The sequence below is a fragment of the Sciurus carolinensis genome, chromosome 4 (assembly GCF_902686445.1).
Source record: "Sciurus carolinensis chromosome 4, mSciCar1.2, whole genome shotgun sequence".
NCBI lineage: Eukaryota > Metazoa > Chordata > Mammalia > Rodentia > Sciuridae > Sciurus > Sciurus carolinensis.
In genome coordinates, this window is record NC_062216.1 from 10,515,385 (window position 1) to 11,092,100 (window position 576,716).

The 576,716-nt window shown below is 46.2% G+C and overlaps 9 protein-coding genes, 1 long non-coding RNA gene and 1 pseudogene across 21 annotated transcripts; 6 read left to right on the forward strand and 5 right to left on the reverse strand.

Annotated features, from left to right (window-relative positions):
* Positions 1–31,133: 31,133 nt before the first annotated feature.
* On the forward strand, positions 31,134–40,110 carry LOC124981954 (uncharacterized). 2 transcript variants are annotated; one of them, XR_007108142.1, is made up of 4 exons: positions 31,134–31,205; positions 34,056–34,217; positions 37,246–37,341; positions 39,196–40,110. It is a non-coding gene; the product is annotated as an uncharacterized LOC124981954 (long non-coding RNA). The 2 variants fall into 2 exon arrangements; XR_007108143.1 differs by lacking the exon at positions 39,196–40,110 and adding an exon at positions 37,423–37,459.
* A 9,147-nt stretch (positions 40,111–49,257) lies between these two features.
* On the reverse strand, positions 49,258–83,575 carry Scara3 (scavenger receptor class A member 3). Of its 2 annotated transcripts, XM_047549227.1 has the most exons (7): positions 83,296–83,575; positions 68,560–68,652; positions 66,423–66,521; positions 65,092–65,211; positions 62,508–62,606; positions 60,010–61,053; positions 49,258–50,999 (listed from the first exon to the last, which is right to left on the reverse strand). In XM_047549227.1, the coding sequence occupies exons 1-7, from the start codon at positions 83,300–83,302 to the stop codon at positions 50,548–50,550; spliced, it is 1,914 nt and encodes a 637-aa protein (XP_047405183.1). In that variant the 5' UTR covers positions 83,303–83,575; the 3' UTR covers positions 49,258–50,547. The 2 variants fall into 2 exon arrangements, with proteins under 2 accessions (XP_047405183.1, XP_047405184.1); XM_047549228.1 differs by lacking the exon at positions 68,560–68,652.
* Positions 83,576–93,260: 9,685 nt separating this feature from the next.
* Positions 93,261–107,215, forward strand: Clu (clusterin). 2 transcript variants are annotated; one of them, XM_047549984.1, is made up of 9 exons: positions 93,261–93,417; positions 96,732–96,862; positions 97,942–98,090; positions 100,502–100,672; positions 101,351–101,762; positions 102,731–102,838; positions 105,440–105,669; positions 106,555–106,727; positions 106,992–107,215. In XM_047549984.1, exons 2-9 carry the CDS (start codon positions 96,769–96,771, stop codon positions 106,999–107,001), a joined length of 1,347 nt encoding a protein of 448 aa, XP_047405940.1. In that variant the 5' UTR covers positions 93,261–93,417; positions 96,732–96,768; the 3' UTR covers positions 107,002–107,215. The 2 variants fall into 2 exon arrangements, with proteins under 2 accessions (XP_047405940.1, XP_047405941.1); XM_047549985.1 differs by lacking the exon at positions 106,992–107,215 and having other exon boundaries at positions 106,555–106,731.
* Positions 107,216–114,565: 7,350 nt separating this feature from the next.
* LOC124983878 (L-gulonolactone oxidase-like) lies at positions 114,566–137,185 on the reverse strand. Its single transcript, XM_047551526.1, is given in 13 exon segments — positions 114,566–115,244; positions 115,752–115,842; positions 117,515–117,582; positions 117,584–117,680; positions 117,822–117,971; positions 123,453–123,529; positions 124,286–124,393; positions 127,978–128,163; positions 130,725–130,815; positions 132,957–133,051; positions 134,475–134,600; positions 135,914–136,015; positions 136,933–137,185. Coding segments are annotated over 13 exon segments (1,323 nt in total). The 5' UTR covers positions 136,936–137,185; the 3' UTR covers positions 114,566–115,115.
* A 25,116-nt stretch (positions 137,186–162,301) lies between these two features.
* LOC124983089 (disintegrin and metalloproteinase domain-containing protein 2-like) lies at positions 162,302–230,239 on the reverse strand. Of its 2 annotated transcripts, XM_047549997.1 has the most exons (21): positions 230,013–230,239; positions 229,379–229,455; positions 224,643–224,698; positions 221,571–221,649; positions 217,654–217,730; positions 217,179–217,347; positions 212,311–212,364; positions 210,200–210,271; positions 209,601–209,767; positions 208,510–208,591; positions 206,798–206,934; positions 192,814–192,997; positions 191,594–191,692; positions 191,280–191,475; positions 182,209–182,314; positions 176,473–176,656; positions 168,442–168,519; positions 168,078–168,207; positions 164,241–164,403; positions 163,009–163,069; positions 162,302–162,578 (listed from the first exon to the last, which is right to left on the reverse strand). In XM_047549997.1, the coding sequence occupies exons 1-20, from the start codon at positions 230,104–230,106 to the stop codon at positions 163,036–163,038; spliced, it is 2,238 nt and encodes a 745-aa protein (XP_047405953.1). In that variant the 5' UTR covers positions 230,107–230,239; the 3' UTR covers positions 162,302–162,578; positions 163,009–163,035. The 2 variants fall into 2 exon arrangements, with proteins under 2 accessions (XP_047405953.1, XP_047405954.1); XM_047549998.1 differs by lacking the exons at positions 162,302–162,578; positions 163,009–163,069; positions 164,241–164,403 and having other exon boundaries at positions 168,123–168,207; positions 168,444–168,519.
* A 4,618-nt stretch (positions 230,240–234,857) lies between these two features.
* Ephx2 (epoxide hydrolase 2) lies at positions 234,858–289,528 on the reverse strand. Of its 2 annotated transcripts, XM_047549236.1 has the most exons (19): positions 289,322–289,528; positions 276,290–276,374; positions 272,975–273,134; positions 271,601–271,791; positions 270,165–270,287; positions 268,944–269,018; positions 265,909–266,004; positions 265,367–265,445; positions 263,884–263,918; positions 259,164–259,190; positions 256,948–257,033; positions 253,499–253,610; positions 242,952–243,023; positions 240,566–240,599; positions 238,794–238,896; positions 238,014–238,083; positions 235,881–235,961; positions 235,472–235,530; positions 234,858–235,299 (listed from the first exon to the last, which is right to left on the reverse strand). In XM_047549236.1, the coding sequence occupies exons 1-19, from the start codon at positions 289,420–289,422 to the stop codon at positions 235,221–235,223; spliced, it is 1,668 nt and encodes a 555-aa protein (XP_047405192.1). In that variant the 5' UTR covers positions 289,423–289,528; the 3' UTR covers positions 234,858–235,220. The 2 variants fall into 2 exon arrangements, with proteins under 2 accessions (XP_047405192.1, XP_047405193.1); XM_047549237.1 differs by lacking the exon at positions 276,290–276,374 and having other exon boundaries at positions 289,322–289,441.
* Positions 289,529–298,331: 8,803 nt separating this feature from the next.
* On the forward strand, positions 298,332–313,432 carry Chrna2 (cholinergic receptor nicotinic alpha 2 subunit). The gene is made up of 7 exons (XM_047547897.1): positions 298,332–298,652; positions 303,511–303,609; positions 304,623–304,774; positions 305,083–305,127; positions 307,372–307,481; positions 309,892–310,909; positions 312,022–313,432. The coding sequence occupies exons 2-7, from the start codon at positions 303,537–303,539 to the stop codon at positions 312,145–312,147; spliced, it is 1,524 nt and encodes a 507-aa protein (XP_047403853.1). The 5' UTR covers positions 298,332–298,652; positions 303,511–303,536; the 3' UTR covers positions 312,148–313,432.
* A 336-nt stretch (positions 313,433–313,768) lies between these two features.
* Positions 313,769–430,769, reverse strand: Ptk2b (protein tyrosine kinase 2 beta). 2 transcript variants are annotated; one of them, XM_047548881.1, is made up of 31 exons: positions 430,602–430,769; positions 369,473–369,713; positions 346,638–346,816; positions 346,071–346,158; positions 344,907–344,986; positions 340,828–340,890; positions 340,576–340,630; positions 340,026–340,166; positions 339,647–339,721; positions 339,026–339,127; positions 338,219–338,336; positions 337,631–337,670; positions 337,265–337,311; positions 336,407–336,457; positions 335,937–336,034; positions 335,080–335,164; positions 334,835–334,935; positions 334,471–334,586; positions 333,304–333,404; positions 333,050–333,139; positions 332,092–332,296; positions 329,292–329,400; positions 327,994–328,059; positions 326,288–326,413; positions 321,253–321,399; positions 321,100–321,135; positions 320,860–320,884; positions 319,559–319,605; positions 318,822–318,959; positions 318,539–318,619; positions 313,769–314,841 (listed from the first exon to the last, which is right to left on the reverse strand). In XM_047548881.1, exons 2-31 carry the CDS (start codon positions 369,674–369,676, stop codon positions 314,626–314,628), a joined length of 3,030 nt encoding a protein of 1,009 aa, XP_047404837.1. In that variant the 5' UTR covers positions 369,677–369,713; positions 430,602–430,769; the 3' UTR covers positions 313,769–314,625. The 2 variants fall into 2 exon arrangements, with proteins under 2 accessions (XP_047404837.1, XP_047404838.1); XM_047548882.1 differs by lacking the exon at positions 326,288–326,413.
* A 6,190-nt stretch (positions 430,770–436,959) lies between these two features.
* LOC124982277 (centromere protein N-like) lies at positions 436,960–438,727 on the forward strand (annotated as a pseudogene).
* A 9,891-nt stretch (positions 438,728–448,618) lies between these two features.
* On the forward strand, positions 448,619–463,990 carry Trim35 (tripartite motif containing 35). The gene is made up of 6 exons (XM_047551328.1): positions 448,619–449,104; positions 455,231–455,326; positions 457,878–458,108; positions 460,653–460,675; positions 461,463–461,581; positions 461,891–463,990. The coding sequence occupies exons 1-6, from the start codon at positions 448,670–448,672 to the stop codon at positions 462,466–462,468; spliced, it is 1,482 nt and encodes a 493-aa protein (XP_047407284.1). The 5' UTR covers positions 448,619–448,669; the 3' UTR covers positions 462,469–463,990.
* A 31,786-nt stretch (positions 463,991–495,776) lies between these two features.
* Positions 495,777–515,903, forward strand: Stmn4 (stathmin 4). 6 transcript variants are annotated; one of them, XM_047547996.1, is made up of 8 exons: positions 495,777–495,886; positions 507,144–507,233; positions 509,212–509,307; positions 509,874–509,954; positions 510,361–510,569; positions 511,374–511,565; positions 512,239–512,292; positions 514,331–515,903. In XM_047547996.1, exons 2-7 carry the CDS (start codon positions 507,221–507,223, stop codon positions 512,257–512,259), a joined length of 612 nt encoding a protein of 203 aa, XP_047403952.1. In that variant the 5' UTR covers positions 495,777–495,886; positions 507,144–507,220; the 3' UTR covers positions 512,260–512,292; positions 514,331–515,903. The 6 variants fall into 6 exon arrangements, with proteins under 6 accessions (XP_047403952.1, XP_047403950.1, XP_047403955.1 ...); XM_047547995.1 differs by lacking the exon at positions 512,239–512,292 and adding an exon at positions 507,837–508,033 and having other exon boundaries at positions 495,834–495,886; XM_047547994.1 differs by lacking the exon at positions 512,239–512,292.
* The last annotated feature ends 60,813 nt before the right edge of the window (positions 515,904–576,716 follow it).

Sequence of the window (576,716 nt, forward strand, 5' to 3'; positions counted from 1 at the left end):
GGAATTCACCTCAACCTTTGGAGAAACAAAAGCACACTTTTCAATCTCTAGTTTTGCTTTCCATGATTTCTGAAAGTACTTAAACAAGCACTTGAGAGATCTCAAGTTCACAAGTGTTCAGTGCCTGGAGTGTTCTCCACGTGGGTCAGCAAACTAGGACTCATCAAGGACAAGAGCCATTTTTAATGAGGAAGGGATTGGGACAAAGCTCTTAATGATTGGCTTCCAGAAAACCACAGATGAAGTCATTTGTAAGAAATCAGCAGTAAGAGTGCAATTAAGAATCCAAGGATGAAGGATAAGGGTTAAGATAGTTGTGGTCTGATCAAAAGAATGCTCCTAGGAGAAATGAATCAGACAATCACCAAAAGGAGGTGGGGGAGTTAGAATAATTTTGTATTTAGTCCATTTAGCAAGGAGTGATAACTTTCCCCACTTGAAACGGAAGACAATAAAGAAGATAGGACAGTCAGGGCTGCAGATGCACCAGCTGAGGGGGAAACCTCAATGAGCTTAGGCCATTGGTGAGGGCAGTGTCAAAGGGACTGAGGGGTTCCAGTCCCCACAGGAAGGAAATCAGATGTAAAAGGAAGGGGTGCAGACTGTGAAAAGTTGGACAGGTTATATGATTGAGGATCTGATGAAGGTGAGTGGGTTGTGGTAGGAAAGAGAACACCAGGTAGGAGGCTGAGCAAATGAACATGCAGAGTAGGGTGACCATGTGGTCTGGTGAAGTGACCTAGCCTGCCTGAGAGGGAGTACAGAGAGCAGGGGAGCGTGAGCAGACTCAGGTGAGGTATCCTCTGTAGGTGGGGCCACATGTCGCTGCTGCCCAGTGACAAGAGGTGAACGGGAAGACCTGCTGGAGAAAGTAAGAGAACCAGATGGCATGACCCTTGGCACAGTGGTCTGTGGCAGCAATAGGAAACAAGGCCCAGGACCCTGCAGAACGGAGGTGCTGTGTGGCCATTTAGTGTGAGGGCAGTGGGAGATGGCCAAGGGAAAGCCACTTTGGCTAAGGAGAGAAGGGATGAGGATGAATGGAAATTTTCAGGGAGAAATCTGAGGATGGTGGGCTTTGTGATGGCAGCTCTGGGAGTCCCACTCTTGAGAATGGAGCTGAGGCCACCTGGCCAGTGGGGTGAATAGTAGGGGTCCTGTGGGGGTTTCCAGAAGGAAGCTGACGGTGCTCTGGATGAAGGACAAAGGATTGGGAGGGCTATGTTGGCCAGGGGTCCTGCTGAAGGCTCAGGACCCCTCTGTGGGTTGAATAAGACCCCTTGCTAGATGCAGAAGCCCAGAGTAGCTATCTAGGAACATAAACCAGGGACTCTCTGCCTCTTTCTTGATCGTCATACTCAGGGGCCCTGGTTGTGGGTGTTCATTCCTGGGAGCTGATCCATTCTCTATGATGTGTGCCTTTTCAAGGGCTCAGAACAGATGTGTGAGGCCTTTGAAAGCAGGCCCTGGCTTCCAAATTAAAGTAGAAACCACAATCTAGTACATACTCAATAGCTATCTACAAATGGAATGCTAGCATGTTACCAGTAGGTTTAGATTTAACATTTGTAAACATTTTATTCCATTTTAAACCAAGGTAGCAGTGTACAGTGAGTACTTAGAAATCAGTCATCTATAAACCATTTGAGTTAGTTGAAGACAACATCGGAATTCCGGAGTCAGGGTGAGCCCCAGAGTCCTCAGTGTTGCTGGCAGGAACGTCAAACCCTATACATGGTATACTATGCCTTTTCCTATAAATGTATACCTATAGTGAAGTTTAATTTATAAATTAGGCACAGAAAAATATTAATATCAACAACTAAAAAAAAATAATCTCAACAATATACTGTGATAAAAGTTACTTAAAATTTCCGAATTGTTTATTTCTGGATTTTCCAATTAGTATTTTTGGACAGTGGTTGACTGAGTGTAATTGAAGCCAGGAAAAGCAAAATTGCGGACACAGGGTACTGCTGCTGTACCATCTAATGCTCCAAACATGATGAACCCCTCCCAGTTCCCTCCTGAGACTGCTCAGTATCCCTGAACTTATGTAGAAGGAGGGAAGAGCTTATCCTTCACTTTCAAAAGAAGCACAGAGGAATTATTTTCTGCATTTCCAAAATTAGTTATAAGAATACAGAGCTCTGGTCTCAGAAGGGGAGAGATGATAAAGCTTATACTTTTTGCTTTTCTGCAGTCATTGGGCTTTTGATTTTCTGATTCTGGAGAGGCAGACCATGCACCTGTCATGTCTTCATCAGGTGAAGCCACTTTTACACACCTGGAATTATCTCTTGTGTGGCCTGACTTGATTCCACTCAACTGCATACTTTTCCCAAGAAACACTTCCTTGTTCCCCAAGGGCAGAGGGCTGTGTCTGGGTGCAACTTGTTTTGAAAGCAATGGATCTGGGAGGGAGAGGTGTGCTCACGTTTCTGAGCTCTAGGGTGCTGCGAAGACTGTGTCCCAGGACTCTCAAATTTATTTGAAGTCCATCACTTGCAGGGCTTCCCTGGAGGTATAATGTTTTGGGGAGCATTTTTCTCAATCCACATGAATTAGGCAAACATTCCTGAGACACCTGCCTGTTGGGCCTGGCCTAAGCGACTGGTGAGGCAGAGAACTTTTCCTAAGACACTCCTGAGGCTGCTTCAGGCTGATGCATCACAGCTGCCCAGTGGCCAGATGACAAAGGGCCCTGAGAGCACAGAGGAGTGGCAGTTCCTGGGTCTGCGCCAGGGAGGTTTCCATGGAGAAGGCAGCATGTGATCTGGATCTTACAGGGCCGCTCAGAGCTTACCAGGCAGTGGAAGAGCTTTCTAAACAGGGTCTGGCAGAGAACTGAGGCCACAGGGAGGCAGGATATGAGATCAGATAATGCTGTGCATGTGGTGGGTGCTTAACACACCCTCGAGTGTATAGTCAGTGCTCCTGAGTGTTGGTAGAAGTGACAGCCCCTGAAGGTCTGGGACCTAGGTGCAAGGGGTTGTCAGCAGGGACCAGAACAGCAAGGAAGGTCTCAGACAGACAGGCAGGACTGAATACCACGAGGCAGAGGGACATGGTCAGAGATGTGTTTTACTTGTCACAGCTGGTTTCTTGAATAGTTAATACAATTATACAGTTCAAAATAATTAAGTTAAAAAGTGTACGTTGAGAAGTCTGGTTCCTAGTCCTGACTTCATCCCACATGTATCTGTTCTCTTAGGTTATTTTTGGGCTATCATTGTAAGAGAAAAGGTCTGATTCTGCTGCCATGTGGACCAGTGACTCAAGAGTCAGCAAAAGGAGAGGAAAGAGGTTTATTCAGTGGCCAAAGAATGGAAAAGCAAGAACTTTGCTTAAAACAGCTTCTCAACTCTAGGGAATTGAGGGGTTGCAGAAACAGAATAGGAATAATGGGGGAGAGGTATAGGCTAATAAAGGGGAGGAATATTCATGTTCTTTCTGGGAATGGTGGAGATCTTCCAGAAACTTGGTTACCACCTCTTTTCACTCCTTTTATGCTCTGGAATTTTCCATCCTGGCAGCTGGGTTAAGCCCCATGGTTAAGACTACGAAGGAGACAAACAAAACATGAAGGCAGGAGTTCCAAGCTTTTTCATCTTATTCTAGTCACCCATCAAACATTAGCAGGATCAAGTGGAGAGTTAGAATTTTCAGCAAAAGCAGGCTTCGTGTACCTGAAAGTAACCTAGCAATCATTATCATAACCTGCATAGCAGAGGTGTGATGAACAGACAAGCTAGTGGGGGACTAATACTGTAATGCCCAACTGTGAGACCTCCAAGATGAGTGATTTTGTAAGTCAGTTAATATCAAGTGAAGCTAGAGGACTCATTTAGGTCTTTCCTCTGAAGTCATTCTTGCATTTATTTATATCTTTATCCATATCTCCATCTAGACCTGCATCTATATTCATATCTCTGGCTATACAGTTTTGTTTTGGAGCAATTTCAACTATACAGAGAATTTCCCCAAAGATCCTATCTACATGTTACCAGTTGCCCCAATGAGAGTTCATCAAAGGACCCAATCCAGTCAAGGGTTTCATGTCAATGTCACATCCAGCTCTTACAATATGAAACAGGTCCTCAGCATTTCCTTGAATTTCAGGCCCTTGGTATTTTGTTGTTGTTAGGATTTATAGACCAGTCTCTATAAAAGGTCCTGTTCTCTTTCCTTGTTATTAGACCCCAATTATGCATTTCTGTGGCAGGGAGGTCACAGCAGCGATGATATGTTCTTCATATTACACCTGTGAGGATTCATATGATACGAATTTGTATCATTTCTGGTTGTGTTAGTTTTAATTACTTAGTTAAGATTGTGTCCACCAGTTTCTCCACTGTAAGTTTACTTGTGTCTTACTTTGTTTTGAAAATGTATTTGATGTGATGATACTTTGAAACTATGTAATAATTCTCTTTCTTATCTTACTTTCACCCACTAGTTTTAGCATCCATTCATTTTGTTTTGCCTGAATTAATTTTTACTATGATGGCTATAAATTGATGATTTTTCTAATTTTATCATTCCTTCCATGTTTATTAGTTGGGCATTTTCTTCAGATGTAGTTATTTATATGTTACTTTTTATCAGTGGGGGTTTCTTATTTTGATCAATGGATGAAAAGCTGCTAATATCCTTTTTTGATGTTCAAATTATTATGTATTTGACCAGTAGGAGTTCTTTCAAGCTAGCTTCTTTGTCCTTTTGACACATCCCCATTATTCTTTGAACATTTCTTTGCTTCCTGGTTTAAAAACAAAAAAAAAGTTTCAGTCTTGTCTTGTACATTCTCTGCTCCAGCTCTGGTATCAATTATTTCTCCATGGACTCTTGGTTTCTTTTAGTAGAGAGTGATATTTACCTACCATCATATCAGGGTCAGGTGTGCTAATTTCCACTGGAGCATTGCTGCCCTCAGGCCTTCTCAGTGGAGATATGTACCCATGTATTCCTTTTTCATCTCTGTTTATTCTTCTGTCTTCTGCTGTCTGTCTGTCTGCCTGTCTCTTAAATCCCAGTGTCTTACTATTACTTCTAATTCCAATCCATGCCCCAGGGTTCATTCTTGCTCTCTTTTCATGTTACATCTGTCTTCTCTGTCAGCAGGAAACCTGTTGCTGTTATCTTCAGTGTGTTTACTTACTCAATCCTAGGCATGTAGCCAGTCACTGGTATTTCCCTGACACGTACTCTGGTGCCATTTTTGTGTGGCTTACCATTACTGGCCATCTCTGGCCAGTGCCATTCAATCATTTCTATTTACATTCTGTTGACCAAAACTCAGCACAAGGGAGTTTTGAGAATTGTTACAAGGGAGACTGAGGATTGTTGCTTAGCTGTGCCCAGAAGAAAACAAGAAACATTGTGAAAAATAGCTAGCCAGGGTCGGCCACATTCATAGACACTGTTAAATGCTGCGATTACTCATTAATAGGAGTAATGTGCCCTGGAGATCTTTCTTATTAGTACATAAAGAGCTTCCTCATTCCTTAAAAAACAAAACAGAACATCTGCCAAGTATTGCATTTTCTAGTTGTGCCACAGTTTAATAGTTCCATCTAGATGGGTACTTGGATTGACCTCAATCTACTGGAACACTGAGATGAAGAACCCTGAATAGAGTCATTTTGCACATGTACAGATAAGTCAATAGGATAGGGATAAATCAGGACAGGGACGGGTTAAAGGGAGACGTTAACTGTAAATTTAATAAATTGCTCTCTTTTGAAAATCCATCTTTTAAAAAAATTTTTTAAAATATATTTTTAGTTGTTTTACTTATTTATGTGTGGTGCTGAGTATCGAACCCAGGGCCAGGCAAGTGCTGTACCGCTGAGCCACACAGCCCTGAAGACCCATCTTTATTAAGAGTTAAGTTGATCATTCCTTTATCAGTCATTTGTATTTCATTTTCTATCTCTTTGTTCATATCCTTTTCGATTTCTTGCTTTATAGGAACTCTGTGTGGGGAGGTCAGCTTCTCTGTGATTTAAGTTGCAAGTATTTCCCAGTTTGTTGTTTGCCTTTGAACTTTGCATGAAGTATATTTTCTGTGCAGGAAATTAAAATTTTTATATAGTTAAGTTTTCTTTCCTTTCATGGCTTCTAAGTTGTAATCGTTAGAAAGCTTCCCCACTGTGGAGAATGGACCAGAACTGGGCCAGACTGGAGGCAGGGAGACCAGGTAGGGTGTTGCTGGGAATGAAAAGAAGGATATAATTGTCACCTGCTTGGTGAGAAGTTGGCACAGGGATGAGGCAAGGGAGGAGATGAGAATAACTGAGACTTCTGGCCAGATGGTGTTGCTCAGCATGTACTAAGGTTCCCCATTGTTTCTTAAGGTTTGAGCTGAACTTGGTGGCAAGAGGGTGGAATAGAACCCTGGATGGAACTCTGGGGGAAACTGTCTTACTATTTACGTCACCGTGCCCGGCAACGATAAAACTTCTATACCATTAAATAAAAAGATGACCAACTTTGCTCGTGATAAAGGATATGTAAATTTAACCTTCACAGACATATCATTTGTCACCTATTGGACAGAGAAAAACTAGAAGTTGGGCCACATATTCTGATTTTGATAATTCTAGGAGGCAGTAAGGACATGGTAGAGTTTACAAAAGTCCACCTGGGTTAAATCTTTGGATCTCAGGTGACTTGGAACTAAGCATCTTAGGAAGATGGCCCATTGGGAAAGAAAGGCCTGATCTTTCTCTTTGTTCCCTTTCAGTGACATTAGGTTTCTGTTGTTGATGTTTAGTCTCTGTGTCTATCAGTGTCATCCTTTATTCCTCATCTAGTTAGTTTATTTATTTATGGATAAGCACTTATCAAGCACCTGCTTTGTGCAAGCTCCACTTTGTGTGTTGTGATACTTTAGTGACTAAAATGGACAAAGTCTCCTGCCTGGCCTCCTGTCTGGCCTCATGACTCCACTGGATTGTGTTGTTTCTCTTTCTCTCTCTCTCTCTCTCTCTCTCTCTCTCTCTCTCTCTCTCTCTCTCTCTCTCTGTGTATATTTTTCCGTAGTTTCTACTTCCTCAAGCTTTGGTTTATCCTGACCCCTTTGTCCTTTTAATTTTCTCTACATCGTGATACACTTGCATTCTCCCTAATCTTTTGCTATTACAGATAGCAATGAATTGATTCCTAGAAGTTGGCTTGCTGAGTCAAAGGGTAAGTTCATATGTGCACAGATAGATGGGGCCAAGTTCCTCTCTAAAGGAGCTCTGTGAGTTTTACAGTTTCAGTCCTCTTCTTCAATAGTCCTCTCCTAACTTCTTGGAACCCTCCTCTATCCTTCAGGAACTTTCATACCATGCCTGAACTAGCCTCCAGAATACTGTTTCCACTAAAATTAGTTGTACTGTATTATCTGCTCTTCCTTCTGTCAATCATCCCTAATATTCAAAATCAAAATGAAGCTAACAAACAAAATTACAATTTGAATTGGTGACTGTGATTAGTTTAAATGACCTAAAAATCAGTAATTTATATACCCCTAGTGGGTTATACTTTAAGGATAAAGAGAATTCAAAAAGATCTTGAACTGTTTTCATAAATGATATTGTCCATATTAGTATTCATGTTGCTTTTTGAAACTACTAACATTACTGTAAGATAAAGCAAATAAGTAATAATCTTCATGTTGTTAGCAGTCAAGATTTTTAGGTTAAAAGATAAAACACATAAAAGACATGAGGCCAGGTGCAGTGGCGCATGCCTGTAATCCTAGCAACTTGGAAGGCTAAGGCAGGAAGATCACAAATTCAAGACCAACCTCAGCAGTTTAGAGAGACCCTGTCTCAAAATAAAAAAATAAAAAGGGCTGGAAATGTACTTCAGTGGTGGAGAACCCCTGGGTTCAATTCCCAATAACTTTCTCCCATCCACTACAAAATGTGCAAAATCTTATACCCCGAACTTTGAATTAGATATATTTTATACACTCAAGAAGTATTTTCTCTTTGTTAGAAAGAAAATGTAGCTTTTCTTCTTCTTCTTCATCTTCTTTCCTTTCTTTTGAATGACTCAACCAGCGGTTGAAGTTGAGTAAGGTAGCTACCCATGCTGTGGGTGGGGGTCAGGAGGTTCTTGGATTTCTTGTCCCTGTGAGGGACAGGCTGCCCAATCCAAGACTCAGGGCCTGCATGGGCAGGAAGCAGCCTAACACTAGGTATGGGAGTGAGGGTGGGACAAGAAGGGTGTCCACAGGGAGTAGTAACAACCTAACGTGAGGTCAGAGCCCCAGTAGAGTTGACAATAAAACCCTCAAAGGACAGGAAGTGGCAGCTGCTTTGAGAGATTTAGGGAGGACTAGACAAATTAGCAAATATATTAAGGATAATTGGAGCCACATTTCTAACCACTGGAAAAGGACATTGTACATACAGCATGGCCCTTGTGGTGTTGACTGGAATTGACCTCATAGTTTCCCATGTACAGCTAAATAAACAGAAATAAATATAAAGATAGGTGTGTATCTCCCCTAGCTAAGTCCCCAGAAAGAGTGTGGGAACACAGAATCTTCATAACCAAAAACCCAGCCAGTATCCAGATCTTGATTCTTAAACACCATTCTGGACCAAAAGGAACCAGGGTTTGTTCTTTACAAACTGTCAGAGTCCAGACCCAGGACATGAAAAATATAAGATAATCCAAGATTAATTTTTTAAATCATTCTTAAAAGTAAGGGAAATGTTAAAAACAACTGAGCTTGGCTTAGGAGACTTCAGGAGCTAACTGAAGAAAGCTCAAGATGGAACTATTTGACATGAATAAGAATAACAAGTGCAACACGTTGAAATGCATCACAATTGTTAAAACCTAGGAGCTTATTTTTAAAACAAAGCAAATTAGCTCACAGATTATCTTTGGATGATATATTAGGGAACCAAAGTATTGTGAAAACTAAAAAAAAAGAAGAGAATCAATAATTCACTTTGCCTTTCCTATAGGAGCTGTACCTGAAGATAATAATTATCTGAACAAAGAAGCTTCTAGGGAGGGATTCCAACTGGTGAATGAAGACACAGCATTGTAGCTACCATTTCACAAAGGTCCTCTGAGCTGGTGGACCTCGACAGTGATGATCAATGTCCACTGACATCATGAGAAGAGAGATCCACAGACCTTATATACCTCCTGATGGCTCATACCTCAGGAAGTATTTTTGCTCAAAATCACATCATAACTCAGGCTGTAGGTCAATGGAGCTTGCCTAGCATGAGGAGGCCTTGGATTCAATCTGCGCACCTCAAGAAAAAAATCACTCTTTGTGTTAGACCTATAGCTCTATCAGTTTATAGGAAATGCCTGGGACAGTGGATCTGTTTTAAAAATACAATCAACAGGGCAGGGGAGATAGCTCAGCGGATAGAGTGCTTGCCTCACAAGCACAAGGCCCTGAGTTCAATCCCCAGTACTGCAAAAAAAAAAAAAAAAAATACAATCAACAAAACCCAGAAGGTGGAACACTGTAGGAAAAATGAAGCCAGATGCTGTGGTGTGCACCTGTCACCCCAGCTGCTGAGGGGGCTGAGGCAGGAGTACCGCCTGAGCCCAGGAGTTCCAGACCAGCCTGGGCAACATGGCAAGAGTGCTCAGGAAGAAAGAAAACAAAAGGAAAAGTGACCTGGTTTCTTCAACAAATAATGATTCCAAAGAAAAAGAGGGAGCAGCAAGCTCTATATTCAAAGAGACTTCAGCGATAACTCAGTGTGGTAAGTACATTTGGGAGATATTTGAGCACTGCCTGAATATTTGGTGTCATTGTGGATCTGCTTCAAGACTATCCATTTGTTCCGGTGGGAAAAGGAGGAGGCAACGATGTAACTGAAAGTAGTGTGGCCAGGGGCTGATGGTTTTCTTTTATCCAGGTGATCAGGACTGGCTGGCTCATTGCTCTTTACTTATGTTGTTTTTAAATGTCACTGAAACCACTGTGTCCTCTTGATTTCTGCCTCCTTGCTCCAGGCCTGGTGCCTCCCCTAGCCAGGTTCCCACCATCTCTGAGGAACTGAAGCTCCTCTTTGATATGTTAATAGTGTTTCCTATGCAGACAACCTTCATTATCCTCCACCAGTAAGGGAGAAGAAGCAAGAGAAGACCTGATGAAGCGGCTGTGCAGGGTCTTGGACTTAGAATCTGCAATAATAAACTTAAGGAGTGGTTGTGTGGGTCACATATGTGGGATAATGTATGTGGTAGAGTCTGTGTAGATACAAAATGATATGTAAATGAAAGGTGATATTGTTTTTATTTTCAATTCCTTCTCCTGAAGAGGATTTTTCTTGGCTCCAAGCTGTAAGAGTATAGGAAAAGGGAACATGGGGGATTTATTCAAGCATTAAAAAAAAGTCTCTCTTTGATTTTTTGTAACCAAATACCATCCAATCTGCTGACCTGGGACACCTGGTTCCTAAAGCAGAAGAGCCAGTCATCAGCCACCCGCAGGGAGGGCAATCTGGAGGGAGGGAAGGAACAAGGGAGAAAGTGTGGGACTTGGCCAAGTGATGGAGTGTATGAATCAGAATTGGCTGGAACCCAGCATGAGCTATGGGCTGGGCCGGGCACATGACACAGCTGGGTTTCCTGGCTCTAGCTCATGGCCAGCATCCCATGCTTTTAGTCACAGAAGAGCATCTTGGGAAGCCAAGCAGCTGACTACCTGGCAAGGGTGCACCACTGCCTCTATGGGTTTGGGGAAATTTGAGGGTGGGTAGTGAATCCAAACTGGCTTCCATGGGACTTGAGCTCTCCCATTGCCCCAGTGTTGACTCTCAGAGAAAAGTAGAGTGGTATGGAAGCCCAGGTGTGTGTATGGAGGCCACAACACTGGGCAGGAGGCAGGACCCTCATCCCAGTCTTCCTGGCCTTCTCATTACCCCTCCTCCTGGGGTACCATGTTATCCCAGGTCTTGTGTGTGGTCTACAGATCTTTTCTTATAAAAGACCCTCAGGTAATCCAGTGATTACACACTTCAGGAACTATGAACTCAACCTGAGGATCACGAAATTCCTTCCAAATTAGATTTTTGGAGCCCGTTGCTTTCTGGTCTGGTGTCTTTCTCTAAAGACAGGCTTCATTTAGTTAAGTAAGCAGATATGAGAAGTGCCAAGGGTAGCACAGACAAAATTTTGAGGATGTATTCTGTGTTGGGCATTTGCAACTTCATTTCTGTTCCCTACCCCGCAGACAGTAATAGACATAATTCTAGCAACTTGTCTCTCTTCCTTCTCCTGACTTTAAAACAAGGGGTTCCTCTGCTGAGGGCCTCCTCACTCTAAAATGGGAATGGAAACTTACATTTCTTTTCTGCTATTTTGTTTACATTTAAAAAAATGTATAAGAGAAACATTTATATGAAGTTTTTAAAGTCTAAAATGAAAGACAGTAATCATCTGTTTTCTCCCTGTGCTCCAAAATTTCCCCGTCCCCCACCGAGACAACCATGTTCACCTATTTCTTTTGGTAGTTCTCTCTATAATATAAAAACAAATGATTTTTCTGCTTTTTTCTTGATATATCAAGTTTTAGACATAGTTTTTCTGATATGATACATTAGCTTTCATATCACTTCCCGCACCTGTCATCTCTCCATCCTCTCCCCATAGTTGACTCACTATTTTTTGCTTTAAATTAGTAAAAGGTGCCATCACTAAGACTTTGTCGATATTGTTTGGGCAGGGTCAGGTAGTATGCGATGATTCCATTTCCTTCCCTGTGTAACCTTTTGCTTTTCCATGAGTTATTGGTTGTCCTTTTTTTTTTTTTTTTTTTGTAACCTGTGTAATTTTAACCCGTGTAATTTTCTCTACTTCATTTTAGAAGCTCTATCACATACTCTGTCATACCACTTATGTCATCAGTCTATGTTTTCTCTTTTTATCTGCCTTTCACAGCACTCCATTCTTCTCCTATCTGGACTGGTTACTCCCTAGGACCACTGTGGAGCATCCTCTGAGACTTCTCTTTACCATGCTTCTTCATTGCATCTCATTTCTGGGGACACATGACTTTTTCCACTTGGGTTTACTCCTCTGTTTTGTTGGCACCTATTCTCCTATAGTTTCCTAAAAGTGAAGATGGGAAGTACATTTTCTGAACCTTTGCTTGTCTCTCCTTCTCTCAGACTTGACTGGTGGATTAACTGGATACAGAAATGTAGTTGAAAAATAATTTTATCTCATAACCTTAAGATGCATTTTCTCTGGACATGGCCAATACCATTCTTCTTCCTTTGTGTTATGTGGTTTTTTTTCTTTGTTCTGTCTTTGGCAGCTGTTAAATTCTTGGTGTTTTGGAATTTCAAGATCAAACTCCCACATGTAAACCTTTAAAAATGTATCATGCCAGGATCTTGCCTGGTTCTTTTAGTCCAGGGACACATACTCTTGGGTTCTAGAAAAATTTTATCATATTATTTATTTGATAATTTCTTCTTTTCCACTTTCTCTCCTTTCTGGATTTTCTGCTAATAAATTATTGAATCTCTTGAATTGATCCTCTAACTTTCTTATCTTTTCTCTTTCATTTTTCATTTCTTCATTCTGTTTTCTGGAAGATGTTCTCAATATGACCTTCTAAGTTTTCTATTGAATATTTAATTTATCAATTTGTACGGATGCTTTCTTATTAAAAGATTGTTCCTTTCTCATAGAAGCTTGTTCTTATTTTATGGTCTCTTGTATTTCTCTGATCATATGAGATTCATTGTCTGTTTATATTTAAGAATAGGAAACTACAAAAGTTGGTTGGAAATTCTGTGTGGCTTATCACTTAGGGGTGACTGGAAGGAGACTTTGGCATTTCTTTGGAAGGTTTCCCCTCAAAAATAATAGTACAGTCATGTGCCTCATAATAATGTTTCAGTCAGCAATGGACCATACATACAATAGTGATCCCACAAGTTTACAATGAACTGAAAACTGTCCCTTGCCTAGTGACCCTGCAACTGTTTTGGCATCAAAGTGCAGTGTGTTACTACTCATGTGTTTGTGACAAATCAGGTGTAAACAAACCAATTGCACTGCCAGGTTTTAAAAAATACAGCACATACAATTATGTACACATAGTATTTGATAATAATAAATGACTGTGCTGCTAGTTCATGTATTTACAATACTTTTAACATTTTAGAGTATACTCCATGTAATTTTTTTTTAAGTTGACCATAATACAGTATGACATGTTACACCAGCAGTAGCCTCATACAGCTTGTGTATATCTTTAAAATTTTTTTTGTTCTGGAAATAGAACTCAGGGCCTCAAGCATGCTAAGAATGTGCTCTATCACTGAGTGGTAGCCCCAGCCCTTACTGCATCACCCAATGGCATCACTTTCTCCTGTGCTTGATTTAATCTTGTGTTGTTCTTTTCATCATGACCCTAGGAGCAATAGGCTGTAGCATAAACACACGCACAGCACAGCCCAGGTGCATCCTAGGATGTATCATCTAGGTTTGTGTAAGAATGCTCTGTGGTATTTCCATAATAATGAAATCATTTCTCTGATATTCTATAATGATGCATTTCTCAGGATGTATCCCCATCTTGAAGAAAAGCATGACTGTGTGTGGAGGTGTTATTACTTGGAGAGGTCAGTTTCGCTAAAGAATCCTGTTTTCCTACCTGGGGGAAAGTGGCCCTCAGGAGGTAGTGCAGGAGTGAGGGGTGGAAGCTGAGCAGCTCCTTGGCTAGACTCGCAGCGGATGCCTTCTTTCTAGCCCAGAAGCTCGCCCGTACTGTTTCTTGAAGCCCTGAGTCCATACCATAACCTCTTCTGTTCTTTTTCTGCCTCCTGCCTGAGGCACAGGCGCCTTGCTAGCACTTGCAGGTATTTAGGTTTCCATCCTGGTCCTCCATGTCTCCCCACACCTCCTCCCTGGTGCCCTCATTCTAAGCCTGTCAGAGCTCTGTGGGGCGGACTGGCTCCTTCCCCCAGGCATCACTCAACTCACACTCTCCTGCTCCGTCTCCAAGCCTCCTTTTCCTCCCCTTCAGCCATCCCCAAGTCACAGGCCATCCCACATCTCCTCTCGCATTTGTCCACTTGTTTCTTCTCTGCCCTCAGTCTCCCTCTGCACTCCCTCTCTGGCAGTCCCTTTCCTGGTCCGTTCACTTCAGCAACCTCCCTCCTGTGTGCTTCTCGACTGAACCAGGGTGCACCTGAGAGCCACACAGATCTCACCATCTCGTTCACCTGCAGGAAGCCTCCATGCAGGAGGAGACCCTCAGCCCCTGCCTGGCCACCAGGCCTCCAGGCTGAGGTCTCCACTTCCCCTCTCCTCCCACAGCACAAGGTCCGTCTCTAACCCAGCGAACTCCGAAGTTCCTCCCTGAGCCTTGCTCTCTCTGACCACCAGCTCTATGCCATATTGCCTTTCCTTTCCATCTCAGGAACTCCTGCCTACCCTCCATGTAGATGTCACTTCTGCAAAGGTTTTCGTGGCCCCAAGATTAGTTTGTGCTCCTATGCTGCCCCATGAGCACCCTAAGGCGACACTACTCATTCTCTTTTAGAATTGCCTTTCAGCTTGTCCTCACTAAGCTACAGGCTCTTGCACGGCAGGAACAATGGTTTGATTACTAGTGTGTCCCCAGTGCTCAGCACAGTGCCTGACAGGGTCGGCATTCCGTCAATATTTGTTAAGTAAATGAATATAAGAAGAGACGAATACACACCCATGTTCACATGCAAAAACTGAGATTTGAAGAGGCCAAACCAGTTATCCAGGGTCCCCCAGCCACCAAGTCGGGGAGTCTGTTTGGTGATGGGCACCTCATCTGTAGAGCTACACTTGCTCTCCTAGTCTCTGACCTCTGAGTCAGAGCTGTTGACCTTGGCCCCTGTGATAGTGGGGAGTAGCATTGATCTCCAGCTGGTCTCACCTGAGTCTGCCAAGGTCTTGCAGAGGACCACCCCCTCCCGACATCCCACGCCTGGCAGCCATATGCCCCGTAACAGAAGACACCAGCCCTGGAGGGAGCAGGTGGGGTCAGGCTGCTTAGACTGTCCCTTCCCCTCTCCTCCTCGCCCTCCTCAGAGCACTCATTTTCTCTGCCCCTAGCACCCAGATGGTGAGGAGTTTTATGGGGTGGAAAGTGTGAGGAAGGCCCTCACTAATTGCTACCCTCACTAGCTGCTCCCTTAATGAGCAGGGGTGTGAGTTCGGTTCTGACCAAATTCACAGGATGCTGCCCTCCAGGGAGAAGTTCGAGCTGAAAGTTTAGTTAATTTTGCAGCTTTGGAAGCAAACATCTCCTCAGAAACCATGATGTCACCAAGGATAGTTTGATGAGCCTGCGGGGTGCTGGCAGCACGGACCCCTTCTCATCCCAGTCTGCCTTCCCTCAGGAGAGGGACAAGAAGAGCATTCACTTCTGTCCCCGCTCCATGTTTATAATTGTACATAAAGGGTGGGATTCAGTTGTTACGTATTCGTTCATGCCCATAATATAACCGTATGATTTGGCCAGTACCTTGCCCAGTATTCCCCTTCCCTCCTAACCTCCCAGCCCTGGTTCCCTTTCTTCTACTCTACTGATCTCCTTTTCATGAGAACCACCCCATCTTTCTTTTCCTTTTTCCTCTCCACACATGACAGAAAAGGTAGGACTCTTGACCTGAGATTGGCTTATTTTGCTTAACGTAATGGTCTCAAGTTCCACCCGTTTTCCTGCAATCGACATAATTTCATTTTTCTTTATGGATGAATAAAATCTCATTGTGTGTAGACACTACATTTTCTGTATCCATTCATCCATGGATGGACACCAAGGCTGGTAGTTTGGCTGCTGTGAATTGAAGCATGCATCCTTCTGAACAGAGTTGCCCAGTGTCTTCTGGCTCTGTGTGTATGTGTGTGTGTGTGTGTGTGTGTGTGTGAGAGAGAGAGAGAGAGAGGAAGAAAGACAGATGAGAGAGTGACAGAGGGAGGGAGAGAGACCTAGACACCAGCGGAGGCTCTCTAAATGCTTTCATTATCTCCATAGCTGGAACCACAAGTGGTTCAGGAAGCTTCCTTCTAGTGCAGCCTAGCCCAAGTCTTTAGTGTTGACCCCAGGGTGAGAGACCGAGTGCTTACTAACAATTTTTTCTGTTTTTAAGAGATAGCAATGAGCCCCAGGATTCAGACTATTCTTGCTTCACATCCAAATATTCTTTCCCCCCTCTCCTTTCCCTCTTTCCTTCCTTTTCCTTTGATATTTTCCTTCATTTTGGATATTCCTCTTTTTCCTTTTCATTTCCTTCTGCTTCCTCTTCCCTCCTACTTCTCACCTTAAGCTAATAATGTCTAGCCTTTATTTGTCCAGTACTAAGGTCCAGCCCCTCACTCTGCTGAACACCTTAGTGTACCATTTCATCAAAATGCTTGTTTTCTTTTAGATTTATTTTTACATGTCATCCTTGCTCATTGTAAATAATAATAATAATAATAATAATAATAATAATAATAATAGAAATCACAGTTAAGCAAAAAACAAAACCCAAAATTTAGAAGATTTGAAGTTACTCATAATCACATGGTTGACATTTTGGTATATTCCTAGACAGATCTACTAGGGGCGTCTGTGGAAGTCAGGACTCCTGGGTTTGTAATTCACACTACACCTGGATTCAGCTGTGTGACCCTGAGTGACTCCTTCCCTTGAGTCCGTTTCCCAGGGCTGCAGGGCCTGCCTGTGCCACTCGGTGACCGTGCACATGTCAGTCTGAGGGACCAGAGTTTTCTCTCCAGGGTGCCCAGCCTGTTGCCTTTCGCCCCCATTTTGAGGATTAGCTCTGGATTCCGGGCCCACCCAGCCACCCGCTCCAGTCCTCGCGGGCCTCACCCTGGCTTCTCGGCTTTCACAGTTTCTGCCAAAGCCTCGGAAAATGCAAAGCTTGCTCTCCCTCCACCTGCACTAACAAACCCAAAGTGCTGCCCCCAGCATTTTCCCCACGTCCGCTTGTCCTCCGCCAGACACAGGTGCTGCGGGCGCCGGTCTGAAGAGTTCCAGGGCAGGGCTCTCTTCTCTCTCCCGGTGCCTGAAATGGGCGGAAATGGGAGGCTCCCCTCCCACGTGGCTCAGGGCTGTTTTTCCCTTGGAGCCTCAGGGTCAGGTTTCCGTGGCCCTGGGCTGAGGGACCCTGGGCCAGGCGGCGGGTGTGGGCAACCTTGAGGCTCTCGTTCTGGGCAGGCTCTCAGCAGGAAGGGCTTTCATACGGATGCCAGCTGGACTCCTGGGCCAGCTCCTGCCTGGCAGGGCCAGAGGAGGGAGAGCTGCAAGTGTGAAAAACACTCTGTCCGGGAGCCGGTTGGTGGGAAGGGGAGACGAGAGGGAGAGGGAAACAGGCGGTCACAGTGCTGTGCAGGCTGAGAGGAGGCCATCATGCCCCCGTGGAAATGAGACCAAGCAGCCTTTTCACCCAGGAGGAGGCGTTGGCAGAGACACAAGCGGGAAGAGCCAGCCGGGTGGGCAGGAGGAAGGACAGAGCTTCTCCAGCCCGCCTGGCTCCCGGCCCCCCTCACTGAGCCTAATCAGGTCAAGCACGCAGCTTTGCTGCCAGACACAGTGGCATTGTTTAAAGCCACCGCTTTCAACCGCCTGTCCCCTCTCCCCACTGAAAACTGAGTTCTGACAAAGGAGCCCCTGAGGGACGGGCCTGAGAGGACAAAGGCCCAAGGTCGGGAGAGGCGTGGGGAGGCAGGGTCACCCCTCTGTGCCTCTCTCCTCCCTCCCACGGGTTATTTTTCTACTGGGACCTGAGGAGGGAGAAAACAAGCTGGACCTGGCAACCTGAAGGCTGTTTTTGTTTACTTAAAAGCACTTTCCGAGCAAACTGCCCCTGAAAGGTCAGCGCTGATCCCAGGCGTTGCTGGCACTGGGCAGCAGCCTTGGGAGGTGTGGAGAGAAAGGAAGCTGTGGGCCACTTGGGTCCTATGACTTCACCAGAGCAGGAAGTGGCAGGCCAGGCAGTTGAGGGGGACCTTCTGGAGATGGGACTCTGGAAGACTGGCTACTCCATGAAACTTAAACAGGGCTTGACGTCAGCAGTTTATCTGCCTTCCAGAACACCAGTGGCATGGTGGGAGCCTGGAGTGTGAGCCCCAGGTCTGCTCAGCCACTGCCTCCTGTGGCTTCTCTCTTTAGCCTCAGTTTGCATGGGGCCCCAAAACAGAAGAAATGTGAGGTCGATTCCAGGCTTCCAGCAAACATTGACCGAGCACACACCACATGCCTGATAGTGCTAAGCCTGGGGTGAAGAGATAAGTAGCACAAGGTCCCAGGTAAGGTCACTGGTTGTCCCCGTTTGCCCAGGGCTCTCCCGGTTTTAGCACTGAACATCCCATGTGTCAGGAAGCCCTGAAAACCCCTCAGCCCTGGGCCAACTCAGACAGCTGATGGTCTCAGCCCCAGAACCAAGCAGCTTCTGATCTGGAAACCACAGATATATGATGCTGAAGCCAGAACTGGGGACAGGCAGTTAGTGCAGAAATAGAGGATCAGGTCAAATCGAGGAAATGGAGGCCATGAGAGCCATCTGCCTCTGGAAGTTGGAGACTGCCCCTGGGAGAATGGAATGTCAAGGATCTCTGGAGCCCATTGATCACCAAATTTACCTGCCTTTATCAAGGACTGCAGGCAAGGAACTGCTAATTAACGGTCCCTGGGCCCTTGCCTGGCTGAATCACTTTGGCCCTTCCCTTGCCCCATCCACTTCTCACTTTATGCATCTCACCTGCAAAACCAGGCCTAGTCACATAGGCAGGAAGGAAAGATGGGGGAGAGAACTGGAGAACAAAAGAGACCTTAACCTATAAAAGATGTACGGTGCGAGCTTACTTCTTGGGATTCTAGAACATCAGCCATGGCTCCCTTCTCCCTCCTGGGAGAAGTCGGTATTATTACTACTTTTAAATAAAACCTGCTTAATATGCTTGCCTTGGTGTGCTTCTCTAGTGTTCAAACTTCAACATTAGAGGAAGCAGAACTCGTCACCGGTAAACAGTGGTATCAATGCCATGCATCAGAGGGTGGACAGGCAAGGCCTAAGGAGAGATAAGAAGCAGGAGTGGAGCCTGGAAACATATCACCTTAGTGACAAACAGTTGACAATTGTTGGAGGACCTGCGGGATGGATTTTAAAAAGTCAGTTGTGTTAGTCAGTTTTTCATCACTGTGATCAGAATACCTGACAAGAACCACTTAGAGGAGGAAAAGTTGGCTCACAGTTTTAGAGGTTCAGTCCATGATAGGCCAACTCCACTGTTCTGGGGCCAAGATGAGGCAGAGCATCATGGTACAAGGGCATAGTGGTGGCCATGAAGTAGAAAGACAGAGGGAGGAGCCAGGAAGACAACATACAATCCCCAACGGCATGCATGCCCCTAGCCACCCACCTTCTCCAGCTGCACCCCACCCACACACAGTTACCACCCAGTACACTAGTTCTTTCAAATTCTATACCCATCAAATGGATTAATCCACTGATTAGTTTACAGCTCCTATAATCTAATCATGAACTTTGGGGACACTTCATGTACAAACCATAACAACTGTATTGAGGCATAATTTATATACAATGCAATGTACATCTTTCAATGTACAATTTGATAATGTGTATACCCACATTCAAAATATTTGCATCACCCCAGAAACTTCCCTAGTCCTTTTTTATAGTCTGTACCATCCTAACTATCCCACCCCAAGTAACCACTTATCTGGTTTCAAAACTATAGATTGATTTTACCTTTTTGAGAATCTCATCTTAATAGACTCAAACAGTTTGTACTCTTGAGTCTGACTTCCTTGACTGACACCTTTTTAAGGCTTGACTCATCCAAGGTGTATAAGTAATTTCTTCTTTTTAAGATTTTTTTTTAACTGGAAATATGAATTTTCCACAATTTGTTTATCCATTTATTTGTAAAGGACCATTAATTTTGCTTCCAGATTTTTGCTCTTATGAATAATACTGTTATGAATATTAAATGTAAATGTAGGTATGTTTTCATTTCTCTTAAGTGAACACCTAGAAGCAGATTTGCTGAATCAGAGGTTAAGAATATATTCAGATTTATAGGAAATTGTCTGAATTTTCCAAAGTGATCATACCATCTTACAATCTCACCCTCAATGTGTGAGAGTTCCAGTTTCTCCACATCCTCACTGACATTTGATACTGTCAGTTAAAAAAATTTTAGTAACTCTAATAATAGCTCATGGTAGTTTTATTTGCATTTCTTTGATGATTAAAGAAGTTGAACAATTTTTCATGTGTTTACATATCATTCATATACCTTCTGCTGCAAAATCTCTCTCCAAGTCTTTTACTGATTTCTAAATTGAACTGCATGTCTTTTTAAAATTAAGTTATAAGATTTCTTTATAGATCCTGAATGCAAGTCTTTTGTTATTTCCACAATCCCACAGTGCTGGGGAGAATGCAAGTCTTTTGTCTGATTTATGTATTGCAAATTTTTTCTCCCTGTCACCGCCCGCAGCAGCAATTGCACGGGTATTTATTGGAGGTGGACTGAAAATAAACTACTTTTCCTATATTCACTAATTTATAGAGGAAGAGAGACTTTGAGAGAAAGATAGGCTTTGCTTAGAGGAAGAGAAACTTTGCTTAGAGGAAGAGAAACTTTGCTTAGAGGAAGTTTTAGAGAAAGACAGGCTTGCTACGCTTATCAGAGATCTGTTTCTTCTTAGAGGTGCGTCCTGCATCCTGTGAACTAAAGGGTGCAACCTAGAGGTGTGTTCCCAGTTCTCTGCTCTATGATTTGCCTTCTGCCACTGCCTACTGCTTCTTACTGCTAGCTGCTTCTCTTCTCTGCTAGCTGCTGCCTTTCTCTGCTAGCTGCTGCTTCTCCTAGTTGTTTCTTCTTACTGCTGCTTCTGCTTAATGCTGCTTTTCTTTCTGCTAGCTGCTGCGGCTTACTGCTGCTAATTGCCTTCCACCTACTGCCCGCTTATATTCCCTCCAGGAGGCAGAGGGTGGGGCCACGCCAGTTGAGATCAGGCAAGGAGCCAGCTGCCCTATCACGGCAAAGGTCAAAATGAGCAGGCATGAGCAGGAGCACTCGGGAACACCTGTGCACACGTTATGTGCATGGACTTAATTGAATACGGCCAATGATAAATCACCTGGGTGTGCCGATGTGATCAAAACAACCTCCAGCTGGCTGCCAGGTGCCATCCCGGCGCAACCCACATGGCACAGCCCCCAACATCTCCCTATCTGTTATTTTAAAAAAATTTTCTTAAAGAGATGTTTTGAAGAAAAGAGGGTTTTAATTATAGTAAAGCACAATTTATTGAGATGTTTATTTTATGGTTTGTGACTTTCATAGAACAAGAAATATTTACCTACTATAAGACCATAAAAATGATTTTTTATGTTTCCTTTTAAACTTTTATAGATTTTTTAAATATTTATGTCTGTGACCCATATCAGATAAAATTTTACATATGGGATATATGTAAAGATTTATATGTAAAGGTTTTACATATGTCAAGGTTTATTTTTCCACATAGAAAAATAATCACTGGTTGAAAAATTTTTCTTTCCCTGTTGAAATTCTTGGTGCCTTGGAGGAAATCAACTGACAGTATATATAGATAGCTCAATTTCTGGATTCTCTGGTTCAGTTGATGTATTTCTGTCTTTATAACACAATTATCTTCAACTGAACTTTTCTTCAAAATTCTGTTGGTTTTCTGAGGTTCCTTGATTTTCAGAACCAGTTTGTCAATTTCTATGAAAAAAAATCCTGCTGGTATTTTAATTGTGAATATGTAGAACCTGTAGATGTATATTGGGAAAATGGACTTGTCAAAAATATTGAGTCTTCTTATGTACAAACATGCTATATACCTTCATTTATTAAGATTAAAACATTTCTCACAAGTGTTTTATGGTTTGTAACATAAAAATCATGCATATCCTTCATCAAATTAATTTCTGTAGGTTTTATGTTTTTATGTTATTGCTAGATGGTCACTTAAATTTGAATTTCCAATTTTTTTCCTCTTATTAAGTAGAAATGCAGGGGCTGGGGTTGTGACTCAGTGGTAGAGTGCTTGCCTAGCATGTGTGAGGCATTGGGTTTGATTCTCAGCACCATGTATAAATAAATAAAATAAAGGTCCATTGATAACTACAAAAATATTTTTTAAAAAAGTAGAAATGCAAAGGATTTTGTATATTATCCTATATTGTGATGTCAGTAAATTCACTTATTGATAATGATTTTCTGGGAGACTCCTTATGATTTTCTATATAAATATCCATGTTGTGGGTAAAGATAGCTTTACATCTTCTCCAACATTTATTTATTTATTTATCTTATTTCACTGGGGAGGACTTCCAGTAAAATATTGAATACAATGGTGAGAGATGACAGTCTTCCTTCATTTTTATATTTGGAGGAAAAACATTTAACCTTTCATCTTTGAATATGTGATTAGCTGTAGATTGTTTAACATTATATATTGTTACCCTTTGCTAAGTTCAAAAAGCCTCCTTCTGTTTATAATTTGTTGAGGGTTACTTTGTTTTTTGAGGGTTACTCTTTAAAGTCATGAAAGGCTATTGAATTTTGTCAAGTGATCTTCTATTGAAATGCTTATAGAAATTTCCTCCTTTGGCTGTTAGTGTGGTGAATTACATTGATTGGGTTTTGAATGTTAAACCTATATAACTTCCTTGACCCAGCTGTTGTGATAGTAGTATGATACCAAATTACCAGTATTTGGAGATTTTCTATATATATTATTTTATTGAATTGTAATCTAATTCCATTGTAATTACAGAACTTATAAGATTCTAAACTATTAACTTTAGAGACAATTTAATGAACCAAGATATGTTCTATCTTAATGAAGGTCAATAATTCCTTGCAACAAATATTTGTTATTCTGTTATTTGGTGTAGTGTTCTATGATTATAATTAACTATCATAATCAATTAATTAGTATATATTAGTTCAATATAATTATTGTATCAATAGTTCAAGTTGGTTCAGATCTTCTATGTACTTACTGGTTTCCTTCATCTATATGTTCCATCAACTCCTGAGAGAGAGGTGAAAATACCCAACTACAATTGTGGGATTGTCTGTTTCTTTCTGTGGTTTCATCATTTTTACTTCATGAATTATGAAGCTCTGTTACTAAGTTTATTCTTGGGTAACATTGTTCTGACTTTTGATGATTTGCCTTTTTTCATCATTCTGACACATCCCCCCTCATCTCTTTAAAGCTTCTTATCTTGAAATCTACTTTATCTGTTACTGATATAGTCTTGCCAGCTTTCTTAGGTATACTCTTTGTGTGGTATCTGTATTTGAAGTGCACCTACTGTACTTAGCATAGAGTTGGGCATTTAAAAAAAAATATATATATATATAGTTTGATAAACTCTGGATTTTAGAGTGTTTAGTCCTTCACCATTTAATGCAACTCTTGATAATAGTAGGGCTTAAGTCTACCATCTTGTATTTGTTTTCCATTGTTCCTTCTCTTTTCTATTTTCTTCTGTTGTTCCTTTTCTGCCTTTTCATGGATTAATTGTGTAGTTTTAAATATTTCCCTTCACTTTTTTTTTCTGTTGACTTCTTAGCTATATATCTTAGTATTATATTTTAGGGCTTGATTTAGGACTAATAATCTATATTTGTACCTTAAAAAAGTCTATTTAGAATCAGAATTGAACCCCTACTTCTCACTTTCTGCTTCCCACTTCACATATCCCACTTGATGGTGGAATAACTTTAGAACAGCATAATTTCACTTACAGACTTTGCCTTACACACTGTACTCTGGTTGTCATATTGTCTCTATACATTATATATCCCACCATACAATCTTACTATCTTGCCTTAAGTAGTTAGATGTCTTTTAAGAAAATACATTTTATTTATGAGGTTGAAACTAGAGCCTCATGTATGCACTCTATCTACCTCTTAGCTACATTCCCAGTCCTAAAATCTATGCATTTTAATATTTATTTATCACTTCTGCTGCTCTCCATTCCTGTAGATTCATGTTTCTGACATTTTCTGTGAACACGAAGAATAACCTTTACAATTGTTAGAGTGCAGAAGTGCTGGCTTGAAATTGTATGAGTTTTCATTTTCCTGGAAATTTCTTTGTTTTCCCCTCATTTTTGAGGGAGATTTTCACTGGATATAAAATTCTATGTTGACAGCATTTTTCTTGTAAAATTTCACACATCCCATTCCATTGTTTCTGGTCTCCATTGGTTTTGATGAAAGTCAGTGGTTTTTAATATCAATGTTCTTCTGTATGTGATGTGTCTTATTCTCTGGTTATTTAAAATATTTTCTCTTTTTCCCTAGTTTTGAGCAACTTAAGTAGTAAGTGCATAAGTATGATTTTTCTTTCTATTTATCTTCAAATTTTTTTTCTGAGTGTCCAACTTCATATATATTACAGCTTTCCCATATGTCTCTGAAATTCTGATAATTTTTATGCTCTATTTTTTCTTTTTATTCTTTGGTTTGGATAATTTCTATTAATTTGTTTTTAATCTTTGTGAATTTTTCTTTTTCCATTTCCTATGTGCTGTTAAATTCATCCAGCGAATACAGTGACTACCCAGTTATTATAAATTTGAGTTTTAGAATTCTTATAGAATCTTTATAATTTGTTTCTCTACTGAGATTTCATCAACATATTTTTCCTTTAGTTCTTTGAAAGTATTATCATAGTTTTAGTCTGCTAATATTTGGATCACATCTGGATTTGTTTCTATTGCTTTTTTTTTTTTTAACTTCTTGCAATAGGTCACATCTTTCTGATTTTTTTTTCATGTTTAGTAATTTTTGATTCTCTAATGGACATAACCAATAACACATTTTAGAAGCAATGGGATCTTTTATTTTTCCCTGAAGAATATTAATTTTTGTTCTAGGGTATTGTTCAATAACTAGCTGATCCCCTGGAATTTGTCTTGGCTTTATTTTATGCTATGAAAAATCTGTGAAGAGGTCGGAGAATTTTCCAAGCCCTCTAACTTCATGGCACTCAACCTCCAAACTTTAATTCTAACTCTTAGATTTTTTTTCAGGGCTCTGTTCTTGGTTTCCCTGATATCTCAGCATGATGCCTACAATGTTAACAAGGTGTTAATGATATTCTCTCCCTTCTGCTTGGTTTGGACTGCAAATATTCTCTGGACATCTTGATATATCCTGTTCATTTCTCAACCCCTTATCACCCTCTCTCTCTGTAGTCTTTCCAGGTGCACGTGCAGCTTGGCTCCTATCTGAGGCCTCATGGATGAACCAAACACAACTTCTGAGCCCCTACCCTATATATCTTTCTCTTCTCCAATGCCCTCCCCTTCAGATTTCAGTAACTTTAACTGCCCCACACTCCAAAATCTGACTCCTCAGCTAAAAACAAACAAACAGAAAACTGCTTTATTTTAGACTGGACTCTAACCTTCTACCCAACAATTACAGAATTGTTCCCAGGGTGGTTCTAAGGGTACACCTTATGAAAATTCTTTCTTTCAGGGACTTTAAACTTGCCCTGCCTGTTGACCACCATCTGAAAAGAGTTGGGTCATACATTTTGATCCGTTGTATGGTATCTTATGATAAGAAGACTGGGCTGGTCCTACTAAGGAGGCTGTTGAAGTGAGAGTCACCTATGGAATTTCAAGTAATGATTTTGGATTTCAAAATCACTCTAGTCTGTGTTATGTGGTAAAACATTGGGGAGACCATTTGATTTGGAAGAACTCATGCTACTCTGAGATGTGACTGGGTTTCCTTACTGGACTCTACTCCGTTATTTATCTTTACATTCTCCCCATTTTTCCTTTTCCCAGATACATTCCTACCTCTGGTAATTTGTCCTTCTAGAATCTGAGGTGACACACAGATGTGCTTAACACCTTCAGCTCAGGGTCACCTCTTAGCAGGCCATAAATGTCCACAAACCTCTCTCTATGGTGTACTCCTATTCATCCTCCACATCTTCTCTTATCCTGGATGGGACAAGTCCACAAATTGGGTGGTAAATAACCTGCACTTACCAAACTCTCATGGAAGTAAGCTTCTTGTCACTCAGAGTTCTGATTGCTTGCTGTGCCCATATACTCCCTTGCTTTCTACTTTGACCTCTCAGCTGTCCATTTCCTCAACTACCTACTCATTCCTCTCTTTTTCTGTACTTACTTTTCCTCTCTTTACTTTATTTCCCTTTTATAAAAAAATTCTTATTTCTTGGTGTTAGAATAGGTTGATAGACTCAGCAGAGGGATCAGGGGAGAGAGAATAGGGCTTGCTCCATTTTCAGTGACAGAAGATGACTCCACTTCAGTGATGCAAAACCCCATCCATAAACTGCCTCCTTCAGGGTCAGATGCTACCTTCTTCAAATGAAAACAAACAAACAAACAAAATATGGGTGTAACCAGCCAAAGGAACTTTCTAACTTTGAAACATATGCAGAGCACTGAGGCACTAATCCATAGCAGGAAACCATGATACCCACCCAAATAAATAATTCACAGAGAGGGAGTTTCCCAAGCCAGCCATAAAAATGAGAAACACAGAACACTCCCTTAGAACAGTTCACTCCATGTTCTCCATGGAGTGTACTGATACGGTTTGCATATGAAGTGTCCCCTAAAAGTTCCTTTATTGATGCAGATATGTTTGGAGGTAAAATGATTAGATTATAATAGCTGTAACCTAATCAGTCCATCCTGGGTTGAATGACTGGGTTGTAACTATAGACAGGTGGGGCAAGGCTAGAGGAGGTGGTTGCTGCAATGTGCCCTGGAAGGGTACCTCTTCCCTGTGCCCCCGGCTTCCTTGCTGTCATAAGCTGAGCATTTCCTCTGTCAGGCCCTTCTGCCATGATGGACCAGAGCAATGGACTCAGCTGCCTCTGTAGACTGAGCTCTCTGAAACCGCCAGCACCCAATACACTTTCCCTCCTCTGGGTTATTCTTGTAGGGTGTTTTGGTCACAGAAGAGCAAAGCTGTTGAGAACGTACTTTCTTCAGGTAGCTAGTCATCAGTGAACGTCTGAGCAGGGAAAGGACAGTGAAGGGTGGCTGACAACCACAGAAAGTCTTATTGGACAGGCAAGCACCTGGAGGATGGGGCCCTGGTACGTCAAAACCTCCCCCGGCCATAATTAATTACATACCCTTAAGAAAAAAGATTGTTTCAAGATTATGTCACACCCTACCAGGTGGCCTGGGCCCTCCCTTATCACCGAAACTATGCCACAAGGAGACTATGCCACATGGAGACTACCTCACCTACTTTCACTGGCATTTGCAGGAACACCTGTTGTGAGCTATCTATTTACGAAATTGCTGCACAGAGATGCATAGAAACACATCCATGTGACCCCAGATTCCCAGGTGGAGTTTCCTCAGTTTTTCTGGAAAGAAAGTTTTCAACCAAGAGATGGGGACAGTAGAAGCATAAACCACTCCCGGGACCAGGACATCCCAGAGCCTCACAAAAAGTTTGCTGAGGGCTATCCAAAGGGTAATGATCAGGTTAAGGGGGTATAAGAAATTGAAGCAAGAACAATGGGACCCAGAAGTTCTTTAAAACCCCTGACTTGGTAATGGCCCTTATCTTCCTCTCTGAGTGGACCCATTTTCTCCCTTGAGAGTGTCCCCTTTTCCCATCCCTCTGATTAAATTTTGCTATTCTTTTACTGAGTTTCATGTCTTGCCTGGAATCCTCTAAGCAAGAACACAAGTATCTGGCGCAGGGGGACTTCCACAGCTGCCTGGCTCAAGCTCCGCTCTGGGTCTCCTCTGCCACACTTCCATTGGATGAAATCAACTTTATGGTTTTTCTATCCATGTCTCTGAACTGAAATCTTTTTTTCCAGAAGAACCGATGAAATTCTACCTGGGTCACAGATGTGTTTCTATGCATCTCTGTGCAGCAAATTCGTGTATAGATAGCTCACAGCAGGTGTTCTTGCATGTGCCAGAGAGAGTATGTAGCCTAGTCCATGGAAGGAAGTTGGCAGAGTGAGGCTGGAGATTGCGCAGGCTTTGGGGGATAACACCGTTTGCTAAGCACCAACTCTGAGCAGGCCCTAGATTATACCCTTTACATACAAATCTCAGTTCATCCCTAGGAGGTAAGCATTCTTACATTCAACTTTCAGAAAGAGCACTAAAGCTCAATGAGGTGAAACACAAACTTGCCCAGAACCATGTTGCTGGTAACCAGTGGAGCAAAGATTCAAACGAATGTCTCTTTGCCCCTAATCTGGACTCTTTTCAGCAGGTAATCAAAGGGTATATAGTTCCCATACCCATGAAGTTAGAATCAAGGACAGAAGAAGCAAACTCATGGTCCAGCATGCCTTATTGGAACTGGGAGGATCTTAGGGGTCCTTTATTGTAGCTTCCTTCCTGAAACTTTAATGATCTGGGGGGATTTGTGATCAGACACAGGAGAATGATAAGGATGGGGAGATGTGGGAGGAGGGTCGGAGATTTAAGTAACTGGAAATACCAGAAAGGGAATCAGAGAACTCACAAGGTCCTGGGTCCAGTGGTCAGGGATTGAGGATGAGGTCAGAGAAAGAACAGAAACCTCTGGTGACAAAAGGGTCATTTGTGCTCTGTAATTTACAGGAATGCCCCAGGGGCAGGATTAGTGCAGCAGATAAGGGCCTTCCCAGAAGCAACTCACTTGCGGAGAGAGAAATGCAGTGAGAAAACCAGCCTCCCAGGTCTCAGCGGGGGTGCTGCCCACATGAGCCAGAACGGGCATGAAATAAGCGGCCAGGCTGGGAAGGTCAGCAGGCTGCGGCAGGGTACTGAAATGAAGCATGATGTCATGAAGTGAAAGAAGGGACGGAGGCAGAGAGTCTGGAGGGATGATCCGTAAACTCTCCCCCACCTGGATTAAATGCAAGTACTTCCTGTTTCGGAATGGCAGCCTGCCTTTCTGACCTTTTTTTTTCATTTAAAAATAAAAACCATTGCTTCACACATTGACATAATCCAAATGGGCAAAAGAATATACAGGGAAAAGTCATCCTTCCTCCTAGGTCTGCTCCCCTGGCCCCCTTGCCAGAGGCTACTGCTTCTGTTCCCAGGTTCCAAGGAGACTTCCACTGGGAGTCTCAGTATTTAAAAGCGTCTGTGTTTATATTTATATTTTCCACACAAATGATAGCCTACTGTAATATATATGTATATATATATATATATATATATATATATATATATGTATTATTTTTTATGGAAACAATCCTTACCAGTACAAAGAGAGCTGCCTTATTACTTTCTAACAACCACATAATTTTCCACTTTATAGGTGTATCATAATTTGGCTAGTTTCCTACCACTGAGCATTCAAGTTAATTTACAATCTTTTTCTATTATATACTATTGCGATAAACATCCTTGAACATACATTATTTCCTGTGTGTGTGAGAGAGAGACAGAAAGAGAATGAGAGAACTAGCATGGAGCTGCAGGGTTGAAGGCATTTTAAAATATGAAGAATGGTTCTCTCCCTTCTTTAATTGTTGTGGGCTCCTCTGTGTGGATAGGTAGAGATGGCCTGTGAACTTTCTGACTTGTGGGAGGAGACTATTTTCTGTTCATTTCAGCTCTTCCTACAATGCCATTAGATATAGTCTTTGTCCCAGATGGTCAAGCTTAGAAAGTTCTAGAAGGAACTGTAATTTGGATGAGTGTCTCAGATACTCTAGTGCTAGGAAAGTCAGTGTCTTGCTGGATAAAAGTACAGATATTTGGTTTCTAGAATTATGCTGCTCATGATAAATACCAAAGCCAGGTTTCTGGCCCAAATTGGCATTAGGCATGGGCCCAGGATCCTCTGCTGGGTCTGGCAGAGTTGAGAGAGTCACTCATGCCAGATTCCATCCCACCAGCTTCTGTGTGGCCCCTGAGATGACCAGACTAGCCACCTGCAGACACAGGACTCCCCAGATTCACTTGTGATTAGGTGTCTGCCATCCAAATACAACAGGATTTTTGTTTCCAAAGACAGGACCTTGGGAATCCTGTTTTCCCACCTGATCCCGTCTGTGGTGTGGGAAGATTATGAGGGATAAATGTACCACAGCTCAGGGCATCACATCAGCATTACACTGGGTCACTGGCTTCGCGTGGAAGGGTCACAGAATAATCAGGCTTTTGATCAGCAGCTCCTGTTTCACTTCCTTGTTCCTCAGGGGCTTCCACCCCCGGCCTGGCACAAAGCCTGGTTCCTCTTAGCATGCCAGGTTCTGAGGGAACTAGAGTGGTTCCCACTGTCCCCCACCAAGTCCACTCTGACCGGAACCAGAGTCTATCGACTCACAGACCACGGGGTGGCTCCATTTCCCTGGACACTTACAGAACTTATATCCAATCTCTTTTCCCAGGACACTTTTGGGCCCGTCTGGAGGAGCACCTTTAAGACTTCTGAGTTGTAGATTTCTGGTCATTTTTTTTTCCGATTATTTCCCGTGGAATCTCATCATCTAAGGAGGTAGCATGGGTCTGCTACAGAGAGACCCTTTAAACACAGAGGTCCTCACCCCTTCTTCAAAAAAAAAGGAAAAACCTGTGAAGTATATATTTGGAGAAATAAAAAAAAAATTCTACATTTAAAAAATAGTTATACACTGGGCACAGTGTCACATACCTGTATTCCCAGAGACTCAGGAGGCTGAGGCAGGAGGATCACAAGTTCAAAGCCAGCCTCGTCAACTTGGTGAGACTCTGTCTCAAAATTAAAAACAAAGGCTGGGGGTGTAGCTCAGTGGTAGAACACCCTTGGGTTCAACCCCCAGGACTACAAATAATAATAGTAATCATCATCATCATCAAGCAGCTACTACCTGTGTGACTTTCACCAGGTCAAGAAATAGAATATGGCAGCCCCCTAGCAGCCCTGGGCGGCCTACCTCATCTACATTATATGTCGAATTTACAGGTAAGGTCTCCCTTCCTAGGCTGATTTAAGTGTATCCTTACCTGAATTCCCCTGCAGCTGTCTCTACTGCATCTAACCATATAGATTCCTGTCTCCTCTCCAGGTCTCTGAGGTTCTGGAACTTTGTTCTCTCTGGACTGCTGGCCTCTCTCCCTACCACACAACTGAGTAAGGAAGAAGAGTTAACAACACACACACTCATGCACACACATGTGCAGGTGAGGGAGAGATGATTGTTTTTGAAAGCACTTTTGGGGTTGATACCAAGGAGTTTGGCTGTCTCTTCCCGTTATTTGTGTCCTTTCTTTCTTCACTTTCCCTCCTTCCTCAGCATGTCATCATGACCATCAGTCATGACAACAACACATTCCCTCCTGTGGATGAAGTAAGAATAGAGTACGAGCCCCACACAAGCTGCTGGTTACAGCTACAAAGACCCATTGTGAAATCCAGCTCTATCATTTTTAGTTAGAATACCTGAACCATAGGGGCCATTTAATGTGTATTTCTGAATAAATGAAAGCTTCTTGGACCGTGTATACTATCCTGCCCTATCCTCCTGGACCCTCGAGAAGCCTTCCAGATTCCTAGTTCTCCTGTGCTTCTCCTTGCTGTCTTAGGTGGGCATCCTCTGGCCCACTTGGCCTGTCTCGACGGGGTGTTCTGACAGCGCATTCTTTGCCTCCTGGGCTGCTGTCCCATTCAGGGTTCCGCCAGGAGCAGAAACCTTAATAGAAAGAAAATTTAATAGAAAGGATTGTTGGCAGGCACAAGGTTGTCCCAAGGAGAGAAGCAAACCTGATGTCATGGAGGTGGTAGCTGCACCTTGGGGCCACAGGAACTAGGCAAGAGACCCAGTGACTCAAACTCAGAAACTCGGAGGAGGGGTCGTGGAGCTGAAACTCAGATGCTGGAAGAGGAGGCTCAGCTGTTGCTGGAGTCTGATCTCAGAGAAGGGGCCATTCGGTACTGAGGTCTCCAACACGGGAGGGTGTGCAAGAAGGCAGAGGCCTTGCAGAGAGACTTTAGGTGGGATTCAGTTGCTACTATGGGAAGGGATCACTGCTGCCATTACACAGTGAGGGGAGGCTGGGATGCTCTCAGGAGCCCATGCCAGAGCAAGTGGATTGGAGGCCTTCTCCTCTGGGATTGCGGTCTCTTTCCCACAGGCAGAGCCTGGCGGGTGAGAGCAATGAGGCTGGGTGAGAGGAGAATCCCAGCCCTGCGTCAGAAAGCAGGCCCAGAGCAGAAGACAGAATATGAGGCTGAGAGACGGCGGCTTGATGGCTAGCCCAGATGTTCTGAAGGGTGGCCCTGGATGGGCTCCCCTGAGACCACCTGCCCAGGGCTATGTCCAGCTTGGACATGAGCTTGTTTCAGCTCAGGCAGGCTGAGCACTTCCTCCCTGTCTGAAAGGCAGAGATCACCGTAGGTAGCACAGTGCCGTCCTCAGGGGTCTTCAGCAGATTACTGGGCTGCCAGCAGTAAGCGTGAAATACTGGCCAACACAGCCTAACCAACCAACCCTGGGCTATTTATTTCTCCCCTCTTGGAGAAAGAGTGATCTGAGAAGTCCCCGGGAGGAGGGAGTGACTTTTGAGTAGTTCTGAAGAGAAGGAAGGAGACAGCTCATACAGATGAAGGCCGGGAAGACCGCGGGAGACTGTGAAATTCCCCGGGTGTTCCCTGAGATTGGAACCTGCCAGGCCTGCTTGAGGAAGATCAGGAAGGCGATGTTTCTGGGGGAGGGAGCGATACGCAGGAGAGCAGAGAGGTGGGGGAAGGAAGCTGGGTCCATGAGTCTCGTAAAACAGTTTGGGTTTTAGTCTAAAGTGTGAGGGAAACTGTCACAGAGCTTTTAACACAGAAAAGCAGTGATGTGATTTATGCTGCAAGCAAACAGAGAAAGGATTCTGGCTGCTGGATGGAGAACAGGAGCAGGAAGCAATGGAAAGGCCAGAGGGTGCCGGGAAGTATGCGCACTGGTGTCACTTGAATTAAATCTCTGCACAGCCCCTGGGGGGGGAGCCATTACCTCTCGTTACAGGGAGGAAAGCCAGACTCGGAGAGCTGTCCACGGGTCAGGCTGAGGTTCAAATCTAGACACCAAGGATGGAATGCCTTCTCTGCCCGCTCCAGCTCTGCCTTGCTCTGCTTCTAGGCTCCAGCAGGGAAGGGGGAGGAACTGTCCCCTGAGTTATGGTGGAGGTGGGTGGGCGAGAGAGGAGCCGGCTCATAGACTTGGAGGCCAAGTGGGCTCAGTTCCTGGGAGAGGCGAAGGTCAAGGGTCAAGTGTTTCTTCTCATATGTGGAAATTACAGAGAGAGAAAGGGATTTTTAAAAATGGGGTCTTATGAAAATAGAAGGGAGACTAACAAAATAGAACAAGGGAATGGACAGTGGGGTGGAGAGGAGGCTGGGGGAGTCCTGGGAAATGGAATCCAACAAATGCCATGTCCATGTGCAGATGGATGACCTCGGACACAGCTTCTATATACAGCTGTAATGCTCTAATTAAAATAATACCGGGCAGGAGGAGGGTTGGGTTGGGGAGGATGCAGCCGTGATGCGCTGGCACACGCGTGGCCCAGTGATTCCCACTGCTATGGTTAGTTATCAGGCGCCAATTTTTTTAAAAAAAGACAAATGGCAAAATAAAGGATGTTGACTGAATTAACACAACATTGTAGAAAACAAGAGATGGAAAGTAAAGCACGCCCCGCCAGCCCCTCTCTGCCTTCTACGACTCGCTTTTTGTCTTTAGAGAAGTGAATGGGCCTCCAGTTCAGCGCTGGATGCAATGGTGGCACCAGGCCCCTGTCGTCCCGTTCTGGATCCTGAGGAGGATGCGTCCTCAGCCTCCTTCCCTCCTTCCTGCTGACTCTCTCCACTGTCTCTGTCTCTTTCTCATTGCATCCTCATCGTCATGACCATCATCATCACCAGGGTTTCTCTCTCTCTCTCTCTCCCCCCTGCTTTGTCTTTCTCACTCTCTCTTTTTCGTTCTCTCCCTCTTCTCTCTCTTCTTCTGTCTTTTCTCCTGCCCTTACCTCTTCTTTCAAGCAAAGGTTGTTATGATTTGGATTTGAAAATGTCTCCAGAGAGCTGACGCATGGAGCAACGTAGCAGTGTCAGAGGTGAGAAGATGGGTTCTGAGAGCTGCGGCCTCATCGTGGCCTAGGCCCTTCGATGGATTAATGACTTGATGGATCACCAGGTGGTGACTATAGGTAGGTGGGGCGAGACTGGAGGGAGCATGTCACTTGGGGTGTGCTCTTAGGGACCATGTCTTGTCCCTGGCTGCTCTTTCTGTGCTTCTTGGCCACCACCAGCTGAGCAGCTTTCCTCCGTGTGCCTTCTACCATGATGTGCTGCTGTGGTTCAGGCCCAGAGCTATGGAGTCAGATACCTTGTACTGAGCCTCTGAACCCGTGAGCTCCGCATAGACTTTTCCTTCTCCAAGTTGTTGTTGTTGTTGTTGTTCTTCTTCTTCTTCTTCTTCTTTTTTTTAATTGAACACATAAAAGGAAGTATATTTTTAAAAAATTGGTCAGACTGTCCTGATATCATTTTAAAGGAATTTACAGGGCTTTTATAGATTATTCTTTTGGAATAATTCAGTTTATAGCAAATGCCTAAACTGGTTTCTTCATTGCACAGTATTTTCTTTTAACATGGGTGCTTTTAAAACAATTACATACAGATTTAAAAAAACCTTCATTTCTTTGCTTGATTAAAGCATTAATACTCTTAGACAACACAGATCTGAAATGGTGAAACCAGCCATTCCCCCTCCCACCTTACAGTAAATTAAATGGGCACAAAATCACAAACACATTTTACTACGTGTTTATTATTAATAAAAATCAGTTTCTTTTCTTCTTCTTCTTCTTCTTCTTCTTCTTCTTCTTCTTCTTCTTCTTCTTCTCTTCTCCTCCTCCTCCTCCTCCTCCGCCTTCTTCTTCTTCTTCTTCGTAAAGTTGCCCGAAATGCAAGGAATGTGCATAGGTTTACAACTTAATCATAATAGCATTGTATTCTTATTCCCCTGAGGGCACTGGTGAACAGGACGTACTGCTGTAGATTATAGATTGATTTGTCCAGCACAGACACACCGATGGCATAAACACTCACAATTGTCCACAAGACGCAACTTCAGATCTCTAAAAGGTTTACAGGGTGCTTCAAAGAGACAGTATCACATTATCCAAATGTTACATAAAGGACTTAAAAACCTTTAAAAATTTATGACTGTTTTGTAATCACTAGACTAATTATTTCAAATAAATAAAGGAAAGAAAGATATTCCAGCCCATAAAATCAGGCACCGAAGGTCCTGAGAACTATAGAGTTGGCTCCTTTGTCGTCTTTATCGCTGCTCCAACTACAGTCCAGGTTTAAATGAGGATGAACCTCTCCAGTGTCTAATACCTTACAGAGAACATGAGCTCACCACTTCAATCTCAAATTATGAGCGATGAAATTGATGAGACAATCAGACATCTGGAGGAAGTGTTGAGCATAACTGGGAGCCACCTCAAATATGGAAAACCTCTTTGTTATGGGCCTTGTGTCATGTCTGAATAGATAGGAGGAGAAAAACAATTACACACTAATTTAAAGAGATAGAATCTTTTAGTTCTCCTAAACTTTAATAAAAAGTGTCTTTAAATGTAGATATTATTCAATCCTTTGGAATGTTGTATTTTTGCAAATCATAGCTTTTTATTTCCAAGGCCCCTAAAAACTGCACAAAATAGATGCTGCCTTCTATAATCTATTTGAATCCTAATAAACAATGATTCTGTTACCTTGACTCTGGGTGTGACACTACATTCTAAGTTGTTCTTGCCAGATATTTTGGTCCCAGCAGTGAAAAGCTGCCTAACACAAGCGTCCTGTATTAACCAATACACGGGAGGATGGAGAAGGGAGGCTGGTGTGGAGGGGCGTGTGGCTGTGTGCAGACGAATGCTGTCACCAGGCTTGGTATCTTTGCTGTCTCATGGTGGTTTCTTGCTTGGGCAGTGTCTTCTCTCACAATTAGGCAAAAGACCACAAGAACTCCTGGCTTATAGCCTTCTGAAGTAGCAACTGGTTCAGAGGAAAAAGTGCATCTTTCCTAATATTTCCAGCAAGTCCAGGAGCTGATGTTCTTTGGCTCCTGGGTCTGACCCAGGCCGTGTGCCCATCCCTGCAGTCACTGGCCAGCTTGAGTCACTTGCCCACTTCTGGGGGGATGTGGGTGGTGAGGTCAGCCCTGTGGAACCACATGATGTGATTAAAGGTGTTTATCCAAAGGATAACATGATGTGATTAAAGGTGTTTATCCATAGGTTTCACCTGAAGGGGGAGTGGGTGCTTGGTAAACCAATCCCACAGCTGTCTGATAGGTGGCGTTTGAGCTATGTTGGCAGTAACAAAGAGAAAGGGAATTCTGGGAGGAAGAAGAGGGTCAGGCCCAAGCTGTGGGCCGGAGAGACTTGACCAGAAGCCTAGTCCTCCTAGGAGACCCCCTGATGGCAAACAAAGAAGCCTCACTCTTCCTCCTTCTTTTCAAAATAACCTTTACTGTTGTCATCACCATTATTTTTGTGTGTGTGTCTTTAGAGGTTTTCTTATGGAAGACTCCAAACATACCCAAAGATAAGTGGACGAGACAATGACTCTCCAGGCAGCCATCACCCAGTTTAGCAATTAGTAATATTCTGCCAATCTTATCTATCTTATCTTCCTCCACAGAGTATTTTAAAGCAAATCCAAAGTTCTTCCTGCTTCCCCCCCAATTCCTTTTATTTACTGAAGAAACTGAGTCATTCTAGATTCGCCAACATCTCAGTATCATGAAGATGTTTAACATAGTTCTCTCTTTGGATCTGTTACCTGCAAACTGGATGGGATGGTAGATTTAGATAGATCTAGACATTTTGGGTCAATTTTCTTTTCTTTCTTTTTTCTTTTCTGACAGGTCTTCCTCTCATGGGTCTATTTTCTCTTGGGTTCTCTTGGGAGGCACGCAGCGTCTGATACTCTTAAATGAACACTTTCAAACTTCACCTTTAGGAGAGAGGTTTGTTGTAGGCTTTGGGGGTAGATACTACATATTACATCTAAAAGTTCCCCTTTATTCTGGTTTGATAAAATGTTTTAAAAAACTGTGAATGGATGATTAATTTATTAAATTCGCTTTTTGCATCTATTTATCTATTTTCTGGTTTTTGGTAACTGAGTTCTTTTTTTTTTCCTTTCAATCCTCAGAGAATGAGTTGGGCGTGCTCCCTACTTCTTCTGTCCTCCTGAAGAGTTTCTGTTGGATCGGAGCGTGGCCTTTGAGTGTTTTGGTAGAACTTTCCTGTAAGTTCTTTCAGTGTGGGCCTGCTATTTTTCTTGGGGGAATATTTTAAACCACTGATTCAATTTCTTTCATGGTTTCAGACTCTTCAGGTTTTTTACTTCTTGAGTGAATTTGGTGAGTTATATTTTCCTATGAATTTGTTTGTTCCATCTAAGTTTTCAAAGTTATTGGCATCAAGTTTTCAAAATATTTCCTCTTTCTGTCACCTTTTCCATACTAACAGTCTCTGTTCAGGCTTCTTTTACTTTTCTTGATCAACACTGCCTAAGTTTTATCGTTTTCTCAGTCTTTCAAAAGAGCCAGCTTTTGACTTTGTGGATCCTTCTGTTCCAGACTTTCTCCTTCCCATTTTCTTAATCTCCACCCTCCGTTGGATCCTTCTTTCTATTTTCTTCCTGTGTGTTCTGTGTACTTAGCTGGACACATAGCTCATTAATTTTTGCCTTTGTCTTTGTCTAACATACAGATTTAATTTTCTCTCCAAGTCTCGCCTCCGCCACACTCCTAAACACCTGACATATAGTCTTTTCATTACAAAAGACTTAGAAGATATTTCCTATATTTAAAAAATCTATTATGATTTCTTTTGTTCTTCTAAAAATCTGTTATATTTCTTCTGTTATATTTCTTTTTTTGATTAGTGAGTTTGGGGAAGTGAATTTCTATTTTGATGACTTTTTAAAGAAATGAGTTTTAATTCACATCCAATGAAGTGCACAGACCATCGGGCTTTGGGGGTTCACCCAAGGCGTACACCGCGTGAATCAATCACACATCTGTCCACACAGAGGCACCTCCGGGCGACACAAGCTCCCGGGGTTTTCTCCACCAACCCTTGCTTTTCCCGCTCAGCACCAGGCCAGGACTCTTCTGATCTTAGCATCATAGTCTTGCCTTTTCTAAACTTCAGTATCAATGGAATCATATTACACGTATTCTTTTTTGTTTGGTTTCTTCTCTTCATTAGAGCTTTCTTAAACTTCCTCTTTTGCTTCTCTTTTGACTTTCTCCTCTCCCCTCTCCTTCCCGCTTCTGCCTCCTCTTTCTCTCTCTCAACGTTCTACTGCATGTAAGTAGCACAGTTTATTTACACATTTTCCTGTCCATGGATACACAGGCTGTTTCCAGGTTTTGGCAATTATGATTAAAGTTGCTGTGAATGTTTTATACAGGATTTTTTGTGTAATATGGTCTTATTTCTCTCAGGCAAGTATGTAGGAGTGGAAAAGTTGAGTCCTATGGTAGGTGTGTATTTGTCTTTATAAGAAACCAAGCAGTTTTCTAAAAAAGTGTTTCCAGTTTACCCTTGTACCAAGAAAATCCTTACTAACATTTAACATTTTAAGTCTTTCAGATTTTAATTATTCTAGTGAGTAAAATATGGTAACCTAGTTGTCTTTTTAAATTTTTTTAAATTTTGAGACAGGATTTCACTAAGTTGTTTAGGGTCTTTCTCAGTTGCTGAGGCTGACCTCAAACTTAGCCTCCCAAGTCACTGGAATTAGGGCATGTGCCACAGTGCTGGCTATCCTAGTTTTGTCTTTTAGGATTCAGCTTTATGATGTACAACACACACACTACAACATGCACATCTTTTAAGTGTATTATTTGGCGAGTCTTGACACATCAGGATAGAGAACACCTCGTGGTGCCCCTTTATGTCTCTCACACCCACTTCTACCCAGGTAACCACTGACCTTACTTCTACCCCTCTAGATTAGTACTGCCTGTTCTAGAACTTCACACAAGTGGAGGTACTCTTTCTCGTTTGACTTCTTTCAGTCAGCATTAATTTTTCCAAGTTCTTCAGTATTTTTGTGTGTTCAGCATTATTCATTTCTTTTCATCTTCAGGTGCTGTTCCATTGTGCGGCTGCATTGCTGCCTGTGTATCCACTCAGCCGATGGTGGACACGTGGTTTGTTTATAGTTGGGCTCTTGTGAATGATTCATCTATGATTATTTTCATACAAGTACTTTCTGCATATATGTTTTTATTTCTCTTGGATACATTCCTAGGAATGGAATGGCTGGACCACATGGGAGGTATATATTTAATTTTAAAGGAACTACCAAACTGCTTTCCAAAGTGGTTCTGTGATTTTCACAGCCCCACCAGCTGCGTGTGAGGGTTTCAGTTGCTCCATGAATCTTTGAAGCCAATAGTGATGGGAAGTCTTCTTAATTTTAACCATTCTACTACAGGTGTCGTGCTTTTAATTTGCATTTTTCTGATCACTAGTGATATGGGGCATCTTTTTACAGGCTAATACATTTTTTTGTGAAATATTTATTTAAGCTATTTAATCTATTTTTTTAGATGTAGATGGACACATTACCTTTATTTTATTCATTTATTTCTATGTGCTGCTGAGAATCAAACCCAGTGCCCCACACATACTAGGCAAGCTCTCTACCACTGAGCCTCATGTTTCACTTATTATTGTGAATTGTTTATTACTCAGTCATAAGAGATATTTATATATTTTATTTATAAATTATTTGTCAAAGATCATCTCCCAATGGGTAACATATCTTATCATTTACTTAAATAGATGTCTTAATGAGCAATTTAATTGACTAATTAATTAATTAACTTGAAGTTCTGGGGTTGGAACCCAGGGTTTTATACCAGCTAGGCAAGGGCTCTATCCTAAGCTAGACCACTAGCCCTAGAAGATTTTAATTTTGATGAAATCCAGTTAATCAGTTTTTTCTTTTATGGCTAATGCTTTTCTTGTTTGAGTTAAAAAAATCTTTGCCACCTCAAGGTCATGATATTTTATTATAGAAGCTTTCTAGTCTTGGCTTTTATATATAGGTCTTAATCCATCTCAAAAAATTTTTTGGATTGTATGAGATAGGGGTCAAGATATATTTTCTCATATATATATATATGTAATTATTTTATTTATATACATATATATGTATATGTAATTATTATGTATATGTAATTATTTTAGCCTGATATTTGAAGAATCTTTCTTTTCCCCATTAATTTCTTTTGGTGCCTTTTTATACATTCAGTTGACAATTGAATATTAAGTTCAGCTTAGATTCTATTCTGTTTTTTTTTTTTTTTTTTCTGTTCTGTTTTATTTGTCTATTAATCTCCCTTTATGCCAGTGCTATTACTGGAGTCCTAGTTCAGAGGCCTGACTCTGGGGATCCCAACAAATTAGGTCTAGCCACTCACCCCAAAATCCAAGTAATGTTGAAAGCAAGATAGGAACTTAATCAGTGTGGCCATACCAGGAAGACAGAGGAGACCAGCATTTCCAGCCCTGTCTTCAGGGGCCCTGATATGAGCTTCCAGATTATACAGATAAGGAAGACCAGAAATATGCATCGTCAAGCAGCCAGGGTTCAACTGTGGTTTGGTTGATCATTGTCTCTGAATAGGTCTAGTGGGGTCTTGTTGCTGTTGCCTGGGGGGTAGTTTTGACTCACCATGAGATGTTCATCTATCATGCCTGTGGTCATTGGAATCCAAGGTGACTCAGAGCAAAGCAGACAGATATAAAATTGAGGCAGACAGAGATACAAAGTTTTTTTATATTTGCAGGCCCAAGTGAAGAGTAACTATAGCAAAAGCAGCCTCTAAGTCCTGTTATAATACAAACTGTCTTGATTATAGTATCTTTATAGTTATCATTGAAATCAGGCAATATAAGTCCTCCAAATTAATTCCTTCTTCAAGGCATTTTATTTTTCTTTTTGCTATTCTGTGACCTTTGCACTGACATCAACTTCTTAATTTCTTTTAAAAAATGCCCTATAAATTTGGTTGGGATTTCATTGATAAATGTTTTAGTTAGGTTTTTAATCACTGTGAACAAAAGACCTAACAAGAACAATCTAGAGAGAAAAATGTTTATTTTGGCTCATGGTTTCAGAGGTCCAGTCCATAGTCAGCTGACTCCACAGCTCTGGGCCCAAGGTGAGGTAGAACATTATGGTGGGAGGCGTGGTGGAGGAAGGCAGCTCAGGACATGGCAATCAGGAAGAAGAGAGAGAGCTCTGCTTACCAGGAGCGAAACATAAACCTTAAAGTCATGTCCCAGTGACCCACTTCCTCTAGCCGCACCCTCCCTGCCTACAGTTACCACCCAGTTAATCCATATCTACTGATTAGGTGACAACTCTTAAAATTGAATCATTTCATCTCTAAACATTCTTGCATTGTCTCACACATGAGCTTTTGGGAGATACCTCACATCTAAACCATAACAATCAATTTGGGTGAAAACATTTATCTGTATAATATTGAGTCTTCCAGTTCATGAACATAGTCCTTCTCTATTCTGCTCTTTAAAAAATCTTCTTAGCTATGTTTATAATTTTAGAGGTATACATTTTACAAAAGTGTTTTTAAATTTATTCCCAAGTATTTTATCTTCTTTGGGGCTCTTGTAGATGACATTTCTTGAATTTTATTTCTTAATTTGTTATAGCTAGTGTATACAGATAAAATTGACTTTTATATATAGATCTTGTATCCTATGACCTTGACCAAAATTTATGCTGTAGTAAAAGTAGAAATGTTTTTGGAAATTCATTGGAAATGAATTGGAAAAGGCCACACTCTTGCATTGTTTCTAATTTTGGACATAAGGCATTTGGTCTTCCATCTTTAAGAACAGTAGTTCTCCTTTATTCATGTTTTTTTCTTGAGGTTTCCGTTATCCTCTGTCAGCTGAAGCTTGAAAATATTCAACAGAAAATACCAGAAATAAACAATTCACAAATTTTAGATTGCACACCATTCTGAGAAGTGTGATGAAATTTCATGCCATCATGCTGTGTCCTGCTGGGACGGGAATCGTCCTTTGGTCCAGTGTGTCCATGCTGCATATTCTACTCTCCCGTTAGTCATTTAGTACTGTCTCAGTTGTCACAGGAACCGTCATGGTGTTGCGGTGCTTGTGTTTAAGTAGTCCTTGTTCTAGTTAATAATGGTCCCGAAGCATGAGAGTAGTGATGCCAGCAATTTGGGTACACCAAAGAGAATCCCTAAAATGCTTTCATTAAGTGAGATGGTGAAAAAAGTAAAATTGTATGAAGAGATAGCTAAGTTCCAAGGAAGTATGAATGAATCTTCTTCTTCCCATTAAATTGTGAAAAAGGAAAAATGAATTCATGATAGTTTTGCTGTCACACCTCAAACTGTAAAAGTTATGACCACAATGTGTAAGTGTTTAGTTAAGATGCAAAAGCGTTAATTTTGTGTGTGTACAGATAGGAAAGAACATAGTATCTCCAGGGTTTGGCACGATCTGCTATTTTAGGCATCCTTGGGGGTCCCCCAAGGATAAGGAGGGATTACTGTATGACATCAGTTGGATGATTTTATTTTTAGTTTGAAGTTGCCTTTGATTCACAGTTTGCTGAGAGTTTTAATTACAAAATGTTGCTGAATCTGAATCACATTTTCTCTAACTATCAAGATGATAAACTGGGTTTTCTCCTTAATTGTATATATATGATTGATTTTTAAGATGGTCAACTAACTTGACATTCCTATGGTGAACCCCACTTAATCACAATGCCTTGCCTTCTTTATGTATGGCCAAATTTGATTTTCTATGTCTGCTAATTCAATCTGTTAAGAATCTTTGCTTTATATTTGTGAGAATTATTGATCTATGATTTTATCTGATTATATTTTCCTGTTTCTCTTTTGAAAGAGTTTGGATAAGATCAACATTATTTGTTCTTTGAATGTTTGAAATAAATTATTAATGAAACATTCTAGGCCTAGAGTTTTCTTTAGGGAAAAGTTTTAAACTATGAATTCAATTTTTAAAATATTCATAGGGCTATGGAGATTTCTGTCACTTATTGTATGAGTTTCTACAGGTTTTGTTTGTTGTGCATCTAGGCTGCTGCATTTGGTGACATAACACTATTCCCAATATTCTTTAATATCTTTTATTGTCTATAGGGTCCATAGCAATATCCTCTCTTTCATCGCTAATATTGTTTATTCTTCCACCCCCCCGCCCATCAGTTTAGCTAGGGTTTTATAATCTTTATTTGTTTTCTCAAAGATCTAACTGTTGGTCATGTTGCTTTTCCTGGGAATGGGTTTCACTTGCATATTTTGGGGAACTTTTTTCTCAATCCAAATGAATTAGGTAAACATTCCTGAGGCACCTTCAGGCCTGGCCCAAGTGACTGGTGAGGCCAGAACCTTTCCTGAGACACTCCTGAGGCTGTGCAGGCGGATACGTCACAGCTGCCCAGTGCCCAGGTGACAGAGGTCCCTGAGAGCTCAGAGGAGGGCCATCCCGGGTCTGCACCAGGGAGGTCTCCATGAAAGGCAGCATGTGATCTGGGTCTTGAAGGGGTCCTCAGAGCTTACCAGGTGACGGAGGAGCTTTCTGAACAGAGGACAAGTAGTGTCAGTACATGAAATTAGATAATATCATGTGCATGTCAAGTGCTTAGCACAGTCTTAAGCATAGAGTAAGGGCCCCCAGGTGTGGGTGGGTTTCCTTCCAAAGTGCCACACAGAAGTGCACCCTGTGCAAGAAGAAATAGAAACGTGTGTAAGAAAGAGAAATGAGGTATTGGGTCTGTCACATCCTTGCCCTACCCATAGAATCTAGGGGAAGTCTTTGTGGATTTTTGAGCTCATTCTCTGCATAACTTCTCCTGTCCTGTACCTTGTCCAGAACCCAATTCCAGGTGCCTTGGAACCCCCGATTTCTATTCTACACCCATGAGACCGCTGCTCCTTATATGGGTCCACCTCTCTGTGTGGCAGTTTGGAAAGCAGCTCTGGGCAGGAAGCTGAGGAGACTTTGGAGCTCCACTCTCCTGTGCCTGCTGCAGCACGTGGCAGCCAGGGGAAGCTCACTATTTGTGGATGAGAGAACAAATTCAGTAGGATCCTCACGCTGTCTATTAAGATGTTAAACACTTCTATGTCTAGAAGAAGGGAGTGGATGTCACCTGAAGGAAGCACCTGGCTTCCTTTGAGAAGGCTTCAGCTCTCCTGGTGAGGCACACTCCTGTCTCTTCTCCCACACTGCTCTGTCTCTTGGTGTTCGTCAACACTGACAGTTCTTTACTTGGGACCTTGTCACAACTTTGTCATCCACTTGCTCTGGGACCTTGGACAAGTCCTCTTTTGTGGATTTCAACTTTCTCAGGTACAAACACAGGACTCAATGACTTTCCAATCCCTCCATTTTGTAAAAGGTAGCTCAGTATATGCAACTTCCCTAAATTGTGGGTTCAAATCCACTTGACATCTGTGTGGCCTTGAGCAAATGACAGCCTTTCTGAGCCTTGGTTTTCTGACCTATAATGTGCAAGTGCACTTTGCTTGTGAAGATTAAAAGAGATAATACACGTAGATCAAAATCCAGTATGTCCCTTTCTTTGTCTCCTGTATCTGTGGTTCTCAAATTTATGGGGCATCTGAATTCCCTGGGGAACTTGCTTAAAGTGCACATTTCCCACCCCACCCCATCTCTGCCCTTCTGAATCAGTGGGTCCTGCTGGAGATGCACACTCTGTATCTTTACAGTCTCTTGGGTGGTCATACCCATCAAGTGGCCCCTTCTCCACCAGCTTTTGTACCCTGACCACACCAAGCACAGAACTTCACACTTGCAAGTGTTCAAAACACAACAAAAGGACTGGGCAGGAAAAGGCGACCTGGGTTTTTGTAGGTCGAGCACTATCTCCAGGAAAGTGCTCTAGCATGGTTAAAATGAGGCTTTCCGGAATGGCTGGCCTTTCCCAGCTCAGCCCAGCCCAGCCTTACTGGAAAGTTCAGTGTGGTCAGATCATGTTTTTCAGCTCCCTGTTCTCTCCTCCTATGACTCTATTTTGACAGGTGTATCCAAGGCTGGCACAGCAGAAGTTGCCAGCTCAGCCCTGGCCCTGGGGAGAGGAGCTGGAGGAAGGTCAGGAGGTTTGCCCAGCTCCATCCTGCACTGCAGGCAAGGAGGAATGGTGAGGTAGCTGGGGCGAAGTGAATGGGTGGGCCCAGGATTTTTAGAGGTGCCTGGAGGCCATAGTCCAGGCTTCCAGCTTCCAGGAAGCTCCTTGCTCTCCTGAGGAGGCTCAGGAGTGACTTCAAGGTTTTGCAAATCTGGTGGGGATTAAAACCACCCCAACGACAGAGTCTGTGCTTCTAATCCAGTGACTGAAATTCCACTAGCTGTCGCCTTTCAGTTTGGGTTCAGACTTTATTGCCTTGGCCCTGGCAAGTTCCAGGAAAGCAACCAAGCTGAGCAGGAGGAAGAATGCTCAGTTAAAAGTGTTAGAGTCACAGGACAGAGCGTGCAGCATGCTGGCCCAGTGGAGTCAAGACTGGCCCACTCTCTGTTCTCTGATGAAGAAACTAAATGTCTGAGAGGGCCAGTGCTGGGTCTGCAGTCCCACAAAGATGAAGGGCCCAGCAGGGCAGAAATAAGACCTCTCCTGCTTCCATGTCCACTGAGGGACCTCCATTATGGACCACTAATTCTCCACTGTGAGGCAGGTCAGATCCATCTCGAAAGATTTATGAACCTATTGATTCATGGAGTTTGCTTCAGGCTGAATGGTTCTGACTGCCCACGCCTTACGCCCCACGGTCAGCTCTATGGAGTTTCAGTGGCACCCATAAATGACCACACTACATGATGATCTGGGACAGAGGGAGGGCTGGGGCGGGTGGACACTTCCTGGGGAGGGTTCAGCAGGAGTCGTTGAATGGTTCTGACCCACCGGGAGGTGGCTGAGAACTGGAGTGGTGGAGGAGCCAGAGACACGAGAATCTGCAGAGCCCAGGAACCAGGAGCCTGTGCTCACGCCTTGGGTGTCAGGAGCACCTCGACCTTCCGAAGGCTTCGCCTTCTCACTTGAGCAAAGGTGTGAGGCCTGACTCACCAGGTCTCTCCTGGCTCTCACAGTACAGGGGTCATTTGGGAACGGGGGTGTACAGGGGCCCTCATCTGCAGAGGACAGTGGCAGTGCTCACTGCGATTCAAGAAGCTTCACAGTCACGGAATGAGTACCCTTGGGACAATGGCTGATGTTTATGGAGGGCCAACCATTTCCAGGTGCTATGGGTTGACTTCTGTCCTGAAAGATTCCTATGGTGAAGCCCTAACCCCCAGTTATCTGGGGATATGGTCTTTAGGAGTAAGTAATTAAGGTTAAGTGAAGTCATAATCTGATAGGAGGGTGGCCTTGTAAGAAGAAGAAGTTTGCCTGCTGCCATGTAAGGACACAGTGAGAAGGTGGCTATCTGCAAACCAGGAAGACCTGGCACCTTGGTTCTGAACATCCTGGCCTCTAGAACTGTAAGAAAATGAAGCTCTGTTGTTCAAGTCGTGCCATCTGTAGTGTTTTGTTAGGGCAGCCTGAGCAAACCAAGTCCCTCGGATCTCATGGGAAGAAACAAACATAAGTGGTTAAGTCACTTGCCCAAGGCTGCGTTTGAGCACAGATACATCGAAGGAGTCATTATCTCTGTGACTGTGGGAAGTCATGAATCTCTCCAAAACTCAGTTTCCTCATCTGCATAGTAGGGATAATCACAGCAGGTATATTATCAATCAGAGAAGACTGAATGAGTTACTGAAACGGGTTCTGCTGTGTTTTAGTGCCTCCACGGGACTTCTCTGTGACTGTTGACGTTGCCCTGTTTCTAAGGTGCCACATGATTTCCTTGCCGACTTGCCCACAGTCTCTCTTGCTATTGTGTCTCTCATTTTACCACCTGTGCTACTACCTCCTTCTTCCCCTTTGTGTCTTTAGCTCATAGCATCAGGGGCAACACTGGTCAGGGGCTAAAAATGGGACTTCCCCCTAGGAACTGGGAATCGGTAATTAAGGGCCAGGTCCACTGGTGGTGAATAGTGCCCTGTTCCATTGGGCCTTGTGCAAACAGAAGCTGCTGGGCACAAGAAAGGGACAGGTGCATGGAGATCAGTGGCTATGGACAGACAGATGAGAGACCAGCAAGTTGTCTGGGGTAAAGAGAACAGCATTCAATGCTTATGGCTTTCCTCCTGCTACCCATGGGCTCAGATGACTTCAGTTTCAGCAGCCTGGAGTTCACTTGCTGTGGTCACCCCAGGAATTCCTTCTTTACTTCCTCTATGAAGCTTGAGGGGCCCCCTGTGACTGCATGGGTGTGCTCAGTGTCTTCCTCTGACCTGTGTCCTTAGATCAAGCCACACAGCCAGGGACTAGTTTGTGGCAACTGTCCAGTCTCATGAGTTTTTCTTGTCTTTGCTCTTATGTTCTCAGATCTATTGTTCTGTAACTTGTGGTCTTGTGTCTCCTGATCCCAGACTTGGCCAGTGGATCTGACCCTAGATCTAGCTTGCGTGGGGAGTTTGACTCTAGGACTTTGGCTGGTCCTCACCCTGGAGTGTTTCCTGCTCCTCCTGGAAGAATTCTCCGTCTACCCGACAACCAGTAATTCGAGTTCCCTGGAGGTTTGCTTAGGGCTGTGAGCTGAATCCACAGGCACGTTCCGCTTGTTCTTGTGCCACCAGCTGGGTGTAACCTTCCTGCATCTCCCGGTCTCACCTGCCAGACTTGCCCCAGGAGTCCCTCCACCCAGCAGCCCTGGCCTGTTCTCCATCCTGCTCTAGGCAGAAAACTGAGTTCACTGTGTGCTCCTCTCCCCTAGGATGAGTGGGCTTCAGGCCTCACTCACCCCAGGACCCTCAAAGCACCTAGCTCAGTGCCCCACACATCTCAGGTGCTGGTGGGAGGGGCCTTCATGCTGCACAGATGGTGAGGGGGCAGGAGACCTCTGTATAGTGGCCCTATTCGGCCTCATCCCTGTTCTTCTGTACTTCTGTTACTTCCTCTGAAGCACCCCTCCCCCTCAAAAAAAGTGAACCAGTGCCCTGGGCTGGCACTAGGCCATGTTCTGCGAGTGAATGAGTGAGTGAGGTTACTATGCTTACAAGTCTTCCTGGAGCAGGCCTGGCTGACTTCCAGGGGCCTAGCTGACCTCTGTTCCTGCAGAACCTGTGGCCCGGGTCTCTTGGGACAGGTCTGGTCTAGTCTCTTCCTTCTTTTCTGTTCTCTCTCCTTTTGTCTTAGAGACAAGAGGGGCAAGGATGAGGTATCCCTCAGGTGTCCAGGACTGTTCAACTTTCCAATTTCATCTTAGCCAAAGAACAACAGGGTCATGCTGCAAGACTCACAGGGCTCACTGACCCCTGCTGTGACGGGCTGACAGATCTGACTCCATGAGAATGTTACAGGCCAGACTCTAAGGGAAATGACTAAACAGACTCCATTTTGCTCTGAGACTCCATGTTATGTAGGAGATAAGCTTCTCCCATGGGAACACCCCGTCTCTGTGCTCATCATCAGTTACTTAGCGTGACATGTTTAATAATATACAATGGCAACTCCTATGTAGTAACCAATGTACCATGTAAATGGTAATTGTGTGGATATTGACAACCATTCTTTAGTTTGTACCTAGGTAAGGGTCAGTTTGACCCACTTCCCCCTCTGTCGATGATCTCATGATGTTAGTTTGTAATTTTAAATCATAGCAACAGACACTTATGATTGATGTGATTTTTGGTATAAAAACCCCTACAACCCTGTGGTCGGGGCTGTTCTCCCAATAGCCATTTTTTGGGGCATTGTGTAAGACAGTCAGCTGGCCAGCTTAATAAAGACTCTCAAATTTGGACTTCTCAGTGGTGGTCGGTCTGTTCTTAATTTGCGCCTCATAACACTGCCTGGTTCCTGCCCTCTGGGGGTGGCGCTCCAAAAACCACTGGGAACTCCAAGCAAAGCTCAGCACTTCTAGAACAAGGGACCAGGGGTTTAGACCCAGGTTCCCAGTGGGACCCTTCAAAGATCAATATGAGGCAAAGCCCTGAAAGATCATGCCCCCAGGTTGGGCAGAAAGAACTAGAAGACAGCTCCCTTCTGGAAACAGCTCTTTAATGGGTCAGTAATATCATGTTGTGTGGTATTATCATACGTAGACAGGAGAATTACATGGCAGTGGTGGGGGGCCGGGGGTACAAACCAGTTGCACATCTGTATTAAAGGACGGTGTCATTAAGGCTTTGAACAGGAAGAGGGCAGATCTCTGAGGCGATGTTGGGGAGGAGACAGCTCCATGCCCCACCAGGGCTGTCGGAATCTGCTTGACATGACGTGGTGGGGGTGGGGGCCTTTACAGTGAGTTTGACCAACTGCCGGCATCCCCTTCTGCCAGTGTGTGCAGAAAGTTGATGGAGGACATGGGGCGATGTCAAAGGAGCCACCCGTAGATGTCCAGGCTCTTCCCACGCCCAGTCCACTCACTGCTTATTCAGAGAAGACTCGGCCTTCAGAGTCCCAGTGCCCAGCACTTCTAAGTCGATGCGCAGCTGGGGGCAGGAGGCAGCAGGAGGCGGGGGTGAGAGTCACACTGTTATCAGGTGGGCCCTCCTGCAGCCTGGTCCCTAGCCACCACAGTGTGGTGTGCTCTATAGGAACAGGGCACACCAGCCTTGCGGGGAGCAGGGGTGGCTTTGCCTGCCTCTGCCTTCCCTCTCTAGCTGAGGCCTGAGGCAAGACTGACATGGGAGTTTTCTAGACAATCCATCTTTTCAGGGGCACTGTGCGCAGGGACTGAAGATGCCAGCCTGGGCAGGGTCCCAGGGCCTGTGCAAGGTGAGACAGCATCCTGATGACTGTCCCTGTGACGATGGGGAGGGGCCTCCTATCGCCAAGCCCCGCGCCCCTGGAGTTTTAATTATAATGCCTCACAAAGCATTTCCTGGGTCTTTTCGACCAGGGGGAGCCCCAGGAAACTGGGTAGCGGGAATGTGAAGACACTGGAAAGACGGGAGCTGGTCACCATTCAGATGGATTCGGACCTTCTTCCTAAGTTAGCCACACTCCCTGGCAGGCTCAGTCACAGGAGAGGGGTTCTCTGCCCTGTCCTCCTGCCTAGCCAGGGAGACCCCGTCGGGCCCCTGGCCAGCAGGGAAATGTGTGTGTGTGTGTGTGTGTGTGTGTGTGTGTGTGTATGCGTGTGAGTGTGTGTTTGTATGTGCAGGGGCTGCTTCCCTATGGTAGAGTCACTTTGGGGAGCCCAAAACTGCAGCATCAGCTCTGGGGAACACCCCTACATCGGAATCAAAGGACCACAATCTTCTGTGGCTTTTGAGCTGCCCTGAGCTCTCTTCCCCTTCTGTGTGGTGATGTCTGAGCCACGGACCCTTCTCAGTAGCGGCTCTGACTTCCTGGTGGGCCGGGGGGCCCAGGTAGGCCAGGGGGACCCTGGATCCCTGGTTCACCCTTAGGCCCCATAGCTCCCCGCTGGCCTGGTGACCCTGTCTTCCCTGCAATTCCTGGTTTTCCCTGAGGCCCAGAAGGCCCTGGAGACCCCAGAGGCCCCTCTGGTCCTGGGGGTCCCACATCCCCTTTGGGGCCTGGCTGTCCCCTTGGCCCTCCATTGCCAAAGCTGCCCTTGGAGCCTTTGAGGCCAGGGAAGCCTCGTGGGCCCTCTGGCCCCCTTTCTCCAGCAGGTCCAGGCTCCCCAGGCTGCCCCTGAGGACCCTGGGGTCCTGGGGGGCCCAAGCTGCCAGGGTCTCCTTTCGGTCCTCTGCCACCAAGAGATCCTTTTGTGCCTGCATCTCCTTTGAGTCCTCTTGGTCCTGGAGGGCCGGGGACACCTAGGAAGGAAGAGAAGAGGGGACAAGTCAGTCATAAGGAGCTGTCTTCACAAAGCTTCCCACAAACAGGGCAGAGCACAGTGACAGAGAGGGTTGGAAGAAGCCCAGCCGGGCTGCCACCTCTGGCATTCAGGCCGATGTCTCCACTGTTGGCGGGTGCCGGTAACAGCCATGTCTGTGCACAACACGTGCCAGCGACCAGCACGGGGCCTGTGCTCTGATTTCCAGGCCCGCCTGCAGCTCCACACAGGCTCCCCACCTGGGGACCCTGAGAGCCAGATTGTGCTGGGTAAAGGCCAAGGTGATCTGGGATTGTCTGTCCAGCTCTGGAGGCTGGTCTGGCCTTCTACACCTCCTCGTGGTTTACACCTGATGTCCCTACCCCCTGACCCACCTCCATGACCTCTCAGGTAACTAGAAAAGGGCTGGAGTCTGGTCACATGGAGGAGAAGGCCAGGAGAGTAAGGCGCGAGGAGCGGAAGTGTCCCAGAGTGAGTGAGGACACAGAGTGACAGCCAAGAGGCTGTTCCTCCAGGAAGCCCGCCCTGAACCTCCAGCCTCTCCTCTGAGCTGTCGAGGCCACTGCTTTCTGGATCTTTCAGCTGACACACAGAAAGAAACCACAGTACAGTGAAAGCCAATGCCCGGGGCCCATCTGGTGGGCACTACTAGACTCTGGAGCCCCAGAAAGACAGTGAGGGAAGGCCAAGACCCATGCGCCTCCCTAGGCTCAGAGCCTGGTGTGCAGTCAAGAAGACTCGGTAATACGCCGGAGGAGGGCGGTGCACCAGGCAGCTGTGGACCCCTGCTAGAGGGCTGGCTCTGGGTTGGGACCTGGGGAGGAAGGACACATGGCTTCCTATGGAGCCACACCTAAGGTGCGTCCATGCCAGGGGTGAGAGGACCACATGCTCTCCCAGCTGAAGAGTTGACACCTCTCAGAGCTATTCCGCCCTAAGGACACAGCAGAAAGTGACTGTCACTCTGCCAGGCCTGTTAGAATGCCCCAGGAGCACAAAGAGAAACGTCTGACCTCATGAGGATGGCATCCACGGAGAGCAACAGCTTCGCCATCACTAGCCCAGGGCCCAGGGCAGATCTGGGTCTTTGGTGGTCTGTGCAGGGGTCAGGGGTAGGGTTGATGGGGGCTGTGAATTCTGAGGTTCCATGAGAACTCTGTTCCTGTATTAAATGCTTTGCAATGGAATCCTATAGTTTTTTTTAAAATTGGTTCTTTTTAGTTACACATGACAGTAGAATATATTTGGATCTATTTATGTTATCATGTAATATAAATCCTCCAACTAAATGGAATCTAGTCCAAATCTTTCATTTAACAGAGGAGTCAACCACAGTCCGGAGAGGTGAAGGGATATCCCCAAGGCCCCCTGAGGGGAAAGCAGAAGCCAGGTTGCGGAAGGGGTGCTGTGTGCTGGGAGCTGGGAACTCTCCGTGTTGCTAAAATCCAGTTCTGTGGCATCAGGGCCCCTTCTTCCTGGAGGATGTGGCCTGCAGCCTGCCGCCTCCACCTTCTGTGCTCCCGGCCTCTGCAGTGTCCTCTTCTGCATCCTCCTCAGAGTGTTTCTGTGTGGAACGGCACTGGTGAACACTGTCCCTATTATGACCTATAGTGGAAAGCAGAGCCCGGACAGAGCCAGCCCCCAGAGCCGATGCAGACCTTCCCATCTGTTCTCATCCCACCACGGGGATGTGGCCCTGCATGGCTGGCTCACGTGGCATGTCAGCAGCAGAGGCTTAGATTCAGTTGTTGGTTGGTTGGGGGGTGGGGGCAGCTGGCAGGAGATGGCACCCATCTCGATTTGGAGAGGACAGGAGGCAGGACCTGCCCTTTGGTGCCCAGCAAGCCCCTGGGCTTGACGCCCTTGAAGGGCTGCCTCCCTCATCTCATCAGGCCCTGCTGGCAACGGGCAAAGCCACGGCAGCTGTCTTCATCTTACCTCTCCTCCTGGCACCTGGACCAGTTAGAAAAGCAGAAAGCCATTCAGAGGAGAGAGGCCCATGAAGCTGTGTGGGTGGTTAGGCGACACTGGGCAAGTCCCTCCCCATTCCAAAACTCAGACTGCAATTGAGAATTGCACTTAATGCAGTCGAGACTCTCAGATGAGTTGCACTTAATACACACAATTAAGTTACACTTAATATAACGTAGCACAATTGTGTTGCACTTCATACAACTTCACACAATTGAGTCAATGCAACTGAGGGTCACTGAACAGTCTGCATGTGCCCCCTGGAGCTCTCTGTCCCCTCCCTCTACCCTTCCCTCTCTGTCTGGGCACTCTTCCCTGCCTCTGACCCTGCTCCTCCACAATGGCTCCTTTGGGTTTGTCCTCTGCCTACTCTGGGAACTGAGATTCCCCTAGGCCTGCCCCCAGCTCCGTGGTTCTCCACTCTCTCTGCCCTTGACCTCTGGGTGGGAGCGGCCACAGCCCCATCTCCAGCCTGAGCAGTCTCATCTTGACAAGGATGCCTTGCCCTTCCCCAGGACCAGCTGACATCCTCTCCTGTTCTCCCTGGGACCCATTCCTTCTGGTGCCACCATTTTTGGTAGGTGACCTCTCCTCTCTGGTCCAAGGGACATAGTGGCTTGGGCATGAGGGCTTTTAAAGGTCCCCATACCAGCAGCAGAGGAGCAAAGGCAGAGACACAAGCCCCCTCTCCCCAGGGCCAGCGCCTCTTTGGCTCCTCTTTCCAGGCAGTTCCATGCTATCTTTGGCTGAGGAACCAACTGCCCATGCACTCCCGCTGGACCTTTGGGCAGAAGTCTCGGGCGCAGTGCTCATTTTATTGCCCCAGGTTTGGATTGCCCAGCCACAGCTGCCCCCTCTGACCCCATTTCTGAGAACCCAGACTGAGGTGGGTCCCAGGCAGCAGGAGACCAAGTGGAGGGAGGTTGTCAGGGCTGGGCATCTGTGGGGGCTCCTGATGGGGGCCTGTGCTACAGACACGGGCAGGAAGGGTCCTGACAGTAGCTAACATTTGTCAACATCTGTCAACTCAGCCTGCTGTGTGGCTGGCGTCAGGTTGCTGTTGTCACTTTACGGGTGGTAAACCACTGTGCCCAGGTGGCAACCTGCCTGAGATCACCAACCAGTTGGTTGTGAAGCTAGGATGCCGCCCGGGCCTGAGAGGCTTTGAGGCCCAGGGTCCTCCCCACACCCTGCTGTCTCCCCCATGCCCCTCATCACTGTGGCAGTGACTCCCGTCTCCCAGGGCCAGGCCGACCGGTCTGGGAGCTTCCTGGAGGAGGGAGAGGGCTCCAGAGTCCCCCGGACCCCTGCTGCCCCTCTGGACAGCATGGGTATGAGAATTGTAAAGCGTGGGACCTGGTCTGTCTGGGGACAAAGCCAACGACCTGCAGTTATCACAGGGGGAAGGAAAGCTGGAGGCTGGCCAAGGCCCTCTCCAGGACAGGTGCCCCTGACCCAGCCAGTGATAAGAAACGGGGTGAGGTTGGGGTGGAGGGGAGGGTTAGTTGCTGCTCTTAGCAGAGGGGAGACTTTTCAGGCCGAGGAGGAAACTCCAGCAATGGTGGCTGAGGTGTGAGCTGGGAGAGGGGACCAGAGCACTCGAGTCCTGGGGAGACCCATAATCACTCAGGAAGCCACAGGCTGTAATTAGTCTGTCAGGCCCATTAGGGTCCAGCCACAAGTGACTGCATGTCTGAGATGAATAGGGTGGTCAGCTCTGTGGTCGGCACTCCATGTGGGAGGGGGACACAGGGGTAGCCAGAAGAATCCAGTTTCTCAAGATACGGACACTGCCCACCGTGGGTGGGGTGGGGCATGGGCAGCAGGAGCCCCAGTGCCTCTCACAGTCACGTACCAGGGTAGAAGGGACTAGAAAATGGGGGACGGCCCCAGTGGAAGTGCGCTGGCCTGGACATGGGGCCCAGGTGGGAGTGCCAGCTCTGGAGTTGGCATGTTGAGTGGCTGGGCTCCGGCTCCTGTTTCATGAGAATATTGGCCTGGGCACTTCCGGGGATTCTCTTTCCTGACTGTGGTCTCCCAGGGAGCTCTGAAGAACTGCTGAGGGACTTGGGCTCCGGCCCTGATGGACTAGTTTGTAGCAGACTAAACCTCCCATCAAGAGCAACCAGAACCGCAAGGTAAAAGCCGAAGCATCTTTCTGAGAGCCCTCGAGAGACACCAAAGGCCGAGATCCCAGCGGAAGGGCTCTCTGAAGCTACCTGGCATCTGTGGCTGCTTTCCTCCCAAGGCATTCTGTGGGCTAGTGACTAGTCTGGGCAGAGAGTCTGAGAAGCCCAACAAAAGGCTTCAGTCCTTAGGCTGAGGTGCTGAGAAGAGCTCTCGGTGGCTTCACAGGCTGGGGAGAGAGAAACTGGGTCCAGGGGTACCATCCTTTCTTCCTTGACCTCTGGCCATAGCTCCCTCCTTGAACGACAGAAAGATGGGACCACTTTGCCTTTCCTGTCTCAAATGCAAACCCTGGGCCCTTTGGGTATGGCAGTGGGGTGGAGGGGGAGCCTACAGGAAACGCTTGCCAATGTCACCCATCCGTGCTTTGCCCCCCACCCCCACCACTCTTGGCTTCCATTCCTTGTTCATATTTTCATTTATTTGTTCATCAAGCAAACATTGCTTGAGTACCTTTTGGAGGCCACACACTCAGCTGGGTATTTCTAAGTAGGACAAAGAGCCTGGGCCTTCAAGCACTTTTGCTTCATAACAATCCCCTACACTAGGACACCCTTTCAGAGTTACCAGTGATCCTTACAAACACCCCAGGGAGAACAGGCAGGGCAGGTATTGATATTCCTATCTGTGGTGGAAGAAAGGAAGTTGAAAGTAGCCACGTGCTCGGGTGGCTGAGTGGCTCGGTTAATGAGAGGTGATGGGTTTGTCTTCGATTCCCAAAGGATAGGCCTGGCAGAGACTCTGTCCAGCTCAGACCCAGACCCGACCCTGCAGAGTAGGAAGAGAGAAAAGCTCTAGAGAAGCGCGAACACCCTGGGAGCACCACAGGCGTTTTGGTGAGTCAGTGGAGGCCGGGGATTAAAGCTGGCACAGGCCTCAGAGATAAGTGGCCTTACCCCTTCATTTACAGGTGACAAAGAGCAGAGACCAGAGAGATGGGGTGATTCTGCCTAGAGACCCAGCGCAAATGAGAAGCCAGACTCCTCTCCGCACTGCCCTTGTCACCCGAGGCCACTGTCACCCTCTCCCTTGGTTCCAGTCAGCAGCTCAGCTCTGGTGGAGGGAGCCCAGAGGCTGCCTGTGGAGGAATGAATAAGTGACCAGGTCCCTGCAGGATGGGATGTGCATGATGTCCCCCCAATTTTTTTTTTTTTTTTAGACTTGGGAGATTTTACATGTGGTGACTTCAAGGACCAGGAGGTTTGTTGGCCAATGGACGCAATTTAAATAGTTGTTCAGAGCCTGAACCAAAGGTCACATGTGACTCAAACAGATGAGGCTGAGGCCCCCTGACGAGAACTCTGCCACAGTCAGCACAGAAGCAACTGTACGTCTGCGAGGCCGTTCTCCTGTCCATACCCTCGGTACTGTCTCCTCCTCCATTCTGCCCAGCACCCTGCACCTCAGCAGGGCCTGAGCAGAAATGTTTTGGGGTATGTGTAGCCTCAAGCTCTCCTCATCTGCTTTTCTGGGTGAGCAATGGATATGTGCATCTAAGAACTATAGTGCGGGGTCACGGTGACCTTGAGCTCATTCCTCAACCACCTCCTCCCTGCTGTCACCTACCTTCCTACGAAACAGAGACACCAACATCTACCTTTCTACTGCACAGTAATCCCCCTTTTCTGCAGAGGGCATGTTCTACAAGCCTGCCAGGGATGCCACCAAAACCTATATACACTGTGTTTCTTCCCATACAATTATGCCTATGGTGAAGTTCAGTTTATAAACCAGGCTCATGAAGACAGTAAAATAATAACTAATAAAATAGGACAACTATAACAAATATGCCAGGATAAAACATATCACTGTGGTTTCTCTCTCTCAAAATAAGAAATTTTCCTTTTTTGTTGTTGTTGCTACAATTGACGGTGAACAGCTGAAACCACAGTTGTGGGGGGCACTGTACCAGGGTCATTGTGAGGCTGACATGTAACAAAGTGTGTGGATGGGCTTTGTCATCCATAAGAACTATCGACCGGTGCCTTCACTGGAACATGGCTCCTTAGAGGTCACAGATACACATTTTAGGTGACGTACTGGATTAATGTTTCAGTTTCCATCAAAAGACTCAGTACCTGGCTTAGCTGCAAAACTAAAAAACAACAGTGAGTGAACAGGATCTCTCTATGTATACCTCATTCATCAAAACTAAAGAATAAATTAGTCCTAGTGGCAGTAGAAACGCTCAATGGTATGAAAGGATGTCAACACAGATTTGGAACTAAATGGTCAAAGAGAACCAGAGGATGAGAAAGGTTGGTGCTAAGCCTGAGTTTTGTGGAGAGAAGAGTTGTCTGGGATCCTGAGGTCCCCCACCTACCTCTTGGTGCTCTCTGGGTGATTGGGCCAAGACATACAGCTGTAGCTTCTGGAATCACCAGGTTACAGTGCCTACTTACCCTATTCTCTAGAACCAAGATCTGCTAAATTTTCTCACAGAGACAAACCCATTCTGGGGATGGATTCAAGGAGTCATTCAAATTCCTGGTGTAGGGGAATTCAGTTTAGAACTCTTTTCAATGTGAATCTAAGGGCAAGTCGCTGGTACAATTGCCTGGGAGAAGTCAATCCTTGTTAGAATTTGGTGGAAAGAGGACCAGAGTTGACTGAAGTAAGTACATGGGGCCATCTGTACTGGAAAGCATGTCTTGTTCCCCTGCTGGCTTTCAGAATGTGTGACTTTGGAGTGGAAGGTCACTCAAGGATCTGAGCAGCCTTGGATTTGAGTCCTGGGTCCACTCCTTGCCAGTTGGGACATCCAGGGAGTTAGAAAGAACTGTAACAGGTTGGTTGGTGAGTTGGACCTGTCTGAAGCATGGACCAAAAGGTGACCCCTAGTAAACGGGTTGCAAGTGCCAGACCTGCTCTGGATGCTGTGGAGGAAGGACGCAAAGGTTAGGAGACTGAGCTGCTGGAGTGGCTTTGTTATGGCTTACCCACACTGGGAGGGACTACTGGACCCTGGCTCTGAACCGATGAACCCAAAACATCACGGTGCCCCCTAGTCAGAGTAAGGGCTTGTGGAGGTTGGCTGGTCTTTCATCTAGATTGGTGGAATGAATGGGGGAGCTCCTGTTGGCTCACAGTGGGGTCAGTGGACCCTAAATCCACCCTGCGATTTCCCACCACATCCAGTTCCAGGATGTGTAGGTGGCATAGATACAAACAGAGCTGGCAGAACCCCCATGTTGGTTCCCTGCCCTGGGAGTGAGGGCTCTTATGGAGGGAAAAGCCAGGTGGAAGACTACAGCTGTCTCCACCAAGGAAAACAGTAAACCAAAAGCCATGCTGCCATGCTGGAGGCACTTCAGAGATCAATGCCACCAGGAAGGACCGAGGGTGAAGGGTGGTGATACCCACCGCCTTCCCGTACAACTCTTATTTCCCAGGGCAGAAGACAGCTGGATCTTGGAGAGCTACAGTGGGTTTTTATAGGCTTAACTGGTGGGGTCTTCAACTGCAGCTGTTGTTTCATTGATTTTATATCATAGTATTTAAATATTGTTAGCTTCACATCATAGTATTTGAGTTATGGGATGTAAAGAGAAAATTAAGAATCACTTGAGGACTTTCACTCTTCTGGGAAAGGGTTAGTGTGTTTGGGGTGGTACACAGGACAGTTGTATCATGGTACAGAGAAGACCTTGCTATTGTTTTTAATTGAAAATTAAGTGTGGTGGTCTCAGGAAATGTATATGGCTGCCAAATTGACAATCGATAAACTTTTTTTTGTGTGTGTGTGTGTGGGGATTGAACTCAGGGGCATTTAACCACTGACCTACATCCCTAGTCCTTTTTATTTTTTTTTTTTTATTTTGAGACAGGGTCTTGCTAAGTTGCCCAGGCTGGCCTTGAACTTGGAATCCTCCTGCCTCAGTCTCCTGAGGAGCTGGGATTACAGGCATGTGCCACCACATCCAGTTCAAGGAGTGGACTTGCCATGGTTAATTTTATGTACTGATCTAACTGAACTGTGGGAGGCCTAGATATTTGGTCAAACATCAGTTTGGGTGTTTCCATGTGGGTAATTTTGGATGAGACTGACATTTAAATTGGAAGACCAAGTGAGACAGATTGCTTTCCCTAACATGGGTGAGCCTCATACAAGCAGTTGAAGGCATGAGTAGAACAAAAAAATGACCCTCCCTTCAGTAAGAGAATTTTCTGCCTTATTGTCTCCCAACTGGAACATCAGCTCTGCGGATTTTGTACTTTCCAGCCTTCAAAATCACATTACCAATTGCTTATAAAAGCAATCTATCATACTTACATCCATATGCTATTGGTTCTGCTTCTCTGGAGAACTAAGAGAAACACAGAAGTGTATGGGGGTGTATAGGAGGAGAAGGGCACCTCAGAGTGCTGGGCTTCTGGGGGGCAGATAGCTGGATGGGCAGGTGAGGGTATTAATGAGAGGGTGGGAAAGGAAAAAGACAGGAGCAGAGAGTTTCTGAAAGCCGAGGCGCCTGTTTCTCTAATGGGACCAATTAAACAAATCCACATATAAAACCCAGGTTTAGGGCTGTGGTCGTGGCTCAGTGGCCGAGCACTAGCCTAGTATGTGTGAAGCACTGGGTTTGATTCTCAGCACCACATATAAATAAATGAGCAAAATAAAGGTCCACCAACATCTAGGAAAAAAAAAAAAAAAAAGCCAGGTTTATATGATAAGCAAAGTTAGAAGCCACCAAAGAGGTTTGTAAGAATATTTCTTAAACTGCCCGTTGCCTTCGACACGTGCTACAGGATAGTGCTCAGCCTAAAACCAGGTGCAAGATCAGAAAGGCCCTTGAGAGCCTGACAGCAGCCCGGCCTGACCCGCTTCTTACCTCGCAGGATGGTGACGTTGCGAAGCATTGCTCCATGCTGCGTGTCCACCGCCTTCATCTCCTCCACAATCATGGAGAGGTTGCGGACGTTGAAGTCCAGCCGGGCGCTGAGCAGGCCAAAGCGCTCCCGGAGCAGGTCCGTGGTGCCCAGCATGAGGGAGACCGACTTGTTCAGGTAGTAGAGCTCCTCGGCGTGGGTGTGGAAGCCCAGCGTGCAGGACAGCCGGACGTCGTCGAGGTACTTGAGCATGCTGTGCACGTGGCTGTCGGTGGCATTGATGTTGGTGAAGATGGTGCCGATTTCAATCTCGTGGGACGTCATGCGTCCCTCCAGTGACTCGAACCTCTCCACTGTGCGGTTCTGGGCGTAGCGGGTGTGGTACTGGAGGTCATGCATGTTCTCTTCATGGTCGTCCAGGAAGGATGAGATGTTGTCCAGCTGCAGCTGCAAGCCCATGACCTGCAGCACCAGGTCATGCATGCTCTCGGAATTCTGGCTGATGCGCTGCAAGGAGACCCCCAGGGTGGTCTGAATGTTCTTGACCGCTTCCCCGGTCTTGGCAGAGGTGGTGCGCAGGCCACCGAAGAGCCGGGTGTAGTTCTGCCAGTCAGTGACGATCTTCTGGAGGGTGAGGGTCTCCTCATCTGTCTTCCTCTGGATCCTGTGGATCCACTCGGCAGTCTGCCCCACAGTGAAGTTCATCTGGTGCACAGCAGCCTTGACGTCGTAGCACTCCTGGGTGAGGTCCTTCAGGGAGAGATCCAGGCCAGTGGTGGTGGCCTGCCAACCCCTCACCTGTGCCAGGAAGAGCCCCAGGGACTGGTTGACCTGGTGGACAGAGAAGGAGCAACCGCCCATCTCCTGAGAGATTTGATTGCTGGTGGTGGAGAGCAGTTCATGGGCCTGAGAGGTCTGATCCAGCTGGACTTCCTGGGCCAGAAGCATCTTCTGAAGCCCCTCCAGCTCTTCCTGAAGTTTCCTGATCTCTTGCCCCAGCTGCCCAGCCTCGTGGCAGAAAGAGCAGTTGTTCAAGGCTTTCGGGTCTTCAGGAGAAAGGGACAACATTTTGAGTTGCTGAAGAACTGGGGGACATGGTGCTTCTTTATTTTTATTTATTTATTTATTTTTGGTACCCAGGGGCACTCAAGCACTGAGCCACATCCCCAGCTCTTTTAAAAAATATATTTTATTTAGAGGGAGGGTTTCACTGAGTTGCTTAGGGCCTTGCTAAATTGCTGAGGCTGGCTTTGAACTTGAGATCCTGGGGCCTCAGCTTCCCAAACCGCTGGGATTATTGGCGTGCGCCACTGCGACGGGTTATAAGTGCTTCTTTAAACTAAACATTTCAGAGCATAATGAATTGGAAGGGGCTTCCTGACCCTGCTTCCTTTCCCAAGTCTTGCTATGGAATCCTTCTCAGAAAAGCCTTGTCATCTTTATTAATTTAATTTTTTTTTACCAAATGTCCTTGTCATCTGATCTGAAGAATTCAGGACATTTTCTCCACCCCGTCACTGCATTCTCAAGATCAGATCTCAGTACCTTCTCTGAGGTGGCCAAGAACCTCCTTTTGTACTTTATTTAAACATTTCTCCAAATATTTTTTGCCCGTTATTCGACCCTCTTACAGTATGCTTGTGGGAAGGTAGAGCAGGGATTTTCGCCTTGTGACTCACGAGGAACGGGGCACAGAAGTGTGGCTTGCCAGATAGCACTCAGCCACTCAGTGGCAGACCGGGACTTTCCATCTGCATCAGAGCTCGCCACTTTTACTTTTGTTTGTTTATTTTGGCAGTACTGGGGTTGAACCTGGGGTGATCAGCCACTGAGCTATACTCCCAGCCCTTTTGACTTTTTATTTTGAGACAGGGTCTTGCTAAGTTGCCGAGGCTAGCTTTGAACTTGTGATCCCCTTGCCTCAGCCTCTCAAGTCGCTGGGATTACGGGCATGCCCCACTGTGCCCGGCTGCATACCATCATGGCTCCTTTGGTCTCCTTCTCTTAGAATGTTCCGGCTAAAGCTGGGGATAAAGAGCATCGGGACTTGTGTACGGCTTAGGGCAGTGACGAGTAAGGGCTGACAGGTAGGGGGCTTTGAGAGGCCTTAAAAATCATTTCAGGGCACTGGGGATGTCTTTCAGTGGCGGAGCACTTGCCTGGTATACGTGAGACCCTGGGTTCAGTCCCCAGTAACACGCACACAAGATCATTGCCACGCGTGAGGATATTTTGGGAATGGACTATACTTGGCTTCCTTCTGTACTTAGACTCTGGCTAGATCTGCCCATACAGAACACCCCTCCTCAGTCCCAGGTGAAGCCAGGGAAGCAGCCTTCTTCAGGAGAGAGAAGCAGGGAGCCATGGCTGTCCAGGTCTTGCACCCAGAAGGCTGGCAACGCCTTCCCTGAACTAAGCCCAAGGCATGGGGGACCCTACCCCCCGACCCCCGTGAAGCCTGGTCCTACAGGATCAGCACAGCCGGGCACTAAATGCTCACCCAGTCCTTGGAGGTTTTCCTGCATTGACACAAGCTTCTTGTCATAAATGGACTGGACCAAAGAGATGTCTTCTGAGAGAGAATCCACTTTCCTAAAAACTACAGGGAAACAGGAGAAACGGGGCAGAGTCCTGGGTCAGTGAAAGTGTTCACTTGTTAAGGGGCGTTGTTATCAGCCCTCTGCAAGCAAAACCACCCCCTGCACCCAGGTGGGGCCCTTCTCCAAGGAGGCTTCCCAGTGGTAGTAAGGAAGGATGCTCCCAAAGGCTAAAGTTCGAAACACATTCCTTTACAAAAATAAATCATGCCCCACCCAGGTTTTAGAAATAGGACTTGACCATATGATAGAATAGGGAAATTTCAGGAAAAACAAAACAAAACAAAACCCTGTTCTTAATCCTGCCAGTTGGAAAGTGCTGCCAGCAATATCTTTGTGCATCTCTTCTAGTTGTGTTTACATCAACAGGCATTCTACATCTACGTAGATAAATACTTTATTTAGAAAACGAAAGCAAATTTGGGATGTTCTGAATATTCCGTCTGTTTTCTCTCACTTGCCCTTCCTGGCAACACGTCACGGGCGTTTTTCCCTCAAGGCTTAAGTCACTCCAGAACCATTCCTTCTAGTGTCTGCATGGTCCTCTATGGAAATGGAACAGCGATGACATAAATACCTCCTGTTGTTGGGTACGCTTCAGGTACCGCCTCTTCTGAGCTTATAAATAAAACTGGACATGTGAAAACGAATAAAGTTTGATCCTAGAAATAACCCTCATATGTGATGACCGTGTGCATATGATTTCTCTTAGAGTAAGGTGCTAGAAATAGAATCCCTGGGTTAAAGGACACCAACATTTTTAAGTCCGTGGTAGAAGGTGCCAAATCGCCCTCCAGAAAAACTTATACCATGTATACCCCCACAATCTGGAACCCTACGGAGGGCACCAAGTTGGGGGGGGGTCCCAGCAGCACTAGGACACCTGATGTTCTCTAACAGGGGCCTGGAGGGGCCTGGAAGCGAGGTGGGGGTGCAAGTTGGATTGGAGGTTGACAAGATGCTTCCCACAGATCTTCTGAAGGTCAAGTGTGGGGGAGTAGCATTAGCTCTGCCCTAAATGCCAGATGAAACAACTGCTAGACACAGTCGGTATGAACATTGGTGGGTGACTTTGGACAAGTCAGCTAACCTTTCCAGAGCTCAATTTAATCAGCTATAAAATAAAAATGTAAAGCTAGATGACTTCTAAGGCTCTCATCAGCTTTCAAAATTCTATGATTTCTAATTGTTATCTCTGGACTCAACATTGCATGTCTCAGAGACATCGACACATTCACTCAGTGACAGCAGCAGGTGAGAGCCTAGGAAAAATCATTCGCTGTTAGAGTATTTTTCAGTTTTCAGCAGTTATGATTCCATTTGAGCCTCCTCTCAATTAAGGACCCCTGTATAGCTGGAGGAAAGGTGGTACAGAGATTGAATGGCTTTGATTCCTATTCTGGTGCTTCATGAAGTCGCATTCCAAGCAGCAGGCAAGGGCTTGCTCCATGTAATTCATCACCCTCTTTGCACAATCCTCTTGTCATTTTTATATCAACTTATTCACTGTTTTCCTTACTGTTTGATCGTATTGTCTTCAAGTCAAGAATGTTGGTTACTGAATATTCCCAATCAGGAAGAGGACCTGGTGCCCCTCCCCGGGGGGCACTCTCAGGGTGGCACCTACAGGGAGGCCACCCTTGCTGCCTCCTTTGCCCCTTGCTCCTCCCAGCCTTGTCCCTGATGACTAGGAGGTTGAAACAAAACTCTTGGAGCCCGTTTTCTTCAAAGTCTGAAGTGACGAGTGGAATAGCATTGTAGTGAGACACCACCAAATTTCTTTTAATCGATTTACCTTCAACAGGGATGAACACCCAGAAGGCAGAAGTTACCTGAACCTGGCCACGCACTATCCCCTGGGTTAGCTTCCACCGTCATAGACCGGAATATCTATGGGAAGCACCATGCTTCAGATCCCTGGCCCCACCTGCAGGGCTCTGCTTAGTAGGTTCGTTGTAAGACCCAGGAATTTACTTATTAGTCAATGTTGACGGTGATCTCGATGCAGGAAGGCTGGCGCCCAAATTCCCTCTCAGAAACACTCATGTAGACCAGGGAAGGAACTTAAAAATCCCTGAAGCAGTGATCTCATCTCTGGGTGCACAACAGAGGTATCTGGAGAGCTGGAAGGTACTGGATTGGTTACATTTCCCAGGGTGGGGTCCAGGCACCAATAATTTTTAAAGCTCCCAGATCATTCTAACAAGGAGCTGATGTGGAGAACCACTGATCACATCTCACTCTCTCATTTACCATGGGGAAAGAAGGGTCCTGAGCAGAGGAGTGCCTTGCTCCGGGCCACACAGGTCAGAAATGAGGAGCTGGCCTTCCCAGGTGGATCAAACATTAAGATTTCCTAGTCAAAAATATGCCGATTCTGAGGCCTGGGCTACAGATGTTAGGGGCTGGTCTTTGCTGGGGAGATTCTGGTGCTGAACTCCTGCCCAGACATTCCCCTGCAGCCTGGGATGGAGGAACTGGACTCACCCAGAGAGGCCAACACAGCTACAGCCACCAGGAGCAGAGCCAGGAAGAGATACAGAATCCGCACTGACGTGTGTAAAGACAGGTTCTTCTGGCAGCGGCTGCAGCGGGGTCCCGGGCGACCTGTGGGGGACAGAAGGAGGGTAGTGGCTTAGGCCAGGGACTGGGGCTGGAGTGGAAGTGTCAGTTCCACATTCCTGCGCTGAGCTGTCTCATCGCTTGTCAAGCCAGGCCCACAAGGGGAGTCCCCACGCTCACTCTCCACCCGTTTTCCCATCTCTCTCTCTCGGTCCTAGAGCTTTCTGGAGTAGAGGAGACAGAGTCAGGGTCTTCAAAGAGCACCCTCCACCCCTGGCCGTGGTCGTTCTCTCTCTATGGTATTCATTCACCCTGGTGTGGGGAAACACCTCTACCCTCTCCAGTGGCCCTGGAGATGGTCCACAGCAGGGGCAGCCTTGTTGAACCCCTGGGTGACCCACGTGCTCCCTTTTGCCCTGGACCTTCTGGGTCTTAGCACCCAGACTCTCTTGGGGTGGGAACTCCTTGCAGAGACTGTCTACATCTTAAAACTCAAAGCCCCTCACCCTGGGAAACCCCTGAGTCCCTGGCAAACGAGAACATTGGTCACCAGTCCCCAAACTGGGCAGGTAACCAGTGGTCCCTCTGGAAACCAGACGCATGCTGACCATCTACCAGTTAGGCTGCTGGTGTGGATGGAGGAGGGAACCAGATACTCCTGGAAACTCTGGCAGGTGCCCAGTGCCCACCGGGAGGCAGAGATGGCCCCTACCGTGAGACTCCCAGGTGAATTCCACTTCATCTGCACAGGATGAGGACCAGAAATGACTAAAGTCCCGATGTCACCTGACTCTCACTCCAAACTACAACAAATCTGTACTTAGGAAACGTGGTCTGAGGCGTGGCTGGCTGATCACAGCACACAGCCAAGGTGGAGACCAAGAGCTCTAATCCACTCTGAAAGCCACCAAGGGCCCTACCCTAAACAGCAATGCAGGTGGTGTGGGAGACAATAAAGGGGACAATCAGGCGACAGCTGGAAGGCAGGCCGTGGGCACACAGTATCTGACCAGGGTGGAGGGTGAGGTCCCTGACAGGGCTCAGGAGCATAGGTGATAGACGGCATCGGGGTCGAATGCTGGCTTCCTCCGCGCTGCCCCGCCCAGGGCCACGCGGCTCCATCCTTCACTCTCCAGGAAGCAGGAAGGCATCAAGAACCCGGACTTTGAAGCCCTATAGTGAGATGGGGCAGCCTGGAGATGGGGCAGGGAGCTCTCAGCCCAGAGGGGAGATGGGGCAGCCCTCAGGGCTCTTACCCTCTTGGGTGCATGGGAAGGACGGCATGTCCTCGTCTTCACCGGCCAGTTCCTCTTCGGTAACACATAACGCATCCCCGTCACCACCAGCCGACCTCACTGCAGTGGAACCAGTGCCATCAGACCCAGGCTGTACCCTGGCCCACACCCGTCCCTCTCCAGCTGCCCATTCAGCACCAGTCCCTATAGTCCATGCCCACCGTACCCTGGAGTCCAAGCCAGCCCACTGAACTCCAGGTGGTGCCCAAGAAAAGGGGCACAGAGGTAAGACTTAGGAGGTGGGGGAGTCGTGTGTCCCACCCCTCTGGATGAGAAAAGACACTGGGGGCTGGATCAGCTCTGTGACTTATTCCATCTGCATCTTGCTCAGACCTCTGGGAGTGGAGCAGGAGGAAATAAGAGCTGGTTGACTGACATGGCTCAGTGTCCTCTCATGTCCTGACATGTGGTGAGGGAAACAGAATTCCTCTTCTCCAGGGACAAGGCCGAATCTGGAATCAGCAGCCTCTACCAAGTCGGCATTCAGCCCAGCCTGGGGATCCAAGGAGAGGAGGAAGCAGGAGGTGGGAGGATATAGGAGGGGGACCAACCCCTGCCTCACATGCCTCCCCCAGGACCACTGGGATGCCAAGGGATCCTGGGGAAGAAGAGCCCCTGTCTGGAGGCCAATTTGGTGCTTCTTCCTTGGGAGTGCTCGGTCCTTCCATAAGACCTAAACCATGTGTTCACTCATTCAGAAGGCTGTGCTTCTTTCCCAGACCCCTCGGGGCCCCTTAATAAGATCTGGCTTTTTATGAACAACAGGGAGGAAGATGCCTAAAATAAGGGGGAATGAGCCAAATCCCCAGGGGGTGTTGCAAAATGAGCATTGGCCTCCTGGAAGCTGACTGGGGATTTTGTTCTGGGAAGCAGGGAGGAAAGCTGGGTATGAAACCTAGATTGCTCTGGAAAATTCTAGAGAGGGCATTTAAAAACTGCCTCCAAATCCAGAGGCAATAAAAGATCTCGATGTATTTAATCACATGACAATAAAACAAAACCAGTTTTGCATGGCAAGCAAAAAAACAAAAACAAAACAGAAACAGAAATCAAACAGCATGAAGCAGAGTCAAAAGACAAGTTCCACACTGGGAGAAATGTTCACAACGTGTATACAGACAAAGAGCAGATGTGCCAAATATACAGAGTACTAAAGATTAAGGAAATAAAGGACCAAAAATCCTATAGAAAAATGGGCCAAAGATCTGCACATTTTATGAAAAATATATAAGATGATCCTTGAACAAACGAAAATATGTTCCACTTTACTAATAAGATAAATGTAATTTAGAACCACACTGTGATGAAATTTCTCACCCATGAGATTTGCAAAAATGCAGAGGCCTGACAATATGCTCTGCTGGCTGGGCGGTGGGAAGTTGGGGTGGGGACACAAATGGCCCATGCTTTATGGAGTGGATCTGACATGTGCATTTAGTCTTCCACGTGCATTTAGTCTTCAACTCAGCAGTCACACTTCCATGAATACATCCAGAATATACACCTCTGACATTGTGGAAATGCATGCGACAGTTATTCATTGCAAGGTTATTTATAATTCCAAACACAGGCGCTAACTGTATCCAAGCGTAGAAGGCTGGTTAAATACGCGGTGGTGTGTATTCACAAAAGGGAGCTGGCTCTATGCGGCTGTATAAACAAATAGGGAAATCGCTACTAATTGATATGGAATAATTTCCAGGAGGTAATAAGTGAAAAAAGGTAAGGTGTGAAGGAGCATATATAGCAACTTACCTTTTTATATGAAAGAAGAGAAATTTAGAAATCATACCTATGTCTGCTTTTCATTATAAAAAGAACACCAGGAGGGTTAACCAGAGTGCAATGAGGCTGTTTTCTGCTAGGGCTTGGGCAGAGGACACACAGGCAGAAGAACCACAGGAAGAAGTGACACCTCTCTGAGAATAACTTTTTATTTTCTGCTTTGGAAAACATGTTACTATTCAAGAAATTAAATTGATGAAATTTAATCGATAAAACTGAAAAACTGGAACTAAAGAGACTCGTTTTTTCGGGAGGACCAAGAAAGAAGAAAAGAACCAACATAGTAAGTTATGACACAGACCACGTGGCTCACCTTGGGGTGGGGTTGGTGTGAGTGGGAAAGTGCAAACGAACCTTGAACTTCTTAGGCATGTTTGCTTCTTGTTGTAGCATGGCTGGAGCCATCCTGAAATAATTTTAGATTAAAATGGGGTTGGGCGAATGAGTCGATGTGTTGGTGTAGCTTGGGCCCAGGGCTCTTGCTTGGGTAAAGGGACACTGGAATATGGAATGGGAGAGTCAAGAAAGAAACCCTCGAGAACGGACATCAACATGAACTTCAAATTTCTAAAATCTTCATAATTATGTGCTTGTGTGTATCTATATTTGTAGGTATGTGTATACGTACAACTTTGCCTGTGGAAAGGCCTCGGAAGTGGATGCCATAACAGCAATGGGCACCCTTTGAGAGCCAGGTCTTGATCTCTAGGACCACTTCCCACTAAAAAGAGCCAGGGCTCCTTGGAGAAATCTTGGCTGATTCCAGGGTTGGGGTGGGAGGAAGATGAACATGGACCATTTTGTTATTCTAAAAATTGTGTAAAAAATAAAAGGAAGGAAAGGAAAGGGAAAGGGAAGAGGAAAAGAAAGAAAAGATGAAATGTCACAAGAAACACAGAAATCAGCTTGAAGAAGTTCCCACTGGCTGAAACAGGGACAATTCAAGTACTAAAATAATTAGGTATAATGATAAGATTACATGTCATTAAAAAAGTAGGAATTCATGAATTCACAATGATAGATATATAAACAGAAAGGGAGAAGGAAAGCCTCCTTCTTATAGTGGCGCTGGAGTTGGGAAATCAGCATTTGCAATCATGGTAGAGACTGGATCAGGCAAGAATTATCAGTGGGTGGTGTCTTGAGGGACCAAGACACCAGCAAGGTATGCAAGGTCTTAAAGCATCTCCTTACTGGGGCCTTGTTCTTTGGAGGGAGGGGGAAACCCAGTACTTCAACACTGGAGAAATCAGGAAGCACCTTGACCAGGTGATCTAGAGTGACTTCACTGGAAGGGAGAGGTGGGCATTGTGAGAGGCATCCTCCATCACCTATGTATTTTACCCAATAAGAATGCATAAGGAAACAGGAGAAAAACACAAAATGAGGATCATCCTATTAAAAATAAAAGTCAGCTAGTCTAAACAATCAGTCATCAAAGACAATTAAAGGTGAAAGAGTCAGGACAGCAAACTGCAATACTTGGTCATATAACAGACTGGATCCTGGTTTGGAGGGCGAAGGACATCTATAGAGCATATCAGTCAACTGATCAAACTAGAATATGACCAGTAGCTCAGATGAAGTAAATTCATGAAATTCTTAACTTTTCTCTGATTATATTCCTATTCTTAGAGATAAGCAACCATGATATATGTAGGTTATGTTCAATTGCTTTAGAAAAAATGAAGTGTGTATATGTTGTGCATATATGTGGGTGTGTGAATAAGACTGCAATGTGTACCAGAGTGAAAAATCCTGATGCATAAAATGTTATGAACCCATGATCTTCTTAAGACAATTTCCTAAAAGTGAATATACTGGATTAGATCATAAGGACACATTCTGCTTCATTAACAAGTTATCATCAGAGTACACAAATTACATTTCTACCCACACTACATATGACTATATACAGATCTGCTAGACTATCCCAATGAATTTTATCATAAAAAGTATGAGTTTAATTCAAAGGATCTCCATATTTTATTTTATACACTTCAAAATTATTAGCGAAGGGCGGGGGTGTGTAGCTTAGTGGTAGAGTGTGTGCTTAGCACATGTGCAGCCCTGAGTTCAATCTCCAGTGTGCACGCACGCACACACACACACACACACACACACACACACACACAATTACCAGTGAGACTCTGGACTGCCTGGAGACTCTGGAGATGCCAGGTTTCCTGACAGGCTGTCTGGCAGATGGAAGTTTCCCCCTCGCCTCTTGCTCCACTCCTCCCTGTTTTTCAGAGCACAGACTAGCTGGGGTGAGTAAAAATCCTCACCAACAGGTATGGCCTGGCACTGATTAGTCAGCATGGGGTGTGATCACTCAGGAAGGACGGGGGCTGGTCCAGGGTGAGATGGTGTGGCACCCTGGGAGGAGCACCTTCCAGGGTCCAGGATGTACCATAACAGACTTCTGTCCAGCTGCCCAGGCTTTGTACCTCTCAAGGTCCCCTCTCCTCTCGTCCCCATCTTCTCATGCATCCAGGACTCTGCTCTCTCTGTCTTGATGTCCTCTCTCTGTTTATTTTACCATCTGTTTCAGCCTTAATTTAATTTTTTCCCTCTCTTTCTTCCTCCTGATCCTTGTAGTTCCATTCTATTTTCTTCCAAATTTAGCTAAACATTGCGTGTTTATTATTTTTCTAGTACCTAAATTTTATAGCCTGAGAATTATGTGTGGGTCAATAGTGCTAGAAGCAGAAGCTCCAATTTCTGCTTTTCTCCATTTTCATTTTTCAAATGGGATGAAGTTCTGGTTCTTGCCCCAAGGAAGATTTCGCAAGAACCCTATAAATGTTACAGTCTAAAGTATCACATTTATGGACAAAAAAAAATGGAGGTTCAAAGAAGTGAAGAAAGTTGCTCAACAGCATAGAATATAAGTGGCAAAGCCAAGACTTGAGTTCCGACATCTTCCCACCAAACTCCTCCCACCAAGGTAAGGCGCAAAGGCACTGCAAAGTGCTAAGAGGTCTAGCTTCTGCAAACGAGGTCAAAAGGAGGAGGGACAAGCACAGTACGGAGCATGCAGAGCCTCCAGGCCTCTGACAACAACCATTAATTGTCTTGAGTTGTGCCTTAAACCCCTTTAGAACCTGCAATCCCATTTCCCAAGTACTGCACCGTGACCACTGTGACCAGCCAGAAACTGAGATGCAGAGTCCCTAGGAAGACTTGCTGAGCAAAGGCAGCCCTGAACAGACTAGCAGGGAAGTTAAGAAACTTCAGTTCTGTAGCAAAGCCTTCCCTGAGCTGCCAGTCCAGTAAATCCTTGTTGCCCGTGCTTCCTCATGCTCCGAATTTTCCCTTAGGATGCAATCAAATGTGCCTGTCCTTATTCATCTGACGGCTCTCTCGCCCAGGACTTAAGTTCTTAGGGCAGGGATTGCATCCATCTTCTCCGCTTTATCCAGAGCCCCTGACACAGTCGCTGGCACACCAAAGGGCTCAATGAACACAGTTTTGAAAGAAGTGATGAATAATTTTGTATTGTGGTTTCTGCTAGTGGTTCTATGCTGCACCCTGACTCAAATGAGCATCACTCAGGAGAACAGGGTCAGGGGCCCATCCCCAGAGATTCTGATTGAATGGAGCTGGCAACCAGGGCTTGGGACTTGGGAAGTGCCCCCATTTCCACTGTCCCATCTGATCACTAACTCTGGAGAAAGATGGAATGAGATATTGGTCTCTCAACTTGACAGGTTGGGAAACTGAGCTGAGAGGGGAAGAGAGGTAGAGCTGGAGAGAGAGAGAGAGAAAGAGAGAGAGAGAGAGATCAGTCTTTACTGCCTGGCTCAAGTCACAGAGCAACTAGTGGCAAAACTTCCTGAATCCTGGCTTTCCTCTCCATGGAATTGGCCAGTGGCACAATGGCGTGCATGCGTGAGTCTGGGTGTGTAGGTGAGTGCTTTGCAGAGGGTGGTTGAGTGGGAGGAGGAAGGAGGGAAAGAAGAGTGATGGGTGGGGTGCCACCGATCTCATGGTCATCCTGCAAAATCAGCCTCACTACCCTGCTTTGCGGCTCCGGCTGTCATTCCATCATCAAGCTGCCAACAGTTTATAGGGACAGCTCCCTGGCTGGTCACAGGTTCTGATGTCTTTCCTACCCACCAGAGGGTTGGAATTCCCCAGTGCCTCCTGTGCTCCTCTGACCTGAACCCCACCCAGCTCACTGGGGCCTCTCGTCCCCCGGGGCTCTGCAGAGGCCCTGCCCAGGCCGCTCAGGGAGGGATTCCCGCCATTCTTGGGAGCAGCGATGACTTCGGCCCTGCTCCTCCTCCCCCCGCCCCTTGGTGGTGCTCCTGGGCCCTCCCTTGTGACTGGGCCTCCTCCCTGTTCTGGCTCCAAGGCCAATTCCGTCACTTTGCTGTTTACAGCCTCTGCCGGAATCTGGGATGACTTAAATCAAGCGAGGCGGACACCAGCCTTCAGCAAACACTCTTCCAGAGCACAGCTTTATCATGACCTTCTTCTTTCAGAGAGAGCCCCTCACACTGGCTGTCCCTAGCAAGTGGGAATCAATAACGGCCGCTTTCTGCTGTGGCGAGGAGGAGCCTATGGGACGGAAGTGACGGCTGCCAGCCCAGAGCTCACTAGAGCGGGGACGCACGAGCATTTGGCCATCTTCCCTGCGCTGACATCTAGCTCCATAACTCACAGCCCTCCTTGGTCCCTAAAGATGGCTTCTCTTCTTCCTAATCCCTGGATTTCCGTTCTCCAGAACTGAGCCCCAGGCATGAGGGACTCCTGAGACACCCACGTCTGGAACATGGCAGTAACTCTCCACTTTGGCCTCGTTCCCTCCAATGAGAATGTAATCCAAAGCATTCGTGAGACGGCCCCGGGCCCAGCCTTCACAAGCTCAGGCTCAAAAGTCACGTTAGACAGATTTTCTGCTCTGAGAACAGATGAACACACCAACGTGAAGGAGAAAAGCCTGGCAGAAGACAGAGGTGTGACGGATCAGGATGATTGATCAGCCAGGAAGCTGGACCCCTGCCTTGCACTGGGCCAAGCAGGGTGGACCTGGATGGGAGAAGGCCCTCCATTCCCCATACTCTTCCCCTGCTTCCTTCTGGGCCATCTGACTTAGTGTTGGGCACCAGCCTTCGGAAGTATCTTCAGACAGCAAGCCACAGGCAGGAGGGAGCTGACGTCACAGTCACTTCTGCTGTGTTACAAAGGCTCATGGCTAAGTGACCCGCCGGCCTGACAGTGGTTCCCAGATGTCCAGGATCTGGAGCAAGATCCAGACATACACAAAGTGTCTGCAGAGATGCACTGCCCTGCTCAGGAAGGTCACAGCTTGGACGAGACCTTTCTGTCCCAGTAACTTGTCCCCTCTTCACTTCAGGAAACCTCCCCTCTGCTCCTCTCAGCCTGGGGCTGATGCCATGGTGGGTGTTCAGGGCTTGCTGACCCTTTGAGGGCCTGTGTCCTGGGTTAATTGTCACCCACTGCTGCTTTAATCATGAGCTCATTTTTATTAAAATAAATGAAGATTAATGACTTCAAATATGGTTTACATCTGGCTTATTATTAGAGCGCTCTGTGGTTAGGGAGTGCTGGGGAGTGCTCCCGAGTTTGCAGAGGCTTAAGGCAGCAGAGATCAAATTAGCACACAGAGGCCTCAGGCTGGGGGGTGAGCAGGCACAGCAAGATGCAGGCCCTGCTGCCTCCCCTTCACAGTTGGGGGAGACGCTACTGTTCTCTTACAACTAGAAGGGCTCTCGGCTGTGTGGGGTGAGAGGGGTTATTTCCCCCACTGGTCCCAGCTAACTGCCTTAGAATATTGCCTGCATTTCCATGGCCCCCTGTGATAAGGCTGTGGTTCTCTTATGTGCCTCACAGAAACGTCCTTGAAATTTGAAACTAACTTCCAACATGCTAGAAGCTGAGGAGCACCTGGGTATACAGCCCACAGATTGCTGGGAATGTCAGGGAAATCATCTGTTAGAAGAGGCCTCAGGCGTCCAGAAATGGCCTCTGTTTCAGGCCCACGGTCTTTCTCTCTTCTTTTTCCCTCTTATTTTGCTGACTTCAGAATCAAGGACACGAGGGGGTGGGCGTAGGAGAAGACACTGGAGAAGACAAGCCATGTCTCAACGTGGGGGAGTCACCAGGGCTGCTCTGGGAATCATAAAGGAGCCAACACCTAAGGCTCTTTGACTCAGTAGCTGCCTCCCCTGCCCGAGGCCCCAAGGGACCCAAGCCGTGACAAAGGCAGGCCCCAGTCCTGTCATCGAGAAGCCAGCCCCATGGATTATCTAGGCACAGCCAGCCCAGTCTGCTCTCTATGTGGCCACGTGCCCAAATCACAGGCAGGGTGCTTTGGAAAAAAAACCAAACTGCCTTCGAAGGTCAGCGCTGCAAAGAGCAGACCCGAAGTAAGGGGTCACTGGAGCTCTGAAGGGGCCTCCGTCCCCGTCATCCATGGGCCACAATATCCAACCTGAACACTGGAAGGACTGCACGGAGAAGGAATGCCAACGTCTTTAAGCCTTTCCTCCCACGAGCCACGTGGAGGTTTGATGGGGGCTCCGGGGGCTGCTCTTGGGGTTGATCCTGGCTCCCTCACCCTCCGGGGTGGAGAGCAGCCCGACCTCTGACCGGCTGCGGGACTCCACGGTGCCCGCTCACGCCGGCCTTCTTCTTGGTCCCGCGACGGCATTCTTCCATCCAGCCAGCGAGGTGGGGCGGGGGTTCGAGGAAGAGAATCGAAGCCTTTCTTCCCGCACTTCAAGGGCCATATTTTGATGATTATCTTCAGCAGGGTTCAGAGTGGGTTTTCAAAACAGCCAATTGGGTCAGGAAAAGTAAAGATTGCAGCCTTCCCGAGGCCCATGCTGTGATTAGGGGCGCAGCACGTCTGTAGTTTAAGCTGAAGGCTGCAATCAAGGCGCGGGGCTGTCGCAGGAGGGCCCTCCGCCACCGCCCTCCCTCGGGTTTCCTTTGCGGTGCATCTGTATTCCCGTGGGAAGCTTCTGGCCCTCTGAGCTCCAGACAGGCTGGCCTTCCTCAGATCCTGCAGCTTGGCTCCCCCTCCTCGCTGTCTGCCATTTCCTTCCCCCAGCGGGCCTCTCTTTCGGTCCCCACCCTCAAGCTCCTTTGTTCCTTTGCTCCTTCCTACCCTGGGGCAGGTGGCTCCTCTGCCAGTCCCTGCCACGCTTCCTCTGCTGCTTGCACTGTGGCTTCTGTCATCACAGAGCTTGGGGGTAAGTCCCCCCTTTATGCGACACCCTCCTCATCCACGTTGACTGTCCTCTCTCTCCTGCCCTTGGTTTTCCTTACAGGGACGCCACAGGCAGTTTGGGTCACACAACTTTTCTTAGATGGAATTCATCTTCGCTGCAGGCATTTCACATCCTGGTCACGGTGACAACCCCAAATGCCCACCCATTCCTAAGTAATCCCTCAAGGGTGGCATTTCCTCTACTGGAGGAGAGAACTGGGCTTTTCACTCATTCAGGAGTCACTCCGTCACATCCACACTGGTCTCCTGGTTGGGGACAGCCCCTTTTCTACTCCCTGGAACCCACAAATTCAGCAGGATGGGAGGGTGGAAGTTCCCAGTTGGCCTGATCCCTTTCATCCCCTTAGGTCCTTCAAACCCCACATGCTGTTTTTCACCAGTCGAGGTCCATGCTGTGTGTCCCAAGGCACTCAGTGTCCCTTCTCTGAACTTCCTCTTCATTGGGTCTAAGGCAGTGGGAATACCCTCCACTTCCCAGGGCAGCTGTGAAAATTCAGTAAGATGATAAATGAAGCGTACCTGGCACACAGTGAATGCTCAGGAAGCTGAGGCAGGAGGATTACAAGTTCAAAGCCAGCCTCAGCAATTTAGAGAGGCCCCCAAGCAACTTAGTGAGACTCTGTCTCAAAAATAAGGGGGTGGGGCTGGGGATGTGGCTCAGTGGTTAAGCACCTGTGGGGTCAATTCCTCATACAAAAAAAAAAAAAAAAAAAGGATCATGTGGGGCTCTTATTAGGGCTGTTTTTCTAGCCTACCCCACTGAACTGTGGCTGTCATCTGCAGTTACATCCCAATCCCCATCACTCAGGACAAATTCCAACTTTGAAGAAATACATTTTTCAAAACGTCCTATGAAACAGTTATTCCAAAATATTCGTGATAAAGAGGTTCTTTGGTTAAGTAAATGCTGTGCACGGTATCACCATCAGAGTCACATTAGCATAGCAAACATTTTGAAAAGCACTGCCAAAAAAGAGCCTATTTAAATCTGTATTTGATTCCATGTTTCTCAGACTTATTTAACTATAGCACTTCCTGCCAATCTTAAAAAACATATATGTATGTGTGTGTGTTTTATATGTATATAATATTATATATGTGTATAATATACTATATATTTTATTATGTGTAACACACACACACACACACACACACACACACATACCTGTTAATTCTATGGGACTGTTATTCAGAGACACACCCCCTTTGGAGAACGCCGTTCTAGGAAATGACATCACTGGGCTGGATTATTTCTTCATCTGTTTCCTGCCGTCCCCTCGCTTGGAGGCAATGTTTCTGTGGAAACTCGAGCCTCCCTGACCTGGAGTCTCCACGCTGGCCGCAGCACCGCCTGCCCACAGCTCCGCCTGCCCCTTCTGGGCACAAGCTTACTGCCATTTCACCTGCGTGGTCTTGGCTCCTGTTCTGCACCCCTCAATTATTTTTTCTCATCTCTCCTGCTCTAAACCTTGACTCCCTTTCCTTCATGCATCACCCACCTTGAACCCCAAGAGCAGCCTTGCCACGGGGCCAGCATGGCCCTGGATCCTGCCGCTTGCTCCCAGTCAAGGCTCCAGTCAGTGCTCAGCCTACTTTCTCTGCACTGTGGCGGGTTTTCCCCACCCAGCCCAGTGGCAGCATGTCAGAGAGTGGCATGGACTTGGCTCCAACCAAGTCCTGCCATCGAGACCCTCACTTCCAGCTGCCCAGTTCCTCCTCCTCTCTATCCATGGTCACACTCCAAGGATGAGCTCACCTCCTTCTGTTCCAAAAAGATGAAGACCTTAGGTCCCAACTCCTTTACCTTCCACCAGCTCCCTCCAGAAGTCTCCACTCCCAGCAGAGGGAGGGGTGTGGAAAGAGGCCCTCTCAATATGGGTCTTGATAACTCAAATAGCTGCTTTCTGGCTCAGCAACCCTCTTCTAGGAACCTTTCTTAGGAGAATAATTGGTCAAGGAGGACAAGACAAGATGTGTGTGGAGAAGATCGCTACATGCTGTGATAAACCTCAGGGGATGTGAGTGGCCCGTGCCTCTCCCTGGCAGTGAGAGCTGTAGTGCAGAATGTTACACAACCATCCCAAAACAGCTCTACGTGTATTGCCTGGAAAAGACATCTACGTGCTTCTGTTGATATTTTGGTCCTGGGGAATTGAACCCAGGGGTGCTTTACCACTGAGCTATATCCCCGTCCTTTCTACTTTTTATTTTGAGACAGGCTCTCACTAAGTTGAGGAGGCTGGCTGTGAACTTGAGATCTTCCTGGCCTCAACCCCAGAGTTGCTGGAATTACAGGTGTGCACCACTGTGCCTAGCAGTTTACTGATTTTTTAAAAAGCATATTTTGGTAGTAGGAAAGGAACAGGGATTGGACATGCTAGGCTCTGCTACTAAGCTACACCTCTGGCCCTTTCTGTTTAAATTTTAGAGTTCATATGACAGAAGATGGATGGAGTCATCCTTCCTATGTGGGGTTGGGAGGGTGAAGTCCACTGTACGTGTCCACAAAGATTTCTGGAAGAGCGTTCATCCACATCTTGTCATTTATTATCTCTGAGGAGTGGGATTACATGTGGAGAGCTATATTTTTCCCTTTTCTGAAGTTTTTGAAACGAGTACCATACAGAGATGACATGGGGTCAGGAATGCAAAGGCCTCATGTTTTCTGTACCATTTCTGCCTTCCTGTGTCCCCACACAGAGGACCTCTTCTCCTCCCTCTTCCCCACGCCCCAGCTCTTTCCCCTTCTCTTCTGTCCCTCTGCTTTCAAAGGAGCGCTGACCATCCTCACCTTGAAAGTCCCTTTCTGCCTGGCTGCTTCTCATTCCACCTACTCCTCTTTTTTTCCTGAAACTTCTCAAACCTGAGGTCCCTTCTTGCTCCAGCCTTTGGCTCCCCTCCCCCTTGGCAGCTGTCCCTCTCCCAAGCAGCTACCCCTGGGGCTCACTCTGGTGGACCCTTTCCTCCCTCTGGAGTGTCCCCTCTCACTTTCCATTGCCGTCCTCGTCTCTGCCTGTGTCCCTGACCACTCCTCTTGGCCCTGCCATAGGCACATTTTCTTCCTCCCACTCTCAAAGTGCAGATTCCCCAGCATGGGCTACAGCCTTGAGAGGGTGTCTCCAGGGAGAAGTGGCAAACAGACCTTCTGACACACTCTTCAGGGCTCTCCACCCCGACAGGATGCGATCACAGGTCTTTCAGGTGGCACTCAAGGCCACTCTGACCTATGGCTCTCGGCCTCTCTTGGCAAACCCTCAATTCCAGGCTAATCTCTCTACTGGCCACCACTAAACACACCTCCCTGGGAACCTAATGTCCAACTCCGGCCAACACTACTTCCTGCCTCTCTTGCCTGACCTGGTCCAAGGCTGCCCCACCCTTGGGCTGAATGAGGCCTTTCAGAAGGGCTCACTTGCTCTCTGGGGACCCCTGTTGAATCCGGGGTCCATGTCGCTCCTTTGTTGCTTTGCACCACATATTTAGGTCTGCGTATTCAGGTCTGTTAGATGTGTGCGTCCTGTCCTGCCCCGCCGGCAGGAAGCACCCTTGCCTCCCTTCAGCTGGCAGGCCTCCTCCAAAACGCAAGTGCTTGATAGCTGGTGGCCGACTAAAAAGTGTGAGATGGCCTCTAGAGTAGCCAGGGGTCCAGCTGGGATTCGGGTGGGGGGTATCTCATCTGAGTGGTGAAGAAAGTGTCTGCAGGTCTCCAGAGGGAGAGGTGGAGGACGCCGCTGGAAACGTGGGTCAGGAGCTCAGAGAAGTACGGGTGGTACATCAGCCTATCCCCACGTGCTGGATGGATGAGACCGAGAGACTGTGGGGAAGGAGCTCAGCAAGAGCCCAGAGTCTGTCCAAAGCCAGGGACATCCAGAAGAGCAGCCAGGGAGCCAGGAAGAGAACCAGTGGCACCTCCTCGGGAACGCTCACACGACACCTACCACTAAAAGTCTTTTTTGAATGATTCGGGCGCAAATCTGAAGGGAAGGGCGTTAGTGAAACTAAGTGCCTTCAGAGAAAGGACGATGTCTGACCTCTGTACCTTTCGTGGCTGTTAGACACCTGCGGACATGCAGACCTGGGGCCCGGCAGTTGGTCTATAGCTGTCAAACAGAAGCCTGTATCTTTACGGAAACCTGTGTTAGGACCTGAGGACGCCCAGTATGGTTTCTGCTGCTGAGGACTTCAGCCCAGTGGGGGACTCACATGTCACACTGAGTAAATGTCACCTTTGCCCCCAATTGCTAGGGAAAAGGCAGAGATACCCCGCTGACGAAACTCACACTGACACTGCCCTGTGAGGTCACTCAGTGTCTTTGGATGAGGGGGACTAAGCCCCAAGAAGTCCAGGGACTTTGTTGCAGGGATAATGCTGGTCTGTAACAGGACTGGTCAGACTCAGGGCTTCAGCGCTCCCAACACACACACACACACACACACACACGCACACGCACACCCCACTGGGGTGCACATATGAGTGGCACCGGCTGTCATGCTGGCCTGGGTGCCAATTCTAACACCCAGAGCAGCTGCCTGTCCATGGAAACTGCCAAGCTGTCCACCAACGCCTATGGCAAATGCTTTTTCCTCTTTCACAAATTAGCTCTGGGATGTGAGTCTTCTGTTATTAAAGTCACCCAAATGAATGACAGGGTGACATTTTTTGCAGGGGAATGTTTGAGGGTTTGGAACAGATTTCTAATATCTGAACCTTAAGGACTCTAGGCCCACCTGAATCAGGTTGTTTGGCGGCTCTTTTCATCTTTGCGACATCAGTTCCTTGCCTTCTGACCCAGGTCCCTCCTGGTGCCCAGAGGTTCAGGGATGGAAGCCCAGCCTGCCTGCTTCCAAGTGGAGGTCATCTCCTCTGCCAAGCTGGGAGGCAGCCTTCTCCAGGCGGAGGGCTGCTGTTTGTACAGCCCCCCTTTCTCCCTTTTATGTGGTACCACCCGCTTTTGCTGGGAGGGCCTGTTTCTCTCAAGCTTGCAGCGCAGCGGGTGGCTCTGCCCTGTGCAAGGCAGGCAGCCGGCCGAACACACAGGTCTCACAGGCAAGGCTTCCCATCACCCTCCACTGAGTTGCTTCCAATTCCCCAAATGCTGCTGGGCCTCAGGGACCACCCAAGAGGAGAAAGGGGCCCAGAGGGGGAACTCGACAGGACTAGGACCACAGTCTGCGACCTGTTCTCCAACCAAACCTGACGGCTTCTTGGAGGTGTGGGAGGACAGGGTCTTGGTGGGTGTGAAACGGTCCCACAAGTGACTGTTAATGGTTCACCAAAGCAGTGGGAGCTCTGAGGTGGGCTTGTCACCAAGGGGTTGATGGCAGCTGGATGTCCCTTAGGGTTCTGTGTGAGAGGGACCAGGTGCCAGCTTACATGAAAAGACATGGCTGCCTGGGAGGCCTGGCTGGTTGGAGGAAACAGCCCGGCTGGCGGAGTGGGCCCTGGCACTCAGCCACTGGTGGGCCGTGCTGCTCCACAGGCGTGTTTCCTTGTTTAAGTACAGTCCCCACCACGCCCCTTTCCCCATGAAACACCACATCACCATGTTTGTTTTGAGCAAGGGACGGTGACCCTTTGCCAACAGATGTAACTGGCAGATTGGCGGGAGCTCTGAAGCAGCCGGTGGAGCCAGCCTCCCCTCAGGGAAAGGCTCTCTGGAAGGGGCCACCGCCCAGCTCTGAGGGGCACTTTCCTTTTTCCACTTGGGTGAGAAAAATCCTGGTTCTTCACACTCCACAGATCCCAAAGGCCAAATATTTGCCGTCTGCCCTGCTGTTTCCATCTCAGGTAGAGGTGGCGGCTTTCCTGGCTGTGAGGGAGGGAGGCTTGCTGGAAGCCAACCTTGCCTTCCCTGGCAGCAGTGCACCCGTGGGGCCCTGGGATGCAGCAGGAGATCATGGAGGATTTCCAAAGAGCTGTCTTAAAGGCCTTAGTGGCCAGGAGTTCCTTGGCCCCTAGGGAGGCTGCTGGTTCAGAGTAGGGGAAGGAGGCGAGAGGGCAGGGTTGGTGCTTCATTCTGGAAGTCACAGCCTCCCATCAGCTGAAAGGAGGCCTCAGGAATCTGGCGACACATGTCAGCAGCTCCCCCTCAGGCACCTCTTCCTAGATATTCACTCGCAAGGGCTCTTTCCACCTCCATTTTGTGGGCTTTCAGGGGCCTGTCTTTCCCATACTCTTATTTTCTCATACAGTGTTTGTCTGGAATGTTGGTGCAGCCAAAACCACTCTGCGCAGCATCTTACCATCCTCCAAGGTCCAGGGCAGCCTGTGGCCGATAGGAAGTGGTAAGATGTGGCTAAGAGCTTCCCAGAGTATTCTGGCCTGCTCCCTGGGGAAGGGAGAGCTCCAGAGATGTGGCAGCAAGGAGCAGGAGCTCAGTGGGTGAGGCTCCCTTCTGCTGCCAAAGGAGGACTCTGGGTTGATACCTTGCTTGGCTCATCTCAGACCATCCAAGACATGTGTGGCCATGAGGAAGCACAGGCAGAAGGTGCCAGAGGCCAGATGGAAGGGAGCAGCAGAGAGGCAGGGGTAGACTCAGGACTGGAAGCCAGGAGCCCTGGACTCTGGTCCCCTGACTAGCTGGCAGGTTTAGGCAAGTCTCTTCTCGACAGGACCAGTTACAGACTTTGGGGGGGGGTCCAGAGCAGAAGGAAAGTGAGAAGAGGTCGCTTGTTAGAAAATTATGATGAATTTCAAGACAAGGATGAGCAGAGCAACAAACTGATTGCACGGCCCTGTGGGACAACTGGAGTCGCACATTCATGAGCTGGCCTGCCTGTTCAGGCCTCAGTTTCCTCAACTCTGCGATGCAGAGGCTGCCTTCAGACAGAGCTTTTCCGGTGGAGCCCTTTCTTCAAATAAACTCCCAGACTCATGCATCAAAGAGACAAACAGCTGCTCTGTTTGTGGCAGACTTGAGAGGCCTGGACCCGCTCCACGCCTCCTTACCTTTCTCCACAACACCTGAAAGCACCGTTTAGAGCACAGCAAATGATTTCTGAGGCCCTTGAGTGTGAGATGGTGAGGTTCTCACTGCTAGGCACCTGAGCTTTGAAGGGCTCCTATCAGAGGACTATCAAACGGCTCTGGAGAGGGCACTAAACTCCTGCAAAGGTTCTTGTGTCCAAAGTCTGCTTCTTTCCTAGCCCTGAAATGAGCTTGAACATCAAGCATGCTCTTCCCGGGGGCCTCAGAAAGCTAGGCCCAACCACGGTCCTTCTTATTTCCAGCCCACAACTGGCTAAAGGACCACCTGAGGATGGCCCCTACCTGGACTCAGTTCTGGCCCATGGGACTTCCCAGGCTTCTTAGTACCAGGCCAGAGGGCAGGGCAGGCCAGGCAGGGTTGAAGGCTGGCAGGAATAGGGCCCAGCGGAGGGCTGCGACTCTTTGGGGGAAGGGGCTGAAGTTGGGGTGGGGCAGAAGGGTAGGTGGGGGCTGCAGGAGTCTCTGGGGCGGGTACCCAGGGTGGGGTCTGCATGCTGGAGCTTGGGCTGCTGACTGTGTTGACTGGCTACGGGGACGGGAAGCTTCTCTGGACTTTAAGTTTGTTTTTGAGGGGTAGGACAGGGTTCCGCAGGGGCGAGTGAGAGCCCTCTTAATCCCTTGCCCTTCACTTCGCGATTCGGTGTTGCCCCCACCCCGCAGCCCCCGCAATGCCTGTCGTGGGGTGATCGCAACGGCAGAAGACCCCTGCTCCCAACCCTGCCAGCCGGAAGGGCGCCCCGCGGGTCCGGGCCTGGGTCGGGCTGCGGTGGCCGGCGGCCGGCGGGGCTGCCGCTTACCTTTCATGGTCCCGTGTGCCCGGCCTCGGGCCCCGCTGCCGGCGCTGGCGCTGCGGCGGATGGACGGGAGGCGCCGGGTCCTCCCCAGGCAGCGCTCGCAGCCCTACGCGCCGCCCGCGGGAGTCATGCCGCGGCGTGCCGGCTGCGGAGGCGGCGGCCGAGGGGAGGGTCCCGCGGGGTCGCCGCCTGGGGACGCCCCGCCGGGCGCCGCGCGCCGCGCCCCGCCGCCGCGCTGCCCGCCGAGCCGGCGAGCTCTGCCGCGCCCCGCGCCCGCCGCCTCCTCCCGCGGCCCGCTCGCCTCGCTCCCCCGCCCTCCCGCTCGTCACTTCTTGGGCCCCGGCCCAGATCAACTTCCTTGGTATTTTCAAAACTGCCGCGGCCGGGCCTCTTTGTGCCGTCGCGGCTGCACGGGCGCACGGGGAGGGCGGTCTGTCGCGGTGCATTTCACGCCTCGGACCGCCTCGCGGCTGAAGCAGGGACCCCGATTTCACAGCCCCGCAGATTTTGCTTATCATCTATGAGGTCGAGGGACCGGGAGAAGGAAGCATTGCTGGGATCCAGCCTCGGCCCCCACTGTTCCGGCTTGCCCGACATTGTTCCCCTTTCTGGAGACGCTGAGTCCCCGTCAGATCGCCAGTGGAGGCCACCCTGGTTCTGCCACTGCAGACCTGAGTGACTTTGGACATCCACTTCTTCTCTAGGCCTCGATTTTCCTCCAGGTGCCCCCAAATTCTGGGACTTGGTTTCTGGAGGGGCCTCTGGTGTAAGCAATGACATTTGAGAGGTGACCTCACACAAGGAACTGTGACCTGGGTCATAAACACTCCTCTGTGTCATTTTTCATTCATTAAGCAAGCATTTATGGAGCACCTACCAGGTCCCGGGCTGTGCCCTAAGCTCTGGGGAGTGTGAGGGGACATGTCACACAAAGGTCAGTCAACAATTAGAAAAGCAACAATACAGAGGTGGGCTGAACATTATGACAGGAAAGTACAGGGACAAACGGGACCACAGAGTGGGCACAGCTCAGCCTGGTCTCTTGATTGCTACAGTCAGGCCCTGCCCAGCACTCCTGGGTCTCTGCACCAAAGGCATTTATGGCTGGAGTAAACTGCAGGAGAGAATTTTCTCCTTGAGCTGAGGAGAGCCATCTCCATTTACAAACTGCAACAGATCCAGAAAGGACATGCTCAGTTCTCTCTAACTGTTCCACCTTGCAGGGACCAGTTCACAGTGTGCAAAGAGCATCCTTTGCATATCAGCAGAACCTCACAGTGACCTCAAGAAACGGAGACCAGGGATCCAGCTGCCTATTTTACAGATGAGGAGATTAAGGTCAGAGAGGACATTGCCTGCCTGAGAATACTGAGGTACTCCTGGGACCTTGTATCAGAATTCCTAGTCCGTCATATGGGCCTGAGTCTCCTGGGAGTGTGGGATGAATCAAGGTCAGACTTTCATGTCAGTCAAAGGAAACTACTTTGGCTGATGCCCCAACATGAACTAGCTTAGTTCTCACAACAGCCTATGAGATAGGCACATCCTCTTTTTTTCTTTCTTTCTTTTTCATCTTTCACGGGAGGAAACGGCACAGAGGCTTTATCAAACACTGAGCATTCACTTGCTAGTAAGTGGAGATCTGGGAGTTTGAACCCAGGCAGGTTGAATCCAGCTCCTGTGGGACCACCATGATGCCTCTCAAAGGGTGCTCGAAAAATATCTGTGGACAGAAAGAACAAAATGTGACCCTTCATTTTACCCTCGATTCTGGTAGTTTGTGGGGAAAGGGGTTTCACCCTGGTGAGAAGGTGCCACTCACCTCCGCTCTCCAGGTCTTGAGGGTAGTTGTGTCCTGCGATATTGCCATGATATGACCATGCAGATGCACTGGCAAAGAAGTGAAGACAGCTGGTCTCTGCAGACGGGCCTGGGCTGAGCAGAGTGGGTTGGAGGCCTGAAAAAGTAGAGGTCGAACTCCAGCTTCAGAAGGACTCCAGAGAGAGGGGCCCAGCTTTGCAGTGTGACAGAAAAGAGCTAGTGAGGAGTTGGTAGAAGCAGGGGTCAAAGGACCCGAGTGGTAGAATAAGGAGTGTGATAGGAACAGGGCACGTCACAGAATGAGGAGGGAGGAGGTGGAATTTCCTGAAGGTTACACCAGCCTTTGGATGACCAAAGGACATTCAGGACATTTTATCAACAACTAGACAGGTGAACCTGGGTTCAGGTTCATCAAGATTGGGTGAAAATTTCCAAAGGGGTCCTCTGCTCTCTGGCCATTTCCTTTGACTTTCAACATCTGTCCCAGTAACAGCTTGCTAGAGGAAAAGAACCTATAGGATGTATATACAGTGGCTCCTCTCTGTCCTCAAGGGACATGGTCCAAGACCCCCCTGGATACCTGAACTGCAGATTGTACCAAACCTTGTGCACGCTGTTTTTTTTTTTTTCTATACATAAACACCTATTATAAAGTTTCATAAATAAATTAAGCAAATAGGATATTAACAAAAACAAATAATAAAACTACGACAATATATTATGTTAAAATTTATGAGACTCTGGTCTCTCAAAATGTCTTACTGTACCACCACTAGGTGGGAAGCAGACACAGCTTATATATACTGGACAAGGAGGGATTTGTGCTCCAGGAGGGACCAGCAGGATGCAGTGAGCTTTCATCGTGTTGCACAGAATGGCATGCCATTCAAAATGTGTAAATTATTCATTTTTAGAACTTTGCATTTAATATTCTCAGACCACAGTCAAATGTGGGTAAATGAAACCATAGAAGACAAAACCATGGATGAGCAGGGACTGTGTGTATGCATGTGAACATGTGTATGTGTGCATGTGTGTGTGCGTGCGCATACATGACTCTGCTCATAGATGTACATAGGCTTCTCTCTCTGTATCTGGGTCTAGAGTTATATGGAGAGATTACAGAGGGAACTATAGAGATAAAAATGTTAAGGAATAGACTCATGTAATCATGGGGACTAGAAAATACAAAATTTGCAAGGCAGTCTAGAGACCCAGAGAAGAATCCATGTTGCAGCTGGAGTCCAAAGGCCACATAGAGGTAGATTCCCTCTTCCTAAGGGGATTTCTGTCATTTTTTTTCTTAAGGCCTTCAGTCAATTGATAAAACCATCATTCATGGAAGTTACTTGGCTTCACTCAAAGTCTGTTGATTTAAGTGTTTTATCATCTAAAAAAGGTCTTCACAAAAACGTCTAAAACAGTGTCTGATAAATATCTGGGAACCTGGGCCTAGTCGAATTGACACATAAAATTAACCATCACAAATACCACTGGCAGTTCATCTTGAATCTCTTTCTTGGTTTATCCTATTCCAAACACTTCTGGTTTTCCTTCTGAAAACCAATTTTTTCTCCTTCCTTTTTTTTCTTCTCTATGTCTTTTGGCTCTGGACCAATCAGTACATCTATGGTTTTTACTTTATTTTAAACAATAATAAGTAAGTTGCATACCATATCACACTACAACAAAGCAGTATTTGTTTTAATATAAAAATAACAGTTTTCCTGGTTTGAGGTTGGAAGGGATGGCAGGCTGGGGAATGGTAGGGAATGTGGCAGGGGAAAGGCCTGCATTGGTATTTATTGTACTATTTATTTTAAAATTATATAAAATTCATTTACTCAACACCAAAAGCAGAAGACAGGAAATAATTAAAACCAGAGCTGAAATTAATGAAATTGAAACAAACAACAACAAAATTCAAAATAAACAAAAAGTTGACACTTAAAAAAAATAAATAAAATTGATAAAATTCATTTAAAAATAAAAATAGTTTAAATTACTCGCAGACCTATGCTATACTCCTAAACAGGGAAAGAAAATTAAAAAATGTGAGTTTCCCCAAAACCAATGTTAATTTAAAGTACAAGAATGACCAAAAAAATTGAAAAGGAAGAATGATGGTGATTATTCTTTCAATATTAACTGTTATTTTAAAGTTACATAATTAGACAACATATTACACATGAATAAAGAGGCAAATAAGAGGAATAGACTAGAAAATCCTGATAGAGATCCAAGTTTGAGAAATGTCACCTATGAGAAAATGGCATTTCCGCTTGGTGTGAACAGAGTGGTTTATTTGATGGTCATGCTGACATAACTGGCCAGACTTCTGGAAGAAAATGGTTGGTCACCACCTTGTCCCCCTCTTTCACATACACATTCACAAGCACACAAATTTCACTTTTTTTAAGTTGAAATTTTATAATATTATCTTTATTTCATGGTACTAACAAAATATTACAAGATTTATTGTAGATATGTGAATTTTTCACTAAAAATGCACAAAGAATAATAATTCAAATTACTAACAGCTCTGGATTTACACAAATTTCTAGGACTTAAAATGTTTCAAATCATATTATTGCAATTCATGAGCTCAAACACCCATACTAAAAATCGTAGCTAATATAGTAGTAGTCACTTCAAATAAAATGTGTAGTATGTGCTTACCAAAAACTGACAAATTTCACCTTTTAAAATGACAAATTTCATTTGATTAAATATCTAAATATAAGATTTAACACATCGGAAAGCTAGAAGAAAATTAGGAAAATAACTATCTTCTAGTCCGAAGAAGACATTAAATTTTTTTTTTTTTAAACCGGGCTTGAACCTAGGGGTGCTTTAACACTAAGCTACATCCCAGTCCTCTTTATTTTTTATTCTGAGGCAGGGTTTTGCTAAGTCGTTGAGGGTCTCACTTGGTTGCCCAGGCTGACCTTGAACTTGCGATCCTCCTGCCTCAGCCTCCCAAGTTGCTGAGATGACGGTACTGTGCCACTGCGCCTGACCAGAGCAATATGTTTTTAAGCAAGACACAGAAAGAAAAAGACACACAAATTTCACTTGCATGAAAATTTGAGAAGGCCTCCTTATGTGGGGAGCACATGAAGGGTTACTCTCTGTGTACTTACAGGGCTTTTATAAATCGGTGGGAAAAAGACAAACCCAGCCCACAATATGGAGAGGCAAGTCAGAGGGAAGGAAAGTAGTTGAAAACAGTAAGTGTTCAAGGAAATTAGGGTAGCAAAATATCATTGTTCACCCACTAGATTGCTGCAAATTCCAACGGACAACAGGCAAGCCTGAATATCATGTGGGAATGGGCATTCCCAGAGAGGCTGGAGGTCACGGCAACCTTTGGGGAAGGAGGACGGGAAGACACCTGAATCTCAGGAACAGTCACCTCTTTTATCCAGTGATCTCAATTTACCTTAAACAGAGCAATAAGGCACCACAAAGTGAGGACACATACAGACAGCCGCTTATCTCAGGATTGCTTAGAGAAACAGGAGGAAGACAGCTGAATAAAATACATTTAGCCTCGCCTTGGGATAGGACGCAGCTGTGAAGGCACGAGTAGGCCTTTCTGTGTACTGACTTGGGGGGATGTCTATAATACACAATTAAGTGGAAAAAAGTAAGTTGTAGAGTACGTGTGTCACATGACTTACTGTTTACTTTGAGAAGAGAATAAGGCAAAAATTCATTATTTATGGTTATATTTGTTCATAAACATACACATACACATCTTCTAAGTATGTGGACCCCCATTGATCTAGAAGCATAAGCTTTAGAAAGGAATTGAAAATGAGGCAGGTAAAGAAAAGATTGGTTACTCGCTACCTATTCACCTTTCTCCCTAAATCTTTGAGGAAACCCAGAGCCAGGGTGTCCGTGTCTTTGGGTGCTCCCAGCACCTCAGCCTGACCCAGAGGTCAACTTAAAACAATTTGAGAAGCACAGTATGTTACAGGGTAACATAAAAGTAAACGGAGAATACCATGGGAACCCAGGGAGCCAGTCAAATCACCCAGCCACCCAGAGTTGGCGTCTGGAAGCCACACAGGAGAGACAATGAATGACCAAATGAAGCGTCTTGCGGGTGGATGCATCCGGCAACCTCACTCCATGAGTGGTGGGATTTGCACAAGGACATACATTGGAAATGAAATATAATTTTGGTTTTTGAACGTTGGAAGGGCTGTCTTACAGAGGAGAGGATAACATAGATGCTGCCTTAGAAATAAGATAAAAGACGAAGAAGATATAAGGAGGCAGATTTCAGCTCAGGGCAGGCAAAACCTGCAAGGGTTCCTCTGAGCCTCCCTCCCCTGCTTCTGTAAAGTGGGACTAACAGGATGCGCCTGACAGTGACCCAGAGGGACAGTGAGGATCCGGTGGGAAAGCATGCACCCGCAGTGTGTAAACTTGAGAGTGGGGCTCCTGGACTTCAACTGCTTTTCTTGGAGAGTTTTAAAAACTCTGATGCTGCCCGCAGATGACTCAATCACAACCTCTGGAGGGGAGACTCAGGCACGGCCCAGGGGACTCCACAGTGCAGCTATTACATGGTTCCACAGAGAACTGCTCATCGGAAAGAATCATTAGTTGGATTCTAGGTGGTTGTGGAAAGAGTATGTTTGACTTGAAGTAAATCTGGGGCCATTTTTTTATAAAAGGCTCATTAACCTAACAGTTGGAGCTGAAGGTTGAAGTTGATTGACTTTCAAGTGAAATACAGATTATCTAACTAGAGTCTAATAGTGAAGCAGGAGTAATATTTGTCTATTTTTTTTAAGTTCTTTTTGTTGTAGATGGATGAAATACCTTAATTTATTTTATTTTTATGTGGTGCTGAGATTCAAACCCAGTGCCTCATACATGCTAGGTGAGTGACATTTGTTTATTTCTAAGTACATGAAGCACAACCAAGGATTGACCAACCTCAAACCTTTTCCTCAAAAGATCCAAGAAGGGGAGATGGAGATGATCAACTGATGAATTTTAGGGGGAGCTAGAGAAAGAACTCAGGATACCTCTGCATCAACTGTGGTCTGGTTTTACTGCATATGATTTTATTATCCATGATTTTATTGTGGGTCTGTAATTGACTAAATGTACCCATTAAATAATTACAGCTCAGAAAGTGATTTTTTTTTTTTTAACAATATTGGGAATTGAACTTAGGGCTTCTCACACTCAGCTACACCACCAGCCCTTTTTATTTTTTATGTTGAGATAGCATCTAGATAAATTCCCCAGGCTGGCCTCAAACTTGTGGTCTTCCTGCTTCAGCCTCCCAAATGGCTGGGACAGGTGTACACCACTGTGCCTGGCTTAGAAAGTGATCCTTTTTTTTTTTTTTTTTTTGGTGGTAGGGATCGAACCCATGGTTTTGTGCATGCGAGACAAGCACTCTACCAACTGAGCGACAACCCCAGCCCCAGAAAGTGATTCTGAATGCAGGTCATAGGACACTGCTCTTGTTCGCTTCTGGTTTGTTCTAGCTGTATCCATGGTGGCTGAGCTGCATGCTGGTGGTGCTGAGCTGGGTAACAGCTTGGATGTGGGGTGCACAACAAAGACACTGCACAGTAGATCAGGCCCAAAGGCATCTGGGCAGCCAGAGATGGTGGGCAAAGCTTTAAGAGATAAAGAGATAAAAGCTGGTCCCTACCATACCCCTTCCCATCACACCCCTCCCCATCAAACCTCTCCCCAAGGCCCAAACCCAGCTATATAAGTTCCTCAGGGGAGAGCAGCACATGGCCAGCAGCACCTGCCAAAACAGTGCATTCTACATGAATCAGCCAAGTGACTCAGCATCTAGATAAAAGCTTATTTGGAGTGTTTAGGGCAAGAGAAAGAGCGGCCCTTTTCTGCTCCATGCTCAGACCACCCATGGCATTGGTAGGCTCAGTGCTGGGCTCCCGGATTTCAAGAGAGGCAAGGTCCAGAAAGTCCGAGGGCTAAGGAAGAGTCTGAGGACAAGGTGAGGAGCTACCAGCCTGAGGTCACTGGGAGAAGCCGACTCATTGTCTTCAAACATCCGGCCACTGGGCGAGAGATGGGTTGAATTTTCCCAGTGAGGGTCCAGAGGACAGAGCTGGGCTCAGGATAGCCTTTACAAGGAGGAACCAGACTGGGCCTCAACAAAAGTTGTGCTAACCTATTAAAAGCTTTCCTAGAGAAATGGTTACACTGGAGGTAGTGAGCTCCCACTTATGAGTGGTATTCAAACAGAAGCAGGATGACCACCTGGTGGGGGTGTCGGGTAGGGAGTGGTGGGGTGGTGGGGGGATGGGGTCGTGGGGGTGCAGGGATGCAGTAGGTTACATATGTTAGGGCTGAGTCAGCTGGCTTCTGCAGTCTCCTTAGAATATTAAGAATCCGGTGATGATTATGGTGCCTTCAAAATTTGTACTTTTTTCTTAATGTTTAATCTCCCCAACTTTGTTTGTTTAGGAGCTAGAAGAACCAAGTAATCATTCCCAGGGGACCCAGTTATGGCTGTGAATCATGCTAACTTCTTCCAAATCCTTTCTTCCCCTCCTCCCTTTCTCTGCTTTAGCTGACTAAGGCAGATCTCCCTGCCTGACCTCCAGAGTCCAATTTTTAAAAATAAAACTATCACAGATCTATGCTTCCTGTACAGGATGCTGGGGAGACTATAGAACAGAAAAGTTATAAGGAGTGAGTGCAAAAACAGGTCTTGTGGTCCCAGGTACTGATATGCCAAAGAGGAGGCAGTGTCCACAGAAAATGGAGCTGTTGCTGATAATTCAACTTGTTTGTAAAGAGAACAGAGCCAAACCTCTTTTGGGGGGAATACTGCTCCAGTTCTTGCTGCCTTTTTTCCTTCTGGGTTGATCTTGCCCTTGGCATTGTATCAGGGTAGGCACAGGGAGGACTTAGGGAGGATACATTCTAGATTCCTTTGTGTCCAGATAGAAGAAACTGGGCCCAAGGGCAAGGTCAATGGGTCCCATTCACCCTGGAGGCGTAGCTGTGACTGGGTCAGACTTCATGCCCTCAGTCCCGGGTTTCCCTCTGGGGGAACAGGGAACAGCCTTAGGGCTGAGCCTCCACCGCATTTAGAGGAAACTCTGCCCCTGACCACACAGCTTTGGTTTAAGCCCTTTCCTTTCACTTGGTTGTCAGTCAGCCACCCCAAACCAGGCTGCCCATACATGCTCCATCCATCTCCCCATCAGCCTGAGAGCAATGCCAGTCCTTGCCCACTCTCCTCAAATTCCAATGTCTCAGAGTGGACAGCTCTGCTTCTTCCATAAGAAGTAGCAGCACCTTAGGGGTTTCCGACAGATTCCTCCCGGCAGGGGGCATGACCCGGGAGGTGCGGATGCCCGAGACAGGAGATGCACCCTCTCTCAGCAGAAGCCAGTTGAGGAAGACTGTGTGCATGGGTCCCAGTGCAAAACGAGCATGCCAGGCCCTTGTTCAAAGACCATGAGAATTTCAAGTCTGCAACGTAGAACTTTAAAACAATAGTGGGGCTGAACTTGTCCTGTGCCCACTGTCGAAGCCCACCCTGCTTGGCTGTATCCCAAGTGAAAGGCGGCAATAATAGCTTAAGCTCCAGGGGTCTTGGAGTCCAGAGAGGCGTTCTATCTCCTCCAATAGATGCTCTGCTCATCCTTAGACAGATTCGCTTCCTCCAGGCCCAGGGAGTCTGCTCAGGACCAGCGCTGAGTAAGACCGTTCAGGGCGTCCAGCGTACTTCAAACACTTCATGCCTTCTCTTCCCTGGCACAACGCCTCTCTCCATCTTACCCTCATTATTCCTGACACTTTCCTATTTAAATAGCACAGGAGAAGTGGAGCGTGCCTAATGTGAAAGATTAACATTCAATGGGGCCGGGGGACTGTGAGATTGTATTTTGGACAAAGGTACCGGACAGGATAGAGTGGACCCTTCTACCACTGTGGACTGGGGCACCGCTCAAGCTCTTCCCTACTGGGATGCGGTCCCAGCTCTGAGCCTCTCGGGAACCTGAGGCAAAGCGAGATCCAGGGTGTCCCCTAGAACCGGCGCGGCTATTCGCGGTGCTGATGCGCCCCCCGGTGCCCCCAGCCGAGTGCTGCACCGCCCCCCTCCCGGCTTCCAGAAAGCTCCCCGTGCATTCCATGGCATTCTTTGGGCGTGAGTCATGCAGGTTTGCAGCCAGCCCCAAAGGGGGTGTACGCGAGCCGAGCGCTATAAATACGGCGCCTCACGGTGCTCACCACCCGGCGTCGCCAGGAGGAGCGCACGGGAGCTGGCGCAGCTGACGGGTAAGCTGTCCCCATCTTTCCTACTCCTGCGCAGAACCACATCGGGCCGATAGGAGGGCGGGGGTAGCATTCAGGTGGAGAGAGATGACAACTCCCCAGCCCTGACCTTTAGACAGAGCTTCCTGGGGACCCCACCGGAGGTGGCCAGAGCCCAGCCGCCAGGCAGTTGAACCCGAGGCCGATTGCGGGGGCGGTGCACGGGCGAGACTCCAGAGTCCCCGTGCGCATTAGCTCCAGCCACCATTTTGGTAGTGGTAAATCGGTCATATATAAAATCCTCCTTTTGCAAAAAAGGGGAAACCGAGGCTCGGAGCCTGCCGCGCACTGGCGGAGGCACAGGGGCGTGGCGGCGCTGCCTGCGTGTGGGCGCTTCCCGCAGCGCAGGGAAGGTGCAGATCTCGGTTGCAGGCGTGAGTCATCTTGTTTTCTCCTGTTTTCTAGTTCTCCCGAGGGCGCTTTGTAAGTACGACGTTGTAGATATAAGTATATGCTGCTGTCACCTAAATCCTAATTTTTCTGTTTCCTAATGCACCCAAGGTGCATTAGAGGAAAGTCACAGAAGCTCCATCAAGCCTCAGACGCCCGATTCCACGGTTGATAGATGGTAATCTGAGGCCCTGGAGGCGTTGAGAAGGCTGTCTCTAGTGTTGAAGTGTCAGCATTGGGAGAACTGAAGCCTCCTGGCCCTCCAGAATTTCTGGCCCTAGTGGGGAAAAAAAAAAAAAAAAGTTGTGACTGCTGTTAATATTTATTTTAAGAAGGGAGAGATTAGGAATTTAAATACAGTAAATACAGTACTGTAAAAGGATGCTCAAGAGGGTGCAATCTAAATGCTCAACCTTGTAAGAATGGTCAAATAAACTCCTATGTTAGGAAACAGAATATTAGCCATAAAAGTGTGCCTTTAAAGAAGATTTGAAGACAGGGATGGCAAAGGATCTTATTGCATTAAAATGCAGAGAAAATGGAGAAGCCAGACATGGTGGTGCACCCCTGTAATCCCAGCAACTTCAGAGACTAAGGCAGGAGGATCCCCAGTTCAAAGCCAGCCTCAGCAATTTAGCCAGACTCTGTCTCAAGGGCTGGGGAAGTAGCTCAGTGGTTAGGCACCCCTGGTTTAATCCTTGGTACCAAAAACAAAAACAAAAACAAAACAAAACAAAAAATGGAGGAAAATATGGTAAGGGAAGAGGCTGTGGTGCAGTGCTGGGGAAGAGAAGTCCTTGGCTTCGGCATGACCCCATCCCTGGAGGGGATGAGAAGAGGAGAGCGTTGGTTTACAGGGAGGGCAGTTGGGCTTGGGCCCTCATTCTCGGGCTGTCCTTGACCAGCACTATCCAAGGGGAACTAGCTTTGGAGAAAAGAAGATTCTGACTTGAAATCAGCATTATCACAAGACCCTGGGAAAGTAACCTGACACTTCCCTAAGGCTAAACCAGAGTTGGGAGATCATAGGTGGCCTGCAGGCTTGCTTCCGTCCTCTGCCCCTCTCCAGAAATGCCACTTAGAGGTTTCTAATGCCCAGGATAGGCCCTCAGCCAGGTTTGAAAGCAGTCAGCATATACAATGACTGTGTCAGACCTTTGGGTTTATGGAAGCCTTTACATCAGTAAGTTCTGTGTCAGGTCCATTTTACAGGTAAAGAAATTGAGGCTCAGAGATTTAAGTGACTTGGTATCAAGGAAAGGATACCAGATGAATAGTTGGGATGACTGGGTTCTTATCCTGGGGTTGCCACCAGCTTGCTGTGGGCCCCAGGGAGCCCCACCTGTCTCGGGCCGGTGCCTGAAGGTGGAGGGGTTGGTTTGGAGAGTGACCCCATTCTTAGCTCTGAGCTGGAGGGCTCCTGGACTCAGACCGCATGCCAGCTGCTCATCTCCAGCCTCTCCATCCTGTTCTCTGCTTTGGTTGTCCCGTCTCCTCTTTCTTCAGGACCCATCACCCTGTCTGTTGGTGAGGACCTATTTCTGACCATTTTGGATAGATTTCCCAGCAGTTGTTGCTCTGGCCGGGGTGGGGGTGAGAGGGATAGCCTCCGGGATTGGGGTTTCTGGCTAGCCTTTTCTCTCTTGTGTGACAAAGGCTCTGTCCCTGCCGGAGGCGTTCTAGGCCTCAGTGAACATTGCCTATGAGACCAGATCCTTCCTGGTGGGCCTGAAGTCCTGCCAGCTCAGCCACCTACCCCAGGGCCGGGGAAGGCGCTGACCCGCGCTCACTCCCACACTGCTCCCTGCTCTGCGTCTAATGGCGTGAGGAGAGGCTTGCCTTATTAATGATCTACCCAGTGTCCAGATGGCCTGCTGGGCTGAGAGCAGGTTCTAGATGTGAACCATTGCAGGAAAGGGGGACCCACCTCCCGCTTCCTGTGGCATGGGAAATGGGTGAGCCCAGATAAGCTGTTCAGAGCAGAGGATGGAGGGCACGGGGGAGCTGTTTTATGCAACAACTTCAGCTGCTGGGAAAGGGACCATTGTGTAATACCCAGGTTGTGGCCCGCGTCCCCTGGCTCAGGGCAACCAGCCCAATGGTGGCAGGGGAGCCTTGGCAGGGCACACTGGTGCCAACTTGGAGGGAATGGGCCGGGTAAAAGGGACCTGGCAGAGCCAAGGAGCATGGCCTCCTGAAGGAACTTTCCTGGGGAACCTGCTCTTTGGGTTCATAGTTAACCCTTCACTTTGCCCTTCCCTGCCTTTGCCTTGCCCTCTCTACTCCCTTCTTTTCTCTGCTCTTCATTGATACCCCAGAGTCCACAGGCAGCCTGCCTGAAGTCTCACACTAAGGATGGCAAGTGGATTTAACTTCCTGTGCCAACCTAAGGGGATGGAGGCTCATGCCTCAGACTCTTGTAAAGCACCTTCAGGTGATGCCTGGGCTCTGAGGGGAACAGAGTGGTGATCAATTGGTAATGTCTGCTGTGATTAAGGAGGGGGAACAGGGAAGGGACAGATGAGTGATCCAAGGGACCTGTTTTCAGTCTTGGATACCTAGATGCCCTTTCTGGACAAGGAGACCAGATGTAGGAAGCCCATGTGCCTTGCTTAGGCAGCCGCAGCCCTTAGGGGGAGGAGGAGGTCTGGCCTGGACCCGGCCCCTCTGATTCCATGGGTCTCCATCCTCCGTGGATCCCCTGCCGTCGCTTTCTTTTGAAGTTGTCAGTGGCAGTTCTGTTCCTCAGGGGTACAACTGCAGTAATGCCAGCCGAGGGGAGAGCTGAGGGCCTATGTTCCTGGACGCTGGAGCAGGCAGTGAGCTGAGCAGGAAACCAACAGGCAGCCCAGATGTGCCCATGATGGTCTCCCCTTCTCTCCAAACAGAACGTGCTGTGATTCCAGAATCGGAGAAGGTGACGCCATGAAGACTCTGCTGCTGTGTGTGGGGCTGCTGCTGACCTGGGGCGACGGGCAGGTCCTGGGAGAACCGCTGGTCTCCAACCAGGAGCTGCAGGGCAAGTGAACTGGGCAGGAGACCCCTTGGGTGCAGCGCCGTGAGGCCCAGGGCAGGGCTGCCCCACAAGCTCACCCTCTCTGCGGCCCCGAGTGTGGAAGGCCGTTTCCCTCTTGTGACCGGTTCTGCACTTCTCTGCCCAAACCTCTCTGAGCCTGCGTGCCCTGCTCCCGTAGCTGAGGCACTGTGAGGTCGGTGTCTTCTGGACACTGGCCTGCATTTCCCACACCCTTGGCCTTTCATGTGGTTGTTCCCTTCCCTGTCCCCTCACCGGCTCCCATGGCTCTACTCAAAACTGTGCCTGGAACATCGGAGGCTTTGTGGACCTCCCCTTTGTGATGGGGCTCCTGCCTATGTGTCCTCACAGGTCCAAAAGAAACCAGGCTCCACCATCTCCGCTCACAGGGCAGGCAAGGGGCTGCTGTTCAGCCTGGGTGCTGAGCGCTTGGCCTTACAGGGCCCTCATTCTTGAGTCCCTTGGCCCCAAACCTCCCTGTCCCCATCTTTTCCCATCTTGTGGGCACGATCACACGCTGGGAGTAGTAGGTAAAGCACACGTGGCACAGGACAAGCACCAGGGGAGTGGCACTTCGGTGACCATGGTGTGTCTGTCCTTTGGTGCTGTCCCTTGGTTGCAGTCTCCCCAGTGACTGTGCCATTCATTCATTCACTTTTCTGTCCCCGTCACCTGCCACTCTGCATTGGAACAAAGAAGTGAAACTATTTGGTTAAACAGAATTCCAGAAAGATTTGTAACCAATAATGACATATTCTATTTCAAGGACCGTGGGCTCCCAGGGTGGTGGGCAGTGGGCAGGCCTGGTGCTGCCGCCCCTTCTCTGAGGTGTGCTTCTCCTCAGGTTTGCATCTCAGAGCAGTTGGGTGGCACCGCTCAGGAGCCCTGAGATGGCGCCTCTGTCCTGCCAGGCAGGGCCTGTGCTGCCTCCCCAGCGCGAGGACGGGCTCCCAGCCTTGACAGTCCCTGGGCTGGACAGGCTTCTCTGATCATCCTGTGCAGTTCTGGATGCTGGGATTGCCACCCCAACCTTCTCTCTTCCTGCCTCCTTCTGCCTCCTGTAGAAATGTCCACCCAGGGGAGTAAGTACATTAACAAGGAAATCCAGAACGCTGTCAAGGGGGTGAAAGAGATAAAGACTCTAATAGAAAAAACAAATGAGGAACGCAAGTCGCTGCTGGACACCTTAGAGGAGGCCAAGAAGAAGAAAGAGGTGAGCAGAACGGACACCTGGCGGGGAGGAGCGGGGCGCAGTGGGGTGCCTTGCTGGGTTGCTATGGTGACCCAGAGTCCTTCCAGGGCTGTGTCATCTGATGCTGGGACTGTAGTGAAGAAATGGGGAAAGTTTATTTGCTTTTGAAAGACTCAGGGGGTGAAATCTTGGATCTGGTTTTGTCCCACGCCTGGCTCAGGGCCTGATGCCCAGATTCATTTCAATAGATTTTTCTAAACCCGGACCATGTGCAGGCTCCAAGATAGACTCTGGGTTGGGGGCTGGGAGCAGGGAGTCACGGTTAACATCTGATTATATTTCCTCCTGCTCTTTTTTCTTTTTGTCCCACAATGACTGTATTCAGGATTATGAATTTTTTAAATAAAAATGCTTCCTATAATATTTAAAGCTTATAAATATCCCTTGTAATGATGTATTTGTCACCCCTTGGCACCTATGGTAAGTAGTTCCTCCTTATCCACAGAGGAGATATTCCAAGACCCCAGTGGATGTCTGAAACCAAGGACACCACCAAACCTATAGATACTGTTTTTTTCCTGTGCATATATACCTCTGATAAAGTTTAACTTATAAATTAGGTGCAGTAAGGGATTAACAACAACAATAACATGGAGCAATTATAACAGTATTCGGTAACCAAAGTATGAATGCACTCTCTCTCTCAAAATACCTTAATTCTTCATGGCACTTTCATAATGTTTTGGACTGTGGCTGACCTTGGATAGCTGAAACTGCTGATAAGTGGATGACTGTTCTATAACTTGTTTGACTTGTACTCTGCTTTTGAGCATCTGGATTGATTCTGACGCATGGGTATGTTAGAAATAATGAGGTGCTGCAAGAAATCAGAAGCATGGTGGGAAGTGGGTGGGCAAGGCAGACTTTGACTTCCGGCTACAGGAACCTGGCCAGCAAGCGCGCCTGCTTGTATCTGTAACCTACGGCAGCGCCGCCCCTCACTCAGATTGGAGGGGGTCCTGGGTTACCTTCTATGCGATTGGCTGATTTTAGAATTAGAGCAGGCAAAAGGGCAGAGCTACAATTGGATCCAATTAAGACTGAATACTAGATTCTGGAAATGGACCTCCAGACTATTTCTCATATCTGTAAAATACGGGCCATGATCTACACACTCACACACACACACACACATATATATATATAAATCCCTAAACTAATACTGTAACACATATCTTGGCATCAGGGTTTTTTCTTTATTTTGGAAATTCCTTGGGATACACTTTTATAAAATTACTGGGTGAAATGACAAGGGCACCTTAGTGGGTTTTGGGGCCTATGGGACTTCGGTTTTGATAGAGTGCTGATTCTTTTTGCCTGCCAGAAGCCATGAGTGGAATAGAAATCAGAGATTCAACGAGCCTCTGGCTGGCCTCGGAGGATGGCTTGTCAGCACCACAGTTGAGAATAGCAAGCGAAGTATAAGTTCCGAGTTATACCAGAGCTCCGAGTCTAGAGGTCAGCTGGGCTTCGAGGGTGAGAGGATGCCGAGAGTCAGGTGACTGGGACGGGCTGACAGATCTGACTCCATGAGAATGTTACAGGCCAGACTCTAAGGGAAATGACTAAACAGACTCCATTTTGCTCTGAGACTCCATGTTATGTAGGAAATAAGCTTCTCCCATGGGAACACCCCGCCTCTGTGCCCATCATCAGTTACTTAGTGTGACATGTTTAACAATACAGAATGACAATTCCTATATAAAGAAAAATTGCTCTCTTTTGATTCCTATTGCTCCTAAACAGTGTACCATGTGAACAGTGATTGTGTGGATGTTAGAAACCATTCTTTAGTTTGTACTTAGGAAAGGGTCGTTTTGACCCACTTCCCCCTCTGTCGATGATCTCATGATGTTAGTGTGTAATTTCAAATCATAGCAACAGACACTTATGATTGATGTGATTTTTGGTATAAGAACCCCTACAACCCTGATTTTGGGGTTGTTCTCCCAATAGCCATTGGCACCATGTGAGACAGTCAGTTGGCCGGTTTAATAAAGACTCTGGGGCTGCAATAAAAATAAATTAAAAAAAAAAAAAAGACTCTCGGGCTGGGGAGATAGCTCAGCTGGTAGAGTGCTTGCCTCACAAGCACAAGGCTCTGAGTTCAATCCCCAGAACTGAAAAAAAAAAAAAAAAAGACTCTCAAATTAGGACTTCTCAGTGGTGAGCGGTCTGTTCTTAAGTTGCGCCCCATAACAATTCCAGGTGGGCGAATGTGGGATCAGGGTTTGGTTCAGGGGAGAAGTGAGCACATCTGTGATCAGATCAGGGGCAGTCCTGCAGGTGGCCACGGCCAGGCACCCAGGGGCCATGCTGGGGAGGGTGAAGTGTGGCCCGTGAAGCAAACCTGGCCTCATGTCTCCCTGTAGGAGGCCCTGGATGAGACCAGGGAATCTGAAATGAAGCTGAAGGCGACGCCAGGAGTGTGCAACGAGACCATGATGGCGCTGTGGGAAGAGTGTAAGCCCTGCCTGAAGCAGACCTGCATGAAGTTCTACGCTCGCGTCTGCAGAAGTGGCTCGGGCCTGGTGGGCCGCCAGGTGAAAAGGGGGCACGCACGTGGTTTAGGCTCTGAGTGGGGAGTGAGGGGGACCCAGTGAAGTGCGATGCATTCCACATCCGGCGCTGTGGGTTGGGACCGGCAGGCTGCACGCCCCGCCCCGTGCTGTGATCGACTCATGGTGTCTGGCGGGAGTGTGGGCATGACAGTCACCACTAACGCGGGTCAGGTATCTGCCCTCCCTCAGAAGATCTTCATCCAGCAAGAATTAGCTGGATAACAAGGAACGGCGTCTGGGCATGGCAGAGCCCTGGGCCCACTCAGGCAGAGGAAATGAAAACTTCTTCAGCGCTTTAATATTGAATCCATGAGCCTTACCTCTGGGCCTCACTTGGTTGGGACTCATGTGAATGTTGTTGTTCCCTGAATGCTGACCAGCTTAGCAGGGGGGTCAGTGTCCTTAGTGGCCCCAAATGACAGGGGACCCATCAGAACTGGACCTCATCAACTCTAGGGGATTTGTGAATCTCATGGCCTGGTGGGGGTGGTGGGGTGGTGGGGACACTGGCCTGAGCGTCGGTACACCTGGGAGCTGCTGCAGCGGGTGGGGTCTTGGATCACCTGCCGTGTGCCTGTGCCGGGAGAGGCAGGGCGGCCTGTGGGCTCGGGGGGCTGCGGCCTGGCGAGCGCCTCCTCACTGAGTCTTCTGACCGCCCAGCTGGAGGAGTTCCTGAACCAGAGCTCGCCCTTCTACTTCTGGATGAACGGCGACCGCATCGACTCCCTCCTGGAGAGCGACCGGCAGCAGAACCACATCCTGGATGCCATGGAGGACAGCTTCACCCGGGCGTCGGGGATCATGGACGCCCTCTTCCAGGACAGTTTCTTCACCCACGAGCCCCAGGACACCCGCTACTTCTCGCCCTTTACCCTTCCCCACCGGAGGCCTCACTTCCTCTACCACAAGTCCCGCCTAGCCCGCAGCCTCTTGCCCCTCTCCCCCTACGGGCATCTGGGCTTCCAGGACATGTTCCAGCCCTTCTTCGAAATGATACGCCAGGCTCAGCAGGCCATGGATGTCCCGTTCCACGACCCAGGCTCCCAGTCCCCCGGCATGGACTTCATGAGAGGTCAGAAAGCTGTCTCTCTCCTCCAAGGGGGGATGGGAGCCCCTAGATGCTAAGAGCTGTGTGTGTCCATCTCCATGTTTCCCCCCAAGCCCGGGGGAGTGGCTTTCGGCCGTTGAAAGAGGAAGGGGAGAGTCAGAGGTAAAGGAATGCATTAGGCTTCAGGAGTGACAAAGTGGGTCCGCCCGTGTAGTTCTGTGATTTCCAGTCGACCTTGTCCCTCAGCTGCTGCTGCGTATGTCACTGCCTGCCCTTCCTACCAGATTGGAGCCTCTTTTGCTGGTGAACTTAGGGGGCTCTGTGTGGGGCCACACCTTCTGGGCAACGAACTACGTCACAGCCCACGTCGCACTTAAGGAAGGTGTTCCCGACTGTGACAGCCGGGCCTGGTTCAGCCCAGAGCATAGTTTTAGAGTGAAGTGTGGTGTGAGCCGGAGAGGCCAGTCCCTTCAGGAGCGGACTTCCTTCCCCGAGGCTTCGTTGGCCACGCGGCGTCCTATTCCATATGGTCGGGCCCTGGGATTTGGCTTGAAAAGCATTGGCAGCGCAGGAGGGCCTTGTACTAAGTGTCTCCCGCCGCTCCGTCAGGGCCGGAAGCGTGGTGTCAGGAGGCTCCGAGGAGGATGCACCCCTTCCTTCCAGAGCCTTGCCGACCAGCTGGCAGGAGAGAGGAGCCAGTGGGAGTGCAAAGCAAGTCGGGTCAGCCGACAGAGCGCGTAGGGCTGAGGGAGTGCGGGGGCCGGAGAGGCCTCCTCAGATGGAGATGGTGGGAGGGAGACGGTGCCTGGACAAGGCTCCCCAGGAGCCCCAAGCAGAGGCTGTGTGTGTAGGCAGACAACCAAGCTGCAACCTGCTCTGACCACAGGACCATGTCAGAGGGCCACGCAGTTTTGTCGATAGGCACTGAAAATTGTTGGGGCCTGCCCTGTATCGCTGAATGCCTCAGCCCTTCTTCCCTCATGTGTCTGCAGAAGGCGACGATGACCCGAAGGCTGTGTGCAAGGAGATCCGCCACAATTCCACGGGGTGCCTGAAGATGAAGGACCGGTGTGACAAGTGCCAGGAGATCTTGTCTGTGGGTGAGCCGTGGGTCCGACTGAAAGCTGTCCCTGTGATCGGCTGTGTCTTTGGGTCCCCGGGGCCTCACGGGGTGGCCTTTAATCAGATTGCAGCTTTGTGCCTCTGAGCTGTGGCCCAGGGCCAGTCCTCAGCCTGGAGCATGCTGGTGCCCTCGAAGGTCAAAGATTCAGGTCGTTCTTGAGGTCACTGAGACACACGTAAAGTGCCCCTCTCCAGGTGGGCCTGTGGGAAAGAGGCAGCCCCTGCTGGACCCCCTCCTCTGGTCTCCCAGCTCTTCTGCTGCAGGTGCCGACTGTGGCAGCCGTACTCATTTTCCACTGCACATGACGGAATTGTAGGCAGTGTGAGTTGTTTAACCAACGCTTCCCCGTGCCAGGTACTGTTCTGAACACTGTTTACCCGTGTCCTCAGAACAGCCTTATGAGTTGGGTACGGTTCTTGTCCCCACCCTGCAGAGGAGGACGCTCAGTCACAGGAAGGCTGAGTAACTTATCTAAGACTGTGAGACCCCTCCACAGGCAAGCTGGGGGTTGGGCTGTGTTCTTAATCGGCACCCTGGGTTTTCTCCCCAGGGGCCCTAGGGACCTCATGCACTTGGGTTACTGGTAGCGGCACTTTTTATTCCTTTTGGTCCATTGGTTCTCTAGGCAAAAGAAAAACTTCCCTTCCACTGTTTCTCTCCATTTTATCAGGGCTGGCTATTAATTAAATCCTTTGTACTTGGAGATAACAGCTATGAAAGCCCTTTCTTTTCATATGAAAGTAGTTTCTGGTATACAGTAGTCTCTGCTCAGAATGGGTTAACTTTCCCCTGGTAGGTAGCTTATCCTTCTGTGGCTTTGCTCTTATTACTTAATATGTTTGGGTTTGCCAGGCCTGGCCTTTAGAGTTTGGTTAAATATTCCTAACCTTGCTCCTGTGATTTTAGAAGCATAAAATAAAATAAAATAAAAAAATAAATAATAGTGCTTCAGGGACTGGAGTTCAAAGAAGTTGTAGATGAATTCATGACCAGGCTTAAGAATTTTTTCTGTAAAAATATCATAGAATAGCACAAATGACATGGCACCTCACTACAAGAAAGATGTCACCTTAGGGCCTTGACTCAGATGGGACCTCTTGCCCCTATCAACGGAGCTCAACGGTCCCCTTCTTTTTAACTTGGGGAAGACTGACTTCCTCTTATTTAAGGCACTTTGAACTCTCTAAGTGTGTACTGCCTGGGGACACCAGCCCAGGATTTCTCAGTTTCAGCCTGTTGACATTTGGCAACTGGCAACAAACAATGTCCAGCACACTTTAATCGTTCTTTGTCACGGAGGCTGTCCTGTGTGTTGCAGGGTGTTTAGCAACAGTCCTGCCTTCTGCCCGCTAGATGATGGTAGCAACCTCCTCTTGCCAGTTGTGATAACCAACGGCATCTTCAGAACTTGCCAAATGTCCCCTGGGACCTGCATCGTCCCCAGTCCCCTGAATTACTATTCCAGGCGAGTCTCGGCTCTGGAGAACTTTTCTAATTTTTAATTATTTCCTGGTAAGAGAGTGAAAGTTACTCGTCACACATTCCTTTTCACCTTCTTGACACTAATGTTATTTCTTGTCCCACCTCACATTTTTACTTTTTATTATCAATGATTGCAAGCCACCATCAGAAGCAGATAGAGATCTCCTTTCCCGTGATCTACTTGGGTTTGAGGTATCCTCTTCTGAATATTTTTGAAATAATTTAGGGGGAGAAAAACATTAGCTAAAAAAGATAGTGGGTAGTGTTTATCTTTTAAAGATCTGACAACTTGCAGTGACCCTTGACCGGAAGGAATGGATTCTGTCTTCCCTGTTCTCTTGAGCTTGGTGATCAGCCTTAGTGGGCAGGGGGACAGGCCAGGACTCCGAGCTACCAGCCTGCTCTGCTTTGTGGCCCAACGTCCTGGGGCAGCCCTCTGAGCTCTTGAGAACCAGAATTGCCAGCTCTGCAGAAATGCCCAAAGGCAAGCTTGGAGAATGTTCCAGAACCACAGACAGAGCCCAAGTATGAAGAGCTCAAGATGGAGAATTTAAAGACTTGGATTCAACTCTGGTTCTGCAGATTATTTCTTCCATGACTTTAAGCAATTTTCTTACTTCCGTGGGCCTCAATTTCATTATTGATAAAATAGGATCGTTAATACTTAAGTCAGATACATTGACTAGGAGAGAAAAGAGAACCTTCTGTGGTATCTGGTACATAGCAGGTGCCACACGAGTGAGTCAAGTCCACTCTCTTCCAAAATGACTCCTGCAAGGAGCTGGGTCTGATGACCCAGGGGAGCACTTGTGATCCATTTTCTCAAAGTGTGCTGGACACTGTTTGTTGCTGGTTGCCAAGGAGATCGGGGCCTGGTAGCGTCGCTAAGCACACTGCTTGGCCCAGCTGACATTTTTTCTGGAGCAAGGCTTTCTCCATGAAGGAGGCAGCATCTTGACTCCTGTTCTGGGCAGGATTGTCTTGTCGGGGTGGCGCTGCTCCGCACCGTCCTGCTGAGCTGGCTTCGGCTGGCACCTTTGTCCCTTCCTCACCTTCCTTTCCGTCTCTGCCTTGTGCTCTCTCCACCTCTGGGCAGACTGCTCCACCAACAGCCCGGCCCAGGCTCAGCTGCGCCAGGAGCTTAACGACTCCCTGCAGGTGGCCGAGAGCCTGACGCAGAGGTACGAGGAGCTGCTCCGTTCCTACCAGCGGAAGATGTCCAGCACCTCCACCCTGCTGGGGCAGCTCAACGCGCAGCTCGGCTGGCTGTCCCAGCTGGCCAACCTCACCCAGGGCCAAGACCAGTCCTATCTCCGGGTCTCCACCGTGAGTTGTGTCCTCGTCACATGCTGATGTGGGGGGCTCCAGACCTGGTCTGGAGGTGACGGGAGCCTCCCAGGGGCAAAATGGGACACAGATTTCCAGAGGGCACTTTGGCTTTGGATTGGGCACGTGTCACATAGCAGGAAACTGGTGTCTGTGCCGTGCTCCCTGAAGGCACAGCCAGGGAGGGCGACTGTCATGACCATTTCCCAGATGGGGAGACTGAGTGAGGTCCCAGAGCTAGCCCTAGACTCGAGGGCCGTGGGCGACGCCCTGAGGGCTGCAAAGGCTGACCTCTTTCTCCATCTCTCTCTCTTTCTCTCTTTTTTTAATACCTTTTAGTTGTCAATGGATCTTTTTATTTATTTATTTATATGCGGTGCCGAGGCTCGAACCCAGGGCCTCACACGTGCCAGGCAGGTACTCTAGCACTGAGCCACAACCCCAGCCCCGGACGCTTTCTCAAAGCTGCTTGGTGCCCTGTGCCTCAAGGCGTGGATCATGGTTGCTTATTGTCTTCTCCCAGTGACAACTTCTCTCTAATGTTCAAGACCCTGTTTTCTTTTTTTTCTCTGATTCTTTTTTTTTTTTTTTTTGACCACGGACTGACCAGCAGCTGCACTAAGAAAAGTGCTTAGAAAACACTTCTAATCTCCGGGGTGCCCATCGGGCTGGTCATTTGCAGATGGCCTTTGTCCTTTCAAATTCGTGTGTGAATCAGGGCATTTCTGCTCAGATGAGTGGCACAGATGTTTAGATGATTAACAAGCAACCTGCCAGCTGTTCAGGTGCTCTTGAAGGGGTAGGGGAGCTTCTGCATCACAGGCCTTATTACAAGATGTGGGCATTGTGGCTGTGACATGCTGCTCTTCTTTTTATCCTGTCTAGGTGACCTCCCACAGTTCCGACTCTGACTCCCCCTCCCGTGTCACTGAGGTGGTTGTGAAACTCTTCGACTCAGACCCCATCACTCTGGTAATCCCAGAGGACCCCAGGGACAACCCTAAGTTCATGGACACTGTGGCAGAGAAAGCCTTGCAGGAGTACCGCAGGAAGAACCGGTAGGCAGGCGGGCGGGCCTTTCCTGCAGCCCTGCAGGGCCCTGGAGATCCCTGGGGACTGAGATAAGGGCGGGGTATGAAGTCCGGGCAGAAAGCCTGTGTCTGTGGCCAGAGCCCAAGAACAAAGTCAGGAAACCACTGGGAATTTTATTTTTCCTTTGAGGAATGTTCTTCCTTAGCAGATAAGAATGTGGATGTTGGTGGCTGCTTCTTGGTAAAAATCCACCCCTTCCCACACTCTCTCTCTTTTTTTTTTTTTTTCAGAGAGGAATGAGTATGAGTGCTGCTTTTCCATAAACAGGGGCATCTGAGTGCAGCTCCCCTGAGACGAACCACAGCCCCCCAGAGAGCTCTGCATGTCTCTCCGTGACTAGGCCCCAATCCCGCCGGCCTCTCCTGGATTCCTCGCTCTAATACCTGTATTTGCTGCTTGTGGGAAGAGCTGCTTCCGCATGCAACTAATTCAATAAAGCTGCCTTGTGACTTAAGTGCCTGCCCCAAGTTCTTCTCCTCATGCTGTTTTCCTTTCCCCCACCCCGCACTCCTTCACTGTGGTATGGGGCCTCGGGGGTTGGGGGAGAAAGAAAAGAGAGAAGAAAGAGATAGGAACAATTTGTTGTAGCTGAGATGAACAAGGGATGATCACATGGTGGAGAATAAAGGGGACTGTATGGCGACACAGTGGAGCCAGTTCAAGATGTTCCTGCTTTTAGAAAAACAGGTATATTCCATCAGCCAACTAAAATAGATTCTATTGTTATAAAACTGTCAACGTATTCCACCTGGGTTCAGGGGGTGATCTCCAAAAGGAATACACCAAGAATCAGATCAGGCAAAGCGGGCAACAATAAGTCTTAGTGGGTATTTAATGCATGACTGATATTTTCCTTAAGAAAACAGTAGTCTGTAGAAGACCAAATGAGGCAATCTTCCTACTATTTTGTGACCTTGGAATCCTGTCGCTGTCCCTTTGTATAGTCTTCATCTCTTACTCTGGGCCACAGGCACTTCTCTGCTCACGTGTGGAAGACACATGCGCAGCTCAGTCTGAAATTTGGCTGAGCTGCAGTTCCTGATGTTGCCAAAAGGGGGCCCTAACTAACTAACGAAAATACAAACCTCAATGGAAAAGCATCAACTTCTGCATTCATTAATGTTCTCTAATTATAGACGTCTGTCAAATAGCTGCTCATGGAGAAAACCATCTGGCCGAATGCCAGGCTTGTGGCAAAGTCCACATGCACATTCATGGCTTAGAATATCCTTAGGACACTGTCTCTTCTCTCTTTAAGGTGTAAGTACCTTGGCCACATGGGCAACAAACTGTCTCTCAAACTTAGCTCAGGTCCCAGGTTAATACTTAGGATTATTCTCAAGGAAAATCAGAGGAAGATCGGTGCAATTCACTTAATGGTGTATGGTAATCAGGGTTATGAGGTCAGAGGGGATTTGCTTAGATGACCATAATTGTAAATTGTACAGTGCTAATGTCACAGAGCAAGTCTAAAAATTCCTTCATCTTTTCCATTGTTGGGTCGCTAGGACCCAACAGTTACTAGTCAGTGTTTGGGTTTTTCTTCATGCACTCTGCACTCTCATGCTGGAACCCTGAAAGGGAGACCCTGCAGCTGATTCAGCTTTCCTGGGACCCCTTCCCTCCGCTCTTTTCCCTTCACACAGTGGCCTGGGTTTAAGAATCCCTGGATGACCCTTTCTCCCTGACAAGTTCCAACCTGAGGCACAAGGAAGACTGAGGCAGAACATGAGGGTCACCAAGTCTTGGGGATAAGATGCAGCTGAATCTAGGGAGGGGGCTGTGGATAATGAGCCCTTGGGTTTTGGCTCAGGAACTCTTGTGGCAAAGTTGGAAAGGTGGCTTTGCTGCCTGCCTGGAACTGGGAACTGGGAACCACTTAATCTGCTGTTAGCCCGTGTTGATACTTAAAGCTCATCTGTCAGAAAGCTGTAATAAGATACAGTCTCCAGTGACTAGAGGGAGAAATGACACGGAACTGACCAACACACACCACTGGCCAACTGTGAACTGGCTGTCCAGAGTGCTCTGGCTCCTCGGTCCACTGCTGTGTGTAGTCCCATTAGGTTCCCGCAATTACCCTTGGGGAGGGTTATTTCCCCCACCTTACAAAGGAGTGACCCTCATCAGAGAAGTGTCCTGTGGCCAGGAAGGCCAGGACGTGAGAACACCCCAGCCACTTCCTCACAGCCCCCAGAACTGGTGAAGGGACCTCAGAGTTGCCCATCCCTCACTGTGAGGTAGTAGGGAGCCCTCGAGGGTGGGAGCCGGCCACTGGTCAGGTGTGCACAGTGCAGAGCTCTGGTGGGAGGGCTGGCGTCAGCAGAAGAGCCAGTATGACGCAGGACTTTTGCTTTGGAAGTGAGATGGACTCAAGCGAAGTGAGTGTTCTGGTAACTGGAATCACCAGGAAGTTGAAGGATGTGTGGGTGGTATCGTGGTATCCAGGGAGAAGCCTGGTTACCGGGGACAGGTTTTCACCTGGGTGCTTGCATGTGAGTTGACACTAGAGCAAACCGGTTCCAGGCTGCTATTCAGAATTAAGCATGGGGTTGAAACAAGAAGTAGACCTGCAGAGGCCCTTGCAAGTGATGCTGTAGAAATGACAGGGACCCTTTACTTGCAAACTTTTAGCTGGTAAGTGCCAGAGCTGGGACTGAACTCTGGTGTGATATGGAGGCCAAGGGGCCTCACTGCCCCAGGTAGTGGCCAGGGATTCCCACTCCAGTGTCCTGCCCAGACTAGCATTGCCAGGTGTATTCTAGCTATAACGCGGAGCCTGGCAAACATAGGAAAGGGCCCTGGAGACCATGCAGATAGGCTAGGCCTTCGGAACCTACGATCACTAATAATGAACTCTCAGAGGCCACTGTTCCCACACACCCATCTGGCAATCATGGATCCTAACCCTCGGTTACAGTCCTCCTGGATTATGACGTTGCTATGTCAGGTGGGCCACATCGCAGTTGTCCAGCGCCCCCGTCCCCTGTCCCTACTCTGAGGGCTCCCTCGCTGGTGTTCCAACAGTGGCCTCCAGTCAGGTCTGATTCACCTGGAGGCCTGGTGGGGCTCAGTCGGGAAAGGGCATGCGGGAGGAACAGCACCCTGAGCTGCCTGCTCTCCCTCGGCCACCATTGCCCAGGGGATCAAAGACCGTGACCTTGAACTGACACGGGACATTCTCCCACAACCTCATCTTGGCCTCCTGTGCATCTGGGTGCCCAATCCTGAACCCAGCCCTCAGGCACATCATGGGGACAGGGCACCCCATGCGCCCGAGGACATGTACACCTTCACCAATGGCTTCACGGGGGCCGAGCCACAGCCACGCACCCACACCAAAGCCAGGGCTCATCTTCAGATCTAACCCTGGGCCTCACCACCAGCTGCTTGCCATTGGGGACACAGGGAAGTGGCTCGTAAGCTGTGCCCGTGATCGTCTTGGGTGCCGCGCAGTCCCCCGCTGGCTGTGTCAGTGCATCCTGTGGGTGGAAATTGCTGCCGAAAATTCAAAACCGCCCCGAATTTAGGGGACTCTGCTTTGGAATTTTTTGGAAGTGCCTGGTCCTCTTTTGACCTCTGAAAGGCTCCAAGGGCAACACCAGGGTTGAAGCTGCAGGAGCGAGGCTCAGGGATTGACTGCAGGCCCCTGGAGTTCATGGTCCACCCGAGGGCCCTCTCGCCTCGGGGGTGAGGTTTCTCTTAGTGACTTTTCTGGTTTCTCCCTCCTGTTCTTGGGCTGGTGCCTGCCTGTGTTTTCTTTCTAGTAACTGGAGGCCTCAGGGTCAGACCTTCCTTACAGGTGGCTCTGGGACATCCCTTCTAAGTTCAAAGCCAAGGGTTGCTGAGAGGACGCTCCCTTCTCGGCAAGCCCCCAGGGCCGCCCTCCGGTTTCCCTCCTTCTCTGGGGCTTTCCTGGTGCTGGGACTGGCAGACGGAGCCGGTTCAGGTCAGAGGCTGGCAGTTGGATTTTCTCCTGGGCACAGACAACTGCCACAGGCAGAGCCTTGAATGGCTTCCAGGATCTGCCACGGAGTGACCAGAGAGGGGTTTCTTCCTGCTGCCGAGCCGTGCTCCCATCGATGGTGGGCTTCAGCAGACCACGCCTCACAGTTTACCTAGCTTGTGGATCCTCCAGCCCCTCCCATGCAGGTGGCCCATCCCTCCACCAATTTTGTGTTGCCCCTTCCCCAGAGACACTTGGCGAAGTGAGGGGGCATCTGTCCTGGGTCTTTAAATATCCATGTCTTGGCAGCCGGGGAGCCCTGCGGGGTGGGGGTCAGGCTGCTGCATTCCCTGGACCCCTCTCTTTCTCAGCTGGGAGAGTGCAGGGGGGAGGTGGCCTCCTGGAGAGGTGCGCACGGCAGGTCTCACTGTATTTTGCCTGGGGACCTCCCACCCCCATGCTTGTGCCCCCGAGTCCTGACGCTGCACCACAACTTTGCTTGGCGCTGGCCGGGGGGCACCGCTCCTCCTCCTTCCACTCTACTTCGCATTTTTGGAAGCTGCTGGCATTTCGGGCTTCTTGCGCTAGAAGTCCATCCAGTCTTGGAGCCCCGATTCCCAGCCTCAGCACCCAGGATGTCCCGCTTCCCGAGGTGAGGAGCGTGCTTGCCAGCAGGGGGCAGAGCTGCCACATAGCACCTCAGACTCAGCCACTTCTGGAGGGAGCCTGGCAAGGCAAGGGGGACCGGAGCCACCGGAGGAGGCAAGGAAACGGAGAAAAAGGGAATCCAGATGCATCAGCTGTGCCCTCCAGAGCCCGGCTAATGGGCTCGGCACACACCGCTCGACGCCAAAAGGACTCCGGAGGAGAATTTTCTGGAAAGATGGACTTCAGGCATCAAGAGATGGGGGTGGGGGTGGGATAAAATAAAATAAAATAAAAGACTGAATCATATTTATTGAAAGGCTGAATTGAAAAGGGCTTCCGGTTTTCCTGGTAACTGGAGTGTCTGTTTCCAGAACACTGAATTGTGTGAGATTTCACTGACTCTCAGGGTGTTAGCCTTTGAAGCCGTCGTGCTATCTATACTTCTCCACTGGGATAGGTGTGAGGGTCCAGAAGTTCACAGGGCAGGGTAGGGCATCCTTCCCTAGGCAGAAATGACATTTAAAGATTTGGAAAATAAAACATGACTTAGAATTTTAAAACACAGTAACATTATGGAATAGAATGTAAGATTCAGAGTTTAAAGATTAAAGTGTAGGTTAAACAGGACTGCGAAACTGAAAAGTCCGGAGACACTGTCTTTCCTAGCTTGCTGTGTGATGTCCGGCAAGTTTCTTTACCTCTCTGAACCTCAGTTTCCTCATCTGTAGAATGAGTGGGGGTGATTTGGACTTGACGATTTCCAGAGCAGTATTCGACTTGCTTTTCTTTTCATTTTATGAGCTTCATCAATCCATTTTTAAAATTATGGATCAGTTAGTGTTTTCCAGAAAAAAATAACCAGTGACTATATTTATGTCAAGAGATTCATTTCCAGGCATGGGCTCATGTTATTTCACAGGCCCCAAGTCTGCAGAGGAGCTCTGGAGGCTGGCATTTGTGCATAGTCTTGATGCCAAATTCCTTTTTCTCTCAAAAATCTCAATTTTTGTTTCAAAGGCCTTTCAACTGATTGTGTGAGGACCACCTGCAGCATCAAGGGTCAAGGTTTTAATTAAGGTCAACTGAGTCCAAAGATCAACCACAACTCCAAATACCTGTACAGCAACAGGTAACGAGTAGTTGGTTAAATAATTTGATACCGGAATCTAGTAAGACCATGCAGGAAAGTAATCACTTCACCCTGCCGCACGCGCTTCTGGGGAGGGCTGGCCTTTGTCAGGGGACGCCCTGAGTTGGGCTCAGAAGGGCCTCCTGCTTCGCTTTGTTAGGGTCCCCTTCCGACTAATCCCCGGAGAGTCAAAGTGAACACACAGTAATGCAAATCGCACAACGAGGTTTTATTAAAGCAAGCTCGAGCCTGGACCTCGACCAACTCCTCAGACCCATACAATGGCTGCAGGGGGGAAGCAGCCCCGAGTGGCGAGAAAGCGCTCTATTTAAGAGCTTTTTCAGCATTCATACACAAGGACCTGGACATTATTGGTTAAAATTCAGATAGCTAAATATTTGTCCTCCTTTGGTTTGGTCCCTCCACTTTATTTGAATCTTATTGGGTCCCCGCCAAAACTGAACGGTCCTGGAGGGAGCAGGGAGGAGGGAAGGAGTGAATTATGAGGGAGAGGGGTCAGGGCTAGGTCCCCTGTCCTTGATAGATGGGGTCTCCGGACAGCTGCACGTTCCTCAGATAGATATCTCTGAGCAGCCTTGATGAGCCTGGGGCCCAGCACATCCCGTGTGACCTGTACTGGCCGTCGAGGGCGCCGCTGTGGCTGCTGGATCCTCGGTGCTTGCACGCCCTCTTCCTGGGGGCCCAGTTCACGAAATAGCTTGTTTATACAAGAGGGCTGCACGGATGGCACCCCGTTCTCAACAGCTTACTGTTCTGCTGTCATCCTCTCGAGATTTTTGACGAGTTTTGAACCAGGAGCTCTGAGTCCTCATTGTGCCGTGAGCCCCGAAATCCCCCACTGGTTTTGCTGCAGAGACGGAGCTTGCTCCAGGCGGTAGACTGGGGTCCTGTGGCCGGGCCCTCTCCCAGGATCTGCAGCCCAGGAAGGCTCGCGGACCTGTCCCCTGACACAGCGTCGTGGTCCCCCTTCACTTTATTAACATCCTTGGCAGATCTCGTTCCCCGAACTCATATAGAAATCTCTTGGGGTAAAAAATACAGAATATAAAATCTACCATTTTAAGCGCTTTTTATAAAACCTTTCACGTGGGTCAGGCAGATGTCACCACCTTCCATCTCCAGACCGTTTACATCTTCCCAGACCACTCAGATTCTGTGCGCACTCGACCCCAGGTCCCCACTGTCCCCGCTCCGTGGTCCCCGGGAACCACCGTCCTCTTGAGTCCATGAACGTGCCTCGCCACCTTCATTTCATGGAACCAGGCCTCTGCCTTTCGTGACTGGCTTGTTCCACTTAGCACAATGCCCTGGGGGTTCATCCACGGCGTGGAAGGTACTGGACATCCCCTGGTCAGCACAGACCCCATTTTGCTTATCCGTTCACATATGGAGCCGCACTCGGGCTGCTGCCATGTCTTGGCTCCGGTGAACGTGGGTGCACACACATGCCTATAACACCCTGCGGTCACGTCCCCTGGGAACACGCCTCTTCCCCCGGCACCTGTGCTGTTCTACGTCCCACCAACCCAGCACGAGATCCCAAACTTCCCACGTTCTCGCCAACGTTTGCTATTTTCTAATCTTTAAAATTTTGTAGTTGTTGATAGGGACCCTCCTGGGGGTGAAGTGGCATCTCATCGTGGCTTATTTATGCTTCCCCAAGGACGTGATGCTAAGCATCATGTGCTTATTGGCCCTTTCTCTATCTTCTTTAGAGAAATGTCTAAGATTGAAGCCCTTTGCCTATTTGTTACTTTGCCTTTTTGTTGGCAAAGTAAAGGAGTTCTCTGAGTATCCTTGATATTAACCCCTGAAGATACATGATTAATATATGTTTCTGGAGGGTGGAAAGCTCCCTTAAGTTTCTTTTAATTGCCCCAAAGCACTTGGTGCATAGCAGACCTTCAAGGAATGCCAAGGAACATTCCATGAAGGCTGCAGAGCGTCGGGTAGAGCAAACCCTAACTAAAGGGAACATGAAGAACACGTCCCAGGCAGGCCAAGGGGAAGCCAGGAGGCTCCAAAGAGTGAACCAAGGGGGAAGAGGAGGGAACACACAGTGAAGCGATTGCTGGCTTTTATTGAGATGGGGAGGGTCCCACCAGGAGGGTCCCCCACTCCCAAACAGCCCAGGAAAGAGATGTGCTGCAGGTCAGACCAAGGCCGGCAGAGCCTTCTGGAAGGACCAGTTGTAGGCAATCACCTGAGCATTTGAGAGCCTTGTGTGTGAGAGAGAGCAGAGGGTCCCACCGCCTGTGCCCACGCACTTGCTAAGGGGCTGGAGGGGAACCCCAGCAGCTGCTGACCTGGGAGCTTCACTCCCACCTAGCTGGCGGGTAGACCTTGCCAGTGAGCGAATGTGACCTCCCGGGCGAGCATGCTATGTTGGGGTGCTGATTGCAGGTGCAGAAAGGGAGGCCTGTGGCAGAGAGGCAAACAGGGAACTGGGGGCCAGGACCCCTCCGACTGGGCTGTGAGGATAAGAAGAGGAGACTCCAGGAGCCGGCTCTGGCTCTGGGGTCTGGAGGGGAGGTCTGCCCCTCGTGCCAGGCGGACGCGGGGCCGCCCCCCTCATCAAGGTGGGCTGGGGTGGGCGTGGGGCTCGACGCTTCAGTAGAACACCTTCTCCAGGTACGAGTTCAGGAACATCCCAGTGGGGTCCAGCTTTTCCCGGATGGCACAGAACTTTGGAAAGGCAGGGTACATTTTCTCAAAGTCCTTCCTGGTGCAGTTGTGGGCCTGTGGAAGCAACCAGAAGCAGCAGGTCAGCCGGGCTGCAGAGAAGCCACCCCTGAGCACCAAGCCTGAGGGCAAGACAGCCCTCCCTCCAGACGCATGCGCAGGTGAACAACGTAGAGACCCAAACAGGAGGACGCAGAGCAGGAAGAGGCTAGCGTGCAGCCCTGGACTGCCATTCCCATGGCCAGGAGCAGCGTAGTGGAGGGCTGTGGTCGCAGCACGGCGGAGAGAGCTCCTTCCTGTCTGTTAAATGGGCTCACCGATGCCTGCCTTATCCTGCTTATAGGCTTCCTATGAGAATCAAATAAAGTGAAAGACCTGGCATTTCTCTGGAGACCCGAGGGCACGGCATCTGTAGGAACCAGAGTGCAGGGAGGGGAGCTGAGTGTGGGAGAAGGAGGATCAGCCCCAGCGTTTCTGGAGCTCAGGGGAAAGGGAGGGGAGGCGCCCTCTGGTGGAGGCCACGGCGCCCAGCTGCTGCCCTGCTGCCGGGCCCAGGGGTCCTACCTTGGCCCAGTGGGGTCTGCCCCCGAACTTCTTCATGATGGTCTCGTAGGCTACCCAGTAGTCCAGCCGCGGCACATCCTTGCCATAGGGCCTGGGGTGGGGGGTGACAGAAGGACGTGAACCCTGTCCCTGCCCTGCATCCCACCCAGTCATCAGGTACTTTCCCCGAGCCCTGCCCAGACTTAGCATGTGAGTGGGGATCAAGGCTGGCTCTGTCTGCAGGACATGGACAGCAGTTGTCCAGCAGCCTGAGGCCATCGCTTATCCCCAAAGAATTTTGAAGAGTGTGTGTCTCCTCCTCCTGTTTTATTTACTTGGTACCTGAAAGTCATCGTGCCTTTAAATAAAGTTGGTCATAGACCACATTTACTATGGTCCCAGAAGATGTGCAGATGGAAATTCCTGTCACCTAGTATCTTACGGTGCCTTTTCTGTTCAGATACTTTTAGATGCACAGATACCATTGTGTTACAATTGCTTCCTGTGGCCACATGCTGCACAGGTCAGTAGCCTGGAAGCAATAGGCTGAGCCTACAGGCCAGGGGAGCAGTAGGCGGTACCATGTAGGCATACCTAAGTGCACCCAGTGATGCTCATAATGACAAAAGTGCCCGCTGACACATTTCTTAGAACCTGTCCCCATTGTCGAATGACGCGTGACTGTGTGTGTGTCCCCATACACATGCACAGTGCTGTAGCTGTCTTTTTTGACAGAGCCTTGGAAGCTCAGGATAACCTGGTACAGGCCTGGAGAATATGGTCATATGACCTAACTGCCCAGTCAACTAGCCAAGTCAGACGACTGACTGATGGAAAACGTTTTTAAAGATTCAGATGAACACATTGAGATGCATTCCCACGTCGACCTCCTCACCGCTGAATTTGAATTCACAGGGAGGAAGAGGATGGAGAAATGGGGTACGGGGCTCACAGATGTTTCCCCTCTTCCATATAAGCAAGCCACTGTCCCTTCAATCAGTCTTCCAGAAACCCTCTGTCCTGCCTCTGTGGGACTCCCTCAGGGGCAGCACCCTCTTTAATCATCCCTTGGGCTCCCCAGTTTGGGTCTTATACACTGAAGAAAGACCCTCAGGGAGGCTGAGGGGGATTTGCTCTCATGCAAAGTCAGAGGGCTGTGATGAATGAAGGTGGAATAGGGAGGCAGACAATTTAGAACATATGAGCTTCAACTCCCCAGGGACAGGAGCCTCATCCTGGAGCCTGCTGCCTCTCTAAGAAGGGTAAAGATCCAGCAGGCACCAGCCTGTGCCTGGCAGAGCCTCAAGATGGGCAAATGGCACCAAGCATGATCCTCTCTCCCACGAAACTGAAACCCAGCCTCGGATTCTCTCTTAACCCAGCCTTCCAGGCTGTCCGGATCACTGACTCGAGTGGGCTCATGAGATGGGATATCAGTGTCATCCCATAAATACCTGCATCAGAGTTATCCCTAAATCATACTAATCCACAAGTAGTATGAATATTACATTAACATAGTATAAACCAGACACGATACGTCATCGGTGCCTGCAGAGAGAAAGTGTTGTAAGGAACTCAAAGGAGAGAGAGAGGGAGAGAGAGAGAGAGAGAGAGAGAGAGAGAGAGAGAGAGAGAGAGAGAGAGAGCATCTCCAGCTGTCAGAATAAGCAGAGTCCCCCTAGGGAAGGTGGCATCAGAGCCAGCACTGAAACATTGAGGAAGGAGACCTTCAAATCCAAGGGGACCACTTCCCACCCGCCCCAGCCTCTCAGTGAGCCCCTCACCTGTACATGATGATGTTCATGTAGCAGCTGTCCCTCTGGAAGCAGGGGCTCAGCAGAATGTCGTCCCCCCCGCGTGAAGCGCACCTCCACCGGGTAGTGGGCCACCACCTTGGGGTGGGCTTCCAGCATGGCCTTCAGCTCCAGGAGAGCCTCCTTGGTGTTCTCTCTGTATGCAGCCCAGGGGAAGAGAAGCCAGACCTCAGAGCAGGAGGGGGCGGCCAGCGACCTCCCTCCAGGCTCTGCATGGTAGTGACGGGGGCCCCGCTCTGGGGTGGCCCTGGGTGTGGCCTCCCTGGGAATGGCCTACCTGGGAATGGCCCAGTCCTGGACGTGCTGCTTGAAGCGGCACTCGTAGGTGAAGACCCTGTGGCTGAGGTTGCTGCTCTCCTTCTTGCGGGTGAACAGCAGCCAGAAGAAGAAGCGATTGATCCAGCCCACGAGGCAAGGCAGGAAGGTGCTGGAGGGGATGGGAGGGACGCATTGGGTCTGGTTGAGGGGGCATAATCATTGTAATCCTGGCATTTATTGTGTGCCAGCTGTGTGCAAGGTACTCACGCGACAGTCGGGGTGCCTTTGTTGCTGATTTACAGCTTGGAGGTCCCTCCCGCTGCATGGGGCTCTAAACCATTCTTCAAAGGCCACATGGCAGACAAGGAGAGGGGACTGTGACTTTATGAGGGAGGGCCTCGTCCCTGACCAGGTCCCATTTTCACTCTGGCCTTTCTGACTTTCCTTCTGGGCCAAACTCCTCAGTCACCTTGGACTGTAAGGAGCAAGCGGCCTGATGAATGAAGAACTTGAGACAAGAGTCAAAACTGTGTCCTTGGCAAGGAGAGCTTCCTTCCTCCCTCCCTCCCTCCTTCTCTTGCCCGCCCTCCCTTCCTTCCTTCCTTCCTTCCTTCCTTCCTTCCTTCCTTCCTTCCTTCCTTCCTTCCTTCCTTCCTTCTTTTGTTTTTGGTACCAGGGATTGAATCCAAACCCCAGCCCCTTTTTTATTGTGAGACGGGGTCTTGCTAAGTTGCTGAGGCTGGCATTCAACTTGTGATCCTCCTGCCTCAGCCTCCTGAGCAGCTGGGATTACAGGTGTGCCTCGTCATGCTTGGCTAAGAGGAGTTTTCTTATGGTGACCAGGAGCCATCTGACCTGAGGTGGTGGCCTGGCCAAGATCACCTGCTCTGGCTGCTGTGCCATCCTCTGATCCCTCGGGCTCTGTGGATGCCCCACCTTTGCCTCCATTCCCTTCTATAAAAACTGTCAGCCCTGGAAGACAGGGCCAAGGACATGGTCCCCTTGTCTTCCTGGACAACTATGGTGATGAAAGTCCCTTTCAAGCTTTCCACCAATGCCCTTTCTGTTTGGTTTCTGGGGCAGTGACGGGACCTGACTCGCTGGACCCCAGAGTCAGGCCTTGGCCTAGGACTCCAGTCACCACATTGTACCCTGAAATCCACGGTTCGCCCGTTCATGGCTATTGGGATTGTTTTCAGCCTCTTGCCACCTCACACCACACTGCAACCAAGGCCTTTGTCCCAAAGCCTCACCAGCTTTTCGGGGGCAAAGGGGAAGTGGGGTTTTAATTTTAGCAGGTCACTGCTGGACTCTAGTATTCACCCTCCGTCCACACCTTGAGAGGCCTGGATTGTTGTAAGGGTTAAGTGGCCAGTAGGGACCAGTGCCTGAATGGAGTCTCCTGTCCCAAGTCCTTGTCCCTGGAAATGGAGCTAGAGCTGCCCAGGTAATTACTAAGGGAGGGCTCTGTGCTTCCCAGGCCAGGAAGGAGCTGCCACCTGGCTGTCCATGCTAGGAAAACTCACTTGCCATATCATGCCTTCAAAATCTGTATCCACACACACACATGCAGGCTCATACGCACAAGTTCCTTTTTTTCTCTTTGTAAAAGGCTGCATGTTCACCATAGCTAGGCTGGAAAGCCAAGAACACAAAGGAAATTCCTCAGACTGGTGTAGCATGCTGCCCAGGACCCGTGCAGCTGTCCAGTGGTGGGGAGGGAGAGGAAGCTCTCTTGGTGGGCTGTGCCCAGCTAACATTTATGTTTGCCTTTGGTGGTGGGGTCTCCAGGACATGCATTCCAGCCTGGTCAGCCTGACACCCCGAGGTCCTGGCTCTCCTACAACGCCACGGGCACTCAGGGCTCAGGGCCTCGGGAAGGTGGGGACCCGTCCTGGGTGGTGAGCAGCTCCAGGTTGTGTCCTTGAAGCTGTGTAGTCTTGTATGTTCAGGGCTGTGAGCAGAGAGGCCAAGTCAACCTCAGAGGAAGAAGACCTCAGGTCTGCAACTGAGAGTTGGGGCAGGGGCTGCTAGAGGGGACACGTCCTGGCAGGGGACTCAGGGGCAAGGTCCAGAGGCTCTTAGTGGGAACAGCCAATGTTGGGCCCTGGGGTACCACCAACTATGACCCTATGGGCAAAGGCCAGCTCAGGGTCCCGCTGAGCTGAACTGGCTCTAATCACCTTCTGGAGTCATTAAAGTTTCACTGCAGTGGGTGCTGGTGGTACGAGGATGAAGAAGACCATATGGATGGCCATGAGAAGCTGGACAGAAGGACTGAGAACTCTCATGCAGTGGGCAACTTTGTTCACTAAAAAGGTGAGGAGCATGGAAGCAGGACTAACTCAGTGGAGGGCTTAGTGAAGGTGGAAGGTTTGAGCAGTGAGTGGAGAGGTAGCTGGGAGCTCACCACATGGACAAGAGAAAGACCGTGGAGGAAGAAGAAACCCATGGAGTCTCCTGTCCCAAGTCCTTGTCCCTGGAAATGGAACTAGAGCTGCCCAGGTAATTACTAAGGGAGGCACACACCTGTAATCCCAGTGGCTCTAGAGGCTGAGGCAGGAGGATTGTGAGTTCCAAGCCAGCCTCAGCAATTTAGTGAGGTGCTAAGTAACTCAGTGAGACCCTGTCTTGAAATAAAATACCTTTAAAAAAGACTGGGGATGTGACTCAGTGGTTAAGTGCCCCTTGTTCAATCTCTGGTAAAAAAAAAAAAAAAAAAAAAAAAAGGAAAAACTCCAGGAGCAAAGGCTGATTTCAACTCAAGGCAAGAGGGGAAAATGATGAAGGAGGTGGACTCAGGTCCATTCACAATTTCTGAATCAAAACTTACTACAAAGTTACTGGAGTTGAGACGGTGTTGCAGTGGGCTAAGGACAGACATATAGATCAAGGGAATAGAATTGAGAGTCTAGAAATACACCTTGGCATAGCTGGTCAATTGATTTTTGACAAAAGCACAAAGATAATTTGATGGGAAAAAGTTTTTTAACAAATGGTACTGGGACAACTGGATATCCACAAGCAAAAGAACAAAGTTGGATCCCTACCTCACACCGTACACAATGATCAGAGCAATGGAAGAACTGAAAGTGTAAACTATAAAACTCTTAGAATAAAATCTTCATTATCTTGGGTTAGGAGATTTTTTTTAGAGGCAATACACAAACAACAACAACAAAAGAATAAATTGGACTTCATCAAAATTAAAATTATTTGTGCTTCACAGAACACCATTCAAAAAGTAGAAAGACTAATCATAGAATGAGAGAAAATATATTGGCTGAGGGACTAGATCTAGAATATATTTTAAAAAACTCTTAAATGCATTAGTAACAAGTCAAATAATTCAAAATTTTAAATGGGCAAAAAAATCTGAATTAGACATTTCTCCAAATGTGATACACAAATGGCCAACAAGCACTCAAAAAGATGCTGAATATCATTATTATCAGAGAGATTATAAGGAAAACCACAATGAGTTACCACTCTGCCTGCATTCAATAGGATGACTTTGTTAGGATGGGGAGAAATTGGAACCTTCATAAACTGCTAATGAGCTTGTAACTTGGTACAGTTCCTTGGGAAAATTGACTGTTTCTCAATAAGCTAAGTATGGAATTACCATCTAATGCAGCATTTCCTCTCCTAGGCTTGTACCCAAAGAACTGAAAATGTGTCCACACACAAACTTATACATGAATGTTCCCAGCAGCATTATCCAGGGGTGTCCCAAAGTGGAAACAAGCCAAATGCCCATTCACTGAAGAATCAGTTAACCAGACGTGGTCTAGCCACACAATGGAATATTATTTGGCCATAAAAGGAATGAAGTAGAGACATACTACAACACAAAGGACCTTGGAAATAGAGCACAAAGTCAAAGAAACAGACCCAAAGGTTATGTGTCATCTAATTCTATTTACATGAAGTGTGCAGAATAGGCAGATTGATAGGGACAGCGAGCCGATGAGCGTTTTCCGGGGTTGGGTTTGGGATGAGGGGGAATGAGGAGTGGTAAAAACGTTCAGTTAGACTGGGGGCAAGGTTGCAGAGGCTGAATACACACAGGACTGCTAAATTGCCCTCTGAGAAGGCTGAACTGCATGGCTTGTGAATTTTAGTTTAAGGAGGCTCCCATTTGCCTTGAGGCAGGAGGCGATAGGATCCAGGTTGTCTTTTGGAATGACCATCCTGGCAGCTGGGTGGAGGGTGAGGGGTGAGGCGGAAGGCGGGGAAGGACCATCGTGGGGCTACGAGGACAGAGAGACGTGGATGCATTTGGGGCAGACCCAGCAGAGGGGCTAGGATGACCTGAGGGCCAGTGGATGACCACAGTGCTCGTCCTAGATGTGCTCACTCGGGTTCTGCAGGCCCCTGAGCAGTGTCCTCTGTAGTGGGGAGTTGGGGGGCAAGACCCTGAAGTAGGGTAAATGAGGGTAGCGCCACTCGGAGCGAAGGATAACAGCCAGCACTCGGCGCATCCTCTGTGGGCCCAGGGTTGCCTAAGAGTTTTACACAATCTCACTGCAACTCTGCTGTGGATACTATTACCACGTCTGCTTTACAGGTGAGAAGACTGAGGTCTGCCGAGGTGGAGCGACTTGCCCAGTCCTGCTAGGCAGTGCGGCAGGACTCTGAAGCCAGGAAGCTGGACTCTAGATTAAGGCTAATTCCCACTGTGTTTTCTCATGGCCAAACCCAGGGATTGAGTCTTATGCATCAGATGCCAGACATTTCACTGCAAAATGGCTTGTGCTCAGGCACCTGCCCACAGGGTGGGACCACCCCTGGGGAAAGCACAGAGGACTCCGGAAGCTGGAGACGAAACTCTTCAGTGGGCCAGGAAACAAGTGGGAATGGCCTCCAGGAGGGGGTGAGGTGTTGACGTCAGAGAAGGGACAAAATGAAATTCTCTATTTTCTTATCTCCTGTCACTGGAAATTTGACCCAGAATGAAGCATCTCCATGTGGTGCCCATTATGTGTCAATATTATGCCTCCTGCTCTCAGTCACATGCCATTAGGAGATAAATCTACAGTCCTGGCCCCACTGGAATACTCACCCTGTTAAAGTGACGGGCAGAGGGTCCGTCCCAGACAGATCCTGATTAAGGAGCCTGGATGATCCCCTCTATGCCTGGGTACGCCTGGGCATACCTGTTATTATTTGTTCTTCAGTCTAGACACTTCTAGTTCTTAAAACGCCACTTTTTTCATTTTTTTAAAATACACTTTGAATCCATCCATCATCCATCCATCCATCCATACATCCATCCATTCATCCATCCATACATCCATCCATTTCCTCTCTCTCCACAGCCACCACCTCGTCATAGGCATCGTTCACATGGGCTTGTAGTTCCTCTTCACATTCCCTCCTGCTCCTTGCCAGCCACACCCCCCAGCAGCTGAGTGGCTCATTTTAAATACTTCCTCCCTCAAACCCTTCTAATGACTTCCACTGGCCTTAAGATGAGTCCCGGGCTCCCCAGGTGATTCAAATGTGCATCCAGGGATGAAAACCACAGCCCAGACCCAGGAGACAGGCACAACTTGTGTGCTCTAAAGGCAGGGGTATTCTGCTTCTGATGAGCTACATCTTCGGCCATCTATGGCAGATGCAGAAAAAGGTACCTTTGCATTCCTACCTGGTCCAGAGCAGGAACTCCAGTAAATAGAACCCGATGGCGTAGTCCCAAAACCAGCTGGCTGCAGAAGAGGGGGGCTGGGAAGGAGAGCACGTCGGTCAGTCCAGCCCCAGGGCTGAGCTGCCTCCTGACTTACTCATCCCGATGGATGTGGCACTTAGGAGTGGCTTGTGTGGGGAGGCGGGAGGAAGGGGGAGGAGAAAGCCTTCCTTCCTGCAGACAGATCCAGATCTAACCTATTGCTTCATGCTTCTCTCTCCAAGTGTTTACCCATTTACTTTGCACGAGGCAAAGATGTGCATCTCTCCCTTCTCTGGAGAGCCCACAAGCCAGGGGCCCAGCAGTCACCCTTTATGAGCCTACGCTGCCCACAACAGGAGGGGCTGTGGCCCATCAACGTTCATCTGGGTGATGCCTTTGTTTTCTTCTGCTGAGAAGCGGCCGTTGACGAAGGATGTGGGAAAGTTAGATTAGCCGTCTCTTCCACTCTGCGGTTGGAGGTGGGGTGGTGGAGGGAAGAACGCATATATGAAAGGTCTCTGAGGTCCAGCCCAGCTGCCCAGGACTCTCGTCTGTCCTACCCTGTCCTCTGTTTCATCTCCCTACGTCTAGGCTGACCCTGAACACACCCAGTGGGTCCCCACTCTCAGACACCCTGGGTCCCCGCTGGTGCCTCTCTTCTTGCCTCCACCCTCTGCCTTTCTGCTCACTTCCTTAAATTCAGCCGTACCCCCAGTCCCCTCCACCAGGATGGCATCAAGCGTCGTCACTCTGGGGCTGGGTAGCACCCTCTCCACGATGCTGGGCGTGGCCGGGCAGGCCGCCACACTCACCTTGTTGGTGTGGTCCTGGTAGATGATGCTGACGTTCTCACTGTGCGGGAACCAGAGGAAGCGGAAGTACTCGGACTTCTTCAGATGGCTGTCCAGGTTGTCCAGGACCTGGAAGAGCAAGAGGAAAGGGAAGGGACTGTGCTGGTCACACAAGGTGGTAGGGAACACTGGAAAGCAGGGCTGAGGTGTGTTTCAGTCTCTCTCCTTCAAAAGGAAACACTTAAAATTGTCTGAACATGGCCAAATGGCACGGAATGACTCTTCAGATATGCTGGGTGTTACAATGGTCCACGTACAGGTTGACTTCCCTACGTAGCTTAGTGGACCCAAGTGTCTTCTTGTGAGTCCTACCTTGAACAATTACTCATTTGGGAAAGTTGTTACCTTTCACTCTGCTTCAAGGTCTTCATCTGTAAAATGGACTTAATAGCAGTACCCACACCAGGAGTGTCATGAAGATTAAGTGAGTTAATGGCCAGGAAGTGCTTAAGGTGGAACTGGGCCCATGTTAAGCATTAGATAGGCATAAACCAGTTTCTAGAACAGTCACTCTTATGTTGTCATTGTCATTATTGTCACCATCACTATCTCTTATACCCTTAATGAGTGAACAGGTGAGTCCTTCTCTGACACGGCTCATCACTGACATATTGAGAGAATTATCTCCCTGAAACTCATTAAGTAGATACAGTCAAGTTGTGATCAAAGTATAGATTTTGGGGCTGATCGCCAGTTGTGGAGTTGGGGAAGAGTTCTGGTCTTGGAACGAGTTCTGGATTCAAGTCCCAAATTCCAGCAGCAAATATCATGCCCTTTTCTTAGCTCTGGTTCCCAAGACAGGCCTGTCTAACTTCCCACCTGGATTCCATGATGCAAGGGCAACTTAGCACTAACCCAGGCACAGTACCCTCTGTGGTACTCACCTAGCCCTCAGGGTTGTTGACAGTGGAACCATATCAACTCTTCCATCAGGGCTCTCAAACTATCCCATCTGGAGAATGAGGATCCCTGGGATCATGGATTTCCTTGCTCTGACTTGGGTTTCCTGGGAGCATCATCAAAGGATTTTAGCCCCAGGGGAAATGCTGCATGGCTAGCTATTGGCAAGAAGGGTTCTAGAATGCTCTGTCCCTCAAATTTAGACTAATAATGCTCTAGGATTGGCTTTTGGGAACTAGTTACAGTGATTTCATGTGATCGAGGCTACCAAGAGTAGGAAATGCTGAGAATTTATTGTTAAGAAGCATAAGGACAGATCATTCTCAGCAGCATGGTCACACAACTGGACCAACATCTGACCTCACCCTACTGTCCTCCACCATGAAAGAGTTGATTTTGACTCTTTCAGGGCTTGAGAATGACCCTTCCTTTATTAGGGTTGCAATCAACATTCAACAATGTTACTGAGATGTCTTTAGGAGAATCAGTATGGGGGAGCACAGAACTGGATCAGAGGTGACCCCCGTCCAGCTGGGGTGGGAGGAGATGGAGAAGATCTTGGAAAAGGATGATCAATAGTCTTGATCAATTGAGTTACTTTGGATTGAGCACTTCCATGTACTTCATGGATGCTGGGGGAGCAAAGGATGCCTCAGAGGAGATCTCTGAGCTTCAGAACTGATCACCCAGCACCAAGAGGAAGGGGATAAACGTCCAGAGGAGGAGATAACACTTGTCAGTCAATCAGGTGTGACCAGGATACCCAGCCTGGAGAGTTCAGGATTGGCTCAGACCTGAGACTCTGAACACACCTGTCAGCAGGGTAGGTGGATTGGTATTTTATCCAAAGATGTCAGAGAGAGAAGGAGTTGGGGATTGTCTGTGAGGTGCAAAGGCAATGAGGATCTGTACAAGAACCCATTTAAACCTGACAAGAATCTCTGGAGGAGAGAAGCCACCAAGGACATTGACTGGTCGCCGAGTGGGTGGAGCAAAATCTTGCTCCCCACATCCTTGCAGGATGAACTGAATGAGTTCATGTCCTCCTTGGGGACAAGGCCCAAGCGCTTTCATCAGGCACTCCAGGAGGGACAATGCAGGACATGACCCTCTGTACCAGGGAACTTCGTTGGCTCATAGGATGTCTGACCAGAAAGACCTTGGAAACATCAATCCAACCTCACCTGTAAAACACTATGAAACTGAGGCCCCAGATATTTGAGGCACAGGATCAAGGTCACACAGAGAAGCAGCACAGTCAGACTTGGGGCCTGGCCTTCCCCCCAGAACCCCTTTTTTCCTGTGAGATCTTCCCCTGTGTAATTATGCGTGTGCACATGTGCAGCTCTCTGGCTTCTCTTTCAGCAGAGGAGATGGCAATTGTTATTTCTCATGTGTCATCACAGCCTTTTAACATCAAAGAAATCGGGAACTTAGAAACAATTTGAAACTTTGTTTCAAACTGGGAACTTGGAAACAGTGCTTAAAAGTCACTTTGAGTTTTCAAGAATGTCCTCAGTTACAAGTCTCCATGCTGAGGTGAACTGGAGGTTCCAAGGACAGAGCTGTCAGCTGACGTGTGTGCGGGTGCGAGAGTGTGCACACGTGTGTGCATGTGCACGTGTGTGCTTGTGTGCATGTTGGGGTGGGGAAGGCAGCCCAAGGTGAGGCTGTAATGGAACAGGGACTTGGCTGGAATCAATCGCAGCCCATCTCTGTAGAGCCAAAGGGGGAAGCAGAGAGGGTGGGCTGGGTGTTAGAGGACCCCCGTGCACTCAGCTCTGGTATCTGAAAAGGAACCTGGGGTCCAGATGCAGTCCTCTGGCAAAAAGAAGCAACCCCTTTATCTCTGGGTCAAAACAGTCAGCTTCAAAATGAGTAAATTCTAACCTAAGTCAGAGGCAGAAAACAGATTCAACCGCCAGGCAGGACGGAGCCCCTTTCTGACTGGGAGTGGTCAGTACCACCCGTCTCTTCCTCGCCCGTGATTTTCCTTCACCCACAACCTGCCTGCGCCCCGCTAAAGCCGTTCTCCTGGAGGTCAGCAGTGGCCTCCTGATGATCACTCAGATCTGGGCATTGATCCCCGAGCCCCGGAAGCACCGGCTGTGTGGCCCCTCTGACAGGGACGCCAGCACCTGTGGCCTCCGGAACTCCGCCCTCTCCTCCTTGTCCTCCTTCCTGTCTGAGGGCCCCTTGGTTTCCTTCACGATCCCTCTTCTCCCTCTCATCCCCTGATGGCTCCTGTACCCTGGACCCCTTCCCTTCTCACCCACAGCCACTCTCCTTGGGTCGTCCACACTCTCACGAGGAGACTCACGACCTCTGCTGTGAGCTGAATAGTGTTCCATCCCCAACCTGAATTCTTATGCTGAAGTCCTACCCTCCAGTTCCTCAGAACGGGACTGTACGTGGGGACAGGGCCTCTAAACAGACTATTGCGGGGGAGGTTCCATGATGGCGGAGACTCCAGTGTGCAGGGAATCCTGGGCATGTCCTCTCCTGGCTCTCCTCTGGCACTTGCCTCCTGTGGCAGACCCCCTTCTTGCCCACCTGTCTGTCCCCCTCAGCAGTTCCTCTAGGGTTCACTGCCATAGGGCTCAGGCTGTAGTCTCCCCAGGGCTAAGGAAAGGAGTGATCAGATCCCTTCTGATTCTTGGGGACTGTGGGGACTATCAGTGGGGTGTGGCCTACGTGTTGAAGTCCTCGACTTCTCTCCTGAGGCTGAGCAGTGGTGAGCAAGGGACCAGTACCTCCTTCAAGGTCGAGGGGAAGGACGTCTCCTGCAGGTGGAACTGGGGCACGCACTGCAGGGTGATGGTGAGGATGACGCCCAGGCAGCCCAGGTGCACCCGCGCGGCCTGGAACACCTCTGCATTGCTGGACTCGGAACATTCCAGAATCACCCCATCAGCTGTCATCAGAGTCAGTGCCACCACCTGGCAGTGGGAGAGGAGCCAACACTTCAGGACCTGCTTGGCCACTGCCCCCACTTTCCTGCTCGCCTCAGGAGGGAGGCTAGGTGTCACCCATTCCCAGAGGACCACGTGGCACTCCCCTGCCCCGTCTCCTGTCAAACCCAGGCCCTCTCAGTCTCAAAGCAGAAAGGGAGCAGGGAAGGCGGCTGCCTCTGGGTGGGCACCGGCCCTCAGCAGCCTCACCCAGTGTGTGCCGGGAAAGGCCGCCCCACACTCCATGGCCTCGCAGCCAGGAGGCAGGGAGCCTCCCCTGTGCAGAGGTGCGCTGCGGGTAGGCTGGGCTGCCGGAGCAGACAGTTCCTGGGGAGCGGCTTGGTTGTGGGTTGGATCTTGGATGTCCACCAAAGGCTCATGTGTTGAAGACACGGTGGCCAGGGCCGCAACGTCCAGAGGTGGGCTTGGGGGAAGGGACAGGATCAAGGAGGCTCTGATCTCATCCATGGATCCATCCATTTAATCCATTCAGTTTGATACCGAGTGCGCGACAGGGAGCGGGACCTAGCTAGAGGAAGTAGCCCAATGGGACCATGTCCCGAGGAGTTCATCTTGTCCCTGGCCCCTGCTTCTCTCTCTGCTCTCTAGCAGCCAGGAGGTGAGCAACTGTCCCCTGCCACACCCTTCTGCCATTATGTGTCTGCGATGGATCTGGCCCACCATGGACTGAATCCTCTGAAATCCAGATCAAAATAGATCTTTCCTGCTCTAAGTTGTTCTCGGCAGATATTTTGGTCACAATGTCAAAAAGCTGCCTAACACAGAAGGTAAAGTAAGGGCGGGGGTGCCTCTGGGTCAGGCCAGTTGCTGTCCCAACACAGCTGGGAGCAGGGTCCTACAGACTCAGTCTTCACTACTCCTGGTCGACATGTTGGCCATGCGGAGTCTTCCCCTGTCTTAGGGACCCCTTTTCCTGAGATCTACATCCTCCTGCTTGGCCACACCAACCAGAAACTTTGGGTTTCTGCTAGTGCTCGGAACTTTGGTTAGAAATGGGTGACGGCATCTCTGCCCTTGGCCCCACTTCCAGAGGGACCCTCTCTCACCTCTTCTCCTCACTCTGCTACCTGCTAATTTGGATGGAAATTGCTTCTGACATATACTTGGCGACGGGGTGGCTCAGAGCGAGAGAAAGATGCAGCCGAACTAATTCTGATTAACAGTGACCAAAGACCAGAGAGGAGAAGGTGGCAGAAATGGGGCACAGTGGCAGCTGTGGGCGTGAGGACATCATGATGAGTTTTACAGAAGCCAGGTTCTGCCTGAGATCCAGAGCAGCAGAGGAGGCCTGCCTGCGCAGCGCCCGGTTGGGGTCTGAACACCCGGAAGCGGGGGCACTGCTCACTGACCGACTGCCACGTTCTTTGACCTGTTTTCTTATCTGTGAAATGGGTGGAATAGCAACGACCATCTCAGAAAGCCAGGCGAGAATTCGATGAGAGAAAACGTCAATCCCGTGGCTACCTGCTTGGTGTAAAATGGACACTAACGGTGTCAGTCCCATCCCCTTGCTCCTTGCCAGGGGCCTGAGATGCCAAATCCATTAGCAAGCTCCTCCTCCTGGTTTCCAGATCTGGCTTCCAGGGCTTCCAAAGAGAATCTTCACATGCATTTGGATGTTTGGTCTCTCAGAATTGCTTTTGTTCTCTGCTGATGGTTTTGTAGAAAATGAGGTGACTGCTTGACATCAGCCCTGGACAATGGGCTAGGACGCCAGTCACGTGCGTGTGTGAGGGGGCAGTACCTATGCTGCCTTCAGCCCTGGATGCCACCGGGCTCTCTTGGGCAGTAAACCCAGCCTTGAGGAGGAAATGGCAGAGTCCAAGGAGGACGCCATGTGCCTGCAGGCGGGCCCCTCCTGAGGCAGTATTGAAAGCTCTGGAAGGTTGGCTCCTGACACAGGCATCCTCTGAGCTGCCATTTGGTGGCTGTCCATTTCATGTGTGCTACCTCATGGTCATTTCCCCAACACTATCTCTGAGAGTCGGATGCACTCTTCATTTTGGCTGACCGTTTTCACAGCGATGTCCAGAAAAGTTGAGCAATCTACCTACGGGCACTGGCCGGTGGGGGGTGGAGTGGGGCTGAGACTGCAGGTTTGAGTTCCAGCCCTGTCTCTTCCCCAAGCTGGACCCTCATGAAGTTCAAGAAATGTGTTTCAGTAAAGGCCAGACATCCCTGGCCCACCTGGGTGGGCTCTGCCACAGGTTCCCTGCGCTGTCCCGATCCCTGACCCCACCTGCTACACTGGAGTCCTATCCCTGACTGGGCTTCGGGCTTGGGGATGGGATGGCAGCCCTGCCCTGGCTTTCCCTTGCCACCTGGTGCCTACAAGGCTCTGGAGAGGAGCGAGCAGGGCCCCTCTTGACTGTTAGCAGCAGGCCTAGGGCCCCTTCAGTGTGGACGAAGTTTAGAGAAAGAAACTATGTCCCTGGAGGGCCCCTGTCAGGTCTCCATCAGAAGGGAGATGGGCTGGCTTCGAGGCGCACAGTGCAGTACCTGCTCTGCTGTGGCAGCTGTGGACCCACCTGAGTGGCCAGGATGCCATGCTTGATCCCCGTGTTGTGGGTTCCAGACCCAATGACGCCACCTGCTGTTACATCTGACACGGCTCCCAGGCTGCGCTCAGCAGGAGGGAACAAGAGGGACACCAGAGACCCGTTAGGCTTCTCAGGACAATAGGCCCCCGGCATGAGTAGAGACCCCATATCTACCCTGGAGTCTGGGCAGCATGGCTGACCCTTCTTCTCTCTGTGCCTCAGTTTCCTCATCTCAGTGGACTGTCGGAGGAGCCAGGGGGACATGGTGTGGTCTGAAGGGAGGCCAGTTGCCTGGGATCTGGGGTCTTTCCAGCCTATGAGGCCATGTTCCAACGTCCATCCGCATCTTTCCACTGACCAATGCCACAAGCTTTCACAGAGCCTCCTCTGTAGCCAGCCTGTGAAGTCCTCACAGAACTAGAGGTTCCAAGCACCCAACAGGCGTCCCAGAAGGGTTGGAGCCGGGAGCGTCCCTGAGCTCCGAGGGGGAGAGGATGAGGAGGCTGCCCCTCTCCTGCTGGGACACCTGGAGGGGCTCCTGGGGGGCCTCAGGATAGAGTTAGATCCTTCAGCCCGGGGCTCCAAGCCCCAGAATGGGAAGAGGAGCTCTGTGGGCCCAGGCAACAAATCCATAATGGGAGCAGCACCCTCAGGAGGCGTGTGCTGTGGGGGCGGGAGTTAGAAACTGCCCAGATCTCAGGGTCAAGGAGGAGGAGTGGAGCAGAAGTTTAAAAAACAAAGAAAACCTTACGTTCTGGGAAATTTCTGAGACATTCAGCACTAGCTTAAGGGAGAAGGAAACAAATATTCATATTCAGGGACAGCCATGCAGTGGGGCTACGCTGTGGTGATTCAACAACCCAGGTAGCCCAGGGTCCCACACACTGCTGGGTCTCACCAGCAGGAAATGGGAGGGTGGGCATTTGACCTGGTCTTGCCCCCGCTGCAAGAGAACCAAGGCCTACGTTTCCCATTTCAAGGCTGTTTGACAATGGCTGGAAACCTCCCTTCATCTCTTCCTGGGAGAGATGAGCCCTGGGGGCTGCCCTGGCAGAGCAGGAAGAGGTGAGAGAAACTTAAGCAACGTTTAGCCTTCACCTGCCCTCTGCTCACCGTCCCGGCTACCCCTGTCCACCATGGTTGGGTTAGTTGGTGATGTTGCTCCTTCTGAATATACCAAGGTGGGTAAATGGGGACCCACCGGAAGGCCAAGACTTTGGCCCCAGAGGGTGGGGATAACAGGGTTTGCTGTTTCCTGGACCTGGAATCCCTTCCTCCTTTCTTTTCCCTGATTAATGTCTAGTCGTCTTCAATCCCCGGCAGGCACCATTCTCCTCCTGCCAAGGCTGACCTCAGGATCACCTGGGGGCCTACACTACCCTGGCTGCTTGACCGACATTGAAGCTTCTGCCCTGCCCTGAACTGGCCAGTGTCTGCCCCTGTCTGCCCCTGGCTGGGGGTCATTATGGGTGGGGTCTGGGCTTTGCCTCTGCAGGGCCTGGACAAGGTCTGCACAGGCAGATGCTCCCTGACAGTTGGCACTGCTGTGACCTTACAGAGGCAGGAGCAGATGGTTTCCAGAGTGCAAAAGAGTTGCAATGCCCAGGCCCTGTGATAAGCCTGAGGCGCCAAGGCCAAGTTCAGACTTCTGTGGTGGAGTTTCAGCTGTAACAAGACTGTGGCACTGGCTTAGCAAACACCCACCTCCTGTTGCTAATGGTTGAAATGCACAGAGAGTTACTCCGTGGGCTGCATTTGACTTGCTTCAGTGGAAATCCCCTGGTTTGCACCCAAACCAGCACTGACACCACATTTGGGTGGGGGGACAATTGAGGCCATGGCCGGGCATGCCAGGAAGCTCCGTGACTTGGTCACCACGTTCCTCTGTTCCCTGAGTGCTTATTTTGCACATCCTTGTGTTTTGATCCCTAGAGTTGCTTGCTGAAAATTTTCAGAAACCCTTAATGCACGGCTGTGCCACTCCTGCTCTGGACTGTTATGTAATGTGCAGCTCAACTCAGGCATGCTTCTTTCTGTTCCCACAAAAGAGCCCCTGGACCCAGAGGGGATGAAGAGACAGACATCCTGAGGGGCAAGAATAGAGATCCAGAGAAGAGGAGCACCTGAGAAACACTCTTCCCGAATCCCCCAGATCCTTCCTCCAGTGCAGCGGGTGGTGGGCAGCCCTGGCCCACCTGGGAATGGGGTAGGGGCTCTTACTTGGACAGAGCCAGGCCATGCTTGTCCAGCTGGGGGTGCAGGTCTGTGAGGAGGATGCCAGCCTCCACGGTCACCTGCTTCTTCTCCTTGTCCACCTGCAAGAGGCCAGCAGAGCTGGGAGTCACTGGGCCCTCGCCCCTGCAGCCAGGTTTCTCGGGAATATGAGTGTCTGTCCCACTTGGTGATCAGCTCAAGCTAGCTCCTGCTGCAGGCAGCCTGAAGGGGCTTGGAGCCAAGGATGCTGGAGCTTGGGTGGAGGGGGAGGCACACCTGGGAGAGTTTTGCCCGGGCTCACACGGCAGAGCCAGGACTAGGATCCCGCCGCCGGTGCAGACTGGCACCATGGGACTTCTCTATGTTCCCGTGCGAAGTATCCAACTAAAGAGGGCCTGCTCCATAGGCTCTTGACTATCCCAAATGGAGTTCAAATTCTCCACTTGTTCTCACCCCAGGAAGACCCAGGCAAAGGCCGGGAACTGGAAGGGCAGAGAGGTAGCATCTGTGTGGTGCCCACCAAGCAGCAAGCATGCTGCCTGAGATCCCCACAGTGGCCCTGAGGGCTAGGGAGGAGCAGCCTCTGCATTTTACATCCGTGAGGCTGAGATTCGGGGACTTGAAGTCACTTGTCCAAGATCACACAAACATTGGTGGTGGAAATGAGATGGGAGTCCACATCTGTCAGACTCCAAAGCACGTGCTCATTCCATGGACCCAGAGCACAGAGCTCAGTGAAATCAATTGCTAGAGCTCGGTCCTTACTAATTAGCAATCACAGTTAATTACTGCCATGACTGATAGCTTGGCCCAGATGTTTTCTAAGAGGTAGAGACTGTCAGTCTGAGCAAACGAGAAAACAGTAAGAGAAACTCAGATCCTTCCTAGTGGACTTGGGAGGGGAGATTATTTGCCAAAAATTACAGGTTAGGGGCGCTGACCTTAGAAGGTGAGAAAAGGAGTTCTAACAAGGGACACACCTGTCCAGAACCCCGAGTTGCTGACAGGTATCAGGTGTAAGTTGGATTGCATGGAAATCATCCCAGCACAGAGCTAGTGTCTGTCTTGGGTCTGTGCCCAGCTTTGCTAATGTTTGGTTGTGTGACTCACTGTGAGTCACTGACCCTCTCTGATCTTCAATTTTTCTCCACTTCTAAAGCTAGGTACATGCACTTCAGGTCTCTCAGAATTTGTCATTGCAAGTCTGCCTTTTGGGAATCTGACTCCCTGCTCCAATTGTAACAAAGTGGAGGGGAGGATCTGGCAGGAGAGGGGAGCCCACATTTTCTCCAGGGCCATAGTGGTTGGGCCGACCTGACCTGAGGCCTCCTCAAATCCAGGGAGGGTTCAGGTGAGGAGTGTGCAAGGAGAGTCCAGGAATCGGGGTGTTACTCTGGGGCCTCAGGGGCAGTGAGGTGTTGAAAGCTGAGGGGAAAGGCTGAGGAGCATGCACCCTGGGGCCTGGGGTGAAGGTCAAGCCTGTCAAGCTTAGGGCCAGCAGAGGGTGAGCCCAGGGCTCCGTACCTGGAGGACCCGGTTCATCTTGCCCATGTGGATCATGAAGCCATCAGTGCAGGCAATGTCCGAGGGCGAGTGGCCACCACCCACCACCTTCACCTTCTTGTTCTGCTGCCTGGCCAGGGCCAGTACCTGCCGAGGCGATGCAAGAGTCAGAGGGGCAGCCAGAGAACCCGCAGGGCCCTGTCCTGGCCTGCAGGGGGCGCAGGTAACCTGGGAGATGCACCAGGCCTCAGGGACTCCACCAGCTCCAGACTGCTGTGCCAGGCAGGCACTCCAGAAAGAGAGCCGGGGGTGGCGGGGTGGGGGGTGGGGGGTGGTGGTGGGGCTGGGTGGACACCCAAGGGGCCCTCCCAACCTGCCGCTCTGGTTCCTTCTCTGCTGCAGGTTGAGGCACAGAGCCTCCCAAGGGCGCCCGGGGTCCTAAGGAGGATAAGACCCGAGCTCCTTAGCTTGACTACAGGGACCTTGGCCTCCATGCTTGGGATCAGGGCTCCTCGAGGACAGTCGCAGGGACTGCATTTGACTTGATGGTATCTAAAGATTGTCAAATGAATAAATAAATGGACGAATGATGTCACTTAAATGAATTTGTTCACTGTCTTCCCTGCTCTGACTGCCTCCTATCTGTGCCGCAAAACACCAGCCTTACGATTCACACCACAGGGTGTTCAAGGTCCCAGGAGGCCGGGAGACACGGGAGATGGGCAATGCTGTGCAGGCTGGTCTTGGCCAGCTCTCCCCCTCCCACCTGGTGCACAGCACCCGAAGGCCACAGTGCTCTGCAATAAAGACCTAGGTTTAACTGCATAATGCCATTTTCCTGCACTTCCTCTACCACTCAAGGGTCCGGCTACCCCCTCAGGGGAACTCGGCCTAGGACACCTCCTGCTGCTGGTGATTCACAGGGCCACAGGTCTGCGTAGGAACCACCTTTGTGTGTGCTACAGCACCCCCGGGCTCCCTCCCTCTCCCTCCAATGGAGTCTGTTGCTCCCCTGATCCGTTCAAAGCCACTCTCTGCCCTGCCAGCGTCCCTGCCCCACCTGCAGCCACCGCCCAGGACCCTCCCGATGCTCCTGCCTTTCCCACACTCAGCGCTCTTCCCTATGACCCACCGATTCTTCTCAGAAATTCACTGCAAGTGTGCGTGTGGATGTGACAGTGTGTGCATGAGTATCCGTACTCGTGTGTGTGTGTGCGCGCGTGTGTGTAAATCACAAGAGCCCTGAGCAGCGAGTGCAGCTGAGGTCCTTGGGACATGGCTCTGCAGGTTAGAGGTGGGCAGAGGAAGTTGCTGCAGGCTTCTAGGTTGGCCGGAGCAGGGGAGAGACGGGAACCAGCCAGCGGGTCTGGGCTGGGGCTGGGGTGGGATTTCAGCCCCACAAGTCCTGTTTCCTGCCTCGTCGTCATTGCCAGGGCAGCGGCTCAGGGGTGGATACTCACCTCTCTAACCTCTTCCACAGATGTGGGCTGGTAGTACATCTCTGGGCAACAGCCATAGGTCCTTGCCCAGTTTTGGAACTGGACCCCTTTATGCCCATGGACCTGTAGTGGGGGGGGGGGAAGTCAGGTCTCAGCAAGCGAGCAGGCTGTTGAAATTCCAGCCCTGTCGCGTCTCCCCGACTCCCACCTCTTCCTTGCAGAGAGGACGCTGAGCCACAGTGCTGGGCCCAGGCGCCTCTCGGCCCTAAACTGCTCTCAGATCAGGGCCACTGGGAAGATCAAACACGCACTGGAAACTCTAGAACTACATGCAGGGCCCCCTGTTATTGTCTCCTTGACCCCTTCTGATCAGCTGGGCAGACTGCAGGGGAAATTCTGCCCACTCTTAGGTCAAGGGGGCTAGACGAGTTCAAGGGCAGAGCCCGAAAAGGCAGGACTCAAGCCGGCCCTGCCCTGGGCACCTCTCTGAGGGCCCAGCAGCTGAGCAGGGCCCAGGGAGGGGGCTGCAGGAGCTGACCCAGGTGGCCCAAGGAGGACTGGCAACCGGCTCTCAGCTTTCCCACCGGGCTTCTGTAGCAGGGAAGGGGCATATCGGGGAGGCTCAACGGCAGGGTCTTGCTGGCCTCTCACCCACAGCGTCCTGGAGATAAGACTCCCCTTGGTTGGGCAGCACTGTGTTACAGGCCACCGTGCTGGGATCCTTACATCTTATTTAGATCCTACGTGAGTGACATGGACTAGGTGATCTTACTCCTGTTTTCAGCAGCCAAAATTGAGACCCCGGAGGTGAGGTGACCTCCCCAGCAACCTAATGAAGGCGCTGCGTCCAGCCCAGCCTTCCTCCCCTGCCCCTCTCCCTGCACCCCAGCCCCTCCCCAGAGCCTCGAGTCTGCTTCAGGAGGGTCCCCATGGCCTCTCCCAGCCTCAAATGCAGTCTGATTTTGTCCTCCCACACTCGGGTCATAGATCTAGCCTGGATGCAGCCCAGCTGGCTGAGTGTCCACACCACGGGCACCTACCATGGCTGCCGTGCTGTGGCCTCGGTTGTCTCTGACCTTCTTCAGGAACAAAGCCCTGGGCAGGAGGCGCAGTGGCCTTGGTGCTGGGGCAGCTCAGGCTGAGTCCCTCTTGCTGCGCACCAAGGGGCTTTGGGGAAGCAGGGAGAGTGTGGGGGCGGGCTCCACCCCCAGCGGGAGTAAGGTCACCAGTGCAAACAGCAGCTGGGCCCTGCCCCTCCCAGGAGCCCCTCGGGCAGGAAGGAGGAAAGGCAGGGTTTAGGCGCAGGCTGCTCTGCTCTGGGAGAAGGCTGAGCTCCGCCCCCGAAGGGCACCCCAGTCTGGACCCTGGGTTCCTGGGTTGGGGGTGTAGCTAAGTTGTAGAACACCTGCCTCGCTGCCCTGGGTTTGACCCAGAACTGAAACACAAACAAACAAACCCCAAACAAAAACTGGGTCCTTAACCCCACAGGTCAGGAAGGCTGTGAGGTGGGGGAATGGGGGCTCCGCGGTGCTGCCTCAGCGCCCTGTCATGAGGAGGCTCGTGTGACGCGGGCCGCGGTTGAGTTCATTCCTCAGGCCTGGGGGGTGAATCGGCCTGGTGGTCCACAGCTATCATGGAGACAGGACGCGATGCTGGGGCTCAGAGGCACACCTGAGACCCCAAGCCAGCATTTCCCCCGAGCTGTGGCTATGTGTGCACATGCGTGTGCAGAGGAAGCATGTGCCAACTGTGAGCTCCCACAAGCAACCTGCCGGTAGAGGTGTTGCTGATGAGCTTTCGGAGCAGTTTGGTCACAGAGAGGGGACAGGGGAGGAGCAGCCGAGCCGACTCTGGGGAAGAACCGGAGCCAAAATTCAAGTGTTTTGAAGACCAACCCCCAGGACCTCAGGATGGGACTGAATTGGACACGGCACCTTTAAAGAGGTGGTCAAGGTAGGAGAAGTTCATTAGGATGGACCCTCATCTGGTGGAACTGGCGTCCTCATAAGAAGAGATTGGGACACAGACACACCAAGGGACATGACTGGGGACACAGGAGGAAGGCTGCGCCTGAAGGCCCAGGAGAGAGGCCTCGGGAGGAGCCAGACCTGCCATGCCTGACCTCAGGCCTCCAGTCTCCAGGGCTGCGGAGACAGATGTGCGCGTTCAGGTCACCTGCTGTGCGGCGCTCTGCTCTGGCGGCCTAGCAGTTCCTTGTCGGGAGTCCAGGACTCCCCGCTCCTTTGCTGGAGGGGAGCGAGCCCCCAGAGGACACCAGACTCCCTGCTGGGAAAGGCAGGTCTTGGGGACAGGGAGGGGGGCTCTGGGGCTAAGGTTGGCCACTGTCCCTTCACCTCCACTGTCCCAAAGCCCTGGAAGGGGCCCAGAGGCCTGGACAGAGTCAGCATCGTGTACAGGGACAGAGAGGCTCCAGAGAGGAGGGGAGGGAGGTGCTGAGGGACGGCCTGTACCTCCCTCTCAAATCCTGTCCCCACAATTTCAGGCGATGTTGTCTTGCTTCCCACCCACAAATTTCCCCGTCACAGAACGTCTCCTTTTGGTGAATTCTGAGCTTCGGGAGCCTCGAGGCACGGGCCAGGCCTGGGAGGGTCCACAGCCTGGGCTGTAGGCAGACTCCGTCCTCCTCTGCTGAGCTTTCCCGGAGCCAACAGGCTATCTGACTGCTCCTGACCTTCCTAGAACGGAAGGCTCCGCCTCACCCGCGCCAGGCACATCAAGTCTATAAAATGCCTTTATTGGAAAACAGAAAAACCATGCGAGAAGAAATGAAAATCAGCAAAAACGGGGTGTACGAGTTCATTGGATCTGCGTCGTCGTCACCCACGTCTGGGGTCGAGGATTAGTTGTTTCTCCTGCTCTGAAGGACTCAGCTTGTTCGATAATGGCTGAGTCTTAATTCTTTCCAACTTTCATTGGCTGGGAAATTGACGCTGCCCTTTCATGGTGGCCGAAGAGCAGGTTTGAAAGACCTTTCCTCCCCGGACTTGTTAAGCAGCGGGACTGGCGCTCTGGCACACCATGTGTGTCCCGGAGCGTGACCCTTTCCTTTCGGGAACCATGTTCTTGCCGTGAACGTGTTGTAGGCTGTTTAACGACTTATCACCGGAGCTCTCCCTTCCTCGTCCCCCGACCCCGCAAGTCAGTTCGCCATCTTTAAAATACCACGACCGGCTTTAGGTCATTCAGCGTTCACGACAAGCAGGATGAGCCGCCCTATTGTTACCGTCTGGGGTGCTGGGTCCCTTGTCTCCACTCGGCAAAGAATTGAACAGGACACAGAGCTAGCAAGCCAGCAGCAGGTTGCTGGGCAAGCAGCAGACAGACTTCTCCGAAGCGAAGGGGCCCCGGAGCTGGGAATCCAGCGGGGGAGTTTTGGCCTGTCCCTTTTATGGTCCTTGGAATTTTCTCCTTCCCCTGTCTCCCCTCTGTCTACGTGCTCCTCGCTGTTCTTGATTGGTGTCCCTTGTGCCCACGCGTCTGTTTTAGATTTTCTATTGGACCCTTGCTTAGGAGCAGGGGTGTCCATCTGCTTGGACCCCCTCCTGTGTCCAGGAGCACTTTCGTCAGGCAGGAAGTTGACCTCACTGGAAGATCCTCTCCTGGTCCTTTGATCTGGCCCTGGCTCCACCTCCTCCCTTGCCATCTTGCCCCGGCTGACTGTGCCCTTCCATGTCTCCACTACCACGTCCCATGCCACCCAGAGTTGCCCCAGTCTAGGACAGTTGGTGGAGAAGACGAACAGACATCCAAGTCCCCCAAGTGTTCAAATTGTGGTGAAGGCCATTGCTTGACCTTCCTCAGAAGTTCTCTTGTTCAAGTTGCAAAATGAAGAAGCGTTTCTGCCTTTGACATGGTGACGCAAGCTCAGTCACAGTCTCCTCGGTGTGGACGTTCTGTCTTTCCACTTTGGCACTAACAAGGCGATGAGTTCCTTCAGAGCAGAAGTTAGGTCCTGACCTAGGAACTTTTATCAGGATATGAGCTTTTTTTTTTTTTTTTTAATTCCTTTTTTTTTTTTTATTGTAAACAAATGGGATACATGTTGTTTCTCTGTTTGTACATGGCGTAAAGGCATACCATTTGTGTAATCATAAATTTACATAGGGTAATGTTGTTTGATTCATTCTGTTATTTTTCCCTTCCCCCCACCCCTCCCACCTCTCTTTTCCCTCTATACAGTCCTTCCTTCCTCCATTCTTGCCCCCTCCCTAACCCTAACTCTAACCCTAACACTAACCCCTCCCACCCCCCATTATGTGTCATCATCCACTTATCAGTGATATCATTCGTCCTTTGGTAGGATATGAGTTTTTGATTAGAGGATGGGGGTATAACTGCGGGGGCTCTGAAGAAAATACACCAGCATATGGTGCCTCCTTGGGCCGAGACTTTGAATTGAAGGTTATTGGAAGGATCAGAAGACCGTCTCCAGCCCTCTTGTCTCCAGCCCTTTCTTCCCCCAAGTGAGTCACAGAAAACAGAATTCCTTTCCGCCAGCCAGTCAGAGAAGCTAGAACCCTCTTCATTTCTGAAGGGCTTCTGTGTCACTAAAACTTTGACTCAGTACATCTGTTACTCTTTTCTCTTCTTAACTTTTCCTACTGGGTTTTGTCCAATGCTTATGGTGGGCGAGAAAAATAATCATCAGCCTTGGTCCTGGGGTAGAGGCGCTGGACACAAGTTCCCAGAGAGGAGGACCCAAAGTCACGTCTTAGTCTGCTTTCTGTGGTGACGTATATCTGAGGAAATCGAGATTGTAAAGAGAAGGGGTTTATTTGGCTCATAGTTTTGGAGTTTCCGGTGCATGATCAATAGGTCGCATTGCTTTTGGGGCTGGGGTGAGGCAGCACATCACCGGGGAGCAGAACCAGTCACCTCAAGGCCAGGAAACCAAAGAGGAAGAGGAAGAGGAAGGGGCCGGGCTCCCACTGTCCCTTTGGAGTGCACACCTCCAATGACCAGAACACCTCCCACCGGCTCCACCGCTTGAAGTCCCCACCACCTCCCAACAGCGCTAATCCCTGAACCCTTAGTGCAGGGCCTTGGGGGACATTTAAGATACAACCACAGCACATGCCTACACAGCGGTCCAGTGGCTCGCGACCCTAGCCCTCGCGCACTCTGGGGTGACCTCCTTTGGTTCTGTTCCTCCCTCCCTCCAGAGCTCTGGATCTGTGCCCGGGAGCAGGGCCGCAAAGGGGCCATTTATCACGCGGCAGCACTGGCTCGGCCTTTGGAGATTTCTGATGAAACCCTGCGGCCCGTTAATCACGGCACCGCCCGTTGGTGAGATTCAATTACAAGGAGGATCAATGGCGGCCTCTGCGGAGAGATGGATGCAGGGAGGGGGCGGCTGAGTGCGGCGCGGGCCTAGTGATCGATGCAGCCCTGGCCAGCCTGCGCCACCCTCCGCCAGGATTCTTATTTATTGAGAGCCGTCCCCAGCAGAGCAGTTGCTGATCCTGAGCTGGGGGTGCGTTTCAGTGCTTGGAGGGACCTGCAGGGCACGGACAGGGCTTTGTCCTCTCAGGGCTCTGAGTACAGCAAGTGGAGGTCAAAAGAGCCGGGAGGAATCAAAGAGCACAGAGGTAAATAAACCTGTCCTCATCAAAGGGCCAGAGGGCCAGAGGTGAAGGCCAGAGGGAGGAGCAGGTAAGAGCGTTTGTTCTCTGGCTGTGCGCCCAGCTGAAGCCATCTGGCCCTAATTAACAGGAGGTTAGACGGCATTTTTAAGTCCCACAGACCAGTGACAAATGTCTTGTCTGCCCAGCTTGCCAGGGGCTCCTCCTCTCGTGCTTCTGAGACTGGAGTTAAAGAATGGACTTTAGATTCCCACACACGTGGTTTCAAGCCTCAGTACTGACACTGACTAGCTGGGATGCTGCTCCCTGAGAGCCTCAGTTTCCTCATCTGTGAAATGGGGGTCTTGTGATAATTTAGTGAGATAGTGTGTGTTTCTTAGTATGCCTGAGACATGCCAATCCATGGTGATTATCATCATCGTTATCATCTCAAATTGTACCAGGATGGTCTGTTTTTGGTCTGGTCCCCTCACCATCCTGAGACTTTCTCATGGACTCACACTGTACCTCATTCATATTTTTATTCTTACTGCCAAAGCAAGGCCAGAGTAGGTACCCAACAAAGGTGGACGGGAAGTGAAGAAAGGAGGAAGAAGGTTGTGCCTTCCGATCAGCCGCGTGGCCTGGGGCTCTTCTCTGCGCCCACTGAGGGCTCATATTCACTGGGCGAGCTTTCCCCCAGAGGCCGAGCAGCCCCTCCCCACAGATCCAAAGGAACACACCCGCTCGACCATCGCTCAAGAGCCAGCACCTGCGGCGGCAATCTGAAGACAGCTCTAGGTTCTAAATAAGCCGGAGGACATAGCCCTGGGTCCCCAGGACTGCTGGAGCTCTGTGCTCTCCAAGGTGCTCCTGACAAAGACCTCTGAGGGGCCGAGCCAGGGACGGGGTGAATGACTTGAAGGCCAGCTTGGAGCTAGGTACTGGCCTCTCTGACTAGCCACCTTTTCTCCTCCTTCCTTGAATCCCGGCCCTCTACCCTGGAGCCACGTCCCCAGCTCCTTTTTAAACCTTTTTTTATTTTGAGACAGGGCTCCCTACGTTGCCCAGGATGGCCCTGAACTTGGTCTTCCTACCTCCACCTCCCGAGTCACTGGGAATACAGGTGTGCACCCTCACACCCGGCTTGTCCCTTCTTCAAACCTGAAGTCACAGAAACTCACAGAAGAAACTTGTAGTTCTCATCTCCTTTGGTTTCAGTGGTTTCCAGACTAGGATCCCTAGCTTCACCCTTATTCCTGAGATATATTTCCAACCATCTGATAAACACATCCATGTAGTTCCTTGTCACAACCAGTGTGAGGATTAAAACTGACTTTAGAAACCAATAAGGGTAAATAAAATTTTTGATGAACTATGATTTTAAGGTCATACACTTCATTGTATTGGGTTGAATTAAATGTGCCTTCCCAAAAGATATGTCCGAGTCCTCAATAAGGTCTTTGCAGACATAATTAAGGATCTTGATATGAGATTGTTGTTGATTTAGGTTAGGGTGGACCCTAAACACAATGACTGATGTTCTTTCCCAAGAAAAGAGGAGATTTGGTCACATGAGGCAGACTCAGAACCTGGAGTTCATACCTGGGAATGTCCAGGATTGCTGGCTGGGTAGGGCATGGAACGCACACTCCCTCAGAGACCCCCATCCTGAGCCTCAAGGGACGTCCTCCTTTGTCTCCAGCCCAGCACAGCTGAACATTTGCCTTTCCAAGATGTCGCACAGGCCTGAGGCATTTAATTGCACGTGTTGTCTTTTGGTTAAGACAAGGGAGACAGCTACTGAAATCCAACTGCAGCTCCCACAAAGCAGAGGCTCTGTCGCCCACCCCGCCCCTTCACCTAGAATTCCTGGGGGAAGACGCAGGTTTTTCCTCTGCAATTCTGGAAGAGAGTTCTCTGAAATAGGCCAGAAGCCATAGCTGGGGCTGGTTGCTTCTGAGGTCAAAGATGCCTGTGGACAGAGGCATCTAAAATCTGGGTGAAAAACACCGAACTGTATCCTTGACTCTGTTTTTCTGATAAGAGAGAGTCGGAGAGTCAAGACTCCCAGACTTTCAGAGGGGCTCTGACAGGACCCAAGGCCCTCTGGCCCTACCTGCCACCTTCTGAGGGTGCTGGGTATTGCTCTCCCGGCAGAACTGAAGTGGGCAGGCCATCTAACCGGCAAAGGCTCTCAAGTTCAAGGTCAGGTGGATTGTAGATGGCCAGGCCAGACCTGAGACTGTCAGAGTCCAGACCCCACAGCTTTCACTGCGACACAACACTACCAATTTAAGAAAGGACAATAAAACGCCCAGGGTTCCTTCCACAAAGGTGCGAAGATCAAAATCATGATAGTTAAAGTCTAGTGAGGGAGGCAGCTTTCGTTTTTAAAAAGTGTTCTTCAGCTGTGAAACACAGCCAAGAAGGTTCTTCCACAGAAACTTGGCTGAGTAAATCGTGGTCCATCTCTATTATGAAAAATTGGGAAGCCATTAAAAAGAATAAGCCAAATCTATGTTTCCTGAGAGGAGGATTTTCCCAAGAGGTAGTCTGTGAAAAAGCAGCAGGATTTCACTTATATGAGAAATGTACACATACACATCCATGTGTGTATATATATATATAATTATATAAATATTATATACATATACACATACATATACACGTACACACACACACATGTTTAAAATCATATTTGAAAAAAAGGTCTGGAAAATACTCTCACCAAACTCTTAATGGTAACTATGAGGAGCTTCTAAAAGACAGAAGGGGGATTTAACTTTTTAATTCACAAGTCAGTTTTTTGTAAAGTAGCAATTTTCATTACTTTATAATGAAGAAAAAAAAAAAAAACACTTAAAAATAGAACTTGTGGCTGATCACCAACTGTCCCTGGAGAAGACGCTGTTCTGGAGGGGATATTGGGGGACTTCTCCCTTGACTGCTACCTATCGTTTCCTTTTTTCTCTTCATTCCTTAGTTTCATCGGGTTAAATCTTTACCCAAACGTGGACTTGCATGCCTGATATCTGCCTCTAGCCTGCTGAACGATTACTGAGCCCCAAAGAAATAAGAAATGCCTACATAACGTTCAGGAGAGTGAAGAGGAGCCAGAGTCGGGAGGCATTTGAGGGGGGTTCACAGGAGATAGTAGACGTGTCCTGGGTTAGGGGACCCAGGGGCTAAGCCAGGGGGTGAAGCATCTGAGAATTAACACAAGGAGCAGGTCCCGTGGAAGCCACCCAGTCAATTCTCCTTGCCTTTGCTACCAGAGCTGCCTCCTCCTCCCTTTCTAACTCTGCCAGTGAAAAACCTGTTTTTCCTTCTCCGAGAAAGGAAAAAACCGGCCCCTTTGAGTTTGCACCAGACTTGGCAAATTCCCTGGGTGAGATGGTGAACACATTGGCTAAGGGTTCAAAGAGATCCGTGACTGAACTGTAGCCTGGAGTTTCCCTCCACCTTGCTCTGTAGTGCTGAGCCAATACCAGCTTCAGCTGGCGGGGCGGGGTGCACTGCATGCAGAGGGAGCCTTCCTTTGGAGGATGAGTTAGGGAGAAGCAGGAGATACCCACAGACAACTCCTGTCCAGGGGGACCCGGCTGGGAGGAGGGAGGCAGAAAGGAGGGGCTCTCAGCATACGCACCCCTGAGTCAGAGCCGCTCTACATATTGCCAGTTTTACTTAGTGACCCCAAATTCAGCTTGGGACCGGAGCTATCTCCTATTTGAAAACTATCCAAGGAGACCAATCTTTTTGCAGATGAGGAAACGAAGGACCAGAGATAAGAAGTGAGCCAGACGTGGTGGCACTTGCTTATGTTGGGGAGGCTGAGGCAAGAGGATCACAAGTTCAAAGCTAGCCTGGGCAACTTAGTGAGACCATGTCCCCAAGTCAAATAAAACGGGCTGAGGGTGCGACTTGCCTGGCACGTGTGAGGTCCTGGGTTCAATCCCCTGTACTGCCCACCCCTACAAACATCAGCCACCTTGGCCACTGGGTCTTTCGGGAGAGGGTGCAGTCATACTGGCAGCACGTCCTGTAAGGAGCCCCTCAGCCCAGCTCTGTGCCCATCAGTCAGTCCCAGCTGCTGGGTGTATGCCAATCCAGTGTCTGGGTACCTTTCTGTGGCCAGATCACTAATTCAAATATCTAACATTTCCTTGTCAAGGGACTTTGTGCTTAGGAACAAAACTGTCCCCAAAACTCTTGCTGCAGATAAAACCCAGCTGCTACAGTAAGACAATAGGGGTACTGATTTTTCCACGAGGACTGTAATGACCTTTGAGACAGACACTTGGTCCTCACTAGGGCTGCAGTAAGCATCTCCCCCCAGGGACACTCTTTCAAGGGGACTTTGAGCTTATCCTGCTGTCACCCCTACAGTGCACAGAATAAAGTCCATGCTCCCTCACATCATGGCTTGGTGGGAGGCACGCCGGCTCTGGAGTCAGACAAGCCCAGGTCGATGCCCTGCCTCCATCATGTGCTCTGGTCTTGGTCACAGACCTCTTAGAGCCTGTTTGCTTTGTGGGAAGTCCTACAGAGTTGTTGGGAAGATGAGAATTAGTGGCAGAAAGCACCCCCGCCCCAAATAAAAAGTTGCAACCCGGGTGTTCCATCAGCGGATGGATGGCAAACGAAAATGTGGTCCACATGTACAATGGAGCATTGCTCAGTCGTCATGGTACATGGATGACCTTGAGGACATTCTGTAAAGTGAAAAAAGACAATACTATGTGATTCAATTTGTATGAAGTACCTAGAAGAGCCAGATTCATAAAGACGGAATGTGGACTGGCGGTTACAAAAAGCAGGGGCAGTAAGGACAGGAAGCCATTGTTCAGTGGGTGCTGTGTTTCAATTTGGGAAGATAAAAGCATTCGACGGCCAGGTAATGGTTGCACAGCAAGGCACTGGAGCTATGGAACTGCGCCCTTAAAGATGGTTAAGATGGCGCTATGGTTTGGATATGATTTGTCCCTCAAAGATGCATGTTCTCGAAGCTCCATCCCCAAGGCAGCGGTTTTGACGGGTCCTTTAAGAGGTGGGGCCTAGTAGGAAGTGATTGTGAAACCGCTGAGTTTGGGGCCCTTGTAAAACCCCCCGAGCAGCTTCCTCTTGCTGACAGTAAAGGCTGAGGCCCCCTCAACCAAGGCTGCCAAGGAGGCTGAAAATGGTGCCTGCCCGTCGCCCGGGCCAGCTGTCTGCATACGTCTCTTTCCTGCCTTTTGTTCAATGTGACACCTGCCTCTTCTCTTTTAAAAGCTTTCCTTGTCCTCAGAGCCTCGGAAGATGGAATTTTTGAAACCAAATTTTCTCACTTCCTTCAAAGCTGGTTTTGAAGAAAACCGTTTTCCCCACCAGTTTGACCAGTATCTGTGGGGCAGCCGGCCGTGCAGCTGGCCTCTGGCCTGCCTGCCGCCCGCCCTGTGAGGCCGCAGTGCTAGGTGCCTGTTTGCATTGACTGCCCTCGGGAGTGGGTCAGCACTGGCCTCCTGGATGGATCAGAGCCCATGAAGGCCGCTGGTTGTGGACAAGAGCCTGGCCCCTTCCCACCCTGTTGATAGGGGACAGACAGTGGTGGGAATATGAGCTTAAGGGAGTAATTCTATAAAATGGCCCACTGTGGTTCATTTTTAAAAGGCAATTTGCTTTCAGCCCTGCCTGGTTTAGTCAGCAGGATATGTTACATTCCTCAGCAAACTTCCTGCTATCTGTAGGAGAAAGGCAGGCCCCCAAATGCCAACATGAAGAACACGAGTTATCCCAAAAGGGGTTTTTAGTGACCCTTGCACAGACCAGATCCCAGAAGTCAGGGATATAAGAATAATTTCCCTGGTCATAAAATCTGGCAGTGGGGATTTGAAAGTCTCATGACATCCTGCTGTCAGTCAAAAGTTAAGAGGTGGTCCTGGGCAGAACTCTCCGAAAATGTCCCTGGGACCCCATTAAGACTGGAGGACAGGAGAGGCATATCATCCTTCTCTTCTGAGAAGACCCACCCTCTCCCTTGAGAGAGTTCCTTTCTCTTATCCTATCCCTTCTAACTCATGCCTGTTACTTTGAGCCACCTGTCTGGAATCTTTCTGGCCTGATTGCAAAAATCGGGGTTTGCGGGGGAGGTGGGAGTCTTCGTGCTGCCTCAGTTTCCCAGGAAGCCCCGGATCTGTAACACTGTGACACCTCCCTCTCTCTCTCTCTCTTCCCCATCCACCACGTCATGATGCAGCACACAAGAAGCCCTCACCAGGTGTGATGGCCTGACCTCGCCTCCCGAGGTGTGAGCTCCACAAACCTCTTACTGTTTTGAAGTATGCAGTTTCAGGAACATTTTACAAACTAAGACAGAAGGTAAATTTTATGTTATGTATATTTTAACATAATTTTAAACATTTATAAATAAGCTAACTAGTCTAATAAGATATTCTAAATGTGGTTTGATGAAAATTACATTCATAAAAACTTGAAAAGGAATATTAATTCTCCAAAGGTGGTTTGGGGACATTATGAAGCCCTGGGACACTTTTATGGGATCTATGACAAATAATGTTTACATTTATGTTTTCTACTCTCATGCTCTCCTACACGTGAGGTAGAGCTTTGCAGAGGCTGCCTAACACACAACAACTGCTAGCACAACAACTTGAATACAGAAGCAAGTTTCAGAATCCAGCATCTCCATTTTTAGGTAGATGTGAAAGGGGCTTGAAAAAGTAAAATAATGCCACTCTTCTAATTTTTTTTAATAGGAAAGCATATTTTAAAAAACAACAGTATGTTATTTATGTTAACATGGGTATGTTGTTTTTGTTTTTAAATGAATTGATAAATATATTTAAAAATTTCAGCTTCTAGTATGGTAAATATCTACAGACATAAAACATAATAACTAAGTGCTTTGAGGACCTCAGTAAATTTTAAGTGTCAAGGGTACCTGGGGCCACAAAGTTTGAGAATTGCTTCTGCAAAATAAGTTGTGGGAGCTGGGGAAATAGCTCAGTTGGTAGAGTGCTTGTCTTGCAAACACGAGGCCCTGGGTTCGATCCCCAGTACTGAAAAAAAAAAAAAAAAAAAAAAAAAGCTGTCAATGCCTTCAACTGCTCAGGCATAAATTTAAAGATACAAGAATTGGGAAAATCCGGGAGACTATTACACCTTCAAAGGAAACCCACAAAGCTCCAGTGGTAGAGGAAGAAGAAATCAAGATCTATGAACTGACTAATGAAGAGTTCAGAATAATCCTTTTAGAGAAGTTCCTGACATTATAAGAAAATATGTACAAAAATTTTAATAAAATTTGAAAGACAATCCATGAATGAAATAAGAGTTCTTCTGAAGAAATAGAAGAACAAACAAACAAACAAACAAAACAAAACAAAAACATAACCTGATAGAAAAATTCAGAAAACTTCAACAACATATTTGGTCAATAGAGGAAACAGTGAGATTGAAGACAGGACATAAGAGATTATCCAAACAGAGTAGCAAAAAGAAAAAAAAAAAGAATAAAGAAGGCCTACAGTAATTATGGGACACTATCAAGCAAACTACCTATGCACATTAGGAGTATCTGAAAGAGATGAGAGAGAAAGGTCTAGAAAACATGTTTAAGACAACAGTAGCTGGAAATTCCCCAAATCTAAGGAAACACTGGGGTCGGGGTCAGGAAACTCAGTGGTCTCCAAATCAAATTCAACCCCAAAGAGAAACTTCCAAGGCACATTATGATCAAATTACTAAAATAAAAGATAAAGATCACTATAAGCAGCAAGAGACAAGAAACCTCAAATTCAAAAAGTCTCAATATAACTCTCAGTAGATGTTTTAGTAGAACTACTTCAAGCAAGGAAGGAGTGGGATGATATATTCAAAGTGATGAAGGAAGAAACTACCCACTAAGGATACTGTTGATCCAGCAAAGCAATTAATCAAACATAGAATCCACTAACCATGCTTTGTAAAGTGCATTATATCTTCATTGTGAAGGGTAAATGACAAAACATTTAAAAGGAATAACTACGATACTTCTAAAGGATAAACAACAGAAATGTAAGTGCAACATCAAAAATTCAAATTGTGTATAGTAGGTGTGGGGTTAAAGTGTAGTGGATCTTTTGGTTACTTTTCTGGAGATTAAAGTTAAGTTGGTATCACCCTGAAAATTATCCATTTTTACTACAAGATGTTTTCTAGAAGACTCATGGTAATCATAAAGTGAAAACCTATAATAGGTCTACCAAAAGTAAAATAAAAGTCATCAAAGCATAATATTAGAGAAAACCACTTCATCACAAGGGCAAACAGCAATAGAGAAAGAAAGAAAAAAAAAAACACAACTGAAAAATAATTAAAACGAGGCAGTAGGAAGTTCTGATTTATCAATAGTCACCTTGAATGTAATGGATTATATTCTCAAATTAAAAGACACAGAATGGCTGAATGGATCAAGGGAAAAAAACCAAAAGACTGATAGAGAGCCTACAATAGACTTGCTTTACCTGTTAGGACACAAACACACACTGAAAGTGAAGGGATGGAGAAAGATATTCCACACAATTGGAAACCAAAAAGGTCAGGAGTAGCTATACTCACATTGGATAAAATAAACTACAGTAAAAAGCTGCAAAAAGATACAATGACATCTTCAGGACCCCAGCCTGATCTTGCCCCACCTTCAGGACTCTGGCATGACTGCACCCCACCCCGCTGCCCCGAGCACTGTGGCTCCCCATCTGCCAACATATTTGGAAGCCAGTGGAGTCATCTTGGATTATGCTGGAAGCAGAAGGCTCCATCTTTAGGTGGGGCAACTCCCATCTGAGACACCTGCTGGAGACTGGAAGCTCGTCTCTGTCAGGTACCTCTCATGCATCAGGCTACTGAAGACTGGGAGGTTTGAATAGTATAAGAATGTTAGAGTATAGATTTTTTTCTTCTTTTTAAATTGTAAGTTTTTATGTCTTTATTTTTCTTGCTCTCTTTTCCTTTTACCTGTTTCCTTGGAGTTTCTTTCTCCCTTTTCTCTTGCAAACAACCAACTTCATTTTATTCCGCTTTCACTCTTCCTATGATCTAGTACCTTTATATACTCTCTTCTTATCCCATTAATGGTTACATCCTACACCCCTCCCCATCCTCTTTGTCCACCATTAGAAATTGTAGACCTCATTGCAAATCTATTGGTTATACTGTAGATAATAATCGAATTTATCCTCTCTGTTTATCATGACAAAAGTGGCTATTTGGTTTAGGGCTGCATATTGTTTGGACTGGGTGTTGTTAATATAGATCTCCCCCTTAAAGGAGAAGTATTGGGAACCCGCAGGGTCACTCTAAGCCTATAGGGGGGAAACTGCAATACCTCAGATTTGCACTGCTAGCAGGGAAGATACAAGAACAACGTGAAAAAACAAGGGAACAAAGTGTTCTGAACAAACTAAGATTCTATATTTATAGACTCCAATGACAACATGGTAGAAGAAATGTCAGAAAAGGAGTTCAGAATGTACATAATTAAAATGATCCATGAAGCAAAGGATGAGATAAAAGAGCAAATGCAGGCAATGAATGATCACTCCAAAAAACAGTTAAAAAAGCAAATGCAGTAAGTAAAAGATCATTTCAATAAAGACATAGAGATTCTGAAAAAAACCCAAACAGAAATCCTTGAAATGAAGGCAACAATAAACCAAATTTAAAACTCAATAGAAAGCATCACCAACAGACTAGATCACTTGGAAGACAGAAACTCAGATAATGAAGACAAAATATTTAATCTTGAAAATAAAGTTGACCGAACTGAGAAGATGGTAAGAAATCATAAACAGAAACTCCAAGAACCATGGGATATCATGAAAAGACCAAACTTAAAAATTTTTGGAATTGAGGATGGCACAGAGATATAAACCAAAGGAATGAACAACCTATTCAATGAAATAATATAAGAAAATTTCCCAAACCTGAAGAATGAAATGGAAAATCAAATACAAGAGGTTTACAGAACACCAACTATACAAAATTACAACATATCCACACCAAGCCACATTATAATGAAAATGCCTAACATAAAAAATAAAGATAGAATTTTAAAGGTTGAGAGAGAAAAGCATCAGATTACGTATGGGGGAAAACAATATGGATATCAGCAGATTTCTCAACCCAGGCCCTAAAAGCTAGAAGGACCTGGAAAAACATATTTCAAGCTCTGAGAGAACATGGATGCCATCCAAGAATCTTATACCCAGCAAGACTTACCTTCAGATTTGATGATTGAATATAATCCTTCCTTGATAAACAAAAGTTAAAAGAATTTACAGATAGAAAGCCTGCACTATAGAACATTCTCAGCAAAATATTCCATGAGGAGGAAGTGAAAAACAACAATGTAAGTCAACAAAGGGAGGAACTACCCTAAAGAAAAAACCAATCAAAGGAGAAACTAAGTCAAGTTAAAAAACTAAAAATAAGCCAAAATGACCAGGAATACAAATCATATCTCAATAATAACCCTAAACTCAATAATCGAAAGACATAGACTGACAAATTGGACCCAACAACATGCTGCCTTCAAGAGACTCATCTCAAAGACATCCACAGACTAAAGGTAAAAAGATGGGAAAAAACACACCATGCACATGGACTCAGTAAAAAAGGAGGGGTTTCCATCCTTGTATCAGATAAAGTGGATTTCAACCCAAAGTTAATCAGGACATTTCACACTGCTTAAGGGAACCATAAATCAGCAACACATAATTATCGTAAATATTTATGCCCTAAACAATAGTGCATCCAAGTACATCAAACAACTTCTCAATTCCAGGGACCAAACAGACCACAACACAATAATACTGGGTAACTTTAACATACCACTGTCACCACTGGATAGATCTTCAAACAGAAACTGAACAAAGAAACCATACAACTCAATAACACAATCAATAACTTAGACTTAACAGATATATATAGAATATTCCATCCATCAAGGAGTGAATACACTTTCTTTTCAGCAGCACATGGATCCTTCTCTAAAATAGACCATACGTTATGCCACAAAACTACTCTTAGCAAATACAAAAAAAAAAAAAATAGAGATACTACCTTGTATTCTATCAGACTGTAATGGAATGAAATTAGAAATCAATGATAAAATAAAAAACAGAAACTACTCCAACACCTGGAGACTAAATAATATGCTATTGAATGATGCATGGATAACAGAAGACATCAGGGAAGAGATAAAAAAATTCTTAGAGGTAAATGAGAACAACAATACAACATCTCTGGGACACTATGAAAGTAGTACCAAGAGGAAAATTCATTGCATGGAACACATCCAATAAAAGAATAAAGTCAACAAATAAATGACCTAACATTACATCTCAAAGCCCTAAAAAAAGAACAGAACAACACCAAAAGTAGAAGACAGGAAATAATTAAATAATTAAAATCAGAGCTGAAATTAATAAAATTGAAACAAAAGAAAGAATTCAAAAAATTGACAAAACAAAAAGTTGGTCCTTTGAATAAGTAAACAAGATAGATAAACCTTTAGCTACACTAATGAAGAGAAGAGAGAAAACTCAAATTACTAAAATTCATGATGAAAAAGGAAATATTGTTACAGATTCCATTGAAATACATAACATCATTAGAAGCTATTTTGAAAATCTATACTCCAAAAAAATAGAAAATCTCAAAAGATATGGACAAATTTTTAGAGATATCTGATCCTTCCTAACTGAATCAGGAGGACATACACAATTTAAACAGATGAATTTCAAGCAGTGAAATAAATCATCAAAAAGTTACCAACCAAGAAAAGCCCAGGACCAGATGGATTCTAATGCATTTCTATTCATAAGTAATGAATCCTCTGAAAGAGAAATTAGGAAAACTACTCCATTCACAATAGCCTCAAAATAAAAATACATGGGAATCAATCTAACCAAAGAGTTGAAAGACCTCTACAGTGAAAACTACAGAACACTGAAGAAAGAGATTTAAAAAATCTTAGAAGATGGAAATATCTCCCATGTTCTTGGATAGGCAAAATTAATATTGTCAAAATGGCCATACTACCAAAAGTGCAGATTCAATGCAATTCCAATTAAAATCCCAATGACATTCCTCATAGAAAAAGAGAAAGCAATCTTGAAATGCATCTGGAAGAATAAGAGACCTCGAACAGCCAAAGTAAATCCTGAGCAGGAAGAGTGATGCAGGTGGTATCACAATACCAGACCTTCAACTATACTACAGAGCAATAGTAACAAAAACAACATGGTATTGGCACCAAAATAGACAGGTAGACCGATGGTACAGAATAGAAAACACAGAGAAAAACCTGCATAAGTACAGTTACCTCATACTAGACAAAGGTGCTAAAAACATACAATGGAGAAAAGCTAGCCTCTTCAACAAACGGTGCTGGGAAAACTGGAAATCCATGTGCAACGAAATGAAAATAAATCTCTATCTCTCACCCTGCACAAAACTCAACTCAAAATGAATCAAGGACCTAGGAATTAGACCTGAGACCCTACACCTAATAGAAGAAAAAGTAGGCCCAGATCTTTACCATTTTGACTTAGGACAAGATTTCCTTAACAAGACTCCCAGAGCACAAGAAATAAAAGCAGGAATCAATAAATGGAATGGATTCAAGCTAAAAAGATTTTTCCCTGCAAAGGAAACAATCAACAATGTGAAGAGAGAGCCTACAGAGTAGAGAAGATCTTTAACATACACACTTAAGATAGAGCACTAATCTCCAAAATTTATAAAGAACTTAGAAAACTTTACACCAAAAATACAAAGAACCCAATCAATAAACGGGTTAAGGAACTGGGCAGACACTTCACAGAAGAAGATATGTAGGTGATCAATAAATATATGAAAAAGTACTCATCATCTCTAGTAATTAGAGAAATGCAAATCAAAACTACCCTAAGATTTCATCTCACTCCAATTAGAATGACTATTGAGGAAGCATCAAGTACCATACTTACAGAGTGATCTCACGGCCCAGATTCTGACTCTAATTCTGTTACTGGTTGGTTGGGATTTTTGGGAAAATTATCTAGCCTTTCTTTGCCTCATTTTATTCATCTGTAGAACAATATATACCACGAACATTAGAATCAAAATGAAGTAGGTCCTGTCCTTAGAGGAAGATGCTGCAGACTGTTAGGCTATCTAGCAGACGTGTCTAATCTTTGTGTTTTATTTTTTCTTTTTACTGATCCTAGAGGTGCTCAATGACTGAACCATACACCCAATCCTTTTTAAAAACATTTAAAATTTTGAATCAGAGTCTCACTAAGTTGCTTATGGTCTCGCTAAGTTGTTGAGGCTGGCTTTGAGATTGTGATCCTCCTGCCTCAGTTTACCCAGTCACTGGGATTATAGGCATGTGCCACTGTGCCCAGCTCCCTGAGATGTTTAAGAGACTGCCAATTCAATAGACACATGTTAGTTCTGACTTGGTTTATTCCTTCTCACCATCTGCCATCAGTGTTGCATGTATTATGGCCCTCGTGTTTCCAACACCATTATCCCAACAAAAACTGAATGGGTGAACCAGTCTTCTGCCTTCAGTCTCTCATAGAAGTCATTTTAGGAGAGAATTAATGAGGTCTGACACTTTACAGAAGAAGACATACAGGCGATTAATAAATATATGAAAAAGTGTTCAACATCTCTAGTAATTAGAGAAGTACAAATTAAAACAACTCTAAGATTTCATCTTACTCCAATTAGGATGGCTATTATCAAGAATACAAACAATAATAGATATTGGCGTGGATGTGGGAAAAAAGGCACACTTTTACAATGCTGGTGGAGTTGCAAACTGGTGCAGCCACTCTGGAAAGCAGTGTGGAGAATCCTCAGAAAACTTGGAATGGACCCACCTTTTGACCCAGTTATCCCACTTCTCAGTTTATACCCAAAGGACTTAAAATCAGCACACTACAGTAAGGCAGCCACATGAATGTTTATAGCTACTCAATTCACAATAGCTAGATTGTGGAACCAACCTAGATGCACTTAAACAGATGAATGGATAAAGAAACTGTGGTATACATAATGGAATATTATTCAGTCATAAAGAGGAATAAAATTATGGCATTTGCATGTAAATGAATGGAGTGAGAGAATATCATGCTAAGTGAAATAATCCAATTCCCCAAAACCAAAGGCTGGATGTTTTCTCTGATAAGTGGATGATGATACATAATGGGGTGTGGGTGGGGGGGGGTAAGAAAAGAATGGAGGAACTTTGGATTGTGTAGAGGGAAATGGGGAGGAAGGTGGGGGAAGGAATGATAGTGGACTGAGACAGACATCATTACCCTATGTACATGTATGATTACATGAATGGTATGAATCTACATTATGCACAATCATAGAAATGAAAAATTGTACCCCATTTGTGTACAGTGAATAAAATGCAGTCTGTAAAAATAAATAAAAAATTAAAAAAATTAAAAAAGAAAAAACAGATACAATCAAAGGAATCATCAAGAGGATATAACTTTATAGAGATATATGCACCCAATATTGGAATACCTAGGTATTTAAAGCAAATGTTAACAGATCTAAAGGGATGATAGTAGGGAATTTCAAAGTCCTGATCTCAGCAACAGACAGGTAATCTCAATATAAAACCAGCAAAGATATAGTGGTATTAAAATGCATTCTAGACTAAATAGACCTGACATACATTTGCAACACATTCCAATGAATGAGTGCTACATGCACCTTCTTTTCAACTGCTCATGGAACATTATCTGGGATAGATCAGATGTGAGACCATAAAACAAATCTTAATACATTTAGAAAGACTGAAATCATACCTTTTTTGACCAAGTGGTATAAAAGAAGAAATTAACAAGAGGTGGAGAGTTTGGCAATTTTATGAAGACATGAAGGTTAAATGACATGCTCCTAAATAACCAATGAATCAATGAAGAAATTAAAAGGGAAATTAAAAAATTACTCAAGACAAATGAAAATGGAAACACATTATACCAAAGTCTATGTGACATATCTAAATCACAGCTGTACCAAGAGGGAAGTTCATAGAAATAAATACCTATATTGAAAAGAGAAGAAATATCTTAAATAAGTTAACACCACCACACCTGAAGGGAATAGAGTAACAAAGCTAACAACTCAAAATTAGTAAAGTAAGAAAGTAATAAAGTGTGGAAATAGAGAAAAAAATGATTCAAAAGAAAAATGAAAAAGAGAGTTGATTTTTTTTTGAAAAGATAAAATTCACCAATTTCTCCTAAGAAAGAAGACTCAAAAAAGGAGACATGACTACCAATACCACAGAAATATAAAGGATCATAAGAGACCATAATGAAGAATTATACACAAACTGGGTGACCTAGAAGAAATGAATAAATTCCTAGACACATGCAATGAACCAAGACTGCCTTGTAAAGAAATAGAAAATCTGAATAGGTCAATAACAAATGAAAACATTAAATCAGTAATAAAAAGTCCCCCACCAAATATTTGATGGCTTCACTGCTGAACTCTACCAAACATTTAAGGAATTGATACCAATTTTTCTCAATTTATTCCAGAAAATTAAACCCATCCTATGAGACTAACATTATCCTGCCATGAAAACCAGACAAAAGATGCAGGGGGTAGGGTGGGGAAGCTACATACCAAAATCCCTGATGAACACAAGTTTAAAAATCCTGAAAAATACTATCAAATCAAATTCAACAACATGTCAAAAAGACATCCACTCACCTGACCAATGTATACAAACAAATATGATGCATCACATTAACAGAATATAGGACAGAGACCTCATGATAATTTCTACAGAAGAAGAAAAAGCATTCCACAAAATTCAACATCCCTTCATGATAAAAACTCTCAACAAATTATGTATAGGAGGCATGTGCCTCCAAAGGCCATTTTTGATAAACCCATGGCTAACATCATGTGGAAAGGAGGATGTTGAAAGCTTTTCCCCTAAGACCTGGAACAAGACACAATGTTCACTCCCTTCTCTTCAACATAATACTGGTAAACTCTGTTTTATTGCACCTTGTTTTATTGCATGTCACAGATCGTACATCCTTTATAGATTAAGGGTTTGTGATATTCTTGCCTCAAACACCATTTTCTGAACAGCTGAGATGCTAATTAGTGTCTTTTAGCAATAGAATATTTTTATTTTTTGTTCTTTTTAAATATACATGACAGTAGAGTATATTTTGACATATTATACCTGCATGGTAGAATATTTCTAAATAAGGTATGCACATTGTTTTAGGCATCATGCTATTGCATCATAGTATGGTGCAAACCTCATTTTTATATTCACTAGGAAACCAAAAGACTCATGTGACTTGCTTTTTCATGATGTTCACTTTATTGCTATGGTCTGGAATCAAACCTGCAATTTTTTTTTGAAATGTGTTTGTTCTAGATGTCATAGCTAAAGAAATTAAGCCAGGCTGGGGATATAGCTCAGTTGGTAGAGTGCTTGCCTTGCAAGCACAAGGCCCTGGGTTCAATCCCCAGCACCACAAAAAAAAAAAAAAAAAAAAAAAAAAAAATTAAGCCAGAGGAAGAAATTTGATTTGGTAAGGAAGAATTTAAATAGTCCCTGTTTGAAGATGTCATGATATTACATATAGAAAATCCTAAAGACTTCATTGAAAAACTGGTAGATGTAATAAATTAAGCAAACAGCAGGATACAAAATTAATACATAAAAGTCTGTGTCATTTCTGTACACCAACCCTGAGATATCTGAAAAAGTAGTCAAGAAAACAATTCTGCTTACAGTAGAAACAAAAAAGAAATAAGTTTAATTTAGGAGGTGAAAGATCTGTACGCTGAGAATTGCAAAATGTTAATGAATAACTTGAAAAAGACATAAATAAATAAAAAATAATAATAAATAAAAAGCTAGCCCATGTTCATGGATTGGAAGAATAATATTGTTAAAAAATCCAAACTACCTGCAGCAATCTACAGATTCAGTGCAGTATCACATCAAAATGCCAAAATACATTCTTCACAGAAATAGAAAAATCCTAAAGTTTTCAAAACCCACAAAAACCTTGAATAGCAAAAGCAATTTTGAGTAAAAAGAACAAAGCTGAAGGCATTATATTACCTGATTTCAAAATATATTAAAAAGCTACAGCAACCAAACAGCATGATACTGGCATGATACATAAATCAATGGAACAGAAAAGAAATCTCAGAAATATATCTGCACATTTACAGTCACCTGATTTTCAACAAAGATGCCAAGAACTCAAAATGGAGAAAGGACCCACTCTTTGATAAAGGCTCATGGGAAAACTGGATATTAACATGCAGAAGCATGAATTAGACCCTTAGGTCCCACCATATGCTAAAATAAATTAAAAACAGATAAAAATTTAAATTTAAGACTTGAAACTTTGTAACTAATAGACGAAAACTCATGGGAAATGTCCCCATGACATTAATCTGGGTAAGGATATTTTGAGTAAGACCTCAAAAGCACAAGCAATGAAAGCAAAAATGGACAGATGGGGTTAGGTTAAACTAGAAAGCTTTGCACAGCAAAGGAAATGATCAAAAGAGTGAAGAATACTACTGAATGGGAGAGTATGTTTTAAAACTTTATATCTGGTAAGAGGCTAATATCCAAAATAATAAGAAATGCAATCAATTCAATAGCAAGGTAACAAATAACCCAAATTAAAAATATTCCAATTGCCTCAACAGACACTTTTCAAAGGAAGGAATACAAATGGCCAACAGGTACATAAAGAATGCTCAACATTAGCGGTCATCAGAGAAATGCAAATCCAAACCATAAATGTGATACCACCTCATTCCAATTAGAATGGCTATTATTGAAAAGTCAACAGATAAAAAACATTGATGAAGACGTTGAGAAAAAGGAACAATACACCGTTGTAGGAATGTAAGTCAGTATAACCATTATGGAATGCAGTATGGAGGCTCCTCAAAAATTAAATAATAGATCTTTCAATGATCCAGTAATCTCCCTACTAGGTATATATCCAAAGGAAATGAAATCAATGTGAAAGAGATACCTGCCAAGCCAAGATATGGAATCAACCTAAGTGTCCATCATGAACAAATGGATACAGAAAATGTGGTAATTGTGCACCGTGGAATACAAAGCAGTCTTAAAAAGAATGCATTCTACTGTCATGTACAACTAATTAGAACAAATAGAAAAAAATAAATAAAAAAAAGAATGCTTTCCTGTCATTTGGGACAGCATGGATGGAAATGGAGATCACTCTGTTCAGTGAAATAAGCCAGACATTCATGTTACAGATGACAGCTTCCTTCTGTTTAAAAGGTGTCTCGAGATATATTCTTTTGCAGAATTTTTGTACTGTATACAGTAAAGTTATCTTTCTGTATTTCCATAACCATATTTTACTCACAAGGATTTCCACAAAAACATGTAAAAATGTTAATATCAAGTGTTAAGGTTTAGAGAGAAGGCAGCTTAGGACCTGGCTTCCTTAACAAGAAGGCTAAAGCGCAAGAAGTAAAATTAAGAATCAATAAATGTGATAGATTCAAACTAAAAAGCTTCTTCTCAGCAAAGGTAACAATAACGTGAAGAGAGAGCCTGCAGAATGGGAGAAAATCTTTACCACACACACACACCTCAGATAGAGCATTAATCTTCAGAATATATAAAGAACTCAAAAAACTTAACACCAAAAGCCAAATAACCCAATCAATAAATGGGCTAAGGACCTGAACAGACACCACAGAGAATAAATACAATCAATCAACAAACATGAAAAACTGCTCAAAACTGCTCAACATCTCTTGAGCAGAGCTCTCTCTCTTCCTGGTTGCCATGTTCTGAGCTGCTTTCTTCCTCGACGCCCTTCTGCCATGACCGTCTGCCTCACCTCAGGCCCAGAGCAATAGACTTGGCCGAGTATGGACTGAACTTCTGAAGCCATGCACCCAAATTAACTTTTCCTTCTCTAACATTGTTCTTGTCAGGTCTTTTGGTCACAGTGGCTCAAAGCTGATGAAAACACCAAGTATCCTAACATGTTCACAATATTTGAGGGAAGACCACAATAAGTCAATATTAATCATGTTGAATGTTGAACATCTCATTAGATTAAGACATTTCAAAATCTATTCCAATTCTATCAGTGTTTTCTGTGTAGATGTTTGTAAATCAGAGAACTGTGTTGAGTTTAATCAGAGAGTGTGATCTGGACTTCAGACAGTTCATATAATCACACAGGATTTGTCCTTGTGTACCTGGCCTGGGTCAGCAGCCCCGTGTCCTTCAGGGTCACCTGCTGCAGCCTGTGGCAGGATTTCTTTCCTTTTCCAGGCCGAACAATCCTTACCCCATTTTGCCACCAGTGTTTGCTGACCTCGTGAAACACGTAGGACTGATGTTACGTCTTCTTCGGTATTTGCTAGATTTCATTGAGGAAGCTATCCAAGACCTGGAACTCTTTTTAAATAACATTTCTTTGAATTATGATTATGATTGCTTTTTAAAAACTGCAGTTCTACATAGATATTAAGTCAGAGATTAAGTTCTTCTTAGGTCAGTTTTCAGAAGTGTCTTTCTATGAAAGCATTTCTATTTCATCTAAAAATTTATCATTCTAATTTGTAGAGAATGCATGTGTCATTTCATTCCAGATACTGCTGTTAACTGCCTTCAACATTTTTTTCTACCTTGAACATATTCTAAGAGTTTTTTGAATTTGATTGTTTTTCCCACATAAATAATTTTGACCTTCTTTATTCTCAATATTGTATTTTTTTGCTAACTTTTTGTTTCTCTAGTATTTTCTACTTCCAATCACTTTTTAAAAATGTAATATGCTACTTTGAAATTTTCTGTTAACATTCTTCAATTGGCTTAGATTTCCTCTAAGCAAGGCCTCCACAGCAAACTTTTTCCTATAACATTTTTATAGAATACAGTTCAAAGTATGTTTAAAGTTACATTGAATGTTCTTCTTGATCTACAGATTATTTAGAAATGCATTGCTTATTTCAAATACTTGGAGATGATTGCATTTTATAATATATTTATCTTACATTTAGAGAACATAATCTGAAATATTTCAGTCCTGAGAAATTATGATTGTTTTATTTCCAAGCACACCAATAAATCATTCATATGTATATGGTGTGTATTTTGCAGTTGTTGCCAAGCACAGTCTTCTCTATATCAAGTAGACCATTTCTGTTTAATTATGTTTAAATCCCTTACTAAGTTGGATAATTTCTCTTATTCTTCTTCTTGTCCTGTCAATCCTTATTTCATACATGTTGAAGTTATATGAAAAGTTATGGAGTTTGGAAATGTAGTTCAGGCTGGAGTTAGGTCCTGGTCTCAATCCTGGCACTGCTTTAAACAAGTCATAAATTATCATCATTTGTATTATTACACCTTCCTCTCAGATTGACCTTTTGCATCATGATACATTCTTCTTTTATCACTGTGAATGTTTTTGGTGTTAAAGTCCATCAGCTTTCCTTTGTATAAAGTTCCTGTGGTATACACGTTTCCATCCTTTACTTTAAACCTATGAATGTACATGTATGTATATGTGTGTGTATATATACATATATGAAAATGTGTCCTTTGTAAGCAGTACAGAAATGAGAATTTTTTCCAAATCATAGGATCATTGTCTTTGTATTGGTTATAAATTGTCAGACTGTAACAACACACTCAGTGCGATTTATAATGCAGCAGTGGTCTTTAATCATGGCATCATATTTATTATATTATAATCTTCCCTATATTATGCCTTTTGATAATAGTAGTAGTGTGGGATAATTTAAAACTAGGAAAAATGTAATATAAAACTCATAATCATGCATTTCTTACAAATAAATTGTCTGTGGAATTATATATATTTATAGTCAATGTGAAATTATATATATATATACATTTATAGTCAATGGTCAGATGAAAATCATAATATGCAGGTTTGAGTTCTCTAAGAAATCAGGTGATGCCTCTTTTTTTCTTTTCCACGTTTTTTTTTTTTTTTTTTTTTTGTCCACTGAAGATAATTGCTCTGAAAGAATGAGGAAGGAAGGAAAAGTCACTTGTTTGACCAAGGAAATGAATGCTGTAGATGCAACTAAGAGCAGAGTACCCTTATTATGAAGTAGACTTTGAGCATATCCTTTAATCAACATTTTCAATCCACAAATGCTAAAGGAATAAACCTAATGAAAGAAAGTAATCAAAAATATAATTCTGCATGAAATTTTAAATGACAACCTGCAATGTCATTTATAACTTTATATCAATGATATGACTTAAAATATCAAAAATATTCTTCAGTTTAGTTATATATAGCTGTACAATTGCTATTTAATGTTTTTATTTTTTATGTTTATCTAATACATTTCCCTCCCTCCCCTTCCCTCCTCTCTCTCTCTCTCTCTCTCTCACTCTCTTCTCTTTCTCTCTCTCTCCCCCTTGAAATATTTGAAACTTACTGTGATATGGAATCCTCATTATTCACACTATTCTTTGGATTCTGTCTCGCTTTCAAGCTGCCTATGTATTTAAAAATGAAAAACATCACTTAAAATTTTATTTTCTTTTCTTCAAAACTCTGCCACTATTGAAACAGTTTTGAATTCCTACCTGCTGGCTGGGTTTCCAACTCTTTGCCCCCAAGGTATAAGAAAAGGATCAATGATACAAGGTTATTTGAAAATAAACTCAGATTGTTTTCATATTTATATTATTATTGGCTAAATATCAGTAAGTCTTATTTTTTTGCCATCCATTTTAGTCCCATTTACTTCTATCAAATTTACTAGCCTACATTTTCCTCAGTTATTTGACATTATTTTTTTCACAATAGTTACCTAAAGTAACTATTGTGGAAAAGAAAATAGTTACCCAAAGTAAAAAATAACTTTAATATATTTAGATATTAACTGAATTATAACTAGCTACATATTCTTTCTACACTTTCAACATATTTCCATGAAGTATATTCTATTTACCTTTTCACATTAATTTAAGTAGTTAATGAAATTCAATTCAAATAAAATTAACTCAATTCAACAATTCAAAGGCAGAAATTATTTTGTAGCAATATCCCAGAGGAAAAGTAAACCAACTTTAATATTTATTTTTATTCTTATAACATATTCTCAGTTTTTTTTTTGTTTGTTTAATGGAAAAGTATTTGTTCCTTTATTTTTTCTGTAGATTAGCCATGGCTATGATCTATATGTTTAGTCTTATTATCTTGTATTAAATTGTATTCTTTTCTACTTCTGATTACATCTCAGTTTATTTAATAAAGGCTAAAAAAATGCAAACAGGGCTAAGCTACCGTGCTGGTCTTCCTTGTTATCATTTATCAAAATAAAATAAAAAATTCTTTGAAATATATAAACACTAAAAAGTGTTACTGTTCAGTGCATATTTAATAATGAAGATCAAATGATAAAAGTAGGTAGATAAACTAGATATCATTTCCTTTTAATTTTTCCCCTAAAAAAATTCAAGCTTTTGTAAGATTAAAATTACTGAACTTTTAACAACTTTTTTGATTATTTATTATATTGGTCATGAATATTTTAAGTACTGTCTTTCCTTGTAAAGACAAGTTAAATCTTAAATAGCACTAATCACATCTACCATATACTATTAATAAGTTATTATGTCAATAAATCATATAAGTAATAGAGCAAATATGAAATCAACATACTCATCACTTGTATAATCTTCAGATTTCCATTTTTTTCTTTGGAAATGAACTTTTACCAGCATGGCAATCAGTACACAGAAAATAACGAAGAAAGGAATGAGTAAGAAAAATGGCCATCTTGAAGTTTTGGACTCGTAATAAGTACGCTCAATATAGCGCCTTTCTAGGAGAGAAAAACACAGTTAGAAGGCAATCACCAGAAATGTAGTAAAAGTATTTCTGTATTTTACTATGGATACTAGAATAAGAATCAAAACCATTTAATCATTATAATTTGCATTTTTTATATAAAGTAAGTAACCTGACAACATAAGTAGAAGCTCTTTTGATGCTCACATAATAGTCCTGTCCCTTGCTTTTTTACTGAGAACCTTCTATTCCTGGTAGTCTCTCACTGAAAAGAATTAAAGTGTGGACCCTATAAGAACTGAATATTTTTCTTAAGACTCTTACTTCTAACAAAAAATAAATACTTCACATATAACATTTGGATTAAAATGTCTTTTATTGCACTGATATGTATTTTCATGTCTTATATAGGAAATTCTCATTTATCTTAACTACAAAAAAATTCCCATGCCTCCTTCTAAAATCTAAAGTTTTAACTTCCACATTTAGATTAATGACTCATTTCATAGTGATTGATAAGTAGGTTGGAATTTTAGGTTGGTTTAGCAATATGTAAATATCCACTTGCTTCAGTGCAATGTTTTGAACTGACTTTCCTTCCCATTGACTTGTTCTTTTATTGAAAAATTGATTAGCTATGTTTTTATAGGCATCTTTCTGAACTTCCCAGTCCATTCTACTGATTTATTAGTGCATCTCTCCTTTATCAGTGACACACTATCTTGGTTAATATAATGATAAACTAAATTGTACCCTTCTCTACAAAAAAACAGTTCAATAAATTCAGTGCAAGACAAACAGACCAAGCTGTCCTTTTTCCTTGCGCTTGATCAGGGTTGTTCTACTCTTCCAGGCACTTTTGGGTGTTTTTGAGAATCAAACCGTTAATTTCTTAAAAACCGTATGCTATTATGATTGACATTTTAAAATCTATAGATTTGAATTACGGAGTTAAGTATGGAATATAATCAATCTATTTATAGACAATATAATACACATTTAGATGTATATTAAATTTGGTGAGAATTAGCTATTAGCAATAATAAAGCCTTTCAGTAGGTGACTGTAGCATATTTTCCATTTAATTGGATGTTTGTGGTCCTTCCTGCATTTTTGGTCCTTCCTTCCTTCCCTCCTTCCTTCATTCCTTCCTTCCTTCCTCCCTCCCTCCCTCCCTCCTTCCTTCCTTCCTTCCTTCCTTCCTTCCTTCCTTCCTTCCTTCCTTCCTTCCTTCCTTCCATTTTTGGTACTGGGTATTGAATCCAGGGGTGCTTAACCACTGAACCACATTCTCAGCTCTTTTCTTTATTTTTTTTATTTTGAGACAGTTTCTGGCTAAGTTGCTTAGGTCCTCGATAAGCTGTTGAGTCTGGCTTTGAACTTGCAATCCTTCTGCTTCAGTCTCTGGAGCTGCTGGGATTGGTTTGGTTTTCAGTGTACATTTTTTGTCAGGTTTATCTGTAATGTTTTACCTTGTGATAGTATTATAGATAGCATTGACTTTAAGTTGATTTTTATTCACTGTTACTTTAGGAATACAACTGATTTTTATATACTGATTGTTTCTGTTGTCTTTCAAAAGGTACTGATTGTCTTTAGAAGTGTTTTTGTTGGTTAGGATTCTCTATGTAATTAATCACATCCTCTACACGTAAATGCTATCTCATTTCATCTATTCTAATCTTTTTGTTGCTTTTTTCCTATAGGTTAGGATGTAGGGTAAAATATTGAACAAACATGGTAACAGTTGACTTTACTGCTTTGCTCCCAATTTTATGGGAAAATTACAAGATACATCAGCTGCAAGTGTATTTTTGTTCATGTTCTTTATCAGATTAAAGAGGTTGTCTTCTGTTAGCTTGCTCTTTTGGGGAGATACTTTTCTTTTTTGTGTGCTGGAGATAGTTACTTTGCTGTTTTTTAAAAGGTTCATGAATAAGTGTTTAATCTTGTCCATGATTTTTTTTTTGCATCAAACTAGACAATTGTATTTTTTTATTGTGTTGATATAGTGAAGTTCACTGACTGACTTTCAAATGATAATGTGAGTCATTCTCAGAGAACATTTAGAAGGCCTTTTGTTTAGGTGAGGGGGTTTGTACCAGACGTCAACATAAGTTTTTCTGAAGTTTTAACAGAGGATTATAGTCCAATGCTTGACATTTTTATCTGAGATAATTGTTTTTTTGTTTTGAGATAAAATTTTATTATGCAAAAATCTCTGATTTGGCATTTAACCATTTCTTGCTTTAAGAAGCTTTTTTTGGAAAACATCCAGAATGAAAATTAATTTTATTTGTAATCTTGTTCCCTAAAGAAGTCCTAGATTCTCAATATTCACCCTGCATTTTACTTCTTACCAACAGGAAGCCTGAATTCTATATTCTCTATCACCACAGGCAGCAATGATAACAAATAACTTATCACTTTATAACAAATGTTTCACTTCTCCCAACTTCTAACTAAGGTCATGTGCATTGGGATCTTGTTATGGAAATGCACTACACCAGTTATTAATTCTTTCTGCTAGATATTGTTGCATAAGAAACTACCTCAAAGCTTAGTTACTTATATCAGCCATTTAATTTTTTTTCACAATTTTGTTCTGAATTTAGAGGGTATTAGTTTAGGGGTTATATTTTTGGGTCTCAGTGTAGCTAATGTTCATACAGTGCAGATGATTTTCAAAAGAATAAGTGTTCCAAGAATGAGAGTTTCAAGAGTGAGTATTTGAAAATTCAGAAGCTGTAGGAAGACCATGGGAGACCCAGAATGTCTAAGACCATCCTGGCTTCTAGGAAAGTAATCTTCACTCCATATTGGATAAATGACTTGTATGCTCATAAGCAGAAGCAAGTAATTGCAACTACTTGTTACTAATATGGAAATAGCTTTATAATACACGTATTACAATGTTTCAAACTTATCAGTCTATTCCTACATGGGATGAATGTAGAAATGTTATCAACAACCTCTGACTCAAAATCAGGAAGAATAGGTTCTAATCATTTGCAGATTTAAGGTTTTATACAAAGGAAATCAAGCCTCCTGACCCTCGGTGCTATTGGATATGCTGGAAATTGCTGGCCTTCTCTAAAACCCATCCCTGTGGCGCGTCTGCTTTGATCAACACCGAAGAGGACTGCATTTCCCAAGCTCCCTGACCTGCTATCTTCTAGTTAGTTCTGTCCAGTGGGGGTCACTGGATAAGATCTAGAAGATCACAAGAGTCGGGCAGCTATGGTATTTCTCCTCCCTCCTCCCTGGCATTACCAGTAGTGGCTGTGCATTCTTTAACCCCTTGGGGTCCACACCTTCTCATCCAGCCCTGACTTATGTCACAGGGGTGCTAGAGCTTCATGGCTGGATCTGGTGATATCACTCCCATTTGCCGCCCTTCCTGCCCTAAGGAGTGGGTGTGGTTCTCTGGTGGTGTTGATACCTGGGTGGCTCCACCTCCTCTGGGCAGCTCTTCATCTTTACCATTGGGTTACCTTATGCCTCACATTAATGTTCCACCATTTGAAAAACCAAAGTGACTTCTCTGTCACCCTCAGAAGTAAAGCATAATAGACCTATGTGGTTTATCGTTTGATGTCCACTCGCAACCTAGATGTAAACTGGTGTTCCAAAGATTGTTCACTTTATTAAATTTAACAAATCAAAATGACCTTTTAATTACATTTCCCCTTTCTTATTAGTACTTACCAGTGGGGGCAGCAGGAGCTTCATTATTGCCACTGTCAATACTCCCACCCACTGAGGACTCCTCTCTTTCTTGACAATTAGGAGGTACATAATGGGTATTGCAGTGACAGTGCTTTTTGTTATTGCATACCTGAGGGGAGGAAAATATCACCTTATAAGAGAAGCAGCTAGACTTACATGTGTTCAAATGGGTTCAGAAAAGGTCAGCTCAGGCTGACCTCTGTGGCTTGTGGGTATCTGAGTGTGTGTGTGTGTGTGTGTGTGTGTGTGTGCGCGCGTGTGTGTGTGCGCGCGCGTATGAGCATTTACTTTCTTGGGATAGCCTAAATGATTTCTATTTTTACCTCATGGTATTGGTACTTACACCTTTATTGTTGCAAGTGTCTGGTTTGCAGTCATAGTTCAAGTATGTATCATCTACACATTCCTTAGACTGGCAAACCTAAAAAGGAAAGTCAAAATAAGTCATATGCTATCTGGATCTGCAGTTTGATTTAAAGCACTCCACTATACTGAAATAGAGTCTACAATGAAATATAACCCCATCCCAGTTTAAAAGACTATTATTAAAAAGGCAAGAAGATAACAAATAATGGCAAGGATGTGAAGGATGGGGAATTCATATACATTACTGGTGAGTGTAATTATGAAAAGCAGTACAAAGGAAGAAGAAAAAGGAGGAGGAGAAGATAAATAAATAAATAAATAATAAATAGATAAATAAATTAGAACTACTCTAATATCCAACAATTCCACTCCTGGGTATTTATCCAAAGGAAATGAAATCAATACACCGAAGAGACAGCTGTGCTTTCCTGCTTACTACAGCACTAATCATAACAGCCAAGAGAGAGAATCAACTTAAATGCCCATCAACAGATGAACAGATAAACAAAATGATTCAAACATGTGAGCACTATTCAGTCATAGAAGAATGAAACCAAAACCCTGTTTTGGTGAAAACAAGAAGGAACCTGGAGGAGATTAGGTTAAGTGAAGCAAGGCAGCTTCAGAAGGACACATACCACATGATCTCAATCACATGTGAATCTGAAAAGGTTAAATGAAAGTTAAGAACAGAACTGCAGGGCTGGCTGGGGGGGAAGGTGAGATGGAGCGAGACTGGTCAACAGGTACAATACAGTCAGAAAGGAGGAAAAAGTTCTGGCACTTGTTTCTAACTATCATTCATTATATATTTCAAATAGAAGAGGATTTTGAATGCTCTGATAAAAGTTTAATGTGATAAATATGCTAATTACTCTGACTCGATCATTACACAAGCATATGCATATTTCAAAAATTTACATTGTACCCATAAATAAGCATAATTATTATTTATCAATAAAATAAAATAATAAAAAAGAACTTTCCCAATACCAAGTCAGTTGGCAAACATTGGAAGTGGTAGAAGTTTTTATATGTCAGATTTAAAAAAAAAATTTACAAAGAACAAAAAGAAACAGAAAAAAACACAGTCCCTTTAATGTAAGAAAACAAACTCAGAAATTTAAAGTAAGTGCACTCAATGTGCTCGGGAACCTAAAAGGAAAATAAGAACAAAGAACTGAAGTAAATCAGGATAATGATATGGAAATGAGAATGCCAACAAAAAATAGAAATTAATAAAAGGGACTAAACAAATTTTGGTTATTAAATTGAATTAAATAATTCACTAGATGGCTTAAACAGCAACTTTGGGTAAACAGAAGAAAGAATCAATGAACTTGAAGGTAAGACATCTGAAGTCACCAAGTCTGAGGAACACAAAGAAACGCAAAAAAAACAAAGAAAGAAAACAATGTCTAAGGGACATACAAAGCATCACCAAACAGGTGCTTGAAGGATAAAGGAAAGGAAGGGGCAGAGACATTATCAAAGAAATAATGGCGGAGAACATCCCATGTTTGAAGGAGGACATGGATCCAGAAACCTAGAAGCTCAACACCAAATAGGATAAACATAAACTCACACTGAGGCATGCTACCCTCAACATGACAAAAGATGAAGATAACTGGAAAGCAGTGAGTGAAGAATGAATCATCATGTACAAGGAATCCTCAATAAAATGATCAGCATATTTCTCAGCAGACACATCTGAGTCCAGAAGAAAGAGAGAGAGAGAGAGAGAGAGAGAGGAGAGAGAGAGAGAGAGAGAGAGACAGAGAGACAGAGAGACAGAGAGAGAGAGAGAGGAGAGAGAGAGAGAGAGAGAGAGAGCGAGCTGTCAACTGAGGAATTCTATATTCATCAAAACTTTTTAAAATATGGGAGAAATTAAGATGTGGAGAAAATTCATTACCATGAGATCTGAACCTCAAGAATACTGAAGGGAGTACTTCAGAATGACTTATAAAAGAATGCTGGTCTTTAACCAAAAGTTGTATAATAATTTAGAGATCTCTAGTAAAGGTAAATAAAGTATAAAAACCAAGTATTACAGTAACAATTATTTGCAACTCCACTTTTTATTTTCTATGAGATATGAAAAACAAATGCATAAAAATAATTATAAGTCTAAGTTAATGGGCACACAATATAGAAGGATGCAATTTTTTGATATAAAAAAATGAACAGAGGACAAAAATACAAAGGAGCAGAGATTTCATATGTGATTGATATTACTGTGGTAGCCATTCAAAATAGAGGGTTGTAATTTGGGAGATATAATTTTACATCCTTTAAATCACAAAGAAAGTGTCTATAGAACTCATACCAAAGGAAATAAGAAGGAAATCAAATATCCTATTACAAAACATCAATTAACACAAAAGAAGGCAATACTAGAAGAAATGAGAGACAAAAAAAAAATGATAAAACAGAAAATAAAGTGGCAAAACAAGTTCTCCATCAGGGATTACATTAATGTTAATGGATTAAATTCCACAATCTAACGGCATGGATTGGCAGACTGCAGAAGTCACGGCCCCACGATGTGCTGTTTGCAAGAAACTAACTTGATACCCAAGGCATGAGCAGTTTTGAAAATGAAAAAGATATTCCATGAAAATAGTAACTGAAAGAGAATAGGCACGGGGAGAATAAGAGACAAAGTAGACCTTAAATCGAGCACTATTACAAGAGATAAGGAAGGATTATCTATGGATAAAGGTCAACTTACTGGCAAAACTTAAGGAACCAAGGAAGAAAATGTGGGGGTAAAAATGAAATGGAATGCTGTTTGTACCATCTGTCAAAATGCATAAATGCATTCTACTCTCACGTACAACAAATGAGAACAAATATAAAAAAAGTTTAAAAAAAAGGAATGAAACTCTGATACATGCTACAAACACAGGTGGACCTTGAAAGCGTTAGGCAAGTGAAAAAAGCCAGACGCAGGAAGGCAGACCCTGTATGGCTCTCCTCACAAAAGGGACCTAGAATATTTAGATTCAGAGTCAGAAAGTGTAATAGTGATGAGCAGAGTCTGTGAAGAGAGGTTATCAGGACTCATCATTGACTGAACAGATTGGGAGGATGAGAAATCCCTAGCAACGGAGAGGTGACAGATGTTCACCACCAATGTACCCACGTTCCTGAACCACAAATCCAAGCAGGACCACAGTGGCAAAGTTTATGCAATGCACATTTTACCACAAAAATAGTTTGCAGATCATGTTCAGTGCTTTATAGACGAAGATAAGAGGTAAAATCACAAAACTCATAGTATGAGAATAATACATATTATCACCCACATCAGCCAAGAATGTCTTTAAGTGTAATATATTCAGTTAATCATCCCAAGAAGAAAGGGCCTTCGGAACACATTGAGAGCTTTTCCATTACTGATAGGTCAGGAGGTAAAGCAGAGAATTTACAGAAAACATACAATGAAGGGATTAGCAGAATGGAGAGCCCAGAGATAAACCTAAGCACGCATGCTCAACTGAATTTGGACAAAGCCATAAAGAAGACACAATGAGGAAAGAACAGTGTCTTCGGTAAATGGTGCTAGGGAAAAAACATCCACATGCAAAAGAAGCACCATACACAAAAACGAGCTCAAGATGAACGAAAAACCTAAATGTGAGACCTGAAACTGTAAAACTCCCTGAAGAAGTAAGACTTCCTGGGTGTTGGCTCGGTCATGAGCTTTGAATATCACATCCAAAGTACAGCAGCAATAGCAAAGACAAACAAGTGACACGGAAGAGCTTCTGCAAAGCAGAGGACACAATGGACAAAGCGAAAAGGCAGCCTAGGGACTGAGAGCAAAGAATTTGCAAACCGTATATCTTATAAAAGGTTAATGTCCAAAATATGTAAGGAACTCATACAACTCAGTTGATTGAAATGGGCAGAGGACACAAATAGACATTTCACGAAGAAGACGTAAAAATGGCCAACAGGTATGTGTGGAAAGTTCTCGGCATCTCTATCATCAACCAGATGCAACACGAAGCCACAATGACACATCAGCTCACTAGTTAGGATGCTCATCAGAAGAAGACAAAAGAAATATGTTGGTAAGGATGAGAACAAAGGGGAAGCCTTATACCTTGTTGGTGGGAAGGTGAATTAATAACAATGGAAAACTGTATGGAGATCCTTCAAAACACCGAAAATAGAACTGCCACGTGAACCAGCAAACCCCCCCCCCTCCCCCCGCACAGCACATACCCACAGGAAAGGAGATCAGCACTCCTGTTCGTTGCTGCCTGAGTCACAACAGACAACACACAGAAGCAAACCGAGAGTCTATCAACAGATTCTAAATGTTATCAAATCATTTCTGTCTGGTTTGATTGGATTCATCTTGTGTTTTATTCATAGTTAACCCCTTTGATTTTTTTTTAAGTTTATTTAAGGTTGATAACACACAGCTTTGATAGGCATCATTTGATGTTTTCCCTTGGAAAACAAAATTATGGTATTTATCACCTTCTATCTATCTATCTACAAAATGGAATTATTATTCAGCCTTAAAAAAGAAATACATTGGTACGCGGACGAACTGGTAGGACATTGTGCTAAATGAAATAAGGAAGACACAAAGGACAATACTACAAGATGTCACTTATGTGTGGGATTAAATAAAATACATGGAAATGGATGGCAAGGTGGGGGCGAGGAGGAGGAAATGGGGAGAATGTGCAGTTATGTAGGATTTGTTTAGCACTCTAATGAACAGCACAAGGATTGTTGTTATGTCATGTCCTGAAAATTTACTAAAAGAGCAGACTTTAGGTGCTCTTACCACACACACACACACACACACGTACACACACATAACTGTTTATTTCTAGTAATCATTTCACTATGTACATGTATATCACCCGTCATGTTGCACAACTTAAATATAGGCGATAAAATTTTTAAATGAATGTTGGAAATAAAAATAAAGGGATTAACTGTGACTAAAACACAGGATGAATCAACCCAGATAGCAATTATTTCATAATATAGGAACTATATATAAAACTATTTCATAGTACTATGAAATAGTATCCATAATGATAAGAAATTTACTTTTCACAATAAGAAAATATTTTTACAAAACACATAAATGTCACAGAATACATTTTCAATTAAAAATATATTATTTGCAGACTAATAAATAATGGGACCTCCTCTGGGGACACAGTGGCAAATATCGTGTACACGTTTGACCCTTAATATTGATCCCAGCAACCTCGGCTTCGATTCTGTCGGCAGCGTGACCTACTGATTTGTGTGCCTCCTGGTGGCTCTGTTCTTTTGGTTGGGTGCACAGATGGTTCATGCTTTAAAAATCTGAAACCAGTTAGTTACTCTTTCCCATTCTTGATGGCAATTTTTAGAGGCAAATAAAAATCACTTGGCCCCCATTTGAAGATATTTTCATATTCTTAAGCTGCTAAATTTCTAGGTTGAGGGAGGAAAAAAAAAAAGCCCCAAGTGTCGAGGTGCTCTGAACTGTCATCGTTTCTGGGGTCGGGGGCAATGTCTTGCTCCTCATGGGTTCCCTGGGGGGACAGCCAGCCAGCGTGGGGCTCCAGATCGTGGGAAGGAAGGCAAGCCGGGGACCTTTCTAGCTTTCACCCTATTCCTCTGTGACTTCTTCGTTTGCTCCCTTCCATTCACGTGTGGACACTTCCCACCCTGGTCTGACTCAAAAAGCTTTTTTCTGTGAGAGCATTATAGGGAGACACAGCAGTTGGGGGTGTCCATGCGTGGGCTTTGATCTCAGTTCACAGTGTGTGTTCCCCCTTTCTTCTCTCCCCTCCTCCCTCCTCCCACTCTCCTTCCTCTATTCCACTGGTTGGTCTTTCACCCATCTATTTATTTTTGATCGATGCTTTCTGAATATTCATAAATGTTGTCTATTTACATATGTGCGTGTAGCATGATTTTCAAAAGTCGGTTCCACGTTGCCTCCCCTTTCTGGCCCTACCTCCTCCCTCTCTCTTCTCCAGAAGGAGAATCAACTCCTGTATCCTTGTGATATCTGGCCCTCCCTTTCTTCTTTCCCCTGTTTGGCTCCAGCTTTCCCATGTGAGAGAAAACATTTGACCCTTGATCCTTAGCAGGACGTTCTCCACTTGCATTCATTTATCATCAAATACCATGATTTTGTTCTTCATGGCATTGTAAACTCCATTGTGTTTATTCACCACAATTTCTTAATCCGCTCATCTATTGACGGGCAGCTCAGTTTGTTCCATAATTTGGCTGCTGTGAATTGTGATTCTATAATCAGTGAGGTGGCTGTGTTGCTATTGTATGTTGATTTTAGTTCTTTTGGAAGAATACCAAGGCGTGGGAGAGCTGGTTGGTATGGTGGTTCCCTTCCTAGTTTTTCTTCAAAATATTTTATTGGGTATCTGTGCTTAGTTCTGCAGATCAAACATTTTCATATCATGGTTTATGCTTATAACTTTGTTTTTGAAGTTTCAGATCCTTTAAATACACATCTCTTCAGATCCTTTGTTAGATTTCTTGTAGGAATAACCACAAAGGAAGTGGTAATGTTCATAATAATTTTTACACTTACTCACTAGTACCCAATATCTCTTACTGTTTCTTGGCAGACAAAAGGAGTTTAAAAGTTTCTCATGTATTCATTCTAATCCAAATGAACATTCACATATGAGCTATTACAAAAACAGTGACACTCTAATTTGCAGACTACATAAAAATTGTTAAAGTACTCAAGGTGTACTAGTTGACCATCATTCACGAATGGATAGGAAAGACGTGATATTTTTGCTCTCCTAACTCATGTAGTGTGTGTTAAGCTGTCTAGAAATAATGGAGCATTTACAACTAAAGATAGTCTTGGGTATTAATTTGATAAATATTTTTTCAAAGTAAATTCCATGAAGGCAAAGGTGCTACAAAGCCTTACAAATGATCTAGATTTTGTGTGAGCACCAGTGTTAACTTTGTTTTTCTTTTGTATGTTTTCTCCTTTCCAATTTTCTAAGCAAATATCAGTAAAGTTAGGTTGTGTTTGTATGGAATATATATTTCCTTAACTGCATGATGAAAAGACCTGTTTTAAATAAGTGTACATTCATAATGACAATTAAGATGTGAAAAAATTCTTAGACTTCACTTATACTTGGTGACAACCCAAACATGGAAGGTTGCTTTAAAGAAAAGTCCTTACTGTTTACTCACAAAAATATCTTTCAGCTCCTAAGTATATTTTGAATTTCTCTCTGTTGTTCAACAAGTGGTTTACTATATTCTGTTACTAACTGAACAGAGAGGCTTTATGATTTAAAGTTTGGAGATGATACTAATCTGAACTTGAACCTCCTTCTGTACCTATGTGTATGCATGGAAGTATTAAATATTTCACAAAATGGAAAAATCTTGGAAAACAAGAAATGTTGACACATAGCCCATATGTCTGATAATATTGAGTGATAAAATATCAAAAGCAGATGAACCAATGGAATGTTTTAGGAAAACACCAAGATATACCAGAGAAATAGTCTATATCTGTATGTATGTATGTAGAAAGAGTGAAAGGCTCGTGAGAACGGAAAGCATAATCATATTTCAGGTATGTGACTTGGATTGATGTTTGCTTTACTCTATGAATTGTTTCATCATCTCAATGGACATGTATTATTTTAACAACTATTTAAAATTCATGATATCACAAGATGATTTCTGAGATCAGAAGTGTTTTGTAACATGAGATGATTTAATGAAAAGCAGTGAATGAACAGTGTGATTCTTAATTCAGTGACTAGGCACCATCTCCATAGGAAAAGCACAAAATAGGTGGTGAAATATTTATAGAGATATCACCTATGCATGATGATAGATGGCAGCATTTTTTCTTATCTTCTAAATTTCTATTTTGACTGCACGCTTCAATTATGAGGAAAAATGCTAAATATCTATCATATAACATTAAAAAGGTCAGGAAGTTACTTAGGAAGAAAACAATACCTACCTTACTTGGAGCACAAACAGTTCCATCCTTTACCCACATCGCATTAGTATCTGAATGAGTCTGGGTGTATTCCAAAGAAACGCAGATGTGTCCACTTACGTTGGCATAAACAGTAATGGCTTCTTTCATTTGAAGTATATGGTCACCTTTATGTTGACATATTAATTTTCCACACTTCCGATCCCTAGAATTTATCCACAAATGAAAAACGTTAACTCTTACAGAGAAATATTTGAATATCATTTCCAAAGCAAATAGATTTAAATAATTCAAGATCTGCACAAGGATGCAGGCAATGATTAATTTTGAAACACCAAAAAATAAAACGCCAAAATCATGAGTTCATTTTAACAATATGGATAAGAAGCATTTGAAAAAACAAATCCACCAGGCAAAATAAAAGCTCTCAACAAACCAGGACTAGCAGGGAACTTCCTCAACCAGAGGAGGAATAAAGAGTATCTATAAAAGCTCTGTAGCCGACAATGAACTTAAGAATGAAAGGCTGGATATTTCCACATAAAATCAGAATGAGCAAGTATATCCTCTTTATCTACTTAAAAGTAAACATTTTAATGGAGATCTAGATAGCGCAATCAAGTCAGAAAGAAACTGACGGCATACCAATTGGAAAAGAATGTGTGATTAGAATTTGACTTGTAGATGATATGGTACCAGGCATAGATGCTAAGAAACACACACAGGAAAAAAAAGTTTGGGAAGATCACACAATGCCAAAGATCAAGATTAATATAAAGGAGCTAAAGGAAGTCTAACAGAGAAGGAGGAGAAGGGAAGAGAAGATGGACGAAGGGAGGGAAAAGGGGGATCTTGAACTGAATCAATTTCCATGCCTGATGAGTTCATTGGGATGAACCCAACTACTATGTATAATCGTAAAGCTCTAATAAAGAAAGATTAACATAAAGAGTCATTTGTTGGGCAAAGGAAATGAACAGGCACCTCACAGAAGAAGAAATACAAATGGTCAACAAATACATGAAAAAATGTTAAATATCTCTAGCAGTTAGAGAAATGCAAATCAAAACTACACTGAGACTCCATCTCACTCCAGTCAGAATGGCAATTATCAAGAATACAAGTAACAATAAATATTGGAAGGGATGTGTGGAAAAAGGTACACTCATACATTGCTGGTGGGATTGCAAATTGGTGCAACCACTCTGAAAAGCAGTATGGAGATTTGTCAAAAAACTAGCACTGGAACCACCATTTGACCCAGTTATCCCATTCCTTACATATACCTAAAGGACTGAAAATCAGCGTACTACAGCGACGCAGCCACATCAACGTTCATAGCAGCTCAATTCACAATAGCTAAACTATGGAACTGACCTTGATGCCCTTCAACAGATGAATGGATAAAGAAAATGTGGTACATATGCCCAGTGGAATATTAGTCAACCATAAAGAAGAATGAAACTATGGCATTTGCTTGTAAATGGATGGAACTGGACACTATCATGTACAACTACAAGAATGGAATCCCAAATGGAGCAAGTTATACTCCATGTATGTATAATCTGTCATCTACATCTAAAAGGAATAATAAAAAATTAAACAGTAATAAAAACCATCATTTGTTATTTTATTATGATTATTACAGACCAACAACAATGTGAAAATGAAATTTAGAAAACTACTGAGTTCACAATAGCCTCAAAAATACAGTATTTAGTCAAAGGAAGAGGTCCCTTGCATGCAGAATCTAGTAAACTAGCAGAAAAAAAATTAAAGACTAAAATAAATTAAGAGACATTCTAAATTTATTACTGGGAAAATTCAACAGTCCTAAAATGACAATTCATGAACCCTCCCTTACCCACTTACCACGAACACACGTAAAACAGATGAAATCTGAATAAAGGGTGTGAATTTGCCAATGCTCAATTTCCTGATTTTGCTATTGTACTACAGATTGTTATGTCACATCAGATGTTGCCAGGTGGAAACCAGTGGAAAGGTATAAGGAAGCCTCTCCATTACCTCTGCATTGATATCTGCAACTGTGAACCTACAATTACTTCAGAATAGAAAGGTGCAAAGTAAAGGGATAAAGTCCAAACCTATGAAATCAGCTTTATGAGGATCTGACACTTAGTTGTGTTGCAACAAAAAAAAAAAAAAAAAAAAAAACAGATTGATACAAAGAAGGAAGGAAGAGTATTATCAGTCCATTGTAGCTAGGGTCAAAAAGGGTCGTTTTCTTTTGTGAGGTGCATGGATAATATGTTGCATAATGGAATCTAGAAAATGTGGACATTTTGGATAGAAAGCTAGACTTTAAACAATTAAAAACAGGAAGAAAAAGCTCTCTTTAAACATATCAATTGAAGTTTTTTTCAACTGCCAAAAATTTGCCAAGCATGAATATAGCATCTGTTTCTCTTTTATTTTAAAATTGAATTTTTAAGGATTAAAGTCACATGAAGGAATTAAAATGTCTTTTGGTACAGTAGGGATATGTTTGTCTGTATAAATGCTATGTGTCACTTGTGGTGTTAAGTCCTAGAGATGGAATGTGAGTACCTGCTTGAGTACATGCTATACCATGTCATTTTTGCTTGGCCTGTGTATTCTGTTTGGCATCTTATAAGCCACCATGAGGCCACCGCTACTCAGAGGACACAACAAACCATCCTCTGGTGAGGGGGTCAGGGGAGATGTACCCTAACCCAGTGACATCCCAGGTTGTCTTCATGAACCACTAATCTGGGCTGGGGCAGTAGTTCAGTGGCAAAGCACTTGCCTAGGCCGTATGAGTCCCCAGGCTCAATCCCCAGGACTGAGAAAGTAAATAAATAGAAAAAGTAAACAAATAGATAAGATGACCTCCTAAGCAGCAACAGCTCAGCCATCCTGGATATCTCGGAGCAATTTGCTGTGGCCCGACCACTTTTGTCTTTGGCCCACAGAGGGAAGTGACAAGGATCAAAGCAGACCCTAGTATTCAGGCAAAGGCTGGATGTTATCAGCAGGGCCCATAAGAAAGTAGATAAAAGCTGCCCTGCACTTGGGGTGTCTGCAGGCTGAGCATAGGTAATCTCAGAGAACCCCAGTGTTAAGCAAAGTCACCCTGTGACCAGGAAAGATCAAGAAAAAGGCATGCATACTCCGCAAATCATGTCTGAACACACAGAAAATCTGCAAACAAGAGGCACATACTCATGGAATTACCTCCACTTCTTGGAAACACCCATTTTAGAGCAAAGATCCACTTCCTGACACTCTCCTATAGACCTCCTGACACAAGCACAAGCTGCCGGTGAGCCTGTAAAACGCTGAAGCTGAGAGGCTGGGCTTCCCGTCCTATGCATCCGTGCTCCTGCAGTGTGCAGTGTGCTCCTGGTGGTCTTTGGCTGGAAGGCATTGCCCTAAGGTGAAATTGTCTGAATCACACAGTATGTGCATGTTTACGCATGCTCACACACACACTCACACTGAGCACGAAAGGATTGCATGAGAGTTGAGCCTCAAGACAGGAACTGCATAACAAGATGTTTTGTAGATAAGACTTAAAAAAAATTCACGCAGGCACATTCAATTTCCTTATCTTCAATAATCAGAGGACGGAATTAGCAGGTGGGTCTACTATCAATTAGGATACTGGATTCGTATACACTACGAACTGCACAGAAGCTTCCCCCTAAACAGTAAAGCATGATCGAATGAAACATTGCCATTATGTATTATTCAATAGCATCCAATATAAAGAGAAAATTATTAGACATGAACTACATGAACTAAGGAAAATGAACTAAGCAAAAAGTAACATAGACAAGGGGCAAATAAACCATGAGATACCCAACAATGACATCACCCAGATACTGCAATTAGCAAAGAGGCATTTTAAAGGCAGCTAAGGTAAGACCAATTGTGCTACAAAGGAACTGCAGTTATAATAGCTAGAAGATGCCCTTTCATCAGAGTATGCTTTAGCAACCATCAAACCAATGTCAGGGTATCCTGGGCTTGAGCATATGAGAGAGCAGCTTCTAAATATACGAAGAAGCGTGCTATAGTTTTTGATTGAAATTAGAGTTATTAACGTAAGTTCAAGACTTAAAAACATTTAAATAAGTGGATAATGTGTATTTTCTAGCTCTGCCGACTGAGAGGGCTTAGAAGTAACATGAAGCAGAAGGTGTGAGCACACCTGGTTCCCAGGTGTTTATTTTCTGAGTATTGTCCTCTGTTAGAAGGAACCTGGGTTCCTTGGACAAGCTGCTGTGTGCAGAGCAGGGAGGAAGAGGAGCCCCCAGCATCTGTTCTTGCGTGAGCTAGAAAAATTGGAAAGTTCTGAAAGAATCATGTAAACTTTTGGTAGATACAGTGATCAACTGAAAGGGGTTCTCACGAGTCAAACTGAGATGATCGTTTGAGAAAATATCAAAATACTGATAGTAATGGTATTCCATTGAAAAAATGATAATTACTGACTCAGAGTACCTGGATAAGGAAATGCACAAATTTAAAAGTAGAGAAGTGGACTGCTTTTTCCTGCAGTACATTTGTAGCTATACAAAGCAAAATAAAAAATTGAGTTAAAAATTCATCAGTGAATTTTAAACAGGTGGATCAAAGTCTGAAGAGAAATAGAATATGCCCACTCCATTCAACTCCCCCTCAAATTACATTTTAAGAACAAAGGGAAAATTAGAACATTACAATTGGGAGACTTAAAAAAATAACTCTACCAAACCATTTAACCTGAAATTTCCAATATTGAAGGAAAACTGTATGTACTTGTAAAAAAAATTGCATTTGAGGGTACAACATTACTTTGGTTGTAAACAGATCAAAATGAAAACTTACGTACAATTTTGAAAAATATAAAACAAATTCAAAAAAATATAAAACAAATTCTAAAAAATAATTAGTGTTTTCTAAACACTAATTATTTAGTGTTTTAAACACTGTAGTATTTTAAAAAAGCAAACACCTAAGGAAAGGAAACAGAAGAAATGTTCCAGATTAAATAAGTGAAAGTACATTTGAATAGATGCAAATACCTGACCTTTGCATTTGTTCCTGAGCAAGGAAAAAGAGTGATATGGAAATTATTGAACAAAACTAATGAAATTTTAATATGACTCATGTTTTATAGCTACAATAGAATTTATTCGCAGGAAAGACAGGCTGATTGATTTATAGATCACAAAGCACAATCTCCAACTTCCACTCAAGTGATACAGAGAAATTATGAATAGAGGAGAGAAGAGTCATAAAAAGAAGAGATAAAACAATTCAGTAAAATGCTAACTCCTGGTAAGTCTCATCAAAGGAGATATGGGGGTCCTTTGTGCTGTTAGTGCCTGAGGTCACACAAATGGGTCAACAGTGAGGTGACAATTTAAAGTCAAGAAGTCTGGTGATAGAGCGTGTGTCTGTTCTTCAGCACTGTGCTTTCTAGATAGTAAAAAATTCACATATTTCCATTTCAACCCTAGCAGTATCATAATCCTTTGTAAAACTAAGGAGATGGCATGCAAAATAAAAAATAATTACTAATGGGCAATTAATGTGCCTTTTATGTAAACAAAACCCTATGTGTGAGAGAGAAAAGCTGCATATTTCTGCATCTATGACATTTATCGCTTCATGAAACATGGTCTTCATGGTTAGGTGATATATTGCTTATATAAAAACTTAATTGGTGACATTTTCAAATACAAGGCTATAGAGGTTCTCTGTTAGGTTTCTTATAAAGCGTACTTAGCTGCACATTCTTTGTATCCAGCATCAGTAATACCACAGTTCCCAGAAACGTCAGTCCTAGAGTTAAGTTCCTGAAAACACTCTTCAGAACCATACTCTGACCCTGAAAAAGAGTGAACTCATTCTAAGTATATTTTTAATTCTAATACTGTGTTAAAAGCTGAACTTGCTATATTACACAACGGATAATATAAACAAGGGATAGTTAGCAAGGAATATTTCAGGGACATTACAAAGTGACATCACATAATTAATTTTACAAGTAGCATACCATTCCTGAATGTATATGCACTTACACATTAATAGCAGATCTTCCAATACTTGAAGCAAAAATTGATAATTTGAAAAGAGACAAATCCACAATTATAACTGAAGTCTTCAACATTTCTCTTTTACTAATTTATAAAATAAAAAAATAAACCTTAACAAATTTTAACATACTGGAAGTATACGAATATTTTTCAGACCCTAGCACTTATACTCTTGCTTTCACAATAACAAGGCCATTTGGATTGTGAATTCTGCACTGAACCAAACAATGCTCTACCAACAGAGGCTGCCAGGTAAGGAGGGGATGGAGCTCAACAGAGAGACTCCCTAACAAGTTTGGCCAGTTTGGATCAGAGCCATGAACAAACAGAAATATATTTGTGTCAGATAAATTTCTTCATAGTTGGGAGATTATAAAATTGAAATCTGACAAAGATCTCCATTTCAAAAACCTCAGTAAGAAGAAAACTGGATATTTGTAAGACAGTTATTGCATTAATTGTTTCATGTAAACTGCTTCATATAAACTGCTTCCCAATGTCTTTCCACAATTTGTGTTTCACCAGGGTTCTAATTTTGTGTATTTTGTCAATTACTTGGATCCTTTATTGATACCTCTTTCTCTGTTCCATGTCCATCCCTTCCACTGTTATCCCTTTTTCTTTAATTTTATCTTCTGTATTCTTTACCTTTCCCAACATTTTTCTTTCTTGCTTGCTTTCTCTTTATTTTCATATTTTTAATCTTTCTTCTATTTCAATTTGGCATACTATAACTAATACTTAATCTCTTCATGTATTCTGTATTATTTCTAACCAATTCCCTTTTCTCTTTGGTTAATAGAGTCGTAGAGATTTTTGGTAATAACTCCTTTTGCATATGTTGAAATACAGTTTGTTTTTAAATTACCACTGTTACTGGAAGTTACTCTCTCTTTTCAAACTGCTAGTGGTGATTGAACTTAACTCTTGATTATGCTGATCAGATGTGTGGAAGCTAAGACACACAAAGGACTTCCACATTAAAGAGGAGAAATTCACCTCAACACATGCACAAATATAGAAAACGGGACAAGATGCCTTCAAAAGTTTATAACCCCACAGATAATGAAGTAGATGAAATCCCAAAGAATTCAAAAAGATTATTGCTGCAACGATCAATGAACTAAGAGAGAAAACACAGGATTTGAAGGATAATTTCAATAAAGAAATGTAGGTTCTGAAAACAAACAAACAGAAACTCAGTGTGAAAGACACAACAAATCAAATTAAAAATTCAGTTGAAAGTCTCACCAATAGGTTAGAACATATAGAAAACCAAATTTCAGGTCTTAAGCTCAAGGTATGTGAACTTTGACACTCAGTCAAAAACAAAGAGAAAAGAAAGAATGAAAGCATGATCAGAATATCCAAAAACTCTTGGACAACATTAAGAGACCAACATGAGAATTATTGGAATTGAGGCAGTAACTGAGATACAGGTAAAAATTTCAGTGAAATGATATAAAAATCTCCAAACCTTGGAAATGATATGGACATACACATATAGTATACATTTGGGCCTTCAAATAGAAAAGATCAAAAAAGAACCTCTCCTGACATTACAATTAAAGTGCCAAATATATAGAATAAGGATAGAATTTTAAAAGCCTCAAGAGAAAATGTCAGGTGACATTTAGAGGAAGGCAATCAGAAAGACATCTAATTTTTGCAACAAAAATCCTAAAATCCAGGAGGGCTTGGAATGATTTGTTTCAAGTCCTAAAGGAAAACAACTGTGAACCAACATTGCTATAACCTGCAAAGCTATCCTTCAGAAGCAAAGAACAAATAACATTTTTCCAAGACAAGCATAAACTAAAATAATTCAAGATTTACTAAACCAGCATTATAGGGAATACTTAAAAGAAATCCTCCACACAGAAGAAATTAAAAAGAAATTCCAGAGCTTGGAAAAGGATGAACATCTTTAGAAGACTAGTTAAGCAATGAGAATTAGGATGAAGTTACACATTAGAAATAAATAAAATAGGCAGGAAATAATAAACATATAATAAGACTGAATGTAAATGGTTTCAACTCTCTAACTAAAAGAGAGTTTAAACTAAACATAGACTGGCAGAGTGGATTTTTAAAAAGACCCAACTATATGTTGTCTGTAAGAGACTTACCTCTTAGCAAAGACATCCACAGGTTGAAAGTGAAAGTGGGAAAAATATTCCATGCAAATGGAGCTCAGAAGAAAGCAAGAGTAGCTAATCTTACATTCAACAAAGCAGACTCCAAGCCAAAATTAATTAGAAGAGACAAAGAAGATCACATCATATGGTAAAGGGAAAAATCCCACAAAAATATATAATTGTAAAAAAGATTTCTTCTCCAACATTGGTGCACCTGATTACATAAGACAAATGTTATTTGAAATAAAGGTTCTGCTAGACACCAGTACAATAGTAGCAGCTGACATCCTCTATCAACTATAAGTAGTCAACCAGATAGAAAATCAGAAAAGACATGTCAGACCTAAAATTTGTTATAAATGAAATAAGTATAGCAGACAGCTCTAGGCTATTTCACCCCACAATAGTTGAATTAATTTTTCTCAGTTGTTCATGGAATTTTATCCAAAAGAGAACACATTTTATGTCACAAACAAGTCTTAGTGAATACAAAAAAACATCAAAATAATTCCTTGCATCTTATCAGATGATAATGAAATTAGAAACAGCAAGAGAACATATTGAAGCTTCATAAACACATGAAGATTGAACAATATACTTTGAAATGATGAATGGATCATAGAAGAAATCTGGGAGAAATTTTAAAATTCCTAGAATCAAAGGAGAATAGAGATAGAGATTGTTATTGTCCCACAAAAGTTCATGTGTAAGATAATAAAAGAAAGTTTAAAGGTGAAATTATTGATTTATGAGAGTCTTAATCTAATCAGTACTTTAATCCACTTGAATGGATTAATTGGCTGGTGCCTTGAGGTAGGTAGGGTATGGTTGGAGGCAGGCCTTTTGGGTTTATATTTTGTTTCTGGTGAACTGAGCTTAGTTTTTTTCTCTACCTTGTCATGTTTTGGGCTCTCTTCCTCTGTCACACCCTTCTGCCATGATGTTCTGCCTCACCTTCGGCACAGAGAAATGGAGTTGGCCATCTGTGTGGAGACCTCGGAAACTGGGTGAGCTCTAAATAAACTTTCCCTTCTCTAAAATTGCTTGTCAGATAACAGTGATGAAAATGCTGATTAAAACAGGAAATAGAACATATCAGAATCTCTGCATCATTATGAAGAGGGTTCTAAGAGAAAATTTTGTAGTTATGAGTGCCTACATTTAAAAAAATCAGAAAGACCCCAAATAAACAACCTAAAGATGCATCTTAGAAAAACAAAAATAAACCAAAATGAGAACAAGGAAGGAAATAATTAAAATCAAAGCCGAAATTAACAAAATAGAGAATAAAAAACAATACAAAGGATCAATGTTACAAATGTAACAAAGTGTTGGTTCTTTGAAAAGATAAAAAATATTGGCAAACTGTTAACTAAGCTAACAAAAAAAAAGATGCAGAAAGATCATTAGGGATTATTTTGAAAACATGTTCCAATAAATTGGAAAATCTAGAAAAAATGAGCACATTTCTAGACACATAAGACATACAAAAATTGAACCAAGAGGATATAAAAAAAAATAAACAATGAGATTGAAGCAATAATACAGAGCCTTCCAACAAAGGAAAGACCAGGACCAGATGGATTCTCAACTGAATTAAACCAGACTTTTAAAGAAAAAGATTGATACCAATGATCCTCAGATTACTCCATGAACTATAAAGAGGTAGAACACTTCCAAATTCATTCTTCAATGTCAGTCTCACCTTGATACCAAAACCAGATAAGGATATGTCATGTAAAGAAAACTATGAACCAACATTGCTAATGAACATAGATGCAAAAATCCTTAATAATATATTAGCAATTTGTATTTAAAAAAAACCATGAAGAAGACCATACATCATGCTTAAGTTTGTTTCACTCCAGGGATGCAAGGATGATTCAATATACACAAGTCAATAAATGTAATTCAACACATAAATAAAGGACAAAAATCACAAGATCATCTCAATGAATCCAAAAAAAAAAAAAAAAAAGACTGACAAAATTCAGCATCCATTCATGGTAAAAACACTAAGGAAAGTAGGGATATTTATGACAAACCCAAAGCCAGCCTCCTAGCAAATGGTGGAAAACTGAGAGCATTTCCTTTGAAATCGGGAACAAGTCAAGATGTCTACTCTCACTACTCCTATTCAAAAGACTACTTGAAATTTTAGTTTGAGCAACTAGCCAAGAGAAGTGTTTAGATTTTTTTGCATTGCTGTGACCAGAATACCTTACAAGAGGGGCTGGGGAGATAGCTTAGTTGGTAGAGTGCTTGCCTTGTAAGCATAAGGCCCTGGGTTCAATCCCCAGCACCACAAAAAAAACAAAAACAAAAACAAAATACCTTACAAGAACAACTGAGGTGGAAAAGTTTATTTGGGGCTTATGGTTTCTGAGGTTTCAGCCCAACTCCATTACTCTGAGTCCAAGATGAGGCAGACAACATGGGGAAAAGGGCCCAGTGGAGGAAGCTGCTTAGTTCATGGCAGGTTCACAAAGGAGAGAGGGATGAAGAGATGGGGGCAGAGTGGGGCAGAGCCACAAGGAAGATGAGCCTTTCCAGGATACGGCTCCAGTGATCTACCTCCTCCAGTCATGCTCCACCTGCCTTCAGGTATCATCTAGTCCATTCAAACAGCTCTCATGATTCAACCATTTTCCCTCTGAATGGTCCTTCAGTAATGCAGGATATTTGGGAGGATACCTCCTATCAAAACAAGGGTGTAAAAGGGATACGAAGAGGAATTATCACTGATTACAGATGATCTAACCCTATCCATAAAATATACAAAAAGTTCTACTGGAAGAGAGTTATTAGAGCTGATAAAAAATACTCAGCAAAGTCACAGGCAACAAAGTCAACATACAAAAATTAATATCTTTTCTATACACAACAAATCCCTGAAAATGAAACCAGGAAAATAATTTCAAGCACAACAGTCTCAAAACACACACACTCATCTACCCCTCACTCCACAAAAACAATAAAAATAAATGTAGGAATAAATCTAATCAAGGAGGTTAAAGATCTCTACAATGAAAATTATAGAACATTGAAGAAGGAAATTGAAGAAGGTACTAGAAAGTAGAAAGATCTCACATGTTCTCGGATAGGTAGAATGAATATTGTTAAAATGATCCTATTACCAAAAGCGATTTGAAGATTTAATGTAATTCCCATCAAAACACCAATGAAATTCTTCACAGAACTAGAAAAACGTACCTAAAATTCAATAGAATAAGAGATCTGGAATAGTCAAAGTTATTCTGAGTGAAAAAAGAAATGCTGAAAGCCCCACAATACCCTAGTTTGAATTATACTATAGAGGTAATAATAACAAAAATTGCATGGTGCTGACATAAAGACAGATATGAAGACCAATGGAGTAGAAAAGAACAGAAGGCACAGAGTCACACCCACACAGGTACCTTGACAAGAGGCCCAAAAACATGTTGGAGAGAACACAGCCCTTTAAACAAATGGTGCTGGAAAAACTGGAGACCCACAAACAGAAGAATGAAAGCAGACCCCTATTTCTTACCCTGCACCAAAGTCAACTCCAAGTGGTTCGAAGGCCTAGGAACTCAGTCAGACACTTTGCCATTGCTAGAGGAAAACACAGGGCCAAAACTCCAATGTGGAGGCACAGGCAATGACTTCCTCAGTAGAGCTCTGAAAGTTCAGGAAGCAACACCGAGAATGAAATGCAATGGCATCAAATTAAAAAGCTCCTGCAAAGCAAAGGAAAGAAGAACATAAATAAAGGGAAAATAGAACAGGAGCAAGTGTTTGCCAACTCCAACAGGGAATTAATACCTGGAGTATGTAAAGAACTCCAAAAATGAACACCAAAAAGCAAATAACCCTATCAACAAATGGAAAAAACGAACTAAACAGTCATTTCTTAAAAAAAGAAAGGAAGGAAGAAATAAATAAATAAGAAATACACATTAAGAAATACAAATGGCCAACAAATATATGAAAAAAAAGTTCAACATCTCTAGCAACCAGGGAAACACAAATCAAAACCACATTCGGATTTCATTTCACTCCAGGTAGAACTACAAGCAGTAAGAAAACAAATAATGATAAATGCTGGCAAGGATGGTGGAGAAACGCTCAGACGTTATTGGTGGGACTGCGAATGAATGCAACCACTCTGGAAAGTAGTATGAAGATTCCTCAAAAGACAAGGAATAGATCTACCATATGACCCAGTTATCCTACTTCTTAGTATTTATCCAAAAAAACTTAGCTCAGCCTATTGTAGTGATACAGGAACATCAGGGTTATAGCAGTCTGATTCACAATAGCCAAGTTATGGAGCCAGTTCAGGTGCCTGTCAACAGATGAGTGAATAAAGAAAATGTGGTATTCATATGCAATGGAGTTTTACTCAGCTGTAAAGAAGAATGAAATGATGACATTTTCGGGTAAGTGGATGGAAATGGAGACTAGAAGGCTACATGAAATAAGCCAGGCTCAGAAAGCTAAGGGTCAAATGTTTCCTCTCATATGCAGAAGCGAGAGCAATGTCAGGGAAAAGAAGGGAGTGGGCAGATCACTTGTAAAGAGAGGGGAGATCAGTGGAGTAGAGGAAGTGGACGGAAGGGAGGGAGGAAGGGCAGGACGGGGAGGATCCCGGAACCAAGGCGACAAAATCATGCTATGCACACATATGAATACACCACCATGAAGTCCATCTTTATGCATAGCTATGAAACACCAGTTAAAAAAACAAATAGACACAAGGAAGACCAGTAGAGCCCAAGAAGGGAAATAGGGAGGGGAGTGGGTGATTAAAGAAGGGCTGGGGACTGAAATGGAACGAGTCATATTCCATGCATATGTGATTATTTCAAAATGACCCCCGCTACATACATAATATATAACTGCATATATATAACTATATATATTATAACTATATATATAATATACACTAATATATATATGTATATATATAATGCACTAATAAAGACATTTTAAAAAGAAAAAACAAAAACAAAAACAAATGAATGGCTTCCTAGCCCTTCTAAATAAAACAAAAGGTTTTAGAGAAAGACTAAAATTTTTGAGAGGCAAGATTTCTTTCCCTTTTAGCCTTTGTTCATCATCTTGAGACTGTAGGGGAATTTCAAATATCTTTGTAATGTTTTTGACCTGACTGACCAAGTTTCTGAGCATCTTTGGGGTTCCACAGATGCAGTATGGAAAGTGTGATGAATGGTCTTGAGAGCCCCCTGCAATTCCAAATGCTAAAACCCCTCTTTTATCTTTTTCTTTCCCCCCATTAGAGGAGCTTCTGCCTTAGTTTGGCCCAATCTTCAATTTCCAGAATCTTCGAATATTCCTAGGAATATAAATAGTTGGCTTTCATCACCTCTCATTTGTGAAGTTACTTTTTGATGGAAATCTGATCCGTGGGTTACTGTGGATTACATTGTATGCCAATACCTATCCATGCCAACACCCATTCATGCCAATACCAGTCAATGCCAACACCCATCCATGCCAACACCCATCCATGCAATGGCTCTTGCCTTTTCTGTCTAGGCATTTTTTAGTGGTTACCTCTCTCCTGACTTGCTACATCTTTTCCCTAAACTAATTCTTAGCACAAATTTTTTAAAATTAATGTCATGGTGAAATATTTAAAGGTAAATAAACTGCCTCAATATTTGTTTTTCTAATCTCTTCTGTTTCCCCTGCTCTGTTCTAGGCCTCTTTTGGGTTCACCAACTATTTTTGTTGTGTTTATTCTCTGGGGTTACACTAGGTTCACTTTTACACTTCTTAGTCTTCTTCTGGTAATCGTGATTGTGACATGGATATTTATTTATACCAATCTAACCCTACTCAATACTTTGGCCACTTATCATTTCTGTGCTAAAGCCATTGCACAGACAAGGGTCTGTTACCTTCTCTTCTGTTTTAATGATGTCTGTTTTGAAAAAATAGTCTTACTGAGATACTGCTATAGCTCTCTACAGTTAACAAATAGTTAATCATGATTTTCAATTCTTGGCAGACTATCATTTAATCTTCTGAAGACCTACTTTAAAAATTTCTCCCCACTTTGGCAGAAGTTTCTTACATGTGTATTTTATTTTTTAAAAATTCTCTTAGATGGTATTGCTATAGAATATACTTCTCATAGGTTTTCTTTCCGTGCTCTGTTATTCAATACATACCCAATTTGTTAATGAAAATTGTGTGATATTAGATAGGTTGCAACTAGTTCATTTAATTTTCATTCTTGTTTAATCTATTGAATTTTGATTATAAGTGAAGTTTAACATCTAATTCTTCTTTTTTTCTTTTTTCTTTCTTTCTTTCTTTCTTTTTTTTTTTTTTTTGGTTGAGGGTGATGCAGTGCTGGGACTTGATCCCAGGGTCACTTTACCATTGAGCTATATCCCCAGTTCTTTATTTTTAAAAATTTTGTGACAGAGTCTCTCTGATTTGCTGAGGATTTCCCTAAGTTGCTAAGGCTACCCTCCGCCTTGTGATCCTTCTGCCTCAGCAGTCTGAGTCACGGGGATTATAAATGTCAGTTACCACAGACAGCTACTTCATTTTTCAGTGTCGAGAAAAACACATATATGGAAAATAAAATTGTTATAAATACCTTCACCAAATACTTCTGCGCATTGTCGAGTCCCACTCACACATTGTCCCTGAATACAGATCCACTGATTTTCCCCACAGGGATGCCCATCTATGATATAGAAGTTTTCTTGACATTCTGAAGATGAGCCATTGCAGTATTCAACGAGGTCACATTCATTTGAGGAAGACCTGCAGACGTGTCCTTTTTTTGCAAACTGATGGGATGAAGGAAATTATATTGAGCAGAGCAGAATGTGGATATACAAGCATTGTACAGAACAGTGACTGTCATTGTCTAGGTCATGGAGAAGTATATTTTGAGAAACCTCTTACTTTACATTCGGTACAGCATGGTCCTGAGGCACACTGCGAACCCTCCGTGAACGCACATGTGCTATGGTCACAGCACACAGGTGTGTTTTGTGCACATTCCTGAAAGGTAGATCAAATGCTCTCAAGTAGCTTCCAATTTTTATTTATTGGATGGACATTTTAATAATAGATGCTTAGTTGATATCTATGTTGGCAAACAGAGAAAAAAATCCCCATCATCCCGATTCCCCCTACCGGGAGTGTCACCATCGCTTGCTCCTGAGTTTCATTTCTATTTTCCATCGCATTCATTTCACTTTGTCCCGGCTTTATCTCTACCCTTCCAACTTCCCTCTAACTCTGGCAGTTTTATCTAAGATCTGTGATTTGGAAAAAAAAGTAGCTTTGCTTATGTGTATTTCATGTCTTTTTGAACTTCACCCTTGACCTGGCCTCAAATATTCCAAAACCACAACCGTACATCTCATTATTCTATAGTGAAAATGTTACATCTATCTTCCTGAATGGTAGAGGATATGGAGTTAAAAAGAAATGCTAGGAAAGAATATACACAAGAGGACGAGAATGAATAGGGGGTCAACCCAGGTATGATTAACAGCCTTGAATGAGATGTCTGAGAGATTAGAATGGTGGTCGTCAGGGCTGCATGTGTGTGGGGTTGGGGGTGGAGAGGGTGGTGGTGGTCCCGGGGTACTTCATGGTAGTTATGCAGGAGATCTAATATACAACAGCCTGACTGTAGTTAACAATATTATATTGTATACTTGAAATCTGGTAAGAGGATAGAACCTAATTGTTCTCCTTAGAAGAGACAGAGAGAAAAATATTTGATATGTATTAACTATATTTCATATATGTTAATATGTTAATAACATGATTAATAATATAACTTGGTTGAGGTAAATAGTTCATAATGTACCCATATATCAAATCACCAGGTTGTCCACAATAAATATTGACAATTTCTTAGTTGTTAACTGTGCCTCAGTAAAGTTAGAATTTTAAAAGTTAGATGACTGTATGGATGATCTACACATCAATGGACTCATATATGAACATGTGGTTTCACTCATGAGCGTGTAGTCCCTATATTCTTTCTCAAAGGACTTGGTAGAAGCAGCGGGGTGGCCCATGGAGGGGAAAGACAGTACAGCACTATAAAGATCCGTTCACAGTTTCCGAGGTGCTTCTGATATGGCTTTCTCCACATTGGCACTGACCTGCTCATTTCCACAGTCGCAGGATTCTCCTTCCTCCACCTTCCCATTCCCGCACACTGCAGCCTGCTTGTAGGATGGCTCCAGGCGTGGCTGATTCTGAAGACACAGGGACTTCTGCTTTGAAAGAAAATGTGCGAAATCTTCCATACTGCAGTTACTGAAGGTCTTCACTCCACTGGAATGGCTAAAAACACACCGAACTTCAAATGTTTGTGTTAACAGTTTCTGCCGATGGCCTACCCTCAGCATAAAGGCACGTAACTGGCATTCCCCAACAGACCCGATGCTCAATGCTCTTGCTACCCAAAATGTGGCCTTTCTGTGCGTGGGAAGTCAATTGTGCAAGAAGTTAGATGAAATCTTCTAGTGGGAATAAGGGATCGACAAAGATGTATTGATTCTCCTATCACACTTATCTGTCACACTGCTCTCATTTTAGCTTCTACCTTACAAACTGCTCCATCTCCCTTGGCTTGTTCCTGTCCCTCTCGTGCCATGTAAGTGTTGAAATATTCCTTTACTTACCAAAGTAACAAGGAGGCTCCTTTCTTCATCTGTACTTAATTATCTGTCATTTTGTTCAGCTCCATAGCTTTGAATAAAACCTATATCTGACAGCTCAGATATTGTTCCTTTAACACAAACTTACCACCTGCATCTCAGAGGCCAATAACTGATTCTTTACTTGTTGTTTCTTCTTGAGTCTAACTCAGAGGCACCTTAAGTTTAAATGACTTGAACTCCAGATGTTTCTTGTTTAAAACCTGCCCCTCACAAAGGACAGTGTGGTGCTTCAGAATGTATAATCTATGCCCAATCCAACCACCTGGGTTAAAATTTTGGTTCTGCCACTTATAGGTTGTATGTCTTATAAAAGTTATTTAAATTTTATACATTTTTTTCAGCTTTCTCTTTGCAATATGGAGATAAAGATTCATTTATGTCATAAACTTGTGAGACTCCAACACATGTAAAGCACTAAAAGCATGTCTGCCCATCGGTTCCTCTTTTAATATTTCCAAACTCAACAAAGAAAAAAAATCCAACTGATTTGTTGACCAGGACAAAATCCTAGGGTCCTTTTATTTCTCACCAAACCCATGTCTGTCATGAAATATTGTCAAATCTATCTACTAACTATGTCCGGACTATGTTCTCCCTAACGCCACCTGTTCCTGGCCTTCACCATCTCCCATTAGAGGTTCATGTAGAGCCCCCGAACTGACCAAGCACTTCAGTCTTTGGGCTTTGTCTTTTTCAAACGACAATCAAGCATGCTCCCTAAAACACTGATAATGTCACATCCCTTCTCTGCTTAAACCCACCTCAATCATTCGGAGCACAAGCCACGTGACCTAGTCACCAGTGCCTTCTTTGAGGTCATCCTCCTAATCCACCTCATTTCTGCTCAGCTAAGTGGCTTCTTTGCTGTCTCCTCTGCCAAATATTTAAGATTTCTTCTGCCTTGGAAACTTTCTCAATATGTATGCGTGGTTCCTTCTCTTATTTATTTCAGATAGCTTTTCAAAATTTACACAGAGATATTTCTAAACACACAAAGTACCATTCCTTACTTTTTTCTCAAAATACTTATCAACAACTGCACTAATATTAATTTAATTATCTATTGATTGTCTTTGTAAAACGTTTTTTCAGCTTCAGGAGCAAAGGTATTCTAATTGTTTCAATTACTAGCACAGAGTAAAGCTCCATAATTATTTTTAAAAAATGAATGTATGCATGGTTGTAACTATCTGTTGTAATTAATAGATCCTGAGTAGTTTATGATTTTTTATTTTCTAAATATTAACACTGTTTAAAAAGATTATGATCAACAAGACTCCTGAAGCACAAGAAGTAAAATTTAAAAAAATCAATAAATGGGATGGTATCAAACTAAAAAGCTTCTTCACAACAAAGGAAACAATCAAGAGTGTGAAGAAAGAGCCTACAGAATGGGAGAAAAATCTTTGCCATCTGCACCTCAGATAAGGTCTTTGTCTCCAGGATATACAAACAACGCAAAAGGCCTAATCCCCGTAAAACTGAATAACCTAATCAGTTAATGGGTGAAGTAACTAAACAGAGACTTCTCAAGAGAAGAAATACAATTGGTCAGCAAATAAATGAAAAAAATTCAACATCACTAGCAATTAGAGAAATGCAAATTAAAACTACAATGAAATTTCATCTCACTCCAGATAGAATGGCAATTATCAAGAATATAAGTAATAAAAAATGTTGGCAAGGATGTGGGGGAGGGTACACCTATACATTGCAGGTAGGACCACAAATTGGTGTGACCTCTCCAGAAAGCTGTATGGAGATTACTCAAAAAACTAGGAATGAAACAGTGGTTGCCCGAGCTATCCCACCCCTCAGTTTATACCCAAAGGACTTAAAATCAGCATACTACAGTGAGACGGCCACATCAATGTTCATAGCAGCATGATTCACAAGAGCTAATCTATGGAACCAAACTAGGTGCCCTTTAACAGATGAATGGATAAAGAAAATGTGGTTTATATACACAGTGGAATATTACTCATCCATAATAAGGATGAAATTGTGACATTTGCTGGTAAATGGATGATGGATCTGGAGATTGTCATGTTAAGTGAAATAAGACAATCCCAGAAAACCAAAAGCCAAATGTTCTCTCTGATATGTGGATGCTAACACAGAACGAGGGGGAAGGAAGAATAGAGGTTCATTGGATTAGAGAAAGGGGAATGAAGGGAACGGCAGGGTTGGGAATAGAAAGTTAATGGAATGACTCTGACATAACTTTCCTATGTATACATACGAATACACCACAGTGAATCTCACCATCATGTATATCCACAAGACTGGGGTACTAATTAGAATGAGATATATTCCACACTTGCATAATTATATCAAAATGAACTCTTCTGTCATATATAAGTAAAAAGAACAAATGAAAAAATCTTTTAAAAGATTATGATCACAATGGTCTGTAATTTGATGGTGGATATGCCTAATATGAAGTTATTATGTTTTAAGACAATAAATTTGATGATCTCAAATCCTAGTCATTGGATTATTCTAAGAAAATATTAATCACATGGGGATCACTGACAAACTGGGAACTTTTGAACAAACCACCAGTGCTGGTATTTCATCATCATAATCATCATTATTGCTGTGGCTACCTCTAGGTATATCTAACCTATATTAACCACATTATAAATTTCCATCAATTCAAATGACTTCTATTTAAATATCAGAAGCCAAAAGGAGAAAAGCAATTGAACTCGAGATGATGTTACCCATGGGTGAACTTGAGTTCACTTTCTGATAGTGAACTTAACATGGATTAGAAAGTTGATAGTGAACTTAACATGGATTAGAAAGTTGATAGTGAACTTAACATGGATTAGAAAGTTGATAGTGAACTTAACATGGATTAGAAAGTAGAATATCTATCAATTATAACTATATCCAATTGGATAATTTATTTACAACTTAAATCATGAAGACTTTCTGGAATTCCCCATTTTCATTTCCCATTTTCCCTTGATAATAGAACTTCTGAGTTTTAGTTGAAGACATGATTTCCTTGAACACATCCTACTTATTTTAAAGGAAAAAGTGAAGATTATTAAAAATCCTTATGACAAATAAATAAATTTTGATGTAATGGACAAATATTAGGAAAATAAAAGTAGCCAGAATATAAATAGTCCTAGATCCTAAAAATTAATAAGTACTTTTTCCAAAATGAGAAATCCAAACCCAGATGACCTCAGCAGTGAGTTCTATCAAACTTAGAAATAAATAATACCAGTATTTTCAATTCTCTTTTGGAAAATTATATGATGTCATTATAACCCTGATAATGAAGCTGGACAAAGGGATTCCAAGAGAAGACACCCGAAGACCAAACTCTTTCCACCTAGCAATTTCTCCAGAGGGGAAATGAGGAAACACTGCATTTGGAAGGATCTTCAGCATGATAGGAATGATTCCTCAGATACCCCAACAAAATAACTTACTTTCAAAATTGAACAGAAGATACCTTGATGAGGGGGGTTTTCAAGATGGTGAAATAGAGGAGGTCACTTTCCTGGCTGCTCCATGGCATGAAACCAAGAAAGCAGACAGGTAGCTTCTCTGCAAGGAGGTGAAGAAAAAGAAAAAAGGAGGGATTACTGGAACTTAAAACTGGACATTCAAAGCAGATCAGGAGGTTGGATATAATAAAATAAGGAAGAAATTCCCAGTGGCATAGCTGCTGCCACATCTGGGCCAGAGGCACCAGTCAAAGGGGTGCCTCCATCAACAAAGTGGAGGGATGAGGGAATTAAGGGAACCACATTTTTAGGAGGCCTGAAGTGTGTCTGGGTATGGAGTATTTAGAGATCAAGGACATTGCCTGACAAACCTGAAAGGCACACTGTACAATATCCTCATGTAGGAAAGAAGCTGCCATCCTCTCTAGGAGGCATGTGGAAGACAAAGGAAAGAACCATTCTGTGGCTGAGGCACAGAGGCTGGCAGCTAAGGGAGCTGATTCCTGGCAAATCCAAGTTTGGTCCAAAATACAGGCCCAGTAAACACACACTTCATGACAGAGTGTGCCTGAATGATCAGGAGAAAAATCAAACATGGAGAGAAGTTTACACATGGGAAAACTGGTTGCAGAAACCCACTCTACTCCCCCTCTATTACTCCCCCTCCAATCCAGCTGCTTGCGGGAGAGATGCATATTTGGAAGGGTGGGGTCAAGAGAGATTATTTGGAGACTGAACTTGAGACCAGGAAATGTGAGGTCTGCAGATGATGCAGGGGACTAAGAATTGGCTCCCCTACCACAGGAGCAGAACTCAGGGGAGATCCCTGAGCTAAAGTCTTCCAGTGTGGACTAGAAAGTACTGGGTGCTGGAGTTGCTCTGATGTAAAAATCTGCAGACCAATTGACATTCGGTGAAGAGCTTGGAGACCACCTAAACCTAAACCCTGCTTCCAGGAATTCTGCCTATAGGATCACCTCTCTCACTCCAGCAATCTGGAGGGTGGAGCATCACACTCCAGATGACCCCATCTAAAACTGCTGAGAAGAGAAACTGAGACTCTTGAACTCCAAAAGAAAGAAATCTTTAACTTTTAATCTTTTCATCAAGATTTTTTTCTTTTTTCCTTTGTTTAAAAAAATTCTTTTCTCTATTTCTTGTGACCTTAACTGTACACAGACATTTATACATATTCAAATTTGTTTTTTCCCATTTCTAGCATTTTTGAAGTCAGTTACTTTCATGGATTAGTTTTTTGAGGACTAGTAGGTTTGATTAGTATATTTTAGTTTTGCTTTGTATTCCTTTATTTTTATATGTGAAGTGAAATTTTTTTTTGTCTTACCTATTTCCTCCAATGCTAGTTCTCTCTTTTCTTTCACTAATAGCCAATCTCTGTTGTTATTTCTTTCACTCTTCTTCTACTTTTTTTACTTCTATTTTTCCTCTCCTCCTCTCTCATCATCATCACATCCTATATCACTTCTGTTCTCTCCCTGTCCACCAGTTGAAATTGTAAAACCCCTTTTCAAACTTGCTGTTTATATTGTAGGCAATAAATGATCATATCATTTCTGTTTATTGTGATAATTAAGAATGTAGATGTCATAGTATGAAATATTTGGTTTAATCCTGTATATTGTTCACATTTGTTGTTGTTATTATGTTTCTCCTGAAACGGTGAGGTACTAGAAACTTTTAGGGACACTATAAGTCCACAGGGCAGAAATTCTACTGCCTCAGATCCATACTGTTAGATGGGTAGACCCATAAACAACATGAAAAGGCAAGGGAACAAATTTCCCCAAACAACCCAAAATACTCCAATAACAGAATCCATCAACACCACAGTGAAAGAAATGTCAGAGAAGGAGTTTAGAATGTGCATAGTTAAACTGATCTGTGAAGTAAAGGATGTTATAAGGAGAGAAAATACAGGAAGTAAAAGATCACTTTAATAAGGAGACAGAGATTCTGGAGGGAAAAAAGCAGAAATCCTTAAAATGAAGGTCCAATTAACCCAATTAAATATTAAATTAAAAGCATTGCCAACAGACTAGATCACTTGGAAGACAAAGTTGCAGGCAATGAAGACAAAATATATAATATTGAAAACAAAATTGTACATGGAGATGTTAAGAAACCATGAACAGAACTTGCAAGAAATATGGAATAACTTGAAAAGACCAAATTTAAATTTATTGGGATAGATGAAGGCTTGGAGATACAAGCCAAAATAATGCACAATCTTTTCAATGAGATAATATCAGAAAATTTCCCAAACCTACAAAATAAAATGGAAAATCAAATATACATAATTACAACAGATTCACACCAAGGCACATTATAATGAAAATGCCTAACATACAGAATAAGGATAGAATTTTAAAGGCTCCCAGAGAAAAATGACTGGTAACATTTAGAGCGAAACCAATCTGGATCTCAGCTGCTTTCTCAACCCACAACCTCAAAGCTAGGAGGGGTCTTGGAATAATACATAACAAACTTTGAAAGAAAAAGGATACCAGCCAAGAATACTATACCCAGCAAAATTAAGTTTCAGAACTGATGAAATAAAAAAACTTCTGTGATAAACAAAAGTTAAAAGAATTCACAACTAGAAAGCTCGCACAACAAAACATATTCAATAAGATATTTCAGAGATAAGAAGTGAAAAATAAAATTGAAAATCAGCAAAGGGAGGAATTGCACTAAAATAACCAGTCACTCAATGGAGAACATAATTCAAATTAAAAATCAGAAATAAATCAAAATGACAGGGAATAAAAATCATATCTTAATAATAACATTGAATGTAAATGACCTATGTCAAAAGACATAGACTGGCAGATTGGATTAAAACACAAGACCCAACAATATGCTGTCTCCAAGAGGCTCATCTCATGGACAAAGACATCCACAGACTGAATGTAAAAGGATGGGAAAACACATATCATTCACATGGATCTCATAAACAAGCAGGGATTCCTATCCTCAGATAAAGTGAACTTCAAGCCAAAGTTAACCAGAAGGGACGAAGAAAGACATTGCATACTGCTTGAGGAAGTTATACAATATGAAGATCTAACAATAGTAAATATTTATGCCCCAAATAATGGAGCAGCTATGTACATCAAACAAGCCTTCTCAATTTCAAGAAGTCAATAGGCCACAATATAGTAATAGTAGGTGATTTTAGCACACCTCTCTCACCACTGGATAGACCCTCTAAACAAAAACTAAATAAAGAAACTATAGAACTAAAAAAATAAATTAATAATTTAGAACTAACAGACATATATAGAATATTTCATCCATCAATGACTGAGTACACTTTCTTCTCAGCAGCACTTGGATCCTTCTCTAAAATAGACCATGAAGCAACTCAGCAAATACAAAAAAATAGAGCTAATATTTTGCATCCTATCAGATCACAATGGAATAAAATTAAAAATCAATGATAAAATAAAAAATAGAAGCTACTCTAACACCTGGAGACTAAATAATATGCTATTGAATGATGAATGAATAGCAGTAGAAATCAGGGAAAAATTTAAAAAATACTTAGAAGTAAATGAGAATAGTGACACAACATATCAAAATCTCTGGGATAGAATGAAGGCAGTGCTAAGAGGAAAGTTCATTGCATTGAGCTCATTTGTTAAAAGATTACAAAGTCAACAAATAAATAACCTAACATCACATCTCAAAGCCCTAGAAGAACAACAAAATCAACACCAAAAGCAGTAGAAGATAGGAAATAATTAAAATCAGAGCTGACAATCCCAAATAATCAAAGACCAAATGTTTTCTCTGATATGCAGATGCTAATTCACAATAAGTGTGTGGGGAGAAGAATAGAGGTACTTTGGATTAGACAGAGGGGAGTGAATGAAGGAGAGGGGGTAAGAGGGTAGGAATGATAGTGGAATGAATTAGATATTATTACCTTATGTGCATATATAATAACATGACCTGTGTAACTAACTCTACTTCATGTACAACCAGAAGAAAGTTATACTATATTTATGTTCGATGTGTCAAAATGCATTCTACTGTCATGTATAACTAATGAGAACAAGCTTAATTTAAAAAAAAATCAGAGCTGACATCAAAGAAATTGAAACAAAAGAAACCATGCAAAAAAAAATCAACAAAAAAAGTTGGTTCTTTGAAAAAATAACAATAAAATTGATAAACCCTTAGACTAACAAAGAGAAAGAAATAGAAAACTCAAATTACTAAAATTTGTGATGAAAATGGAAAAATCAAAATGGGCACAGACGATAATCAGATTTGAAAATTTGATAATCAATTTTGAAAATTTCTACACTAATAAAATAGAAAATCTTGAAGACATCAACAAGTTTCTAGACATATAGGACCTACCCAAATTTTATATAAAATTTGAACAGATCAATTTTAAGCAATGAAATCAGAGATGCCATCAAAAGTCTACCAAGAAAGAAAAGTCTAGGAAGAAGCAGATTCTCAGTTGAGTTCCACCGCATCTTCAAAGAAGAACTAACACCAATTCTTCTCAAATTATTCCATGAAATAGAAAAGGAGGACACCTTTTCAAACTCATTCTGTGAAGCTAGTATCACCCTGAAACCAAAACCAGACAAAAGCACATCAAGGAAAGAAAACTTCAGATGAATATCCCTGATGAACATGGTCGCAAAAATTCTTAATAAAATACTGACAAACCACACACAAAAACATATTAAAAAGACAGTGCCCCATAATCAAGTGGGGTTCAACCCAGGGATGCAAGTTTGGTTCAACATATGGAAATCAATAATTGCAATTCATCACATTAATAGACTTAAAGACTTGATTATCTCAAAAGATGCAGAAAAAGTGACACAATACAGCATTCATTCATGTTCAGAACACTAGAAAATGAGGGATAGTAAGAACATACCTCAACATTATAAAAGCTATATATGCTAAACCCAAGGTCAACATCATTCCAGATGGAGAAAAATTGAAAGCATTTCCTCTAAAGATTGGAACAAGACAGGGATGTCCTCTTTCACACTTCTATTCAACATGGTCCTGGAAATGCTAGCCAGAGCAATTAGACAAAAGAAAGAAATTAAAGGGATACAAATAGGAAAAGAAGAACTCAAACTATGCCTAATTTCTTCCATATTTAGAAGACCTAAAACAACTCTATAAGAAAACATCTTGAACCCATAACTGAATTCAGCAAAGTAGCAGGATATAAAATTAACACCCAAAATCAATTATAATCCTATATACCAGTGATGAGTCAACTGAAAGAGAAATGAGGAAAACTACCCCATTCACGACAGCCTCAAAGAAAATAAAATATTTGGGAATCAATCTAACAAAAGACATGAAAGACCGCTACAATGAAAATTACAGAACACTAAAGAAAGAAATTGAAGAAGACCTGAGTAGACGGAAAGATCTCCCATGTTCTTGGATAGGCAGAATTAATATTGTCAAAATGTCCATACTCCAAAAGCACTACATAGATTCAATACAATTCCTATTAAGTTTCCAATGATGCTCTTTATAGAAATAGAAAAAGCAGTCATGAAATTCATTTGGAAAAATAAGGGGCCCAGAATAGCCAAAGCTATCCTTAGCAAGAAAAGTGAAGCAGGAAGCATCATAATACCAGACCTTAATTATACTACAGAGCAATAGTAACAAAAATGGCATGGTATTAGCACCAAAATAGACATGAAGACACAGAGACAAACCCACATAAATACAGCTATCTCATACTAGACAAAGGCCCCATAAACATACATTGGAGAAAAGATAGCCTCTTCAACAAATGATGCTGGGAAAACTGAAAATCCATATGTAGTAAAATGAAATTAGACTCTGGTCTCTCACCCTGCACAAAACTCAACTCAAAGTGGATCAAGGACCTAGGTATTAGACCAGAGGCCCTGTACCACTAGAAAAAAAAGAAGGAGGTTCAAATCTCCATCATGTCAGCTTATGAACTGAATTCCTCAACAAGACTCCTAAAGTGCAAGAAGTAAAATCAAGAATCAATAAGTGGGATTGTATCAAACTAAAAAGTTTCTTCACAGCAAAGGAAACAATTAAGAACACGAAGAGAGAGCCTACAGAATGGAAGAAAATCTTTGCCACCTGCACTTCAGAGCATTAATCTCCAGGATATATAAAGAACTCCAAAAAATTAATACCAAATAACCAAATAGCACAATCAATAAATGGGCTAAGGAAGTAAACAGACACTCTCAAAAGAAAAAAATACAGTCAGTCAACAAATATATGAACAATGTTCAACATCACAAGCAATTAAAGAAATGCAAATTAAAACTACACTGAGATTCCATCTCACTCCAGCCAGAATGGCAATTATCAAGAATATAAGGGGCTGGGGAGATAGCTCAGTTGGTAGACTGCTTGCCTTGCAAGCCCAAGACACTGGGTTCAATCCCCAGCACCACAAAAAAAAAAAAAAAAAAAAAAAAAAAAAAAAAAGAATACAAGCAACAATAGGTGTTGGTGAGGATGTGGGGGAAAAGGCACACTCATACATTGCTGGTGGGACTGCAAATTGGTGCAACCACTCTGGAAGGCAGTATGGAGATTCCTCAGAAAACTGGGAATGGAACCACCATTTGACCCAGTTATTCCACTACTTGGCATATACCCAAAGGACTTAAAATCAGCATACTACAGCGACGCAGCCACATCAATGTTCATAGCAGCTCAATTCACAATAACTAAACTATGGAACTAGATGCCCTTCAGCAATGAATGGATAATGAAAATGTGGTATGTATTCCCAATGGAATATTAGCCAGTGATACAGAAGAATAAAATTATGGCATTTGAAGTGGATGGAACTGGAGGCTATCATGCTAAGTGAAATAAGCCAAACCCAAAAAACCAAAGGCTGAATGGTCTCTCTGGTATGTGGTTCCTGACTCACAATAGGCGGAGGGGGAAGGAGTGGAGGTTCACCAGATTGGACAGAGAGGAATGGGGGAAGGGAAGGAGGATGGGAATGGGAAAGACAGTAGAATGAATTGGACATGACTTTCCTCTGTTCATGTATGAATGAATACACAACCAGTGTAACTCCACATCACATACAACCACAAGAATGGGAAGTTATACTCCAAGTAAGCATGATGCCCAAATCCACTCTACTGTCATGTATAACTAAAAAGAACAACAACAAAAAGATAGCTTGACAACGTTCAGGATTGTGGAGGGTCCAAAGGGACACAAGCATTTAAGGGCTTCTAGCCCTTCCTGTCATTTCTTCACCATCATAACTATTCTGATCATTGCAACAGCATCACAAGCTAGGTATCACCATTGCCATTGCATGAAATGACAACTTGGTCAATGCAGATAAAAATGAGATGAGTACTCCTTGATACTATGAACACAAATGATATAAAATGTTGTCTGTCTGGATTAGCCAGGAAAAAAAATGTATCTGGGAGCTGATCTCAGGAAGAAGAAATAATGGAACAAAGATGAAGAAAGAGAGAAAGAGGAAAGGATGACATCAGGACGTGTCATGGAAGTGGCAGCAGAGGCAGCGTCCGGACTGAGAGAGTAGTCCCTGAGATTGCTAGGACGTCACTAAAGCCACTAGAGTTTGCCCCTGGTGAGGGAGCACGGGCCTTTCATGTTAGGATTTGTTTTATAGGTGGCCTGGGGTAGAAGCTGGTTGACCTTCATGGATGGAGAGTTGCTTCTCAGGTAAGTACTTGGGAATTGAAAACATCTGCCCAAAGTAGCTCCTTTATCTCCATAGGGGGTGTTGGTTCCAGGACCCCTGCCAGATACCCAAATCCTCAGATGCTCAAGGTCCTCACGGTGTGGCACTTTACAAATAACTTGTCACATCCTCCTGTGTTTTTTAATTCATCTCTCGATGACTTACAATATCTCAGACAACCTAAATGCTATGTAAATAGTTGTTACATTGTATTGTTTAGGGAATAGTGACAAGAAAAAAAGTCATCTGCACATGTTCATTACAGAGACATTTTTTTCAAACGTCTTTGATCCCTGGTTGGACATGAATGTGGGACTTGCTGGGGCAGAGGGCCAACTGGACTTCGTGCCCACTCTGAATAGGTTATGTGATTCTTTCCCCACTTCCTTCTTTCAAAATGCCCAGTTTTATAGTATGTAGATCTTTGACCAAACATCCAAGTCATTGGTCATGGCCCGAGAATCTCCACCAACCCCAGTCTCCATCACTTCTCTTCCACAAGGTGGAAAGTCAAATATATTGCTTGCAAATGTGCTCACTGGGCCCTTTACCATCTCCCTCTGTTGTTAGGTCAAACTGTAGTTGGACTATGATATGTAAGAATGGTTTTTAAAATTCTACAATGATATACTGAAAGAAGACAGAGGTGTTTCTCTCTTCATCAAACAGTTTTAGAGACACCCTATGAGACCATCCGTATAAAGTGATTAAAAAATATTGGTGCAATAGATGTGGGTGACATGGGGGCCAGGGGCCCTCATTCATGTTATTTCATTAATGTGTGTGTTATTTCTTTGGACCTTCTCTACCTTGCTTCCATGTCCACCAGGTGCCCTTGATCTTATAATTTTGTAGATCTTAGAATAGTGAAAATGCTTTAGTCACCTGTAAGGACCTAGTAGCCCACTAGGAGCTGTAACACAATTATAGGTCCAGAGACTCCAAGATACTTAACCTACGAGGAACAGCTTTAGTTCCATTGTTTTCTTTTCTTTCCCCCAGTACTGGGTATTGAACCCACTGAGCTACACCCCCAGCCCTTCCAATTTTTTTGAGCCAGAATCTCACTACATTGCACAGGCTGGCCTCAAGACCTGCGGTTCTCCTGCTTCATCCTCCCAAAGTAGCTGGAATTCAGGTGTGCACCACCATGCTGGGCTAGTTTTATTATATCTTAATGATGACGAGGACCAGCAATGTGGTGGTCCTGCACTCTAGCATCCCATGTTTATATCATCTCCTGCCCAAAATATCCTTGTTGCCATCAGATCATCTATTGATCTGGGTTCACAATCCGTAGTCGCTTATGGGGCAACAATTTTAATGCTGGTTCCCCTCCATTGGAGCCTGATTTAAGAGCTTCAGCACACACATCTTTTGGGCACAGCTGTGGATGCAGGAGTGGAGGTATGCAAGTGCAGGCGAGGAGGCTTGATTCTCTAAGACCTTTGAGAAGCGCAGATCAGCTCTAAGAACTGTTCATCCAGAAGACAAGAGGCTGACCCCAGTCTCCACGGGATACCTCCCTTTAATCCCCCAGTTCTTTGGTCCTACACTTCTATAAAAGTTCCTTATGAACTCTAAGAAGAATGATGATAAAAGCAAACAGATTCCATAGGTCTCGAAGCACCATGAGGTTCCTGCCAAAGGTCTTCTCTGTGACAAAGCTGAATGGCAGCATCTCTGAAGTCAGCAGAAGCTAAGACCTCCGGCCGAGCCAGAGCAGACAGATGAAGGTGCTGCCCGCATGGTCACACCAACAAAAACTTCCTGCAAACGTGCGATATCTTACAAAGCTATTGTAGGAAAGTCCCTATTGATTACTGATGACATCACACAGTGAGACACAAATAGATGACAACCTGAACAACTTTCTGAAAAGAATATGTGTGTGGACTCATGAAAGGAGCATCCTAACACTTTTATATGTAGTATCACCTAAGTTATAAAATCATGTAAGTAAGGAGTAATAAATGCAGAGTTCGTTCACATATGAGAAAGCACATGTGGCATTTGATTATAAAATATTGAAATAGATATGCAGCACAGGCTCTGGAATATGTATTTTGGTCTGTGGTCTTTGGTCACAACTAATATTCAATCATTAATATTTATTCTAACAGCTTAAATTACACACACCAAAATTATCTTAATATAATCTATATATATGAAGTTTAAAGTTTAAGTCTCTTACATTGCTTCTGGGTTCATTATGCAGATAGTTCCTGGGCAATGGCACTTGTCAACGTCATCGTAAGCTATCCCCATATTAAGGCTCAGTAATTGCGCCAAAATAATGGCAAGTGATTCCAGACCAATGGTTCTGGGGTGCTGAAAAAAATATCCCCACAAATTTACATGTACATATTGTGATAGGCATTTTATTTACTTGCTGAACAATGTAATTATTCAAAATAGACATATAATAAAAAAGGAGCAGAGGCATCTAATATTGTTACGGAAGTGCCATCGTTGTTGACCTAACTTTACACAACAGGTATTATCACAAATATTAGGAAAACATGAAAATCAATTCTGAAGTTGTACTAAAATGTAAATGAAAGACTCATTTGGTGACATCAGATCAAGGAAGTAAGTGACTCAATAACTTGTTAACTATATATAACAACAGTGTTGTACTCACACAAAAAATCTTTCAAGACACATAAGACATGTGTATGTCAAATTATGGACAGATTGTGCTTATTTATGATTTAATTCTTCAAGGTTGATATCTTGTGTGACTGTTCCACAGGTGTTTTTTAAACTATAAAATCACTTGTTGAAATAATTCATATTATGGTAATAATGACCAAAGTAAAAATGCTGTTTTTGGTTGTTTAAACTCTATTTTCAAAACTAAAATACCTTTATTGTTTCTCTTTCTATAAATAAAAGAAGCTTATTATAGCATATTTTAATACTATTAAAACATAAATTTTGAGGAAGATCCACAAGTCTTGGCATGCCTTCAATTACATCTACTTAACATTTTGATGAACATACTTCCAGATGGGTTTCTAGGCATACACATTTTGGTTTCTTCTTCTTGCTTCTGTAAATCAGCTTCCCATTATTTTCCACCCTGCTCTCTAACCCAAGAGGATGGAGCAAATGGATTACATCAGAGGGTCCTTTGTCCTCTGGTTTTAGCTCCATGCAGTCTAATGAGAAGGAGGGTTGAGGTAAGGGTGCTCAGTGGTTAGGAATCCCAGAACCTTGCACTGAAGGTCTGCTTTCCACATGACCCTGATCAAAAGACGCTGTCCTCCCCCTTCCAGCCTGGGTAACTCACTCATCACGAGGATAGAGGAACTGTGCAAGTTCCCACACCTTGCATATATATTGATAAATGCCCCATTTATCAAATGTCCACACTTGAATGTACCATTTGATTGGAGAGAGAGAGAGAGAGAGAAAGAAAGAGGAGGAAGAGAAGGAGGAGGAACAAGAAAAAGAAGAAATTAAAGAAGAGGAAGGAGAGAGAGAGAGATAGATTACTTAATCCATGGGGAAGAAAATGAAGGATTCTGCTGCATTTCAGGAGTTTAAATAGAACATATTAATACTGATTTAGTTATAAATGATCTTATTTTAAAGATATTGTAGGAAAGTCCATATTGATTACTGATGACATCATATAGTAACACTCAAATAGATTATGACCTGAACAACTTTCTAAAAAGAATATGTGTGTGGATTCATGAAAGGAGCATCCTAACACTTTTGTGTGTAGTAAGTTCCGAGAGGACTTCCTGTAATTTGAATATGTCTATCAGTGGTAGGGACAAAGATCACTAGATGGATGCAAGTTTCAATATACATAGAAATTACAGAGTGAGGGAATCTCTTCTCTACAGCCTTCTGCCTATGCATTTTAAACAAGCAAATCAAGCCATACCGTACCATGGCCACGCCACCTCCATAGTCCCTCTCACACATCTTCCCTTGAAAGGTGGCACCAACAAAATCTGTTGTTTCTCTGTAACTTAAAATTAAAAACTTAAATTTAAAATGAGATCATGATCCTACAGTTTCATAAAAGCAAGCAAAATTAATTCTTGATTTTCCTAAGACAAATTTTAGTTTTGCACATTGATACTAACTTCATAAATATTTACACTTAACACACTGTATCACAGCTTGGGATGTGACTCAAAGTTTCTGTGTCCTTTGAAAACAACAGACTTAGAAAACACGTACTAGAAAATGGGCTTTCATTTGACTTTCTCTGACATTTTTCGGGACCCGTTTTATGTAGTGTCTTTTTAGAAGGAAATTAATATGTGCCCCATAATAAATATGCTAAGAACAAATAAAATTCATTATGATGGGACAGTGAAGGCAAAACAGCTGGCCAATGGGCAGCCGGTCACCTCAGGGGTTAAAACCTCCTCATCAATCAACCACAGCTAGCCTGCCAGAGCCCTGGAACCAAAGATGAAAAATGCTAATATTTTAGAAATTGTGTATATAATTCCACTGTAGAGAGCATATATTCTGAAAAACAAAGAGCTTATCAAACAGGAGAGACTTACATACTAAAAGTTAATAGCACAACGTGGCTACTTTATACACATGTTATATTGGAATACAAAGTAGTATTTCCATTTCTTTGTTTTCTCCTTTAATTTAATCACAACAAAGTAAAGAAGGTTAAATTCTAATACTCATAGAATTCAGACATGTCTCTTAGGAGAGATATTATTAAAATATGGAGCATAGTCAGGGACATTTAATGAGGTGCACACTCTAAGAAGAACTTGTGTGGTCCAAGATCCAAGGGGTGACCTTTAACTACAAACCAGTTGGTAGAGTTAATGGATATCAACAATTCCATCATGGGTGTGGTGTAGGGAAAAATAACCTTCACATTACTCTATGACAGAAAAAATGAGACTTTCTTTTTTCCCTCGGAAGCCTGTCAATTGTCAGAAATTGGGTCAAACTAGTATGTTTCCTTTGTATAAGCTTTAGTAATTCCAAAATATGCTCACACAAGTAAAAATGCCACATCATGCGGACGTAAAACAAGATAAGATCTTTTCCAGCGTAGAAATCTGTGTAATAACTCATTAGCATCTCCAGCGGTTGACATTTTGTTTTCATCTACCCAAAGCTCCAATGAAGACAGAATTATTGTAAGGTTAAAGGAAGTGAAAATCTAAAACAGAACACATACAGAAAATGTATTCACATGGCATGGTCAAAATGGATTTTGTAATCTATCTATGAAAATGAACTTCCAACACATATTAAAAAACAGCTGAACTATATAGTTCTGGAATATACCTTTTAAAGTGTGTTAGTAGATAATAACTGCTACTAGTAATGATGCTTAGCATGAGTGTTTTATTTAGTTTAATCCTTAACCGTAACCTAATTAAGTGTATACAAGTATCATTATTCTCATTTTATAGGAACATAATTAAGTGTATAGAAGTATCATTATTCTCATTTTATAAGTGGGAAAACCAAAATTTAAAATGAAATGATTTTCTCTACCATCACACAACATGTATACTCATAAAAGAAGGTGTAGGAATTGTTTCAGTTAATAAACAAGGGCAAAAGTATTAGAAAAGCAAACACTTACAGCATTTGTCAATCCAATCAACTGAAAAATTTTTTGAGTAACAACAGTCGTATCAGAACCCATATGATCATACTGTAAAATAAAATTATCTTTTAGATCCACATGTACATTGCTAGACCTTTAAATACACATTAGTTTTTATTTAAAACATAAATTTTTATTTAAATTTTTTGTAGTGCTGGGGATTAAACCCAATGTCTTGTGCATGCTAGGCAAGTGCTGTGATAATTCTGTCATCAAATGAATGATAATAACTGCAGACCAAAAATGTTACCTATTATGCAAAGGTAAACATCTAAATCTGAAAGATTGTAGATTGGTTGTACCCATTTCAAAACCAAGCTTGCCTGAAATTTCATTAAAACAATTATAAAAATACAATAGATAAGACTCACAAGAGCAAAAATGTACAGAAAAGAAAAAAGATGAAAAGCAAAGACAAGATTTGAAGATTGACAAATGGATGAGTAGAAAATGATCACACACACATAAAAATGTGAACCATAAATCAGTAGAGCAATAGCATTCACTGAACCCCTAAAATGTACAGAGGGGCTATGCTGGTGTCTATGCAAGCAAGGGAGCTCAGCACTAAGAGCAGATGAATCGACCTAAATTTTGTGTAAGAAGTAGTTAAAGCTGGGGAAACTTCTAGAATGGGTATGTGAAAAACTCCCAAAAGGTTACGTATTGAATGATTTCATTCCTATCATCTTTTGGAAATAAAAAATACATAAATGTAGATTAGAGCCGTGGATTCCAGGGGACAGAGGAAGGTGAGTCAGGGAGAAATGGATGCGGCTATAAAAGAACACAGCAGATCCTGACTGTGATGGAATTATTTTGTATCTTTATTGGATCAATTACAATATCCTAACTGTAACATGCTGTAGTGTATATTGGTTAAAGGATGGACAGGACTTTTATGTAGTCTTCCAACTGCAGATGAATATATAATTATCTTCCCCAAACAGAATAACTGGGCAAAAAAATCAACACAGACATTAAGGATTCAAACAAAATTATAAATTAATAGGTATCTACAGAAATTTTCACTGTAAGACAGTACAATATACAAGAGCCTTTGGAACATAATCCAGAAATATAGCATATGGTAAACTCTTAGGATTTAATCCAATTAACACAATTTTTAAAAATACAAAGTATACTAATTAGAACAAAAAAAATTTAAAAAATTACAAAGTATGCTGTCTGAATAGAATAGGATGGAATTAAAAACAGAAGTAAAGAGAAACTTGGGAAGTTTGAAATATGCAAAACCAATTATAAGTAACCAATGACCAAAGAAGAAATCACAGGGGACTTAGAAAATACTTTATCATTGAAATAATATATCAAAATATATTATCAAAATAACAAAACTTGTGGTAATCAGCTAGAACAATGGTCAGATGGAAATTCATAGCAGGAAATAGCAACAAAGGCAGAGTCCAGAAATAAACATTCGTATTGAAGGCCAGTCAATTATTGACAAAGGCACACAGCATTTCCTTGGGGAAATTCCAAAATACGTTAAGATAAATTTATATTTTTTTAATGACAAAGTTGGGAACTCGCCCACAAAACAGAGAAAATAGATGGAAAAATAAGATAATGAAATTATTTCAGTATTCCCAAATTTCAAATCATTGTAATTCCATTTCATTGAGGAAATCCTACAAGAAATAAGTGTCAGGAAGGATAATACCATCTCCTATCCCCGATATAAACCATTGTTTTCTCACCTACCTTAAGATTTTATGGATGGGAAACTCTTATTTCCTCTTTCAGTAATATAGATAATGCCAAACATTACTTTCAAAGTTTTAAAAAGTGATAAAGTACATACAATAAGTTTCTATGATTCTAAATTTTTTAAATTACATAATGGTAAAATTTATTTTTATTTAAGTATTAATTTTAAAATTAAGATTGAACTTTTTCTAGAAATTTGACTCCCAATTTCCTACTGATATAAATAATTTAGAATTTGGGTAATGCAAAATTGTCACTAATTCTTCTCTGTCGTGAATTCATTTCAAATTATTTTTTATAACATTTCATTGCTAACATAAAGAGACATAAGTCAAATCAATCAAAAATATACTTACCAAATGTTTTTCAACTATAATATGCATTTCTAAATACTGAGAGATCTCTTGTGGCTGAAAAAAAATCCACAAACCTTCCATTAAAATTGAAGAATTACTTAAATATTTTCAGTATCTATCACTAATGAACTCAGTACTGAAAAATAGGATTTTATATATGAGAAACAGAACTGAATGACAAAACTAGATGTCACAGAATCCTTTTCATTTATTTCTGCTATCACTTCTCTGCACCTAATCAACTATTTAACAAGCTCAGAAATAACTTTTGTCTACCTTCCTTCCTTCATGTTCTTTTTGGTCCTACATGAAGTTCTATCAGCTTAATCATGCCATTATTGCATTACTCTGTGGTATGATTTTGCACTTGATCCTAAAAGAATAGTAAGAGATCCTTATATGGAGGGGTTTGCATTTCAACTAAAGGATACAATTAATCCTATATAAGCTGCCACAGAAAAAGATGAGAAACAGTCAAATCCTGGGTTTTCTCAAACTAGACCACAAATATCTCAAGATAAGTGTCTGGGGGTGGAATGCCAGACACTTAGATGAGCGTGGTTAAATTGGAGGTGTGCAGGGCGGGTGGGGGGTCGGTTTGGACAGTGGCTTGTCAATGTCAAACTCTGCTGAAAATAGAAATGAAGTAATCATTGTAATGATTATTAATAAAGTGTTGTCTTTTTTCATTCTAATTGTTACACAAATCGACCTGGAAGAAATGAGCTGGGGACACTGAAAGACAGGCTTTGCAAGCCTACTGACTCGACAGTGCAGTGAACTCACAATATTCTGTCACTACGATAACACCAACCAAAGACTTCAGACAAGTATCTAAATGCAGAGTAGAGGATCCAAACTCAGAAACTGAAGACATTTTTATTATGTTTATTTTACACTGGCATTTAATCCCTTGAACATTCAAGACAATCTGATTTTCGTTAAAATGTGTTCCTAAGCATATGAAGAGGAACATTGAAAAGGGAATAAATCCTGGGATTTGAGTTAGAGATCAGAAAAACAATGGTCATAGTAATTGAAATGAGGAAAAAGTTGAGAAAAGTCAGTAAGACAAATTGAACGCTTATTGATCACTCATTTTATCATTTAAAATTCTCTCTTCTGGTTTAATTCAAGGGTTTTGAATTTAAAAGGTGGGTAAGATTCTCTTGCAGTCCAATTTCCTATTGTTTCCATTCAATAGTAAGTACCAAAATGTTTCATGGCCTTAATGAGAAAGTTAAAATCTTTTGCTTGTAAGACTATCATTAAAGTCTCTAAACAAGAATATGCAACTGACTTTAAGCTGCTGGAACACTAGGTTAATGGACTAGGATTCAAAACTATGTATGCTTTCTAACCAACATCGAGTGTCAGCTGTCTCATGTCCCCAAAGTAATCCCCATTCATTTTCATCTCCAACACTGGAACTGCTACTTTCATAACTCAGTCATTAATTTATTGAAAAACAATCTCATTTGAAGAAAAATAACAAGTCCACTTCATCCAGTAGGCAGGTAATAATGATCATACAGAATGCCAGGAAAGGCGTGTGTTGGGCAGGTGGGCCGGCGTCAGACTTCCCAAGACCTCCCAATCCAGTGTTCGTAGGAAGAGGAAGTAGAAGAATTGGAGTCCTTGGGTGTGTGATGTGTCAGGATGAAGGTTGCCTAGAGAAGGGGATCCAGGCCAGCAGACCAGGGAGCATCCTGCTGGGCTGAGCCAGTTGCAAGGTGGATGGATTAAAGATTTAGACTCATATGGAGTCAAAGGTCATTGGTACAGCTATTCAGGGAGTAGGCAGGAACATGAAGGTGGTGGCTAGCTCACTAGACCATTGACAGATAGAGGGTACTAGTTAAAGGACTGATGGGAGATAACAGACTGAGGACATGAGACAGATGATAAATGACAGTAGATGGGTAATGTGTGTGGGGGCAAGTCTATGTATTTTTTTTTTTTTTACTTTGGGCTCCTATATGTCCAATATGAGATTGTTAAGTCAGGAGACAGTGGGAGTTTGACATCTGTAAGTCCCAGCCTGTAAAGCCATGGAAAAATGGGTAATAAACGGAACAAACTAAACCCTGAGATGAAACATGGAACTGTCAGTATTTAAAATGCGAATGTGTAAGGAAAACTCAGAAAAAGTAAGAGAGTGAGGAGCAGAAGAGTATCAGGACAGAGAGAAGAGGGAGGAAAACATTCTGGGGGGGTTTTATTCTATTTCACTCTTTAAAAATGTATCTGATATTTCAGATAGCTGATTCGGCAATGAATCACAGCTGATTATTTTTGGAGTAAATGTTCTCTACTGAATATCCGGAAAGAAGAAAGCTCCACTTTCTGTAATATGAGACTCACATGTGAAGGAAATGAGAATTGTAGGCACATAACTACTTTTTTGTTTATTTTTATTTTTAGTATGAAATAGTCATAATTATGTTCACAGAGTGAAAGAAAAGTAGAATAATAATTCAAAATGTTAGAAAGCATTAAGACCTTGATGAAATAAGGTTTCTAGTATTTTATTTACAATTTACATGGGTATAACTCAAAGTGAAAGAAACGAGATACTCATATTTAAGAACAAAAAATTTTAACCCTGGAACTAATAAGAGGAAAGAAAGAGACAAACTAAAATTAAATAGAACTATAGATGTTGAAATGAAAGGAGAATATTATGATTAAAATAGATAGTGAGCTTTTTAAAGAATATTTAATACCAATTGCTAATAAAGGCAATTGATACTTTACACAAAAATGTGTGTGTTCAATGCAATTAAACTTAAATATTTTATAGTTTGTCACTTGGCCTTTGTTTTTTAGTTCATATATTGCCATATAATCTACTTAAATTTAATTGTGAATAATCAAATTTATCAATCTTTGTATGTAGGACTTTTTGGATTCAGTCTTAGTTAAGATTATCCCCAAAGCCAGTATAGAATTCACCCTCACTGTTCTCTTGAATTTTCAAATTTTTAACATTTTACCTCTGTTCTAGTTAGAGTTTATCTTAGGTGAAATGCGAAGTACAGATGTGGTTTTATCTTGTAAGTTCTGTCTTCTCCGCAATAAAATGAGATTCCTTACTTACTGAGGCCAGGCTTCAACGTGTGCAGGCTGCCTTTGTGGAGGTGGGTTATCTGTTTCTTACACTTTGTGGCGTTTTCAGTCTAGTTTTCCTATCGTTTTGCATCTTCAAGCATTTCCACGGATATGCTTCCGTGCTCACTTTTCCAAGTGAACTTAATAATCGACTTGGTACACACTTCCTGGTAAAAGCTTCCTGGCACATTTAAGGTGTGGGGATTTCATCAAAATTTAATTTATATAAAATGAACAACTGTGACTTTACAAATGTAGCAGAAATAGTGTTTAAGTGACAATGACTTATGCTTCCCCCAAATGAAGGCAGCGCAAAACAGCCCAAGTGAATGAAGAGAACAAGAAGGGGGATTAACAATTTGGAACTTTGGTGGTAGTAGTGACAACAGTGGCGTCCTGCAAGCTGTATGGTCTGTGGGGAAAGAAAACATGTACTAATGATAGCATACAGTAGAGCTTTTAAAGTTTTAAAAAGTTCTGCCGTAACGAGCGACCACTGCACACACACTGGGGTGGAGATAATAAGAAAGAGGAGCTGGAGGCCTCGGATGTCCCTGCTGGGAATGTCAAAGGCGCAGTCACTTTGGGAAGTCATCAGGCAGTTGCTCAAAGTGCAGTGACAGTTAGCAGATGATCCCAAAGTTCAACTGCTAGTGCACACCTAGAGAGATAAAAGCACACATCCATGCAAACATTTCTATAGGAAAGCTCTGAGCAGCATTATTCATGCTACTTATTTAGTGGAAATAACCCAGTTGTTCATCAACTGATGAGGATAAATTGGGGAATGTTCATAAGAGTGGATATTATTCAACCAAAAACAAGAGTAGGGTTCCGACGAGCATGCAGCTTGGGTGAACATCAAGGGCATTGTGCGTGAGAGAAGGAGTCAAAAGACAATGTTTTCCATGATTCCATTTACATGAAATGTCCTGAATAAGCAAGTCTACATATGTAGTTTCCACAGGAGGGGAGGAAGGGATGTGGGTTTGTCTGCAGAGAAGGAACATGGGTCTTGTCTCAACTATTCAACTTTGAGAGCTGACACAGCAATATACATAAAAATTATACATACAATGGATGGGTTCCCGCAAACCGTCATTTACATTGACAGGCTGTGGGCCAGATTTGGCCTGAGGATGGGAGTTTGTCAACTCCCAAGCAGAGTGACCACTAACATCATTATACTGTACAATATGCTTTGTACTTATGATTACATAATACATCATACAAAATACACTGAACAATGTAGCAATTGGTACACACTTTAAAAACAACTAAAGACACTTAGATTCATAACAACAATGTAAAGGAAGAGGAAAGATAGAAGACAAAAAATGAAAAACTAGTAGATTTAATCCAAGGCATATATATTTGCAGTAAAAGCAAATGAAACAAATGATGTGTTTTAAAGAAAAATCTGATGTGATTTAAAAGTTTAAAACAACGATGGATTGTTTGGAAGAGTCATGCTTTAATTGAAATACCCTTAGCAAATCTGACCACAAAATACTGGAAATACTTAAATTTATAAATCAGAGATAATCACCGCTAATATTGCAGAAACTTAAAGAGCTGTCAGATAAGTTACAAAACTAGTTTTAAGGCTTATAAACTATGAAGTTCCTGATACATGAATGCATATGTGTGTCTGTGAGTGTGTGGGTGGTTGTACAAATGAAAAGTTTATCTGAAAACTAAAGTGTCTATATTGCTGTAGAGTAATAACCACACAGTCCACTCAATCGATCACCTACCTCTATGCTTTGTATTTTATAGGGCAGACTTCTTAATTCAATATCCTTTTCAGTATACACAGAAGACGTTGTATTCTTATATTTCACTTGATAAATTACATGTTCGAAACCAACCGAAGACTCCAGGGGTTCAATTCCATAACTAATATTTTGAAACTGCAATAAGCCCCTGTAAATTCCAAGAAAAGTGTATAAATAAAATATTGCACTTTGAAAAAGTTATTTAAGTGCCTTTAGTTCTTTTGGTGGCATGCATATTCTTATCATCCTTAGTGGGTAAAGTAGGAAGTTACTGAGTATCTGCAAACTTACTAAGATACCAAGAACAGTAATGTGATTGGTATTTGCCTAACTACATTTCATGGTCTCCAAATATAAGAATGATCTTAATTAATTATAAGGGTAGGAGTCATTGTGAAAAATAAATTTCAAGCAATGAGTCCATTTTGCAATCCATACAATTATATATTACAACCTGAGTCCGGTACATGCGCTAACGATCACCATAGAATTTGGATAACCTTCAATAAATCCTTGGTAGTAGCAGAAATTCTGAAAGATAAAATACATACAGCTCTATTAGAAGATAAAGTTTTTAGATATTGTGTGTGCATTGAATACTCAATATTTCCAAAAGGGATTTGTAGATGAACATATGACTCAATTTTCCAAACATTCCCCTACAGGTTCATAAAGAATAAGATCATTTTCATACTCTTTCATATGCTATGAACTAAATTCAAATTTTCTTGATCACTAGAACAAAGTGAAAATAATCAAAACCTCACTTTCCCCCTCCCCGCCCAAATTATTCTGGCTTAATTCTGCCCAGTAGAACAAAAAAAGTGAATCCAGAAAAGAAACTATTTTAACATAATTACTTTGAGTGCAATGGCAGAATAGCTCATAGAGATGTAACCCTCTCCCAGATAACAATTATAAATGCTGAAAAATATTTTTAAAAATTCAGCTATGAAGGCAGGTAGAAAAAGAGAGTGCAGTTGATACTAGAAAGAAGGCAACTGCCTTTGCTGAATTCTCATTTTGTGAATTTCCTCTAGAAAGCACTCCCCCAGGTAGAGAAGCATAAAGCCTGATACCCCAACAGTAAACCCAGACCTTCAGGCTCAGGCTGCACCCACAGTCTCAGGAGTGGGGACACTGAGGCACAACGTTCAGGAGAGGAGGAAGGAGGCCACAGCAAGACTCCCCACACAGTTACCTCAGGTGCCCCCCCGCACTTGACACCTGGACTGAGGATTTGGGAAGGGTGCTCCAATGAGTCCAGCAGAAGCCAAGGCCAGAAAAGCCGAAGAACAGACAAAACAGTCTGTCTGTCTGCAATCACAGGGAAATAATTTGGGATAGGGTTCCAGCCAGGATATTTGCCTACTAGAACAAAATTGAAAACCCTTTAGAGAAAAAGTCACAAGGGCTACCACGTGCCATTGAACATGGCCAGTATATGAATTTTTTTTTTTTTTCGGTGCTGTGGATCAAACTCAGGGACTTGTGCTTGCAACTCAAGCACTCTACTGACTGAGCTATCTCCCCAGCCCACAGTATATGATTTTTAAAAGTACTAGATATTTAGATAAAAGGGAAAATGTAGCACATAGTCAAGAGAAAAATCAGAAAGAGAGTTGACACTGAAGTAACCCAAGAATTGGAATTTATAAAAAATGACTTTAAAAAGGAGATCAAGAACATTAAAGAAAAATTGGACACAAAAGAGGGATCCATCAGGAAATTCAGAGACATATAGAGTCTAAAGATCCAACTCGAACAAAAACATAATTTAAATGAAATACACTGGACAGGCTTGGCTGTACTTTGGCAATGATAAAAGTATTAAAAAAATAATAAATTAGAACTCTAAAAATTGCCAAATCTCAAATCTGAAAGAAAGGTGAGAGAAAAGAAGCTTTAAGAATGCCCCAGAGGACATGGTTGCCAAGGAGGTGGCAGTGGGGGAAATGGTAGGTGGGAGGGACCAGAAAAGCCAGTGAGCTGGACTTGCCAGAAGGACCTGAAGGAGCAGACACAGACCTGTGAAGGCCAAGGTTGTCTATTCCAGAGGTAGAGGGTCAGGTCCCAGTTGCAGCAACCAGAGGCCGTCAGCAAAGGAAGAACCCGCAGACCCCCCTCCACAGTCTACAAAGAAGTCCAAAGAAGCCTTGGCCAAATCCTTCACTCTTGGGTCAAGTTAGCGTAAGGGAACTGACCTAACTCTTGCTGCAGGAAGGCTTGAACCAAAGACAAAGGCAGTGAACCGAGGAACTCCCTCCAGAAGCAAGGAGGAGGATGAAGAAAGAATATGGGAAGGGAGGATCAGGGTAGGTCGGACCACACTCCTTCAATAAGGGAGGTCTGGCTCTGTGAGGATGGAATAAAAAGCACACAGATCCCCAGATTTTTCCAGGTAGGAGAATCAGGTTATAAAAGAGTACCTCATTTCTTCCCAGATGCTCCAAGTTCATCCACAACAGAGCACAGACAAGTTCAAGCCTAAGGAAATATTTCAAAAATGTTGTGTGACAGCCCCCACCTGACTGTTGGTCTGTGAGAGACAGATGGGAAGGAAGCAGATGGCCGGGAGGAGGTCACTGACCTAAAGAACTGTCCCTTCAGGAAAGTCCAAGTTTGACCAGACAACAGAGCAACCGGCCAACAATTAGGAGAATTTAATATGCTAGTGTGCCATTCCACTTCATCCCACCTCGACAGTTGGTCCCTAAGCTGGAACCCCCTAAAATTACACAGCCAGCTTCTGAGCAGATAATCCAGCAAAAAACAATTACAGGCCCCAGGGGGTAGAGGCAGTGCTCTGAATGCCTACAATATATCATCTAAAATGTCCAATTTCCAGCAAAAAAAATTATAAGCTTTGCAAAGAAACCAGAAAGTATGACCTATAACTGAAAAAGAAAAAGGAAACTAATTTCAATAAAATCACCTGTTTTAAACCTAATTTATTGAATTTTACTCGCTTTTCCTTAGGCTAGAAATAGGCCTAGAGCAATGGCAAATTCATAATTTATCAGTACAACAACATAAATTCATTATATTTGAGACCAACACTCAACAACTTACCACATTTGGGTTATTATTAAGACATTCTTTGTTTAGTCTTTTTAACTGCAAGCTTATCTTTCCCCTAAGAAGTATGCAGCAGAAATAGATTTGGCAGAAAATATAAAATTCAAATGTGGGATATTGTGGCCCTGGGTTGCTTTTTGTCTGATGTTTTTTCTCTTACACACGCACACACACACACGCGTGCACACACACACACACACATTTGTGTGCATATATCAGTAAGTATTATTCCCTTATTCACATTGACTCACTTGTATTTGACTTCTTTGATGACAAATTTAAAAATGAAATTTAAAGCAAGGGCTAAGTCTATTATTTCTTCAGTTAAAACCTTAGCCTCTCTAAATGACGTATTTACCATATAGAAATTGGGAATGCTAATGGCAAACCATACAACAGTGATGACAGTCGGCAGGGCAGACCAAAAGCCACAAGAGAAAGGGCACTTCCGGCTCTTTTGGGCTCGGGTGACCCCAACAAGTTCTATCCATGTTTTTCAATTACTTTTGCCAAAAAATTATAGACATTGTTAAATGAAGCTCCAAGTGTTCCAAAGATATAAAAATTCTATCTATTTCCAAGTGTGCATGAAATTTTATATGTCCATCTGAAACAGAGAACTTGGTCATGCTGAGAATGACAAGTGACAACTCTTGACCCTGGCTGGGGTGGGCACCACGGAAGCTGAAGCTGACCACTTCTTTGGCTAAATCTGCAGTGCCTGCTGCCTGGTTTCTGTTCCTACACGTTGTGACCACTTCTGTAGGACCAACGGGGAGCAATACAGCTGCTTCTCCATTCTTCAGACTGCATCAAGTTCATTTTTCATTTTTACATGTTTACTTATTTCTTAGGTAAGTGGGTGGCCAAATCCCAACAGCTGGGATCTGGGCAGCTTCCCTGTCTTTGCTGCTGGTAACAAATACTTAGTCCCTGGACAAACTTCAGAGGACACTTTAGATTCTCTTTTTCTTCCAGAGTTAGCCTCCCTGATTCAAACCCTGGTCTTTCGTTCCAGGCATTTCACAATATATTCAACACCATTGCCACAGATACATGAGCACATCCATGTACTTCATCATGAAACAAATAGTTTAGAAACACACAATCATATTTGGCTTAGTAATTATCTGTTTAATAGGGCTGAGAACACACTGTCAAAATGAAATGATTAGGTTTGTATCAAAACAAGACATAACCTCAACCCTTTGTACTTTGGGAATATGTGAACCCTAAATAACATGATCAGAGAAACTCATATCACAAAGGTACAATAGATAATGAAAATCATACCTGAAAATCTTTATCAAGGGGCTTCATGATTCCTGCACCATCATAACCATAAACTTTAAAATTATGAGGTAAAAAAATTCTGCAAAAATAAAGATAAAAGAGTATTTAATGGAAATTTTGTTTCCTAAACTTTCATTTTTAAAGATACTTATTGAATTTATTATAGATGGGTAGGTTGGCAGAAAAAGATTTTTCAGTGTGCGGATCTTCTACCTCCTCATTAAATTTTCTCAAATAGCTAGAGCAAAAAGGATATACTTGGAGGCTTCCGATGACCTGATTTCAAAATATACTGCAAAGCTATAGTAATCAAAACAGAATGGTACTGGTGCAAAAACAGACATGAAGACCAGTGGAACAGAATAGATACAGATAAATAAATCCACTTATTTACAGTTAATTGATTTTTAGCAACATCAGCAAGAACACACATGTCACTACCAGTGTGACCAAACTCTCCGGTCTGGCGAGGGGCAAAGGGGGATTCGAAAATAAAGATTCACAGACACAGCTCTTGAAGATTAAGCTGGGATCAGGTAGAGCTCTGCTTTCTGATGGAGATGTAGATCTAGAGTTATGCCAACAATCTTTATTTATATATGTCTCATTATCAGGTTAAAGACTATGCAAGCATTATTCTTTATATTCAGGAAAGTAACAGAAACTAGGACATCTATGTAGCTTTTCCACAGTTGTGAAGTGCAACGTTAGGAGCTTTGTGAAGCCTCAAGAAAGTCCATTGTTAATAATTACTATAAGACAGGCAGGAACTGGAGAAGCAGAGCTGGTGAAACATTGTGGTTGTCTAGCAATAGATTCCCTTCCTTCCCAGGAGCTATGTGCCTGAGATCAAGGTCGGAGGTGATAGGACTCTTGCACACAGCCTCCTCATGCAGGGCATTGCCACAGCAGTTAAACATCCTGTGCTCTTACACAGAAACATTCCCAGGCACCCGGTATGCCACAGCCAAGAGGTCATCAGAGACCCCCAATCTCAGTCACTGCTGTCCCAGCCTCTGTCACCTCTCTCCGCACATACAACAGGGAGAAAACAGACTGTTCAACAAATCACGTTTGGAAAATAATGTCCATATGCAGAAGAATGGAGTTGGACCCTCAACTCACAACACATATGAAGATCCACTGGAAGTAGATTAAAGACTTCAATATAAGACCTGAAACTAGAAGCTTCTAGAAGAAAACATGGGAAATCTCCTTTACATTCCTCTGGGCAAAGCCTCTTTGGATATGAACAAAAAAGCATAAGCAACAAAAGTGAAAACAGACTAGTGGAACTGCACCAGGCTAGAAAGCTTCTGCGCAGCAAAACTGTCAGTCAACAAAGGGAGGAGACAAACTGCAGGATGGAAGACAGATATTTGCAAACCCTACAGCTGTTAAGGGTTTTAATATTTATTGTTGAAATTTTATAAAGAACAGCAAGGAAACAAATAATGCAATCTTAAAAATGGGAGAAGACGTGCATAAATATTTCTCAAAACAATACGTACAAATGGTCGACAAGTATTTAGGAAAATGCTCAATATCAGTGGCCATCAGAGAAATGCCAATTAAAACCACAAGGATGCATCACCTCACACCTATTAGAATGGCTATTATCAAGGAGAGGAGAGATGACAGATGTTGGTGAGAATGAGAAGGATAAAGAACCCTTGTACAGGCTGGTAGGGATGCAAATTAGGATCGTCTTTATGGAAAAGAGTACAGGGGTTCCTCAAAAATTAAGAATAGAACTATCATCTATTCTGGAAAGGCCACTTCTGGGTACACATCCTGTCCTCCCCGCTCTCCAGCACTGTACACTTGAGTCTCATCTGCTGCATGTCAAATGTAAAAACAGCCAAAGCTCTGCCTTGGACTTTGTTGATTTGGTCATTCACACCTAGAAGGTTTGATTTATAACATTCTACCTGATGTCACTTTATTGATATTTTTGCCATAATGCTTTGAAAATGTCTTTAACCAAGAGTTATTTGGCAGTTACTACTGAATTTACAAAGAGCTGGTGCTTCTTTGATTAAGCATTAAGTATTTGTAACTATATTCTAACTTTACTCATTGAAAAGGTGGCTGCTATTCAAAAGATCTTTTTTTTGTTGTTGTAAGTATGTGAGTGTTTTATTAAATGCCTTTTGATTGCTTGTGTGTAAGAGAAGACATAAATTATTTGCAAGTTGAATAATAAATGGTCATTTACATATTCATCAGACATCACCATTAATTGTATATTCTATACCTTTTTCCCAGTACAAAAAAGAAATCCGCAAAGACTGCATTTTAATTCAGATCTTACATTTCTAACCCATTATACTTTCCATATTTCTATCTCTAGGCTTGTTTGTAAGCCCATCACTGCTAGGGAGATACTGTCTGGGGTTTCTCTGTGCATTTATTGCAAAGATGCTCAGTTTTTTCCCTCAGGAAGAAATAATTTTGAGTCAGCTTTTCGTATCTTCCTTCAAACTAGTTCCATCCACTTCTTCCTTTCATCGTTTTTAGTCACTCGTTCTTATTGAAACAAGGACCATTTCAAATTTGATTTTTCTTTCTTGCTCCGCATTTTATGCTTCACTTTCCCCGAATTTATTAGCTGACACAGGATTGAGTTTGGCTAATTACAAGTGTAATCTAAGTGCTTAATACATTGTGATAGGGTACATACGTTAATTAAAAAAAAATTGTTGTAATTCACGACATTCAAGGATCTGCTCTGATCCTTTAACTATAAGTTGAATATAAGGGAACTTGAAAACAAACTGTATTTATGTTTTCAGGAAATTATCAAAATTCATTTTCCATGAAACCTCTTGGATAGCCAAAACTCAATCGGATGCTACTGGGAAGATCACTACTGTGGAAATGGGATTGGCACTATGGATTCTAATCTGGGTATTTGTTACAGAGACTTCAGGTGTTTAAAGAACAACATAAGAGAAAAAGGAACACTCAGTAACTAGTAACATTCTCAAATGCAAAATAATTGCATTCTGGATATTTATAAACAATAATTATAAATAGAGCAAAGACAGTCGCTACAACACCATCACCTACTTTTGCGTCAGGTTCATAGTGTATGTTTTCCCCTCAATTGTAATGTTGTAGGACACCTGGTAGGGAGAGGACATTGGAAAAGCAAAGAAAATGGTTAGAAAGGAAAACTAACATTTTTACCTTAATGACAATTACGTTCCAAAACATTAATGCAACAAAAAGAAAAATTTAGAATTCAGTTTGATGTTAAAATTTTGATTTGGTTAGTAGAATGTGATTGCTATAATTTCTTATTCATTAATTTTCAACTTATCCAATAACAGACTCTTAAGAAAATAACAGACTCATAAGAGTGGATTTAAAAAAATTTTTTTAGTTGTAGATGGACAGAATACCTTTATTTTATTTTTTATTTTTATGTGGTGCTTAGGATCAAACCCAGTGCCTCACACATGCTAGGTGAGCACTCTACCACTGAGCCACAACCCCAACCCTGAGAGTGGACTTTTTTAATCCTGTAATTGTGTTAGCTGAATATTGAGGCCACTGTAAAACTCTGTTTAAAATGGATAGACTATACCTAAATTATTTAAAAGAGCAAAGAATTAATGACACATAATTTATAATATTAATAGATTTTATAAAATTTGTTCATAGTTTGAATGCAAACTCAACCTATTTTTATTAATAAGAGGATTAAGAAATGGTATCCAATGAAGTGACAATTAATTCTCTATCAGTCACTTTGCAGAGACTTGACATCTTCATTATTGAATCATTCAATCCACAAGCATGTAATATATCTCCAGTTATTAAAGTCTTTATTTTCTCTCATATTATTTTATTGTCTTCAGTGGAGAGGTTTTGCTTATCCTTGTGAGATCTGCATTTAGATTTTTACATAGTATAGTTAAATCTTTTTAAGAATTATGTTTTTCATTTTTTGATTGCTGGAATAGAAATACTACTTGTTTCTGTATTTCAATTTCAATCATGTTTCCAAAAACTTTGCTAAGTCAGTGTATTATTTCCAATTGTCCTCTAAAAGATTTAGATTTTATTTTGTATACCACCATTTTGTCTGCAAATAATGATAGCATTATTTTCCCTCCAATTTTGCCTATTTATTTTTATTGTTTTCTTTCCTTATTGCAATGGTTAGTGCTTCCATGACAACGATAAATAGAATAAGTGATAGGGAGCCTTCCTTCTTGATCTCTGGAAGGAAGCTTCCAATGTTTCAACTTTAATTATCTTTTAAAGGACATTTAAACTTCTATATAAGCCACTGTTATTATTTTGATCATGTATATTAGGCATATAAAATTCAAGGAAAAGCATATAAAATACCATGTCACCAATGATAACATTGAAAACTGAAAAAATTGCAAGTATTCAAAAGTAATGGTAAGCCTACTCCTTAGGCTACATATTTTCCGTTTTACATCCCAGCTAACCAGCCTCCTGAATTTCATGTTTATTATTCTCACGCATATTTTCATATTTATGGATGTTTGTTTAAAAAAGTGGTTTTGCAAAAATTTTAACTTCACATGAATTTTATCCTACAAGTTACATATTTCATCTGCTGCATAAAACACTGCCTCAGACATAATAAGCACTGTAGCAAATATTGGCTTCCATCACCATCACCTTGGATACCTGTAGCTTTATCATTATTTCCTCTATGGCATAAAATTTCATTTTCTGAATAGACCATAGTTTATTCACCTATCTTCTTATTGGACATATAGTTCTATTTGTTTTACTGCAATATGTGTATAATTGTCAGATTTATGTTACTTATGAATGAACTTCTTTTGTTAAAAACAGAGTGTTTTTGCAATATCCCTCATAATCTAAAAAATAATCTTCAAAGTGGTTGTGCCAATTTACATATTTATAAGCAGAAAATGAGATTACCTTTTTATTTATATCTTCTAATCACATTTTGTTTTCTTAGATTTAATTTTCGCCAGTGATGGATGTAAAAAGAGTGTCCTACTCCATTTATTTTGCAATTCTTGGCAAATTTCTCCATTTGATTACACTTGATGTTTGTCACCCTGTTGAGCTTAACACTTTCTTGCCATTCATAACTGTATACGTGTTTCTGTTTTTCTTTTTTTTTTTCTTATCGATTTGTAAAAGTTCTTGATCTATTTTGGAAACTTGTATGTGCAGTATGTGAACTACAAAATATGAGTTTGGAATGTTTTTCACTTTGTTTATGGTTACTTTTGCTTATTTAAATCTAGGTATTCCTCAATCTTTTACTTAAGAATTTATGCTTTTTCTTCATTGTTCAATTCTTCTCTATTATAAGGTTCTAAAATGTATATCCTATAACTTCTTTCAAATTCTTAGTATTTTACTCTCATTTGTGCATTTGTGTTATCTGGAATCAACTTTGGTGTATGAGGTGGCACTACTATACAGTTCATCATTATTTTTATTTTGTATTGCTGATCAACTGCCCTCCATCATTTATTAAATTGGGCATGTTTTTTAATGTTTGGGTTTAAACAACTGAAATTTATTTTCTCCCAGTTGTAGAGGCTAGAAGTCTGAGATCAAAGCATTGAAAGGTGGTTTCCTTCTGAGGACCATGAGGGAAAGACCCATTCCAGGCCTCTGTGCTTGCTCTGAAGACGGCATCTTCTCCCTCTTCTCATAAGGGCACCAGTTATGTTAGATTAGGACCCACTTTAATGACCTCACTTAGTTTAATTACCTCTCTCTTCAAATAGGATTACAATATGAGGGACTGGGGGTTAGGTCTTCAACAAATCAATTTTTTACAGGGGTGGGGTCACGATTCAGCCCATGGCATACAGCGAACTATCCTAACAGAACAGGACTCATCCATGAATCTAGCTATGTCTTCAGCTATCATCTATCTAGAAAACTTAAGCCATAGCTGTTCCTGTTGCCCTTCATGAACTCAATGTATCTGGAAAAAAAAAAAACTGAACTAAAATTAAAAACCAATTTGCTCCACTTATCTGAAGTAATTGTTCCTTTTCTGGTAGGTGTTATGTACAGTATAAATGTGTGTACAGAATATGTGGCTGAGGGCCATTATGGAACAGCAGGGGAGGGCCTGTTGGGAGTCACTTGCTTTGCCTCAGTTCCTGTGCCATGGCAAGCCTCTGGTTACCCACCCAGGATTCCTGAGTTGTCAGTTGGTGTTTCTCGTAGGCGGTGCTCACTGTGGGTGCTCAGCGAGTGCTTTGCTGAGAAGAAAATCAGGTGTCATTGGACTCCAGAGTGAACGCTAAGGCAGGGCGTCTGGCCCTATCTGCCCCTACCTGCCCATGTCCACAGGCCAGCTAACTGTTAGTCATAACTAAGAACTTTGTTACTCTATAGATGCAGCAACTGGAGACCAGCATTTTGATTCCTTCTTTCTAAGGAAAACAGTACAACAGCCACTCTGGCTAAGAGAATTGGCTCTGCCTGACCTGTGTAGATATTCGGGATTCTTGCATTCATTTATTCCCACCTCTTCTACCCTGTTATATCCCATAACTTTTGGTGTTGGGATGGTTACTTCCTCACAGGGAGCCCCTTTTAGTGAAAATAGAAATTCTAAATTTGCTTGGGTCCATCTTAAGTGCAGGCAGAGACTTCCCCAGGCACCAAAGGAGGTTTTCCCAATACTGTACGAATCGACAGGCCTTTGAAAAGTTTACTTGAAAGGGTTTTGCTTTCCCATTGCCTGGTTGTGCATAATTATGTTGCCTCTTGAGTTTTTTAAAAAATTATTTTTAATTGATGAATAATAATTGTATCTATTTACGGGGTGTGATGTGATGTTTTGATCTATGTGTATTCAATCAAGCAAAGGAACACCAACTTAACATTTTTTGTGATAGTGACAGCCTTAAAAATTTATGCTTTTAGCAAATTGAATTTTTGAAGAGGAATATTTTTCTTCTACTTCACTTGTAATAAATCATCATCTTGCAACAATCTGGCAATGCCTCTTTAAAATATTTCCCTCTGAACAGATTCCTTGTTTATTTTCTAAAATAACTAACATGCCCACAATACTTCTGTATTAATATTCTCTCCTAAAATTCTATCAGAGCCTCACTACTTTACTTAAGTGATTTTAAAGTTTCATAAACAGATATGCATTCATTTAAAAATGAAAGTCACAAATTTAAATCTCTAGATCAAGGTGTCAAATGGAGACTTGCTAAGGAAACACTTAAATCACCAGAACATCCACTTCCTCACCAAAAGGAAAAGTGAGGTTTCACAAAACATATTTCACTTCTCCAGAAAAGATTCTAGGACTTATGAAAAAAAAAAAAAAAAAAGATAAGATAAGAAAAACAAGAATAATAATCCTGAGACAAATGAAAGCAGCTTTAAAAATGTTAACCATTAACATATGTGCAATCAAAAGGGGGAAAATCATTCATACATAGTATCATTGAATCAATTAATCATTATTCCCCATCCCCATTTTTTTTTCTCCACACATAGGCTGGTGGGTAGGTGAGGAGAGGCCAGAGGATCAGGTCAGCAAGTATTCAGAGACACCTAGGAGGAAACCAGATTTGGAAGGTGGGACTCCAGGCTTCGACAGCCCATATCACCACAACATTGTTTCTGGGAAACATTAATTTTGGCTCATTTTCAAAAAAGACTTTTCCACTCAAGAAAAATTGAGTATAAATATAAAATTCAGCAAGTGTGCTTGAATGAAAAATGGCAAATTAACATCTTGAGAACAACATCCTCCCATCATTTTAAAATTGTGAACAACGTTAGTGATGAATTACATGTGATTCAAATCCTCCGGTTTTGATTGACCGTATTTTCACTGGAACCGTAACTTGCACGTGCAGTCTTTCATAATCTGCAAGGTGCAAAATACTTTATTAGAGGAATGCCCAGCGCTGCAGGTTCCTTCATCCTGTCCCATCTAAATGCATAATCTGCGTTCCCTATGTCACCTCTCAGGTTTACCATCTTTCCCATATTTTTACTTCTTTCTAGAATTACAAGAGTTTTTAAAGACAGTTAGGTATATGGTTGTACGACTATTGCCCCGTGGGCAGGATCTGGTAATTCTGGGACAAAAGTCAAGCTCAATACCAATATAACTCGTATCCCTGGAGCCCATACATCGGGGAGTTCAGAAGTTGGGTCTCCACGGTCAGCAGCACTAGAGCGCAGCAGATCTGCAACTCCCACCTCCAGTCGTGCTGGAGAGGGCTGGAATCTCGGGTCTGGGCTGGGGTCCCTGCGGGCGTGGGAGAGCGCCCCGCTCGCCCAGTGTGCTTTGGGGTTGTGCGAGGCTGCGGTGCGCGGAGCGGGAGCTGGAAGGCGCTTTCCGCGCATGCAGAGTGCAACCTGGCCGGCGAGGCCAGAGGGGAGCGCGCGCGCCCGAAGGTCAGGAAAGGTGGTACTCACTGTGTTCCCTGTGGCCCTGGCTGTACCCGCTGAGCCCACCCAGCCCGCCGAGAAGAAGGAGGACGCGCAACATGGCTAGCGGTCCGGATCCCATCCCCAGTGTGGCGGTTGGCCCGCTACCAGGCAGTTGGGAGCGCGAGGTGACCCCTCCTGGCCTCGCACCGTGCGAGAGGACAGGGGACTGAGCCAGGTGCCCAGAGCCCGGCGGGAGCGCTGTTGAATCTGGGTGGCCTTGACCGGCAAGTCTCTCTCAAAAGAGGACCCACTGGATTTGACGCCTACTGGAAGCTAAGGGAAGAGGAAGAGGGAGAGGGAGGGAGAGGGAGGGAGAGGGAGGGGGAGACGGAGAGAGATCGCTTTCTTTTTCTTTCTCTCCTTCCTTCCTTCCTTCCTTCCTTCCTTCCTCCCTCCCTCCCTCCCTCCCTTCCTTCCTTCCTTCCTTCCTTCACTGGGGATTGAACACAAGGGTGCTTAACCGTGGAGTCACATCCCAGCCCTTTTTATGTTTTATTTTGAGACAGAGTCTCGCTAAATTGCTTAGGGCCTCGCTAAATTGCTGAGGCTGGTTTTGAGTTCAAGATCCTCAGGCCTCAGCCTCCTGAGCCGCTGGAATTATAGGCGTGCGCCATCGCATCAAGAGAGCAGCAGATTCACTTCTAAGGGACAGGGTGGATGAAACAGCTGAGAAGAAGATACATGTCTACTTCTTAAGTGAACTTTTAATTCTTAATAATAATATATTACATGTATATGTGCGGTTCAATCATACATGGACAGCTTGATAGATCCTTAAGTGAACGAATCCATGTAATTATACCTGGATCAAGATACAGACCACTAGAGTCCCCAATTACCGGCCCCCCCTGACAATCATTACTTCTAACAAATATTGTAGTTGCTCTTTATATTTGGATTTCTCTAACGTGAAGGTCATAAGGCCCATCCATAACAACATTTGTCTTTCCATTTTACTGTTGGTGAACATTTGGTTTGTTTATAGTTCCAACTATTAAAAACAATATTTGGCTACAAAAAGTCTTGCATATGCCTTTTATGGAATTTTCCTTGGGTATATTTCTAGAATGGATTACAGGGTATGTCTTGGTAGCTACTTCCAAAAAGTTCTCTAAGACTGGCACTCATTTATACTCCCTCCAGAGGTGTCTGAACATACCAGTTCCTCCATATCGATCCTACACTTTTTTTCTCCCCTTATTTCATGTATTTTTATTGACTTGTAGAGGGTCTGCATTTGGGATTTAATTTGCATTTTCTTGTGGTTAATAAACTTGAACACAATTTTATCTGTCAATGACAATTTATATAGCTGCTTTGGCAATTGCCTGCTTGAGACTTTGGTTCATTTTCTAATTGAGTTGCCTTATCTCTTTCTTTTCTTTTTCTTTTTCTTTTTTTTTTTTTGTATTGGGGATTTAACCTAGGGGCAATTTACCACTGAGCCACATCCCTAGCCTTTTTTATTTTTAATTTTGAGACAGGGTCTCACTAAATTACTTAGGGCTAAATTGCTGAGGCTGGCTTTGAACTCGCAGTCCTCCTGCCCCAGCCTCCCCAACCCCTGGGATTACAGGTGTGCACCACCATGCCTGGTGCCTTATCCCTTTCTTACTATATGTCAGTTTCTTTCATGGTTTTTAGTATTTATAAATGGAGCTATTAGGACCTGGAGTTTTCTTTGTGATAGGGCTTTTTACTTATGGATCTGATTTCTTTAAAATATTAAGATAACCTCTTTCCCCTTGTGTTTGAGAAAATTGTGTTTCTGAAGGAATGTGTACATTCTTCTGTCCTTTGCAAATGAATTGGTGAACGTTGTTCAAAATACTCTCCTCTCCTCTGCCATCCTTTGCAAACTGTGGCATGTGCAGCGATCTCCTCCTTTTCATTCTCAGTATTGATCATTGTGATTTTTTTAAAAAAATTGTGTAGTCGTCCTTGGAGCTTATTGTTTTTATTAACTTAAAATGCTCAAATTTGGCTGTCCTGATTTTGTTCTATTATATATTTGTTTTCTTTTTTGTTGATTTTTGTTCTCGTGTTCATTTCTTTCTGCTTCAGGTATACTTTTTCTGGTTTCTGGAAATGGAAGTTTATATAATTAATTTAAAACTTTTCTTTCTGACATGCATATTTAAAACTATAAATGTCCAGGTATTCACAGCTTTAATTTCACCAAGTTTTTATGTATTGAATTCTGTATATTTTATTTTGATATACGTTACCATCATGAGTTTGTCATACCCTAAGAATGATAGAAATAGCTTTTCCTCCCAGCTAATCTAAGAATCACTTTTTGAGGCTGTTTGCTTTGGAAACCTTGGATAGAGCTGTGAGTGATGGTGACTCTCCTAGGCGCAGCACCACAACCCCACTGGAACATGGGTGCAAAAAATACAGGGTCTGCGGCAGCTCTTTTTAGAAGCCTATTTCTTTCAGCAGAGGTGAGTACACTTGTTACTTATTCCTTTATAGCCATGACTTAAAAACTAACATCCTGTAATTAATTATGAACACACTCCAAGCAAGCATAAATAAAATGGGTTTGAAAAGCTTCCCTTCCTATCCTGGTGTTTTAGTCAGTTTTTTTGTTGCTGTGACTAAAAGACCTGACTAGAACAATTTTAGGGAGGACAAGTTTATTTGAGGGCTCTCGGTGTCAGAGGTCTTAGTCCACAGAAGGCCAGCTCCATTCCTCAGGGTTTGAGATGAGGCTGAACATCACTGTGTGGCAGAGGGAAGCAGCTCATACTGTGATCAGGAAGCAGAGAGACTCCACTCCCAGATACACAGGTATACCTAAAGCCACGCCCCAATTCCCACCTCCTCCACCCCACCCACCACTTCAGTTACCACTCAGTTAATTCCTATCAAGGGATAAAATCACTGATGGGTTTAAGACTCTTACAGCCCAATCATTTCTCCTCTGAACCTTCCTGCATTGTCTCATACATGAGTTTTTTGGGGATACCTCACATCCAAACCCTAATACCTGGTTAATCTCTTTTGCTGCTAAAACCATAGCAGTTGACATGTGGCCCAAATCTCCCCAGAGGAGACCTGGAGACACAGCTGTGGGTACTCTGGTATTTTCTCATACAACCTAGAGATCTTTTCCAGTCTAGCATCACAATGGACTTGCAATGTTGCACGACTGGCTTCATTTTTGTTGCAGTGTTATGGACTTGATTCATTCGACTCTTATTTGCCAGAACAGTAGAATTTCTGAGGTACTTGAGGTACTTTTGATAGTTTGTGGGGTTTAATGGACAGAATCACTGAAACTGAGCTTACAGGGAAAATAGATTTTACTGTTTGGCTTCTTCTTGGGAAGGGTGTTCTAAGATTCTTCTTCTTTCCCCCATTCTTTCTTAAAAATGAGCTTGGACAGATCCAATTAGCAAAACAATGTCATCTGGCTCAGATAGCCAGTTCCCCTGGGTCATATATTTGCTTTTCAAATGAGCCCTTTCATTCTGAGATGCAAAGGAATGGAGGTGGTAGTGGCAGTGGTGTGGCTGGATATTTAAAGCCCCCATGGGTCTTGCTCTTGGATAAACTGGAAATCTCACGCTAACCTTCCCCCCAGAACTCTGTATATTACCATATTTCCTACCAACAATTCCCTATGGCTTAGGTACTATCAATGTCCCCTTTTTGTAGGAGGAGGGAACTGGGGCACAGGACCCTTTTCTCATGGTATACAGCAGGTCAGATGCCTGACCCAGCTGGTTTAGCTTCATATTTAGGAAGCAGACTTTTGGTAGCACTTAGCAGAGCTCAAGTTCAGGCCCCGCCCCCAACTGCTGAGTGACCCTGAACAAGTTGTCTGCACCTGTCTCCCTCTCTGTTAAATGGGAAGGAGCCTCGAGAAGGGTCAGAGGTGATGTACTACGTAAGACCAGGCACACAGGGGTAATGAACGATGCTGCTCACGTTTCTGACTGCCCCCATTGCCTGGCCAACTTATGCTCATCATAATTTGGAACTTGCTTGGGGAAATCTCCTCCTCGGAGGGCTTTTCCTGCACAAAGTGCAGCGAGGAAGGTGTGCATATATCTGTGAACACTGGCTGGGCGAGGAAGGACCCAGGACCCAGACTGAAGCTTAGTGGAGGGGCTGCAGCTGGGAGACTCCAGGAAAGAATGCGCAACCAGAGTTGGAGGGTCAAGGAGAACCAGCGTGGTGTGTGCAGAATTCAAGGACAGAGATACAGAGGGCAGTTAGGATCAGAGAAAGGGGCCTGCAGGAGTGAGCAGGGGCCAGGCTTTATCCTGAAGGCAGCTGGGAGGATCCAACCTGCAGTGTTTAAGGAGGCTGTTGCAGGGCTTTGGTGTCAAAAAAAGGGGAAATGGACAGATGATTGCAGGAGACCAAACCAGGGTGACCTGGGGCCTAATGATGTGACAAGAGAAAGGAGAGGCTGGAGAGGAAGATAGCTACATCTGCACTGAGCCATGCAGTGGCAGCTAACCAAAGGGGTCTCTTTGCATTGAAAATGAAATCTAAAATTTGTTTCCTCAGTCTCACTAGCACATTTCAAGTGCTCAAGTTGTGCGTCGGTACCTGAGCAAACTCTTGCTATGGAAATGTTCAGCCAACTCTGGAAGGGCCCAGGGCTGCCTGGTGCCAGCTGCTGCAGATCACTGCATCCTTCCAGGAGGCTCCCCTGGATGGCACTGATCTGGGTCACGTGGCACCCTGGAGATCACAGCAAAGCCCAAGAGCAGAGGAAAAGATTCCCTTCGAATGCAACCATTTCTAACAATGAAGAAAGCAGCATCTTCCAACAGTGGCCTGCTCTCCCAAGAGCACAGACAGCAAGAGCAAAGTCATCGTGGCTTTATTGAGTAAAGGATCCCAATCTCTGCTGAAATGCTTCAAAATGAACGACAGATTTGGCTGCAAAACTATAAATTGTTCAAACTGAAATCATCACCTGGGTGCTGCATTTTGTACCTTCAGGGCACTAACCATCTTTGGAGATGGATGGAGGAGGCAACTGTACTCAGAGAATCAATTACGTGTTATTTTTCCTGGATTTAAAATTACAGCATATTTGATTAACTTCATGTAAAGATCACTTTGGGGCGAATTCCTTGGAACAAAGCCACTGGTCTTGATAGATGCATGTGAGGACAGGGTTTCCCTGCAGATGAAGGATGTAGTGCTGCTGGGTATGGCCACAGGTTAAATCTTCGAAACCACCGGTGGGTCCCTGACGTCAGTCTGCAGCCACTTAATGAGGATCTGGTTCAACTCAGTGGGCCTGGAGGAGAAGGCAATTCACACTCGGAACTCATTCTCCCCATGCCAAGGTGGAGCTGTGGGGGTGAACGCCAAGCTGGGCAGGGCAGGGCGGAATTAAATCCGAAAGCTTTTTGGGAAGTGAATGGAGAACCTTGCTTCCCTCTCCCTGCAGGGGCGCCTAGTCTCCTTACTTCTCCATCTGTGTCCAGTGCCCACAATCCTTAATGTGTCCTCGTTTCAGCTGGGGAATCTGAAAGAAAACCCATCTAGAAAGGTCAGCGGCAGTATGCAAATGGTGGGTGGAGCTTCAGGCTGCTGCAAAGAGCAGCGGAGGTCACCCGGGAGGAGGCGTCTTCCCCTCTTCTCCTTGTAGGCCATCCCTGCACCCCAAGAACCCTGCATTACCCAGGAAAGGACTGTGGAATGAACAAGAGCCCACATCAGTGAAGGGAAGGGAGTGCCAGTCAAGCGGGGATAGTGTTGTCAGCAGACCCCCATCAGGGCAGAGCTTCAGCTGACCCTCCTGCCTGTTGGGACAGGTGCGTCCTCTGCTACTCTCCCTCCAGGACACCTTGACCCCATGCAGGGCCATTCCCTCACCCATTCTTCCATGTGCTTGGTCATCTGAGGGGTTAGCACGACATCCTTCTCTGCTGTTACCATCAGGGCTGGGATCAGGATCTGGGAAGAGAATGGGCCATAGGAGCAACCAGCAGGCTGCCACTATGCCACCCCCCCATGCCAGGCAAGAAGCCATGCCATGCTCTTATGCCACGGTGCAGATCTCCACTCTGAGCCCCCCTGGGAAAGACCCTGGTCATGCCCCTGTGGGCCTGGCTTTGCTTCTGCCAAGCTCTGAAGGACAGGTCAGGTTATTCCTGGAGATCTTTAGGATGCTACATTTGGAATGTAGTGACCAACACGTGTATGGGTACATGCATGTGTCAGAACACGTGTGCTGGCCTGCTCTGTGACTGATATTTGTGGAACTAATTCGATGAGGGAAAGATGTCTTCGAATGAAGGTCAAGATTCATTTTTTCTGAATTAAATAAAAGCTTACAAAGGGCGGTCAGGATTCCAGAGTGCAGATGGGCCAGAGCAGTCGTCCATGACGCATCAAAGCAACAGAAATGACCTGACCTTGATCTGCTATGAGCAAAAGGCACAATGGGGCCCGGAAGCCTCCCTGTGCTGTGAACTGCCTACCACTCTCCTATGGCTGACAGCTGGGCGTGGCCGTGCTCTGTCCCGCCTACCATCCTCTCAGGCCTGCTTCTGGGCATCTCGTGCTCTGCCCCGCCTACCACCCTCCTACTTATGCAGCTGGGCGTGGCAGTGCTCTGTCCTGCCTACTACTCTCCCATGGCTGACATCTGGGCGTGGCCATGCTCTGCCCCGCCTACCATCCCTCTCAGGCCTGCAGCTGGGCGTGGCGTGCTCTGTCCTGCCTACCACTCTCCCAGGCCTGTGGCTGGGTGTGACCGTGCTGGGGATTTGCCATTTCTTCACCTACGCGCAATAATGTGCTCCTCACCTCACCCCTCCTCCATAATGGCCCAGGAACTAGGGGAAACTAAGACGTGATTAGTGGCTAGAACTAATGCCAAGTCACTGCTATAGGGTTCTGTAAACTCTAGAATGTTCCAAACCCAAATGTCAATTGTGGCAGAAGCAGAAGAGGCAGGAAAGGCGGGAGATTTCCATGGTGATCCTAGAGGAAGGGGGTTCCCAACCTTAGCACCGTCTGGGTTTTCTTTCCCAACACCTTTGTTATTATTTGGGTCCAGGCCAGCAGAGATCTTGCCCATCAGAGTGCACTTTGGTAATTTCCATCAGCTATCACAGTGATGATAAGGACAACGAACATGATGACTACTATGTGCCACGTATTGTTCTTAACATTTCGTGCACTAACCCATTTTGTCCTTGCACAACTCGGTGGGGGTGCTCTTTATTTTTGTCATTTCCTCATTGCAGAACAGGCAACAGAAGATCAGAGTGGTTAAGTGTCTTTCCCAACATTGCACAGGGATTAGACTTGGGCCGACTTACTCCTCAGCCTGCTTTTGGTCACTGTGCTATACGCTCAGCTGTCTCAGGACCTACTCCAGAGATTAGGACCTGCCCTACTGTATGGACTACAGTGTCCAGAAGGCCTGGCATGCTGCCTGGTGCACGGCAGGCACATTCACTCCATGGAGTGGGCCCCGGGCTCCAGAGGGAGCTGATGAAGGCCTGGTTCCCTGTGCCATCTTGCTGGGGAGGGTGCAGTTTCCCTCTGGATTTTAACATCTGGGATGGAAGCTCACTTCCTTTGCCCACCAGAGGCCTACGCAACAAATGAGGAAACTGAGACTCAGACAAAACCAAAGGGACACAAGAGGCCTATGCCCGTCTCTCTGAGGGGACCAAGCGCTACTCTGTGGTCGGGCTGCATGACCCATGCCACCCCTGGAATCACCTGGCCCACCTGCTACCCTGGGCCACCACCAGGAGACCTGGGCATCGTGGATGATGCTGGACAAAGGCTGCTGGTCCCCAGAGCCACCCTCCACCATGTGAGGGGCGCATCAGCAAGGGAGGACTCCCGAGTGAAGTTGTGTCCCAAGCCCAGAGGAACAGGAGCAAGTGCAGGTCTGTCCACCCCCTGGGCTCCCACCAGGTGGGGCCAACAGGAAGCCGAGAGCTCCGGGAAGGGCAGCAGGGGCGGGTGGGGGAGGACACTGCTCACCTTCCGTCCCAAGGCTCTGCAGCCCCACTGCCAGTTCCTTTCCATGTTTCGGTACCAGTTGAGGGGACCTCTGGGGAATGGACGGAGAGTCGCTCAGGTAAGCCGAGGGCCTGACCGCCATCCCCCTGACAGGAGCCCGCGCTGCACACAGCCAGCCATTCTGGGGAGAGCACAGCTCTGCAGGGCGAACCCCGCACTCACGCCTGGCGGGACACACTCACTGAGCTCTACTCAGCAAGGCCCAGTGTGTAACAGGGCCCCAGCTCAGGGGGCTTTGGGACCCATGGAAGCTGGTCCTGTGGGACTACCCTGGTTCTTGGAGGGGCGTGTTTGGGCTTGGGGAGGCTGCTGGGGACGAGACTTGGGTCAGCCCCTACCACCCAGAGGCCACTGGCCGGCTCCAGGAACCACTGAAAAGGGACAGTGGGAGGCTGGGGAAAGGTGCCAGGTGCCAGGATCCATTCGCTATTTCTCACTTTTACTGGTTGGCTGGTTGGTTTTTCTGGAGACAGAACCAGAGTTAACCCAGAGGAGTTATGCTGAAGAATATCTCAAACCCTCCGACCTGCTGGGGCCCCAGGCACAAGGAAAGAGCAGCTGGCCACCCGGAAAGAGGCTGAGCCATTCAGGTAGTGAGCCTGCTGACCCTGCAGCAATCAAGCAGAGACCGCAGAGAGGGCAGGCGTGCGGGCTGTGGGGGAGGGACACTGGGTCCCCACCTGAGAGCAGCCTCCCTCTCCACCCACCGCTCGCCTCGGGTTGGGGCCCTGTCCTCTTTACCTGAAGCCAGACTTCTTGAACTGCTGCACATAGAACTGAATTTCCTCCTCCGTGACCATCTTGCTGAGGCTGGGATCTTCAGGGGTGTTCACCAGGAGTCCTCCTGCAAGGAGCCCCCGTTCCCGTCCAGTCAGCAGGCCAGGCGTCTGAGTCTGCGGCTGGTGCTGGGGTTGGGCGCCTGGGCGCCCCTCACGTCCCATCAGAGAATCACATCCCCGCCCTCACTGCGCCCATGTCTCCTCCAGCTCCGAGCTTGTGATCTCACTGTCACTCTGGAGCCCGGCAGTGTCCCCCACACTGTCCTCAACGTCACCACCTGCCACCATTGCTCAGGGACAGACCACAGCATGACCCTGCTGCCGGCACGTGCCCTCAGCCCAGCTCCAGGGGGACGCTGTGTAGGCAGACACTGGCTGGTTCAGGTCCCCTCCCACTCGCCTCTGGACTGAACCTCGTTGGACCAGCTGGACTAACTGTCCCTTAGAGTCCTGGATCTCCACAGGTGATTACTCTGGTTTACCTCCAGGCCAGGAAGAACCCCGGCCAGGGGCTCGCGTGCTGCTATCTTCTGATCTCACAGACCCTCCTGTGCTTCTCAGCATGGAATCCCAACTGGTCTTCAAGGTGCACTTTGTCCTGGCAGTTCCCAGGTCCTAAGGGTGGCCCGTGGTGACAGCGGGCAGCCTGGGCACACTGCAGCCTGCCAGCAGTCCCCAGGATTATACACACGGGGGCCTGCGTGGGGCCAGTTCACCATTACCAGACTCACAAAGCCCCGAGGTACAGCAGCCAGTCACTCCAGAGCTGCACACTGTACGTGAAGGGTAAGTGGGTGGCTGGGGCCCCCTTGGCACACCCTGCCCGTTTCCTCTGTTGCTGCGGCTGGCCTCCCCGAGGGCAGCGGCTATGCCTGGGGTGCCTGCCCACTGTGGCAGCCAGCTGCTGCTCACCCGTGTGTGCACGGACCTTTGCGGAGTGAAGGAACAAGCAGACGAATGAGGGACTGCGTGAAGAACTCCAGGGATGGAGGCAGGAAGGGGGCTGCTCTTGGAGCACCTGGTGTCCAGGGTCCTAGGGGTGAACCCACTGGGCCCTCCTGGACATGCCAACCCTCTGAGACCCACCTTCTTCATTTGTAATATAGAGATCATCCGGGCACCGTCTGGACGTTATGGGGATGATAAGCACTCTATGGAAAGGTGACCGGGCCTTTCCTGAAGCACGCCGTAGGGGCTCAGACAAGTGGCAGTGACCTTCACTACTAATAAAACGTAAGTGGATAATGGCAAGGCACCGTGCGGGAACCGTGCTGGGTGTAGGGCGTGGGATAAGCTCCAATCTGAGCTCCACTTGATCCAACCCACCAGGGAGAACAAAGATGGCCTCGGGAGGGAGCAGGTGTAGCTAGAGCAAGGAGCCCGGGGAAGGACTGGCTGGTGATGACGGAGGGGCGGGGTCTAGTCCCATCCTGCCGCACGCATGCCAGGTGGCCCCACTGCCTGGGCTCAGGTCCTCAGTAGAGGGTGGACTGGCCCAGCCAAGCTCTAAAGGTCCTCTGAGCGCCAACTACTTAAGACCTTGGTCCACAGCTCCCTAGAGGCAAGGGGCTTGAGGCTGTGTGGCCAGGCCAGGGTCAGGGTCAGAGTGGACACCAAGTACCACCCTGCAGGGACATGAGCTGGGCAAGCCAGAGTTCAGGACTGGAAGGGAGGCTCGGGGCTTCTGCCACAGCCGGGTCCACTCGGCCCTCATCTCCTGGGCGGGACTCTTACCCATTTCACGAACCTTGTGCACAGCCAGAAAACCCTGCGGGAGGAGGAGTTGGAAAGCGTGCCATGAGCAGGTCGTCGGACGAGGCCCTGTTAAACAAAACTCCCACCAGCACCACCGCAGAGCCCCCGAGGAGTGGGCAACACGTCCCGAGGCCTCAGTGCGGGATGCACGGACACCACAGGCTGTGCATTTTCCTGCACATGCACACCCAAGGTAAAGCTGAATTCATTCAAGAGGCACAGTAAGAGATCAGCCACAGCAGGCTGATTATAACAATACGGCAATGAAAGCTACAGGATCTGGCCTCTCTCTTTCACTCCCAAAACACCTTATGAGAGACAGAGACGATGCACATCCCCGGGGGCAACGTGAGATTTCATTGCACTACTTAGAATAGGGCATAATTTTACACTGACAATTTATTTCTGGAATTTTCCATTTAATATTTTTGAACCACGAATGAACAAGAATAACTGAAACCACAGAAAATGAAATGGCAGATGGAAGGTCCACTCCATGACAAACATGCCAAGTCCCCAGGAGGGAGAGGACCTTTCCAGGACTTGGAACCAAGGCTGCTCACAGATCTTGGTAATGTCAACCACAGAGAGCAACGGATGAGACCTTAGGCCTACAGCAGGTAGGAAACTAAAAATGAGATGCCCCCGTCCCTCCCTAGTGAATTCGGTAAATCTGGAGTACTTGGTGTCCTGGATCTTCAGTTGAAGGATGAACTTGGAGGAGGGGGAGGGAGGGAAATCCTGGGGAATGATATTGGTCAGATTATACTGCTATATTGTGTGTAAGGATAAATGTGTAACAAATTCCACAATTATGAACAACTTTAATGTGCCAATAAAAATATGGGGGGATGGACTAGGAAAAAATCCACCCATCCTGACAGATTTCAAAGAAGTTTACTCACGTCAGCTTGGTACAAAGAGGAAACCAGAGCATTCCCCTAAAATTCATAGCTACAGGCTTGCCTGCACACCTACTGGCATTTGAATTTGCACTGTCAGCCTGGCCTGGAAACCCCAAGGTGTAAAGCAAGCTGGGCTGGTAATGCCACCAGGTGCTTGGCAGGAGAAATGCTAAACCACTCAAAAGGGTCATTTTCTCAGTTCCAACAGAAGGGACTGGTACAGATTGAGTGCCGCTAAAGATGACAAAACACACACACACACACACACACAAACACACGGCCCCATAGCAAGAGACAGCATGAAGCAGCAAATAGTAAGAAGACTCTCCCAAAACATCAGATGATAGGGTGAGAGAGAGAGAGAGAGAGAAGGTGAAAAATGAGGATGTTTTAAATCGTTAAAGACACCAAAGAAGGAGCTGGGTACAGTGGCATACGCCAGTAATCCCAGCCGCCTGGGAAATTGAGACAGGAGGATCCTAAATCAAAGCCAACCTCAGCAACTTAGGGAGGCCCTAAGCAAATTAGTGAGACCCGTCTCTAAATAAAATACAAAAAAGGGCAGGGGATGTGGCTCCGTGGATAGGCACCCAATCCCCCATATGAAAACCAAAACCAAAGCAAAACAAAATAAACAAACGGACAAAAACCACAAAGGAAGGAACTGAAAAATAAAAATAGAACAAAACTATAAAACTGAATGATTTGGAAAAGAAGCAAATACAACTTTCATAAATAAGAAAGCTATTCATTGAAATCAAAATTAAACTTCAAAGAAGGGTAAATGGTAGATTAGATACCATAATTAGATATCATGGTGTCTTAGACAATTCATTAATATACAGGAGTATACACAGCTGAGGCAGATTTCTCAAAAGCAAGAGCAGAAGAGAATTCTACATTTAGATAAACCATTCTTCAAGATCAAAAGCAGAAGTAAAGATTTTTCAGGCCCAAATAGTCAGAGTTTTCCACTAACAGACTTTTCTTGAGAGAACTACTAAAGGAGGCACTCCAAGAAAAAGGAACTTAACACAGTATGAAGGAGAGAGAAGCAAGAAGTGAGCAGTTCTACTGGAAACATGGGGAGGCCTAAGAGGCACTGCCTGTGCATACAGCCCTAGTGGGACCACCCCGGATCCTGGGCAGGAGCTGAGTGTTGTGGGGTGTTCCAGAAAGGTCTAGGGTCAGGGTTGGTTTTGGACTTGGCTAACTCAGTACCCATGTTAAAATGGTGATGGTGACAACGTGTGATTTCCAAACCATCGCTGTTGTCTCAGTGTTTGGTCGGGTGTGATTTTTCTCAATTAACAAGGGAACAGTGGAGTAGGACCCCAATCACCCTGACTGTGGAAGCCAAGACGACAGGGCCAGATGGCTGAGTCCCAGACCCTGCGGCTCCCAGGCAGCCCTTCTGCACAGCAGCCCCCTCCTGCCCCTCCCCCTCCCCAGCTGCTCACCTCATCACTGGCTCTGAAGAAGCTTTTGAAAGTCCGGCTCAGGTTTTGTTCCAGTTCAGCCTCAGCCACTCCCTACAAGGGCGGAGAAGGCAAAGTGAAGGACCCCCTGACATTCTGGAAACCGATCCTCTCCCCCATCTGATTGAAAGCAGGGAGCCCGACCTCCTCCGTCCCACACAGCTCCCCTGCCCCCCGTTTCATTAGAATGGACTTGAATACTCATTTTAAAACACACGGTAAAAAAAAATTGAAACAGAACAGGGTGCTCGCAGTGCCCCTCCCCGGTAGGTTCACGGATGCTGCTTCCTTTGAGTTCCCCCAAATTCCTGCTGTGAGAACGTGTTACTTGCAATGATCCCTCTAAAGGGACAGGAGTGGCTGGTGTAGCAGCGGGTGGTGGCTGAGGGGGTGGTGGACTCTGAGGAGACCAGGGCTGAAGGTCAAAAGCGATAAGCCCAAAGCTGTGCGCTCACCAGTCTCAGAATGGCTGCAGTAACTTCAGATCCAACTTCTCTGATTTGGACCTACGTTATTACAGACCAGAGACTGGCAATGGTCGTCTCCTTAAGAACAGAGCAGCAAAGCTCCATTGTTAAGAGCCGGATGCCTGTCCTTTGTGGTGACAAATTACCGGGTTCTTCTGCCCTGCGGGGGAGTTATTACACGTAATTGCTTATTACTCCCAGGTTCCAGCAGGCGCCAGCACTGTGGGCCCTGACTGCTTAACTGCAGGGAATGGCGGCCAGAGAGGGAGGGGAGGCCGTGGGGCTGTGTGTCTGCTCATTTTTCTTCCTTTTTCTTGTCCTCTTGAAATTCACATTCATAAGATGCTTATCTACTGCAAAAAAGATGCTGTGGTAAAGTAGGTGAGGAGTTGACTGTCACAAATATATTTAAATGTCAGGGACATTTTGACCAGTGTTGTGTGTAGAGTCCGTATTCATCAATTCGTCTATGGAATACTTATGGCTTCTATGATGTGCCAGTTTCTGCGGGGGATGTAGAGATGAGAACAAGCTCTATGGGCGTTTTGGGGACTGGCAGGTGGTGAAGTCACAGTTTATGTTGGTCGCCCCAGAGACAGCAGTTAGCTTTTAGTCTGGAGCCAGACCCTGGGAGACAGCAGGACTTGGGGGTGGGTTGAGAGGGAAGGGCCTTGCAACAAAGGGGACAAGGCTGCGGATGCTTTGAGACTCACTTAGCCTGGGATAAAGATGGAGAGGGAGTGTTCCTAAGGAAATACTCAGGGATCCTCAGTGTGGGCTTCAGGAAATCTGGAACCTCTTGAACTGCCTGCAGGATTTAGCATGCGTGAACATTTTTCTGGGGAAAGAGTCTCTGACTTGTCAAATCCTTAGTAATACAGCAAAGGCACAGAGCTGCTGGCCTGGGCAGCCTAGTGCGCTGGGCTGGTGCTGGGAGGAGTGTCCACTCACTGGGAGCCGGTGAGGAAGCAGACCCCAGCAGCCCTGCCGACTCTACCAAACAGGACTCTGCGTTTTACCACTGTCCCCTGGATGACCTGCACCCCGGGAGCCCCGAAGGACCTGCCCACAGCAGACATGGCTGGAGCGTTGTGGCCCGGTGTCGCTGATCCCGACTACAGTCCAAGGAACTGCACAGACTGCGCCCGCCCAGAAATAAAACCAACAGACACCTGGGACAGATCTGCAGGTAAGATCCTTCCCTGCGAGAGACACTGCATAAAATCAGAAGAGAAGACCACCCCACCAGACGCACAGACCCCACAGCGACCCCAGAGGCCAGAGAAGCACGCCTCCCAGGGCGGCTGCTTCCTCCTTCCTACCCGCCTGCCTTCCCAGCCACTGAGCCTGCTGTGGCCTTGCTTCGCAGTGGGAGTAAAACCATGAATGAGGAACAGCGTGGGTCCATGAAGAAGTCACAGATGGTGGGAAAAGTAGACGGTCGTGGCAGAATTCAGTGACTTTAAGAACGTAGAAACTAATAACGTCAATAATGATTATCATGTACTGATGTTCTTCCTGGGCGTCAGGCATGGTAGGAAACAAGCATGACCTCGTTACGTCTTACAAAACCCCCATCTTACAGGTGAGAAAATGGAGGCTCTTGGGAAGCAGCTTCCCAGCCAGTCAGTGTCAGTACTGGGGCTTGAAATCACATGTGCTGGAGCCTAAAGTCCATCCTTTAACTCTGGTCTCAGGAGCCAAAAGGAGGAGCCCCTGGCAAGTTGGGCAGAGGACATTTGTCACTGGTCTGTGGGACCAGCCTGACCTCCTGTTAATTAGGGCCAGATGGCTTCAGCTCTTACCTGCTCCTCCCTCTGGCCTTCACCTCTGGCCCTCTGGCCCTTTGATGAGGACAGGTTTATTTACCTCTGTGCTCTTTGATTCCTCCCGGCTCTTTTGACCTCCACTTGCTGTACTCAGAGCCCTGAGAGGACAAAGCCCTGTCCGTGCCCTGCAGGTCCCTCCAAGCACTGAAACGCACCCCCAGCTCAGGATCAGCAACTGCTCTGCTGGGGACGGCTCTCAATAAATAAGAATCATGGCGGAGGGTGGCGCAGGCTGGCCAGGGCTGCATCGATCACTAGGCCCGCGCCGCACTCAGTCGCCCCCTCCCTGCATCCATCTCTCCGCAGAGGCCGCCATTGATCCTCCTTGTAATTGAATCTCACCAACGGGCGGTGCCGTGATTAACGGGCCGCAGGGTTTCATCAGAAATCTCCAAAGGCTGAGCCAGTGCTGCCGCGTGATAAATGGCCCCTTTGCGGCCCTGCTCCCGGGCACAGATCCAGAGCTCTGGAGGGAGGGAGGAACAGAACCAAAGGAGGTCACCCCAGGGTGTGCGAGGGCTAGGGACTGCCGGTCACTGAGCTGTTTCACAGATGTGGCTTTCGGGTTCTTCTCTCTGGGGACGTATGTTCCGGCCCTACTCCACCCCAGGACCAGCCAGAGAGGCTGCCAAACGGATGAGTCCCTGCCCTCCAGGAGGCTCCAGGAGCGCACATGCACAGCTCTGCGGGATCAAGAGCACAGGAATCATCCGGTGGTGGTGGCAGAGGTGGGACTTCCTGGAGCAAGCAGTCTGCAGCCTGGGACAGGCTGCAAGGCCAGGGTGAGGGGAGCAGGCACGCTCGGGTGGAAGTCACGATGTGCGAAGCCAGGGAGGGGGCGAGCAGAGTGCCCACTGGAAGACACCCTGCAGTCCAGTTCAGCAGTGCAGGGCTGTGTGGCTCACTTGTGAGGGTCTGGGCTGAGCAGGAGACCCACAGTGCTGCTCTCAGTGAACCCCAGTCCAAGGTGGCACTGACACCCATACGTGTATCATCCGTGGTCCAGGAAAGGCGGCATTGTGGTGCGTGGGTTGACACGCTTACAGCTCACTTGGGACCCACTGCAGGACCTTTTGGCTTTCAGTGCCAAAATCCCAAAGCTCAGTTCTCCGTGAGTAGAGACACAAGGTCCCTGGTGACAGGCCAAGAGCTGTCTCCACCAACACAGATTTGTCCAGCTTCTCAGCCAGAAAAGCAAGGCTGCTCCCAGTGAGCATGCAGACCCCACTCCTCAGTTTCAGAGAAGCAGGAGAACCAGCACCTCGTGCGTGATCCCGCCATGCCTGTCCCCACCCTCCCCCCATCCCAAACACACCCACAGATGCGCCACCAACTGGAAAAGAATAGGCCCAGCTCAAGGCGTTTCAAGATGGCGGACTAGAGGGTGGCTACATTTCATGTTGCTCCAGGACTCAGGATTCAAAAGAGGAGATAGTGAGAGACTTGGGACCAAATCAAAGCCGCTGGGTGAGTCTCTCCCGTTGGGGAGGCGTCCTGGATGGGGCAGGAGCCCCGGAACGCAGGGAACGTAGTGAAGTAGAGTTGCTCGGCGAGACGACCCTCCCCCTGCTGGAGCAGTGAACTCGGACAACTGGGATCATCGTAGAGGAGGTGGCTCAGCACAGCGCTTGGACTCGGAGCAACCACTGGGGCTCCGGGCGGCTGCCTGAGGAGGAGCTGTGTGGCAAGCTGTTTGGACTCAGAGCAATCACTCCTGAACATCGGGGGGCTGCCCGGAGGAGGAGGAGGAGCGCGGCGGGTCACTTAGACTCGGGAGTGACTGCACCAGAGCTACAGGCGGTTGCCAGAGGAGGAGCTGCATGGCGAGCTGTTTGGACTCAGAGCGACCACTTCTGAACACCGGGGGGCTGCCCGTAGGAAGAGGAGGAGCGCAGCGGGTCGCTTGGACTAGGAGTGACTGCATCAGAACTCCAGGTGGCTGCTCAGAGGAAGAGGCGAGTGGTGAGTTGTTTGGACTCAAAGCAACTGCTCCTGAACACCCAGAGGGCTGCCCGGAGGAGGAGGAGGAACAGGGTGGGTCACGTGGACTTGGAGTGACTGCCCAGGGCTACGGGCAGTTGGTTGGGAGGAGGAGACGCAAAGTGAGTTGCTTGGACTCCTAGTGACTGCGTTGGAACACTGGGTGGCTGTCCGGAGGAAGAGGCGTGTGGCGGGTCGCTGGGACTCAGAGCGACTGTACGGGGTTCCAGGTGGCGGCTCAGAGGAGGGGTCACATAGCCAGGCGATTAGGTGCAGAGCAGGGTCCCAGGACCTAGGCGGCTTCTTGGTGGAAGAGCCGCACAGAGACATGCTTAGGGCAGAGTGAAGTTTCCAGGACTGCGGGCAGATTCTCTGAGGAGAGGCAGCCTAAGGAGACTCGTCTGCAAAGGGTGAGGCTCCCAGGCCCAGGAGGTACGTCCAGGCCCCTGGGAACGTTGCAGAGGAAGGCAGCCCAGCCCAGGTGGTAGTTGTAGATTGAGGGGAACCTCTAGGAGGGGAACTGACCAGCGAGACCTCCCCACTGGGTGAGTCTTCCCTGCCGGGTGAGGTTTTCCCACAAGGAAGATAAAACCAGAGACACATGCCCAAACAGGCCTTGCCTCAGCCCGCAGCCTAGTTCCCCTTTGGATGACCATTGGTCAACAAGTGGAGGCACCTTTGCCCACTAGCAGGGAATATATCCCACCTGAAGGTCACCACCCCTAGAGAGGCAGCTTCCTTGTGGAGCACTGCATTATCAACTTCCTCCAAGACTTCAGGCTACTGAAGGATAAGAGGGGATATACTAGCAATCTTCAGGGACATTATAAGTCAATAGAGGAAATCTGCAATATCTTAGCGGTCCACTGATACCTGAACAATATGAGAAAACAAGGGAAGAAAATGCCCCAAACAAATCTAGATGTTACATCAATAAAATCCAACGACAGCATGGCAGAAGAAATGACAGAAAGCGAGTTCAGAATGTACATAATTAAAATGATCAGGGAAGCAAACGATGAGATGAAAGAGCAAATGCAGGCATTGAATGATGAGATGAAAGAGCAAATGCAGGCATTGAATGATCACACCAATCGACAGTTAAAAGAGCAAATATGGGAAGCAAAAGACCATTTCAATAAAGAGTTAGAGATATTGAAAAAAAACCAAACAGAAATCCTTGAAATGAAGGAAACAATAAACCAAATTAAGAACTCCATAGAAAGCACAACCAATAGGATAGAACACCTGGAAGACAGAACTTCAGATATTGAAGACAAAATATTTAACCTTGAAAACAAAGTTGAACAAACAGAGAAGATGGTAAGAAATCATGAACAGAATCTCCAAGAACTATGGGATATCATGAAAAGGCCAATTTAAGAATTATTGGGATTGAGGAAGGCTTAGAGAAACAAACCAAAGGAATGAACAATCTATTCAATGAAATAATATCAGAAAATTTCCCAAATCTGAAGAATGAAATGGAAAATCAAGTTCAAGAAGCTTATAGGACTCCAAATACACAAAATTACAACAGACCACACCAAGGCACATCATAATGAAAATACCTAACATACAAAATAAAGACAGAATTTTAAAGGCTGTGAGAGAAAAGAAACAAATTACATTCAGGGGGAAACCAATACAGATATCAGCAGATTTTTCAATCCAGACCCTAAAAGCTAGAAGGGCCTGGAACAACATTTTTCAAGCCATGAAAGAAAATGGATGCCAACCAAGAATCTTATACCCAGCAAAACTTACCTTCAAATTTGATGATGAAATAAAATCATTCCATGATAAACAAAAGCTAAAAGAATTTACAAAAAGAAAGCCAGCATTACAGAACATTCTCAGCAAAATATTCCATGAGAAAGAGATAAAACACAAAGAAGCAAATCAGCAAAGGAAGGAATTATCCTAAAGGAACTGTCAAATAAAGGAGGAACCAACTCGTGTCAAAAAAAATAAATAAATAAAATAAATAAAATGAACCAAATGACTGGGAATACAAATCATATCTCAATAATAACCCTGAATGTTAATGGCCTGAATTCATCAATCAAAAGACATAGACTGGCAGATTGGATTAAAAGAAAGATCCAACAATATGTTGCCTGCAAGAGACTCATCTCATAGAAAGAGATACCCATAGACTAAAGGTGAAAGGATGGGGAAAAACATACCATGCACAGGGACTCAGCAAAAAAGCTGGGGTATCCATCCTCATTTCAGATAATGTGGACTTCAAACCAATGTTAGTCAGAAGGGATAAAGAAGGACATTTCATACTGCTTAAGGGAAGCATAAATCAGCAAGATATAACAATCATAAACATCTATGCCCCAAACAGTGGCTCATCCATGTATGTCAAACAAATCCTTCTCAATTTCAGAAACCAGATAGACCATAACACAATAATACTAGGTGATTTTAACACGCCTCTCTCACCACTGGACAGATCTTCCAAACAAAAATTGAACAAAGAAACCATAGATCTCAATAACACAATCAATAATTTAGACTTAACAGACATTTATAGAATATACCATCCAACCAAGAGCGAATACACTTTCTTCTCAGCAGCACATGGATCCTTCTCTAAAATAGACCATATATTATGCCACAAAGCTAATGTTAGCAAATACAAGAAGATAGAGACACTACCTTGTATTCTATCAGATCATAATGGATTGAAGTTAGAAATAAATGAAAGAGTAAAAAACAGAAACTACTCCAACACCTGGAGATTAAACAATATGCTACTATATGATGAATGGATAACAGAAGATATTAGGAAGGAAATTTAAAAATTCTTAGAGGTAAATGAGAACAAAGAAACATCATATCAAAATCTCTGGGACACTATGAAAGCAGTACTTAGAGGAAAATTTATTTCATGGAGCATATTTAATAAAAGAAGTAAAACTCAACAAATAAACGACCTAACACTACAGCTCAAAGTCCTAGAAAAAGAAGAACAGACCAACACCAAAAGTAGTAGAAGATAGGAAATAATTAAACTCAGAGCTGAAATCAACGAAATTGAAACAAAAGAAACAATACAAAAAATTGACAAAATAAATAGTTGGTTCTTCGAAAAAATAAATAAAATTGATAAACCTTTAGCCACACTAACAAAGAGAAGACGAGAGAAAACCCAAATCACTAAAATTCGGAATGAACAAGGAAATATCACAACAGACACGAGTGAAATACAAAACATAACTAGAAGTTATTTTGAAAATCTATACTCCAACAAAATAGAAAATTTCGAAGACATCAACAAGTTTCTAGAGACATATGAATTGCCTAAACTGAACGAGGAGGACATACACAATTTAAATAGACCAATTTCAAGTAATGAAATAGAAGAAGTCATCAAAAGCCTACCAACAAAGAAAAGTCCAGGACCAGACGGGTTCTCAGCTGAGTTCTACAAAACCTTTAAAGAAGAGCTCATTCCAATACTTCTCAAAGTATTCCATAAAATAGAAGAGGAGGGAACCCTCCCAAACTCATTCTATGAAGCCAATATTACCCTGATACCTAAACCAGACAGAGACACATTGAGGAAAGAAAATTTCAGACCAATATCCTTAATGAACATCGACACAAAAATTCTAAACAAAATTTTAGCAAATCGCATACAAAAACATATTAAAAAGATAGTGCACCATGATCAAGTGGGTTTCATCCCAGGGATGCAAGGTTGGTTCAACATCAGGAAATCAATAAATGTCATTCACCATATCAATAGACTTAAAGTCAAGAATCACATGATTATTTCAATAGATGCAGAAAAAGCATTTGATAAAATACAGCACCCCTTCATGCTCAAAACTCTAGAAAAAATAGGGATAGTGGGAACATTCCTTAACATTGTAAGGGCCATCTACGCTAAGCCCATGGCTAATATCATTCTAAATGGTGAAAAACTGAAAGCGTTCCCCCTAAAAACTGGAACAAGGCAGGGATGCCCTCTTTCACCACTTCTATTCAATATCGTCCTTGAAACTCTAGCCAGAGCAATTAGACAGACCAAAGAAATTAAAGGGATATGAATAGGAAAAGAAGAACTCAAACTATCCCTGTTTGCTGATGATATGATTATATACTTAGAGGAAACAGGAAATTGCACCAGAAAACTTTTAGAACTCATAAGTGAATTCAGTAAAGTAGCGGGATATAAGATCAATGCACATAAATCTAATGCATTTTTATGCATAAGTGATGAATCTTCAGAAAGAGAAATTAGGAAAACTACCCCATTCACAATAGCATCGAAAAAAATAAAATACTTGGGAATCAATCTCACAAAAGAGGTGAAAGACCTCTACAATGAGAACTACAGAACACTAAAGAAAGAAATTAAAGAAAACCTTAGAAGATGGAAAGATTCCCATGTTCTTGGATAGGCAGAATTAATATTGTCAAAATGGCCATAATACCAAAAGTGCTATACAGATTCAATGCAATTCCAATTAAAATCCCAATGATGTACCTTACAGAAATAGAGCAAGCAATCATGAAATTCATCTGGAAGAATAAAAAACCCAGAATAGCTAAAGCAATCCTTAGCAGAAAGAGTGAAGCGGTGGGTATCGCAATACCAGATCTTCAACTCTACTACAAAGAAATAGTAACAAAAATGGCATGGTATTGGTACCAAAATAGAAAGGTAAATCAATGGTACAGAATAGAGACACGGACACAAACCCAAATAAATACAATTTTCTTATACTAGACAAAGGGGCCAAAAATATGCAATGGAGAAAAGATAGCCTCTTCAACAAATGGTGCTGGGAGAATTGGAAATCCATATGCAACAGAATGAAACTAAACCCATATCTCTCACCATGCACGAAACTAAACTTAAAATGGATTAAGGACCTCGGAATCAGACCAAAGACCCTGCATCTTATAGAAGAAAAAGTAGGTCCAGATCTTCAACATGTCGGCTTAGGACCAGACTTCCTCAACAGGACTCCCATAGCACAAGAAAGAAAAGCAAGAATCAATAACTGGGATAGATTCAAACTAAAAAGCTTTCTCTCCGCAAAGGAAATTATCAGCAATGCGAAGAAAGAGCCTACAGAGTGGGAGAAAATCTTTGCCAATCATACTTCAGATAGAGCACTAATCTCCAGAATCTATAAAGAACTCAAAAAACTCTACACCAAGAATACAAATAACCCAATTGACAAATGGGCTAAGGAAATGAATAGACACTTCACAGAAGAAGATCTACAAGCAATCAACAAACATATGGAAAAATGTTCAACATCTCTAGTAATAAAAGAAATGCAAATCAAAACCACCCTAAGATTCTATCTCACCCCAATTAGAATGGTGATTATCAAGAATACAAGCAACAACAGGTATTGGCGAGGATGTGGGGAGAAAGGTACACTCATACATTGCTGCTGGGGTTGCAAATTAGTATAGCCACTCTGGAAAGGAGTGTGGGGATTCCTTAGAAAACTTGGAATGGAACCACCATTTGACCCAGTTATCCCACTCCTTGGCCTATACCCAAAGGACTTAAAATCAGCATACTACAGAGATACAGCCACATCAATGTTCATAGCTGCTCAATTCACAATAGCCAGATTGTGGAACCAACCTAGATGTCCTTCAATTAATGAATGGATAAAGAAACTGTGGTATATATATACAATGGAATATTACTCAGCCAAAAAGAATGATAAAATTATGGCATTTGCAGGCAAATGGACAAAATTGGAGAATATCATGCTAAGTGAGATAAGCCAATCTCAAAAAACCAAAGGATGAATGATATTGCTGATAAGTGGATGATGACACATAATGGGGTGTTGGAGGGGTTAGTGTTAAGGTTAGAGTTAGGGTTAGGGAGGGGGGCAAGAATGGAGGAAGGAAGGACTGTATGGAGGGAAAAGAGGGGTGGGAGGGGTGGGGGGGAAGGGAAAAAATAACAGAATGAATCAAACATTACCCTATGTAAATTTATGATTACACAAATGGTACGTCTTTACGCCATGTACAAACAGAGACACAACATGTATCCCATTTGTTTACAATAAAAAAAAGAAAGAAAAAAAAAAAGAATAGGCCCAGCTCTTCAGCCAGTTGCACCCAAACCCAGCTGTAAAATCACTTCTGGCTAATGCCACAGAAAATTAAAGGGGACAGAGATAAACCGAGAGAGAGAAGGAGGGATGACGGGAAGGAAGGACAGTAGTCACCTCCCGTGCCCCACCACACTTACTGGTTCCTGGAAGTAGAGTTGGTAATCAAAAACGGGGTTGGCTTTGATGCTCTCCATGGGGGACACCTTGGGATTTGCTGGTATGAAGGGAGTGTTCAAACTGGCCACGGCCCTGCAGGGATAAGAGGCAGCGAGTCGGAAGCCCGTCAGAGGAGGGTCTCTAAGAACCAGATGGCCCTGGCCTGTCAGCAGCTACATCTGCAGGTCTCACACCAGAGTGTGGTTCCTGTCCCAGTGGGTTTCCCCCACTCAACTGTAATATTTCCTCACCTACCTGCCAAGACAAACGCGGCCATACTATACACTCCGTATCAACATTGGTTAGATGATGTAGACTCTTGGATCTCTCCCTGGTTTTTATTTTGGGGGGTGGTGGCTGGGAATTGAACCCAGAAGTGCTCTACCCCTAAGCTACACCCCCAGTTTCTTTTATTTTTTACTTTGGGGCAGGGTCCCATTTTATTTTGAGACCGGCCTCCAACTTGTGATCCTCCTGCCTCAGCCTCCTGAGTGGCTAGGATTACAAGCACCTGACTGGATCTCTCATTTTAAAAATGTACTCACTATTCACTTTTTTCCCCTTCCTTCATCCACTCACTGTGTCTCCTCTGTGTAGAGTCTAATTCCATGTTATACACCAGGAATGAGAACACATAAAATACATCCTCTCTCCACAAAAGAGATTATAATAATTGAATAAGGAGAGAGAGACCAATGTACAGACGACTGCGTTATGAGGCAGGCTGTGATGTAGCCATAGAATCGTGGGAAATACCAGGAGTGTCCGAAGGAGAAAAAAGGTCTGAATTGGACATCACGGAGGGCCTCCGGAATAAGAGAGCACTTGAACTTGAGAGAGTTGGGGGAGAAAGTGCCCTCGGGGGACACCGGAGGAAGCAGGAGCAGGATCAGAAGTGGGGCGAAGCTTGCATTCGTACTGGGGGGAGCGAGAAGACTGGTCAGAAGACCGGTGTTTGGCGGGGAAATAAAAACAAAAAGCCAGGTCAGAGCCTGACAGGAAGTGTCCTAAATGTGGACTTGATGTTGTGGGAACCAAGGAGTCCCCGAGGGCTTCGGATCAGAGGGGAGAGTGGCTCCGTCGCAGGAGCGGAGACTGAACCAGCAGTGACGCAGCCAGAGTCCAGGGCACAGTCGGCCAGAGTGCTGCCTGGCCACCTCGCAGGGAGAGGAACGCGGAGGGGTGGGCTTGAGAGCCAGCCCAGAAGCAGAGTCGAAGGGCCAGTGAGTCAGGCTGGTCTGGAGAGGATTCCATAACCCGCCAGCTGGGGAAGCTTCTCCCCAGCAGAGAAGCGGAGGAGAGCACGTCAGGGGGAGACGGGGACTCGGAAGAAGCGGGTCAGTGGGCCAAGGGAATAAACAGGTGCCAAGTGGTTTGGGCCAGTGCTGGCCAATGTATATATAATTAAGCCACAAATGAAATTTAAAACTTACCCCTAGCCACCCTAAAATCAATAAAAAGAAACAACCAAGATTAAAATTTAGCATTTAACCAAAGACGTCTACACTATTAATAATTCAACATGTAATCAATCATCATTCATGAGCTTTTTCACACTTCTTTTTTTTCTTTATTTTTCTCATGAGGTCCTTGAAACCTGACTGTTTTCCATGTATAGTAAACTCAATTCGATTGGCCACATTTCAAGATCAACAGCCACATGACTGGTGGCTGCAATAGAGGATGGTGCAGATTATCTTCTAAAATAAATTATGTGGATGGCTACAGGCTTCTAATCTCACAGTAGCAAACCTACTTTAAGCATTTCTTAAGCCACAAGTTAAGAAATTTTAGTTTTTAATAAATATTCTGAGGGTAAGAGGATTTTCTTTTTAATCAACTTCACACATAGTTTATTCCCTGCATTAAAAAAATTGTTATCACAAAATGAGACGAAGGTACATAAGTGCTTTGGCCAATAGCAGAGTCCCAGGGAGCAGAGTCTGGAGGTGACTGGCAGAGAAAGGAAGGACGTCAAAGGGTCTTCTTGGACCCTGAATTAAATAAGCTAACAATTAAATGAGCAGTCCTGAATTAAATAAGCTCACAGCTTATCTCAGTAGAAAATCAAACAGGATGAAAAGAAATCCCCCACACAGTGGGCTATTTTTCCCATTTATTATCTGGTTAGGGACGTGCAGATCAATGTTGTCAACGATATTCTTAAAGGGGAGATCTGCCCCGGCCCAGAGGCTGTTCCCACCACAGACAGCCCTGGAAGAGGGCCTTGGCTTCCTCTGCCTCCCAGGACTGCTGTCCAGCTGCCCAAGGACAGCAGGCAGGGGAGAGACCGCTGCGGGGCCATGGGACACGCCAGCGACAGAAAGAATCAAGAGAAGAGGAAATGGAAACCAGGGGTGCCTGGATTTGATGTCATTTGTGCAAAATTTTTAATTCTCGCTGGAGAGATTAAGTTTAGTAAAACAACAAGGTGTGTGTGTGTGTGTGTGTGTGTGTGTGTGTGTGTTTAATCTCCTTCAAGGTAGAGATCATATTTCTTGTAGTTCCTTTTGTTCATCCCTGAAAGTATGCCCACAGTGCAACACTTTGGTTAACTTAAGAACCACCTCTCATTTTCATTGAGAGAGAGAGAGAGAGAGAGAGAGAGAGAGAGAGAGGTTAGAAAGATCCGCAGAACAGCAGCACAAAACTTTTTAGAATATTTTAGGAAATGCCTGATTCTTTTTAGTCCTGGACATAACGGCCATGTGAGCAGAGGCTGAGGCTGAGGGAAGTCCTCTGGCGGTTCTTTCTTAGAACCTTAGCTGTGTAGAAACGAACGGGATTCGCTGGGAGGTGCAGAGGGCTGCTGAGGACCGAGTTTATCTAACTCGCTAAGCGGGGTCAGGCAGGTTTTAGCTGCAGCTTGCCGGCCAAATGGGGTGCGGTCACAAAGCCAGCCGCTGTCTGGGTTCTTCTGGAAGCTCCCGCTGGAGCCTGGAGATGCCCCTCTCACCTGATGGTGATGGCCAGATGCCAAGCTAACAGCGTTCGCACAGCATTTGTGTCCAGGTAGTTCTTACTGCTGCCTTGTGGCTGGGGAAACGGGCCTGAGAGGTGACATGACTGTCACTACCACTTCAGGGCAGGATGGAAGGACAGGTTTTCTGAGCCACCCGGAGCAGAACCCTCTCCTGGAGCTGAGCTCTGTGGCACCTCCTGCTCACCTACTGCCTGCAAGGTCCGCCATGGATCTCCCACTAGCCGCTCGGGCCCTGGATCTTCTGTCCCCTGGCCAGGCACAGGCGCAGGTGCTGCTCCCCAGGAGGAGAGCTCCCTGGGAACATGTCGAGGGGCACTGAGGACCTGCTGGAGGGCTGTCATTTCCCACAGCACCTATTAGCGCTCCAGAAGTCTTCGGGGTGGGAGACTGAGGGAGCTCTCGTGGCGCTTGAGTCTAGTCTCTTCGAACGCTGGCTGTGCTGCTTACCTCACTCTGTCGGGGTAGAAGAGAGCCATGTTCCACACCAGCACGCCCGCCCAGTCGTGGCCGACGAACACTGCTTGCGGGATGCCCTAGCGGAAGAGAAAGGAGGGGCCCCATGTGGACGCGTTTCTGGAATGTGCTGCTGAGAGCCAAGGCCTCTCCCTGGCAAGCCCAGGCTCTCCACAGACCCGGCCAGAGCTTCTCCAGGACGTCCACCCTCCTCTGTCCTCATATGTCCCCAGCCCCCACACCCTCTCTCCAACAGGCCTTTGCAATTTTCTTAGAAGACCCAGGCCCCCGGGCCCAGTTCCTTCTCCTCCCCACCCTCTCTCAAATCCGGTGGGTTTCCCCTCCCTCCTCCTCTCAGGTGAAGTGCACCCTCCCTCCCCGTGTGCCACGTTCACATTCCATAGATTACAGTTCTACCCTGGCTCTTGGGCACGCTGTTCCTTCCAGTTCAAAAGCATCTTCGTCTCCCCCTTCCCTTCTGCTCTGCCAATGACAATGACAACAGCTCCCCTCTACTGAGCACCCACTGTGACAGGGACCGTGCTGGGTGTTTACCTCCCTTGGCTGCAACCCTTCTCCAATACCCATTTCACAAAGGGGAACCCAGGCTCCCACCCTCAAATAAAGCAGGCTCTCTCCTCTCCCCGTGCTGCTGCCCCGTCGGCCATCTCAGGGCCTTTCAGACCCTCCCCACCAGGGACCCCCTTGGTAGTTCCTCTGCTCCTTTGTATCACCAAACTTCCCGTGGTTTGCCCCAGAGGTCTCCCGCGGCACCGTCTAAGTCCCCGCAGCCCGGCTTCTTCCCTCTCATCCCCAAGTCCAATGCCACCTCCCACTAAAGGCCACTGCTCGCCAGCAATGCTCTGATGCTCTGTGGGCTTCCCCTTCCCAAGCTTCCAGGCCACGCCTTTCCCATGGTTCGGTGGCGCTGGGCTTTCCAGCCTCTCATGCCCCTGCCTCACTCTCTCCTCTGCCTCTCATGGGCAAGTATTTTGCAACTCAGCTGTCAGGACCCTCCTTCTGAATGGACACCGTCCACAGAGAATTCATCTGCTCCAACCCCCCAGCTATCATCCTGCAGGAGGCAGATGCCCACCTGGTTTGCAGCTGGCCCAGGCTCCCTGCTGCATGTCCTACCAAGGACCCAAAGATGGACACCTTTCTCCACTGACCTGCAACCACAAGCCCCTCTTCCACAGTCTGACATGTTCTCAGACTGTTGCAAGTTTTTTTTTCTTTTTTTTTTTTGCGGGGGCGGACAGGGATTGAACTCAGGGGCACTCGACCACTGAGCCACATCCCCAGCCCTATTTTGTATTTTAGAGACCGGGTCTCACTGAGTTGCTTACACCTTGCTGAGGCTAAGGCTGGCTTAGAACTCAAGATCCTCTGTCTCAGCCTCCTGAGCCACTGGGATTACAGGTGTGCACTACTGTGCCTGGCTCAGACTGCTGGAAGTTTCGTAGTGAGAAGTCACAGAAAGTGAGGTCTGAGCAGCCACACCAGGACATGCTCACTGAGAGGTCCCCGTCACACACAATTCCACCCTCAGGGCTCAGCTCCTCTCCTCCCATGTGTCCCTTGGATCTAGAAGTTGGTGGTCACAGTCTTCTCTCCACTCCCACATCTCATTAATAAGCCAAGTCCCTCTGCCTTGGGTTCTCTCTGCTCTGTCCCTCTGCTGTCACTGACCTGGCAGTTCACCCTGCAGGTTCTTTCTGCACCCCCGTCTAATCTGGGGAGGCAGAGGACATGACAGGGTGGAGTCTCGGGAACAGTGCGTGTTCATTTCCATTCACCATCACTGAGACTGACATTGCCAACGATGTCAAATGGAGGCGTTAGCTCTTAGATTTGTCAGAGTGATGTGATTTTAAAAAGCTGTGAAACATGAGCCTACAGGATATTTTCCAGTGCCTTCCGCTGATACCCAAGCTCTCTTCCCTGGCCAAGCCAGCAAAGGCATTCCTCTTACTTCCTGGAACATCAGAGAAGCATGCCTACTCCACCTGCCCTCCAAACACACCCTGTCAGTCTTTGTTACTGCCTCTTCTCCCCCAGCTGCCCAGCTGCCCAGCTGGACCCCTTCCCCTGCCCTGGCTATCTCTTCTCAATGGCGCCAACCGCTGACTTGGCAAAGGCCACCTTTCTGTAACTCCCCAGGCCCACACGGAGTTCTCCGAAAACATCAGCTTCACCCATTGACTTACCAGCTTATCCAGGAAGGTGACCATTTCCTAAGAAAGAAAACAGAAAGAAAATCAGAACTTGTATCCACCTACTCCAGCCTCTTCAAGATCCAAGTCACTGATGGCATGCCCACAAATTCCTATGTGGAAAGCCTAACCCAGTCAGACTGAAGACGGGGTCTTTAGGAATGAAGTCACTAGGGTGGGTACTGATCCAATACGACAGGTGTCTTCATAAGAAGAGATGAGGACACGGACACCCACAGAGGAAAGGCCAGGGAGAACACAGGGAGAAACCAAGGAGACACATATACCAGCCAAGGAGAGAGGACTCAGGAGAAACCAGCCTTGCTGACACTTTGATCGTGGGCTTCTAAGCTCCAGAACCATGAGAAAATAAATGTCTAGTTGGTGGTACTGTGTTATGGCAGCCCTGGTTGACTAAGACAGTCACTGAAGACTTTAGCTGAGGGTTTCCAGAAATCCCTAAGGTGCCCAGCAGCCCACATCACAGGTTCTCAATGAGGAACTAGCCTGCTGAGTGTCCCAATGTAAGGCAGAGTCCTCGTGACTCTCAGTCTTATAGGAGGCAGGGAGCAGAATTATGGTCCAGCTATAGTGAAAGGAGTTACCCGAGTCTCTATCAGCAGCAGAAGCAATTAGGACATTAGTAATTAGGGATGGGAGTCATATTTCATATAAACACGAGAGTCTCCCCTTCATATTCTCCTTCCAGGGACACCCATCCATGTTCCTGTCCAAAGCCATTCGCCTAGCCCTATGGTCTCCTTCAGAGCATCTCCCGACTTTCTCCTTTATTCTTTCGTCTTTGGGGTTCTCAAACTGGCTCTCACTTGCCCAAGCACATGATGCTGTCCGCCGGGCCCTCATCTCTGCGGCATCTTCTCCCTTTCAGCCGTGGGAGCAACTCAGAGCATGGGGTTTTGCTTCTCAGCGACTTTCAGTGGCTGCTTAGAGGTGAGGTAGCATCCAGGTTAATGATTCCAGGGCAGGTGGAATCTTTTCCTGGCCCTGTGGCGATCCAAAATTTCATTTCTAACAGCTTCATTCTCAGAGCTCACTGGAAGATCCCTGGTCCCAGGAAAAAGGATTTCCAGAAAGAAGGGCCTGGGTTGACAGACATTCTCCAGGGCTTGCCCACATAACCATTGATAAACTCGCCAAGGAAGCTCCACAGCCAGGGGAAAAAAGTGGAGTCAACCTGGTTGTGACATATCCCCTCGTTCTGCCTCCCTGGGGTCTCCATCCTGGAGGCGGGGAGGCTCCCAGACCTAGTGTGCAGAGCCGTGATTTGAACCTGGCTTCTGACTGTCTCACGGCGGTGTTGCACTGGGAACGTCCTACGCAAAAGTGCAGGGTAAGATGGCCCGCGTGCTATGGTGATGGCGGCTGAGGAGGCTACAAAAGGCGCAGAGCTTATCAGTCAGAATCCTGAGCTCAGGCACCAACTCCCGGGGGTAGAGAATTCTGGGCATAACAAGATGACCTCGATGTCACGCAAGTTTCACTGTGAACTTCAAGTCTGTCTGCTTTTCTGAAACTTTCTCACAAATAACCTTTTGATGACAAAAACTATATAATAAATGTGCTGAGCTCCATCAGAGCTGGCTACCCACCTGGCCCCAGCCTTTTCTCTCTGTGAGCATCTGTTTGTCTTTTCTTCATCCCCCATCAATTTTTCCCTGAATGAACAGCCACGGCTGAGAGATGAGAGGGCTACGCAACCTAGAACACGTAGCCACCAATAAAAGGCACCCAGGGCCTGCTGTGCTGCAGGGTCTGAGCACTGGGACACGGTGGCGGGCAGAACACACCCCTGACCTTGGGGGACCTTAATTTTAAAAGAGAGGTGAACAGTGGATGGAACATGCTAGGCTAGCCCCGTCCCTCCCCCCTACTACAGTGGTCCCTCTGCCCCTCTGCCCTCTTGAAGTCTCTGATGAAAACCCTGGTTCTCTCCCTGGAAATGCACATGGGCACCTGTGTCTCAAATTCTGCCAACACGCCCAGGAGTTCACGGCTCCTTAGGGTCCTGAACACCGCCAATGACACATCCCCACTTAACTGCACACGGTCATGTCTTTTCTTTTTTTCTTTCGCTGGGGATTGAACCCAGGCCTTGAGCTTGCGAGGCAAGCACTCTACCAACTGAGCTATCTCCCCAGCCCCAGTCATGTCTTTTCACTTCCCAGTTCACCACAGAGCTGGGCGAGGTCAGTGTGCCTCCCAGAGCCCACAGACGGAATCTTACCCACACCTGGCGGGGTCTCGGGAAAACACAGCTCAACCATTCAATGCACTGTACACCTGAGCACGTGACCTGCCATGGATAAGTGACTCACCCAAGGTCACACAAGTAAAACTGGGTACAGACAAGTCTGCATGATAAGAGCTTCAGAGATACTATTGCCCAGAATTCCCAGTTAGGAAATTAGGGCTACAGATGCACAGGGAATGGGCCTAGGGGTTCCACAAAGGTGTCCCTTATAAAGCCAGTGAGACCTCTGCACACCCCTTTTCACAAGTGCCAAGAGATGTCATACTCAGTATCCATCACTGGGTGAATGGATAGAGAATGCGGCACATACACAAAGAAATACTACCCAGCCGTAAGAAGGATGTCATCCTGCCATTTGTGGCAACACAGACAAGCCTGGAGAACATGACAATAAGTGAAATGAGCCGGACACAGAGACAAGTACCACACGTGGCACCTCATAAATCTGATCTCATGGAAGTACAAGGCGGAACAGTGGTTACCAGAGGCTGAGAAGGGTAGGGGTGGGGAGCAGGATCAGTCAAAGGACACACAGTTACAGGTAGATAGCAGGAACACATGCAATAGACCTACTGTACAGCAAGGTGACTATAATTAATGAAGTACTGTATTCTCAAGAAATGTACGGAGCAGACGATTTTTACTCTTTTTTTTTGGGGGGGGTATCAGGGATTGAACTCAACCACTGAGCCACATCCCCAGCTGTGTTTTGTATTTTATTTAGAGATAGGGTCTCACTGAGTTGCTTAGAACCTTGCTGTTGCTGAGACTGGCTTTGAACTCAGATCCTCCTGCCTCTGTCTCCCAGTCTGCTGGGATTATAGCCAGCACCACCGCAGAGCAGATGTTCTATGCTCTCCCCACGAAAATACTAAACCATATGAGCTGATGTTACTATGTTACATTCCAAAACCAGGCATAGTTCAAATCATCATGTTGCAAACATCATGGCAAAACACACCCTGCTACCAGTTAATTTAAATGTGAAGTTATCCTTAGCTTTAAAAAAAAAAAAATTGTGAAAGAATTATCATTCAGATTTAGGAAGTTGGGGGTTGAAAAAATGAATATTCAATATATCATGGGGGATAAAGTTGAAATAATGTTTTGCTGGGACTAGAGAGTGAGCAATATTATGAATTTATTCTATTTTCTGTAATCCTGTCTTTGAATTAATGTGAGTTATGTTTAATAAAATTTTGCACTAAAAATACTATAATAATTTTTAAAACATGACTTCATTGATATAATTCAGATACCATAAAATTTACCCTTTTGAAGTGTGCAGTTCAGTGGTTTTTACTGATTTACAGAGTTCTGGAACCATCACCACCATGCAGTTTCAGAAAATTTTCTTTGCCTCAAAAAGAAACTGTGTACTCCTTGGCGGTTACTTCTCCCTTTCCCTCCCTGTCTCTTGGCCACTAACCACTCAGGTAATTTCTGGGTCTATGGATTTGGCCTGTTCCAAATATGCCAATGGGATTATATGTAGCACGCGGTTCTTGTAACTGACTTCTGCTTAACACAATGCCTTCGAGGTTGGCGCATGTGGAAGCACGCACCACGACTTCAACACCTCTTCCTGTGAGGAATGTTCTAGCACATGGGTGGACCACATTTTGTGTATCCATTCACCAGCAGATAAACAGAGGGTGGTTTCTACTTTGTGGCTACCACAGATAGTGCATCTGGGGACACTGGTGTCTGGTGTTCTGTGGGCACAGGTGATCGTTTCTCTTGGGTAAATTCCCAATAGTTTAATGGTGATTAAAAGGTGGAGGAGGAGGACAGAGCATCTCTCTGAGGCTTGTATGTTTGGGGCCACAGGACTCCCTCGGGAGTGCAGTTCTCTGAAGCAACCCCATGTGCCCATCTCAAAATAGATGCTGACAGGTGTAATTGGGGGTCCAGGTGAGTGGACAGTGGTGGGACAGGAAGAGGGTCCCACACAGGGTCACTGGGGAGAGCCTGGCTTCAGGGGTGGCATGAGGAAGATCAGGAGCAGGACAGGGGAAGAGGCGGACCTGGGAGACTGGGGGAGAACAGGCTTGTCGGGAGACCGGGCTTTTCCCTGACTTGCTGCTGTGATACCAAAGCCCCCACGTGGGGCTGAGGGCCTGGCACGCAGGGAAAAGGTGAGCCTTTAAACTCTCAGGACGGGGAGGCGATACGAGGAGTACGGCAGGGCTACCTTACCTACCGCGCTCCACTGCCTTAACCTGCCTGGGACTCTGTTTCCTCTGGGAAACACACTCAGCACATGCTTCATGCATGTTGGTGATCACTTAGAAACGTGGCCCCAACTTGCAGGAAGGGTCCATACTCCAATGCTGTGCCATGCATTCTTAGGGTTTAAATGGACACCCGAGCCTCTGGCTTGTATCAACAAAGGCCTGGAATGGAGAAAATGTTTCAGATGTTATCAAAGATCCTTCTTACCTTACATAACACTTCCATGGAATATTCTTCTATTTCTGCAATTAAAAAAATAGAAAAATATATTTCTTTTACGTGATTCAAAATATAAGGATGAACTAAAAGGACCCCTTTGCAAATCCACCCCACCAACCCAAAGCTTCCTGTTTAGGTCTCCAGTCTTTGTGAGTGGTGTCTGTGTGTGCTGTGAGACGGGGCCCAGTTTTGATCTGTGCACGGTCCCCACTGCCACCTGCTGCGGGATCGTCCTTCCCCCTTGTCACTCCTGGCACCCTTGTCAAGTCGCTTGACAGTAAGTGGATGCGGCTGCCCCGCCCTCTGCTCTGTATGTCTGTTTGTAGGTTTGGGTTGAACTGTTTAATGACTATAGATTTGTGATATCGTGTGAAATCAGGAAGTGTGATTTCAAGGGCCTCCAGCTTTGTTCTTCAAGATTGATTCTGCTGTTTATGGACTTTGGTGGTTCCATATGAATTGCAGAATTGCTCTATTTCTGTAAAAAATACTACTGTAAGACTGGTTGGGCGTGATCATGGGGGCAAAGGGCAGCTCAGCTCACTCATCCCAGCCACCGCCATCATCGCTGACACCAGGAGGGACCAGGATTGCACCCAAGCCTGACCACTTCATGTCTCTGCCCCCGTGCCTGCGGCTCTTAAGAGTTCTGGGCTGAGGACCCCACTGAAACTGACAAAAACAAAGGACTCTAACCATTGGGAACATGCTCATAGCCCCACTCATGGGCTCCAGGGTTCCCAGGTCATCTACTGCCCTTCCTGATAGATTCCCACTGGGATCCACAGACACTGGGTTAAGAATCTGGCCTACAAATTACCGCCAGACCCAGTCGTTCTACATCTAGGTCTATCTCCCAAAGAATGAAAAGCAGGCACACAGATATTCATTGTTCGCCCACGTTCACGAGAGCACTGTGCGAGGTAGCCAGAAGGTGGAGGCAACCCAAGTAGGCTCGGGCTCGTGAATGGATCAGCAGAATGTGGTGTGCACGCAAGAGCTAGCGCTCAGCCTCAGGGAGCTGAGGGAGGTCTGCACCACACCCGGCCGCGGGCAGCCCTGGAGGACAGTACGCTAAGTGAAAAGAGGGCAAATACCGTCTGACTCCACGTGTGAGGACCTGGAGGAGTCGACCCGCGGGGGAAGCAGAGGGGCAGCCGCCAGGAGCTGGGGCGGGAGAGGTGACGCAGTGGCAGTGCAGCCTGCGTCCTACACCCTGATGACCAGCAGGAGGTTCCCAGGACACAGGCCTCAGGTCTCCTGGGTTCATTCAGTGTGGGGAGCAGGAACTTGTGAGGCCCGAGGGCACAGACGGAGGACACCATGGGGAAGGAGAGAGGGCCAGTCAGACCCCCGAGGATGGCCTACCCTAACCTGGGGAAGGGAAAGCCTGGGGCACTGGTGAGCTCAGACAGGTAGAAGCACAAACACACAGGACAGCTGCAGGACAGCTGCAGGACAGCCAACCCACCGGGAGGGGAGGACGAGTCCCCGTAGCCCTTCATGTCCAGAGCTAGAACCCGGTAACCAGCCTGGGCCACAGCAGGGATCTGGAAAACAAAGGATTGGGGCAGACTGTAACACAGCTCATGGGTCCTGGCCAAACCACATGGCTGCTTCCCTCTAGCCCCTGTTCCTAAAATGGGTGATTCCAAAGTGCCACATGGCACGACCTGGCCTCCTCACCATGGGGCTGAAGGAGCCCCCAGGCAGGGCCGCCATGAACAGGGGTGGGGTTGGTGACACATAGAGAGCCCCTATCTGGCAGAGCCCTCGCAGATGTCTACGTTCGCTACAGGGTTCCCAGCAAGCGTAAGGGTGTTGAGGAACCTGCCTTTCCCTAGCTGGTGTGGGTGCGGGGAGCCTGCCACAGCTGAGGTCTGGAGCCTTCCCCACCCAGGCCCTTTGGGAGATGATGCTCCACTTCCTCATCACATTCCAGGCTGGGACACCTCTCCCAGATGTCCCCTCCTCCTATCCTGTCCAGGGTGTCCCTTCCTTAGTGTCCCTTACCTGATACCTCCAAGAGAACCAGCTCTCAGGAAACCCATGGCAGAAGCACACGACAGGGCCAGAGCCCAGCTCCACAAAATGCAGACGAACCCCAGGCTGTAGGGAGAGAGGGGAGGGGACAGTGACCACAGTGTCAGGCCAGATGGAACTGGCACCCTTTCTGCAGTCCACCTGGTGCGGGCTGCTTCAGTGGATGGCTGGATCTCGCAGGCCCCACTTTCCCAGCTGAGGACCCCAGGGCTAGGTGACCATGGCTAGGAGAACGCTGGTCTAACCGCAATAAAACAGGAAAGGTGACGAGACGGGGACCAACCGAAGCAGAAGGACCTCCTCGCCTTCGCTGTGTGCCGTCAGGGTTTCTGGCACTGTCCTGATGAGCTTCCAGCACTTGAAACTCGGGGCTGATTTTGTGTAGAGCAAAGTGTTCATGGGAATGTGCTGAACACCATGGTCATTTTGTTAGGAGCTGTGCACTCCTTAAACGTGAGGGGTTTGGGGGTCTGCTACACTTGCATTACTTTCAGGGGGCTGGATAGGTGAGCACAGACCCCCGGGGCTCCCAGTGTCGGCATTCTCCCTTCCTCCTGGCACAAGATGGCATTTTCCAGGCATGCCCACCCCCACCTTACAGGTGACGTGGTCATGTGACTGAGTTCTGGCCAATGGAGTATGACCGGAAGACGCAATTCCACACCAGGGCCCATATAACCCTCCTATGCTTGGCCTGCCTTCCCTCTCCCTGTCTGCACCAGAATGGACTGCTGGTACAGTCCACCAGTCCTGAGGAAGGTGGAGGCACAGAGAGGAGGCACCTGGGTTCTTGGATGACTGCTGGAAAGAGCCCACACTCCTGTACTGCAGATAAGAAACACACCGGTGTGAAGCTGCTGAAACAGCAGTGTTGCTTGTTACAGCAGCTAGCCCATCCTATCACAAAGGGCTCTGAGCAAACGAACCAAAGTGATACATAATCCAGTGCCTGTTCTCCACCACACAAAGTGCATGTCTTCAACATTCTGATGGCAAGGCATGAGAGTAATGGAGTCACATCCCAGGGATTCACTGGGAACCATCCACTTAGTGGATTTCAGATGGCTCCAACCTGGTGTCCCACACTGCAAGTTTTATTTGCCATCCAAAATGAACTATCTTCCTCAAGAAAACATTAGGCATGCTTCTTGCAAACCCTTTCACAGACTACATTACATTTGTTGAATGTATTTTGTAGTCTTCCCTGTAGCATTTGGCAGAAGTTAACTTTAAATTCTCAACTCCTTATGTTGAAAATTGTTATAATATTTATGCTTAAAAAAAACTGCCTCTAATATGGATACCAACTATAAAGTTCTCTTGCCGCCTCACATTAAACTCAGCTGAGAAGCTCATAAATGCATGCACTTTCCTATCCTTTTTTTTGTGTTAAAAATGGCTGTAAAACCAGAACAAGAGAATTCTGGCTACCAACTCAGTTTAGGTGGCGTTAGGATTTGGTCTAGGTCAAGGCACCTGTGCCCTGATAGTCTAGCTCAGCTGGGACTCCCCAGAGGTTCTCTGTCCCAGCTCTTAGGGGTGGAGTGGGGCAAGATGGGTGGAAAAGCAGTTCTGGTCACAATCATCCAGGTCAAGTGAGGAACCTCTTAAAAGTGGCAAGCAGCAAGAGGAGTGCGAGACTGACCCTACCCAAGGAGGAGGGGACTACGGTTACATGTTGGACCCCAGTCCTGGGCAAGACGCTATTCCCTCCCATCACTGCTAGAGAATTGAGATCTGAAGGGACCTTCTAAAGCACACACGCCTTCAGGAGGACCCAGAGGTATAGGGGCGACTGCAGTGATGTGGACCAGTAGCTTAGAGCAAAAAAGAAAATTCCCTTCTTACAATCCAGATCCCTCTTCCTTGATGGTGACCTTCACGACACCTGCTGGCTACACTGCTGTCATTTAGGGTGGACTCTAGAGTTGTGGTCTCCACACACAGAGCCCACTCTGAGTGCATTTGGGCACAAATGTTGAGCAAGAACTTCATCCTGTGATGGAACTGCTGGGGCCGTGAACGTGCATTTCATTAGACTGTGACACCCCTGGGGTCACAGAAGACCCCCCACTCATCCCAGTATTTCTGTCTGCACCCAGCAAACAGCAAATGCTCAGTCCATATCTGTGGAGTTATCCTCCAGGTCAGCAAGTCTCCACATGGCCTCTGAGGACACCACAGCTCAGGCCAGCAGCTCTGTCGCTGGCCACCTCCTGATTATGGAGAATGCAGGCATCCAGTGCCGTGCCTGGTGATCTGGTGTGGTATTTCATCTGATCCTAAGCAGAAACCTACGGGAATAAGGCCATGATCCCTGAGGCCTGAGGTGAGCCACAGCTGGCCCATGGCTGTGCCCTTGGTGAATGGCAAAGGCAGGATTCAGCCTAGTCTGTCTGGCTCCAGAATATCCACCTGGCCTGACTCTGCTCTCAAGCTGACCCATGGCTGTAGGTCTCGTCCCATGCAATGCAGCCAAAGACACATGAAGAACAATCCCAAAAGTGAATCTGTGAGAACATTCTGAAGCTTCAGATCAACAGTTGGGGGAGGCCTGCGGGCAGGGCCACGCATGGGGCCCCTCTGCACGTGGTCTTGGCCTTGCCATGGCCCGATCACTGGGCACTATAGTGACCTCTCCCCTCTCCGCACCCTGGATGCGGGTTCCTTGCTCATCGCGGCACTTCTGTACCCTGCCTGGGCCTGACACAAAGGAAGTGCTGATAACTAGCTGTCCACTGAAAAGCATTCTGCCCAGGGCACAGGCCAAATGTGCACGGGCTTCCACACCCAGGCTGCCAAGGTCCATGGCCAGCATCCCTGGGGGTTTGGCCACAGCAGCCAAGCTGATTAGGCGTCCCTGTCTCCTATCAGCTTTTTGGGAATGAGACCTTGGGGAATCCTAGTTCCTCATAAACGGCGGATGTTCGACTACCCTTGATACTTCACAGGTGACTTGGCTGGCCGCTCGCCCAGGCCTGGTCAGAGAGTCCTGGCTGACTTACCTTTACTGTCACGTACCCATGGCTCACATCACTTGGGTTGCAGGGGATCGGCTGGGGGGCCACAGGGTGGAGCAGCTGAAAGTGGGACAGGAACAGTGAGGGACAAGCGTGAGCCTCCTTCCCCGAGGCCCTCTCGGGTGAGGCCCTAGGGGTCACCTCTACCTCCCCCTGTGTCCTGCTGGTGCCTGACTGCCAAGTCTCCCTCCCTTTTGGGCCTAGCTAGACTCCATTTCTCAAACAAAGTTTGTGCAAGGTGCTTTAAGGTTGCAAAGTTGTTATTGTACACTTAGGTTTATTAAAGATGGACAGTAAACTGTTTTCTATCTTTGGCTGAATTCTGTCCCTCCTCAAATTCATACGCTGAAGCCCTCCCCCCAGAGCCTCAGAATGTGACTGCATTTGAAATAGCGTCTTTAAGAAAGAAATTAAGGTAAAATGAGGTCATTAGGATGGGCCCTAATCCAATATGACCGATGTCCTTATAAAAAGAGGAGATTAGGACACAGACGTGTACAGAAGAAAACCTGTGCAGGAACAGAGAGAAGAGAGCCAGGCTCAAGCCAAGGAGAGCGGCCCCCACAGGGAACCAACCCGGCCAATACCGTGACCTTGGACTTCTAACGTCCAAGAGAAACAGACGAACTTCTAGGGATGAAGCCAGGGTCTGGGGGACTGTTGCAGCAGCCCTCACAGACTGACACCTCCTCGAGGAAACGGCTGTGAGGCCCTGACGTCCCCTGGCCTCCTCTGCCTCTTGCAGGTAGGAGCAGGGCCTGCCCTGCAAAGGCTGGGCCACGTCTGCCCCGTGGGGGCTCAGTGTGGTCAGGGATCTCCCGTGGACCCAGAAGAACAAAGGTGACTCAGGCCTGCGGTGCTGGCTGATTCCCAGACAGCCCGGGGACGTTAAGGCTGTGCCATCCTCCTACATGAGGGACAGATGTCACCTAGGAGCTTCCCTCTGACCGCCAAGAGCATGAGCCAGATGGAACTGGTTGGCTGCACCTGAGAGCCAGTGGCACGTCCAGCAGACCAGCAAGGTCAGGAGACTCCCCACGCCCTGTCTTGTCTGGGGCACTGAACCTGGCTCAAACACTGGCTCTTCACTGACCACAGAGAGGAGGAGGCGTTCCCCAGGGACACGTGGCTCCTGTACTGAGGGTAGCAGACGCCCCTGTGGAGGGGACAGGAGCAGGAAGCCTGGCTCCCTGACACACAAGTTACCTGCATCCCGGTTACTCTCTCCAGTTCTCTCAGGGCTGTGTTGGTGTCATGGACGAGGATGGTGACCATTCCCAAGTCACGGGCCGGCTTCAGATTACTCTCCATGTCATCCAGGCAAACCACCTGAACCCAAAACAGCATGCCGTCAACCCAAGAAAAAATCCTGCGGGAGGGACTCCACCGGAAAGCAAGCCACTAGCACACAGGCAGGGACTCCTTTATCACAGGACCGGGAGACCCCTCCCAGCGTGCCCACTGACTCCCGCGTTGCACAAGCACACACAGGAACACGCAGGTCAGAGAACTTGTTCCCTCATAATACCTGGGTGGGATCCAGTCAATTCTGAAGCTGAAAGAAGATTCGGGAGGCTATAAACGTGTCAAGAACACACTAAAACCCACCTGGGAAAATCGACAAGTCCTAACGGACATGATGTAGGTACAAAAGAACTCTAATGAGGGCGGACAGTAAAACAAGTTATAAACCTACCAGAGCAGAAGAGTTTGGTTCTAGAAAAGAAATAGAGATAGAAGTGTCTGTGAAATAGCAGAGAATCTAAGATAGAGACAAAAGCAAATGAGAATTTGATTTCTGATGAAGGAGTCATGTCCGCTCATGAGGAGGACCGAGGCAGGGCCTCGGTGACTGGGAGGTTAACCTGGAAGTGAATCCTCCCTTCACATCCTATCCAAGAATTAATTCTGAATGGGTCACAGATTTAAATTTTAACAGAAAAAAAAGGCTTTGGAAGTTGTAGGGGGGAAAGCGTGGGTGTGTTTGTTTCTGATCTTGGACCAGGACAGACAAGAGCGCTCGGCAGCTCCAAAGGTCATAAAGAGGAGGACATTCAGGGGCACATGTCCACTGGGGGTTGCTCCCTGCCAACTGCAGCTGTGGAAGAATGGTCCTGGGACTGAGCACTGCAAGGGTCCCCAGGGGTGGGGCCCAGGGTCTGTGGTGAGGTGGGATCAGCAAGAGAGGGTCTAAATTAAATTTTGGCAATCACCCCATGGAGGTGAGAGTAGGAAAACAGTGTTTTAGCACAGAAAATGTTGGAAGATAGTAGGAAAGACAGGTTCCAGGGCCCCGGGTGCCTGGAAAGAGACTGAGGCTGATAGGCCCTGTGGCCTTGGAAAGTCTCCCAGGGTCTCTGGTCTTCCCCAGTAAACTCGGGAAGCTGATCTAACAGCTTTAGGTGACACCTGCTTAGACTCAAGTCCTGTAATAGATAGAAAAAGGACCAGGTGCCCACCTCTGGCAGAACTTTCTAGATGAAGGACAGGTATAAGTCCTTTAGGAGAAGTCCTAGCCTGGGAGAAATAGACCTGGAATTGTCCTGCCAGGCCCTAAATGTGCCTGACCTGTACACTTCTCATTTCCCTCGGTTCGGTACCTCTGGCGCATGCTTTTTCCCTGGGAGGAAGTATCTGCATACCTCGCTGGGCTTGGCCTTCAGGGTGTCCAGTACAAACTTGTAGATCTGAGGCTCAGGCTTGACCATTCCAATCTGACACGACTCCAGCAGGAAGTCAAAGTGTGGGTTCAGCTCACACATGAGCTTGGCCAGGCTGTCCCTCGAGGGGCTGTCATCCAGCCAGTTGTTGGTGAGGATGCAGGTTGCAAGCCCTGAGCAGAGAGTTCCCCGTGAGCAGAGCGGCCACGGGAACCGAAGCTCGACAAGTGTGAGCTGCGCAGAGCCACGGGGCTGGGGGAGGTCCAGAGTCCCGTCCAGTCTCTGCTACTGCAGCGCTGCTTGACTGAAAACACCTGCCGAGGCGCTCGGAACGCCATTCCCACGCCAAACCAGAGAAGCAGACAGAGGTAGCATCGCCCCCTGGCTCTGTCCACCCAGCCGGCCAGGGTGAAAACCAGGAAATGCTGGAGAGAGGACACAGGTGAGGCCCTTTCCATGGACTGTGAGCCAGGAATTATAGACCTGGGATGGTGCTATGGTTTGAAAGTGCCCCCACAAAAAAGCTTGTGCTGGAAATTTAAACCCCAGTGCAAAAGTCTTGGGTGGAGGGTCTGACAAGCAGGGATCCCCCGGGGGGGCTGCCTCATGAATAGATGAGTGCCGATTATAAAATGACTTGAGGCTGCAAATTAGATGGGTTGGGTCTCTCCAGCCTGCATGCCCTCTTTTGCCCCTGCCTTCCACCATGGTATGATGTGGTATGAAAGCCCTAAAGTCCCTTGATCTTGGACTCCCAGCCTCCAGAACTGTAAGAAATAAACCTTTCTTCTTTATAAATTACCCATTTTCAAGGATTGTTACAGCAGCACAAGATGGACTGAGAGAGATCACAGCCACAATGCTTACGTCTCCTGGTAAAAGAGCGGGACAATTTCAAATATGCCCAGGAACAGGAGCCAAACATTGGCACTAATAAATACTGAAAGAGCGTGAACTTGTGTCTTAGATCATGTGACATAATCTAAACTTGGGTCACCTAGTGTGGCTACTCTGACCCCAAGAGGCTGAGAAAATCATGGTTGCTTAAAAGGCCTTGTTTTAAAATCTGGGACACAGGCTGGGTCATCTCTAGTACCACCAGAAAGAGAGAATTTGGCTCATAAGGCAGTCGCTGGTATAAACTGCTTTATTAGATGAAATTGTCACTTTTCTGGGTATTCTGAGTGTGGTTTATTGAAATTTGCTAACACTTGCAATGGGCCATGTTTTAAGAACCGTTTTCTGTCAAGGTCAGAAGATCTGTGATCTCAAAACACACTTGGTCATTCATGGACCTTACCTTGCCAAAGGTTCTGGTATGGTCAGGTCAGAGAATGGCTGGTGCAAGACCCTTACCCTTCTTTCTGAGATCCAGAGCTGCCTGAAGCATGGGGCGGTTGATGTTTCTTGCTGATATCGCCTTGCAAAAGATTTGGTTTATAGAAAAATTCTCGGGGAGGCAGATTCCAGAGGCTTCCGAGCGTTTCCTGTAGTTTTCATCCATGAGTGGCACCCACTGTAAAAGCAAATCCATGGGGACTGTCAGTGGACGCACCCACACACAAAAGCTGCACAGAATCTAATAAACATGAACGAGGCATCCCCGTGAGCAAGCAGTTCCACTCCTGGGAACACGCCCACCGGGAATGTCAACATATAGTCCCCAAGAGACATGGGCAAAAATGTCCTCGCCGTACTATTCCCAAGAGTCCCACACTGGAAACTACCCCAAAGCCCTCTGAGAGTGGAATGGATGTGGGGCACATTCACACGCCGCCAGCAGCATTATTTCTGGGAGCCCTGTCTCCTCTATTTGGGCTGCTGTAACAAAATAACAGAAGCTGAGTGGCTCGTAAACAACAAAAATTTGTTTCCCACCATCCTGAAGTTAGGGACGTCCGGGCTCAAGGTGCCAGCAGACGTGGCATCTGGTTAGGGCCTATCCACCGTTCCATAGGTGGCACCCTCACCTTCCTCTTGCAGGGAGGGGCTGGCCAGCCCTGGGGTCCCTTTTCTAACAGCGCTCCCACTCATGAGGGTTCTACGTCACGACCCGATCACTTCCTGAAGGCGTCACATCCTCAGGGTGTGGATGAGGATTTAACAAGTGAATGTTGGGGGTACAAGCATTCGGATGCTAGTGAGCCCCCACCTGGAAGTGGCATGATTGTCCACTGTTAGGGGCTGAATTTTGTCCCCTCAGAATTCCCATGTTGAAGTCCCAGCTCCTGCGCCTTGGGATATGACTGTATTTGGACACTGGATGTAAGGAGGTGACTCAGGTAACAGGGGCCATGTATGGAGGTCATGGGGTTGGGTTCTGGTCCTCATAAGAAGAGAGCATACGCAGACGCTGCTGTGGTTAGAACATAGGTAGAGTTCCTTGGTCCCGAGGGTGGTGCTATGGGGAAGTGGTGAAATCCTTAAGAGGGAGCCGGTGGGAGGTCCTTAGGTCACTAGGGGTGTGCCATTGTGTGACCCCAGTATCCCGACCTCTCTCTCCTGCTGCCTGGTTCGTAGTGTAAGTGGTTTGCTCACCAGGCACTCTCGCCATGATGGGCTGTCCTTGACAGGTTCCCAAAGCTATGGGTCCATCTGACCAGCCTGAAACCTCCAGAGCTGTGAGCTACCAAAACCTCTTCTCTTTGTAAGTCAAGTGCCTCAGGTATTTTCTAGAGTAATGTGAAGCTAACACGCGCAATCAAAACCACATAGGGACGCCAGGAGAAGGCAGCCATCAAAGATCCAGCTGCTCACATCCCAGGCTCCAACTCCCAGCCTCCAGAAATGGGAGGAATTTATGTTGTTCAGGCCACTCGGTCTGGTGTATTGTGTTCTGACAACTTGCTATGGACTACATGTTTGTGTCCCTCCAAAACTTCTTATGTCGCCACCAAAATCTCCAATGTGATGGTATTTGGGAAATAATTAGACACCAAAACTGCCTTGATATTTAATTTTCCAGCCTCCAGAACACACATATACATACATGTATGTGTAGATGTATACACACACACACACACAATTTTAGTACTGGGCATTGAACCCAGGGGCACTTTATCACCAAGCTACTTCCCCAGTCCTTTTTAATTTTTTATTTTGAGACAAGGTCTCACTAAGTTGTTGAGGCTGGCTTCCTCCTGCCTCAACCTCCTGAGTTGCTGGCATCAAGGTGTGCACCACTGTGCCCAGCTCTATGGTATGTCTGTTACAGCACCTGACACAGCCTTAGCAGACTAACATACTCACTAAAGCATGATTTGTGGTATATGCAGATTATCATAGCAACACTATTTGTAAGAGTCCCCAAATGAAAACTACCCAAATATCCACCAAGAGCAGAATGGGTAAAGAGATTGAGATATATTCACACAATGTAACATCCCACAGCAGGGAGAATAAAATGATCTAAAACTACATGCAGTGACATCTTGGAATCTCACATGTGCAGTGCTGAGCAAAAGATGCCAGTCACAGAGGAATTCCTCTGTTGGGGTTGCTGGGTGGGGTGCTGAGGTCGTGGGTAAATTCATCCAGCTGTCCTGGATTGCTTCTCTGTCTGCACAGGGTTCGTAAGTGAGAAGTCTCAAGATGGCATGCACTTCCAAGATCTGACTTTTGGACCTTAAGGACTCTTCATCATGGTATAATTTAGCTTTTCAGACTTCTTCCTGTAGCCAGGTGAGTTTCCTGGAAGCTACGTACTGACTAAGGGAAGTCATGAAAGGAGTTGGAACAGGATGTGGGGTTTACACAGCCGTTAACTAGAAATTCACTCTAAAAGCCCTGTGTTCTGGAAAATGCACGACCCTTTCTTCTTGCCCTACCTTCCATCAATAATACCGAAGTTTGTTTTAACCAGTTGCCACCACGTATGGATGAGTGTGTGTGTGTGTTTTAAGGTGACCACAGTACCCCCACATTAACACCACATTCATCTTCACAGAAAAGGCAGACTTTTGCTTTGTATCACGAGGGTTCCAAAGTCTCTGAGCGAGTGATGGGGGGCTGAGATTCATAGACATTATGCACAACACAGAATTTTTTAATGTGGGTGCTCATAAGCAGATTCTCAACAGCGTGTCTTCTTAGAGCAGTAATTGAGAATACACGTGGCCTTAGATCCTGATTACTTTGTTAAAAAAATAATTGAGGTTGTAGTAACAAGAGTTACTTGCTATGGGCCAGTTACTGTGGTAAGCATTTCCACGTTTCATGACAACCCGTGAAACCCATTTTGGCAAAACTGAGAGTTCAAGAGATCAAGTGACTTGTCATGGTCACACAATCTGTAGGGAAGTCCTATGATTCAAAGTCTGGTCTCTGACTCCAAAGTCCATCCATTAGATAGTTATTGAATAAACAGTCCCAGTGGCCCTGACCTAAAATAGTTACTCTGGCTGTAGAGTTCCCTGACATAGTTCTTCAGGGACTTAGGGATGTCCCTCTGATTGGTCCAAAGAGACTATAGACCTGAACGACTCTTCAACATCTCGAGACTATAGAGCTGAACGACTCTTCAACGTCTCCTGGCCCTCTGGTTGGTCTTGTGAGTGACAGGGCATTATGGTTCCCTATGAAGACGTGGTCCTTCCCTCAGGATTTGATGGCCAGCTCCAGGCAGAAGGAGACAGAGCGCACCTACCCAAGGGTCCTGTGGTGTTTCCTCACCTGGGAAAACGTGATCTGTCCTCTCATGAGGTGGGCAGTGGGGCCATCCTGGCCTTCCTTCAGGAAAGGTTCATTCAGGAAGCCTCTGGGAGACACAGAAACACCAAGGTCAGGAATGCTCTGCTGACCGCCTCGCAGTGCGTGGGAGACAGACAGGTTGATGTTCAGAGCTCTCAGCAATGGGAAGATCAGAGTTCAGTGGCCCTCTGTCCACACAGCACCATCCAATATAAACCAAATGGTAAACATGCTCAGAAGGGCAGCGGCTCGGGGGGAGCCCTGCCCAGAGACCTGAACTGGTGGTCTGTGGCTTTACCGTTTAAGGGAGAGAAACAGAACTGAACGGGGGTCATGACTGTCCTCAGCTCATTTGCCTAAGGAAGTATACCAAAGGACTAGTTCACATTCATTGAAAGGAATTAAATATTTCTCTGGTTTTGATTATGTACATATAGTTTCTATTTTTTCTTAATCTCATCATCTACATTTTAAAAAAATTTTTGGTGAGGGCTGAATTCTAACTCCCTAAATTCCCGTGTTGAAGTCCTAACCCTGGTGCCTCACAATGTGACTGGGTTTGGACACAGGATCTTTAAAAGAGGTCATTAGGGTGGGTCCTAATCCAGTACGAATGGGGGTCTTATAGGAAGAGGAAATTTGGACACAGATACACACAGAGGCAGACCATGTGGGGCCACAAGGAGACGATGACCATCCACAACCAAGGGGAGAGGCCTCAGAAGAAACACTGTGACCACGGGCTTCTCACCTCCAGAGTCGCTCTCTTGTTAAAATCAACCCATCTGTCTTGTTGGTTACCGCAGGCCTAATCAAGGAATATGCCTTGGCTCTCATCAGCTATTTAAGCCACAACTATTTACCAACCCAGAGTAAGAGAACAAAGATCTCAACCTGGGAGTTTCATTTCTGATAATAGCCAAATACCTTTCGACAGACTAACCCTCTTGCAAGTAACCATGATAAACTCTGGACAAACAATAAAAAGAAGTAGACCTACTTAACGCTGCTCAACTGTCCAGTATCAGCAATGGCTCTGCCACACCTTAGCCATCATTTTTAAAAAAGTTTTAAAAAGCCAGAATTACAGATTATCAAAATTCATGTTTTCAGAGTACAATTCAATGATTTTTAATAAATGTATGGACTTGTACAAACACCACCATATTCTTGTTCTACAACATTCCTCATGCTCTTCAGCAGCTGCCCTCCAAGTTTAAGAAACAATGCACAATTCAATTCAATGATCTATTATTGAGCACCTAAGGTATATAAGGCATTGTGCTAACTGCTAGGATATAAAAATGGAAAAATATGGCTGTCTGCTTGGGGTGCTCACAAGAGACAAGGAAGGTGACATGTAAAGATAGATTTTTCACATTAACTCAACACACCAGGGAGGCCAGACTTCTGTATATGGGGTTCCTTCATTTTTCAACAAAGGAGGCACCAAAATTAAAAGTAAACAATTTTTCTTCAACAATGACGTTGGAGCAACTGGATATCCATATGGAGGAAAACATCTAATTTCCTACCTGATACTATATAAACAAAAATTAATCTGAAATGGATCATAGACCTATATAGAAACAAACACAATGCAGTTTTAGAAGAAGGTAGGATATGGCTTTTAGGTAAGAAAAGATTCCTTAAAAGGACACAAGAAGTATTCATCATAATAGAAAAAAATTATAAATCAGATGTCATTAAAATGAAGGATTTCCATTCATCAACCACATCAAGAAAGTGAATGGGATGTTTGCAGCATGTGTACCTGACAAAGGACCAGGAATATGTAAAGAACTCCCAAACACCAAGGAGAGTAAGCCAACTCAGGGAGAAATGGCAAACTGTGATGGGCTGACAGATCTGGCACCATGAGAATGTTACAGGCCAGACTCTAAGGGAAATGACTAAACAGACTCCATTTTGCTCTGAGACTCCATGTTATGTAGAAACTTCTCCCGTGGGAATACCCCACCTCTGTGCCCATCATCAGTTACTTGGTGTGACGTGTTTAACAATATAAAATGACAATTCCTATGTAATGAAAAATTGCTCTCTTTGGATCTCTATTTCTTCTAACCAGTGTACCATGTAGCAGTAATTTTGTGGTTGTTAGTAACCATTCTTTAGTTTGTATCTAGGTAAGGGTCATTTTGACCCACTTCCCCCTCTGTCGATGATCTCATGATGTTAGTTTGTAATTTTGAATCATAGCAACAGACACTTATGATTAATGTAATTTTTGGTATAAGAACCCCTACAACCCCGTGGTCAGGGCTGTTCTCCCAAAATCCATTTTTTGGGGCATTGTGTGAGACAGTCAGCCGGCTGGCTTATTAAAGACTCTCAAATTTGGACTTCTCAGTGGTGATCGGTCTGTTCTTAAGTTGCGCCCCATAACATTTGGAGGCCCCAGCAAGATCCTTGCTGCCTGGTGGGCAACCACCGCTCACCACTGACCTGGGAACTCCTGCGGAGGGGAGAGGCCACAGCGTTGCTCCTAGGGGAAGTCCTCTGAGAGACGTTCCTCAGCCCCAGGCTGCATGGTCTGTGGAGCTCCACCCCAGGACTGAACTAAATTCTCTGAGAGAGTCACCTGTTTCTGCACCCCTGGGGGACCGGTAAGTCTGTTTCTGGGGGATCCGCATCTGGGGACTCTGAGGAAGGCTGGACGCAGCATTACTTCCCGAGCCCGCGACTGGCAAGACGTTGCCCAGGCCCTCAGGTCAGGAATCAGGAGTGGCCACTCGTCAGTGTCTTTGGTGTCTTGTCTGTTCTGTGTTTGTTTGTCCTTTTCTGTTTCTTTGTTGCCCTTAAGTGTAAGCCTGGGTCAGTCTCCCTCACATGAGTCATGTACTCCCCTCCAGTGCATGTTAACTAATTTCCGGGAATTCCAGAAGAGAGCCAGTGACTACGGAACCCGCTGTGATGTCTTTTCTCTCTCTAAATTCTGTGAGAGAGAATGACCAACGTTCGAGGTCAGATGGCCCCCTCAGGGGACCACTAAATTGTCTTTGGGCAGCCTGAACATCCTGATCTAATGTTTAATAGTCAAATTTGGGGAAAAAAATGGTTAAAAAGGTTTATAACAATGTTCACTAAGGCTCATATTAAAATATAAACTGCTGCCAATAGGAACTTCCAACTATTGGAGTTGGTCCATCAAAATGCCAGGCTAAAATTTTGACGGCTGCTATCCAGGAGACCAGGAAAACCGGTTTAGAACAAGACCCCAACCTGAGGGAGCTCTCCCAAGGAGACCAATGGAAGCAGCTCCCTTGCTGTCTCTTTGGGAAACTCCTTCAGGGAGGGATAGGGCATAACCTTTGTCTATATTCTCTTAATTCCTTTTCATCTCCGATGAGAGGGACCACATCAGGATGGACACCAAAAAGACTTTAAAATTCTATTTTCTTGAGTTCATAATTTTGATCTGGTGTGCGTAGGTTAATTTTTGATCAGACCTATTTTATCCAACTATAAAGTTTTCTTAATGCTCTATTTCATTCAGAGGCCAGTTTACATGGGTTAACTCTCAACCTAATGGGTTTTAAAAAATAAGCTATAAGGCCTTTGTCCATCTGCTTATTTTATGTATATGTACACTGGTGTATTGTCATGTCTACATATATTTGGTACCAAAATTAACATGTGAGCTCATAAGCTAAAATTTGACAAAAAAAAATGGATCCAAATGCTTTTGATTCACATGATTTAAAAGGTTTTTAAATTGGGTAAACAAAAGTATGACTTTCAAGTTACTAACACAGTTTTGTTTCTAGGTGGTCAAAAAATAATAAAATGTTAATTTTATAAAATGTCTAATATCCATTGTGTCTAGATTTTTCTTCAAAAGGGAAGAAATGACTGATATGGCCCAATACACATCTCTGATATCTTGCTTTTTAAAAAAATAACTAAATTAGATTTAACATATATAGGATTGATCATGGATGTGTTTGTTAGAGACATCTGATTGGTTTAGAGAGTTACAATACTATCTGTTAAATATAACATCAAGTACTCTTAACTCCCTAAATTCCACAGGGTAACATACTTAAAACATTTTTGGTGTTTTCATAAATTGGTAAATAAAAAGAGGGTTTAAAATTACTTTATGTTATCACTGAAACCATGGTTAGTAAAAGTCTCAACAGGTATTATTCTATATAAAGGGTCCAAAAGTTTCAACTATATTTAAATAGAGTTCTATAAGTGACAAAGTATTTCATCTGATTAAAATGGAGTAATTTATCTAAATTCAGAAATTTACAAGGGTTGTTTCAGAGTATAAAAAAAGGGACTCAACAGATTAAAAAAATTAAAAGGTTCTAGGTATAAAAATATATTTAGTAAAAAATGCTTCTAGATTAAAAATGTCTTTATGTGATAAAATAAAGCTGTAATACAGCTAAGTAAACAACAAGAGGGTCTAATTAAGAAGTTTAAAAAGGTGTAAATTAAAGATAAATTTTAAAAGGTTTACGTGTATATATAAGTAACACAACAGTTAAAACTATTCAAGATTTTTTCCTAGTCAAATATTAATGTACTAATATAAACCAAAGTTCAGTCTATATGCTAAAATGACCAATAATCCTTAAAACATTAATTTACTCTTAACATTGTGTCTGTTAAATTTTATTCTCTAGAGCAACTAGTCTTAAAAATTGGGGGTTTGTACAACTCTGGTTAGACAGCAACTGTTAGAGTATTGTACTACATTACAGAGTCTAAATTTTTTTAAAAAGCTAAACATGGTTAATATAAAAACATCAATGTAATTATGATTCTATTACTCTTATTTATATATTAAATGTGTTCATTTGTCCAGGTATACAAATCTTTAAAATGTTTAAAAGAACATTTTATCAAGCTGGTGTTCTCCAACCTAAAGTTGTAATGGTAATTTTAAACTTATCAGAATAAGAAATTTTATTGGGGATTTATTGATATCGCTTAGTGTTCAGTAACTGAACCTGAACCTTCTGCACTGGGATAAAAATGTAAATGTATTTCTAAAAGATAATGAGAGTCTGATATGTTTAAAGGTTAATATCATGAAACAGGAAAACATTTTGCCACTTTACTGCACAAAAGGAAAGTTAAAAGCTCTCTCAACTTTCATTCATGTTTTCGGTGTCATATCATATTGTGTTAACTAACATTCATATAGACTTAAAAAACAATATATGTAAACTTTATAAAATGATATTTAAAAAAGATAAATATCAGCTTCAGAACTAGACCGCTTTACCTAAGATTTATGAAGAGCCCTACCTTACCTCAGTTAAGGCTCTGCCTCCCACATTACTACATGTTACAGTGGCTCCAAAATAAGCCAGACTTCAGCTCACTTAAAGTTATATTCAAAAGATTGTTTTTTTGTTGTAAAATTACTATGATCTCAAAGAGGGGATATATTATATAGCTCAGCCAAAATTTAAGATAGCTATTACACAACTAAATATGTTTTTACTGTAGTTAATTCCATTTTGCATTTTCCTTGTAAACTCTGTGACTGTTGACTGATTAATGTTTTACAGAGGTACTGCTTAAGGAACAATCTGAATTAATTTGAGATAATAAGCCATCACCTATAGGACAGATAATATAAACCCCAATTTAATAAAAGTCAATAAATAACTATAAAGTCATAGACATTAAAGTTAAAGCCCAGTACTCTTACTGTATGACTGGTGAAACTGACTTGCTGGATGTTTAAGATCAAGACTTAAAGGTTGAGATTAAAATAAAGGGGTTAATATTTGGCTCTTGCCCTCAGAGTCAGCCTAAACCCAGGGAACAAGAGAACTTCTCTAAGGAGCTTTGCAACTCTGGGCCACATGACCTTCCAATCAGGGAGATTGATGAGACTACTAGAGGATAAAAAGTCAAAAGTGCACCTGCTACAGAGGAGGGTCCTTGGGAAAGGGAGACATCCCTGATGCTTCCAAAGGAAGCCACCTCATCAAGGAGACCCTACCTAATGAATGACACTAAAGGAGCTAAGAAGCTGCTTTCAAGTTCCCCATGAGTGACCCCTGTGGGAACTCAGCTGACTCTTAACAACAGATAGGAACAAGGTCAACTTGACCAGCTTGGTCTTAAACACCTAGCAAAACAGTTAAAACTAAAACACAGTTATTCCTGGACATTTTTAAAAACAAAACAATAGCTATTTTACTATAACTTAAGATGTACACTTGTGTTAGCCCCCAAAATAAGTAAAACTGGAGATAACAAAAAACGTTCTTAGACAAAAATGACTGATAACTATCAAGAGAAACTGCCAGAGTTATAAGTTTTTAGTCAGTTTAAGGCCCACAGTTCTCCCTTACCTCCAATACAGGTAGGCTTAATCAATGTTTGCTAGTATGATTCTCTAGCCCTAAGTAACAAAAATAAAGGGATCTTTACTAAACAAAGAGGTCATACCAAGAAAAAGATATTTTACAAAAATCAGATGACATTAGGTAACTTAACTAATGTTGTGTTTACATTCCTCATAACTCTGACAGATTTACAATTAAGGCCTATCCTCTCCAGTCTTATTAGACTTTTGTTAGGTCTTTTCATGTAAACAATGTCTCAGCTCTTCTACCTCCTGGTAAGAGATTATTAATTTCTATCTGCTTCATGATATTCATTGACATGTTCCAGATGCTATTTATTTTGTACTCATGGTTTTTTGTTTCTTTCATAGAATAAGACTTTTACCCCTAGAAAGATCCAATTTCTAAAAAGGAACTTTTTACTGCTTGCCCCACCCCACATTGCCCCCTCAGCTGGAAGCAGCAAGAGCGGTCATCACCTTTTTTCCTTACAACAGTAAAAAGTCCCTAAAATTAGAGGGGTAATAATAACAATTTTAAAAGACAGTCAATATAGATAGGTAAATTGGGTTAAATCACAAAAATAAGGGCCAGTTTGGGTCCAGAAATGACCTCTGAGAGATTAAAATGTTAATGCTTCCAGAGCCCTTCCTCCACCCTTTCCAAGAACCTGCTCCTGTTCTAACCTGTTGTTAAGTCTCTCCAACAGGTTCAACTTATGAGAGAACCAGCCCAAGAGACCACTGATTTCCAACACCCATTTCAGTCAGAAGACTACATCTACATCAAATGGTTCCAAAAAGGACTAACACCCAGCTGAAATGGAGGGGACCTTACTCACAACATGGACGAATCACATCTGAGTTAAGACAACAGAAAAATGGACAGTCCTCAGAGACCCCAACCACCATCTAAAGATAAGACTGAAAAAATGTTAATCATGTTTTGTCTCTTGCTTGGACTATGTCAGGAATAACTCCATGCTTGGCCCTTCAACTTTTTAAGATTACCAAATGGGATGAATTCTGTGTTACTGTTCACATCTTTCCTCAGGTGTATTATTATGATGGGGAGGGAAAAAGGGAATATACGGGACTCATGCATTGATTGAAACGAGTGGCCCCTATCTTAGTTCCCCTCCTAGTGGGAATAAACATAGCCAGCTCCTCATTACAGGAAACCAAAATTTTAAAACCTTAAGTAGACAAACAGATCTAAACTTAAGTGAATTAAAAAAAAACAAACAACAACAAAAAAAAACTCTGTAAACCACTTTAAAATTCCCTTGATTCACCTGCTGAGGTAATTTTACAAAGCAAAAGAGGGTTAAATTTGCTGTTTTTAAAAATAAGGAAAATTATACATAACCTTAGGGGAGAACTATTGTTTCTATACTAATCACTCAGTTGTCATTCATGATAGTTTATCTTTGATTTAAATAAGGCTCAAAAAAGTGAGGAAAACTAAAAACCTGAGGAAAATTGGTACCAAAATCTGTTCTCTTAGTCCCTCTGGTTAACTACTGTAATAACCGTGATGGCAGGACCTCTCATCCTAGTTATGTTGGGACTTTTAATCGGGCCATGCATGATAAACTGTTTAACTAAATATGTTAGAGATAAAATCCAATCTGTTAAACTAATGGTGTTGCACACTCACTACAATCACCTCTATATTAATGAATCAATGATTTGATTATGTACAAAAGACCAGTGGGGAATGTGATGGGCTGACAGATCTGGCTCCATGAGAATGTTACAGGCCAGACTCTAAGGGAAATGGCTAAACAGACTCCATTTTTCTCTGAGACTCCATGTTATGTAGGAAATAAGCTTCTCCCATGGGAACATCCCGCCTCTGTGCCCATCATCAGTTACTTGGTGTGACGTGTTTAACAATATAAAATGACAATTCCTATGTAATGAAAAATTCCTCTTTGGATCTCTGTTGCTCCTAACCAGTGTACCATGTAGCAGTAATTGTGTGGTTGTTAGTAACCATTCTTTAGTTTGTACCTAGGTGACCCACTCCCCGCTCCCCCCTCTGTCGATGATCTCATGATTTTAATGTGTAATTTTGAATCATAGCAACAGACACTTACGATTAATGTAATTTTTGATATAAGAACCCCTACAACACTATGGTTGGGACTGTTCTCCCAACAGCCATTTTTTGGGGTATTGTGTAAGAGAGTCAGCCAGCAAGACTCTCAAATTTGGACTTCTCAGTGGTGATCGATCTGTTCTTAAGTTGTGCCCCATAACAGATGAAGACTTCTAGGGGATCTGATACAGGATGCTGTAAGATGTAAGCTGACAATATGTTAATTATGATGCCCCTGAAAATCTTGAAAATACCTTAGTTACTCTTGGTGCCTTCAGCCTTAAAGGGGACAAGAGAGGTTAGATAAATCTAGCAATAATCAAACCGTATTGTCAGTTTTTAGGCAAGTAGTCCTTAAGCAATTTAAATACCTATGTGTATAGCTTAGCAGGAATCTGACCCAAAGTTTAAGGGGAAAAGGAGACAATATGAAAGCAGAGAGGCCGAACTTTTATCCTGTTAGTTACCCATTGGGCATCCGTAGGGCCAAGTGAAGAGTCAGTGCTTTGAGCAAAAGTGGCCTCTAAGTTCCTGTTACAAGATTGTACAATAGATAGATATCCTTCAAAGATTTTTAAAAACTTCCATAATACGAATCCAAGAAACATAAATCATCAGACTAAAAATATCTGAGAAAATCTTGGAGATGGGAAAATCTTGGAGGTAGATGGGAACAAGCCGATTTGAAAAAAAGAAAAAGGAGAGTCCCAACGTGGGACGATTTCCTTGTTGTTCTTCTCCACCAAATCCCAGAGGAAGCTCAGACTCAGAGTTGGCCAACACCACATGTAGGAAGTGGGCTGGGGGCTTTAGGGTAGAGCAAAGAGGGGCTCCGTTTGCCAAGGCCGAGGCAGCCTCTCCCTCCACCGCCTCATTTGTTTTCAACAAATATTTATTGAGCACCTTCTATGTGACAGGCACTGCTGTAGGCAGCACGTAATCACTCCCTCGTTTGGGATTCCTCTTAGCACAGGTGCCTCCGTCTTCAGTGTCCCTCTGAGTCCTTTTCATAAGAAGAATTTATTTACAAATTAGTTATGAAATCAAAACTCATTTTTCAAATTAAAAAAGGGAAGATGTTTCAGGAGCACATGAAAGGCAACTGAAAGTCTGGACACTGTCCTGCAGATCCTGGAGGTATTCGATAAATATTTAGGGAAACAGCACCCAAGATGCACCATAAGTCCTACTTGCCAAATGCGCTTTCGATTTTTGCATAACTGTATTAAGAGTGAGATCTCTTATCTCGCTCACTCAAAGAACATTTAATGAACTATTTAGTAGGAATTTTTAAAAGAAATTTGACAACTTAACCATCCCTACTTTTTTTAGTCTAGTGGTGCCCAGCAGACCCTCCACAATGATGCCATCTGAGCAGTTATTCAATTAAGCACAAACAGCTTCCTACGGCCTGGGTGTGGTGGCACATGCCTGCCATCCCAGTGACTTGGGAGGCTGAGGCAGGAGGATGGCAAGTTGGAGACCAGCCTGGGCAACTCAGCAAGACTCTGTCTCAAAATCAAAATAAAGGTCTGAGATATAGCTTAGTGGTTATGCCCTCTGCTACAGGGTTCAATCCCAGGACCACCACCACCACCACAAAACTGCCTACAGGCCATATGAATATTAGGAAACCACACTGGTCCCTTTACAACATGTCAGTCAGCTTTGGCTGTCAAGGAAAACATCATTTCCAGCACCTAACCCTGGAGGACACTGGTCCAGATGGCCACAAACAAGGGTGGAGCTTTGCTTCCTCCATGTGCTGCATGATGCTAGAGGACCCTGCTCCTAGGCATCCCACAACCTCTTACTTCTGGAGTTCATGGCAGCCTGGGACTGGGACCCTGTCTTCAGCAGCTACTCATGGGTGTCCAGGACCTTCATGGGCTCCTTACCTTGAGCCTCGGCACCAGGCTCACAGGCTCCCTCTTGTCACTGGGCCCTTCATCCTCCCTGCGCATGACCCCATGACTCCACAGACTCTTGTTCTCTCCAATTCCAATCTTACCCAGCTGTCCATCATTCCATACTGTTCCACCTCCCAGCTCCCAAACCTTCAGATGGTACTGTGAGCCTCAGCCTCTTGCCTTTTACCAATTTACCTGATGCAGTGCCCTGACAACTGTTTGCCATGAATTAGAGATCCAATTATTTTATTTCCTCTCCAGCCCATCTTGGAAACCCTCCAGGACTCCCCACCGGCCACTCAAGTAGCTGCACGGTGATGAGGGCCCCACCCCTTCCCCAGGCCCTCCTCTCCAGTAAGGCTGGAGCACAAAGTGTCCCCCGCAGATTCCAGGGCTTCCACCTCCTGCACTGGGCACCTGCTGTTCCCCTCATCTGGGAGGGCCTCCATCACATTCCCTGTCGACCTCCCGTCAATCTTCCTCCTGCACTGAAGCCTCTCCTGATTCCACTGATCGGACCTAATCCTTCCTGCTTCAAACCACTTAGAACTTTGTACCTCTTACGACACTGTTTCCTCTTGAACTCTGAGTAGTTGAGCACAGTCTGGGTTATCATGCCAGAGGGTAAGCCAGCTGAAAGTGTCTAGTGCAAGGTGGCCGCTTCGTGTTCACCTTCTGAATTAATACCTTCATGGTTGGTTCACAAATCTCATAGGCTAATAAGGTCAAGGTCATGCACTCTGACCTCCTGAGTTCAGCTAGTTTTGTTGTCACCTGTTCTATGGCAGCTGGGAACAATCCTTACCATGTTCACAAAGGGAGTGTATCAGCACAACACCAAAAAAAAAAAAACAGCGTATGTTAATTCATTGCTTTGCATATGCATGGATTTTTGTAATTAAATAAATGTATCAAGAATATAGCTGCCCATCAACTTTATAAGTCATCTAACCTAATTTCATAAAAATGTATAGGAGAAGGTATTGTCTTATTTTATCAGCCAGATGACTAAAATTATAATAGGTTGAACAGGCTACCCAAAAGGAAATGTCAAAATTGACATATAAACCTGGGTATGACTCCAGTGACCAGTGCTCTTCTAAATAGTCCCACCTGGACACCTATGTCTTCTATACTCAAAAGTTGTGTTCACTTACACATCACTGAGGTCACAAGCACAAGCAAACCTCACAGCTTGTTTGCTTTGTGTATTTTTAAAAAATCAAATGTATGTGTCAAAAAAAGTGAAATAAGGATTTCTCATTTGTTAGAAAGAACTTCTTAGAAATGAATTCATTATTCCTTCCTCAGTTTCTCCTTCCAGCAAATAATTTGCATTGGGCAAGCATGGCTCAGAGGTGGCTTTCCATTTTCAAATATGGTTCTCTGTCAGATCCTAATTCTTTCAAGTATGATTAGTCTGATGAGGACTTTGTAGCCAGCTTATTTTTGTTTTTCAGCTATTGACACTTATGCACCCTGATCTGTCCCAGAATGATGGCAACCAAGGGAAGTGCAAAGTCATAATGAACCAGAGGAAAGAATCCCAGATTGGAGCAGGGGGCAGAAAAATTGGCTCCAGTTCTGCCTATGATTAACCACTGTGCAATCTGAAGCAAATTAATCCCTTACTAAGCCTGTTTCCACATCTGTAAGTGGGGTTACTCTAGACTCTGGGCATCTTTTGGCCTGGCATGCTTGCAGATACTAGCCTTTTATGATTTATATAGTATAAAGGTTAAAGAGTCCTGTTGGCCTTATTAGCATAACAACTCTAGAATCCTTAGATGGGACAGAACTCCAGAATGCAAAGCTTCCACTCTTCTGCTCTGCTCCTTCCTCTGGTCAGTCATTTAGAATTTGCTGTTGTTTTTCTTCCTTAGTTCTTGCCTACCTACCTACCTATCTTTCTTTTTTAAAGTTTTTAAAAATAAATATGCTTCTCTCCAGTAGGAGTAACACATTTGTAAATTTAAGTGCTGGAAAATACAAAAATGTAAAAAAAAAAAAAAAAAAAAAAAAATCATTCATGATCCCACCCGGAGGTTAATAATGCCGGGGATATTTTGGTATATTTCTTCCAGACATTTTTCTACATGCAGCTTTTCCCCCACAATTGAAACCATGTTACATAAATAGTTTCACAATCTGGTGGGTTTGGATTTTCACATATTATAGCAAGACATTTTCTGCTGTCAGTGAAACTCAACCCGAGCATGGCATTCATTGGTGGATGCTTCCTGGTTTCCCAGTTCCCAGCGAGCAGGTCGTGGGTTATTTTGCCGTAGTTTGCTGTTAGAAGCACACTTGTCGCACACGCCTTAGGACAACTTTCTTCTCTCACGTTTTAAAGACCTTTCCAACATTAAGCCGGCAGCAGTTAGTTCAGTGAGTAATTCCTCTCCCTTTTGGAAGCTTTCAATATAAGGGGCAATTCTGGAGTCTTTGGCAAGGTTTAATTACTTAGGATTTAGAAAGACAAAGGATCCACTTTCACACCCTAGTATTTTAGAGCCAGGATATTATTTTAGCCTTTCGCTGGGTCCACGCCCTAAAGCAATCTGAAACCGAGGCTGCAAATCCAGAAAGGCACTCCTCGGCAGGGGGTCCTGCTCCCGCCTTATCGGCCAGGGGAGGGCAGCGGCGCAGGGTCCCCTTACCTGGGCAGCGCCAGGGCCTCCTCGGCGCGGCTGAGGGCGCCCGTGGCCGAGGGCAGAGCCAGCACTCCATCAAAGCCGAACACGACCGCACGCAACGCCATGGCGGCCTGGGCTGTAACCTCGCAGAGACAAAGCGCTAAGGCCTGGACACAGGACTGGGGTCACCCAACACCCGACCTCCCAGCTCCAGCCCAGCCTGGCCCGGGGTCCGGCCCCGCCCACGCCCCGCCTCTGCCCCGGCTCTGCCCCGCCTCTCCCCGGCCCGGGCCCGCCTTTGCCCCGCCCCTGTCCCGCCCCTGCCCGGTCATTCCCCGCCCACTCCCCGCCCTCCGCTCCGGCTCCGCCCAGGTCGCCTCTGGCCTGGGACTCGGCCGAAGAGCTATTCCAGGCCCTAGCAGCCTCTCTGGTTCTATCTCCGTCCCTTCCCAGAGCCGGGCCCTTGCCCTAAAATCTCGCCTCTGGAGATTCCGCCTAATGAAAGCTCTCCTCTTCTTCCCTCCTCATGTTGAAAGCGAACTTTCCAGACTTTCACCACTTTCAGGCAGTCCTTTGGGGAGACTCACCTGAGAAGGGGTTGGGGACATTGGGGGAGGGTACAGGCCCTTACGGGAGATTGACAGAGTGAGTGTGTGTGTGTGTGTGTGTGTGTGTGTGTGTGTACACGTGTCCAAACACTCTCACTTTCGATATTTGGATCCTGGTTGGTATATTCAGTAAATGCATGACTTTTACTGAAGTCTTTTCTTGATCTGGTATGTATGCTTCCAGATACCTCACTATCCTGACTACCTCTGGAGGCAAGCTCTTCTCATGTGTTTCTAGAATAAGATGTGTTGCTCCAGTCATGCCAACAGAGACTACTTCAACTCCAGTCTCTTGAGACTTAGAAGGCAAAAAATCGGCCTATTTCCCCTTTGCACATTCTGCTTGAAATAATGCTGCCTAAGAAATGGGCAAGGTTTGTTTTTAATCACTAATTTCCACACCGTCGGCTCATTTATGTTTCAAGAAACACTGAACCTTCATGGGTGGGGCATCTGCACTGGTGCAGGGGTTGTGGGAGCTCTCTTGTGAAATGCAGCTCTGCAGATTAAAACCAGGCTTGGTGTTCTTTCCTCACTTCCCAAGGCTGAGGACACAGAAGATGGAGACCTCACTTTCAAATGTGTCATCCAAATTAATCAAAGATACCTTCCACGAGAACCACCAGACTGTCAGAGGCCTTACTAAAATCAGGAGTTCTACAACAGTCTTGGGGTCTGGCAATCACCAATCAGATTAACAAAAGAAATGGGCTTACCTTTGGTTGGTTGGTCCTTAGCTGTGTGAATGCTTCCTTGTCCTGCTGCATAACCTCTTCTAGATTCCTTCCTGGGATACTTATTGGAGTTTTTCTGAGAGTCACATCTAAGAAGCAAAAAGTTATCAACAGTGTCAATTGTTGCAAGAAGAACTGAAAAAAAAAAAAAAAAAAAACTTTAATTTTGGACTTGGTGACACTGGGTGACCTATTTCAGAGCACTGTCAGAGGAGTTTTGGAGTTAAGAGGTGGATTAACCAGGGCTTGAAGACTGAAAGAGAGACAAAGAAGGGAATATAGTATTCTTTCAAGAAGCTGGTAATCTCAAAGGTCAATTTGAGTTTTCTAGAAAAAGAAAGCAAATTGCAGCCTGACCCATATAGTATACAACCTCTTGAATTCAAATCTCAAACTTAAGGCTTTCCTCTGGGCTCCAGATTTGCATATCCAACTTCATATTTCACACTTCTTGAATGTCTAGTAGCCACCTCCTGTGCACCACGACTACACAGAACTCTTGCCGCATTCCCTTCTCGCTCACCTGCTCCCCCAGGAAATCTCCCACCTTACTAAGCAGCACCCCGTTGACTCAATTTCTCTGTCCAAAGAACCTGGAATTCTTCCTGATCCCTTGCCCTCCACGGAGCCTTGGATTCAGTGGGGCAAAGGGAGTAGCTTCTAGTTCAAAGGTGTTTTCTTTCTTAAAGGTCCAGCTTGGAGCCAACTACTACATTTCTTTCAAAGACTTTGTGGTACTCCATACCATACTTAACTCTCTTCTTCTCTTTCTGTTTGAAATAGCTGCAGTAATTTCTCTTGCCTGTATTCTGATTTTAACTAGCAGAGTATTATTTGTGAATACCTGAATTTGTCTGTAAAAGTGGCAAAGTGAAGATGAAAAACACGTCTACAGAAGTGGACTTCATAAATCTCCCTTTTGAAAAGAAAAATAAGAAACTCTGTTTCAAATGAGGATCGTCTTTGGTTGAGAGAAAGCTGCAGGGCTATCACACGGACTTTCTGTTTATTCGGGGGCCGTTAACTAGCTGCTCTGGTCTGGAATGTTTTACAATGCCTTGTGAGTTGCAGGAATGAATTGCTTAGGCATAGTTTTAAGGTCTCCACTGAACTTCACCGTGCTCTGCCCTTTCTGGTGAGTCTCCTCCCAGTGTGTTCTGCTGCCCAAGATGCTGGAGATAAGGGCTCACTCAACCGGGTTATAGGAACTGCGTATCTTTTTGAAATGCAAATCCTAACTACCATGTCTGCTAATTGAATTTTATGAAATGTGTTTTAGGTGACAGCATGAAATCATAAAAATGGCTAGTCATGAACATTTATGAATGACACCTGGTGTCAATCATTAATTTTTCAGGAACTTACATGGAACTCACCAGTCTCCTTGAGCTCCCTAGGTTTTGTTGGGGATTTCCTACCACCCCTACCTCCTTCAAAGCCTTGGTTCCCCAGCCCTACTTTAAAGCTCTGTTTAACTCTTAAGGGTAGCAGGAGGAGTTTACACTGCTGCTTGCCCCTGCCCGCACACATCTGAATCAAGCTCAAATTCAAGTTGCCTCGCACAGTTTTCTAGCACTACCTTCCCCTGAAGTTTTGTCTTCCTTTAGTGCAATCAGTGAATTTCTTTAATTCATTCAACAAATATGTATAAGGCACCTGCTATGTGCCGTGAACTGTTCTAGGCACTTGGGATTCATCAGCAAGTGTAAGGCACAGAAATGGGGCCACCGAAGAGCTTTCATTTTAGGGGTATGATCTATTCAAATAGTGACAAGTTGCTTTAGGGGCAATGAGAGGAATGAGACTGGGGATATCTGTGGGGGCCACTTGTCATTTTTTTGTTTGTCTCTTTTTCCAGCTACCCAACATCCATAGCTTCCTCCTACTTCCTTCTACGTATAGAAAATTCTAGCCCGTAGTGAACATCCGTCATTGAGGGGTGCACAACACCCGTCAAAAAACTTCTTCTAACCCAAATATTTTGAGTTTGCCTCGAGCGCTGCATTTCCCGGGCTCCCTCCATGCTGGCCGCGTGGCATGGGTTCTGCCAGTTGGGTGCGCTAGCCTGGTGGGAAGGGGCAAGCCAAGGTGCAGCTGTGGGCCCTGGAACTAGTGCCCAGCTTTTCTAGGGAGGCTGAGATGGAACTTCAGTCTGGTCCCGAGTGGGCTTGGTGCCCAGTGGGTGGCACAGGGATGACTTTGTTGAAATGGCAAGATGGCAGGCTCTGATTTCGTTGTGTTGTTCTTGGTTCTAGAGTGTCACATCCTCCCTAAAGTTCTGTGAGTTATTGGTGTCCTTAATAATCCGTTCTGCTTATGTGACTAAAAGGAAGTTCTGTGCTGTAAAGAAAAACACCATAAGATGGACCCACCCTAGATTCAAACCCATGAATCGTGGCAGAAGAAAGAGCCCTCTGATGTTAGAATTCAAAAATGCCACCTGCCTGTTTCCCCAGCCTGCCTCAAATTCAGGTGCCCCAGGCCACATGTACCAGCCCAGACTTGATGCGGGCTTGTGAGTCCAGCAGGAGCTCCAGGGACTGCAGCCACTGGCAGGCACGGCAGCTGCAGCAGAGGCGTCTGCGGGGCCTGGTCCTGCGTTACGATTTTGGTGGTGGCCTTGCTCTTGTCTGTTTTCCAGTCTTGGTTCTCCGAGCTCCTGAGAGTCCTCGCTGATAGCCTGCCATCAGCCAGAGTAGGCACTTACGCTTCTCCCCAACTCCCAGATCCTTTCTACTGTGCTTTCTGGAACTCTCTGGAACCCCAGGCTCATCAACAGCAAAATCCACCGACTCCTCAACCTCACCTCTTCTCTTCCTCTCATTCTGCCTGGCCTCTGGCCCTCCCTGGTGTCATCTCAAGGGCTCTGCTGTTTTCTCCCCTCCTTCCCCATGCCACTGGGCGGGGGCTGTGCAGATGACCTCATTGCTGCTCCCACAGCCCCCTGAAGACCCACAACATCAGTGTCGCATCACCGGCTGTACCACTCCCAGCCCACCAGTTCTGCTTCTCCTCTCTCCTAACCTCCCAGAAGACTAGGTTCCTCTCTCTCCTCAAGTCTCCAATACTTTCTCCCCTTTCCTTATTCTGAACCAGTGTCTACTTCTCACAGTTTCATGGAGAAAATTGGAACATTCTGGAAACTTCCACCAACTCTCAGGGCCTCATTGACCCACCTACATGCACCTGTGCCTGTTTCCTTGTCACCTTTCCTCCTCCCACAATGACCAGCCACCTCTGACAGCTGCTTCTATCTAGGGACCTGTCTTCCTCCGAGGCATTAGATTTGGCACTCTCCGGCGCTGAGGATAGTTCCCCACCTCCCACCCCATCCTTTACCTCTGCTACAGGGTTATTTTATTTGCAAACCCAACAGTCTGCCAGGTGGAGGCTGTAACAGCCCCCCCAACCCACACCTGTGCCAGAAATTGCAAGAAAACTCTGTCTCATTCTCCTGCAATGTCCTTCTGATGCTCTTGACTAAGAAAGTTTAATTTTGAAGGAGAAATGCTTAAAGAAATACATTGAAGGTACACTTGGAGAGAAAGGGCAAAAAACTGACAACTGCCCAGACCGCTAAAAACCATGCTCTAATTTTGATCCTGTGATTTGCCCCATTATTGCTTAGGTTTAACTCTCAGCACTGGCTAGGGAGAAATGAGGCTCTAAGAACTGGTATTGACCATGATCAATGCCATGGAGCCTCCCTTGACAATGACAGCTGTTTGCTTCTCTGATTGATGAGCTTGTTTCCAACTTTCCAAAAATCCTGCAACAACTTGCCCTAAAGATCTACTGTGACCAGGCAGGTCACATTTCTTCATGTCCCAACCCACCACACCTCCCTGCCTCTTTCTCTGAACTACAGCCAGATCCCCATAGGTCTCAGCAGGCAGTGACCGGGGAAAACCTGGGAGGAGACATAGAACACACCCCAGTCTTCAAGACCTTCAAGTCTTTGCTCATGTAGTGTGGAGTCTGGGGAGGGTGTGTCCACGTGAATCCTGGAGGTACCAGACCAAGGACAGGAAGTCATAGTAGGGTTTGAGTGACTGATGGGGGTACGTTTTCTAGAGGTTTGGGATTAGTCCACAGCCTTGAACAGTGGGGGCGGTGCTCACCGTTCACTCAATTGGTAGTCCATGCCAAGCGAAGGCGCCGTACCAGAAATCAGTACAGTGCAGTGGAAGACTCGGAATGGGAACACTGGAATGGATTCTCTGCTGTACCACCTGCTTGCCTTGCTCCTAATGTGAAAGGACTCGTGAGATACTTCCTTCCCAAGATGTGCCTTGGCGAGGGAAGACCATCACCTTGATGGTGAGGACAGGAGAAGTGACCTGGAACTTGGTGGCAAGATTCCAGCTAAGGAAATATACTGGTTTGGATAAGTGTCCTCTAAATACCCATGCGTAAGACTTGGCCACCAGCCTGTGGTGCTTGGGAGGTGGGACCTAGTGGAAGGAGGTTAGATCATTGAGGGTACGCCCTTGAAAGGGATTTTGCAAGCCCAGTTCTCTGCTCTCTCTCTTCCCCAGGCTACCATGAGGTGAGCAGCTTCCTTTACCACATGCATCCACCATGTTGTGCCACCGCCTCACCTCGGGCCCCAGAGCAACTAAGCCAACTGGTCACAGACTGAAACCTCTGAAATGTGAGCCCAAACAAACCTTTCCTCCTATGAGCTGTTTTTTTTTTTCACAGTAACAGAAAGCCGACTCACACAGGAAACTTCCTGGTGCGTGGCCCATGGTCTTCATCCGTCTGCTGAAGGAAGGACTGTGAGGAAGCTCTGCAGATCCCCTGCTGCACAACACAGAAAATAAAACCAGTGCCACATTTGGGGGGAACACAGGGGGAACCACACTGAGGGCTACAGCAGTGGGGAGTGTTCATTTTGATTACCCCCAAACTCCGCCTAAGATGGGTGGTTGTGTGCAGTGTCAGTGGGTCACTGCAGATTTCACTAAGTGACTCCAACTATAGAGTCTGTTCCTGTTGTGGCCCCTACTGTGGCCATTGCCTGACGTCCATCTTCTGGGCAGCAGTCACAAATCCTGAACCCAGAGTTTCCAATTATTCACTGACTGGCAAGTTGATGATATTAATCCCTGGGATTTCATTAACCCTTGCTGGGATGGAAGGGGGTTGGCTTTTCTAGAATAGGTGCTTCTTCTGGAGAAGGGTGGGCAGGACACGCCAAAAGCCAGCTCTGGCCTAATGACCTATTGCTACACGAGGACTGTACATACCCAGAGTTTTTCCTTACTTGGTTCATTTATTTTACTTCCTGCCCACTCCGTTACTTTATAAGCAGCATGTCTTTGATGAACTTTGTAACTTATTCAATAGAAAACAGAATTTCAAGATTTTGTTGTGTTGGGACTACAGCAAGAACCGGCATCTGCAGAGAGGCTGGTCTTAGAACTGGACAGAGGAACTGGAGAGACCTTGGGCTGCGTCCTGTCGGGGTTTGGAGGAGCACTTATGTTGGAGCGATGTCCGTGCTCTGTGTTTTCTTAGATTCTGTCTTTATCTGCTCAGCGTCCACTTCCCACAGGGCTACACTAATGAACAAAGTTACATCTCTCCTGCAATCCCACTTTCAGGGGTTCAGCAACCAAGAGCCCCAAGAGAGACTCTCGGCCCTGCTTTTTCCTTTGTTCCTCCCGTCTCCTGGCTGACTCGGGGGCTTGTGGCCCTGAATGGTGTGCCTAGGGATCTGTGAGTAAAAACTCTTTCCTTGGTAGCAATGACTTCCATGTCCTCATGTCTCACATATTTCATTAAAAGAAATTCTCGGTACAACTTTTACAACAATTAGGTGTAAACATATTGTTTTTCAAAGTATGATTATGGAAGGCTGAGTGTGCAGCCAAAGCACTAGATTTGGGGGCTTCTCGGCATTAATGCTTTTAAAAGACATTTTGGGACTGTCCAACTCCCGCATGAAGATGACCCGGCATACCTTCCACCTAGAAGCCCCAGACCCCAGATTCTTGCTTCCCCAGCCTCCTCTGGGTCATGTGGTTAATCAGATGCGTCTGTCCTGACCTTTGCATAGGGAGCTAGTGACACGAGGAATCAGGAATTAATCAGAATTAATTGTGGCAGCATTGGCGGCAGCCGCAGGAACGGCCGGTTCCCGGGTTCAGCAGGGACGGCAGTCCCAGGGATGCTGCGCGGTTTTGTGTTCAGTTCTGTGGCAGCCGTGAGGCCGCCATGCTGGAGAGGGGCCTGCCCTGGGCTGCGGGTGGAGCCCATGCGTCCCTTGTTCTCACTTGCTCTGCAGAAAGTTCCTCTAGCTTCCCAAGAGCCGCTGTGAGCTTGCCACTGCCCTTTAACAAACTCATGTTCTGCTTAGCTTAATCGATAGAATTTAATTGCTTGCAACCAAGAATCCTGATTGATGCGATCTGTGATACTCTTCCCTCCCTTCTTCTTGTCTTCCCTCCCTCCTTCTGTTTTCCTTTCTCTAGAAAAAGAAGGAACACATCCAACTTCTTGTGTGTGTGTGTGTGTGTGTGTGTGTGTGTGTGTTTATGTGTGTGTGTAAATTTGGTGAAGTAGTAACAATTGTTAACTATGGATATTGAGACTACAAGTGTTTTATGATTATTCTGTATTTATGTCTTCTAATTTTCTCAAAGATGATACTATCAATCATATACAAAACAAAAGAACTGTACGTTCCCCTATGTGTGTATATGTATGGGCTGCGTTCAGTTCCACTGATGTAAGCACTTTACAGGGTTTATGCTAACTCAGAACAAGCCTATGAAGTAGCAACCATTGTCCCCATCCTCCTTTTACCTATAAGGACACCGAGGCACAGAAAACTTGGACCTGCCCAAGATCCCACAGTTATTTAGGGGCAGAACTAGAAGCCCAACCCCAGCCGTCCGCGCATGTGCAGGGCCTTTGCTTTTAACAAAGTCAGGACACTGAGATCCCAAGTAGCATGGGGAGCAGAACTCTGAGCTTTTAGAGCAGGAAATAAGCTTGTTTCAGTGCCACAAGGAGGGAATGGCCTGCCAGGAGGGAGAGGCCCAGCTACGAGAATGCCTGGGACTGCTTAATAAGAATTAAGGTCACAGGCACCAGGTGTGATACTAGACAAAGGAGGTCAGTTTATGGACTGAGGGACAACGACCTCACTTCTCTAGACAATAGAAGGCAGGTCACCTGTAGAGGGGCCGAGGTGGGGATAGGCAAACAGCCAGGCCAGGCCGCAGCATGAGAGTGCTGGTGGTCCCCAGGCCACTGGTTCTGGGGGAGGGGTCATCCAGAGCGGAGGGAAGTAGGCAAGTGCAGACTGGGTGGCTCGTGGCTCTGTTCTCGCTCCTATTTTACCAAACGCTCTAGTGCTGTGTGACAGACAGACCCAAGACCTGAGCAGACGCACCTGGAGTGAGCTCAGGAAGTGCAGGTGGTGGCCCTGGAGCAGAGGGTCCCTCAGAGGGAGGGAGACATCACAGACACAGCAGAGCTGCCTCTGCCCCCACTGGACACAGGCTGAACAGTCACAGGCTCCTCCTCCCCTCCAGAGAGGGTGTGAGTGCGTGTGTGTGTGTGTGTGTGTGTGTGTGTGTGTGTGTGTGTGAGAGAGAGAGAGAGAGAGAGAGAGGAGATGCGCAGGGAGGATTGCCACCCCGCCGGGTCCTCCTGGGTCGGGCTTGAGTTTCCCCTGCAGCGCCCGGGCTGGCCTCTCCACAGTTGCACCTGCACGAAGCTGTCTGACTCCCAGAGCCGGCATCCTAGGAAAACTGACCACTCTGCAGAAGTTTCCAGCCATCCCCAGTAGGCCAAGTGGATCCTCCCGGCAAGTGTCCCTCATTCCAACAGGATGTCTCCTAAACCCCCAGGCTTCCGCATCTGACCACAGAATGAAGTGACCAACTCCACTCTGCTTCTGCCGCTCTGTTCTGGGGGACTTTGTCGGCCACTCTGAATCTCCAAGCCAGGCTGGTTCCCTGCATCCCTCAAATGGCCTGTCTTCCTCTGTGACCACAGGTAAGCAGGGTTGCTGTGTTTGTGGGGAGACTGTGGTGTGGGTTCCCAGGAATGCTAGCAGGTTGTGGATATTTAGGAGGGGATCGTGTCAGAGAGACAGAAGTTGCCTGCTCCTGGGAAAATTTTTAGCCTCCTGGTTGTCCCTGTCGGGGGCTGTTCAAAACCTGTGTGAGCAATAAAGTCTCTGGGCTGCTGCGGATAATTGAGTTTCATGAGCACTGGTTTTATGGTACTGAATCTGCTTCTATGTCTTTATTTCTACCACTCACTCTTTTGCTCATTCATTTATTCATGCAATAAATATTCTATAAATCTTACGTGAAGATTAACAGCCACCAGTGGTATTTACTGAGTTGGGAGGCAGCAACTCCTTCATGCTGGGATAGCTGGAGGCTGGAGGTGGGGAGGATTCCTGCCTGGGAGGCTGGAAGCGCAGGTGACCTTTAAGAGTGTACCTGACCTTGAGAGGTTAGACTTCTGTGATGCAGAGCAGATCCAAAAGCTGGAAGTACTCTGTCTGTCCCTGAAGCACTCCGCTAGAAGGAGAAGCTGTATCACTGCCTCGGATCAAGGGCTCCTTCTGGGGTATGGTATTGCAGCAGTGGAAGAGCTGGGACTCCCTGCTTGCTGTGAGGGGTGGGGCTTCTGGACGGCAGAGAGAGGCTGGGGACCTGAGTGGACTTTCGGGAGAAGGGGTGCTTGTGAAAAGTGCAGACCACGGCCCAGTGGGTGAGAAGCTGAAAAGCAGCTGTAGTATGAAGACAGACAGGGAATGGGACTCAGGGCATGCTGGCTTCATGGAAGCAGGATCCAGGTGGGCGAGAGGCTGCCTGGAATGTAGGGTGTGAGGGAGAAGGGCGGACACTGGGAGCGCCAGCCCAATGGCCATGCTGGTGTCTGAGCACTCTGCCACGCCATCTTTTGTGCAAAGGCTTCTCTGTGCATCCCGTTTACCCAGACTTTACAAATAGGAATGTCACCCCTGCTGTCATCCCCTCCCCTAAAACCACCAGTCCAGCCATAAGGAGTGTCAGAGTCCAGAGCCTTTCTCTTTAAATACCTTTGTGGGAGTTGACGCTAATTACTGTCAATTACCTGGAACAATTTCTCCTTTGGTTTCTGGTGACAAATTAATGAAATTATCATAGTGGGCTAATTACAAAGGATGCAAATGTGAGGCATCTTGCAGGACCATATCCTCTGGAGTTGATGGCATCTCATTTGCACATTCTCCCAGAGAGTCTGAATCTCTCTTTGTCTCTAAATGATGCAGTTCCAGCATGCCTGGGTTCCCAATCTCATTAATAAGGGGGGGGGGGGAATCTTTTGTTTAATGTACTTAGTTAAAAGGTGAAACAGATTATAACCTTAGAATTTTCAGTCATGATACTGGTTGGAAGGAGGAGTAAGTGGTCTGCACATGGAGAACCCTGGATCCAGGCACACAGGATCTAGTACCTCGAACTCACAGAGCAGAAGGTGCCCCTTGCTACCTGCAGTTCACGGCCAGCTGGGGCCGGGCTTGGGGCTTGGGGAGAGACGAAGTGAGGAAGACCCAGTCTTCACCCTGAAGGAGCCAGCTCACAACAGGGAATTCTGCTCTTCCCAGAAGCCTCTGCAGACCGTTGCCTAGTTGTGGGGCCACACGAGAGGCCCCAATGCTAAGGTGATTCCAGGGGAACACAGCTGATTTTGATTTTCATTTACCACTTTACCCACTCAGCAGTTCAGTGACAGTTCAACATCCAGGCTGCTCTGCCGCCATGGCCCCCATCCATCTCCAGAACCTCATCATCTTCCCCAGCTGCTGCTCCGCAGGTTAAACACTAACTCCTCAGCCCTCCTCCGCCCAGCCCCAGGCGACCCCATTCTACTTCCTGTTTCTGTGCATTTGATTACTCCAGGTGCCTCATGTAAGTGGGATCATACTGTGCTTATCCTTTTGTGTCTGGCTTATATCATCCATGTTGTAGCATGTGCCAGAATTTTCCTTCCTAAAAGGCTAAGTGATATTCTGCTGTATGCACAACGCACGTTTTGTGTATCCATGCATCTTTGATGAGCTTGTGTTGCTTCCCCTTTCCCACAGTTGGCCTGGATAACTGCACTCTGTTCAGACTGAGTCCTCCTAATTTTGTGTGAACCCACGAGGTTGGGGAGGGCATATCCAAACATAGCAGATATTGCTACCTATAAAAAATGCACCATTGTGTTAAGTAATTGATGCAGCTTATAGTTGGGAATTTGGGAAATGTGGAAAAGTGTCAAATACAAGTAAAAATGACTTCTAATCCCTGAGGGATCAGGTGGTCTATATGTACATAGGAGAAAATGGTTACAAGAGAAAAGAGCGAGATGGTATTGAGAACTTTCCCTAGAAAAAGTTTAGCTGTGCTGTTTTCCTTGCTTGGAAGAAGCACCAGGGGACACGAGGGCCAGAGGCCCTGGACCAAGTCACTCTGCTCACCAGGCAGGTGGGCGCCACACAAACCTTGTGCAGCATTCAGGGCCGTTAGCTGACGTGTATATGAAGCTGCACTCCCATAGGAGCCCTGGCAGACAGGCTGCAGGTCCGGAGTGTGGACAGAGCGGCTCCTGAGTGGTGTGAGCATGTGGTTATTGTGGGAGGCAATTTCCCAGGGCCAGAACCCCTGTCCCTCCCACATGGGGACCCCTTCTGGGAGAGCTCTCCAGGGCAGCCACCTCTGGGAACCATTTGGGGGACAGGAAGGAAACGGTCACCTGTAAGAGAGATAGGATGATGCAGGAAAACCCAGGACAGCATTCAGGTGGTGTGGCGCCAGGTAAGGGCGGCTGGTGGTCAGGGGCAGCATTCTCTCAAGGGAACAGGGGTCAATCATAAATCTCAAGTTCCAGTGAGTCTTTGCATTGAAATCTCCTGGGAAAATTGATGTGGGAGGCCTTTTCCCCAAAACACGCCCTGGAAGAGCCTGTTGCAATAAATAAGTCCCAGAAATTCCAGGCAGCTGACGCTCACCTCAAGCCCTTCCCACACCCTCTCTTCCCCAGTCGGCACAATCTGTGGCTGTGTGTTGGCACGGAGCCCTGGGGCTTGGACAAGCACAGCAGCCGCATGCCCAGCCGGCCACTGCAGGGCTCTGGAGCTTCCAGGAGCACAAACCACCCCGCTTGTTCCCTGTCCCTGTCCTGGAGGTCGGCAGGGTGAGAGAAGGCAAGCCCTATCTCATGGATAAGCCAGAAGCCCAGCAGGGCCTAGTGACTCGGTCAGGACCCAAGACCACGTTTGCAACCTCCAGGCTGGTTCTCCTTTCCTGTCAAGAGGAAAGAAGGGCGCAGTGTGACAGGTCTGGGGAGAAGCAGAGGATCACGGGTGATGTCTGGACCCACTGCTGCCGTATTGGGGCGAGGAGGACTGAGAATGAGAAGGTGGCTTCATGACTCCATTAATGATCATTCTAGTTCCTCGGGTATGTGGTGGTTTACATTTTTAAAGCATTCTTTTATCCATGTTCTCTTTCAAAAATTTTTTTTTTTTTTTTTAGAAATTGTGGTTAAAATACACATAACATAAAATTGACCATTGGTGTCATTTAGCACATTCAAAACACTCTACACCCGTCACCACTACCTCATTCCAGAACATTCTCCTCATCCCCAAAGGAAGCCCTGCTCCCACAGCTGGTGCTGAAGGCCAGTGCTATGTCTCTGCACTAAATATGCAAAGTGCACCCAAACAGAAGGCGTCTTCTCTGCCAATAGAAATGGCTCTTTTTTTTTTTAAATGCTAATTTGGATGTGTCAACTTTTAAAGGTAATACTTAACATGTTACCTTAGAGACACGTTTTAAACCACACATGACATAAAATAGGACATGAACTTAAAATACTGCGTCCCCCAACTCTCACTGCCCTTACAAGTCCAGCAGCTCAGACATCCCTGGCGCTGTGCCCATTTCACCGCTAGAGCCTCTGGCTCCGGGTTCTGCGCCTACCGCCATCCGCACGGTCTGAGAGTCGGCTACTTCGTATCAATCCTGAAGGTGCTTATTTTTTAGTAACAGCATTTTCAAGCTGTACTCAACGTATCATAGAATCATCCTTTAGAAACGCAGCGACTGGTCAATTTTAGTATCTTCCCCGAACTGTACAACTGTCCCCGCTGTGTATTTCCAGGGCTTTCTCGTTGCCCCAGAAGGAAACCCAGCGATGACTAAGCAACTCCTGTACAGCCTCCGTTCCAGATCCACTCCCTGTAGTCTTTAGTCTCCAGGGAGTTTCCCACCCTGGACTTCCCACACTGATGGCCTCATTCGTGGGGGGCTCCTGTGGCTGGCCCCTCTGAGTCTGTGCTGTTCCCAGGCTTCTTCCACGACACAGTGCCAGCTCCTCATTCCTCTCTGGCTGAATCGCAGTCCGCTGCATGGGTACCACGCTTTTTCATCTGTTCATAAGCTGGTGGACATTTGGGCCACTTGCACCGTTTGGTTACTGTGACTAGTACCTGTCGTCTTCTGTTGGCCGCCCTTGGCTGTGGGATTATCCCCATTTTATAGACCAGGCACTGAGGCCAGAGTGGTGCTGCCCCCTGGTGGGTCAGCCTTGTCTGAGGGAGAGCCGCTGGCTGACGCTGGGAAGAGGAAGACACTGATTCCTCAGTCAAGCAGGGGATAGTCCAGGAGCCCTGTGCTCCTGGCAGGCCTTCCACCCCCTCCTGGGAGCGTCACGAAGGCATGGGTTAGGGCCCCTCCCTGGCTTAGGACACGTGTGGCAGAAGGAGCCTGGCAGAATCCAGTGGCCCCCCGCCACGCCAGCCCGGTGACACCCTGCCAGGTCAGACCCACGGCAAACCTGGACCTGCTCTCCTTCTGATGTGCAGGGGAAGCCAGACCCTCCTCTGAAACCATGGGCCCCTCCCGTCCTGCACCGCCGTCCTGGAGGAAGCTTGGCCTCTGGTGGCCCCTCCTGCTCCCGGCAGGTGAGTGGCTGCCTTACCCTTCGCACCTGTGTGCTCGCATGCGGGTGGGGGATCTCTTGCAGGTGGACTCATTTCAGTCCTCAAGGCTGCAAGGATGTTAGAGGTCAGGAGCTGGTGCCTGGTTCCACAGGGAGAAGGCAGAGGGGCTGTCATGGTATTAACAGCTGTGTCACCTTGAATGTCCCCAGCTTCCATGTTGCTCATCTGCCAAACACGAGTAGCGCTGTGGACCTCCCAGAGCTATTGTGGGGACGGAAGGAAAACCTGCACCTAGCACCTGGGCCACGACGGCCACTCAGGACACGCGTGGTGGCCATTGTCCTCGCGGGCTTTCTGTCCCCGATGGTGCTGCTGCATTCTGGATCTGGAGCAGTAGTTCTCCATTTGCTCAGGCCGCAGACACTCGAGTGCCGAAGCTGTTTGCAGAGTAGTGACAACCAGCAGAAAGATCCGGAGTGCTTTGCCCAGCAGGGAGAAGCGGCAAGCGCCGGTGGTTTAGGAACGACTCAGGGAGGTGTCCTCAGTGGCAGAGGGCCCTGGCTGGCACCGGTGATTCCTCTGACCAGTGGGTGGGGATGAACGCTGCGCACCACCAGGCTCGCTGTCATGGGGGGACCCTCCCTGCAGCTCACGCCTCACGGACCAGGGGTCTGCCCCATATCCCCGGCCCTCAGGGCTCCTGGGATGGGGGCTGGGTCTCCCCTCTCGGTCTGTCTCCCCACTCTCCCCGGCTGCAGCGCCTGTCCCCTGGCTTTCTTATCTAATACCAGAAAGGTACTGACGTCCAGTACTGACGAGGGTGAGACCTGATTTCACCACGTCCTGGTGCTGTGCAAAGCTCTGGTGGACACTGTCACCGCGAGTCCCCTGCAGGCTGTGGGGTGGGATCTGGAGTCACATCCCTCCTGACCGATGAGCAAGCTGGCGCTCAGCGAGGCCGGCGGCCTCTGCTGGGTGGGAAGCCGCGTGCCCGCTGCCTCCTGGAGCCCCTCCTCTTCTGTCCCTCCCCGCAGTGCTGGCGCAGCCTGGCTCCCGCACCCAGGCCGAGGACCGCCTCTTCAAACACCTCTTCGGGGGCTATAACCGCTGGGCGCGGCCGGTGCCCAACACCTCGGACGTGGTGATCGTGCGCTTCGGACTGTCCATCGCCCAGCTCATCGACGTGGTGGGCCTGTCCCTCCCGCCCCGGGCTCTTCCTCAGGGTCCCCCTCCAGCCCAGCCCCCAGCCACCTCCATTCCTGCTGAGCTGTCGCAGCCCCCCCCAGCCCGGGGCCCCCTTCCAGGGCACCATGGGGCAGCAGTGCTGGGTTTTCTTTGGTGACCCTGAAGAATCCGAGTGCCCATGGCGTGCTGGGAGGGACGGCTGGGCTTGGGTGTCACGCAGAGGTTCTTCCTGGGAGTGGGGGTCCCCGCAGCCCCTCTTGCTCGCCCTGTCCCTGGACTCTGCTGCCCTCACTCTCTCTTACTGGCCAGGATGAGAAGAACCAGATGATGACCACCAACGTCTGGCTGAGGCAGGTGAGGGGCTCTCCCTGACGCCGCCCCTTTCCCTGGCGAGGGGTCCTGCAGTAGCAAGCCGCTGAATTCACGGCGGGGAATCTTGCTACTTGGGTTGTCTGCAAGCCATCTGCTTGCAAGTGGCCTCTCCAGAGGGTTGTGCTCACGTGGCCAGGCTCTGAGTCCCCTGTCACCTGTGAGAGAGCCAGCGATGCCTTTCTTGTAAGGGACGTTTCATAGTCCTTGCTGATTGAGGACAGTCCACACTGCCACCAAAACCCCATGGAGGTCTCCTTCTGCCCATGAGAAATGAGAAGCAGGGTGCAGCTGGACCTGTAAAGGGGCGCCCAGGTGTGCCCAACTCCGAGCCCCAGAGAACAACCTGTGTCCATGTCCGTGCTGCCTGACAAACAGCCCCAGAGCTCAAGTCATGAAAGGTCATCCTATTCATAGTTTCACGGCCAGGAGTTTGAGTGATTTCCTCTGCTTTGCATGGTCACTACTTGGTAGCATCTGGCTGGTGGCTGTCCTGTTCTGGAGGATCGAAGACAGCTTTGCTCACACAGCAGGGGTGTTTGGAAGGTTCTGGAAGGCTCTGGAAGGTTCTGAAAGGCTGGACCTGACTGGGCTCTTCGCCTTGTCCAGGACCTCTCAGGGTCTTTCCCTGCAGTGTCTCCAACAGGGGAGTCAGATTTCCACCTGTGGCTCAGGGCTCCAGAACGAGAGTCCCCAGAGACAAAAGTGGAGGCTACTGGTCTCTTGTGGCCTGACTGGGCTCAACGTCCATCTCGCCATATGCTATAGGCTAGGGCAGTACAGGAGTCCAGCTAGATTCAGGGAGGGACAGCGATCCCCTCCCTCAGTGGAAGGAGGACCAAACAGCACGTGGCCCTCTTTGATGGGCGGCTCCTAGGGGCAGACTTGGGGACACAGGTCTCATTACCTTACCCCTCCTGTTCTGTCCTGCCTCTCTGAAGACCCCGATGTGGAGGTGGTAGAGAGTGTGAGAAAGAGGAGCTGGCGCCCTGCCCACCACGCCCACTCCCCACCAGCACCCGGCTGTTGCTGTTGCAGAGGTTCACATGCAGAGAGACACCACCAGAATGTTGACTGGCCTCTCTGTCTGAGTCCTTTGAAGAGGGGCCTGGCTCTCACCCTTTCTGAAAGTGCTGTCCCTCCAGGGCCCCTGATAGTGGTGGGCTGTGATGTGTCAGCTACTCAGTTTTAAATTAGATGCTTGGCCCAGGGGCTCTGAGCAGGTCCCTTCTGAGGCTGTTCTCCCAGACCTGTTGGAGGGTCAGGAGGCTCATCTTCACAGATGTGCCAGCTGGGGACCAGAGCAAGGAAGGTACTGTGTGTGTGGCCTGGGCAGGCCTAGAACCTAGGTCACCACAGTTGTCCTCAGGGTCTGGTCACCTGGACCAGGGGCTGGGTGGGAGGCGAGTAAATAGCACGGCGGTGGGAGCTGGCCGTCAATCCATCGCCACCTCTGACTAGCCTGTGATGCTGGGCAAGCTGCATAGCTTCTCCGAGCCTCACTTTCCTCATCTGTAAAATGAATGTGATTCAATCTCCTACTACATGCCTGAGGGCATTAATATGCCCCAACTTGACATGGGTACCCCAAAATGATGGTTGAACCTGAAAACGTGACAGATGGAAGAGAGAGAGAATGAGAATCTGATTTGGGGGGAGAAACACAGATTGGCTTGGATGTGATTTGTGGGAAGCAAGAGTGAGGCCAGAGCGTGTCCTGCTTCCTCCTGGCCCCTGGGCAGGGAGGTCTCTGGAGCCTGGTTTGAGGGTCACAGATAGCTCCCTGCCTCCACTGTAAGTCTCTGGCATGAGGCTTTTCACCCCTGTGATCCTCAGCGTCCTCATCTGTTCAACGGGGAGTCACTTCCCTGGCCGGCCGTCCCTGCAGGCTCTTCCTAGATGGGGAGTCTAAACGCCCTTGTAAACCGTGATGCGCTGAAACGTGACTTCAGCACAGATGCCTGCGACGGCGCACTGGAGTGGTCAGCTGGGCGGCAGGCTGGGGACCAGAGGACTTGCTGCCTGCCTGGGATTTGGTCACTAAGGTTGGGGCAAAGCGAGGAGGGTGTTTATCTGGGAGAGTTTGCCTGGTTCCCTGGTCAGAGCCCTTTCCTGGCGTCATGGCCCCTCTGTTCTGAGGGGCTCTGGGGGCTCCTGGATCCCACAGAGCAGCCTTGGTTGCCGGAGGCCCCTCCCTGGCACTGCAGCGAGGTGGCCTCCCCTGCACAGGAGTGGAGCGACTACAAACTGCGCTGGAACCCAGCTGATTTTGGCAACGTCACCTCCCTCCGGGTCCCTTCAGAGATGATCTGGATCCCTGACATTGTCCTCTACAACAAGTAGGAAGCCATGGGGGTCCTGGGTAGACCCCCGGAGGGGCGGCAAGGGGACCTGGCGGGCTGCGTCGCTTCCCTCTCAGTGCTTAGCAGAGAACCCCCATCTCTGTGTGCTTTAATCCTTTCGTTCTGCTCTCTCCCTCTTATGCACCAACATTTACTGAGCGCTGAATGTATACTCATTTCCAGCACCGTGCTAGTGGGACAAAAATTTGCCTATTCTGAGTATTTGAAAAATGTGGTTCAGGCTCTCTAGCAATGCCTTAAGAGTTGAAATTTTGAAGGATGGCAATATCGTCGACCAGGTAAGGAGCATCCTACGGTAGCACCTTTGAAGAACAAACTCACTGGGTATGTTTTTTTCTTTAATACTGTTATTTTATACTTGCCTTGGATTCAAGACCAAAAAGGATCAATTTCACCATAACGACGAGAAGCTGGAGGGCAGGGGAAGTCTTCAGAGAGTCCCAGTGGGCAAAAATCAATTAATTAAGACACTTTTTGATAGAAGAAATAGAAATCTAGACTTTGATTTCGTTTGTTTGGCATCAGGTAATTCTTCATTGAGAGGTCACGAAGTTAAAGTCCAGAAGATGGTGTTACGATGGTCTAAAAATGCTTTCTAAAGCAGGGCTCTAAGGAGCACTGCGGCTTCTGTGAGATGGGAATACCTATGGCCACGTTTTGGGTCACATTGTATGTCTGTCACCCCCCACCCCAGGGCCTTTGGAAGCCACCAGAGCCCAATAGCACTTTAAATGCTGTTGGAAGTCCTGCAGCGGGACGCTCAGCTTCCCCGGCACTTCCTGATCCATGGGACCCTACTTTAAAAATGCTGTTTTTTTGAACAATGAAACAGAGGGGGAGGGTCCGTTTCTGGATTCTGTCTCCAGGCAGGTCAGTGGGGAGCAACGACAGGGCCTTACACCGTCCAGTTCCGGGCAGGCCCAGCGCCCTCTCACCTAAGCCGCCTTGGTAAACAAACAACTTACCACCAGGTGGCCTGCCGGTCTGACACCACAGGTGCCAGGGGTTTGCTGCCTCATGCCCCCACCTCATTACTCTGCCCGGGAGCTGGCACCCAGGCCCTTCCAGTTTCTGCTTCCTATACGTCTGGCCGAGATATGAGCAAAGTCCTAGGGTCAGATATAACTTTAAGTTTTAGGACTGTCAATAAAGCCTTGGCCACTACGGCTTGATTATCACAAGAAACTCTTCTGATAAGACAAAAGTCCAGTCCAAACTTCTGAGGACGCTTACGGAAGTGTTGGCTCCACCCAGTTCATAGGCCGCCAATCAACAGACTTGTTCCTTCCCCGAGATGGGTGTGTGTTGCCATCTAGTGGTAACTACGTGAAATGACCAAACAGCTTTTATTTTATTTTATTTTTTAACTTTTCACCTAATGTATTTGTTAGTCTCTTTCAAAAGTCCCTGTTTCCAGCCAGCCTATCTCTCTACCCTGGAACTATTCCATGGGAAACTCCCTTATATTCTGATTCCCTGGACTTTAGACCTGACCATGGGAAGGGAAGGGGAAGTTGAACCCACTGCACCAGTGCCCAGGGGAACCCAGGGACTCAGGATTCCAAGAAGGCCTGCCTGACTGGTCACCATTGTTCCAGTGTCCACAGGTGGCCCCAGGGAGCACTGTGAAGCTTGCCCCTGGTCCCAGCTGTGTCCTGTCGCTGCAGGACTCTCTGCTGTGGGGCTTCCCTCCTTCTCTTGGCCAAGTCCTCCCAGAGGACTCCAACCAGCCTCCTGTTGGTGCCGAGCTGCCTCCTTTATCTTGAGGTCGTGAGCCTGTCTCATTCCCTGTGGCTCACCCAGGGCAGGGATCCTAGCTCACTTTCCTGGGGTGGGGTCCTAGTGGATGAGTTAGATGCATGGACTCTGGGAAGTTTCCTCAGTAGCAAAAATCTTAGGTCTCTTTTGAGCAAAGAACAAAAGAACCTGGTGGAAAAGTCATGATTTTCCTCCTGAGAGGCTGCTTGCTCACGTCTGCTGGGGAGGGAAAGTACACTCCCAAATCTCCACCCTAAAATATTAAATGAATAAAAACAAGCAATCGAACTACATACATCCCATGATCTCAAATGTGCAATACCATTAGAATCACGGTCTCCACGACAGTAGAATAGACCTGAGACCGTTTAACATCAAAATGTTAATAGTGGGTATTTTAAAAATTCTTGGGACTTTCCAGTGTTCTTCACGACTCCAACTTTTGCAATTAAAATAATGATAGATGAAAAGAAAACTCAGGCACGTCTGTCTCCTGGGGAGATTTCGGACCCTCGCAAAACACAAGCCGCTTGGCCAGCGGAGAGCTGCCTGCGTGGGGGTTGCTCTCTGCCGCAGTCTGGTGGGGGCGGGTGGGTGTGCGGAGCCCGCAGCTCTCTCCTCTCCGCAGTGCAGATGGGGAGTTCGCGGTGACCCACATGACCAAGGCCCACCTCTTCTCCACGGGCACCGTGCACTGGGTGCCGCCCGCCATCTACAAGAGCTCCTGCAGCATCGACGTCACCTTCTTCCCCTTCGACCAGCAAAACTGCAAGATGAAGTTTGGCTCCTGGACCTACGACAAGGCCAAGATCGACCTGGAGCAGATGGAGCAGACGGTGGACCTGCAGGACTACTGGGAGAGCGGCGAGTGGGCCATCATCAACGCCACGGGCACCTACAACAGCAAGAAGTATGACTGCTGCGCCGAGATCTACCCCGACGTCACCTACGCCTTCGTCATCCGCCGGCTGCCGCTCTTCTACACCATCAACCTCATCATCCCCTGCCTGCTCCTCTCCTGCCTCACCGTGCTGGTCTTCTACCTGCCCTCCGACTGCGGCGAGAAGATCACGCTCTGCATCTCCGTGCTGCTCTCGCTGACCGTCTTCCTGCTGCTCATCACCGAGATCATCCCGTCCACCTCGCTGGTCATCCCGCTCATCGGCGAGTACCTGCTCTTCACCATGATCTTCGTCACGCTCTCCATCGTCGTCACCGTCTTCGTGCTCAACGTGCACCACCGCTCGCCCCGCACCCACAGCATGCCCCGCTGGGTGCGGGCGGCCCTGCTGGGCCGTGTGCCCCGGTGGCTGCTGATGAGCCGCCCTCTGCCACCCTTGGAGCCCCACGAGTCCCCAGGCCTGAAGCTCAGCCCGTCTTGTCACTGGCTGGAGACCAGTGTGGATGCAGAGGAGAGAGAGGAGGCCGAGGAGGAGGAGGAAGACAGATGGGTGTGTGCAGGCCGCCCAGCCCCCTCCATGGGTGTCCTCTGTGGCCGTGGACATCTGTACCCAGGGACCCCAGGGCCCAGGGCAGAGCCTTCCTCTGGGGAGCGTGAGATCTTGCTGTCGCCTCGCATGCAGAAGGCCCTGGAAGGTGTGCACTATATCGCTGACCACCTGCGGTCGGAGGATGCTGACTCTTCGGTGCGTTGGGCCCGGTTGAGGGGCTCCCCTGGGCGACTCTACCAGCTTAGCTGGGAACCATCCCACCTTGAGGTGTTAGCTGAACCAACCTGGTCCCCTCCTTGAGGGCTGGTCTTCCTCAGGCATGGCCCCAAAGAGTCTGGAATCAGTTGTGAGAGAGAACATCCAGCTGGCAGTTGTTGGGACACTTGTTGGCAGGAGGTCAAGAATGCCTTGCCAGGGCAAGGGACATAGCTCAGTTGGTAGAGTGCTTGCCTTGCAAGCACAAGGCCCTGGGTTCAATCCCCAGCACCGAAAAAAAAAAAAAAAATCCCTGCCCAGGCTCACTGGGAGACTCTGCCGTGCCACGCTCATGCCACCACCTTCAGGAGCTGGCAGGGGTTTGGGATGGATGGGGGCATCAGGAGAGCCCCGGAGAGCTGGCCCCTGCAGCTGTGGCCTTCTTCTTTTGTGCTGGGTGGTCTCCTCCTTGCTCATGGGGCCTTTTGTGAAGTTCACGATTTCCCCGGGAACCCTGTGGACTCTTGGTTGGACCAGGCTGGGCCCATCCACAGCCCCTGCCTTACCCAGCGCTCAGCATTAGAATTCTCTTATCAACCTGGAGAAGGATGAAAGACTGGAGAGGATTGCTGGGTGGCTTTGTTGAGTGGATAAGAAAATTAATCATTAATGTGGGAGCTGCTAGGCATCCAGATCCCTGGCCTGGGCTGTGAGTCCAAGCTCCACAAAGCCACCCACCCCCCAGCCTGCCCCGAGTCACACCTACCCCACCTACTACCTTCTCTGCATTGAAATCACTGCAGCCCCTGGGAGGCTCCATCTCCTTAGATGGTTCCAGCACCTCTCTGTGTCCCTCTAGTCTCTTTACCAGAACCTGTGAGCCCTTGCAGTGTGGAGGGTGAGATGGGAAGGACTCAGGGAGGATGGTGTGGGACTTGGGTCAGCCCTGCTTCTCCTCCTGCCCATCTCTGCACCTGTGCTGAAATGGTTTCCCCCCAGGGTCTCAGGCAGCGGTTGCTGCAGCCCTATGGTCATCCCAGTGGAGCCCGAGCATGGGAGGAGCTCTTCCTGAGGCCTGGCCTCTGTCACTGTGAGTCCATTTCTCCCTCCAGGTGAAAGAAGACTGGAAGTGTGTCGCCATGGTCATCGACAGGATCTTCCTCTGGCTATTTATCATCGTCTGCTTCCTGGGAACCCTGGGGCTCTTTCTTCCTCCATTCCTGGCTGGAATGATCTGATGTCATGTCCCTTGTGTTGGCTCCAAGGCAGCCCTGCCAGCCACCTATGACCGCCTTTAACTGCAGCTGCCTCCGAAGTGCCCTTGGGGGCCAGCGCCATCTGCCTGTAGGCCTCTGTGGAGGGAGCACCGGTGACGAAGGTCTTCCTGGGACACTTCATTCGGACGCTACTGAACCTGGTGCTGGGAATCTGCTAGAGGAGCTAGAAAAGATGGAGGACTTTGCCCTGCAGAAGGGTCACGCAGGGGGACGCAGGGGTGGGACTAGGACAAAGAGAAACAATATGGCCTTGAAGGAGGGGCACGTGGGGACCTTTACAGAAGGAGAGGGGAGCAGGCCCGGTGAGGGACGATGCCAGGGGGCGGGGCCTTCCCATCTACCCGGAAGCACCTTCAGCACCCCCAGGGCTTCCCCCAGGCAGCAGGCCTCCCTCTTCCTTGCAAAGCGGCAGTCAGAACTCAGGGCTGCTGCTGTGGGGCGCCGCGTGCCCATGAATGTGCAGGGGACAAACCGGAAAGGCTCCCGGGTCGTCTTCTTCCACAGCACCCTGCTCCCTGCTGGGTCTGCAGTCTGCACACCTCACCCGGAAGTCATCTCTGCTTCCAGCTCCTTCAGTTCTGAGCTCACGGCCGGGGCCTTGCCTTTTATTTTTCTCTCCTCCCCTGGACCTAACCCAGGGTGAGGGGAGTCAGCACTCATTTGTTCTGAGGGGAAAAACTGAACCTTGTTTTGGGCTCCACAGCTGCTGGGTGATGCCAATGTCCTGGGGGTGTCCCTCCAGCCTGCCCTTCCTGTACTTCCCGGAGCCCCACCCTGTCTGACCTGCTCTGGACCATTACGTGCCGCTTGTGGAACAGGGAGCCCAGTGGGTGGAGCTGCTCCTGAGCTCTGTCCAGTCCCTGAGGGCAGGACCTCAGCAGCCATCAGAGGTGTACAGCAAGCCATCCAGTGTGGAGACCCCAGGCAGGAAGCAGAGTAGGGCGGACTTCTGCTTCCCCCTCCATCTCGAGTCCTCTCCTTCTGAACCTCCCTCCTCCCGGCACATCAGGAAGAATCCTACCTGTGACCCTGGCCCAGGCCCTGCTCCCCAGTTCTCTCCTGAGACCCCCACTCCGTGGCCCCTCTGGCCTCACTCCTTCCTGCTCTTGTGAATGTAGCCCCTGCCCCGCTCTCCCTCCCTGTCTCTCCGTCTAGTGCAGGCTCCTGAGGTGACCTCCTGGGATCTACAGGGATGTTCCTTGTGTTATTCTTGTCTCCTGTCCATCTCGCATGTGAGTAAAGTGGTTAGACGAAGCCAAGTCATCTGCTCCTTCAACTGTGTGGGGGTCTGGGTACAGTTGGAAGAGGATGCCACGTGAATGGAACTGCCCGGGGTCCCTTCTGGAAAGTGGCCCTTGAGTCAAATGCCCTGCAGTCCACTTGGGGGCAGAAGGACTGGGGCATACTGGCCCTACTGCCAGGTATCACCAGGCACTTTCCTTGGCCGAGGCCCAGAGTCCGGCAGCCCTTGATCTGCACCCAGCAAAGACCATCCATCTCTTCCAGGGCTGTGGTTAGTGGCCAGCCTTCTCCTCCCAAAAAGGGCGGATCAAACGAACACCACCATCAAACAGACCACAAAGCAAATGGTACGAGTTTAATTCAACCACGAATCCGATAGAAAGAAGGTAAAAGAAGGCTCAACACAAACACTTGAGAAAGGAAGGGCTCAGATGAGAAAAGGGGGGGAGGAGAGGAGGAGTAAGAAAAAGGCGGGGAAAGCAAAGGAAGAAAGAGAGGAGGCTGCCGGGGAGAGAGCAGATTGCGGTCCAAGTCCAGTCCTGGCCTCCGTCTCTCTGCCCCTTCCCCTGATACTTGGCATGATGACAACACAGTGTCCCGTGCCAGAATTCCCCATCAGTTTGTTCCTGGACGATGTCCCAGATCCCCCATTAGGAGGGAACCCAGCTGTCAGTCCAGATCAAACTCACATTAAATAAATTCAAATATACACTGTACAAGAAAGCCAGGCCACCCCTCATCTTACAAGCCTCCCGACCCCCCAAAATAAGGCCCTTCCCTGGCCCCTCTGTGCATCAGGGGATCCCCGAGGGCTGAAGAGGAAGGAGAAGAAATAGCTTGGCTCCCATATGGGCCTGCCATGTCCATGCATAAAGCCATGTCGGCTGCTAGGGACACCACTGTGACCCTGTGAGGCTCCAGCACCCAGGCTGGGTGGGAGGGAGTGGCTGACGGCAACAGTGCCCCCTCTGAACCATGCGCGTCACCCGCCCCTGCGACCATACCCAGAGTCCCCTCCATTCAGCTGCAGCCTAGCAGCACAGTCTGGGGTGGGTGGGGAGGGGGTCGTGCAAAGTGGTGAGGGAGAACCCCCCACCCCCGGGCCTTCCCTGAGAAGACCAGGTGACCAAAGGCAAGGCAGGGGAGGTGCGCGACAGGTGGGGGTGGAAGACGCGGGCGGGTGGCCCCCGCCGTCAGTCACTCTGCGGGCGGGTGGGCCAGGTTGGCCAGGACCTTGGCCTGGTCCACAGCGTCCAGCAGGTTCTTGGCGTCCACGGCCAGGGTGTGGGAGGCCGTGAGCATCTGCCGCTTGCACTCCTCGCTCAGGGAGGTTACGGCGTTCTGCTGCGCCAGCCGCATCTTGTTGATGAGGTCTGCCAGGTCCTTGTTGAGCAGCTTCTGGGTCCCCTCAATCTGTAGGAAGAGCACACGGAGAGGCGGGGCCCTCGGCTGCGGGGAAGGGTGTTGGCTGAGGTCGACAGAGCCCCTGGGGACCAGGGGGTCCAGGCCTGGCTGAATCCAGCCCTCCGACAGGTTGAGGCCGGCCACCCAGCCCCAGCCAGTCATGTGCCCACCTGACCTGCCCCACCCAGAGGCCCTCCGGTCACAGCAATGTCTTCACACCATCGGTGTTCAAGTGAACGGTCAGGGCCCAAGAGCAGGGACCTGTTGTCTAACCAAGTGTCAAACCAAGAGGTCTGGGACTTTCTTCTTTTTAAACCAGCACAGGCCCAGAGCCCAGCACACTGAGCGCACGGCACACAGGAGATGTTTGCAGAGCGAGCCAGTGAGTACGTGGTCATCCCTGGGCGAGCAGCTGTCACCTCAGACCTGCACTCTCATCAGGAAATTTGCCCAGGAGGCTGGCCAGGTCCCTGGTGGCCATCTTAGCCCTCTGGTGGTACCTGCCCAGCTGGGACCCTCTGTGGGCTATTGCTGCCACCCAGAGGGAGGCTGAGGAACATCCCAAATGCTCCCGCCCTGTCCTGTCTTGAGCAGCAGATGGTGGGGAGGTGGCGCCACGTGACCCGTGACCTGCAGCTGACCGACTGACTGGAGGGAGGCAGGGATCACAGGGCTCCCTGGGAGGTCCACCTTTGGTTTCCAGACAGACAACTGACAAATGTCCAGTGGTCCTGGATCAGCTTCCCTACGGCTGCAGTAACAAATCACCACAGACCTAGCAGCTTAGAAAAGCACAGGCTGCATGGCTAATATCATTCTAAATGGTGAAAAACTGAAAGCATTCCCCCTAAAAACTGGAACAAGGCAGGGATGCCCCCTTTCACCACTTCTATTCAATATCATCCTTGAAACTCTAGCCAGAGCAATTAGACAGACCAAAGAAATTAAAGGGATACGAATAGGAAAAGAAGAACTCAAACTATCCCTATTTGCTGATGACATGATTATATACTTAGAGAAACCAGGAAATTCCACCAGAAAACTTTTAGAACTCATAAGTGAATTTAGTAAAGTAGCAGGATATAAGATCAATGCACATAAATCTAACACATTTTTATACATCAACGATGAATCTTCAGAAAGAGAAATTAGGAAAACTACCCCATTCACAATAGCATTGAAAAAAATAAAATACTTGGGAATCAATCTCACAAAAGAGGTGAAAGACCTCTACAATGAGAACTACAGAACACTAAAGAAAGAAATTAAAGAAAACCTTAGAAGATGGAAAGATTCCCATGTTCTTGGATAGGCAGAATTAATATTGTCAAAATGGCCATACTACCAAAAGTGCTATAGAGATTCAATGCAATTCCAATTAAAATCCCAATGATGTACCTTACAGAAATAGAGCAAGCAATCATGAAATTCATCTGGAAGAATAAGAAATCCAGAATAGCTAAAGCAATCCTTCTCAGGAAAAATGAAGCAGGGGGTATCACAATACTAGAACTTCAACTATACTACAAAGCAATAGTAACAAAAACAGCATGGTATTGGTACCAAAATAGGTAGATCAATGGTACAGAATAGAGGACACGGACACAAACCCAAATAAATACAATTTTCTCATACTAGACAAAGGGGCAAAAAATATGCAATGGAGAAAAGATAGCCTCTTCAACAAATGGTGCTGGGAAAATTGGAAATCCATATCCAACAGAATGAAACTAAACCCATATCTCTCACCATGCATGAAACTAAACTCAAAATGGATTAAGGACCTCGGAATCAGACCAGAGACCCTGCATCTTATAGAAGAAAAAGTAGGTCCAGATCTTCAACATGTCAGCTTAGGACCAGACTTCCTCAACAGGACTCCCATAGCACAAGAAAGAAAAGCAAGAATCAATAACTGGGATAGATTCAAACTAAAAAGCTTTCTCTCAGCAAAGGAAACTATCAGCAATGCAAAGAAAGAGCCTACAGAGTGGGAGAAAATCTTTGCCAATCATACTTCAGATAGAGCACTAATCTCCAGAATCTATAAAGAACTCAAAAACTCAACACCAAGAATACAAATAACCCAATCGACAAATGGGCTAAGGAAATGAATAGACATTTCACAGAAGAAGATCTACAAGCAATCAACAAACATATGAAAAAATGTTCAACATCTCTAGTAATAAGAGAAATGCAAATCAAAACCACCCTAAGATTCAATCTCACCCCAATTAGAATGGCGATTATCAAGAATACAAGCAAGAATAGGTGTTGGCAAGGATGTGGGAAAAAAGGTACACTCATACATTGCTGGTGGGGCTGCAAATTAGTACAGCCACTCTGGAAAGCAGTGTGGAGATTCCTTAGAAAACCTGGAATGGAACCACCCTTTGACCCAGCTATCCCACTCCTTGGCCTATACCCAAAGGACTTAAAATCAGCATACTACAGAGATACAGCCACATCAATGTTCATAGCTGCTCAATTCACAATAGCTAGATTGTGGAACCAACCTAGATGCCCTTCAATTGATGAATGGATAAAGAAAGTGTGGTGTATATATATACAATGGAATATTACTTAGCCATAAGGAATGATAAAATTATGGCATTTGCAGGCAAATGGATGAAATTGGAGAATATCATGCTAAGTGAGATAAGCCAATCTCAAAAAACCAAAAGACGAATGATATCGCTGATAAGTGGATGATGACACATAATGGGGGGTGGGAGGGGTTAGTTTTAGGGTTAGAGTGAGGGTTAGGGAGCGGGGCAAGAATGGAGGAAGGAAGGACTGTATAGAGGGAAAAGAAGGGTGGGAGTGGTGGGGGGGAAGGGAAAAAATAACAGAATGAATCAAACAACATTACCCTATGTAAATTTATGATTACACAAATGGTATGCCTTTACTCCAGGTACAAACAGAGAAACAACATGTATCCCATTTGTTTACAATAAAAAAAAAAAAAAAGAAAAACACAGGCTGGGTCTCCGATGGTTCTGTGGGTCAGAAGCCAAGGTGTCAGCCGGAGCTGGTGGGTGTCCCCTGCCTTCCCTGGGGCTCAGGCTGCACCCTGCAGAAGTACAGCACTCTGACTCGACTTCCGTCAGCACAGCCCTTCTCTGCCCCTGCCCCTCTGCTGCCCTTTAATGAGGACGCAAGCCCACCTGGATGATCCACATAGTCTCCGTATCTCAAGCTTCTTACACTGATCACGTCCGCAAGCCCCCTTTAGCCCTGAAAGGTAACTCGTCCACAGGTCCCAGGGATTAGGACGTGGGCATCTTTGGAGGCCATTACTGTGCCTGCCAAGGACCATGTCAGCAGGCACCCAGTGGGTTCAGTGATGGCTCAGGATCTCAGTGACATGTTCACGTGACCTTAGTCCAGAGGGTGCGTGGATAAAGGATAACGGGTGGGAGGGGAGGAAGGCGTGTCCTCTTGCACATCCACAGTGAGAATTCACAGCGTCATGAGACTGGATAGGAAATTCACCCCAGCAGCTGACCAGGTCCCTGGGGGCCTCTTGGCCCTCTGGTGGTGGCTGCTCAGACGTGCTGTGCAGCCTCCTGCTGGGGACTCAGTGGCAGAAATGAGGCTGCCCATGTGACCCTGGTGGCCTCTGCCGGAAAATACAACTAGGGACAGGCGGAGGCACAGGGGAGAAGTGACAGACTCACGCCCTCTAGGAGGAGACACTTACCTCTGTCCTCGAAGACGATGGCAAGGAGGGCAAGAGGTCATCCACACTCCCAATGAGCTTCCTCAGGGTCAGCCCCACGTTCTGAGGAGAGGAAGGGCAGGGCAGCCTTACTGCTGGCTTTTCTCTTTTCCAGAAAGCCGTGTTTGCTCTGGCGAGAGTGCTTCTGGGGTGGTGCTCGCCCTGCGAGTTCCGGGCGCTAACGTCCCTTTCACCAGGTGGGGACACCGCCCGCCTCCAGGGGTGCACAGCCCCACCGCCCGAGGCCCCCGTGCCCGGCTCTCACCTTCACCACCACCACGTAGCGCTCAGGGGGCAGTTGGCCGAGCTCATTCTTGAGATCCAGCACCGCCCGCACCAGCTCCATGACGTTGAGGTACACCAGGTCGTCGGTCCGGTCCAGGTTGGCCGTGGGCTGGATGGACTAAGGGAAAGAAGCGGACGGGCAGGGGGCTTGGGGACCCGGGAAGACCTTGCCGTCGCTGCTGTTCTTTCACGGGTAGGCCTCCCCGCCACCGGCCCACCAGGAAAGGCCTCTTTTGAGGAGTGATAGTGACCTGTCCTGGGGCGTGTCCCTCCCTCCTGCTTCCAGGGCAGTGGCTCTCCATCAGGGAGCCTGACACGTGCTGGCGGCCTCACACCAGACCAACGGGACCTGGCCTTGGGGTCCGGGTCGTTCCGTGCTCCTCAGGTGATTCTCATGGGCAGCTAACAGCGAGAACCACGGTTCTAGAGCAAAGAATACCTGTGGCCACCCCGGCTACCGCAAGGACAGGGGTGTGCTGGAAGCTTGAAGGGAGGCCCGAGAGAGAGGGGCCACTCCCCGTCCCCAGGGCTGCACCGATGAGCTTTCCTCCGGGCCAGGCAGTGGAGACGGGAGGCCGCCTCTTCCCCTGCTTTCGCGGGAAGTAGCTGTGGAGCCCTGGGCCAGGCACTTGTCTTTAAGGCTTTCTAAGTCCACGGCCTTCGGTCCTGGGAACCCACCTCCAGTTCATTTCCAGCTGTGGTGGAGCCAACACATACCTGGGCACCGAGTCGCGGTGGCTTCTGTGGGGGCCCGGTGAACTCGGCTGCAACGGGAAGGACAGTGAGCGGGTGGGTGGGCGGGGGTCTCAGCAGCTGGCCTTTTCCTTCATACACGCTTATGATCAAGCAAAGCCCTCTCCTCCACTACCAGGAGACTCTGGGGACATTAGGCCCCAATTCCAGGAAGATGGCAGGGAAAGGGCATCCTGGCCTCCATGATTTTCCCGTGGTGCATTGTACAGAAAGAAAAAGAATCAAAGTCACAGCAGAGATGGAGCGACCGCATGGCAATTCCAGCTCTGGTGTGCTTCCTCCTTGATGGACACAGGGACAGCGACACTCTGGCCTTGGCCAGCCATGAACAAGAAGCCTGACTCTCTGCAGGCAGCGGGGGCCTGTGAAGCCCCACCTGGTGGAGCAGCAGCTCCTGGGGTGGAGCCGAGAGGATGCGCTCGGGATTTGCCTGGAGCATGTGGGGCTCGGGGAAATGAAATCGTAGCACAGCCGAGCTACGCACTCCCACTGTGATAGACAAACACACACTCGGACCCTGCGGGGGCGGCTGGAAGAGTGAGCACGGGATGCAGGTCATGCCACCGCCACCAAGGAGCTCCGCCACCAGGGGAGCTCATTTATACTCCCTGGGAGAAGAGGGGTAGCTCTGAAGTCACCTGGGAAACAGAATGTCTAGGCTCAAACCCGAGACATGCTAATGAGCAGCTGGGTGACACGGGACAAGTTGTCAACAACCCGTGCCTCAGTCCATCCTGTGTAAAATGGAGATACACTGCCTGTCTCCGAGTTGCTTCAACAGGAAATGGGTTAATGCTTGAGACTTGGGCTCTGCCCGGCTTGTGTTAAGCTCCGTGTCCCCTGTCCTTGTTCCTGTCATTATCACCAGCTCCTCCCCTCCCTTGCCTGCCTTCAGCAGAGGCTTCTGGAAAGCTCTCATGGGCTGGTCTCATCCTGCGGGCTTGGAGAAGACGTAAGAAGGGGGCGGCAGGTGGAGCTACTTGAGTGTCCTCCACCAGGGTGGGGAGTAGAAAGGAGAGAATTGCCCACTCCGCCAACCAAATGCAGGCAGGAGATGGATGGAGAAGAGGACCGAGGAGGTGGACAGGGCAGGGAGCAGCTCTCCACTCTGAGCCAACCATCTTCGCATGTGCCATATTAAAACAAGGCAGATGGCTCTTAAAATTTCAGGCACACTCTGCTGCTCTCTGCCCAGGCAGTGAACAAGGAAGGGGTACCACAGAGACCCAGGTGGGGGCTCCTCCAAGGAAGGGCAGAACACTCACTGTAGCCGGCCTCCTTCTCTGGGGTCTGCAAGGAAGAAAGGGAAGAGAACTGTCACTCTTACAGCTCTGGGGTCCACCCCTCCCTTGTCCCCACCTCACCCCGCTCCACAGTGTGATTAGAGACTATGACCATTGGGTGGGAGGGTCCCAAGATGCGCAGTAGCAAGGAGAGACAGGCAGGCCAGGGGCTGGGGATTCCTGAGGGGCTTGGCTCTAAGAAGTCCTCTCCAGGTGACTTACCAATGGGGACTTATCATTCATGTAAACCATGGGGTCCTGCAGAGGAGACCAAAGGAAGCAACTTAGGGTTCTGGAACGGAAGGCCCCAGAATGCACAGCATGCCTTTCCAGTGGAGTGCAGGGAAACCCCTCCCCGGCTCTGCACTGGCTCACCAAGGACTTCTCCTCCTGCCTCAGCCACTGGGAATCTTCCAGCATCTGCTTCTGCTGCTTGTCCAGGATCTGCCGCATCTTGATCTTCTCAGCCTCCCACAGCTGCTGGGCCTCTTCTCTGCTGCTGGGTCTGATGAAGTCCTCCTCCTGGGAGGACAGCAGAGAGAAAGGAGAGATGCAATGAGCCCCATCCCCCAGGGTCGGAGGATGGATGGTCCCCAGAAGACCCTCAGGGGAGCGGCAAGCCTTGGCCTCGACAGCCACTTTTCCCTGGTAAGTTTGTTCTTGGCTCTGCGGCCGTGTATGCAGACAGTTATTATCAGGGGTGGGCCTCACACACAGCCTGGGTTGCAGCAGGACAGCAAACCCCAGCACACACTGCTCAACACGCACCGTATTCAAACTGCGACACGAACCGTCAGTGACGTTTTATCTTCAAGTGACGGCCCCAAATCGTATTTTCTCAGTTGGCATTTGTGATGTTGCTGTCATTTAATAGATTTAAAAATGCAAAGCCAGCCCTCTGAAAACCCATGGTGGCAGTTCCGCAAGTTTCCAGGGGCAGAGGTGCAGCCTCTAGCTCCTTGGCGCGCAGTTCCACCTGACCGCCTGCCGTGGCTGAGCCGAGCCAGGTGCAACGGCTGCACCTGTCGACAGTACCTTTCTCTTAAAGCCTGGACTTTGTTAAGGTAGCAGCCGGGGTTGCTTAACCAAAGCTGGGGGGCAGGAGCTAAGAGGAAAGATGAAGAGTGAATTTAAAGAAGCAAAGCTCTGCAGATCTCGAGCAGGTGCTTCCTCTCCCCAGCTTTATTACTCTAACCTGTTTTCACTCACCTGTGGGGCGGAGCCCGTAGTCTGAGCTGCTGAATGGAAGGCGCTGGTGCTTTCCTGGTTCCCCCATTCTTTCTAGGGTTCATTTGTACATTGATCTGCTTAGTCCCTCCGACTATTCTGCTTTTTCCCTGCTGTACAGTGATCCCCTTGGCCTCCGGGACTGAGGGAGGACGAGTGCTCCGGGCATCCTCCTGATCACACAGCGCCCCAGGGCCTTTGCCAGTGACAGGATCCTGCTCTGACACGGACGCCCGCAGGCACCTCAGTTCCTGCCACCGTTTGAACATGGCCCCATAGTTCATGTGATGGATGATTAATCCCCTGTGCAACAGCGTTGGGAGGTGGGACTCTTTTAGGCCACTAGGCCACAAGGGCTCTGCCCTCATGAGGGGTTAGTGCCACTAACACAGGAACAGGTCAGTTATCACGGGAGGGGGTTCCTGATAAAATCACGAGTTAGGCCCCCTGCCCTCACTTTCCCACACTCCCTGTCACTGGGATGATGCCTCCGCCAAGCTATGACACAGCAAGAAGGCACTCACCAGATGTGACCTTTGATGTTGGACCTCCCAGCCTCCAGAACTGGAAGAAATCAGTTTCTGTTCATTATAAATCACTGCCTCAAGTATCCCCTAATAGCAGCACAAAATGGACTAAAACAGTTCCTTTCCTTTGAAGTGGCCAGCAAATGTGCAATTCACATAAAGAAAATTCTAGAAAAACCCTATCTACTTTTAGAATTCTATAATTCCTGCCAAGCTTCTCAAAAGAGTTTCCCCACTACACCCTAAAAAACAACTTGAACATTACAGTTCAGTCTAATAACAGTTGTATTGGGATCGTTTACCTGAAGTTCATTTGGCTGCAGTTACTAACTTTGATTTCTAACAATACTTTTCCCCACAAGTTAGGTTTTTCGCTGAAATAGTCCTTGTTCAATTACAACGAAGCAGACATGGAACTGGTTGCTGGTCAAGAGTGATTTTAAAACATAAAATGTTCCTTTCCTCATGGGGCTGAGTAAACAATAGTTAGGCTCAGGTTTGGGGGCCAGAGAGTCCTTTATTTCAAGGAAATCTCCTGGCCTCCATCACTAGGTAGCTGTGGTCCCTCCCTGCTGTGCCAAATATGTCTCCAATCATTGCCCAGGGTCCCCTCAGAAGCAAGGCACCTCAGGGGAGAATCACTGAGCTAGATCGTCTTAAAAGAAAACAAATTTCAGAACATAAGGTATTTTATAATTCTGGGATTGTTGTATGATTTATTTCACAGACACACACAGAGTGCTACAGTTTGGATGTGGTTTGACAACCGCCCTGCTGAGGATCACATGCTGGATGGAGGCTGGGTTCCACGTGGCAGTATTGAGGTGCTGGAACCCCCAAAAGAAGTAGGGCCAGGTGGGAGGTAACTGGTCCACAGGGGTGTCCCTCTCATGAATGGTTTAAGGCTATCTCATGGGAGTGGGCCAGGTGTGGCAGGAGTCCATTAATTCTGAGGGGATTGCTATGAAAAATGTGTTCCTCCTTGGGATCTTGTTTTCTGTATTGCCATGTGATATCGCCTTCCTGTAGGTGCTCCCACCATAACACCATCTACCACACTGTGATGTAGCCAGAAGGCCTTCACCAGAGCAGATGTCAGTGCCTTACTCTTGGACCTCTGAAACTATGAGCTAAACAAACCTCTCTTCTCCATAAAGTACCCAGCCTCAGGCATTTTGTAATAGCAACACAAAATGGAATAAGACACTGATGCTCCCAAATGAGCAAAGCAAATTTTAAGGCTATAAATATCCTTTATTAAGTGTCAGTCCTGCAAACACAATGGTATGGCTGCCCCAGGCTATTGACAAATGGAGACAAACAGGAACTAAGTGCCTGAGGTCCTAAGTACAGAGATAGGAATTCCTAGGTGTAAGGAAAAAATGCACAGACTGAGCAAGATTCAATGCAAAAAGGATTAGTTGCTCAAGCCCAGAAAATACTGTATAGTTTTAGAAATGCCACCATTTTCATGCTTTGTATGTCCCAGACCTAATCTTACCAAATATTTTAACAAATGCATGTTAGAAGACTTATTCTGTTGTCTTTTAATTTCATAGTAAGACCAAAGGAAAAAAGGAGAACTTTTACAACATTGAATTTCTAGGTTGGTTTTGCTGAAATGTGCTCCAGGCATTCTTCCCAGCTCACGGACACTTAACACTCCCTTTGTCTTGTAAAGCCATGTTCATGAGCTGTGACACCTGTCATTGGGATCCAGCCCCTCCTGCTAGCCTCCACCACTCAAACAGCTCCCCCACTTGCCCCTGCCGTGTCCATCCCTACATTCCAGCTTCTTCCAGTCCAGATTTTCTCCATCCTTCAAGGTCCAGCTGACAACTAGCAGCTGGCAGGAGCCACTCTCCTCTCTGAACACCTACTTTGTGGTCCCCACGACTTCCTGGCTCCTGTTACCTGTCAGCCCGCACTCGACCTGCTCCTTCTGACAGTAAGCTCCTTGAAAGCAAAACCACGTGTTCCTCCTTCAGCACCCCGGACAGAGCTCGGAAGCCTCCAGGCACAGTATGGTCTGTTGTTAGCACTGACTCCTGAGGACTCAGGGGAGGAGATTGCTGCCATCTTGACTCTGTAGCATCCCACAGACTCCCAGATGAGCCAGGCTATGGGCCAGTCAGGAGGAAAACTGTCCCCATCTCTGAGTGTTCCTTAAATGTTTCCAAATGCCTTGCAGGGGGCCTATTGCACCTTGTCAGCCTTCCAACCAGGGAAGAATTTGCTCAATGTTTCTGATCTATATTTTTAGTGTTTTTTTGCTTGATTAAAGAAATCTCATTATGTTCTTCCAGGCAGATTTTTCTTCTTGGCAATTACTTCTAAACCTCTGACACAAAAGGTCTTTTTTCCTGCTGCACAGTCTGTCTTTATGGAACAGAACAAAGTCCTTGCAGTGCAGCAAGGCTTAGACAAAGGCCACGCAGCCCCTCAAGTGTACAAAATAGCTTCTTTCTAAAAGCACAGTTTTTAAAGTAAAGCTCCCTAAAACTTAATTAATTATGGATAAAGAGTCAAGGGCAGGAGGGTAGAGAAACCGCACACTGCCTAAATTATAGTACATGCTTAGAACCATAGCTTTATTATTGTTAAGCATGTGAAAAGACAAATTGTTTAAATTAATGTAAGAGAGAAAAACGAGGTAGGTTGGGGAAAATTTATTTCACAGCAGATCTTGCTGCCTGGAATTTGAAGCTATCAGGGGCATTCAAATTTGTACTAAATAAAGAATAACAGTATAGACGTATAGTAACATGCTTGCCAAAAATTTCCAAACCTATTATGATAAAAACAGATTCCCCTACCCCCAAATTTTTAGAGACATAGATCCTGAGCCTGAAATATCAGACATGTACACGGACTAGAGCTAAAATAATGAGTTGAGCCTGTAACTCAGTTTAGCAAAATATACCAAGATTTCATGACAACAAATGGCAAGAGGTCATTGCATTAAAGGAGATGATTGGTGGCAAGCAGGCATCTGCTTTCAAGCAAAGCTGGTTTTGCCACATAAGACCTGATGGTCATCAGATATTCCATGAAGCACTGAGGGTCTCAGTCTCTGATGGCAAAGAGATCACTGGGGAGGTGGCTTAGCCCCCTCTCCAGCAGTTCATGAGCCAGTAGCCACAATACCCCTTAAGCTCCTCCCCATCCAGCAACACCCTGTACAAAAGCAGCAGCAGGAGAAGCGGCCACCAGGAGGCCTTTCTTTCCTTTGACCGAGGAGAGATTTAGCAATCAGGCAGGAAGGCAGAGTGGGGCAGAACCTCCAGGATCTTTTATTCTCCAGCACCACTAGGCCTGGCTGCACTCCACCCACCAGCCTCCACACTTCTGTGGGACACCCTGCCCCTGGGGTTCAGGAAAGCAAGAGACTTTTACATCTTGTGCCATAGCACCAGTATGGAGGGGCAGTTCCAGGTCCAGCTAGTGTCCCCAGGAGCAGAGCCTGACTTCATCCTAGACGCTGATGTATTTGCAAAGAGAAGAGAGGCATAGAACCCCTTGATGACTTGACAGGCACACAGAAGCATGGAGGGCACCCTCTGAGGCTGAGGATGTGGGTTCTTAGTGTCCCAGGCCACCTCCCTCCAGCAGCCTCCTCAGTCCAGGCTAGGACCCAGCATGCAGAGCCCTCTTACCCGCATGCTGTGGCGCTTGAAGACATTGTGCCGGTGGAGAGGTGGGGTGTGCAGCGAGTTAACAGGAGATGGATACTCCATAGGGCTGGTGAGCGTAGGGGAGCTGGCACACAGACCCTCAGGGACCTATTCAGGAGAAGCAAAGAAGCACAAGGCACACGACAAGACAAGGGGGTGGACAATCAGCTGCTACAAACAGGAGCACAAAGAAGTGATGCAGGAGCACCATGGGGGACACAGACTTGCTCTCCCAGAGTTGACAAAGAATGTGCTGTGGCATTTCCTTGTCCCTGTTGGAGACACATGGCAGAGCATCATGGCCTCTCATTTGCCTAACACTGCCCCAGTGGTGTTCTGCACACACAGGGTCCACCCAGGTTGCTATTGAGATCACACTCCTCCCTTGGGAGCCTTTCAAAACCGTAATGTTTCATAGTCATATTACAAATTGACAGATATGATTAACCCACCGATAAGTAAATGCATACACAGTCGCCCTTCCATATTCAAGGAGGATTCATTCCAGAACCCTTGTAGATACCCCAAGTCTGCAGATGCTCAAGTTCCTTAAATGGTACAGTATTTGCATGTAACCTACATACGTCTTCCAGTACACTTTAAATCATCTCTAGATTGCTTATGCTACCTAATGCAATGTAAACAATATACAAATAGCTGGTATACTGTAATTTTAAGGAACTGGCAAGGAAAAGAGTCTGTACATATTCAAGATAGACAAGATTTTTTTCTTTGTTAATATTTTTGATTTCTGGTTGGTTGAATCCACAGATGCAGGACCCATGAATATGGAATGCCAACCGTGTGTGTGTGTGTGTGTGTGTGTGCTATTATAATTGCATATAGTTACATATATAATTTAAATACCATCTCTATTTTAAATATGTTTAGTTTTTATGGACATTGCTTCCTTCTGAATCAAAGCATTTTATTTATACATAAAGGATTTATCTGTCGGTTCTTGGTCAGGGGCATTTCCTTGAGAAAAACTATATGACCCTGGGGCACAGCCCCTTTGTAAGGAGCATCAGTAAACTGACATTGTCACTGTTGGTTGAGATACTCCAGTTCTGAAGAGCAACTCTGATGGGGAGATGAAAGAAAAGGACAGAGAGGAGGCTGGGCCCCCTCCTACCCAGTCACAAGAGAGGGACTCAGGACAGGGGTGTTCTGAGTCAGGGACCTACAGCCTTGGTGAGATCCATGGCCAGTGGTGATGGAGGAGGAGAAGGCTCAGATGGAACCCTGCTCTGTTCACTGGCCATCCAGTTCCTGACCAGGACCTCTGCAGGGAAACACTTCACTCTCTGGGGACATCCTCCATGCCCAGTTTGCTGGGATTCCTTCTCCGAGGCTCTGCTCAGGGCAGGAGACCAGGGAGGCCTTAGACATGGGAGGGAGCTACGAGTAGGTACAGGAAGCAGCAGACACTGCGGACAGACAGACTAGGCTGCAGGCAGGTCTTCTTAGCTGAGAACAGTCTGGCAGGACTAAATTGCTATTCTTTTGATGTGAGTTCAAATTCACATCAAAGGAGAACCAAACAAAGAAACAAAGAAGAGTCAACCCAGCTTTCTTCACTGCCTGCAGAGGGCTACTGCTCCTTAATGGCACAGGAATGGAAGTTCAAGAAGCACCTTGGCAAGCGAGGCGCCTGACCATTCCCAGCCCCCCGGGTACACATTTACCTGGAACTGTAGCTTGGGAGCCAGCAGGTTGGTTTGTGGAGGGGGTCTATACTTGGGCCGGCTGGGCTGGAAAGAGGATAGAGTAGTGTCAATCGCTGTCTCTCCCCTCACTGAACTTGACCCACTGAGGGGAGCATCAGGTGAATGTAGCTCAGGCTTATTCACAATGAAGAAGCAATAGTGGACAAGGTTATCATTAAAATCATTTTGCATCCACTTGCTGAGCACCAACTAGATGCTGAGAGATGGGAAGGTACAGGGCCTCTGTCACCTGGGGCTATGGCTAATTGGAGGGGTTAATGATCTCTACATGTGCAGCTTCCCTCTATGTGGAAGCACCTAACAAACCAGTCATTGGCAGCCTCATTTAGGGGGTGGTCACTGAGGGCTCAGGAACTCACGGAAACTTCATGAGATAAATGTTGTGCTGGGCCCGAGGGAAAGGGCGGCACATGCCTGGCAGGAGGAACAATAAGATAAGGCCTTGGACCAGTTCATGCATTATTGTGGACTGAGTGCTTCATATGTTTATATGTTCATATGTTGAGGTCCTGCCCCTCAGTGTGATGGTATTAGGAGGTAAAGCCTTTGGGAGGTGATTAGGGTTCAGTGAGTTCATAAGGATGGGGCCCCATAAATGGATTTGTGCCCTTATACAAAGAGGATGAGAGATCAAAGGTCTCTCTCTCTCTCTCTCCACCAGGTGAGGACACAGAAGAAGGTGGCTGCCTGCAAGCCAGGAATGGGTCCTCAGCAGATACCAAAGTTGCTGAGGCCGGTCTTGGACTTCCAGCCCCCAGAACGGTGAGAGATAAGTGTCTGCGGTTTAGGCCACTCATTCTGTGGGATTTTTGTTTGGCAGCTCTAGTTGACAAACGCAGGCAAGGTCTTGGTATCCGCCCCCAAATAGTGGAGCAGTGGGGCTCTGGCTCCTGAGCCCAAGGCTGCCATGGAGAGCGTGGAAACAGAGAAGGGACCTTGGGGGCCCAGGATGGGCTCTCCAGCCATGCATCCTCAGGGAGAGTTAACCTAGCCCTAGAAAGCTCGCAGAAGAAAAGTGTCCAGCTTCCCAAGGGGAACTTCTGAGAGATGATTCTAGACCCAACTTCTCCACAAGGTATCTGTTGTCTCAGATTACATCTGCCAGGGCCCAGATATGTCATGGGGTGATAGACAGCTGAGTTACAGAACTTGGAGAGGATTGTAGGAAAGCATCCTGCTTACACAGAGCAGGCAGGGGTCACATAGGACCTGGCTGTCATGACTCATGGAACTAACAAGAGCAGGGGCCGGCGTACCTTGGGTGGTGGTTCCTGGAAGGCAGTGGGCTCCAATATTTTGGGCGGACGGTAGCGAGCATTCCTTTCTTGCTCTATGGCAATGTCCTTCTCCATCTGATAAATGTCACTGCCAAGGCACCAGGTCCGACAGGGTGAGAAACAGGGTCAAAGTGAGATACTCCCTGTGATTCCTCTCTGTACTATACTGAAACCAGGAGAGGCCTGGATGAGGGCCTTGGATCCCATTTTCATTTCCATTTCCCCTGAAGAGTGGCTGGGAAGACCCCTCTGAGGCAGCCTGGCTTATGGGTCCTGAGGGCACCCTGAGGTTGGGAGGATCACAGGGATGGGTCCAAGGTGGGAAGAGGTCCTTGGAGAGCCAGACTCAGCCCAACCAGGGTGGCAGAAGCCTGCGGCAGCCCCACCCCCTCACATGGTTTGCCCTCCAGCACCTGCTCTTGGTGCCAGTCCCCTGTTTGGATTTCCAATGTCCCAGCCAACTCCGGGATGTAGGCCTAGGTGTGACTTCTTATAAACAATCCACCATCTGGTCTCCGGTGTGGGTGAACGGGCTGCAGATTCACCCCTGGGTTGGCTGTTCTGGCGCCCCTCACTTTTCCACCCTAATTCAGTGCTTCCCAACCTGGGAATCACAGACCCCAGAGGCCTCTGGCATCACCGCAGGGGCTCCATGAATCCACATGCTCAAATGAGTACCGAGTGTTGGGTACTTCTGAATCGGCTTGGTACTGTGTTTTTAAAGACAATGTATTTTGTCAGTCAAAGGATTCTAAATTATGATTACGTGGAAGAAGTCTCCAAATATGATGTTTAAAACAGCCCTTCCTACCCCTACAAGATTGGGAAACACTGATCAAAACCTTTCTTTACCCTAAAGAAGGGACTGTGACCTGCGGGAGGCAGCCGGGGTCCTCTGGGTCTTTGAGTGTCCTTCCTGTTGCGTCGCAGAAGCCTGCTACTGACCCCATCATGGCTGGGAGCTGGCCTGGTGCCTCTGAAGGGGACACCCTCATCTCACGCGTCCCATCACACTCTCTGTGGTTCTCAAGGCCTCAGGATGGATCAAGACCACACGGTCCCTACCTAGAACTTTTGCTCTCAACATACAGCTTTCAATACGTTTCTCCTGGAACTCCCTGGCTTCTCCAATCTCCCTTTTAAGGGACAAATGCAGCTGAATTATCCAGGAGAGCCCATGAAGGAAGGAAATAACTCCCATTTTTGAGACAGGGTCTTGCTCTGTTGCTTACAGCCTCACTAAGTTGCTGAGGCTGGCCTCGAACCTGCAATCCTCCTGCCTCAGTGTCCTGAGTCACTGGGGCTATAGGCATGCACCACCACACCCAGCCAGGGAGGCCTTTTAAGCTGGAGGTTTTGCAGACTATGTTGGGGACCCTGCCCCACAACAAAGGCAGGGTCATCCCTGCTGCCTGCTGCCTGGACATTCTCAGCATCCCTCTTGGTGGCCCTCCAGTCAGGCAGTTTCCAGGGGTAATTTTTCTTGTCCTCACTAAAATTTGCTAACATGTTTACTATAGTGTTAAAGGTTAATTCAACAGGAGATCCCCTAAAACAGAGGTCAGCAAACCATGGTCAAAGGCCAAATGTGGTCTCCCACTTATTTTTCTATGACTTCAAATTTAGAATAGTTATCACATGTTTAATGATTGAAAAAAAAAGAAAAAGATATTTTATGACACATGAAAATCGTGATAAATTCAGATTTTAGTATCCACAGATGAAGTCTTATTGATCACGGCCACCCCCATTCATTTACTACCGTCTGTGGGTGTTTAAGCTGCTAAGGCAGAGATGAGCAGATTCGACTTACACAGACTGCAAAACCCCAAATATTTACTATCTGGTCCTTTACAGAAAAGGTTTGCAGACTTCCTTGCTAAAGTATGCTGGGAGAGGGAGACCACCTTGGGAGCACCAATGGCAGGCATGCCACCAAGCAAACTAGGGACTCCTGGACTTCTGAAATGGACACCCCTCACCTGTGACCTTCCAGTACCAGGGGAACAGTGTCTTGGCACTGGGAAGGATAAGGCCTCAGGCCTTTAGCCCCAGTCAGACGAGACAGGTGTTTTCCAGCCAAACTCTGCAGAGCCTGGGCCTTTGGGTCAGTCTTTTTTTTTTTTTTTGGTACCAGGGATTGAACCCAGGGTGCCTAACCACTGAGCCACATCCCCAGTCATTTTGATATTTTATTAAGAGATAGGGCCTCGCCAAGTGGCTGCAGCTGGCTTTGAACTGGCGATCCTCCTGCCTCAGCCTCCCAAGCTGCTGGGATCATAGGTGTGCACCATGGTGCCCAGTTGGGCCAGTCTTTTGATTCCAACAGAGAAAATACCTTCTGAGCACAGCACGAGCAAGGCGCAGGGCTGGGGTGGAGATGTCCTAGAGAGCGAGGCTCCCCCAGGCTCACCTGTCTCTGAGCTTGTGTCTGACAGCCAGCCTGTCACTTCCAGCCCCTGACAGAGCCGCCTCTGTATGGAGTGCCTGATGTTCATCATGCCTCTCTGGAAGGACCAGTTCACTCTCTGTGGACACGTGGCTCAGCGATGATCGGAAGGGAGGTCTGGGTACATGTCAGGGCCCTCCTGTCACTGCCTTGGCCAAGTGGCTGACTTCGAACCTGAACTCTTCCATTCAGCAGATGGGAACCGGGACACGTGCTGCGTAGCCCCTGAGCGCACTGACTTAGCCGTGAACCTCTCGGTGCCACCGGGCAGCCTCTGGCCTCTGGGCCACCCAGCCACCCTCTGCCCGCGTCTTCCCAGCCTGTGCTCACCTGAGGCTGCACACCAGCTCCGTGAAGCGGGGCCGGTCACTGGGGTCGTAGTCCCAGCAGCGGGTCATGAGGGTGTAAAGGACAGGTGGACAGAGGTCAGGCTTGGGCAGCCGATCCCCTTTCTCCAGCACCCCGATGACATCCTTGTTTTCCAGCCAGAAGAAAGGCTGCTTCCCGAAGCTCAGGATCTCCCACATGCACACGGCTGAGGGCGGAGGCGGAAGGTCAGGCACCGTGGTGGGAGTGGCCACTGGCCCTTGGTCCCAGCAGGGAGGGCCTTTGTTATCTTGCAACTCCCGCTGCTGCTGCTGGGGTCCTGCCCACCATGGGGGTACGCCAAGGGACCAACGACCTACATCTGTAGCACATGAACAGGGACTCCCCTCCCTTCACTCCCTCAACATAGAGCTGTTTGGAGTCTACAGGATCAGGAGGTGTCTCACGTTGGAGCCACCAGGACCTTCTCGTGGGAAGGTTAGAAGCTTAGTGGTAATTCCAGCACCAACCCTTGCTGCCTGTATGATCATGGGCAAGCCCCTTACTTGTCTGAGCCTCAGTTTCCTAAGCTGGAAAATGGGGGTAACAATGAGGATGTTTATGGTCAGCTGTAGGAGAACTGACGGGTAATCTGCAGGGCTGTGTTTGTTGACACCCAGCTGGGTGCTCTTCCCTCCCTGCTTCTCCTTAGATAAAATACAGGGTGCCCCCACTTCAGCATGGTTGGTGGAGCACATGCTTCCCATAGAGACTTTTCCAGGAGGATGAACCCAAATTTTCCAGGGCAGTCCTTGGCTCAGGTCACCCCTGACTCTACCACCAACCTCCCCACCTCTGGGACCTCTCAGTGGCCACAGTGAAGCAGGACCTGAGCAGAACCCTGCTCCCTGCACCCTCCTCTTCGCCCACCGCAGAGGGCGAGTCTGAGCCCCTCTCCACACCCTCCTCAGTTGCCTCATACCAAACATCCAGACGTCGCTGGCCGTTGTGAAGCGGCGGAAGTTAATGGACTCGGGGGACATCCATTTGATGGGGAGACGGGTCACAGAGGCTTGGGGTGCGCAAAGAGGTTTCCAGGAGTTATTCAGGGAAAAAAGATCCAGAATCACCCAGAAAAACAGCCTACTCTCCAGAGGCCTGCTCCCAGGCTGCTGGGTGGTAGGCTCCTTCTGGGATTTTGGTTTCAGGGATAAGCCGTGGCCAGAAGTTCCTCACCTTTGTAATACTCCTCATCCTCGATGTACCGGGAAAGGCCAAAGTCCCCCAGCTTCACACACTCAGGGGAGGCCACCAGGATGTTCCGGACAGCGATGTCCCTGGATGTGAAGGATGTGAAGACCAGGGTGAGGCACTGCCTAGGACCCTGGGGCAGGTGAGAGAGCTCAAGGGAGGGTCCCGCAGGGGGACACAGGAAGAGGTTGCACCCCGGCAGCTTCCTGCAGAGCTGAGCACCAGCCCCCTGGAGGGGCCACTGTGCAGACAGTCCCCTGTGCTGGCAAGCTCCCAACCCAAGCCAGTGGGCCTGTTGGTTCTCCCTGGGGGCTCTGCTCCCAAACGTTTGCTTCCATTCCTGAAGAGATGACTTGAGAGCATGCAGCCTTAAGTTCACAGAGGGGACTAACACACCACCCCACCACCTCAGCCTACACCACTGACAGGGGGCACCTGACCCTTGAGCTAGGATACAAGCTTCACAAGGACAGGGATTGTCTGCTTTGGTCACAACTTTGTCCCAGAGCCTAGGACAGGGCCTGGCACCCAGTAGGCACTCCATAATACTCGTCGAATGAATGGATACTTCCTACGTGGTTTTGCATAGAATCAGGCACGAGGCCACACAGGCCATGGCAGTGGTGGGTAAGTGCCCCGGTCATCTCCCCAGGGCTCATGTTTCCTTGGCAGAGTCTCCTTTCCGGGATTGGGAGCAAGGCCAGGTGGGGAAGGGACCAGCTCCATGGCCACAGGGGAGACTGGACTGGTGGCCCAGGGGCACTGTGCGTTAGGCCTGGACACCAGCACCTTCCAGGACCTCCTTCCTGGACCACCTGCTACCACGTGGGCGGCCTGGAGGAGTCCAGCTCTGAGGAGGTAGGAAGCGGTTTCCTGGCACGGGCAGGGGAGGTGCGGAAGGTGCCAGGCTACCGTCAGACACTGAGCTTTGGAGTTGCTTTGGAGCTACTCTAGGCGACAGTCCTAAGAGGCCCATGCAACTTTTTCAGCTTTTCAGCAAGAACTTTGTAGAAGTGCTTGAGTGCTCTAGGTTGCTGGGCGCAGGCGCAGGCTGGGACTCAGCTCCACCCTGCGTGACCCTGGCCCTGCTCATCCCGGCCTCCTCTGGGATCAAGGAAAGGGCTTGGCTTCCCTGCGGCCCCAGGCACCTACCTGTGCACACAGCTGATGCTCTCCAGGTAGGCCATGGCTTTGCATATCTGTAGAGCATACAGGACGAGGGTGGGCACCTTCAGGGAGTTCTTATTTCGCTCCAGGTAGTGGCCCAGCTGTGGGAAGGGGAGGTGCCATCAGGACCCAGCATGGAGCCAGGGGGCTGGGCTGCTGGCCGCCACGGACCCATCCCTTCCTCTGGGGGGCAAACCCCAAGTTGGCAAGCTGTCCAGCAATTTCCTGTACCAACAGGGCCTCTACTGCTGAGTACGGAAGGCAGATGCTGGGAGAAGTGCCCCTTGCTCTAAATGTCCCTTGGTGCCTCAGCTGTCCTCGGGGTGCCTGGCTGCCTCCTCCAGCTCACCTCCCCATAGGGGTACAGTTCCATGATGATCCAGGTGGGCTCCTCTTCGATGATGCCAATCAGCTTCACGATGTGCGGGTGATCGAGATTCTTCATGATCACTGAGGGGGAAGCGGGAGGGCGGGACAGCTCAAAGGTCACAGAGCAGACCGCAGTCTGCAGGCTCGGCTGGGCAGAGGGCCAGGAGACCCCTCCGTCTCCCCTCCTCGCGGGGCTGGGGAGTCGGTGCCGCCGGGCTCACCCACCTGCCTCACTCATGAACTTCTCCTTGTTGTCCAGAGTGCAGTCCTGCTTGCAGGTCTTGACGGCCACGTTGATTTTCTCCCCTTTCTGCAACAAGAGTGTTCAGGGAACCCTGGTCCAGCCTCATGCTCAGAGGAATCTCGCCTCCCCCTCAGCATGGCCTTGCCACAGACGTGCCGCTGCCGAGCGGAGAGAGGCGACCTGGCCTCTGCAGGACACCCTCCCAGGCCTTTCCTCTCCTCCTCTCCCCTCTGCTTTTCCTTTCCTCTTCTTTCCCTTTCTTCTCCATCCGGCTATGTCAGAACCGGAACGGGGATTGGAGATCAATACCTCAAACTCAGGTGTCCAGATGCTGAGATGGAGGGGGACTTGTGATCTGCCCAAGGCCAGCAGGTGACCCCCAGGCCTCCACCAGGTGCGGGCCTGGCCTTGTTCTCTCTCTACTGCTGGCTTTAAGTTGTGCTGCCCTTTCCTCCTGCTCTGCCCGTCCCCGGGCTTGCTGAAGCATGACAGCAAAGGTGCCGTCTCCTGCCTAGCCGTGCCCCGAGACCAACTCCGCTTGGCGGGGTCCACTCTCCCGCCCCTCAGAACTGCATTTCATCCCCCTCCGTGTATTCTCCCACCAAGTCCTCGGTGACCCTTCTCCCGGCCTGCCTCCATTTCAATCTCCCAGTGCTTTCTGTCCTTCTTGGGAATGACTATCCTTCCCATCACTCCCTGCGCATTTCATAAACACTTCCAAGCCATGTGGATAATGATCCTCCACGTCACGGCTTCCACCTCCAACTGGCTCAGATTTGAGCGCCTGCCTCACCCCCAGACAGGGGGACAAGAAGGTCGGGACGAGTCTGGGACTCACGTGATTTGTGTAGACCCCTTCATAGACCTCCCCAAAGAAGCCTTCTCCCAGAATACGGTTGAGAACCACATCCTCGCGGGCCACACCATACTGTAGAGCTGCAAAGACGGAGAACAGAGCTCCTGGGCACAGAGACTAGGCATCCCCTGGTGCCCCAGAACCCCCAGAACACCTCAGCCAGAATGCACAGGCTAGGCTGGGAAAGGGGATCTAGAACATTCCACTGCCTCAGACCCATGGAGGAGCCATCACCATGTTCCCTGGGTCCCTGGTCCATGTTCTTAGAACCCCCACATCCCCACAGACACACAAAAGCATGTGCTTAATCAGCGGAGGAACTCAGCTTTCAAACCACAGGAGCCCCGGGTCTGCTGCACTCTAGGGGCAGGATGAAGGAAGGGCGGAGTACACCCTCACCATGTCGCTTCCCAGGGTCCTGACGGGTCATCTTGGCAGGGTCAAGGACCTACCTCCTGGCCTTCTCAGGGTCTCATCGGGAATCTCTGCATAGATGTCTGACTCTGGAATGACAAGAAGATGCCCCGTGCGTGGGTGAGAAGCCTCATCAGGCAAGGACGAAAACCAGGGTGTGGCTCCTACTTGGAGACCAGTGCAGCCAAAGAGGTCGGGGTGCTGGCGGGCAAGCTAGGCGGGTCCTGGGCTCCTGTCCCAGGCTTCAGGGCAGCCACTGAGCCTAGGGTGCCTCAGCTCCAGTCTCTGTTTTGTTATCAAGGACAAGACTGTCTCCTTTCAAACACACCTGTTTCCCATTTAACACCATTACGAACTGGATGCTTGGGTCTCTCCAAAATTCGTATGTTGAAGCCCTAACTCACAATATGATGCCTTTAGGATGTGAGACCTTGGGGGGTGACTGGGGTTACATGATGTCAAGGGGTGCAGCCCCCATTACAGGATTAGTGTCCTTATAAGAGGAAGAATAGCCACCAGAGCTCCTTCTCTCTCCAGTACGTGAGCACACAGTGATAAGGCAGCCATCTGGCAAAGACCAGCCCACACCAGACACAGAATCTGCTGGCTCCCTGCTCCTGGGCTTGCCGGCCTCGGGAACCGTGAGAAATCATTCTGTCTGTAAGTCAGAGTCTGTGGTAGTTGGTTTGGGGCCACCTCTCGCTAGGACAAACTCGACGCGAATAGTGAGCTCCATATACGCTCACTATTACAATTGGTGATATTTCAAAGCCAGCGCTGAGAAGTGACAGGGAAGGTTGCTTTCTGTAGCTTGGAGGGAACTGCCAGGAGGGCGGGCAGAGGGAGCAAGCGGGAGGGAGACGGGCGCAGGCTGCGGGCAGGGTGGGCAGGCTTACCTATGCTGCAGCTTTCTGAGAGGTGGGACCGCCTCGCCTCCAGGTTCCTGGGGAGGTGAGAGGGCAGGAGGCACATGAGCACAGAGCGGGGCAAAGCTCCTGCAGGCAGCCCTGGTCCACCCTCACCGACCACCCCATCTGCAGGAGCAGCCCACCTGCCGCCACAAGCTGGGGCCTGGCCCAGCCGGGGGCGGAGACAGCAGCGCCCTCCTAGGATGTCACCAGGGGGCAGCAGGGAGGGACACATGCTGTGTGAAAGGCCAGGGTTCTAACGTTCTCTCAGAAATTAGGGGGTGGGGCACGCTGCCTGGTCCTCCTCGGGCACCCACAGCGAGCTCAGGGCCTCCCAGCTCCCCTGGTACTCACAGCATGGGGATCTGGGGCAGGCTGTTCCGCTTCTCACCATCTGGAGAGAGAGGAGGGGAGGGGAGATTGGAGCCAGGGACACAGAGTCCTGGATGGACAGAGGGCCTGTCACTGCTGCTACAAGAATCCTGCCCACCTTCCGTCCCCTCTCAGCTCCAGGGTGGAGGCTCTGTAGGCCTTGGGCCAGATTCAGAATCCACCTTGTAGACTTCCTCCTGCCAGAATCCCATGATGCATCTCGGACCTGACTTGCTGACCCTGACCCCAGAGGAAGATCCAGCCATGTCCTAACACTGGCTCTGATCTTTCTGGGACTACAAATGTGGGTCCTGCAGAAGTCAGCCTCTATGGAGCTCTGACCAGCAGCACCAGGGGTGGCTGGCCGGGCCAGGGCCGGTAGCTGGCAACCCAGGATGGCCCCACAGGAAGCACTGGCCGGGCTGCCTGAGCACCTCCCCACGCTCCTCAAGAACGCGTCACTCACGGGTCAGTGGCTCAATTCCCCCATGCCTCCACCTTGCCCTGCGGGTGTGGCTCAGCTGCGTGGTCACCCACTGTTGGGTGGCTTTGCCTTTCTAGGAAACCTACCTTTCTTGGGATGGATGATCAGAGAGCCTTTATGTTCCCCCTGAAGCCGGCAGTAACCATCTATGAGGTCAGCCATGTTCTCAGCCTCTGCCAGGGAGGAGGTTTTGATGGACAAGGACTGCAGAGAAAAAGCCAGGCAAAAGTGAGACCTCCAACCGTGGCTAGACTGTACCCTCTAGGCTGGAGAGGCCGCGGGACTCCTGCCCAAGCCCCTGCTGGATTCTACCCATGCTTCCTCTGGGCTCTGTCGGCCTTCCCTGCTGCCACCAGAGGGCATGCTTGCGCTCCCTCCCATTGACCACCTGGAGTTCCAGGAAGGCCAGTTCCTGGGCCTTCGAACTGTGGTCTGAATAGACAGCCCAGTGACTTGCACCTTGTAGGTGCTCACCACGTAAAGCAGAAATAGAGAAATGGGAGGCGAAGTGGAGCAGGGACAGACTGGGGAGAGTAGAGACAAATGCTCTACAGTTCGAGTGAGGTCTCTGATTCTTCCACCATGAAATCCCCCTGTCTCTTGGATCTTGACTTGTAAGTCACTTTTCACTTGGTGAATATTAGACCTTTGGTTTGTACTCTTCCAGTCACCTTGACCAGCCCCCTAATTTTCCCCACTTCTTTCCTGACATTAAAATAAAAATACCAATCATTATCCCAGCACCTTGTTTGGGCAGGGGTGCGGTTTCCTTAACAAGATTCCCAAAGTCACAGAAGCCCTGGCTTCCTGCTGACCACGGCCAGGCTGGCCTGAGCTCGTCCTAACCTGCAGGGATACCGCTGCAGAGCTTCCAGGTGCCGAGGGGTGCTCACCTGGGGAGCGCCTTCGATGCCCAGCTGCAGGACCGCCTGGCCCTCCTCCAGCGGGAGGCACCTGATGGACTTGATCTGCTTGAACTCAGCCAGGCAGGTGGGCTACGGAAAGAAGGGGGTCCTTAAGACCATCCCACTGCTGTGATCAGGCCACATAGATGGGTCAGAATAGGGGGTGGTGAGGAGCGACTGGGACTCTGGCAGATGAAGGGAGTACATCTGGGAGGATCATCTAGTCCAAGTCCCTCACTTTTCAGAAGAGAAGACGGGGTGTGGAGAAAGGCGGGACTTGCCCAAGGTCATGTGTCAAGTTGCTGGTAGAGTCAGAACTGGGTCCAGGTCTCTGGATTCCAGGGTGGTCACTGTCTCATTCTGTCGTTTAAGAGCTACCCTTCTCTGTGGCCAGGAGAATGCCAAGAGCATCCTTCTCTCTCCCTCTGCGCCTACGTCTACCATCTTCCCCATGCTGCTATCTCAAAACACTCCACAGAACGCACGCCAAGGGCGCGGCTCCCGCTCTCAGCAATGGGGGATGGAGACCTGATTGGGCTGACAGTAGGAGTGAGAAGTTGGAAGACCTCGAGCCAGGGGTGGGTGGGGCCTGCCCGCAGCGCTCTGTACCTTTGCATCTTGACTTGTCAGCTGGCGGATGCCTTTAGGGCCGATGACCAGGTCCACGGTAATGTTCCACCCTTGCTGGAATAAAAGGAGAGAGGGGACTGTCACCTCTGTCCTGCCACCCCGTGTGTTGACATTCCAAGAGAAGCTCACAAAGCTAGACAGGGACCACCGTCTCTCCACCCCACCATACCGATCACCCCTCTGGACACTGCCCAACTGCCCCCCTCCCAGGGTTGGGGGACAACATTCCGTTCCCTCCTGCAGCACATGGATTAACATGAGTTCCACCACCGGTAGGTCAGCAAGGCCCTGCTGCCTGAGTACTATCCCTGTCCCCCCAGGTCTAGAATTCAGAGAGAATTAGGAGGGTGGTCATTACAACAAGTTCACAGCGATAGGTCTCCTGGTCGATGTTGGCGAAGCCCGCGAGGGTGTTGAAGAACTTCATGACACACTCCTCCTCCCGGAGAGAGGCGTACTGCTGGAAGGTCTGCTGGATCATCTTCCGGAACTGCTTGGGCTGCGGAGAGGTCAGGCGGTGCTGAGCCAGGCCCTCCTTCCACTAGGTCTCCTGAGTGGATGCCCGCACTGGAAGATGCCCCTAGAGTCCCCGCCATGGGGGCAGCACTGACGTGTTCCCAAAACACGCTCGGTGGTCTTGGGGGAGGACCACCTAACCTGGGCAGAGGCAGGAAAGTCGGCATCCCAATGCTCGGGCTGCCCCTGGGACGGGGGAGCCAGGCACAGCCCATCCCGATTCCCAGCCACAGGTGTGGCCCACGGGGTGCGTTTGTCCGTCCTACGCCCTGGCTCAAGGCAGCACGGATGCCCCAGCTTCTTTGAGGATCCCTGGTGCCATCTCTGTAGTTCTGGCCCAGGGGACCTGCACAAGAAGGGCCTTTGGGCCCCTAGCCCTTTGATTTTCTCACCTTTAAATTCTCCTGCATCTGCTTTGGGAAAAACAGGTCGAGTCCCACTTCCTTTCTGAAAACAGGGAAAGAGAAGCAGCATTCGACTCTCCTTCCCTCCAGCCCAGCACTCACGGCCAGTCGGGAGGAGGTACCGGGGCTTGGGACCAGGAGACAGGCCCTGCCCTACTCGCTGTGGTTGGGGGTGAGTAGGGAAAGAAGGGCGCAGGAGGAAAGGAAGGGAGAGCGTCGGGAGGCGGTCCCAGCACTTACTCCAGGAGCTCGAAGTTGGACTTTTTGTCAAGTGCGTTGTGGGGCATATCCTTGAAGAACCGCCTGGAGAGAAAGGAGTCACGGGGAGGAGTCGATGGTGGAGAAGGAGCCGTCGGAGCAGGGCACGCAGTGCCCACGTGCAGGCCTAGAAGCCCTTCCCCTGCCAGATGTGGGAATCACGGGGAGGAAGGTGGGAGCGTGGTGAAACTGGACCTTTAGAAAACAGCGAGGACAAGGAAACCCCACAGACTGTATTCCCAGAAAAGGCACCGGCCTCATGTCAGGGAGAGCCAGCTCTTAGGCCACATGGCGCTTAGGCTGAGGAAGAAGATGGCAGCTCTATCCAGTATCCAAGAACAACCAAGCCCAGGAGGCCAAGCCTCGGGCCGTCAGCCTAGAGACGCCACTTGCACCTTCAGGTCCTGGTTTCCTGTGCGATTTCTTTTTGCCTGTTGGCTGTCTGTGAAATATGTGCCTACGTTTGTGTGTTCCCCTAAATAATTATTAAATGTACATATAAAAGTTTTTGAATTTACAGAAGAAAATAAAAATGATCCATAATCCCACCAACAGAGGTGACATCTATTACTAAATGACACATATTCTTCAAGTTCCATTCTCCTAAAAGCATATGCACTGATGAAGACTTCTATGTACGGTCAGATGCCACATAATGACCTTTTGGTCAACAATGGGCAACATGGTGGTCTCGTAAGATTATATCACTTAAAGTCACAGGTGAGTTAGTTTGTGTAAATGCGCTCTACTGTGTCCATGTGACAATGAGATCACGTAATGACACATTTCTCAGTACATATCTCCATTATTAACTGATGCAAGACTGAAGTATTTATTGGTAGCAATGGTGGTTTAAGCTGGCACCATAGCCAATGTCCCTGCATGTGCCAGCTTTCCTTCCCTGTCAGGATCACTGTGTCTAGTCATTTCACTGACTATTGTAGTTATTGTCCTACTTTTGATCTTACATTAAAGTAACTTACGCCTCTGATCCCAGCAACTTGGGAGACTGAGACAGGAGGATCTCAAGTGAGAGGCCAGCCTCAGTAACACCGCAAGATCCAAAATAAAAAATAAAAAGGGCTTAGGATGGAGCTCAGTGGTAAAGCACCCCTAGGTTAAATCCCCAGTAAAAAAAGAAAAAAAAAATAACTCAGTAATCCTTTAACCCAGATGTCCTATAGATGTCTGGAAACAGTTTTATGCTACTAAAACTATAAACAGAGAGAAGCAAGTAACTTATGACCCCAAAGCAATGAGCTCAGACAATTTACTGTATTTAGAAAATAGGAAGGTCGGATCCTCACCTCAAACTAATTATCTAGAATATTTATTTCCAATGAATTAAAGGATAAATATAAACAATAAAACCATTTTAAAGTAGAAAGAGAATCTAGGAAAATATTTCCAAATCACAGGGTCAAGAACATCTGAAGCATGAAATTATAGAAGAAATCCCCAGTAAGAGCATAAAATATGAACTATTATGTCCTGAACAATTTTTAATCAGTGTCTTTGGAATAGATTGTCAAGCCACGTAAGCAGCTATCACTCAACAAATAGTGGTCTTGATTTTAGAAAAACAAGTATACTTGGAAATATTGAAATGGAGCTACCCAGTCAATGGAGATCACTGAATTCCAGGCACAGTAAGATGGGAGGTCTTTCTACCTAGAGTCTAACTGAGTCTGTTTAAGTGCCACAGGGGGACAGATCATTTGGTTCCTCAAACTTATTTCTAGCACAGAGGCCATGAGCGTCACACTTTCATTTATAGCAGGATATTTAGATTAAATAATATATTCAGCATTTGTAAAGCACCTCCAATAAATCAATAAAACATCAGTTAGGTTTCATTCCAACTCTATGATGTTCGGCAAAAGGCAAAACCATGGTGACGATGTGGAGCCCAGTAGTTGCTGGGGTTCGTGGGAGGGAGGGATGGAGAGGTGGAAGGTGGCACTTTGGGCGGTGAAATGACTGTATGATATTATCGTGGTGGACGCAAGCATTTGTCTAGACCCACAGAGGGTGCAACCCCGCGGGTGAACCTCCATGTGAGCCGTGGCGCTTGGGTGATGACGGTGCCGCCACCAGAGCAACCGCTCGGCACCCGCAGAGCGCTGGTGATGGAGGGCTGTGCATGGGGCAGAAGGCACTTGAGAACTCTATGCCATTTGCTCAGGTCTGCTGCAAATCTAAAACTTTTCTGAGCAACAAGTCTCTAAAGAACAATAAAATAAGGGTAAGGAGAAAATATGAGCTAAGTAAATGCATAGTTTTAGAACACTTTAGTCCTGGTCATGGTTGTAAGTACTTGAAGTACAGTAACTCAGACTTCTAACAACCCTATGAAGTTGTTACCATCATTCCCATTTTACAGATGAAGGAACTGAGGCACAGGGAGATGAAGTGACTTGCCTAGAATAACACAGTAAATGCAAGCCCCAGGATGCACCCCCAAGGAGCCCAATTTCAGACCTGGGCGCTACGTCATTATGCCCAATTCTCCTGGGTAGGATCTGAGTCCACCAAGGATTCATGTCACTAACCTCACGTCTCCTGCACGTACCATGCTTCTTTTTTAAACTGAGAAAGAATGCATTACTCTTTTCCTGGTGATGTCGTTGTCTATAGGAAAGGTATATAATCCATGATGCTAACAGGACAAGGGACTATTACCCATAATTCTCAAGCAAGAGTCACAGCCCTGCAAGGGTCTCAGCCCTGCAAGGGTCTACCTGTGATCTGATTTTCAGAACCATATCTGACTCTCTTAGTGAAAAACAGTCAAAACTTGACTCTAAAATAGTCCAACTTCATTCTACCCTTGTCCTTTAAAAATGATCAGGTGTGAAAATGTATCAGGTTTACAAAGTAGGCGTTTCCCACACCCTTTCCCCATCAGCACCCCCGCTGACCTCAGTGGTCACCGGTAAGAATAGGAACCTCTATCTGATGCTCCTGAGACTCAGGACACATGGGCCAGCACGCCCTTTTCAGGAAACAAACGTGGGCTGGGAGCAGCTCCGAGCTGATCGAGAGCAGCATCACTGCACTGCACATTCCCGACCGGACCCTTGGAGAGTCGCACGGCCCCGGCACTGCAGCCCCCACCAGCAACAGCTCAGGGACGACTGGAGGGTATAAGAACGTGAAGCGGAATGCAAACGGGTCCTCTGGGTGCTGCTGTTTCACCCAGTGATGACTGACATGATTTACTAGACTCTCCAAGTGATACCACAGCCCTAAGTGTGAGGTCCACAAGCAACTGTCTAATTTCAGAGGGGAAGACTAGAGGATGGGATGTGGGTTACAGGGCTGCAGTGGCCCTGGAAGGCACACGGTGTCTGGCGTCCTCATGATGTCATTAGACTGCCATTCTCATGGCCTCTTACATGTCAGCCCTCTGTGCCCTTCAAGTTCACCCTACCCCCATTCTTGGGTATAGGCTTTTCCTCCTCTGAGCCCTGGGCTTAGAAGCAACACCTACTGAGTGTCATTATCTGCCAATCAAGAGGTTTTTCTTCCCCCAGGAGCAGTTCAAATCCCCTCTTCCTGTTGCCTGCAGGCAAGGTTAATGGCTTCTACTTGGAAGACGGGCCCATGTTCGTTCTTCCTTGTATTATGATTAATTGTGTACACATCTGTCACCTCCCAAACGCTGTGAGTTTGAGGACATTGCTGAATGCTGTGCTAATTCCACACAGAGAGCTGGGGACCCCTACATTCCAACAGCCCTAGGACCCAGCCTGGTGCTCCAAAGCATTTGTATGAACACTTGAATGGCAGTAGAAGCAAGGAACAGAGGGAGAAACAGGCAGCCCAGAGGCAAGGGCAGGGCAGGGGGTGGGGACTGAGCAGAGGGAGCTGGTCCTTCTCTCCCATTTATTCCAAGGACAAGATGGCGAGCACCTTAGAGCCCCACTCTGTTGGCTTCCCCTCCTCTCCTTCCCAGCTGTCACATGCCCTCTCCTGCTTCCACCTGAGACACATGGAAGTCCTGGCCAGCCTCAGTCACAGCATGGTGCTCTCCCAGGAGAGAACTTGAGGCCACTTACCTGAGCTCCAGACAGCCCAGCTGCAGGGCCATGCCCTCGCTGACCTTGCTGGCATAGCGCTGCATGTAGTCATTCCGGAGCTGACGAGAGAAAGATCACGGGTCAGACTCACACCCTCATCCCTTCCCTGAGCAGAGGCTCCAGGAGGTGACACACTCCTGCCCCCCGAGCTGTCTCATGATCACCCAATCACAGACAAGCATCAAGCAGGGATGGGGAGCAGGATGGGAGCTCCCTCTGTCCCCCGGATCCCCGGCCAGTGGAGCCCCTTCACAGGCTGAAGCTGTGGGTTTATGGGAAGCTTTCATACACATTCTCTCTGTGTTCCAGATTTCTCTCCCCACCCCCATTTTGGAGAGAAAAAAACCCAAGATTTGGAGAGAAGTCAGTAATTTTTCCAAAGCTCTGTTGAGAAGTAGGAATAGATGCCATCTATGGTCCAAGAAACATCTGGATTAGTGTTTAGGAAACCAGAGGGGAGATACAGGAAGAAGCAGAGACCACATGGAAAATAGTGGCAGTAGCTCACTCTGCCTTGTGCTTCTTCTGCCCAGGTGCTGGGTACTCATTTAATGCCATGGCAATTCAAAGATGCTTGGCATTTATTCAAGAGAGCCAGTTATCACATCTTTAGAAGTTTTGTGAGCTGGTGGATATCACATTGGTAGCTTGAATCAGGCTTTGGTGGGAGCATTTACACCATGGGAATTGGCAGGCACTACAAATCATGGGTCTCTTCCCAGCACACTGCCAATGATGTCATTTGATCCTCACAATAACCCAACAGAGTAGGTATTATTATTCTCTTCATTTTATAGAAGAGGAAACTGCTTCATGCAGGTAAATGAAGTCCCTGAGAATACAGGTTACTAAATGGCAGAGCTGGCTAAAAATCAGGTGTGAAAGACCACAGAGCTTGTATGTTAACCTGCTCTTCCTGCTTCATTAGCCCAGTCTCTTGGGAAGCCATGGAAGTCCTAGAAGAGCTGGGAGCTTATGGAACAGCTTAGTCTGCTCCAAGGTTGGATCAGCAGACAATGGTCCGAGTAGTGGCTTCTTGGGTGGGGCCCTCCAAAACCTGGACTTTGTCTTTCCATTTCCCTAGGAGAGGATGGATAATACTTGGCACTTAGGGTGCAATGGGACTTTGGGAGAACTTTTTACCTGTTGATAAAAATAAAGCAGTGTGGTCCTGTCTTCTTTCAGGCTCTCCATGAAGTCTTCTGGCAAGTAGCGGATTTGAAGGTCATACCTGTGACAGGAGGGTCAGACTTTGGGTGATACAGGGAAGCTCAAATCTCAAGGAGGAAGTGGGCCCCCCAATGGCTGAAGGAACTCCACTCCTTAGCATGCAAGTGCCGCCCATGAGGCTTCTGGACACCTCTCCAAGACAAGCTTCTTCTTTTTCTCCTCTGAGGTCAGGTTGAAGACCATGAAAGAGAGGTGGCCAGTAGGCAGTGGTCAGAGCTAGCTGTGATTCACCCTTATGGCAACGGTTGTCCTCAGGTTCACAGACCAGCCCTTGGCCTGGGCTCTCCATCCTCCCTTCCCTCTGCTCCCCTTCAGCACAGCACTACAGTATCCCATCTGGGGACATTTCTGGATTTCTGCCCTGGGATACAGATTTACTGTGAGTGCATGTTAGGCCTTGAAAGTGCATGCACTAGACATTGTAGGAGGTCTAAGTCTAGGATGCCACTTGGATTTTGCCTCCTCACCCCTCATTCCTACCTCCACTCGGCCTCCACGTGTAGACATTCATATTTGTCCTGCACCTCACCCACCGTCATCTGGGGGTGCAGCCAGTGGATCTCATCTGACTTCATGTGCTTCAGCCTCAGTCCATAGCACTCAGCCAACTGGATGTTGGGCCCAATCCGCCCACTCAGCAGGATGGAGGTGATGATCTCCTACAGAGGAGAGAGGGGCACAACTCAGAGGTGAGATTTTCTAGGGTGAGATTCTGTCTGAAGGATCTGTTTCAGATTCCCTAGCACTTAGTGCAAGATGTGGTACACAGGGAGCTCTGTGTGACGAATGAACACTTTGGCCAAATGAGACAGAGACAGAGGAACTGAGGAGAGAGCAGAGGTGAGGAGAAATGCAGAGACAGACAGCACAGGTGCTGTGCCGCTGCACTGCATTCCAGTTGAACCAATTATGACTCACTGAGTAGTAAAAAGCACCTTCTTAATGGTTCCCAAGTTCACCAGCCTTACTGAGTACTGGACCAGGCACACATGATTGGCACACATGATTTCACTGAATCTGCACAACATTGGGAAGCAGGCAGGTGTCACTGTCCTCACGTGACGATGAGGAAACTGATGTAGGTCACTCAAGCCATGGTATTAGGCTGGGATTTGAACCTGACCTCTTGGACTCAAGTTTCCACTAGCTGAGCTGATTCATTGGGATGGTGGGGTGGGCAAGACAGAAGGACAAGACTCACATCAAGGGAGCACGCGGCACAGTCCCCACACAAGAAGGATGGTCACAGGAAATGGAGATATGACAAAAAAGGTGGCCCCTTGTTTGTGCTTTCTTGTCACTCAGAGGTTAAGCGGGCCACTTGCCCACAGCCCGATGCCATAGCTTTCTGGCCAGTGCCAGAGCTGGATTGACAGGAGGGCCACTTGGGCAGCTACCTGGATATGAACCACCAAGGCCTTGCCTGGTTCTGACATCACTTTGGCACCATCTTAACTCGAGTTTCTCAAGTGGATCCACATGTAATGGGTGATTGGAGCCCACTCCTGACAACAGAGAGGTCCCCTGGATGCACATTTAGAAGCCCACAGGGCACTGACCTGTCCTGCTGGATGGCTTGGCAGTGTGAGAGACTGAATGATGGATGCAGAGGCAGTTGCTGTTCTGACCAGGAAGAGCAGAGGCACTATATTATTTAGATTTCATGTTTTTTATTTTTTGGTTGCTTTTTAACATGCCTCCTAAGAAGTTCTCTAAATGAAATGCAATTAATCTCTTAATTGGAACAAAAAGAAGGAGATATGCCATTTTTTTTTCTCAGAAGAAAGTGTTTCTTCTTATCTCCATTAGGAAAATGTCAAATAATATTGAAATAAACAGGTCTGAAGGGATGCCCAGTTGTTCCTCTGCCCAAGCACCCTTGTGTCTGGGTCCAGCTACTTCCTACAAAATCTTGATGCTAGAAGACCCTCCACCTAAAAAATCCCTTTCCTGCTAGGAAAAAAAAATTGCCCAGCAGAGAATTTGACTACTGCTCTGTGAGACAGATAGGGAAACTGAGGCAGTGCATGCACATGTTAGCAGTGGTCACAAATCAGGATGGGAATCAGCTGAGGCTCGGGAAGAGGGCTGGGACCTAGGGTACCCGCAGGGAGGGGGATGTGGGATGAGGATGAGGTCAAGGTTCTAAGTAGGCAGTTTCACCCCCCTCCACCCACTTCCGCCACTTCTCTGTCCATGGTCCTCCTGATATGTCACCCAGAACCCCTCTTTCCCTCCTGAGGCCCAGCTGGACTCCCCACTGCTGGGGTTTAAACCGACAGCCTTCCCTCTTCCCAGTTAAAACTGAGGAGGCCAATGTCGAATTTCCTCCAGGGTTGGGCCCCCTGTGCTGTTTATTATTGAAAATCTCTAACACACGTAAGTCAACAGAGGAGCATAATAGCTCCCCTCTCACACACAGCCCAGCCTCTGTAACGCCCGGCATCCTGCCCCTCCCGCTTCACCTCTGCCTCCTCCTACTCTCCAACCATGACTCAACTACTAATTCATTTGGTGGGTCTTCTTTTAAGGTAAAATTTATGTACATTATAATGCACAAATTTTAACTGTATGATTTTGACACATGAATGCACCTGTGAAACCCACACACCAATTAAAGAAAGGTAGTTTTCCAGATCCCTGGAAAGTTCCCTCCTATCCCTCCTCAGTCATCTCCCGTGACCCACCCCGACCCCTCCCGCCCAGGAACCACCCCTCCCCAGAACCTCTCATACGTGGGATCATTTCTGGGGGCCGTGATTTTGTGTCTGTTTTTTTTCACAGAGGAGAATACCTGAAATCTGCCCACCTTGTTGTATGTGTAATTTGCTTCCTTTTATTCATGGGTGATCTTCTGCTTTATAAACAAAATAATATGTTTATTCAACCCCTTACTCCTAGAAACAGGGGCTTTTTCTTATTTTGACCACTGGGAATTAAATTCCTTTGAAAACTAATTTACAAGCATTTTTGTGCATATATGCTGTTGTTTCCTTTGAATAGTTGCTGAGGAGTAGAATTACTGGGTCGATGTTCGTTTGACCTTAAGAGAAACTGCCACGCTTGATCCACTTCTGTATTTCCCTTGTGACACGAAGCTTCTGTTACCCAGCACCTTCTCCAACATTCAGTGCTGTCAGTCTTTTTAATATGCATCATCTCAGCAGGGAAACCGAGGCACAGCATGATCAGTGTGGGAATCAGCTGAGGTCTGGGATAGAAATATCTCACGTGCTTTAATCCACGTCCCCCAAGGACTAATGACACTGCTCACATTTTCATGTGTGTCTGGGCCATTCACACACCTTCTTCTGTGAAGTGTTTATTCAAGTCTTTTGCCCCTTTTTCTATGCTGTGTTTTTGTGATTGACTTTTTAGGAGATCTTTATACATTTTAGGTAAAAGTACTATGTATGATCTGTTCTACTCATATTTTCTCCTGCTCTGTAGTATGTTTATTTTTCATTTCCATATTAGTGTCTCAATAATCTATAACTTATCAAAAAATTCTTTTATGGCCAGTGCTTTCTGCATCCTAAGAAATCTTTGCCTGCCTCCAGGTCATGAAGATATTCTGTGTCTTCCTTTTTAAGATTCATAGTTTTAACTTTAAAGTCTATGATGCATTTCAAATTAATGTTTCTGTATGTTGTGAGGCAGGGATAAAACTCACAGTTTTCACAGTTGTTCAGTGTTAGTTGTTGACTTTTCTTTCCAAAATGAATGGTTTTTCTGTCTTTGTAAAAGATCAATTGGATTTCTAAGTTTACGTCTATTTCTGAATTCTCACTCCTTTCTATTGATCTTTCATCACACAATGCGGAATACCATATTGTCCTCGTTACTGTAGCTTTAGGGATCTTGATGTCCAATGGGATAAATCTTCTATTTCCCCCCAAGATTATTGAGCTTTTTAGATCTTCACATGTCCATATTGATTTTAGAAAGAGCTTTTCCCCTTCTTTTCCAAAACTTTGCAGCATTATAATTTGGACTGTGTTAAATCTATAGTTTAATGGTGGGGGGTGTTCGGGATTTGACCTCTTATTAACATTGCATCTTCCAATTCTGAACATGGCATATCTCAGTTTATTTAGATCTTTAGTTTCTCTAAGTAATTCTTTATAGTTTCTAGTATATAGGTTTTAGTCCTAAGTGGTTGGTGTATTTTGATGCTTTTCTAAATTAGGATTTTTTAAGTTGGTTATTTGTCTTGCTCACCCTTCTCTGATCCCTTCTGGCTGGTCTACCGGCCCCAGGTTCTAACCTCTTACACCTCAGGTTAGCAAGGCTGCAGCTTTCTGCCTCTGCCCCTCCCAGACTGGATAGTGCCCTCAGAAGAAAGCAAAGCACTCACAAATCTCATTTGTCACAGTCTGTCTCCCAAGAGCAGATGTCCCTCTTAGTCTCTGCTTACTGTAGGCACTCTCCAATCTTTAGGGATTTATTTAAATTTTTGTCCAGATTTTATCATTGTTATCTGCAGGAAGATTAGTCCAACCAAGCTATTCCACTGGTTTTGGAAACCTCTGTGCTATGTCTTGAACAAATCTGTGTCCTCTGAGATTGGAAGAGGCCTGGGGAGCTGAGAGCTCTTTTCAAGTGGCTACCAGTCAGACAGCAGGACAGCAACTGTCAGTAATGCAAGCGCCGTGCCACTCTGGCAGGGCCAGCCACCCACCAGTACTGAGCTAGACGTCCTCGGGCATCCATGCTCTCTGGGTTCCGTTTTTGTTTGTTTGTTTTTGTTTTTTCATCTACAGCATGGGCAAAATCACAGTATTATTGAGAATGGTTTTGTGAGAATTAAATTAGAACTCTTTAGACTCTCACTTGACTCAAGGTAAATACTAAAAACAGAAAAACAAACAAATGAAACATTATTTTAACACAACAAACTTGTGTAAATTCTGGTGTTTCATACACTAGGTTAGGAAAACAAAAATTTGGCCTTCTGTTCTTCTACCCTTTTTCTTTTCTTTCTCCTTCCCTAGGAGGCAGTGGCATGGCCCAGGGTCAAAGTGGTGAGCTGAGGAGGAGGAGCAGGGCCCAGGGCAGGGCCGGCTAGTGACGAGGAGTCTGGCTGCACACAGGGGACTGAGCAAAGAAGAAAGATACTGAGGATGATGGGAAAATCTATGGCTGGAAAGAGTATGCAGACTGTGGAGAGGGGAAGCCCAGGGAGGACCCGGAATAAGGAACTGGAATTGGAAACATTGTTGTGACCCACAGTTTAAGAAAAGGAGAAAGAATGGGACTGAGCTATGTTTACTGGAAGGGCTTAGGGGCAAGGACATCCCATGGTGATTTGTAAACCAACCACCAAATCTTAGTTTCCAGATAAATACCCTTCTTTCTTGAAAGGATCCAAGGCTCCTTGGAGAAATGAGTGATTCCAGGGCTGGGGCAAAAGAAAAGAAAAAAGTACGAGATGAGTCTGAAACATCATTTTGTGCCAGGAAAAGAGAAAATGTTTAGAGGATGTTGGGGATATGTCACAGTGAGACAGAAGGAGCTTGAAAGGGACCCTCAATGGCCAAATCTGGGACAACCTAAGTATTAACATATAAGGATAGAAATTAACTCCCATTGAAGATATAGACTCTGAAAAGATAAATAAGTGGGGGAGAAGGGAATGCTTTTCCTTTCAGTAGAATGTCAACTAGTAAGTGTAAAGGAAAGGATGGAAATAGAAATCGCCATTCGGCAACAAACTCAGCGTTGGCTAATGAGTGCAGGATTCGTCAATGGATGGCGAGGCTGGAGAGTGGAGATGTGATGGTGAGCAGGGACTGACAGGGCTTTGCTCCTCAGACTCTGACCAAAACCCAGCTGACACCAATAGCTCACTTCTCAAGGTTAACCACACCCAGGGTTGGGACAGGGAGCCATAGCACGCTTCCTGACTTGATGCACCAAGGAAAGCAGAGCATCATTTCTGAGACCTTCCTGCCAAGAGTTCATGGCCCAAGCCTAGGACTCAGGGTGGGGGAATCTCCTCAGAGTCCCTGGGGAACGAATGGGAGAAAACTGAAGAAATATGACGACTGAATGCAATGTATGCTCCTGGATTGAGGGAAACAGACATGGTTGGGTCAGCTGGATGGAATCTGTGGGTGGCACAGTGGCATCAGGGATATGGGCTGTATGAAGGTGTCAGGGGTGAGGGTTGCATGGTGGTATCAGAATAATGCTGACTTCCCAATTTACATGGCTGTAGTGGAACTTGGCAGGAGAGTGCTCTTGTTTGGGGAAAATAAACACTGGAGCATTCTGGTAATGGGGCAACATGAGTACAACTTGCCCTCAAATAGTTTTTAAAAAATAATGAAGGGCATGCTTGTATGTGTTTAAGAAGAGAAAGAGTTAGCAAACAAGACAAATGATGATGTTGAACAACTGTGGAACCTGGGTGAAGCTGACATGGATTCTTTGTAATGCTTTTTTTTCAACTTTTTGTTAAGTTGGAAATAATTCCAAAATGAAAAGAAAGAAAAGACTCCTATAGGGAGATTCCCAGCCATATGAGAAAAAAGACACCATATCAAGGGTATGGATAAGACTTGTGTCAGGCCAGACCGAGCCTTGCCGCCTTCCACGAGGTATCAGAGGGGCTGAATGGAGTCCAGCTCTCTGTTTCATGATTGGTGAAACTCTCTAGGGCCTGCCCTGGGCAAGAAATTTCCAGGTGTCTTTCTTGGAAGCCAGAGATTCTATTGGAAAGATGGTGGAGTAGTGTTAACTCTAGGTCCTAGGAGTGTAATTCATGACTCTTTGCTTAACAGATGCAAATCTATCTTCCTAAGAGAAGATAGATTTCAGCCTCAGGAAAGGAAGAACTTGGGAGTTCTCTAAGCTGAAACACACTCTCTAGGAGCCTGCCCGGTGCTGGGCAGATTCCTACCAGGGGCACTACCAACATCACCACTGCTCATTACTGAGGTTGTATGGTAAAGAATGTGGCTATTCTCTGTCCTTGGTTTTGGGGAAGAAGCCTCTAGACCTTTGGAATTCCCAAGTTAAAGGACTGCCTCTGAAATTTAGAGTGGGTACCTGGACCACACTTGAATCTATGCTAATGAACTAACACCAGGAGGGACCCTAGATGGTTTTAGGATGGGTTCTGGCCAATCATGTTTCACGCTTTCAGGTTGGAAAGACCAACCCTGTGATTGGAGGGTTGGAGCTTCGAGCCACATGACAGCCTGACCTTGAAGGAGAGGAGGAAGCTGGAGATTAAGTTCAATGCGGTCAATGATTCCATCAACCAATCAGTCATGCCTCCATAATAAACCCTAAGAAAACTCTGGACACTGATGCTCAGGTGAGCTTCCTGGTTGGTGATGCATCCTAAGGACATGGAAACTTCATATTTGGGATCCTCGTGGACTTTGTGTTATGTATTTCTTCATTTGATTTCTTCCTTCTTCATTTGAGCCCTCAGCTGTGGAGGAGCTTATATTTTGTAGGTGGGAGGAAGAAAGTAGCTGAATTTCCGTGCCCCCCCGGGGAGGAGTCAGAGAAGGGTAGGCTTGGGGGCTTGGAGTCACCTTCCCTGTGTTGGCTTCGGTAGTGGTCCTGCCTCTCTGTTCCTCGTTGCTGCTCCTCTGGTACCCGCACAGTTTCTCAAATGGCAGGGGCAGCAGCATGGGGGCTCCACCCAACTGCCCATCAGTTGTCACTAATGAGTTAATATTTCTTTCTCTATTAATAAATCACTCCTTAAGAGTGACAGTACAAGATGCTTACCTACTCACTCAAGTGCCAGATGGAACATGATTTTTTGAAAACAGACTTAGTTTTCTCAGTTGCTCTTTGGATAAGCCTGGGATTCTTTTTCTGCAGGAAGGCCTTGTCCGCCCCGAGTGAGGCTTCCAGGCACTCCCGCTGCCCGTGGCGCGCAGCCTGGATGTGAGAAGCCTTCTGGTGCTTTCTTGCAAACGTTGGCATTTCCTGGGCTTCTCTTTCTGCTTGGCTAATGATGATTTATTTGCTTTATCAAGTAGTGAGAAGACCTCCCCCCAGTGCCTTTGCCTCTCTCCCCGTTCTCTGACTTTTCTTCTTGTAGGTCAGAAACAAAGAAAGAATGTGACTGGAAGGCTTGTCCCCATGCACAGGAAAATTTACAGTCACGCACTACATATGTTTCAGTTCCACAATGGATCACATAGGATTCTACTATCTAGTGACGTCAGATGTGTGTTTGTGTAAGAGTGCAGTGTTCACATGAGGATGAAATTGCCCCGAGATGTGTTTCTCCTATGATCGAGTGACACTTGACTATGCTTCCAAAGGGAACGTTCATCCAAGCATTTAACCTCTCAATTCGTTTTCCCATCTTGGACTATACTGATCACACTGTGGAACTTCCCTGGTGATCTCTGTGGTCTATTTTCTCAGGCTTATCTGTTTTTAATCAATACCCAATCTTTATATTTTTGAGTTTATTAAACATGATGGATGTTAGTGACTGGATTCTTCAAAACCAAGGTGATAACTGAGGTCCCCACTGTCCTCCATTGGGCTTACCCTTTTGCAAAGAGTGGTCCTTGCCTAAGGTCACATTCCTGATGGGTGATGGCTTATATCCAGTAACCATCAATAGAAGGTAACCAAGGCCTGTCCTTTCATCCCAGTTGGGACGATTCCACTGAGGTGCCCCAGCTCCAGAGCGCCATGAGGAATGGGCTGTGTCACTGCCTAGCTTCTCCCTCTGCCAGGTCCTGTACCCCCACTTCCAGGCACACCTTGTGAGAGTCCTTGTCCTCACATTTTCGTCCAATCCTACGCCAGGTCTGCCTCCCAGGAGCCCCAGGGAGACCCTGGCCTGCAGACCACCTGCTGGGCTTGATTCAGGTCACCCTCCTTACCCATTGATCTACAAAGACCAAACACTGCTCTTTTTAAAGGTGACAGAATTCAATTTTTAATGAATAAGATACACTTAATCCTTGGTTCAAAAGAGTCTTGCTTCAACTTTGTTTAAAAAGGCGTCACTCTGAGATTACAAATTTAAAGCAAGTGACTGGAGTTGAAAATTCCCTTTGATTCTTTGTTTTCTATATGATAACAGGATAAGACCCAAACGCTTTCTTTAGCATAAGGATTAAAAGGCCCTTTGGAATTTCCCTCCATGTGTTCTTCCCAGCTCTGTCTCCCCTTCTTGACCCACAAAGTGCCTAGCCCTCAACACAGCATCCCTGCTCCCCCCACCCCCATGCATTTCTCTGTGCCCAACCACATCTCCTTCTTGCCTGGAGGACCCCAGCTCCCTCGCTCTCCCAACCTCTCCTCCTGGTGAGCTTCCTGTCATCCCAGGTGTCCCTTAAGGCCCAGTCCACACTCTGAGGCCTCTGGGAATCCCTTCCTGACTGCCCTTGACAGATTTATCATTTCCTCTGCAAGATTCCAAAGGACTTTCCATACACGTCCAACAAAATATCGCTATGATTTGAGTTTTGTCCCCACAAAAAGACATGCTAGAGTCCAAAACTCCAGTTCTTAGAATGTGACCTCCTTTGGGAACAGGATCTTTGCAGACTAATCAAGCTCAAATGAGGACTTTGTGATGGGCTCTAATCCCATATGATTGATATCCTTAGAAAGGAGGACATTTGGAAACCCAGAGAGACACACTCAGGGGAGAGCCATGTGAAGATGCAGGATTTGAGTGACAAATCTGCAAACCAAGGAACACCAAAGACTGTTGAGAGGCAAGGGAGGATTCCCCTAAGTTCTCGACGGAGTACAGCCCCGCTGAGGTCTTCTTCTTGACTTTCCCACCTCCAGAGCTGTGAGAAGATGCACTCCCATTGTTCTAAACCACCCTATGTGTGAGACTTTCTTCTAGCAACCCTGGGCAACCAACGAAGACACGTTTTCAATATGAAATAAAACAACAGTCCATGTCTGATGTACGATTAGACAGACATCAACAGTCGCTTTAGTTCTAATTATAAGTGGTTATGAGGATGCTAAGACATTTTGTTACCGGTCTTAGCAGTGATCTTCCAGTGATACCTCTCCCAGAAATGACAATAAGGATTTAAGTGTATTTCCAATTATTTTTAGATGTCAGACTAATATTTTCTGGAGTGTGACACTGTATTGAGATTGGTTGGCCCTATGTGGGTCACAGATAAGGAACTTAGCGCAATAACTGGCACGCAGTAGGTGCTTAGTAAATGATAGCTGTTATCATGATAATAGGCAAGAGAAGGGATAAACCTGGCCCAAAGTTCAAGTCAACCTGAAGAGCTGGACTGATTAGCTCAAGAAGTCTGTTTCTGAGACCTGGGGATGGAGCCAGCACTGGAGTCAAGTGTCCCTGGGCCGGAATCTCCCCGACTCCGCCTGACTGAGTGGGAGCTGGTGCCCAGGCAGAAACTGGCTAAGTAGGGGTCCAGGGAAGCAGCTGGAGCTGTGGCCACAGTCGCTCCACCCTGCTGAGCTCCCAGGACGGGGTGCGGCGTTGAAGAAAGCGCTCTTTAGAAAAGGACCTGAGGCCATTGGTGAGCTGAAGCCAGTACCAGCAGAGGCGGGTGAAGGGTGGGAAATGATAAATGAGCCTGTGGGGTGATCAGGCTGTGGTTGCAGATGCGGCCATGCTAGCTGGTCAGAAAAACAATGCCCAAAACCCCAACTTCCCTCTGCTCGGAGGGAGCGAGAGCCATGAAGGGGTTTAAACCCAGGCACCCCACTCACCCCAGCTGCGCCTTCCCTTTTCCCTTCTGTTTGCAGAGACCAGAAGTAGCCTCGAGAAAGCTGGTGAAGAGGTAGCAAGAGGCTTCTCTGTGGTCGACTTGACAGTGCATGAGACGTGTCCCCCCAAAAAATGCTCTGTTAAAGATAAATGTGTTCTATCAAATATTCAGACTTACTAATAAACCACAGGGTTGGGCTTTTGATGCAAAGCTGAGCTTTGGCGGAATGACGAATAATAAAGATTAGGGAGGAAAGTATCAGGTGGATTTCATGCATTTCTTCAAAAAATTCTCCCTATTAAAATCTTTTAAAATAATGACTTTCTAATGTACTGTGAGGCCAACATGCAGCAAGTGCCTTGGCAGGAGGGGTGGGTGATGCAGGTTGCTTCAGGGTCCAGGAAAAGCAGGTTATTGCTCACGTGCGGTGACGGGTCCAGGGCACCCATTTCACTATAGTGCTTTACGGGTGGCATCAATGAGTCTCAACGGGCACCATTGACATTTGAGGCAAGAAGATTCTTTGTCATGTGGTACCATTCTATATCCATAGCTACAGGCCACTGAATGACATGCCCCAATTGTGGTGACGGTGACGACAATGTGGACTTGTGGCTATTCTCTGTGGACTTTATAACCAGAACCCATCTGTCCATCCATCAAATAAGGACTCATTAATTAATTCAGCAAATAGGGGACATGAAAGAAGTAAGAGGGAGGAAACAGGGACCTAGGCTTTTTTGGAGAAGAGCCTTCCAGGCAAAGGGTCCCGACAGCATGGAGGCCCCTGGGTGCAGCACATGAGGCTCCAGAGTGCTTGGTGTCTTTAGAAGGAGCATGAGGGGCTGGAGTGGAGACAGCATGGAAGAACTGATGGGGAGGAAGGTCATGGGGCTCAACCAGCCATCGGCAAAAGTTTTCTGTAAAGGGCCAGGTATAAAATGTCTTAGGCTTTGTGGACCCTAGGGTATCTGTTGCAAATACTCGCCTCTGTTACTGTAGCTCAAAAGCAGCCATAGATAATACGTGAGGTGGCTGTGTTCCAATAAAACTTTATTTACAAAAATGAGAGTGACGAGCCATATTTGGCCTGCAGGACACTGTTTCCTCACCCCCGTTGTAAACCAAGGTGAGATTTGGATTTTATTTTGAGTAGACAGGGAGCCTCTGGAGAGTTTAAAGAAGAGCAATGATACGATCTAAGCTATGCCTTAAACAAGTCCTTCTAACTGACCTACGTTTTAAAAATTCACTATGGCTGCTCTCTATAGGGTGGAGCAGTGGGGATAAGAACAAAGCAGTTAGCAGGCAAATGTGTTATTCCAGGCAAGAGACACTGATGACCAAAGAGGCAATGGAGTCGTGGGAGGGAATCAGAATCTAGGTGTTAGTGACGGTAGAGCTGACAGGACTTCCCAATGGACTGAACGGAGTCTGAGAGAGTGAAAGAAGTCATGGCCAACTCTAAGACCTGAGACATGATTGACCAAAAGGGTGGAGCTGCAGTCAGTGGAAAGACTGGAAGAGAAGACAGGTGGTGATGTTGATTCTGCACGTGTGAGTAGACATCCAGTGGAGATGGCGAGCTGGCACGCGGGGAAGAGAATGGGAGTCACGGGAGACTGGAGTCAGGAATGAGCATGGCGCCACTCAAGTTAGAATCATAGGCAGGGGACTGAAGAGTGACAAGGCACCAGCCTAGGGTGTCACATGCCTGACAACATCACAGGAAGCCTCACATCAGAGCACGCAGCCTGCAGGTGCCCCACAGCTGAGAATCCTGGGAAGGGGAAAGGAGTGGTAGGCTTGTGTCAGCCAACCTCAATGGTCAGTTGTGCGACAGGATGGCGTACGCAGGTGTGTAAAGTGCTCACACTTAGCTCGGTACATCTGTACGTCCTGGTCTGTGCTTGCCTATGTACAGAAACCAGTGACAAACACTGTGATCCTGAGAGACAGCTAGGGAGTTGAAGAATGGGGGACCCCAAAAGATATGCCTATGTCCTAACCCCGAGAACCCCAAGGTGACTCATTTGGAAAAGGGGTCTATATAGATGTAACCGAGTTAAGAATCTCAAGATGAGGTCATTCTGAACTATCCGTGTGTCTCCTAACCCCAGTGACAACTGTTCTTATAAAAGACACACAGGGAGAAGAGAGGGCCATGTGAAGTCGGGGCAGAGACTGGAGCACTGCTGTCACAAGCCAAGGAATACCTGGAGCCATCAGAAGCTGGAAGAGGCAGGGGAGGATCCATGCTAGAGCCCTCAGAGAGACCGAGGCCCCGCTGACACTTTGATGTGGGACTTCTGGCCTCCAGAACTGCAAAGGAACCATTCCTGTGTTTTTAAAGCACCAGGTTTGTAGTAATTTGTTATGGTTGCGATAGTAAACTGATTAAAAGGCCATCTGAGTTCCATGTCCTCAACACACATAAGGGATATTTTTTAAAATGTGAAGAATAAAATAATAAAAGTTAGCATAACTTATCACTCTGAAAGCATTCAGCTTGAGGTGATAAAAGCCTCTAACAAGGACATTTAGCAATGCAACCACCAGATTAAAAATAGAAGCAAAAGCATAGACACCTGACTGCTAATTTGTCGATGTCATGAATCTAAGCATTCAGATAAACAGAGAGGCCCAGAACTCTGCATGTTCCTGTGCTTGCCTCGCTAGGTGTCTGTGTGGGTGGGTGGCCAGGAGCACTCACAGGAAATGTGGAGGGGTGCAGACAGGAGGAGGTTCTCGTGAGTGTGCCTCTTTATATTATCCTGAGTGTCAGTGTGGTACTGGTTTGTGGCTTCCTGGCTGAGCCCTTTCCTCTCCTGTTCCAGTCACGTTCTCATGCATGGGGGCCTGGACTTGTGCCATCTATTCTCATTAGGGTACGCTTTCTTTTAGAAGTGATAACTGCCAGGCCAGGTAGCCCTCCCCTCCTTTCCTCTTGTACCCCAACCTTGAGGCCTTGCCCTAGCTGCATCTGAAGGAGGGCAACAGGGATGCTCTGGGAACCAAGAACTTGGGCCAATGGTCTGCAGGCCAGACTGCCCCTCTGAACACCGGGAACTGCTGCTGGTCCTGGGGCTGCTAAAACAGCTTGCCACAGGCAGGGCGGCCTATGCAACACTTAACTTCTTATAGTTCTGGAGGCTGGGAAGTCCAAGATCAAGGTGCCGGTTTCTGGTGAGGGTCTACTTCCTGGCTCACAGACAGCTGCCTTCTTGCTGAGTTCCCACGTGACTAAGAGAGAGTGTGCGCTCGCCTCTCTTCTGCTTATAAGGGCACTAATCCTGTAATGGGGGCCCCACCCTAATGGTCTTATGTAAATCTAATTACCTCCTGTCTTAGTCTGTTCCTGCTGCTATAACAAAATACCTGAAGATGGATAATTATAAGCAACAGAGATATATTACTCACAAACCCAGAGGCTGGGAAGTCTAAGATTAAGGTTCCAGCAGATTCAGTGCCTAGTAAGTGTTCCAAGATGGTGCCTTCTTATTGCATCCTCATGTGGCAGAGGAGAAGGGACAGGGGTGCTTCCTGCATCCTCTTTTTAAGGGCACTAACCTCATTCATGAAGCCCCACCTTCCAATTCTGTCATATTCAGTATTAGGTCCAACATAGTCTTTTGGACAAAGTGCCTCCCAAATGTGTGAAGGCCACCTCCAAATGCCAACACACCAGGGGCCAGGACTTTACCATATGAACTGGGGGAACACAAACATTCAGTCCACAGCACACTGCCATGTTAGGTGACAGGTCAAGCTTGAAGTTAAGTGGGATGAGTATCTCATGGTGTCAGGGAAATAGAGGGCACATGTGGGAAATGGACTCTGCCCTCCTCCTGTGCCAGGTAAGTCACACACGGGGATCACTCCTGCAAACCGGAGACCCCACTGTGGGTGGGAGAGATGCACCTGGACGGAGTGGGAAGGGCACAGAATGGCTTTAGTTCCTGTCCTTCCTGGGGATGCAAAGGTGAATTCCCAGTGCAGTTCTGTTCAGGAGAAAACAAAGATGGATCTCAAGGGTGGCTTTTCAGCATGGTGGAGGCTGGTTGAGGGAGAGGGTGAGGAGTGGGGGTCCTGCCAGCAACTCTGAACCCACCACACCAGAGACGAATGCCCACTTTTTGCTTACTGCCCTCCTGAGGGGGAAACAGATGGTCTGATGAGAGGGAAGCACACACGCAGAAAGTGGGTCTGCAGATGACAACCAGGGGAGAAGACCCCACGAACAGGCCAGTCAGTGTGCCAGGCAGGGTGAGGACCGAGCATGGCACTTAGAAGCAGGTGACCAAACCATTTAATCTCCGATTCATAGTACTTTGGGGACTGGCAGGGGCACTCCGGATGGTTATCCCTGGACATTATGTGTAAGCTGGGACTGAGACGAACCAGGACATATGGTCACCCGACCCAAAAAAGAGTGAGAGGAAAAGGAGAGGAAGAAGGGGGGGGCGGGCGGAGAGAGAGAGCGAGCAATCATGAAGGAGACGCCCTGTGTGGGCACAACGTATGGTGACGCTCTGCCAGTCGTTTTCAGAATGTCATTTTAGCCCCTTCCCCAGACAAGCAAATTAGCACGTTTGAGGAAAATAGAATGCTATAAGCCTCTGCTTGCTACAGAGATTCAAAGCTCCCGAACAAACACAGTTGCCTATGAATATCCAACCAAAGGGAAATGGAAAATCAAGAAGAGCAAAGGGTGTTTTTCTTTTTTTTTTTTTTTTGCGGTGCTGGGGATTGAACCCAGGGCCTTATGCTTACAAGGCAAGCACTCTACCAACTGAGCTATCTCCCCAGCCCAGGCTGTTTTTCATTTGGCACATTGCTGAGTCTCTCCAGCAGCTTCCTGATTCCTGAGGGGTCCGAGGCACCAGGGCCGGGGAGAACTTCCATGGCTTTTAACGGAGCAGGCACCGTGAGGCTATCACACATGCACAGAAGTGAGTTGGGAGTGAACATCACTCTGTGAAGTCAGCGAGCACACACCGAGTAACCACGTTTTGGAGCCGTGCTACAGCAGGGCCTGTGCCAGGGCGAGTCTCCATTGCTTGCATTTTATCAGATGCAGCTAAGTGGGGGCTGTCAGAATTTCAGGCGTGTTCTCATGGAAGGACATGTGCTTGGCAGGTCTGAAAGCGCTGGCAGCATTTTGAGTACTAGGAGGATGGTGAAAGAAGAAGGGAGCTGGAAGCAGAAAAATTGGTTGGAGTCAAAGCCAAGGTAGGGAAGGATGGCTGTCAGGAAGCAGAGGGAGGGAGGCGCTGCTCCAGGAGAATCTCAGTCGAGGATGCCAGGCCTGGTTCCCCACTGGACCTTTCCTGACAGCTCTAGTCAGCTCTGAGTAGCAAAGCTAGTCCTCCATGTGTGGACCCAACCCTTCCGGTTATTTCTTCTCCTCAGCCCTGTTTCTTCTGGTCAGTGCTTTTGCCTCAGTTGGTAAAGGTTCATGCATCGATAGGAGTCAATTTCAGTCTCACCCTTGGCCAGGAAACCCTGTGAAAGCAGGGGTGTGCCTGTGTTTTGGGGTGTTCTGCTGCCCCAGGCCATAGCCAGCATGGTATCAGGCAGGGAAGACCCAACCCTATTCGAGGAATGGAAGACAGAATTATTCAAGACTCTTTCCTCAGTGACCTCATCCACAGCCATGGTTTCAACCGCCATCTAGAGGCTGACCACACTCAACCGTCAGTGCCCACACTGGTTCTCTCCTCCAGAATATGCACCCAAGAGTTACTCAGCATTTCCATGTGAAAATGTTAAAGCATCTCAGTTGCACAGAAAGATCTGAAACTGAACTGGTGGTCACGTCGCTCCCCGCCCATTTCTCCTCCAGTGTCCTTCATCTTAGGGAATGGGCCTGTCCACCTGAACCAGGCTGCCATTCTTCACACCTCCATGGTCCTCACTCCTGTATCCCCCATCCATCACCAAAGTCTGTTGCTTCCATATCCTACATTCTCTGGATTACAATTGCTTCTTTTCATGGACCAAATTGGTTAAGAGTGCAGGCTCTAGAGGTGGGTTGCCTGGATATAAAAACAAATTCCACCACTATTAGCAAATTTTTAACTTCTCTGCACTTAATTTCCTTATATATAAAGTAGAGAATAATATGTACTTTATAGGGTCCATCTCAGAAGTCAATAAGATAGTGTATATTAGGTGCTTTCAAAAGTGCCAGCTGCCATCACCACCTCCACCAATAAACACCACTGCTGCTGTTATCACTGCCATCATCACCACCACCATTAACATCATCATCACCATCATCACCACCAACATGATCATCACCATCATTACCACCACCACCACCAACATCATCATCACCATCATCACCACCAACATGATCATCACCATCATCACCACCACCACCAACATCATCATCATCATCACCACCAACATCATCATCACCATCATCACCACCACCACCACCACCACCATCATCACCATCATCACCACCACCATCATCGTCATCACCATCATCACCACCACCACCATCATCATCACCATCATCACCACCACCACCATCATCATCACCATCATCACCACCACCACCAACATCATCATCATCACCATCACCACCAACATCATCACCATCATCACCACCACCACCAACATCATCATCACCATCATCACCACCACCACCAACATCATCATCACCATCATCACCACCACCACCACCACCACCACCATCATCATCAACATCACCATCATCACCACCACCACCAACATCATCATCATCACCATCATCACCACCACCACCAACATCATCATCACCATCATCACCACCAACATGATCATCACCATCACCACCACCACCACCAACATCATCAACATCACCATCATCACCACCAACATCATCATCATCACCATCATCACCACCACCACCAACATCATCATCATCACCATCACCACCAACATCATCATCAACATCACCATCATCACCACCAACATCATCATCACCATCATCACCACCACCACCATCATCATCACCATCATCACCACCACCACCATCATCATCACCATCATCACCACCACCACCAACATCATCATCAACATCACCATCATCACCACCAACATCATCATCATCACCATCATCGCCACCACCACCAACATCATCATCATCACCATCACCACCAACATCATCATCACCATCATCACCACCACCACCAACATCATCATCACCATCATCACCACCACCACCAACATCATCATCATCACCATCACCACCAACATCATCACCATCATCACCACCACCACCAACATCATCATCACCATCATCACCACCACCACCAACATCATCATCACCATCATCACCACCATCACCACCACCACCACCATCATCATCAACATCACCATCATCACCACCAACATCATCATCATCACCATCATCACCAACATCATCATCATCACCATCATCACCACCACCACCAACATCATCATCACCATCATCACCACCAACATGATCATCACCATCACCACCACCACCACCAACATCATCAACATCACCATCATCACCACCAACATCATCATCATCACCATCATCACCACCACCACCAACATCATCATCATCACCATCACCACCAACATCATCATCACCATCATCACCACCACCACCAACATCATCATCATCATCACCATCACCACCAACATCATCATCACCATCATCACCACCACCACCAACATCATCATCATCACCATCACCACCAACATCATCATCACCATCATCACCACCACCACCAACATCATCATCACCATCATCACCACCAACATCATCATCACCATCATCACCACCACCATCATCGTCATCACCATCATCACCACCACCACCATCATCATCACCATCATCATCACCACCACCATCATCATCACCATCATCACCACCACCACCAACATCATCATCATCACCATCACCACCAACATCATCACCATCATCACCACCACCACCAACATCATCATCACCATCATCACCACCACCACCAACATCATCATCACCATCATCACCACCATCACCACCACCACCACCATCATCATCAACATCACCATCATCACCACCACCACCAACATCATCATCACCATCATCACCACCATCACCACCACCACCACCATCATCATCAACATCACCATCATCACCACCAACATCATCATCATCACCATCATCACCAACATCATCATCATCACCATCATCACCACCACCACCAACATCATCATCACCATCATCACCACCAACATGATCATCACCATCACCACCACCACCACCAACATCATCAACATCACCATCATCACCACCAACATCATCATCATCACCATCATCACCACCACCACCAACATCATCATCATCACCATCACCACCAACATCATCATCACCATCATCACCACCACCACCAACATCATCATCATCACCATCACCACCAACATCATCATCACCATCATCACCACCACCACCAACATCATCATCACCATCATCACCACCAACATCATCATCACCATCACCACCACCACCACCAACATCATCATCACCATCATCACCACCAACATCATCATCACCATCATCACCACCACCATCATCACCATCATCACCACCACCACCAACATCATCATCACCATCATCACCACCACCACCATCATCACCACCACCAACAATATCATCATCATCACCATCATCACTACCATCGTCACCACCGTCACCAACATCATCATCACCACCATCACTACCAGCATCACCACCATCACCCTCACTGTGGCTACGATCCTAATTTATTATCTCTAACCTTGAGCAGTATCCACCTAAAATCACCCCACATCCATTCTTGCCTTCCTCCAATCTATTTTCCACTATGTAAACCTAAATGATTTTTAAAAATCACAATCTCACATCACTCGAATGTTTAAATTATATCAACATCTTCTGACAGCGATGAAGTAAAGGTCAAATTATTAACATGTCTTGAATAGCCAGTCTTAAGGATCTCTCAGCCTCCAATCTGCCAGGTTCTTTCCCACCTTAGGACTGCCACACGTGATACTGCCTCTGCCGGTAACTTTGTTCCTCTTGCCTTCTCCTCTTTCCTTCACTTCAAGGTCAAAACTCTAAAATGCTCACTATTCTCACTGTCCCCAATCTCCCATCCATTGCACAATGGTTCCTGTTCCCATCTCTCCACTGAAACTGCCCAGCAAAGAGTCACCCATGGCACCTGAAAGCAATGACCTTATTTCTGCCCTCACCTGACTTGACCTCTCTGAGCATCTGACACTGATAAACACTCTTTCTTAAAGCCCCTCTGCCTTTGGCTCCCCTGACTATTCTCTTGGTTCTCTTCATCTTTCCCTGACTCTTCTTTTCCTTCATTTGCTTCTCTTCCTTCATCAGCCCTCTGGAAATTGATTTCCCTGGGTGTCCTTACTGGAACTCTTGCTCTTGCTCTACTCATTCTCCATGAATGACCCTGCCCTCTTGCCTGGAATCCATCACACGATGATACCCAAATCCTTATCTCTAAATCCTTTCTCCCTCCTGAGCTCTGCGCCCACATCTCTCCATGGAGGTGCTTCCAAAACACTTCAAACACACCACATGTGGAGCTGAAATCTCAACGCCCTTCCTTTCTCTGCTCCTATCTCAATGAATGGTGTTCAGCTGCCCAGGCAAGAGCTTGAGTCATCCTTGTCTCCTTCCTTTCTTTCCCACCCTACATCTAGTTAATCATCCAATTCTGTTGCCTCTGCCTCCTTAGATGCACACAGACTTATCTGTTGACTTATCTGTTCCCAGTGACGCTCCCTTGGTTCAGGTCCTCATCATTGCCTCCCCACATGACAGCCACCATTTCCTAACCCACTTCCCATTCACAAGCTTCTTTCTCTAATCCTTTGTGCTCTGCTGCCAGGGTTTAAGGAGGAAAGTTCCCTAAATGATTTTCCAGAGGACTAGCCATCCAACTTTTGAAAGAGTGTTTCTTTAGGTCAATAAGAAACAGCTAGGTAAGAAAACATCACCGCGATGCCCCTGTCTTAGAGCCTTAACGGGCATGAGTTTATGAAAGGTTCTGAGAAAGCTTGCTATAAAAGAGTCTGTTCAGAATTGTTGAGCCAAGCATCTCCTAAGCTTCCTTGAACATAAGACCCTTTCTCCAGGGTAGACTCATTAACATCTTTCAGAACACCATGTGCTATTTTAAAACACTAATGTGATTGTCTTACTTCTCAGTTTGAAAATAAGAAAGATATAGCTGGGGAGATAGCTCAGCTGGTAGAGTGCTTGCCTCGCAAGCACAAGGCCCTGAGTTCGATTCCCAGTACCACAAAAAAAAAAAAAAAAAAAAGATAAATACCCAAAGAAGACAACTTAAACTTTACTCTCTGGGCTATTAGTTACCCTTGGAGATTTCTAAGCAGGGTAATCACCTAATACTCATGCAACCAATATTTCCAATTATTTGAGACCCTGCTATGTGCTAGGTACTCCTCAGGTACCATCTCCAATCCTACGACAGTGCTGCAGGTAGAAGTGCAGATAGATTAAGCATTTAGACCCAAGCCCACATACCACCAAGGGTGGAGTGACACATGGTTGGAAGTCCAGGTAGCTTTATGGCCATAGTTGTTTGTAATAAGCAGTGACATTAGAAGGTGACCTTTAGCCTGCAGGAGACGCTGGAATCAGGAAAAATCAGAATGCTTGGATGCAAACTCCTAGAAAGCCATTCCTTCCTTCTGTTGTTGTTGCTGTTCCCTCTCCTCTGTCCCCACAGCCCTCAAGATGATGCCCTTAGAACTGGTAGCCATTCTTAAGTTTGGGCCTCCCTGCGCTTTCTGTAAGCCTACTGTTCTTCCTCCCCTTAGACACCCACCAGGCCATCATACAACTCTAAGAAGATCTCTCTCCCACTTCCTAAAAACTGTGTGCTGCTCCTTAGTGCCTGCCCAACTCCAAATTTCTCAGCCTAAGTTCTAGACCTCCATTATCTGCCCTCAACTTTCCATCTTGGTCTTGACTTGAAATACTTTCCTAAATAAATCCCATGCTCCCCTCAAGCCAGACTACCCCCATTCAGCAGCCTCCCAGCCTCTGCCCTGCTGCTCCCTCCTCACCCCAGTGTTTCTGCTTTAAATCCCATCTACCTTTCAGGGCCCTTCTCACTGGTACCATAATAAAACCTGTCCCAATCTGAACCAACCAGATCTTCTGTTCTTCTCAGCATGAAAGGTCAAAGAGTTGCCCCTCAAACTTGGAGACTAGGTGAACTTCTGAAAATTAAGCTCACAGTGGATGGCATCAGCTATCTACAAAAATGATACACCCAAAGGAAGACTCCAGAAGCAGACAGTTAAGAAGATATGAAAGCATCCTTCTGGAAGAAGGCAGCCAGGGCTTACTTTCAGGCACATTTATGCTCCCATATCAGAAAGCATAAGACAAGTAATCAAGGCCCTAATCAAATCAGTTACAGGAAACAGAAGGAGTCAACTGAGCCAGAATTGACAGCGGTAACTGGCCAAGACAGTGAGCTAATCAATTACCCTCTGCTCTGGTGTGTGGAGGCACGGTGCGTGCCATAACAGATGGCTGGCGGGATGGCGACATGGCCAAGCTGCCACAGCACCAAGCAGAGGAGCCATTCACGGAGTTGAGAGGCACCGGCTTTTAGGACACAGGAAGGGTTGCAATACCAGGAAGAAGGACTCATCCAGCTGCCTCAGAGCTGGGTGCTGTTCCTGAGTTCCCTGCTTCCTGTGCAAATCACAAATCCTCCCAGCAGCCTTCTGAGAACCAATTTCACTTTCCCTTCCATCATCAAGAAGGAATGTTCTGGGCAGAGGAAAATGCGTCCTCACTGAACCCATCTCACAGAGCCACCGGAGGACTTAATGAGATCATGAGTGTAGGAAGATAGACCCAGTTGCTCCCATGTAGCCAATGTTCAATACATATAGGTGATTTTATCAGCCAGTATACTGGAACTCTGCTTTTGATGACAAGTTCATATAGATTTATTTAAGTCAAACTGACTTCCTGGTGTCTAGACGCCTTGATGAAGCTGGGTACCTGGATCTGTTAACAGATTTCAGGACCCCAGGTGGGAATGAGCCCATTGAGGTGTTGCCTCTGGAAGAAGGGTCTAGAAACGCCCATCCAGCCCAGGGCATCTCTAGCTCAGTATCATCCTCTATACGCCCCACCAGCTGTCCTCTAAATGTCCAGCAGACATCTTACAGCATCTTTTTCAAAAATGTAATCACTTGCATATGCCTTTTATTCCATTCCATTGGAGAGTATTTGAGGGGACTTTTAAGTCCTCTGCCAAGCCTCAAATGTCATAAATACTTAATGAGTTGAAATGAATTGAATAAAGACCAAACAAACAATCCAGTGTCCAAACCAAGGCTGTAACATCTGTCTCCTGGGTTCCTAGGGAAGTGGAGAGTGCACTCCTGGAGAAGGGTTTGGCCATGCCAGCTGAGAACACCTCTCCTGATACCAACTCCCCTCTGCCAGGGGCAGGACAGGAGAGCCCGCTGGGCCGAAGGAGGGCTGCTCAGCTGTCCACAAAGTAGAGGGAGAAGAGACAAGCAGAGGGCAGAGGCCTCCACACATACCTGGATCTCCGTCTGTACTGTGCATTTGACCAGTTTGAAGTTCTTCCCAGGGTTGAAGCTGTTGCTGTAGAAGCAGACCTTGAGGATGCGCACGTCTTCCTTCTCCACGTCTACCGGTACCACCACCATGGGCTCTGGAGGGCCCTCAGGCCGACGTAATGTGCCCACCTTTACTCGGCTCAGGGGCTCGGACACCCCGGACATCCTCTTGGACAGCAGCTAGGACCAGCACATCTCAGTCCTGTGGAGACAACAGAGGGACAGTCCTGAAATGAGTACCTACAGGACCTCACGTCTTAGCCCCAGGGAGCAACCACCAAGCAAGTGACACATTCTCCTTTTCCTGAAAACTCCCCTAAAGGCACCCAGAGCTCTGGACTGGGGAGGCTGCAGCAGGGGGAGGAAGGTTGCATAAACAACCAGAGATAAAATCCAGACTTGGAACTGCCAGCCACACCAGCCCTCTCTTCTGGAAGCCCCCCGTCTCCCATCTCTCCCCCACACTGGCTCCTAGGCAAGGGGCCCACACTTAGCGAATGCAGCTGTGAGAGGAGGCGGCCACAGCATGGTTCCAAGGCACAGTGGAGCAGAAAAAGAAGAAGTGGGACAGGAGAAAATAGCAGGGAAGAAACAGGGACAAGGGGGAGAATTGGAGGATGGGCAGCTCCAAGGGAACTGGAACAGAGAAGGACGAAAGAGGGGCTAGATGGTGGACCTTGCTGTTGACGGACAGCCTGCCTGTCCACCGCCTCAGCTGCCAGTCAGAGCTTTCACGGTAGGAGACCTGGATCCCAAAGGGACTATCAAATAGAGCATCCCTCAGCACATGAATCATATTATCGGCAAATAGAGACACTCAGTTCTTTTTTCCTATTCGTATACCTTTAATATCTTTAGTCTGCCTAATTGCTCTGGTTAGAGTTTCAAGGATGATGTTGAATAGAAGTGGTGAAAGAGGGCATCCCTGTCTTGTTCCAGTTTTTAGAGGGAATGCTTTCAGTTTTTCTCCATTAAGAATGATATTGGCCATGGCCTTAGCATAGATGGCCTTTACAAGGTTAAGGAATGTTCCTAGTATCCCTATTTTTTCTAGTATTTTGAGCATGAAGGGGTGTTGTATTTTATCAAATGCTTTCTCTGCATCTATTGAAATGATCATATGATTCTTAACTTTAAGTCTATTGATGTGATTAATTATATTTATTGATTTTTGGATGTTGAACCAACCTTGCATCCCTGGGATGAACCCCATTTGATCATGGTGCACTATCTTTTTAATATGTTTTTGTATGCAAACATATTGCCAGAATTTTGTTAAGAATTTTTGCATGTATGTTCATCAGGGGTCTTGGTCTAAAGTTTTCTTTCCTTGATGAGTCTTTGTCTGGTTTTGGTATCAGAGTGACGCTAGTTTCAAAAATGAGTTTGGAAGGGTTCCCTCATTTTCTACTTCATGGAATACTTTGAGGAATATTGGTATTAGTTCTTCTTTGAAGGTCTTGTAGAACTCGGTTGAGAATCCATCTGGTCCTGGGCTTTTCTTGGTTGGTAGGTTTTTGATGGTCTCTTCTATTTCATTACTTAAAATTGATCTGTTTAAATTGTGTATGTCCTCCTGATTCAGTTTGGAAGGATCATATATCTCTAGAAATTTGTCGATGTCTTTGAGATTCTCTATTTTGTTGGAGTTTAGATTTTCAAAATAGTTTCTAATCAAGTTTTGTATTTCAACAGTGTCTGTCGTGATATTCCTTTTGCATCATGAATTTTAGTAATTTGAATTTTCTCTCTTCTCTTTGTTAGTGTGGCTAAGGGTTTATCAATTTTGTTTATTTTTTAAAAGAACCAACTTTTTGTTTTGTCAATTGTTTCTTTTGTTTCATTGATATCAGCTCTGATTTTAATTATTTTCTGTCTTCTACTACTTTTGGTGTTGATCTGTTCTTCTTTTTCTAGGGTTTTGCGATGCAATGTTAGGTCATTTATTGTTGACTTTTTATTCTTTTATAAAATTCTACCAGAAAACTTCTAGAACTAATAAATGAATTCAGCAAAGTAGCAGGATATAAAATCAACATTCATAAATCTAATGCATTTCTATTCATAAGTGATGAATCCTCTGAAAGAGAAATTAGGAAAACTACCCCATTCACAATTGCCTCAAAAAAATAAAATAAAATACTTGGCAATCAATCTAACAAAAGAGATGAAAGAACTCTACAATGAAAACTACAGAACACTAAAGAAATAAATTAAAGAAAACCTTAGAATATTTCCCATGTTCTTGGATAGGCAGAATTAATTGTCAAATGGCCATACTACCAAAAGCACTATACAGATTCAATGCAATTCCAATTAAAATCTCAATGATGTACCTCACAGAAATAGAGAAAACAACCATGAACTTCATTTGGAAAAATAAGAGACCCAGAAGAGCCAAGTAATCCTTAGCAGGAAGAGTGAAGCAGGAGGTATCAAAATACCAGACCTTAAATTATACTACAGAGCAATAGGAACAAAAACAGCATGGCATTGGCACCAAAATATACTGGTAGACCAATGGTACAGAATAGAAGACACAGAGGTAAACCCACATAAATACAGTTATCTCATACCAAAGGTGCCAAACACAAACAATGGAGAAAAGATAGCCTCTTCAACAAATGGTGCTAGCAAAACTGGAAATCCATATGCAGCTAAATGAAATTAAACCCCTATCTCTCACCCTGAACAAAATCAACTCAAAATGGATCAAGGACCAAGGAATTAGAGAAGAGACCCTGCACCAAATAGAAGAAGACAAAGTAGACCCAAATCTCGTCATATTGGCTTAGGACCAGACTTCCTTAACAAGACTCCTAAAGTGCAAGAAATAAAAATAAGAATCAATAAATGGGATGGATTCAAACTAAAAAGCTTTTTATCAGCCAAGGAAATAGTCAATAATGTGAAGAGAGACCTACAGAGTGGGAGAAAATGTTTACCACACGCACTTCAGATAAAGCACCAATCTCCAGAATTTATAAGGAACTCAAAAAACTTACCTCCAAAAATACAAATAACCAATCACTAAATGGGCTAAGAAACTGAGCAGACACTTCACAGAAGAAGATACACAATCGATCAACAAATATATGAAAAATGTTCAACGTCTCTAGTATTAGAGAAATGGAGGTGAAAACTACCCTAAGATTTCATCTCATTGTACTGTCAACACAGACGCAGCAGCTTCAGGAGGCTGAAAGGAAACAGTACAAGCAAGCATACCGTGGGGTCAGGTCAGAAAAAAGTGGCATTACTGTGGTTATTTTTCCATTTCAGCTTTAAAGAAAGCTTTAAAGAACACTAAATCTGGGTCCTGTCTGCAGAGCTGCCACCCAGGCCTGCACGCTGGTGTGTTTTAAATTTCCAGGAGTTTCCTAACATTTACCTGGGGTTAGCTCAGTTCTCATCCTGAAACCTACTCTTACAGAAAAAAGATCTCAAAAGATACTAAGATTTGGGCGGGAGGGAATTCCTGGACTGAAGATGGATAGAAAATGATGGAGTTGTCCATATTAAAATACAAATGTGGAGTCAAACGTTTAAAAAGTAGAATCACAGCATATCTTTTTTTTTTTTTTTTAATTTGGTCATATCTTGCTGGGCGCTAGTGGAAAAAAAAGATTGAGACAGCAGCTTTGAGGAGCCATTTGTGTTTTTAAAAAAATGAATGTGTACTAGGAAGGTGGGAAAGAGATATTGAATGAACGGGGGGAAGAGCAGGGCATGTCCCTCAGCTGAAGGGCAGATGGACAAGGGGACACACAGCTCAGAGCTCGCGGGACGGCGGTATATGCACGTACATCTTCATACACCTATCTCTACACCCGTCTACCCCGCCATCCTGGGAGCGTCCACTGCATCTCCCCACACATCACTGAACAGGCCTGGTGCTAATGCTCTGCCGTGCAGTGTGGAGGTATCTCAGGTCCCCTTGACCTGCGACAGGGACGCTAGGGAGGCCGTTTGAGAGGGAAGCTCAGGAAATACCACGCAGAGAGTGAGAAATGTGTGACCAGGAAGGTACAATAGCCACAAAAGAGCTGTCCAGAGAGGGGTCACTTGAACAACCCGCTTTAATTCTGCTGGGAATCTGGAAGCCTGGTGGAACACATCCCTCCCAGACAGTGAGAGATCTGGGACATTCACACTCTCCTTCCTACAGCCATTGTCCCCAGCATTCCCAGCCAGTGCTTCACAAGAGAGAACTGAGAAATTTCTTAGGCACAAAGATGCAGAGCTGGCAGCTTGGCGTCGAGGGAGACAGGGAGGCCCGAGGGAAATGCTGCTGGAGGATGTGAAGGCGAGAGAGGGTCCTTGTCCCTGAAGAGCATGTGCTCTAAATGGGGATGAGAACAGGTCACTATGTACAACTAGTAAGCACTGCACACACGGCTGGCCCCAGCTTCAGGATCTGTGTGTCTATTGGGCCCATGGCCCTGGGCGTCTCTGAGTTAATCTTCATGAGGAAGATTTGTGAGACAGGTGTCTGGAGGAGGAATGGGTTGAATGTGTGTGTTCCTTTCCATTCATGGGCTGAAATCCTAATGCCCAGGGCGATGGTTTGAGGAGATGGGAACTCTGGGAGTTGATTACGTCATGAGGGTGGACCTTATGGATGGGATTACTGAGTGTCCTTTCACAAGGGACCCAAGAGAACTCTGTCGCCCCCTTTCTGCCACATGTATCAGCAATGTGCAACCAGGAAGAGGGCCCCCATCAGAACATGAGCGTGCCCACGCCTAATCTTGGACTTCCAGCCTCCAGTACTGTGGGAAATAAATGTTTGCTATTCTAAGTCAGTCAGTCTATGGTACTTTGTACAGTGGCCCAAACCAACTGAGACAGAAATCCTAGGGCCATAACAATGGAAGCCAAGAGCCTGCCTTCCCATGGCCACTGGGAAACCCAGGCTCCGGTAATGCTGCAATGTCCTGCTGGTGGGAACATGGACTCAGAGCTGGAAAGAAGGGCACTGTACTCATATCTGCAGCTCATACCACATGGCTCCTGGACCTCCACAGGAGCTCCACAGAAGGGGATGGGTGTGTCTGCAGCTCTGGGAGCCCCAAGGGGTCCAGCCAGTATCTGCACCCACAGGGTGATGGCTCCTGTGAGCACACCTGAGACACCCCAGTGACTTCCTAAAATATCCTGGTATTTCTCTGATAAGTGGATGCTGATCCATAATGGGGGGTAGGGAAGAATGAAGGAATTTTGGAGTGGGCAGAGGGGACTGAGGAGTGGGGAGGGGTGTGGGTGGAAAGGCGGGTGCAATGAGTTGGACATTATTACCCTGCATACATGTATGACCACACTACCCGTGTGACTCTGCACCAAGTACAGCCAGAGGAATGAGAAGTCGTGCCCCATTTGGGAACGATGTGTCAAAATGCATTCTACTGTCACGTATAACTAATTAGTACAAATTTTAAAAGTTTTTTAAAAAAAGAATGAGAGAGAGAATATATAGAAATAAAATGTCAGTAGAACTGGAGAGATCTCACTGGCAGGGCCTGGGGAAACTCCATCTTCAATATTATACGTATCTGCTGGCGGGTGGAATGTGGAAGCAGAGGTGGTATGGGACAGTTAGAAGTCCATACCTAGGACAGGGCCAGAGCATAGCCTGAGGGGACAGGATTAGATCTGCAGGTGCTTCTGTGCCTGAGCTGCTACAGCCAATGGTACAAAGACAGGTAGTGCTTTTGAACTCAAGAGAAAACAGGATGAAAAGGACACAAGAATGTGGAGCCCCAGGAACTCTCCTTTACTGCTGGTGGGAATGAGAATGGAGCCACCATTTTGGAAGACAGCGTGCAGTTTCATGCAAGACGGGCATGCTCTTGCAATACAATCTAGCAGTCGCAATCACTTGGTATTTACCCAAAGGGATGGAAAACGTATGTCCATACAAAAACCTACACATGGATGATTGTAACAGCATTATTCATAACTGCCAAAATGTGGAAGAAAGCAAGATGCCCTTCAGTAGGTGAATGAAGAAACAAACTGTGGTATATCCAAGCCATTTGAAATATAAACACTAAAAAACAAGGAGTTATTAAGTCACAAAATACATGGAAGAAATGTAAATATATATATATTTTTTCCATTTAGAATTTTTTTAATTTAAATTTTTATTTTTACAGACTGCATTTTGATTGTACACAAATGGGTTACAACTTTTTATTTCTATGGTTGTACACTGTGTAGATTCATACCATTCGTGTAATCATACATGTACATAGGGTAATACTGTCTGCCACAGTCTACTATTTTTCCTTCCCCCACCCCTCCTGCCCCATTTTCCTCTACACCATCCAACGTTCCTTCATTCTTCTCTCTGCCACCCACCTGCCTCGTTATGTATCGTCATCGACTTAACAGAGAAAACATTTGACCTTCGGTTTTTTGGGATTGGCCTATTTCACTTAGCATGATATTCTCCAACTCCATCCATTTACCTGCAAATGCCATAATTTTATTCTTCTTTATGGCTGAGTAATATTCCATCGTGTATATATGCCACAGTTTCTTTATCCATTCATCAATTGAAGGGCATCTAGTTGGTTCCACAATCTAGCTATTGTCAACTGAGCAGCTATGAACATTGATGTGGCTGCGTCACTGTAGCATGCTGATTTTAAGTCCTTTGGTTACAAACCAAGGAGTGGGATAGCTAGGTCAAAATGTGGGTCCACTCCAAGTTTTTTGAGGAATCTCCATACTGCTTTCCCAGAGTGACTGCACCAATTTGCAACTCCAGGAGCGATGTATGAGTGTACCTTTTTCCCCACATCCATGCCAACACCTATTATTGCTAGTGTTCTTGATAATAGTCATTCTGATTGGAGTGAGATGAAATCTTAGAGTGGTTTTAATTTGCATCTCTATAAATATATATATTTTAAGTAAAAGAAGTCAATCTGAAAAAGCTACAAACTATAATTCCAACTGTATGACATCACAGAAAAAGTAAGAGTGGTTGCCAGGGTTGGGGGAAGGGAGGGGTGAATTGGTGGAGAATGGAGAATTTTGGCACCGTGGTATTGTAACGGTGGATGCAGGTATTTATGCTTCTGTCCAAACACACAGGAGATACAGCATCAGGAGCGAGCCCTGGGGTAAACGATGCACTCTGCTTCTTCAAGGATGCCCCGAACTCCCACCAGTAGATACAGACCTGTAGTGAACTCCCCAGACTCTCTGAAGCAGAGTTCTTGAAAGGAGTCACACAAGGAAGATCTCGGCCACCTGTCCGGGGGTCTCGGAGAACTCGCCCTTCCACCCTTGCAGTCTTCCCAGGCTCACTCTGCCTGTGTCTGGGTCCCACCCCACTTTCCGACCAGCTCTAAGATCTGACGCAAGCAGCTTAACCTCTCCCAGCCTTATTTTCCCCATCTATCAAATGGAGACAAAGCTACCTGCCCTTATGGAAAGGTTGTGACAACAAAGTGGAAAACATAAATTGAAGTTCATTAAAAGTAATAAAGCAGCATCCAAAGGAAAGTCTCTCTCACCACAGTTATTACTTGCCTATTTTTCCAAAATCTTGCATGTATTCCTGTTATGGTTTGGATGTGAGCTGTCTGTCAAAAGCTCACCTGTGAGACAACGCAAGAAGGTTCAGAGGATAGATAATTGGGTTATGAGAACCTTAACCCAATCAGTGAATTAATCCCCTGAGAGGGATTCACCAAGAGGTAACTGAGAGTGGGTGGGGCGAGGCTGGAGGAGGTGGGCATTGGGGACGTGCCCTTGGGGTATGTATTCTGTATCTGGTGAGTGGAGTCTCTCTCTGCTTTCAGATCATCGTGTGAGCTGCTTCCCTCCACCACAGTCTCCTGCCATCTTGTTCTGCCTCATCTCGAGCCCCAAAGAATGGAGCTGGCTGTTTATGGGCTCTGACCTCTGACACCATGAGCCCCCAAATGAACTTTCCCTCCTCTCCAATTGTTCTGGTAGGCCTTTCAGTGGCGACAGTGAAAAAGCTGACTGAAACAATTCCCATAGTTTGTTCCTCTTGCCCATAGCTCTCTAGGGGGGAAAAGTTCTGATTTTCAGCATTTGCCAATTTCCAGGGTGTAAACATTCCCCACTGGCCAATTTCAAGCTTCTAACCAATGTCACTGGATGCTGAGTTAGGAAGAGGTGAGCACAATCCTCTAGGAGGCTCCAGCTCCTCTTCCTGATGAGAGAAATTTCCTGTTCCTTCAGATTTTGCCTGATTATTTGAATTCCTCATCAATAGCCTCTTTCTGGTTTTCTGTAACTACAGTCCTCCGCCCCTTTCTCCAGACCTCCTTCCTGGCTCTGCCAGCCCTGGCTCCTGCTCCTGTCTGTGTCCTGGCCTGCCCCAGGTCCACTGAGTGGTGTCAGAGGTGCCTATATGCTGGGCATTAGCACAAAACCCTGGCCCTGAGTCACGCCAGGCTCCAGCCTGCCTCTCAGCCCCCAGGTCTGCCAAAGTCACAGTCAAAGAATAACAAACACAAGGAAATGGGCCCAAATTAAAACAGGAAAGGTTTTGATTGGCTGTAAGCACTTCTTGGCCTTAACCTGCCAAGGGTACTCAGGGAGGCTGTTCAATCTCTGAGTCCTGAGAAGCTTCAGGAAGAAAATAAAGTATGTTCTTCCTGCATGGCAAAACATTTACCTGCCTGAAGGAGGGGCGGCCAAAGCAGGATTTGCGTCCCTTTGAGATGTTCCAGGTTGTCATGGTACCTAGCGTCCTTGGCCTAGGGAAGATGTTAGGGTGACAGGGGTAAACGTCACAGAAAAAGAGAATTCTTGCCCTTGAAGACTTTGTAGAGTAAAATTACATCTCATTGAACATTTATTGTGTGCCAAGGAGTTTACCTAAATAATCTCCGATTTTCCAGAAAAATCCTGCAGGTAGGTAATATTCCTGTCATGCCTAAGAAACAGACCTAGAGTCTTGTCCAGATCGCCCAGGTGGTAAGTGGCAGACTTTGGGCCGCCATGCTGCCTGACTCCAAAGTCCACGGTGAGTAACGTCCCAGCAGTGTAGCATGGAGGCCGCGAGGAACAGGTTTTGAGTCCAGGTCCGAATGAGTCAGCTGCGTGAGCCTTCTGCCCGACGTCAAACCTCCTTTCTCACTAATGCTAATTACAAATGCAGGCAGCTGGTGCCACGTCCTGCTACCACAGTTACGGGTTAGTGTCATGGCTCTGCTGCTAACTGGCTTTGATGCCTGGAGACGGAAGTTTCCCCAACAGTGGCTGGTAGGTTGTTGGTGGGCTTGATGTTTCCATGTGCCCATGGCAAAATGGGAAAAATAAGGATGCTACAGAAACTCCATCACAAAGCTCAACTTGAAAGACGGTCTCATTCTAACATCACGCTGTCCACCTTTTCCTGGATCTATGGTGCTCATTCATTGATGGAAGGGTAATAACAGTTTTGGGCAATTTGGGCTGGACGTGTCTGCCACTTATCAGCTGAGGATCTGGACAAGTGACCCCTCGGCCTCAGTTTCCTTTCTTTGGGCATAAGGCTGAATTCTTCAGAATTTTCTGTTAAGTCCGTGGCTCATGCCTTTTTAAAATGTTTACAAATTGACAGAAGAAAGAACTGGATTCCTACTGCCGAGACCCTTTCTTAGAAGAACAACTGGCCTTGTCAGGAAGGGACCAGGCGGTCACGGCAGCCTCTTCTGCCTCCAGAGCTCGAGGGCTGCCTTTACCCCGAGACCAGCCTCCCTCCATCTACCTGCCACCTCGGAATGTCACCCCTCCATCCTGTTCTGCTCACACGCGGGACACTCCTCAGGCCTGAGAACCCAGAAGCAAGTTCCATGGAAGGAAGCACACAGGAGACAGTCAGAGCAGCAGCCCTTGGGTCCAGCAGAAGCCAGAGTGTCACGAGAGGCAGGCTTGATTTCCACTCCGTCTGAGTCACTTCCCTTGCCATTTCCACATCAACGCGGTGGGGACACAGCCTTTCCTATTGCAGAGGCCTCCTGGGCACAGCCTCGTAACTACTTGTGAGTGGCCTTGCAGCGTCAGGGAGCCGTTCCTGTGTTTCTGGGCCAGGTTGGGGCCTGCTGGCTCCAGGCAGCGCCCCTCCCTGCCCGAGCCCTCTCAGCCTGCAGTGCCCGCAGGGTGGCGTTCTGCTGCCCAGCCTTGGAAGCAGAATGGGGTTCATCCCTCCCCTCCTCTCCAAGCAGCCCTCCCCATTACCTGGTGAAGGAAGGAGCCAGAAAGCTTGTGACTACTGCCAGCTGTAACTCAGGATGATTCTAAAAGCATTTGTTGAGACTCTGCCACGTTTTCAGCTTCCCCCCCAGGGGCCCATTACCCAGCAGGAGTATAGTTCTGTGGCCGGCACCTGCCCACCAGGAGCAGCAGACTCAGGGCTGGCTCTCAGGAGGGCGGGAGGGAGCCATGAGAAATTACCCTCTTCTTCCTTGTTAAGGGGATCTCTGCTTCCCTCACTGGTTCAAGGTCTTTGATCCCCTCAGAGGCCCAAATTCAACTTTCCTCCTGTTCTAGACCCTTCAAAACAAAAATCACAATCCCCTTGTTCCTTATCTGGCAGTTCACGGATGGCTTTTGGCCAGCCTGCTTTTCTCCTTCCTTCCTTCCCAAATTCCTTCTCCCCTTCTCCTGTTCTCTCTCCTCCCTTCTCACACGGTCTCTCCCTATCCACCTTTCTGTCTCAGGAGTCATGCCAGAGCTTAGAAATATGAGGATAAGCAGAAGAGGGAAGAGGGTCTCTGTCTAACAGACGGACCCCTCTCACTCAGAAGAGAGGGGAAAATGACACACGCACACACCAGCCACAGTATCACATGACGTGAGAGGACCACAGGACAGGGCTCACTACCAGGTTTGGGACCTCAGGAAAACATAAGCCAACAAGATGAGGAAACTGAATGACCCCATGTCAGGCTGGGAAAGAGAGTAGGTGAGCGGTCACTGGGAAATGAGGCTAGAACTTGGCAACATGTTAAGAAGTTTGGGCCTCATTTGGCAGAAAAGCAGATATTCATTTAAAAATGTAAAATCTGGCAACAGATGAAGCACCAGCGAGAGGTAGGAGACGGGAGAAGCCATGAGGTTAAAGGTGGTGCAGGTTAGCCACTGGTGGCCCAGGGAAGGGAGGCCTTCATCTATAGCACGTGCCAATTTCTCTGGTGTAAATTTCTCTGGCTAATTTCGAGCTACCGGCATAATCTCACTGAAAGCAGAATTGGGAAGAATTGGGTACCGTCAGCTCATGAGGGGTGGTTAGAGCCCACCACCACCAGGACAGAGAGAGAACCCAGGGAAGAAGGGCAGACTTCAGGGTCACTGGCCTCCAGCCAGCCTCTGACCCTTGATGTCCCTCTGGTCCTCTAGTGGTGGTGTCACCAGCACTGCAAGACAGTGAAGAATAAGAGACATGGAAGCTCCTCCTCTTAAGAGGTGCCCCTTCCTCCAAGGAGCTTGCTACTCTCCAATCTCCTAAAAGTTGTGATTTTCAAAGCCATGCTCTTTATCATCCCTAACCCCAAACTCAACTCCCCACTTTGAATCATGCTTTCAGTTTTTGCCTCCAAACCCAGAAAAATCTCATTTCCCTCTCCAAGTGGGATTCAGAGTTGGTTGATGGGCAGGAAAATCTGGTGCTGTGATGAATCAATGCTTCGGCTGGGTCTCTGAGTTCTTCCCCATGTGCTTGAGAAGTTAAGGAGAAGGCCAGGTGACAAGCAGGAGAATCCATACCTGGTCGGATGGTTTCTTCCCAAGACTGATCGATGTCCATGTTAGCCTGGAGGACCAGCTGTTGTTCTAAATGTCCCTTGTCTACACCTTTTAACTTGATATTAAAGAGTTTGTGGTTATCAAATAAGAAGCAGCAAGATGAGGACAGGAGTGGAAGAGATTATGACTTACGCCATGAATCAAAAAGGATTCCTGACGTCTCCACAAGCTGCCAGGACATTCCCAATTTAACGAAATGCATTAGGAGATGGAATAAATGTGGCCTTTTTGCAGACAAACAGCAATGAAAAGTTCTCCCTGGTTTCTAATGAGGAAGATGTGGCTTAAGCAGCCCATGAATTAATAAACAGGTTAAAGCTAACTGTAAACTCACTGTCAGTCACTGGGATGTGGCTGCCCAAAACAGAAACGTTAATGCAGTGTTGGGGTTTCTAGAAACCCCCTCAAAGAAGAATAGTAATTCCCCAGGGCTTTGCACACTTGGCCACAGCTCAGCACTGCCCACTAAGGACCCTGAAGCTTAGGAATCTGTGTTCTGGTGTGTAAATTGGATCCTGGGCACCTGGGGAGCCTGGCAGAGGATGCAGACCCCTGAGACCAAAGGGAGAAGTGAGTCTGGGGAAGGCAGGATGGATCGCTGATTTCAAATGGCTGCAGGACTGCCATGTACAAAAAGGTGAATCTGATTTCGTCATCCAGGTCAAGGTTTAAAAGAAAATGCAACAGACAGAGGAAAGGAGGGAGGAGGATCTTTATATTTGTACACCGTTACCACTCAGTATCTGCAGAGAATTGATCCCAGGACCCCTGCAGATGTCAAAAGCTAAGGATGCTCTGGTCCCTTATGTAAAATGGCACAGTACTAGCATCTCTGGATTACTTATACCTAATGTAAATGCTATGTCAATAGCATTTTGACGAATTATGACAAGGGAAGAATACTCTGTACATGTTCGGTAAAGGTGAAGGTTTATTTTTTTTTTCCAAATATTTTCAGTCCTCTGTTGGTGGGACCCATGGATGCAGAACCCTTAGACATGGAAGGCCAACTGAATGACATTTCCCATAATGTGTTTGTACCCTTGCTAATTTGCTGGCATCTCCCAAGGCAAATGTCCCTCCCAGTCTGAGGATGAGGAAAAGTGACCAGACCAGGCCAGCCAACCTAGGGCCTTCTTAAGTGGCAGAGCCTGGACCAGAACTCAGATTCCCCATCTTACTTACTTCCATCTGCCTCTGGGTCAAAGAAGAGCTCAGAGGAACCTATTTTCCAGAATTCTGATTGAACCCAAACTGCTCACTATAAGCTCATCAGCCTCTAGCCAGGTTACCCTAGAAGAAATGTGGGCTTTCAACACTACCAATAGGTGTGACAGGGGCCTGGGGCTGTGGCTTAGTGGTACAGCACTTGCCTTGCACGTGTGAGGTACTGAGTTCGATCTTCAGTACCACATAAAAATAAATAAATAAGTAAAGATATCATAAAAAAATAAAAATAAAAAATATAGGTGTGACGATGTCGGATGCACAGAACTTTATTAAGGCATCTCACAGGATGCATCTAATAAACAACCAAAAACCACTGGTGGTTAAAAGAAGACTCAAGTACTTTTTTTTTTTAAACTCAGAAGCTCAAACACAGGTCTGACAGCACAGATGTCGTCCTCCTCGTCCATTACCACCGGGGAAGCCACACAGACATCCCTTGAGCAAGCATCTCCGCCCGCCAGCCTCCAATCTGCCAGGCTTTGCAAACGCAGTGTACACCAAAAACCTGCTTCATGTAAACGAACACCAAGAACAGCCAACCTGACAATTCCCCCATCTGTACACCGCAGCCATCGGCCTGCATTTGAGCAAAAGTTGGATAAACACCAAGTTAGATGCCCTGTCAAGCAAGCAGGACACCACCTGGGGGTGAAAGTCTTGGGGAAAATGAAAAATAGATGGAAAAACCCTCCGTGACTAAAACTGCAAATGAAGAAAACACTTTAAGGAACCACTAGAAGCTCATCAAACAAGCCAAGAGACCTAAAGACAAGTAATATTTAAAAATCTTATATTTATGGCTTGTGGTGAAACTGGTACAGTTGCCAATGAACTCAGCACTGGCTTCCTGAAGAACAGCTGAGATAAGTATAAAATAACTTACGTGTTGACCTGATCTTCCACCCCGGGGAAAACACCCCTCAGGGTGCATGAAGATGTTCACATCTGTACCACTGATCACAGTGAAATAGGGAGAATCCAAACAAAAGGCTCAGGGAAATTCTCAGGGGGAAAAGCTAAGCAATATCGATAATGGTAAACTATGACGAGCACATGGGGAATAGTCGTATATGAAAAGATTTATATAAAAATGTAAAGTGACAGAGAATGGAATTTACATACTTATTATAACTACATAAAACACATCTATATTTAAAATTACATGCAATTAAGAGATCTTAAGTTCTCTTACTGTGATACTGGTTAAGTATATTTAAAAATATGTACAGTCTGTCCCCAAGGATAAAGCTGGCCCCCTTTCCTGTGCATCTGCCGCTAGAGCCTTTACTTGTGGTCTGATTTCCTGTGCTCTCCATGCAACCCAGGGTGGCCACAGAGCTAGACTAGAGAGCAATATAGCACATACAGTTGAAATGTCTGGATCCTATCAAAAAAATTAGGCTTGGGGGTAAACAGTACAGAGCGACATCTCAGTGAAATCTGATAAGAGAGACTGAGACACAGGAGCAATCCTTGACTCGCATAGTCCTTCAGGAGCCCAGAGTGCCTTGCAAGACCTGGAGGTTCTTTGCTACACTGTGACCCTAGGTCCCTCTCCAGCCCTCATACCCTAGCACCCACCTGTGCCCTTCTTTCACCCCTCCATGCTGACAAAGGGTTTATTTCTGAGAAATAACACAGAGCGCTTCCTTCACCCTGGGCTGGTCTAGCACTTCACTGCACCATGAGTCCATTCTTCCTAATAACAGCCCAGAAGGTGGGTCCTGTTATCCCCCGTCTCATTCACGGGGCAGCTGAGGCTGAGCAGGTAACTCCCAAGGCCATACAGCAGGTAGAGAGCAGAAAGGTGACTCCAGCAGAGTCAGACAGGTGGATGAAGAGCCTGGCAGTAACCAGAGCCCAGGCCTGTCCACCACGGAGGCCTCTCCCACAGCACGTCCAGAGAAATGCCCTCCGGGGCTCTGGATTCTAATGGGGAGGAAAGTTCCCGTGGAAACTTTGGAAGTTATTTTGAAGTTAGAAACATAACTTCCAAGAGCACTCGGATTCCTCCCCATCCACATGCAGCGTACGCCCTGGGGGAGGGAGGCACAAGTCTCCCAGGCCCGAGAGCCATGCTGGAGCTCAGGCCTGTGCGGGTGGGGCCCAGCACCTCTATTTGTGATTTTTTTTTTCTTTTTTTTTTCTATTTGTGATTTAAAAGTTTTTTAAAAATTTTTTTGGCAGTCTCGGTTTGTTGCCCAGGATGACCTGAAACTCCCATGTTCAAGCAATCCTTCCTGCCTCTCACCTGGTAGGTTATCGCCATGTGCTGTGAAGCTTGGCTTTGATTTTTAATAGTTTTTAATTAAATATTTTAAACTTTTTGTGATAGTAGGGATTGAAACCAAGGGTGCTCCACCACCAGCCCTCTTTTTTTTTGCAGTGCTGGGGATTGAACCCAGAGCCTTGTGCTTACAAAGCAAAGCACTCTACCAACTGAGCTATCTCCCCAGCCCTCACCAGCCCTTTTTATTTTATACTTTGAGACAGGGTCTCACTCAGTTGCCAAGGCTGGCCTTGAACTTGCAATGTTCCTACCTCTGTCCCCCAAGTAGCACCACCATGTCCAGTTTTTTTTTTTTTTTTAATTTTAAATTGAAATTGTATGTATAATGTGATACCTGGGTATACATGCACATAGTGAACTGATAATTGCGATAAAGATCGTTAACACATTCATCTCTCCGTAAGTTACTCTGTGTGTGTGTGTGTGTGTGTGTGTATGTGTGTGTAGTGAGAACATGTCAGGTCCACTCTCAGCAAATAGCCAGTACATAACACAGTATGATGATTCGCTGTACATTGACCTCTAGGACTTAGTTATTCTACATCACAGAACCTCTGTCTTCTTCAGAGGGTGATCCTAACACCTGTCCAGTGAGAGAGGAGCTGCTGGCCTGGTCCTTGCCTCACTGGTGAGAACTGAGTTTGAGAGATGAAGCGGTGCAGTCTCTCAGTTGGAACGGGGGTCCCCAGTTCCCTGGTGGCAGACTTTCCACTCCCAGGGTGGTGTCCAACCAAAGCTGGGTGTTGCGAGAGAGCTTCGTGGGCTACGATTTGTCAGTGCCTGTGTGTCTCTGAGCCTCTTATTTCAGAGTACAGTGGCGTTTCTATTTTAGTGTCTTCTGGTTACCCAAGCCCTTTATTGGGAAATGGGCAGAAAGAGGAAAAAAAAAAAAAAAAAAAAAACCACTGGGTTTCAATTGTGTGAACTGTGAAGCTCAGAAAATTTGGGGGAACTTTGGTCTTCTAAAACTCCAACCGTGAAAGTTCAAAGCAGAGAGTCTGGGTACAGAGCCTAGAAACCCCCCAGCACCAAGCTCTTCTCCAGCAACTTCCCCACCACCGCTCAAACTACAGCAGGAATTTTCTTTCCTGATTAGAAAATGAAATAAAAGACAAAGGGAAAACCCAGAGGACAACCTCCTGTACACGGGCAGCAGAAAGACGACGCTGGCTCTCAAAGAGCAGTGGAAGAGAGTGATCACAGGGACCCGGAGCCGGGCATAAAAACTCAGAGCCGGGGAGAGGGCTGGGCAGGGAAGAACTGACCCTCAGAGTCGCCTGTGGACCACAGTGTGAGTAGCAAGACTGAGGAGCGGAGTGTGTGGACAGATGGCTCAGCGCTCACAACAACAACAACAACAACAAAATAGAAGCAGCACCGTGTTTTTGCCATAGTGCCATCTCACCTGGATAGAGAGCCTCATTCATAATTAAGTCATTAATAAGCAGACGGTTCAATTAAAGTAAGTCATAGTCAATTAAAGGGATATGCACACTCCGAATGTTACGTGCATAGTCACTGTACAAACGTCCTCCACAGTGTTGTGGTTTAAATATGAAGTGTCCCCTAAAGACTTGTGAGTTGAGGGCTTGGACCCCAGAGCAGTAATGTTCAGAGGGGGGATTTTTTTCTTTTTTTTGGGAAGTGACGGCACATGCGGGCTCTGATCTCATCAGTGGATTAACTCATTGATAGCTGAATGGATGCTGGGAGGTGGTGGAGGCCGTGGGAAGCAGGATCTGGTGGAGGGAGTGGGTCCTGGGGCCTTGTCCTTGGGGACTGTATCTTGTCCCTGGCCCTTACCCTTTCTCTTCTATCTCTTGTCTGCTTCCCGGCTGCTGTGCGCTGAGTAGCCTTCCACCATGATGTTCTAGCTCCCCTCGGGCCCAAAGCAATGGAGCCAGCAACCGCAGACCGAAACTCCTGAAACTGTGAGTCGAAATAAATCCTTCTTCCTTTAAGTTGTTTTCCTCAGGTTCTTGTCACAGCAACAAAAAGCCGACAACACACATAGATACAACGGAGTTGTGTACTGAGAGGAAATAGAGAAATTAAAACAGGGGTAGTGGAGAGAAAAATCAAGTTTTCCCTTTCAACACTGGCTTGGTTTCAATGATGAAGAGCACTTCACCTATCTCTTTAGAGACATCTGACCCACGTCTGAAAATAATGAGGGTCCTAGGCCCTACGCCCAGCCCCCAAGCTCTTGCAGGCTGGGGACAGAGTAGTCAGAATCCTGGGTTTTATCTGTCAAAGTCATGAATCCAGCTCCCCCCACATCGGATGTAGGTTTGGTGTAACGGTCCCCAGCCTTTCTTCCTACAGCTCTCTTTCATTGAGGTTTCTGAAGAACACAGGAAGTTAGAAAAAAAAAAAAAAACCAAAAAACAGCAACCCACTTCACAGCTCACCACAGTCTCAAGGCCAGAGAGAGAGAACAGAGCACAGAGGCTCAGGGGACAGCATGTGGGTTGCCTGCTAAGACAGACAAGGTGGGCGGAGCAAGCAGAGGAAAGTGGGGGGTGGGAGAGGGAAGGTCTACATCCAGGTGCTCAGGAGCCCCCAAAGAGAATATGTTCTATTTCTGCTGACTGAGAATTTTCTGGTGCACACACACACACACACACACACACACACACATGCACACAGTGTCATGAAAGTGATAAGAGTTTACATTCTTTGGAATCACATCCAACTGACATGCCAGAAAGACACTCAGATAACGTGGGCAAGACATCACATTTGTATATCTGTCTGGAACTCAGTTTTTCTCATCTCAAAATCGAGGGGATTAGGCAAGAGAAAGAAGATTTGAGGGAGTTGTTAGGAAAGAAAAGATACAAGATACTGGGATATAGATCAGGGGGAAAATAACTAAGGCCTCCTCTCCTTAGAGTGGGGACGAGAGCTTCAAGAGGTTCCAGATCACTCATTTTACTTCCTTAGTTCACAGATGAGACTGAAGCTGAGACCCTAAGTGACTTCCAAAGGCACAAAGCTGAGCACTGTGGGAACAGAGTAGGGGCCTCCTGCCACCATAGGATGAAAGACCTCCGAGCCTGTCAGGAGGCCCACCTGGGACCAGGTGAGCCCTCAGGGGCTGCCTGTACAGATGACCCCAGGTACAGTGTTAAACAGAAGAGGGCTGATTTCCAGAAGTTTCTCCACCACCATTCAACATCTCTCTGATCTTTACTCTGCCTGGCCCTCCATGGACTGCCCTCTTGGGCAAGGCTTCTTCCAGCCTGAGCCAATGTGCTCACCTGCCTAGGAACTGAGTCTTCGTCAAAATGGTGCCTCAGTACAAAAGCTCTCTCTCACACAGGGGCATGTGACAGCTTCCCAAGCACCAGTCTTTTCCTCCCTCCTCTTTCTGGAGATGATGTTGGCCCCTTTAAAAGGAGGAGACACTGCCTCAGAAAGGGCTAAGACCTATGCCCACCTGGGACCAGAAACTGAGCTAGAAGAGGCCTCCCAGGCTCTGCTAAGGGAGGGACTCCAGATGAGGAGCATCCCAGCATTCTGGGCACGAATAAACGCATCTGTCCTGGCCCAGTCAGATCATCTGGGACAAATCCTGTTACCTCCCTGAATCTCTGTGCTTGTCCACTGAGGTTCGGCGTGGGAGGCCGTCTGCCTAGAACTGTTGTGAAGGTTATAAATGCCTCGGCACACGAGGCGCTTGTTTGTGAACCACAAATCTCCCATCAGATACTGGTCCTGATGACAGAGCCTCCAACTTCCTCGGGTTCCTTCAAGCATCTGCGTACATGTTTGGTCGCAGGGATCCATCTTGTTGAAAAGAGTCCGCCGTCCCACCGCTGGACCACCCTCAGTACCAGCCGGTCTTTGTACAATGTGTGCAGGCGACTTTCCACAGCTCCCAGCGCAGGTGTCGGCTCTGCCTCTGCAGGGCCCGCTGGGAGCCTCGGCCTCTCGCCCTGGCTTTGCCCGGCCAGTCTCCGGCTCTAAACACAAAACTATAGAAAACACGAGGGCCTGGGGTTCACGGGTCTTTCTGTAGCAGGACCATCTGCTGTTTATACACATTTCAGTCCCAGCCTCAGCCTCCTGTAGGGATCAGTTTGGATGGGATCTGCCGACACCAATGATGGCGGCTAGAAGCTTGGGAAGGTCACTCCTAGGAGGGACAAGGAGGATGGCCGTGCCTGGTGGCCCTGCCGACATTTGCCCAGCTTGAGCCAGTCCTGTAGATCCCTCCTCTCTTGGTCTAGGTCTTGGGGGTCTTAGGATTTTGGAGCTCAATGAACCTTGAAGGTCACATGCCCTGTGCCTTCTCCATGGCCGTGCAGCCCACAGGTGTGGCTCCTGTCTGATGCTCAGTCCACGCTGAACTCTGGTCCCGGCTCATCCTCCAGCTGAGGTGGCAACCACGATCCATTCATCCCCACGGCACCAGCTGAGCAGACCAACCTCCCACTCCTCTGTTCTATTCTCGGCTGTCAACGTGGCCATCATCTGTCAAGTGTCTACACCTGGCGGTGTGCCAGGTGAGGAAGGAGGATCCAGAACACAGGCTGCCCTGCTCACCGCCACGGCCCATGGCCCTTCTGGGGAAAAACAGGTCATATGGGCAAATCCTGGGCCAGAGGTGAGTGAGAACGGTGCCTATCTTACGTGCAGTGGGCGTCCCAGTCCATTGCTAGGGGAGGGAGGGGCCGCTGCAGGGCAGAGGAAAAGGCAGAGTCCCAGGGGCGGGAGGCCTGGTTTCTGTTTCTCAGCCCAGCGGGGCCTAGCAGCTTGTGACCGTCCAGCCCTCTTCTGTCTGTGGTCGAGTGGTAAGAAGTTACCCACATGGACCTGCCCAGACCACAGGAGAACATGGGAAGGGGTCTCAGAGATCGTCTGGCCTGGTGGTTTCTAGAACTCAGATGCTTCTTAGAGAAAATCATTAGAAACTCATCGCTACCCTAGACCTACAGGTCAGAATGGATGGGTGGTTTCATGTCCGCAGAAGCAGTTGGATCAGGGCACAGATCCAGGGCGACAGGATCAAGGTCTCATCCCAGGCTGCATCAGGGCTCTAAGACCTTGGGTCCTAAGAATTTCCTGTGTGTCCAGGCCAGGCTTGGAGTTGGGACAGCCTCACTAGTCTGGCAGGGTCTGCCCTACTGCCCTATTGCCCCATCTTCCTACCGCCCAGGAAACCGCCGTGCCGCTGACAGGAGGCATTTCTGAGCCCCTGTATCCCAGCGTCCATGTACTCCCACCTCTGAGGACCCCATGCCTCCCTCCAGCCCCTTGCAACCTCCTGGATGGTGGGAAAGCCTTCAGCTCCGGGCTCTTTAATTAACCAAGAGACTTGGAACAGAGTGGTTCAAGTCTCTGGGCCCAGGTCTCTCCTGTTGGAAGAGGAAGTAAGGCTGGACTCTCAGGTCATTTCTGGCTCACTGTACAGCATCTGAGAGCTGGAAGGAAACACAGACATCACCTAGTCCAGCATTTCCGACCTGTGACACCTGGAGAGTTGATCTCCTCAGCCCTCAGACCACACGGGAAGGGCATTATAACAACAGCGATTCTCGTTTCAGTGTTGGTGCTTTGACCCCGGGGCCTTGCTGATCTTGGTGGGAATGCCCCCCTGGAGTTAACCAAATCCTGAGGCCATATTCCCAACTACCTGTCAGACTATAAGTCACTACCACCTCCCCTAAGCACCCCAGCTAGGTACCAGACGACCGGGGACAACTCCTGTTCCTGCTGAAATCATCCACTCCAGCCAATCCTAAATCTACTCTCCTTGCTGCACCTGTTCCTTCCCAGGGAAACCACAAAGCTCCTTCAGCCTCCTGACCCGCCAATGTCCCTGCAGGGCCTGCTGTGGCTCCTATTGCTACTCCTGCCCTCCATGACAGCTGCTTCTGCACATGGGTGTCTTGCAGCACTTGATTAAAACGAACCCTAGAAACTCTGGGCTTATGTGCAGTCTGGTTTGGGGTTCCAGATACCTTCCAGTTTTCCTCTTGTGTGCTATGCAACATTTGTGGAGGTTATACACACACGAAAAGGGTTTGGAATCCCTGGCCAAGCAGCCTGCAGGCTAACCATGAAGCCCTCTCTGCCACCCCTGCTGCCCTTCAGACTGGGGCCAGCCTTTCCACCTCCCGGACCCTCTCCAGCCCCTTTACAGCGTGACATCCCTTCAGTTCTTTAAAGGCTGCAGCCCTGAGCTCCCTGGAGGCTTTTCCTCTCCCATGTCACCCTCCCTGTTCCCTCAGGGGCTCAGAAGTTCGCTATTCTGTAGCTCTAGAAGATTCCATCCGAAGGCCCATCTCTCCTGCTTCTGGTCTGAAGGGGGACAAAAGGCACCGTACCCGAGAAGACACCCATTTATCGAGCAGTCTTTGTGTGTCAGGCATGGCACTGAGCAATGCCCCTGTGATCTCTTGTGTAGTCCCCAGAACAGCAGAGCTCGCAAGCCTTCTCAGGACAGGGCTGCGACAGTCCTTCCCAGGCTGTATGCTCCCTCCTGGGCCAGAAGGTGGTGCAGAAAAGGTGCTCAGAAAAGAGATGCATTGAGTTGAATAATGAGCTGTTCTTTAAAACCGATCCTGTTACGATCCCGTATTACAGACGGAGAAGCGGACTCAGAGAGACTAGATAACCAGCATAAGGTCCCAGGTCACAGGGCTCAGAAATGGTGCAACCAAGACTTGTTCCCAAGTTTACAAGAATTCAGAACCCACATTCCTTATTCTTTTTTTTTAATTGGTTCTTTTTAGTTATACATGACAGTAGAGTCCATTTTGATAAAATTATGTAAGTATGGAATAGATCTTATTCTAATTGGACTCTAGTCTCATGGATATACACAATAGTGAGGTCACTGTGGTGTACTCAGATATGTACATAGGAAAGTTACGTCAGATTCATTCCACTGTCTTTCCTTTTCCTATCCCCTCCACCCTCCCTTCCCTTCATTCCCCTATGTCTAATCTACTGAAGTTCTATTCTCCTCCCCACTTATTATAGATTAGCTTCCACATATCAGAGAAAAATCCAACCTTTGGTTTTTGGGGATTGACTTATTTCACTTAGCATGATAGTCTCCAGATTCATCCAGTAAATGTCATAAGTCATTCTTCTTTATGACTGAGTAATACTCCACTACGTATATGTACCACATTTTCTTTATCCATTCATCTGCTGAAGGGCACCTAGATTGACTCCATAGCTTAGCTATTGTGAATTGTGCTCCTGTAAACATTGAGCTGGCTGTGTCACTGTAGTATGCTGACTTTAAACCTTTTGGACATATGCCAAGGAGTGGGATAACTAGTTCTTTTTATTTGTTTGTTCTATTTAGTTGTACATGACAGCAGACTGCATTTTGATTCATTGTGCACAAATGGAGTACAACTTTTCCTTTCTCTGATTGTACGTGATATGGAATCACACCATTCATGTAATCATACATGTACTTAGGGTGATAATGTTTGTCTCATTCCACCATCTTTTCTTCCCCAGTCCCCTCCCCTCCACTCATTTCCCTCTACACAATTCAACATTCCTCCATTCTTCCCTTAGCCCCCAACACCCACCCCATTATGTTCACTATCCACTTATCAGAGAAACCATTTGGCCTTTGGTTTTGGGAACTGGCTTATCTCACTTAGCATTTTCTCCAACTCTACCCATTTACCTGCAAATGCCATAATTTTATTATTATTTATGGCTAAGTAATATTCCATGTGTATATATGCCACAGTTTCTTTATCCATTCATCTATTGAAGGGCATCTGGATTGGTTACACAATCTAGCAACTGTGAATTGAGCTGCTATAGACAGTGTTGTGGCTGTGTCACTGTAGTATACTGATTTTAAGCCTTTGGGTATAGGCCAAGGGGTGGAATAGCTGGCTCAAATGGTGGGTCCATTCCAAGTTTTCTGAGGAATCTTCATACTGCTTTCCAGTAAAGCAAAACTCACATTTTATTTTTAAAATATTTTTAAAATAATAATAAAATAATAATAAATATTTTTAAAATTTGTTCAAATTAGTTATACCTGACAATAGAATGAATGCATTTATGCATTTTGACAAATCATACATAAATGGAGAATAACTTCTCATTTTTCTGATTGTACATGTTGTAGGGTCACATCGGTCATGCAGTCATATATGTACATGAGGTAATAATGTCTGTTTCACTCTACTGTCCTTCCTACCTCAAGCCCCCTCCCCTCCCTTCACTCCCCTCGACCTAATCTGAAGTAACTTTATTCTTCCCTAGCACCCCACTCCTCCTTATTGTGAATCAGAAGCTGCATATCAGAGAAAACATTTGGCTTTTGGTTTTGGAGGATATGCTTATTTTGCTTAGCATGATATTCTCCAACTCCATCCATTTACCAGCAAATGCCACAATTTCATTCTTTATGGCTGAGTAACATTCTGTTATGTGTATGTACCACAATATCTTTATCCATTCATCTGTTGAAGGACACCTAAGTTGGTTCCGTAGTTTGGCTACTGTGAATTGAGCTGCTATAAACATTGATGTGGCTGCGTCACTGTAGTGTGCTGATTTTAAGTCCTTTGGGTGTAAACGTGGAATGGAACCACCATTTGACCCAGTTATCCCATTCCTTGGTTTATACCCAAAGGATACAAAGTCAGCATACTACGGAACCCACACTCTTGACTCCCAGTGTGCCTACAAGAGTCAGTCTGGTTTCCATGGGTGACCTTGACATTCCACCTATGACTCTTAGCCAGCGGACATGCCAGGAGTGTGGTTCCTCTGCAGCTCAGGAAGCCGTGGGCCTCCTCTAGCCTGGCAGCTCTGGACTGAGCTCTCCACTGAGGTTTCTGAAGACGCGTTTGGGCGTCTAACCAAGTTTTCATCTTTAAAAATAAGAAAAACCAAGAGCAGAAACCCACGGCAGGAGTCCGGAGTCGCCCTTGGTTCTCAGAGCGGCATTGGTGGCAGCGTCATCGGGCCACCTGGTGCCCAGGCTGAGAAGGGCGACCACAGAGCAAGGAGGCTGACCTCACTGGGGAGGAAGAAGCATCTGAGGCCACCTGTCCAACCTCCCCGACCTCCACCTCCTGTCATTCTTGTTGCTCGTAAGCCCCCTGTGGGCAGAGCCACGGGGCAGGGTAGTAGAGAAGGGACAGGGAGTGATGGAGCTGGGCACATCACCAGAGGAAGGACACAGCAGCACCGGGCAGGACCCCGGACCACCGCCAAGGTGAGAAGCTCAGGGGGTCCCCACACACTCTGACCCAGCTGCTATAGATGGTGCAAGATGACAAATGACTTGACCCCTGGTGCGGTCACACGCAGGTCTGTTCCTTTACTTGTTCATGACCAGAACCTCTCACCCCAGATTTGGGAAAGCACCCCTGATTGCCCTGGGCTTTCCTGGGAGCCCTTTCAGCCCCTAAATACCCGGGCAAGGCAAACCGGCTTCGTTGGAGACAAGCAAAAGTCTGGTTTGTCTCTCTGTCCCTTGCAGCTTCAGGTCCCTTTTTGAGAACTTCAACAGAACGCAGCCGTGCTGATAAAGACAGGGTGAGGCCCCCCCCGAGAGCCTGCGTGGTCAGGTGTCATAGCCCTGAGGACAGGAGCACAGCCCGTCCCGGGAAGGACCTCAGTTGCCTCATCGCAGCAGGAAGAGGCTGGATCGACTTTGACAGTCGTCCGTTACAGTCCTTAGTACAAGTCGAGCATCCCGGTCTGAAAATCCAAGATCTGAAGTACTCTACCCTCCAAACCTCCTGAGGACTGACCAACACCACGAGTGGGAAATTCCACGCCCGATCCCACGTGAGGCGTCACAGTTAAAACGCAGATGCACCCGGATACGTGTGTGTCCATGGAACAGAAATAAATTCACCTGTGGACTTGGGGCCCCTCCTCAAGATCTCTCATTATTTATATGCAAACGTTCCAAGACCCGAAACACTTCTGGTACCCAGGCATTTCGGATAAGAGATGCTCAACCTGCATATGAATTCCTGTGTCACTTGGCATGAAGTCTCTGCAGGTGGGAACGCCTGCAGCCTCTGAGTCCAGGGCGGGGCCTGGCCATCGCAGGGTCCGCTACTGTGAAGGGCCCCCGAGATCATACGATGGCAGAAGAAGAGCTAGAGGGCAGGGGGTGTGGAGGAGGGGGTACTCGGGCAAGGCCTCTAAGAAGAGAGACGTGGAGTCTGGAAAGCATCGGGAGGAGATGAGATTCCTTTCTTCTTTTATCCCCATATCACAGCTCTGTTTATTCTGAGCAGCAACCAGCTGCGGCTCCAAAATAGATATGCCGAGAAACGCCTCTAATGATAGAGAGCGCTTCTGGAGGAACCAAGCTCCGAACAGCCCTTCCCAGGGCCTGGAGCCCAGCAGGCCGGGAGAAGGGAGAGGCTCCTAAGAGCTGTCTGCTCCGCTGCCCGGCCCCACCTTTCCAGACCAAGACAGTCAAGGTTCATCCTTCCAGAGCTCCAGGGAGCAAAGCCTGGCCTTACAGTCACTGCCAGGCCCCAGGGAGCCTGGCCAGCTTGTCCCTCACAGGGATGCCTTGGCCATGTGGGACCTGTGATGTCCCCACAGACCTCAATCTCCTTTCCAAGAGACTTCTGAGAGCAGCAGAGAAGACGGCTTGTGGAGCGTGTGGGTCAGTAGTTCATGTGTGTTGCATGCGCAATGCTCAGTTCGACAGGCCAGGCTTCTTCCAGAGCATTACAGAGAAGCCAAGGCCTGCACTGGGGGAGACTGAACTCCAGCTACAGAGGAGCAGCTGGGGACCTCCAGCCAAGGGCAGGGAGAGGGAGTCAGGATGGACAGTCACTAAGAGGACCTCGGTTAAGCAGCAATGGTAGCAGGCCGAGGACGAGGTCTGGTCCAGAGGAGGACTCGAGGGGTCTGACTAGGTTGGGTCAAGAAGGGCGTCCTGGTCAGTGGAAGGGAAGCAGAGAGAGCAGTGTGTGTGGGGACATAGCTCTGCCCCTCCCTCACCCCCCCGAGCATCAGCTGCCGTGCGCTTACCCTGCAGCAGAAGGGAAGGATGGCGCGAGGCTAGTGGCAGCTGGGGACAGGGCAGCGTAGGCCTGGGCCTCCCGAAAAGCTGATCCCGCACCCAGAGCAGGCCCAGCTGGCCTGGTCCACAGCACTCTGTCCTGTAGGGGCTGCTTTGTTCCCGCTCTGGAGGAGGAATCAGGGACCCAACAGGAGCATCCCCGGCAATGCCTTCGGCACCTGCAGGGGGCGACTTAGGGTGACTAGAGGGAGAGAGTGTCTTCTTGGGGGCCCACGGCCTGGCTCCCTGCTGAAAGGGGTACTTGCTGGCTGGACCCGGCTGGGAAGGCCCAGACTCTGACGCACCTAGGCTGTTCTGTCCCTTGTCATTCCCAGGAGGTCAACAGGGTCCAGGAGCTGTCCTGACATAGCACCTGGACTTGTCCTTAATGGTCTGGGAAACCTGGCCCTCTAGCTGCCTCCCTAAGTCCATTAAAGATTCTCTCAGGCTGGGGCTGGGCAACTCCCAAAGCCAGAAAGCCACTTGGCTCCGGCTCATGGAACAGACGACCACTGACATTATTTCTAAATGACTCCGTTCATGTCAGTTTGTATACCTTTGTGTGTGTGTGTGTGTGTATGTGGCCATGAAATTATTAATTGGTGAAAGACAACATTTAAAATACATCATACTGTCTGCTGCCCTATTTTGGCATTTCTTTTTCTTCTTTTATAACCCAGAGAGCCTCTAAAAATGGAAGCAGTCCAGACCTTTCTAGAACTTTCTGTTCTCAGCACTGTCTACCTCCTCACATTGAGCCTGCAAATGCCAGGGAAGCAGAGGATGGCCTCCCTCCCCTCCTGTTCTCTCCTCTCTGTTCTGCTTCTTAGGCTGCCTGGCTGCTTCCCTTGGTACCTCGCCCGCCCCGTCCCCGTCCATCAGTGCCTGCTCCTGTCACACACAAACACAAACACCCCACGACATACTTGAGCAGCAGCCTCAGGGCCGGTGCCCTCCCAGCCTCTCTTCTCAGAAGTTTCACACGAGACTTCCTGCTCTCTCAGGGGACCCGGGCTCAGTCACAGGAAATGTGCCTGTTGCAAAGACTGACCTGCCCAGGGGCCCTGCTCAGGAGATACCCGCCTGGGAATGGGAAGTTAGCTAGTGGGAACCACTCAGTGGACCAGCAGCCAAGGCCATGCCCAGTTGCCTGCTCGGATCCCCGTCTCCGAACCTACAGGCTTGGGGGCAGACCAGGATCTGGCTGGTGAAAGGCTTCCTGGGTTTGATTGGGTGAAGGCCAGCCGACTGCCACAGGAACCACCAGCACCCAAATCTGGAAGCTGGATGTTGCGGGGACACTGTGCTGTTCACACAGGAGACAAACTAGGTTAGCATCAAAGGAAGTGGAGAAGCTGTCCGCAGCCCTGCCCCCAGGAGGAGCCGGCCAGCCCAGCCCAGGGATAAAGAGGTGGAGGCGGGAGGGGAGGGGTGCTGAGCAGGCTGGGGCCGGGGAAGCTGAACTAACTCTGAGGTCGGGCAAGGGATGGAATCACTGCAAGCTCTGTGTCACTCCAAGACCAGAGAGCTATGAGTCACCTCTTGGGTTTTCAGACTTCCTGCCAATCACAGGAAGTAGAGTATCAGGTGGGTTATGTCCTATTTGACACAGAAAAGTAGAGAATCAGACAGGTCATGTCCTATTTGACAAAGAAGCTCAATTGGACCACGGCATATGTAGCAAAGGAAAGAAGACACAGAAAGGCAAGCCAGCCAGGGCTGACTGCCAGGTTCCAACATCTCAGTGTCAATGGAAATGCAGAGGGACAAGGCGTGATGGCCAGCGGCGTGGCACACACCTGTAATCCCAGTGATTGGGAGGCTGAGGCAGGAGGATTTCAAGTTTGAGGCCAGCCTCAACTACTTAGCAAGGTCCTAAGCAACTTAGTGAAACCCTGTTTCAAAATAAAAAACACAAAGGACTGGGGATGTGGCTCAGTGGTTAAGTACCCCTGGGTTCAATCGAAAGAAAGGAAAGAAAGAAAGAAAGAAAGAAAGAAAGGAAGGAAGGAAGGAAGGAAGGAAGGAAGGAAGGAAGGAAGGAAGGAATGAATGATGGAAGGAATGATGGAAGGAATGATGTATGTGTCCTTGGTCATTGATGTCCTTCCTCAGGACTGCAAGCATCAAGTCCCTCATCATCTTACCCTGTATTCAAATCCTGAGGTTCAGTTTGGAGGCAGGAAGGCGGATTACCAACAACTACCCCCGTGATCCCCAGCATCAGGGTCATCTCAAGCCTTCCTAGTTTTAGGCTGTGTGCCTTTTGCCTCTAGGAGGAGAGACAGGCTACTGATAATAATAATCTTAAGATAATAAAAATGTATTGTACAGGTTTAATGTGCCAGTCACAAATATTAACACAGTTAATTAGCAATGCAAAGAGATAGGTAGTATTATTTTCCAGCCGTGTTGCATATGGGAAAACTGAGGCCTAGACAGATTAAAGGAATTCACTCAACATCACAGAGCTATGAAATGGCAGATCTGGCTCTTCTGTCCTTAACCAGCATGCAGCACCTCTGAAGGAGGCATATGGGATGTCCTTGTACCATGGAGGAAAGCAAGTAGGGCTTGGGCAAGTCCCTGTTCTTGCTAAATTGTTTCTTCTGCAACAACAACTCCCAAAAAGCTGCCAAGGTTGAGCTATGGGTTATGGTCTCCTGCCTCCTTCTACCTTCCCTCAGCTGGCCTGGGGCTGAACTGCAGAGACTGTCATGGCAATCAAGTCAACAGACATCCCTGGGTTCCCACTCAGCAGGCAGACAAGAAAGGATACAAAGGCCAGGACAGAATGATCCAGAAACTTACACTGGGCTGGGGAGAACTTTCCACCAGACAATGCTGCCCAGCAGTGTGGTAAGTACAAGAGAGGTGCAGAGTACTCCGGGGGCAGCGCAGGTGACAGCTGTCAACCTTACCTCCTGGAGTCGGGCAGTCCCCAGCCCAGCCTTCCAGGTGGACGGGCTTGCAAAGAAGAGGAGCGGGGTGGCAAAGCTGTCAGCAGAACTCGGAAGTAATGGGGACAAAGTGGCAGGAAACGCTGGGGCTCGCTAAGGATTTCATCAAAAGTGCCAGGGTTTATAAAGGTGACGGCCACTCTACCCACAGCGAGGCCTGGAAGAGACTTGCAGGAAAAGACCCTCAGGGTAGCCAGCTTGGTGGTCCGGCATTGATTTTAGCAAGAATAGAGAGTCTCACCAAGAAAGGGGGCAACACTGAAGAGAAAGAAGGGACGGGTGAAGGGAGATTCCCGAGGTGGAATCCCCAGGAATCCGTGGCCCACCGGAGAAGGAAGAAGCGTCAGCCAATGAGAGGGACCAAGGTTGGGCCATTCATCAAGTCAGGTGAGAAGCTGGTCTGGAAAGTTCTGTCTGGGGCTGGGGCCATCCATGAAAGGGTAGAGAATGTGGGGAAGTCAATAGCCAAGAATTCACGGAAAAATTCTGTTTGGTCCCTCTAGCACTGGATGCAGCATCGTGCGCCCCTTGCCCCACATCTTTGCCTGCCCAAGGCTCCTTTCTGCAAGTCCACCTAACTGTGCCACCTCCGCCCTGAAGCTTTGCTTCACACCCACGGTAGGATGAGGTCTTGCGCTCTTTACGGTACGTCTTGCAAATATGTTCACTCCGGGGCCACAGGCTTCTCATAAGCTGGAAGAGTGTGGGACACACTTCCAAGTCGTATTTGGCATAGGACCTGGAGCGTCCAGAGGAGGCTGACATTCACTGGGGAGTGTGGACCTCAGTGGCCCTCGCCTGGGACCCTGCGATGTGCTCTGCAGGTGCATGGGCCCCTCCTCGGACGCCCATGGGATGCATCTTCCAGCTCCCGTGACGGCCGGCAGCACAGACGCAGCATCCTGGGGGCAGGCCTCGCCTCCACTACTGACCAGCCACGTCACGAGCTCATTGCCAACTATTCTGGGCCCAGGCTTCTTCCCTGTACCGTGGAAATAATAATGCAGCCGTTGCAGAGTTGTGAGGACATACGTGGGCTGTCCAGAGAGTACCAGGCTCCAGGACTCTTGGGGGCTGGCGGGCACTCCGCTGACCTTGCTCTGCGTGCGTGCAGGAGCATGTTGGGAGCAGGCGACCACTAGGCTGTCTAATCTTAGCCCTGCAGTGGCCTGGCCATTTCCTCACTTCCTCCCCGGCAGCATAAGGGAGCGTAATCGTGACCCACAGGACTGGGGTGTGAAAGGACCAGTAAGAATCCACATACGCATGTCCCAGACGCCAGGGGACCGCACCAGCTCAGCACAGGGCAGACGTTTCTGGGGCTTCAGCCAAGAGTCATCGCACAGCATACCCCAGATGCAGGCCTGGGTGACACCTTGGGCCTCTGCCTCACTCAGAGCAGGACGTCTGTGATGGGAAAGGCAGGGGTTGGCCCAGAAGTTCTGCGGAGTTGAAAGAAGGGCCAGCCCAGATCCCAATCAGAGTCACAGAGGCCCTGAGTGGAGAGAGCTGTCTGAGGTCACCCTGGCCACACTTGAGCCCAGCACAGACAGGCATCCCTCTCTGCCAACTTCTGCTTGAATTCTCTCAGTGAGAAAGGGGACGCACTCCCTCAAGGTTTCTGCAGCCCATTCCACGGTTCCAGGACCTAATGTCCAGGAAGCCTTCCTTAGGAGACCCAACACACTCTAACTTCCGGTCTGTCTGTGGCCGGCCACCTAAGCTATTAGAAAACAGCTCATCTGCTTTTCCAGTTTTTTCTTTCTAAACTGCCTCAAATCCTTCAAACGATTCTCAAAAGACAACCTCTTCAGGTCCTTCACCTTCATGGACACTGCCCCAAAGCCTTTCCAGCAGGTTCAAGAGGATCCCTCAGAACTGGGCCCAAGACCACAGAAGGGCCACTGCCTGGCAGAGTGGGCTGGCCCTGGTCCTATCCCCACCTGACTCAGGGCCTTCAGCCAGCAACATGCACGGAGCCTCTCCCACATTCCACTGTGAGCAGGCAGGAGTTGATGCTACTCCAGGGGAATGCAAGAATCCCAGGTCACTCTGACCATGTGGGCATCTCAGGTATCCTTTGTCACCAAGAGTTGGGACCACGCTCCTGATCCACGACACTGCAGAACTTACTGAACCTCACTACCAAGGCCTCGTGTGAGAACGGCTCTGCCCGCACTCTGACACTCACTCAATCTGCTAAGTCCCTTTGAGAGATGGCCTGTAGTGGACTTGGAGGGCTGGGTCCCCTCGTCCTTCGGTGGGGCAGACTGCGGCAAAGGGCTTTGGGCAAGGGCAAAGTGTCACAGGGAAGCATTGGAGGGGGACGAGACCGTGCTGGGAATGGGTGGGGTGGGGTCTTGGTTTGCCAAAGGCCCCAAGGCGTCAAGGAAGGAGGGGACAGGTGCAGAGGACAGGACGAACAGGCTGACAGGTCCCCAGGAGGACGGACCATGCAGCGCTGCTCAGTCAGGCCAGGGGAGTAGTGGCAATGGTGGACACTGCCATCTGTCTGTGTCTCTCCAGCATAAGGAAATGACACATACCTGCCATGCTTTAGGGCGCTGTCCATGAATCAGACCCCGGAAGTGGAGTGGGGGAGGCTTGGCTCAGGGAGGGCAGGAGAGGGGAGGGGAGAGAGGGAATGCAGGAGGCTCAGGATCCTGGCCTGGCCCGAGGCTCTGACTTCGACCCAGAGCCCTGCCTCCAGGGTGGCAAACTGGGTCAGCCAAATTATCAGAGACTCAGGGCCAGACCTGGATTAGGACAGGCTGCTGGGGATTGGTCGGCGATTTGTATGCATAAGAAGAAGTCCCCAGTGAGGCGCAGGCTGCCCCTCCCGTCACCAGAGCTGGCCAGGCGCTAAGCCATGAACACACTCCGCATGGGCCTTCGGAACACGCGGATGGCATTTTCCTGACACAATGGGGAGGGTGAGGCAGCAGGGCTGCCAGGCCCCAGCCCAGTCCATCCAGGTACAGAGGCCCAGGGAGGAGGCCTCGCTGGGAGCCCTGGAAATGCAGGGTGCTGAGATAGAGGGTCCGCCCAGCCACAGTTCAGCCTCCCATTTTTACAGAGAAGGTGGATGCCCATGAGCCCCCACCATGGCCCCACCCCAGTAGAGGGTCAGCTCTGCCTCTCCCGGGCCAGCGCTCTCTTGCCTCTAAAAAATCACCCCCCCACCTGCCCTTTCCTTTGTCACCTCCCTGACAATTGTGAGACCAACAAGTTGGATTTGGAGAATAATTAAGGCTCCTTCTTCCTGCTGTCACCTGGAAGAAGAAATCCCCAACTCTAGACCAGAGGGCAAGAGACATATCTGAAGCCCCCGCCCCACCCGGTTGGTCAAGATACAGCAGGTGCAACGGCCGCAGGGTTTCACATCCTCCTGTGTCCTAACCCAGCGTGTGCCATGTGGCATGGCTTCACGGCGATCCCCTGGGCATGGGGAAGGCCCGCCCCCTCGTGCCCTGCCCCTCACCCTGGCTTCCTTCTATCTGATGGGGAGCAAGTTAGCTCCCAGGTAAAGGTGGGAGGGCTGGAGGAGGAAGGGCCCTGGGACGCTCCCTCCCTGTACTCCTTCGCTGTCCTGGCCTCGTGACCTCTCCTGACTCTCTCCTGACTCTGGCCAGGCCCGGCCTCCCCGAGAGCATGTAGTGTCTTGGAAACATTTCCAGAGTGCAGACTCGTATTTATTTAGGCTCTTCGAGTGAATTCTGTGTGCCCCTCCGGATGAGAGGTTCCGGGAGGGCCGGGAAGACTCGGTCTCTCGCCTCATCACCACAGCCCTAGGACACAGTTCCCTCAGTGACGTTTGCTGCCTGAATCAATGAAAGTGGACCTCCACCGGTGGCATGTGGGCATGTGTGGGCTACAGTGACTGACAGATGGACCTAAGGCAGACTGGACCCAGCCCCTCGAGGTGCATGGACACTAGGAAAAAACATAGCATAAAGGTCTCAGTCACAACCAAGTCGCACAGAGGAAGCCTCCAGGTATAGGAAGGGCACTCAAATTCAGAGCAGAGGGCGATACTCGAGGGTACAGAGGATCATACCCAGGACCTGGCACTGGGGACTCACCTTCATGCCGAGTGGTGACATCAGACTCCAGATCCTTGTGAGGCAGGGACAGAACACAGAACAAACAGCTGTCCTAACTCAAAGAAGGGCTCTAGACACACTGATTGCCAGTTCCCCACATGTGAGGAAGCCTGACCTCTGGCCAGGACCCAGGTGCAGAGAGGGAAATGGGGGGGGTGTGCTATGAAAAATGGTGGACTGAGACAGACATCATCACCCTGTGCACATGTATGATTGCACGAACGGTGTGACTCTACATGGTGCACAACCATAGAAACGAACTGATGTGCCCCATTTGTGTACAATGAATCAAAAGGCAGTCTGAGAATGATTCAAACACCATTACCCTATGTAAATGTATGATTACACAAATGGTGTGCTGTTACTCCATGCACAGAAACAACATGTATCCCATTTGTATACAATAAAAATAAATTAAATTTTTAAAAAATGCAGTCTGTAAAAGTTTTTAAAAATTTTAAAAAAAGAGAGAGAAAGAAAAAACTAAGGACCAAAGCCTGTGCTCTTATACTTAGGTGCAACAGGAATTCCGACCCAAGTAATTAAAATAGAAAAAAAATCCAGAAATGGTGACAAATGACTCAGGCAGAGGAACAAGCACCACTCTGCAGGACATTTCCACAGTCAAAAGTACACAAAAAGCTCACTCCCCTCCCTGCTTACAAGTGCCATCCACACGCAACGTGAGCCAACCCTGAGGAAGGGGCAGGAGACACAGCCCCAGCAGAAGATCAAGAACTGGAGTGAATTCGGCATTCAGAGGGCTTGGCGTGCAGCTCAGTGGCGGGCGCTTGCTAGGTCGGGGAGAGAGAGTGTTGAAGAGAAGGCCACACTCAAATGCTAGTTGACAGGAGCGTAGAAGATGGGGCAGAAAGGCTGGAGTCAGGCGTCACCCCGCCATTCCATTTCCAGGAGGAGAACGCAACAAAATTATAAAACCACCAAGACAAAAGAACCAATAAGAGAAGGAAATAATCACACAATCAATCCCATAAAAGCAGGAGCCTGCGAAAGGCAAGTACAAAACACAGCTATTCGAAAATGTGAAATAATACAGTAGGAATGTACTGAATATATGAGAAGTTGTCTTGGTCTGTTTTTCGTTGCTATAACAGAACACCTGAGACTGAGAAATTTATAAAGAACAGAGACTTGTTCTCTCAGTTCTGGAGGCTGGGAAGTCCAAAGTCAAGGTCCCACATCTCCTGTGGGAGAAGGCAGAGGGCAAGCTGCACAGGAGAGGTTCCTCAAAGCCTCTTTTGAAAAGGCCTCAACCAGGAAGTAGCCCTAAGAACCCAGTTGCCTCTTAAAGGTTCCATCTCTTAATACTGCCACACTGGTGACACCTGCAGTATGGAGGAGACACATTCAAACATATCAGGATTTTAAAAACAAACAGATAAAGCTTAAATTTCCCATTAAAACACAAAGATCTTTGGATTTAGTTTTTATAAAATCCAGATTGATTTTGAATTAAATTAAATCTGAATTTTACATGAACTAAAGCTAAAATCTTAAGACAAAATAGCTGAAATAAAGAGGTAGAAAAACATAAACCAATTACTAAATAAAAGGAAGTTGACATATGAAGTAACCATTGAGCATGGTGATGAGAAATTAAGATTGTTAAAAGGAAAAATTCATTAAGAAGTTACAATCATAAAATTATATGCACCAAACACAGAGAATTAAAAATATAAAGCAAAGGTCAACAGAAAGACAAAAAGAATTGCTCCTTTTCTCCTTCACAACTTCATGTGGCCTGAGCGGTACGGAACTGGGCAGTGTTCAAGTCAGCCAAACTTTCCATCCTGAGCTATGTCCTTAGCCCTGTGTGACTCTGCTGGAATGCAGACACAATTCTGGGTACTCCATACAGGAGTGGAGCCCAGAGAGGACAGGCAAATTTGTCAAAAACACACAACAGCTGCTATTTAAGACAAGGTGCTAAGTACTAGGTGCAGCACCTCGTGTGACCACACAGGAATCCAAGGAGGTTGGCTTAGTCACTCCAATTGCTATGAGTAACCCCAAAGAAACTAAGCTCCAAAGATGTTAAGAAACTTTCCAGAGGTCACACGAGAGGTGAGCCAGGAAGTCTGAATCCAGACCATCTGATGTAATCTCCATGAGACCAGCTGCCATTTTTACCTGGCCTTCTCGTACAGCATGCGAAGCCATGCCTGGCACAGAGGAGCCTTTGACAAATACCTGAGGAAGCGAGGGATTCAGACACCGCTCCATGCCTGCACCTTCCATTCTGCCAGAGCACCTATCGGCCAGCTCACTTGTCTTGGCTATGGGTTCCCTTACCCAAAAAAGGCGTCTCCCCTCCAGCTGGACTGCTGGCCACATCCCCTCCCTCATCCAGAGATGGCCAAGGGAGAAGAAAGCTCAGCTCACCACACGTGATGCAGCATCAACGGCGTCTCATGAACACAGCCAGCTTTCGGCTGGTGGTTGGGGAACAGTGCCCGGATGCCGGTGAGGGAGAAGGCAGGCACGAGGGTGGCCCAAAGCACGGAGGATCTGGGAGGAAATGAGCCTTCTGTTCCCCTCTGTGACCGGTTGCTAGCTTCACCTCCCTCCCCACCTGCCACGGGCAGACATCGGAAGTGATGGGTGGGAGATGAGGAACACACCACCTCAGATGGCCTTGGAACTATTGGGTGGTGAGAAGTCTAGGGGCAGAGGTGTCAGGATTTTCAGTCTGTAGCTATTTCTTTCTACTTTTCATTTTGAAATAATTATAGACTCACAGGAAGTTGCACAAATAGCACACAGAGTCCTATGTACTCATAATCCATCTTCCCCTAACAGTGACATCTTGTACTATAACATCAAAACCAGGAAATGAATATGGGCATAGCGCTCTGACCAGACCACAGACCTTATTCCATTTTCACTACTTTTTACATGGATTCATTTGTGAGCATGTATCTGTGTGCATGTGCATGTAGTTCTATGCAATTTCATCTCACAAGCATACTCATGTAACTACCAACTCAGTCAAGATCCAGAACTGCTCCATCATTATGAAAGGACCCACTTGTAGTCACATTTGTCCTTCATCTCTGCAATTATCATGTGTTCTCTGTCTCTACAGTATCATCCTTTTAAGAATGCTAGTAAATGGAATCATACAGTATATAACCTTTCCAGATTGATTTTTATCCATGCCACATAATGCCCTTGAGATTCATCTAGGTGGTTGTGTGCTTCTGTGGTTGGATCTTTTTTTATTGCAGAGTAGTATTTCACTGAATGGATATACCAGTCACCCACTGAAGGACATGTGAATTGCTTCCACATTTAAAAATTTGCTATGATTGTAGTTCTTCAACAAGAACATCATCCTTTCTGAGAAGTTGTAATGATAATAACCATTTCCATGGTCAGACTCATGCAGCTCCCCATAATCCCATATATGTCCTTTACTCTTACCCCCAACCCTGGCCCAGTACCCAGCATGGTCATCGTGAAACTGATAGATTAATAGCAAAGTTGTCATCATAGTCATTTTCTAACATAGGCCACCCCTCCCCCCTGTGATCATGACACACTGTTGGAGACAACTTTATCAGTGGGTGGTGGTCACGAGTGGGTCACGTCCTATAACTTGCACCTTGCTATAACTTCAATAGAGATAAGAACAACCACAGGATCCTCAGGTGACTCCAGAGTTTTGCTATTAGAAGTGATAATATAATGAATCTCTTACTATACAAGGAGAATTACTGAGTCAAAAGTCATAAACGCTTTCATATGTCTTGATCCACAATGACAAGTTGCTTTCCAGAAGGGCAGGTGAATTAGTTTCCTACAGTTGGTGTAGCAAATTAACCACAGATTTGGTGACTTCAAAACCACAAATTTCTCTTACAGTTCTTGAGGTCAGAGATCCTAAAAGTAAGGTCAGCAGGGTCGTATTCCTACTGGAGGACTTAAGGGACAGGTCAAGGGAGTTTCAATTTCAGACATAAACTACAAAAACCATCCTTGAGAATCAGGAGTGAGTCTGTGGGAATTCACTGACATTGACGCTGGGTTCAGTCCAGCAAAGGTGGAAAAACGAGCAAACTTGTGAACTGGTCTGTGACATCCTATAAACAGGCCAACATGAGCAGAAGGCGAGCTCGGTCACCTCTTTCCGAGGGTCGCTGGTATCAAACATGCAGCAATAGGTCGGACAGCACAGCAGCACAGAACCGATTCATCGGTGGCCACTGCACCACCTGGTTACCCCATCTCCCTGCAAAGTCTTACTCCACCCTCAGCAATAACACCACGTGGCCACTTTCCAAGCACTCTCGATGTCACCATTAGTCTCCATTTCCCAAGTTTGACAGTCCTCCCAACAGTCGCACATACCTGCGATCTATGGAGATCATTATCTGCTACGCAGCCCATCAAAGCTTGCAAATTTATTGCAGGTACCTCAGTTGCTTCCCTCGCCTGCCACGCCTCCTCCCCCTGCGTCAGAGAATTTCGCTCACTCTCTTGGTGGGAACTATGCCTCTTCCTGACTCACCTCTGGTGAAGGCTGTCCATCATAAAGGACCATCTCTTCTACCTCCTCCTTCTGGTCTGGACATAGGATGGGACAACTAATTGAACTAAAGCAGAGTACCTCTCCCTCCTGGCCATGGGGATCGCTCCCAAAATGGACATAACCATCTTAGCCAGACCCACCGGCGTTCTTCTCTGGCACTTTTTAAGTGTTGACTTCAGGAAAGACATGTCTCAGTGAGAGATGGGTGACGCTTGGACACTGTTAGCAGCCATGTTCCTCGCACATGGCAGATGCTGTTCTGAAAGAATAAAGTCAGTGCACAGCAAGAGCCGGAGGAATGAGAGGCAGAGGGACAGACTCAGAGGCGTTTGACCAGGTCTAAGTCCCAGGCTCCAGTCCTCTTTGGGTTCAGCTCCTTCTGGAACTTCACTTAATTTGCATAAACAAGCCAGCAAATCCCCCGGCCCGTTGGGGTTTCTGACATCTGCAACCAAGAGTGGTGTGACAGTCAACAGGCAGTCAAGCCTTTCTGCTCTTGCTTCCTCTTCCAGAGCAGGCCCTTTATTGCTGACGCTGACTCTCCCCTGCTCTTCAATGCCATGCACATCCAGGTCTAAGGGCTGAGCAGGTTTACTGAGCTGGCTCCCCAGGCTTTGCCCCTTCCAGCAGCTGAGCAGTGGGAAATCTCGCCTCTGAAGCAGAATCCCCTTAGAACAGCTCCACCATGACGGCGCCTCACGTGGTCTGGGTCTGCCATGATCAGTGGATAGAGGGATGTGTCCTGGTGATGGAACCATGGGTGTGTGTGTACGAGAGAACACACACGGGTACGCAGACGCACAGGTCAACAGGTGAGGTACAGTTGGGCCATGCTGGGCCCTGTCTATCCCACAGGAAAGGAGAGGGAGAGAAACGTACAGCAGATGCCGGGCAGTGGGCACAGTGTTTAGGATGTCCTGGCAAGCAGTAGCACTTTCCCGGACAGGGCATGCCAGCCCCCAAGCTGAGGCAATGCTTGGGCTGCCAGGGTGGCCCCGGCTGTCCTACCACCCTTGTCTTGGGTATCTGACAACACTAACAGTCCCACCATTGCTCTGCCCAGGGAAAATCTGTATTACAGACTTTCTGGGTTTCTCTCAGTGGGTGCTAAATAAATATTTGTGGAATATGTTTGGATTTATTTAGGAAAAAAATGTTTATTTTGCTAAGTAAATAGTTTTGAAATTAAGTCCTCTTTAACCCAGGCAGGCAGTCTTGTGAACGTGCCACTCTCTAATTCTGTGTCCTTGAGGTGACTATGGTCTCAGCCAGCTTAGGGGAAGGAGACCCTCCCTCTACTTACTATGCCTTGCTTTCTATTGTTCTTGTTGTAGAAAATGTTACTGTCCTTGTTCTAGAAATAATTCCCTTGAGTGTAGAAAACACCCAAATAAACAAAAGCTCCTACCTGGCCGATTCTTGGGGCGAAGGCAGGTTCACAAGTGTGAACTGGCCCAGGTGACCCCTCCTGCCCCCCCATCCGAAAACATGAAGTGCATCAGGCTCTTGCTCCAACAGGTACTTAGAACAGGACAGACAGCTGGGCGGCTTGTCCCGGCTTTGACCCGTACTTGGCCCTGTGCATCATGCATACACAAGACACCAGGAATCCTGTGCATGAGTAGGTGGGTGGAAAACAGCCTTTTGGCAGCTCACCAAGATCCGTGTCTAATGGGGCTGGGGAGCCTTGCTAAAGGCGAGCCGTGCTCCAATGGCAGAGGAAGCTCCGTCAGAGGGGAGAAGGGAGGCAGCCCCGCCAGCGGGCCCTGAGTCACCCAGTCCGGCCCCACAGAGCCGCTGCTGTCAGCTCCCAGCCCTGAGGAAGTGGGGCCCGCAGAGCAGACTGAGTCATATTTATTGAAGAGACCCTGGGAACAAAAGCTGTAGAAGGAGCCTGTGCGGGGGACGGCGTTCACACTGCTGCCACCGCCCCATTAGCACTGTTCCCTGCCTGGAGCGGCTGGGCTACGTGGGATGTGGCTGACGACAACCAAACACCAGTTCCACCTTCACATGGCCCCTCGCAGGTGGCATTAACCCCCTAGGACCCGGTGTGCTTCGAGATGGGCTTACTACTGACGTCTCGCGTCTAACATCCCCCCTAGAACAAGTCTATGTTTTATTCAAAAGATGATGCTCCTGAAATTATCCTGGAAGTTGTGAAGTGTTGATTATTTAAAGTTTTAAATGGCAAAGAGTCGCTGGCAGCATGATTACGCTGCTATCGTAAAAGATCTTTTTCCAGACTCAGTTCTGTGCTCAGATGGAATCCCGCTGGGACGAGGAGAGGGATGGAAGGTGACGAATTTGGGGTCCAGACAAAGTACTGCCTCTGCACTGTCACTTGGCTGTGGTCTCACATTTGTATTTTTATTTGAAAAGGAAAAGAAACACTTCCACAATCCCAAATTAATCCTCACAGAGGTCTCAGGGGCTATTTCCTCACCTGCACATAAAAGGATTGGTGGGTGATTGCCAAGGTCTCTTCTAGCTTAACTTTCCTTGGTTTTATGTCTTATTTTTCTGTCAAGGCAGAATATAGATCAAATCCGTCTCCCCACGGTTGCACACCAAGAACCTATATCTTTTTTTTTTGTACCAGGGATTGAATCCAGGACTGCTTAACCATCAAACCACACCTGTACCCCTATTTTAAATGTTATATTCGCCATGTACAGACAGAGAAACAACATGTATCCCATTTGTTTACAATAAAAAAGAAAAAAAAAATGTTATATTTGGAGACAGGATCTCATTGAGTTACTTGGGTCTCCCTAAGTTGCTGAGACTGGCTTTGAACTTCGATCCTCCTGCCTCAGGCTCTGAAGCCGCTGGGATTACAAGCACACATTGCCACACCAGGCAGTACCTATATCTTTTAAAAGCTGACTTTAAGATGGTTCACAGCTGACCCCAGCATTACACCCACCTCCAACTGTACATGAAGCAGGAGTTCCTGGCTTTATAACAGGAGGCTCTGTGCATCTCCCCTGCCCCTGAAGTCATGGGTTAGAGGATAGGTTGTAGCCAAGTCCCTGACTGAAGCTGTACCCCTCTTCCCAAGGGCTTCGAAATAGATCTTTCAGCAAAACCAGAGCCTTGAGAGCATCTTACCTGTTAGGATTCTCTGCACAGGAAAACTGTACCCAAGTCCCAGGAAGAGAAAGTTCAATGTCTCTGGGATGTTTGTTCATCCTTGGCCAGATTCCTAAACTTCAAAATTCAGCAACATCCAAATTCTATTTATTTCTTATACCTTCATTTGACTTCATATGAATCGCTTACTTTAATACCTCTGGCTCCAAGTAATGGTCATTTGCGAATTCAGCTTTTGTTCGGGTCACTACTGAGCTCTTAACTCCCATGGAAGTATCCATGCCTTAAACTCCAAACACTTGGCTATCATGCCTGGGGCATGTTCAGACTCCTTTGTTTCTCTTATGGCAAGGACAAAACCATACACATCCCTAAGCCAGAATGAAGAAGAAGCCTCTAGCAAGTGTCTGGACTGAGGTTTTGACTAGATGATTGATAACCCCAGGGACCCCAGGGAACAAGAGGGGAAGTTGCTGCAATCTATTTTGACAGCTGCAAGACAAATACTGCCTGTTAGAAGGGATCAAGTTTACAAATTGAGGCCTGGGAGGGCCAGTGTCTGTCATCTTGCAGTTTGCAAAAAGTTTAGATACATTTAAAGGGACTTTAGGCATTTTGGAATCTTTCTGTTATACAGGTCCAAAAATAGGATCAGATTTGTCCAAGAAAATTCTTCTAAAAATTGTAAAACATCTAGAAACATGTAGAGGACACTGGTGCATGTCACCTCCTTTGAGCCTCGTAATCACTCGGAGCATTTAATCGGGGGCTCATAGCCCCACTCCACAGGCCCATGATAGGAACCTCCGGGGTGTTGAGCATGGGGACCAAGATCAGAGGCAGAGCCAGAGCTAAGCATTGTGGTCACAGCACTGAACTTGCTCCTGAGCCTCCAACCAGAAACCTGGCCTTAGCTTGAGGGAGGGCAGTCATGAAGGGAAGCACAGGTAGGTAGAGATGGAAGGAGGGGAAGGGAACATTCTAGAAGTTTGCCAACTGAACAAGAAATCACCAACTGTTTGCCACGTATTTTGCAGGGTTCATTCTATTACTTCATCTAATAGTTATCATAGCCCTGTGAGGAAAATATTTTAATTCCCTTGAAATATTAAGACTTAGGGTAAGGAAACACGGCCTAAGTTACATAGTCAAGGGTGTGGGGGAAGACGGGGGTTTGGAACACACATCTTCAGACTCAGACTCTCTGGTCTTCTCTATTGTTCCATACAATGGACACCCAGGAATCCCCAGCGAAGTCTCCAGTTTTAATCACGATACCAACAGAGAACAGAAGGTGGGGGGCTTCACTTTGTATGGTGTCTGGCCCAAAGGTTGGGGGCTGAGATGCACATGAATTGAGGGAAAAGGAGAGGGCAGGACATGCCTGATCCAGGATGTTGGTGCTGTCCAGCACCACAGAGAAGCATCCAAAAGGCAGATGCTGGGCCCTGGGAGAGCAAGAGAGTCACCAGCCAGGGGCCAGGGCCGTGCCAGAGCACAGAAGGACCAGCTCCAAGTGGAAGAGACACTGGGGAACGAGGTGGTGGGGGGCGGAGGGACAAAGGCTTGGTGCAGGGCAGGGCTGCGTGGGAGCAGAGGATTCTGCAAGCTGCCCTGCCCGCATCACAAGCATCCTGAGAACAAGTGCAAGCAGAGAGATCCGGCCCTTCAAGAACCACCTACCCAGCCGCCCCCTCAAAGATATTACCCAATGCCAAGTAAAAGCCAAACAGCAAACAATTCGGGCCCCCGGATGATGAGCACTATCTCTGGAGCATAATGCTGGCCACCTCTGACAGTTACCTTCCTCTAGCTGCAGAGAGAAACCAGGGAACTGTTTGTATTGTCTGCGGTGCTCCAAGTACAATGCTGGGAGGTGTGATCACACTTCCTTTACTGGTTGCTAAGCATATTGTTACTAGGCAACAGGACCGAGATGATGCACAAGGCTGAAGTTCTAGGAGGTGTGCACGTCGGAGTGTGCGTGCTGGGGAAGGGCTGGGAAGTGGAGTGGTAAGAAGAGCGGGCAGGCTTTAGCACTCTGCGTACACGTATGATTACATGACCGGGTGATCCCACAACACGTACAGCCAGAAGAATGAGAAGGCACACTCCATTTATGCACGGTGTGTCAAAATGCATTCTACTGTCATGTGTAATTAATTCGAACAAATTTAAAAAATTTTTAAATTAAAAAAAAAAGATTTATACTTTGAAAAAACTAAAAAGAAATGTAGGCTCTGTTGATTTTGCTTTTACTGAGGGGTCTTAGCAAGTGCTGTTTAGGAGTGTCCTGTCTTGCAGAGGGAACATGGTAGAGATCACAGGACTTCTGAATGATCAGGGTCAAATGAAGAACCATCTGAGTATTCGCAGCTTAGCAGAAAGGCCAGATTCGGCTTAAGACTGTTCCCCAAGAGCACTATCTTTCAACAGGTAAGTTTCAGGAATCAGGTTTCCCTGGTTTTCAACTTCTGGGATCTTTCGATTTTTTTTTTATGCGCTATTCAGTTCTCATTTTATCTAGATCATTTTATCTCAATTGGAAAGAAAAGCATCTTTAGTTTGTGAAGCTTCACACCCTTGCGATGATGTGATGCTCTAGAAGTAAGCAGAATGGGCCACATCAGGAGAAATGGTCTCTCCATCTCTCCGGGCATCTGATGCTCAGCATCAGAGACGACCGGAAGAGCGTCCCTGCAAGAGAAGCGGGGAGCAGAGACAAAAGCATGGAGACGAAAATATAGGGTGCGCTCTGAAAAGATGAGGTCAGGTCAGCATAACTAGATGAGAGGCAGCAGAATGCGCTGGGCTGAATTATGACCCACAAAATTCATATGTTCAAGCCCCAGTACCTCAGCATGTGATGCGGGTGGAGATGGGCCTTTACAGAGGTGACTGGGATAAGATGAGTTCATATGGGTGGTCCTTTCTCCAATCAGACTGGTGTCTTTATAAGAAGAGGACATTAGGACACAGCCACACACACAGAGGGAGACCATGGAAAGATCCAAGGAGAAGACAACCATCTGCAAGACAAGAAGAGCGGCCTTCTAAGGAAGCAGACCTGCTGACGACTTGACCTTGAATTTCCAACCTCCAGGACTGGGAGAAAATAAAGATCTGCTGTTAAAGCCATCGGTCTGGCGTTTTGTTTTGGCAGCCCAAGTTGACTCACACCGGAATGAGGAGGAGCGAGGCTGGTAGAAGGGGCCAGAGGCGAATTGCAGAGGAGCCGTGGGGTCGTAAAAGTCAGGCTGAGGAATTCAAACACGAAGGGATTTGTAGATGCATTTCACTTACTAAACTTAATTAGAAAAAAAAAAGTATTGCAAAACACAAAGTTCACTTAGAGAGGGGAAGATAGGAGCCCGCAATGGCAGGAGGCTGCAAACCACCAGCCGAGAAGTTCTGCTTTCTGTGGTGGCATGTCTACTGCTGGCCATGACTTTTCAAGATGGTAACAAAATCACTTGTCCAGAACTGGAGGGCCACAGAGGCAGGGCATGTGGACCACCACCTGAAGCAAGGAAATGGGAGCGACTTTCTATGTCAAGCCCAGATCAGAGAACAAGTGGGTGGTCGGGTCCCCTATCTTTGAGGGCTGTCCTAAGGAACAGCCACTGTCCTGGGCTGTTGCCCAGCTCAGTTCTAGAACCAGAGCATGTGAGATTTCAGCTAGGTGAGAGGAACAACCTTGTAGCAGTAGGAAGCATCCAACGATGGAATGCAAGGTTGGGACAAAACCTTCTAACGGGTGCTGGAGGAAAATAAATCCTCTCCCTGAGGAGGAGTTCACACTAGCTGACTTTGAGCAGTGAACTTGGGTTTGTTGGGGGCATTTCCAGTCCTTCATGATGCTCCCTTTCTCTGGAATGAGGGGAGACTCTATGTTACTTTCTCCTAGGGCAGCATGGAGCAGAAAACAAAGAATTCTAGGAGAATAAACCCAAGAACCCCCAAAGCCTCGTGGGCTCTTTCCCATCTGCAAATGGAACACAGGAGCCACAGTGGAGAAGTACCTCCAACACCCACCAAGGTCCCGAGCGCCTGGACGTGTAGCTGGATCAGGTCCTGCACACCTTCGTTACAGGCTGAGTAGAGTTTTAAAAGAAACCTGGAGAACTGACTAACTGCCAAATACTGCCCAGGTCACTAGACAGGGCCCACTCACAGGCAGAAGGAGGAGGGTGCCCGCTATGGCCCATGAAAAGTCAGTGTGGCCACTAAATCTGAGCTGGGCAAGAGCAGGGCCAGGCAGCCTAACAGAGGTGGCATGGCAGAAAGCTGGGCAGGACTTCAAGGAGTGAAAATGAAGAAAGAGGAAGCAAGAGGAGATAAGGAAGACTTGGGTGGAAGAGGTAGCTCTTCCGGCTGAGGAATGAGAGGTGAAAACCTTCCGGGGACCAGGGGCTCTTGCCAGGCTCAGTCACTTTGTAACCAGTGGCGTGCACATCTCCTGCTTCCTGGAGCTCCTGGTCACGGCCCATGGCCCACGGCCCTCGGCCCTCACTGCGGCCCTGGGTTCTGGGCAGCTGTTGCGTCTACAGTTCCTTCTTACGTGTTTCCTTGACTCGCCTCCCATGAATGTGTCAGGCCCGTCGTGGGTTTCATTGTTGTCCAGGCCTGAACTCACCTGCAGGTAATAGGATGGGTTTGCCTCTCATCCATCTCCTCACAACCAGAAAGCCAGTGCTGCAGTTCTTTACCGATAAGTTACCCAGTCCCACGAAAACACTATGACCATGAGCATTTGGCAGATAGGAAGGTTGAACTGAGAGGGGTTGAGAAGTGCTTAGGGTCACATGGTTGGGAAGCAGAGGGTCCACGCCTTGAGCTTGAGTCCTTGTCCCAGCCCTATGACCTGCCTCACTGATGGACTGGAGAGTTGCTTAAATGCAAACCAATGTCCCCTCACCCCAAACTGGGAGACTCATTGATCTATATTTTAAAAAGCAAAAATATCAGCTCCAACTTTGTGCTGGGGCAGGGAGGCCTGGGGGAACATAGCAGAGAGGGCACACAAATAATCGAGGGGACATGCATCCCAATTTCCTGAAAAGTCAAAGACAGGATCAGGAACCAAGACTCAGAGCCCTTTCTCCAATCCAAGGGCATTTTCCTTTAGACACCTACTCCGAGGAATTTCTTTTTTTTAAAGCAAAAGACCAGAATCCCGGGGATAATGGTAATGGCTAATGAATTAGGTTCAAGTTGAAGAGCAGTTTCCAAGAGCACCTCTGCGGAGAAGCTGAACTGAAACCAACTCAAGGACATCGTGGGAATTGAGTTCTCTCCAAGGCAACGCTGTCATTTTGTTAGACTGGTGTCCCAGAGCTGCATGGGAACCTTTCAGGCTTCTGGGACTCATGTGGGGTACACAGGTCAGGCGATACCATGATCCGGGGGGCGCACGGTGACTTTGTTTGAGAGGAATGAAGGAAAAGACCTGAAGTAGAGTTGGTGCCGAGGAACGGTGTTCAGAAATCATGTGAGTGTCGAGGGATGCAGGGGAAGGCTTGGCTATGTTGCTGGAGAGATCCGGAGGGAAAAGGTCTGGGATAAGTACAGGAACGAGGGTGGGGGGAGTCAAAAATTAGAAAAAGAAGGATCAATCACAAGATGAAATTCCTGAGACTGGTTGGATGCCAAAGACAGCACAGTTTCTTGCCTGAGCAAAACATTCCTAATACAGCTCTGGGGGTGGCTGTTCCCTGAGTAAGGAGGTTAGTAATTGCATGATTTTCAGGGCTGAGGAGCCCCCTACCCCTGGCTCTGTGCCACATCAGCTCGTGGTTGGTTCTGCAATGGCCTCCCCTTCCCCGTGGCCGCCAAGGCCTCCGTAAGTACCTCTCCAGAAGGCGGCCAGCAAGGGCAGGTGCAAACAGGTTTGGGTTTGCTTTCACCCATCTCTGTGGTTCAGCAGACCCTCGTGGAACCCAGTCTCCACTACGACCCACTGAGGGGCACAGGCCCCTGGACTCTGTCCTCAGGATTCCTCCTCTAACTGGGAAAGTCAATATATAACAAAGGGCACAGTAAGGCAGAAGGAAAGTCCCAACGGAGCAGGGAGAGGCCTGTGGAGACGCTCGGCGGGAAGAGAGGAGCCCATTCAGGGGGACGGCAGGGATGCAGGAGCGGTGTCCCGACTGAGACTGCACCGTGGACAAAGGCAATCCAGGGAAGCCAACCTGGTGGCCAGGGCACCGTGGGCAGACAGATGGCAGAGCCCATGGAAACGTGGTAATTGTTTCAGCATCAGAACCATTTTTGGAGCTCTAGGAGCAAAGCTGAGTAAAACCCAAACAGGGGGACATGGCTGAGTGGGTCCTACTGCAGGCATGTGCAGGAACAGGCCAAGAGCGCGGCGAGGGGCCTAAATGTGCACCCCCAGGAACGGAAGTGGAAAGGCACTTGAGGTGCTGTCCTGCGGGGCCTGTATCAGGTGGTTTTCAAAGTGTAATGCCCAGGCCACCTGCCGCGCCGTCAGGAGTGAGATTCTCAGGCCCAGCCTGACGTGCTCTCAGGAGCCCTGGAGCTGGAGTTGTGGATTTGGGTTTGAAAGCTCCTCCAGGTGATTCTGATACCTTGAAAAAGCATGACCCCCAGGCTACGCTGGAGGATCTGTGGCACCCCGTGGTCAGTAAAGCGGCCATTGCTGCCACCTGCTCCCTCTCAGGACATTCTCCCCCTGAATGGCCCATCCCAGGACCAAGGACTCCTCGGGGTCCACATCTCCCTCAGCAGCTTGTCTTAATCTGAATCCCTCTGATGCCCTTTGGTCCCACAGAGACCAGACTAGAGACCATCTCCAGACTGTACTTTTCCTCAGGTGTTTTCCCTAACACCTCCCCAGATCTGAACAAATGTGTGAGCTGCGAATCGTTACATTTACTGGATTAGGATCAGGAGGCAAAGGGGACAAAACAAGGTCCCTGCCTTCCCACCGCTCCATTTAGCAGGCGTGTACTTGTGAAAAATAATTTTATCTCAAGAAAATAAGTGCCAGGCACAACTGGATGCAGCAGCCAAGTGCTCCGGGAGGGGTGTGGGGGTGGGGGTGGGGGGGCGGAATGCAAGCTTCTGTCCTTGCCCAAGCCCTCGGCCTCCCCCAGAGCCGTGTCCTGGACATCCTCTTTGCTTTGGCATTCCTGTGCGATTGGCTGTTCCAACTCTTGGGCAAAAATGCGTGCCTGGCCGCCCCCTTGCTTTCCAGGTCGGTGTCCTCTCTGTGGGTTCCCCTCCTGTGGAGAAGCACATCTCACCTCCTGCCTCCCGCGGAGCCACGTTGGTTCTTGCCCACCTGGCCACGCCCACTGTTCTCCTCTCCCCACCCCCACTGCAAACACAAGTCAGGGAAGAAAGCAGCCTCTCTGGCAGCATGCAGCAGGCACTGTGGACCTGACTACGCCCTGCAGGGCTTGCATCTCCATGGCTTGCACTGGCCTGGCCTGCCTGCTGCCCTTGGCCACACCCAGAATGCCTGCTTGCAGATCTCCCACCCAGAGCTCCTCTGCTGGGCACAAGAGCTCTTCTGGCCTGGGGCCAGAGTCCTCCTCTCCAAAACAAAACGCTGGCTCTCTCCTCTGCCTGAAAACTCCTATAGCTACACATCCGGTTTCTATACACCCCATAGCTCCCTGATGCTTGAGAATAATGTCCAAGGGCAAGCTACCATGATGGAAGGCCTGTCTGCATCCCGCCAGTACTATTCCCACTAGGATCCTGCAGGAGCAGGCCACCTGAGCTGTCCGCAGCTTCCCCAGTCGGCCTGCGGGCTTTCATTCTAGAAAGCTCCGCATCACCTTCTTCTGCCTGGTTCACTTCTATCTGTTCTTCACAACCTTTCCCAGCACCACCTCGTTTGTGGTGCCTTTGAGCCTTGCCTTGGAGACGCTGGCAGCTCTGGCGTTGTGGCTCCGTGGCATCTGCAGCCCTCTCCGGCAGCACAGTCATGTGACTGCACGCATGGCTCTTTCATCTTGAGGGTAGTGTCCTGCTCCCCTCCGCCACCCCTGTGCTTAGCTTAGCTCCTGACCCAGAGTAAATACAGTCGCCCTCAGTATCCACAGGACACTGGTTCCAAGACCCCACTGCAGATAACAACCCCACAGATGCACAAGTCCCTTGCCTTACAGAAAATGGCGCAGTCCTTCCATATTTGCATACCTACACACATCCTCCTGTACATTTACATCATCTGCATATTACTTATAATACCTAATAACAATGTCTGTGCTATGCAAATAGTCGTTACACTGCATTGTTAAAAGAGTAACAATAAGGAAACCAAGACTGCACACCTTCTGTTTGGATGTGACCATCGTAGGGCCGGTTACATCCACCGTTGGATGAACTGGCAGATGCGGAACCCACAAAAACGGCTGACTGGAACGTGGCGGTCTTCAGACTCACTGCTTCAAAGCTACCAACTCCACACTCTTGATAAAGGAAGCATGACTTTGAGAGAAAATAAGGACTTCTTCCTTGCAGATGTTCAAAACCAAGGGAAACATTCACCTAGAGGACAGGCAGACACTCCTGACACAGTATGGAAGGAAGGACTAGCTGTCACTGCCCCTGGAGCACACTGAGTTTGGTCTAGAAAAGGACTCAAGTTCTACGGAAAAGATCTGGATGCTCATCTGATCCAGGCAGCTCTGAAGCCCTAGTTCCAAATCCCTGCACCACCACTGGAACAGGAAGGCGTCTCTGCACACTCTGCATACTGCTCTGCACAGTTGCTCCCCCACTGCACTCCCTGCACGCCCTCCAGAGCAACTCACAGGAATCTGCCCATCAAGCTGCTGCTGTGAAGTTTCTCCAAAGAGCAATACTCTCGGCCCTTCTTGCCTCTCAGGGTCTGAGCCCTTAAAAATCATCCCTCAAGTGTGGGCCCATGTCTGTCACTTCTTCATGTCTGGCCACAGGTTCCTTTCTTATCTTCTTGCCTGATATTCTTCCTCTTTCCCTTGCTCACTCTCACCCCAGACACTAAGTTCCCTTTGCTAGCTCGCATATGTTTCCTTGGGGGAGGACCAAAGGGGAAGAACAGAGAGGGGAATCTCTGTCCATGGAAGCTGGTGGTGAATCATGGTGAGTATAGTCACTGAGGTGACCAGACTGTCCCACACGGAGGCGGGAGAAGGAAAAAGGACTGGAAAAAAAAGCAGGAACTCAGAAGTCCTCACACTGATGGGAAGGGTGTGGTAGACCTGAACGAGGCAAAACCCAACGTCCTTGAGTTGAATCACATACTAATGGTCCTCTCCAGCGACAGAGAATCTGGAGTCACATCACTTGATCAACAAGTTTTGACCACATCCAGAAACTGGGAAGCCTCAGGTTCCCCCACTTTAAAGGAATATGGTCAAGACATATGAGAGAACAGAAAATGCAGTATCTTACTTCTAACCTGCAACCACAAACCTGTTTTTAAGATTTTTATATACAGTTCTAAGAAATGTATGTTAAAGACTAATGCCAGTTTTCTAAGGGGGAATTAGAAAATCTTGAGTAACGAGAGAAAGACTGGTGTGGCTGTTCAGTCATTCATTGGTCTGCTTGTCCATTCATCCACCCATCCATCCACCCATTCTTCCATCCAACCATCCATTGTTTGTAAATATCACAAATGGTAAAATAAGGTAAGCTCTCTCCTTTCCTGATTATCTGTCAGAAAAGAGTAATTCTACAGTGATATCATTACTGATCTTTCCATACGGGTTGCTTTCTCAATTGCCTTATTTTAAACAAAAATAGACTAGGGAAAATATTAGCCTGAAACCACTTTAGTAGTTTTGCTAGTTTGGGGTGCTTACAATCGTCATTTGATAGAATGATTTTTCTTGTTTTAAACAGGCAGGGTACTATGATATTGATTCAGTAACTTTTATCAAAACCAGTGCTAAATGTTGTAAACAAACCTTTAGAAGGGCACTTTTTTTAAAGCAATGAATTAAGTGGTTATATGGTTGACATCAAAAATAAATAACTTCTTTTGCAGGGGCACTGGGGATAAAAGTAAAAACTTTCTAAAGAATTTTAATAGACATTTCTCCAAAGAAGTCAGGTAAGTGTCAAACAAGTACATGAAAAGAGCCCAATATCCTTAGTGATCAGGAAACACAAGTGAAAACCATAATAGGATATCACTTCTTCCCCAGTAAGATGACTAAAGTCAAAATCACAGACAAAAAAAGCATCAGCAGGAATGTAGAGAAATTGGATGCACGATGCACTGCTGTTGGAGATAGCTGATAACGAAAATGTTGTGGAGAGCAGTTAGGTAATTATTCTGCACGTGAAACAGAGTTACTACGTGACCCTTGCACATGAATGTTCACAGAGATATTATTTATAATGGTTAAAAAGAGGAAAGCACACAAAGGTTCATCAACAAATAAAAAGGTAAATAAAATGTGGCATATCCATACAATGGAATATTATTCATCAACAAAAGAGTGAGGTGCTGATAGACATTACACGCTACGTAAAAGAAATCATTCACAAAGTCCTTTACATGGAATGACCATAAAAGGTATATCTATAAAAATAGAAAGGAGATTAATGTTGCCAGCAACTGGAGAGACTAACTGCTAATGGGACAGTTTCTTTTAGGAGTGATGAAACATTTTGTAATTAGTAATGGTGATGGTTGCATTTTACATCTGAAAACCCAATGTATTGTGCATTTTTAAAGGGTGAATTTTATGGAATGTGGATTATTTTTCAAAAAGGCTGTTTTTAAAAAATAAACACCTTCTGGATTAATAAGGAACAGCCAGTTCTCCCTAGACCATGGCGATGAAGGTATGTGCAGAACCGAGAGCTGATGTAGGAGGGTCCTGGCGATGAGATGGACGCTGGCATCAGACAGGAAAACTGCTCAAATCCATTGTATCAGGGAGCACTGGGGAACGCAGTATTTTTAAGATAATGTACTTTTTTTTTATAGTATGTGATTTAAAATGTCTATCACTAAAAGAATATGTGAAATATTATCCTAAAAGGTTTACATATTCAAATCAGTGTTTTTCTTGTTTTAAGAGCCCTCCTTATTGGGAGAACACTCAGGTACATGCTGCATACACTGAAGGACGCCTGTGTGTCCAGCACCTGGCTGATGCTGGGCTGCAATGGTGACTCTCAGAACAGCGTGGTTCTGTTCTCCACTGGGCTTCCAGCCTGGAATTACAGAGGAGCCCAAGTGTATGGCCATGCGTATGAAGGGTCTGTGATGCTGATGACATCTTGTAAGGGCCCTTTTTCATCTCTGGGGGTCACAGGCTCCTCAGAGAGTCAGATGAAAGCTGTGAACTTTCTTCCAGCAGATATACACTTGCTCAGAAGTAACAAATATGCATCTTTCAAAGGGTTCATGGATACAGTCTCCCAACAGTATGTACGAACCCCCAACATGTGTACAACCCCAATAAAGCATACAATCTCCAACAATGCCTACAGCACCCCAAACATTACATACAATCTTCAACAATGTATACAAGCCCACTTCAACAAGGTATAGTCTCCCCATAATTAATGCCACCCCTCATAGAGGGACAACCTTATAGAGGATCCCAGGGGCCACTACGGAGTGGAGTTGGGGGCCTGGAAGGCATCTCTTCTCCCCGCTTAAACTCTGGATGGTCTAGTCTAACTTGGTTTACATACTAGGCTTCCCCCTACCATCCACTTTGAAGAAAGCTCTCGTCTTGTTAAAAAGCCCCCAACCCCTTTATCATGTGCACAAATGAGCCTAAGGCTCACTCAGGCTTTCTCAGGTGACCCAACCAGGAGCTTGTGGTCGGCTGGTGAGGAAGCATCCACTTACCCAGGGATCCCTGTACCAAGTCCTCAGGAGTTTTGGGTGTGAACACAGGTGGGGGTTGAGTGTTCAGCACATGGGTGTAGGAGAGTCAGGTAAAGAAGGAGGGAGAGGGCCCAGAGGCCACGCTGGAGACAATGGAGGCCTCCTCTGCAGATAAGGGAGTTAATGTACATTAAGTGTTTTCACCTCTTGGGAATGGAGGAGTCCAAGGTTCAGAGTCCAGTGACCCTGGCAAGTGATATGTCTGTGCACACTGCTAGGTCAAAGTCCAGGTCACAAAAAACCTTGTTTCCCTCCTTGTAAGTCTCCCTGCTGATTTCCCAGTGCAATTTCACCCTCAGCTGGGGTGAAATTTCACTTTCCCCCACTCTCTTCCTCTCTCCTGTCATTCACCAGGGCCCAGAAGGGCTCAAAGCTGGAGGACAAGAGGGAAGAGAGAGCAGGATCCCACAGATGGGAAGACTCGGGGGCAGATCCATGACTCCTCTCTGGGTTACAGGAAGTCTCCACCTTCGGGAGGGGTTAGGAGGGCATCCTGGCCCTGGGGCGAGAACTCAAGAGGCTTGGGATTTGGTCCTCGCTGTGTGGGTGTTGCAACTGGCTGTTGTGACGCTGGAAGCAGGGAATGAGGAGGAGCCTGTGAGTGTCTGTGCAGGTGAGCCAGGCAAGCGTTGCAACGAGGGCGGGGTCACACCTCCCTGACCCGGGGAAATGGAATCTCCTAGCCTGAGAACTTGAGGACAATAGGAAGGAGAACAAAATACAAAGTGTTTCCCTACCCTGGGGAGTTCAGCATCAGGCTGGGTTTATACACGTGGAGGGTTCAGAGGACGCAAAGAAGACTGGAGGCTGCAGTGGGAACTTGGGTTTTGAATGGGTGGGCCTGCAACTGAGTCCTGAAGGACTAGTATGTGGGGACGGGGGCAGGTAGGCGGGGCTGGTGTCCCAGCAGGACACGGGACTCAGCAGAGGTTTGAGGGGCACCTGTGAGCACAGTAGGCTGGCTGGGGTGAAGGGCTTCATTTGGAAAGCATGGGGACGGGACGTTGGGTTAGAAAGGGATATTAAGGTCAGCATAGATTTAAGGGAGTCTGGATTGGACAAGCGGCACTGGGGAACTTTCGAGGGATGGGAAGAGAAGCCCTTAAGAACTATTTAGTAACATGAGGTAATAAGGCCTGGGCTTGAGTAGGGAAGGAAGGAATGAGAGGCATGAAGGAAGAATCTGTGGGATTTAGTGATGGGCAAGATATGAGCAGAGAAAAGCGAAGGCAGAGAGGTAGGGGAGAGACAGCCATGGTTTCCAACCTGAGCCTGTGGGGGAATAACCACTGCAGAGAGAGGGAAATTCCAGGAAGATGAGTCTGATCTCCAAGCGGCAGTATTTAAGATGAGCTCTCAAGAGAGGCCGTGGAGGGCCCGGGGAGGTGGATCTGGGAGTCAACAGCACCCGGCGCCTCAAAGGCAAGCCCACAGGAAGGGAGAGTGTGACTGGGGAACGCGGAGGAGAGAGCTCAGGAGGACTGGAAGATAACCGTAAACCCACGCCACTGATGTTTCCACAGGCCTAGAGTTTTCTAATTCATCAGAGAACCTACTCCAGCTCTGAGAAAGTAGAAGCTTCCAGGTGATGCACAGACACCATCCAGCCCCCACGATCGACCGACCAGAGCCACACGATGTGTTCAGACTCTGGGTTGTTACAGCCCAGCCATTACAAAGTCTCTTAGCGGCAAGCGCAAGCTCTCGGCTCTCCGGTCCACTTTATGCTGCGCCCTGCGTGGGACAGTGGCCCCTCCACCCAAGTCCCGTCGCCAGCAGCTCTCCATCATTCCGATAAAGTCCCACAGCCTTCCACACTCTTCCGCCTCCAGGTCCAGGCTTCCTCACTTCCACCCTTACTTTCTGTTGCCGTTTGCCACCTGGGCTCCACCCCATATGAGTCACTCAGACCAGCCTTTCCGCCTCTCTGCTTTTATTTACACTCTTCTTTGACCACTTCACCCTCCCAAGTTCCCACAGCCGAATCCTACCTGTTCTTTCAGAGCTTTTCCAAATACCATCCCCTCCATGAAGCTCTGTCACGTTTCTTAACCAGAAAGAGTCTCCCTGTCCTCAAATCTCATAGCCTCTTTAAGAGTACTGTAAGTGCCTATTTTTGCCAGCTATTCCCCTTCATGTGTCACCTCCCCTGCCCGGCTGTAAACCCTCCAGGACAGACAGACTCCTTCAAATTTGGATGAAAAGATGGAACCCTGAGAGTGCAGGGGAGACACACTCAGCCAAGGCCTGAAGGGAGTTTGCAGGAGGAAAAGAAGGTTCAGGCAGTTCCACAGCCTGGCAAACCTCAGTCAGGACTCAGGCCCACACATCATTCTGTCCCCAAACTCTTCTACTTCCCCGGAACAACTCCCATGATGTGTTTTGGAGCATCATCACACAAGAAGTGTATTTCTCTCAAGGACCCCACAAGAGAGGTGGGACAAAGTCTTCATTTTCAAACACGTAAGGGAGGCTTAGAAGAGTAGAGAGGTCACACAGCTAGCAGGCAGAAGAATCCAGCACCCCGGCTGTGGGGTGGGACCCTCCTCTGCTTCCCAGGGTAGCCCCTCCTGGGCTGTAGCTGTGGCTGCATGGAACCTGGGGCTCAGGAATGGGGCTAGTGGTGAGTCCCTTACAAAGGCCTCAACTGACAGCTCTGTCCATCAGTGCCAACCGCCTGTGCCACAGCAAGGGAACGGACTGGATGCTGTTGAGAGTGTCTGCAGGTGCTGCAGAATCAGCTCTCTTGGAACCTGTAAGGAGCAGGCACTTGGGGTGGAGGGTGGTGAGGCCCAATGGAAAGATTCTAGAGCAACATGCTCCTGCAGAACAAAGAGAAGCTAGGGGTGCCTGAGGAAGTGGTCAGGAGAACAAAGCACACTAACTTAGAAACCAGGACAAGCCGTGCTGCTACCTCCAGGGGCCAGGACTGCAGCCTGGATCTTTCCCACACAGCTGGGACCGGAACCCCTGATCAAAATCCAAATTGAGGGTGAAATTCCCAGAGGGGCTGAAAGGAACCTCCTGAACTCTGGGGCACCAGAGGGGCTGCCCTGGCTTGGGGAAGTCTCAGAGAGTCAGGTGGAAGAGCTTCCACAGAGAAAGAGCACGGAAATGGGGGCTCCCAGCATGGGTGGAGAAACTGACCCACTGTGGAGGGAGACCAGCCCATGAGCTGGAATAAAGCCTATCCCAAGGGCTGGACCCTGGACCAGACGGATTCCTTTGAGCTACCATCTTTAGTGAGTGACTTTTTGCCAAATTCTGGGGGTGGGGGTTCACAGCATCAAAGGGAAGAGACAACTGGAGAGGGGGAAAATGTTAGTGACTGTAGCCACGATGTAAAGGGAAGCCCTTCTCCTTCCAAGGGCATTGGTGGCTGTGGATCTTGGTTCTAATCCCATTGACTGGCTGTCTTCTGAGAGCCACAGCATGGGGAAAAGGGAAGAGCTGGACAAGACCCGAAACCTAGAGCAGTGCCCAGCCCTGCAGCCCCCTGGAGAGTCTCTCAAAAATACAACCGTGCAGTTTTCTTAATCTGCCCGTTGCATCTAGGTAGAAAGTGCATCAGAATATGCAGCCTGCAGTCTGCGCTCTTAATCAAACTGTCATCGTGAGTAATAATTATACCTTGGGAAACAGCAGAGTGACTCAAAAAGCTGTCCCCTCCCCCACCCCACCCCCTCACACAGCTCAGAGCTTTGCACGCAGTATGAAGAGGCCCAGAAAGGACAGGCACCATTTTCTCCTGCCTGTCAGCTCTCTGAATACTGTCAGTGATCATTCGGGCTCCAGGTCCTGAGGGGCATCACTGGGCAGTGTCTTTGCTGGCTAAAGAGTTAACGAGGCCCGGCTATTCCCAAGGTGCAGTGGACTAGAGGGGGTGGGCAGAAGTACACACTCTCGAATGCCTGATGCGTGCCTGTGAGGTAGCACCCAGGGGAAGCTTTTGCCTCTGAGAAGGTGGCCCATATCCTTTAAAAAGAAAAAAAAAAAAGCTCTGATACAAAACAGAATAGCTAACACTACTGAGTGCCCACTGCGTGCCTGTTGTTGGACAGAATGCTTTAGATGCAGCTGAGGTTATTAACTTGTGAATACAGCCCTCTGGACGTTAAAATGTTGAAATAAATAGAGTGTACTCATTGGTATATGTCACAGCCCTCTGAAGGTCTGCCTCTTCCACTCCCAAAGTCCCCCTGATCTGGTATTATTGGGGTGATCCTGAAACAGTGGGCACTGTCCCATTCTGCTTAGGGTGATGGTAGTGTCGTGTGTTTGGTCTGTGCCCCAGTGTATACTACTTCACCCTGCCCCCTTGCCAAAGCCCCATTACCATCCCATCATACAGATGAGGACACTTACAGCTAAACGACCTGCCTGAGGTCATATAGAGAGTCCTGGGGAACCCAGGTGTGCTGATTCCTAGCCTGGGCTATGGACCACTGGCCTGCTTGGGAGGGAAGCACGTGTGAGGGTCGTGGAGACTGCCCCTGCTCTTGCTCCTGTGCCCTGCATCTGGCCTAAACTCTACAAGAAACGGTCACAAAGCCAAACTGCTTCATACCCTTAGACAACTGCCTTCTGCTCCTGTGTCTGCTCTCATCACCTCTGTGTGACCACCCTGGAGCCCAATCATTTGGGAGGCCTGGCCCACATGTGGAGAACTAGGATCTCAGAGACCCCCCACATGGGTCCACTGGGGGACTGCTGTGTCCCCTTCCCTAGCCTTGTCAGCAGCTTTACTTGTCCTAGCAGTATTTAGGCACATGGAAGTACATCATCACCAGGCAGAGCTAAGTGCCAGAGATGTAGATTTTCCCAGGGTCTCTGAACCATGGGACAGAGACATAAGCTGAAGGGGAAGGGTTGGGCTGACACAGGCAGAAGTCTCTGCCAGGAGAGTCGCACCCAAGAGCATATTCCCCAAGGACCTCTGGGGTGGAGAGATCCTAAGTCCAGGATGAGGCAGGCCAGTCCTGAGTAGAGGAGGAACAGTACCTTTGGAAGTCCTGTGTGATAGGGCTCCCCACGCTCACCACATGCCTAATGCCACGTCCCTTGAAAACTTGCAAGGGTTCTATGGCCACATTCAATGAGTGCTAGCGGAAAACCAGTGACACATATTTTCTTCGGCAGCACTTATGCATTGACCATGCAAGGATGAGTGACACCTTATTTGAATGTTTCCCAGTGGAGCATCTCTAACTGTCTCATGGCATAGAGTCTCTCTGAACACTGCCTGGCAAAGCTGCCCGAAAGGACTAGGGACAAACATACTTATTGCTAGGCAAGGGGATGGAGAGATCTGCCCCTGGAAAGAGGGAACCTTTATAATCTAGTTGTTCCCACGAGGTAAACACACTTTCCATTTCCTCCTTCTCTTAACAAACTCTTAAGTCCCTCCAGGTTCCCTTTCGCAGGCCCCTAATTTGTCCTCACAAATGATCTTATTAAAGTCAAAACATGGTTCACAAGGCACCCTTCCTGTGTCCATCCCGGAGTTCCACTATTCAAATGCGGAGCTCATTATAAAACTATGAATGACGAAAGCCTAATTGCATGGAGCGCTTTTCAGCATCAGGCATTGTTTGGTGTCTGATGTGGATTCTCCTTTAATTCATTCACAGTTCCCTTCAGCTAACTGGGCTCTGAGCCATTCCCACTTGGCCTACCTGCCACCCTCCAAGGACAAGGCTGGGTATCTCACTTCTTGAAACAAGCCACAGAGATGGGTACGGTAGCCCTGAGAAAATAACACCAGTTCTCTCCCTGCCCCGGGACTACTCACGGATCAGGAACAAACCCCACCACATATTCCCCTGAGACCTCTCAGCGCTGCATAGATGGCAATGGAAATAAATGAGCTCCGAGCACTTTGTGGATGCTGTTTTTGTCAGCCTCTGTGAATGTGTTATAAAAATGAATATGCACCAATTTTTCCATAGTGCTCATGGGCAATTTACATATTTTATCACGGATCCTCCCCACAAACAGTGCCTGAGGCCCAGAGAAGTTAACTGGTTTACGTGAATTTGAATCCAGGCCTAGTGGGCTCTGAAGCCCAATTTCTTTCTAAGGTACTCTCCTCCTCCAGCTCTGTAGGTAAATGAGCTGACCAAGGAATTGATCTTCCTCATCATCATCACCATCTTCATCATCATCCTAAGTCACTGAGTGATGGAACTCCCAAATGCAATCCAGGAGGATAGGTTACAAGATAAGCATGTCCCAAACCGTCTCAGGGCGGCCAGGCAATCCCCAGCTCTGACCTCCCCAAAGAGGACCAACTTAGAATAGGGTTGCCGGATTGATACAGGACATCCAGTTGAATTTGAATGTCAAATAACAGTGAATAATGCCTGGGTATAAGTATGTCCCAAATATTGAATGGGCATACTTATACTGAAAACAAATACTCAAATATGCTTATTTGAAATTAAATTCTGAGTGTCCCATGCTTTTATTTGCTAAATCTGGCACCTCCATCCCAGAGTTGAAGGCATGCTGGGAAGTCTCATGCTGGGCTCCAGGTCCCAAGCTTTGCTCCAACAAGAGTTGCCATGGCAGCCTGAGCATGCCTTCAGAGGCTCTGAGGAGCTGTCTCAATTTACCTCTCAGCTTCCCCTGCCCCCCTGTGTGCTCTAGGCCCTCACTAACCAAGCTACTTTCAGTTCCCCCATTGTCAAGCTGCTTCTAGCCTCCTGCTGCTTTTAGCCTCTGGTATGTGCACTTCCCTGCCTGTGTGCAGTCTTCTTCCCCCTCTTCCTCTTTCCTGGCTAATTCCTACAGTTCCTTCAGGCCTGGCTTAGAGCCACTTCTGCCAGGAACACTTTCTGGCCATCCCTGACTGCCTCTGCTTCCCCACTCAAGCACTGGATTGATTGCACCCTGGCCCTTCCCATGGCATCCCCTGCTCTCCCCCATTCTGTCCTGGCAAGCAGGGGACATGTCAGACTCACCTTGTCTTCCTGCACCTAGCACCAGCACCTGGTTGCAGGTGGGAAGCCAGTAAGAGAATGAATGAATGACGTAGACTGTCCTGCCAAAGTTGGTCTTCTGCATGTGACTACTTCCTTTCTTCCTTCTGGCATGAGTCACTTTTTCATTGCTACATCCTGCTCTCCCCTGTCTCTCACCCCCGCAGGTGCTTAGGTCAGCAACAGTCCTTCAGGTGAGCAGAGAACAGCTAGGACATGCAGAAAACTCCTGGCACCCCTTACCCTATCCATGCCATGGGCCTTGCCTCATTAGGCCAGGTTAGTTGCAGGTCTACTTAAACCTCTTCTGCCTCTGGTTTCCAAGTCCTGCTGGCTAATGCCACTCTTAGGTCCAAACTTGGTTCCTTAAATGATCTCTTGCCCCATGGGAGTGGGGGACATTCTGGTGTCATATGGTCCAGGGTTAGGGCAGGTGGCAGGGTTTGGTGGGCTTCAGAACATCACCCATATGCTCCATATTCACCCACCCAAAGCTTTGCCCACGCACAGCCTGACAGCAGGAGCAAGCCGCCCAGAACTTAACCCTTGAGGGGTATTCAGAAGACAGCTTTAGAAAGAACCTGTGAGGCGGTAACTTTTATCCGCACAACAAGCACACACACCAGTTAGGCTCCAGTCCCCCTTGAAGTGCCCAGCCTGCCACCAGTCAGAGCTCTGGATTCAGAAAATTGGGAGGGGGAAAGAAATACCTGGGGGAGTGGAGAGGGATGGGGTGGGGTGAAGAATGTGACCCCCAGGGGCTGCCGGAGGCCGGGAAGGGAGCAGGGCGGGGCAAGGGCAGAGGTCTGCACAGGAGCTTCAGTTGGAGTCGGAGCCCATGGGCTCGCGGCTCTCTCCTCTGACCTTTAGAGGCGCAGGCTTTCTGTGCCTTCCTGCCGGTGGCCCCAGCCTCCCCTGTCTGCCTGTGGCAAGAGCATAAAAAGGGTAACACCTTTCAGACTCAAATAACTCCAAAAATAGAGCCTCTGTCCCCAGGCGAAGGCCAGAGAGCTCCGGGCGTGCACGCACCGCGACTCCCACTTTCTAGGTCAGTCGCGCGTCTTCCGGGAACCCCTAGTTCCTGGTACCAGGTACCCCCATGCGGGAACTGTCGCCCTCTCTCGCCCCTTCCACCTAGTTAAGCCTCCGAGTCTTGACCGGGCGCTGAGCCGCGAATCGCGGGAGTAAGCTTACCGAGAGCGAGGCGCGGACTCCGGCGACCGCTTCTCGGGCGTGGCCAGGTGAGTCTGGGGCTGCGCAGGTTCAGGTGAGTCGGGGGCTGCGGCAGGTAGAGCGCGCGGCGGAGGCTGTGGCTGAGTAAGAGGCTGACAGGTTGGTGTGTTCCCCCTCCGCCTCCTAGTCGTTAACCACACCCCTGCTGCTCTCCTCCCCACTTCCTTAAAGGGTGGGGTGTGCAGTCTGTGTGCCTGCTCCAGCCTCTTACCATAAACTCTGAAATAGACGCTGCCGCCAATTCCCAGAACGGCCGGGCTGACCTGGGGCGATCTCTGCCGACCCCCTACCCAAATGGGATCCTTAGGTGTTATGTGCCCCTTGTGGGTGGTTGACCCCCCAGTTTCTACCGCCTCTCCCTGCTCCTTCCACTCCTCCAGTGGCCTTTTGGAGGTCCCACTTCTTTGGTTGGTTTCCAAGTGGAAGAGTGTTATCTGTCATGCTCTCAGCACCTGTGTCCCAGTCTCTCTGTATCCTGACTAGGCTCAGCCCCCTTGCAGGAATGACATCAGGTGAATACCACCAGGGGCACTGGCAAAACTGGTTCAGTTCCTACCTGCTAAGGACCAAGTGTATGAGCAGAGACTAGCAGGCTCAGAGGCTAGCATAAGAAGCAGAGAAGCCAGACAGCTTTCTCCTGGGGTCCTTCTGCATGTCAGCACAGTGGGATTCAAGGCAGGGACTCAAGGCAATTTGCAACACTTCTTCCCTACCTCTGAAAAGACCCCAGACTTTCTCCAGAGTGGGAGGAGGTGAACCAGATTCTGCAGAAGGTCAAATGCTGGCATGTACTCAGTATCACCCACATCCTCAGAGTTCTTCTGTAGAGTCCCTTCCCCATGACTCCTAGAGTTGTGTCATGCTGTCCAGTCACCTGTAACAGCCAGGCATAAGTGGCTACTTCAGTGACATTTTCTCCCTGAACTAGGTAGATCAGTCATCCCAGGAGAGCAAAAAGAAAGCTGGCTTTCGGTGAACATGTCTTGGATGTGACCACTGTGCTAAGGAAGCATTCAATCCACGTGATTGCCTTGAATTCTTCCCATTTTCTGAGAAGAAAATGCAGACTTGATCATTAACAAAACCAGAAAGTCAACACTTTTCAAAGCATATTAGTGAACCACCAGTAGTTTTTTCTTGGATGCTACTCTGCACTGACTGGATACCGGGAGCTGAAGCTGGGTGCCTGCACAATGTGCCCCGTGGTGGCACTCACGACCCATCTGATGCAGCTGCTGGATCCCCTCCTGGGTCATTCTGCCTACAGATTTGTCACATTCCATACAATCGCTTGCAGTCTCAGAGATAATGCTATGGCTGCTAGAGGTCAGAAGCTGGGCAGATTGGCGACTTTGACTAGGACTTGGAGAGACAAGGCAAGTGGATGGGGTAAACTGAAGTTAGCAAGGAAGGGGTGGTAACTGGTGGCATGGTAAGGAAACTCCAGAGGGCATCAGGAGGTGGATGGCCCTCCCATCCCAGCATATGAGGATGAGGGATGAAGGTCGGTGGTGAGAAGGTTAGATCCCTCAGTGAGCCTCTGAGAGTCTGCACCAGGGTGAATGGTGCGGTGGGACCAAGACCAAGGCCAATCTGACCACTTTCCGAAGAGGTGCATTTGTGTGTGCTGCCCCTACATGGCCACGTGGGTTAACTACAACTTCATCTCTATTGGACCTATACAGGGAGTTTTCTGGTTGCTTTCAGAGGTTTTTGAATTCTTCAGTACTTTTTTGCGGCTCCAAATGGAGCTCCAAGAAGCAAGGAAGTATAGGTTTTTTAAATGCAGAGACCCTGAGAAACTTCCAAGATGGCCCATTCTGCCTTCAAGGTCTCCTTAGGTTCTGTCCAGTGTAGTCACATTTCCATCTGTCCTTTAAACAACCTGTCAGGAACCCTGTGATTCTACAACAGGTCTCTAAAACACACTGCCATGGCTCCTTGTAAGTGTGATAATGCCCCATGCCAATGGAGAGGCAATGTGTCTCCTTCTAGCCACTCTGCTGTCATCGTGGGAGCCCCTGGTGGGAAGAGGAGGAGGATGCCTGCATCACTAGGAGAAAGCGTCAGGAATAAGGGTCCCAAGCAAACGTTCCCTAGCTTCTTGGCCTTTCCGTTTAGATGTTCCTCCCTCGCATGAGGCCCAGGTTTACAACCTGCATCAGACACTCACCGACAGCTTCCCTTCCAGTCCTATCCTCCAGTGTCTCCCAAGCACTGTTACAATCTGTGACTCTCTCCGGATCCCAAAGCCATGTCATCTGCACATCCTGGGAATACTTCCAAGCATCTCTCTCATCCATCTTTTTTTCCTACTTCCATCATCCCCACCCTGGCTCAGGTCCTCTTTGCTATCTGGACTTCTATGAAAGGGCTCTCCCAACCTGCTCCAACCCCTGACCCAGGAGTCATTGAGACCCAAGTAGCCTACACAGGTGACAAACTTTGGGAATGGCATTGGAAACCACAGGAATGGATAAGATTGTTGAGGGCAAGAGTAAGAGGGAGCAGAGAGCTTGACTGAAGTCAGGCAAAAGAGGCAAAAGTCATCTGGGCGGGCTGATGAGAAACTGGAAGAGAGGACATGCAGTAGCACATGTTGGCAACTCCTGTGAAAAGCCTGGCTGTCGAGGGCGGGGGGTGGGGGGAAGGTTTGAAAAGGACCACTTTGACTGGTTTAAGATGACAGCCAGTGGAACAGGTATCATGCAAAGAGAAGGACCCAGTCAAGAGGGAAGAGGCTGCAACTAGGGTGATTGAACCCATCTCTCTGAGCGTGTGCAGTGTCCCCGTCTGCAGCCTCACTTTCCTGTCAGTACCCACTGTCAATAAAAGGGCGAGTACAGTACAGTAGATACTTTGAGAGATCAACTCTGTCTTTAATAGCTTTTCCTAGAGTGCGTTGTTATAATCATCCTATTCTATTATCAGTTATTGTTAATTCCTCCCCTAACTAATGAGTATATTAAAGTTTCTCATGTGTCATACATGTATGTACAGGTAGAAAGTTTATGTAAGGTTCGGCACTATTTGTGCTTTCAGGCATCCACCGGGGATCTTGGAACATACCCCCCTTGGATAAGGGGGTCTGCTGTATTTATTACTTTAGAAGATGAGAAGAATAGTATTATCTGCTCTACCGTTATGGTTTGGATATGAAGTGTCCCCCAAAGGCTCCTGTGTTGAAGGCTTGGTCCCTGACACACAATATTCAGGGGTGGAATTGGGGGAAGTGAAGGGTTCTGATCTCATCAGTGGATTAATCCATTAAGGGATTCCCAGCTGAAGGGACTGCTGGGAGGTGGTGGAAACTGCACGAAGTGGAACTCAAATGGAGGCTGTGGGTCCTCAGAGGAGACCCCCCCTTTTCTCTCTGTCTGCTTCCCCGCTGCCATGAGGTGAGCAGCTTTCCTCCACCAGGCCCTTCTGCCATGATGTTCTGCCTCGCTTCAGGTCCAGAGCAATAGAGCCAGCTGACCATGGACTGAAGCCTCTGAAACCATGAGCCAAAATAGTCTTTCCTCCTTTACATTGTTTTTCCTAGGCATTCTATCATGGCGATGAGAAGCTTACTAATACATCTATCTATTTCACAGGTGTTGTAAAACAAATTAAGTGATAAACTGTGAAAATGCTATAAAATGCTATAGTTATTATTTTTAGAAATGATAGGAATTAAACAGTGGGAGAGATTATACACATACCTGAATACAGATGAAATTTACCAAGTGTTCGCTATGTGCCAAGAACCTTCATATGTCCTCTGTTGACCTCTACAACCATCACTGAGGCAGATGGAATTATTCCGGCAGTGTTTTGCAGAAAGGAAAAGGAGGCTTGGAGAAGGGGAATGTGTCCACGGCCACCGAGGTAGGAAAGAGCAGAGCTGGATCTAGAATCATCATTGGTGGGGCTGTTACTATGTAACTGGAGCCTCTCCAGGGTGGTTGAGAAAATTTAATTTACATAATGTAAATTTACTATTAGAATAGATCTTATTCTAAAAGGAAAGTATGGTTATAAGTGTTCTGAACAAAAATGCACAAAGCAAATATTCATGGGCACAACGGCGGCCTTTGTTCTAGCTACACATTAAGGCAGAACCTCAATGTCCTCATCTACTAAAATGGGAATCACCTCTGTGGGTTGTTAAAAGGACTAGAAGAGATGCGTGTACATTTGCTTGCTCATACTATAACTCAGAGATGACAGTCCGTGGAGAGTATGGCCTGTTGTCAAAATGGGTTCCTGAAAACAAAACAATATTATTTTAAAATATTTTACCTCCCTAACTTCAAAAAAAAAGGTGGAGAGGGGAGATTAAACAAAACAGTAAAGTTGAAAATGATTGAGGGGAACGTGGGGCTAACTGCACTGATCTTTTCCAAATATTGAATGTACTTAAAAGTGTTCATAATGAAAAAGTTAAAATAAATGAACAAAACAAAAATCTTCCCACAGAGCAATGAAGGGGAGGGGGGCGCCTTGTGAATGTAATCTAAAATGAAGTTCCTTGGGAAAAATAAAAATGTATTTAAGCTGCTGAGCAGCTGATCTGGGCCCCCAAGAGGGAGAGCGATATAGGAAAGGCAAAAGTGCTTTTTATTTCTCCATTAAACAACAGGCAGAGTAGGCTCAGTGCCAAGAGGTCAAGTGCTTCCCACAGTGATGGGTAGCACCTCCAGGTCTGTGGATCCCCAGTGGCCACAGGACCTTAACTGCAGGGGAGAGGCACCTGCCCTGCTGTCTTGCCTGTTCTGGGTCAGCTCTATGACTTTCGTGGCTTTGGTCTTGTTGACTTATCCCACCTGTGGGTGGGCTCACCTGGTCCTCCAAACCCTAGGGGTAAGCTGTGAAGCAACTGTGGGACTATAGGAACCTTGTTTTGCCCTGTTGCCTCTGACAGTTCTAGCACTCTTCACTGTCTAGTCTCAGCCCACTGTGCTGAAAGCAGCAACTAAGAAGCAGAGGAGGACTGCTACAGGCAGATGAACTGTTGGTAGCAAGAACCTCAAGGAAGGAAGGAAAAACAAAGATTGCCGAGCCAATGCAAGAGCCCCCAAAACACACGCACCTGTAGCCATTTTACAAGGCAATGGTAAACAACAACCTTACACAGTCCATTAACCCCTCAGGGAGTTACTTTACCATCCAGCACAGGATGGTCATTATAGTCTATTTTGTTAAATCACAAAGAATGCTCACATTCTGCAACCTCTACTTAACAGGAAAAAAAGCACACAATATGTTTCTGAAGTTTTTCTATTCTGAACAGTTGCAATAATTTAATTGAGTGCTTACAGATAAATTTCAGGAGCATGGAAAATCAGCTTTGATTTTGTTTTGTTCAGTTGTCAATGTGCCTGCCTGTTCCAGAGTGTTCTACCACTCCAGCTCCTTCATAATGGATTGCAGCAGAGTGTAACCACCACTGAGGATGATCTAAACAAGGGGCAGAAAGCACAAATGCCTACAGAGGGCAGGCAGGGAAGGTGAGGGGAAGCTGGCCAGGTAGGGGCTACAGCAAACTGGAGAACAAATGTCCTCCTACACGGAGCAGCTGCTGTGCAGCTCAAAATCTACTGCCATGCAGGAAAGTCAGCTTGATGTAGCCAGATTTTCTTCTTCTTTTTTAATAAAAGCAAAAGTGGACAATGAACTATCTGAAAAGGAAATTATAAAAACAATTCCATTTAAAATAGCATCAAAAAGAACAAAAACTTAAAAATAGACTTAACCAAGAAGTGAAAGACTTGTCTTCTTAATATAATAACATACTGCTAAAAGAAATTCTAGAAAAATGGAACGACATCCTGTGTCTGTGGGCTGGAAGCTTAATAGTGTTAAGAGGTCAACATTGCCCACAGCAATTAACAGACTGAATGCAGGACCTATCAAAATCTCAGTGGCATTTTGTGTGAAGATTGAGAAATTCATCCTAAAATTTATATGGAATATCAAGGGACCCCAAAGAGGTGAAGCAATCTTTAAAAAATGAACACTGTTGGAGCCCTCACACTTCCAGATTTCAAAACTTACCAAAAAGCTACAGTGATCAAAACTACATACTCCTGGCATAAAGTCAGATATGGAAACCAATGGCATAGAATAAGGATCCCAGAAACAAACACTTATATATGTGGCCATGTGATTCTCAACTAAGGTGCTAAGACCACACAATGGGGAAAGGAAGATCTCTCTGACAATGTGGATACTAACCCACGACAAGGGTGGCTAGGGAGGAGAATAGGAGTTCATTGGATTAGACAGAGGGAAGTGAATGGAAGGGATGGGGGATGGAAACAGGAAAGACAGTAGAATGGATCAGACGTACGTCCCTATGGTCATACATGAACACAGGACGAGTGTGACTGCACATCATGTGAACCACAAGAATGGGCTACTAATTAGAACGTTACACTCCTTGTATATTTAATATGTCAAAATACACTCTACTCTCATGTATATCTAACAAGAATAAAAAAAAAACTGGAAAGCTACTTGTAAAGGAATTAATTTGTATATTTTACTTATTCCATACACAAAATACAACTCAAAATGGATCAAATCCTAAACCTAAGATGTCAAACTATGACAATCTTAGAAGAAGATATAGGGGGAAAACTTCATGACAATGGATTTGGCAATGATTTCTTAGATATGACATTCAAAAACACAGGCAAGAAAAGTAAAAAAGATAAGTCAGAGTACATCAAACTTAAAAATGTCTGTGCATCAAAGGACACAATTATCAAAGTAAAAAGACAACCAATGGAATGGGAGAAAATATTTGATATGGGGTTAATATGGGGTCATATATCTGATATGGGGTTAATATCTAGAATACATAAAGAATTCTTAAAACAATGACAACAGCAGACTTCTGTTGTGACCCTCACAGTTCCCCACACCCCAGAGCCTGCAGGCAGCAGGAACTGCCATTGGTGGCTTTGAAGGCACCTAGGTGGGTGCCAGCACTGCTGCTGAGGGTGCTGCTGGAGACGGTCATGCCAAAGAGATGGAAGAGACTTGCCGAGTTTATCAGGAGGACCATCTTGAAAATCCCCATGTATGAAATGATGACAATCTTAAAAGCCTGGGATTTTTTTTTTTTAAATCTGAAAACCAACTGCAGAGCATAAACTTCCAACAGGGGAAGGAATGTCTAGTTCAGGACTTGGTTCTGCTGTGTGAGAAGTGTTCATGCCTCAACGACACAGCCCTTGGAGACATCATTTATATTCAAGTTCACCAGCACCAAAAAGTTTGGGATGTTTTTCATATGAGTAAAGAACAAGATGAAGACGTTGACCTTTTTGATTCAAACGTTCCTTTAAGAAAATTCTTCAGAGTGCATTTTAAATAAAATGTGACAGTCAGCTTCAGAGATGCTGAGGCAAATGCAGTCTGGATCCAAATTGCCTGTGGAACGCAGTGTACAAGCTGAAGTAATACCAACCTGCATATGTGCTGCCACTTCACTACCACTGCCACCACGTCACCTCCTCCCCACCGAAGAGCATTAGGTCCCTCCTGGGTCAGGCACTGAGAGCTGCTGGCAAACACCATCAGACTGAGGGTGGACCTGAGAAGCCGACACCTGGACTCTCTTAAGGCTACTGTTTTTAAACAGTATAATCAGACCTTTGAAAATCACAATTCTACATCACCTCTACAGGAGAGATGCCTGGGACTAGATTAATGTGGATTTGAGGATCTTTCATGAAAACACAGTAGAAAAAAGAGAGAGTCCAAAGAGTAACTCGAGAAACTTTTGGAGGTTATCCTCAACCACAACTAGAATTTGCACAATATAAGCTTGAAATGAAGTTCAAAGTGACTTAAATGGGGGCATCTTGGCTGAGAGGAAAGAACCCCTCCAGTGCCTTCTTCTGGAAGCATTGAAATCCTTGGCACCGGCCAGTATTGCAGATGCGCCACTTTCTCTACTGCTCACCTGCATACCCAACAAGGGAATGAATTATTTTAAAATCAGAGACAAAAAAGATGTATATGGTTTCGTGGCTCCTTGGCAATGGTGCACATGCATTCCAGTTAATGGCTACCTGGACAGCTTCTGGCTGTAAGCTTGTACTTAAGGTATTGATTCTTGGTATTGAAAATGTAAGTGTTCGTATAATTGTTGGGACTGATTCGTTCCTCCTTGTGCCCCCTCTCCCATTTTTCCTGCTCAATGCAGCAGTTGTGGGCATTTGAGAGGTGACAGGAAGTGTCAGGGCTCTGGACTGACCTTGAGTACAGAATGCTCTGAAGCCAAGCATATGGCACTGTGGTTGATCCTGTTGGTATCACAGCCAGTGCCCTTTTTCCCACTCCTACCTCTACTCGATTCCAGCGAGGTCTAGTGCCAATTGTTGGTTTCTAGGAATTTTCTGCCAAGCTTTGATCACTTGAAAGGAACACCAAGGAACTATATCCAACTCAAAACTTCAAGGAGAATCATAAATTTGGTCCATTCAGAGAGTAGAGTTGGGTCCATTAAGTTGTTACTGAAGGAAGATACATATCCAGTGACTCACTATATAAAATAATTGTTTCACTGTAAATATGATACTTTTCATAGTGTATTTTATCAAAGGTGTAACATCCAAACTAACCATTATAATACTGATTTGTGAATAAAGATACTGAAAATCTAGTAAAAAAAAAAAAACCCTCAACAACCAAAAAAATCAAATAATCCAATTAAAAAAGGGCAATGACTTGAATCTAAATCTAAATATGATATCTAAATTGCCAAGAAGCATATAAAAAGATGTTCAGAATCACTAATCACTAGGGAGAAGCAACTCAAAACCACAATGAACTATCACTTCATACTCAGTAAAAGATGGCTACCATGGGAAAAAAACTGCAGAGTAATATATGTTGGCAAGGATGTGAAGCAATTGGAATGAAAAATAAGGCAGTCACTATGGAAAACAGGATGGTGGTTACTCAAAAAAGTAAAAATAGAATTACTGTATGATCCAGTAATTCCACTTCTAGGCATATACCCAAAAGAATTGAAACCAGGGTCCTGAAGAGACGTCTGTACACCCATACACACAGCAGCATTAATCACGATAGCTGAAAGGGGGAAGCAACCCAAGTGTCCATCAACAGACGGGTGATAAACTAAATGTGGAAGTCTCACTTCCATACTTCATAGTACAGAATATTCTTCAGTCCAAGCTCAAACAACAGGGCTACAGTATGCATGAACTTTGAGGACATTATGCTAAGTGAAATTAACCAGCCACAAAGAGACAAATAACAAGATTCCACTTATGTGAGTTACAGTAGTCAAATTCTTAGAACTAAGAAGTAGAATGGTGGTTTCCGGGTGCTGTGAGGAAGGGAAATTGGGGAGTTGGTTAATGAGTACAGATGAAAAGTTTTGCAAGGTGAAAAACTCTGGAGACCAATTGCATAGAATGAGAAAATAAAGCCCCCAAACCATATACTTAAAAATACTCAAGATGATAAATGTTATGCTATGTATTTTATCTCAATGAAAAATTTAGGGGCTGGGCTTGTGACCCAGTGGTAGAGCGTTTGCCTAGCATGTGTGAGGCACTGGGTTTGGTTCTCAGCACCTCGTAAAAATGAATAAATAAAATAAAGGTATTGTGTCCATATACAACTAAAAGAGATTAAAAAAATTAATAATGAAAAAAATAGCAAAGGTAGAAGTATAAATTTTTATGTGAAATTTCCCAATTTGTAAATATTGGCAATTGTCCCGAACCTGTAGTTGCCTGCTGTTTTAGTCAGCCTTTTCATCACTGTGACTAAAAGACCCTACATGAACAACTTAAAGGAGGAAGTTTATTTTAGCTCAGGGTTTCAGAGGTTTAGTCAATGCTCAGCTGACTCCACTGCTCTGAACCCAAAGTGAGGTAGACAGAATATTAAGGCAGACGGGCATGGCAGAGGGAAGAAGCTTAGGGCATGACATGACATCCAGGAAGCAGACAGCTCTGCTCACCAGAGACAAAATAGAAACCCTAAAGGCATATACTCAGTGACCTACTTTCTCCAGTCACACCCTGCCTGCCTACAGTTACCACCTAGTTAATCCATGTTATGAAGTAATATACTGATTAGATTATACCTTTCATAATCTAATCATCTCACCTCTGAAAATTCTTACATTGTCTCTCACATGAACTTTTGGGGGACACCTTGTATTGAAATGTAACATTATGCACCCAGCCACCTGAAACTCATGCCCATCTCAAATGCAAAACAAATTTAGACCATTTCCAAGAGTCCCTATAATCTTAATAGTTCCAGTAATACCCCAAAGTCCAAGTCCAAAATCTCATCTGAGACTCAAGGCAAACTTAGGGATGTTTTTCCCTACAAAGATAAAAAGCAAATTACATATATCCAATATAGTGGTACAGAGAAAACATTTCTGTTTTAGTCTGCCTTTTTGCTTCTGTGACTTGAAGACCCAACAAGAACAACTTTAGAGAAGGAAAAGTTACTTGGGGGCTCACAGTTTGGATAATAGACAGCCAGCTCCGTTCCTCAGGGCTCTAGGTGAGGCAGAACATCATGGTGGAAGAGTATCAGAGGTAAAAGTAAGCTCATGGCCCACAAGTGACGGAGGCAGGAGACAGGAAGCAAACCTTGGATCAGCAAGCTTTCCTGTATTCTGCAGCGAGTTCCATCGATCAGGCACAGGAGGGCCCATTTTCTGGGTATGGAGCTGACCCCCAGCTTACAGAAGGAGTCGGTTTTTATAATTTCATTGGAGACTGCAGACATGCAGTTTTGACAGTCAGGGGCTAGTTGTACAGGTCAAAACTTTGACTTAGGAAGGTAGTTGTAAGGAAGGTAGTTGTAAAAAGGTTGAAACTCATTATTATCTGGGTAGATAGGAGTCCAGATGCTGAGGGAAAAGTACTCAAATTTTGCCCATTGTTTTACTTTCTCTGGGATAAATTATCTCCCAGAGTTTCAATATCTGCTGTGCCTCCATTTAGGACTAATTTGATGGGGGAAGGTCAAAGTTCAGGGCCCAGCATTCAGTATTTGCCTCCTGCCTTCAAGATGAATTGGAGCTGGGAAGGGGTAAATGTTCGCTTTTGGTGGAGATGCTGGGAATGAACCTGCGAAGGGCTGAAAAGTCTGTTTATCCCCTCAGGGCTCATTGTTGGTGGGAAAGGGTGCACTGGGAGAGGTTTACTGTTTGACCAATTTCCTCTCCTTCCTCTCCAGCCACACTGTCCCTCCATTTTTCTTGGGGAGCTGTCTTGTAGGAATATTATTTTCCATTACCCTTCAGTAAGCAGGTCACATAATAATCAGAAAGGAGAGAGAGAGAGAGAGAGAGAGAGAGAGAGAGAGAGAGAGAGAGAGAGTCAGTCCACACACCAGATACAAAATATATACCCCAAAGGCACACCCCCCTTCCTGCCTTCAGTTACCCTCAGTTAATTCCATTAGGCATTAATTCACTGATTGGGTTAAGCTTCCCATAACCCAATCATTTCTCCTCTGAACTTTCTTGCATTGTCTTACATGAGCTTTTGGGGGTCATCTCACATCCAAACCATAGTAATCTCCATTCCACAAGGGAGAAATAGAGGCACAGAAGGAAGGGATGGGATTGAAGTAAGACCACAATCTGAACAGAGTTGAACAAACAAATCCTATAGCTCCATGTCCAGCATCTGGAGACATGGTATCTAAATGTTCTCTCTGAAGGGTTTAGGTAGCTTCACCTATGGCCTTGCTGTTGGTAGCCCACAGGGCCTTTCTTTTGCTTGCTTCCTGCAGCTTTCCTCAGCACATGTCCTGTTACTGGCGTCTCTTAATCCTGAGGGTCTCCACTGCAGCTTTGGCTTCCTTCTCATATCTTTATGCATTACCCCCTCAGGGGCAGCCCCCAGGGACTCTGACCCTGCTACACTTTGCCTGGCCTCCCAGCCTTCCTTTGAAATTCCAGTGGATGCCCCTGAACTCCAGCATCCTGCATTCCTTCAGAACCAGTTTCACATGGATGATGCTAAGGTCTGCCATCATCTCAAGCAGTAGCCAAGCCTCTTTGGACCATGGCTACAGCATCCTCTTAGTGCCTTGGTGACTGAACATGGTGAAAAAAATTTCCTAGGCCCCCTGTGCAAGGAGGGAACCCCATGGCCTCTTGTCAAAGGAATTTTTACTTTTATACTCTTGAGCCTGATATGGCTGTGGTCTTTTCAATTCCTGAGATGTCTCCAAGCCACCTTTCCTATTGTTTCTGGATAAAGTACTTAGCATATCTTTAGTGGTTGTTCTCTAACAACCACACCTTCCTTAGCCCCAGTTTTACTCACACTTTTCAGGCCAAACTGCAAGCTTTTCAAATCTTTCTGCTTCTGATTATCATAGTAAACTTGGCTAAAAGCCACCAGCAATGTTCATGCCACTGCCTGAAGGCTGTACTGCCTCTGTATTTCCTCTGCCAGATTAATTAGTCCATCACTTTTAAATTCAGCTTTACACAGTCTCAGGACATGGGCAAAATGTAGACAAATTCTTTGCCAGAATGCAACATGAATGATTTCCAGTCCAACTCCAAGAGTTCTCCTCCTCTGAAACATCATGAATCCAGTCCATATAGTCTTATCAGCATTCTAACTTCCTACCAGAATTGCCTACAACATTCCAAAGCATTTCTAGCCTGCATCTCAAAACTTCAACTTCCCCACCTGCAAACCAGTTCCAAAGGCTTCTGAAACACATGGTCAGGTCAGGTACAACAATGACCCCACTTCTTGGTACCAATTTGTTTTAGTTAGCTTTTCATCATTGTGACCAAAAGACCTGACAAGAATGTAGAGAAGGAAATGTATTTTGGCTCATGGTTTCAGAGGTTCAGTTCATGGTCAGCTGAATCCATAGCTTTGGGCCCAACATGAGGCAGAATATCATGATGGAAGAAAGCAGCTGAGGTCATGATAACTAGGAAGCAGAGAGTACTCCACTTACCAAGGATAAAATAAAAACCCCAAAGGCATGCCCCCAGTGACCTACCTCTTCGAGTCACACCCTACAGTTAGCATTCATTTAATCCATATCAGTGGATTAATCTACTGGTTAGGTTATACTTCTCAAATTCTTGCATTGTCTCTCACGTGAGTTTTTGGGGGGAACACCTCATAATTAAACCCTAACACCTGCATAAAAGTGATTTTACCCTCTTTTATAGTAAGTAAATAGACCTCAGTGACCACCCCTTTACCATGTTGTCACCATAGAGGCTTTCAAAGAGGTCTATCCAGAGGCAGAGACCCCTATTACAACCTTCTAGGTTCTTGACACATCACAGAAAAGAATTTAAGGGCACATCAGGTTTTAGTAAAGATGAAGAGCTTTATTAGGAAGTGAAAGGTGAAGACACACATTCTTAGAGCAGAGCACGGGTCAGCTCAAGAGCAAGAAATGCTTTTGGGATCCCAGGCTCTTCTTTTATAGGAAACCTTGTAGGGGTAGGCATGGAAAGGTATGTGGGAGTGACTTCCATTTGGAGAATTCAGTACTTTGATCATGGATGGCAAGATGTTCATGGTAGTCTTGTCTTCTTCCAGGATTTTCAAGCTGATATTGTCTCTTATTTAGATAACATTTGGAATGTGCCTATGTTGCAAGTTTCTTAAAATAGATCCCCCTTTGCTTTATCTAATCTGAAAATATATTGTGTAGGCTAACAGTGCACTTAAGCTTTAATCAAAATGAGGCAGTTTTCACAGAATTTACACAAACTCTAAGATTTGTAGATTTCTTAAATTTTTTTTCTGGAGGAAAAAAACAGGTTTGGGAAGTAAGTCTGACCACAGAGCTTTTAGATATACAATTACAGTTTTTTTCCTTCTCTTTTATCTCTTTTCTGCCTATCTTTAGTCTGTCTCTCCTGTTGCAGTGTGAGTTGGGTCAGTCCTGACAGCTTCAAAGTGATCATACTGGCTCATTCCCCTTGCCAGCGATGAATTTAGAGGCAGGCATGTGACCCAGTTCTGGACAATAAGGTGTGAGAGGAAGTCTTCTGGATGGTTTTAGGAAAGGTTACTTAGCTCTAGAAATGAGACATAACCGGGAAGAAAATAGGCCTATTCCATTTCTTGACATTGGTTCACATCAGAAGAAGATGCCTGGAGCTGCTGCTATCATTTTCCAATCTGAAAAGCCATAAGCAGACTAGAAAGATGAGAAGAATCCAGGCCACTGATATAACCCACCCTGGGGCCTTTTTGCCTCCAGATTTCCTGTTATGTGAGATAATCCAACCCTGTATTATTTAAATTGTTTCATGTTGCATTCTATAAAGGTGTAGCTTAAAAGATGATAAATGATCAAGAAATGAAAAACATATGGATCAAATAAAAGGTATCTGCAGTCATATTTGACCATGAGGCAGGCAGTTTACTACCCTGGATATTTCCCTTATCACTCACATTAAGCACTGCTTCTTATGGAAGGTCTCCCTGCATTTATTCAGACCAACTAGGAGCCCCACATCTTCCATGTTTCCACGGTTTAATCCTTAAAGAAGGTCTAAGGTCCAAGATTTAGTCCTCAGAGAATATCTAAGGTCCAGGGTCCAAGTCATTACTGTTGTTCCCCAAGTATCAGACTACAGTGATGTCATCGAGGCTTCCTTGAGAACAGATGAACAACCCACTAGGTCGCAGCTCTGGCTGGCTGTCTCTGACAGTGTCATTGCCAGTCCTGCCACTACTTTCCCTGTTCAGCATCTGTACAGTTTTTGATCTGAAAGCTGCTGGGTCCTATTGATACACATGGCCATGTCAGCTTTCTTTTGATTAGCATTAGCATGGTGTATCTTTTTCTACCCTTGTACTTTTATTTGTATGCTTATGTGTAGGTATGTAGTGGGCTCCTTGCAGGCAGCATATAGTTAGGGCTTGCTTTTTTATGTAATCAATCTCTCCCTGTTATTTGCAGCAGCCACTTTCTGGTTCACTGCTTTAAAAAGAAAGGCAGAAAGGAGGACAATCCTCTCTGCGAAGGTTTGAATGTGTCCTCCAAAATTTCCTGTTGGAAACTTAATCCCTAAATTCATATGCTAATGTTATTTGAGAAGGTGCCTTTGGGAGCTAATTCAGATTAGATGAGGATTTTATAAGATGATGAAGAGACCCCAGCTGGCACATTTGCTCTGTCTGGCCATGTGATGCCCTCTGCCATGTTGTTTTTTTTTGAGACAAAATCTCACTAAACTGCTTAGGGCCTCACTGAGTTGCTGAGGCTGGCTTTGAACCTGTAATCCTCCTGCCTCAGCCTCCCAAGTTGCTGGGACTACAGGTATGCAAGCCCCTCCTACCTCTGCCATGTTAAAATGCAGTAAGAGGCCCCTTGCCAGGCTACCACCATGCTTCCAGAACTTGGACTTCTCAGCCCTGAGAACTATGAGCTAAAGAACCTCTATACTTTATAAATTTCCCAGTCTGTGGTACTCAGTTACCGCAACAGAAAACATTAGTCTCTCTTCTCTCTAAACCCTAATAACACTTTTAAAAATTATTGTTCCCTACATAGATTTACAAGATAATGGCAAGGAGTTTAGAAATAGGGCAGTACCTGGCTTGAAACATGTGGTAGGGGAAGTCAGAGAAATGAGAACTTTATAGATTACTGCAATAGTTTAGTTACTATACAGAGGACCAGAAATTTAATAAGTAACTCTGAATAAAGTTTTTCTACTGAAAGGAAAGTTGGTGACAGACTGTTATCATCACCAAAATTTCTTTTCCCTGATCTCTAAATAAATCTTTTTCACTCCCTCCTAAAATTATGTAAAGAATCAGACAGTTTCAGTGTCAGATCTGGTGCAAACTTGGAGCAATTAATGCTATCTTTCCTTTCACAGTTAAGGAAATCAGAAAAGTAAAATATATGCCCCAGGTCATGCCCCTCCCTGGCTAGTGCTAGAGTTTGGAATATAACCCTTTCCTTCCCTATTTCCAAAAAGACTACTGAACCTCATTGAGCTAATGTTAACTTCTGATTGTAATTAAAAAGATCATGTTAATTTCTACTCTACATCTTCATTTTGACTTGTGGTCCCACTCAGAATCTGAGAAAAACCACAACAAAATAAAGAAAATCATATAAGAACAGAATGAAACCCAATGATAGCAATATAGATCACTTCACAGAACAAGTGGGACACCTGGTAAGAGGTGAATGTAATGCATGTAATGAATATCAATGAATGTAAATGAGTTTTCCAGGAGGTAAATGGAGTGCAGGATTGTCAGCTCCATCTTGTGGTTTTCTTTAGATACTGCTTCTAAGATTCATTTATGAACCCACTAACCATCACAGGACACCTGACAACTTGAGTGTGAAGATCTAGAACAATGACTCTCAAACTTTAGTGTGCCTGCGAATCACATGATGATTACATGAAAATGCAGATTCCTGAGCATCTCCCCCAAGACAGGTAAGAGGATGAAATGGGGTCCGGGAATTTATAAAGCTCTCCAGATGAATATGATCACATATAGGAAATACTGACAGCAATAAGAATGAGTGATGCTAATTCCCTGTGAGGAACGGGCTATTCTGAAGAAAAGTTTGGAAGAAAACTATCTTGAGATTTTACCCTGCTTGCAAGTTAAGAAGTTAGCCCGCTAGTTTCATGAATACTGGTAGGAGACATGAGTCCCCTGGGTCAGAGAAAAAGGACAATCCTTAACAGCAGTGGAGTAGCCAGCATTATCACTGGGTCAATTTCCTGAGCCTCGATTCCCACAAGTCTTTGTGATGAGGGAAGGAAAGTTGCACTATAGAAGAGAAACTCCCACATTTAGGAAACTGGAATCTTTTATAATGGGGACTAGTTCTGGCAGAACTTTGGAAGGGAAATTATTTCTGCCTTTCAAAGCTGTTCACCACGGAAACAGCCTTGAAAAATTCAGACAGAGCCTCTGAACAGGAATACGCAAGAGTCGCTTCTCTGCAGAAGCCAGGAACAGAAGCGCCGCAGGTGCGAGTATCCGCCAAGGCAGGCTGCAAAATAACCACAGCCGCGCAGGGACGGGCAGCTGGAGGGACTCCGCCTGGTCTGGGCCCCTGGCTAACGTGGAAGAAGTGCCTCACGCCTTGCTCTACCGAGACCTGCTGGTGTCGTGGGACCTGCCAGGCGTCGTGGGACCTGCCTGGTGTCGTGGTACCTGCCAGGCGTTGTGGGACCTGCCAGGCGTTGTGAGACCTGCCAGGCGTCGTGGGACCTGCCAGGTGTCGTGGTACCTGCCAGGCGTTGTGGTACCTGCCAGGCGTCGTGGGACCTGACTGGTGTCGTGAGACCCGCCAGGCGCCGTGGGCCCTGCCAGGTGTCGTGGGCACGCTCCACGCTTATTTGCTTTGCCTTCAGCCTCGCACCTCACCGGGCCCAGGTAAGTGGTGGTCATTTTACTCACGAGCAAACAGGTCCTGAGCCACTAAGGCTTAGTCAACCACGGACAAGCACCGGGCCTTCTCGGCGCGCTTCCCACTACCGCTGTCCTCGCGGGTTTCCCCAGCCCAGCCCAGACGACGGACGCGAGGGACCTGCCCTCGCGAAGGAAGGCACTGCCGCTCTCAGCGGCGAGCCCGCCAAAGCTGCCGAGGGCCCAGCCACGACTTCTGAGCCAAGTCGGGATTCCCACCTCGGGGCCCGAGGTTTCCGGGACCCTGGCTAAGTAGGGGGCGCCTAGACTTCGTTTCCCACTACGAGACGGACGTAGAGGTCCAGGGATACCGGAGTCGCACACGCCGCTGACGGACGCGCCCAGCAGAGGGCGGCGACCGCTAGCTCCGCAGCCCGCCCCGCTCTTCCCGCCTTCTCAGGCAAACAGGAAGTGGGGCGGGGCCAGCCGAGCACGCCGCTCACGATTGGCCAGCGCCGCTGCCGCTCACCGCCGCGAGGGGAAGGGGCTGGGCACCGCCTACCGCCCGGACTCGGCGGCTGGCCGGGTGGGAGGGGCGCCAGCGAAAGTTGCCGGCGCCCGAGCCGCCGCTCCTGTGCCATGGAGCCCGGCCCCGCCGCGCCCGCCGGGCCTTCCCGCTCCTTCAAGGAGGAGCTGCTCTGCGCCGTCTGCTACGACCCCTTCCGCGATGCGGTGACGCTGCACTGTGGCCACAACTTCTGCCGCGGGTGCGTGAGCCGCTGCTGGGAAGTGCAGGTGGCGCCCACCTGCCCGGTGTGCAAGGACCGGGCGTCGCCCGCCGACCTGCGCACCAACCATACCCTCAACAACCTGGTGGAGAAGCTACTGCGCGAGGAGGCCGAGGGCGCGCGCTGGACGGGCCCCCGCTCCCCGCGCCTCTGCCGCTCGCACCGCGGCCAGTTGAGTCTCTTCTGCCTCGAGGACAAGGAGCTGCTGTGCTGCTCGTGCCAGGCCGACCCCCGGCACCGGGGACACCGCGTGCAGCCCGTGAAGGACACTGCCCAGGACTTTCGGGTAAGAGTGGCGGTGAGCACCCAGCGGCCGAGAGAGCACGTGGTGGCCAGGGCTGGACAGCACCCCCGCGCCCGGGCTCCGCCCTCCAGCCCGCCGCGCTGCGCGTGCCCAGCCCGAGACTTCCTGGGGACCCCGACCTCGAACTTGGTTCTCTGCTGGGTCTGCCTTCTGCAAGGCCGGCCCAGAAGGGAGGAGAGTGCAAACAGGAAGTGAGAGAGGGGTCGCGACTTTCTCGAGACAGCCCGCCCGTTCTGAGCGGCCGGGCCAGCACCCTTGGTGCCAGTGGCGCCTGGGTGGGTGACGCCCACGAACCTCAGTTTGGAAGTCGGGGAGGAGCCCGGGCATGTGGAGCCTTCAGATTTCCGCAGCTCAGTCACGGTCCTCGGCCGATCCCGTGGTTGGTGTAGCTGCGGGGAGAGGCCTTTTGCCCAGGCCCCCTGGTTCATTCCCGATCATTCTGTTAGCATCTTAAGGCGTAGAGTTCCATTGGCCATGAACCAGGGAGCAACCTACAGGGTAAAACTAATGTGAAGAAGTCCTTGTTTTGGAAAGGAAAAAGTGACTAGGAATTATGGGTGAACGTGGCTCAGAGCTTTTCAGAAATGTTTGACCTTAGGCCTTAGAAAGAAACACGTTTGTTTCTCGGCACACGTGTGGTGAAGGAATGAATCACACCTGCATCACCCATTTGTATATATCAATAGTAAAAAAATAAAAGTAAAGTTCTGGAAATGTCCATTATACTCTGGCAGAAGCTATGCAATGTGTAACACTAAATTTGGGGCTGGGGATCTGGCTCAGTGGTAGAGTTCTTTCCTGGCATGTGTGGGGCCCTGGGTCCCATCCCTAACACCCAAAAAAGAAGCAGTAAGTTCCTTTTATCAACTGCTAATGCGTGTAACAGACCAACAGTTTGAAGAACACTAGTTAGCTGGCAGGAATCTGAGTGTATCCAAAAAGAGGTACTCCACACCCCCTCTCCTTTTTTTTTTGCAGTGCCTTTATTAAGAAATATCTTAAATTCATTATAGTTCCATACACATTTTGACGTAGTCAAATAAATGAGAACATAGGGTTGCCATCAGTATCCATGTTTGATTGAGTAACCCTGTGACTCCTGTGCACTTCCTTTGGCAGAAGTGCCAGATCCTGATTTGGGACAGCTGAAGAAAGTGCTGGACTTCCTGGGGACTGCCTGTGGGGAGTGGGGTCATGAGTCAAGGTGTGACTAATTTGAATGGAACTGGCAGAGGTGCAGATCAGGAGAAGGGCAGGAGTCAAGACTGAAAATACTCAGACCCTCCCCAGGTTGGAGCCAAGCCAAGATTCAAGAACAGTGAGCCTGGGGCCAGGAAGCATGAGGTTCAGGGATAGCTTTCTTAGTCCCAGCAGAGCTGCAGGAGGTGAGATAGACAATTCCCACCCTCAGGGAGCTTCCAGGAGAGACCTGAGGAATGTGGAGGTATTAACTAGGGGAAGGAGTGAGGGAGGATATGTAGACAGTAGTGTATGGAAGGGTTTGGAAGTGGGGAAACCTGACTTTCCAGGCACCAAGGGAATTTCATAGTGGTTAGGATGGGGATGGGGATGCTGATGGAGCTGGAGGCTCCTGGTGGTGTCAGGTTAGTGGGCCCTCCAGGTGATGTCTGAGAGGCAGGGAGTGGTCTCGGCCAGTTGAGCTGAGGAGTCTGCAAGCTGAGTATTGCTGCCTGGTGCAAGGTGTGGCTTGTTCATCACCAGACAGACCTGAGCTGAGGGCCGGTGTGCCACAACCTGTTCTGGGTGCCTAGGTCCCCGAGACGGCCCCTTACCTCCTGAAGTTCACATTTGAGAGAGGGAAGTCAGGAGTTAGTAGACAAGATGTGGTTCTGCATGGTTGGATGTTGGGGGAGCAGCATGGTGATCCACTACCGGGTGAAAAGGGGCTAGGTCAGAAGCTCTGCTGACTGTGGGGAACCCTGTGGGATTCTCAGAGGGGCGTTTGTGTTGAAATAATGGGTTTTAGAAAAAAGATCACTTTTACCACCATCTAAGGATTCAGCAAAACTAATAATCATGTGGGCAGACACTTCTTAAGTACTTACTATGTGTTAGATGCTCTTAAGTATGTGCATGCTAACAAATTTAATGCTCACAAAAATTCAACAAGGCTGCGTGTATTAGTTTTCTATTATTGCCACAAAAAACTGGCACAGACAATGGTTTAAAACATCACAAGTTTATTATAGTTCTGGAGATCAGAAGGTCCAAATTCAGGGTGTCCACAGGGCTGCATTCCTTTTGAAGGCTTCCTGTCTTCTCCCTCTTTAAGGAGCATAACTCTGACTCCTGCTTCAGTTATCACATTGTCTTCCTTGTTTAACTACCTCCTCTCTTGAGGTCCCTGTGATTACCTATGCAGATGATCCAGGGGAATCTCCCCATATCAAGATCCTTAGTTCAGTCTTCTGCAGAATCCCTTTTGCCATAACATTCACAGTTCTAGTGGTAAGAACATTGATTTTGCAGAGGTGGGGGGATTTCAGATGCTGTATGTATGCAGGTGGTGTTATCCCCGTTTAACAGTATAAAGACACAGTCTCAGGTTAAGTAGCATCCGGAGTCACAGAGTTAGTAGCTAGACTTCCCCTGGGGCCTTGTTTAGTCCTGCTCTGGCTTTCAGAGAAGATTCTCTCAGCCCTGCTGGTGCTATGATCCCAGAGCTGCGTGGGTAGCCAACTGTGTATGGATAAGTAGGCATCCAGGTGGCTGTTGATCACTGTCAGTGTGCAGACAGCAGGTGGTAGGTTGAGCAGCTGGTATGTGCTGGGCATGGTGTGTCCAGCAGAATACAGACCAGTTCTAGACCCCGCCTGGGTGAAGTTGACAGGCACAGTTGAATGCTCACACTAATAACTGAACCGTGAAGGATGAGACGCTATGAGAGGAAGGCCTACTCTTATCTGTTGAGGCATGGGAAAGAGTCTCTGTGGAACTGATTTCCCCAGACCTGAAGACCCGGAGGAATGAGGGAAGGCCAGTAGCAGTAGTGGGGACACAGGATGGGGCAGGCAGTGACTGAAGGACATTCTACATGAGGAAAGAAGATGTCTGGGACAGATCCCACAGGGCATCGAAGGGCATGTTAAGGAGCTTGGTTTGTGACCTGAGCACAGTGGGTATGACCAGGACTTAGGAGATTTGGGAACGTAACAGTAATGTTTAAACCAGCACTCTAGAAAGAACACAAGTGCTTGGAAGACCTTCGGAAGTGCTGGCATGCGGTGTTTCTCAAACTTGAAGAACATGCCTGTTCTTCCTAAAGGAAAAAGTGTTCAACAGTATGGCTTAAATATGCTTTCACTTATGTACACACAAACACAAAACATATGAATTGCTCTTGCCTATAGCACAGATACACAGTAAAACCAAAGGGAGTTGCCAGATTAAATCCAAGCTAAATTAAAATCAATACAATTCCAGTTAAAATATTAATTGCAAGGTTTTGTTTTGCTGAAACTAATTCTCTGCTTTTGGCAGAGATCCTTTTGATTGGTTCTCTTTACTCTGTTCCAAGTGCTGACTTGATTCAGGAGTCAAAGCTTCCCTGTTTAAAGAGCTCAGAAACTCAGGTGAGGCATGTGGCTGGCCAGCCTGCAGTGCCCACGCACCCTCTGCCTGCTAAGTGTATTGCTCTTCCCTTGTTAGGCCAAGATCATGACGCTCATACAGACTAGTGTCTGGTAATCATTAACACGTTTACACATGCTGGTGCTGACCTTGTGGGAACCAAGACCATGTGTCACACTGTTTATGAGGTGACTCAGGATGGGCTTATCTTACAGTTTTTTTTAGTTCATCATTCAGTGAAAACACTAAATCAGAATACTCCTAGACTACTTGCAAATCCCCAAAATACCCAGACATGGACTCCCAGGGAACTGTGGAGACAGTTACATTTAGTGATGAGAAAATGGAAACTTGGAAAAATTCAGCCACTTCTTGCAGCTTTAGGGAGTTAAAGTGGTAGAATTCTCTGATCAGAGCTCAGGTTTCCTGTGTTTGCTACCGACCCACTCTAAACCCTCTCTGGGGCCGAGATCTTTGAAGTGCTTTGTCCGGACCCCTTTCTTATACATGCTTTAGTACTTCAATGCTGCCATTTCCTGACTCATTGGTCCCCTGCCAGGGCTACCTTCTCAGAATCAGCTTGGCCAAGTGTCAGTAGAGGGTATTCCAGTTACTCGTAGCCACATTCAGAGGTCTCCCCCACCATGGTTTGTATGTGGTTTGTCCTCCCCAGAAATTCAGGCTGAAGTTTGATATTCTTTGCAAGGTATTAGGAGGTGGAAACTTAATGTGACTGGTGCTTGGAGGTGGAGCCTTTGAGTAGGATTCGATAGGGTCCTCTGGTGGAGCCCCCATCATCCTGGTGGCTTTATGAGAGGGAGAGAAACAGAATTCACACACACTCCCTGTTTCCTACTGCATGATGCCCTTAGCTACGCTGGAACTCAGCTAGCCTGGAAGGCCATCACCAGACATGGCCTTAAACCTCAACCCAGAACTCTGAGCCAGAATCATTCCATTTCCTAATAGTTACCCAGTCTATGCTGTTGTATTATTACCAACAGAAAATGGACCAAGGTATTCCCCTTCTAGTTCTTTCCACCCTTTCCTAACTACTCACCTGCTTCCTGGGTCTTCAGCTTTCAGGTCAGGCCTGACAGACCCCTAGTTAGGGCAGAAGATGTTCATTGCCTCCTTGTCAAGGCCTGTGTCCCTGGGAGGCAGGGAGGGAGTCTCAGATCGCCCACTGTGGCTCCTGAGGGAAGAGGTCCCAGCAGTAGGCACCCTGGTAAACAACTGTTGTGTGATGAGTCTGCACATGGAGGGGAAAGAAAGATCTGGAAAACAAATTGGAGTTGGAGAAGGATGAGCTCTTGATGGGGTTGTCTTAGCATTTATGCTATACGTTTAAGAAGCCCAGAACATCGGGCGGGGGAATTAAATTTCCTAGCTCACATGGCCCTGTGGTACCAGGAGCCAGCCCTTGAAGCGCAGTGGTGCCTGCCCGCAACTCAGCACTTGACACATGCTGATCTGTCAAGTCCTGAAGCGATCCATTGAGCTCCTTAGTGCCGTCCCTCCTATCCAGTGAGGAAACTGGGGTGTTAGGTGATCAGCACTGTTCCTGGCACACGCAGGTGCATAGTAAATGGTGAGGGTGATTATCAGTGCTATTATTAGAACCGTTTTTATATTTGTTAGAATTATTATTAGGATGAATCTAATACTAATAATACTGGATTATTATTTTTATCTTTAGAATTTTTGTTATTTTTCCAAAAGAAAAAACATGAAAAGCTTTCTCACAGTGTAGAGAGAAAAGGGTAAAGATGGAGAGAAAATGATCGACCTCCCTCACAAAAGGTGGGAATCCGACCTGAAACCCACGGTGCTCTTCAGGGAGTCCAGAAAGGTCAGAGGCAACAATTAAAATTTAAAAAAACAAAAACTGTTGAGCAGACAAATATTTGAGTTTGACAATGCAAGTGTGTCCCATGACCCAAGCACTATGAGACTGTCAGGAGAAGGCGGGGGTCGGCAGGGCCGTGTTTAGATAATGCCTCGTGGGAAGTAACTTCACCGAGTGGGAGATGAGCAGATCTGTCCCCGTTGTCAGACCCCCCGTGTTGGTGACCACAGACCAGTACAGTCTGGAAAATTTCCCAGGGAGCCTGTGACCCCTCCCTCTGTCTTATCCCCACAGCGCAGGAACTCAGAGCTCAGCCCAGACTAGGCCCTTCTGTGCAGCCCCATGTTCATGTTGTCCCCATGTCCCCAGCTTGAGGGACAACAGGTCCCTCTACCTTCTCCGCCCTGTTCCCTTGCCTGTACTGGGTATAGGACAAGGGAGCTGGGCTAGAGGACATCTGAGGGCCCTTAGCATTGTAAGTGAACGATTTAAGTTCGGGACTGTACTTACATTCAGCTGTGCCCCAGGGCGTGGCGTGGACCAGGGTCAGTACTCGCAGTTGTCATGCTCCCATGAGAGTGGAATTCCAGTTGTAAATGTGTTTGTCCTCCCTGTCTGGCCTCCAGTCCTAACCTGCCTCCTTGCCTCCTCCTCATTCCCCACATCAGGCCAAGTGTAGAAACATGGAGCACACACTGCGGGAGAAAGCCAAGGCTTTCTGGGCCATGCGACGCTCCTACGAGGCCATCGCCAAGCACAACCAGGTGAGTGCCTGGTGAGTGGGGCAGTCATGGAGGAGCCAGGGACAGTTGCCCGGCTTTGCTGATGTCACCCAGGGGTAACCCTGGACTCGGAGTGGACCTTCCTTTGCCAGCGATGGTCTCACACAGCCTTGCTCTCAACTGCTGGCTGGGGTTTGTCTCTGAGGACCTGGCATGGCACGCCAGCAGCTACAGGAGTGGCCCAAAAAGCCACCTGTGCCTCTGTGCTGTGATCTATGAATGACTTCAGCGTGTGCGCACTCTGCCATTCACTCCCGTGCACTGGGCTCCCGTGGGTCCTCGTTTCCCTTCAGTGCCTGTGTCCACTCCACCAACAGCCCTGTCCCTGTCTCCAGACCACACCGTGCCCGTTAGACTCTCCACCTGCGTTGCCGCACCTCCTTCCTGTTTTGGGTTGCTTTCCACTGTCTGTGTACTCCAGGGTCTTTGGGAAAACGCCTCGCTGTGCCATTCCTCTGCTTAAAGCTGCCCGGTGGAGTTCTGCTGCCCCAGCCTGCATCCAGACCCCTTCCCCGGCCTCTGCGGCTGTCAGCTGCCCCCGCCTGCCCCTTGACTTCATCCCTGCTCTTTGGCTTGGCACTCTGTGCTTCTGCCACTGCAGACTTCTCTCAGTGCCTTCAATGAGCTAAAGCTGTTCCCCAGCCTTGTGTTCAGCATCTTTGTCGTTTAAGTTCCAGCTTTCATGCCCCTTGGGAGCTTTCCCTGCTTCTACCCAGAATCGCCCTCCCCTTTTACTCAGCGTCAGGTCTCCCTCATTTATTTTCTCCGAGATACTTCATTACCCTTTGTCTCCTCCTATCAAAATGTAAGGAAAGTGAGCACTTTCCCAGTGTCTTTAAGTTCTGGGCACCTGGAGGTGACCAGTAATGAGCTATGGCTGGTCCCATGGCCAGACAGGAGGCTTTCCTGAGCCCAGTCCTTGTCCTTGGCCACACAGCACTGTGGGGCACTTCAGGGCAGTGCCCAGCAGCCCGAACCAAGTGTATCCCAGCTGTGGCTGGGATGAGTCCAGCTGAGGGGTAATTACTAGAAGCAGTCATCTCAGAAGGTGACAGGCCAGAACGAGGATCAAAAAAACAGTCAGAAGGCAGCCTGCCCCAAGCTGGAGGAGCAGAGCAGGAGGAAGGGCTGCGAAGTACAGAGGGAGGGCAGTAAGCTCTCAGCTGACCTGTCAAAGCCAAGCCTGGTTCTCCAGTGAGATCCTCAGCCCCCACCAACATCACACCCTCACCCATAGAAAGAAATTCCTCTTCCCATGATTTTTGTGGAACATGGAGATAAGGTAATGCAACTGGGTGCCCACAGAGAGAGGCCGTTCAACATTTCTGACATTTTGGAGACCAGGAAGCTGCGTTGAGAGTGTCCGCTTTCAGTGCACTATGTCAGAGCCATAAGCACATGCGAGATTCCAGCCCGTAGAGGGGTTGCAGCCTACCACTGCTGGAGGACACCGTGTGTGGTGTTCTGGTCCCCCTCATGGCCTCAGTGGGCTTCATTTCTGCCCTGTAACTGATGTCCTCCTGTGGCCAAAGCTGTTTGGCTGGCTTCGCGTGTGCGGGACTGGACTGGGGGTGCATCCATCTCTCCATCCTGAGCAGCAGAGAACTCGGAGGCTTCTTTCCGAGGCCAGGTGTTAAGGTGGTCAGGTTGAGGCCTTCAGAGTTCCAGCTGGATGGTTGCTTTTCCCATTAAATTCCAGAATCCAAGTTGATGAGGGGATGTTCCTCCTGACTTTTATCCCTTGACTGTGAGGCTGTTCCTGCCAGTGTGACGGTGGCTGGAGTTGCCTCAGCTCTAGCTGAGTTTTCCCTCTGCTCCAGCCTTTCTTGTCCTGTGTGATAAGAACCAGTAGAGATTGTGCGCTCTCTACACAGTCCCTTCTGGTTTGCATTTGATTATTGCTGTTTGCCCGTCCTTTTGCAGTATCGTTTTCTTCTATGAATGCCAATTCATATCCTTGTTTTGTTCTTGTAATATTTGTCTTTTCTCCCACTGGATTTTTAAGAGTGCTTTGTACATTAAGAATAACACGAGTTTGTTGAACGTATTGCAAACATTTTTCCTAGTTTGTCATTTCTTTTTCAATGAATTATTTTCACTCTTTGGGGAGTCATTTGGAATTGTATGTATGTATTTAACCTTGCTTATAGTCTTGCCGTATAAAGCTTATTTTCATATATATTTATCTCATTCTTTGAGCCTTTTTTGTTTCATATTATGCTAAGCAATGTCTTATTCTCAGGCGGGAAATGTTTCTGTACTTCTCCTCCGAGTATTTGTATAGTTTTGGTCCTCGTTTCCTTAATATTTTTTGTGGTTATGATTTGGAGTGTGCACATTATTAAAGATCAAGTATTCAAGTAAGTATTTCCTACTGTATGAGTAGAACCCTAGAGATGAAGTATCGATGCAGGATGTGACTAGTCTAGGGTTCTACATAGGATTCTGTGTGGAAGTCTGAAGGTCACTAGCTCGGGGACAGCTGAGGCTCCCCAGGTCTGATTCCCTGACTCCCTCCTGCTCTCTGCTGCAGGTGGAGGCTGCCTGGCTGGAAGGCCGCATCCGGCAGGAGTTCGACAGGCTCCGAGAGTTCCTGAGGGTGGAGGAGCAGGCGGTTCTGGACGCCGTGGCCCAGGAGACCAGGCAGAAGCAGCTTCTGGCCGATGAGAAGATGAAGCAGCTCACAGAAGAGACTGAGGTGCTGGCCCACGAGATCGAGCGGCTGCAGATGGAACTGAAGGAAGACGACATCTCTTTTCTTATGGTAAGGGGCTTGGTTGGCATCAGGATTCAGAGACGGAGCCAAGTATTCAGGGACCAGCTGGGGCCATGGTCAGCGGGCTATTGGTCCTGAGGAACTGGCATCTTTGTGCTGTTTGTCAGAGGCCAGGAAGACTGATAGGGGCCGGGACTGAGCCTCTTCTCTGCTTCCCCTTCCTTCCCTTTCTCACACTCTCACTTCCTGTTTTCTTGTCATCTTTTGTTTTGTCTCTCTCTACCCCTTAGGTAAACAGAGTCTTTCAAAATTACTCAGTTTTTTAAAATTTAAATATGTCTTGTTATTCTCTCTTGATTCCATTCTCTGGTTTTTAAAAAAAGTGGCATTGAGTTCATTTTTTCTCACTTTTATTGATTTCATCATTGGGCCCCACAGAGAAGTTTCTGTAACGTGAAGGCTGGTTTGTAAATTAGGATGACAAGGTATCTTCTTTTCCATGGACAGCTCCCTCTTCTGGAAAGGGGAGTGTTTGCCAGGTAGGGTGGGAAAGAATGGGGTTGTCTCTGTGTTCCAGCAACGTGTCCCATCCTGGCTAGGACCTTTGTGGGCTGACCACCCCATGTCGAGCCTTGAACCATGACATATCCTGTTCCAGAGTGCCCTGGTCACAGAATTGCTCAGATGGGTTTAAATGCTTCCTTCCTTGACAGTTCTGCTAAGGAAATAGTGTCATCCTGCCCAGTACCCAATGATTTTGGTTCATGATTCTTTTTTCTTTTTTAAATAACAGCTTTATCGAGATATAATTTACGTACTGTACCATAATTCACGCATTTTTTTTGTTGTTGTTTAGTTTTTAAAAGATGGGGTCTCACTCTCTTGCTCAGAGTGGGCTCAGGTGACCTTCCTGCCTCCCAAGTAGTTAGGACTACAGCTGCACAACACCACACCCAGCTTGTCACTTATTTAAAACATAAAGTTCAATGATTTTCAACACTGTACAGTTGTGGAACCATCATGACAGTCTGTATTTCAGACCATTTCATCAGTCCAGAAAGAAGCCCCTTCAGCTGTCACTCCCCAGTCCCTCCTGCCCCCAGTGCCTGTCAACCACCAATCTGTCTCTCTACCTAATTTGCCTATTCTACACACTTCACATAAGTGGGAGTCATATAATATGTACCTTTGTAAGTGGCGTCTTTCACCCAGCATGTTTTGGAACTTCATCTGTGTCGTAGTATCTACCAGTTCTTTCCTTGTTATGGTTGAATAATATTCCATTGTATGTTATGTTTTATCCATTCATCAATTTGTGATCATTTGTGTTTCTATTTTTTGACTCTTATTGGTAATATGGCTATAAACATTCATATACCAAGGTTTTGTTCCATTTTGTTCTTGGGTAGAATCCAGGGTGCCTTAACCACTGAAACCACTGAGCTCCATCTCCAGTGCTGCTGCTGCTTTTTTTTTTTTTTCTTTTTAAATCTCGAGACAGGGTCTGGCTGACTTGCTTGAGGTCTAAGTTACTGAGGCTGGTCTTGAACTTGTGATCCTCCTGGCTCAGCCTCTTAAGTCACTGGGATTACAGGCATGCACCACCACACCCAGTTCATGAATTGGTTATGTGTGGACATGTTTTCATTTCTCTTGGATATTGCTGACTCATTTGGTAACTCTAACCCTTTGAAGAGCTGCCAGACTCTCTTGCAAAGCAAGTGTACTGTTTTATATTCCCATCAGCAGTGAATAAGGATTCTAATTTCTCCACACCCTAGCCCATGCTTGCTTTTTTTTTAGTAGCCATCCTGTTGAGTATGAAGTAGTATCTCATGAATTTTATTTGCATTTCCTGATGGCTTATGATACTCAGCATCTTTTCATGTGCTCATTGGCCAATATTAGATCTTCCTTGGAGAAGTGTCAATTCGAATTCTTTGTGCATTTTTTTTACTTGGGTTGTCTTTTTTGTTCAGTTGTAAGAATTCTTTATATGTTCCAGGTACAAGTCCTTTCTCAGTTTGAGCTCTATATTTAGGCCTTTGATTTATTTTGAGTCTTTTTTTTATAAGGCATAAAGTTAGGGTCCAGCTTTATTCTTTGACACATCAGTGTATACTTTTACCAGCACCATTTGTTGGAAAGACTGTTCCCCTAGTTAACGATTTTGTTCCCTTCACAGATAGTTGACTGATGGTGAATATGAGGGTTTACTTCTGGACTTTCTGTTCTGCTCCATTGATCTCCATGTCTGCCCACATAATAGTCTGCTCTGTCTTGACTACTATTGCTCTATAATAAGCTGTGAAATTGCGGGGTGTGAGTCTTCTAACTTTACTCTTCTTTTTCAAGGCTATTTTGACTCTTTGGGGTTCCTTGAATTTCCATATGAAATTTAGAATAAGTTTTTCAGTTTCTACAAAGAAAGCACCTGGGATTTTAAAAGGGATTCTACTGAATCTCTAGATCAGCTTGGGGAGAACTGATATCTTAACAACGTAAGTCTGCTGATCCATGAACATGGGATACATGGCTCCTCTTGAGGTCAGAAGCTTACCATGCTTTCTCTGTATCTGTCTTTTCTTTCAGAAACACAAGAGCCGAAAGCGCCGGTAAGTTGCCAAATCTGGTGTAGGGGAGGGGAAGAGCAGGCAGAAAAACCAAGGGTGCAAAATCCAGTGACTCCAGGGCCAGGCAGGTAATGCAGCCAGCTGGGTGGAATCCAGAGGGTGTGGTGGGGATGCCAGATGGGAGAGCTTTCTCTCAAGGCTCTCCGATTCTGGTTGGCATGGCGGGTCACTCACCACTGTGAGGGGAGGGAGAGCACCATGCATCTGGCTCATGCTTCTGAGGGGCCGTCTAACATTTAGGCATCTTTCTTGGCCAGCCTCCTCCCTCTGGAGCTTCAGGACACACAGATGTGCTTGATGGCTTTTGGGTTCTCTGGGATGAATAAGAAAGAGCTATGTCCCGTCCAGCGGTCCAAAGATAAAAGAGGGCTGTGGGAAGTAGTGCATTCCCTGTCACTAGAGGCGCTTGAGCACAGGGCCGTGACCTCTTGGTGTTGTTGGGCTCGAGCACTATTAGGGTCCCTTCCAACTCAGTCATCCCACAGGCAGATGTGTCAGTGTGATCTCTGTCCACAAGGACGGCAGCGTGTTGGAGAACCTCCTATTTCTATCTCCCAGCTGGGGCGGGATGAGCCCTCCTACTGAATCCTGAAGGGTGTGGCGGCCCAGTCGGTTCCTGGACCGATCCAGGTTTGTCTCGGGGAAGGCGGCCAGGAAACTTAGGCCTGAGGCAAGGGAGCAAGGCCTGTCACCCATTTCCGTTTTACCCAGATCAGCCCAGGGTGCCTGGCCCCAACCCCACCCACCATGCCCGGTCCTCCTTCCACAGGCTCTTCTGCACCGTGGAGCCGGAGCCCATCCAGCCTGGCTTGCTCATCGACCCCTGCAGGTACCTGGACTCCTTGCAGTACCGCGTCTGGAAGAAGATGATCGGTTCCATCAAATCTGGTGAGGGGCGCAGGGAGGTGTTTTGGGCACAGAGAAGGGTTAAAGGCCCACGCTGCCCAGTTCGACTTCACCTTAACTATATTTGTAGTAACCCCATTCCCAAGTAAGTCACATTCTGAGCTACTGGGTGAGGGCTGGGATTTCCACATACTTTTTGGTGGGATGCATGCATTTGAACCCATGATCCCCATCAGCCCAGGGCAGCTAGAACTGAGGTGGTTTGGTTTGGGCCCCTGGCACCCCACCTGGTGTGGCAGGTGGGAGAGTATCAGGTTTGCTAACTGTCCCCCTTCTGCCCTCCGCCCTCAGTGCCCTTCAGCTTCGATCCCAACACCGCAGCCGGCTGGCTCTCAGTGTCTGATGACCTCACCAGCGTCACCAACCACGGCTACCGCGTGCAGGTGGAGAACCCGGAGCGCTTCTCCTCAGCCCCCTGCCTGCTGGGCTCCCGCATCTTCTCGCAGGGCTCCCATGCTTGGGAGGTGGCCCTGGGTGGGCTACAGAGCTGGCGGGTGGGCGTGGTGCGGGTGCAGCCAGACGCAGGTGCGGAAGGCCACTCGCACAGCTGCTACCATGACACGCGCTCGGGCTTCTGGTACGTGTGCCGCACGCAGGGCGTGGAGGGGGACCACTGTGTGACCTCGGACCCGGCCACCTCACCCCTGGTCCTGGCCATCCCACGCCGCCTGCGTGTGGAGCTGGAGTGCGAAGAGGGCGAGCTGTCCTTCTATGACGCGGAACGCAACTGCCACCTGTACACCTTCCACGCGCGCTTCGGGGAGGTGCGGCCCTACTTTTACCTAGGGGGTGCGCGGGGTGATGGGCCCCCTGAGCCCTTGTGCATCTGCCCCTTGCGTGTCACTATTAAGGAAGAGCTGGACAGCTGAACCGGCCCCGGGCCTGCTTTATTCCTGCCTCTTCTGAAGCCCACTCGGCCTGGGCACCTCTGCCTGCTGCCTTGGTGCCAGCATCCTCTGCCATTCTCTCTTGCCTTTTTCTGTGACTCTAGGCCCCACACCTCTTCATGTTTGGTTCCTTCTCTGCCCAGATAAAAGCCATCCAGGGCTCCAGGCTCAACCCAGGGTTTGGTACCTTCAGAGTGTGGGTTTTTTGAGTCCTCATTTGAAGATTTCTGGAGAAGATGTTTACTTCTAGAACATGCCTGTTTTAAAATGTAGGTTTTAATTCTTTTCCAGGTATGGTTAAACCAACTAATCAAGAGATGACTGCTATTGGAAAGAGTATGTCACTCATTTTCCAAGAGAAAGGGGCATGCCATGCCACATGAGCCACACAGGAAAGCACCAGGGTCAGCCAGGGCACCAAGGGAAAGAGGGGAAGGTGCTGGCAGAGCCTCTGTTGTGGCTTTCCTGGGCAGGAGTGGTTGGGGCAGCATAGACAGGCTGGACAGGTGGAGGATTCGCCGGTCTTGTGTGACTGCAGCGGGCGCTGGTGTGGGGACTGCCCCTAGTGTTCTGACACTTGCCCTAGAGCGATCAGGACGAGAGACGGCCTGGCCTGAGAGCCTGATCCAGAGGTGGCGAGGTTGCGTAGGTCCAGGTTGGCTGGTGTCCCAGGACAGGCAGACTCCAGGCCCATTGTTGGGGTGGGATTGGCCAGCCGGGGGCTGCAGTCACTCCAGTGCCAGCAAGTCCCCATGTGCTAGAATCTCAGGAACTCAGCAAATAAGCAAGCAGCACAGGGCTCAGCTTAGCTATCACTCTATAGTACTATTTTAAAACTTGCACAGATCTTCCTGGGGGTCCTGTAGGGTGGGAGGCAAAGCTGCTCATCCCCTTTGATAACTCCAGTTTACCTGGTTATACATTAATAGCCGATTTCCTCTGAACCAAGAGTTCCAGAGCACTTAAGAACAAACTTAAAAATCATAGCGTCAACCTGTCCCTCGCTGGGCCTCAGTTTCCTCATCTGTAAACAAGACAGTAGGACTAGAAGGCTGTCCTTCCATCATTACTGTGGAGTAAGTTCCTCTGGTGAAGTTGTGAGAAGGGCAGGAAAGAGGTGCCCTTCCAGTTAAGAAGAAAGGACGGGTGTGTCTGAGGGAGGCCGGTGGTGAGAAGGGGAGGCAGTGACCCTGCCTCGTGCCACTTGTCACTGACCTCAGCTGGCTTGCTCCCTGTGGGGCTTCCTCCTTATTTCTCCCTCTGCTGTATACCTCCACCTTTTCCTCCTCACGCCTGGAAGTGGTTTCTCATTGCCAGCTCACTGTGTCCCAGGAACTGGCAACATGGAAGGAAATACTGTCCTGTGGGTGCAGTGTTACAATTAGGGGCACGTTTCAGCCTGCTGCCTGTGTCCCCCCTCACAAAACCTGATGTTCTAAACAGTGGTTAGGAGTCCTGGTTATAATGTGTTGTGCACATTAGTTATAAAACCAGTGGGGTGGGACCAGGTGCGACATCCCACTGTGGGGCCAGGTTGGCAGTGGGGGGACATTGGCAAATGAGCTCACTTGTGTCTGATTCTCAGACCCCCAAAAAGCTCTTGGCACTTTGGGATCCAAGCAGGTGTGAGTGTATGCTCTGTGCTGTGGGTTTAGCCATCAGATACAGATTCTGTATGATAAACCTGACTTGAAATGATTGTTGGTTATAATAAACGTTTAAAACTTTTTATTTTCACCTTAGATGCCACATGTTTGGTTTGGTTTGGTTTGGTTTTAATGTAGGATAATTTGGATAGCCTAGGCCTCCTTTTCAAGAAAATAAAAGTGACTTTTTCTTTTGACATTATTTCTTTCAGTGTTCTTGTAAGCCAAAGTTTTCCCACATTGTAGTATGTTTTCTTACTGTAATATTACACTGTATAAAATGATATACTGCGTTTTATTATTTGCCAGTGGATGGGCATTTGGCCTGCTTCCACCCTTTGGCAGTTTTGAATAGTGCTGCTGTGAACATCTGTGTACAGTTTTTGTCTGTCTTTCTCTTTGGTATCTACCTGGGAGTAGGTTGCCAGGTCCTATGGTAACTCTTCTTAGCCTCTTGAGGAACCGCCAGGCTGTTTTCCAACACAGCTGTGCCCCTTTAATTCCCACCAGCAGTGTGTGCAGATTCTGGCCGCAGCACATCCTCGCCAGCACTGGTCTGTCCTCTGACTTGGCTGTCCTGGTGAGGGCTTTGCCTTGCATTTTCCTGAGGGCTGATGATACTGACCACCTTCTCATGTGCTCATTGGCCACTTGTGTACCTGCTTAGGAGAGCTGTGTTCAGAGCCTGTCCGCACTTTGAGTTGTGTTGTCTTCATTCTCGAGTTGTCAGAGTTCTTTATATATTCCAGAGACAAGTCCCTTTGTTGGATATATAACTTATAAAACTTTCCTCTCATTCGAGGTTTGACCATTCACTTTCTTGGTGACATCATTTGAAACTCCACAAATTTTTTAATTTGGATGGTAGCCAGTCTTTTTTTTTTTTTTTTCTGTTGCTTACAGATCCGAGGAATCCTCCTTTTGATGCTGCCCAAAGCCCATGTGGCCTCAGTTCTGGGTGTGGTCAGGAGTAAGGTGTCTGTCCTGTGGGCAGGGAGCCCCGTCCAAGGGCCTTCCTTGAATACTCTCCTGCCTGGGTCTCACTCGTCTCTCTTGTGCTCCCTCCTCCCTGCATCAGGCTGCAGGCAGCCACCCGCTGTAACACCACCTGTCTCCAGTCTCTCCTTTTGAATCCATGTCTGTGCTGCCACCAGACACACCATCCTTTAGTCTCCCCATGACCACCCACAGTGGCCCTCTAGCTCCTTACCTGCCCGTGTGAATTTCTGCAGTGCAGCTCTTGGCGCTCGCTCTTGCTGGGCTCTGCTCTACTGGGTTTCCTGCAGACACACCACGCTGCCATTACCATCAGACGCGCTGCCTGGTACTCCCAGGGCTGTTTTTATCACAGTGAATCAGACTGTCTGGTTGTTTGCTCCACCACCTATGTGCTGGTGCCTCGGGGCACACTCCTCACCTCCCTAAGCTCGTCTCCTCATCCGGGGATCTTCCCTGACCCCTCATTGTACGATGCCCTTTAGGTGGGAGCCTGGGGAACAGACTTGTGAGTGCCAAGAGAAATAGCAGGAGTGTCCCTGGGTCCTTGGAACTTGCACGTAGGCACCACTGATCGCTTGGTCATAACTCAGTATGCGACAGCCATTTTCTTCCTTCCTTTTTGCTTCTGGAGTATTAAGTTTTAGCAGAATGGGATTGTCATTGGTTAAATATCATTGGTGACCCCCATGGTTAGTAATGGTGCAGGGCAGGAGTGCTCCCAACACCCTAGAGGGACATTAACGGAACTCTTCCCAGTAGGCTTCTGCCCCTTTTCCCCCATTGTCTACAGATTCTGCCCAGGGTTCCTGGGGCTGCCATTGCGTGTTGCCCCTCCTGCTGGAAAGGCACTTGGCTGTCTTCTCTGCTTGATTGCAGGGACCATATCATGATCACCTTTACTGTCCTAGATCCAGGGATGCCCTAGGCCACAGAGGGGGATTCTGTGTGGATGCTGTCATGTGCTACAAAGGAGAGCTGAGTGTGGCGGGTCAAAAATACAAAGTGGGGGCAAGATAATAATGGGGCTGGGAAATTCTGATTAGCATCTTTCTGTGCCTTCTCTGTGTTCAGATATGTATTGTGTCTCAGTGGCCTACAGTGCCATTGCAGTAGCAGGCCACGTAGGTTTGCAGGCTCAGAGCAGGGGGCAGTACCACACAGCCCAGGTGTGCAGTGGGCTCTGCCATCGAGGTTTTCCAGTGCACTTTGCAGAACATGTCCCCGTCACTTATCAACGCGTTTGGAGGTATGACCTGCAGGTTGGGCAAGCTGTCCTCAACTGCTCCACAAAACAACTGACAGCATTTGGTAAGGTGCAGGGGTCAGGATCCTGGACCCAGCCTCCAACCCCAGCTTGGAGAAGCTACCCGAGGCTTTTGGACATCTGCTTCTGCAAGCAGAAAGGACACGGGCAACAGTAGCTGCCTCAGGCTGCTGGGATCCAGTGAGGCAGATTTCGGTAAAAATGCCAAGTATTCCACCCTAAACCTAGTATAGGCTTATTACTGACAGATAATTTTTCAGCAAACGGGATATTCTGCATGTTGAAGTTACGATTCGCAATCACAGCAAATCCCAAAGAAAGTGAGAAACCAAGAAGTGGAAGTTATGTTGAGAGCTCTCACTTTCCTTCAGATTTCTGATGAAAGTGTGTATATAAAACTTAACATTTGTTCAAAAGTTTCAGTAATGCGGAAAAGTGGTTGTAGTAACCAAGAAAAATAGATTTTCAGAGTTAAACATACAGACCTGGAATAATGCACTTACATAAAAAGACAAGCAGTAGCTTGCCTTTAATGTGTGTGTGTGTGTGTGTGTATGTTTGATAATCTGTTTATGTGGCTATAAACCTAAAGGTACAAAATGTACTAGAACAATCTCACTCCTCTTCACACTCAGCTCTTTGTAGGCTGTCCCTCTTATCAGTGTTTTTTATCTTTACAGAGATTTTGTGTGTGGCACATAGCCTACACATATATTCTGCTCCTCCCTGCCCAGCACACTAATCTAAATGCAGACTGTCCCATTCTGTATCTGTAAGCCACCCAGCCAAGAGGAGAAAACTCCAAGGATGTTATTAAAATAGTTTTTCTTTCTCAAGGAGGAGGTTTGTCTGGGATGTTTTCCACACACTCAGTTCAATTGGTAGATTTTATTTTAGGTGTTTGTTTAAATATTGCCTTATAGGGGTTTAAAACAAAGAGGAAAAAAGCTAAATGGAAACCTTAAATGTAAGAACTCCACATAGATTTAAAAATCTCAGTCCTCCCAAAGGTGTCCATTGGCTAAGAGGGTTGATATGGGATTGGACACACAGGGTTCAATCTGGCAACCACTGTGAACTTGGGAAGCCACAACCCCTCTGTACCTTGGTTTCATCATGTGGAAAAGAGCTGAGTTCCTGCCTCTTGGGTGGTTATAGGCTTTAAGGAAGCCAAGGGTGTAAAACGGTCGGGCACATGCTAGCAGCTGAGTTCACTGTTGTTACACCTGGCCCTGCCGCTTATATAGTTGTGAAGCTTTGGTAGAGCATCAAATTTCTGTAAATGGCAGTTTGGACCACTAGCGTGTTTTTCCCAGGCCAACTTATGTCATTAGCAAGAACCTGTGTGTCCTACAGAAGAGACTGCCAATTCAGAATACAGCTGCCTACCAGTCTTCAAGAATCTGGCTTCGCCTCATGTTTTGAGCCTGGAGAAAAAAGGAAGACTCAAAAGTCATAATGTTTTAGGTGTAGCAGAAGATTCTAGAGAGGAGCAGATCCTTAAAAATTGTAAAATTAGTCATCAGATCATGCACAATAAAATTGTGTTGTCATGTTCCAGAATGGCTCATGTAGCTATATGCATGAGATTAAAGATGATGTCAAATACTGACTCACACCCTGGTGAAGGTGATCTTGATGATGGTGATTTGGATTTGTACAAAGACGATTGTTAGTGACAGGAGAAGCTGGGCTTGTAATATCTCCCTTCAAGATTTCAAAAAGAAAATTTCTTGCCCTGACCTGCCCCACCTGCTCCTTCCAACCATAACAGGAGGACGAGAAGACACGTCAGTAAGGACTGGATCTGATGGCAAGGGAGGCTTTTCTGCTCTGGGGTGTTTTTTCTCCTTGTTTGTGGGTATCACTCGGGTGGGTTTCCTCTGCCACCAGAGCAGGCTGAGGGAGATGGGAGATTTGGTTTCTATGGATACTGGCTGGGATTTGCATAATGTAGTTGAGAACAGACAGTCTGGGAACACGAGACCAGGAAGGAACTTAGAGGCACATGGAGATGGAGGGCCAGGGTAGCCAGGCTCCATTTCAGCCCTCTTCTAGTGACAGGACTTATCCCCCCCTGCTCCCTGGACAGCAGCAGCTGCATGGAGCCCTGAAGAAGGAGGGGTGCGTGTGGACAGCACCCCCCACAGGGCATGGCATATACTTGGGGCTCAACCAGTACAGGGCTCTTTTGCCTCCTCCCCTGAACTCCGCTATTTGCCAAGGCAGCCCCTCCATAACTACCTTCTGTGGGTCCCTCCAGTTTACTCACCGTGCATTCCAAGTATGTTCTATTTTAATCCTCACTCCCAGCCAACCACCCTGTGAGAGAGGTGCAGGAAGCTCATCAAAGCCACATGAGTAGTCAGTCAGAGAGCCAGACCTCAAATCCGTCTCCTGGAGTTAATATCCCCAGATCCCAGAGTAAACGTGGCATAACTGGGGCAGTTCCGTTGACGAGGGTCTGACCCACAGTAGGGAGTGTGGGATAAAGAGGAGAGCGGGCCAGTGGAAATACTGGAGGAGGGTGGGATTGCCCGGCAGTGTCACCGACAGCGCACCGGATGAAGGCTGGAAGTCGTGGCTGCCAGGCTTCTGGCATGGACTAGAGAACCAGTGAGTTTGGTGTTGTGTTTGTGGGACTTTCAGGTGGAAGCATAGAGAGGGCCATTGGTCACAAGAGCACTGTAGCTCAGGGTCTGGAAGTGGGAGAACCGGTCAGGAGTCATTGGCACATGGTCTTGAGGCGCTGAGTCTGAGCTCTCAAATGGAAAGTGTAAATGAAAGGAGAGGGAGAGAGTCCTGAGGAGCAATGGCCCTTTAAGAAGTGGGCCTAGAGTTTGGTTAGAGAAATGAATTGAGGACAGAACTGGAACCCAAGGAAGGTGGTCTGACAAGGGAAACAACGGCAATGACCAAAACCATGCTGAAGGTAGAGGAGCGAGCTTCCCGAGAGCCGGGTGGAACTCCACTCGAAGGCAGTGTGCCTGGCGGGTAGCCCTGGTGCAGCTTCTCCCAGTACCAGTGAAGACAGAAAGCGGAAAACCCCTACCCCCTACCAAGAGGGGCAGATGTCCAACCTATTGGCAGAAATTGCGAGGAAGCCCCTTAACTATAAAGCCAGGGAAGCTGTTTTTAGCACCAGCCTAGGAACACAGAGAGCCATGTCTGTATCCTGAGGATCCGGTGCTACGGAGGTTCTGACACTGGACTTTTGGGTTCCAGCAAGGTGGTGGATTTTGTGCTGCAGAGTTATGTTCATAGGTTACTATTTGGAGTCTTCCCTTTGTGTCTCTAAAGACCTGATCTCAGCAGCGGGAATTAGCAGGAAACTCACTCCAGGGCTTCATGGACATCAGCACCAGGTGACAGGGAAACAGGAGATGAATGTTTGTTGAATGAATGCATAAACAAATGAAGCAACCCCCGGGGAGAAAGCGAATTTGGGAAACAAAAATTTAGATTGTGGGAGCCAGTCATTCTCACCCGGAAGTGATCTCCCTGTGCTTGAGGTTAGGGTCACGACCTCATTTTAATTGGGGGAAGTTTCCTTACATGTCCTCACTACTGATCCCATGCTTTTTTTTTAAATCATTTTTCACTTTATCTGATACATAAAAGTTGCACATATTTCTGGGGTGTGATGTTTCAATACATGTATACATTGTGTTGTGTTCAAACCAGGGTAAGCATCTCAAATATCATTTCTTTGTGGGAAAAACATTCAAACTCCTCTTTTCTGACTTTTCGAAATGTACAGTATACATCATTGTTATCTATGTCCACCCTACTGTGCATAGCACAGCAGAATTTCTTGCTCCTGTCTAACTGACTTAGACCCCTTGGCCAACCTGTCCCCCTCCCTGCCCCGACTCTCCCTGGCCTCTGTAACCGCTTTTCTCACCCTCTATGAGATCAACATTTTTCTGATTGCTTTTCGAACTGCTCAGGAATACTGTTTTCTTCTGTTTGTCTTGTGGTACCCATTCAGTTACTGCAAGCCCAAGAAAACAGTGGTCAGAGGGGAGGGGGAACCGATGACCACATCTTGCATCCGGGGAGGTATGATTCCTACAAAACAGTGGGGCAAGACAGGAAGAACACTTGCCAGTGTGCATGCAGGGCTGCAGCTTATAGCTCGCTATTTTTGTTTTACTTTTATCAGTCTGCTTGTTCACAGCTGGAGGAGAGCTGGAGACACAGAAGATCCCACCTCCAGCCAGATCACCCTACTTTGAAACTGAGCAGAGCTGGGAGAGTACTGGGGATCCCACCTGTCCTCCGTCATAGGCTTGTCCTCATCTGGTGAATCCTGTGTGGAGCCAAGGGACCTCCTTAGATCTCACCTCCTGTGAGGATGTGTTGCCGCCTGCAGCAACGAGACCGCGGGAATCGGAGGCGGACTGGGAATGACCAACTGCTTTATTTTACTTTTTGGGGATACTTCCTTGCTTGCTTCTCTTTGCAGGTCTTGCGGGCTAAAGTGCCTGTCGGGCATCGGCGTCCCCAGGAGCCCAGCGTTTTCTGCGTCTACCGACGCCTCACGCAAGAGGTTTCTCTGGCCGGAGCGCCCTGCTCCCAGGGCAGCCCCACGGCGCGGGGCGGGGAAGGGCCAGCGGCTGGAAAGTCCCCGCTGCGCCGCCTCCCGCGCGAGGTTGCTGGGGCTGCGGCGCAAGCGCAGCCGGGCGTGAAGGGCGGGGGAGGAGGCATCGCGCGCCAACAGGTGGGCGCGGCCTCCTCCGCAAACCTGCAAGGGTGTCTCTACAAGGATGAGTCTAGTGTTTGAAATCAACACGGGAGCATGACAGGGACCACAGAACAAAGGGGAGGGATTGTTTGGAGGACTCAGTGGGAGAACACAGCGGTCCCGTTTGTCTTCGGGCTCTGTGCTGCAAGCCCCTCGTGCTGCCTGAAACCCTGGCTAGTACCAAGCCCTGATGACACTTTTCCCCACACGTGCACACCCATGATAAAATCTGATGTATAAATTAGGCAACATGTTAGTTGACTTTTTGCCACTGTGACCAAAATAGCTGGCACAAACACCTCATAGGAGGGACGTTTGTTTGAGCTCATGGTCTCAGAAGTCTGTCAAGTTGGTTGGCTCCACTGCTTTGGGTCTAAGGTGAGGCAGAACATCATGGTGGAACAGTTGGCAGAGGGAACAGTCACGGCAACTGGGAAGCAGAGAGAGGAAAAGAAGGGGACAGGGAAGAGATACAGTCCCCAAGGGCATACATTCAGGGACCCCTCCACTTAGGCCCCGCCTCCTACAGCTCTCAATAATGTCTTCAAATATCAATCCACTGATGAGGTCAGAGTGCTTGTGATCCAATCGCTTCTCCAAAGCCCCGCCTCTGAACATTGCTGTCTTAGAGACCAAACCTTCAACATAGGAGCCTTTGGAGAATATTTGAGACCCAGACCATACCAGGCAAGTAAGAAATTGGTAGCAAAAACAAATTAAATGGTACAACTATAACAATACATTGTGATGAAAGTCACATGAATGTGAACTTTTCCCATAATATCTTGTACTGTGCCTCCCCTTCTTGCCCATGGCTGACTACAGGTTACTGAACCCACATCTGAAAAGACTTTTAGGTTCCCTGCAGCACCCAGAGACTGACATCCTCAATAAGATGTCATCTCCATTTTAAACTGGGGCAGAGGGAGCAAGAGGAAAGCAGCCTGAATGAAAAGGGAGCCAATGGGGTCAAAGAGACCATAGGGCAATGAAAAGGAACTGGGTCCCCGAAAGCCACAGGAGGGACCAGCAAAGGACTGTAACAAGCCAGAAACTTGGACAGAAACGTGGAAGACAAATTCAGCAGCATTGCCAGAGGTTGGGAGAGGGAGGTTTTCTTTTCTTTTTAAGAAAGAAAAAAGAAGGCAGAAAATAAAAATCAATTTCAAAAAATTACAGGAAGAAATTAGAACAGTGTGAAACTAAAATAAAGGGTACAATTAGAGACTGAACATGTTTATCACACTAGCAAATTCATGGGACACACTCTGAATTACAGGATACAAAGTGAATTCTGCTAACATCCGGGATGATGGAACAAAAGAACATGACAAAAATTTAGTTATTTGCAAAAGAATAAAAATGAGTTTGGTTTACCAAAAGATAAATAATGGAGAAAGAGGCATAGAATCTGGAGCAAAGATTGTGAATCACCCGGAATTATATACCTAGACAAGTTGTGTGAAGATAAAAGATTTCAAAAATGTGTGTGTTCAGAAAATAAACCATCAATGATTTGTACTGGGAATAAGTTAACTAAATATGTATTAATGTCAAAAATTACTCTTGGAAGAAATGATATATACTGTTAAATATAATTTAGTAACAATGATCTGGTTACATATCTTCAGGTCATATTAACCAGACCCTGAAAATTTAGAGGCAAGAAAATTAGAGTTTCTAAAATACTTCACACAGAGGGAAAGGGGTGAAAAGAACCAGAATTTCTAAAAAATATTTTGTTTTATTTTGCACTATGATACTGAAACAAGTATTCATTGAAAATTTATTTTAAGGGAATACTAAAACATCAAGAGACTTAAAATAGGCCAGTTAACTTCCAAAACGTGAAAAAATACAAAAAAAAAAAAGTTCATGCATCCAGAATGATGTCAAGTAAATAGATCCACAAAATAAAAGCATCACTACTATGCCAACAAATATACATTTTTAAAAGTTCTTATTTAAAACTAAGACTCTCAGATTAGATTTTAAAAACAAACTATAATCAACTGCTTACAAAAAATACCGCAAACTAAATGACCAAGTGAACCACAGTAGCAAGAAATCTGGTTCTGACCAATACAGATCCAAACGGAAAGAAAACAAGATTGACAATAACTTCAGATAAGAATTCAAAGTGGGATATAAAGGGATTTTCTTTTTACTAAAAAGAAAAAAAAAGACAATATATAAGGCACATTGTCACATAAACACTGCAAATTTGCTGGTATAATATTTGCCTAGAAACTCAAGTGAGCCAACTGAAAACATACTAGAACTACTAAATGACTGGTAAAGTGAAGTCTAAATTATGCTCTTTTATAAACTAATATTTTTTTCTGAGTCCAATTTTTTATTTGTCTCGTCTAACATTTGAAAAACCAATGACATAGTTGGTGGAGAGTCTCCACTATAGTCCTTTATAAAATTTACTTGCAATTTCTTAAGAACATTTAGAAATTTCACAAAGTTCTTAACACCAGCAAGAGTGAAACTTTAGTGATTAACTGTCTTATGAAAGTGTTTCCCATCACTAAAATTTGCTGAAGTCATTTTCAGGACCTTCAATGACTTAAATGTCCTCAAGGACATTTGTCACTATTGCAGTTTTTCTCAACTTTTCAACACTTTTCCTATCAGCAGTACCCAATTAGAAAATAACAGCAATCAAATTTCACTCACAATTGCAGTTACTCTGCAACACTACTTTAAATAAAATTTTAAGACAGAACTACAAAATTTTACTGAAATTTTTTAAAAAATTAATTAGAATAAGCTCAGAGAAATGAGTTAGCGCTTTTTTTTTTATCATTGTGACAAAATATGTGAATCAAACAACTTTAAGAGGAGAATGTTTATGATGGCTCCCAGTTTCAGAGGTTTCAGTCCCTGTTCACTTAGCCCTGTTGCCTCTGGGCCAGTGGTGAAGCAGCTTACCATAGCTTGCTCACCTCTTGGCAGCCAAGAAGGCAAGGAGAGAGCCTAAGAAGGGTGGGGTCTCATTATCCTCCTCTAGGACACGCCCCCAATGACTTCACTTCCTCCAAATAGGCCCCACCTCCAGAGGCTCTACCACCTCCCAACAGCCGCACAGACTGGTGACCAGGCCTTTAGCATATGGGGGACATTTAAGATCCAAACCCGAACAAGGCATAACTCTACCTATAATTTTGTTTTTAAAATTAGGTTAAGTGATTTTAATTTAGTTTGGAGTAATAAGAAAAGAAAGTTAACCAAACTATTTTGGGGAAAACGACAATTTCACTAAACTTGTATTTTAAGAAAATAATTCCTATACTGGCACAACAAAATATGTACAAAAGATCCTCCCTTATTCATGACAGACTTAAAAGAGGAGTTGAAAACAACCTAAATATCCACCAGCAGGGGAAGAGTTCGGAGAATTATTTCGTATGATGGAATACTATGCAGCCACCTTAAGAAAACAAGACATGAGGAAATGTTTACTCCATGAAAGCCAAACATCTGGAGTCAGTGCAATCCCAACTTTGTAAATCCACTGTATTTTTGAAGGGAGCAGCCAATACTGTTAACCAAGGAGGTTTGGGGACGGCTTGTTTTATTTCTCCTCCTTTCCTCCACTACCCTTCTTCCTTTGTCTTGTAAACCGAAGAGGCGTGACACAGACAGCCAGGAAAAGGTAACTCGAAAGCCTGAGTCAGAGTGGCAACGAAACGCCTTTTGGTCCCCTGCCACAGGATTTTGTGTTGACAACTGTGAGGCCAGGAGGGGAAACCTGGACACAAAAGCGCGGAGGACGGAACCACTGGGCTGCGTCCAACAGAGGCGGCGGAGCACCAGGCCACACAAGAGGGCAGTGTCCTTCTCTGATTAGGAACCAGGACGCAGGTCCCCCGCTGAGAAACAGCAGCAGCGGTGGCCTGGAAGCAACTGGTGGTGAAGATGCAACCGAGAGGCTGGGAGAGGACGCGGGGCCAGCGGGGAGCCCGGCGGGCGCCGTGCGCACGACACACACGCCCGCCGAGCAGGTGCCAGGGAGCGGACGCGGGAGGACCGCTCACGGCCGCCGCGTCCGGGGCGGGAAGTCCGCCTGCGGAGTCGGCCAGACCCCTCCGCAAGGCATCCGGGACTTCCGACGCAGGAACGCCACCATTGGCTGCTGCCACTGGCATGATGTCACCATCAGCCAATCTAAAGTCAGTGCTCCTCCCAGGCCGACGAGGTGCCTAGGAGTTAATTAACTCTTCGCAGGTCGTGGGGGCGGTGAGCCGACGCCCCGCCCTCTTGACGTCTCTGTCCTGATAGAGCAGGGAGGAGGGAGAGTTGGAAGAGTAAATAAGACCAAATGTGCCAAGATTGTGTGTCCAGGCGTGGACATGGAGACACAGGCTCACATTAGTGTGTAAATGTAATGGATTTAGAAATACGGATAACGGATGACCCAGAATTCCACTATATAGGGTAGTATTTTTAAACATTTGTTGCAGTTTCTTCCTATATTTTTAAACTCAAAAGTGTGAGATTTTTATACAGATTAGCTCACATTTTATTTCTGTAGCCGCCTTTATTCACTCACGGTTTGAATTTCCCTTTGGCATTTAATAGTCTTCAAATGGAGCTGGCCTGGTGGCTCTTGCCTGTCATCCAGCGGCGGGGGAGGCTGAGGCAGGAGGATTGCAAGTTCAAAGGCATCCTTGGCAATTAAGGGAGACGCTGTCTCAAAAATAAAAAATAAAAAAAATAGGAAGGGCTGGGGATGTAAGTGGTAGGTCACCCCTGGCTTCAACTCACGGTAGCAGAGAGATTGAGTGTCTGCGAATTTTCAACTAAATGGACGGTTAATAAGTGCACCATTTTCCAGCACGTAAATACATGTCATCGATTTTACTGGCAAGGACTTGGACTGGGCATGCCATAATTTTTTTTTTCTTTAATGCCCAGGGTACTATTATGAACAAAGCTGTCATGAACACAATTGTATACACATCGTATTGTGGGGATTCCTTTCCAATCAATTCTTCAGGGAAACTCCTGTGTTGAAGATGAAAATACATGTCTCCAGGGGCTGGGATGCTTAACTAGTATGAGTAAAGCCCTGGGTTAGATCCCAAGCACTGCAAACAAAACAAACAAACAAACCCAAACACTGTCAGGTTGCCCTTCAGAAATGTGGTAGACGGTCCAGGAGAACATTCAGTTCTTCATACCCAGAAGAACGTCTGTATTTTCCATCTCTGATGATCTAGGACTAGATGACAGTCATGAATCTATTTTGTTTTCATTTCCTTCCTTCATGACCAGGGTTTCCATTATGTTTTCATGTATGCAATGGCCTCTTGCATTTCTTTCGGAGTTATCTGTGTTCACACTTCACCCATTTTTAAAAAATCAGGGCAATTATCTTTTTCTAATCCTTTCCTAAGACCTCTTACTCTCTTGACTCTCTTCTTGACTAGTACCTAGTGCAGGGACCGCTTTCTTCTATGCGGCCTCCTGACCTCAGGCTTTTGTTCCAGTGTTCCCTTTCTTTTGCTCCTGTTTCCTCTTTGCTGTGACATGGTTTATGTAGCATGTTCCTGGGTCATGTAGAGAACCAGACCCCTCACTGCTGCTGATTCTTTGATCACTTTTAAAACATTCTGCATAATTACTAGTCAATCCAATTCAATTAGTCACTTGGTTATTAAAATGTTTAATTTTAATTATTTTCAGTTAAAGTAATTAAAGTTTTAATTAAAAGTTTATTTAAAAATTTCTTCATTAAAATTTTTAAAAATTAGTAATATTCACTTGGGTACAAATGCAAAATTCAAAAGGAGGATACCAAAAAATATTTCTCTCCTCTGTCTCCAACCACCTATTTCCTCTTCCCATAAGCAACCCCCAGTGCTGGTTTATTGTGGATCTTTCCAGAAATATCCTAAAAATGAGCACATTTGTTTTTTTTTAATCCACAAAATAATCACAGATTTAAATAGTTTCACCTTGCTTTTTAAAAACATGATACATATTGAAGATGTATCATGTAGATGTACATGTAGAGTTACTTTATTCTTTTGAAGAGCTGTGTGATGTCTCTTTATATGGAACTTATTACTTGGTCACTTCATTTTTTAAAGGAAATTAGGATTACTTCTAATGTTTACTACTAAAAATAATGCTATAATAACTAAAATTACATGTATCAATCAAATATATGAGTTGTTTCTTTTTATTAAGCAAGTTTAGCCTATTTGTAAGAAATAGCATGACAGATAAGCTTGGTGACTTAATTTCGCATCAACTTTGTATTATGAGTTCTGTTTTTATTACTTCTAAATTTCTTAGATTTTATCATGTGTCTATTTGTTTTGTTCCTGAGCATGTACTTGTCTCTTCTGAGGATTTGGAAGGTTTTACTTTTTAAAAATTTTGTTCTAATTATACATGACAGTAGAATGCACTTTTATATATCATATATAGATGGAGTAGAATTTCTCATTCTTCCGGTTGCACATGAGAATCTCACTGGTCATATAGTTATTTATGTACATAGGGTAATAATGTCCGATTCATTCTACTATTCTTCCTACCCCCACAGCTCCTGTCCTTCTTTCACTTCCCTCTACCTAATCTAAAGTAACTCTATTCTTCCCTAGCCTCCCCGCTTATTATGAATTAGCATCCACATATCAGAGAAAACATTTGGCCTTTGGTTTTTGAGGATTGGCTTATTTCACTTAGCATGATATTCTCCAACTGCATCTATTTACCAGCAAATGCCATAATTTCATTCTTCTTTAAGGCTAAGTAAAATTCCACTATACATATGTGTGTGTATGTGTGTGTGTGTGTGTGTGTGTATATATATATATATAGAGAGAGAGATAATATATATGTACCACAATTTTTTATCTGTTCATCTGTTGAAGGGTACCTAGGTTGGTTCCATAGTTTAGCTATTGTGAATTGAGCTGCTATAAACATTGATGTGGTTACATCACTGTAATAGGCTTATTTTAAATCCTTTGAGTATAAACAGAGGAGTGGGATAGCTGGATCAAATGGTGGATTCAAACTAAAAAGCTTCTCAACAAAGGAAGCAATCAATAATGTGAAGAGAGAACCTACAGAATGGGAGAAAATTTTTACCGCATGCACCTCAGATACAGCATTAATCTCCAGGACATTTAAAGAACTCAAAAACTTAACACGAGAAAAACAAATAACCCAATCAATAAATGGGCTAAGGACCTGAGCAGACACTTCACAGAATAAGAAATATAATCGATCAACAAATATATGAAAAAATGTTAAACATAACTAGCAATTAGAGAAATGCATATCAAAACTACTCTAAGATTTCATCTCATTCCAGTCAGAATGGCAATCATCAAGAACACAAGCAACAATAGGTGTTGGCATGGATGTGGGGGAAAGGGCTCACTCCTACACTGCTGGTGGGAATGCAAATTGGTTCGACCATTATGGAAAGCAGTATGGAGATTCCTCAGGTTTTACTTTTTGATCTAGTGGTTATCTTTAGTTAACTTCAGTCAAACAATTTTTTTGGTGTTGAAGTCAAAGAGTACCACCTATAATGTAAGAGTACCACCTATAATGCTATTTGTAATTGTTGATGCTTTGTTTGTGGTTTTGAATATAATCAATTTTCAAAAAGTGTCCTAGACTCCAGGGAGTGGTTTTTCAAGTTTTTTGGGGGGAAAGGGAGTTAATAAATTTTTTGATACCTTTGAAGGCAGGGATCCAATTCCCCTCGTAAGTGTGGGCCAAATTCTAATGGAATTGGAAACCCTCTTTACAGTACCACAGTGTCCACCTTGGCTGGTCCCCCCTCTTGGGTCCCTTGTTCTACCACATCTAGGGAACATTCTTAAGACCAGACCCCCTGTCCAGCAAGGCCTTCTCTAGCACTGACCTGGGTCTGGACTGAACCTCAGGAGGCACCCAGAGCCAGAGCCACCCAGCTACGTTATTCTAAGGTTACTGACCTCAGGAACTGTGTGAGGTACCAAATGTTTGCCATTTTAGGTTTGGGGCGTTATTTCCATAATGACATATGACTCTACACCCTCTCTAGGTTTACACTTGAGTTCTGTTTTGTCTGACCTAATATGGCTACTCTTGTTTGATTTTTGTGTTCATTTGTCTACAATAGATGGGTCTATTATTTAAATTTTAACTTCCTGTGTCATTAAAAAAAAAAAAAAGATGCGCCTGTCGTCAAAAGGAGAGAGAAGACTTTTCAGATTTTATTTTCAATAGAAAAGTGAATTGCTAAACTGAATAAAGAAGATCTGCCCTCACCAATGTGTGTCAAAGGGCCCAGACTGAAGGAAAAGGTAGAGGCAGTCTAAATCCCTCTAAATTTTTGAATGGGAATCTGTCTTGTCCTGTCCATTGGAGCTCCTGCTGCTCAGCCCAGGACTTTCACCAATGACTCTCCTGGTTCTGAGGCCTTTGGACTCAGACTGAATTACAGATCTAACTTTCCCTGACCCTTTGTTTGCAGACTGCAGGTCATGGAACTTCTTGGCCCCTATAGCCTTGTGATCCAAATCTGATAATAAATATCCTCATATTTATCCATGTCTTCATATGTATCTGTGACTGTATTTATATTTGCGTGAGTAGCTGTATCCTTAACAATATCCATATCCACATATGTATCCTGTTGGTTCTGCTTCTAGGCCACACAGACAGGCCCCTGACTCACAGCGGGTCTGTCGGTGTGGCAGGAGTTGGGGGGGGGCAAGAAGAGTGGTGCCACTGAGGGTCTCGGGGCCGTGCTGAGAGATTTGCACTTTTTCCTTAGGTGCTAAGATGTCATGGAATATTTCTGAGGAGGGTCAAGGTGTGACCAGGAACAGATTCCCTTTTTCTGCTCGCCTGGCTCCCAGCCCAGTGAGGTCATTCTTTGTATGAGGACAGGCTGTGATAATCACCTGACTTCGGCAGCCCTGATGCTCATTACCTAGAGACCGGTAGCTGCCTTCGGTCCCTGGAGGACGTGTCCAGTAGCGTCCCTTGGAGTCTGAGAGCATTGTTAGAGTCCTTAGAGGCTCAGCCAGCCAGGGTGATGTCATGCCCAATGTGCCCTGCATCCTCCTGCCCCAGGGACAGCACGCCCTGTGCCTGTCCCTGGCGAACTCTCTCTAGGCAGAGAGGGCATGCCCACAGGCTGGGGAAGGCCGGGCTTAGGTCCATTCCACTTTCCGACCAGCTCTGGTCAGAAGTGGTGAGGTATCACTACGGTATCAGGTCCTTCTGGTCCAAGAGGATGAACTGGGCCCAGTTTTCTCTACAAAGACACCATAAAAATGATAGGTAATAAATTCACACACACACGCATACAATACAGTTGGCCTTTTGTGTCTGTGGATTCTGCATCCCTGGATTTAACCAACTATGAATCAAAAATATTTGAATAAGAAATTCTAGAAAGTTCCAAAAAACAAAGCTTACATTTTCCATGAGCTGAATACTACAATGAATCCATACAAATGAAATGGTATATAGGCATGGATTAGATATTATACATAATCTAAAAATGATATAAAGTATATGGAAAGATGGGCATAGGTTATAGTGAATTATACATCATCTTATGAAAGGAACTTGAGCATTATGGATTTTGGTATCTGCGGGAGTCCTGGAACGAATCCCCTATGGATGCTGAGGGATGGCTATAAATAGTGCCATTATGGGGAAGATGTTGGACAATCTCTTTTCCTAATTCTGGTGTACTCTGAAGTCAGTTTTCACATTACATCCCAGAAGCAGAGGACTCTGGATGGGTCCTGCTCCCTTTGGACCCACCCTCCACACTCTTCCTTGTACCCTCCCTCAGAGTCTTTGAAGGTGAACCTTAAACTACACTGGATTGGGAACAAGAGCTCATTTGGGGAGTAGTTGTACGAAATTTGAAACCCATCACCCTGAAGTAGTAAGTTCGCTTCTGTTGCCTTGGAAAGCATTCTTGCTCTGCCTCTGTCCTCTAGAATTCTCATCTTCTTTGTTTCCCTCTTATTGGGATGTTTCCTACATGCTGGGCTCAGCGTCTGCTGGGTTGATTCCCAATGGCTGCCCTTGGGTCTCTACTGTTGCACCAGAGCCCAAGGAGAGAAGGGTCAGTGGTGGGCACCCTCTTCCTTCTGCTTTCTGCTTCCAGAGCTGCTTGAGAGCTGCTGGGATAGCCCTGAAAAGAGGCCTTAGAGATGACCCCGCCCAATCCCCTCACACTGCACATTCTCCATTCCAGAGAGCACCGAGGACACACCGCATATTAAGTTCTATAACTATATTCTTTTTCAAAAATTTTATTCTTCTTAGCTATACATGATAGCAGAATGTATTTTGACATATTTTACATGCATAGAGTATAACTTCTCATTCTTGTGGATATACATGATGGGGAGTTACACTGGTTTTGTATTCATACATGAATAAAGGAAAGTTATGTCCAGTTCATTCTGTCTTTCCTATTCCCATCCCCTCTCCCTTCCCTTCATTCCCCTTTGTCTAATACAATGAATTTGTCTTCTTCCCTCCTCCCCTTATTGTGTGTTAGCATCTGCATATCAGAGAGAACATTTGGCCTTTGGTTTTGGGGGATTGGCTTATTTCACTTAGCATGATAGTCTCCAGTTCCATCCATTTACCAGCAAATGCCATAATTTCATTCTTCTTTGACTGAGTAACATTCCATTGCGTACATATACCATATTTTCTTTCTTTCTTTCTTTCTTTCTTTCTTTCTTTCTTTCTTTCTTTCTTTCTTTCTTTCAGTGCTGGGGATCGAACCCAGGGCCTTGTGCTTACAAGGCAAGCATTCTACCAACTGAGCTATCTCCCCAGCCCCCCACATTTTCTTTATTCATTTATCTGTTGAAGACCACCTAGGTTAGTTCCATAGCTTAACGATTGTGAATTGGGCTACTGTAAACAATTATATTGCTGCATCACTGTAATATGCTGATTTTAAGTTCTTTGGGTATAAACTGAGGAGTGGGAGAGCTGGGTCAAATGGTGGTTCCATTCCAAGTTTCCTGAGGAATCTCCATCCTGCTTTCTAGAGTGGTTGCACCAGTTTGCAACTCCACCAGCAATGTATGAATGTACTTCCCCCCACATCCTTGCCAACATTTTTTGTTACTTGTATTCTTGATAATTGCCATTCTGACTAAAGTAAGATGAAATCTCAGTGTAGATTTAATTTGCATTTCTCTAATTGCTAGTGGTGTTGAACATTTTTTCATGTATTTGGTGACTGACTGTATTTCTTGTTCTGTGAAGTGTCTGTTCAGTTCCTTTGCCCATTTATTGATTGGGTTATCTGGGTTTTTTTTTTTTTCGATGTTAAGTTTTTTAAGTTCTTTATATATACTGGAGATTAATGTTCTATCTGAGGTGCAGGTGGCAAGGATTTTCTCCCATTTTGTAGGCTCTCTCTTCACGTTGATCGTTTCCTTTGCTGTAAAGAAGCTATTTAGTTTGACACCATGCTATTTATTGATTCTTGATTTTACTTCTTGTGCTTTAGGAGTCTTGTTGAAGAATTTGGTTCCTAACCTGACATAATGGAGAGTTGGGCCTTCTTTTTCTTCTAGTAGGCACAGAGTCTCTGATCTAATGCCTAGGTCCTTGATCCACTTTGAGTTGAGTTTTGTGCAGGGTGAGAGGTAGGAGTTTAATTTCATTTTGCTACATATGGATTTCCAGTTTTCTCAGCACCATGTTTTGAAGAGGCTATTCTTCCATGTATGTTTATGGCACCTTTGTCCAGTATTCATACCACCAGTTATAGGTGAGAGTTCTGCTTCCTCAAATGTTGAAGTTTGAACACTAGAGATGTGCCAAGGCAAACATATAGAGCAGATTTTATTTAAAAAGTTGTAACACAGACTTCTCCCAGGAGGGAGAAGGGGGCCATGGCTGGTATTCTGGCATCCCAAGAAGTGACAGTGGTCTGCCCCTTTCATACATTTTAGACTTTGTTCTGCCCTCTTCCCCCTTATCTCTTTCCTTCCTGCATAGGTAACTAGGCCCAGGAGATGCAGGTGGGATGGCCAAAAGGTGAGAAGCAGATGGGCAGCGGGAAAGGCCAGATAGAGTGATCCAGGCAGGAAGCAGGCCAGGGGGCTTTAATTAGCAACTCCCTGTCTGCAACCTTTTGGGAGGGATGATATAGGCAGGTAATCTTGGTGATCCAAGGGCTCTGGAGACATTGACATTCCAGTCTCCCAGGGGTGGTCTCCAACTTTCAGGACTCAAATCGACCTCCATTTTCTCGATTTGACCTGATTACCTGTCTACACTGCCTCTCTTTAGTTTTTGCTTCAGTATGAGATCACTGTATTTATGCGGGTTTGTCTTTGTATCTTCTACTGTAACTGTACTCTTGAGATCAGGTCGGGGTGTCCATGGCCAGTTTACTCCCTGATTTTTTTTTTTTTTTTCATGCTGTCCTTAATTCCACTTTTTGAGCCTTTACCAAACACTGAGATTCATGCTGAGGAGGATATCAGGTTACAAAGCCATGGTCCTTGTCATACTCTACTGAGAGAGACAGATAAATAAAATACATGGTGAAAGTGTAATGTCAACATTATGTTTGTGCCCTGAGAGGGAGAGTGGATGCTGTAAGGAGAAGGGAAGGAAGAGCAGAAGAGAAGGAGAAGGCGGTACATATGTCCTGTCTGGGTTAGACACTCCTTGAAGGCTGTCACTCAACCACAGAGTTTCTGTTCATAATATCAATCTACATAGAATGAGTCCCCTGTCTTCCTCTGCCACAAAGCAGTGTGACCTTGGCCAAGCTGGTTAATGTCCCTGAGACTCAGTTTCCTCATCTGTAAGATGGTAATAGTCATTCCCAATAGGTTGGTTTAATAATTAAATATGGTGATCTATGCCAAGAACTTAGCAGAGCACCTGGTTTGTGTAGGAGTCAGTATGTCCAAACTCTTTGCGGGATCATTTCAGGCTGAGATTCTAATAAAATAAGACCAACCACTTTCCTATTTTAAAGTGAGGCATGGAACCCTGCAGCGTAGTGTGGAGGGGGGCGCTGATGACCTCTCTCCTTCAACCTTTAACGAATTGAGATATCAAAGGGGGGAGCTGGGATCAGAGGGAGGGTTTCTTGAAGGAGCCTTGATGGTGCTGTGGATTCCATGTTCCCTCCCAAGCCCCCCAACCCCAACTTCTTCCCACCTGAGCGTGAACAGTCATGGGGAATGAGGACGTCTTTCTCTCTAGCCCCATGACTAATGAACTACCTGCCACACCTACTGCATGACTTCTGGGGCTGGGAGGTTACAGTGGACTTGTGACTAATGCTTGAGGAATCACTCTGGGAGAGCTGGCAGTGCCCTTGCCGGAGTCTAGGCAAGCCACCACACAAAGGACAGACAGCCTGGGTCGCACCTGCAGCTCCCTTAGAACCACGTGTCTGCTAGGATCCTCCAGGAATCAGAAGTGGCCTGTGAGTCAGGACGCCTGAGCTGCCTGGGGAGGAGAGGGACCTCAACACAAAGAACCTGGGGTGTACCCCTCATGCACAGGGGCTGCTAGAGAACCTGGTGATCAGCTAGAGGAGGTGTGCCCATCCCCTCTGATTTAGATATTTTTATTTTTTTTGTCACTGTGACCAAAACACTTGGCAAGAACAATATAGAGGAGAAGTTTACTGGGGATCAAGGTTTCAGAAGCTCAGTTCATGGTCAGCTGACTCCATAGCTCTGGGACCAAAGGGGGGCAGAACATCATGGCCAAAGGATGTTGTGCAGGGAGGCATCTGGGGGGCAGGAGGAGAGAGAGGGGGTGGGAATCTGCTCTCCAGAGACAAACTATAAACCCGAAGGCATGCCCTCATGGACCTACGTCCCCTAGTCACACCGCCCTGCCTGCAGTTGCCACCCAGTTAACCCTATCAGGGATCCATGCCCTGATTAGGTCCAGGCTCCCCTAACCTGATAATTTCACCTCTGGACTTTCTTGCATTGTCTCACACGCGAGGCTTTTGGGGGATACCTCACATCTTAACCATAACACCCTCCTCCACCCAGCAAGGGAACTGCGAGGGAGAAAGATCAGGAAAGAGGGGGACTCTTTGCTCCAAGAAAAATAGTCAGCTTTAGACACCTGCAAGGCTCAGAGAGTGATGAAGAGTGACACATTCATCCCCATGAGGGCATCCTCAGATGACCAACACTTTCCTCCTCGCCCCCTGCACCCCGCATCCTGGTACAGAGGGTAGGAGCAGTAGAGGACAGAGAGGGATGTGTCCCCAACCCCAAATGCTCCCGGGCCAGAGTGGGTGGGAGTGGTAACTTCAATCACAGCTGCAAACCCGGCTGCATGTGCAGGTCATTGAGGCCCAGTTCTGGTGTTCTGTAACTTGAGCATGACCCCCAGGGACAAAGGCAATCCCACCACCACTGTCTGCCCGGTTGACCTCTAGGCTGGGCCCAGGCTGGTATCTGGGCCTGAATGGCCTCCTTTCCCTCCCACTGAGAAAGACCCTGCGCCCTTGTCTACCTGTAGACCTTGTCCTCATGCTCTGCTTTGGAGAGTCTTTCATGTCAGTATTTTGCTTTATTGGGGTACAATTGGCAAATAAAATCATATAATTTGAAGCGTAAGATGTTATGAATTGCTATCCCTGTACATTGCGAATGAGTTCCAAAATCATCAATTAGCATGTCCATCACCTGCCATTGTCACCACCCCCTCACACATGCCCCAGGGAGAACACTTAACATCTACTCTCTCGTGTTAGTGTTTCAAATATTAACTGTCATCCCCGTGCTGCTCTCCAGACCCTCAGAGCTCATTCATCTTATAACCGACCAAACCGCCCACCCCCCCTGCAGCCCCAGGCCACCATGTGGAGACTCTTGTGCCCCTGGCTCTGCTGTTGTCCTTGATGGGCAGGGAGAGACACAGCTCCTTCAGTCCAGGATGATGGTGCCCGCAATGCTTCGGGCTGGGGGCAACGTTCTTTTGTTCATCATAGATCGAGATCTAAATACAGATACAGACTCCGCACAACTGAACAGTGCTCTTGTTTCCAAATCAGTTTTGTTGAGATATATTCCACCACCACCAGCAACAAAAATACTCATTTGAAGTTTGCAGAGTTTTGACAAACACATAAACCCGTGTAGTCACTACCACAGTCAGCTTGTGGCCTATTTCCATGATCCCCCACATCCCCTCCTGTCCCACCCTCACCAGAGCTGAGCCCCGACTTAGCCCCAGGCAGCCTCTGATGGCCTTTCCACCACTTCCGATGGGATTTCTTGCTCCCAGAGCCTCACAGAAGTGGATCATGCATGAGAATTCCATGTTAATCAAGAACAATCTGTCTAAATAAGAAAACACTGATATTTTTCTGGAAAATCAGTATACAATGTGAGATTTTTTTCCTTCTAATGAACAATCTGATAACCAAGCACGGCATGAAGCACAACCTCTTCGACCATATTCCAGTGACCTCCAAATCCACCAACCGCCTCCCTTGTCACGCCTCCTTTAATTTACCTGTTTCTATTTTTCCTCTAATGTCCTACTTCTTTGGCTGGAATACAAGAATGCCACTGGTGTTCTGCTTATGGTCATTTCTAATTTCTTTGGATTTTTGATTATAAATTGCTTTTTCATGGGCTAATCTATTTTCAAGATTACTATGCTTAAATTCATCTGTCATTGACCTAAACTTGTTTGGCATCCACTGAACAAGAAAGGGTCAGATTCTAAACTACACGGGAAGGTGAATGAAAGTCACAGTGGCTTTTTGTTAATTCTGTGTGTGTGTGGGGGGGGGCTCGTATATGTCTTTTTCTAGCTTGCCCTTATTTGAAGCCTGCTTTCATGATCTTCCAAATCTCTGCGGTCCTCAACCCTTTATACGGGAGGATTCCAGGTCGGCCCTTCCCTCACTGTCCTCTGCACTTCTGAGCAGGGCAGGAAGGGACTGCGTCAGTATAACACCAGTGCTGATTCCGGCACCTTGCACACAGAGAAACGTGCAACAGACAAAAGTGACTGGCTGCAGGCCTGGGGATATAGCTTAGCTGGTGGAGTGCTTGCCTTGCAAGCAAAAGGCCCTGGGTTCAATCCCCAGCATGGGAAGAAGTGACTGACTGGGGAGGTGGTCACTTCACTTCCCAGTGCTGCAGTCACTATGGGCTGTTCGCTCCACCTTCCTTGGAGTGGTCAACCCCTGGAAACTGGGGAGAGGCAACTCTAGAGCTAGAGATCCGGCTGTGGGTACTGCAAACGTTCTTTCCATGCCCAGTTTTCCCAGTCCAACCTAATTCCATTAGGTTGTGCCTAATTCCATTAGTGTTCTGCCATTGGCAATGAGCTTTTGGTCAAAGACATTTGGGTGATGTGCACAATATTCCTGTCTTGTGGTGGTTGCTAATTCTGATACAGCCCGCACACTGCCTTCTACTACCCACCTGGCCTCACCCAGAGCCGGACTCCCATTCCATGTGGATTTGCATTCTGATACCAAGCTGATGGCCCACATCCCAGGCTCTGCACACACATCTGTCCTGAGCTGAGCCAGAGAGATTCTCTTGCTTGGACATTTTGGAGTTGGGATGGAGAGAGGGCTGGTCTGTCTTTCCATCAACCTAGGAAACACAGGACAGTCGGTGCTGGGGAGCCCAGAGTCTGTCGTGGAGATGGGAAGAAAAAATAGCCCTTTACATAGATGACGCAGAGACACAGAATGGAGGGGTGGAGGGGGAACCAGCAAGAAGGGGAGAGGGAGAGAGACAGAGAGAGACATCGAGCCTTCCAGGTTCTGTTAGCTTTCGGTTCCTGGTTCCAACCCAGCTGTCCTTTGTGTGTTGGTTTCTGTGTGATATTCCTTTAAACTTGAATAAATTTTCTGCTTTTGCTATGGTAATTTGGAGTAGTTTCCTGTTAATTTATAGCCAAATGAACTCTGATAAGCAACAAGGAAATGAAGTTGCACATAACCATTTAGCCGACCCATTTCACGAGTGGAGACACTAGGATTCCATGATGCTGGGTCAGGAAGCTGGCAGCCAGTGACCTGCAGACTGAAGCCCCTGGTAGAATGAGTGTCGGATGGGTTTTGGAGAATTTTTCTAAGGAGACTGCGGCATTAGGGGCTTGGAAGGTCAGGTTGAAGGATGTCAGGTTGTATTTAAGACCCCCTAGGGCTTCAGCAAGGTGCCGGGGGAGGTGTCAAGTCTGAGGCTGTCTGCTGCAAGGGATATCGACAATCAGGTCAGTTACGCAACCCTGCTCCTTAAGGCCTCTCTGCTCATAGTATAGGATCGGAGACCACAGAGAGTCCATCCTAGAAGGTAATCACAGGACCGACTGAGCTGCAGCTGTTACACTCTGCAGCAACCTACATCCAGAACTAAATTTGGCACACCAATTATGAAACAGGGAGGTTCTGTCAATTGGAACAAGGACACCCAGGAAGGGCTGGGGGAACTGGGGAATCCGGATCCTTCCAATGTGCTTCCAAGTCCTTCTGTGGTGCCCTCTTGCTGGACCAGGGTGGGATGCCTCCTGCCACGAACCGCTCTTTGGTACTCAGTTTGGGAAGTTCCATGGAGCCAACCAGACGGAGGCAGAATTTCTTTGCTGCTGTCCTCCACACCCGGAGGCAGAACTCATTATGCAGAGAACATGGGCCCAGCCTTCAGGCTTCCTTCTAAGAAACTGAAGCCCACAGGCACAGCCCGGCTCTGGCTGTTCTGCTTAGCATGCTGTCTAGAGATGGCTTTGAGCAAATGCAGACTCCCTAAATTAAATCAGTGGGCTGCCAGTTAAGGGTTTACAGGATTTGTGCTGCCAAGAAAACCGTAGCTGGAGAACAGGGTCGTTAGATGGACACGACTACACTGCCAGGTGTCTCAGGCCTTCAGGAGAACCACAGGCCCAAGCCTGGAGGCTGCCACCTCTCCCGGAAGGCTTCAGGCAACCACAGCCAATCCCTCCCCAAAGTCGCTCCAGGGTGGCCATGGAGGATCCCGGGAAAGGGCAATAGCCTTGTGTACAGAACCTGGAGGGCCACTGCTACTAGCCAAGGGACCCACGCCGGGTGCCAGCAGGGCTCACCACGCAGATGGCCTCGAGCTTTGTCAGGTGTCCTGCCACAGCTAATTTTCACCTTAAGCTGGTGACCAATGCATGACTGATGGTCTGGAGTTGCCGCCTTTGTTTTTCAGAGGGAAGTTTTCTGGCCCTGTCCAGCCGTTCTCCAGGGCTCCCACCAGGCGGGACCTAGAGGGCGGATTGTTACAGTTACCTCTACGGACTGGGTGAGCTTGAGACTATCCTGAAGGAGAAAGCGGCCGTGCCTGGGCTCAGAGCCTCCTCCGAGTGCAGCGGGAGCAGGCGAAGGAGCACATGGGGTCCCCTGACCATGGACCACGGCCTGGAGGCCTGACCCAGGCAGGGCTGGCTGATTTTGTTTTCTGGGAAATTTGAATTGAATCTAAGAGAAGCAAATGGACTTCTCTGTGTGGCCTGACCCCAAAGATCCCAGTGTCTCTAGCTAGCAGTGCTAGCCATGTGCACAAGCAGCAGAGAAGGTGGTCTGCAGAGAAGAAACAAGCCCCTCTGCCAGGCGGGCCGGGTGGGTGGGGGGCCAGGGAGAACGAGAACTGCTTCGTGATGGCTTTCCTGACTCATGTCTGCGGTGCAACCCACTTTGGCTTCCATGAAATAGTCTCGACTCCTTTTTTTTTTTTTCTTTTCTTTCTTAGTAACTGTTTATATTGAAATAATTATAGATTCAGAAGGACTTGCAAAGATAGCACAGAGAGGCCCCACGTTCCTACCTTCAGTTTCCCCAGGGTTACAATTTATATAACTAGGGCTCCATATCAAACCCAGGAGCCCACCCTGGTGGAGTGCGTGCTGGCCATCCCACCACCTGTGCAGCTTTGTGTACCCACTGCCACTGCTACAGTGCGAATCTGCTCCGCCCCAGCAGGATCGCTTTTTCTGCTACCCCGTTAGTACCCCCACCCCCACACCATTCCAAAGCCCTGGTAACTACCAAACTGTTTCCCACCTCTGTCATCCGGTCTTTCTGTGACTGTTCTATCTGGAATCATAGGGCTTGTAAGCTTTTGAGACTGGCCGTCCTCTCCCCACCCAGCCCAATTCCCTATAGATCCATTCAAGTTCGTGCATCAACGATCTGTTCCTTTTTATTGTCCGATAGGAAGTGACCATGGTGTGGCTATTCCCGTTTGTGTATTCATTCACCTTTCGAGGGACATCTTGATTATTTCCAGTTTGGGGTCATTATGAATAAAACTGCTATAACATTTGTACACAGATTTTTGTGTGAATATGAGTTTTCATTTCATTTCCCTGGGAATAACGCTGAGGGGGGCAACTGTCTGGTCCTCTGGTGCTGTAGTTTGGATCTGGCATGCCTCCAGAGCCTCCTGTGTTGAAGGCTGGGTCCCCAGCTGGTGGCACTATTGGGAGGTAGTAGAGACTTTAGGAGGTGGGGCCTAATTGGAAGAGGCAGGTCACTGGGAGCATGCCCTTGAAGGGTATATTTTTGTCCCTGGACCTTACCTCCTGGCCCCAGTCTGTCTGCTTCCCAGCTGCTGCCATGAGGTAAGCAGCTCTGCTCCACCCTGGCCTTGTGCCACGCTGTCCCTCCTCACCACAGGCCCAGAAACAACGGGGCAGCCACGTGGATGGAACCCTCTGAAACCGTGAGCCAAAGCAAATCTTTTATTCTTTTAAGTTTATCTCAGGCATTTTGTCATAGCAATGAAAAGCTGACAAACACATCTGGTAAGTGTGTGTTAAGTCCTTTAAAAAACTGCCAAACTATTTTCTGGAGTACTATTTCACATTCCCATCAGCAATGTCTGACTGGTCCAGTTCTTCTACACACTCACTAGCATTTGGTATTGCAACAACTTTTTATTTTAGCTGTTTGAATAAGTGTGTCGTGATAGCTCGTAGAGACTTACAGTTAGTTGTATTTCTCTTGTGGCTAGTATTGTTAATACCTTCTCACGTGTATATTTGCTGTCTGTGTATTCTCATTAATGAAATGCCTCTTCATGTCTGCTGTCCATTTTCTAATAGTATTGTGAATTTCCAAATATTTTACTGCTAAATTTTCATAAAAACCTTTTTTAAAAATACAAGTTTGAAATGGGCTTCTGCTCCTTGCACAGCTAAGACTTATGGGTAGCCTGTGTTGCATTTAAAGACAGTCACAATAACGGCTGACATTTATTGAGCCTGTAGTGGTGCCAGGCCCTGTTCTCTAAGTGATATCCAGGTCTTAGCTTACTTGATAAATGTTTTGTTTTTCTAAACAGAGATTTTGTTATAAACATTAACTGCCATTACAATTTAGTTTACAAATCTAATTGTTGGCACAAACAGCTTGGGCAATACAACACTGCTTAAACTTGAATTGGCTGAGTTTATTTGTGTCTCCATTTCTTGAAAGAAACTGTAAGGCACTGGTGCCACAGGGGCTCAGGAGTCAGTGAAATAAGCATTCACATTTTAAAAAGTGACATCGTGCATACATGTTTTCATTAGTATTGGGTAAATCCTGACAATATTCAGTTAAACAAATTCTATACAAGTCCCCCAAACCTTAGCCTCCTCCTAAAGTTAAGGCAGAAAAGAAACATGCATTTATGTCACACAGATTTTACAAATTGCATTGGTGCAAGTGACAGGGACACTAGTGTTGATGAGATAGTCTGGGTTCTGATGTGAGGCAAAGACCCCGTTTTCTGAGGGTTGGAAAGAGGTCAGAGGCTCCATGAAAGTCCCCAGGGGGACCTCCCAGTTGGTCTTCAGGAGAACTACCTTGGTCACAAGCAGGGGTCCCTTTGGGGACTGGGGCGCTCCTTGTGCCCCAGTGGCTGCAAGTGTGTGATTACTGGGTGAGTCAGGTCACCCAGCAGCAGCTGTCCTTGGATTCTCTGTTAGAGAGAAATGACTCGGGCGCCCACGGCGCAGCTGGTGGTGTGTGGCCATGCAGGGTCTCAGCGTTGTCGCCACAGTGCAACCTGAGCTGTGAGGAGCAGTGAGTATGCGGCAGAGGCCGTGGTGCCACTCTGCGGTTGTGGGCCCCAGGCCCCCGACTGAGGTCCAGCGGCTGCGAAGGAACCGGTCACCAGCCACCCGCCCCACCAAAACTGACTCAGCAGGTGCAGGGACCGTCCGGCCCATCTTCTTCAGCCAGGCTCCTGGGAGCTTGGAGCTCTGAGGTGCCACGGCACGGTCCCCACCCGGCCTCCTCCTCCATCTCCTCCCTGGGCACAGTCCCATCCTTCCCAGCTTCCTGGTTTGATCTTGCTGATTTCTTCAGTGGCTTTGGTCTCTCCTCACCCTTTGTTCTTTAAACTTGATGCTTGTCACGTTTCCTGCACTAACTGTGCTTCTTTCCTGTTTCATCACTACTGTGGGCGGCTTTGCCTCCCCCAGGAAGCCCCGGGACTCTCCCACCGGGAAGACTTCCGGCCAGCGGCTCTGCACAGCTCCCTCACTCCCCCTTTCCAATACGATTTCCCTACTCTCCGCCCTAACGTTCAGATTTAGGCCTGAGCACTTCACAGGTGAGGTTGTTTGCAGAGTGTCTATTTGTTATAGATGGGGTAGGTACTCCCCTTACAGACTGTGTGTGTGTGTGTGTGTGTGTGTGTGTGTGTGTTGCCCACCACAACCTAGCACTCACACAGTAGCCAGATAGTTCTAGAAATGGAGCAGCCTCCACATTTGTTATAGATGGGGTAGGTACTCCCTTTATAGACTCTGTGTGTGTGTGTGTTGCCCACCACAACCTAGCACTCACACAGTAGTCAGATAGTTCTAGAAATGGAGCAGCCTCCACATTTGTTATAGATGGGGTAGGTACTCCCTTTACAGACTCTGTGTGTGTGTGTGTGTGTGTGTGTGTGTGTGTGTGTTGCCCACCACAACCTAGCACTCACACAGTAGTCAGATAGTTCTAGAAATGGAGCAGCCTCCACATTTGTTATAGATGGGGTAGGTACTCCCTTTACAGACTCTGTGTGTGTGTGTGTGTGTGTGTGTGTGTGTGTTGCCCACCACAACCTAGCACTCACACAGTAGTCAGATAGTTCTAGAAATGGAGCAGCCTCCACATTTGTTATAGATGGGGTAGGTACTCCCCTTACAGACTCTGTGTGTGTGTGTGTGTGTGTGTGTGTGTGTGTGTGTTGCCCACCACAACCTAGCACTCACACAGTAGTCAGATAGTTCTAGAAATGGAGCAGCCTCCACATTTGTTATAGATGGGGTAGGTACTCCCTTTACAGACTCTGTGTGTGTGTGTGTGTGTGTGTGTGTGTTGCCCACCACAACCCAGCACTCACACAGTAGCCAGATAGTTCTAGAAATGGAGCAGCCTCCACATTTCCCCCTTGCCCCTTGGTCTCTGCTCTCAGGTAGTGGTGTCCTGCTTCCCTTCATCCCCACTGTCCCTTTCCCACCCTCCTTCACAGTCAGGATGGGGACTCCAGCCCGTGCTTCCCTCCCTGAGCAGAGGAGGATCTCTTATTGGCTGCCATCACCATGGCAACCCACTGGCTCCGCTCCCCTCCCCGTTTCCAGAGCCAGCAGATCTGTGGAGTTGCAGACTCCTCGGGGCTGGGAGGGAAGACAGGCTGGGGAAGGAGAGAGGGCTCCCTTGACAGCCAGGGCAGCCATACATTTGTGGTTTGCTTGGATTCCAAATTCCAGCCTGGCATGCAGTACGACAGCCTCTATTGTCTCCATATGCTGAAGAAAATACTTCTGCTGTCCTTTGGAGCTTCCAATCCCTCCGAAATGGGCCAGCTTGGGCCTGAGGGTCCTGGGTGGTGGCCTGTGACATGCATGGAGAGTGTGTTGTTCAGACACTCACTGAATGTGGAGCAGAATGATGTCTCTCCTGCTGTCCTTGCAGCATGGTGGGGGGAGTGTAGGAGAGGACAGCTGGATGCACGGTGAACCTCAAAGTCAGGCAGGGCCTTTGGTTGTTCTGGCACCCCCAGGATGACTCCTGATGAGGAGTGGGCTTGAGAGACTGTGCCCATGTGGGCCCCCTGCAGAAGCACACAGGGCACAGGTCCCCACTGTGGGAAGCAGGCCAGGGTCACTGCAGAGCAAACACTCCACATGACCTCTACGTGCACCAGTCCATTTCCAGACCCTCAGTAATGCTGTTGTAGTTAGAAAAATAATGTCAAAGCATGGGCTGCGTTCAAGGTGACTTTTAATGATTCCATGTGTTCTCGGTCGCCAGAGCTGTGGTGGTAGAGGATGAGGAAGATGACGTTGAGGGATGTTGGGGTGAGGTGATGTCATTCTGAAACCCGCTGCCACATGGATGAACCTCAAAGACATCAAGCCATATTCCGGAATCTGACCCAAAAGGACGAATACTCCATGATTCCACTTGTATGATATACCTAGAATAAGCAAATTTATAGAGTTAGAAAGTAGATTAGAGGTTAGGAGAAAGGGGCGGTGTTTAACAGCTACAGATGCTTGCTGGGGAGATGATCAACTTTGGGAGATGGTTGGTGAGGGTCACACAAAACTGATTGTATACAGTGCCACCGAATGGCATGCTTGACCATGGTTAATGGGATGTGGCTCAGGGGTGCACGGCTTGCCTCGCATGTGCAAGGCCCTGGGTTTGATGCCCCACATTGGAAAAGGGGTAAAACGTACATCATGCATGTTGTGCTGCAATTAAAAAGGAGTCCCTCCCTAGCAAACTGAGTGAGAAGGCTGGGCGGTAGACAGCCAGGATGGCGCACACATCCAGGGGCCCCCAGGTGTCCTGCTCCTCAGGCACCTCACCCCCCATGCCTGGATGTGTCCTCTCCTGCTCACAGGCTGAAGGTGAGCAGCTGAGGAAGGCTGCATCAGGGACTGTCCTGGTTCCTCGAGGGCACAGAAGGCACTATAGATGGCCCACCACCTCTCCCTCAAGATCCCATCATGTTTAAGAACCTCTAGGGTAAAGATGAGTCTGGGTTCCTACCTGCGGCTCTGGTAAGCCCAGGCTGGCCAAGTGGGCTGTGAAGACCTGCAAGTGCTGGGCAAATGCCACAAGAGAGATGTGGCTGACACTCGCTGAGGGCAGCCAGGGGGACGCCCTGCTCTCCTGAGACCCCTGCTTGGAGCCCTTGCCAGCTCCAGGGCCTGGGCTTCCAGCCCCTCCCCACCTGGTGACTCACCGTCCTAACCCACCAGCCTTCTGACAGAGCTGGAAACACACATCAAGCCCTCTGGGAAGCTATTTTTGGGGTTCATCTGTTCTATCTTCTTGATTCCATGTTCTCTCACCCCCAGATTTGAAGGAGCTAAAGATTCTCGGACTCATTCATCGTTCCCCCAGCACGCAAGCTGTGCCGTCACCCCCACCTCCCGTACCACTCCCTCGTTCCCTGCTCGCCACCCTCACTCTCTGCCTGCCCAGCTCCACAGGCCGTGGGGAAAGCAGGCTCTTTGTCTGACATCATCTTCCACTCCCCGGCCTGCTAAGAGTTACTCGCTCAGGCAATCCCCGCTCCACCAGAGGAGACTGTCCAATTGCCAAGCAACCTACTGCGGGCCAATCAGAGAGCTCAGAGATGATGTCATGGCGAGAGCTGAGCAGTGGTGCTGATGTTGAGAGAAGCCCAGGGTACCACTAATTGAGGGAGTGAGAAGAGAGCAGCTCGCTTGCTTCGAACTGGACTGCAGGTAAGTAGAAATGAGATGCAAAGGGTCGCAGGCTTTTCAAACAAAAGGAAGCAAAACAGCAGCTACGGAGGGGACAGGCACAGGGGCTGGAGGCTTTGTGCTGTCTTTGGTTTCACTCAGTCAATTAAACTTTGTCCACCCTTGGGGGAAACAGGGCGAGGCAGAAAGGATGGTGCTGGGTCGAGGGGCCAGGGTGGGCTCCAGGCATCGCTTTTGTTCCAGAGCTCAGGAGAGAGGGAGCGTCGGAGGGAGGTCCGTGGCGAGTTATTTTTGCAGAATTTTTTTTTTTTTTTTTTTTGCTGGAACCTGGCTTCCCCGAGAACTGGTTCTAACCTAAAGACCCCTTTCAAGCTGGAAGCTGCCCTGTGTTTGGTATTTCAGCTTTTCTCGTCTTTCTTTCTCGTTTTTGTCACCCATGTCTTCCTCCTCTTCCGTCTCTCTACCACCTTACTTTTCCTCTTGGTCCTAAGGATGCAATGAGATCATCACCTCCGCCTCGCCCCGCCCCACCCTGAGGTCAACCTGATCCCACCTGGCGGGGCCAGCTGGCTCCAAGGCTGAGGCTGCAGGAGCACAGAGCTGCCACGCCCTGGTCCTTGAAGGGGCTGAGGACACCCCCTCCTCGCTCAGCCCCCCACCCTCGCCAGGAGTTTAGGCATTTCCCTTTCCTCATGCCGGGACCAGGACCCGGAGCTTTGATGTCCAGTGGCCAGCTCTGTCCCCACGTGGTGGTGCTGTCTTTGTTTTATTTCTCCCAGGAAGATGCGATCAGGTGTGGAGGAGCTTCATTGTCCTGAGCCTGGGCAGGTCTCCAGGGTGTCTTAGGGGGTAGGTCAGACATGTTCGGGTGTCCTGGTCTGCACACCCCAGGCAGGGATACCCCTGTGTCCCAGGACCAAGAGGACACTAAGGGGGGATGCTGGAAGTGACCTGCCGGAGTCCCGAGGGGTGGGTGGGAAGGCCGGGAGGCCATGTGGGGGAATCTGTCTCCATGGAGGCTGAGGCCCCCTCTAGGGGGAGGAGAGCTCTCCCACAGGCGGGTGCCGGGGAATGAGATCATACATCAGCTGTGGAAATAGTCATAGTGCTGGAGTGGAGGGAGGGCAGGGGGCAGCTCTGATCTGCAGCTCCACAGAAGTGAACCAGGGCCTCCCAGAGCCGGTCCTCTCCTCTAGCTCACCCAGGCCCCTACCTTGCTCTTAGGAACAGTGCTTCCAGCCCTCTCTGAGGCTGCTCCGCTCCTGCCAGCTGGTCCCAGACCTCTTGTTATCCCAGCTCCGCCCAGCCACACCTGCAGCTTTGGAGTGAGCAAGGATCTTTAACTGTTTCCTGGTGGGAAGTGAGTTCCCCGTCACTGAAGGCATTCAAGCAGAAATGGGACCACCCAGCAGAGAGGCATTAGAAGAGACTTCTCTGATCGCATTGGAGATTGGTTTAGATTACTATTCTTCACTGCAGACTAAGACCCATTTAGTTGATTGTGAAATAAATTTTGTGGATTAGAATCAGTATTTCTTTTAATAATACGAGATGAAGTAGATTAAAAAAATTAGAACACAGCCAATATAATGGGTAAATTATGTTTTCTGTACCTTTTTATTTAGTAATGTATTCTCAGTTTGTGTGTACTTGTGTGTACATGTGTATGTGTCCATCTAAGGACATACAACATATTACACCATGACACATAACATATTTCTTATACATTGAGAAAAACTGGGCTCTTTGACCTCTTATCATGTCTTCTAATCCTAAGGCTGTGAGCCTTTGGAAAACTCTGTATCAGCTGTGAACTTTTTCTTTTGAATTCTTAATTTTTAATTGTGGTAGGCTATAGATAACAAAATTTACCCTCTTAATTATTTTTAGGTGTATGGTTAGTGATGTTAAGATGCAGCACTGGGTATCCTGTAATCTTTTCTCATCTGGCAAAACTGAAACACAGTGCCCGTTAAACTCTGAGCCCCTCCCCACCCCCAGCCCCAGGCCCGCAGTCTACCTTCTGCCTCTGAGTTTGCCTGCTTCCTCCTATCAGCGTCTGTCCTTTTGTGACTGGGTTTCACTCTGCACAGGGTCCTCCTGGCTCGTCCATTTTGAACACTATATGTCCTCATTGGTAGATGTGAAAGAAGTGCCTGAAAGTTCCAGTTAATTCCAAGTGTTGTTTTAAATGGGAGGCTCTTCCTTTAGTGAGATTCTGTGTTCTGAAGGTGTGGTCTAGCCTGATCTCTCCAGAGTTGAGGGTGTAACAGACATACAGCAGTCACCCCTTATCCATGGTTTTGTCTTCCTCTGTTTCAGTGACCTGTAGGCAACTAAGTCTGAAAATATTAAGTGGAAAATTCCAGAAATAAGCCATTTGAAAGTTTTAAATAACTTTTATTGGTATATTAGTGTAATTATTCTATTTTATTACTAGATATTGCTGTTAATCTCTTGCCGTGCCTTATTTATAAAGTAAGCTTTATCATAGGTTTGTATGTAGAGGAGAAAACAGTATATCCTGGATTTCAGGCACCTGCAGGACATCTTGCTATTTCCAGAAGTAAGCAGGGACTCCAGGTTACACTGTAGGTGGAGGGGTAGGGAGGTTCCTCGAACTTCGGCTTGGCTGAGTGGTTCATATCTAGATTCCATCTTGGCTCCATGAAGGGAATCTGAGGGCCAGGTGAGACTGGCTGCCTTCCCTCCTTTGACCAGGCCATTTAAACCACGCACCCTCTCTAGGAGGGAAGAGGGCTGACCGACGGTACTTAAAATGGAGCAACACAGATTGACAAACGGAGATCCAATAAGAGAGTTGAACAGGAAAGAAGGACACAGGGCAAACAAAACAAGGCAGGTGAGGAGAGGAGGGGTCAGAGTCTACTTTCCACCGACCATGTAAGAAGAACAGGGATGTTCAGATCTTGATTTTACATACAGGATATTTAGTTGTCAAGATCAAAACCAAAGAAAAGCTTAATTTTTCCAGAACACTCAAGATCCTGCCTTCCATGTCCCTTTTAACCCTTTTATATTATTTCCTGTTTACCTGAGGACTTTCATTTGGAGACAGGATTCCCAGAGAGCTTGAAGTCATGAGTGGAAAGAAATGATTTTTTTTTTTTTTTCTGGAAGAGGCATAGAAATTTGGGTGGAATTATGTGACATGAAAAATGAAATTTTTATCATGCTTGTTAGAGGACCACACTCTTTATGAGCTTGAGAAATGAACATGCATCCTGCATCACTGCGTTTGTTTATTAAATTAGCATGTGCTATACTTAGAAACGTAAGTGTGGGAAAGGTTGCTTTTTCTGTTTTAGTTCAGGAATGAGCAAGGACCCCCCCACCATCACAAAAATCACCCTTGCCATTTTTCATTTCTAGTCCCCATAGGAAGGCAGGCGATACAGATAGGTTGGCCCCCACACATATTCCACTCCCACCCTGCCGCTACTCACATGCACATACGGGTCTTTCTCTCCCACCAAACCGCAAAGCTATTGCTCTTTTCCATCAGAGCTGTGTTCCTCCGCCCCTTTCGGGTCCTGCTGTCCGAGATGAGAGGCAGAACAGGACAGAGCGAAAGGGGCGGGAGCCTGGGGTGGCTGGCCTGATTTATGACCGGGTACAGGCAAATCTAGAGTTCACAGAACACGCTGGAGAACGTGGATCTGGAGGAAGGAGGAGGGTGCTGGGAGTCAGTGGGTCCCTTGAGGGGTCTGCGCCCGGACATTCAGACTAGAAAGGGAGCAAAGATCCAAGTGCGTATGAGAGAACAAGCGAACAGACAGCGTCCCAAGCCAGCCGCTCCTGCACATGCACGAGCTGACCGCTGACCCGGGTCAGGGTGTCTGCACGCACCTTCACCAACTCAGACACAGACGCTCCCAAGAAGCAGACCATGGGTCCTTTCTGGAGAAAATTACTCCAAGAAGTACTGTAGATCGTCAAAAAATCATCGCATTAAAAAACTTGAATACAAAAAGGACAAGTAATGGTCACGAACAATAGAGTTTAGAGTTGTCTAATTATAGTCAGCATATTTACAAAGCCAATTGCAAATGTCACACATCTTGAAGCTAGGAATATGTTGAGGTCATCATGTAGTTTTACTACTTTGCATAGTGTATACAGTAGGTTTTCAACAAAATTATTGAATGAATAACATAAAAAAAAAAAAGAAATCAGTCATGATAATCCAAAACTGAAAAATCTAGATCATTCTGACAAAACCAGGTTTGTAGAGAGAGGAAGTAAAATTTTGTTAAATGCCTTATCTCACACAAAGAAAATCAGTTGATACCATTTTATACTTAACGCAGTGAATATTATTGTAAATGATGTCCATTTAAAGTTAAAATAATATGTAAAAATAATCATTGGAGAAGAATGAAAGAACAACAAAATAAGAACGATATTGCAAAAGATAAGGGACTTATTTCAGTGTAGTTAATTGGGGCTGGAAGTAGGACTCTGCTCCTTGGAAACCTCAGACAAGGCCCTAGACTTCTTAGAACCTCTGTCTCCTCATCTGAGAAGAGGTGGGAAATAAAAAATACTAGAGAGCCCCATGACTTCTTCCATCTGTGGGACTGCAGAATGAACAAAGAACTTGACCCTCTGGAGATATCTACAAGTTCAATTGGTTGTTCTCTCTGGATGTGAAAATGATTGAATTACACTTGATAGGTCAGGTGTAGGCTTTCAAATGGAGACTTTCTGAGGCCATATCTGACCCAAAGGAGAGCTTAAAGATAAGAATTTTAAGCATGAGGTCACTCAGGATAGGAAGGAAGTTTGGGGATAGGTAACTTCACCCATGTGCTGTGGGCAACTGCCCTTGCTTACCTGTAGGGACAGTATTGGGTATGAGGGCCTGGCATGGAAATTTGTCAGAAACAGCACGAACTTCAATGTAAAAAGACTCTGGTTCAAATTATGTCTATTCCTTTCTCCTTGTACCACTTTGGGGAAATCAAATTACTTATCTAAATTGATCATCTGGAAAATGGGTATACTCATATCCATTTCGTAGGCTTCAGGGAGAACGAATGGTAGAATGCATACACATTGATTACAATAATGTAAACATGACAGACAGGAAAAAAGAAGGAAATGCTGATAACATAGACTCATGAGGACAAATATTTTTTCTCTTCTCCGTCACAGATTTTTCTGACATACAATGCTAATATGTTTGCAATTGAAGCATGATATGTAAGGTGATCATATACATATATGCACTGGGAAGTTCCTGGTACACCGTGGTGCACTGTAAAATATCCATGTGGCTGGCAGGAGTGAAATTACAGAGCTTGCTTCAGTTGCTGGCGCCTGAGAGTGCTCTTAACTCTGGGACTTGACCCAGTGCCTGACTCACATACCCAGCCCTGCACCTGCTCTGAAAAGAAATTCCCACCCTGAACTTGACTTCTATCATGCTGAATCTTCTCTTTATATTGAATGAGAGATAAAAATAGCCCAGGAAGTCCCATCACTGTGGATTCTTTGGGGCTGTCTAATGACTCGCCTCTCAGCATAGCCATTAGAACCTTGAGGGCTTCCTCAGACCCAGGCCAACAGAGTTCTGCGGCTGCCAGCAGGTCATTCCTAGAAGTATGATTAAGCTGCATCCTGAAGCTCTTGACCATCCACTGTCTCCTCCTCTTGAAACCCTGAAAAGCAAACCTAAAGGGTGCTTGGAATCTACCAGTCCCCAAAGCCAGTGAGTCACACACTGGTCTGTCTGCCAGCCCCCTCTATGTCTTACTCGTCCCTAATTGGTCTTTGCTCCAATTCCCCACCTTATTCCTTGAATACAGGGCCCATAGTATTGCAGGGGGCCCTGCCAAAGGCCTGCAGAGCATCTGCGGAACTCCCTAAGGCCCATGTCTCTGGATTCCCCTCCTGGGGTTATTCTAGGACTTAACAGAGGACTTGGCATGGAGTTCAATATTTAATAAAGAGTGTGGAAAGACTGCAAACCACATTCATGAAAAAGTAATTTAACTCCTTTTGATTTTAAACTCAAATAAGACACATGCTGTCAATCAGAGTCCCTGGTCAGCATGGAAGAAGCAAGGTCACAGTTCTGAGACGACATGATTCCAGTCCAGTGTGAAGACGTGTGATGCTGAGGTCACTTACACAGCTAATACCAAGTGAATATAGAACTTGGCCTGGACCCCTAAGAGGCTGGTCAGTGCACAGCCCAAAGGAGCCCTTCCCGCTCTGCCTGTGGCTGGAGGACCTGGCTCAGCCTCTGCTGTTCCCCCACCCGTGAAGCTGCCATACCCATTCTGGGCCAGAGTTCCTATATTTGGCCTCCAGAATCCTTGCCAAGGAGAGCTCTATTCAAACCACTTGGACATGCATTAGTGGCTTATCCCTCAAAAGGAGTCCGCGTGGGCCTGGATGCATCCCGAGAGCGCTATCTGGGCATTTCTCAGAGTGACAGGTGGGCGGTCAGAGCCCTGGGGAGGCCTGGAGCTCGCAGGGAACGCCACGTGGTGTCCAGCGCCCAGTGCTGTCCTCTGTCGGCTCCCGTTACCAAGTGCGGTCCTGCTCACATGTCCGCGTGGCACCCGCTCCGCACGCCCACCTGCTGAGCCCGCTGTGGGCTGCTCCTCTCGTCCAGCTGGTGTGGGGAGAAGGGGCCGTGTGAAGGAGGCCGGCGCCAGCGCTGGAGTCCAGGTGCTCGGGCTCCAAGCTGCTCTGCCAGCAGCGTGCTGTGTGAGCTCAGGATCGCCGTCCCCACGCAAGTCACCGGCGTTTCGGATGGGGCATGTTTTGTGTGGCATGGTTGTGTGCGGTGCAGGGCACCTAGCCTTCCTGGGCCCCTCAGGTCCCATCTCATGCTCATCAGAGGTGTGTCCATTCCCAGGACTGAGGCAGCTCCTCATGGAGAGTCCTCTGGTTCTGTGATCACCTTCTGTCCTCCATCTCCTCGCCTCGGACATTCTGGTGTTCTAGGAAATGGGGGTACTGATATTTTCACTTTAGGCATCTCCTCCTCCCCAACATCCCGCCACGAGATCCCTCTCGGCAACATCTTCCCTGGCTCCATCTTCCCTATCAGCTACACCCTCCCCATTCAGAACGTGCTCCTTCCGTGCTGATGCCTCAGGCTGACTGCTTGGTGGATGATCACTCACCAGTTATTTACCAATGAAGCTAATGGTTCATTCCACCCATAAAACATGCTCACTTGCTTTTCCTTGCACAGGTGCTTAGTTAGATGCTGGTGCTGGGGAAGGGTGTGGATGGGTCTGTAGGTGGGAGAACCCAGCTGGGTGGGACACAAACCTCAGCCAGGCGCGTCCTGGCCCTGCCTGGACATGCTGCCAGCCTTCCCCTCCTAATCGCCCCAAGCTGACACTTCTGATGAATCTCTTTGTGCCAGTACTCGAACCCCCAGACAGAAGCAGGCTTCCTGATAAAATACACACAGACTCAAATCCCAACTCTTCCTCTGACTGTGGGATTTGGTATAATCTACCTAACTGTACCGAGCTGCGATTTCCTCATTATCAAAGAATAAACTGAGCTATGTCTTTGCTTTTCCTGGTACAAAGTAGATGCTGAAGAAGTGGGAGCTATTGTGATTGCTGTCCCCATCAGCATCTCCGCTGCCGTCTCCTCTCATTCAGAGGATGCCACGGCTTTCTCATGGAATAAGAGGTCCTTCGCTGGTGTGGAGGGGTCTGTGGTTTTCCTGTCCCATTCTGGAGTTCAGTCCCAATGTACCCGGCAAGCAACCCAGTGGGCCCCTCTGTTCTGAGCAAACCCATTCCACACTCGGCATGCGGCCAGGATGCCAAGCCATGGCACCACCTAGGCAGGCAGGAGCTAAATGGCATGATAGTCCCTCATCACCCCGGGTAAGGCCGCACCGGCATCTGTAGCAGCTGACCCAGAGTCCTGTCTCCACCTGCTGTGCTGACCCATCCCCAGCAGCACAGGGGCATGGCAGGCCGGGGCCCTGCCTCTTGACCCATTAGCCTGTGTCCATTCGAAGTGCTTGGGCACGTGGGCTGTGTTCTGTGGTGGCATGACCTGACGTGACTACCTAACAGCCTGTGGGAGATGATCCAGAGTCACCCCAGCAGGCTGGGTGCCGGGAGGCTGGCCCCACTGAACCACAGGCTAGCGAGATGCCCCCAGGCTCCGCTCCTGCGGGTGGGTGCTCCTCCGCAGCGCTGTGCCCTCCAGAAGTCTTGCCCAGCCTCTGCCCCCACATCCTCTGTCCCCTCAGAGCATCCCCGGGCAGTATAGCTTTGGAATCTTGATTGTAATGGAAATGGTATAAGCGTTGGCTTGAGGATTTGGGGCTCCTTGTACCCTGAGGTACATGTACGAAGATTCTCTTGAGGAACAAAGAAGATCAGGTACAAATGCTGGAAGAATCATGACTTTGGTCCCTGGTTTTGTCACTTCCTAGGGATGCTGTTTCCTAGTGCTGCGGCAGCACCTTACCACACAACAAAACAGTGGCGAGGAGTCCAAACTCAAGGAGCCAGCAGGCCGTGCTTGCTCCAGGCTTCTAGGCAGGCTGGGTCCCTGCCTCTTCCAGCTCTTGGTCATCCTGGGCCGTCCTTAGCTTGGGGCTTCCTCTCTCTAATCTCTGCCTCCATCTTTGCACGGCTTCTGTGTGTCACTCATAAGGACTTGGTATTGAATTGAAAACCCACTTGGGTTATCAGAGATGATCTCATTTTGGGATCTTTAATGACATCTGAAGAAATCCTTTTTCCAAGTGAGCCCACATTCACCAGTCATCGACATTAGGATGGGGATGTATCTTACTCAGCTCACGATATGAATGGCCTTGGAAATGTCACTTGACCTCTCTGACCCTCAATTTCTTCATTTAGAAAATGGAGGTAGCTTTCCTACTTCACAAAGCAATTATGAAAATCAAAGTGAAAGAGTGTGCACATAGCAAATGTCCTATAAGTACCACCTCTAGCATGTAGGCCCTGACCCTGTGGTGCTGAGAGGTCTCCCTCACCATTTCCTTGACCATGCTGCCCACCTGTTACATCTCCTTTTCCCTCCCTGGGCTTCCTTCTCTGTCTCCCCAACACTTTCCATGTTCCCCAAACTCCTCGCACAGTATCTTCCACATAGAATGTGCTTCAATACCTAGTTTCAAATTAAATCATACCCCTAGGCCAGATGGGCTTTCCCTGAGTCCTCAGGATCATGGAGGAACCAGTAGAGAGAATATAGTTCCTTCACTGGCCACTAGGGGAGAACTTACGAGTCAGAAGAGCTGGATGCTCTGCCGCCTCAGAGCTGTGTGACTTTAGTTTAGCATCTTAACTGTTCTGAGCCTCAGGTTCCTCATCTGAAAATGAAGCTGAGGACGTCTGCTTGTCAGCCTAGCTCAGGCTCATGAGCAGAGCAGCTGGGATGAGGGGGTGACAGTGCTCCCTGAGCAGAGTCTCGTCCTCATTCCAGCTCAGGCCAAGGGCCAGGTCCTTGGGCTCCAAGTGCCGGCCTGCTCCATTCCCCTCTTTCTCAGGTGTGCTTCTCTGCCTCCTCTTCCACTTCTAATTCATCACCCAGGCTGAAGTCTGAGGCCACTACCTCTCCTGGCAAGGGCTTCCTCCCTCAGCCGGTCGCCTTCAGACAGCCCGGCCCTGCACAGTGGAGACTGTGCAGGATGCAGTCTCATGACCGGGACTTCACATCCAGGCACCGGGCCTGCCTCCCCGCTCAGGCTCCACTGGTACCGTCAGGACCAGCCTGATACTAAGAAAGAAGGCCCATTGTGCTGCTGCGGGAGGGGCTGGCAGGGGCTTCCGGTCCCAGCACAGTGAGGAGAGGAGACGGGACAGAGCCCTGCAGGGGCAGCGAGGTCGAGGTCAGGTCTGCCCCCGCTCTGGTCACACAGACCCTTTGACTCCCATTTTCCTCACCTGCACAAGGAAATGACAGTCCCTGCAGGGGTGTGGGAAGGACACACATTTGTGAAGCACTTCCTGTGTGCTGGATGCTGGGCATAGGCTTTTCCCATTGAATTTGTACAACTCTGTGCAGAATGAAGATGAGAAAAGCAAGGTTCAGACATGTGACATGACTAGTGACAGTGAAGAGGTGTCGCTGCAGTCGACTCTTCACGGGTCTAGCTCTTCGCCCAGAGCTGGCCCACTACGCCCCCAAGCTCCCACCAGCACGGATCCCGGCCCCTCTTGGGAAAGCACCCTGGCTCTTGGAGGAAAGGGGCTCCGGTTTGGCCTCAGAGTTCCTTTGCCACGTGAGGATGTGGGCAGGGAGACTGCTGGCTCGTGCCACCTTCTGCTGGCAGAGTGACCAGTCAAGGCGGTCAGAGATGGAGCGGTCCCGATGACAAGCGCTCAGCTCAGCCCACCGATCCGCTGTCTCCAGCAGAGCCCCATCACCTCCCACTCTCCAGACGGGCCAGGTCTGCACCCTCGCTGCTCCTCCCACCTCCTTTCCTGTCGCCTCCTCTCTTCTCACCTTCTGCTCCAGCACAGCCAGCTTGGGGGAGATCTGTGGACCCTGAGCTCCTTCACCCTGACCCTGGCCTGAGCGGTTCGCTGGCAGAGTGCCCTCTCTGGCTGATTCTGACCTGTCCTTGGGGCTCAGCCCAGGACCCCTTCCTGGCTCCCTTGGCCTCAGGCTGAGTAGGGAGCCCCATCTCTGAGCTCCCACAAAGCCCCCACATCAACCAGTTGTGATGACATCGTCTTAATGTTCGTCTCTTCTGGTGATCCAGGCACACTTACCATGGGGTCAGGGAGAGCCTGGGCTAGTGGTTCTTGGAGAGGGTGGGAAGCAAGAGGCCATCTTGAAGAGGTTTTAACATCTTCTGTCCAACTCCCTCTCACCCCATGTCGGCCTGGCTGGAAAGAGGTCAGGTGTGTAGACAGCAAGTTATTTTTCAAATACCTCTAGGTGATTCCTAGTGAGGACTTGCCTCTCACCTGCATCCTTGCCTCAGGCAAGCCCTGGGCTGCCCAGGGAGACAGATGAACACCCTTTGTTCATAGGGTTTTGGGAAACTCAAGTTTGCACTCAGGCCTTGAGACACAAAAGCCAACAGGGACATTCACATTACGGCCTGAACTTGACTGGGGTGAGGAGGAAGAGGGTGGATGTTTGGGGACATGAGAGCTGGCGGAAAGAGGGTCTGGGGGTGAGAGCAAGAACAGTACCCCTGAGGTTCCTCTGCAGTTGTATAGAGACCCTCCTTAGGCGGATAATCTGTCAGTGGTAAGACATTTCTTTTTTTTTTTTTCAGAGTGTGACAGCATCCTAAGCTGGTGAGAGACACCTTCTGTGACTTTCAGTTGGATCAGCCACCAGATCCCAGCAATCATGACCCTTGCAGGTAGGTCCCCACACAGCAATGAAGCACGGGCTCTTCTTCTGCACATAAGACACAGAGACATGTCTACTTGCAGGGCCAAGTAGAATCTGACCCCACAGTTAAGGCGGAAAAGGAGACAGACATAATATGAAAACGGACATTCTGTTTCAGTCACCTATCAGACCAAGTGAAGAGTTGGTGTTTTCAGCAAAAAGTGGCCTTCAAGTTTGTGAAAAGTAATGCAGGCAAATACCATTATCTAAACTCACATGTCAGAGAACCCACAACGAACTAATAATGTATCACCCAGCTATGTCACTTCCCGAATTAGTGATTGTGTGTGTGTGTGTGTGTGTGTGTGTGTGTGTGTGTTATTGAAGATTGGACCCAAGGTGCTGTGCATCTGAGCTACATATCCAGCCGCTTTTGAATATTCTATTTGGAGACAAGGTCTCACAGAATTTGCCAAGGCTGGCCTTGAACTTGTGATTTTCTGGCCTCAGCCTCTGAAATTGCTGGGATTACCCATGTGCGCCACTACCCCAGGCCCCGAAGGAGTGACTTTGAAGTTGAATAAAGATAAGTGCAGTTAGAGAGTTACCCCCTTCCCGGTTTTCCCCCCAGAAACAATTTCTTCTTGTGCAAGCATCCTGCTTCTGTGCCGTGGTCGGGTCTGACGACAGGTCTGGGAAGAGACAGCAGGATGCCTGCCCGAGGCGGAAGGGCTGGCTCCTCCCAGGAGCTTCTTTCCTTGTCCCACCATGGTGACTCCTGATCGTCTCAGACCCTGGGTGGTGGGTGAGATCACAACTTTTGCTCATGTGGGTATTTTTTCTTTTAAAGTTTTTTTTTTTTTTTAATGCCCATGTGGTATATCTGCAGTTACTTAGGTTTTCAGTTGTAACAGGAAACCAGGGAAGAACACTTGGCTCTGTGCTGGGTGCAGGCTGGTGCTGAGAATGCTGGGCACAGAAGCAGATTCATTAGCTCCAGGGAAGTGGGGAGAATCAGGCAGGAGTCACCAGCGTGGCCAGGGCAGCTCTGAGCTGTGACTCTAAACACGGGTGTCGCTCTCGCCAGCAAGAACGACCCGGAGACGTGATGGGTGGCAAGCTTCTTTATTAACAGCTGATTCTTCTTTTTATTTCCTCCCCTTTTGGGAAGTTATTGTCACTTATATAGGTTATATCAACTAATTAGAATATTCATGATATGTGGGGAGAAGATAGACGTATATGGGTATAACTTGAAGCACCTAAGAATCACGCAAGAATCATGCAGAGGCCCTGACCAATTACTGAGACTTCCTCAAGGTGAAGTTAGTTGTATACGTGCAGAATAGCAGTTTTTCAACCTCACTGGCAGCTTGCCAGGCGCCATCTTGGCCAGGCTCCACCTAGGGCCAGGGGTCCGGCCGAAACCCCGACACACGGGGGGACTTGGTCGTGGTGGAGACACGCGTCTGCCTCGTGGCCACCAGCCACGCTGGCTGTGGCCACTGTTCTGGGAAGGTCAGGAAAAGCAGCCTGACTTAGCACCCAGAGAAAGTCTGGAGCAGAGGGACAGTGAGGACCTCCCCTCCTGTCTCCTTCTCCACCCTTTGGGTGGCACTACCCAGTGCTTCTGGTAGAATGGAGCATGGATTTCCTACATCCAGTGCCAAAGGACTGGACTATCCAGGGATGGGTGTGGGGAGGGAGAGCCCAGTCCAGGAGCCAGTTTGGGGGCTGGCGGTGGTGCTTGGGGGTCTATACCTGAGGGTGCCTGGCATTTGGTGCTAGGAGGGGAGAAATACTGGAGGACAGGTAGGGCCTCTGGGTGCTCTGGAAGGGGACAGATGAGGGGCTGAATCATATGCAAGAATTTGAAAGAGATGGCTCTGGACCCGGGAGGCACGGGTGCAGGTGGTCTGGGTGCTGAAAACCAGGCTAACCCATGTGTACATGGGTTTCTGAGGCCAGCCAGGGTCCCCAGCTTCACCTGCCTGATGTTTCTACAGCCTACAAGGAGAAGATGAAGGAGCTCCCCCTGGTGTCCCTGTTCTGCTCCTGCTTCCTGGCTGACCCCTTGAATAAGTCATCTTACAAATATGAAGGTCAGTGAGGACTCAGTTGGGAAAGAAAGGAGCAGAGGCTCCCTGCTGTGTCCTGTGTTTGTGGGTGCAGTCCCCGGCCCCCATTTCAGGAAAGTCACCGTGCCACGACACGTTTTCCTCCTCAGAGCCCAGGGTCTGAGCTGCAGGGTGCAGCCTGGGCCACTAGACAGCAGCTGGGGTCTGCATCAGGCCTCGATAGAGCACCCACGCTGAGCACCGCCTTTGTTCAAAGGGGAACCAGGCAGAGATTCTGCTGTCTGGAACAAACCAGAAAGGAAGAGGGGAGATGGGGTGGTTGAGAGGTCTCCTAGCGCAGGCGGAGATGCTCTGGGAGAGTCCAGGCAGGACGAGGGCTTCCTGCCGGGGCTGTGATGGCCATGCTGCATGGGGCCAGTGTCAGAAATGTTCCAAGACGCTGGCAGGGAGCACCAGAGGTCCAGGTTCCCATGTGGGGTGTTGGGGGACAGGTCACCTCCTGATTTCCTGGTTGAGAGGAAGGGATGGGGTTGGCCTGGCAGTAGGAGAGCGGCGAGTGTGGATGACCTGAGATTGTCTTTTCTGTTTAGGCTGGTGTGGGAGACAGTGTAGGAGGAAAGGTCAAAGCCAGCGGAAAGACAGTGCTGACTGGAGAGAAAGAAGAGAACAGGGTAGGAGGAGTCAGGGGAGAGGCCCGCAGGCCGAGCGGTCAGCTGGGCAGCGGGACAAGGAGGGGCCTGGGTGGGCAGTGGGTAGAGTGCACCACTGTCACCAGCAGGGACAACTGGCGCAAGAGCTTGAACCTCAGAGGAGGCTGGTGGTAGAGGCAGCTGCTGTTGCTGCAGCTGGTATAGACGCCCCATTCCCAGAGGCCCTACTCCAGGAGCCTGGGGCCTCACTGTGGCCGCAGACCTTCAGCTCTCCGCCCTCTGCCCTTAGGTAGCAGTCCTTAGGACGGGGCCAGACCCCTGGTCACTGGTTTTCCATGGGGACCTCGGCTCTCCCGGTTCATGTGCATGCTTTAGGGGGCCCAGCTGGTGGTCAGCAGGTAAGCAGCCCTCACTCTGCATCCTGCAGCAGACACAGTGGACCTGAACTGGTGCGTCATTTCTGACATGGAAGTCATTGAACTGAACAAATGCACCTCAGGCCAGTCCTTTGAAGTCATCCTGAAGCCACCCTCCTTTGATGGGGTGCCCGAGTTCAATGCCTCCCTTCCCCGGCGGAGAGACCCATCACTAGAAGAGATCCAGAAGAAGCTAGAAGCAGCGGAGGAACGAAGGAAGGTAAGTACGCCCCTTTCTTTCTTTGCTCCATCTTAGCGTGGGCAGGAGGGAGCAGGAGAAGACAGGTGGTGGCCCTGGGTTGGGGTAAGGTCATCATCAACCTACAGATATCTAGACAGTTCCTCCGTGGGCAGAGCAGAGGATATTCTCCACTGTGGGAGCTTACAGCTTGGTTAGGAGGACAAGACACTGTGCCAATTATCTACCAGAGGTGGCCTTATATGAGTGACAACAGTAACCAGTGAAAAATGCTAAGGGTCTCAGGAAAGGGTCTCGTCACTAGGATGGAGGGGCCAAGGCTGTGGCATGGTACGTCTCCTCAGTAGGTCTTCTGGGTTCCCTGTTGATTCTTGTGGCTCAACTCTGATGCCATCTTGGTATAAGCTCTTCTTCATTCTTCAGCAGAAAACAATCCTCTCCTCCTTTGAGTTCCTATGGCACTTCCTCTCTACTTTTGAAGGTTCTTCTCAGTCTTTGTTTTGGTTGTTTATGTATTTCTTATCTTTCCCAGTTTGATAGACTAGTACCTGGCAGTTAGATAAGATCATGTCATGTTTGTGAATTCATATGATGACAACGATGGTCTGAGGGTATTTAGAACAAAGCTGAAAACCACCAAGGGCTGTGGGAAGCTCTGTGGGTGGTGGTGGGGTGCCAGAAGGTCCCTGCTTCCTGCTCACAGAGGGGGAAACAGGCTCAGGAGGCAGGCATGTGCTCTGGGTGTGAAACTCTTAATCCAAGGTGGAAAAATGTACCAACCAGGCTCACCCTGAAGGGCCTTTCTCTCCCTTTGTGTTTTCTCAGTACCAGGAAGCGGAGCTCCTGAAACACCTAGCAGAGAAACGAGAGCATGAGCGAGAGGTGATCCAAAAAGCCATTGAGGAAAACAACAACTTCATCAAGATGGCTAAGGAAAAACTGGCCCAGAAGATGGAATCCAATAAGGAGAACCGGGAGGCTCACCTTGCCGCCATGTTGGAACGGCTGCAAGAGAAGGTAAGTCATCCTGGATTCCACAGGAGGCTCCTAGGGTGCTCCGTCTTCCTTCCATGGCAAGTGTATTTGGACCTACATATCACTTCAGGAGGAAGCAGCCTCAGCAGGAATGGAAATAGTTCTTTTAGGCAGGATCCTTAGAGATTGCCAATGGAATGCTTTGGAAAATTATAGGCAAGAAACGCAAACCAAGTTCTGGGTTTCCTCGGGGGATTTTCTGCATAGTTACACAACTGAAAATTCTCTTTGTCTTAGGGAGCATCCCTTCCTTTCTGGAGATAGTTTATTTAAGGCAAGGGAGTAGGGATAAACACGTGGCTATACATTCCTGGCTTCATCCTTGAATGAACTGATTTAATGAAAGATGCTGACTCTAAGTCCAAGGCAGGATAAGCTGAGTTGCCCATTGAGCAGGAAACATGATTCTCTCCAGACCTTTCAATATGGACGAAGCGAGTCTCAGGTCCTTTCCACTAGGGTGCTATTTGTCAATAAACCAAATGGTGTCACCTGAATATGAGAAATGTGAGAGACTGGGGTTGGTCCCCCGTGTCGGCAGAATAACAGCCCGTGCTGCGCTGGAGAACATGCTGGCCTCATTTCCTGAGTCTCAAGGCCGCCCCAGTTTCTCCTGCAGCTCCTGGGAAGCTCCAGCTCTGTGTTTTATTTCCAGGAGCCGCCTGCTGCGCGGTGACTCCCGGGACCCGATCGGTGGCCTCGTCCCATGGTGAGCAGCGTGGTCCCCACTCCTTCCCGCCCATCCACCTAGAATCTGTACTAGAAAGATCTGGTTTCTTCTCCAGGGATCTGAATGTCGTGCAGGCCCTGGCTCTGGTCAGCACGTGATGCTCTCCTGTGAGGGGCAGCAAGTCCTCCGCCAAGTACCCCATGGGCGGGAAGCAATCTGGGTCTGATTTCAGGCTTCCCCAATAAATAAGGGATGACTCGAGGCAAACTCTTGAAGGAAAAAAACAATTGTGGTTGGAATAGGACCAGGCATGGGCTCACTCACAGGCCAAGTCCAAGACAAATAATGGAGGCAGGCTGGTGATAGAGCATTTGAAAGACTATTTGCAAAACTCTTCTGTTTCATTATACTATTGTCCTCGTGAGCCCATGATGGTAAGCAGAATGGGCATTATCCTTAATGCAGATGAGCAAATCAAGTAAGAGAGTCAAATGACCTGCCCTGGGTGACACAGCTAACACGTAGTAGAGCTAGAACTAGAAGCCAGTGCTTCAGCTCCTGGTCCAGGTAGCTCTTTACTTGCCTGTGTTAGGGAGAACAGTCATCTCAATAGGCTTTCTTCACTAAAGGGGTTTTCAGAGGCCAAGAAAAGGGAGGCCAGAAACCCAGGGCCTCTGAGCTCACCTGAGAAGCAAATGGAAAGGTTTGAAATGGGGAACATTAGCTTCGGAGATGAAGTAGACCTCGGGCAGCAAGGTGCCAGAGCAGACGCTTGAGAGGGCATCTTTCTCTGGGACCTGGATCCCACTCACCTTTATCCACTGGAGGAGGAAGGAGGCAGGGTGGGAACTAGGTATGTGGTTTCACGCACCAGCCCAGGGGCAATTCAGCAACACCTTCTGGGACTGTCTTTGTTTGGGTCACCCACCATCTACACCGAAATCATTTGGTGCAAAGTTTAAAAGTACAGATACTTGGACCCTGCCCCAGACCTATTACCCTGACTTTATAGGGTTGGTCCCTGGGGACCACAGAGGCTCCGAGGTGATGCTGACACACAGTGGAGTTTGAGAACCACTGTTTGAGGTACACCACTCTCTGCCTCCAACCCATAGAAAATTCTAGGGCCTCTCTAGGGACAGAGTTGTAGATTGAGGTACATCTTGGGAGCCCAGGCTGCCTCAGTGGGTCTACTGCGACCAGCTCAGTTCTGTCTTTTGAATGTGGTAATGCCAGGGACCGGTAGGGAGGTCATTTACTGAGCAAATGCAAGGTGCCTCAGTAGGAACGGGGACACACAACAAGAAGACACAGGACCCAGAGGTTTGCACAGTGAGCAGCTGCCTGAGGCAGGCAGGATGCAGCACTGCCCCGCCCTGATCAGAGCGCCTTGACCACCAGGAGGAGTCAGCGGGGCCCACGCAGCTGGTGGGCCTCAGAGGGCAGGGCCTGCCTTTCGGCTGGATTACAAAAGAAGGTTCTCTTACAGAGGTGTAAGAAATCCGGGTGTGAGTCAGAGAAACAAGTACCTTATTTGTTTACAATTAAAAAAATAAATTAATTAAAAAAAAAAAAAAAGGAAAGCCGGGTGTGGGGAGCAGGGAGGGGTAAGGCAATGAGCACTAAGGACCTGGACGAGACATTAAAGCCCTTGGGGCAACTCGGAGTTGTAGGTGGGGCTTGTGGAGTTGTAGGCGGGGTTTGCAGAATTGTGGGTGGGGCTTGCGGAGTTGTAGGCGGGGCTTGTGGAGTTGTAGGCGGGGCTTGCGGTGGGGCGGCTCTCCTCCGGCACAAGCTACCCCCAGCAGCTCCCTACAGTAAGCCAAGTCAAGCCGTCAGTCCAAAAAGCACAGTAGCCGAGGAGGGGGAAAGAGGCTGGGCGCCCTGGGGAGGCTGGGACTCACCCGTCCGTGGGCTCACTCACCTGCCGCCTTCCGCCCCTCTCAGGACGCCTTCGCCGACCCTGCTCCGCTGTTCCTGAAGTGGTGCTCCTGTGCTTCCCTTCTCTCGCCCCTCTGCCCCCGTTTAGGCCGGGGCATCACGTGTGACCTGCCCTTGTCCCTCCCTTTCTTCCCAGGACAAGCACGCGGAGGAGGTGCGGAAAAACAAGGAGCTGAAGGAAGAGGCCTCCAGGTAAAGCCCAGAGGCCAAAGAAGTTTCCAGGACAGCCGGACAGCTCCGCAGCTCTGCGGTTCCAGCAGCCTCGCCCGCCGGCTGCTCTCCCAGCTCTGGGGTTTGGGGGGAGGGGGGTGGCCCAGGGGCGTTTCCTCTGCTTTTGGTGTTTGTACATGTAAAGAATTGACCAGTGAAGCCATCCTATTTGTTTCTGGGGAGCAATGATGGGGTGGGAGAGGGGAGAGAAGGAGAGAGTTTGGGAAAGGAGAAGAATTCACGGACACTGCAACGCTACCCACCAGACTTGAGCCGACCAAGGCCTCCGATTTTCGCAGCCCTGTCTGGACGAGCAGCCTCCCGGCAGCGTGTTGAGGGAAGATGAGAACCCGGGGCAGTGGAAGTTCAGGGTGAAGGGCAGAGTCCTGGGGGGCAGTGGCTGCAGGGCCCACAGGATAAGAAGCCCAGCCAGAGGGGTGCAAGGCAGAAATGTCGCTTCTGCCTAGCAGCAGGAGGAACGAGGTGTGCGTGTGTGTGTTAACCATCATCTTTTGATCATCATGACCAATGAAACATTTACTCCAAGTCTCCAGTTCTTTATTTCCTGAATTTGTCCTTTGGGTGACTGGTAGAATGTTCTAGAAATTTAGCCGCCTCCCCCATTCGATAGCATGTGTCTTTTAATTTTGCCATCCCAGTGTCTGAGGTGCTGGGAGAAGTGGGTTAAATTACCCTGACATTTGGCATGATTGAAAGGTCTGCTTTCCCCCCTCTTCTTTCAAACCCCTCCTGTGGGTTGCTCCTTACTGAACTGAGTGCAATGGATTGATAAGGAAAGAAATCCAATCTTCTTTGCTAGGAACTAACATTCTAATATGGTCCCCAGGATTCACTGTAAGAAAGAAGTTGCCTTAGTCTGTTAGGCTGCTATAACAAAATACCTTTGTCTGGGTAATTTATAAAAGAAAGAAATTTATGACTCACAGTTTTGGAGTCTGGGAGGTCCAAGATCAAGGAGCCAACAGATCTGGTCTCTGGTAAAAGCTGCTCTCTGCTCAGTCCCCACATGGCAAAAGGGCAAAGGGCTCCCTCAGGCCTCTTTTGTAAGGGCATTAGCCCACTCCTGAGGGTGAAGACCTCACGACCTCATCCCCTCCTGGAGTTCCTACCTCTTAATACTATTGCGCGGGGGTGAGGTTTCCACACAGGAATTTGGGGGGAACATCAACAGCCAGAACCTGGCAGAGACCCTCCTCACCCTGGGTGCTTTGGGCTTCCCAGTGAATCACAAGATGTGAGCAAGAAAATCAAATGTTTGCTAGCGGAAGGCAGAAGGAGCCGTCAGAACCAGCAGCTCTGTCCTCCAGGACACCGCGCCATGCCGGAAACAGCCCTCTCCCGCGCCTCTGCCGCCAACCCGAGAAGGAGGGCAGTCTGCCTGACCCGGGCCCAGGGCGTCTCCACACCTGCCCTGCACGCTGTGTAGTTTTGTACGGCTTTGCAAATAAACTCTTTGATATTGCCTTTTGTTTTTTCCACCAGTGGTACTGCAATTTTAAAATGTTTTAGGTTAGGATAACTGGAGGGATCCGCCATGATGGTGATGAAGAGGAAGAAGAGGCAGCAGCTAGTGCTTAGGCAGCTCTTATTAGATGCCTGGAAATTTTCTGGATTATATATATATATATATATATATATATAATCTCACTTAATTCTCACACCAACTGGAGGAGAAACTTACTTTTATTATCCTATTGTGTAGGAAAAGAAATTGAGGTATAGAAAGCCTAACTCTTGCCCAAATTCACAAAGATTGTACGTGGAGAACAGAGACTTGAATTTGGCGGCTAGCTCCCAGAGTCTGTATTTTAAGCCACTGTACTATGCTGCTTCTTTAAAAAAAAAAAAACAAAAAAACAAAAAAAAACTTCTATTTTGCCAGGGTACCAGATTGATCTCAGGGGCACTCAGCCACTGAGCCACATCCCCAGCCCTATTTTGTATTTTACTTAGAGAAAGGGTCTCACCAAGTTGTTTAGCACCTCACCGTTGCTGGGGCTGACTTTGAACTCACAATCCTCCTGCCTCAGCCTTTGGGATTATAGGCGTGCACCACCGCAACCGGCTCCAAAAACCTTTTGATTGGTTCATTATAATAATGCGTAACATTGGATTTCATTGCTATATATTCATACACGCACACACTATAACACAACAATTTGGCCAGCATCATTCTCCAGTACCTCCCTTTTCCCTCTGTCTCCCTCCCCTGGATTCCTTCCTCTACTCTGCTGGCCTCCTTCTATTTTCTGTGCTGCTTCTTGACACTTCCAAACTAGGTTGTGAGTCCTAGATCAGTGTTTCTGAAACTGTGAGTTGTGACTCACTGGATTGTGAGCTCAGCTTTATTGGCCCCACCCAATCTTCCTTCCTTCTGTCCTTCTTTCCTTTGAAATAGAGAAGAAAACAAAACATTTAAAATGCATTCCAGGTAATAACAGAGGTACCTTTTTCCACAGAAATTGGTGTTTCAATTTTAGATTTTGTGTCTGTATTTCTAGGATACTGCATAAACTGTGTGTGTGTGTGTGTGTGTGTGTGTGTGTGTGTGTGAATGAGCATGGAGGCCAACCCAGGATGTCCACTAAGTCCCAGCACCTGATCCTGAAAACTCAAATTATGTGCTTAGCATGGGGCAGCTTTGAAGCATTAGGAAAAAAAAAAATTTCCCTTGAAAAGATTTCAAAACAGGGCAGGAAGCTAAGTGGTAAGGACATGGTTTTTAAATTTTCAATTCACATCCAAATCTCTCTGAGAGCTTGATAAAGTGTAGATTTCTTTGCCCTGGGTGTTTGTAAATGAAAATAATTGACTAGGCTTATTGAACAGGTCTCTTGAGGGTGTTGCCCTGGAACCTACAATTTAACAATCAATTTCTGGTTTCTTTTAAAAACATGATTGAGTATGATTGAATCTTATTTTCAATTATTTTTGGTTATTGGCAGGATTTATATGAAGTTGGTGTATGTCAAAATAGGCAAACTAGTGGTTGACAGCTATTGTCTGTCCTGATCTGCCAGTGTCCCTCTGTTTGGTGAGGTACCTGGCCATTATGCAGCCCCTTCCCTGGGGTTCTCCCCAGTTCAGGAGCTCAAGGGTTTTGGCACCCCAGGGGGTCTCCGACCACTGTCATTTATGCCTGACAGCTGCCATCTATTCTGATTGATTGCTGAATACAGTATTTATTTATTTTAAATTGATAGATAAAATTATATGATGTATCATGAACAATGTGATGTTTCGAAGTTTATGTTACATATATGGGGCATGACTAAACCTAAACCCAGGTTTTGGGGGGCCAATCATGGCCACAGTTTGAGCCATTCTGGACAACACAGAACTAAGCCACAAGGGCATCCAAGGGCAAGAGGAGGGACAGGTCTCTGTCAGCTGGAGCTGTGGGAAGCCTTCCTGAAGAAGATGGAACCTTGGAGGACAAGGATACTCCCAACAGATGGAGAGGAAGAGGTGGGCTGGGGTGCCGCGGAGGCCAGGCCGGGCGCTGGAGCAGGAGCCGCAGCCGTCGAAGGGAGTGCTGTCAGTCAGGAAGAGCTGTGAAGGAAAGGCCCCTGGGGTCCCCGTCATGATGCAGCAGGAGGAGGACTTGGGGCGAGGACGGGTGGACTAGAGCGGAGCTAAATTTTAAATCCCGATTTCCTAAACCAGTGACTTTCGGTGGAGCTCTAGCCCCCTGACAGGGGGCACTTTGGAAATGTGGCAGCAGTTTTGGTTAAGACAAGGGAGTTCACAGAGTTTCAGGGTCTCCTGTCTCCCTTGACTTCCAAATGTCATTGAAAGACCTGTTCAGGATTATCCAAGCCCAGGACCTACAGGACCTAGCTCAGTTCTGCACATGAACAGTTTCCCCTGACTTAAACCTACCCTGGGCTTTCCAGGGTTGCAGCTCTTAGCTCTGCTTGTCCTGGGTCTTTCCCCTGACAGGGCCATGACTCAGTGCCTTCTCCTCTCTCTTCTCTCTCCCTCATTGGCTTTAACTCTTCCACTCAGTGCCTCACTCCAGGCAAAGGGCTACTTTGGAGCCACCCTAACAAAGCTTAAAAGCAAACCTTGAAAGAACCAAACTGCCTTTAGGGACATTAATGTAATACCAGTCTGTGGTGGTTGATTTGGGGCTTTGCTGGGTGGAGGGATGTTTGGGTAGCTGGCAAAGCACTCCTTATTCTCAGGGCTTCAAGTGGCCTTCAGCCCATCCCTTTCTGCTCAAAGGGAAACCTGGGCAGTGTTGCTTTTGATTGATGTGAGTGGGCTGCCCTCTGTATTTCCAGAGGAGCCTGGTGTGCGAGTCAGTGGACTTAATGTGCCCTTAATGTGACCAGCAGCACCATCATCCCGCCCTCCACCCCCAGAGCCAGAAAGTCCTCCTTCCTGTGGGTGTCAGGATTCCACGTTCTCTGGTCTTTGGACTCTGGAACTCACCCTGAAGTTTCCCCGGGTTCTTGGGCCTCAGGCTGAGAGTTGTACTACTGGCTCCTCAGTTTTGAGGTCTGTGTATACTAAATTATGCTAATGGGATCAGTGGGCCTCCACTCACTCCAGAAGTTCTGCAGAAAGCCGGAAGTGGGATTTCTCACGGCTCAGACTCAAGTGAGTCAACTCGTCAAATAAACGCCTTCTCATATACTTCTTTCTACTTATCTCCTGTGAGTTGTCTCTCTGAAGAACCAGAACTAAACAAAATCTAAATCAATTTAAAAGGATCCAACAGCCAGGTGCAGCAGCACACACCTGTAACTCCAGCAACTCTGGAGGCTGAGGCAGCAGGATTGCAAGTTCAAGACCAGCCTGGACAATTTAGTGAGACCCTGACTCAAAATACAACATAAAAAGGGCCGGGGATGGAGCTCAGTGGTAAAACACCCCAGGGTTTAATACCTAGTACTGTCTTGAGCAGGCACATTGGTGGCTTCCACAGTGTCAGAATTTACTGAATAACAATAAATTCACAGGCAACACCACTTCCAGTGGTGGCAGCTCACTAAATACTCACGGATCACCCAATAGCCACAAGCCAGGCAAACACACAAGTTCTTTTATTCCAATCTGTTACCCGCGACCTACGTGGGGAGGAAATAAGTAACCCTCAGAGGTGCAGGTTGGCTGGAAATAAAAAGTCTGAAAAGGTAATATCAAAAAGTAAAGCAAAAGATGCAGGAAGACACTTGAAGCGGGGGCTTGAGCGGTGGAAGAGGCAGGATGGGTCTGATCCTAACGAAGGGAAAATCCCGGAAATGCTTTATTTATAGTGAAACACATCAAAGGGATTCAGTGAGGAGCTTCTTCAGGGAAACAGGATGAAAATGGGGAAAACAAGTTATCTGGGGCTTGGCAGGTTGCCCCGATCTCTGGGCAGCTGCGTTTGAACCCAAGGCTGTGAGCTAAGGCAGGGCGCCAGCCTGATCTGGGCTTTCTTGAATAGGGGAATTTTACCCAGGAGATCCCAGAAAAGCAGCCTCCCTGCCTTATGATGGCTCAAACAAGCCCATAATTCATACACAGCTTCCAACAGGAACCTTAATTTTTAATATTGTAAGTACTATATATATATGTATATACACACACACACACATATATATATACACGTCACATATATGACATATATATCTATATGTCACAGAAAGACTAAGAAAGGGTTAAGACAGCTGCAGGGTCACAGGTTGCTGTGCCAGGAGCACAGTGGAGAGAGAGGGATGCGGAGGGAAGAGGCACTGAAGGTGGTCAGAGAAGGATTTAATGAGCTAGTTCCACAGAGTTGTCACAGCAGAGGGGCCAGAAGGGTGGCAGTTTCAGCTTCAGAGTGCCATCCTGGAGGGGGCCATGCAAGGGCGTCATGGGCAGAGGTCCTGCTCTGCTGAAGACTGATGGAAACAGGAAATTGGAGGTTCGTTGCTGTGGTGAATTTCCTGGGAAGAGCTCGTGGTGACATGAGCTGATGGGGTCAGGGTGCTGCGTCCAGTCTCGGGGGCTCCTTCTTTCCTGGGTCTCAGGTGAAGGGGTTGTGTCAGGTAAAGGAGACTGGCAAGCTCCTGTCTGGCATTCCTGATACAATTTGGGATATCCACGAGTCCAGGTACTCCTTGATTTAGTTTGATAAGCTGGCATCTATAAGTTGTTTATTGATTGGTGACTCATGGTGGTGCCGGGCAGATGGTGGTTGTTTACTTGTACAAACAAGGTGTGGAGTAGTTCTACCTTGGCACCTGTATGCAAAGTGGAGTAACCTACGGCAAAGTGCGGATAAAATGGGGTAACTCAGGGTTGGACTCAGCCTGGAAACTACTGTTGTGTACATCAGAGTCACTCAGTGGGTCACAGCCTCCTCCTCACCAGTACAAAACAAAACAAGAGAAAACAAAGCACGACAGCAAAACCCAGGCCTCATGGATATGAAATTTAAAATATATGACATCCAATAAAAATCTCTCGGACTTACAAAGAGGCAGAACAGTATTACATACACTTCTTAGGATAAAAAAATCCGTAGAAGCAAACATAGAAACAACCAAATGGAGTTAGCAGACGCACATTTTTAAATAGTCACTAGAAATATGCTTACTGTGTTGAAGAAAGTAGAGGAGATGGTAATGGAAGGAGACAGCAAAATATTTGAAGAAGTAAGGACTTTTCTATTTACAATTTCCTAGAGTACAAAAGTATCAGATTTAAAACTTCAACAAGCTCTAAGAAGAATAAATATAGAAAAAAAAATACCGAGAGGAACATCTTGAGCAAATTCTTGAAAAACAGTGGCAAACAAAATATTAAAAGAAGCTATGGTGGGGATGTAGCTTGGTAGCTCGGTGGTAGAGCACTTGCCTGGCATGCACAAAACCCTGGGTTCAATTCCCAGTATGGAAAAAAAAAAAAAATCAGCTACGGTGGGGGTGGGGCGAAGCATTACACACATAGGCACAAAGCTAAGAATGATAGCACATTTCTTGTTGCAAAGCAATTGTCATGTTTGAATATACACCTTCCCAATTCATGTGTTGAAGTTCTAAATCCCAGTACCTCAGTACCTTTAGAGGTAATTAAGTTAAAATGAAGCCGTTGGAGTGGATCCTAGTCCGTATGGTTGGTGTCCTCATAGGAAGAGAATGGAATCTGGGAACACAGAGGGAAGACCATATGAAGACAGGGAGAAGATGGCCTTTCGCAAGCCAAGGAGAGGCCTCAGAAGAAACCCAACCCAGGGACACCTTGAGCTGGAACTTGTCGTTTCCAATGCTGTGAGAAAATAAATTTCTGTGGAGCTTTGTATGGTGACCTGAAAAATCTAATGCAATAACAGAGCAAAATCTTTAAAGTGCTGAAAGGAAAAAAATTCTGACAGTTTTGATTTTTGTCTCCAACAAAAATATCTTTCAAGAATGCAGGTAAAGACAGTCCAAGGCCAGAGTTGTGGTGCATACCTGTAATCCTAGCAACCCAGGAGGCTGAGGCAGGAGGAACTCAAGTTCAAGGCCAACCTGGGCAACTTAGTGAGACCCTTTCTCAAAATAAAAAATTAAAAAGTGGTGGGGATGAAGCTTAGTAGTAGAGTAGCCAGAGTTCAACTCAGAGTACTAAAAAAAAAAAAAAATTGTCTTTCAGACTATTAATAACTAAAAGAATTTACTGTCAGCAGACCTGAACTAAAATAAATTTAAGCAGAAGGAAAAATGCTATCAGATTTATACAAAAACCAGAGTATCATGAATCATAAATATGTAAATACATAAAAGTTCTTTTTCCATTTTTAAATGTTTAAATTAGCAATAACAGTACACTTTGGGGTTTATAATGTAAAAGTAAAATGTACTGAAGTAAGGCACAAAGGGCAGGTGGGCGACATGTGACATAGAACTTCCATATGCAGATAACTTCCTTAAATGTACTGTTGAAGAGTTTGCACACTAGAGGTGAAGTGGTAAATTATTGTTTGAAGGCAGACTGAAATAAATTGAATATGTATACTGTAAACCTTAGAGCAAAAGTTCAAACAGTGATAGGGAAGAGGGCAACAAAGACAAAGAGGTACAGATAAGAAGCCAAGACTGGAGATAAAATAGAATACTAAAAATATGCCCAATCCAAAACAAGGCAAGTGAAGAAGAAAAAGGAACAGAGAACAGTGTGAAACATAGGAAACAAGGAGCAAGATGATGTATTTAAAGCTAACCACATTGATAATTACATTAAATTTAAGCCATCCAAACACTCCAATTAAAAGGCATAGACTGTCCAGTTGGAAAAAGAAGCAAGACAGAGCTATTTGCTAGATTCAAGTTACACACTTTACATATAAATATGAAGATTGGTTAAAAGGATGAATAAAGACATATCATGTAAGTACTAATCAAAAGAAAGCTGGAGCAACTTTATTCATATTAGACAAAGAAGATTTCAGAACAAGAATTATTACCAAGGATAAAGAAGAATTATCTATAATCATGAAGAGTGAATTCATCAAGACAACATGACAATTCTAATATATGAATATCTAATAATAGAGATTCAGGGCTGGGGTTGTGGCTCAGTGGTAGAGTGCTTGCCTAGCATGTGTGAGGCACTGTGTTTGATTCTCGGCATCACATATAAATAAATGGATAAAATAAAGGTCCATCAACATCTAAAAATAAAAACAACAAAAATATATGAGGCAAAACCTGATAACTGAAAGGAGAAATTATTGACAAACTAGCATGATATGTATATTTTTTCAAATAAATATAGAATATTCATTAGGAAATACCATAATTTGGACCATAAAACAAATGTCAAAAAGTGTAAGATGAAGAAAATCATGTAAATTAAGTCCTCTGATCATGATGGAATTAAGCAAGATATTAGTAGCAGAAAGATAGTTGGAAAATCCTAAATACTTAAAAAATAAACAATATACTCTAACACATAGATGAAACATAAATCGTAAGACTGATTAGAAATATTTTGAAATGAATGGGAACAAAAATGCAATATATCTAAATTTATGGAATATAATAAAAAATGCTGTCAGGAGAATGTATACCTTTAAATGCCTTCTTATAAGAAAAAATCTTAAGTCAATAATCCAAATTTTCTTAAGAATGCAGAAAAGGAAGAGCAAATGAATCTAAACATACAAGAAAGGAAATCTTAAAGAGCAGAAATCAATAAAATTAAAAAACAGACATTCCTGGATACAAAAACTGTTTAATTGAGAAAATAAATAAAATTGAGAGAATTGATACATTGAACATATTAAAAAATGTGAAGGCTTTTTAAATGTGTATTACCAATATCAGGAATGAATGAAGGCATATGGCCACAGAATCATTAAAAGGATAATAAGGAAATATCATGACTAACCTGATGCCAATACATTTGAGAGAATGGATTCAATGGACAAATTCCATTTGTATAAAGACACAAACTACAAAAACATTTCAAAAAGAAAGTCCACAAAGAAATATGGAATATATTTATCAAATTCTTTTGGAATTTTAGTAAGGTAATAATAATATCATTGCTTCCTTTCCAATTGTTAATTTCTTTTTTTTCTTTTTTTTTTTTTTTTTTTGGTGCTGGGGATCGAACCCAGGGCCTTGGGCATACAAGACAAGCACTCTACCAACTGAGCTATCTCCCCAGCCCCCAATTGTTAATTTCTTAAGATTTAATTTTTGTTTCTTGCTTTATTGCATGGGTTATGACTTTTAGTCCAAAATAATGCCAAATTGAAGAAAAGAAGTTAGGTAGATGTAATATGTTTTAGTTAGTTTTTCATCACAGTGACCAAAATACCTGACAAGAACAACTTAGAGGAAGAAAAATTTATTTGGGGCTAACAGTTTCAGAGGTTTCAGTCCATAGATGGCTGACTCCATTACTCTGGACCTGGGGTGAGGCAGAACATAATTGCGGAAGGGCACAGGAGAAAAAAGGGGCTCAGCTCATGGCAGGAAGCAGAAAGAGGCAGGAGGGAAGGGGCTGTAGGGAAGATACACCCTTCCAGGGCACACGCCCCACCCTTGACCTACTTCTCCAACCACACCCCACCTGTCTATAGTTACCATCTAGTCAATCAGTTCAAATTAGGATGGACTAATTAGGTTACAGTTCTCATTATCTACTCATTTCACCTCTGAAATTTCTGCATTAACAGGAGACTTCAGGAGACCCCTCATATCCAAATCATAACAAATTAATAGTTGTTGATTCTGGAAAACAAAATTCTTTGGAAAGAAGGACTCAAAACCAAAATGAAATCAGATCGTCAACTTATTTACTTCTCATTGGAGAGTCTGAAATCTGAAAAGATTTCCTTGGACTCCATTTTTAATAAAAATTCTGGGTAACTTTGAAGTATCCTGCGTACTGATGAGGAAGAAAAACACCTCAGTTCCACTTGGCCACTGCCAGCCCTGGAGAGTGATAAGAGAAGTCAGAATCTATGAAACACATGAGCACATGCATGCCCACACATGCACTTGGATGTATGCACATGTGTGCACTGCTCAGCTGCAGGAAATCATCTCTCTTTAAGTCAAAGTCTTACTCTAGCTTCAAAGGGAAAATCATATTGTTGAAGTTCAAGTCATGCAGATGACTGCTCAAGGTGTTCCTGGAAACATTTTTTTTGGGGGGTGTCTTACTTTCAGTGTCAGGGAGCTGTTAAAAATATGAGGAGTAATATCTTTTACAGTCAGAGCAAAGAACTAGGGGTCAGGAACTTCAAACTGTATCATGAGTTACCCTTCAAACATCCACACCCAATGTTAGGGTCACCATGCAGTCTGCAAAAGTAGGTAGAGAGCATTCATCCTCCCAGTTCCTATATGGATAGAGTATAGTCCACTGTTTGGTTTTTGTTTGGTAATTACAGGCAAACACCCACAGACAGTTTAACAATATAAATTCACATAATTGGAGATTCAAAATGACATGCCAAGGATGTTACATATTCAAAACTTAGAAAGACAACATAACAGTAGTTGCTAAAACAAAATATTTAAGATGTTGATTCCCCATTATGGTTTAGATATAAGTTGTCCCCCCAGATATAAGTTGCCTCATGTGTGAGACAATGCAAGAAAGTGTAGAGGTGGACTGATTGGGTTAAGAAAGCCTTAACTTAATGAGTGCCTGAATTCACTTGAATGGATTAATGGGTGGTAACTGTAAACAGGTGGGGTATGGCTGGGGAAGTAGGTCACTGGGGGTGTGCCTTTGGGGTTTACATTTTGTCCCTGGTGAGCAGAGCGCTCTTTGCTTCCTTGTTGCCATGTCCTGAGCTGCTTACCTCCACCTTGCCCTTCTGTCATGGTGTTCTAACCCAGACAATGGAGCCCAGAGCAATGGAGTTGGCCATCTATGAACTGAGATCTCTGAATCTGTGAGCCCCAAATAAGCATCTCCTCCTCCACATTGTTCTCGTCAGGTCTTTTGGTGACAGCAACAAAAAAGCTGACTGAAACACCCCCTCCCGCCATCTCTCAAACCCACTTGGCATAGGACTGGAAGGGGTCTTCTGGATGACCCTTCCTTCCATTTTCTTCTGCTCTGTCCCTAGAGAGTTCAGAATTCTTAACCTATGTGGAGCTTAGAAGTCCTGCACATCATTTCAATGGATTTGGGGGGATGAAAGTACAGAAGTTTGCATTCATCACTAGTTAGTTTCATATTGAATTCTAGATCCCATCTATCATTCCATCTTGTCAAAGTCACTCTAGATCTTTGTTCTGGCGTCTTTCCCAGCTTTGTGTCTCGTGCATGCTCTCGATGTTTTCATCCAAGACACTGACGAAAGAGATGGGCTGGTGACCAAATGCTTCAGCACAAAGGCCTAGGGCCAGGCTGGGCGATGAGAAGTGAGAAGAAACTAAAGCACATATTAAAATTTTTGAGAAGCTTAAAACAGCAGTTGCAGAACTTCCCATCCTACAGATTGACCTTATGGTTGTGGGTCTGGAGCAGTGCCATCTTTAAGGACCTCCTTTTTAGAAAGCCAGCTGCTACTGAAAGGCACAAGTTTTCAAGCCTGACATCAAGTTACTGATTATCCCTTCAGTAGAAGTGGTGGTAAAGTGGGAGGCAAATGGCTACTTGTTTCCCTGGATGATAAAAATCACAGGACCTCTTGGGAAATGATGGGCTTGGCCTCCTTGGAAGTATGATGCAGAGAGTCCTTCTCCCACTGGGCATATCACATGCAGGGACAGGCAAAGCGACAAGGTAAAAATCACACATCTTTTCAGAGGGTAATTTCTATTGGCAAGTTGAAGGGAAATGACAAATACAAAATTAAGTGAAATACAAAAAAACCAAAAAAAAACAAAAAAAAAGTGGCTTTTATTATAGTAAAAACAACATCAAATTTACCATCTGAATCATTTTAAGTGTACAGTTCAGAAGTGTTAAGTATATTGATATTGTGATCTCTGGAAAGTTTTCATTTTGCAAAATTGAAACTCTATGTACATTAAATCTCTCCCCTTTCCCCAATCCCTTGGTAACCACTGTTCTTGTATTTCTATGAATTTTGCTATTTTAAATACTTCACAGAAGTGGAATCAGATGGGATTTGTCTTTTTGTGATGAACCGTTTCACTTAACATGTCCTAGGATTTCCTTCTGTTTAAAGGCTGAATAATATTCCATTCTATGGACTAAGCACATCTTACTTATCCATTCAATTCATGGACGAATGCCTTGGCTATTTTTTGTGAGTAGTGGGTGTGCTATGAACATGGGTGTGCAAATATGGCTTCAAGACCCTTAATTTCAGAAACAGCTGGTCCCCATGTGTGAGAAACACATCATCAGCCAAAGTGGAAGGTGCTGAGACTTGAGAGGCAGACAGAACCCGGTGGTCCAAAGTGCCACCTACTGGAGACTTATAGACAGAAGAGTGTCTTGGGTGGCAGCAAGACAGGAGGATCCCATGCCCCCAGGGAGGAGGAAGGAGTTTTTACACTAAGCTAGACAAAGGTGGGTTGCCACCAGCAGGAATGTACCTGGCCTTTCCCCCAAATACAAAAAAATGTCAGTCAAGAAAGAGTCCAGGCATCTGTGGTTGGCATAACACACTCAGTCGATTCTTAATTACTATGTTTGTCCTACAGGGTTTGAGATGCACACTAGGGTTACCTGGTGGGCAAAATGGCATTTATGACCAAGATGGCTAAAGTCACGTCAAACTGGATCCCTATACCCTGCATTCAGTACTTATGGATATATACTCAGAAGTGTGAGTGTCAGATGATACAGTAATTTCAATTTTTTGAGGATTGCCATACTATTTCCCATAGTGATTTCAAAAATGTACATAGATATTTGAAGAAAAGACAGACAAAGACTTCTTGGATTTTGGAATTCTCTTGCTTAAATAGGGCTGGCTGTGTCTATACCCCACAGACCTCAAAGACCTGCTTTCACTGTTTGCTCTTGTTGGGTTCACCTTGATGCAAACATTTGGGAAGTCTTGGTGATGTGGTTAAAAATATGAGCTTGCAAATCAGTGCAACTTGGATTTATGATACCAGATCTGTACTGACTTCCGTTGTGATTAGGAAGTGACGGAAGCTCCTGAAGTCTTAATTATCTATCTGCACTCAGTGCCTCTGACAGCCCGGATGCATAGCACCAGGTCTGTTCCAGCAAATGCTCAGTAAGTGTAGTAGCTGGCTGTGGTGTAGAGTTGTTTCTGGGAATTGGACCAACGTCTGCTTCAAGTGTGTGAAAACATCTGCTGTGGTCCCTCATTGGTCCCTCATTTCTGGGTAAGCTTTCCATGCGCCTCCCATGACTTGTGCATGATGATTTACAAATTCTTCCAGTCATTTGCATTCTGTGGTGGACACCTTCTGGCCAGCTTAGGCCTCTCTTAAAAATGAGCTGTCGCTGTCATACTCTGCTTGTGTGAATCCAAATGGGTTTGACAAGTCACTGAGCAAAATTAAGTATTACCCTCAAGGACCCCGTCCATTGACTTAGTGCTTCTCTTTCCAGAAATTCTGCTTCTAGGAATCTATTCTAAAGAAATACTTTGAAATAAAAAGCTTTATGGACAAGTCTTAAGTGCAGTATAAAAATACAACTAATACAAATGTCTGGCAAGAGGGAAACATCTTGAAACTTTGGGGTAGTTAGATAATAGAGATTTGCTAAAAAAAATGAAGACTACAGTATGCTTGGTTTTATACATCAGCCTATATGTAACTTTAAAAAAGTTTATTATCTAATTTCAAAGAGGACAAAATCATGATATTGAATTATATGTCCAACAATTCTCATCTGTATAAAATTATGTAGGCATAAATACAACAGAATGCTTATTTATTTGCTTATTTTTTCATTCTATTGAGATTTTATTACACATCAGACATTGTGCAAGAATCTGAGGATACGAACAAAAACAAAGTAAAAATTCTTGATTCTAAATCAAGAACTCATTAAATAGAGTTTTAAAATGTTGTGATGTCACTTCATGAAAACATGTGTCCTATGGGATGGGTGGAAGGAGGTCCTCGTGCCCAGTGAGCAGGAGGAGGGGAGGCAAAGGGTTTTCCCAGGGAGTGAGCTCACACCTGAAGGGCATCTAGGAGAGGCTGAGGAGGGAGGAGGAGAGTGGAAGGCACCGGCAGGGGAGAGTCCTCCTGGGATTCCGGGAATGGCCATGGCTCCCTAAAGGAGCGTCTAGGGCGCTGAAAGGGAAGCACCAGGACCTGTCGCTGAGAGAGCAGCAGAATCCAGATCATCGTTTTGCCAGGAGGGAGGAGTTAGGAGTGTGGGCCTGGTGGTTTGAAGCAGGAGAGCCACACGGTTGCAACTGGTGGCCACTCTGACGCCAGAGGAGGGAGCTGTGACCAGAGGCAGGGAAGGTACAGCGACTGGACAAGGTGAGGGCCTGAGCTGTGTCCCCTGGTGACAGAGTGAAGGGAAGGATTACAATAGAAAGAATCAACAGATTTTGGGGACCAGGTGGATGATGGGGCCAGTCTCAGGTGAGAACGTGGGAGGAGGGAAGGGTCTCGAGAAGGACCCAGTGTAGGGGAGGGAAACGGAAGATGTCTTGTCTTTAGGCAACGTAACTGGCCGACTTCTGATTACAATTAAGTTACATAACTTGGTCAGGAGCTGTTTTCATTAGCATAATCAGGGAGATAGTGCAGCTCTGTGTTTAACAACCAAAGCTGTGGAGCACAGTCCTGCTGAAAGCAGACAGGTGATCTCAGGAGCAACATCCTCACCCGTGCCTGCGTTGAAATCATCTCCTGGTTGTGAACATGCATGGAAACATGTGCTTGAAGGCAGAGGAGCTGACGAATGCTAAATGCATCGCACCTTCATCTGCCTCGTGCTGAACTTCAAACGCCTGCACCCAGGGTGGTTTCGTGGGGTGTTTCATGAATCTGCGTTTAGTTTGCAGGATGCAACTGTAGATAAGGTTTCTGCATTTCCCAGGCTGACCTGCTGCTGAGTGTCATCATTTTGCTGGTCTCTGGAATGGAAGTTGAAATGGCATCTACAACTTTTTTTTGCAGTACTAGGGATTGAATTCAGGACCTTGTGCTTGCAAGGCAAGCACTCTACCAGCTGAGCTATCTCCCCAGCCCCAGGAAGTGTTTTTAATCAAACTTTTCCTCCTTTGTGGTCTTCTGCTGGAGTGAATGTGGGTTTGATGGACGGAGCTGGGCCAGCCCTTGGGTCTGAGGTGAATGTTGGTGCAGAGTGGAGGCGCCTGCCTCTCTGACCCCAAGGCCACCAAACACTCTTTAGACCTTCGACCTCAGCTTCTATGAAAGAGAAAACATTTTCTGGAGGATTTTTTCTCGGTTACAATTGGATCTAAACCCATTGGATATGCTTTCTGTTCTCATTAACAAATTCAAATAACATTCTTGCTCTTCCTGCATCCTGAGGTTATCATAATGCATCCAAAGCACTGGGGCGATGGATGTAAACGAAAGACCTCACCACTAGAAATCCCGCATTCTATCGGGAAGGTTCACACCCACCAAGACATTGGGGGCAGGCTCTCTGATTGCTGTTTGCAGGGGCACGAGGAGGGCGCAACCAGCCCACCCAGGTAAGGGGAGTTCCCGGATGAGAAGCTGGCGTCGGGTAGAGAAGGGGGGCTTGGAGAAGGCACCTGGAGGGGCACACAGCTGGCGAGGGCAGCAGTGCGTAGACTCCAGGCAGTGCCCCCTGGAGGCTGGGGTGTTTGGAGACTGGAACGTCATGGGGGGCCAAACGCCATGGAGGAGGATTGCAGACAAGGAGTCTGGAGTGACTGGACCGCTGGGCAGAACCCAGAAGGGAACTGGACTTCATTTACAGGCAGCCAAGAGCTACCGAAGGACGTATGAAGACAAGGACACCGTTCAGAGCCCTTTACTGACACAATCACGATTTCACAGTCAGAACTTCACTGCCACCAACACAATAGTGCAGGACTCTCCAGAGGAACACGCCATCTTTTCAAGGTTCTGCCAAGAGACTCAAAGAATGTTATGGGCAGGGAGAGAGAAACAGGAACAGAGAGGGAGGGTGTGTGTGTGTGTGTGTGTGTGTGTGTGTGCGCACAGGGTTGTTAATAGAAACTTAATAGAAACTCCAGACGGTAAATACTGGAGAGAAGAATATCTGTGACTCCTATCAGAACAAATTTCAAAGGAATGAAAAAAAAAATCAAGATGAATTTTGAAACATTTAAGACTCTGGAACACTTCTGCCTCAGGGAAGGAGAAAACTGTCTATCTATTTTTAATGAGACTTTCTCCTTGATCTATTGGTGTGGCTTCTCCATAAGTTAATGGAAATTGATATTAAATGTCTTCGATTGGGTTTCTACAAGTGTAATATATGGTGAGCTATTTAATTTGAGATTTATACTTTATAAACACCAAAGGAAAATTTTATCATCATAAAATTGCATTTCATACCAGGGGCAGAAGGAAACCCACCCTGAAGCGCCTCCCACTGGTCTGTTAGATGGCGCACATAGCCTGTGTGGTCACCTCACTTCATTTCATCATCATGGTCACCCCGTGAGGTCAGTGACTTCCAGGGGCCCAGGATTGCTCTTTCCTGCCCACTGAGATCAGGGCAAGTCTGCTGGTTTTCTAAGACTCTCCTCTGGTAGGTTCAAGAGATCTAAATAAAAAATACCAACAAGAAAGGATGTATGAGCGCAAGCCACAGTTCCTTTCCAGGGGGAACTCTGCAGGCTGGGAGCTTGTGACTCTTTTGGGGTTCCTGGAGCACTTCCCTTGGGGACTCAGAACATGGTGTACCTCCCTGAGGTCACATGCCTCTCTTAAGCCCCCTATGAAAGGCAGAGTCAGAAAGTTCTAGAAGTTTTGGGAAGAAGGAAAAAGAAAGAAAAAAGCCAAGAAGAGCCCCTGGAAACCCCACGGTGTGGTCAAACCAAAGATAAGATTTGATGATAAAACGTCACCAAAACGTGCCAAAGAGGAGACTCAAGGGTAGATTTTGCCTCTAAGTCTCCCCAGGATTTTTTTTTCCAGTTGCTTCACTCTCTGAGTGATGAAACTATTATCAACCAATCTTTTAGCTTTATGATCTGTGAGGAGGATTCTACAAAAACCAGAGAGATGTTAAAAGGACCTGTTATGGGGTGCAACTTAAGAACAGACCCATCACCACTGAGAAGTCCAAATATGAGAGTCTTTATTAAGCTGCTGGCTGACTGTCTCACACGATGCCCCAAAAAATGGCTATTGGGAGAACAGCCCCGACCACAGGGTTGTAGGGGTTCTTATACCAAAAATCACATCAATCATAAGTGTCTGTTGCTATGATTCGTAATTACACATTAACATCATGAGATCATCGACAGAGGGGAAAGTGGGTAAAAACGACCCTTACCTAGGTACAAACTAAAGAATGGTTACTAATATCCACACAATCACTGTTCACATGGTACATTGTTTAGGAGCAATAGGAATCAAAAGAGAGCAATTTTTTATTACATAAGAATTGTCATTTTATATTGTTAAACATGTCATGCTAAGTAACTGATGATGGGCACAGAGGCGGGGTGTTCCCATGGGAGAAGCTTATTTCCTACATAACATGGAGTCTCAGAGCAAAATGGAGTCTGTTTAGTCATTTCCCTTAGAGTCTGGCCCATAACATTCTCATGGAGCCAGATCTGTCAGCCCGTCACAGGGCCCAGGGAGAACCCAAGGATTCCAGGGACATGGAGAACTGTCTTTGTTCAAGGTGTATAAAGGGAAAAGCCAGTCTGACACTATGAAAACAGAAGAGGCGCCAAATAAGGTTTCATGGAGGTCAAGTTGCATGGGAACACTTGGCACTGCTTTGAGAAATAGTTATCATCACAGAAAAGAAGCTGGGCATAGTGGCACTAATCCCAGCAGTCAGGAGACTGAGGCAGGAGGATCACCAGTTCAAAGCCAGCCTCAGCAAAAGCGAGGTGCTAAGCAACTCAGTGAGACCCTGTCTCTAAATAAAATACAAAATAGGGCCAAAGGTGTGGCTCAGTGGTTGAGTGCCCCTGAGTTCAATCCCTGGTATCTGTCCCCCACCCCAACAAAAAGAAAAGAAAAGAGAAAAACTTTGTAAATAGCATCTGGCTTGTCTCCATATGAATAAAATTCACCATGAGTACATGATTAAAACCAAATGTAATACAAACTTAAAAATGCTCCTACAATGCACAGGAAAACAGAGAAATGAAAGATTTCTAAATAAACAGTCAATAAATAAATAAAATACACAATGTATTAATAAGCATCCTTTTGATACAGATTATAGAACTTTCTCTGTAATGAATATAAGCATCAAAGGGAATTTGTGGGATCAGAAAACTAGGATGTAGTTAAAGTGAGTCTCAGCAAAAAGTTCATAGGGAAGCTTGTTTTTCAGGTCATGTATGTTTTTCTTTTCTTTTCTTTCTTTTTTCAGTTCTAGGGATTGAATCCAGGGGCACTTAATTACTAAGCCACACCCATGATGTCCTCCTTTAAAATTTTACTTTGGAACAGGGTCTCACTAAGTTGCTTAGGGCCTTGCTAAGTTGCTGAGGCTGGCTTTGAACTCATGATCCTCCTGCCTCAGCCTCCCAAGCTTCTGGGATCAAGTGTGTTTCTTTTTTTTTTTTTTTTTAACTTATTTTTTTGTAAACAAATGGGATACATGTTGTTTCTGTTTGTACATGGAGTAACAGCATATCATTTGCATGCTCATACATTCACATAGGGTAATGATGTTTGATTCATTCTGTTATTTTTTTCCTTCACCCCCACCCCTCCCACCTCTCTTTTCCCTCTATACAGTCCCTCCTTCCTCCATTCTTGCCTCCCCACCCCCCATTACGTGTCATCATCCGCTTATCAGTGAAATCATTTGTCTTTTGGATTTTTGAGATTAGCTTATCTCACTTAACATGATATTCTCCAATTTCATCCATTTGCCTGCAAATGCCATAATTTTATCATTCTTTATGGCTGAGTAATATTCCATTGTGTGTGTGTGTGTGTGTGTGTGTGTGTATATCAATCACAGTTTCTTTGTCCATTCATCAATTGAAGGGCATCCAGGTTGGTTCCATAGTCTGGCTATTGTGAATTGAGCAGCTATGAACATTGATGTGGCTGTATCTCTGTAGTACGCTGATTGTAAGTCCTTTGGGTATAGGCCAAGGAGTGGGATAGCTGGGTCAAATGGTAGGTTCATTCCAAGTTTTCTAAGGAATCTCCACACTGCTTTCCAGAGTGGCTGCACTAATTTGCAGTCCCACCAGCAATGTATGAGTGTACCTTTTTCCCCACTTCCTCTCCAACACCTATTGTTGCTTGTATTCTTGATAATTTCATTCTAATTGGGGTGAGATGGAATCTTAGTGTAGTTTTGATTTGCATTTCTCGTATTACTAAAGATGGTGAACATTTTTTCATGTGTTTGTTGATTGCTTGTACATCTTCTTCTGTGAAGTGTCTGTTCATATCCTTAACCCATTTGTTGATTGGGTTATTTGTATTCTTGGTGTAGAGTGTTTTGAGTTCTTTATATCTTCTGGAAATTAGTGCTCTATCTGAAGTATGAGTGGCAAAGATATTCTCCCACTCTGTAGGCTCTCTCTTCGCATTGCTGATAGTTTCCTTTGCTGAGAGAAAGCTATTTAGTTTGAATCTATCCCAGTTGTTGATTCTTGCTTTTATTTCTTGTGCTATGGGAGTCCTGTTAAGGAAGTCTGATCCTAAGCCAACAAGGTGAAGATTTGGACCTACTTTTTCTTCTATAAGATGCAGGGTCTCTGGTCTGATTTCAAGGTCCTTGATCCATTGTGAGTCGAGTTTTGTGCAGGGTGAGAGATAGGGGTTTAGTTTCATTCTGTTGCATATGGATTTCCAGTTTTCCCAGCACCATTTGTTGAAGAGGCTATCTTTTCTCCATTGCATATTTTTGGCACCTTTGTCTAGTATTAGAAAATTGTATTTATTTGGTTTTGTGTCCGTGTCCTCTATTCTGTACCATTGATCTACCTGTCTATTTTGGTGCCAATACCATGCTGTTTTTGTTACTATTGCTTTGTAGTATAGTTGAAGTTCTGGTATTGCGATACCCCCTGTTTGATTCTTCCTGCTAAGGATTGCTTTAGCTATTCTGGGTTTCTTATTCTTCCAGATGAATTTCAAGATTGTTTGAAATTCATTTCAGAATAGAAACAAATCTATTTCTGTAAGGTACATCATTAGAATTTTAACTGGAATTGCATTGAATCTGTATAGCACTTTTTGTAGTATGGCCATTTTGACAATATTAATTCTGCCTATCCAAGAACATGAGAGATCTTTCCATCTTCTAAGGTCTTCCTTAATTTCTTTCTTCAATGTTTTGTAGTTTTCATTGTTGAGATCTTTTACCTCTTTGGTTAGATTGATGCCCAAGTATTTTGTTTTTTTTGAGGCTATTGCAAATGGAGTTGTTTTCCTCATTTCCCTTTCAGCTGTTTCATCGCTTGCGTATAAAAATGCTTTAGATGTATGCGTGTTGATTTTATAGCCTGCTATTTTGCTGAATTCATTGATGAGGTCTAGACGTTTTCTGGAGGAGGTTTTTGATCCTCTAAATATAGAATCATGTCATCCGCAAATAGTGACAGCTTAAGTTTCTCTTTTCCTATTCGTATCCCTTTAATTTCTTTAGTCTGCCTAATTGCTCTGGCTAGAGTTTCGAGGACAATGTTGAATAGAAGTGGTGAAAGAGGACATCCCTGTCTTGTTCCTGTTTTTAAAGGGAATGGTTTCAGTTTTTTTCCATTAAGAATGAATGTTGGCAATACCATGCTGTTTTTGTTACTATTGCTTTATTTTTTGGGCTTAGCATAAATAGCCTTTACAATGTTCAGGTATGTTCCTACTATCCCTATTTTTTCTAGTGTTTTGAGTATGAAGTGGTGTTGTATTTTGTCGAATGCTTTTTCTGCGTCAATTGAAATAACCATATGATTCTTATCCTTAAGTCTATTGACATGATGGATTATGTTTATTGATTTATGAATGTTGAACCACCCTTGTATTCCAGGGATGAACCCCACTTGATCATGGTGCACAATTTTCTTAATATGTTTTTGGATATGGTTTGCCAACATTTTGTTAAGGATCTCTGCATCTATATTCATCAAGGATATTGGTCTAAAATTTTCTTTCCTTGATGTGTCTTTTCCTGGTTTGTGTATGAGAGTGATATTAGCTTCATAGAATGAGTTTGGTAGGGTACCCTCCTTTTCTATTTCCTGGAATATTTTGAGAAGTATTGGAATGAGTTCCTCTTTGAAGGTCTTGTAGAACTCGGCTGAGAATCCGTCTGGTACTGGGCTTTTCTTGAATGGTAGATTTTTAATGGCTTCTTCTATTTCATTGTTTGATGTTGATCTGTTTAAATTGTGTATGTCCTCCTGGTTCAGTTTGGGAGGAGCATATGTCTCTAGAAATTTGTCAATGTCTTCGATAGTTTCTACTTTGTTGGAATACAGATTTTCAAAGTAGCTTCTCATTATGTTCTGTATCTCAGTGGTGTCTGTTGTGATATTTCCTTTTGTATCATGTATTTTAGTAATTTGAGTCTTCTCTCTTCTCTTTGTTAGTGTGGCTAAGGGTTTGTCTATTTTGTTTACTTTCTCAAAGAACCAACTTTTTGTTTTGTCAATTTTTTGAATAATTTCTTTTGTTTCAATTTCATTGATTTCAGCTCTGATTTTAATTATTTCCTGTCTTCTACTACTTTTGCTGTTATTCTGTTCTTCTTTTTCTAGGGCTTTGAGCTGTAATGTTAGGTCATTTAGTTGTTGACTTTTCATTCTTTTCTGGAATGCGCTTCATGCAATGAATTTTCCTCTTAGTACCACTTTCATAGTGTCCCAGAGATTTTGATATCATCGTTGTATCATCGTTCTCATTGACATCTAAAATTTTTTTAATCTCCTCCCTGATGTTTTTTGTTATCCATGTTTCATTCAATAGCATATTATTTAGTCTCCAGGTGTTGGAGTAATTTCCCTCTTTTATTTTGTCATTGATTTCTACTCTCAGTCCATTATGATCTGATAGAACACATTTTTTGCATTTCCTAAGGGCTGCTTTGTGGCATAACACATGGTCTATTTTCGAGAAGGTTCCATGTGCTGCTGAGAAGAAAGTGAATCCGCTCGTTGATGGATGGAATACTCTATATATGTCTATTAAGTCTAGGTTATTGATTGTGTTATTGAGTTCTATGGTTTCTTTGGTTGGATTTTGTTTGGAAGATCTATCTAGTGGTGACAGCAGTGCGTTAAAGTTGCCCAGAATTATTATGTTGTGGTCTCTGTGATTCTTGAAATTGAGAAGGATTTGTTTGATGTACAGGGATGCACCATTGTTTGGGGCAAAATATTTACTATCGTTATGTCTTCCTGATTTATGGTTCCCTTAAGCAGTATGAAACGTCCTTCTTTATCCCTTCTGACTAACTTTGGCTTGAAGTCCACTTTATCTGATATAAAGATGGAAACCCCTGCTTTTTTACTGAGTCCATGTGCGTGGTAGATTTTTTCCCATCCTTTCACCTTTAGTCTGTGGATGTCTTTTTCTATGAGATGAGTCTCTTGCAGGCAGCATATTGTTGGATCTTTCTTTTTAATCCATTCTTCCAGTCTATGTCTTTTGATTGATGAGTTTAGGCCATTAACGTTCAGGGTTATTATTGAGATATGATTCGTATTCCCAGTCATTTGGCTTATTTTTGGTTTTGAAGTTGGCTTGGTTTCTCCTTTGAGTGGTTTTTCTCTAAGGTAGTTCCTCCCTTTGCTGACCTCCATTGTTGTTTTTCATTTCCTCCTCATGGAATATTTTGTTGAGAACGTTCTGTAGGGCAGTCTTTCTAGTTGTACATTCTTTTAACTTTTGTTTCTCATGGAAGGATTTTATTTCATCTTCAAATCTGAAGGTTAGTTTTGCTGGGTATAGGATTCTTGGTTGGCAACCATGTTCTTTCAGAACTTGAAATATGTTGTTCCAGGTCCTTCTAGCTTTTAGAGTCTGGGTTTAGAAGTCTCCTGCTATCCATATTGGTCTCCCCCTATATGTAATCTGATGCTTTTCTCTCGCGGCCTTCAAAATCCTATCTTTATTTTGAATGTTAGGCATTTTCATTATAATGTGCCTTGGTGTGGATCTGTTGTGATTCTGTGCATTTGGTGTTCTGTAAGCCTCTTGTATTTGATTTTCCATTTCATTCTTCAGGTTGGGAAATTTTCTGATAGGATTTCATTGAATAGGTTGTTCATTCCTTTGGTTTGTATCTCTGTGCCTTCCTCAATCCCAATAATTCTTAAATTTGGTCTTTTCATGATGTCCCATAGTTCTTAGAGATTCTGTTCATGATTTCTTACCATCTTCTCTGCTTGGGCAACTTTATTTTCAAGATTAAGTATTTTGTCTTCATTGTCTGAGGTTCTGTCTTCCAAGTGGTCTAGTCTTTTGGTGATGCTTTCCATTGAGTTTTTTATTTGGTTTATTGTCTCCTTCATTTCAAGGATTTCCGTTTGTTTGTTTTTTTGAGAATCTCTATCTCTTTGTTGAAATGATCTTTTGCTTCCTGCAGGTGCTCTTTCAGCTTATTGGTATTATCATTCACGGCCTTCATTTGCTCTCTTATCTCATCCTTTGCTTCACGAATCATCTTAATCATGTATAATCTGAAGTCCTTTTCTGACATTTCTTCTAACATACTGTCATTGGATTCTATTACTATAGAATCTATATTTGTTTGGATCATTTTCTTCCCTTGTTTTTTCATGTTGTTCATGTATTTTCCCCTCTAGCAGTGCAGATCTGGGGTATCGCAGATTTCCCCCTATAGGCTTATAGTGGCCCTATAGGTTTCCAAACCCTTTCTTTAAGGGGAGATCAATATTAGCAGTGCCCAAATCAGACACTATGCAATCCTAGACCAAATAGCCCCTATGGGGACAATAACAAAATTGTCATAATAAACAAAATGAGTTCAAATATTATCTTTGGTAAAACAAACAGGTTTGCAATAAGGTCTGCAGTTTCTAATGGAGGACAAAGAGGATGCAGAGGGATGTAGAATGTGACTGTTAATGGGATAAGAAAAGAATATACAGAAGTTCTAGAAAATAGAAAGGGTGAGAGTGTAATCAAAAGAAATTGGATGTTAGCATGCAAAAAAGGGAGAAAGAGACTCTGAGGGAACAGGTAAACAAAAGGAAAAGAAAGTAAGAAAAGTAAAGAAATAAAACTTAAATTTTTTTAAAAAGGAGAAAAAAGAAAATCTACTGTATAACAGTCATATACTAATGAAACCTCCCGGTGTTCAGTAGCCTGATGCATGAGAGGTACCTGACAATGAGCTTCAAGCCTCCAGCAGGCATCGCAGGATGGGATTTGCCCCACCCAAAGATCAGAGCTACAGCTTCCAGGATCATCCAAGATGGCTTCTCTGGCTTCCAAATGTGTTGGCAAATGGGGAGCTGCAGCTCAGGGGTGGACGTGGTCAGCTGGAGGTCCTGGAGACGGGATGCGGTTGGTCCGGCAGGGGTCCTGGAGGTCTGGTGTGTTTGGTGTGGTTGTGGGATCCTGGAGTCTGGGTGCAATCATTTGGTCTGGGGTCCCGGTGATAGGGCGCAGTCAATTGGTCTGGGTGTCCTGGTGGCAGGGAGCAGTCAGTCGATGTGAGGGCCCCAGAGGCAGGGAGTGATCAGTCGGGCTGAGGTATCCTGGAGACGGGGCTCAATCAGTCCGGCCAGGGGTCCTACGAGGCCTGGCTGTTGTCTCAAAATGGTGACAGCCACGTGTAATCAAACCTGCAGGTACTGTAACAGTGAACTTCCAGGCAGCAGCAGGCAGCTGGTGCTCCACTGGCGGTCGGCGATCAGTTTGCTGACTGTTGTCGGACGATCGGGAGGTGAACCTCGAGCGTTGGGTGATGGATAGGAGTAAGGCAGGCGATGGACAGGCGAGAGGCAGGCAAATGGCGGATGATAGACGCCTCCAAGTGTGTTTCTTAAAGATAAAATATATTTCCATGTTCTAGTTCCTACTTTCCTGTCTTGACTTTCAATTGGGTTTTGAGAATTTGCCACTGGCTTTGGGACTTTTTTTCATTGAGACGAGAATGGAAGTTTTTCGCTATGCAGATTCTGCTTACTCAAGATGTACTCATTTCTGGAGGATTCTTGCAGCTGGGAGCCCCTGGGGTTGGCTTGGCCAGGCCCTTGCACCTCAGAACTGGCAGGAGCTTGCAGAAGACTGTCGTGTCCAGCAGGTGGTGCTCTTGCTACTTCTACTCTGGGAGCCTCAGCGATAGTTCTGCAAAACAGATTTGCACAAAAGAGGTTTCTGCACCAAAGCTGTTGCAATTGGTAATTAGGGATAAGGTTGCTATGGTGATGAGGGGGGTCTTGGGATGTTTATAGCTTTGCAAGAGCCAATGACAATGAACCATCAGATTGCTTCTCTTGATGCTAATGGCTGGCATAGCAAGGTCATGAAAATACCCTAAGATTCTGCAACCTGTAGTGGTGGCTGGCTATACTATATTGTTCTGTGACTTACGGGCTACGATTGGGGTGTTGAGAGTGGCAGAACGTATTTTTTAAACCATGTTTATCTTACTTCACTTTAGGTTTTTTGCCATTTTCTGTATGTGTCTTATCTCCATTGCTAGCATTTCTCAAGGTGGTTTTCATTAAAATGCTTCATGAAGAAAGATTCCTTTCCTCTAACAAGTCTGGGAAAGACTGCCTACTAATGCTCTTGGAGATTCACAGTGCACCACAGCCTACTGAAGTCTATAAGTTCTGTCTCACCTCTAAAACTCACACATCATTTGGAACCATTTTAATGGACTGTTCATTAATCCTTAGGGAATCACTCCTCATCTTGTTCCTGAAATGTCAATGACTATACCATTGATAATGGGTTCAATTATTTATTTAATGTTTATGTAGGTCTCCCCAGGAAAGTGGTAAGTTCTTTCCTTTGGCAGAACAAAAGCTAGGTTATGATGAAGACTCAGTAAATATTAATTGTTGTTTATCGGCTCCTAAGAAATATTTTTAAATTGAATTATCTATCCATGGATACCACTGATTGCAATTACTCTTTGCAAATAATTTTTTTATAACCCCCTCTGGTACTGGAAATTGAATCCAGGGTACTTCACCACTGAGCTACCTCTCCAGTCTTTTTTTTTTTTTTTGTATTTTGAGATGGGGTCTCACTAAGTTGACCAGGTTTGGCCTCCAACTTGCAATCCTCCTGCCTTGGCCTCCCAAATAGCCAGGATTACAGGCATGTGTCACCACACCTGACTGTAATGATCTTTACTCATGACTTCGATGGGCAAGTGAATTCAACACCCAAGACATAGCCAGCAAACAGCATGAGTAACAACTCACTTGTAATCAGCACAGGAATATTACCATGCTCACAAAATAGGACACACGATTGAAGTACTTTTGCCTGTATTCACCATTTATTTTCCATGTTGTCACATTTTCCCTGATGCTTTAAGATCAATCTGTTGCTAGCAATTTTTCAGAAAGGCACTTCCCCCTTGTGAATAATCACTTTGTGATTGATCCTGAAACAACCTATAAGAACCCCAGAAAAATGCAGGAACGCTGGGCATCTGCGTGGCATGGCATGCTCGGTCTCCCTGGGGAGCCCTCCTGGCCCACACTTTGCTGTGCGTGCATACGTCACTGGGCTCTTGGCTTGCTGAGGAGGTGCCCTGGGTATGTGGCCCTCTTCTGGCTAACAAGAGCTGGAGGAGATTGCTCCTTGAGGGACCTGTCCAGGCGCTCAACGGAAAGCTCTGGCTCCTTCCTTTTAGTAACTACATGCGGTTTCCATGGAAGAAACAGAAAGGCCTTTCTTTGGAGAAGAATTTGGATCTTCTCTAAATATTTCAGCCTTTGATTTTGAATTGAAACAGACTCAGACTCGAAAACGTCTTCCTATGCCTTACCAGGCGAGGGAGGAAGGGCGTGCTGAGCCCTCATGTTCTCATCTGTGAAATGGGGGCTAACAAAGCCCACTCAACGAGCTTCTTTGAGAATAAGATGAGGTCACAGATGCAGGCAGCCAGCAAAGTGCCTGTCACAGAGCTGGGTCCTCCGCAAATGTTACGGCTCCTCTTACCTTTGTTTCCCATTGTTCTCATCCCGCCAGGGTCGCCAGTAACATCCTGGGGCATCTGGAGGGAGAGTTGCGGGAAAGACCAACATCTGGAGGCAGATCCGAATGTCCTCACTCTGAATTTTCTACTCTTCCCAGAATCTGTCACTAAACCTTCAGGGCTGACACATCCCGCAGCTCCCCTCCTCTGCCGTGGGCTCTTTCTTCTAGAAGATGTGAACTTGAGTATTTCAGGCTCATGAAGTTTCTAAACCTGGCCAAGGCATCCTGGCTGGCGGTGCTCCTAGGGAAATGGGTGGAAGGTTTTTTTCATCGTCAAATGGAAACTCTCGTGACAGTTCCTCGTGGTTCACACTGACTGGGTGGTTTTAGGCGACTCATGCTCATGCCCACTTGCTTTCCTGAGTTAGCTCCTCCTTTCCGGTTCCTCTACTCGGTTGCCGTCTTGTCTTGCCCCTATAATGAGGGCTGAGGTTTTGATCAGAACTTATTATCTATCTGTTTTTTTTTTTTTAAACCTCTTTAGTTGACAGGTTTTTATCTATGAATCTAAATTTACAGATTCCCTTTGATCAAGCCTCCAAGTTTCCCTGAAGATTGACAGTCAACATCTGCTGAGGATATTTTAGTTACTGGAGGGTGTTTGTCCCAGGTCTCATTGATAATCAATGCATCATTCTTTTTTCATGCCTAGTAAATCAGCTTAATGGCTTTAATTACCAGTCTAAATAAAAATCAATGACCCACACATTCAGTTATTCCAACTGTTTCTTTGTATAATGATTATAAAAAAAATTTAGGTTTATAATACACAATCCTTTAGGCATCAATTTCAACTTTTTAATTTTTATTTTTATTCTTTTTTAGTTTTTAATGGGCTTTTATTTATTTATTTATTTATTTATATGTGGTGCTGAGAATTGAACCCAGTGCCTCACACATGCTAGGCAAGCGCTCTACCCCTGAGTCACAACCCCAGCCCCAGGTATCAACTTGTATACAAATAATCCCCAACAATCAAGAAGCTCTCTGAGATCATATTTAATTAGCTGTTTCAAGTTCACAAATTGACTGCAGTCTGAAGGAATCTGAGCATAAAGATGGTAAAGAAGTTTGAAATATGCAGATTCACGGTTCTCAGGTGTGGCTTATGGTAACTATTTCTCTGTGAATTTTAGATTTTTCTCCATGGCACTTTCCCCTTGGCTGGGCTACTCCCAAAGCTCCTTTGGTAGCATGGCGCCCAGCTCCTGCTGTTACCTAAGTAAATATGTATCCCATGAGCCACTCCGTGTGTCCATCTGCTCTCTGTTCATGTTCGCTTCCACTTTCCAGGGTAGGTTTGGCATCTCCCAGTTTCTCTGATTCCTGGCAAAGGAAAGGACTTTTTTTTGTGTGTGTGTAGGATTATTAGTTGGTGTGTCCCTTGTCCTTCAACACACTTTACCGACAGTGACACAGTCCCTAACTCAGCGGGGTGATCTGGACCTGCCTACTGACTCTGACAGCATGGCGGTTTCTCTCGGTCTTCTCCAAAAGTCCCCCTCAACTGCCACATTTCCAACATCTTCCATGTTTTCTTGCCCAGATTCTACCAACCAGCCCCTATTTCCAAATGGCCACAAGCCTTCCCAGAGTCACTTTCACCTTCTTGTCTTGGCCTGAACTTGGACCAACATTACCCCCACCATCAAGATGGTTATTATTTTCTTTGTCGGCAACACAGTTGCTTCCTCTGTAATGTGGGCATTATGAAGAACACTTCTTCCTAAGACCATAGTGACCATTAAACCCATACATTTTGCAAAGCTCCTGGTACATTTGGAAAGTATTATTCCAAAAGTATCATTTTCCATTCCATCTTTCCCTCCTCCCTTCCTCTTCCCATAATTTTATTGCTTCCTCCTCTTTCTCCCATTTCCCTTCCCCTCCTTTTTGTCCTTCACCTGTTTTTTCTTCTATCTGATTAGACTCAAATCTTTTGGGTATCTCTGAAAACGAGACCTTTTATTCCTTTTTCTATTCATTTAGAAGAAGAGGAGAGAAGGGAGGAAGTTTCTGGAAGGTTTTCCCAAGTATCAGGTAAAGCTCAGTGAAATGATTCTTCTGGGTGGATCAGGGGGAGCTACAGGTTTTCTCCTGCTCTCACCCTCCCTCCCTCTCTGGGAGTCCACGTGTGGCACCAGGGGACCCAACTGGGACTTGAAGAAAGGAACTGATGCTCTCAGAGGGGAAATCTTGTCAGGCATCCTCCCTCTTGTCAGGCCTCCTTGTATTCCAGACTCACTCTCCCTTGTAGCTCATTGCTCTCCTCTAACTTGGCCGATGAGGTGAGGTGGCAGGTACTCCACCCCACTTTCCAGCAGACAGCACCCCATGAATTCTTCCATTGCTCAGAAGAGAAAGCCAAAACCAAGGGCAGATCCAGAGGAAGTCTCGAGCAGTCTACTTATGCCTGTCTATCAACTAGGTAAAACGTAATTCTCCCCAGTAAAATATAGATGGGAGTTTCTCAGAAGGGCACAGAAATGTAAAAAGGAGCTGAGTCAAAGCCCCAGCATGGATCACAGTGCTCTGTTAAATCAAATGCCCTCAGGGATTAGAAAAGTACGTATTCCTTAGGGTCCTAGTTGGGATGTGTATTTATGAAGAATGGGGGTTCAGAACCAGGTTCTGGGTTCCCTTCTGCGCCATACAAGAAGAACCAGTATTTGAGAAAGGACTTTAGCAGACTGAAGGGTTGCTATGAAAACCGAGGACTGGTGATTGGGATGAAGGATCACAAAGGTAACTGAAATTGCAAAAATAACTATAAATCATGTGAGCACAGTCCCCAATGAGCAAGTATGGCTTATGCATTAAGGAGGTTCTCAGGCTGCTATCCGATGTCGGTGGGAAAAGGATACATTTCATTCTCTCACTCAGCTGGCCTCTGGTTGTGGGGATGTGTCAGGGGACTCAGGAATTGGTATATGTCCTGGGATTGTCTGATGCCAGTGCGGGTTACAGTGTGGCTAATGCTTATGATGATAAGGTACTCAGAAATGGGTGAAGAGACAGAAAGGAAAAATCGGATGTGTCATATAAAGCAAATAGGTGTAACAAATTATTGTAATGAAATATGTTTGAATCAGGGAAAAGTGATAAATGTGATTGACATTTTCATAGAGGCTGTGTGCTGAGAGAGCTATCAGTGAGAGAGAGAACCCGTGGGACTGATAAAATGCCTGACTGTAGAACTTAGGAGAAGATAAAGAGATCAAACATGCTCAGGAGAATGAATGTATTTAAGCCATGGCTGGACCTAGGCAGTTACACTTAAAAAGAACAAAGGGAGATTAATATCATGGTGAGTGCCAGAGGGGACATCAAAACCAGGCAGGACATCCCCAGCCAACACAATTAGAATAGCTACATAAAAATAGTTACATCTAGGCACGGGTCAGCTAACTAAGTAGTAAAGACCTGTGCTTTGGTCCAGACAGAGTAACAAAGATTAGAACTGTGGTTCTGTCTGAAAAAAAAATTGGGTGAAATATATGAAACAGCGGTTCTTAGACATTAGACGCAAGATAATGGTGCTTGAGGAAGGGGAGAAAGATCAACTCAAAGGTGTCCCTGGCCCGTTAGGAAGAGAGGACCAAAAGGGTCCCAGTGCAGAGGGGTTCTCAGAGCCCAGAGGTCTCTCTAGGCTGAGGAAAGAGCTGGGAACTTGGAGATAACACGTAAGCTGAGTTTGCCTTGGGTGGTACTGCAGAACAGATGTAAATGGAGAGTTCTGGAGGTCTTCAGAAGGTCCCTCTTGGATCCTCAGCTGAGTCTCGATCTGCACATGCAGGTGAGAAGACTACCCAAGGCAGGGAAAGTTCTACTCACAAAAGGAATACAGGGAACAGTCCATGACACTCCCAAAGGGCTGGGAATAAACCCCTGAGCCAGAACAAAAATCCTCACAATTCACTGGGTATCCTGTAGAGCACTCAGGAAGGTGTGGCCTCTGAAACTAGGCAAAGTAGCCCTGCACGAAGACCACTCTGGCCCCACCTAACAGCTTAGAAATAAGTCTTGAAAGACTTAATCTATTTCTAAGTAACTTCACTGTGTTCCAAAATAAAGGTCAAGAATGCTTTTAGGAATACAGAACCATTCACTATGCAACAAGGTAAAATTTATAATGACTGCCATCTCATGAAAAAAATTACCAAGTATGCAAAGGAGTGGAAAAGAATAGCCAATCAAGAGAAAAAGACCCACAAATTACACAGATGGAATCAATAACGAAGGGTCTTAAGTCCGTTATTGAAACCTAGAGTCCATGTGTTCACAAAGGTAGAAAAAATTGTACATTTTAAGTAGAGACATGGAGGATTTTTTAAAAGTCAGAAATAAAACATCTAGAAGAAAAAGGTACAATGTCTAAGAGGAAAACTACAATAATTATGATGAAACATTATCAGATGGAATTTAATATTTAAGAAGATTAGAGAATTTGAAATCACATCAATAAAAACTATTGAAAATGAAATGCATGGAGGAAAAATATTTTAAAGAACAGCATATTACTAAGCTGAGGAATAACTTCCAGTACTCTAATATACAGGATATTATACATATAATAATACATATTATATATAATATAATATACATATGTTCCAGTACTCTCATACGCGCGCACACACACACACACACACACACACACACACACACATACTGTAATGAAAAAAATCTATCTGTATAAACAAAAACCAAAAACATATCAGTGTAAATGGTTTAAACACCATTGTTGGGTGGGATAAAAAAGCAAGACCCAACTATGTGTTATCTAAGAGAAACCCACTTTAAATATAAATATGCAAATAAGTTAGAAGAAGGATGGAAAAAGATACCATGGCAACAATGAACAAATGCAAACTATATTAACATCAGATAAAGTAAATTTTGGAGGAAAAAATTACAAGGAATGAAGAAAGTTATTTCATAGTGATGAAGAGATAACTTAGCAGGAGGTCACAGCAAACCTAAATATTTATTCAGCTAATAATAGAGTTTTAAAATACATGCAACTAAGATTGAAAGCACTACAAAGAGAAACAGACAAGTTCACAATTTATTAGATTTAAATGTCCTCTCAATCAATGATAAAACAAGCAGAGAGAAAATCAGTATGAATATAAAAGACCTGAACACACTGTTAACAATTAAATGAAAAAAATAAAAGGCCAAAATCTGGAATAAGTAAAATCAATGAACAGAGATGATCACCTGTGAGTTCTTCTCTCTTAGGGAAATACAGAAGTCCAGAAGAGGTGGTTGAAAGTCTGAGAAACTGAACAGAACTTTTGACAGCCTCCTGTGTGTGATGTCATCAAAATTAGAGTCTAGTATTACTAAACATAGGGCCCAAGAAATACATTCTATTAAGACTTCAAGGAGCTACACCTTAGAAATAATGTTAAATCAGAAATAGGTCAAAATTCACAGGACTAAAATCTAGTTTCAAATAATTTCATTTGTGAAAATATCTTCAAGTACTACATAATTACTTGTGTTCCTGGCTTCTTGCAAGAAGCAAAGGTAAATGATTTCTAGGGGAATTTAATACTACTTAGGATTTCAAATCATTGGTAAACATGAAAGAACGAAGAGACTTATATGGAGACAGGGCTATACGATAAAAACCAAAGGTAAAAAACAGACAACAAAAAAAGATCACATGGAGTTATCAGGCACAAAAAGGAAAATAACCATCTATTATACTGAAGGAGATTTACAAAAAAAAAAAAAAATGGTTTTGAAATTTCTCCATGAAATGAAAATGGTATGAAAGGAGCAAACAAGAATTTTATATATTTAAAAAATATCATGAACTCAATACTTTACTTAATATTAGATCATATATAGTTAAAAAGAGAATTAGTGAACTGGAAAGCGGATCAGAAAAAAATAGCAAGACTGAAACAGAAAAAAGAATGGAAAATAGAGATGAGAATATAAAAAACAGTGGAAACATATATGCATATTTTGAAATCTCAGGGAAAAAAATCTCAGAGAAAGAATGCGGTAGAAACAATATTTGAAGATACCAGGACTGAACAATTTTTCCAAGTGGAAAAAAATCAGTAATCCATTGGTTCTAGCATTAAATTGTAAGCAGTGTAGAATAAAAGAACATATTTAGATATGTCATAGAAAAACCAGGAGCTGAACTGTGGGGAGTGGGAATGTATGCTCATCAACTTCCTTGGAAAGTTAACTTTTGCAAGAGTAGATGTCAGATTCACAAGACAGAATTATGAACAAAATGCATATTTGATTTATGCTTGGGACATAGGGACCCAAGGATAAATCTAGTGTGGAGAAGTTGAGGGTGGGGGTGGCGGCAAAAGACTTACTTACTTGTTGTCTTAGAAAGTGTCTCTTCCTTATTCAGTTACACTTGCTCTTAATATCATGATCATTTAATTTTTGAACTAGATTTGGAACTATCTCTCCCAATTTTTTATTTTCTTTATTTTTGTTGCATTGTTTTGGATGCACAGATACATAAAGATTTTATTTGGTTAAATCGAGTCTTTTTCCCCCTTAAGGTCTCTGCCATTGGGTTACTGTTTAGAAAGTTTTCCTCTACCACAAAATTACATAAATATTTATCTATTCTTTTTTCTGATTCTTTTGAATTTTATTTCCTGCCCTACACTTGGAATTCATTTGGATGTATGGATTGAGGTTAAGATTTTAATTTTAATTATTTCTGATCAGTTGTTTTGATATTAATTTTGAGTAATCCATGCCTTTAATGCATGATATATTTTTGTTCATATATCTCTGTTCCGGGATTTCCTTTTCTGTTCCATTAAGCCATATTTTTATTCCTGTTCCAGTACTATTTTAATAAATGCCACTTTCATGCTTTAAAATAAAGTAGAATAAATCTTCCAAATAAATTTTCTTTTGACTCAAAGTTATTATGGCTAACATAAAGTTTTTCTTTCACAGGAGAAAAATAAACTTTGGAAATAATTTTCCAGTCTTCTAAAAATTATATATTTTGTTGGATATGGATAAAATTAATAGTTCAAGTTGGGGGAACTGAAATCTTGACTCATTAAAGAGTTTTGTCTAGAAATAGTTTGACTTTTTCTCCCATTATTTAAGTCTCTTTTATATTCCTCCGGAAAATTTTATAGTGTTCTTCAAATAGATTTTATAAATATTTGGGTAATGTTGTACTTGAGTATCTTGTATGTTATGTAACTATTTTTCTAGCTTGCTATTACCAATATTTGGGGAAAATCGCGTTTATTTTTGTAATCTCTCACCAATCCATCCTAGTTTCTTAATTTACTGGGGGAGATGGGTGTTTCCAGTTAGACAACCATGTCATCTACAAATAAGATTTTGTTCCCTGCTCCAGGATTTTTGCATCGTTTTCCTTTTTCTTAGGTATTGCATTTTCTAGAACCTCATAAAACTATCAAAGAAGAGCAAAGACAGGGCCACCCCAGTCTTGATGTGGACTTACAGAGAGATGCCCCCACGTCCCAACGTGGAGCATAGTGTTGGAAATACGATGGAGAAAAGGCAGGTGCGTTTGTCATTTTTAAGGAAACATCCACATCCCAGGTGGGGAAGCTCTAATAGAAGCAAGAGGAGATTCTTTAAGGGTCTGTGGCCGCCATGGACAGGGGCCTCCCAGAGGTCCTGCTGGGAGTGGGGTGAATCGGGGTAGCAGATCCGTCCAGCCCCGAGCACAGGGGCCTCCTCTTGTGGATGTCCTCCCTCCCTGGAGCACGCCCCTCCGTCCTCGCCTGGCTCCCTTGGATCTGCATTTGGGTGGTCTACACTCCTCAGACCCCAGGTTCCTTCCTCCCCCGCTGCTGGCCTCTCTCCTTGGGTCTGATGTCTTCCTCTGCCCCTCCCAGTTGTCTCTCCAGTGTTTCTCCCTAGGAATCTGCAAATTAAGCATCTCATCCACTAAGCCATTGGGTGGTTGAGAAAATCAGCTGAAATAAGGAAGTCAAATGTCTGCCACTGGAAACCCTCAGTGAATGTTAACATACAAAAACACGGGGTATTGTATTTTACTGTGATTTTAAACTGTGGTTCATGAATATGGCCCCTTCTTTTTCCTAACTTATATAACTGTGAAGTTTTTGTTGTTGTTTTTACCTTCTTTCCTAAGTAGATGTGACAGATGTATCTCTATATTCTTTTTCAAAGAGCTAGCACTAGCACTTAGATTTACTGATAAATTTTTTTGTTCCAACTCTAATATAATATTTTTTGTTTTTCATCAATTTCATCTTGCTTTATTGAAGTTTGTTTTTGGATTCTACTTTATAACTTCCTGAATTGAGCATTCAATTTCTTTTCATTCTTCCCTGTTTAGCAATTTTTTGAGCATTTAATTTTCCTATATGTTTTTGGTGGAAATGCAGCAGTTTTGATATGCTATGTTCTCAATGCTTTATTTTGTAAATAATTAGTAATTTTGGTGTAATCTTTGATCCAGGAATTATTTAGGGGAGGACATTTTATCTATACATTGATTATTAGTTTTTATTTTTTATTGTAGCAATTTTACAAATCTTTGTACAAACTCTCCTTTAAAATAAACATTGAATTCAGGCACAGTGGTGCACACCTATAATCCCAGCAACTTGGGAGGACTGAGCAGGAGGTTGGGAAGTTTAAAGCTAGCCTCAGCAACTTATCGAGTCCCTAAGCAACTTAAGAAGATTCTGACTCAAAATAAAAAATGAAAAAGGACTGGGGATGTGGCTCAGTGGTTAAGTGCCCCAGTACCAAAAATAAACAAATAAGTAAAACTACATTGAAATGATTTTGTGACCTAACCTGTGACTAGTTAATGCAAATGTACTGTGGTTGGTTGAAAGTGAAGGTCAGTCTCTACTGCATGATTTTAAGTTTGGTACCTAGTATAGCCACTGAGTCAACCTTGCCAACTTCATTGTTTTAGTCTCTGTGATCTTTGACAGTTTCTACTTTTTTGCTGTGTTACATTTCCCTGCACTGCTGCTTTCTATAAGTTTCTCTTTATATTTCTAATGTAATGCAATCCGCTCATTCATCCATCCAGTCGAGGCTCTTTGTTGAGTACCTAGCAGAGGCTAGAGACTCTGCTAGACTTAGTCTAATAACACAGCTTTTAAAAAGTCCGTGCTGTCCCGGGTCTTGCATTCTACTGGAGGGAGCTAGATACTAACTAAGATATGTAAGTAAAACAAATAGCAGCCTGATGCAGAGAAGGATTACAAAGAATGCAGCAGGAAGGAAGAGGCTGTAGTCAGGGGAGGGGCGTGGGATTTGAATAGGGCGGTGGGTGAAGGAGACAACTCACTGTCAGGAGATGGCTGAGCCGGGCTCTGGAGGAGGTGCAGAAGCGAGCCCTGCAGCTAACAGAGGGGACCTGCACTCTAGAGAACAGGAACGGCCATCCCGAAGACCCCAGAGACACCAGCAGAATGCTGGTGTCCTCAAAAGAGGGAGTCAGCATTGCAGGAGTGCATGAGGGACAGCGCATTGGGAAAGGAGATGCTCAGCCATGTTCATTGTGAAGTGTGCCTTGCGTCAACTGATCCTTCCACACTGTTCGCATCAAACCGGACTCTGACATTGTGGTCCAATCTTTGGGTTCTTTTAGTGTACCTTTTACACTATAAGCTTTATATGGCCCTTAACTTTTAAATATTTAATGTGTCTGTGTTTCAAAGGTACCTCTTAAACAGCATTATAGTTGGATTTTAGTTTTGATCGAATTTAGCCGTTTGTTTTATTTCCCCCAAACCCTCTGTTAATTGTCAGAGTCAAGCAAAATGGTGTCTCTCACGCACCCATCCCTTCAAAGACAAAGAGATAAGTTCAGTTATATTCCTCTGCCTAGCCAATTCTACGTTATAACTACCTGCATTGAGCATTCAGTTCTTTCCATTCTTTCCTGTTTAGCAATTTTTAAAATAAGCGTATAAACTGGAGTTTTGCCTTTAGACCATGTTGTGTGTTCATCTACGCAGCTTCTGGTTGCAGTTGTTCGACCACGGATGACTTTCACTTTACTCCCTCTGAACCCTTGCATCTGGCAGACTCCACCATGTGCACAGTGCACTCTCCCCCTCTCCTCTTCCACTCCTCGGATGCCCCTGCCCTCAGTGACACCCTCTCCCCATTTACTCCCATGAATCACACTGGGATCGCAGCACAAATTGTGGCTTACAACATTCTTTTTGTGCATTCTCAAAGTTAACAGTGTTTCCAGAAGCTTCATCACATCCGTCTTTGTGATCTAATTTGTCCTGTCACTTCCATTCTTGGGGCATGTACCTAATCTAACTTTTTTTTTTTTTTTTTTTTTTTTTGCAGTACTGGGGATTGAACCCAGGGCCTTGGCTTGCAAGGCAAACTTGCTACCAACTGAGCTATGTCCCCAGCCCTCTAATCTAACTTTTTGAACCTAGTTCCTTATACTGAATTAATGCCGATCAGCCAGTTCTGCTGCCTTCCTACAAGTCTGTACTCTTAAAACTATCCAGCTTACTCATTATCTATGCATGCAATTTTCCTTAATTATCCAGAGAAAAAACATATTAACAGAGAACAATATGAACATATATGTATGTGTATACATATGCATTAACAGAGAATAGGTATCTCTATGTAGATTTATTAGAAGAAACAGAATATTAATATCCATCTGTAGGGTAGTATATGTCTAGGTTTTATAAAGATTCTAAACTTAATACTTATAACTAAGGACTCTTTATATACAATAGCACATCATGGAGCCTAAAATACAGTTGGGGAACTAAGAGATCATAAAATTTAAAAAGTTAAAGACGATGGAGCCATCAAATGAAGTTCAAAGCAACGATGAGGCAGACACCTCAGGCGGTGCGTGGAAGTGCCGGGCAGAGGATTTGGCATGCGAGGGAAGTGGGTTTGAGTCTCGGGCTCAGTCCTTAAGTTTGCTGTGTAATTCTAGATGTGTTATTTAATACTTCTAAAATTCAATTTCCTCCACTATGTGGAGCGATTGTAGCTGTCATTGCCTGTGCAGGGGCCGCCGTGCGGGTGACATCTCCCGACACTGTGGCTTTTGGTAGCAGTGGTGCCATTTGCACAAGGCTATCTTTTTGCCCCTGTTGGGTGGCGCAGTGACAAAACTTGAGAGCTGAAATGGATGGTAGACGCATTTCATGGTCTAAGGCATACTATCATGTGAGGCTTAATTTAAGTGAATTCACAGTTAGAATCTCTTAGAAGAGTTTCTGAAAAATGAGCAAAAGACACAAACCAATAATTCACAGAGGAAATGAATATAGTGATTAGCAGGTGGGAAACAACACTCAACATCACTCACAAGAAAGGACGTGCAAACTAAAACTAGGTCTCTTTCTATCAAGAAGATCTGAAAAAATCCAAACATTTGCAACATGGTCAGCTGGGAAGGTTCAGGGGGGCAGACGCTTGAACATATTGCTGGTGGGCATGCAGAGTGGGGTAGCGCTCATAGAGGCGGATTTAGTAGTGTCTAGCGAAGTACCAATGTCATCGTCACTGGGACCCTGCAATTTCACTTCCCAGAATCTAACCCAATGAAATTGGCAAAGTTACAAAATAAGTGTTGCACAAGATTGTACATGCAACAATATTTATAATACTACAAGATTGATGCACAGGGCACTAGTCCAATAAAGAATGGCACATCCATACAATGGAAAACTATACAATTATGAAAAGGATCCACATGAACTCTACGAATGAATATGAAGTAATCTCCATCATTTATGGATAAGTACAATAAACAAGGAGTAGAATTGTACATATAGTTTATCTTTTGAGAAAAGAGGGAGGAAAGAGGAGAAACATTGAAAAGATAAAATAAATACCAAGGAATCCATGGGTAAAGAAAGAAAGCATGTGTGAGAAAATTGAAAGTGAGAACACCCCTGAATATATCTTTTATTATGTAACTTTGGCTTCAAAAATCTATAAAAACTATGACTAAAAGGAAAAATAAAACAAGCTAAAAAGAACATTAACAAGTAGTTCTAAAATAAACCATAGAGAGAAAATAATTATTTATTTCAATTAATTTTAAAACTTCACATTTTGGCTGTACATTTTTGGTGATTATGTATTGAGGAGACATAAAGAAGCAAAATGCTATTAAATTCCACTCAATAGTTTTCTAGTGGGAGATAATGTAAATATATAATTATGTTAAGAGTGTTTAAAAGCTACATTTTCAGTGTAAGATAAAAGAGGCACAAGTATAAAAACTAAAGAATACAATAAAAGTTCTATTGTATCTCAATAGCAAATTTAGCATGAACCTTTAAATTTTTTATTTCAAAATTACCTGTTTGTACACAGAAAGACTAAAATGAGATGATAGACCATAATCAATTTTTGTGATCTCAAAATACTCTTCCTACTGAAAAGCTGTGAGAATTCCACAGAACAGTTGTATGCAGTTGTCAGGAAGGAAATATATCTTAAGACCCTGGAAAGTTCTGTTATGTCACAAAGTGAGCTATAAAATACTAATAATGCATAAGTAAAGACTCCCATTGGCCAAAGGTGGAATTATTTAATCATTAAAGTGAATAGTGAATATGGTTTGCTGAAACATGTTGACTATATAAAAACCCAGGAATGCAAAACCATCTTTTACAAACACTTATTGGATACTGCTTGAAGTCATTAGAGTGAAAACAACTTATCAAAAAATCTAGAAACTACAGGATACAAAATCAATATATAAAAATTAGTAACTTTCCTATATACCAACAATGCTGGGAAAGAAATCAGGAAAACAATCCCATTCACGACAACCTCAAAAGTAAAAAAAAAACGAACAAACAAAAACACCCAGGAATAAATCTAACCAAGGAGGAAAAAGACCTCTACCATGAAAATTATAAAACACTGAAGAAAGACATTGAAGAAGACACTGGAAGATGAAATAATTTCCCGTGTTCCTAGATAGGCAGAACGAATATCGTGAAAGTGGTTATAACACCAGAAAGGATCTATAGATTCAGGGCAATTCCCATCAAAATACTAAGGACATTCTCCATACAACTAGGGGGAAAAATCCTAAAATTCATTTGGAAGAATAAAAGCAATTCTAAGCCAAAAAAAAAAAAAAGAAAGAAAAAAGAAAAAAGAAAAACAATTCTGGGAGTGTTACATTATCTAACTTCAAAATTCCATTACAGAGATATAGCAGCAAAACTGCATGGTACTAGCATAAGAACAGGTATAAAGACCCACGGAACAGAAGACTCAGAGACTAACCCATAGAGTTGCAGTCATCAGATTCTTGTCAACGGTGACAAAAACATGTGTTCTATAGAAGGCAGTCTTTTTTTAACAAATGGTACTTGGAAAACTGGTTGTGCTCATGTAGAAGAATGAGACTAGACCCTATCTCTCACCCTGCACAAAAGTCTACTCAAAATGGATCAGAGACCAGGAATTAGACCAGAAACTATGCAATTTCTGGAAGAAAACACAGGGTCAACACTCCAGCATATACGTTCAGACAATGACTTCCTCCATAGGACCCCTAAGGCTCAGGAAATAGTACTCAAAATTAATACATGGGATACCATCAAATTAAAAAACTCCTGTGCAGCAAAGGAAACAGTTAGGACTGTGAGGAGAGAAGCGACAGGATGGGAGAACATCTTTGCTAGCTCCTCCTGACAGAGGATTGATATCCAGAATATATAAAGAACCAAAAAAGCTTAACACCGTGAAAACAAATTACCCAATGAGGAAGTGAGCAAATGAACTAAACAGGCAGTTTTCACAAGAAGAAATACAAATGACCAACAAATATATGAAAAAAATCTTCAACATCTTTAGTAGTCAGGGAAATGTAAATAAAAACTAAACTGAGAGTTCATCTCACCCCAGTTAGAATGGCAGCCATCAAGAATACAAGCTATAATGAATGCTGGAGAGGATGTGGGGGGAGGAGCAAGCACTTTGACACTGTTGGAGGGATTGCAAATTAGTACAAATGCCATGGAAATCAATACAGAGTTTCCTCAAAAGACTAGAAATAAAACCCCCCTATTACCCTGCTACACCACTCCTTGGTAATTATCCTAAAGGATTAAAGGCAGCGACCTACAGTGATACATGCATACCTATGGATACAGAAGCATAGTTCATAGAAACCCAACTATGGAATCAGTCCAGGTATCCATTGGTGGATGGACGGATATAGAAAATGTGGTACATATTCACAGTGGAGTTTTGTTCAGCCATAAAGAAAAATGAAATTATGTCATTTGCAGGAAAACAGATGGAACTTAAGAACATTATGTTAAGTGAAATAAGCCAAACCCAGAAAGTCAAGGGCCATATGTTTTCTCTCATATGTGGAAACTAGAGAGGAAAAAGTGGGGAAAAGGTATTGTTGGGGGATCTCATGAAATTCAAAGGGAGATTAGTAGAGGAAACAGAGCAGGGGAGGGAGGCGGGGAGGGCAAGGGGAAATAATAGGAAACAATATTGACCAAATTATATTGTTATGTTGTGTGTACTTATGAATATGTAACAATGAATCCCCCACTATTATGTATGATTATAATGCACCAATAAAAATAAGGAAAACCACAAAACTGGACACCAGAGGAAAAAGAATTAGGCCTTGATTCTGTCTTTCCCATGTGCTATATCAGAGTTATCAGAATCACTGAGAAGAAGAGTCCTTTATTATAGAGGTCTCCCACTAAGAATGTGACGGAGATGACAGAACTGTAGAATTACCTTTTCACAACGGTCAATGGTCACCAGTAGATGAAGCATTAAGGTGAAAGGTTGGTGAGCTCAATAGTCGTTGGTGGGGAAGGGGATCAGATTGCCGCTTTCTGAACCCATGGATCCATCAGGCATCACCGCGATGGGACAGTTAGGCATCATACTCCTGATGGGATATAATATGAAGCCCACAGTGCTACATGAAGTATTCTTCACATACAAAAAAGAAATCAAAACTGAATCTAATCAATTTTTTAGGCTTGACTCTCATTTGCAGGAGACGCAGAGACAGAAACCAGTTGACATCACAAGAAGGTGGATTTCAGAATGTGGGACCTCTTATAGGCGGCTGACTTGGTTCCTGCATCTTGTCAATGACTAGCATAGAAAAAAGCGAGAAAAGAGAATGCTAGATTAAAACAGACATCAGACAGCAACCAAAGGTAGCTAGTGGACCACATTCAGACTCTGATTTGATTCAACCAAATGTAAATTACATTTTTGAGACAACTGGGATTTTTAATGGGCTAGGAATTATATGAAACAAAGGAATGATCGTTGATTTTATTATGCAGTTGCATAGTGGCCCTAGTTTTAGAGCAACCTTTTGACTTATGTCCAGTGAAATGATATGATGTCTGAAATTCACTTTAAAATATGTAACTCACTTTAAAAAAATGGGACAAATGAAGCAAAAAAACCTTAGTGATCGCTGATTTAGGCAAAGTTTACGGAGAAGGCCTACATATCATTTTCTTCACTTCTGTTAAGTGATAAGCTCTGGCACACTGACATTTTAATTTTATCTGTGGATTTGGCAATTCATGAGCCAGGCAACAGGAGGCCTCCGGGGGTCCAGGGCTCCCTGAGGGACTGTGCCAAGCTGGCTGTCGGAGGTGCTCCCAGAAGCAAAGCAGAGAGAGAATGTGACTGGTTAAACCGGAAAGTTCCTAATGAGCTGTAGGGTAGTAGATTGTTTCTGATTGGTCAAGTCTCTAGTTGGTTTGCAGTGTTTGTTGGTTTAGCCTAAGGGTTTTATTACTTACATTGAGTTGGGATTGGGTTTGCTTACATGACAGCCCAAGCCACTGGAGTCATCTCAGCCTAATGCTCCCCTGCCCCCATTCATTATTTTAAAGCTTCTAAGTATGTTTGAAATATATGGAATGCACTTTTAAAATCAAGAAGTTACTCTTAAAAATAAAATGTTGAAACAATGTCTAGGAAAGTGTGGAAAAGACATTTGAAAACCGTCCTGAGTGGCTGGTCTGAGGATAAAGGGAAAATCGGGGAATAGTCTCATTTGGGGTTAGAATTTTTCTGGAAATTTGCAGATTACTCTATGAATGGAAACAGTAACACCCTTGGTTGACCCAGGACCACATTTTGTACAAGACAAAGAAAGACACTGGATGTGATCCAGATGGCATGACTCTTAGGGATGGGGAGGTGCTCAGGATTTCTGTGTCCATTATGATGCCCAGGAAGGATCTGGTTACATCAACCAAGGGCCTGGGAACCCTTGCTCAGCGGGGAATGTCCATGACAGGAGTCTACTGAAATGTTCTCTCTTCTATGGGGCTTACTTTCTCAGCTCTTAGGGTCCTTTTGCCCATTTGTTTGCTATTTCTTTTCTTAGTATTTGTTTTATGTGGCTAGGTAACTGGAGGTGCAGTGGCACGCCCTTCTCCCCAAAAAGCCTTAATTAGCTTCTCCAGAGACCCTTGCCATAACTGTTCTTATTAACAGAATATCAGCAAAAATTTCTGCAAAGAACTCAGTGTGGTTTAGGACTTCCTATTCTCTGTGAGGACTGAGTTGCTCTATCGTGCAAAAGCTAACTTTGGCAGCAGACTTGATGATGTTACTTCCGTTTTTGTGGTAAAACTTATAAAACCTCTGACTAGTCTTTAAAATGGGACAAAAAGCACTTTCTGTGAACTCGAAAAAATATATATAATACAGTTAAGCAGACTCATACAAAAATGTAAACCTCTAACCTCCTCTCTTGCATCCAGGTACAAAGTTCAAAGAATTTCCAGGCGCATGTTCCAGAGAAATTTTAGGTGATAGCCCCTCTGGACTTTGCAGTCAAAAAACCTGCTTCTTGAAAGTTCCTCAGGTGTCCAGCCTCTTCTGTCCCACATCAGAGGAAGTTGCATTGCCTCCATCTCAGCCACACGGGAACCAAGGAGAGGCTGGGATGGAGATGGAGCAGCCCTGAGCCTATCCTTTCCTACAGACCAGGGGTTTTCAAAGAAAGGAGGAGTTCCCCAAGCCCTTCAGGGAGTCTGTGACATCATGACGTCAACACCACTTTCATTATAATCCCAGGGAATTATTCATCTTTTCCCACATGCCGACATTGGCACTATGATGCAGAATCCTGGTGACAAAATTCTGAGACTTTGGCATGAATCAGGACAGTGGCATGAAACTGTACTCATGGTTCCCAGTTCTTTAGTAATTATACTTTCAGGGAAAAGAAAGGCCAGTGTCAATTAGGAAAGTCCTTAACAGAGCAGTACAAAGTACTAATTTTATTAAATGTTGAACTTTGACACACATTTTTTCAATATTCCATGTGACCGAATAGGAAAAACACATGAGACACTTCCTCTTGAGTACCAAGAAGCCCTCGTGTGAGGATTTGGATCTGAACTGGCTGCTTTTCTCATGGGACACTATTTTCACTTGAAGGAATGACTGACAAAGTGTAGTTACTCAGACTCGGGTATCTGAAGATATTTTCTTGAAAATGGAAAAGGTGACCCTGGTCACTTCAAGGAAAACAACTTGACTGGATTTGTTGCCAGTGGTAAAATTCAAAACTTCAAGAGAATGTCAGACATGGAAAAATAGAGTTTTGAAAAACCTTCATCCATCACTGTTTGCTTGACAGTTTCCCAGCTTTAAAGTCATTTCTGATTAAATCAGTGGTGACATTAACAAATGTGATTTTTTGATGCTGTAATATTGAAATATGTCAACATTTAGAAAATGTTCATAACTTAGTGAAGCAATATTTCACAAACAACCTCTGTGCAATGCTGTAAATTGAAGCGTGAATAAAAAAAAAACATTAAAAACGCAGAACAGACTGAGTGTTAAACTACATCACTGAGCAGAAGTTCATCAACACAGTTTCGTGTCTTTAAGGAACAATGATTTGTTGAACTTTTGTGTACTCTTACAATTATCTAAAAAGATATTAAAAACTCCTTCCTTTCCAACTAAATATCTGTTGAGGTGAGTTTTTTTTTTTCATGAAGTTTAACTAAAACAACATATTGCAACAGATTGAATGCAGAAGCAAATATGAGACTCCAGCTGTCTTCCAGGAAGAGATTTGCAAAAAATGTAAAATAATGTCACTGTTCTAATTATTTTGTTTTAGGAACAATGATCATATTTTAAAAAGGTGTTACATATGCTTATACATGATGAATTGTTGTTATTTTTAAATGAATTGCTAGATATGTCAATGTTTTCTCAGTTTTAATTTTTCTTATGGTAAATATTGATGAATATAGCGCACATAAGCAAAAGCCTTTTAAAGTCATGAATATAAAAAGTTCCCCAAATCCAAAAGTTTGAGAACTACTGGTCTAGCTACTAGAAACTAGATGGGTCCGATATATCAGGTCTGGGAGATGATTCTAAGGTATGGGTCAAAGCTCTAACTAGTAAGGTCAGGTCTTGTGAGGTTTCCTGTATGGGTAAGCTTGTGTTTATAAATGCCAACCTGGAAGAACCAAATCAGTTCACATCCTCAGCTCAAGAGAATGTTTCTTAAATTCAGAAGCATCTGTTTGGAAGTCCCAGGTGAATCAGACTCGCCAGGGCTGTGTGAGAGGTGGTTGATGCTCCATCTCCTGCTCTTATAATCAGAGCTTTGGTTCCTTGCTTCCTGAAATGAAATGGATCCATGGCTGAAGATGGTTCCTTCTGATGAAGAGCTGGAATTTGGGCTAACTTTCGATAAGTAAAATTGGATTGAATCATATAATTCCTGCCTCTAATTGTTTTAGCAGAAGGGAAATCTTTGTTGCTATGCAAATGCCTTTAAAAAGTCAGATTGCAAGTTCCAAATTTAGACTTGACCCCCTATCTTGGCTGGACCATCTGTCAAGGGTCTGTGAAATCCACTCGCTCTCAACCCAGAGGGCACCTAAGAAACTTCCAAAACATGTTGTTGTCCTCGGGCGCTTACTGACAGGCATTTCTGCAGTCTCCTCTCAAGGGTGAAGTCTGCAAAAAAATACTTTCAGTTTGCTCTATCACTTGATAGCCCCCAAGGGGAGCATAATATACCTTCAGAGGACTGGAAAAAAAATAGTCATTCTCCCCTGTGTGGGACAAATAAGGGGGGCTCCTGGTAGTGGTGCTCTGGGGATGGGGTGGGAACTCTCCAAAGTCTCCGCTGGGTTGAGATGAAACCTCCCCTTTTGTGAGTGGCTTCTCTTTCTCCCCGGCATCAGTTCTCACACTGGATCTGCTGAAGTTTGCCTGAGAAAGCTTTCCTGAGGGGCGGTGGATGTCACTGGTCTGATCCTGAGCCCAAATGGCACCTGGGTCTCCAAGCTCATGTCTTGTGCAGAAGAGGGCATGGAGTCCTCCTGAGTCCTTCAGGCTACCATGGGGCCTTTCCTGGAGATCTTGAGCTGATAAAGGGGAATCTAGAAGGAGCCCAGACTATCGAATGAGGACCATGCACAAGGAAACGCATATTGCGCAGGTCTTTTGTTATTTAGGATGGAGAATTAGTCATTGTCTTACACGAAGGGATAGTTCTGACTCCACCGTTGTCCCCACCCCAATTATAGCATTCAATTTTGGGTGGAATGGGGCTTTATATCTTAAACCCTGGAAGATATAAAGGGTTGACTCCTTTCCTCTTCCTTCTCCTCGTGCTTCTCTTCTGAAAAATCTAACTCCAAAGCCTGACAGTGGAATCACTGTCTTCAAAGAAATCAATATGAATATGATAATGGTCCCACACTCAGGCAGCTTCTAGCTCTCACTGTCTCATGAAATAATTCATTTGTTTGATTTTTCTTATTTAAGGCGTGACTATTCTTTATTGTATCAACAGTGATGTGCGGGCTGGGTATATAGCTCAGTTAGGAGAGTACTTGCCTTGGATGCCCAAGGCCCTGGGTTCAATCCCCTAGCACCACAGAAAAAATGACAACAACAACAAAAACAAAAACAAAACAAAACAAAAAATAACAGCGATGAGGTTGAACTGAGCTCTTTCTTCCTTTGGTCCATGTTTGTCAATACATCTCTTAGATTGCATTTTATTGAAGATCTGCGGAAACCCCTGGTCACAGACACTCTGATAGACTGTGAACCATCACTTCCTCTCTAGATTTTAATTTTGAAACATCCCCTGCCCCATTCAGAGATTAAAGCAGTTGACTATTTTGTAAGTAAAAGTTGCCTCAGCAAAATCAATGTGAGGTTGTTCAATGTCACCATGTTCATGCATTTTGAAAGAAACATGTCGGATGGTCTTAGAGGTGAGTTTCTTTTATTTTTGCAGGGTTTGATTTGCTCTCACTGTTGTTTAGAGAAAGGACAGCAAAGAAGCCTTGTGTTGTTTGCATGAGCTTCTGTTGGCAGGAGCATTGGAAATCTCCAGTGTGTTTGTTTATGCCCATTTCCAGCATTGTTCTTTTCAGTGTTTCTCAGTAGGGATCAGTATGTTCCCCTTTTCAGGAGGAATTTGGACATTGCTGGGTTGTTTTTTTTTTTGTTGTTGTTGTTTTTCAGTTTGTCGCAATGACAGAGAGGTAGTACTGGCATCTGGGATGAGCTGTTGTAGGGTCAGTTCTGTAATGTCTCAGGAAGTCTTTTTAAAAGAGCTTTACTGAAATATAATCCAAATACCATATAACGCAACCATTTAAGGAGCATAATTCAATGGCTTTTGTATATTTATAGACTTATGTAATCATCATTACAATCAATTTTAGAATGTTTTCATTATCACAAAAAGAATTCCCATTAAACTCTTCACTTCCTCCTCATCTATAACTCTAGGTAAACCACAAATTTGCTTATTTGCTCTACAGATTATGTGTACATTTTATGTTGATATAAATACAATATATATACACATATATACACACATTATATATGTATATATATATTTTTTTGTGACTTCTTTCACTTAACACAATGTTTTCAAAGTTCATTCCTGTTGCAGCATACATCAGAAATTCATTTCTTTTTATTGCAGGATAAGTTTCCATTGTATGGCTATACTGGGTTTAAAAAAAAAATCCATTCTTCAGTTACTGGACATTTGCGTAGTTTCTACTTTTTGTCTCTCAGGAAGGTTATGTCTGCCATGAACTTTCAAGTTTTCGTGTAGGCACTTGGTTTTATTTCTCTTTGGTGTAAGCGTAGGAGTAGAATTGCTGGCTCACATTCTAACTCCATGTTTAACATTCTGAAAACCTGCCAGCCTATTTTCTAAAGTGGCTCTCCCATTCCGCATGCCCACTGGGGGTCAGGAAGCGCACAGCTTCCCGGGCTCTCACCCCTTCTGTGTCTGTGACTCCGCTGGCCTAGTGGCTTTCTTTCTTCCTGTGTGGTTCTTACTGGCATTTCCTTGACGGTAATGATGCCGAACATCATATGAAAATTGGCTATTTGTACATATTCTTCTTTGGAAAATTGTCTACTCAGGTCCTTTGTTCTTTTTTAAATTGGATTATTAGTCTTTTTACTGTTGAGTTGTAAGACACCTTTACATATTCCAGGTGCGATTTCCTTATCAGATACACGATTTACAAAATTCTCCTTCACATTCTGTGGGCCGTTTTTTCCAATTTCTTAATGGTATCCTTTGAAACACAAAAGTTTTTAATTCTGATGATGTGAAGCCAGTCTTTTCACAGTAAATTCTCCTCCCCCAGAATGCCAAGCATGAGCAAAGGTCAGGCTAAGAGGCAGATGGTTTATGTTGGTCTCAGACCAATGGTCCGGATATTTGCTGAAATCTTTAAATCAACAAGCCTATTTTGCCTTCTCCTCTTCCAAAAACCTCACAAATATCTGGTATGAGACGTTCATCCTTACAGGTTTTATTTATATTCCTCAGCAGTGAATGGTTCAGATTTAGGTGGCCTCCTCTGCACTTGTGTTCAGACGACCTCTCCACTTTGGAGAGGGTGATGTACTTAAGTCAGTCTACCAATTCAGATACTAATCTCTTCCAGAAACATAACAAACATTACATAAAACCAGCTCTCTAGCCATCCCTTAGCCCAGACATATAGAGTTAACTATCATATTTATGATGGCTAATTATATGTGTATGACATTATGGTTTGAATCTTAAATGATCCCCCAAAGCACTCTTGGGAGATGGTGAAACCTTTAGGAGGTAAGGCCTAGTCATAGGAGTTAGGTCATTGGGGGTGTGTCCTTGAAGAGGTATTGGGACTTGGCCCCTTTGCCTCTCTGTTTCACCATGAGGCAAGCAGCTTTGACCTGTCATATCCTCCCCACCATGATGTGCTGCTTCTCCAAAGGCCCAAAAACAACAGGGCCAAGTGACCATGGACTAAAATCTCTGAGCCAAAATGAATCTTTCCTCCTTACATTAAATTCTCTCAGGTGTTTTGTCATAGCAACAGAACATTGACTAACACATGTGTGTGTGCATGTGTGTGTGTGTAGTCAGTAAGCAATGCCTTCATTATTGTTGTAGTTTATTGCTTTGCATGTGTAAGTTCAAATAGAGAACAAAACAGAATGGATAACTTATAACAGTAAAGATCCCCCAATTCAAGTCATTTACAGTTTTCCAAAATATGGTAGCTTTGAGTTGGGCAATCTTGAGTTAAGAGAGTAGATCCACATTGATGAGCTGGTCTTCCTCTTAGATTCTCTACTTCTTCTTCCGTAAAAACTTGCTAATACCTGAGACAATTTAAATATGACACTTCATACTAATAGATGCACAAAATATACCACTTCTTTGTCATCTTTTCATAGGATTATTATGTTAAATGCTAAGATTTACACTGCTCCTTGGACAAACAGTGGTATGGGTGGGAATTTCAGTGCCCTGGCTAACTTAATCTGTAGTCCATAATTTCTGACCCATAACTTTAAGTTTTTTCCACTCTTCTCCCATAATATGTTACAGTGAAGATCACATAGTGTGCACATTCAACTCATGAGAACTTAATTGTACACAAGTAGGAAAAAAAAAACCAGCATTGGTAATTTCCATAGCCATGCTCCTCAGTGAGCAGATGCCTACCATACCCCCTGCAAAGTGTCACTGACTGGGAGATGTAACTCTCTTCCCTAACAATCTCAGTTCCTGTTTCTCTCTGGTAGCAGCAATGTGACTTTACTGTTTAAGTAGGCAATTTTAAATATGATATAACCTCCAAATAGAAACTAAATACTTTGTTCACCAACTAAAGAAATAGTTGTTTTGCTTTTTGTTTTGTGGTTCACTCATGCTAGACACTGCTTAACACTGTGGCTCACTCATGCTTAACACTGAGCTACATTCCCCAGTCCAGAAATAGTTTTAAGTTGGGGGAAAAGTGATTTTTTTTTTTTTTTTGTACCTGCTGAGAGTTGAAACTTCAGTCTTCTACATGGTTAACCTGACTCTACTTTCTTGGTTACTTAAGGGTTTTTCAAGGATGTATTTTATACCTTTCTAGTACACATCCTGTTTACTGTAGACTTCTGAACCTAACCCTTTGTACTTCACGAGTCTGCAGCATGTACAACTGTGCCAAGCTCCTTTCACTTCACATTCAAGTACTGTTGTTCCCTCTTGTCTGCAGGGTTTCCAAGTGCCCCCTGGATGCTTGAGACCATGAGGGATGTCTGGTCGTGTATATACTGCGTTTTTCTGTACATACATACTTATGATAAAGTTTAACTTGGGCATTAGTGCACTAGGAGATTAAAAATAATAATTAATATAAAATAATCATGACAATGTGATTTAATAAAGATAACTATGAATGTGGCCTCTCTCAGAACACCGTACTGTGCTGTCCTCACCCTCCTCCTGGAGATGTGAGCTGGCACAATGCTGGCAGGTGAGAGGAAGCGAGGTGATCTCCACAGTCACGCTCCTCAATGAACAGATGCCCGCCATGCCCCTGCATGACGCAGGCATGGTGACGCAGTGCCGGGCTGCCACTTACTCCTGATGACACCTTAGAAAAAGGATCGTTGGCTTCAAGGAGCCTGGATCCCTGAGTCATGACAGCGTCTGTGGTTGACTGTCAGGAGCAACTGAGGTTGATGGCTGAGGATCCTCAGTAGTTGAAGGATTATTTCAAAACCTTTTGGAAAACATTGCAGTTGGAAGTTGTTGTCATTTCCACGTCTTGTGCCCTGGTGGCTCCTGTGCACTTTTATGGATGTCAGTTTGACTGGGCATCTGATTCCAGAGGAGACCGATTTTCTCATAATTGGGGACTTGCTTTGGATGGTATTCTTCCCCCTTAATCAAATTCTTCAAGTCTGCTGGAAATGTGGCAGCAGCTTCATTGGCAGATATGACCTCTCAAGTGTTTTTTGTATTTTTCAGTCCAAACCTGTTCCTGACTCTGTGCAGGTATCCCTGCTATAGTCAATGGGCAGATGTTACATGTTTCAAGGGAATCACTTGCTGGAGTCTCTCCATAGGCTAACGCTCTTTGGCATGACATGGTGCCATCAATAGAACATGTTTTATGTTCATTTCTTTCACCCACAAATACAACACTTTTTCATCTTAATTAAGCACTTATGCATTGTGGCCATAAGTTTTGACTGTTTTCTACGACAGTGAAACTAGCACTACTTTGTTTTCTCTTGTTCACAATTTCATGGATTAAAGATTCATTCTTACCATAGATTGTAGCAACTTCAATATATATTTTTTTCTTTCCTTATTAAATTGAGAACTTTCATTTTTTCACTTAAAGGATAAGTTTGGTGTTTTATTTTTTGGCATATCTAAATTGGCAGCATTACTACTCTTGTGATATGAGGTGAGTACTGATTAGAATATGGGCTACTTCAACATAGTACTGAAATATTGTGACAGGTGATCTAATAACTGAGATGGCTACTATGTAACTAATGGAAGGGTAGCATATACCACCTGGATATCCTGAACTAAGGAATGATTCACATTCTGGGCAGGACAGGAGAAGAGATTTCATCAAGCTACTCAGAAGAGCATGCAATTAAAACCTTAGGAATTGCTTATTTGTGGAATTTTCCACTTAATATTTTTGGACCATGGTTAGTCACAGGTAGCTGAAACCATTAAATGTGAAATCCTGGAAAAGGGAGATTGCCATATATTCATAACTTTACCAGATAATGAGTGTTTATTGAATTATTTTAAATCCTTTAAAAAGTATGAATATTCACTGATGCTTTGTCCAAACTTATCACAACAAAACTTTTCCTTTGGTGTGTACCATTAGAGTCATGGAGTCCAAAATGCTTAAGCTAAAGCAAACCTAACCCTTCTTTCAACTCTCACAGTACATTATTATTATCATTAATCATTATTTGCCCAGTGTCCCACAGCAAAGTAGAGGCAGACAAAAACTCACTGTTAAGATGGAGATATATTAAAAACTAACTACACTGAAAGAATAATTAAACTAACTTAACTACCCAAGGGAGAGCTTCCCGTGAAAGTTGAGGTGGCACAGAAAGTCTCTGATAAGTGTGGAAAAGTCCAAAGCAACAAAATGCTCAGAAAAGGAAGACCCAAGTAAAAGCCATGTAGAAGGTCTGGTCATTTGTGGAGGTAGTGGGGAGCTGGGGGGTCTCCTCCAGAAAGTCAAAACCCTAAACATGCAGGAAATATGTAGGATGAGGCGATGAGGCTATGCCCCATAAATAGAAGGCAAACAGGAAGAAGAAGAGCCCTCATAAAGACTAGAAAACCACCCTGAATCATCTCAGTCCCCAACTGGATGTAGGTAACCTTCCCTTCCCTACTCACCTGAAAGAAAAAAAGGTAATTTATCCTTGAAGTAAGATAATAGTAGCAAGAGCTGCTACAGCATACACAATGCCCAGTAGGCAAAAAAAAAAAAAAATTACTAGGCATGCCAAGACTCAGGACAGTGCATATGAGAAATAGAAGCTAAATCAATGACACGAATCTATAGATAATTCAGATATTTGAATGATCAGATATGGATTTTATAATCACCATGATTAATATATTCAAGGAAAAGGTAACAAAATGGAAAATTTCATTAGAGAATTGGGATCTATAAAAGAATCTAGAACTTAAAAATATTGTAACTGACATAAGAAACTCAATGATGGATTTAAAAGCAAATCGAACGTATCCAAAAAGAGAACTAGAAAAGTGTTCTGTAGAAAATATCCAGATTGAAAAGTTAAGAAGGCTGAAAAGGCAGGAAAAAAGAGAAAAGAATGTAAGAGTCTATGAGACAGAAGAGGTCTAGTGTTTCATTGTAATGCCAGAGGACGAAAATAGAGTAGAGGCAATATCTGAAGATATATTAACTATATCAATTTTCAAAATTGATGATACTCCAGTTACAGACATCACGAGTACAACAAATCCAAAGAGGTGCAAATGAAGAAAATCCACACCTAGATCCTGAGTAGTAAAATTGTTGAAGTTCAAAGACAGAGAAAATCTTAATAGGAGACAGAGAAAAAGGGCATGGGAATCTCAAAGGAACAGCTGACTTTCCAACACTAACAACTCAAGTCAGAAGATGATGGAGTGACATCTTAGGTATTGAAGAAAATATCTGCCTATGTGGAATTATAGCCAGTTTAAATGCTTTTCAAAAAAGAACAAAAATCCAAGGGACATTCCAGAAGAAGAAAAGTTAAAAGAGTTTGTTATTTGGAAATCTTCATTGTCTTCATGCTTTCTGGGAAGACAGTATAGAAATTCAACAATGAATAAAGAGCAATTAAATATTCAAGCATATATATGTGAATATTCACTATATGACACAATATTCACAATGTCTTCTGGGCTTTAAACATATGAAGAATAAAAGCTATCAATATGATGAAGAGTTGAGGAGGTAGCAAATTGAGTTAAAGAGTCCTAAAATCCTTTAATTCAGAAAGTGATAAATATACATTTATATTAGAGCCTTTTAAGTCAAGGATGCTTACTGTGACCTTAAATATATAATTTATAAGCTAATAGAGAGAAAAATAGAATAATAACAGTAATTAAGTAATCCAAAAAAGACAAGAGGAAAAAAAAAAAAAGACACAAAGGGGTAAAGAAAGTGGGAAGAGAGTAAGATAATAGATTTTCCTCTAATATTTATTACATTAAGCTTAACAGACAAAATATTCTCATTATGGGTCAAAGATTGTCAAAATGGATTGAGAAAATACAACCATCTAAATTCTGCTTAGAAGAAGTAGAATTAAAAGTAAAGACAGGAAAGACAGGAAGCCCAAGGCATTGGGAAGGGTGAGTCACAAGATGAGTGGCAGAGTCCACGCAGAGCAGAGCAGGTGCTGAACAGGAAGAGACCTACGGATAGCTGGAGAGTGGGTCTGCGGCCCTCAACCTCGGCGACACGTTCAGATCACGTGGGTATTTGATTGTTTCTAATTAAGCTCCTAATTTTGAGATAGTTATAGAGTCATAAACAATTATAAGAAATAATACAACAACACACCCTTTCTCCAGTGTCCCCAGTGATGACAGCTTGCGAGATGAATTAAATATCACAACCAGAGCAGCAGCATTGCTGAGTCAAAATACAGAACGTTTCTGTTGCCTTGTGACTCCCCACGTTGCCTACTTATGGCCACTCTGACTTCCTTTCTGTCCCCAATCCCTCTAATTCCGCCTTCTGTTCTCCATTTCTGTAATTTTATCATTTCAACATCACGGTGTAAACAGCATCACCCACCTGCTTCTCTGTGGCTGGCTCTGCACTCAGCATGACTCCCTGAGACTTGGGCTTACTTCCTGTCCTTCCTGTTGCTTAGGGTAGTCCATAGGACCAGCCACAGCTTGGTTTAACGATCCATCCACACTGAAGGACATCTGGGTTGTTTCCAGTTTGGGGTTATTATGAATAAACATTGTTAAAGACATTTGTGTACAGGTTTTCATCTGAACAAAGTCTTCATTTTGCTGGGGAAAATAACCAAGAGTTCAACTGCTTGGTCATACGGTAGTTGCATGTTTAGTATTTAAAGAAATTGGCAAACTTTCCCAGAGTTCCTGTATCATTTTACAATATTGCTTAAATTATTCCATGGCCAAATGGACTGGTGCTTTGTTGTTTTTTAAAAATATTTAGTTGTAGATACAATACCTTACCTACCTAATTATTTACTTTTATGTAGTGCTGATGATTGAACCCGTGCCTCACACATGCTGGGCAAGTGCTCCACCACTGATCTACAGCCCCAGCCCCTGGCCTGGTGCTTTGATTGACCAATTTTGGGTTTTACATGTGGCCTGGAAGGGGAAGGTTCAGTTCCATTCTAACCACATGGCCTACGGCCTTCCAAAGAATACTGGGGACTTCATGAAAATAATTTCCCCAAAGCCAATATCTGATTGTCGACCAAGTGCCAACCAGACAGTGTTCTTAGATTTACAAGAATTAGCTCCTTTCATTCAGCAGTAGGAGGTACTTCTGCCTACAGATTAAAAGAAGAAACTACACCACCGGGAGCAGAAGGCAAACTCTTGGGTGCCTCTGAATTAATGTAGCTTCTCAGATTTCACTGAAGATGGATTTTCTCTTCTGGTGAGATGGCAGCTGTCTCCCAAGGTGACTGCTCTCTCCCTGCCAGCATGTGCCGGCTTGGGCCAGGATGCAATGGCATTATCTCCTGCTTGACTTTCAGGTGACCCGTGTCAATACACCTGAAAGGCTGGTGCGAACTTTCTCGGTTCACCCCCTCGACTGCAGAGCTTGGTGCCAGCACACTTCAGTTCCATAAGCGGCATTAGGCATTCAACGGGCAGGGCCTGGATCAGCCGTTGGAATGTTTGAGTGTCCCAGGAAGCGGTGAGGATATTCACCTTCACATCACTTAACAAAATTTCCTCCCAGGAACTCTCGAGACCCTTCTTCCATGGGCGAGGGGAAGAAGGGGTCCAAACTGACCTTTGGCCTTCTTAGCTCCTTTGCTGAAGGATTGGGTGGGGGAGGAAGGTGAGAGACAAATAAGGGCAGGGGAAAGAACAGGGGAGCACTCGAGCAGGGCCTGGCTGCTGCCGGGGTGCACCGGGGCTCTGCCAATTTCCCCTTCCCTGCCCAGCTCAGCATGGCCACGTTTCCTGAGCTGACACTTGGGACGTGAGGTGGATTCCGTGGTCTGACAGTGGGGTGGAACGTTGGAGTTTGGGGTTCTTTGGCAAAAGGGGTGTATCATTGACATGCTCTGTCCCTGGACACGTCCATCCTTCTTCGCTGTCCTTTTCAGAGGGATGAAGCACACGTAGATTGTTTTCTACCACAGCTGTGGATTTGGCATCTACTGAGATGTGCCTCCTGGAGAGTTGTTTGTTGGCTTTTTAATAGAAAGAGGCTTTTCACACCTCAAAATACAGACCGAAGTAGCATTTCACCATTGCTTCACAGACCCATCAAGTTATTCTCCGTGATAATTCCAAAGTGTCATTCCAGAGGTTAAAATGCATGCGTGCTCCGAGACACACACACACGCGTGCACACCAAATATGTAATACACATTCAAATAACTGTTTGACTCTACAAAAGGCACATAAGACAGATTTTTTTTTTAACCTCCTGCAATGAAGGTAAATTTAATGCTTTTCGATATAAACCTCTTTAAAAAATCCTCTAGGCTGAGGATTGGAAATGCTTGATACAAGTGTGCTCTATCCTTATTTAAAAAAAAAAAAAAACTTATTCATTGTCTGTTTATTTATTGGTACCAGGGATAAAATGCAGGGGTGCTTCAGCAGTGAGTCACATCCCCAGTCCTTTTTTATATTTTATTTAGAGATAAGGTCTGGCTGAGTTACTAAGTGCCTGACTAGTTTGCTGAGGCTATCAACTCGTGATCCTCCTGCCTTAGCCTCCCGAGTTGCTGGGATTCTCGGCGAGCGCCACTGCACCCGGCCACTTATTTATTTTTTATCAAAATAATGCATATGTGTGTCTTAAAAACAGTGACAAAGATCGGTTCCTTCACGCTTCCCTCCCCGTCCCGCTGCCTGTTTCCCACCACACACCCTCTTCCTCGGGCTGCTTACTTGGATGGTTCTAAGCAGATACTGAGGCTGCTGTTTCTCTGCTTTTCAGTTTCCCACCTCATCTGCGTTCTCTGGTGACTTGGTAGGATGGTGGCTGAAGAGCCTGCGTTCTTCACCATCTCTCACGCACATCCTCCCGGTAGAACTCAAGCACGCTTTTTGCCTAGATCTGAATTCAGCGTCTATAGCACGGGGACTGAGTAACTAGTGCTCCCTGATAAGCCAAGTAGGAGGCTAGGTCTACATTTCTGGGTCAGTTTTTATTTTCCAGGGTAGACTGTCTCGGATTTCTTCTTGGCTTCCTTAGACCTCCTTCCGCACCATCAACGCAGAGGCCTCCCCGGCTCTCCACACGGTCAGGCCTGTTTCCACCCCAGTCGCCTTCTCCTCCTTTTCCTTCCCCTCCGTTGACGCCTTTCTGAAGACCTCCGTGTCCACTTCTAATCAGGACTAGTTTTACTGCCTTCTTCACTGCCTGGCTGTGATCCTGGAACTTCTTTTTCAGTTCCTTTAGGAATTCCTGTTATTCTCCCCTTCCTGGGACCACCTATTTTCTGTACCCTGTACTTTATCAATTAAGGAGACACTAATTGCTATGGTAAACATACTTCAAAATTTATTTGATTCATACAGTAGAACTTATTCCATCTATTAGGGTTTAAACATAAGGGGTCCCCCCACAAAATTCATGTGTGAGACAATGCAAGAATGCTCAGGGTGAAATGATTAGATTATGAGAAGTGTAGCCCAACCAGTGGGTTAATCCACTTGGATGATGTCTTAGGTAGCTTTCTCATCACTGACCAAAAGACCTGACAAGAACAGTGTAGATGAGGAAAAGTTTATCTTGGCTCATGGTCTCAAAGGTCTCAGTACAAAGATGGCAGACTTCATAACTTTGGGATCATAGTAAGGTGGAAGAGCGTGGCAGAGGAAAGTAGCTCAGAACATGGCAACAGGAGGCAGAGAGAAAGAGAGGGCTCCGTTCACCAGGGACAAAATACAAATCCCAAAGACATACCCCCAGTGAACTACCTCCTCTGCCAAATCCTACCTGCCTACAGTTACCACCCAGTTAATCCATATCAGTGGATTAATCCACTGGTTAGGTTGATCATAATCTAATCATTTCACCTCTGAACATTCTTTTATCATCTCACACATGAGCTTTTGGTGTGGGGGGGGCACTACATATATCCAAACCCTAACAAAGGAATTAAATGGGTGGTAACTATAGGCAAGTAGTGTGTGACTGGAGGAAGTAGGTCGCTGGGGTTTGTCCTTGGGGTTTATATTTTGTCCCTGGAGCCTTGTGCTCTTTCTCTCTGCTCCCTGGCATCTTTGTCCGGAGCTGCTTTCCTCCAGCATGCCCTTTTACCATGCTGTTCTGCCTCACCTTGGACCCAGAGTTATGGACTTGGCTGACCATAGACTAAACCTCTGAAACTATGAGTTAAATAAGACTTCTGCTTTGAGCTGTTCTTGTCAGTTCTTTTGGGCCCAGTGATGAACAGCTGACTAACATACCATCCCCCAAAGCAAGAGTTTAATGTGTCTTCTGCAAGGTGACTGAGGGATAGGGATGCTTCATCTGTGGTTCTGCTGTCCTTAAGGATCTTCATGTATGTTGCTTCCAGCCTGTGTGAAGAAGAGAGAGGATTATAAGTGGGAGGATTCTATTAGCGTGCCTGAACGCAATGACATGCAGTCCCTAGTAGCAGTCAGGCTGAGCAATGTCTTGTGTCCCATTAGAGAAGCAGAAGCAGTGGTGAACATGCAATATTTGAGGAGATGGTAGCTAAGAATTTTCCAGAATTGGAGAAAGACAGATAGCTTCACATTGAAAATGTTTTGAATTCTGAATCCTATAGAAGACAGATGGGAAGAAATTGACCCATAACATGGAGGATGCTGCTGTATGGCTTCTTCCTCAAGCTCCTTTCTCCTTTTCCTCTGTTCTTTTTTTGGGGGGGTGCTGGGGATCGAACCCAGGGCCTTGTCTCCATTCTTAATATCGTTTTTTGATCGATGACTCAGTAAGTTATAATACATCTTTAGTAATTTTTTTTTCCCTTTAAGGAGGGTTGACTTGACTTTGCTTGAAGTTAAAATGTCAACGGTCTCTACATATGAATGACAACTTGGTTGACTTATCCCTTTGGTTCTCAAATCTGTAGACCAAAGACTCTCTAAAGGAAGAAGGGTCACCCTTTTTCCCATATCTGGAGAGACATTTGATCAGCTGTGCAGACACTTGCCATTTCCAACTGTGCATGTGCCGGAGGGTGAGGCTGGGACGCTGCTGAACCACCCGCTGCGTGCAGGACACCCTCCCACGTCCCAGGTACCCACAGCGCTGAGGTTGAGGAACCCCGCTTCAGACAAGGCCTCCTTGATCCCTTGCCTCATGACAACGCTCAGTGGGAGATGTCTGACGTTAAGCTGATTTTTAAAAAAATGTGTTGCAGGGTGAATGTCAATAGGAATCTGTGAGGTTTTTTAAAAGATATGCTTGAATTGCAACAGTATATCAGGAAGCTAAGTCCACCCCCCAAATTTAAAGATTAGATGGAATGGATTTTTTTCAAATTCCAAGAGTTTTGTAAAATGAACTCAGCGATGGATAGAAAAACACATGTAATTGACAACAGTTTAAAAATTCAATCAGTGCCGAGAGATACATTTTTACTTGGTGATTCATTTTTTTCTTTGGCATAGCAGAGTTTTTAGTGGCTTGTGTCTTGCCACTGATGAAGTGGCCACCTGGAGGGGGTCCTGAGAATGGTCCCTAATCATTTGTCTATGACATGCTCATCAGCATTGCTTTCTCACACCTAACTGACACCCAGTCCTGCTTGCTTCCAGAATTAGAATTTTAATTTGAGTGACAAATATTTAACAAGCACCCAGGTTGTTCCTGGTACTGATCTAGACTCTGGGGTTGCAGCAATGAACAAAAGAGTAAACAAACAGAAAATCTTTGCTCTTGCTTCCATGGACCTTATCTTCTTTAATTTTGGGAAAATGTGCCTGGACTATGGGACTCCCCTTTCCTGAGTCAACCTCTGAAATTGGGTTGTACCCCACAGCCCTTACTTCATTTAGTTCAGAAGTTCTTCCTCTCTCTTCCAGCCCCAAGGTGCTGAGGTCACAGCAGTAAAAACAGTCAACCTTCGGCATCCAGGGCTCCCCATCCGGGTATCCCACTAACTGTGGCTAGAAGATATTTGCCAAAAACCTGCATCACTACTGTATCCTTCCAACTCTTCTTTCTTGTAATTGTTGCCTACACAGCACAGCAGAACAACTGTTCACACAGCATCTCCATTGTGTTAGGTGCTGTAGGTGATCTGGAGATGATTTAAGTATACAGAGGGTGTTAGGCTCCATGCAATACTATGCCATTTTCAATGAAGGATGTGGGCATCCTAGATTTTTGGTATCTACAGGGGCTTCTGTACCATAGGCCTGGTTTGGTCGTGTCCAGTGGCCTATGAGCTCAGGAGAAGCTCCGAAGTGTATTGCAGTCTCACAGGTTGGGAGCCAGCAGCACGGTTTCAGTTCATTGTGCCCAGGACACCACAGTGAGTGGTGTGTGGGTTTGGGGACAGTACCCTGTTCCAAGAGGCCATCAGTTGCATGATCTAGGCGCTCAGTCATTTTTATTCCCAGGTCGCTTTGCCACCCACAAGGTTTCAGGAAACAGGCAACGTCAGTTTTAGTGGCCTAAGATGTCTCTGTCGCATGGTCCACATATTCATAGTTGGATTACTGATTTTCCAGCTTCCCGGTCTGAGCTTAGCTTCTGTTGATTTCCACTCCACCCGACACCCACTCTCTGAAGTTGCCAATGGTTACCTCCATCTTGGCCTCTCTCCACTCCTCCACTGTCCCCTAAGGGAGGAGGATTAACATCATCAGATAAATACCCTCTCTCAGAAGTCACAAGGCCAATCAAACTCTTTAGATAATGCTTGGTGAAGGCCTTGAGAGTTTCAGAGCCTCCCAAACCTGGCACTGCCTCTTTGGACCTTGCACTGTCTCCTGACGAAGGAGTAGGACAGTCCTTAGAGATCAGAATGAAGGATGGAAACCTCCTGCTTTGAGCAGAAGCACAAACAGTGAGGCCATTTCTCCACATGGTTCCCAAAGAATCATTTCATGTTGCGTGGGAATCCTCTGTGATAAGAATAGACCCTGGAAGGAGGAAAATGAATGAGAGTAGCAAGGAAATTTGGAGACACACTAAAGACCTGTGACCTTACCACACTGCCTTATTTCCAGCACCCATCCTCGGATAGATTTTACTAACACTCCACACCCAGGAGCAGGAGCTGGTCAACAGGAGACTCGGGGTGGGAGGACAAAACACAAGAGGGATGCAAAGACTAAGCATTCTTATTAAGTAAGGACATTTCATCCGTGGCTATAGGTGAGACTTATGTGTAATTTTCCTTTCTACAATTGTGCAGTTTTGACATAGAACTAGCCTTAAAAATTGCTCTGAAAATTAGTTGGGTAGATGATCATCTTCTTCTTGTCTGTAACGGTTTAAT

What these genes read in the sequence shown, in the direction of transcription:
- Scara3 (XM_047549227.1), bottom strand. An exon ending in CTTCCCATGCACCCAAGAGG is followed by an intron (nt 65,212 to 66,422) that starts GTAAGAGCCCTG and finishes TGTCCCCCACAG; the next exon opens with GTCGCCCGGGACCCCGCTGC. An exon ending in GGAAAACCTCCAAGGACTGG is followed by an intron (nt 61,054 to 62,507) that starts GTGAGCATTTAG and finishes TTTCTCCTGAAG; the next exon opens with ACCCGAAAGCCTTGAACAAC.
- Clu (XM_047549984.1), top strand. Translation starts at nt 96,769, where the DNA reads ATGAAGACTCTGCTGCTGTGTGTGGGGCTGCTGCTGACCTGGGGCGAC. An exon ending in CTCCAACCAGGAGCTGCAGG is followed by an intron (nt 96,863 to 97,941) that starts GCAAGTGAACTG and finishes TGCCTCCTGTAG; the next exon opens with AAATGTCCACCCAGGGGAGT. An exon ending in CCTATCTCCGGGTCTCCACC is followed by an intron (nt 105,670 to 106,554) that starts GTGAGTTGTGTC and finishes TATCCTGTCTAG; the next exon opens with GTGACCTCCCACAGTTCCGA.
- LOC124983089 (XM_047549997.1), bottom strand. Translation starts at nt 230,106, where the DNA reads ATGGGATCCGGACCGCTAGCCATGTTGCGCGTCCTCCTTCTTCTCGGC. An exon ending in TGATTGGATTGACAAATGCT is followed by an intron (nt 209,768 to 210,199) that starts GTAAGTGTTTGC and finishes GTTCTGTTTTAG; the next exon opens with ATTTTCACTTCCTTTAACCT. An exon ending in GATGTGGCATTTTTACTTGT is followed by an intron (nt 208,592 to 209,600) that starts GTGAGCATATTT and finishes TTTAATTTTAAG; the next exon opens with TTACAGAGAAACAACAGATT.
- Ephx2 (XM_047549236.1), bottom strand. Translation starts at nt 289,422, where the DNA reads ATGGCGTTGCGTGCGGTCGTGTTCGGCTTTGATGGAGTGCTGGCTCTG. An exon ending in AGAGAGTAACCGGGATGCAG is followed by an intron (nt 269,019 to 270,164) that starts GTAACTTGTGTG and finishes TCCCACTTTCAG; the next exon opens with CTGCTCCACCCTGTGGCCCC. An exon ending in GCACAAGGTTCGTGAAATGG is followed by an intron (nt 238,897 to 240,565) that starts GTAAGAGTCCCG and finishes GGCTCCTTGCAG; the next exon opens with GAGGACTCCTGGTGAACACC.
- Chrna2 (XM_047547897.1), top strand. Translation starts at nt 303,537, where the DNA reads ATGGGCCCCTCCCGTCCTGCACCGCCGTCCTGGAGGAAGCTTGGCCTC. An exon ending in TCGCCCAGCTCATCGACGTG is followed by an intron (nt 304,775 to 305,082) that starts GTGGGCCTGTCC and finishes CTTACTGGCCAG; the next exon opens with GATGAGAAGAACCAGATGAT. An exon ending in CGGAGGATGCTGACTCTTCG is followed by an intron (nt 310,910 to 312,021) that starts GTGCGTTGGGCC and finishes TTCTCCCTCCAG; the next exon opens with GTGAAAGAAGACTGGAAGTG.
- Ptk2b (XM_047548881.1), bottom strand. Translation starts at nt 369,676, where the DNA reads ATGTCCGGGGTGTCCGAGCCCCTGAGCCGAGTAAAGGTGGGCACATTA. An exon ending in GCATCGAAGGCGCTCCCCAG is followed by an intron (nt 338,337 to 339,025) that starts GTGAGCACCCCT and finishes TTTTCTCTGCAG; the next exon opens with TCCTTGTCCATCAAAACCTC. An exon ending in GAAGTTCATGAGTGAGGCAG is followed by an intron (nt 334,936 to 335,079) that starts GTGGGTGAGCCC and finishes CTTCCCCCTCAG; the next exon opens with TGATCATGAAGAATCTCGAT.
- Trim35 (XM_047551328.1), top strand. Translation starts at nt 448,670, where the DNA reads ATGGAGCCCGGCCCCGCCGCGCCCGCCGGGCCTTCCCGCTCCTTCAAG. An exon ending in ACACTGCCCAGGACTTTCGG is followed by an intron (nt 449,105 to 455,230) that starts GTAAGAGTGGCG and finishes TCCCCACATCAG; the next exon opens with GCCAAGTGTAGAAACATGGA. An exon ending in CCATCGCCAAGCACAACCAG is followed by an intron (nt 455,327 to 457,877) that starts GTGAGTGCCTGG and finishes TCTCTGCTGCAG; the next exon opens with GTGGAGGCTGCCTGGCTGGA.
- Stmn4 (XM_047547994.1), top strand. An exon ending in GTCATCTTACAAATATGAAG is followed by an intron (nt 509,308 to 509,873) that starts GTCAGTGAGGAC and finishes TTTTCTGTTTAG; the next exon opens with GCTGGTGTGGGAGACAGTGT. An exon ending in TGGAACGGCTGCAAGAGAAG is followed by an intron (nt 511,566 to 514,330) that starts GTAAGTCATCCT and finishes CTTTCTTCCCAG; the next exon opens with GACAAGCACGCGGAGGAGGT.